This window comes from Capricornis sumatraensis, chromosome 12 (assembly GCF_032405125.1).
Source record: "Capricornis sumatraensis isolate serow.1 chromosome 12, serow.2, whole genome shotgun sequence".
NCBI lineage: Eukaryota > Metazoa > Chordata > Mammalia > Artiodactyla > Bovidae > Capricornis > Capricornis sumatraensis.
The window spans coordinates 84,798,092-85,341,856 of NC_091080.1; the positions used below are offsets into that span (position 1 = coordinate 84,798,092).

Consider the following 543,765-nt stretch of genomic DNA (forward strand, 5'->3'; position numbering starts at 1 on the left):
GCCTTGTAAGATAATGCATACATGATGCCTAACTGTCTAAGGGTCGAAAGGCGGTATCATGCAAGGGTCAGGAACACAGACTCTAGAGTCTAAAGTAGACTCTAGAGAGTCTAGAGGTCCGAATCCCAGCTCAGCTATTTAAAACTGTGTCACTTTTAACTCGCTTCTTAATCTCTCTGTGCTTCAGTTTCCTCATCTGGTACATGGAGATAATGAAAGCATTTGCTTCATGTCCTTGCCATGGATTTAAATGAGTTATATTAAGTAAAGCATGTGGCTACAGAGGCTCCTAGGTCTGGCCACTAGAGAAAGGAGTGATCACTTCACACAGGACTAGAGACAGAGATGATGGAAGGGCTGACTTTTGAGATAAGGTGCATTTCCATGGAAAAGATGATGAGAGCCTTCTTGGTGGAAGGATTTTCTTGCACATTAAAGAAGATACACCATGGCCAGAGTGCTGCTTAGGAAGAAGTTTGGGCAAAGACCCATTTTTTCTGTTCATTCATGTGTGTAAAGAAGGATGCTTTTTTGAAGGAGAGCAGTGGATGGAACTATGTGAATACATCGATTCTGTTATATCAGAAAATGTGAGAGATCTGGTCACCAAATCGTCTATCACTATCAGTTTCTTTTTTAAAAAAATTTATATCCATTATGTTTTGGTAAAAAAAAAAAAGTGAACTTGAGCTCATTTGGGCTTTCCACTTACTACTGTGTGAGCTTAACCTTCTGAGTCAATTTCCTCACCCCTGAAACAAGAATAAACAAATCCCACCCACTCTACTTTAGAGAGGTAGTTTGTTCATCAAATCAGTTCATACATGTGCAAGGCTTAAGAGTGTTAGGTAAATATAGTAACAGTGATGTAGAATATTTTTATTACTACAGTCCTTTCTCTAAAAACACCACCGGGGGAGGTTTACTCAGAAATATTATATGCATTTTAACACCGAAGAAAAGAATGAAAAAACTTTCACACACACAAAAAAACAAAAACCTCTTTCTATCTACATGTTTCAGAAAAGAAAGCAGAAGGTAGGACCAAGAGGGCTGGTTCCCAGACTGGAGCAGAGGCAGCCACAAGTGTTTCCGCAACAGATCCTGGAAGACTAGACACTGCTTCTATGACACCCTACCTTGGTGACATCTGTGTTCACCCTTTTAAAAAAGCCAAGCCAGACACAGGATCTACCCCCAAAGGGAAATGCCAACAAAACAGCTTCTCTTTCTTGAAAGGAAAAATGGATTCCTTTGGAATCTGGGCAGCTCTGGCTCTATCCTATGCATTGTGATGTTGGGGGAAGATTTAAACTATCAAAATCCTAAAATCATTATCCCAGAAAGGCAAACCTGGGGTGAAGTGTGACTGTGAATCTCTTTAACTTGTAGACATTTCAAGACACCTTAATCCATATTTTCTTAATCCCCATAGTTTTCTTTCTCCTGGAAGCTAGGACTAAAGGAGACACTCTCCTGAAAGAGTACCCGGAGAGCGAAGGGGTTGAGCAGGTACGAAGGGAAGAACTCGGGCCTGGCCAGGGATGCTCCTGGTCTCTGCCTCCGGCGGGGAAAGCCCGGCGGAGCCGGACCGAGGCAGGAGGCAGGTTTCCAGCCGGAGCTGAGCCCGCTTCTTCCAAAGCCCTGTGGCTGCGCACCCCTGACACTGCCTTAGGCTGGTCGGGGGCAGGTGCGGCGGGGGTGTCCCCGAAGGAGAAGGGGGCGGAGGGCAAAGGTCAAAGCCAAGCTTCCGGCGGGCCGGGGAGCCCACACCCGGGGCAGGAGGGAGGGGTTAGGGCCGGCCGGGGCCGAATTGGGCCCCCAGGGAGGAATCGCGCCGATGGAGAGCAAACCCTCTGTCATCTAATCGAGAACCAGATTAAGAGCCGAGGAGGAAAAAAAGGCAAGAAGGTACCGCTCTCGCAGCTCTGGGAGGCGGAGATGATGGGGGCGGGCTGCCCGAAAAGATGGGAAACCCAGAGAGAGAGAGTTGCAAAACAACAAAAAAAATGCGGCAGAGTCGGGAGGGGAGGAGAGAGGGAAACGGAGAGGAAAGCGAGGCCCGAGGGCCGTGGGGGAGGCGCCCTCCCCCCAGCTGGAACCCCAGGAGCCAACCGACCGCCCTGGACCCTGGAGAGGAGGGGAGGGGGGCCAGGCCCAGGGTCCCCGGAGGAAGGCGCTTTGTGTTTGAAGGGACTCCCTTCTTGGGCCGGTTACCCAGTTTTCTGCAGTTTCGTTCCCGGTTTAAAAAAAAGTTTTATGTCACCCGTGAGAGTCTGCATTTTTGTGGGATTCAAATATTCCTTAATTAGGTGTTGTCTCTTTACAGAAAGAAAAGACGCCATTTATTTCATTTTACTTTGCCGTTTTAATTTACTCCCTTTCGTGTTTAATAACTAGGTAGGGAAATGTTAAACAGCTGCTGTAAAATATTACAAACCCCGCTCCCTGGGAACGCGGAGAGGGAACTTTCTAGTGCGGTGTCCTGTCCCAGAGAGGGGGCCTTGGGAGGAGACCCACAAAGCCCAGCTTGGGGGTGGGGGTGGGGGTGCAGGGGGTCGGTGTGCTCTCGCCCTCCCCGCACCACGCGCCCCTCCCCCACTTCCGCCCCTCCCCCCACCGCACAATGCCATCTCCTCTTTCGGTTGCCACTGGGGGTGGGGTGGAGGTGGCACGGGTTGGAATGGGGAGCTGAGCGACACCCATCCGTCTCCTCCAGGGGACACCTTAAGCACCTTCCCCCACGGTTCTAAGCGGGGCTGAAACGACTTCCCCAGATCTAGAGAGCTTGCCCAGTGAAACTGGCAAATCAGGGGCAAAATCAATCCAACGGAAAAGTAGAGGCGGCCAGGAAAATGTCTGGCCTTGGGCTACTGGATCCTGGCTTGCTTCTTGAGTTTTGAGAGAAGTGAGAAAGAGAAAAAGGAGCTATAGTTTTTCTACGGCTAAAATGCAAGAGGGGGTGGAGTTTGCTATCTGGTTCCGGGCCGACCCTTTAGCAAAAGGTCAGTATTTGTCTGCAAACTGCAGAAGCTCCCCAAGGAATCTGGAACACGAATTTGCAGGGCAGTGGTTTCCGTCTACTGAACTGTGTGTGATGCCGGTACGCTCATTTTGCTGGCAAAAGAGCCTGTCATAAAATGTAATACTGACTATAAAACAAATCAGCGCTTTGAAACGACTTGCTTCAGATGTTTTCATAAATCCCTAATGGTTCAGGCACTGCCTGCTATTGATAATATTAATGTGTTAATAGTTCCTCTGAAGCAACAGCACAGGGTAGGGCCGGACACACACACACACACACACGCACACACGTGCACACACAGATGGGAATACCATGGAACTGGAAAACAGTGCTTTAATGCTCCCTTGAGATCAGCTGCACTTTGTTGACCTTAGAAAACCAGATCCAAGTGAGAAATCAGATATTCTCAATTCTTGGCTGAAGCTCCCCTTTAAAGTGTTTTCCTTCGGTTCACAGAAAAGTATAATACACAGGTGCATAGGTACATATAAAGGCCTGTGAGGACACCCATGTTCCTAGCAGCATTATTCACAATAGCCAAAAGGTGGAAACACCGCAAAGGTCCATTGACAGGTAAGCAAACTGTTATGGATCCATGCATTGGAACATTACTCAGTCATGTAAAGGAGTGGAGCCTATGAAAAGGAGAGGAAGTGGAACAGAGGTTATCAGTGGCTGGAGGGGGATGGGAGGTTAGTGCTTAATGGGGACAGAGTTGGTTTGGAAAGATGAAAATGGTCCAGAAATGGATGATGTTGACAGCTGCACACCAATGTAAATGTACTTAAAGTCACAAAATTGTATATTTAAAAATAGTTCAGATGGTAAGTTTTATGTCACACTTATTCTACCAGCATGTTTTAAACAGGGAGAGAAAAGCACGTGAGAAACGGACATGAGTTCTCCGCCCTCTGCCGTCTCCTACTTGCGTCTCTCAGCCACTATAGGCCCACAGCGGCCTCCCAGGGCCTTGGAGGGAGGCTGCCCCCGGCTCCCCCAGGGCCCACGCTGGGCTTCCTTTGCTCTTAAAGAAATGGGAAGTTTTATGTCTACAATTCTCCAGACAGGCGTGCAGTCCAGGGAAGCCTTCCCATTAAAGGAATGTAAGAAGCCGGAAGGATATTTTTCATGATATCATTCCTCTGCCCCTTCCTAACAGGCATTCTTCAGATTGGAGGAATCTAACTCAACACCCGTCTCCTTGCCAGTGGCCAAGGACACTGGTTCTTTTCAAGGCATGTTTCTACCTCTGGACCACCTCAGCCCTTGGATTTATGCGGTCACTAGAAAGGTCTAGAAAGTCAAAGGTGAGGAAAATGGCATCGGCTGGGGGGCGGAGGGGATGGCACTTGCCGGACGGCAGTGTTTGCCTGCACTTGCCGCGAATCACGTCACAATTTTGCCCCTCACAGATACACAAGGAACCACCCATGCCGTCAGGTCTGAAGGCAGAAAGGGGTGCCCAGATACTTCTCAGTAACACAGCAGACACTCAACCTTGAACACAGGTTTTCTAATGCTTGCACTTTGGGGTCAGTTTATGTAACACATGGCCAGGGTGGTCAACAAGGAGACAAACAGTTGGCATCAGCTCCGCAGTTCCAAGTATCCCCTGGCCTTCCCTTAAAATTCCCTGACGTGCCGTTACCCCAGAGCAGGCTCCCGGGAGCTTCCGGGTCAGTCACACGGGCCTCGGTCAGCTTTGTATCTACAGTCTGTCACGGCCAGCTCTCTTCTCCCTGCAGGTCAGGAAGAGGCATCCTGCGTCTGGTGAGGGACTAGCCTGTTCAGAGCCCTCCATGGGGACAAGAACACAATGTGAGCAGACTTCTATTCGTTTTCAGGGTGATGGGCCCAAGGGCGAGGGACCCCAGACAAATAGGGGAGTGGGCTTGAAGGGTCCCATACCTGCCAGGGAAGGCCCACTGGAAGGAGGTGGGGAGCAAATGCAGGGCTCCCACTGTGAAGCCAGGGCCTTGGACAGGGCCGGGTGCCTGTGACACGCGACCCAGTAAAGACAGAAGCACAACAGAGTGTGCGATGTGAGCCAGCTGATGGGCTTGAAGCTGTCAGGACGTGGAGCAGGCAGAGAGAAGCCAGGTCTGCCTATCTAGGAGAACTTTGCAGCCCAAGCATCCAGGTTTTTTACATCAGCTGCTTCACCCAAGTCACTGCCAGCTCATAAAGTGCTTGCCTGACTCACTGGCTTTCGTCCCTAAGATGATGCTCTTTTATTAAATGTTGTTGAAGCTGGGGGAGGGCGGGGGAGGGTCGCCACAAGGTTGAGGGGAAGAAGCAGAGAGAGACAAGCCAGGGGTGAATTCCATGTTACTGTTATTTTCAAAAGGAGTCTTTCTCAGTTTTGCTTCCTTCAAGGCTGTCCCAAAATTTGGTTAGATGGGATGGGTAGGCCCTGATCATATGCAAGGTTGGATTTAAACGTGCTGGAACTCTGTGTCTGTATGTGTATAGTCTTGAAGGATCAAACATACATTTAACCTGCATAAGTATTCATTATATCAGAGCAGAAACATGGCCAACAGGTTCTAAGGAGAGCTGGTGTTTACAGTGTTTGGAGATATGTGTGAGAAGATTGTGTTTTGCTTTATGCATACATATTTGCTTTGGCTGGTAATCCTTCTGGAAGCCTGACCGTTTTGACTACTTCAGCGTGGATCGCCTTGGGGGGTGGGAAGAAGTATGCCAAGTTGCAAAGTGCTCTTCTATTTTAAAAGGTGCTTCCCCCCATGGCCACCCTGCCAGGGGATGGCAGGCTGTTTTCTGGATACACTTCCTGTTTATCGGGCTGACCCAAGTTCTCAGATAATCCAGGGTGGATCAGCATCAGCGGGGGTCGGGGTGGTGGGTGTCTGTGGGGGTCTCTGCACCTCAAGGTGGTGTCATGAGTACAGGCTCTCCCAGCTGGAAGCCCCAGGAGAGCCCACGTGAAGGTCCCAGGCAAACAAAGCTGCCACTCCCAGGAGACCACCACAGCCAGGCCCTGGGGCCATCCTCAGCCTCCCTCCCCACTCCCTCCAGGACAGATCTCGTCACCAAGCCCCCACCCACTGACTCACCAGGTTCTCTCTGCGCCCACACTGAGCCAAAGGTAAAAATCACTGCGTTCACGGAGCCTCCAAATACCAACCTGGATTAAACAGGCCTGGCCACAAAAGCCGGTGGAGAAATTCAAGACCCTCTCCTCAAAAATTCAGACAGGAGGGCCACCTGGGAGACGAACCTCAGGGACCCACTGGGATCAGGGCTGCTTCTGGAAGCCCAATCCTGGGGTGGGAGAAGGGAGGGGTACCACGAGCCGGTTGCTAACCTCTGAGCTGTGCACACTGGCGGGCTCCTGAGAACCCGAGCCGGATCGTCAGTGACCCCTCGCCTCCCCCGCCCCCCCCCCATTTCCTGCGCTGGGGTCTCCCGCTGTAGTCGAGCGCGAGCGTTTCCTGTGCCGGAGGGACTTCTGATACCGGGAGCGGAAATCGGGTGCCCGGCGGGGGACGCGGCGACGTTTCAGCGTCGCCCACGTTTCTGGCCCCGGCAGCCAAGACCCCACGATCCGCCGGCTTCTCGGCCGGCGCCGCTACGATGGGGAACGACAGTTACACCCGAAACGAATCAACAACTCCTCGCGGGGCCACGAGTCGCGTCGCTCCGCACGCGCAGGTTAAGGCCCGACTTTCAGCAACACCCACCCCACCCGCTCCCGATCGCTAACCACTCGCTCGCAATTTGTGGGCTGCGATGGAGCTGTGCCCCGGGCTGCAGTCCCCCCTAAACGCAAGCCCTTTGGCAGCTCGGACACCCAGCGAGCTGTCCCCAGGCACGTCAGGCCGGCACCTCCCGCTGGCGCTCGCCTCTCCCCGCCCTGTTCCCAGCAGCTGAAATGGATGTGATTTCACGCACACCCTGCGCGCGCACACACGTGCACACACGCACTCTCCCGCCGACGCCGCAGGCACACGCGCACGAGCCTGGACGTTTCCTTATTGCGCTCGCTTTGCGGGACGTGCTTTCCGGCTCCGGTTTCCCTATTTTCGCTCCTTCATCTCTTCTTCCTTCGCCACTTTCCTTCTGAGCTTCCGCCCTCCCAGAACCCTGGCCTGCCTCATTCCTCTCCAGCTGCCCCGTGGGGTCCCTCGCCTTCTCCGCGGGATGGAGAGAGGGCGGCGGGGACGCGCCCTGCGCGCGCGGAGCGAGGGCCGTGCTGCGCGCGCGGCCGGGACCGCAGGGCTGGCCTCTGGCCTGCGCCCTGTTTGTTTTCCCTTCGCCCCCTGAATGCTAGATTAAGACGTAAAGATTACCGGGGCCGAATAATGCCGGGAGTCAACACTCGAGCAAACAAAAAGTGCTTGCACAACTCCGCCAACCCCGCTGGGACCCGGGCCGCGGGGCTGGGGAGAGAACGCGCTCCTCGCTGCTAATTACAAATAAATGATGATGTGCTCACTAAGTAATTGATTTAATGAAGTTCCTATGAAACTATTAAACCCGGGTGGAGGTCAGGCTGGAGGCGCCCCAGAGCGCCCATTGTGGGCTGTTTAACTCCACCAGGCTCCTCGGAAAGACATCGGGGCTAATAGGTGAAGTCACAGCTGCTCGCGCTGACTTCTCGGAGCGCCCGGCCGGCCGCGGGCACCCTCGCGCCCTCCTCCTGTCGCGCCCTCGTGCCCCGCCGCCCGCGCCCCGCGCCGGCCAGCTTACCCACGCCACTCCCAGCCCCGCCGCCGGCTCCCGAGGGTCTCTCCAAAGGGATCTCGGGTCTCGTTAGGAGCGGGAAGTTAAGCACTGAACTTGTGCGCACCCGCCAGCAGTCGGCGGCGCCCACCGCCGCCCACCCCCTCCCTCCTCACCCCACCCCCGCCACTTCGTGCAGGAACTTCAGCCAGTGTGCCACGCAGGGTGCTCGCGCGTTCTTGGCAAGGTGCCTGGAGCCCGGGCGTGTGCCCAGTGCCGGGGCGGGGGAGGGGCGCGGGGGGCGAGTTGTGCCTGAGCGAGTGTGTGTGTGTGTGTATACGCGCCGCCCTGGACAGGGTGTACCGGGCCTAAAGGCCACGTTTTTGCATCTCTTGACCTGACCTGGGGCCTGTTTGTGCAAAAAAAAAAAAAAAAGTAGAGTCAGGAAGAAGGGGACCGAAAAAAAAGAGATGAAGAAAGACGTCCCAGGTCAGCGGCTGAGCACGTGAGCGCCCGTGTCAGGTTTTGCAGACCTGTTGCGCGAGGGGGCGGGGGGCTGGTCTGGCCCAGCCCTTCTCCTCCCCACCGCCCACCTCGGCCCCCACCAGGCGGCTCCCCACCCTAGAGCGACGCCTCCAGCTCCCGACTAGGCGGAGGGTGCAGGCCGCAGGCTCGAGTCTCCGGGCAGACAGATCCCAGCTACCCATCCCCGCCCCCTGGCTCGAACTGATTCTCCTGCAGCATGGCTTTCTGGGAAATGTGTGACCTCGCCTTACCCGGAGGACCCAGGGAGCTCTTGAGGGCACATCCCCAGGAGAATCAGATAATGCAAATGAATCCAGAGTTAAGGGTGCTAGAAGCCTGTGCAGGACATTTAGGGTCCAATCCCCTGTCTCTGTTTGTCTCTCTCTCTCACACACACACACAGACACAGGAAAGACCACTTAACTGAGTTTCTTCCCACCTCCAAGGGTGGGATATCTCTTGTAATAAAAGAGAAGGCCCATGTCCATCTGGAGCCCCACATCAGGAGCTCATGGGCCCTCATGGGGGCAATCTGGCTGCAGAAATCAATCCCCCAGAATCTTCTGCCCCCTTGTCCGCAGCCAAGTCTTGTCTCCTCATGGAGAACTGATAGCTGAGTTTCTTAAAACATGCACTGCGTTTATGCCACAGTTGGTTGGCAGTAAAAGTTCTTCTTTTTTTTTAATGTTAGGAATTTCCAGCTGCTGAAACCAACTTCCATTTGCTTTCAATCAAATGCCTGGGACTGGGGAGAAGGGGATCTTTGGCGTGGATGTTGGCACCCTTAAACAGAGCTCCTCCCTTGGCTGGGTCTTCAGTCTCCATGAGTGTCTCGCTTTCCACTCTTCAGCGGGAAAACGGACAAGAAACCCTGAGCCTGGCCTGAGGTCTCAGTTTGACCGTCTGTAAAATTGGATAGGAGGTCCTGGGCCGAGGCCCTTGGGGGCTTTATTTGTGATCCGCGAAGGGGCGGGAGTGGGGGAGGAGGAAGCCAGGAAAGAAGCCGGTTTGCGCCAGGCCTTTGTCTTTCTTTGCAGAAGCTACCCCGTTTGTAAGAGAACGCCCCGCCAGACTGCCTACTCGAGTTTTGGAGGGCTGAGGTGTAGATGGTCCCCACACAAAAGGAGACTTTGGAAAACAGCGTGGGTGTCCTGGCCCAGCGAGGCCCGCGCGGCCGGTGTTTGCCGAACAACCCTCTCCGAAAGGTGCCCAAAGCTGTGCACGCCGGCGGCGGGCGCTCGTCCCTGGCCCAGGGCAGCTGTTCCCATTTCGTCCCCGCCTCCCCGCCCCCGGCCCCCAGCCCCTCATATTCCTTTAACGCCTGCTGCCGACTACATCCCTGCCGCCCTTAATGCAGGATGGGCCCTTCACTTCAGCCTCCAAATGAGAAGTGACATTTGCACTCGGCCCAGCCAACGCGTGAGCAGAGCGCGGGGACACAGGCCCATTGACGGAGGGCGGCCGAGGGGCCGGCGGGCTCGGCGTCACCCGAAGCCGCCTTAATTAATACCATCTTAAATAGTCCAGCAGCCAGCGAAGACAAAGTTGAAGAAAGACTTTAAGGCTGAGTGCCCCCTCGACAAGCTCTTTTTCCCCATGTCATTCAATATTTAATGCGCCCGCTTCTAATGCTACTACTGGTGTTCCTTTCTCAGCAAGGACATTATTTTTTCACGGTACCCATAGCCAGGGAAAGCCCTTTAGGCAAAGAAAATCAAAATGTTTGTTGTTTGGGATGACTTATAACTCTTGTTTAACACAAGCACTTTCAGGAAAGTGTAACAGGCGCAGCCTCCAAAGCAAACAACACAATCCTTGTGACAGAGTCAGACACAAAAAGCACATTGTCTTGCGGGCTCCCTCTTTTCTCTGGTGCTAGATGGGGGCCTGTCTCTCAGTGAACGCCGCGATGCCATTTCACTTTTGAACTATTGTTTTTGAGTTATGCCATGTGGTCAAAAGGAGCGAGAAGGGGGTTGTTTCCAGGCTCATAAGACAAACGAGTTGCCTTTTCATTGAAATCCCCCCGCGAGCCTTGAAAACGGAGTTTAAATGTCACCTCCGCCTTTCTAATGGGCGCAGGGCTGGAGGCGACCCTTCAAAGCGCCTGGGTGATAAACGACCCTTATTAAATATGGCCCGGGCCGCTGGGAACGTCCCAGGCCCGGCCCGCGCGCGGGAGAGCGCCCCTCGCTGGAGTGCCCGGGTGAGGCCGGAGCTTCCCCGGCCGCCGGGGGTGGGGGGCCCGGGCCTGGGCTCAGGGGTCGGCGTTGGGTGGGGGTGGGGACCGAGGATGGGGGCCGTTGTAAGACAACTTATTATCTGCCGCCCCCATCCCGCCCGGTGTGCCCCCGTCCGCGGAGACCCGGCGTGAAAGGTTGGTGCGTTTCCCCCTGACTTCTTTTTTGTCCGTGGCCCAGTGGCGTCTTCAAGTCTGAGCTGCAAGGTTACTGATTTGCAGGCTGCATGTTAAGGCAGCCCATGTAAGTAATTTCTGCGGGCACCCCAGCAAAGGAGAACAAATCGCTGACAAAGGCGAGCGCTTTCGATTCAGCGGCGTCGTTAAGGCAACCCCGAAGTATTCCTCCTATAATAAGTTCCACTTCAAAGGGTTTCTCATTCAGCGGTGACTGCTTCGCACTTTTATTAAGTCCGGGCTTTTTCACTCGGAGGAATCATCTGTTTGGTTATTTTTCATCGTGTTTATTTTTCACCATTCACACAGTACTTGTATTAAATAAACAAAGAACAATCGCTCTGCAAATAAAAGTACTTAGGTGGGGAGAGAAGGAAGAGGAACCCGGGATGAGGCGCTCCTAACCCCCCTCCTTGCCCCCCTCCACCCCGCCCCCGCCTCTGCCATCACCCACCCCCACCGGCCTTTCTCTCCTCCTCTCCTCATTCTTTCTCCTTTCTCTCAAGCTGGGAGATTCTAAGGGGGAATCTTAACAAAAAAAGTGGATGGAAAGACACATATATGTCTGTACATATATAATGTTACATCTAGGCAATGCGATATGGAATGTGTATTTCTGATCAGGTGAAAATCGAGGGAGCTAACTTGGCATGAAAGGAAAGGTCACTGCAACTGTATCTTAATAGAGTATCTCCAATACTGTGGACCCTCCTGCCAGACTCCCCTGGCCCTGCCCATTGCCATAGCAATGCCTACGCTCAGTGTGGCTGTACCATAAAAGCAGTACTTTGAATTTCAAAGAACATGCCTTTGAACTTCTCTGTGCCTGCTTAGGCACTCGCCTGTGTGAATGTGTGCTCCGGAGTGTGAGTGGGCGTGGGAGATGACAAGAGTGTGAGTTTTTTGCGAGATTTTCTTCACAGAGGGCAAGTGTGCTGGCCACCCCAGGGCCCTGTCACCGTGGACCTCCTTTCCAACCCTCCAGCCCTGGAAGGATGGCTTTCCTGGCCATGTGTCTGTTTCGGTAGACTGCTGGTGGAGGGACCAGTGGGCAGTGTGGTGTGACCGGCTGACAGTATTACTGTATGTCTGGGTTGTTTCGTTTCTCTGTGCAGCTTGCTTTTCCTGTGACTTAAGGTGACCACTTGAGAAATCAAATTTTCTCTGCAGCTGCCACCCCAGTTGTAGTTCCCAGCCAAACTGGAATAACAAACAGTTCAGGTGAACATCTCTTGTTCCTTTTCATAGAGAAAGAGATAGATGATAGATAGATGGATAGAGAACCACTATGGTCTCTGAAAGCTTCCAAATGCGGTATTTGGGATATATGGCAAAACTGTGATGTCACAGATCAGTTCTGACTTGGCTTTCAAGGAATTTGGGCCTCCTCTTTTCCTATCCCCCTTGTGTGGTCATCTCCATCTCTTTAAAAGAATATAATGCCTGCCCTCCAGCTCTTTCTCTGTACTTCAGCATTTAGGAGCATTAGCTTTAGCAAAAAGCATCCTAAATGGGGAAAAACACACATAAACAACAAACACTCCTGTGTTTGAAGATCCTCCTAGCCTGGAAAACAAAGGTAGATGATTTAAACAGTGTTCGCGAGGGCCACGAGGGCCACGTTTTGCCTAGGAAAGATAAAGTCTTTGATGATAGCCAACTTAGTGTCAATAGTGGCTTTCTTTGAGACATATTCAGATGGGAACCTCTTGCTTGCCAATTGCCATAGAAATCTTAACACACCATGAAGGTTGTCCAAGCGCCAAGCCTTCCGTTCTGGACTAAATTACTTTGAAGTGGCGCAGGACGAGCAGTGGTCAATTTCAACTCTATAGACTGGACAGAGATGCTGGGAGTGGGAGATTGTGCGTTTTAAAGCAGAAAATAAGAAGGGGAAACTTGTTTTATACACTCTATGCAAGGTTCTGCTCATTGTCAGATATCTTTTATCTTTTATATTTCCCATGAATGATTCATGTCTTGGTGGCTTTGTGTCACCCCTCTTTTCAAGAGAAACTTCATTAGAGAGCTGTAAGTTTTTCCATTGATTGGGGACTTCATTTGAGTGTTTTTCTCCTTCGTCTTCTGGTTATTGTCATCTGGCTTCAAATAACCCTTTGCAACCTGTTTTCCCCTTTACTACGTTTAACTGAACCCGACTTGAAAAAAAAAAAAAAACCCACTATAACCTTTTGGAGAACTGTTTATTGACATTACTACTAATTGTTTTTGACTAGTTGCCTTTTATCAGTTTCATATCCGTCAGCTTAAAAACAAACAAGGATTCAGCCTTGTTAATATGGACAGCCAATCTTATTACTCTAAGCCACTTGGGCATTTTGTGGCAATGAAGCAAATTTCTTCATAACACCTGCGGCAAAAGACTAAATTACTTATCTCCACTCAACTTCCAAGTAAACCACAGTACAAGTGGGTTCTGATCCCCATCACCTAATAGGTGTTTGGTGCCCACTACTGAGCTTCATTCAGGATGTTTTGAACTCCGTACCCACCTCAGCTCCTGATTCTTTCAGCTTCTTTGTGTCTGCAAACATCTCACTTGTCCTTTTCTCCATCTTTTCCTTGTCGTTAACCTTTTTCTTTAGAAAGAGGCTTGACAGCAAAGAAACGCTAAAATTTGCTTTTCAGCTCTCCACTGATGAGGATCACTAAGGCTATTATTAATTTTAACAAATGTGTGCAGTAACCCCTAAGATTTATGCCACTGTGCTGTGCAATCTACAGGGCTTAGTCTTCATAAATATACTGTACTTTCTAGATTAGATTGTAAATTAGACCAAGCTGTAAACATATTTTATTGCTTGGGGAGGGTAAAGAAATAGAGGTCAAGGGAAGAGAACCAAATGATTACTACATGAGCAGCCTGTTCTGTTTGGAAGAGAATGGCAGAGATGTGCCATCATGTAAAACATAAGCGATACATAGGAAGAATACTTTTATTAAACTCTTTACTTCATAATCATTCTTGCTTTCTATTGGAGGTACACATTTTAAGTTTTTACTTTAAGTGTATCAGGAACCAATAAATCTGTGGCAGAGTTAACCTAAGCATGGCAAAATACATAAAATACATATTCCTTTGTTTCATAATAAATAAACCTGTAGCATAATAAAGAATAGTGCAAACTACCATTGAAAAAGTTGTATAAATAAAACAACTCATTATAAATCAGGAATATTTTGTTTGAATAAGTTTACGATACATAAATTATCCCCCCAAAGTTCATACCTCATCTTATTTTGTCTATTTGAAAGAGCTTTGAAAATGAATACAAAAATCAAATAAACTTTAAAGATGTAGAATTATTTTATATTCAAGTCTTATGGTCTTTTTCTTAATAAAGGAGGGTCTGCATGTTTCATATTCACCATAACAATCTGAAGACAACATTGAAAGGCTTTCAAAGTGACAGCACCATGCACTGTACTAGTAATAGAATATATCTATAAACTATATATCATCTCATCAACACAATGCAAAAAAGACACATGCAGGAAGAGTCCTGGTTTTCACATTACGTTGTTCATTCAAGTAAGCTTAAAAATATATTTTTCCCATTTTCTTTCTTTTTTTTAAAATAAATTGTAGGTCATAAATGACAATCTCTCACCAAAATGTATAATATAATTCTTTGGTGTGCTTTGAACTCTTCCGGGGGAAAAAAAAAAGGATGATGTCTGAAAATAAATTAATTCAACTGTACAAATAATAGTGTTCACATACAAGTTATTAACAATGACAAGACTACATCAACCACTCACAGCACACAAAACAAATTTCTACAAACCCTGGGGAAGGGGTGTCTTCAGGGTCTCTGAGGATAAATTAGTGCTCTTTAGTCTATTTGTATGATGTATATGATGGACTACGTTTTGCACATGAGATGTGTTGTACCACAACCAAAAATAAATTGACTAAGAGTTATTGTCCTAGGTCCTTGACCTTTTTTGTCCTAGCTTGACAGCTCTGGCAAAGGTCACACATTCATCAGTGTTTGGTGGTAGCTATAAACCTTTTAACAATTTTAATATGTATGGCAACTCCCTCCCCTCTTTTAGTGTAAATCATACAGTGTCATTTTCAAGTGGGATAGAATTCTGTATGCTCAGGTGGAAGAAAATGCATTAAAATGCAGTTTCCAGCATTGAAAAATAAAGACTTTTTAAAAGGTCGATAAACAGTATAAAAGAGAGGTTGGCCTGTTTTTAAAACAACAGCTTTCCTAAAAAATAGGCATGTTGCCAACATCACCCCTTCTTACACTTGCCTGTGAATTTTGGCATCCCAAGAACTTATGATCTAAAACATAGTATTTTTATTACATAGGAAGTTTAGACAGTAAAGAGGCAGCATCTGAGATTTTTGATTTAAAAAAAAAAGAAAGCACTTGAATTTCTTCTATTTTATAAAATATCACAGTTTCACAGTTGTCTACTGCAGCAGTTCTCTCCAGCTGCTTGAACAATCACAGTAACACAATACATGGAGATGTACTAGGTCGCTGCATCTCCTTTTTTTTAAAAAATCATACAAGCAGGGTACTGAAGGAATAATCCTGTATAAAAATACTGTGTTATGGTGAGATCAGTAATAAAAGAGTGGGAATGAAAAATTACAAGTATTAGAACTGAAAGGGTCTTTAGAAATATTTTCGGACACAGGTGCAGTCCAGGATCTGTTGGTGATGCAGCAACTGTGTGTGGTTTACAATCAAGAGGTCTTTGTAGAATCAGGGCCCAAGCGGGAAGCAGAGGGGCTCCATTATGGTGTCAAAGGCGGTCTCGAGGCACTCCGGGAAGTGCAGAGGGCCTTGTGGCTGTGTTGAGTGCTGACTTAACGCTCTTTTTCTCACCCTTGTAAAGAACTACATATATTGCATTGGCAGTGTGTCTCGATGAACTATAATCTCTCCATTTATCTTCCTTGGTACAGTTTGCTCCCAGTCCTGTCCCCCTGCAACATACAAGTCCAGCTTGGTTGGGTTTGTTGTTGTTTGTTTGTTTGTTTTCTAAGGAGGGAAAAAAAGCCCAAATATCTTAATTAAATTAATTGAATGTACCAACACCATAGGGTTTCATACTAAATAAATAGGGCTAATTAGACCTGGTGGCAAGTCTGAATCGGGTTTGTCTCAAGCTCGGCATTGTCTCAGGTTAGGATGCGGTCCAAGGGCTCCCACTTATTACTTTACTGATGGTGATGGCGACTGATCGAATCTAATGTATCGTCCGCACGACTTCAGGGTTCGCGTACATGTCCTCGTCGTCAGACTCGGAAGTGGTTCCGTTGCTAGAAGGGGCGTGCAGGTGGCTGGGGGCCCCGCCGGCCTGGCATACGTACCACTCATTGAGGTTGGTCACCTGAGGGGACAGAGTGCTCGAGCGACTCCTGGTGGGGTCTAGCACAGGGGACACGGGGGCGCCCACTGGAGTCCCCACTGATGAGTAGCCCAGGGCTCCTGGAGAAGGCGGCGGGGACTTGCAGTGGATCTTCATGTGCTTCCTCAGGGAGCTCGGGTGGGTGTAAGACTTGTCGCAGCCCCGGACCTTGCAGTAGTAGGGCTTGTCGCTGGTGTGGACGTGGGAATGTTTCTTCCGATCGCTGCTGTTGGCAAACTTCCTGTCACAGCCATCAAATTCACATTTGAAAGGCTTTTCCCCTGCAAGAAAGCACAGGGGAGGTTAACAGGGCCTCTTCAGAGTCCTCTGAACTTGAGAGAATAATCTTCAAGCAGATAGGAGGATGCACCTTCCCATTCTCTTGAAGACCGACTCCCAGCCTAGTCATTCCCAATTCCCAGGTTCCAGAATGCTACAGGGAAGGGATACTTCCAGGATGGGCCTGGTGTCCCCTGGCCTGGAGGCTCTCCTTGGACTTGGGTTTTGCAAGAGGCTGGATGTCCACCTGAAGTTCCATAGGGGTCAAGGCGAGAAGGGCTAAGAGCTTGGATCAGGCAATAATGCTGAAATCCAACAGGGACCCAAATACCTGGATCCTGTCCCCCTCGGGTCTACACACACAAAAATTCAAATAGATCTCCCCTGTCAAGGTCAATGCTGTTGAAGTAACTTCCAAAGCCACAGCTTATGTGAAGACCGTAAGAAAAGGAGAAGGAAAATAAACAGATACTCAAGTAAAAGTAAACTGGGATTGATCAGTAAAATTATAATAATGGCATTCTGTTTCAGAGCGTTCCCCAGGATTTCATTGATGGAAAGGAAAGGCAATACACCAAAACCCCGTTCTCCCCAGAAATAAAGACATCTGTGAAAACCACGATCCGACCACTAGATTTTTTACAAGCCTAGCTGGGCACAGAATAGGCTCTTGGCCTCTTCTTCTCCCAGCTCTTCTCACAACTTACTGGGCAGTTAAGACCCTAGCGGAACAGAACCTTAACAAGCATTAATAAAGACCACAAACCTCAGCCAGAGGCTTCTTCTAACATACTGTTTAATAGTAAACAGGGAAAAAATACTATTTATCAGAGTCTTTGGGCCCACTGCCCTTTAAGCTGTTCTACCCACCCCAAGAACACAGGGCCTTTACACACAAGGTCTGGGTGCAGGCAGTAGAAATGCGAAGACAACTAGATAACCCAGCTACTCTACACCTTGGTCTTAAAAAGCAAGGACAGAAAAACAGCAGGTAGCAGTTATGACCCACCCCCCCACCTTAGTATCCATGAACTTGATGTATTTGAGTCCATAATTGAATGTTATCTCATACATACTGTGGTATAGTAATTTACTTATTCCTTATATTTAAATGATTTTAAAAGGAGTTTGTCTAAATTTCAGCAGCTACTCTGCTGATATATCAGATACAGTCTTTTCCTTGTTTTTCAACAAACTGTTTTTAAAAAGACAACTATTAAGACAGCTTAGTATACATAAATTTTCTGTGGTGGATTCTCCTATACAAATATTTCGGTGTAATTTTCTCTCTTTTAACTTCATCAGTGAATAACTACTTCAGTGCCAGAATATATTAGCACATCTGAAAAGTATTCAGATGCCTGTAACATAACTTACCCTACCTGGAAGTATTGTTTAAAAATATACCTTCTACATTGGCCTACAAAGAGAGAGAAAAACACAACATAATGTGATGATAGTGACACCCTTTAAAAATTCTCTGTAGAGGGGCTGCAACAGAAATCAAGTTTTATCAAAACACTGGTTATTTGTCCTGACTTCTATGTTCCACTTTAAGTTGGAGATAATACTAACTTAATATAGCATTCTTCCCTCTAAAAAGCATAATCAGCTTTTCTTCAACATGGAGGCTTAAGTGGATTTATTTGCCGTATGCAAATGTTGCTTTTTAGAACATTGTGTTTCTGCACAGGCTAAGCATTTATTGTGCAGAATAAACGGCTTGGACGTTGCAAGCTTCACCAGTGCTCACGATAAACAGAAGCATTAAGAATCAGGCCCAGAAAAGGCAGATACAGTGCAGAAAGAAAGGTAGAAAAGCCAGCACAAGGGGAGATGGAGGAAGAAAATAGAAAATAAAAGGAAAGGGCGATAGAATTGCCTATTTTATTCGCGGGGTGGGCAGGTGGGGGAGAGCAAATTCTACCTGACTAGGAAGGGTGAGAGGTCCCAGAGTTTACATTTCAGACGCTGACAGTGGGGTCACGTCGGAATTTAACTACTTATAGGGTTTTAGAGAGTGAGGGAAGCTATGTGTGAGAACTCCCAGTCCAGCCCCAAGAAAGGTTATAAGTATAACTGGGGGCACGTGGGTCAGGAAACGGGCCTTCTGGAGTGGTCGGGGGATTATTCCCTTTGATCAGCCTGTCCCGGGATCCCCGATAGCTGCCCGCCCCCCCCGCCCCCCGCCGCCCCTCCAAAAAGGGAGAGCATTGCCGTGGGGAGGGGAGTCCCGGCTGGCCCCCGCTAGACACTAGGCTCCATGGCTCAGTAGCCCAGGGACCGCCAAGAGCACCCAGCGCGGATCCGAGCATCAACGCGCGGGCGCTCGTATCCCTGCTGCAGGGATCCGGCGAGGCCCACGCCGCCGCCGCCGCGAGCCGGGCGGGGACGCAGTCCTGCGCGCGGGGAACCCGAAAACCAAACGGCCCGGGTCCCTGCCCCTGGGGGCGCGCCCTTGAGGCGAGGGGCGGGAGGCGGCCCGTCCCGGGGGAACCGGAGGGCCGGCACCCGCGCCGTCAGCTTCCAGCTCCGTGCGGGACCCGGGCGAGCACGGCCTCAGCGCGGGGCAACCTCCGGGCCGCCGAGGGAAGCTCCCCTCCCCTCGGAGGTGAAAAGGCCGCAAGGGCCCGAGGTCGCGGGGGCCGTCAGGGCGTTCCCCTTGAGAGGGGCGCTTCACCGCCACAACCCCAGGCCTCCGTCTGGTCGGGAAATGCTGGGCCCCGGGGCCAGCCACTGGCTTAACGGGGCCGGGGAGGTTTTACGAGAGCCCGGTGGGAAACCTTCTGGAAACATCACTTAAGGCGGGCCGATCCCGATGAGAAAACAACGTGGCTGGCAGACCGGCCTCCGGGGAAAACGGGCTCCTAGCCCGGGGTCATCGGCCAGGCCAGGAGGCCTGGCGGGTCCCGGCGGCAGGAAGCGAGGCCTGGGGCTCCAGCCTCGGGCCCCCCGGGCCCGGCTCCTCGCGCAGATTCCCCACCCCTCCCCGTAGCCTCGGCCTCGGCCGCTGGTCAGGCGTTGGGGCCCCCGCCTGGCGGCTGCCTCCTCGCCGCCGCCGCCACCGCGCCGATAAATCAGCCAAGTAATTGCCGAACGTAAACTCCAGTTACTTAAGTGTCCTCCGAGGGGTAATCTGGTCTGTCCCTATAAATCCCGACCGAGCTCGCGCTCATCGGCGCTCCGGCCCAGCGCGCGCGCCCGCTCCAAGGGGACGCACGCCCCACCGGAGCCCACCCGGCGCCGGAGGCCGCAGCTGCCCTCACCCCAGAAGGGGGCACGCCCCCCCACCTAAGGCAGGGGCGGGGCGGGCGGGAGGGGGCCCCACGGCGGGCGGTGGGCCTCAAGGAGCCTCTGCAGCCCGCCCCGTCCTCCTCTCGGGAGAACCTTCTCCAAAATGACGGAAACCAATTTCTCAGCACCCTCTAGGGCCCGTGTGGCAAAACATGTGACGGCGCGTGTGAGTAGAGGTGTGTATGAAGGCGTGTGAATGAACAAGTGTGACTGTATCATCAGGGCCCAAGGGTGTCCCAGCTCTGAGGGAGCGGGTCAGAAGGAACACGGGTGTGTGAAGTTGTTGCTGGTGTGATGTGTGCGCGCGTGAACATGTACGTGTGGGGTGTGTAACGGTGGGTGTGTACGCGCGCGAGTGTGTGTGTAAGGGGAAGGTCTCCGGGGGGCGCATTCCTTTCGCACTCTACACTCCGCCCGGAAGGAACAAGACCCCCTTCCCTGTCCCGTCCCGGAGGGGCCACACCGAGCTGGCCCCCCTGCGGCCTCGATGTCACCCCTCACCTCCCCCCCCCCCACGCGCCCCAAGCACGCCCGCTCTTCGGAGCGCGGACACCGCGCGGGGCCTGCCATCCGGTGGGGAGGCAAGTGCCGCCGGAGCGGCTCCGGTTCGGCGCTCCTTCCCCATCGCCCTCCCCAAGTTTAAGGGGCCGGGCGGATGGGGGCTGCCGACCGTCCTGGGCGCCTTCCAGATCCGGCGACGGCGGCGGCTTCTGCTCCGGGGTGGCGGCGGCTGCGGGGGCTGGAGCGCGTGGCCGGTCTCGGCGGAGGGGGCTGCGGGGAGCGCTGGAGACTCGACCGCGTAGGAACGGAGCGCGGGGGCCTGTGTGTGTGCTATCGAATTACTTATTCATAGAAAAAAAAAGGGGGGGGGAGGGAGAGAAAAACAAGAAGTCACATGTCCGGGTTATACAGATGCGAAGAGAAGCAGCGGAAGGAGGGGAAAACAAAAAAATGAAGGCGAGCAGGAGACGAAGGAGGAAGAGAAAGCGGCGGCAGAAGCGGCGGCAAGAAGCGGCGGCGGCTGCGGCGGCCGGGGACAGACACCCACCTGTATGAGTGCGCTTGTGGATCTTGAGGTTCTCGGAGCGCGCGAAGACCTTGCCGCAGCCCGGGAAGGGGCAGGGGAAGGGCTTCTCGCCGGTGTGCACGCGGATGTGGTTGATGAGCTTGTATTTAGCCTTGAAGGGCTTGCCCTCGCGCGGACAGTCCTCCCAGAAGCAGACGTGGCTGCTCTGCTCGGGGCCGCCCACGTGCTCCACGGTGACGTGGTTCACCAGCTCGTGCATGGTGCCGAAAGTTTTGGAGCAGGGCTTGGAGCCGCCGGCCGGGGGCGGCGGCGGCGGCCCGGCCAGCTCCTCGGGGTCGATCCACTTGCAGATCAGCTCCTGCTTGATTGGCTGCCGCATGTAGCGCAGGAAGGCCCCGGCCGCCCCCGGGAGGTGGGGGGGCTGCTGCGCGGGCGCCGGCGGCGGCGGCGGCGCCGGGGGCGGCGCGTGGTGTTGCAGGTGGGGCCCCGGTCCGGTGGCTGCGGCCGCCGCCGCCGCCGCTGCGGCCGCCGCCGCCAGGTTCAGGTTTAAGTTCACGGCTCCGTAGCCGTGCAGGGCGGCGGCCGCTGCGGCCGCCACCGCCCCGTAGTGCGCGTCCCCCGAGCGCGGCGCAAAAGGCGGCTCGGCGCGGCCGTACAGCTCAGCCGCCGCTGCCGCCGCAGCGGCAGCCGCCAGCCCCAGGCGCATCTGGCCGTTGAGCGGGTGCGGGTGGCCGCCGGAGCCTCCCGGCGGCTCGTGCAGCGAGGGGAAGAGCGCCGGGCCCCCGCCGCCGCCGCCGCCGTCCGGGCCAGCGTAGGTGCCGCTGGCCGAGATGAACATGCCGCCCGAGGCGGGAGGCGGGGCCGGGTGCTGGGGGGAGCCGGGGCCCGAGCGCGGCTCCCCTCCGAGCGGGGCCCCGTGCATGGCCGCCGCGGGGGCCGTGGCGGAAAGGTCCCTCCGGAGGACGAAGTCCCTGCTGTGGCCTTTGCCGCTGCTGCCGCCGCCGCCACTGTTGGTGGTGGTGTAGCCCGAGAGGGCAGGAGGAGGAGGGGTAGGGGGAGGAGGGGGAGGAGGGGGAGGAGGGGGCGAAGGGGCGGGGGGAGGAGGAGGAGGGGCCGGGGGCGGGGGCGCGGGGGACGGCCCGCCGCGGGCGCCCCCGCCGCCGGGGGCGGTGCGGGCGCCGGGGTGCACCGGCGAGGCGGCGGCGCGGGCGGCGGCCGCCGGGGACTCGGGCGGCGCGGAGAGAGCCTGGGAAGGAGGGCTGGGGTCAGGCGCGCTCGCCTGGGCCATGTGCTCCTGTCTGAGCGGAGCGCGGGCCACGCCGGGGTCAGTGCCCGGATCCCGCGGGCGGAGGTGCGCGGCCGCGGCGCGGACCCGGGAGTGGGCGGGCGCGCTGGCCAGCGCCGGGAAGCCTGTCATGTTCTGCAGCGGCCAGGCGCGAGCCGCGGCCGGATCCGCTAATCTCGGCGCGGGCGGGTTCCTCTTGCTCAAAGGGGGCTCCATCAGAGCAACACAATCAGACCCACGGACCCTCCCTGGGGGTAATTTTTTTCCCCCTCGGCCCGCCCTCAAAAACATGTATACGTTAGGCGCTCTTTAACTTCTTTGTCCTGGCCTCCTAACTCCGCTCATTCCCGTTCCCACTCGGTCCTCCAGCGATTGGCCGAGCGGACACCACCTCGGAGCTGCACAGTGGGACCGAGATTTTGGAAATAGCAAGGGTGGGATTGGAGGAAGCCGCGTGATTGGCAGCAGGCGCGGCTGCCCGATTGGCTCCCTTTCCGGCCTTCGGCCCAGCGGGCACCCGCCCCCGCACTCGCGGCCGCCTTCGCTTTCGCTTCGCGCCCCCTCCTCCCCCGGAGCCCTGCGTCCCCGCCTCCCCGGGGATGCCCAAGTTGCACTTGCAGAAAGTTTGCGGCCGGCCTGCGCGCGCAGCGCCCCGCGTTCCCAGGACGCGCCTGGCGGAGAGCGTGCGCCGGCACGCGGCCGAAGGGCGCCAGGCGGCTCTGGGCTGGGGGACCCCTCCGGGGAGCAAAAGGCGAGGGGAGGGGGAGCCCCCAACTTCAAAAGCCTTCGCTCACTGCACACCGCGTCCCTTCCAGCATCCAGACACTTTCTTACCTCCTCCCTTGGAAGAGCGCCGGGCTGCTCTCTAGGGGAGGAGGGGGTGAACAGATGTATGGCCTCCACCGTGCTCGAGGACAGGATGGTGGAAACTTCTTATTTGGGAAGGCACTCGATCTGCAGAGCGCTCGCGGAGGGAGCACAGACAGTAGACGGAATGAGAAAGGATATTAAAATCCTATTGGTTGCAAAATACCAGGTGAAGTCAAAATACATCTTTCCCCAAAGGAACCGTCTTACCTCGACTTTTTAGCTCATGGAATCCTTTTCAGCATGGTTCAAAGGAGTCAGCTCGAAGTGTAATCTCACTGCTCATCGGTTCTAGATCTGCCACTTTCAATTAGATCTACGGAGGGGGAGGGGCATCGGGCAGTGATTCTAACTTTTGCTTGTCCGAGATACACTGGCAGGGCAGGACAGACAGCATCTGTCCAAGGAGAAGCGGCTAAATAAACCGTATCTTTAAAACAGAAGTTCTCCTGCCGGTGCAGAACGCAGTCCATATGGGTGCCTCATTTTCTCCGAAAGGACCACAAGTTAGATTGAAGACAATAAAATAATTATTTTAAAAGCAAGCAGTATCTTTGCACTTTATGTGCTAACAGAATAACACGTTACAATTTTTCTAAAAAGTTCATCAAGCAGGAGAGATGCTTTCCTTGAAAACCATAAAAACTGGCTTTCACAAAAAGTAAGCCTCACCCCCTTTCAAGTGATTTGCTATCAAATCTTTTTGAAGAGAGAAATAGGTCCTTGCATCACTTGGGAAGGGGCAGTGAAATGTGACATCCCTCACACTTAAGGGTTCTTATTGCCCTAAAGTGATTCAGCTTTTAAAAAGAAAACATCTTAAAATTTTGCCATATGCCGTGGTGCTCAAAAATTAAAGTCAGGTTTTTAAACTGTTTTTGCTGCCCTACATAAGCTTATTTTTAAAAAAAGAAACCATGACTAAAATTCCCCCCACTCCCCGTTTGGGATACAGTAAAACATGTTACCCACTATATTCATTTGCTGTCCAAGTTAAAAAAAAAAAAAAAAAGACTCCATAAAGCCATCATCTGTGAGATCATCCTGAGAAGTGGGAAGAATTATTTTGAAAAGAGCTGACTCCACACTGGTGTGAACAATGTTTAACAGGGAATTTCCCTGCGAGCCTTGAGAATGTCATTACTCTTATAAAACTGACAAACCAACAAAGAAAATAGTACAATCAGATTTCAAATGGGTATTTTCTTTAAGCTTCGGTGAAGCTCAAATAAGGTGAAATAAGCAAGGCTTGAGTGCAAACACAACGAAAAACAATTTAATAAACAACAGAGACAAAATCCACATCTGTAGTTGGAGAGGAAGAAGTCTTTCGCAATGTTTTTTTCCAAGACTTAAAAAGTCTCAAGCCACCCAGGCAAGGTGAAGGAAGGACTGTGTCATGTCTATGAATGGTTTATGAAGAAAAGCATCTTATTTGGAATTGTCCACTGTCTTCACTTCCTCTCAGAACCTTGCAAATGAGGCTCCTCTCTATTTGAATTTTTTTAGCAATAGTCATCAACAAGTCCATAATGGCAGCGTGGCGTGCAGTCCTGCAGGTTATAAGTAAAAACAAAGCAAAAAGAATGAATAAAGAAAGAAGAAAATAAGCCCAACCAAGCCTTTAATATAGACTGTTGAGCATTTTTATTGTGCAATAAAATGGGTACCTCCACCTCTTTCAGAATAGCTTTTCCTCAAAATTATAACTGCTTTGTTTTATTGAATTGCTGAAATTTAATGGTTTAATGGGTGAAGGCATGAAGGAGAGGCTGTAAAAATGTGAATAATGGTGCAGCAGAGCCTTGCCGGAATCTGGAACCCGCCTCCTTGTACAACTCTTGTTAAACACAGCATGATATGTATCTGTCATCGATTTAATATGTCTTAATTCAAATATAGCTCCCTGATCAATTTCTTTTTATGGGAAGCTTTAAAAAAGAAAATCTTCCTTAGGAAATGATAGAGGTTTGGATAGCAATGAGAGAGATACTTGCGAAATGTGTTTAATGAATATTTGCAAACTTATGACCAAACTCAGACCCTAAAAAAGATAATTGACTCAGGTAAATCGACTTGAGATGCTAATTCTTAAAAGAAAGAACTGGAAGCAAAATTTCAATCAACACCAATAAGGCGCCAATAAACCGCCTGCCAATTAAACCTGAGAATAGGCCTGGCTAGATGATCATCAGGAAGGCTCGCAATGGATTTCCGGATTGCTTTTCTTTATAAAAGAGCTTTTTATTTTGTAGAGGCACTTTTTGTTATTGTGATGACCTGCCTGACCCCAGGTGCGCTGGTTCTTTTTCAAGCCGTTTTGGGAGCCAAATCAAAACCCCTTCACATCCCGAGTTTCTAAGGACCCAATAACTGTGTCACACTTCCTAAGTAAACACCAACAATTTCTAGGGCGTTGAAGAAAATAAATACTAGTGTGGGTGTTTTTTTTGTTTTTTTTTTTTTTTAAAGTAAAAGGGTGTAGAAGTCGTTATGCCAGTTCCCCTGTGGATTTAGCCCCGTATTTCCGCATTGGTGCTGGTCGCCAGGGCAGAGCCTCCAAACCCTTGCTCCTCTCTGCGCGTTTGCAGCGGAGGTGGCGGTGTGCGGCCAGCAACGTGCCGATCCATGGAGGTATCCTTCCTAGGGTCAACAGGTGCTCCCTGGGGAACGTCGATTTCCAGACTTCTCTGCTGCACCCCGAACCCCAACCGGTTCCCGGCCCCAAACCAAGGCGCGAAGAGGGTGGGAAGATGCCGTCTACGCCGAGCCGGCCGGAACCCGGCGGCCACGCTGCGCTCCGCTGCCCGGAGGCGGCCGAACCAGGTCTCGGGGTGCCCAGACGGGCGCTCACGGCTCCCCGCTGCTCCGAGGGCCGGGGGGCGTGAACTGAGGCTCCCCGGTGCCCTCCGCTTGTCCCTGGTTTCAGCCAAGTCTCCTCGCGATGGGTGTGGGCAATTAATAAACTCTATGGGAAGTGAATTGGACATTTCCTGGCTTTTGAGCCTTTGTCTGATTGTTTCGGCAGGCGGGGGTAGGAGGGTGGGGAGCAGGGGGTACGCTGGGGACGGGGAGGTAGACAAGAAAGGAGCTGGGGGACCCACTGAGCTGGCCTTTATTGCCTTTGCAGTTGCTTTATGGCTTGCCCGTCCCGCGTGGTTTCCGCAAGGGCGGCCTCCTTGCAGAAGGGCTGGGTGCCCAGCGGTTTGGAGCACCTTGGGCCATCTGGGCTGCGCCAGAGGCAGGTTCAAGGGCGGAGAGGGTGGCCGGAGCCCCTCGAGGGGTCAGAGGACTTATGTAGCCCAGCCCAAGGGCTCCCCAGTGGGTGCTCAACTGGGAGGAGGGTTTATTAGCAGGCTGTGGCGGGGTGGGGGGGAGAGCCTCTCAAAAGCTGGGGCGAGGGGAGCACGAGGACCCGCAACACTGCGTTTCAGTTGAGCGCTGTCGTGGCCGGAAGTGATGAAGACTTCGGATTCAAGGGCTTTACCCGAATCAAGCTCTCCAGGCCACTAGGCAGTGAGGTATCCGGCCCCTTGCCCTGCTCGCACTTGGCGGGTACCAGTTGCCCAGCCCCCAGTCCTCACCGCTGGCGACCTGACTTGGTGGGACCTGCCACCCGGCCCTGGGGCCTTGGGTGCCAGGAAGCAACGCTCAGGTCTCAGTTCTAAGAGTTTCTCCGAGGGTTCCCTCCGTTTCTTGTCCTTCTGAGCCTCAGCTGAATCCTCAGACTCCTCGGACATGTGTGAGGCTGAGAGTAGCCAAATACGTGCTGCTTTGATCCCTGTCCCATGAACATGGACTTCATGAGGATTCAAAACCAAACCAAAAAACCCAGAGGCCAGGGCTGTGAAGCCATCACTACAACCTTGGGGTTTGTTTATTCATTTGTTTCGGATACTCAAGAACTGGACTCATCCCATTTACACCTGACCTTAGTACTTAAAAGCCTTAAAAAATTCTGCCTCTCTTCACTTCCCCACTTCGAAAAAAATCAGTAAGATTGACCTGTCATCAAATATTATCATGTGGTTATCATTTGTTATCCTCAGGGGTGAGCGTTGTTGAATGGCCTTTGACCCACATTTAACCATTAAGATTGGTAAGTTCTTTCAAAATCCCTAGTTGTCATCTTTTAAAATATGTTTAGAAGGTCTAACCAGTAAGCAGAAACCCCCTTACCTGTTCTCAGTTCCTATAACCACCCAGTACTTCTTTATGTTGGCTCCAAGATGTATTTCTCCTCCCCCTCACACTTTACTCTTTAGAATGTTTTTGGATGAGGAATAAAGGAGAAGCAGAAGTTCTTTTATTTCTAATCTCAAATTTTGTGAGTAGTTTCCCCTCACTCCATACCCCTTCCAATATCTATACTTCAATATTTGAAGAAGCTGTTGAGATAAATCAAATAGTGACACGTTGACGGATTTACTTGTGTAAGCAATATGGTTGACATATGGCATTGTTATTTATGAATGACAGCATAAATTGTATTACAAAGTCTATTGCAATAACACTGCAGTTTATTGGAAAGCTGCTCGCCTGTCACCGGTATTCAGCCTCTCTGGCTGTAGTTTGCCTGGGAGCCCAAAGGATAACTGCCCTCAAAATAATCAGACACATTGAGTGTAAGTCACTGCCTTCTGTTTTGGGGGGTTGGTTTTGTTTTTGTTTTACAGCAGTAGAAACTCTCCCATCAGGAAAGGAGACAAAGTAAAGATAGTCCTCTCATTTTGCAAAAGCACAACCACTGTCACCCAGAAATGTTGGATTCCTTTTTTTTTTCTTTTCTGAGTCCCTAATGACAAATAGACAAACATTTGCATCTCTATCACTAAACTACTGGTGAACATATATTTTATAGAGAGACTTTTTATAAGCCTGGTTACAGAACAGTAAATTTTAACTGTAGAAAAAAGTTCTTTGAACAGGCTAGAGAGGGCCTTATGCCCTGATACTCTCCGCTTCCACTAAATCTCCCCCTTCTTAAAAATGGTATTTAAAAGTTACAACATTGGCTGAGATTTTCACAATTTCCCCTTCTTTTACATTACACTTCTCTAAACCTCGGACAAAGCTCTTTTATTCTAGGTGGTTTTACAGGGGAGGGGGGTCCCCCACCACACATGCGGTCCTTCATGGGTCAGGGGTCACCCAGCCCAGGAGTGACTGAGAGGCTGAATCAAAGGTGACCTGCAACTTAATATCCTGTTGATGATCTTGTTGAATTTATGAGTGTCTGTGATACAGAGGACAGTGCTGAAATCCTGTGAAATTCCTCCCCCCTTTTTTGGGCCCGGTATATATGGACAGTCGATTCCACATTTTTTCTCCCATCTCTTCCTCCATTTCCATCTTTTCCCTTAAGAGGAAAATTAGAAGGTTGAGAGGTGTGTTCACCCAGTGTTCCTGCTTTCCAGTATAAAGATCCCCTTTGTCTGCTTGTTTGCTTTTGGCTTCTCCTGGCCAACAAGATACACCTGAGCATGTGAGTACCCTGTGTGTGCCTCACATTGTTTGTAGGCATATGTACACAAAATACTCAGCATACTACAAGAGAAGCCAGTCACCCATTTGCAGAGGCCCACAAACCGCAATGAGGTGTTCAGTGAATGAGTGCCCGGGTGTTTGATGGGATTTACTGGTGTTCTTGTGTTTTTTCTTTTTGAAGACAATCCGAATTCTCTACTACACTGCCATTCTCTCCACTTGTGGGGGAAAGGGTCACCAGCCCTGGGATCATCCATATACAGAGAAGCCTGGAGTCTCGCTGGCCTAGCCCTGCGCTGGCCCCAGGACATCTGAAAAGCCCAATTTTGGAAAACTTACAAAGAGAGCAAACGTTTGCCCGATGGAGATGGCTGGGGGTCCCCAGGTTCTGACACCAACACGGCGGGCCCTTTTAGAAACCTGTTGAAAAACTGAATTTCACTCGCAGGGCGCAGAAGTCGGCTGGCTTTTTTTCCTTCGGCCAAGGACCTCAAATGTACTTTTGAGGCAATGACTCTGAAAGCTTGGCGGGTTTTTTTTTTTTTTCTTTCTCTCTCTCTGTCCCTTGCTTTCTTGATCTCTCCCTTTTCCCCCTCTCCTTCCCTTAAAAAAAAAACAAAACTGTCTTGAAGCGAAGAGGTTTTGCGGTTTGTGGAGAAATAAAGCACTTCTAAGAGGAGACGGAGACGTGACTTTGAACTTGGCTCAGCTCCTGCGTGTCCTGCAGAGAGAGAGAGAGAGGTGAACTGGAGCCGAGAACGAAGAGCAAAGAGCGCCCAGGCCGCGGGGTCCCCTGCGAGGATCAGCCGTCCGTCCCACCACCCGGCTGCGCGGCCCCGGAATCCTGGGCCCGCGAGCGCCCAGCGGCTTCGGCCCGCAACGGGCGCTGCGAAGGGGCAATCCAAGCGAAAGGAGAGAACGGGGCGGGGAGGAGGGGACAGAGGAGGGCGGCGGGGGCGAGTCCGTGGGAAGGAAGGAAAACTTGGAGAAGTCTGATGGTTTGGAAGAAGGAAGAAGAGTGAGGTTTGCGGACGTGCAGGATTGTTATTCTCACGACCATTATTTCTAAGAAAATATTTTCTTTGGGAAATACTTTCGGGGTAAGCTTTGCCAATTCTTCTCCCCCCTCCCACCCTCCCCCCCCATACAAATTCATGAATACAAGAAACAAGTGTGACAGGCTGTGCATTGGGCAGATTCACTGTATCAGGGCAGCCTTTCTGCCTGGCGTATTTCTGTCTCTGTCTCTCTCTCCCTTGTCCCTTTTTGCCTCGAGGGGCAATTTGGCATTTGCCTTCCCCTCCCCCCCGACAGAAGGAGAGGTGTGCCCAGAGGAGGAACATTTCCTTCTTTCAGAAAAGTCGTGAAGTCCTAGCTACCGAGCAAAACCCCGGGCTTTCAGACAAGATGCCCGGGCCTTCCTCCTCCTTGCCCCCAGCCCCGGGGCAGGGACAGGGAAGGCGGGCAGCGGGAGGGCACCGGGCCCCTTGTGCGCAGGGCTGCGGTCAGCTCGGATCTTTAGGGACCCGCTGAAGCCGAGAGAGGCTGCGTTGTGCGAGCGCAAGGGCCCGGTTCTGCCCCTGATCGCCTGCTGGAGTTCTCTTCCCTCGTTTTCTTTTTCTGTGGCTTTAATTTCAACTTCAAATTTTGAAATGCGTGTTCATTATTTTCTTCCTTGAATTTTATTTTAACTCCCAGAGATTTTTTTGTTTGTTTAAAGCAGTTCTCTCTGCTAGCTAGGCGAAGAAAGGCGCTGGCCTCGGGCCTTCCATTCGCACCTCCGCAGCCTCCGGGGCCCGTCGCTCCCTCTCCGGTTACCTCCAGAGCGCAAGCTTTCGGCCTCGGGAAGGGGAAACGTCCTCAGCGGGCAACCGGGGACTTGGGACCCAGAGAGCAGCCTCGGGCCCCGCTATCGCCTAGAGCGGAGGGCGGCGGGGGTGGGGGTTCTCGCTTCTGGAGAAGGATTTATAAGTATCTTCTAGGTTTGAGCCCTACCAGTCTGGAGATCTCTTTTCCCCAGATTCTGATGAGCCTGACCTTCGGCCGAACTACAGCCTGAGCCTGGCTTGGCCGGGCGCCTCCGGCGTCCCCACACCTCCCACCCTACAGTGGCAGAGGCCCGGGCTTCTGGGCACCCACCCCGAGGGTGACACTGTCTTTAAACCGCTTCCAAACAATCCCCTCCCTCGCGGGGGCCGCTGCCCAGTGTTTACAGCGGTAATCAGAGCGGGACGCGAGCGGCGGGAGGAGTGGAGCGCGCCGAGCGCCGGGTGGGGGCCGCGGCCGGGGAGGGGGCGGCGTCTGGGTGAGTGTCCAGAAGGGTGGGAGGGAAGGGCACGTCTGTTTTTCTCAAGACACCCCCCATCCTGCATCTGTGTGTTCACTACCCCAGGACAAGTCGACGAAAGTGTGTGTTGGGGAGGTGGGCGCGGACCAGGAACGTGCCAACACGTCCGGAGATCTGCTCCTGGGCGGCGCGGCCCCCGGCACCCTCCAGGCGGGGCACTGGGGCTGTAGCCTCCCGGCGCACAGAACCTCCCACCTCGCGGGCCCGGTCGCTAGCCGCGTTCTCGAGCAACCAGGGGTGCCGCTTTCGGTCCCCAGAGAAACGGTGGCCTCTACGGGAGGGCATGGGCGCAAGGTACCCAACCAAGGGCACTATGACCCCACCCCACCCCCGCGGCTCAGGCCCTCGCTCGGCCAGCTAGCGGGCTCCGGGGAGCGCCTCAGCCAGCAGGATGAGGAGCCGTCGCGCCCAGGCGCACGGGGGCGCGGAGCGGGAGGACAGCCGACCCGGCGGGCTGCCACCATGCGCGGCGGCTCGGGCGGCGGGGAGCTGCTGCTGCGCCCGAGCGGAGGGGGCGGGCCGGCCCCGGGGCGGGGGCGCTGGATTGACGGCGCGGCAGCGACCAATGGCGGCGCCGGGCGGGTGGGAGGGAGGGGCGTGAGCCGCCGCTAAAGGGGCGGTGTGAGCAGTAGGTCGGGCCTGGAGCGCGAGGGAGGGAGGCTGGGGCGGGAGACGCGGGGCGAGGGGGAGGGGAGAGGAAAAGGAGGAGACAAAAAATAAAAAAATAAAAGGCTGTGGCTTTGGCTGCCCCGGGTGAAATAAACAGTGGTGGAGGCGGTGGCGATCGGAGCCCACCGCAGCCCAAAGCGGGGACACGCACTTCGCCCTCCGCTTGAGCACTCGCTCTGAATTCCGCTCGGTCCTGGCGGGTGCGGCCGCCCCTCCGGGCCCGGGGTTCCTGAGCCGATAGGCGAGAAAGAGGGAGGGAGCGAGCGAGCTGGAGAACACTTTTTTTTTTTTTGGTATTGTTGTTATTGTTTTTGAGTCCAGCCTCCCCCTCCTCCCCTCCTTCGCCTTCTCCCCTCCCACAGCCCCCCTTCTCCCCCGCCTCCTCCTCCCGCACAACTTAAAGAAAGACGGAGCAGCGCGGCAGCCTCCTTCATCTGGGGGAATCCGGGGCCGTTCGCAAGTTTACTACGCGAGGCGCAGCCAATGCCAAGCGCTGAGGACGCGGAGGGCTAAACACCGCGGCCGCCGAGCCAAACAATACCCGCCGCGCGCGGGGCGGCGCGGGCAGGGCCGCGGGGGAGGGAGCGGCCGAGCGAGCGCGCCGCGGAGAGGGCGCCCGGCCTCCGTCCGCCGCCCCCAGAACCCCCGCCGCGGCCAGGTGGAGCCGCGGGCCCCGCCGGGCTGGGCTGCCGAAGCGCCGAGGGCTCCGCGGTCCTCGCCTCGCCCGCCTGCCCGTGCCGCGCGCGGCCGGCGCGCTCCGGCACCTCGGCCCCGCCGCGGCGGTGATCGCAATCTGCAGGCGCCGCTTGGCGCTGCCGGGCCCCGGGACCGCGGGGCGGGCGGGCGAGCTAGCGAGTGAGTGCGTGCGCGCGCGAGTGCGCGCAGGGGTGGGGGCCGCGGCGCGGCGCTCGCCCCCCGCCGACCCCCCTCTCCGCTCGGTTCCCCACGCCTCCCTCCTGCTCCCTCCTCCCGCCCGCCCTCCCCTGCCCTGCCCGCCCGCCCCCGCCGCAGCTCCTTTAATACACTTTGGTTCTCCGCCTGGCTTTGGACTCTTCTCCACCACCTCCTCCTCCTCCTCCCGCGCCTCCTCCTCCGCCGCCGCCGCCGCCGCCTCCTCTTCCTCTCCGCGCCTTCGCTCCGCGCCCGGCCGCCCGAGGCACATCCAGGCGGCGGCGGAGGCGGCGGGCGCAGGAGCGCCGCTCGCGGGACTGAAGCCGCCGCCACCACTGCCGCCGCCGCCTGCGCTCGGAGCCGGGCGGCCGCTGGACGCAGCCCCGCGAGCGGGGCGGGAGTGGGAGCCGAGGAAGCGCGGGGTTCGCCGGGGCCGGCGGGGCGGGCGGGCGCGCTGGCCATGCTCCTGGACGCGGGGCCGCAGTTCCCGGCCATCGGGGTGGGCAGCTTCGCGCGCCACCATCACCACTCGGCTGCGGCGGCGGCCGCCGCGGCCGCGGAGATGCAGGACCGCGAACTGAGCCTGGCGGCGGCGCAGAACGGCTTTGTAGACTCAGCGGCTGCTCACATGGGCGCCTTCAAGCTCAACCCGGGGGCGCACGAGTTGTCCCCGGGCCAGAGCTCGGCGTTCACGTCGCAGGGCCCCGGCGCCTACCCCGGGTCTGCAGCGGCCGCCGCGGCCGCCGCCGCGCTCGGGCCGCACGCCGCGCATGTCGGCTCCTACTCCGGGCCGCCCTTCAACTCCACCCGGGACTTCCTGTTCCGCAGCCGCGGCTTTGGCGACTCGGCGCCCGGCGGCGGACAGCACGGGCTGTTCGGGCCGGGGGCCGGCGGCCTGCACCACGCGCACTCGGACGCGCAGGGCCACCTCCTCTTCCCCGGCCTCCCGGAGCAGCACGGGCCGCACGGCTCGCAGAATGTGCTCAACGGGCAGATGCGCCTCGGGCTGCCCGGCGAGGTGTTCGGGCGCTCGGAGCAGTACCGCCAGGTGGCCAGCCCGCGGACCGACCCCTACTCGGCGGCGCAGCTCCACAACCAGTACGGCCCCATGAATATGAACATGGGGATGAACATGGCAGCGGCCGCGGCCCACCATCACCACCACCACCACCACCCTGGTGCCTTTTTCCGCTACATGCGGCAGCAGTGCATCAAGCAAGAGCTCATCTGCAAGTGGATCGACCCCGAGCAGCTGAGCAACCCGAAGAAGAGCTGCAACAAAACTTTCAGTACCATGCACGAGCTGGTGACCCACGTCTCGGTGGAGCACGTCGGCGGCCCGGAGCAGAGCAACCACGTCTGCTTCTGGGAGGAGTGTCCGCGCGAGGGCAAGCCTTTCAAGGCCAAATACAAACTGGTCAACCACATCCGCGTGCACACCGGCGAGAAGCCCTTCCCCTGCCCCTTCCCGGGCTGCGGCAAGGTCTTCGCGCGCTCCGAGAACCTCAAGATCCACAAAAGGACCCACACAGGTAACCGCGCGGGTCGGGTCGGGGTCGGGGCGCAGAAGGGAGAGAAGTGGTTAGCTGGCTGGGAGAAACGCGCCGACCGCCAGCCCCTGCCCTGGAACGGGAGATGTTTTCGTATGTGCGAGAGAGAGCCAGCGGCTTGTTATTGTTGGCGAATGAAAGAATATTATTATTGGGCTGGGTTTTTTCCATGTGCGGAAATTGAGTTTTAAATGATCGAGGTGACATCAAATGCATGCTTTGGGTGATGCAACTGCTTTGTTGGCTCAGCTTCGGTGAATAATTTCCGTCCTAAACAGAACGCAGAAAATAGAAGTACCCTCCAACTCGGTGCCCGGGAATCGAGCCTAGAGAGGATTTTGCCAGCTTGTCTGAATGTGCTTTTCTGCTCCGGGTGTGCGTCTGCGTTTTGAGTGGCTTGTGTGTTTTTCCACTTTTTTTTTTTTTTTTTTTTTTTAAACTACGGGCCCAAACGTCCTTACCCGGACTGTTTCCCATTAAAAAATGAGTCTGGTGTGAGCCGAAGCTGTAAAGCGTTTCTCGTTTTTAAAGTGTTTTTTAAAGCCCATCTCGAGGTGGGTCGCGGAGCTTTACGGTGGGTTCGCAACAGTCTGTGAAATTCTCTTAAGAGGCACCAGAGGGTTTGCGATTCCAAACTTGGACCGACAGCCGGGTCAACGAGAGCCCGGGGCGGCGCGGCCCCGCGGGGCAATCGCGTGAGAAGAGAGCGCCGAGAAAGAACGCGCCTCTCGCCTCATAGATTATTCATCTATGACCAGGTCCCAGCCAAAATCGTGCCAGACGATTTCCTAAAAGAAAGCCAAATGTTTTAGCAACTTCCCCCGTCAATATTTACTCCGAAGTGGGGGTGCGCCAGCGGCCTATTGTTCTCTTCCGGGAAGGGAGGCAGCCGAGGTGCGAGACAAGCTTTTAACAAGGTTTAAAATTTGAGAAATTTATTTGCATGAAACGCTCGCTTTCGAGTCCTGCGTCTGAGCGGATGTCTTTAAGAAACAATTTAGGTGCTAATGGAATTTAACGTTAAATGATCCCCTCTCCAAGTGGAACAATGTTGGAGTTCTCACACCTCTAAATGACTCCAAGCATTTGGAATTCTGGCAGCAGAATGCAGGGACCGCCAGAAAATTCAAACCGGGAAATTCTGAAAGCCTTGGCTGATCCCCCACCCCCACGGCCTAGCCTGCGCTTCTCTGCAATCCCTCTCAAGTGCTGCCTTATCTCATATTTATCTCTTCCCCCAAGTTGTCTTCAAAACGCCGGGAGTGCGGCCGAGAATTACTGGTTAATTCAATTTGCAGAATTTTGGATGGGAAAAAAAGAATGCTGGCTCAGTCGCTATCCACAGTACGGTCCCCAAACAACACACAGCATCTCCAAATATAATTGCCTACTGGCCCCAGAGAGAAGCCGACAGCAGCCTGTGTGATTCTGATAATGCCCCAAATATTTTGTCATAATAACAGCTTCTCCATGGCGAGACCAACTTGTTAGAAGCCGCGAGTCCAAGAAGCCCTGTAAGAAAGGCAGTTAGGCAGGGCTGGGGGCGGTGGTGGGGGCTACCCCCACTTGATCAGAGATGTGAGGAAACGCGAGTCAGCCTGGAAGAAAAGTAAAGTAGGAAATAAAAGCGCGGCGGCCAGGTGGGAAGGCGCAAGGAAACCCCAGGCCCCTGTCGCCCCTCTTTTCTCCTCCCGGAGGCCTGGTCACCTTCCAGGCCACGGGGTGGGGTGGGAGGTGAGGGTTCCCCGGGGCGCGGGTGGTGGTGGTGGGGGGGGGGGTCTCCGGGCGCGCCAGCAGCCAGCGCGCGTGTTGGTGTCCACAGGGGAGAAGCCCTTCCAGTGTGAGTTCGAGGGCTGTGACCGGCGCTTCGCCAACAGCAGCGACAGGAAGAAGCACATGCACGTGCACACCTCGGACAAGCCCTATCTGTGCAAGATGTGTGACAAGTCGTACACACACCCCAGCTCTCTGCGGAAACACATGAAGGTACCGCCGGGCAGGCGCGAGGAGGGCGAGGCGGCCGGGCTCACCGCCGGCCCCGGGGTGGTGGTGGGAAGGCGAGGGTCCCGGCCGGGCCCCCGGGGGTGGGGTGGGCGGGGGGCCACTTCTGGTGGCGGGGGAGGCCCGGCCCCACAGCAGCTGCACTCACACCCAGTCCCCTTTGGTCTCCCCTCCCGGCTTTTGTCTTGCAGGTCCATGAGTCCTCCCCGCAGGGCTCCGAGTCGTCCCCGGCCGCCAGCTCCGGCTACGAGTCGTCCACGCCCCCGGGGCTGGTGTCGCCCAGCGCCGAGCCCCAGAGCAGTTCAACCCTCTCCCCGGCGGCGGCGGCGGCGGCTGCAGCGGCGGCGGCGGCGGCGGCGGCCGTGTCCGCGGTGCACCGGAGCGGAGGCGCGGGCAGCGGCTCCGGTGGAGGCGGCGGGGGCGGCGGCGGCGGCGGCGGGGCGGGCGGGGGCGGCGGCGGCTCCGGCGGGGGCAGCGGGACGGCCGGGGGCCACGGCGGCCTGTCCTCCAACTTCAATGAATGGTACGTGTGAGAGACCCGGGCGGGGCTGCCCTCTGTCCATCTCCCGGTAACAGCGCCGAGAGCACCCCGGTGATCGTTGTTGTTAAAATTCCCAATCTGATTTTTATGATGATGAAAATGATTTTACCAGCAGAAGGATTTTTAAAAGTTTTTTTTTTTTTTTTTTTTTTAAATAATCTAGGCATGAAAAGCAACGATATCCCTTCCGGAATCTTTAAAGCTAAAAATAAAAAGTTAAAAAATCATTTAAAAAAACCACAAAAATATTGAACCAAACCTCGCCTTTGCCTCCCTCTACGCCCCTTCCCTCCCCACGCCTTGCCCAGTCTTCTGACAAACTGTACATAGCGGACTCCTTTCTTCTCCGAGGTGGTTTTACTGGCTTCTTGGTGTATAGAAGTTTGTCCATTTGTAATTCTGCGGGATTTTGTTCCTCCTGCCTCTCTTCCCTTCTCTTCCCCAAGTGATGGGCTTTTTTCTTTTTCTCTTTTTAGTTTCCCTGGTTTCTTTTTAAGTAATGTGGAAGAAAATGGTTTCTTTTGTATTGTGGTATTGAATATTGTGTTCCTTTTTATGAGGCAACTTGATTGTAAACTTCATGCAACTATAGACTGGAAAAAAAAAAAAAAAAAAAGCTGTGCCAAAGTCTCCCTTCTGTTTCTTCAACACGCAGACCCACAGCACTCACATCCACATCACCACCACCGCCGCTTGTGAATGTATTTTTCTGTTAGCTGGGTTTCCCTGTGATGTTTTAGTGCTTCTGCAAGTTCAGTTTGTTAGTTCCTGTATGAACGATTGTGGGGAGGGGGGGAAGTAAACGTCGTGCCGTTAGCTTTTTCCGTAATAACACCCTTCCTTCTGTAAATACCCGTTACCATATTTATCCATTTGTAATTAAATTATGGTATTAACTTGCTACAGAGGAAACAATATTTATAAAGAATGTTTCTTAACTATAAATATGTACAATTGTGGGCATAAACTGTTTCAGATTTTTTATTTGAAGGTTTTAAGTGGTTTGATCATTTCTTGTGATATGTTTTGAGAGTAATGCATACAGAAATATAATAAAATGTGTTGAAACTGCATGAACATACTTTTTTTTTTTTTTTTCCTAGCAAAGTTAACTCAAGGAAATGGGCAGGAGGCAGCGGAGGGCTGATAGGGGACTGGGTCAGCTTCCTCATTGAATGGGAGGCACCACCTCAAATTCAGGGGGGAAGGTGTATGCCCAGAAACTGGGCCAAACTGCTTCTCTGGCAGAAAGTGTCAAAATTATTTTGTATGTCCTTTGTTTCTGTAGCTGAGAGTGAATTACATTTTTGGAAAGCCCCTGCAAGGACCGGCCCGAAGGAACCTTCCGAGCTTCTAATGGCTCCATTATCTGAGGCGGTTCCTTTCTTTCGGCTGTTTGGACTGGATTGAAGAGCACTAACCATTTCCTTATTCTTTGTTTTCTCTCTTCCCTGCCCCCTTTCCTCTCCCTCCCTCTGAAAAGCGGAGGTACAGTTATTTTTAATTGCAGGTTTAAAACTGAGCTGAGTCCTTTGTTTTTGAACTTGGTTCAATGATGATAGTTTAAGGGCCCCTTTCTACTAAAAGTTTTTTTTTTTCCTTCCTTGAAATTTTAAACAGCTCGCTCAAGGCATCCTGCTTATCTGCCCAGCTACTGCTCACCCATAAGTGCGATGTTCAAGGGAGGAAGGTGACAAATAGACTACACTTTGATTTAGGAAAACCATCAACCATCGGCCCCCAATAAAAGAGAACCTCTTCCAGAATTCCGTGAAATCAATAGAATAAGCTGCAGAGACTGAAACGGCCAGGTGGAAGTGAGTGAGGCAACAGGACTGACCACCAGCTTTTCTCTAAGGTTTACAGCCTCACTCCCCTCCCCTGAAAGAGTTTCACAAGAGTTTTCAGACAAGATGCTCTAAGGGAGAAGGCAACAATAACATTCAGAGTCAAAGGGTAGGAGTGGGGTCATTTCTTTTTGAAATCCCTGAGGCTTCAGGACATTTCCATCTTCCTGGGGATTCGTGTTGCTCGGAGAGGCCCTGGCAGGCCCGGAGTCACCACCCAGTGGTGAAAAGGTTTGGTTGCCAGCGGGGCAACACCCCCAGAGGATTGCCCATCGACGGGCAGGGCTCTGTTGGCTGAAGCTGATGGTGCCAGGCGGGTGGCTGTGGCCGCTGGCACTCCTCTCCCGCTCTGGCCCTGGGCTGAGCCGCAGGGACAGGCAGGGGAGGCTGAAGGGCTGCTTGGGGAGAAGGGCAACTCTGACCTCCCAGAGGCCATGCTACCTATTCAATGGGGAAGGAAAGACGTTAGCCTGGGGGCTGTGTGTGTGTGTCCAGGAGGGTGACTGGCCACCGGGCTAGCCCTCTCCAGTGGCCCAGCGAACTGCCTACTCGCCAGCTCCTGAAGAAATCAACCCCCTATTACAATGAAATTTATAACCCCTAATAATATTAAGGAAAATTATTAAAATAATTGGCATATGTTACTGATCCTCGGGAGACTTCATTGAACACATTGTAAGCTGTGAGTTTTTTCAATGCCCCCATCCCTGGGGGAGGGGGGCGCATGAATCAGATTAAATATTCATCATAACTTGTGCAAGAATGAGATAGTTGATTTTAGATGTTTTAATGTTTTAGACTTTTTTGGTGGGAATTATTAGCTTTGAGATACCTCCCAAACCTAAGGAGAAGGTTGGTGGGGACAGTGCTTTTTTTTTTTCTTTTAAAGTATCAACTGGAGGCCTTGGATTTTTCCCTTTGGGGAAAGAAGGAAGGCGGGAGAAGAGGACAGTCTCCCAGCCTTGCATTGGCCGATGGCTTTGCAGAGCTGAAGTCAGAGAGCTACCCAGGGCCTTTTAGGTCTGGGGGTGCTGATGCTAGTTGTCAGCAGGAAATAAAACTGGGAAGGGGCCTGGCCCTGAGGAGGACCACAGCCCGGGAGCAGTCTCCTGGTCCATCCTAGGATGTGAGGGGCAGAGAGGGGCGGCTTTTCAGCAAAACATCCCTCGCTTCTCCAGCCCTTGCGGCCCACTGCTCTGTCCAGACAAATCACAGACCTGACGGTGGGGCCAAGTCTTGGCCTTTCACGTCGGCCCTACGCGTCTCAGAAAGGGATGGGGGAGAGGGATTGTCAGGGTGTGAGAGCATCAGAGATGCGCGCGGGGGGCAGGCCGCCCAAGATCCTGCGTGGCTCCGAGGTACCTGGGGTTGGGGTGGAGGAGGGGTGCAGGCGCCCTCACCCCCTCCCCTGCCTAAAGAGACCCGAATCTAACCTGCCCTCGGTTGGCCTCCGGAACCACAGAACGGAGCCGTTTCCGCACCCCCTCAGGGGAACTAGAGCTGCACCCGTGGTTCGCTGCCCGCAGGGACCGGGTCAGGGGCTGGGGTTCGGTGGGGGACACGTTTCTGCGAGTCAACGCCGTCAACTTGAACTTCAGATCTCCCAAACTCGCTCCTTTGACGCTGCGCTCCATCCACCACCACCGAGTAAAACTGCCCGCCACGAGAGACTCGCTTTATCTGGAGGCAGCTGCAGCCCCCTCGGGAGAGACCCATCGTTATTATTATTAATTATCGTGATCCTCACTGCATTATTAATGATCGCAGTGATAACTGGCGTCTCGGCATCTGTATCTCCCGGTTCAGTGATGGGACGTCAAGCTCCGGGCTGGTGCGGGGGAGGGAGGGCGTCGGTGCTGGGGAGAGGTCACTCCGGGAGCAAAAGCCCGGGTCGGTTCTTCTCCGGCCAAAAGGAAGCAAGTTACAGGCCCAGCAGAACCCGTCCCGCACTGTCCGCGCCCCGCTTTCTTCTCTTGGTGGCACCGTCTCTCTTCCTCCTCCCTCCTGCCCCCACCCTGTCCCTTTGTCTTTGTCAGACGGATGTTTTCAGTCTCAAGTGGCGTCTGTATTTTCCGCCCAAAACTGAGATCAAGGGCAGATCCTAGGCTGGACCGGAGATTAGGGTTTCCCTGGGCTCCGTGCTGTCTTCCCGAGACCTGGGGTGGGCTAGGAGGCCCCGGGCTTTCCAGGCGACCGGTGGTCCTCCCGGGTCGGCGGGCCTGGCATCAGGAGGGGGTTCTGGTAGGTCCTTGATGAGCGCCCCCGGTAGCACAGCGGGACCCGAGGGGATCCACCGAGTTCCTCTCACTAGGGACTCGGGTCCTAAACCCCCAACCCCATCACGCCGTGGAAATAACCCAAAGGGAACGCTAGGCCCGCGTCCAAGAGCTGGGAAATAAAGGCCTCAAAATAACACCCCACCAAGACTCCAGTCGAACCGTGGGATGCATTTTCACTTTAAGGGACACGTGCCCTGGAAAGCGACCCTCGGGATCCAAAGTAGGCGTTCAATAAATACTTGCCGATTGATGGATTAGAGTTTGGTATCGCTCGCGTTCCGCGGAAACTTGGAGAGCCTGGGCCCACAGCTACCCCCAGCAGACCGCAATGAATGGTTTCTATTTTTAACTGGCAGCTCAGAACAGGGCCTGAGAAATGTCTCCCTCTTTTCTACCCTCCTCCACCCCACCCCACCCCCACCCCGATCCCTACCCCCACCAGGCCTCCACCAGATTGTTGCTGGGTTTTTTCTTTTAGGGAAGAATCTAGACCCTTCCAGACTGAATTGGAGAATCTGGCATAAACCCTCAGGCTCGTCCAGCTGGGCTCCTGAGAACGAAAAGGCAGCGCTAGGCAATCTGAACAGGGTGTTATCAACGAGAGCTTCTGCAAACCAGAACCCGGGCAGCCCGAGGGTTCGAGTTCACGGTCAAGGCGGTGGGGCGACTGGGGCCGCAGTGTCCACGCCCCGCCCCGCCCCTGCGCAGCCACAGCCCAGATCTCGGGCGGGGTACCGGGGGCTCGGGTCCTCCCCCTCCCGCCCCGCCCCCGCAGGGCCCAGTCGGGGAAAGGTCGGTGCTGGGGCCCCCTCTTCGCCCTTGCAAGTTTCACTTTTTTTGTTCCCAGGGGTCGACGAGCTTTTGCAGAGCTGACACCTCCTGCGTCTTGCCCGCATCCCGCATCTCGCCAGCCCCTCACTTGGGATGAGGTTTGGCGCAGCAGCCAGACTGGAACGAGGGGCGCCCCTTTCCTCGCGTGCGTGCACACAAACGGGCAGGCTGAGTCTCACACACACACACACACACACACACACACACACACACACACACACACTCTTCCCTCCTCTGACATCCCCGCAGCCCCCACCGCGGGGCTCGGGTGAGCACAATGAGCCACGGAGATTTGGGGCAGGTGGTCTGAGGACCCCCGCAATGGATGCTCTCGCCCCTCGGAGCATTCTTGGCTCCCCCTGTCCCTCCTCCAGCCTCTCTCCGAGGGGCCCCGGCTTGCCAGGCCCCGAGGCCCCCTCCTCAAGCCTCCAGCCTGACACTAATTTGGGTGGGAGCTGCCGCAGTCCTGGTCCCTCGGCCCACTCCCCTGGGAATGTGATGGGTGACAGGGTCCCGCCTGCCTTCTGACCCCCGGGTGTGCGTTGTTGGGGGGGCGCCCCCGCATCTCTCAGTTAAACCGGGGGGAGCTGACTTTCCCCTACACTCACACACTCTCCAACCTCCGCCTCAGTGCTCTCTTTTCCGAACCTCTGAAGCCAGTTTTTTGTTTCCTATCCTTGAGGCCAAGCCGGTGATTCTGGGGAACAGATTGGCGCGCAGCGCCCCTAGAGAAGGTGGAAGGGGGTGTAGAAATAATAAAATAATAATAATTTCAAAGATAATAGTTGTGGCTAAGGCTCTGACACTGAGATGCCCCTGGGACGTCGGCCGAAGCCTGCGGAGGCTCCAGACCAATGTTGGGCTGGGACAGGCCTGGGGTTCTCTTTGGGAGGGGGGGCTTCGAAGAGGGCTCTTGTGTTGCCCCCCCGCCCCCCCCCCCGCCCCCCGCATCAAAATGTGGAGTCTGGAAGCAGGCCGAGCCTGCAAGGGCCTGGCCGGGAGCGGCCCTGGGACTCCTGCTGCAGAGGCAGCTCGTTGGTTTTCTTTTCTTACTCCTGGCCCACTGGGCCCGTGGTGGTTGGTGTGGCCGGCTTCGGTTTCTCTAAACTCTTTGGAGTCGGTTGGGTCTGTTTGCCCACTGCTCCCCGCCACCCCCCGCCCCGGGCCTGTCCCCCCTCCCGCTCGTTGCTGGCAGATGAATGGTGGCTTTAATGAGCAGGAGCGCGGCACTGGCCGGGCGGTTCTGAAGATGCTCTGACCTGTATGGAGGGCGCGAAAGGTCAGGCGCTTGCAGGGCCAGGCTTGGGCTCCTCCCAGGCCCACGCTGCTCGGATATTGATCCTGGGAGAAAGATAAACAGAAAAGCTGGACATTCGGTCATGAATACTAATGAGCTGGGGTAGGAGTTTTAATTGCTCTGGACTGCCTTTAAAAAAATTTTTTTCCCCAGTTAATCTTTATTGCAGACTTCGGAATCGGTCTTTCCGAGCTTCGTTTTGTCTCCTCTCTCCGCCCTCCTCCTTATATTTTCATTTGAATCGCCCAAGCGAAAGAGACCCATGTCAACTTGACTTTTTTCCCTCTCGTAGGGCCGGTGTGCAAGAGCCCACAGTTCGGGTTCCCAGCGTGGGGCTTCTGCTGCTCGCTAATTCTGGAATGTAGAGGAGCCTATAAAAGAAATTGTTTCAGTGTGGTTTTGGTGAGCCAGCTTCTTGACTTCCTCACCCTCATTGTTTCAGAGACTTTGTGTGTCCTTGGCCTTTAAACTTCCTCTTGACAATTGCATCTTTTCTCCAGGCACTGAGCCCCCCTTTTATTCCAAACTGGTGCCTTCCACCCCCAAAGTTTCCCTTTTCTCAAGTCTCCAGGATTTGACACTGGCTTTGCCAACCACGGCGTCTAAGTGGTTCAATCTAGCAGTGAATTCCTAGGCAAGTGAGTCGACCAGATTATATAAAAGTAATACTTTTCTTTGGTACCTATAAGCAATAGTGAGATCTGAGATGGGAACCTCAGGTAATTTCCAGAGATTTCTGCCTCTTTTGTTGATATGTATTTGATAACTTAGTTAGACTATTTTTTTTTTTCTGAAAATAAAACCCATTCTTGAATTGAGTTTTCTCCTGAAGCTGTATAAATTGACTGGAAATCCCATAAAGCAGCTTCAGCTTTGTGATCAGGCGAGAAAAAAAAAGTGCAAGCCCATTTCTATAACGGACTATTTAGAAATGCGAAAATGAAGACAAAAAGAAAAAAAATCAGCTACCCTAGAGTAATTTCCAGTGTTATTCTGATTCTCAAAGTTTTGGACAAACTAAACCCATATTTCACATCATTGCCAATAGGTCCCAGTGTTGAAGTCTCCTGAGGATTCTGTTTCACTTACACTTTTCAGTCCAAACTTTTTTTCCTTCACACAATGATTTATTATGTAGGTAATTTTAGGGGATACAGTTTACAGCTTGAATTATTAGACTGAACACCTCTGGCTGACACTACGACGCCTTTTTTTTCTGCCCGCAGCTGTGAGTCACAACCCCATTTTCATACCCAACTGCAGCACATTCCTTCACAATGTATATTTCCTTCTTGCAGAGATCAAACATGCTTTGGTCAATGTGTTTATTTTAAAATACAGGAAAATTAAAACTAAACACAGCTTTACTGAAAAAATCCCCAAATGTATCATATTTTCCTCCTCCTCCGGTACCCACAAAAAGAAAAAAAGCTAACAAATTGCACCACTTTCTGGAATAAAATTTCAAATCCAAGGAGAACACACAGGCACCTACAGACACAATTTTCATTTTACTATTGAAACACATCAGGAAACCTCTCTCTTCTCTTCATGTTTGGACTCCTGTTTGGATGTCTTTAGTTTTTCTCTGTAAAAATGTCACATGTTAAAAACAACAAAGACAACAGACCCTTAAGAAGATGCTGACAGGCGTCTATTTTATTCACCAGCCCACACGCTTCTCATTTCTGGTTCAGTTTCCCATCTTGGTATTTTTCTTTTAATTCTGTCTCCCAGAATATAACTTCAGGGGCAGAAGGATATTTTGAAGTATTTGCCAAAAGGAAGCAAAAAAAAAAGGGGGGGTATTTCAGAAACAAGTTAACACTTCCCCAGCATCTCAGTGGGTCTTTGGTATATGCTTGTGTTTTCTTTTCCCCTTCAAATGAAGGTGAACAATTAACAGGTAGAATCTCTCTTTGTCAGCACCTAAATTGGATAAAGTCGATGTCAAATCTGAGGACAAGTTGTCCTTCTGCAGTTCACTATCCACTGCTTTTTTTTTTTTTTTTAGCTTCTCTCAGTAACCAGCTGAACAGGATCTCGACCTCAGCCACCACTTCTCATAGGCAGTTTACTCAGCTTCCCATCTCACAGTTCTTTAGCGTGGCAGAGACTGTTAGGCTGTTTTTAATCAAGTTTGGAAGCTGAATCTTTTCCCTCTGATGACTTTGCCCAGGGGTGGATCCGGCTGAAAGTCTGGCGCTGTGGGCAGCGGGCTCGGCCACCCGTTTTTCAGACACAACACCAGAGAATGGCATTGAAGTAACTGTGTGTGGTAGAACTGTTTCAAAAATGTTAACCTCCTTTACTATCCATGCTTCTAAAGGGCAAGGAAAGCTAAAAGGAAATCTGAAATGATATTCATTTACCTACCTAAGGCAGATCGAGAAACTGAAAAGAGAAGACGCTTTGGAAATGTATGTTACAGAATCTTTCAAATTAGATGCTGCTTAAGATGAAGGGTAGTAAAGATTTTTTAAAAGATTTGATTGGTCAAAAGTCTTCCAGATATGAGTGATAAATGAATAGTCTAGAGGTCTCCTTTGAGAAAGAATTTGCGGGGCATATGGAAAATAATCTATATATGATCTTCTTCCTATTCTTCATGGGGAGGCAATTATAGTACAAACTATTTAGATTTTTTTTTTTACTTTAGATAAAGAAATGAAAATATTTAGACTTCATGTATTATTGAAAATTTTTTGCAAGAGTGGAGAATCAAGGATTTTGAAGACCAATAACAAAATAAGGAATCAAATTACAGTCTGCCTCTAAGATACATTTCTTCCTCTGCTGGGTTTTCAAGTGATCTCTTTAGTGATTCTTTGTTTATCTGAACAATCTTTCCAAATTAAAATCACTGAATATTCTCCCCTAGATAGCTTGATTTTTGTCATAAAAATGTTTTTTTAAAGTTCTATATGAAAAATCAAAGACTTTTTATAAAGCCTTAGTTAACAACACTTCATATCATGGGCAAACCAATTTATTGTGAACGTCTTTCATCTTTGGTAGATTATTTGATACATCAGAAAATCTCACCTTGAAATTGTCAAACCTTCTGTCAATCTTATGTGAGACTAATTTCATAGTATGCACTTTGGGGTTTATGAATTCATTTCTATTTTTTTAACTCTAAAGAATTAGTTCAAAAATTGATTTGGTCTAGGAGGAGACGCTATCAGTGAAAAGTCTTAAAGTATAAATCAAACACATCTCAGGCACCTCCTGGCACATACATATACACACCCTTTTTGAGGAAAAAAATATCTTAACTGCAGAGAGAAGTCATACTAGCCATTTGACTTCAAATGCCTTCCAGAAATGTCTAATGCAGCTATTTCACAGGATGGCAAAACACTGATCCAAAGTTTCAGGGTGACATGTTTTTAATTCTTCATCTGATAATTAATTTAGAAATGCAAAAACAATTTATTGGGCAAAATATTGCTTCATCTATTTAACACAGACATATTGCATAGCATGCTATTGTAATCTGTGTAGGTTCTCTTCTATGGACAACTGAATTCAATTGTAGACAGTGTACTATTCTCTCATGCCCTTAACAATTTTGCACTTGAAAGTGAATGTTGGGCACTCTGAGGTTGGAAACTGAATCGATTGCCTTTCCTGGGAGCAAAAGATGTCGCCCTCTGACAGATGCTACTTTGGGTGTCTTTTCTGCTAAGCGGATCTCAGACGTAAATTAGCTTCATCATTTGCCGCTCTGTTTTCCTAAGATTTGTGGTCCAAGTGGCAGCCCTTCCTGAAACACATCACGGTGTCTTGTCTCATAGCGGCAAAGCCGCTTGTTTCTTTGCTTCAAGTTTCGTTTTGTGTTTAAAATGCAATAGCCTAAGTTAAAAATCATTTTAAAGAGAGCACTTTCCAGAAGCACTTCCTTTCTTACTGCCAGACAGCGTTGTTCCCCAACCTCTTGGCTGGAACCCTTGCTTTCGATTTGTTTGTTTCACGCATTTCCCTAAAGAACCCGGCGCTTTGCGCTATTTAACTCTGCTTTAAAAATGCATCGCTTCTGCCCTGAATCCTCCTCTGAAACAAATTGCTATCGAAAGTGTATCAGATTCGTTCCAAATATGGGATTTGAATCAATATTCCCACGCTAGAAATATTTTAAAAATTGTTTTTGTCATGATTCCATGCTTTTGCAATGTATTTTCAATTGAAGTAGGGCTGCCTCTATTTCTCGCAATAAAAAGTGGCGATTGCCGTCTACTTAGACTTTCCTTTGATATTATTTTTAGCCCTGTGTGTCATTACCTAACTGGTATGTGTTCTTCCATCCAGCTCTTGATGATCTAGTTGAATTCTAGACATAGTGCCAAGACGCGTATTTGAAGCAGAGAAGTACGGATAATACAAATGCGTTTTGTTAGACCTGATGGATGCTATTTTTCTTTTAATAGGTTTGTAGCAAACTAACACAATAACACAATGTATTCCTTTTCAAGGTACATTGTTGAAACAGGTCTATTAAGAGCGCGTTGAGCTATTTCTCGCTTCTATTGAACAGTCTGTTGCTCAAACACAACAGCCAACAAACGCCAGCTGCCTCGACAAAAGTAGAAACCTAACCCTTTTATGTAATGTTTTAACAGAAAGGGTAGCTGTTTAATTAAAAACATTGATGATTTAGTGAAACAATGGAAACTCAAGTTCAAGTGGTGCTCTATTGATTTAAGATGATTTTTACTAGCAATGGGTATAATTCATTCCCCCCCCCCCCCCAGCTCTCTCTTGTGTAAAGGGGTTCCTTCTTGGGGCATTATCTGGGTGAATAGGAAAAGACAGAGATGGCTATTGCCTTAGAAACCTGATTAACGCACATTGCTTTGAGGGTAAGGTGTTTAATTTATAAGTGCACCCCATATTTTTTGTCAGTTTATTCGCGGTGGGGAAGCTTTGAAAGTAGCTCCTCTCAGCAGGTTAAAAAGTGAAGTCTGCGTCCTGGCATTTAAATGTCTTTGTTATTGTGTCAAGCAAGTTTTTGAAAACCACATGCCCAGAATACTAAGGTTGGGCGGCTAGATGAGGCAAGTTGTGTGTGTGTGTGCGCGCGCGCGCGTGCACGCGCCCCTGGGCGCAGGGTTGTGTGCGAGGACAATTATTTTCATCAGCTGCTTGCTCGCCCGCGCCCGACTACTCCTCTTTGCAGAACCGACGGCCTCCGGGGCTTTCAACTCTACGAGCAAAGCTGGAGGAATTCCTGTATTGAGATACCCTCCTTGAGAGCGTCCAACTCTCTCGGCCCTGGGGAGCCGAGAAAGGGAGTCGAGGGTACCCGGGTCGCCCCCCACCCCAGGCAGGGCAGCACTCGAGGACTGCGAGGCTCCGGTTTCAGGCCCCCGGCTACCTCCGCGAGGACTGCCCGCGAGCGACGGCGGCAGCCCCGGGGCCCAGGTGGGCGGGAGGCAGGTGCGTCCCTCCGCCCCCGCAGCCGCGCAGTCCGGGCGGCGCTCGGCGGCCGCGGTTCATCCTCCTTCCTTCTGGCCGGCCGGGTCTGCAGGCCCCGCTTCCCAGCTGCCGGCCCCGGGCGTGCTGGGACTCGGGAAGACGCAGCTCGCGTCCACCTTCCCCGCGCACCATGGCGGCCACCAAGGCCAGGGGTCCGCCGAGCCGGCCGACAGGCGGCCGCAGGGCCTCCCTTCCTCCGTATAGCGCCCTTTCCCGCCCGCTGAAGGGGAAGCCGAGGGGGAACTGAGGGCCCAGGGCCGTGGCCTCCAATGGCCTCCACAGGGGTTGGAACGGTCCCCGGGGTGAGGCTGGCGACAGAACACCTCAGGTACCGTTTGCCTCCCTCAGCCGCCCCTGGAACGCCCCCACTCCAGGCCGCGACTGGCCGCTCGAGGCCCACTTCCTCCTGCTCCCAGCGTGCTGTGCGTCCAAGGTCAAAGGGCGCGGGCCCATCTTCCGGGGTCCGACCTGTCCATGGCGTCCTGAGCCACCGTGGGCCCCCAACGCCGGGGGTTGGGGGGCGGCGAGGGGAAAGCGGCCAGGAGGCCTCAAGGCCACACATGGCCGCCCCGGGCCGCCCATCGGGGCCACTATTTGGGCCGAAACCCGGGGTAGAACGTGGCCAGAGAGGGAACCGTCCGCATGGGTCCCGCAGGCCTAGAGTGAATTATTTAAGCTGTTCCTGGTGTTTAAAGAGGTTTTGCAGTTTTTAAAGAATGTTGTAAAAAAAAAATCAGCCCTTGTTAACTCCCTCATTATATGCTTTTTCCCCCCCTCAGCTGAACAAGCCATATTTCCTGAAACAGAGGAGCTATGTTAAGTGTTTAAACATGTGTCAAGTGTCTTATAAATAATACAAATTCATAAAGAAGGGGAGAAAATTTCACTGATACCTGAAGTACTTGGCGCAGCTACGTTTCCCTTGAGTTGGGTTATTTTTGGCTGGGGGATTGTAGAAAGGAAACTGTTCCGAGATGACTGGGCACCTCCTGGAGCCCTCTCTCTTTCTTAGCCTGCTCCCTTTGAGTCTGTGCTCAGCCCCGTCTAGAAATGCTTTTGTCTCCTCCACGAAAAAGAAAGAAGTTCAGATGCTCTGCAGAGTATGTTTGGTTCAGGGTTAATACTCAGTGCAGTATTTTGGAGTCACCTTTTCTCCTCCTCTCAGCCTCCCCCTATTCAAAGTTTCTGCTGCTGTAACATTCTGCTATGACACCCTCCCCCCACCCTCTCAGTTGGAAAGAAAGTGCTGCTTCTGGCAAAAACAACAACAACAACAACAACAAACCACATAAAAACTGTAGGAGAGATGAGATCTGGGCTTTAACTTGAGATATGGGCTAGTAAATAATTTCAGTTTTTGTATTCATTCTCTTACCTAGGAAACCTGAAAAAGGTGTTGCCCTAACACAATCTGAGAACCTCTGAGGAAGGTAAGACCAATGGATCATTTTATAGTAAAATGAAAAATATTGTTTTGAAATTGGATTTCACTTTAGAGTTAACTTATGTACTTTGGTTCCTTGGATGACATTTTTCATCTTGGTTGTCGTTCCATGAAAGATTTCTTAGGCCTTCTGTTTCTAGCTGTTGTTGTTTAGTAGGTAAGTTGTATCCAACTCTTTGTGACCCCATGGACTGCAGCTTGCCAGGCTTCCCTGTCCTTTATTATCTCCCGAAGTTTGCTCCCAGAGTCACATCTTTCTGCCTTTTCATACTGTTCATGGAATTCTCGGGGCAAGGCTACTGGAGTGGTTGGTTCTTCTCTTCTCCAGTGGACCATGTTTTGTCATAACTCTCCATTATGACCTGTCTGCCTGGGTGGTCCTGCAGGGCATGGCTCGTAGATTCATTGAGTCATACAATCCCCTTCGTGATGACAAGGCTGTCATCCATGAAGGGGTTCTAGCTGTTAAAATGTGTAAGCTGCAGGAAAGAGTAGGCATTTTTAGTTATTAAAATAGTCAACTGTTTTCATGAAATCAGAAGTATCTTCATTTAAAAATATCATATCATTGTGAGTGTGATTCAGAAAAATCAACTGCATTGCAAATTTGAGGAGTAGGTTGCAAATTGACTTTCCTGAATAGTAGTCTCTTAACATTCTCAGTTTGAGGCCTTGCGCTTCTGTCGCATGCATGCACGCTAAGTCATTTCAGTTGTGTCTGACCTTACTGTTAAGTTCTCCCTGCTCCACCTGGTAAAATTCCATCCAAATGTTTCTAGGGTGCTCAAGAGGTACTGTAGATATTTTCAATAATAAGCCTGGTAAGCTGCCAGATTTAGGAGCTGAAAGTATTCTGTGTTTTCTCTCAGCTCTCTGATGATTTACCTCCTGTGGGATTTTTCATGTATTTTGGTTGCTAGTTTTGCCGGGTGTTGCCCGTCTTGTCAGGCTTTTCTGTGTGCATTCTTTGGGATACAGTTGGTGAGGAATGCACTGGCAATGTGGAGAGGCCAGTCCTCTGCAGTGTTCATTGTTGGTTATCTGTGATACACTCTGTCAGAGGGTTCCAGAATGGTTTGCAGTGTGTTCTGTGAATGGTTTTAATAGAAAAAGGTATTTCCCCTTTGTGTTTACAGCCCTCTGTCTCCTTAGAACCTAGATTTGAATCCACAGTAGTCTCAGCTAAAAATCCTGACCAGTCTCAAAAACTGTGGTACATTCACAATTACTCATCTCCTCTGAGCACCAAGACTTTGTTTCAAGATCAAGCAACCTAATCTTCTCTTTGCTCAAGATAATAAGTTTACTTCCAGGAGTCTTCTCAGTCTTCCATGTAAATAGATTTCTAGTGGTGGTTTTCTTGTTCTTTCAAAAATTGCTCAGCTGTGTTTGAATGCCAGTGATGAAAGCAGCTTAGACTGTACATTTAGGAAATAGTTGGGACTATTCCCCAACTATTCACTCAGAGGCAGATCTATATACATACTATAAATGACCATATTGGCAGATAAAAACTTTGCTGAACTTAGTTAATACCTTTTTGATGTTTAAATAATTTTTAGTAAGAATGCCAGTCATCCTTTGAAAGCCAAACAATAAATTGTGCACAGAATGGTCAATACAAAGATAATGTACTCACTTGCTGTTTATACTTAAACATTAGCCAGTTGTCAACAAATTGCTATCTAGGCACTCCCTGAAACAGGCCTTTGTTACTAACTCAGATAAGGCATTTTGATCTCTGTCTTTTTTTTTTTTCAATTGTGCCACTCCCCATTCCACAAGAGAGCATGGCTTTATAGGAAAAGATGCACAGCCTTTTATACACCATCAGGTAGTTTGCTCTCTAATGGGGAAGTCAAGGCAATTATGTAAAATGACTAAACAATACGGAGGTGGTGGTGGTGGTTTAGTCACTAACTCGTGTTCGACTCTTGTGACCCCATGGACTGTAGCCTGCCAGGCTCCTCTGTCCATGAGATTCTCCAGGCAAGAATACTGGGAGTGGGTTGCCATTTCCTTCTCCAGGGGATCTTCCCAACCCAGGAATTGAACCCAGGTCTCCTGCATTGCAGGCAGATTTTTTACCAACTGAGCTATGAGGAAAGCCCTAAACAATACGAGGTAAGTAATACTAAAACAGGGGGAAAGACTAAATACTATAAAGTATACCATGTACCTTAAAAGGAATGCCAATAAATTCTTTTAGAGTCTTCAAAGATGAGCAAGATAACATCAGAAACTGTAAAAGATTATATACAAAGTAACAGCATTTAAGTTAACGGCATACTTTTCAACATTAACAAGACACATCTGAAGATAAAGGAATAATATTTTGAAAGCGCCAAGAGGAAATAGCTATAACTCAGAATGCCATGTACCCAGCGAAGCTCTTATTTAAAAGTGTGGGCTTAAAAAAATACTTTCAGACAAAAAAGTGTGGGAATTTACCACTCATCTTGGAGAATCATAATAAAAGTTGTAAGAGGTACAGGAAGAAGGAGTCTCTTAAACCTCAAAGGAAAAGAGTAGATGGCAAGAAGAAATGGTGCATAAAGAAGTTGATGATCAATATGTGGGAACACTAAAAGAGTTATTGCATGCATAAAATAATAATGACCAGTGTTGGGTGTTTAAAACATCATGGGAACACAACTGAGAGAATATAGTGTAGAAAATAAATATGAGTGGTTCATGATAAACGCTCTCAATAAACTTAGGAGGCATCTTTCTCAACTAGATGCTGCTACTAAGTTGCTTCAGTCATGTCCGACTCTGTGTGACCCCATAGACGGGAGCCCACCAGGCTCCACCGTCCCTGGGATTCTCCAGGCAAGAACACTGGAGTGGGTTGCCGTTTCCTTCTCCAATCAACTAGATAAAGACAGCTATAGAAAAAACCACAGCTAGAGGCTTTCCCGGTGGCTCAGGGTTAAAGACTCTGCCGCCCACCAACGCAGGATACTTGAGTTCGATCCCTGATCGAGGAAGATCCCATGTGCCACGGAGCAACTCAGCCTTTGGCTGCAACTGTTGAGCCTGTGCTCTAGAGCCTGGGAACCACAGCTGTTGAGCCCATGTGTTGCAACTACTGAAGCTCGGTGCCTGTGGTCTGCAACAAAAGAAGCCACTGCGATAAGAAGCCTGCGCAATGCAATGAAGAGTAACCTCCGCTTGCTGCGACTAGAGAAAAGCCTGTGCAGCAACAAAGACCCAGCACAGCCAAAATAATTATACATTTTAAAAATTATTTAAAAACCGCAGCTAATATAATACTCAAAGGAAAAGACTGAATACCTTCCCCCTTGAGACTGGAAACAAGGTAATGATGTCAGTTCTCACCAGTTCTGTTCAAGATGGTACTGGAGCCTCATCTTCTCTTTATGTGATTCATTGCTTTAAGAAGAAAAGAGAAGACTTAAATGAGCATACAACTATTAAATGTAATTATTTACTTAAAAAATTTCCATAGTGGATGGTGGGGGTGCTTCCTAGGTGGCGCTCCTGGTAAAGAACTTACCTGCCATTGCAGGAGACATAAGAGACTCGAATTCCATCCCTGGGTTGGGAAGATCCCCTGAAGGAGCGCGCAGCAACCCACTCCAGTATTCTTGGCTGGAGAATCCCATGGACAGAGGAGCCTGGTAGGCTAAAGGGTCAGACATGACTGAAATGACTTAGCATGCATGCCTGCACCATAGTGGAACACTCCAGGCTGATGATGCTTTTAAACCTTTAAAGGCTCATGATGACTTTTAACTTTGAAGGAACAGGAAATTCCTATTTTATGCAGCAGTTTTAATAAAATTTTTAAAAATAAGGCAAGTTTCCCAACTCATTTGATGAGGGTAGTAAAATTTAACAGGGATTATAAGAATTATGGTCCAATTTCAACTTGTTTATAATGGAAAAATCCTAAATAAAGCATGAGCAGATCAAATGTGTCTTGTCTAAAAACCAGTATCTTAGTTAAAGAGGATTTATTGCAGGAATTCAAGGATGGTCTTCCAGTAAAAAATTGAAGGATATAATCTACCACAAACATTAGAGGAAGAAAATGATGTAATCATCTTAAAAGATTCAGAAAAAAGTTTTGATGAAATTTAAAACATACTCATAAGTTTACTAAGTAGGAACAATTAAAGAATTCTGTTAACATGACGAAGAAGCATTAGAAAGTGTTCCCCTTTAAGTCAGCAACAAGACTAGGATGCTTATCTAAATTCTGTTCCACATTTTACTGAAGAGTCTATCCAGGGCAATAAGAAAAGCAAAAGGAATGAAAAACATGAAGACTAAAAAAGAAAATTAAAGTTGTTATTATTCACCATGATTACCTACATAGAATATCTAATAAGACCAAAACATTAGGGGAATCCCTGGTGGTCCAGTGGTTAGGAATTCTGTGCTTTCACTGCTGAGGGCGCAGTTTCAATGCCCAATCTGGAAACTAAGATTCCACTCAAGCTGTGTAGTGTGTCAAGAACAAAAACCAAAAAAATTAAAATTAATGAGAATTTTGAAAAATTATAGATTATAGGCTAAGTATTAAAGAAAAGAAGAAAGTGAAGTTGCTCAGTTGTTGAGGTCGCTCTGATTTTTTGCGACCCCATGGACTGTGGCCTACCTGGCTCCTCCGTCCATGGGATTTTCCAGGCAAGAATACCGGAGTGGGTTGCCATTTCCTTCTCCAGGAGATCTTCCCGACCGAGGGATTGAATCTGGGTCTCCTGCATTGTAGGCAGACGCTTTACAATCTGAGCCACCAGGAAGTCCAAAGTATTAAATCCAAGTATTAAAAAGACCAACAATATTCCCACATGCCAACAACAGATAAAGTAGAACATGCAGTTAAAAAAAAATTGCCGTATGAAATGGCCCCAAACCTAAGGGGCCTTGGAATATATCTAACAAAAGATGTTGAAGATCTTTATGGAGAAAATTATAAAGGTGTATGTAATACAGAGATGTAACATGCTCATGAGTGGGAAGACTCAGTTTTGTAATGATGTAATTTCTTACTCTCTTAGTTCATGAATTCAGTGCATCTGTATCATAAATCCTAATAGTTGTATATGTGCATGTGTGTGTATAATTTGATAGATGAATGTTAAAAGTTAAATGGAAGAGTAAAATGTCAAGAATTGCCAGGATAAGTTTGAAAAACAATGAGGGATTTGTCTACTTGACTATTAAGATTTAGTATAAAGTTTTAGTAATCATAGCAGTGTGACAGTGGCACAAAGTTATAAGCACAGATCAGTGGAACAGAAGATCGTCATGTGTCTCTGCTAATTTGGTAAATAACAGGGGTGATTATAAATCAGTGAGATGATTCAATAAGCAGTGCTGAAACAATCGGCCAATCTCATATAAAACTATTAAGTCCTTACCTCACCTATTCACAAACCACATTTCAGTATGAAAGCCTGTATTTGAAAAACAGAACTTAAAATTTATTTTAAAAACTCAGGAAGACTTTTTCTTATTTATAAAAAGGAACTTTATAAAGTTCCTCAAGAGGAACTTTTTATATTATATACAAAGAATAATCAGCCTAAAATAATTGCTATTGGTTTGTTGGGCTTCCTTGGTGGCTCAGTCAGTAAAGAATCCTCCTGCAATGAGGGAGACCTGGGTTCGATCCCCCCTAGGTTGGGAAGATCCCCCAGAGGAAGGCATCTTGCCTGGAAAAGCCCACGGACAGAGGAGCCTGGCGGGCTATAGTCCATGGGAGCACAAATAGCTGGATACAACTGAGCGACTAAGCACAGCACAGCACATTGATTTGTTATGGTTTGCTATCTAAGAAATCCTTCTTAAATGTATTTGGCATATTTGGCCAGGTATCTGTTAAAGAAAAAAAAAGATACCCCCAATGCAGCAGCAAATAAATTAATTTCTCTTTAATATAATAGTTCAGGGTAGGTTTATAGGCTTTGCTGTATGAAGCCTTCATGGAGATCCAGACTAGTTGGGTAGCTCAACATATAGCTTGCAATGTTGGTCTAGATTTTAACTTCAACATGACAGTGTCAAGGAAGTTGAAGAGACAAGTGATCAAAAACGTGCATTATTTTTAAGGCTGATACCCAGCAGCAAATACATTACTACCAGGTACATTCCAGTGTTGGCAACTTAAGTCACCAAGCTGCAAAGGAGGCTGGGAAATACAGCTTAACTGAGTAGACATATCTGCCCCCACTATCATTGTGGAAGAGAGAGACAGTGCATTTTGGTGGACAACTTGCAGTCTCTGCAATAGCTGCCTTAAAGTTAAAATTTTCTCATAATAGAAGATAACCATCTAAAAATGGAATACTCACACCAAAGACTGGTTGAAATTATTTTCAAAGCAAATCAATATCAAGAATATGTGTAGATTCCTGCAATAAAAGATGTGTAGGTGGACCTCCATGGTGTTCTAGTGGTTAGGAATCCTCCTGCCAATGCAGGGGACACAGGTTCGCTCCCTGGTCTGGGAAGTTTCCACATGCTGGGGGGCAGCCAAGCCTGTGCACTGTAACTACTGAGCCCATGCACTTTAGAGCCCATGGTCTCTAATAAGAGAAACCACTGCAGTGAGAGGCCCCACTACAGCAGCGAAGGCCCAGTGCAGCCAAAAATTTTTTTTAATTTGTAGGCAACCGACTAGAAAAATGATGAAATAGTCATTTCAAAAAATAGGAAACTAGAATGGTTAATAGTGTTTATACTTGGTAGTAATCAAGGAAATGCAAATTGAAACAACAGGGAGATACTATTTTACATCAGTCAGATTGGTAAATTAATACATTTGATAGCCAAAGTTATTGGTGAACATGTGGGGAAATTGGAACTCTTACTCATTGTTGATGGGAATATAAATTGGAATGACCTCTTTGAAGTTTTCAAAGAGATTTGGAAATACTTAAAATGGCAGCAGCTGTTGGTTGTTAGTTGCTTACCGCAATACCAATATCTGTTTTTTCCTTCTTCCTTGGGAATGGAAGCCCTAATTTTTTGTTGGGTACATGGCCGTCTAGAGTAAAGACTGCATTTCTCATTTTCTCTTGCAGGTGGATGTGGCCATATGACTAAGTCCTAGCTAAGTTCTGATACAAATGTGTCTGCTTTAAAGAAATTTTTATACATCTGTGCAAGGAGCCATGTTCAAAGATTTCATTTCATCACTATTTATAATAGCGTATATAGGAAATATCCTGTAAATCAATAGGAAAATGAGAACATAAACTCTGGTTTGTTCATACAAGGGGCCACCATACAGCATTTAAAATAAATGAACTGCATCTATATGATCAACATGAATCTCAGACACATATGTGAAAAAAGTAGGTTTTAGAATGATACATGCAGTATAATATTCATATAAATTTCTAGAACATGATAGTGAACATGTGAAAGCCAAAAAATGCATGAGGAGAATACACAAAGCTTTAAGATAGTGGTTGAACTTACGGTTACCAGTGGGGAGGCAGGGTGAGGGGATAAACTGCGAGATTGGAATTGACATATATACACTACTATATGTAAAATAGATAATTAATAAGGACCTACTGTATAGCACTAGGAGCTCTTTTCGATAATTCTGTAATGATCTACATGGGAAAATAATTTTAAAAAGAGTGAGTATATGTATATTTATAACTGATTCAAGTTGCTGTACAGCTGAAACTGCAGCCCCATTTGAAATCAACTATACTCCAATAAAAACATTAGTGGTATCTCTGTGGAGATAAAGAGTATACAGGCAAGGTAAGACTTCAGTTGTGGGAACTTCTGTGGCAGTCCAGTGATTAAGACTCTGCACTTTCAGTTCAGGGGGCGTGGGTTCAATCAGCGTGGGCAAAAAATCTGTAACACTCTTTCCTTTTTTTAAAAAAAGGTGATTTGAGTCAAATATGCAAACTGGTAATATCTTTAGGTATCATTTAATTTTCTGATACTTTATATGTGTTTCAAATAATTTACAATTAAAATACTTTAAAATATTATAGAAATAGTGATAATTGTAAGCTGTTATGCTTTTGAAATGTATTTCATAGGAAGATTAAAAAAATCACAGACATAGAAAACAAACTTAATGGTTACCAAAGAGGAAAGAGGGGAAAGGGATAAATTAGGAATTTGGTTAAAAGATACACATGACTACTATATAAAACAGACAAACAAGAACCTACTGTATAGCACAGAGGACTATATTCAGTATTTTGTAATAACCTATGAGGTTATAAATTACATATACATGTATCTGAATCACTTTGCTGTACGCTGAAGCTAACACAACATTGTAAATTATACTTCAAAGAAAAAGTGCTTGACAGCTAATTTAGTGTGAAAAAGCAAAACAGGGCAAGATAAAATTGATGAGACAAAAGATGAAAGAATGATCACGGATTGCAACAGAACTCAGAAGGAGCTGTGGGTTTTGGAGGAAGAGATGATGCATTCAGCTTAGGGGCATTAAAACTCAGGTTTTAGTTCTTTTGGGATATCCTAATGGAAATGTCAGGAAGGAAGCTGGAAGTGCACATCTGCTAAGGGGGCCAGTCACAGACTTCAGGGTCACTTTATGGCCATTGGCGTCACAGGAGTGGATGAGATGCTCGATGCAGCTGCTTGTGTTCTGGGGCAAGCCTCCCTTTACTAGTCTCAGTGCCTGGTGGCCAACATTCAGTAGACCCTAGTAAAAATAGGCCCCAGTGCAAAGGCGAACATAGGCTTACTCCCAAGAACCATAAAAAGGGCTTTTTTTTTTTTTTTTTCATATGTAGCTATATAACTTTATCATCAAATAGCATTTGCAAATGATTTTTAAAATCCCCACAACTGTATCAACACTCTTTGGAAACCTTAAATTTGAAAGTAACTTTGTATAAAAAGGAAACATAAGGAACTTCCCTAGTGGTTCAGGGGTTGGGACTCCGCACTCCAGACGCAGGGGACCCAGGTTTAATCCCTGGTATAGGGAGCTAAATCCCACCTGCTGCAACTAAGACCTTGGGCAACCGAATAAATAAAAATTAAAAAAAATGTAAACAGTGTTTAAATTGTAAACAAAATACTTTTTGTGTAAAATTACCTAAGTTATTTAGCTCCCATATTTTGAGTTGCTTGAATTTCTATCCTAATTAGTAGTAACTCAGTTACATGTTGTTGCTTCATTGTATCCAGAAATGGTTCTTTATACGTTTTAATTAAAAGAATGCCTTAAATGACAAGATCCTAATGTATAGCACAGGGAACTATATTCAATATTCTGTGATGAACAATAGTAGAAAAGAATATAAAAAAATATAAAAAGCTTAAACTTTAAAAAAAGAGAAAGAATATTCTGCTATAAACACAGTTTTCTCAAAAATGAAATTCAGAAGAATACATATGGGATAAAAAATGTATTCATGTAATAATTTGTAATTCTCAGCAAATTTATGGATTTTTAAAATTATTTTCATGAATTTAAAAGTAAAGCAGTAAAGTTTGCTAAAATTGTGTTACATTACCTAGAATTTTATCTTGCCATCTTCTGTGTCTTTCTTACACTGGAATTTTTCTTAGTTTGAAGTATCTGTGCAGAAATAGAAGGCAATGGCATCCCACTCCAGTATTCTTGCCTGAAAATCCCATGGACAGAGGAGCCTGGTAGGTTGCAGTCCATGGGGTCTCGAAGACTTCACTTTCACTTTTCACTTTCATGCATTGGAGAAGGAAATGGCAGCGCACTCCACTGTTCTTGCCTGGAGAATCCTAGGGACAGGGGAGCCTGGTGGGCTGCCGTCTTTGGGGTCGCACAGAGTCGGACACAACTGAAGCGACTTTGCAGCAGCAGTGCAGAAATGAGAAAGAAAAGTTAACCACTACATTTGGCCCTTGAGATTAGGAAGCAGTCTTATTGGATTATTGATATACTAAAACAGGCCATGCTGAAGTTTTTTGAATATGTAAAACATAGAAGAGGAAAACTTTGAACATTAAATAAATTCAAATAATAAAGACTTAAGCATGATAATAAATAATCATCAGCAATGTAAAAAGAAAAATGACCAAGTGGGAAAAATATCTGTAATTTATATTATAAAGAAGTAGGATCCATAAAATAGAAAGTTTTAGGAAAAAAACCTATAAACAAAGTAATAACACAGGAGAAAAATTTAGGAAAGATTTTATCTCATTTTATTTTTTAATTATTTATTTATTTATTTTTTATCTCATTTTAAAAGTTTTTATTGAAGTGCAGTTGATTTACAATGTGTCAGTTTCTGGTGTACAGCAAAGTGACTCAGTTATACATACATATATATGTTAGTTTTTGTATTCTTTTCTGTTAGCGTTCATCCTAGGATTTTGGATATAGTTCCCTGTACTATACAGTAGGACCATGTCCATCCATTCTATATGTAATAGTTTTTGTATCTACTAATCGCAAACTGAACTTCACAGGTAGCAGAGTGGTTAAGAATCTGCCTGCCAGTACAGGAGACGTGGGGTCATTCCGTGGGTTGGGAAGATTCCCTGGAGAAGGAAATGGCAACCTACTCCAGTATTCTTGCCTGGAAAATTCCATAAACAGAGGAGACTGGTGGGCTACAGCCCATGGGGTTGCAAAGAGTCGTACAGGAACTGAGTACACATACACATACAACCCCAAACTGCCAGTTCATCTCTCCACCCGCCCCCACCACGCCTTAGCAGCTACATGCCTGTTCTCTATGTCAGTGAGTATGTTTCTGCTTTGTTGAGAGGCAGAAAATATTTTAACAGATAGTTTCAGCAAAAGATACCATCTATATCAGCCTCACTGGAGAACTAAAGCTATTGAGATAAATCATTTCTCACTTACTCAATGGGCAAAACTTCAAAAGTTAGATACCACATTTTGTTGGAGACATAGTTGAAAAATAGGCACATTGGTTGTAAAAGTACAAAAAAGCTCAAACTTTATGGAAGGGGATTTGTTAACTTGTGGAAAATTTGCATTGTATCTACCCTTTGTATTAGTTTCTGATTGCTACTGGAACAAAATATCACAAACTTAGTGGCTTAAAATAGCACAGATTTCTTATTTTTCAATTCTGGAGGTCATAAATGTAAAATGGGTCTATAAGGTTATGTTCTTTCTGGAGAGTCTGGAGAGTATTTTTTTCCCTGTCCTTTTGAGCTATTTCAAATCCTAAAAGATGATGCGGTGAAAGTGCTGCACTAAATATGCTGGCAAATTTGGAAAACGCAGCAGTGGCCACAGGTCTGGAAAAGGTCAGTTTTCATTCCAGTTTAAAGGCAATGCCAAAGAATGTTCAAACTGCTGCGCAATTGCACTCATGTCATATGCTAGCAAGGTAATGCTGAAAATTCTCCAAGACAGGCTTCAACAGTACGTGAACCGTGAACTTCCAGATGTTCAAGCTGAATTTAGAAAAGGCAGAGGAATCAGAGATCAAATTGTCAACATCTGTTGGATCATTGAAAAAGCAAGAGAGTTCCAGAAAAACAGCTACTTCTGCTTTATTGATTATGCCAAATCCTGTGACTGTGTGGATCACAACAAACTGGAAAATTCTTAAAGAGATGGGAATTCCAGACCATCTGACCTGCCTACTGAGAAATCTATATGCAGGTCAAGAAGCAACAGTTAGAACTGGACATGGAACAACAGACTGGTTCCAAATCAGGAAAGGGGTACACCAAGGCTGTATATTGTCACCCTGCTTATTTAACGTATATGTAGAATACATAACTTATACGAGAAATGCTGGGCTGGAGGAAGCACAAGCTAGAATCAAGATTGCCGGAAGAAATATCAATAACCTCAGATATGCAGATGACTCCACCCTTATGGCAGAAAGTGAAGAAGAACTAAAGAGACTCTTGATGAAAGTGAAAGAGGAGAGTGAAAAAGTTGGCTTAAAACTCAACATTCAGAAAACTATGATCATGGCATCCAGTCCCATCACTTAATGGCAAATAGATGGGGAAACAATGGAAAAAGTGACAGACTTTACTTTTTTGGGCTGCAAAATCACTGCAGATGGTGCCTGCAGCCATGAAATTAAAAGACGCTTGTTCCTTGGAAGAAAAGTTATGACCAACCTAGACAGCATTTTTAAAAGCAAAGACATTACTTTGCCAACAAAGGTCCGCATAGTCCAGGCTATGTTTTTTCCAGTAGTCATGTATGGATGTGAGAGTTGGACTAAAAAGATAACTGAGCACCGAAGAATTGATGCTTTTGAACTGTGGTGTTGGAGAAGACTCTTGAGTGTCCCTTGGACTCCAAGGAGATCCAACCAATCCATCCTAAAGGAAATCAGTCCACAATATTCATTGGAAAGACTGATGCTGAAGCTGAAACTCTAGTACTTGGGCCTGATGCGAAAAACTGACTCATTGGAAAAGACCCTGATGCTGGGAAAGATTGAAGGCAAGAGGAGAAGGGATGACAGAGGATGAGATGGTTGGATGGCATCCTCACTTGATGGACAAGAGTTTGAGCAAGCTCTGGGAATTGGTAATGTTCAGGGAAGCCTGGTGTCGTGCAGTCCATGGGGTCACATAGAGTCAGACATGACTGAGCGACTGAACTGAACTGCCCTTTTCTAGTCTCTAGAGGCCATCTGTATTTCTGGGTTCATGGCCCCTTCCCCCATCTTCAAAGGTAGTCATATAGCAGCTTTCCTCCTCACTGACCTGGCTCCTTCTTGTCATGATCCCTGTGATTACATCCAGCTCACCCAGGTTAAGTCGAGGCAGATGTAAGGAGGTCCCCATTTAGTCATAGTTGTAGAGTTCTTTTTGAATGTAAGGTAATGTATTCAGTTTCTTGAGATTAGGTTTTCCACATCTTTGGGGGCCCCTTATTCTGTCTACCATACCCTTTGATCTAGCATTGTCAGTTCTAGGCATCTGTCCTACAGATGCATCAGCATGTATTAGAATGTGTGCCAAGTGTGCTAAGTCTCTTCAGTCATGTCCGACTCTGTGATATATTACGGTATCATTGCTTATAATACATAGTGAAAGGCTGGGAACAATGCAAGTGCCTGGTCATAGGGGACTGGTTAAATAACAATGGGATTATCTACAAAATACAATATAATGCAGCTGTAAAAGAGAATGAGGAAAAGCTCATCACACTGGTGTGTATAGAGATCTCGGATATAATGAAAAGTGAAAAAAGAAAGGAGCTGAGAAGTTTATATATTGTTCTACCTTTTTATAAGGGGGAAATACATATCTATATTGCATAGAGAAACACTGGATTGAAATATAGAAAATTAATAAAAATGGTTATCTCTATGGAATAAGAGGGACTGGAGAAGTAGCTATGACTTCTCAGTGAAATTTTTTGTATTATTTTGGTTTTTGAATCAGGAAACTGTATAGTAAAAATAAGACCTTATGAAGTAGACAGCTTTTTTTTTCCTAGACAAATTTTTTAATAAGGCTTAGCTTTAAGAAGGTTGTGAGCCACTGGCCTGCCACTGAAGTGCCTGAAGTTTCTAATTTGAGTCCCTGACCTCAAGTAAGGGGTTATGTTTAGTGGTTCCTAGTTAGAATGCTAACACAGATAATTACGCATTTGTAATTTAATATACTCTAGAATCTAATGTTTTGTTCTTTAGTTTCATGGAGTACTCAGGAAAATTCTGATGAAAGTCAGGGGTTGGGAAACGTCACAGTCGTGGTCCAGAGTATGTTCTAGGGGACTGCTGGGCAATTGAGGGCGCACGGGAAAGCGTCTGACTGCTTGGGGCTTGGGATAAAACTGAAAGATCTCAAACGCAAGGTTTATCTGAGAGACAGTTTTACCTGTACGTTAGTTTTGGTTTAGTCCATGCTTTTATCTTTTGTTTTCTCCTAATCTTTGAAAAATTCTTTATTGAAGTATTGTTGATTTACAGTGTTGCGTAAATTTCTGTTACACAGCGAAGTGATTCATATGTATATATATTCTTTTTCATATTCTTTTCCATTATGGTTACATAGGATATTGTATACAATAGGACCATTGTTTATCCATTCCATGTATCATAGTTTCATCTGTTAATCGCAAACTCCCAGTCCGTTCTGCCTTCACTCTCCCGCCCTCTTGGCAACCACAGTCTGTTCTCTAGGTCTGTGTGTCTGGTTTGTAGATAAGTTCATCCGTGTCAAATCTTAGATTCCACATACAAGTGACAGCATGTGGTTTTTGTCTTTCCGACTTAGTATACTTAGTATGATAATCTGTAGGTCCATCCATGTTGCTGCAGATGACACGATTTCACTCTTTTTTATGGCTGAGTCGTATTCCAGTGTATGTATGCCACATCTCTCTGTCCATTCATGTCTGCTGATGGACATTTAGACTATTTCCTTGTCTTGGCTATTGTGAATAGTGCTGTTATGAATATAGGGGTACATGTATCCTTCTGAATTTTCGTTTTGTCTGCATATATGACCAGGAGTGGGATTTCTGGATCATATGGTAATTCTGTTTGTAGTTTTCTGGGGATCCTCCATACTATTTTCCATAGTGACTACACCAGTTTACCCTCCCACCAGCAGTGTAGGAGGGTTCCCTTTTCTCCACCTTCTCTAAGATTTATTTGTGGACTTTTTATTGATGGCCTTTCTGACCAGTGTGAGGTAGTTCCTCACTGTACTTTTGGTTTGCATTTTTCTAATAATTAGTGACATTGAGCATCTTTTTATGGGCCTATTAGCCATCTGTATGTCTTCTTTGGAGAAATACCTGTTTAGGTATTCTGCACATATTTTGATTGGGTTGGTTTTCCCCTAATCCTTTATCTTGAAAGTTTTAAAACATATTTGGAGTGGTGGGAGGGGGGTTCAGGATTGAGAACTCATGTATACCCGTGGCGGATTCATGTCCATGTATGGCAAAACCAATACAGTATTGTAAAATAAAATAAATAAGTAAATAAAAAATAAAGAGCAAAAAAAAAAAAAAAGAAAAAAGAATGAAAGTGAAATGAAGACAGTCTTAGATGAAGGAAAATTGAGGAAATTCATTGCCAATAGGCTTCTTCTAAAATGTTAAAGAATAAAAATAATAAAAAAATAAAACATATTTGGCTTTCCTAAGTGACATCATGAAATTTTACCCCTAAAGTGTCAGCGTGCCCTTGCTAAGAATAAGGATATTCTCTAATATAAATATATTACCATTATCACAACTTAGCTACTATCTGATATTTAGTTAATATTCAGATTTCTGTCATCGTTTCAACAGATATCTTTTATAGCTCAAAAAAGATGAAATGTTTCCACATTGTTATATCGCTTTAGTTTTATTTTTTAATTTAGAGTAGTCCATCACTTCTGATTTTATTACAGTGAATTTTTGAAAGTTCCAGACTACCTTTGTTATAACACCTCTCACATCCTGCGTTTATCTGATCTGACTGTTTCTTCATGGTGTCACTTAACTTGCTGTATCCTTTTTCTTTTCTATAAACTTGATGTAGGTCTAGAGGCTTGATTAGATTTAGGTTAAATAGATAATGTCAGCGTGTCCCATTATTAGTGACGCAGCATTTGGTCACTTGGTTAGGTTTGCAGTTGCCAGTTCTCTTCTCATTTTCTCCATTGTGATTGCAATTAAGCTGCAGAGTGATGCTTCAGTACTGTGCAAACATCTCTTCACCCAGTGAGTAAGCATGCATTTACCTGTCTTACCTGTCTTGCCCAAGTGTGGAGTTGGATTCATATTTATAGGCTCAAGATCAGAAGACACCCCCATCTAGATCAGTGGTTCTCAACTGATCTCAAGTTGATTTTGCAATTCAGGGGACATTTGTCAATGTCTGGAGGTATTTTTGGTTGTGACAATTGGGAGAGGCACCTGTTATTGGCATCTAGTGGGTAGAGGCGAGGATGCTGCTGTGTATCCTACAATGCACACGAAAGCTCCCACAAATAATTTCTGGTTGAGAATATGAAGAGTTTCACTGTTTAGAAACTTTGATTTAGATATATAATTAAGCTTCTCTCACTCACACCGTTCACTTCCATTTTGGGAGATGCCAGTAAAGTTTTAGAGCCTGTCTTCAACAGTAGTGGAAACCAAGCAGGTGTTAGAGTCCATCAGAATTTTCCAGTGTTTCAAACCATGCAGATTTTTACTGCCCACCTGTTCTGTCTTTCCATTTATTTTTTTAAAAAAAATTTTTATTGGAGTATAGTTGATATACAATATTTTGTTAGTTTCAGGTGTACAACAAAGTGAATCAGTTATACACCGATTGTGTCTTAAATCAATCTGGTGGTGATGGTGCTCAGTTGCTCAGTCATATCTGACACTTTGTGACCCCATGGACTGTAGCCCGCCAGGCTCTTCTGTCCATGGAATATTTCAGGCAAGAATACTGGAGTGAGTTGCCATTTCCTACTCCAGGTTTCCATTTCCTTATAGGTGTCTTCTTCAGAAGGATTTAACTTGTTTTCCTCTATTCTCAAGAAACTAATAAAATAAGAAATTTAAAAAGCCCTTAGAATTACACTGAGGTGTTTTTGTCTGCTTTTGTGTTTCCTAGAAAATTTTGGAATGTCATCTTAAAAGCCCCAGAGCCAGGGAAAAGAAAGTGGAGAAAGAGAAATATCAAGTTAAGAACTCACTGTTAACAAAAAATGGCCCAGAGAGAGTAACCAGAGTTCAGGAAGGGGCAGAGGAGTGCAGAGGGCATTTCCACTCTCACACCTGTAAGTTATTAATGACCTTTGAAGTGGTTGTTGATGGAAGCACTGGAGCATTTGAGCGGCTTCATATGTATACTTAGTGTATTCAGAGGACTGCCCAGCTTCAGGAGCCCTGAAATATCTTCAGGCGGCATCAGAGATCAAACGGCAGAACCCATGACTTGGGAATATCATGTAGCCATGTGACATGTGGAAGGTTCCAGAGTGTGGGAACTGATGCCTAAATAACTACTCTGTATGTGTTTAACTCAGCGATTTCCTATTGCTTTTGTAACTTTTAAAATGGCAGTCTTGGAAAATAATGGTCCACAGTTTCAAAATAAGGTAATGAGAGGTAAAGTTTTTACGCATTTATTTCAGGTTCCTATTCTGGAAAGATTATAATTAAGCCTATTTTCATTCATATTGTCACTATATAGTTTATACAACATTTGTTTGGTTTAGGTTTTGAACTGCTGGGCCAAGGACATTACCTTTCCTGTTGAGAACTGAGTCAACAGTCTTGTTTGTACTTAACAAATAAAACTTTCAAGTCCAACTTCTATTTCAAGTCCAGCTTTCCTCTCATGTACTGTGGAGCTAGTACGTGAATGGTTTCAGCAGCTGCAGTTAAACTTTTCAAGGAAGCAGCAAGATATGTAGGTCTTGGCCTTTATTTTTTTTTCTATCAGTATTTCTTAAAATTATTTTTCATGCTTATTCATTGACATATCTTCCTAAGTGGAATAACATATTAACTCTTGGCATGACATGGTACTAAGAAACAGTCCTAAAGAATTCAGTGGAAAATTATAGAGCACCATTTATTTCCACAGTGCAGTTTTTACTCCTTATTAGTAGGCAAACTATTTTAGGTAGATAGTTTGATTAGAAATTAGGAATTAGAACTTAAGTATTTAATTCTATCATTTTTACATTTTTTCCTATACTTGCTCAAATTCTACATAATATGAAAGCTTGAAGAAAAAGATGTGACATAGTATACATCATTATTCTTTTATATTATTCTCTGTAAATAAGAGGGAATAAGAAAAGGGGAGTAGGATGATGGTAATTATTCAAATATAAGAGAGTAATTATTTTAATATCAAGGATACTGTTTATTGTCACTCTCATCACTGTTTCTTTATGAAGTTTTCATTATTCTTTATGAAAGAGATTGACTTAAAGCAGCACCGAAAGCTAACAAAGATAGTACAAGAGAAGAAACTTATAGGTGCATCTCATTTATAAATCCTAGAAAAGATCTTAGCAAATTGAATCCAGTGATGAATAAAAATGACAAATACATTATGACCAAATTGGATTCCTCCCAGAAATGCAAGTTAGTTTGACATTCAAAAATCCATTTTGTTTCAATTAATATATATAACTTACTAGATTAGGAGAATAAATGATGAAACCCTTTATTATTAAGATGATCATCTTAATTGCAGAAAAATAAAAAGAGAACACTCTTAACAAGCTAGTAATATGAAGGAACTCCCAAAGCCCAATAAAGCCCATCTCCAAAAACCGACAGCAAATATACTTAATTGTGAAATGTTAACATTTCTTTTGTATTAGGAATAAGACAAAGACGTCCCAGATCATCACTTTCATTCACATTCTGTATTGAGGGTTATTCTCAAGTAATGTGAGAAGAAAAATAAATACAACATTTGCAAAAAAGAAGCCAACAATTTTAGAAATGATATGATTGTCAATATAGAAAAACTAAATAATCAGCAGATGAATTATTAGAATAAATAAGAATGTTGAGCGAGGTCACTGGATGCTCCAGCACTAATAAAAACTCAATTACTGTCAAACACTAGGAAAAAATATATTAGAAATAGACTTTTTTAAAATTCCATTTATTATAACACCAAAAATTATGAACTACCTTAGAAAAATGAAGAGTTTATTCAAGAGATCTAAATAAGTGTAGAGCTATCTTATGTGGATAAGCAAGATTCAATATTGTGTGAGAATGCTAATTCTGCCTAAAGAGTCACTGAAATTCCAGTTCCCCAACAGAGTTTTGCTTTGAATTTGAGATGCTAAATCTGTAATTGATATGAAGGAGCAAAGATCCAAGAATAACCAAAACATTCCTAAGGAAAAATAGTAAGGTTACTTCAGTGTCTTAAAATCTACCCTAAAGGCGTAGTAACTGAGATGGTGTTGAACTGACAGAGGAATAGAGAAATAGATGACTGGAACAGAATCCAGAATCAGACCCCACAGATACATGGATAGTCAGTGCATTGCCAGGCAGTGACAGCAAAGACGGTTGCTTAAAAAAATGGCCCAAGAACAGTCCAATTGGAACAGCAATATTATTTCAGAATGACTAAAATATAGAAGTAACACCATGTTCATCATTGCTAAGTTGGATGCAGAGACCATGATGTAGTTATACCTTCATCTGTGTTATAGTAATGAACATTAATGAACCTTAGCTGTACTCATTAGTGTGAATGAATCTCAGAAATTTAATGTTGAGTAAAAAAAAGCAAGTCATAGAAAACTAAATATTATATCATTCTGTTTTAGTCCATTCAGGCTGCCATAACAAAATACTGTAGATAAGAGTAGCTTATAAATAGCAGAAATTTACTGCTCACAGTTCTGGAGGCTGGAAGTCCAAGATTAGGGTGGCCAGCATGGTTGGGTAAGAGCCAGCTTCTGGTTGCAGACTTATAGCCTCATATGGCAGGGAGTCTGGGGAGCTCTAGGGATCTCTTTCATAAAAGATCAGTAATCCTATTCCCTGGTGGCTCAGAGGTTAAAGTGTTTGCCTCCAATGTGGGAGACCCGGGTTCGATCCCTGGGTTGGGAAGATTCCCTGGAGAAGGAAATGGCAACCCACTCTAGTATTCTTGCCTGGAGAAATCTCATGGACAAAGGAATCTGGTAGGCTACAGTCCACAGGGTCACTAAGAGTCAGACACGACTGAGCAACTTCACTTTCAATCCTATTCATGAGGGTCCCACACTCATGACTTAATCACCTCCCAGAGGCCCCACCTCCTAGTGCCATCACTTTGGGAGCTAGGTTTTCAACATAGGCATTTGATGGGGGAGGACACAAAATTTATACCATAGCACCTTCTATTTGCTTAAAATGGAAAAGAGGCACATTTAAATTATACATTGTAGAACTCTACATGCATTTGTGATAAAAAAAAAACATGAACAAGCATTACAAAATTCAGGATAGTGATTACTTGGAGTGGAATGATGGAGGTGTGCCTGGGAAAAGGCACGTTGGGTGTGTGCTCAGTCATGTCCGACCCAGGGATTGGACCTGCGTCTTCTGTGGTTCCTGCATTGGCCGGCAGACTCTTTACCACTGAGCCACCTGGGAAGCCCACGTGGGTGAGGGAGTGCCTAAAATATAGATAGTGTGCCGTTTGATAAGATATGTCCTAGGTGCACAGGTATTCATTTGTGTAATTATTTTTCAAACTGAGTTTTCATAGTAATGCTTTCTATTTGTATGCTGTTTTTTTTACATTAAAGTGATTACAAAAAAAGATTTGTTAAAAATCTGATCTGTGACTCTTGATCCCTTTACTTTTCACAGGGTTAACAGTGAGACTTAGAAGAGAGCAGTTTTTTGGTTTTTTTTAATAAAAAGCTTTTTATTTGGAAATAATTTCAAACTTATAGAAAAGTTGCAGGAATTGTAGTAAAAAAACCCACCTGTTTACTTTTATCCAGATTCAGTTACTATAAACATTTTATATTACTTTTTTGTTAAAGAGAAATTTATTATCCTTCTCTATATTTTTCTAAATTATTTAAGAATAAGCTACAGGCATTATGCCCCTTTGTTTCCAGACACTTAACTGAATATTTCCTGAAGAAAAGGACATTCTCTTACAGGACCCCAGTACAGTTGTTAACCTCAGGAAGATTTTTAACATTAGCAGTACTTTAAAATAATCTACCATTCACTATCCAGTTGTCAACTGACTTCATAATGTCCTTGACAGCACTTGTGTTTTCCTCCACTAGAGGTTGCAGTCGACGTATTGCATTTAATTGTTTCTTTCGTTTCCTTCATCTGGAACAGTTCCTGAGCTTTTCTTTGTCTTTAATAATAATGATGGGTTTGAAGAATACTGTGAAAATTTTTTTTTAATCTAAGAGAACAGTTCTCATTTTGAGTTTTACTGTTCTTTCATGGTTCTATCCAGTTTGTGATCCCTAGTCAAAATGCCACACTAATGATATTTTTTTTCCTCAGAGTTATCACATCTAGAGTGTGTATCTATCTGGCTCTCATTGGTTATATTAATTTTGATAATTTGTCCAAGGTGTTGCGTTTTCTCTAGTGTAAGGGAGAGGAAGTTTTGAAAGGATTTCTTTGGAGAGAGCTGTTGGTGAGTGTGGACCCTGATTCCTTCTCAGCGGAGACAAGCAGGCATGCGATATCTCCCTCACCTCAAGTCAGAAGAGAGACGCCGCTTGGAAAGCTTCCTGTGTGTCTTCTGAAGTTATCAGGTCACAGCAAGCGCACTGATGGATGCCTCCTTTTAAGGAAAGCCAGAGGTGGAGGGCTGAAGCTGGCTTGCTGCTTGGAGGTGGCGCAAGGCGAGCTCCTAGTAGACTGTAACCAGCCTTTTCTTCCAGACTTTGTTAGGCAATCAAGGCACAAGTATTTCCCATGAATGAGATGTGGCAAGAGCCGGACTGGAGTCATTGCATAATCTGACCTAATGGCCATGGAAAGGGTGAAAGGCTCATTGAGCAGAAGTTGGCAGAGCCCCATCGCAGTTCCAGTGGGTAGAAGTGAATAGACGACTTAAACAGAGTCCCTCCTTTCAGGTCAGGGGAATTGCTGGTGAAAATCCAACAGTCATCTGTGGGTGGTATCTTCTCAGGACCCACGAAGGGCCCCTGAAGGGGAAGAGCTTTAAATATCTATGAGCATAGAAAGTGTGAGACCGCCTCATGGCTGCTGGTAAAATAACATTTCTCTCTCCTCAGGGTGGAGTTGAGGGGGGAGGTCAGACAAGAAGGTTAGTAAAATCCCAGTGAGGAGGGGTGGACACCTGCAGAGGCGAAAGGGGCCGTGCTCTTCTCCATCATCAGAAGGGTATGCCCCCCCGCAGAGGTCGTCTGTGAGATGAGATCTCACCTGGTATTGACTTTGAAGCTCTCATCATTTTATGGGATAAACATTTTATTTGAAATGGAATTGAGACTATGTGATTTAAAGTGACTACAGGACCTTTAATTATGTAAGCATGATCCGAAAAAGTCATGTGACTGCTTTCATTTTTCATTGAGGGGCAGGGAAGAATATATCTGAATAATTTTTGCTTATTTACTTGTTTGAAAAATGTATTCATTTTGTATAGGTAATACATTGCATGATTTAAAATAAAAATGTTATGAAAAATATATAGCCACTATGAAGAACAGCATGGATTTTCCTTAAAAAACTAAAAAGAGTTACCATATGATCCAGCAATCCCAATCCTGAGCGTATATCCAGAAAAGACCAAAGTACTAATTCAGAAAGATACTTGCCAGTGTTCATAGCAGCACTATGTAAAATAGCCAAGATATGGAAGCAAGCTAAATGCTAATTGGCAGATGAATGGATAAAGAAGATGTGGTATATATATACAGTGGAATATTACCCAGCCATAAAAAGAATGAAATAATGCCATTTGCAGCCATTTGCAGACCTAGAGATTATCCTAGTGAGTGAGGTAAAGCCAGGCAAGAAAGACCAATTTAAAATGATATCCCTTATATGTGAAGTCTAAAAAGAATGATACTAATGAACTTATCGCCAAAACAGGAACAGACTCACAGACATAGAAAACAAACTTATGGTTACCAAAGGGGACAAGGGGTGAGAGATAAATTAGGAGCTTGGGATCGACAGATACACGGCACCATATGTAAAGTAGATAAACAGTGAAATCCTACTATGTATAGGACTGGGAATTATATTCAGTGTCTTGTAATAGCCTATAATGGAAAAGAACCTGAAAAATATATGCATAAATGTATAACTGAATCACTTTGCTGAACACCAGAGACTAACACAACATTGTAAAGCAACTGTACGTCGATAAATAAAATGATATGAATAGCCTTCTCACATCTGTCCCCATCTCCCCAGGTGCCATTCTCCTCTTGTTCAGTCACCAAGTCGTGTCTGATGCTTTGGGACTCCATGGACTGCAGCACGCCAGGCCTCCCTGTCCCTCACCGTCTCCTGGAGTTTGCCCAAGTTCCTGTCTCCTCTTAGAGGTAAACATTTTTATATGTTTATGGCTCTAGTATTTCTTTATGCAGTAAGCAAATATGAATCTCCTATTCTTACAAAAAAATGTAGTATACCTTTCAGACCTTTTTTTTTAATTGCCATAAAACATGAGTCATATAAAATTTACCTTTTTAACGCAGACAGAGCATGATGGATCACTTGGTAACTGTGTGTTTACCTTTATGAGGAACCACCAGGCTACTTCTCTAACAGCGACTGTACCATTTTACCTTCTGACCAGCCAGACAGGAGGGTTCCTGTTTCTCCACATCCAGTACCTATTTTGTTTGCTTTTGATAATAGCAGTCCTAATGTTTGTGAGGACCTTCCTTGGAGATGTTGATGGACAGGGAGGCCTGGTGTGCTGCGATTCATGGGGTTGTAGAGTCAGACATGACTGAGCGACTGAACTGAACTGAATGTTTGTGAAGTGGCAAATCACTGTATTGTTGATTTGCATTTCCTAATGACTGATACTGTGCCTTTTCATGTGCCTTTTGGCCATTTGTCTTCTCTGGAGAAATGTTTATTCAACTTCTCTCTCCATTTTTGAATTGGGTTAGCCATTTTGTATTGTTGAGGTGCAAGGGTACTTTATATATTCTGGATATTAACCTTGTATCAGATATGTAATTTGTAGATATTTTTCCCATCCTGTGGGTTGTCTTTTCACTTTCTCAGTAGTGTGCTTTGATGTGTGTGTGTGTGTGTGTGTGTGTGTATACGCACATGTGCACTCAGTTATGTCTGACTCTTTGCGACGCCACAGACTGTAACCCATCACTGTCCATGGAATTTTCCAGGCAAGGATACTGGAGTGGGTAGCCATTTCCTCCCCCAGGGGATCTTCCCAACCCAGGGACTGAACCCATGTCCCTTGCGTCTCCTGCATTGGCAGGCGGATTCTTTACCAGAAGCCTGATGTACAAAAGCTTAATTTTGATGAAGTCACATTCTATTTATTTTTGTTGTTTTTGCCTGTACTTTCAGTGTCACATCCAACAAATCCTTGCCAAATCTAATGTCATGAAGATCTTCCCTGGAATGTGGGCTGTTGTACCCAAGGCTGCCTGCTGAGGGGCTGAGGCCTGGCAACTGCTATGCAAGAGCTTGGACCACCGAAGTTTACCGATCCCTTTGTCAGGCTCTGCTGCAAGTGTTGCAAGTATTTGACTGAACTCCAGAGTTCAGATATTTACCTTGACAATTCCTGCCGGTCCAGTAGTTGTGAGGTAGACGGATGGATATCTTCTGTGAAGTCACATGTGTTTGTTTATTTTTTTTTTTAACTTGACAATGTAACTGGGGTGTCTTCCTATTTACAGTACGTAGAGATCTTCTTTCTCTTTACAGTTCCATAGTATTCTAGAGTTCACAGTTGATGTACCATAGTTTATTTAACCTGTACCATAGTTAACCTGTACCATATAAACCAGTACCAGTTTATTTAAATATACCATAGTTTATTTAACCTGCTCCCTATTGCCGGATGCTTGGGATTTATAGTCTTTGACTATTACAGAAAGTAATGCAATGAAAACTTCGTGTGTTTATGTGTGTGTGTGTGTATAAATTTGTACATGTCAGGTTACATACACAGGTATATTGGTGGAACTCATTTTCTAAAAGTGGAATTTCTGGGCCAAAGGTTAAGTGCATTTGGTAAATATTGCTAAAAGACCCTCCAGAGAAGCTGTACCCTTTAAACCTACCAGTAACGTATGAGAGTGCCTGTCTTCCCAAAACATCAACAGCAATGCATTTTAAACTTTTGGCATTTTACCAGTTCTATAGGTGAGAAATGGCATCTCAACATAATTTTAATATTCATCTTTCTTATTATGAGAGAAGGTGTGTATCTTTTCATAGACTTAAGGGTCATTTCTGGAAAAAAAATTAAGAGGACACAACACAAATAAAATTACCTTCTAATTGGCATCCCTGAGTCTTGCTGGTTCAGTGTAGTGGGTATAGTTTTCCCTGGGGAACCTGTCACTGGGAGCCGAAATTTGTTGCTGCTTCATCGTAGAAGACAGAGCAGGAGGTGAGAGGAAGGGAGAGCCAAGTGACGAGGTAGAAGAAACCTTTTTTTTTTTTTTAAACACCAAATAAATATTGTAGAATGTATGTGAGGCTGCTGCAGAACTGGAATTGGATGGTGTTTCTCAGTTTCCCCCTTCCTTTTTAAAAAGAGGCTTTGAGAGAAGAACCAATATGATTATTTTAGGGAGTAAATTACAGTAGGTTTTAACTGGGTTCCAACTGCACAGGATATTCAGGATTCTTCAGTGAGCTACTTACCATGGGTATTCTAAGCTTTCTGAGTGCTGTGGCTTACCATATAGCCTGGATTGTAGCTATTCTCCTATTTTTTTTCTGGTGTTTTAAAAGTGTGTGTGCGTGAATTCTATTTTATTAATAAATAATAAACATTATAAAGGATAATTAGTTTGCCTACTTTTCTGATAGCATGACTATCCCCCCTACCCTGGCCCCCCAAGGGCTTGGTTAATAAGAATCTAAAACAAGATGGGGGTTGGAGCACTAGGCAGATGAGAGGTTGAACGGGGATGGGGAAGAAGCCGAGGGACACACACAGCACGTTCCTTGGGGTTGATCTGGCCAGGATCTGTCTGTATAGCCAAGGGCGGGAAAGAACAATAGACCAGAAGCCACTCCCAAGGAGACGGTGTCCTCATCAAGGAGCATTCTCTGCCAGCAGAGAAGATCCCTGCAACGTCACCTTGCTGAACTCCCAAACTGCTGCTCTGAATGAGTAGCTGGCCTCTGTCTCCCATTCTTCTCCTGTATGACTCCTTTGTGCTTCTCATCATGCGTGTTGGGTGAACGTGAGGAGGGTGATCTCAGTTCCTCAGTCGGTCGAGCAGCCGCACCAAAGGAGCTGTACCAGATCTAATAGTGTTCACAAAAACTGGACTCTGAGCCCGATACTGTAATTGGATAAAACAGCCAGATCTCAAAGCACCACATATTACATGGTTCCATTTATAGAAAACGCCCACAGGAGGCAATCTGTACACACAAAATAGATTAGTGGATTGCTTAGTGGATATCCAGGACTCCAGATTGGAGCTGAGTGTGTGTACGATTGTTAATGGGTACGATGGTTTTTTAGGAGGTGATGGAAATGTTCTGAAATTGATTGTGATGGTGATTGCACAAGTCTGTGAATGTACTAAAAAACTTTTTTTTTTAACCTTTTTAAAAAATTTTTATTTTATTTTTTAAATTTAGTTACTTGGCTGTGCCAGGTCTTAGTTGCAGCATGCAAACTCTTAGTTGCTCTCTGTGGGATCTATTTGCCAGACCAGGGACTGAACCTGGGCCTCCTGCATTGGGAACATGGACACTGTACCATCAGGGAAGCCCTATTTTTACCTTTTAAAATAGATAAATTGGATGGTATATGAATTGGAATTCAATGAAGTTGTTATTTAAAAAAAATCAATTTCAGATTGGCGGCCAATGGTTGGTATAAAATACGTATAAAACATTTATAAAGGATTTCTATAGGTGAATACAAATTTAGGTTTATTACATATTCACTCAAATTGGTACTTTTATCACCATGAGTATTCGTCTTTATCTTCAGTAATATTTTTTTTTACCTTAAAGTCTGCTTGTCATATCTCAAAATAAAAAGAAGAAAAAAAAAAAATATATACATACATTTTTTCCCCTCTAGCTGATCTGTAGCATGATTGGAAGTCAAATTTGTAACCGTAGAAAGGGCTTCCCTGGCGCCTCAGATGGTAAAAGAATCCGTCTGCAGTGCAGGAGACCCCAGTTCCATCCCTGGGTCAGGAAGAGCCCCTGGAGAAGGAAATGGCAACCCACTCCAGTATCCTTGCCTAGAGAATCCATGGACAGAGGAGCATGGCGGGCTATAGAAAGATGAGCATGGGGTTATAGAAAGATGTGTTTGCAAAAGTGAAGGAAAAAGAATACAGCCATTTCTGTAAAGTTGTTTGTATAATATGCAATATAGTATTTTACATGTATTGTTGTGTTTGTTTAGAATCCTCCAAAGGAGAATGACTTAGCCTTTAAAAACATCTTTCACTGAATAGTTTATAACTCTTCTAGACTATTTCTTTTGTATGGTTTTATTTATAATCAGTTAAGTAAAATCACTTTCGTAATTAAAAAGTCTACTTATCAGATATTAATATGACAATACAAGCTTTATTTTAGCTAATGTTTTCATGCTTTTTCATACTTTTTATTTAAATCTATATTTTAAACTTAACTTGTAAATAGCATACAGTGTATTTCATACAATCTGAAATCTTTGAATTGGACTATACAGTCCTGTTACATATAGCATAGTTACTATTATAATTGAATTTAAGTATATTGACTTTATTAGGTTTATTTCTATTGGTTTGCTATTGATTTTGTTTTTGGTCCCATTTTTTTCTAGTTTTTTTGCCTCATGAAATATTTGTATTAATCTGTTTTTCTATTCTCTTTTTTACTGATAACTTTTTATTACTCTTTTAGTGATCACTCTAGAAGTGACAGCTTACATCCTTGACTTAGTATAGGCAATTTAAGTTAGTACTTTGAAGAACCTTACAACAGTCTTTTCATTTACCTTTCCCTGCTTTTTGCCATTTTCAGTTCAGTCGCTCAGTTGTGTCCGACTCTGCAACCCCACGGCCTGCAGCATGCCAGGCTTTCCTGTCCATCATCAACTCCCAGAGTTTACTCAAATTCATGTCCATTGAGTCGGTGATGCCATGGAGTCATCTCATCCTCTGTTGTCCCCTTCTCCTGCCTTCAATCTTTCCCAGCATCAGGGTCTTTTCAAATGAGTCAGCTCTTCGCATTAGGTGGCCAAAGTATTGGAGTTTCAGGTTCAGCATCAGTCCTTCCAATGAATATTCAGGACTGATCTCCTTTAGGATTGACTGGTTGGATCTCCTTGTAGTCTAAGGGACTCTCAAGAGTCTTCTCCCACACCACAGTTCAAAAGCATCAGTTCTTTGGCATTTAGCTTTCTTTATGGTCCAACTCTCACATCTATACAGGACTACTGGAAAAACCATAGCTTTGACTAGATGGACCTTTGTTGGCAAAGTAATGTCTCTGCTTTTTAGCATGCTGTCTAGGTTTGTCATAGCTTTTCTTTCGAGGAGCAGTGTCTTTTAATTTCATGGCTGTGGTCACCATCCACAGTGATTTTGGAGCCCCCCAAAAGTAAAGTCTGTCACTGTTTCCATTGTTTCCCCATCTGTTTGCCATGAAGTGATGGGACCAATTGCCATGACCTTAGTTTTCTGAATGTTGAGCTTTAAGCCAACTTTTTCACTCTCCTCTTTCACTTTCATCAAGAGGCTCTTTAGTTCTTCTTCACTTTCTGCCATAAGGGTGGTGTCATCTGCATATCTGAGGTTATTGATATTTCTCCCGGCAATATTGATTCCAGCTTGTGTTTCTTCCAGTCCAGCATTTCTCATGATGTACTCTGCATAGAAATTAAATAAGCAGGGTGACAATATACAGGCTTGACGTACTCCTTTTCCTATTTGGAACCAGTCTGTTGTTCCATGTCCAGTTCTAACTGTTGCTTCCTGACCTGCCTACAGATTTCTCAGGAACTTGATATTTTACTCCATGCATTTTAACTTCCACAGATTTTATTGTAGTTTTAAGCAATCAACATTTGCTTATACTTACCTGTATCATGAAGCTTAACATATTTAAATCGAGCAGATAGAGCAGTATATTAATATTTTATGTCTTTATCTCTTCTAGCAGTTTTATTCTTTCATCTGAGAATAACTTTATTCTTAAAAATCAAGTCTACATATGACATATTCATTCAGATTTCATTTGAAAACATTAAACATATTTTTTTATTTGTGATAGAATACACAACATAAAATTTACCATCTCTACCATGATCAAGTTTAACAGTGTTAGGTATACTCACATTGTTGGATAATGGATTTCCAGAACTGAAACTCTATGCCCATTAATCAATGACTATTTATTTGCCTAGACTCTAGTCCTTCATTTAATTATTGTTGTTTGGTGGCTGACTTATTTCACTTAGCATGATGTCCTCAAGGGCACCCGTGTCATAACTTGAGAGAATTCTTTCAAAAATGATGAGTAACCTTCTGTTGTGTGTGTATGCATTGTGTTTATCTGTTCATCCATTGATGGACATTTGAGTCGCTTCTACTTATTAGCTGTGTGAATAACGCTGCTGTGAATACGTGCGTGCAGATATCTCTTTTCAGATTCTGGTTCCAATAATTTGAGTATATATCCAGAAGTTCTTGGAATAGATTTTATTTCTGTATTAAACAAAGACTGTACCAGTCAGAGTGTGGCTTAGATTGGTATATCTTTTCTTGTACCTTGAGTTTTTTTTTTTTTTTTAAAGGAAGGGGTTCTTTAAGAGCGTGAAGGAGAAAAATGAGCTATATATAACATATTACTGAATATATTCAAAGCTACTTTCTAAGAAATCTTTTATTTCTAAAAATTTTAACTTAACTTTTTATTTTAAGGTAATTGTAAATTCATGTGCATGGTAAGAGATGATACAAAGAGATGTCCCATAATTTTAACCAGTTTCCTCAATGATAGCATCTTACATAGTTATAGTACAGCATTCAGATTCGTGTATCTTGTCCAGCTTTATTTTTTAAAAGAATTTTTTTATCTTGTCTAGCTTTTATTTTGTATTGGTGAGGTGTATGTATCTTCCCTCACAACAGGCAGGGTGCTTATCATCGACTTAGACGATTGTCCCTCGGTGCCTTCAAGATGAGGGTTGTGCATGTTGTACAGTATGTGTTTGTATACTCTGGTTAGTCAGGTTGGTCAAATATGCTAAGTCACACTGCTGTAGTGTTATTGATATAGCAGCGTAAGCTTTGTGGACTTGGCACTGCTTGAGGCATTTCAGTGTTGAGCAGTAGCTTTCCATGTGTGTATGTAAGTATACATAGCAGTCACTTTGACTGCTTGTTAGATATTGTACAGATACATTGATTCATTCAGGAGGCTGAAGATACTGGCTAACTTTCTTGCAGTATCTGGGTTTGGGTGTATGCTTGATTGTTTTTATCGGCAGAAAGTTGGGTATCATTAGTAGTATATCATTAGTAGTATAGCTGTCTTCCGAGAATATCCACTGAAATTGAGTATAGAAATAAGCTTTCTTAGAATATACAGCAAATAGCTGTTTATTCACTTCTACTTTGAATTTTGAGAATCAAAAAACCTTTTTTAAGAAGTGCAGTATTCATACAGAAAAGGACTTTAAGTGGTAAGTGTACAATTTTATGAATTTTAACAAAGCAGGCATACCTATGTGACTAATGCCTCAAACAAAAAGAGGATACTTCCAGTACAGCAGAATCATCCTTTGGCCCTCTCTCAGTTATTATTTCCTCAAGGGTAATCACTGTCCTGACTTTTAACATCATAGATTTGTTTTGCCTTTTTAAACATCTAATGTAAATAAGATCACACTGCATTCTCACTTTTATCTGGCTTCTTTTTGTTCAGCCCAAAATTTGTGAGATGTTTTTTTTCCCCTTATTGTGTGAATAGCAGTAGTTCATTCATATTCCATGAAAAGCCTTATATATGCACAGAAGCATACAGAATAGTGTATGCATTTTCTATTCATCTTCAACAGTTATCAACTCAATGGCCAGTCTGTTTTTAGTTACTCTCCTACTTGCTGTCATTAACTCTCCAGATTATTAGGAAGTAAGTCCTGGACATATTTTTGCCTGGGTGCTCAGTATATTTTTTTTCTTACGTATTTAATAACTTTACTAAGTTGTGTCTTGGAGTTGATTGTTCTGAGTTGATTTTCTTACATATGCTGTATACCTTTTCAGTATATGACTTCAAGTCATTTTTTTCTCATCGGGACAGTTTTCTTGAGATAGTGTTTTTAGGGAATTCCCTGGAGATCCAGTGATTCAGGATTTGCTTTTACTGCTGAGGACCCAGGTTCGATCCCTTGTGGGCAAACTAGGATCCTGCAGGCTGGGTGGTATGACCAAAAGAAAAAAGTGTTGTTAGTATTTTAGTATTTGTTCTCTACTGCTTTAGTTTTCTTCTTTGGGGATCCCCCTCTATGACCATCTTATCTACTACTTTTTTCTCAAGTCTTTTAAAATCACTTTCTTATTTTCTTTTTGATACTAAAATTTTTAAATTTCACCTATTTATATAAGACTTCTTTTTAAATACTTGTTTTTATACTATTTCTAATATAATCTTCATTTCTGAAGATATAATTTTTGGTTACACTTGTTATTTCCTGAATTCTATCATCTCATTTTTAGTTTCTCTAATTTTCATTAGTCCTGTTCTCTCAAATCTTCTATTATTTTGTTACTTTGTTTTAGCTCATTTAAAATTATCCATTTGTGATTTTCATCTGTTTTGTGAACATGTTTTAAGCTTTGCTTTTATTGTCTTTTATTGATGTCACCCTAACATCTTTTTCCTCATAATAACTCTGAGATTTGATTGCCTCCCCTTTTGTTACTAATTTTCATGTGAAATTAATTTGCCCAAACTCTTAGATGGGAGAGATTAGTCAGGATAACTTTTTGTAGCTTTCTGTATAAAGCTCCCTTTTCTATTGTTTTTACAAAGTGTTCAAAAAATATTGCCTTGTACTTTCTGAGATCTCTTGGCTTCACTTTTTCTCTGGACCGTCTTTGACTTTTGCCCTCATGTCCCTGTTCTGGTCAGTTCGGACTCTACTCCCTGCAGTTTTGCTCATTGTGAGTCTTTCTTTATTCTGTCCTCTGGCTGATTTTTGCTGTTTCCGTTTTCTCAGGCTATAAGATGCCTTTGCTTCTATCTGCTTCCTCCTTCACAAATGCTGATATTATGCAGCTTTGTGACTTCTCTTGTTTTTGCCTACCCACTTCTATTTTGGTGTCTGTGGGCATAGATTGTCACTTAGTTTTGTTGCAGGTGTTTTTTAACGCTTTTGAGTTTTGTTACCCTGATTTGTCTCTTTGGGTAGATTTGGATTAAAAACTACATATCACCATCACCACCATCTTCTGTAATAGATTTGAAAAGGAATTGCTCTGTAGCTTACTGGACTCAATAATTTGGTGCTAACTGGTGAAGTATGGATTTTTCTCCTTTGTTTTATCAATAAAACTTGTCAGTTGGTCAGAAATTAGCTAATCTCAGTCTTAGATTCCTTGAATTTCATGAATCTTTTTTTTCCTCCTTTTGTTTTATCAATAAAACTTCCATCAGTTGGTCAGTGATTAGCCAATCTCAGTCTTAGATTCCTTGAATTTCATGAATCTTCAGTATATAACTCACTTTTAAATTGGTGTCTCCACTGGAGATTCTACTATCCTGTATATTACTCTTGGGGAAGACAGTTACCTGACTTTACCTTTAATTCCTTGTGGGCTCAACTCTGTTCTCTCTTTTTCTCTTTTAGTCTTCTTTCCCCCCACCCCTACTTTCTTAGCACCATATATCCAGTCTCACTGCTTTCAAAAGTTTATAGTCTAGGCAGTGCAGAACACATACCCAGAAATATATAAATATTATAAGAGAGATTTTATGTTATCAGAGTGAAGAGGAAGTAATAATTAATTTTGGCCAGAGAAATCTTAAGAAGGCTTCACAGAGGAAGTAATAACTGGGGGAGGTGGGTTTTGAGCAACACACAGGAATTTAATAGATGTGTGAAACAACTTACTTGAAGAAACTGAATCTCCTGTGACAGTATTTCCCTATAGCAGTTCAACTCATATTGATCTTTAATTTCCTTTCTCATAATCACATATTGAGGTGAATGTGTCTCATAGAAGCCAAGGGAGTGTATAGTTTCACTGCTGAGAGTGGGCAGTAGATTAAAAAGAGTAAATGAGGAGTGGGGACTACCTGTACTAAAAGGACAGGTATAAGAAGACGGCCTAGTAAGGGATACTGAGATGTGAAATCAGAGACTTGACTTAAATGGTAAACCAGAAAAGACTGGTCTCAGAGAAGCCAAAAAGGAAGAGTTAATAATGGGTCAACAGTCAGCAATGTCAAAGGCAAATGAAGTTGAATGTGCCCTGAAGCAGGGCATTGGATTTAGTAGCTAAGAGGACACAAACTGATTTTACTTGCTCCATTTTGTTTTGGATGCTTAGAGATTTCTAAAATTTGATTTTGTTTTAGATCTATGTAGAATATTTACATAGTTTCAGAGTCAAGTATGCAAAATGTGTCTGGCTTCTGTCTCTGTTTCCTCCATCCTGATTCTTCTTCCACACCGCTGGTAACCATTCTTCTGAATTTTTCTTTCTTTTTTTTTTTTTAAAGATGTGAGACTTTCATTTTTTAAAATATTTATTTACTTGGCTATGCCAGGTCTTAACTGCAGCACATGGGATCTTTGATTTTAGTTGTGCCATGTGGGATCTAGTTCTCCAACCAGTGATCAAACCCTGACCCCTGCGTTGGCAGCGCAAAGTCTTAGCTGCAGGAGCACCAGGGAAGTCTCAGATTTTCATTTTTTTTTTATGTCCAAGTAAGTCTGGGAGGTTGACCCTCACTATTACTCCTTCACCCCGCCCCCAGCCCCACTACCCTTCGCAAGTAGAAGAAACACTTACAGTCTGCAGCTTCAGTTCAGCTCAGTCACTCAGTCCTGTCCGACTCTTTGCAAACCCCTGAACTGCAGCATGCCAGGCCTCTCTGTCCATCACCAACTCCCGGAGTTGACCCAAATCCATGTCCATTGTGTCGGTGATGCCATCCAACCATCTCATCCTCTGTCGTCCTCTTCTCCTCCTGCCCTCAGTCTTTCCTAGAATCAGGGTCTTTTCAAGTGAGTCAGCTTTCTGCATCAGTTGGCCAAAGTATGGGAGTTTCAGCTTCAACATCAGTCCCTCCAAGGAACACCCAGGACTGATCTCCTTTAGGATGGACTGGTTGGATCTCCTTGCTGTTCAAGGGACTCTCAAGAGTCTTCTCCAGCACCACAGTTTAAAAGCATCAATTCTTCAGTGCTCAGCTTTCTTTATAGTACAATTCTCACATCCATACATGACTACTGGAAAAACCATAGCCTTGACTAGATGGACCTTTGTTGGCAAAGTAGTATCTCTGCTTTTGAATATGCTGTCTAGGTTGGCCATAACTTTCCTTCCAAGGAGTAAGCGTCTTTTAATCTCATGGCTGCAATCACCATCGACAGTGATTTTGGAGCCTAGAAAAATAAAGTCAGCCACTGTTTCCACTGTTTCCCCATCTATTTGCCATGAAGTGATGGGACCGGATGCCGTGATCCTGGTTTTCTGAATGTTGAGCCTTAAGCCAACTTTTTCCCTCTCCTTTCACTTTGATCAAGAGGCTCTTATTTCTTCTTTACTTTCTGCCATAAGGCTGGTGTCATCTCCATATCTGAGGTTATTGATATTTCTCCCAGAAATCTCGATTCCAGCTTGTGCTTCCTCCAGCCCAGCATTTCTCATGATGTACTCTGCATAGAAGTTAAATAAACAGGGTGACAATATACAGCCTTGACATACTCCTTTTCCTATTTGGAACCAGTCTGTTGTTCCATGTCCAGTTTTAACTGTTGCTTCCTTAACTGCATGCAGGTTTCTCAAGAGGCATGTCAGGTGGTCTGGTATTCCCATCTCTTTCAGAATTTTCTACATCTTAGAGAGCACCTGAGCTTTGTCAGCTGACTTGTGAATAGGTCAAGGTAGGGGCAGAAAGGTCAGTGGCATTGATCTGCTTTGGCATCCAGGAATTGATCAGCCTCTCAGGCTGGCCTGGGTAGTGGCATCCAGTGATCTGAGGGTAGCAATGGCTGTCTTTAGTCTTAGGAGGACTGAAGGGACACATTTGTCCTGCAGTAGCCATCCACTGCATCATCAACCTCATGTTCAGTGTATTTTTGTAGAAACTTAAACCAGAAATTCTCTCTCTCTCTCCTTTTTTTTGAAAATATTTTATTTATTTTTTTAGTTGTAGTGGGTCTTTGTTGCTGTGCACGGGCTTACTCTAGTTGCAGCGAGCAGGAGCTACTCTTCATTGTGGTGCTCGGGCTTCTCGTGGTAGTTGCTTCTCCGGCTGCAGAGCAGAGGCTCTAGGTGCATGGGTTTCAGTAATTGCAGCACATGGGCTCAGCAGTTGCAACGCATGGGCTTAGTTGCTCCTAGGCTTGCGGGATCTCCCCGGAGCAGGGATCAAAACTGTGTTCCCCATATTGGTGTGAAGATTCATAACCAGTGAACCACCAGGGAAGCCCCCAAACCAGAAATTCTTCACCGAGGATATCCTATTGCTGAAGGCTGATTTTGGTTACCAGGGAATCTCTATATATATCAGGCTAGAGTCCTTAAATATCCCTCTCAGGAAATATTTCCTATCCTGTTCTTCGGTATTCTCCTTTCTGGCAGCAGAGACAAGTGATAGGAAGGAAATCAATGATCCAGGAATGGGATCTTCAGTTCAAGGCAAGTGGGCAGCAGTAGTTTGATCTGTGTGTAGAACATCAGACAAACAGAGTTCCTTCAGACGTCTCTTACTCTGTTTCTTGGCTTTCTTTCGCAGAAATTTTTTTTGAAAATATACGTATCCCTGTGTAAGTCTGTCTGAACCTTCTCCAGAGAAGATCACCATGGCATCTGTGCTCTTCCAAAGGTACTTGGAAGTTCAATATCTCAGTTCATGTCTATAGAAGCATGGACTGCTGTAATGTCATAAGTTTCCAAGTAAAACAGTACTTTGTCCAGGATCTGCATGCCTTTCTCAGAGTTAAAAAGGACTTCATGATATTTCCTCCCATATGATTTGCCACCTTTTAGCAGCCAGTAAATTGAGACTGTCTTCCAGGCAAGTTGCCGATGTCTGGAGCATACTCTACTGGGCACCTTTTAGCTGCTGCAGCAGGGTGGCAGCAGCAGAGAATCTGGGATCCAAGTCTCCTGATTAAAAGCATCTAGTCCTTCTGTCATCAGATGTTTCTTAGTAGCGTTGTCACAAAGGATCCAGAAGTACGCCTGTATATGAAGCAGAAAAAAATAACGTGAATAAATTCATTTCCCTAGACAAGCATTAGTTACTGTATTCCAGTGGAATCATAGCAGGTATACGCTGTTTGAGTTTCAGTTGTCAGCACTCTTTCCTGTCTCTTGCATCATCAGTTTTCCCCTGTCTTCTGGATCATTCATAGTATATGCATATCCATACATGCTGTAATATTTCTATTCTGTTTCTCACTCTCCTTTATTGCGAAAGTCCTTGAAAGAGTTGTCCACACTCGCTGTCTCCAGTTCACCTCACCTCTCTTCATAATTTCTATTTCAAAATCTGATAACAGTCTCTCCACACTGTTATAGAGGGCAGGCCGAAGTTCATCCCTACTGATGCAACTTTGCCATTTGGCTTTAAATCCAAAACTGTATTGTGTGCTGGGAAAAAAGGCTCCACTTTGAAAAAGGAGTTGTGGAGTGCTTCAAACTAGCAAGACCTTTAGCTTCTGAACACACAGCCCCAAATCCATCTTCTGTTGTGGCCGTAAAGAAAGATCTGACTGCACAGGTGTCTCTCTGCTTAGCAACACTTTTTTATTGGTAGTATCCAAAAAAATAAATGTGTACAACCCATTTAACATACAAATTGTCTGCTCAGTTCCTCCTTTGCCATAAAGATAAAGGATTATCTCACTATCTGCTTTGGTCCGGTAATCAAATTTAAAATGGTGTTTTATTTCCTTGTGGTTAAAGATCTCACCGTCGTAATAAACCTACAATTAAGGATATTTCATTGCTCAGATTAGCTGCTTTCCAAACAGTTGCTCAACTACTGCCAGCCAGTGAAATCCAAAGAAGCAGCTGGTATAGCCATTGACATTCTAAGGCTGAAATGCATCTGGACCTTCGTGTGCAATTTTCCTATCGGTCAGACACTGACCAGAGGAATAGTCATCACAACCAAAGAGAGTCCGAATGCCACACGTGGTGCAGTGGACCTACAGGATCTCCAGGCATGTGCCAACCAGGCTGGCAGGAGCAGGGGCAAGGGTGGTGGACCGTCTCTATTGTTTGTTTTTCATATAAATGTTATCTGTGTATGTGTATCTGGGCTTCCCAGGTGGCTCAGTGGTAAAGAATCTGCCTACCAGTGTAGGCTACTCGGGTTCGATCCCTGGATCGGGAAGATCCCCTGGAGCAGGAAGTGGCAACCCACTCCAGGATTCTTGCCTGGAAAATCCCATGGACAGGGGAGCCTGGCGGGCTAGTCCATGGGGTTGCAAAGAGTCGGACATGACTGAGCGTGCACACATGCTTGTATCTATAGCTACAGTTGTTTTTCTTAGATAAATGCTGACAAACTGTGCACAGTTTATCTACCTGGATTTTTCCCTCTCAACGATACATCCTGGCAATTGTTTCCCTGTTGTATATAGAGATTTTCTGAAACAATTTAATTTCTTTAATTTTGGCTGTGTCAGGTCTTTGTTGCTGTACGCACGCTTTCTCTTGTACCGGGTGAGGCCTGCTCTTCATTGTGGTGTGTGGGCCTCTCATTGCAGTGGCTTCTCTTGTTGTGGAGCACAGGCTCTGGGGCGCCTAGAGTAGCTGTGGTGCACGGGCTTTGTTGCCCCACAGCATGTGGAATCTTCCCCAGCTGGGGCCGAACGCATGTGCCCTGTACTGGCAGGCAAATTCTTAACCACTGGACCACCAGGGAGTCCTCTTCATTCCTTTGTACAGGTACAGAGTTCCCCATTTTATGAATGTTCTGGTACATTTTAAGATGGAATAAGATGGAATAAGGCTCTTAGGAAAGATTCAAAGCAAGGGAAACCTTATGGAAGAGGAGGCCTTTTATTTTGCCAACCCGTGGGACATTCAAGGGACCCATGGCAGCTAAGATGATGGTGCCAACAAAGAGAGGGCTGAACACACTAACACAAGATTGCTTTTGGTCCTACAAAATAAGCCCCTTTGTTCTCTGAGCTAAAGAGGAGCTGGAAGGGTTTGAGGAAAGAAATTGAGTTTTTCCTTTCCTCCTATATTTCCTTATTTTATATACTCTGTTATGCTGTTAGGTTTTAAGGCAGGGCTGGAGTTACCCTGGAGTTCAGCTGTCTCTCACAGAGAGACAGCTGACAGTGTCAGAGAAGTCCTGCTTTCACCTTTGGGAAACCACTTTCCTGATGCTTGGTATTCCTCCTTTGATTCTTGCTGGAATCAGCTCATTGGGCAGAAGAGGTTTTCTTTAGAAGTCTCTGAATGGAGTATAAAATGGTCCAACTCCAAAGCTCTTATACACTAGATCCAAAAATTCACTCTCGTCTATTTCCCGTTGTGCTTTGTGCTCAGCCACATTGTCCAGTAAAGCTTACTAAAGACAGCGTTTGAGTGAGTGCTGCATAATCGTACAGCCAGTGATATACACATACGCAGATCTTCAGGGGGGTTCATGGAACTAAGATCAGGGAAAGTAGGACATAGAAGATGTTTGTTCTTCTGTTGCCCTTTCTGTCAGTCCACTTCCTCACCTGTCCTCATAGAGACGAGTTGCTGGTATGATTCATCATAGTCAACCGACCTAGTCACACAGAACGGGGTCACTGTGCTTTGAAAGATTATGCACAAATGCTATATGAGGAAGGTTTTGAAGCAGTCTTGAATGATCACAAAAGCAGGGTTCAACAAAAATAAAAAACACATTCCTTGTTCTTAGATAGAACCATTTAACATCATAAGTGGTCAAACCTCCTGAGGTCAGTATATAAAATTAGCGTAATTCCCCAAAAAGATACTAGCAAAAATTTTCCCAGCACTGGATCCTAAATTTCAAATGGAAAAATAAATAAGGAATTTATTAGTATCATTCCTGCTTAGGAGTACCTATGAAAGGGGCTTCCCTGGTGGCTCAGTGGTAAAGAATCTGCCTGCAGTGCAGGAGTCGCAGGAGACACAGGTTCGATCCCTGGGATGGGAAGATCCCTTGGAGGGCATGGTAACCCACTCCAGTATTCTTGCCTGGAGAATCCCATGGACAAAGGAGCCTGATGGAGCTACTGTCCATAGGGTTGCAAAGAGTCAGACAGAACTGAAGTAACTTAGCATGCACCCACACACACACTCATACACCTTTAAGTCTTCAAAAGGAAGAGCAAGGAGAGGGGGCTGCCTTTACTCCATATTGAAAAATACTATAAAGACCCTATAATTCAAACAGTGTGGTGTTGATACCTGGCTAGATAGATAAACCAGTGGAAATAGTTCCAAGTACCTATGGAAATTTAGCATTTGACAAAGGTAGCATCTTATATCATTGAGGAAAGAGATTAACTTAAAAAGTTGAAAATGGTGTTAACATGACTGGAGAGCCATTTGGAAACATATGTATTTGGATTTGCATTCCCTTTATACGTATATATGTGTGTGCTCAGTTGTGTCTGATTCTTTGCAAGCTCATGGACTGTAGTCCACCAGACTCCTCTGTCCATGGAAGTTTTCAGGTAATAATACTGGAGTGGGTTGCCATTTCCTACTTCAGGGGTTCTTCCTGACCCAGAAATCGAACCTATGTCTCTTGCATCTCCTGTATTGGCAGGTAGATTCTTTACCACTGAGCCACCTGGGAAGCCCTACATTCCCTTTAATTTTCATTAAAATATATTCCAAATAGATGAGTTATTTCAGTGTAAAAAAGTGAAAATATAAGTTTAAGAAAAAAAATGTCCATCTCTTTATAACCTAGACATGAAAAAAGGGTTTCTATTGTAATTTAAATCCAGCAGATTGATACATTTACATGCTTAGAGTAAGGGCAACTTGTGCCTAGAAACGGACAATTGGGATCATTCCCAGTTGTGGGAATGTTAGTTTTTAATGACAGAAATTAAATGCCTAGGCTGGTGCTGAGTTGTGCAGGCTTGTGCTGACAAGCAGTGATACCTGCCTTCTGCAGGCGAGATTGAGAAATGGTCTGCATTTCCCATCTGCCTCCACTGAGAAATATTCTGCTTTGGAGCCAAACAAGGAATAAAAGGAATTAAGAGCTAGTTTTCAGCCAGAGTTTTCATGGGAAGTAAGTGTTCTCCACCTCGAGTCACTTGTCAGCTTTGGTTCAGCGAGTGAAGTCACTCAGTTGTGTCTGACTCTTTGCAACCCCATGGACTATATAGTCCATGAAATTCTCCAGGGCAGAATACTGGGTAGCCTTTCCCTTTTCCAGGAGATCTTCCCAACCCAGGGATCAAACCTCCTGCATTTCGGGCAGATTCTTTACCAGCTGAGCCACAAGGGAAGCCCAAGAATACAGGATTGGGTAGCCTATCCTTTCTCCAGCAGATCTTCCCAACCAGGAATCAAACCAGGGTCTCCTGCATTGGAGGCGGATTCTTTACCAGCCGAGCTATCAGGGAAACCCCTTTGGTCCAGTGCCAGTGACTGAATTCATAGTAGAGAAATCATGAGCTAGATATAAAACAAAAGAGCTCAGGGTTAAGCTTAAGTGATGTGCCAGTCTCCTAAGGTGTGTAAAGGAGAGAGAACCCCTGAATATACACCATCTGTTTCTTACTTCATTTATTTAAAATTTTATTTTTTATTATTTGTTCATTAGAACAAATCTCATGATCCATTGGGTCATAGAAAAATCTTTGGATCACAGAAAAAGCAAGGGAATTCCAGAAAAACATCTATTTCTGCTTCATCGACTACACTAAAGCCTTTGACTTTGTGGATCACAACAACTGTGGATAATTCTTAAAGAGATGGGAATACCAGACCACCTTACCTGCCTTCTGAGAAATGTGTATGCAGGTCAAGAAGCAACAGAACTGGACATGGAACAAGAGACTGGTTCCAAATTGGGAAAGGAGTACGTCAAGGCTGTATATTGTCACCCTGCTTATTTAACTACTATGCAGAGTACATCATGCAAATTGCCAGGCTGGATGAATCTCAAGCTGGGATCAAGATTGCCAGGAGAAATGTCAGTAACCTCAGATATGCAGATGACACACCCTAATGGCAGAAAGTGAAGAGAAACTAAAGAGCTTCTTGATGAAGGTGAAAGAGGAGAGTGAAAAAGCTGGCTTAAAACTCAACATTCAAAAAACTAAGATCATGGCATCTGATCCCATCATTTCATGACAAACAGATGGGAAAAAAATTGGAATCAGTGAGAGACTTTATTTTTTTGGGCTCCAAAATCACTGTGACTGCAGCCATGAAATTCAAAGATGCTTGCTCTTTGGAAGAAAAGCTATGACAAACCTAGGGAGTGTATTAAAAAACAGAGATATCACTTTGCCAACAAAGGCCTGAATAGCTATGGTTTTTCCAATAGTCATGTACAGATGTGACAGTTGGACCATAAAGAAAGCTGAGCACCAAAGAATTGATGCTTTCGAACTGTGGTGTTGGAGAAGAGTCTTGAGAGTCCCTTGGACATCAGGGAGATCAAACCAGGCAATCCTAAAGGAAATCAAACCCGAGTATTCATTGGAAGGACTAATACTGAAGCTGAAGCTCCAATACTTTGGCCACCTGATGGGCATGAGGAGAAGGGGGCGACAGACTCAATGGACATGAGTTTGAGCAAACTCTGGGAGATAATAAGGACAAGGAAGCCTGGCGTGCTGTAGTCCATGGGGTGGCAAAGAGTCAGACATGACTCAGTGACTGAACAGCAACAAATACATGAGAATAAACTTTACTGTGCATTCTGGATCACAAAATTTCCCCAATTCTCCATCCTTTATTTAAGACAAGAGTTATTGAGAGCTTGATGTGAATGAAGAAAATGTTACACACTGAACCTTGATCACATTTCACATTCCTCTTTTCCAATCTTTATTGAGTTCTGAGAAAAAACAAATATTAAGGAGGAATAAGGAGAAATGAGAAGATTTGAAAAGAAAGTGAAAAAGTTGAGAAGTGAGAGAGGCCCAACATACAGATAGACGATAGCTAGATCACACTGAAAAACAGAAATCTGACCCACAAGCTGCTTCTTTGTGAAAACCCCATTACTGTGGAAGTTTGAGCCTTCCCTGATGGCTCAGCAATAAAGAATCCTTCTGCCAATTCAGGAGACTTGGGTTCAATCCCTGGGTCAGGAAGATCCCCTGGAGAAGGAAATGGCAACTTACTCCAGTATTCTTGCCTGGGTAATTCCATGGACAGAGGAGCTGGTGGGCTACAGTCCATGGGGTTGGAAAGAGTAGGACATGACTTAGCAACTAAACTACCATGAAATTTTAGTTATTAAGACTAGCACCTCTTAAAGGTCCACAAGTGGATTCAGGAGTCTCCCTTTCTAGTATAATAATATGACTGGAGAAGGCAATGGCAACCCACTCCAGTGCTCTTGCCTGGAGAATCCCATGGGCGGGGGAGCCTGGTGGGCTGCAGTCCATGGGGTTGCGAAGAGTCGGAGACGACTGAGCAACTTCACTTTCACTTTTCACTTTCATGCATTGGAGAAGGCAATGGCAACCCACTCCAGTGCTCTTGCCTGGAGAATCCCAGGGATGGGGGAGCCTGGTGGGCTGCCATCTATGGGGTCGCACAGAGTCGGACACGACTGAAGCGACTTAGCAGCAGCAGCAGTACAATATGATAAGAGTTTTTTGGGCTCCAAAATCACTGCAGATGGTGACTGCAGCCATGAAATTAAAAGACGTTTACTCCTTGGAAGGAAAGTTATGACCAACCTAGACAGCATATTAAAAAGCAGAGACATTACTTTGCCAACAAAGGTCCATCTAGTCAAAGCTATGGTTTTTCCAGTAGTCCTGTATGGATGTGAGAGTTGGACTATAAAGAAAGCTGAGCACTGAAGAATTGATGCTTTTAAACTGTGGTGCTGGAGAAGACTCTTGAGAGTCCCCTTGGACTGCCAGGAGATCCAACCAGTCCATCCTAAAGGAGATCAGTCCTGGGTGTTCGTTGGAGGGACTGATGCTGAAGCTGAAACTCCCATACTTTGGCCACCTGATGCGGAAAGCTGACTCACTTGAAAAGACCCTGATTCTGGGAAAGACTGAGGGCAGGAGGAGAAGAGGACGACAGAGGATGAGATGGTTGGATGGCATCACCAACTCAATGGACATGAGTCTGAGTAAGCTCTGGGAGTTGGTGATGGACAGGGAACCCTGGCGTGCTGTAGTCCATGGGGTCAAAAAGAGTTGGACACAACTACGTAACTGAACTGAACTGAGGCAGTGGTGTGTTAGTCAATGTTTAACAGGAGATTCTCTGGGAGAGTGGGAGTGACTGGGGCCATGATTTGTAGTGTTTTCTGATTTCCATTGTGTTACTATTTCCACAGGCTGATTTCAGGCTACCAGGAATTTAACATCAGTCTGGCAAGATTCCTGACAGTTTAACAATTGATTTTATTAAGCTGGTTCTATCTGGCTTTAGCTAACCATTGCTTACAGATAATGAGTTGTTTGGCAACAATTCAGAACCTTAAGCCAACAAAGGTGAAGGAAAATATTTGGGAAAATTAAGGAAACTTGCATACAGATTGAAGTGTGACGGTGTATAGCACCAGTTCCCTAACTGTTCATGTCTGGGGCTGTCTCTTTCACATGGTGATTCGTTTGTTGATAGGCTGTTTTCTGCTTCTGGGAGATTCCTAAGAACTCTCAGGTTGAGGTCTCTGGCAGGAAGAGTCTTCTTGATTCAAGAGGGGCTGATTTCTCTTTACTTAAGAAACAAAGATGAAAGGGTAGAGGCTGCAGGGTTTAACTGCTATGTTAGTTACTGATAGTGCCTGTAACGTTCTTTCCATTGCCATCAAGGGCAATCTTTTTTGGATGTCTCTTTCAGAAGATGAAGCCTCAGTTTTAAAGAGTGAATAGTGTTGTTCTGAAGGATATTTTGGAAAAGCTACTCGTATCTGGTTGATACAACTGTGTATTGATTCCACTTACACAAGATATGTAGTCAAATTCATAGGGACAGAGTAGAATGGGGGGTGCTAGGGGCTGGTGGGGGAGGGGGAGGTGAGGAATTGGTTTTTAATTGGTTTTTAAGTTTCAGTTTTTCAAAATGAAAGATATTCTAGAGATGGAAGGTGGTAATGGTTGTACAGTGTCATTGTACTTAATGCCACTGAACTGTCCACTTAAAATGGTTAACATGGTTAATTTTATGTTGAATATACTTTAGCATAATTTAAAAAAATTTCAACACTGAGTATCACATGAGTCATTTGCAATATTTGGCTGTATCAGCCTATATATAATAAGGCAGAGTCTATAATTGGGGCAATATTCCTAGGTAGATAACATGCCCTAGGTTCAGAGTCAGTTCTGTCTATGGGACTGATTTCATTGTTATTAAGACAAAAGGTCAACAAAACAGTTGAGGCCAAGCAAGTGTAAGAGTTTCTAAAAGTTTCTAAAAGTTTGAGAATTCTATTTGTCCTTTAGCCTAAGGATTGAAGGTCATCTGGGTGGTGAAATTCGATCCCTGAGTCAGGAAGATCCCCTGGAGAAGGAAATGGTAACACTCCAGTATTCTTACCTGGAGAAACCCATGGACAGAGGAGCCTGTGGGGTTGCAAAGAGTCAGACATGACTGTGTGACTAACACTTTCACTTTCACATATATTGTGAAAGGATTTCTGCCCATTTAGGTAATTAACACATCTATTACCTCATATATATATATATATATATATATCACTTTTTTGTGTGGTAAGAACAATTAAATTCTACTCGTTTAGCAAATTTCAATTACAAAATGTTATCAGCTACAATCACCACGTTTTACATTAGATTCTCATCTTATTGGTGAAAGTTTGCACCCTGTTACCAGTCTCTTCCCCTGGCAAATACTTTTCTGCTCTGTTTCTATGACTTTGAAATTTTTTCTTATTTTTTAGACTCCACATAAAAGTGACACCACGTTGTACTTGTCCCTCTCTGTGTGGGGTTATTTCTGTTTATATACCGTATCTTTATCCATTCCTTTGTTGATAGACACTTAGGTTGTTTCTGCATCTTGGCTGTTGTGAATAATGCATCAAGGAACATGGGAGTGCAGGTATCTCTTCAATTTTCTGTTTTCATTTCCTTTGAATATATACCCAAGAGTGGCACTGCTGGATCACATGGTGGCTATATTTTTAGTTTTTTAAGGAACCTCCATACTGTTCTCCATACTGGCTGCACCAATTTATATTCTAGCAACAGTGTGTGTGGTGAAGGGGGCTTCCCTTTTCTTCATACCCTCTCCAGCATTTATTACTTGCTTTTTGACAGTGGCCATTCTGACCAGTATATCTCATTGTAGTTTTCTTTGCATTTCTCTACTAAGTATCAGTGATGAGCATCTTTTCATGTGCCTGTTGGCCATCTGTATGTCTTTTCTGCATAAATGTCTGCTTAGGTCTTGCATTTCACTTTTTTATCTTTATTTTTGTTGTTGAGTACACTCTATAACTTTAAATGGAGAGGGCCAGGACAGAAGAGTTGTGTTCTGTTGGTTAGGGTGCACACTTGTCTACTGTAACAAAGGCAAAGCAAAATGCAGTAACTTACATACGATACAGTGTTTTTCTCCTTTGCATAAAAATCTGAGCAAACATTCCAGGGCTGACATGGCAGCTCCAGGGTCAGTACCTAGGGAGCTCCTTGGATATAGTTTTGTCTTCCTCAACACCTGGCTTCCTTCTTAGCATTTAAGAGGACAGGTTCACCCCCACCTTATGCCCACTGTCTGGCAAACTGGGAAGAGGAGAAGGGAGAGTGGAAGGCATGTCACTTCCCTTTAGGGACACAACCCAGAGGTTGCCCACACCCCTTCTGCTTACATCCCCTTGGCCAAAACTTAGTAAGCTAGCCACTCTTGCTGTGATTGTTGTTGCTTGGCTAAGTCACATTCAACTCTTTGTGGCCTCATGGCCTGTAGCCTGCTAGGCTCCTCTGTCCATGGGATTTCCCAGGGAAGAATACTGGAGTGGGTGCCATTTCCTACTCGAGGGGATCTTCCTCACCTAGGGTGCAAACCTGCGTGTCCTGCATTGGCAGGCAGATTCTTTACCGCTGAGCCACCTGGGAGACCTCTTGCTGTGATGGAGGTTGGCAAATGTAGTTCTTACCCGAAGGCCATGTGCCCAGCTAAAACCGTGAGAGTTCTTTGACTAAAGAAGCAATAGAAAGATGGATATTAGGCAACAACTAGCAGTCTCTGCCACAGTCCACCCCTTCTTCACTCAACAGAGTTATGCACGACTTCTCACCTTCTCACTGGTGTACCAGTATAGGTTCAGTCAAGGAAGTACACTTCCATAAGACTTCTTTTACAAGGGAACACAATAGCACTTTGTGTCTCTAGGAATTAGTGTCAATTCAGAGCTAGAAGTATTGCCTGAAGATTCTGGGATTTTCCCTTCCCATAGTACATACTCACCTTCATCGGTGGCTGTAGGTACTGTCAGAGAAAGAGTGATTACACGAGTCTGCCTGAAACATTGGTAGACAACTTGGGACAGGTTGGAGGAGCCGTGACAGGTGAGAAGCCAAGCCTAGCTAACTGCCAGATAGGAATTAGAAGAAGGTTCTCACGGAGAGCTGAGCGAGAAGCAACTGCTCCAGACAACTCCCACGTCTGTGAGTCTGCAGCCAAGTGTCTGGGGGTGGACCTGGGGTTGCTGGTGGTGAGTAGGGCCAGCAGGTGGGAAAAACAAGCTGGATGCAGAGTGGAGGTTGAGGACACGTGGTCTTTTCGGAAACTGCTCCTTACTTTACGGTAATAACCTGGAAGTACTGGCTGCTGCTTCACTCTTGCTTTCTGAGTATCTTAGAAGGCCCTCTTTTGGTTAACTCTACCGGAATCATGTAGGGCACAGGATCTGGGGAAACATAATTTCCCCTCCCGTTTACCTAGTCTGTAAGCGCTCCCACTTAGGGAGGGCCAAATACATGTACGTAGCTCAAAGTTGAGGGTCTCCAACTTTGGAATGATTCATACTGTTTGTTGCCCATGTGGCTGCTCATGTCTCCCTGATTTATACCCCAGCTTCCCTCGGCTCCACACCCACCACACAACAGTAGGGCTGTGTCTTGTAATAAGATACAGGGGATCACAGCAAAGATTGGCATCTGACTTCTCCAGAGCAGCTCTGGAAGCTAGTAGATGATATAAAATGCTTTCCAAATTCTGAGAGATTTTTTATTTCTGGCAAAGGCAGAGTAAGTGGTTCCGGACTGATTCCATCTGGGGTAACTGGAACCTTCCTACTATATATAGGGTTTCCCTGGTGATTCAGACGGTAGAGAGTCTGCCTGCAGTGGAGGAGACCTGTGTTTGATTACTGGGTTGGAAAGAGCGCCTGGAGAAGGAATGGCAACCCCTGCCAGTATTCTTGCCTGGAGAATTTCATGGACAGAGGAGCCTGGTGGGCTACAGTCCATGGGGTCACAAAGAGACACGACTGAGTGACTAACACTTTCACTTCACCACTAGAGATAAATAGAAAATTGGACCAAATATATGAAACAACTATTTTCAGACATTGGTAACAGGAAGTGGGTTATGGAGATGATAAACATCCCAGAATGCATGGCATAGCTCAGAGAAGGTAGAGCTATTTAGCTCAAAGATGGCAATTATGCTCCTGGCAAAACACTGTAGTAGACTTAGAGGCTCTATCAAAGGAGGTGACAAGAATATTATTCAAGACTTTGAAAGACCATAGCATAAGGGGTCACCAGCATTCACCTTCTGGTTTGCTATATTGGGGTGGTCACCACTGAGTTATCACCATATAGATCAGGTTTCACATTTCCCTTATGAGTTGGTGAGGGTATAGTTTTGGTTGCTGTAGTAAAGACAGAAATAGCAATGATTTAAACAAGATAAAAGTTCATTTCTCTGTCACATAACAGTCCATGCATTAAGCAGTAGAAGACTGATTAGATGGCTGCACAGTGTCAGGGACCTTGGCTTCTCCTATCTCATGGGTTAAGGTGGCCACTCCAGCACTTCCAGGATGTCTTCTTTCAGGAAGGAGGGAAGAGAAAATGGAAGGTATGTCCCTATTCTTCTCTTTTCAGTTCAGTTCAGTTGCTTAGTTGTGTCTGACTCTTGATGACCCCATGGACTGCAGCACGCCAGGCTTTCCTGTCCATCACCAACTCCCGGAGCTTACTTAAACTCATGTCTGTCGAGTCAATGATGCCATGGAACCATCTCATCCTCTGTCATCCCCTTCTCCTCCCGCCTTCAGTCTTGCCCAGCATCAGGGTCTTTTCCAGTGAGTCAGTTCTTTGCATCAGGTGGCCAAAGTATTGGAGTTTCAGCTTCAGCATCAGTTCTTCCAATGAATATTCAGGACTCATTTGCTTTAGGATGGACTGGTTGGATCTCCTTGCAGTCCAAGAGATTCTTAAGAGTCTTCTCCAACACCACAGTTCAAAAGCATCAATTCTTCGGTACTCAGCTTTCTTTTGTAGTCCAACTCTCACATCCATACATGACTACTGGAAAAACCACAGCTTTGACTAGATGGACCTTTGTTGGCAAAGTAATGACTACTCTTTAAGGGCACAGTTCTTCCACTCCATTAGGTACACCATGGTCACAAGTCCACACTTTGTTAGGGAGGGCTGCTAATGCAGCCTACAGCTGGGTGGCCATGTGCTCAGCTGAAGTTCAGGGACTCTCTTACTAAAGGAAAGAGTGGAGAATAGTAATTATGGAACAATTAGTTTCTGGCACTGATGCCTTTAAAGAAACATCTGTAAGATAAAACACATAGGATCCAGGGAGAATCCATCCAAAGGGTGAAAAGGGGAGGGATTTTAAAAAAAGCAGGTATACTGGGTAGGAAGTGAGTCCAGCGTTAAGACACCTAAGTGAGAAATCCTGTGAAACTGAACTACTTTCTCTTTTGTGTGTCACGACAACTGTCACGACAGTTCCTACTTAGAATTTTAAAATTCCATTAAGTGTCACCTCTCGGTTGTCCTTAAACTGTCTGCATTCCTTTAGGCACTTGCCATGTTATAAGATACTGCATGTCATTCCCAGCTTTGTAAGGCTGTCAAGGTGACGCTGTAGGAGAAGCAAAACAGTTAGGAGGGAGCCCTTGACACTGGCACATCTGTATGTAAGGTGAGAGGATCTCGTGTCTGAGATTCACTTCAGAATACTCCAGCACAAAATAAGCAGGGGGGACAGATGAGACAAGACCAACAGAAGGTTGGTTTGTTGAAGCTGTGTCACATGTGCCTGGGTGACCATAGGGGTCTTTTTTTTTTGGTGCATGTTAGAAAATGCCCCTAAGGAAACAAAAGCCCCATCCCTGAATAAATACAGTCAGACCTGGATTCAAGCCCTAGTTTCACTGAAAAGTGAAAGTGAAAGTCGCTCAGTCGTATCCAACTCTTTGTGACCCCATGGACTGTACTGTCCATGGAATTCTTCAGTCCAGAATACTGGAGTGGGTAGCCTTTCCCTTCTCCAGGGGATCTTCCCAAGCCAGGGATTGAACCCAGGTCTCCCGCATTGCAGGTGGATTCTTTACCAGCTGAGCCACAAGGGAAGCCCATAATATATAGTCTCAGTACTTACTAGTTAAGTAACTTTTTCTCTCTATAAACTCAGTTTCTCAAAATGGGAACTGTGTAGGCCAATAGGGTTCTTGCAAAGATTAAACAAGACAAAATTTGAGGCATCTAGCAAGGTCTGGCCCTTAGTAGTTGTGTTAATAAGGTTGCCCACTTGCAAGCAAGAGCAGTTGACTCTGGTTATGAGTAATTCCTCAGACACGCATATGTTAGTATTTGCAGCAGAGTTAGGGCTTGAGCTGGGATCTCTGATTTCTAGACCGAAAGCATTTTTTACATACATTATAGAAAGAGAGAAAGAAAGTGAAGTCGCTCAGTCGTGTCCGACTCTTTGCGACCCTGTGGACTGTAGCCCACCAGGCTCCTCTGTCCATGGGATTCTCCAGGCAAGAATACTGGAGTGGGTTGCCATTTCCTTCTCCAGGGGATCTTCCCAACCCAGGGATTGAACCGAGGTCTCCTGCATTGCAGGCAGACGCTTTAACCTCTGAGCCACCAGGGAAGCCCATACGTTATAGTACTTGTCCAAATACTTACCTTGGTTTGGTGCTTTGCAATATGCACTTTCAAACATACAGGACCTTAGTTTGGGTACATAACTGGAACTTATTCTTGCCTTGAGAACCCCATGAGCAGAATGAAAAGGCAAAAAGATAGGACACTGAAAGATGAACTCCCCAGGTTGGTAGGTTCCCAATATGCTACTGGAGATCAGTGAAGAAATAACTCCAGAAAGAATGAAGAGATGGAGCCAAAGCAAAAACAGCCAGTTGTGGATGTGACTTGTGATGGAAGTAAATTCTGATGCTGTAAAGAGAAATATTGCATAGGAACCTGGAATGTTAGGTTCAGGAATCAAGGCAAATTGGAAGTGGTCAAACAGGAGATGGCAAGAATGAACGTCGACATTCTAGGAATCAGTGAACTAAAACGGACTGGAATGGGTGAATTTAACTCAGATGACCATTATATCTACTATTGTGGGCAAGAATACCTTAGAAGAAATGGAGTAGCCATCATAGTCAACAAAAGAGTCCGAAATGCAGTACTTGGATGCAACCTCAGAAACGACAGAATGATCTCTGTTCTTTTGCAAGGCCAAACATTCAATATGACAGTAATTCAAGTCTATGCCCTGACCAGTAATGCTGAAGAAGCTGAAGTTTAACGGTTCTATCAAGACCTATAAGACCTTCTAGAACTAACATCCAAAAAAGATGTCCTTTTCATTATAGGGGACTGGAATGCAAAAGTAGGAAGTCAAGAGACATATGGAATAACAGGCAAATTTGGTCTTGGAGTACAGAATGAAGCAGGGCAAAGGCTAATAGAGTTTTGATCATAGCAAACACCCTCTTCCAACAACACAAGAGAAGACTCTACACATGGATATCACCAGATGGTCAACACTGAAATCAGATTGATTATACTCTTTGCAGCCAAAGATGGAGAAGGTCTATACAGTCAGCAAAAGCAAGACCGGAAGCTGACTGTGGCTCAGATCATGAACACCTTATCGCCAAATTCAGACTTAAATTGAAGAAAGTAGGGAAAACCATTAGACCATTCGGTATGACCTAAATTAAATCCCTTATGATTATACAGTGGAAGTGACAAATAGATTCAAGGGATTAGATCTGATAGAGTGAAGAACTATGGATGGAGGTTCATGACATTCTACAGGAGGCAGGGATCAAGACCATCCGCAAGAAAAATGCAGAAAGGCAAAATGGTTGTCTGAGGAGGCCTTACAAATAGCTATGAAAACAAGAGAAGTGAAAGGCAAAGGAGAAAAGGAAAGATATACTCATTTGAATGCAGAGTTCCAAAGAATAGCAAGGAGAGATAAGAAAGCCTTCCTCAGTGATCAATGCAAAGAAATAGAGGAAAACTATAAAATGGAAAACACTAGGGATTTGTTCAAGAAAATTAGATGGAAAAGGAAATGACAACCCACTACAATATTCTTGCCTGGAGAATCCCATGGACAAAGGTGCCTGACAGGCTACAGTCCTTGGGGTTGCAAGAGTCTGACATGACTTAGTGACTTAAAAAAAAAAAAAAATTGAGATACCAAGGGAAGATTTCATGCAAAGATGGGTACAATAAAGGACAGAAATGGTATGGACCTAACAGAAGCAGAAGATATTAAGAAGAGGTGGCAAGAATATACAGAAGAACTATGCCAAAGAAATCTTCATGACCGAGATAATCACGGTGGTGTGATCACTCACCTAGAGCCAGACATCCGGTATGCGAAGTCAAGTGGGCCTTAGGAAACATTACTACAAACAAAGCTAGTGGAGGTGATGGAATTCCAGTTGAGCTATTTCAAATCCTGAAAGATGATGCTGTGAAAGTGCTGCACTCAATATGTCAGCAAATTTGGAAAACTCAGCAGTGGCCACAGGACTGGGAAAGGTCAGTTTTCATTCCAGTCCCCAAGAAAAGCAATGCCAAAGAATGCTCAAACTACCGCACAATTGCACTCATCTCACATGTTAGTAAAGTAATGCTTAAAATTCTCCAAGCCAGGCTTCAGCAATATTTGAACCATGAACTTCCAGATATTCACGCTGGTTTTAGAAAAGGCAGAGGAACTAGAGATCAACTTGCCAACATCCGCTGGATTATTGGAAAAGCAAGAGAGTTCCAGAAAAACATCTATTTCTGCTTTATTGACTATGCCAAAGCCTTTAACTGTGTGGATCACAACAAACTGGAAAATTATGAGAGAGATGGGAATACCAGACCACTTGACCTGCCTCTTGAGAAACCTATATGCAGGTCAGGAAGCAACAGTTAGAACTGGACATGGAACAACAGACTGGTTCCAAATTGGAGAAGGTGTACGTCAAGGCTTTATATTGTCACCCTGCTTATTTAACTTATATGCAGAGTACATCATGAGAAACGCTGGACTGGATGAAGCACAAGCTGGAATCAAGATTGCCGGGAGAAATACCAATAATCTCAGATATGCAGATGACATCACCCTCATGGCAGAAAGTGAAGAAGAACTAAAGAGCCTCTTGATGAAAGTGAAAGAGGAGAGTGAAAAAGTTGGCTTAAAACTCAACATTCAGAAAACGAAGATCATGGCATTTGGTCCCATCACTTCATGGCAAATAGATGGGGAAACAGTGGAAAATGTGACAGACGTTATTTTCTGGGGCTCCAAAATCACTGCAGATGGTGACTGCAGCCATGAAATTAAAACATATTCGCTGCTTGGAAGGAAAGCATTGATGAATCTAGACAGCATATTAAAAAGCAGAGACATTACTTTGCCAACAAAGGTCTGTCTAGTGAAACCTGTGGTTTTTCCAGCAGTCATGTATGGATGTGAGAGCTGGAGTATAAAGAAACCTGAGCGCCGAAAAATTGATGCTTTTAAACTGTGGTGTTGGAGAAGACTCTTGTGAGATCTCAGGGAGATCCAGCCTGTCCATCCTAAGGGAGATTTAGTCCTGAATAGTCATTAGAAGGACTGATCTTGAAGCTGAAACTCCAATACTTTGGCCACCTGATGGGAAGAACTGACTCATTGGAAAAGACCCTGATGTTGGTAAAGATTGAAGGCGGGAGGAGATGAGGACGACAGAGAATGAGATGGACATGAGTTTGAGTAGATTCGGAGTTGGTGATGGACTGGGAGGCCTGGCGTGTTGCAGTCCATGGGGTCTCAAAGAGTTGGACACGACTGAACTGACCTGAATTGAGCTGAAACTCAGGACATTCAAAACTTTACCGCGGCCCTAGGGCGAGCGGTGGTCAAGGGCGGAGGTGACTCACTGACGATCGCTGGCAGGACTGCGTGCAGGTTGCCAGACCGAGTGCAGGTACAGTCGGGGTTTACCCCAACCAGGCGCGGATCAGCGGCAGCCAGAACTCTCTCGTGTCCTCCCGGCTTGGTTTAATCCCGGGATCAGGTCGGGCCGGCCGCCACCAGTGGTTGGCTGCCGGCTGGCGGCCGGGGCCGCTTGCCTGCGGGCCCGCTTGCCTGCGGGCCCAGCCGCCCGGCTGCCTCCTGCAGCAGTTGGGCTAGTGGCTCGGGGCCCCGCCCCTGCCCGCCTCGGGGCCGGCGCCTTGGATGCCCGGCTCGTGATTGGCCGCAGGCGCGGCGCTCCCCTTCTCCGCCCCCTTCGCCGGGGTGAAAGGTCAGAAGAGCTCTGGTCTGTAGGGGCGGCCATGGCGGGGTTCTGGACTGGGGCGGCGGCGCTGGCCACTGCGGGACGGCGCGGACGGCGGTGGCCGCAGCCTTTGATGCGGAGCGTGGCGCTGTGGACCGTGAAGGTGAGGAGCGACGGGACTCCTCTTGGGCCCGGGCTTCGCTGGGCTGCCTGCCCCGCACCACCTAGCTTTGGCCGGTGCTGCACCCCTACCCCCTCACCCCCCACCACCCCGAACTCCTCCTCCCCGCGGAGTTCGCCCAGGCGGGTCAGAGCCGGCATCCCTGGCCCCAGCTGTGTCTCCGGGGATCACGGAGGGCAGCGCGGCCCAAAGAGCCAGCCGACGTTGAGTTTTCTGCTTCTTTGGGAGCCGCTGACAGCCACCTCGCTGTAAAGCCCTTCGCTCCCTTCCGTTCTTGGGCCGTGTGGTTTTGGCTTCTTCTGAGCTTTTCAGGTGCATTTGTAAGGGTCCTTTCAGTTACCATTTTCTCCTGCCTTGTTCCTCCTTTGAAGAGACCCTAAACTGCTGCTCAGTTAAGAGTTAGGGTTTTTCGTTTATATCACCTTTTAAAGTACCATGTCAGGATGGGCTACTACCTTTATTTGAATGGAGAGCCTGTTTTAATTGCATTACATCACATTATACTGTTTACACATGTTGTCAGTTTTTTGGTTTTTTCCCCTCTGTAGTGGTTAGGCTAATGTTTGTGTTGTCCTCAGCATCTCTGCGCTGTATTTCCTCATGTTTCATGGTGGCAGCCTTGACTTACACGTTGGAGTGTTTATGACTCTTAACACTTTCTGTCTTCAGAATGGAGTCTCTTGTAATTTCTAAACAAAGACTACCTAACTGACTTCATTAATAGAGTTCAAGTCACTGGAACAAATTATTTAAAGTGTTTCTTTGGACACTGCCTGTTTTCTTCCTTTAAAAACAAAATAGGCACATAACTTGATTTATTGTCATGGACCTTAGAATTGGTAGACAGTATAGAGATGATCTAGCCCATCCTACTCTACTAAAAAGAGAACTCAGGCCCAGGTGAGAAATGATGCAGCTGGAACTGATCATGGAAGTGAAAGTAAGTCTGCAGACACTTTAGCTTAGGGTCAGCTTTAGAATGCTGACAACTCAAAATCCTTGGATTTCTTTGTGCTGGCACACAATTAAGACCTTTGTTTCTTAATCTTGATTGTTTTCTCATGTTTTAATGTCTTTTGGCCTTCTCATTTGGAGTTGAGAAGCTCTTAATGTAATTTATGTATGAGGCAACATGATATGAAAAGGCATGGACTTTGGAATCACACCTAAGAAGTTTCGTGTATTACGCAAGTCACTTCTCAGCTTATTGCTTATGGGTATTTTTTTGTTTCCTAACAAATCTTTCTGGACTACATCCTGTGTTCTGTCTCTATAGAATGAATATAATTTCTCTTTTAGAAATTTTAGTCTGTTTGGAGACAAGTGTAAAATGCCTTTAGGGGAGAGGCTTTGGTGCTGTAAAGAAAATAAAATGGAGGGATTAACCAAGTCTAGATTTTGAGCTTTGTAGCTTTGTCCTGGATACTGCTCTGGTGTTCTACTTGAATTAACCTATTCAGTCCTTACAACAGCCATTTCTAGATGAAGAAATTTTTTATGTGAATTGCTCAAACCGTGCTTAAGGTTAAGGGATTGTTTTCCTTTGGAAGTGAAAATTGGAACAGTTTTGAAGGACATAGTGACTTTTTTTCCGAAGCAGAAAGAGAAGGCAGAAGTGTTGCGTGTGACAGCAGCACATGCAAAAGGCCTGGGCCAGAGGGAATGCTGAGACAGAGGGACTGGAGAAGCCCCTGGGGCTTTGGCACGGGGACCACATGGTGCCCCAGAGGCAGCAGGAGTCGGACCATGCTGGGCCTGACTCTAGACCCTGCTATCGGGTGATGCAGAGCCATTTATGTTGAAGTTGGGAGGGATTGTTACATTGTCACATGTTAGAGCAGAGAGGCGAAGAGAGAAGTAATTTGTTAGGCTATTTACTGCTGTACACTTATTGTATGACATGTAAACTTTGATTTTTCTTTACGAGTTTCTTCTTTAAACGTGTTGGCAGAGCCTGCATCTTGTCTATTACTGTTTTGTTAGCATAGCGTTTGACAAAGTAGTGCTGAATGTGTGGCGACACTGAAGGAAGAGTTATTTCTGTGCCAGTAAAGGATTTCTCCTGGAGGAGGGAGGAGGGAGGAAGCAGGGAACTTGAGCTGCTTAGCTTCTCTCCAGGCTTCTTTTCTATGAACTTGAAGCATGCATTACTGAGTCTGAGTTTGAAGCCGAACCTTTTGAAGATTTTATTCCTCCCCTTTCTCCCTCCACCCCTGTAAATCGTTTGGTTGGTTGGAAAGCACACTAACTCTAGTCTAGAGAGTTCTAACCGTTCTTTTAACCAGTCAATAGTTTGTTTTTAGGGTGTGTGTGTGTGTGTGTGTAGGGTGTGTGTGTGTGTAGGGTGTGTGTGTGTGTAGGGTGTGTGTGTGTGTAGGGTGTGTGTGTGTGTAGGGGGTGTGTGTGTGTAGGGGGTGTGTGTGTAGGGTGTGTGTGTAGGGGGTGTGTGTGTGTGTGTGTGTAGGGTGTAGGGGGTGTATGTGTGTGTGCATGTGTGTGTAGGGGGTGTGCGTGTGTGTGTAGGTGTATGTGTGTGTAGGGGGTGTATGTGTGTGTAGGGGGTGTGTGTATGTAGGGTGTGTGTATGTAGGGTGTGTGTATGTAGGGTGTGTGTGTGTGTAGGGGATGTGTGTGTGTGTAGGGGATGTGTGTGTGTGTAGGGGATGTGTGTGTGTGTAGGGGATGTGTGTGTGTAGGGGATGTGTGTGTGTGTGTGTAGGGGGTGTGTGTGTAGGGGGTGTGTGTGTAGGGGGTGTGTGTGTGTAGGGGGTGTGTGTAGGGTGTGTGTGTGTAGGGTGTGTGTGTAGGGTGTGTGTGTGTAGGGTGTATGTGTGTGTGCGTAGGGGGTGTATGTGTGTGTGTGTGTGTGTGTAGGGGGTGTGTGTGTGTGTAGGGGCTGTGTGTGTGTAGGGTGTGTGGGTGTGTGTGCGCATGCACACCTGCGCCTGTGCACTCAATTGTGTCTCACTCTTTGGACTGTCCTTCAGGTTCCTCTGTCCATAGAGTTCACCTTTTAGTCTTTTTTTGTTTTGGCTTTTTAAACACATTCTATTTAAATAACTAGTTTTTTTCCCCTTCTGTCTACATTTTTCAGGGGCTCCAGGATGTTGGACTTGCGGTAATTGCTGCAGTTTATTGAACTTTTTATGCCTTATATGATTTTCAGATATTTCCTCTTAGCCTTGTAACAAGTAGGTAAAAAAAAAATTCCAACTTTACAGAAGAGGAAACAAAAGCTCAGAGCAGTTAAGTAACTTGCTTAAAGAAACAACCGGCTGAGATAGATGTTGAACCTTGGATAGTACGTTCCGAAAGCCTTGCCTTTCCAGTTTGTCTCTCGTTTGGGTCATGGTCTCATTATATGGTGCATTCACGAAGTTCAAATGCTCAAGCTTTACGTTCCAAGTCCGTGATTTTCTTTTCTAGTCATGGGAGAGAATGTTTAAGCAAATCTGAATGCTTTAGCATTGCCTGGAGGTAACTCTTTCCACCTGCTGATAGATTTCCGACAATCATTTGGGAAAAAAATCTTCTAACATTATTACAGAAAGCAGTTTTTGATGAATGAATATGTTTATGGACATTCGTGTATTTATACATCTGCTTTTTTTGGATTTTATTCTTGAGAGGTTCAGAACAAAGGAGTGATTGGTAAAACTCTTTTCTAAATAAGAGGAAGAGATGGTGACATGTTGATTGAGTGAAGAAACAGGAGTTAAGTGATTCCAGTTTTTAAGAAAGTGGGTAAATGGGAGAACAGGGATGAAAAAGGAAATTTGGGAAGGAAAAAGGTGTTTTTTTGTTTGTTTGTGTTTTTAACGGGGGTGGAGAGTGGTAGTGTTTCCTTTTAGGTATTTGGACTCAGAGGGTTCCAAGAGTCATGTTGATTTGCTGGTAGCACTGGAGTTGGTGAGAACTGGTAGGACTTGGGATCTGTTTTGGAACTAGAACCAATAGTACTTGCTGTAACCAAAGGGAGATAAAAGGAAAGAGAAGAATCAAGGACCTTCCTTTGAAAGATAGACACAAAAGGCCACATAGTGTATGATTCCATGAGTATGAAACATCTAGGGTAGGCAGAGCCATAGAGGCAGAGGTGGGTCAGTGGTTGCCAAGGGCTGGGGAGAAGGGTGAGGGAGGAGATGGGAGTGACTGCTAACAACTGGGGTGTCTTTCTGGGGTGAAGAGAAAAAATGAGAAGGGTCAAATTAATACATCTTGGGGGACAAAACTAGTTTGAGCTTTATAGCAGTTATGGAAAAGAGGGAAGCGTTTAGGCTTCCCTATACTAAGGAACATTCGTTAATCAGGATAAACAAACCTTGTCCTAGCACTGAATGTGTAGAATTCGTTATATAAAGGCAACTAGCAATCCAGTTAAAAAAAAAACAAACTTCTTTTTTACTCTTTTATGAAAAATTCAGTGATAACTGACATCTCATTGATTGCTATTAATATAGCACTTTGTGGAAGTTACAGTGTGTAAAAAAAAAAGTTCTGTAGCAGTGGGATCATAAAGTTTCCCAGAAGCAGAGCCTGAAGAGGGATTTCGTGCAGGTGGTGGTAGTTGAGAAGCGTAAAGAAGGCAGGCTAGAGCAGGGGTTAAAAAATATCTAAGCAAGGAAGGGGATCTAGGTGGAAACTAGATTCAGTCTCATCTCACAGGGGAGCCCTGGAGCAGTGGTTCTCAAAGCAGGGGACTCTGTAGCCAGCAGCAGCAGCATTACCTGGGTACTTGTTAGGAATGCACATTTTCTAGCTTCACCCTAGACCTGCCAAGTTGGAAACTCTGAGGTTAGAGCCAGCAGTCTGTTTTTATAAAATGATGAAAATGATGCATAGTCAAGTTTGACAAGCACTGCTCTAGTGCAATAAAAAGCAACACGTGAGCTGTAAGTATAATTTAACATTTTCTAGCACTCACATTGGAGAAGGCAATGGCACCCCACTCCAGTACTCATGCCTGGAAAACCCCATGGATGGAGGAGCCTGGTAGGCTGCAGTCCGCGGGGTCACTAGGAGTTGGACACGACTGAGCCATGAAATTAAAAGACACTTACTCTTTGGAAGAAAAGTTATGAGCAACCTAGACAGTGTATTCAAAAGCAGAGACATTACTTTGCCGACTAAGGTCCGTCTAGTCAAGGTTATGGTTTTTCCTGTGATCATGATGTATGGATGTGAGAGTTGGACTGTGAAGAAGGCTGAGTGCCGAAGAATTGATGCTTTTGAACTGTGGTGTTGGAGAAGACTCTTGAGTCCCTTGGACTGCAAGGAGATCCAGCCAGTACTTTGGCCACCTCATGGGAAGAGTTGACTCATTGGAAAAGACTCTGATGCTGGGATGGATTGTGGGCAGGAGGAGAAGGGGACGACCCAGGATGAGATGGCTGGATGGCATCACAGACTTGATGGACGTGAGTCTGAGTGAACTCTGGGAGTTGGACAGGGAGGCCTGGTGTGCTGTGATTCATGGGGTCGCAGCGAGTCGGACACAACTGAGTGACTGAACTGAGCGACTTCACTTTCACTTTTTACTTTCATGCATTGGAGAAGGAAATGGCAACCCACTCCAGTGTTCTTGCCTGGGGAATCCCAGGGACGAGGGAGCCTGGTGGGCTGCCATCTGTGGAGTTGCACAGAGTCGGACACGACTGAAGCGACTTAGCAGCAGCAGCAGCAGCACTCACATTAAAAAAAAATTTAAAGCAGTGAAATTAGTATTTTATATTTACCCAGTGGCTTCCCTGGTGGCTCACTGGTAAAGAATCTGCCCGCCAATACAGGAGAATCGGGTTCAATCCCTGCATCTAGAAGATCCCCAGGGAAAGGGAATGGCAGTCCACTCCAGTATTCTTGCCTGGAGAATCCCATGGACAGAAAAGCCTGGTGGGCTACAGTCCATGGGAGTCACCAAAGAGACACGACTTAGCAACTAAACACCACCAATGATTTAACCCAATATATTAAAAATATTTTAGTATGTAAATCTAAAACTTTAACAAGATTTCTGTTTTGTTTTTCATATGAAGTCTTCAAACCTGGGGTATATTTTACACTTGGCACACACAAGAATTTGGCAGATTTCAAATGCTCAGAAGCTGCCCGTGGCTAGCGGCTACCATACTGGACAGCCAGCTCTAAAGCACAGATTGCAGTACTAAGTTGAGCCCACCTTGAGGGTGAAGTGGGGGCAGCTTTTTGAACCCCATGATGGTCAAATCAGGGCTGTGGCCTGGAAGGGATGTAGCTCAAGGCTTGAGAGAGAAGTCCTGTCTGGTTGAGGCAGATGGGGCAAAGCAGGGAGCAGGTGTGAACCGTGGGTGGTCAGCACACCAATGGGGGCCTTCCCGCCTGGAAGACGGGTGCTGGATGCAAGCCCATGGCATCTGCTACAGGTAGGGTGGGAGGGATGGCCTGGGTAGGGGGCTGTGTTGGAATGAAGAGGCTTTAGAGTTGATGCACACAGTTCCAGCTTATCATGGAGGCAAAACTGGAGACTCTTGACTGTCCCCCCCACTTCAGTTTTATTGAAAAGTGAAAGTGAAAGTCGCTCAGCTCTTTCCACCTCTTTGGGACCCCATAGACTATACAGTCCATAGAATTCTCCAGGCCAGAATACTGGAGTGGGTAGCCATTCCCTTCTCCATGGGATCTTCCCAACCCAGGCATCGAACCGAGGTCTCCTGCATTGCAGGCAGATTCTTTACCAGCTGAGCCACAAGGGAAGCCCAAGAATACTGGAGTGGGTAGCCTATCCCTAGTCCAGCAGATCTTCCAGACCCAGGAATCGAACTGGGGTTTCCTGCATTGCAGGCCGATTCTTTACCAACTGAGCTATCAGGGAAGCCCTAATATTGAGAAATAATTGAGAAATAGTTGATGTAAATCTTGAGATTTTATCATCTCTCTCAAATATTAGGTATTCAACCTAGCTTGCCAAGTGAAAGTCTTGTCAGACAGCTGAAGATTGGGATAGCTAATGAAGTCCTGATGGCTACATAGTCAATGTAAGTGAAAGAAAAGCTATTTTTAAGTGGTAAGGCCTGACATCATGGTGAAAAGGCCCTACGGCGGTGTTTTAAAGAGGGCATTTTCCCGCATCATTCTGTGTCTCTTAAAATGCCGAAAGATGCAGTTGGCTCTTGCTTACCAGCTCTGTGTCATGAAACGTGGGAGGAGAGCTTTTCCTGGAAATTTTGAAGATGAATCACTAACAAGTGTTTTGTTTTCCTTGGTAAGCTCATCTTACTGCTCCATTGGCCCATAGTTTTGAGGATGGCTTCTTTGAAGTAGAATGCATTGTGCTAATGAGTTAGCCTGTCAGTAGAGTTGTTGTAGTATTATTCACTTGAATGCCCCTGTGGTTATGTTAAGAGTTCTGGATTTGGTAGGGTTTAGTTTTTAAATTGTGCTTTAAACTTGAGTTTAGTGGATTTGTGAGTTTGGGCTACCACCTGAGGCCACAAGCAGAAAAATGTGAAAGTAGGTGCTGGCTTAGGTTAGAAAAGGGTATTTCCCTCTTGGCAACGGTTGGAAGGCCTCTGAACAGTTTGTGTAAAAGCTGTACCCTTTTTTTGGTTAATACTTACTTCATTCTTACTATAACATACGCAAAGGTGTGCTGGGCATTTTACACATTCTTATTTAATCCTCACGTCAGTGTTAAGTCCTAGATAAGTGGTTTTATGCCCAGTTTATATACGAGAAAAACTCTTGTTTTGAAGAAATGGCTGAGCCAATTTCCCAACGAGGGCCTGAATCTGAGTCTAGATCAGAGCTCTTAATTACTCCATTATTACTGTAATGGTAACTCCCAAATGGTCTGGGATAATTTTAAGAAAGAAAGTTACAGCTGCATAATTGGATTTAGTTGTTGGGTAATACCTCACATTTCATTGGTGCGTTACATAAAGGCTTGTGTGTTTTGGGTTTTTTTGTTTTTTAAAGACAGCTCTGCAGGAAAGCAAGGGAGGTGTCATGTTGTACATTTTACAGATGAAAACTGGGGTCCAGAGAAATTACTTGCTCGGTGTTGTGTACCTGTGAAGCAGTAGAGTAAGCGTTGACCTGGGTCTTCACCCTTGTGGTGAACTCAGAAGGTCATGCTACTTCCCACGGGCTGCCTTGTTAGCTGGCACTTCTCATCTAAGTGTGGAAACTATAGAAAATCTTTTTTCTTGCAGAAGAGAAGCAGAGCAGTATGTTCTCTGGAAGTCATTTTGCACACACTGACCTTTCTCCTTTTCATACTGTTCATACTGTTCATGGGGTTCTCAAGGCAAGAATACTGAAGTGGCTTGCCATTCCCTTTTCCAAGTGGAGCATATTCTGTCAGACCTCTCCACCGTGACCTGCCCATCTTGGGTTGCCCCACAGGCATGGCTTGGTTTCAATGAGTTAGACAAGGCTGTGGTCCTAGTGTGATTAGATTGACTAGTTTTCTGTGAGTATGGTTTCAATGTGTCTGCCCTCTGATGCCCTCTTGCATCACCTACCATCTTATTTGGGTTTCCCTTGCCTTGGGCGTGGGGTATCTCTTCATGGCTGCTCTAGCAAAGCACAGCCGCTGCTCCTTACCTTGGACGAGGGGTATCCCCAGGTCATTAGGTGCCCAATATGCTACTGGAGATCAGTGGAGAAATAACTTCAGAAAAAATGAAGGGATGGAGCCAAAGCAAAAATAATACCCAGTTGTGGATGTGACTGGTGATAGAAGTAAGATCCGATGCTGTAAAGAGCAATATTGCATAGGAACTTGGAATGTCAGGTCCATGAATCAAGGCAAATTGGAAGTGGTCAAACAAGAGAAGGCAAGGGTGAATGTCGACATTCTAGGAATCAGCGAATTAAAATGGACTGGAATGGGTGAATTTACCTCAGATGACCATTATATCTACTACTGCAGGCAGAAATCCCTCAGAAGAAATGGAGTAGCCATCATGGTCAACAAAAGAGTCCGAAATGCAGTACTTGGATGCAATCTCAAAAATGACAGAATGATCTCTGTTCATCTCCAAGGCAAACCATTCAATATCACAGTTATCCAGGTCTATGCCCCAACCAGTAACGCTGAAGAAACTGAAGTTGAACTGTTTTATGAAGACCTACAAGACCTTTTAGAACTAACACCCGAAAAAGATGTCCTTTTCATTATAGGGGACTGGAATGCAAAAGTAGGAAGTCAGGAAACACCTGGAGTAACAGGCAAATTTGGCCTTGGAATGCGGAATGAAGCAGGGCAAAGACTAATAGAGTTTTGCCAAGAAAATGCACTGGTCATAGCAAACACCCTCTTCCAACAACACAAGAGAAGACTCTACACATGGATATCACCAGATGGTCAACACCGAAATCAGATTGATTATATTCTTTGCAGCCAAAGATGGAGAAGCTCTATACAGTCAACAAAAACAAGACCAGGAGCTGACTGTGGCTCAGATCATGAACTCCTTATTAGCAAATTCAGACTCAAATTGAAGAAAGTAGGGAAAACCACTAGACCATTCAGGTATGACCTAAATCAAATCCCTTCTGATTATACAGTGGAAGTGAGAAATAGATTTAAGGGACTAGATCTGATAAATAGAGTGCCTGGTGAACTATAGAATGAGGTTCGTGACATTGTACAGGAGACAGGGATCAAGACCATCCCCATGGAAAAGAAATGCAAAAAAGCAAAATGGCTGTCTGGGGAGGCCTTACAAATAGCTGTGAAAAGAAGAGAGGCGAAAAGCAAAGGAGAAAAGGAAAGATATAAGCATCTGAATGCAGAGTTCCAAAGAATAGCAAGAAGAGATAAGAAAGCCTTCTTCAGCGATCAATGCAAAGAAATAGAGGAAAAGAATAGAATGGGAAAGACTAGAGATCTCTTCAAGAAAATTAGAGATACCTAGGGAACATTTCATGCAAAGATGGGCTCAATAAAGGACAGAAATGGTATGGACCTAACAGAAGCAGAAGATATTAAGAAGAGGTGGCAAGAATACACAGAACAACTGTATAGAAAAGATCTTCACAACCCAGATAATCATGATGATGTGATCACTACTCTAGAGCCAGACATCCTGGAATGTGAAGTCAAGTGGGCCTTAGAAAGCATCACTACAAACAAAGCTAGTGGAGGTGATGGCATTCCAGTGGAGCTATTTCAAATCCTGAAAGATGATGCTGTGAAAGTGCTGCACTCAATATGCCAGCAAATTTGGAAAACTCAGCAGTGGCCATAGGACTGGAAAAGGTCAGTTTTCATTGAATCCCAAAGAAAGGCAATGCCAAAGAATGCTCAAACTACTGCACAATTGCACTCATCTCACATGCTAGTAAAGTAATGCTCAAAATTCTCCAAGCCAGGCTTCAGCAATATGTGAACTGTGAACTCCCTGATGTTCAAGCTGGTTTTAGAAAAGGCAGAGGAACCAGAGATCAAATTGCCAACATCCGCTGGATCATGGAAAAAGCAAGAGAGTTCCAGAAAAACATCTATTTTTGCTTTATTGACTATGCCAAAGCCTTTGACTGTATGGATCACAATAAACTGTGGAAAATTCTGAAAGAGATGGGAATACCAGACCACCTGACCTGCCTCTTGAGAAACCTATATGCAGGTCAGGAAGCAACAGTTAGAATTGGACGTGGAACAACAGACTGGTTCCAAATAGGAAAAGGAGTACGTCAAGCCTGTATATTGTCACCCTGCTTATTTAACTTCTATGCAGAGTACGTCATGAGAAACGCTGGACTGAAAGAAACACAAGGTGGAAACAAGATTGCTGGGAGAAATATCAATAACCTCAGATATGCAGATGACACCACCCTTATGGCAGAAAGTGAAGAGGAGCTAAAAAGCCTCTTGATGAAAGTGAAAGAGGAGAACGAAAATGTTGGCTTAAGGCTCAACATTCAGAAAACAAAGATCATGGCTTCCGGTCCTATCACTTCTTGAGAAATAGATGGGGAAACAGTGGAAACAGTGTCAGACTTTATTTTTTTGGGCTCCAAAATCACTGCAGATGGTGACTGCAGCCGTGAAATTCAAAGACGCTTACTCCTTGGAAGAAAAGTTATGACCAACCTAGATAGTATGTTCAAAAGCAGAGACATTACTTTGCTGACTAAGGTCCGTCTAGTCAAGGCTATGGTTTTTCCTGTGGTCATGCATGGATGTGAGAGTTGGACTGTGAAGAAGGCTGAGCGCCGAAGAATTGATGCTTGTGAACTGTGGTGTTGGAGAAGACTCTTGAGAGTCCCTTGGACTGCAAGGAGATCCAACCAGTCCATTCTAAAGGAGATCAACCCTGGGATTTCTTTGGAAGGAATGATGCTAAAGCTGAAACTCCAGTACTTTGGCCACCTGATGTGAAGAGTTGACTCATTGGAAAAGACCCTGATGCTGGGAGGGATTGGGGGCAGGAGGAGAAGGGGATGAGTGAGGATGAGATGGCTGGATGGCATCACTGACTCGATGGACGTGAGTCTGAGTGAACTCTGGGAGTTGGTGATGGACAGGCAGGCCTGGCGTGCTGTGATTCATGGGGTCGCAAAGAGTTAGACATGACTGAGCAACTGAACTGAACTGACCTTTCTCCTTTCGGCTGTGATAGGCTAAAAAGTCTTTGTAGATGTACTTGTTAACATTTTTCCTTTGAAGTCTTATTCTAGGACATAGAGTTCTGGACTGGGCTTGTAGCCTGGTTTTTATATGCCTAATAAAAATAAGAAACATTAAAAATTCTATGTAGAGGTCCAAATTAGCAGATTTCTACCAACTTGTTCCTTGTATTTTTTGAAAAAAATTATGTTGTGGCTCTACAAAATTATCTGATTTTTGACTGGTGTACATTATAGCTTTGAACTTTGTTGAAGCTCTGTCAGGGGTAAACAGGAGTGCAAGAGAGCAGGATATGGCTGACTGCAAACCACTGTGGGCTTGCTGTGGGAATGGCTCAGCCTCCTGTTTTTCCTCTGTAGGTGTGTTCTGCTGCTAAGGTTCTGACTGGTTGCATCATTTCTACTTCCAGGTACTTGGATAATTAGGGGCACCTGTGTTTTTCAATTTTGGGGTCCAGTGATCACAAATTCATTTGTATACAAGCTGTATGCTTTCTTTTTTTGATAATGGTGGTAAAATATAGTCTGTTAGATCGTCAGAAACAAGTATTTAAAAACAGCAATAAAAAGATGAAAAAACAAACAAACCCAGTTTGATCCATCTGTACTGCTATAGCTTGTCTCCTACATTTTGGCCAGGTGCTCTATGAGGTCGCAGAGAGTCGGACACGACTGGAGCAACTTAGCAGCAGCAGCAGCAACTTGTATTAGTGGACATGAGATTGAGCAAACTCTGGGAGATAGTGAAGTACAGGGAAACCTGGCGGGCTGCAGTCCGTGGAGTTGCAAAGAGATGGACACGACTTAGCGACTGAACAACAGCAATGATTTGTAATAGAGTTGATTTAGTTTCAAGAACTGGGTGGTGTAGACATTTTAAAATTTGAGTTTTATGTTATTGGCAGTTTCCTGAGTGAATGTAGATTATACGGAGTCGGCTAACCCAAGCCTCTTCCAGAGCTTGGCCACTTGAAGATGTCTGATTCTTCTGGGTTAGAAACTGTCCCTTGAGGAACAAGTGTAGTCCATTTTTTTCATGAGCCCATCTGATGAGATAGAATCCTGAGGCTTTTATTCCCAAAGGTATTCTAGGAACTTAATCCTTCAGTCATGTTTATTCGAATCTGTGAAATTAGCTCCATTTCTACCAAACAACTCAGCGTTTGTTGCTCTCGGAGCTGTCGGGCAGTGAGATGCCTGTCACTGTCTTCTTGGACCGCACGTTCGGTTTGGGTTAACTGCATATTCTTCATAATTGTCAGATGTTCACGCATGTTAGAATCTCTGTAATAAGCTTTTGTTTTCTGAATGACAGTGGTGTAGGTGAGTAGGGACTTTAGAGGAAACTGGGCTTCCCTGTGACTCAGATGGTAAAGAATCTGGCTGCAGTGCAGGAGACCCGAGTTCGATCCCTGGCTCGGGAAGATTCCCTGGAGGAGGAAATGGCTACCTGCTCCAGTATTCTTGCCTGGAGAATTCCATGGACTTAGGCGTCTGATGGGCGACAGTCCATGGGGTCGCACAGAGTAGTACATGACTGAAGTGACCTAGCACGCAAACACCTAAGGAAAACACCTGGGGAGTTAAAGTGGTTTGCTCTAGTCCTGGAAATAGTGTCAGACTGAGCTCGGATTAGAACTCAGGCTCTTTCATCTCTTCTCCCAGAGTTCTGTTCATGGCAGTAGGCTGGGAAGTGTTGCCTTCCCCAGACATAAACATCACTGTTTACTCTCCCGAAAGCTAATTAGAATACCCAAAATGTCTACCCCAGATTGTGTTTTGTCTCTGAAAGACTCACATTTGGCTTTTGCCATCAGGAATCAGTTATGCCCTTTATTTGTTAGTAATTAAAGACACATGTATGATTTTTGTAAAATCCTTTCTTGTATATACTTTTGTGAAAGGATATTTTGACACATGCCTACAACTGAATGTTATGTGCCTTATGATATTTGGCAAAATTGGTAAAACTGTAAGCTGTTTTCATTTTATTAAATTGTTAGGAAGCTGGTATGCTCTTTACTTTTCTTGTGTAAATACCTAGTGCTGCCTTGGTGCGGACTACATGTGAGAAATCCCAGGTAGCTTTTGCTTTTCTTTTTTTCTTTGTTGTTGTTTCGTTGCTAAGCTGTGTCCTGCTCTTCTGTGACCTCATGGACTGCAGCCCGCCAGGCTCCTGTGTCCATGGGAGTTCCCAGGCAAGAATGCTAGAGTGATTTGCCATTTCTTTCTCCAGGTATTCTTTCCAACCCAGGGATAGAACCCGCCTCCTGCATTGACAGGCACATTCTTTACCACTGAGCCACTAGGGAAGACCTTTTCTTTATTCTGCGTTTGCCTTCTGCATTGGCTAAGCTATAAACACAATATATGGTTTTTAAGTGAGGAGGTGTTAACTTTATCCTGTTAAATCTGATGTGAGAGTAAAGTTGCCAGATTATAGCTATTCTGCTGTGGGCAGTGGAAGACTGAATTTTTTTTGATCAAAAAGAAGTGGGGGTGTACCCCCTTGGTACATTTTTTTTTTAAATGCCAAATCATCTCTTTGCACAGATGTTTCGTATTAATGTGGAAGTGCCACTGTTTATATTACCTCAAAATAAAAAAAATTAATAATCCTTTTACCAGATCTGTGTTTAAATTTTCTTTACCATTGCAGCCTAGACTTGACATTTCTGCAAAATTAAAATTCTTGAGACTCAGTTTTCTAAATTGGAGTTGGAATGCACAGGGATGCTCGCAGAACTGTAGGAGTGTTTTGGTCTGGGAAAGGGAGACAGTAGTGAAGTCAGTTTTCTTCCCATTTTCAGCTCATTATTCATCACCAGTCCTTTTTACTTGGTGTGGTAAGTTTTACTAGGTTTTATTTTGTAAAGTGTATCTTTCTTCTCTGTTACTTTCGCTTCTGCATAAAGATTACATTTTGTAATTTGGCGCTTGTTACTTCTAAAAAAGATAATTGGATTCATCTTTTTCATTTTAAAATGTTGTTGTAAATTACCTGCTTCCTGTTTGAGCTGTTAGAAAATTCTGAGTACCTTTTCCCACCACCCTCACCCCGTTTTTTTCTTGATTTACCTTCATCAGTGACTATAGGATTAATTATTTTCTTAAACCTTTGCTATAACCTTTATTAGTGATTCTTCTTAATGTTTTAAAGGCTCAAGATATACTTTTTCCCACACACATATATGGTAATGAATTAAAGTGAACTTGATTATTAGTGTTAACCTTTTCATTTTTATCTGCCAAGCCACATTTATACCAGAATAAGTAAAATATATTTTGTTATTTTCTGGGCCCTGTTAAAATTGAAGCTTTTTGAAAGCCAAGACGCTTGTTTTATGTTGTCTAAAGTTCTATGTGGTATGTGACATTCTGATCCTGCTATATCTGTCTGCATGATCAGAAAGACTTTTCTTCAGATTTTATTTGACCCGTTGACTCTTACACTTTTCTGGAGATTGTTTTGATGTCTTTGGATTCTCATGTGTGCCAAAGGAATGTGTCTAGTTGGGGTTTACCTTCTTTAGTTAAGGTGTATTGCTTAGAACTACATATATTGATTGATGAAACACTGTAGCCAGAAGCATGCTGGAAGAATTACCCTGAAAAATATTTTTAAAGCTCATTCAAATGTCTGTCGTTTATTTCACTTTCGTTTTTTTTCTTTTCTTTCTTTTGGTAGCATGTTCCTCTTTATTCAAGACGGTACTTAGTGGCGTCTCGTACTCTGTGTTCAGCTGGATATGATTCTAATGAAAAAGTAAGTATTTCAAAAATCGTTTTAACAGCTAAGTTAAACTGTTTCGTTGTCTCCACATTGTGTTCACTGGGCAGGTTCCATTTTATTGATGCTGTGTCATTTTTTATTGCTATACATCAGCTTTTATAGGTGTTCAGTATTTGTCCCTTTTTTCATTGTGGACCACAACCTGAGGCTTTAATTTTGTATTTGTACCTAAAGCACAAATTCAATAAATTCCCAATGTATTTCCCTTGTTTTCAGCAGGATCACTAATACATTCTTTCTTAGACTAGGCAGTTGAGAGATTTTAATTAAACTATTAATGCTTTTTTCATTTACTTAATATTTGTAACTATTTTTGAGTGAAGGCAATTATGGGTATTGTAAATTTTGGAACAAGGGAATATTGGTTAAAATCTTGGTATATGATAATGTCTGAGGCCTCTAATGGAGAAATAAAGGAACTGGAAGTGGTGATCGGAGGTGAAACATGATTTGGTGACAATGACGGCATCAAAGAGGCAGAAGAAGAGTTTTGGTTAAGAAGAGATGATTCAGATTGAATGTCAATAAAGTATACAGTCAACAAAAACAAGACCAGGAGCTGACTGTGGCTCAGTTCATGAACTTCTTATTAGCAAATTCAGACTCAAATTGAAGAAAGTAGGGAAAACCACTAGACCATTCAGGTATGACCTAAATCAAATCCCTTCTGATTATACAGTGGAAGTGAGAAATAGATTTAAGGGACTAGATCTGATAGATTGAGTGTCTGATGAATTATAGACAGAGGTTCGTGACATTGTACAGGAGACAGGGATCAAGACCATACCCATGGAAAAGAAATGTAAAAGAGCAAAATGGCTGTCTGAGAAGGCCTTACAAATAGCTGTGAAAAGAAGAGAAGCCAAAAGCAAAGGAGAAAAGGAAATATATAAGCATCTGAAAGCAGAGTTACAAAGAATAGCAAAAAGAGATAAGAAAGCCTTCTTCAGCGATCAATGCAAAGAAATAGAGGAAAACAACAGAATGGGAAGGACTAGAGATCTCTTCAAGAAAATTAGAGATACCTAGGGAACATTTCATGCAAAGATGGGCTCAATAAAGGACAGAAATGGTATGGACCTAACAGAAGCAGAAGATATTAAGAAGAGGTGGCAAGAATATACAGAAGAACTGTACAAAAAAGGTCTTCATGACCAAGATAATCACAATGAATCACTCACCTAGAGCCAGACATCCTGGAATGTGAAGTCAAGTGGGCCTTAGAAAGCATCACTATGAACAAAGCTAGTGGAGGTGATGGCATTCCAGTTGAGCTCTTTCAAATCCTGAAAGATGATGCTGTGAAAGTGCTGCACTCAATATGCCAGTAAATTTGGAAAACTTAGCAGTGGCCACAGGACTGGAAAAGGTCAGTTTTCATTCCAATCCCAAAGAAAGGCAATGCCAAAGAATTCTCAAACTACCACACAATTGCACTCATCTTACACGCTAGTAAAGTAATACTCAAAATTCTCCAAGCCAGGCCTCAGCAATACGTGAACCATGAACTTCCAGATATTCAAGCTGGTTTTAGAAAAGGCAGAGGAACCAGAGATCAACTTGCCAACATCCACTGGATCATGGAAAAAGCAAGAGAGTTCCAGAAAAACATCTGCTGCTGCTTTATTGACCATGCCAAAGCCTTTGACTGTGTGGATCACAATAAACTGTGGAAAATTCTGAGAGAGATGGGAATACCTAAACCACCTGACCTGCCTCTTGAAAAACCTATATGCAAGTCAGGAAGCAACAGTTAGAACTGGACATGGAACAACAGACTGGTTCCAAATAGAAAAAGGAGTACATCAAGGCTGTATATTGTCACCCTGCTTATTAACTTATATGCAGAATACATCATGAGAAATGCTGGGCTGGAGGAAGCACAAGCTGGAAACAAGATTGCCGGGAGAAATATCAATAACCTCAGATATGCAGATGACACCACCCTTATGGCAGAAAGTGAAGAACTAAAGAGCCTCTTGATGAAAGTGAAAGAGGAGAGTGAAAAAGTTGGCTTAAAGCTCAACATTCAGAAAACAAAGATCATGGCATCTGGTCCCATCACTTCATGGGAAATAGATGGGGAAACAGTGGAAACAGTGTCACACTTTATTTTTTTGGGCTCCAAAATCACTGCAGATGGTGATTGCAGCCATGAAATTAATTAAAAATTAGTTTAAAAAAAAATTAAAAGACTCCTTGGAAGAAAAGTTATGACCAACCTAGACAGCATATTGAAAAGCAGAGACATTACTTTGCCCACTAAGGTCCGTCTAGTCAAGGCTATGGTTTTTCCAGTGGTCACGTATGGATGCGAGAGTTGGACTGTGAAGAAGGCTGAGTGTGGAAGAATTGATGCTTTTGAACTGTGGTGTTGGAGAAGACTCTTGGGAGTCCCTTGGACTGCAAGGAGATCCAACCAGTCCATTCTAAAGGAGATCAGCCCTGGGATTTCTTTGGAAGAATTGATGTTAAAGCTGAAACTCCAGTACTTTGGCCACCTCATGAGAAGAGTTGACTCATTGGAAAAGACTCTGACGCTGGAAGGGATTGGGGGCAGGAGGAGAAGGGGACGACCGAGGATGAGATGGCTGGATGGCATCATGGACCCGATGGATGTGAGTCTGAGTGAACTCCAGGAGTTGGTGATGGACAGGGAGGCCTGGCGTGCTGCGATTCATGGGGTCTCAAAGAGTCGGACACGACTGAGCGACTGAACTGAACTGAAAGTAAAACTAATATGAATGATTATTTGAGAATGAAGTGGTCTTCTAAATAGCCAAAGTATACAAAACTACTCAGAATCTTGAAATTTGGAGAGCAAAGGATCTATATTCACCGTAGCTCAATAGAAATGCAAAGTGGAGACAATTGCAGGACATATATAATTTTTTATTTTCTAATAGCCATATTAAAGAATAAACAGGTAAAATTAACTTTCATATTATTTTTGTTTTTGGGCCATGCAGAGAGGCATGTGGGATCTTAGTTCCCTGACCAGGAATAGAACCTGTGCCTCCTGCAGTGGAAGTGTGGAATTTTAACCACTTGACTACCAGGGACGTCCCAGTCCCAGGTCTTTAAATGACATGTAAATCCTTTCTTAATCAGCATTTTTACCCCAGCTTTATTTGCCGCAGTACCACATACTGTGTTTTGTGCTTGAGCTATCTTAAGACTTACTTGTAGTGTTTGTGCTGCCATCTGCTTTCAATGTCACTGCCTTATTAACATACACTATTCACTCTGTCCTTTTGCTGCATTTAACACAGAACTTAACACACTTTGTTTTTGATTGTAGCACTTAACATACTTTGTTGTGATTGTGCCATATTGTACATTGAAGTTATCAAATGCCCTTGACATTTACCTGTTCTTGTTGATGCAGACAGGAGGTGTCAAGTTGGTTTAGGGAGTTCTCTGGTGGTCCAGTGGTTAAGACTGCTCTCTCACTGCTGAGGGCGAAGGTTCAATCCCTGGTCAGGGAACTAAGATCCCACAAACTGTGTCATATGGCCAAAAAAAAGAAGTTGGTTTAAATTTATTCGTGTCTATATTCTTTTATATGCATAGCCTATCTGGAAGAATATTCAGGAAACTAGTAGTAATTGTTGCCTTTGGGGCAAGGATCTGGGTGTCCCTAATATGTGTCCCCGTTTTTACCTTCTAAGATCTGAACCATATTCATTTGTTATTTAGTTAAAATCTTAGGTATGGAAGATTAATTGGTATTAGCATTATTGAACTTGTGTACTAATTGGTAATCCATTAATAGTCCTCTGTTAGGGTTCTTCAGAGAAACAGAACCAGTAAGAGACAGATGAAAATTTCTTTTTTTCTAATTGGCTCACCTAATTCCTGGGTTTCCCTGGTGGCTCAGATGGTAAAGAATCTGCCTGCAGTGCAGGAGACTTGGGTTCAATCCCTGGGTCGGGAAGATCCCCTGGAGAAGGGAAAGGCTCCTTACTCCAGTATTCTTGCCTGGAGAATCTCATGGACAGAAGGGCCTGTCAGGCTATAGTCCCTGGGGTCGCAGGGAGTCAGACACAACTAGGCGACCAACACACCTAATTAAGGAAGCTGAGAAGTCCCTTGCAGTCTGCTCTTTGCAAGCTGGACACCTTGGAAAGCTGGTGTGTAAGTCTAGTCCAGGACCAAAGGTCTCGGAACCAGGAAAGCTGATGGTGTAAGTCCGAGGTCGAAGGGTAGGAGAAGACCAACATCCCAGCTCAACTTGGGAGGCAACACTAGTCCTCTCTTCCTCCACGTTTTAGTCTGTTAGGCCCTCCATGGACTGGATGGTGCCCAGCCACACTGGGGAGGGCTGTCTGCTTTACCGAGTCCTCTGATTCACATGTTAGCCTCATCTGGAAACACCATCACAGACACGTTCAGAAAAAATGCCTCACCTGGACACCCTGTGGCCCAGTCAAGGTGCACATAACACTAACCATCAGAAGCCCTGAACAGAGACGAATGGGAATGTGTCAGGCGCCGCAGTCATTTCTGGCACAGATTTGTCCCCATGAGACAGAATCTCATTCCTAGATTCGTAATCTGGTTTGCTGCCCAAAGGATCGAATAACAACACTCTAGCTAACACATCCTGAATATATAGTGCACGCCTAGGCCCTGCACTAAACCCTTTATGGTGTGAATTCAGATTCCGGCAACCTCCGTGTCAGGTAGCTCTTACTCCCGTTTTAAGAATTGGGAAATGAGCTTTCAGTAGGCTGGCTTGACCACAGGGGAACACGTGGTAGTGTTGGGATTCCAACTGGGCCAGGCTGGCTTCAGACTAGCTCTTAACCTTCATTCTACTTCTTCCATAGAAATTAGGATGGAATTTGTACTCCCTGTAATATTATTATAATTTGTTGTTAACGTGTTGCTTAACGTGGAAGTTCCAGTGTTTGTGCTGCTTTTATCTGAGGTAGTCTGCTTAATATTTAATCAGTGTTTAAAGATACAGTTCAGGGAAGTAGGAACAGGTTTTCTTAGTATATGCTTACTGCTTAGCAGGAATGGAATGCCGCTCCAGTATTCTTGCCTGGAGAATCGGATGAACAGAGGAGCCTGGCAAGTGATAGTCCATAGAGTCGCAAAGAGTCAGACACGATTGAACACACACACGATTTTATAGCTCCAAGCCGTAGGTGGGATTAGGGTGTTTTTTGGGCCCAGGTGGAGGCTTGTCTCAGTTGGGTAGGATAGCCCGTGTGTGGTTTAAAGATTCAGTCAAGACTTTAAAGGCCTTTTGCAGTTCTGAGATTCTGTAATTTGCTCTCAGGTTAACATATTACTTTAAGTTATTTAAGAGAACTTTTAAGATCATATGTACCTTTAACTTTTCTTATAGAAATATGACTAAAACTTTAAAAAAGGGTCTATTTAACATGCAACAGTTCACTAACCCAGCAATCATTGTGTACTAATGTATAGCATCCATGTTACTTAAAATTGTTCATGTGCATTTCTTTAAAAAGAGTAGCTTGTTCAGTTCTAGAGTCAGGAGAGAACTTTGTTAAATAGTTTCCCAGTAGAATGCTATATCAGTTTATTTATGTGAAAATCGAGAGATTGCAGTCCTCAGAGACTGATTTACTTAGAGTGAAATAGGTCATTAATGGCAAAGTTAGGCTTAGAATTTAGGTGTCTCACCCTACACAAAATGGAACATCTTTTTCTATTATGTGGCCTTAGCTGTTTCAAAATGTGGTTATTCAAACTTAACATTATACTTAATGTTATACTCAGCATTTATACTCAGTAGCATTAACTCAGTGTTATACTCAAATAGCATAACCCGCGTGGTCTGGAACTATCTGGGTAAAAGCATGACTAGTTTATCTGTTCTGAGTTGTTGAAAATATCACTTAATGCTATGCCCCAATCCCAAAGAGATGGAATATAAATTATATCAGACTTGACTTTGAGAAACATAACATTTAGAATTTCTCTGAATTTAGAAAACAAGTAAACTCTCAAGCAGTTTTAACTAAAGTTTTTAGTTTTCTGAAATCTCATTTGAAGATTATCTTTTGGCAAGAAATGTAGTTCCTTTATGAATTATTGAACCTCATCAACTGATACTTTTTTAACAAGGTAATTGTAAGGCCAAATCCTGCCCGATGAGTTTAGTAGTAGCCTGGTTGTAAGTGAACACGTGCATAGTATCTAATACCATGTAGGAAGTAGTGCTTGTTAGGATTATGCCCAGTGGTAACTGTGGTAAACAAAGCTTGATGTTTTCTGGTCTCATAGTGAGAGTTAACAGTTTCTTATGTGTTTGTTTCCCTCTCTTTAGACTTTTGATAAAATTCTTATTGCTAATAGAGGAGAAATTGCGTGTCGGGTGAGTGGAATTTTAATCTTATTTTCCATTTTACTCTGAATTTTACTATTAAATCCCTTTAAACATGAATTACTATTGTAGATAACATTAATGTATTTTAATATAGGTTATTAAAACTTGCAAGAAGATGGGCATTAAGACGGTTGCCATCCACAGTGAGGTCGATGCTAGTTCTGTAAGTATATTTGCTTTATTTGAGTTAGGATCTTATTTTGGATCAAATAGAAAAAAGTGAAAGATGGAGGGTTTTGTTGTTGTTGGCTTGAAAAGGTACACAATTTAAAAAATACCTATGTTCAAGCTGGTTTTAGAAAAGGCAGAGGAACCAGAGATCAAATTGCCAACATCCACTGGATCATGGAAAAAGCAAGAGAGTTCCAGAAAAACATCTATTTCTGCTTTATTGACTATGCCAAAGCCTTTGACTGTATGGATCACAATAAACTGTGGAAAATTCTGAAAGATATGGGAATACCAGACCACCTGACCTGCCTCTTGAGAAACCGGTATGCAGGTCAGGAAGCAACAGTTAGAACTGGACATGGAACACCAGACTGATTCCAAATAGGAAAAGGAGTACGTCAAGGCTGTATATTGTCACCCTGTTTATTTAACTTATATGCAGAGTACATCATGAGAAACGCTGGACTGGAAGAAACACAAGGTGGAATCAAGATTGCCGGGAGAAATATCAATAATCTCAGATATGCAGATAACACCACCCTTAGGGCAGAAAGTGAAGAGGACCTAAAAAGCCTCTTGATGAAAGTGAAAGAGGAGAGTGAAAAAGTTGGCTTAAAGCTCAACATTCAGAAAACGAAGATCATGGCATCCGGTCCCATCACTTCATGGGAAATAGATGGGGAAACAGTAGAAACAGTGTCAGACTTTATCTTTTTGGGCTCCAAAATCACTGCAGATGGTGACTGCAGCCATGAAATTAAAAGACGCTTACTCCTTGGAAGAAAAGTTACGACCAACCTAGATAGTATGTTCAAAAGCAGAGACATTACTTTGCTGACTAAGGTCCGTCTAGTCAAGGCTATGGTTTTTCCTGTGGTCATGTATGGATGTGAGAGTTGGACTGTGAAGAAGGCTGAGCGCCGAAGAATTGATGCTTGTGAACTGTGGTGTTGGAGAAGACTCTTGAGAGTCCCTTGGACTGCAAGGAGATCCAACCAGTCCATTCTGAAGGAGATCAACCCTAGGATTTCTTTGGAAGGAATGATACTAAAGCTGAAGCTCCAGTACTTTGGCCTCCTCATGGGAAGAGTTGACTCATTGGAAAAGACCCTGATGCTGGGAGGGATTGGGGGCAGGAGAAGAAGGGGACGAGTGAGGATGAGATGGCTGGATGGCATCACGGACTCGATGGATGTGAGTCTGAGTGAACTCCGGGAGATGGTGATGAACAGGGAGGCCTGGTGTGCTGCGATTCATGGGGTCTCAAAGAGTCGGACATGACTGAGCGACTGAACTGAACTGAACTGATTCTTGTATTAAGCAAAATGGAAGCCTCATAATGTCTTCAATATGTGTCTATTTTATTTTCGAAGCTTTAAAAGCTGGATGCTGCTGCTGCTGCGGCTAAGTCGCTTCAGTCGTGTCCGACTCTGTGCGACCCCATAGATGGCAGCCCACCAGGCTCCGCAATCCCTGAAATTCTCCAGGCAAGAACACTGGTGTTAGACTAGAATAAATAGTTTGTAGAGGGATTCTGGTCGCCAGGTACATTTAGGCAGAGCATGAGAAAGTTAAAAGAGCTAGCTATTAATGAAATGTTTATGCAGTGCTGCCTTATGGGAACACATTTCCCCACAGGGTTACTCGTTGCCACTAAGGGGATGCTCTAACTGTTTGACCTTCCTAAATGCTGTACTATGCTCAGCTGAAAGTTTGATTAAAAAATATGGAAGACTAATGCTGATTGGACATGAGCAAAAGAAGGTATAGCATAAAGTGATGAATGGTAACTAATGTTATTGGAGATTTTTTTATCACAGCAGGCATTTGTAGCAGTAGTAGACTATGAATGAGGAGAAAAAGTCCCATGGGGAAAGTATATAAATTATTGGGACTGTATGGAATGAAATGTAAGTAGTTGTACTTTGGTAAGTTACTATTTTTCAACTCTTTCATGCTACTTTTGATAACAGGACCTATTGGTAATGTCAGCTTTTATTGTATAGTAATTTAATGCAGAGACTTTTCAGTCTTTGTGACTTTAAAAGTTTATTCAGAAGTTCAGTTCAGTTGCTCAGTCATGTCTGACTCTTTGCGACCCCATGAACTGCAGCACGCCAGGCCTTCCTGTCCATCACCAAATGCCAGCGTTTACCCAAAACCATGTCCATTGAGTCGGTGATGCCATCTAGCCATGTCATCCTGTCATCCCGTTCTCCTCCTGCCCTTAAGCTTTGCCAGCATCATGGTCTTTTCCAATGAGACAACTCTTCGCATGAGGTGGACAAAGTATTGGAGTTTCATCTTCAGCATCAGTCCTTCCAATGAACACCCAGGACTGATTTCCTTTAGGATGGACTGGTTGGATCTTCTTGCAGCCCAAGGGACTCTCAAGAGTCTTCTTCAACACCACAGTTCAAAAGCATCAGTTGTTTGGTGCTCAGCTTTCTTTATAGTCCAACTCTTACATCCATACACGACCACTGGAAAAACCATAGCCTTGACTAGACAGACCTTTATTGGCAAAGTAATTTCTTTGCTTTTTAATATGCTGTCTGGGTTGGTCATAACTTTCCTTCCAAGGAGTAAGTGTCTTAATTTCATGGCTTCAGTGATTTTGGAGCCTAGAAAAATAAAGTCAGCCACTGTTTCCACTGTTTCCCCATCTATTTGCCATGAAATGATGGGACCGGATGCTATGATCTTAGTTTTCTGAATGTTGAGCTTTAAGCTAACTTTTTCACGCTACTCTTTCACTTTCATCAAGAGGCTCTTTAGTTCTTCTTCAGTTTCTGCCCTAAGGGTGGTGTTATCTGCATATCTGAGATTATTGATATTTCTCCTGGCAATCTTGATTCCACCTTGTGCTTCCTCCAGGCTAGCGTTTCTCAAGATGTACTCTGCATAGAAGTTAAATAAGCAGGGTGACAGTATACAGCCTTGACCTACCCCTTTTCCTATTTGGAACCAGTCTGTTGTTCCATGTCCAGTTCTAACTGTTGCTTCCTGACCTGCATACCGGTTTCTCAAGGGGCAGGTCAGATGGTCTGGTATTCCCATATCTTTCAGAATTTTCCACAGTTTATTGTGATCCATACAGTCAAAGGCTTTGGCATAGTCAATAAAGCAGAAGTAGATGTTTTTCTGGAACTCTCTTGCTTTTTCCATGATCCAGTGGATGTTGGCAATTTGATCTCTGGTTCCTCTGCCTTTTCTAAAACCAGCTTGAATATCTAGAAGTTCATGGTTCACATATTGCTGAAGCCTGGGTTGGAGAATTTTGAGCATTACTTTATTAGTGTGTGAGATGAGTGGAATTGTGCAGTAGTCTGAGCATTCTTTGGCATTGCCTTTTTTTTGGGATTGGAATGAAAACTGACCTTTTCCAGTCCTGTGGCCACTGCTGAGTATTCCAAATTTGCTGACATATTGAGTGCAGCACTTTCACAGTATCATCTTTTAGGATTTGAAACAGCTCAGCTGGAATTCCATCCCTTCCACTAGCTTTCATTTTGTCTTGTCTTCCTTTTTTGGCCCCTACATTTAAAATATTTATCTTTTGCTTAAAATAATTAAATGAAGCAATTAAAACTTGTTTTGCATACATATCGTTTGATTTTTTTTTTGACTATTCATTTCTGGCTTGTTTACTAATAATTTGTTTTACCTGATGGTTTGATTAGTTTATATCTACAAAATATTCATGAAATAGTGAGAAAACTGTGCCTTTAATGTCATTCTTGACTAATAAAGTAAGGCATTTACCAATAGTAAACTCCTCCAGAAAAAAGCTTGTGTTTTCATCAAGCTTGTAGTAGATTTAAAATTCAGTCTTCTCATTTTAAAAAATTTTAATTTAATTTTAATTGGGACATTCTTTTCATCATGTTTTTATTTTCAGTGTATCCAGCTCAGGCCATGTTTCCATTCATAGATAAATTGAGAGAGAAGAGTGTCTGAATTGTGGATAGTCACTGTTTTTATTTCAAGCGTAACAGCAACCTTTCACTTATAATTTTCTTTTTCATATCATAGAATAGTTAATTCTCTATGCTGTGTTGTCCTGGAGGTGACTGTTGACACGGATAGTCCAAAATTACTTATATTTTCATTTTTTCCTATTTATTTATGTTTCAGTATTGATGTTCCAGGGTAGTCTGCTTCTGTAAGCTGTTACCTCAATGAACATGAGTACTTTGTTCACTCATGTTCTTTGAGTACTTTGTTCCTAGCTTTGTGGACACTTCCTAAACTTTGGCAAAACTGCTTTCAAAAGAGTTGGTGTGAGTTTTAAATCTTTGACATTTATCCTTCCTGAAGCAGAGGTGGTAGTTTTTATATTTTAAAAACTTTTAGCTGCTTTTTTTTTTTAAAACCAAAGACTATGATTCATAGTTTAGAATAAGAGTTGCCAGGCTTCCCAATGGGAAGCAAGCAATGCCTGCTCAAGTCAAAATTTCCTCTTAATATGACCTTCAGTAAGTCGGTTTCTAGAAAGATATTATAATTAAAACAGGATAATAATCATGATGGTTAGAATGCTCAGAGCTTGATTTAAGCCTTGGCAGTAAGGCCACATCCGCTGCTTGGTTTCTGCTTCAGTCTCAAGAAAGACAAAGACGTGAATTCCTCTAACAGCATATTTTGCTTTTTTAACACTTGATCCCAAAGGTTAGCATCATATCTAACCATATCTAGCCAGCTTTACAATGTTGATATTATGAACAAGGCATGCTATTCAGATGTATTATATATATTTCAGTATTTATTTTCAAGAGGTCAGCATTTTGAATATTACTTGGAGTGAAAGAATCTTACATGCTTCATTTCCTAACCACTGGAACACCAGGGAATTCCCTGCCTGATTTTTGTTTTGTGTTTTTTCTTGGCGTATCTGAGTCATTCCATGTCTTAGTTATATCCTAACTTAGTTTTAATGTTTCTATCTTATTATTTCAAGTTCCTGCATACCTGTTTCTATTTCTGACTGTTCTCTCTCAATGGATTATTTCCTCACACATGTAGATTTTGTCTTGTGATACCATATTTGTTATCTTTAATGTTGAATTCTGTGTGGTTTGGGTTGTAGATGTAATCCTGTTGGGTGGTTATTCTATTGGCTTCTGCCGATCACTCCAGGGTGTCACTGACTGATTTTTATATTCGTTTCTTGGCATGAAGGCTGCTGAATTATTAGGATGGGCAAAACAAGATGAAACTACACACATGCGCACGCACGCACGCACGCACGCATACACACACACACACACACACCCCTTCTTCTGTTCCATAGGCTCATGATTTCTAATTTCCTGAGGAGACTTTTTCCTTAACCTTGAAGCACAGCTGATAGTATTTGTCTACTCCCTACTTAGTAGATTATTTATTCATCCCCCCACCCCCTGACCCCCCCCCTTCACTGAGGATATAACCTTTGAGCAGCAAGGCCTTACGTAGTTTTCCTTCAAATCTTTAGCTCACACGTGGTTCCTATCTCTGAGAGTTTAAAACTCAAGTTCTCTAGTTTACCCAGATCCCCGCTTACATTCTCCAAGATTAGTGGTGTTGGTTCTAGTGGATACTGTCTGACGTTTAGCTGCTTCTTGGTTTTTGATCCCTAGGGATTGCTTGTGGTTTCTTGTAAGCCAGTCTGTTCATTTAGAGGAAATTTGTTATATTTAATCTAGAATTTTTAGGTGCTTCTAGGGAGGGTTTGTGGGTTTTCTATCTAGTCTACTTGTTACTGGACTATCTTAAAATAGTATGCTATCCTGCTCCTCTGTTGAAAACAGTCTCTTGCTTTCTTTGAGAAGACTGACCCAGAGCAGTCTCAGAGGCAGGCATCGCCCAGGAGAACAGTTCGTAAGTACTGGTGAGGTTAGTGCAACCGCCTCCAGGGATGAGGCGAGAGTCAACACAGTGTAAACTCCTCCAGTGGGAAATGATCAGGACCAGAGAGCAAAATAGGGGTTAAGCCTCTTATCAAGTCGTGAATTGTCTTTTCTGTCATTCTCCAGGCCCCTATTACTCTTTGAAAAGATTTGTGGAGAATGGTTTATGAGCGGAAAATGGTCCTAGTGGGACACTGTATCCTGCTGGTGTTTTGATAGGCATTGTGTGTTATCTGTGGATCAATTTGAGGAAGTATCTTTATCTTAACATTTTAAAGTCCTGTATGTGAGCATGGACATTCCATCTGATGTTGTTCACATGGCTTTAATCTCTTTCAACAGTTTTATAGTTTTCAGAGAGTGATTTTCACTTACTTTGCTCTATTTATTCCTAAGTATTTTAGTATTGCTTCTGATCTGTTAGAAGTGCTATTTCTTCTTCTTTTCTCTCTCTTTTTATTGGTTGCACTGCATGCCTTGCAGGATCTTAGTTCCCTAGATTGAACCCGTGCCACCCTGTATTGGGAGTGCAGAATTGTAACCCCTGGACTGTCAGGGAATTCCCTAGAATTGCGGTTTCTTAATTTCAGTTTTTATTTTATTTGCAGGTATATAGGAATACAGTTAATTTTCATATAGTGATTTGGGTCCTGCAACTTTGCTGAACTTCCTTATTATTTCTAATAGTTAAAAAAATAGATTTCTCAGGATTCTGTCTAGAAGATCCTGTCATGTATAAAGAGAGATAGATTTACGTCTTTTCTAACTGGGTGCTTTTTATTTTATAGTCTTGCCGAATTTCCCTAGCTTTAATTTTCAGAATTATTGAAAAGTAGTGATGAGAGCAGGTACTCTATTTTCCCCCTAAAATGAGGAACAAAACATTCAGTATTCCATAACTAAGTTTGATTTAGGCTCTGGGATTTTCATCAATTTCCACTATTAGGTTGAGGAAGTGCCCTGCTAGCTTGTTGAGTTTTTATCATGATTGGGTGTTTGATTTGGTCAAATGTGTTCACTGTGTCTACCAAGATGATAATGTGGTTTTTATCCTTTATTCCATTGATGTGGTGAAGTGATGTCACTCAGATCATGTCCGACTCTGTGACCCCATGGACTGTAGCCTACCAGGCTCCTCCGTCCATGGGATTTTCCAGGCCAGAATACTGGAGTGGATTGCCATTTCCTTCTCCAGGAGATCTTCTCGACCCAGGGATTGAACCCAGGTCTCCCGCATTGTAAGCAGATGCTTTACCATCTGAACCACCAGGGAAGTGGTATATTATATTAATTAATTAATTTTTGGATGTTTAGCCTTACATTCCTGGGATAAATCACACTTGGCCACAATGTATATAGTCCTTTGTATATATTGCTGCAGTCAGTTTGCTGGTATTTTGTAGAGGATTTTTCATCCATATTTGTGAGAGATACTAGTCTATACTTTTCATTTGATGTCTTTGTTTTGGTATCAGAGTTATTCTGGCTTCATGTTATACTATGGGATGTGTTTCCTCCTCTTCCATTGTTCTGGAAGTTTGTGAGTTGTTATTAATTATTCCTTTAATGTTTGGTGGAACTCACCAGTGAAGCCATCTAGATCCGAGGTTTTCTCTGTGGGTAGTTGCTTTTTTTTTTTAACATTAAGAAAAGTTTATTTATTTGCCTGCGGCAGCCTTAGTTGCAGCTCACGGGATCGTCGGTCTGTTGTAACATGTGGGATCCTTGGTTGTGGCTTGCAAACTCTTAGTTGCGGCATGTGGGATTTAGTACCATGACCAGGGATCAAATCTGGGTCCCCTGTATTGGGAGGATGGTGTCTTGGCCACTAGACTACCAGGGAAGTCCCTGTGAGTAGTATTTTGATGACTAATTCAGTCTCTTGATTTCCTATTCTTGAGTTAGTTTATTTCCTTCTAGGGAAGACATTTCATCCTAAGTTATCTAGTTTATTGTTAAATAATTGTCAATAGTATTTCTTTATTGTTTTTGTTTCTGTAAGGCCAGTGGTAATGTCTCTTCTATTCCTGTGTTGTTTCTTTGCAACCCCATGGATTGTAGCCTGCCAGGCTCCTCTGTCCATGGGGTTTCTCCAGGCAAGAATATTGGACTGGGTTTGCCATGCCCTTCTCCAGGGGATCTTCCCAATCCAGGGATTGAACCCAGGTCTCCCGAATTGCAGGTGGATTCTTTCCCGTCTGAGCCACCAGGGAAGCCCTTTGAAATTTTAGTTATTTGAGTTTTTCCATTTTTTTCCTTGGTCAATTTAACTGAAGATTTTCGGTTTCATTGGTCTTTCAAAGAACCAACTTTTGGTTTCATTGATTTCTCTCCTTTTAAACTCTCTACTTCATTTATATTTACATTAGTTTTTGTTTCCTTCCTTCTGCTTGCTCTGGATTTAGTTTGCTCTTTTAAAAAAATTTCTTAAGGTAGAAGACTAGGTTGTTTTGAGGTCTTTTTAATATAGGGGTCTCACCATACAGCTTTCTTGTGTTGTTTAAGCTGCGTCCCGTGTTTTGACATTTTGTATTTTCATTATTATTCCTGGTTGCCTTGTATTTTCTGGTTGCTCTGGTGATTTTTTCTTTGAACCACTTATTATTTAGGAATTTTGTTTAATTCACATAGTTATGAGTTTCACAAACTTCTTTGTCACTGATTTCTAATTTCCTTCAGCTTTTGTCAGAGAATGTATTTTTTCTTTTTCTATCCTTTAAAAGTTTTTAATGTTTGTTTTATGGACTAGCATATGAACTATTCTGGAGAACGTTCCACGTGAGTTTAAGATTATATTCTGCTGTTGCTGGGTGGAGTGTTCTGTAGTTGTCTTTAGGACTGGTTGGTTCATAAAGATATTTAAGTCATCTCTCCTGGCTAATTGCCTGGTGGTTTAATACATAATTGAAAGTGGAGTTTAACATACTTTTGAAAGCCTTTAAATTACTGAGTATTTTGTTTTGCTCAGTTTATAAAATTGGTGACAAGTATAGGCCCACAACCCTGTGCTTGAAAACGCTAAGGTAGAAAAGTAAGGTAGAAAATGACTAAAGAACTCTGAGTGTCCAGGCCTAGAGACTGTCACAAGGAATCTTTGCAATTTTCAGGAAGCAGGAAATTTTGACACTATTTATATTGCTCTAGACTTAGAGAAAGAAAGAGATTTCTATTTCTCTTTTCTGAAACCAGCCTAGTCACTGGGAAATCAAAATCTGGACAAAGATAGTAAGCAGAAAATGAAATGACATACATATTGTTAGAAAAATCCTAAGTAATAGGAACTAGAATAAAATTTATTTAAATAAAATGCTGCAGTCATGCAGAGTGTATTCATGACATTTCAATATGGTTTCAATATTAGACACTATTAATTGAATATACTAATAGGTTAGTGGAGGAAAACTGTATGATCACCTTGATAGAAGCCTTCAGTTCAGTTCAGTTGCTGTCATGTCCGACTCTTGGCGACCCCCTGAACCACAGCGTGCCAGGCCTCCCTGTCCATCACCAACTCCTGGAGTCCACCCAAACCCATGTCCATTGAGTCAGTGATGCCATCCAACCATCTCATCCTCTATTGTCCCTTTCTCCTCCTGCCCTCAATCTTTCCCAGCATCACGGTCTTTTCAAATGAGTCAGCTCTCCGCATCAGGTGGCCATAGTATTAGAGTTTCAGCTTCAACATCAGTCCCTCCAATGAATACCCAGGACTGATCTCCTTTAGGATGGACTGGTGGGAGCTCCTGGCAGTCCAAGGGACTCTCAAGAGTCTTCTCCAGCACCACAGTTCAAAAGCATCGATAGAAGCCTAAATGTCATTTAAAAGAAATGCAGTCTTCCTCTTGTAAAATCCTTAGTAAGACAGGATCAGATAACTACTTCCATCCCAAAATAAAAATTAAGTCATACCTTATAGGAAGCATTTTCATCGATGAAGACCCATACATTTACTATCACCACTGATATTTAATAGCATCCAGGAAGTACTTGGCAATGCAGTTCAGTTCAGTTCAGTCGCTCAATTGTGTCCGACTCTTTGTGACCCCGTGAATCGCAGCATGCCGGGCCTCCCTGTCCATCACCATCTCCCGGAGTTCACTCAGACTCATGTCCATTGAGTCGGTGGTGTCATCCAGCCATCTCATCCTCTATTGTCCCCTTCTCCTCCTGCCCCCAATCCCTCCCAGCATCAGAGTCTTTTCCAATGAGTCAACTCTTTGTATGAGGTGGCCAAAGTACTGGAGTTTCAGTTTTAGGCCAGAGTTATAAAATGGTGGACAGGAAAAAAAATAAAATAAAATGGTGGACAGGAAAGGCACAAATGATAAGATAGTACTGAGTTTCCAGTTACACTGGCAACTGAATAACTCTGTAGAAACAGTGAGGAAAGCCTCTATGATAGTTAAAAAAATAAATACAAATATCTATAGATTTCCTAAACATTAACAAGGTAGAAATACAACTTAAAAAAAATTAACCTCGTAGAAATAGTGCTGAAGATAAAACACTTTAACATATGAATTTAAAGTGAATTTGTATGATTTATATGAGGACTTCTTTTTTTATGGGGAAACAATATTGTAAATGCTACTTATTTCTAGATCTGTGTTTTTGTATTAAATCCTAATAAATGTAATCATGTAATGGGGAAGGGGAATTGACAAAAAATATGCAAGAATAGCCTAGGAAATTTTGAGGAAAATCAAAGAGGTAACTGTACTGCTGCTGCTGCAGCTGCTAAGTCGCTTCAGTTGTGTCCAACTCTGTGCAACCCCATGGACAGCAGCCCACCAGGCTCCTCTGCGCATGGAATTCTCCAGGCAAGAATACTGGAGTGGGTTGCCACTTACTTCTCCAAGATAAAGACTGCTGCTGCTGCTAAGTCGCTTCAGTAGTGTCCGCACTAACAGATATTAAAAAATATTGGGGACTCCCTGGCAGTCCAAGAGTTAAGACTTCAAACTTCCTCTGTAGGGAGTGTGAATTCAGTCCTTGGTCAGGGAACTAAGATCCCTCATGCCATGTGGTGTAGCCAAAAAAAAAAAAGAATTGTAATACCTTATAAAGTGGAAATTATTAGGCCCATTACATAAAATTTTGGAGCCAGAAGACACAGATTTATGGAATAAATTCATTCGATTTTAGGTAGAGGGCTGATGTGTGAGATTTTATTTGTTTGAGGACCTTATTAATATAATATTAACATAAAAGGCAGAAGTGTATTGTAGAGTTTTATGCCTATTGTCCTATGATTTGAGGTAGCCCCAGAGAAGTTAAGAAATAGTAAGTAATGAGAACTGTCTGACAGTTTTGGTGACCAAGACTTTTTAAATGGGAAGTCAGATCTTGCTTCATTAGTTTGGTGAATAGTGGGAACAAATAATTATGAGAATTTAGAGACTGTACTTCTCAAAATGCATGTTAGATAATTTACTTTTATGGTAATTATCTATGTATGTATGTTTTCAGGTGAAAAGACTTACTAAACCTTCCCCTAAGAAACCGCAAAATATTGTTATATTTGTTTTAAACATGAAGTTAGGGCTGTGAGTTTTTGTTTTTAGATGGGATTAAATGACTCTGAACTTCAGCCTTTGACTGTATTTCCTATCTAGATTCCTAAATTGAACTTACTGATTTTTTGTTGCTTTGTCTGTGTATTGTAACGTTGGATTTAAATGAGAAATACCTGATATTTATTGCATTAATACCAAAATCTAAAATCAGGGAAGGAGTCGTTATGACGCACATGTTGGACAGGCAGCCTGCTGTTTGAACTGTGGCTCCTGGTGAGTGTTGTAGTCCTACCCTTAGGATTCGGTAATGAGATTGAGTGGGGTGCCCCTGTGAGCGCTCTGGGATGATTGACAGCAAGGTGGGGGGATCATCACTTAGCTTGCCTACCCTTGGTGTTATTTCCCTGCTGTCTGGGGAGGTACTGGGGACAAATAGGACTTTGTGATGTCTGTGTAATTAGTGTATGTTGGTTCCAGCTGAACAAACTGGAGGGTAATGATCAGGTAAATGGAGATGGAATATATCAGTGCAGGCTAAGGTGTAAAAGACGTTAGAGAAAACCTTTTAAAAATGTTACGGATTTGTTAGAATCTTTTATATCTTTTGATATGTTTTTATGTATATATCTTTTAATAAACTTAGATCTGTTAGCATTTTTGTTCGAATATCTTTTGTCCTATGTAAACATCAAGAGTTGAAAGCAATTTAAGTGTCAAAACCTCAAGCATTTACCTTTTCTATTTACTTCATTTACTTTTCAGGATATTTTGCAACCTTTCTTTCTTTGGAAGAGTTAAAGTTCTTAATAAATTTTTTTTTTTTTTACAAAATCTTTTAATGGACTTTTTTGCAGCTAGTGTCATTATTAATCTTCAGATAGGAATCAGTGACCAGAGTCAGATTTGTAAACCTTTTTGGGGATGGTAACTGAGAAATCAGATGACCTTTTGTCATATGTATGTGTGTAGTTGAGATGGTGTATCTACTGTTTTCTTCTGTTGTTTCACTAGTGCAGAATATTTTAAGATAATGGCCATCATAGTCCACATTTCCCGGTTGGTCTTAATTAGATCAGAAACCTTCCCAGTCTTTTAGATTGCAATAGAAAATCTATAGGATTCTTAATTCATTCTTGCAAAAAATGCTTATAGTTTTCATGGTTCAGGATGAAGTTTTCTTATCGGCAACGTAGATTTCCATGGCAAAGCCTCTGATAGTGACTGTAATACTGCATTTAATGGGAAGGAAGGAATTGGTTTCATTAATATGATTATGGACCTTGGAGTTCTGGTAATTAGGTAATTAAAGGGTTTTTGAATGGCATACTCTAAAACTTGGTAATGCTCACTTTTCTTAAAACTTAGCTTTCAGTAACCTTTTTGGATTAAGAATACAGTGTATCTACGTATGCATATTTAAAACACTAGCCTTTTCAGTGAAGAACAGATTATTCAGAAGGAATCATTTAAGATGTTTAGACATTACTTTTCCCATCCTTTTTCTTTTATTGTCTTTGAAAAAAGATATTTTGCAGAGACATTGTACTCTATCAGTTTAAACTGTTTTGATTATCTTTGTCTTGACTAAATTACTTTCTCTACATATTTTTTGGGAAAATGGAATAGGTTAGGATTCCCTGGTAGGAATTTGTTCACATTAATATGGCTCATCAGGGACATTATATTTAATTGGAGATCCTGCAGAATAGTAGCAGGAGGCTGAAGAGAATTATTTAGCATTAGCAATGGCTCGTTTGGGAGTTATGCACTAATCAAGGAGCTTGAGTGTTAGCAGTGGGGATGATGGGAATTATGACGATTATGACATGTAAGCGTGTCTGTGTGCGAAGTGGACAGGCAATGAGTTAATCAAGAAGTATATTAAATGGCTCCCATGCTGATTCATTATTATCTACCATAGTGCCTGTCAGGTTGTGTATTTAAAAAATACAATTATGGCTGAATTCAATATGTATAAATTCAACCACCATTTTTTGCTTCTCTGCAAAATAACCTCAAATTACCTAATACTACATATAAAAATAGAAAAATGTATCGACCCCACTGACTATGTGATTTGTGTGTTAAAATACATTATCTTATTTTCTTTTTAACACTTTAAAGTGAACCTTTAATTTCAGATTCATTTAAACTTTTGTTTGTTTTGCCTTTTCACGTGTTGTAAATACTCTTTGTCTTAGTTTCTACTGCATGAAGGGTTTAAGTTCCAAAACAACTTTTATATATCTTTATTTTTCAGGATGAAAAAATAACTTCATTATTTCAGAAAGACATTAATATGTAACACATGAAGCTAATCATTAGACACAAGACAAATCAAAGCATCATTCTTTTCCACCAAAATCAGGGGGTAGGCATGGTGGTGGTAGGAATTGCCTTTGCCCTAGTGGGTGGCCTGTTTGTGGCAGGTATACCCATTCTGTGCCCAGCATGGTTAGAGCCATCTGTTGTGAAACGACCGGTTAGAAATGCTAGAAATGTACACATTTTGGGGAAATGGAATTAATAAATTGAATTCCTTTTAGAAAATAAATTGAAATGCAGTATAAATCCATGAGCAGACTGGATTATATCAACAGGCAAATTTATAGAGTTCCTATACACAGTTCTTTCTTGCTGTTTTTTTTTTTTTTATTGTAAGCACTGCCAAATTTAATAAAACTTTCTACCAAACTGTGACCTTCATGTATTAACTTAATTAAAGCAGTATTATGGGTACTACTCAAAGTGTTAACCTGTGGGTGGTGGTTATTGAAATCCATTATCTGTGGAGCCAATATTAGTGGTCAGCTATATCAGAAGTTAAATTTGCAACCAGGACCCTCCCTTGGGTGCTGGGAGCTCAGCAGGTTATATAGTCAAAACCTGTCAAAGCTTCTTAAAAGACTGATAGTTTAAGTCCTGTGGAGTTAAGGATAAACCAATCATTCCAGTAAGGAAGGACTGTGACTATTTAGCAGCAAGGCAAAAATTATATTTGGACAGGGGCAAAAAGAAGTATTGATACCAGTATCTTTATGTATGAATTATTGTATTTGTATAATTGCTGTTTAACCTTTATAAAAGCATTACAATTCTTAATCTTTGGAAAGTGACTTGTGACAATTTTCCTTTCCAAAATTAAAAAGTGTCCCTAAGTCCTTAATTTTTGTTATTAAGACCTTTATCCTTTCACTGATACTTAAAGTTTAGTTTAAAAACAGCACAGTGAAATACTGAGCTTACCTTTTCTTCTTGTATATCTGAAAGTTTTTGGTGACTTTAAACAGCATGGTCTGAAAAAGAATATTATGTGTTTCAATGTAGGTTAGTACCTGATGGTATGAAAAAAAAATACTTGATCGTAGATTTAGTTTTCTTTAAACATCTATTTACATAGGTTTAGAAGTTCTGTAGTCTTACTGAAAAAACATACAAAAAAGATTTGAAAATATAGCTTACCTTTATAAATACAATAATTTTGATATTGCCACATTTAGAAGACTTTGACTTAACTCATTTCTTATAGTCTCATTCATTGAAGACTTCTTAGTAGATGGAAAGATATGATCATTCTAAGAACTATTAATAAATGTCACTTATTGAATATCTGCAGTTTCCTAGAGAATCGGTGTTTATGTAAGGGAAGTGTTATTGTCATCATTTTAAGTTGAGAAAATTGGGGCTTCTGGTTACAAACTAGGTTGTCAGAGATGGTTTAGCTAGGCCAAGCAATGGAGCTGAAGATCTAATTTTACATCTCCAACTTGTACTATTTCCACTGTAGCATATTGCTTCCCATGCTAAGTATATGGAGAAGTCCCTTTTCTCCTCCAAAGAAAGTCAGGTTTCTTAGGGTTAGATGCTGTGCTAGGTGCTGTTGCAGGCCTGTTGTGGGCCAGATGCTATGCTGGTCGCTAAAATTAGAATAGTGACTAGGAGAAAACTGATTTTTGCTCTCATGGCACTTGAGTCTAGTGGTAGAGATAGATATAAAATAAGAAAACATGCAAACAAATAATTACAAATTGTGGTAAGTGTTATGAAGGAAACAGACCAGTTGCTGAGAGAGAATAGTGGTGATCAGAGAAATTCTTTAAAAGGTAAGATGAGACCTGACAGATGAGAGTCAGCTCTTAACTAGGCAGTCAGTTAGGCAGATGGTGCAGCATGTGCAATGGTCCTGAGCCAGCTCAGTAGATTGGTTCTTAACATGTAAATCAGCATGACTCAGCCTGTGTAGGCGTTTCATTTACTTGCTAGCTCTTGATCTCAAGCAGTAGTAGCCAGTGGCTTGACACTTCTTGGGGCAGCTTCTTTTGCTTTTTGCTGCTCCTCTTTCTTGATTGTCATAATGGCAGCTGCCAATTTGGAGTAGCACAGGGGGGAGTCCAGGAGGCATCTTCAGGAAGATATAAGGCTGTCTTGAGTGACAATAGGTTTATGTCTGATGTATCAGTTTATTTGAGTTGAAGCCTAGCCTAAGGAAGAGAGGCTCCAGTTCAGGTAAATCCTATTATTGCCATCTTGGGCCCTGCATCCGTTCTGTGTGTTGATGCAGAGCACTGCCAAGGTGCTGGGAGTGGGATGTGGTCTCTCAGTGGAGGCTTGTAGGCTTGGGCCAAAAGGCGGGAACCTTGTCTTTCTATGAGGGAGACAGTCCAGGTAAAACTGATCCAGATAGTATTTTTAAATGTCTTATTTTATAAACATTTCAGTGCCTTCCAGGTCTTCCTACAAATTAATCATATATTAGTTTACTTTCCAGGTCTATAATGTGTCCCCCAAATTGATACTAGATATTTTAGTGAAAAGGAGTTTATAATTAAATACAGTAGAGTAACTTCAGTGAGCTGTTCCAATTAAGTGTTATAGATCCCTAGGCTATGTTGATGAAACTCAGCAGGAATGCTCTGTGGAGGGGAAAACAGTTGCAAAACCACACAAACCTATTTGTGAAGGGTTTAATTTTTCCTCTTGATAAATGCTTTCACATATACTTTATTTTTTCTAAATACTTTTTTTAAAGTGCAGTTTTAGGTTCACAGCAAAATTGAGAGGAAGTATAGAGTCTTCTCATATACACTCCTGCCTCCACACATACATGGCCTGCCCGTTATCAACATCTAGCATCAGAACGGAGCAAATGATGAGCTTACGTTGACATATGATTACCCAAAGTCCATAGTTTACATTAGAGTTCATTCTTGGTGTTGTACATTCGGTTGTTGTTCAGTTGCTCAGTCGTGTCCGATTCTTTGTGACCCCATGGACTGTAGCACTCTAGGCTTCCCTGTCCTTCACCATCTCCCAGAGCTTGCTCACACTCATGTCCATTGAGTCAGTGATGCCATCCAGCCATCTCACCCTCTGTCATCCCCTTCTCCTCCTGCCTTCAGTCTTTGCCAGCCTCAGGGTCTTTTCTAATGAGTCAGCTTTTCGTATCAGGTGGCTGGAGTGTTGGAGCTTCAGCATCAGTGCTTTCAATGAATATTCAGGATTGATTTCCTTTTGGATTGACTGGTTTGATTTCTTTGCTGTCCAAGGGATTCTTAAGTCTTCTCCAGCTCCACAGTTCAAAAGAATCAATTCTTCAGCACTCAGCCTTCTCTATGGTACAACTTTCACATCTGTATATGTGGGGAAAAAGTGATAAATGCAAAGAAATAGAGGGAAACAATAGAATGGGAAAGACTAGAGATCTCTTCAAGAAAGTTAGAGATACCAAGGGAACATTTCACTCAAAGATGGGCACAATAAAGGACAGAAATGGTGTGGACCTAACAGAAGCAGAAGATATTAAGAAGAGGTGGCAAGAATACATGGAAGAACTATATAGAAAAGAACTTCATGACCCAGAAAATGACGATGGTGTGATCACTCACCTAGAGCCAGACATCCTGGAATGCGAAGTCAAGTGGGCCTTAGGAAGTATCACTACAAACAAAGCTAGTGGAGGTGATGGAATTCCAGTTGAGGTATTTCAAATCCTGAAAGAGGATGCTATGAAAGTGCTGCACTCAATATGTCAGCAAATTTGGAATACTCAGCAGTGGCCACAGGACTGGAAAAGGTCAGTTTTCATTCCAATCCCAAAGAAAGGCAATGCCAAAGAATGCTCAAACTACCACACAGTTGCACTCATCTGACATGCTAGTAAAGTAATGCTCAAAATTCTCCAAGCCAAGCTTCAGCAGTACGTGAACCGTGAACTTCCAGATGTTCAAGCTGGTTATAGAAAAGGCAGAGGAACCAGAGATCAAATTGCCAACATTCATTGGATCATTGAAAAAGCAAGAGAGTTCCAGAAAATACCTACTTCTGCTTTATTGACTATGCCAAATCCTTTGACTCTGTGGATCACAATAAACTGTGGAAAATTCTGAGAGATGGAAATACCAGACCACCTGGCCTGCCTCCTAAGTCTGTATGCAGGTGAAGAAACAACAGTTAGAACTGGACATGGAACAACAGACTGGTTCCCAATAGGAAAAGGAGAATGTCAAGCCTGTATATTGTCACCCTGCTTATTTAACTTCTGTGCAGAGTACATCATGAGAAACACTGGACTGGATGAAGCATAAGCTGAAATCAAGATTGCCAGGAGAAATATCAATAACCTCAGATATGCAAATAACACCACCCTTATTGCAGAAAGTGAAGAACTAAAGAGCCTCTTGATGAAAGTGAAAGAGGAGAGTGAAGAAGTTGGCTTACAACTCAATGTTCAGAAAACTAAGATCATGGTATCTAGTCCCATCACTTCATGGGAAATAGATGGGGAAACAGTGGAAACAGTGACAGACTTTATTTTTTGGGGCTCCAAAATCGACTGTAGATGTTAACTGCAGCCATGAAATTAAAAGACACTTGCTCCGTGGAAGAAAAGTTGTGATCAACCTAGACAGCATATTAAAAAGCACAGATGTTACTTTGCCAGCAAAGGTCTGTCTAGTCAAGGCTGTGGTTTTTCCGATAGTCATGTATGGACGTGAGAGTTGGACTATAAAGAAAGCTGAGTGCCAAAGAATTGATGCTTTTGAACTGTGGTGTTGGAGAAGACCCTTGAGAGTCCATCCTAAAGGAAATCAGTACTGAATCTTCATTGGAAGGACTGCTGCTGAAGCTGAAACCCCAATACTTTGGCCACCTGATGGGAAGAACTAACTCATTTGAAAAGATCCTGATGCTGGGAAAGATTGAAGGTGTGAGGAGAAGGGGATGACAGAGGATGAGATGGTTGGATGACATTACTGATTCAATGGACATGAGGTTGAGTCAACTATGGGAGTTGGTGATGGACAGGGAGGCCTGGTGTGTTGCAGTCCAAGGGGTTGCAAAGAGTCTGACACATCTGAGTGACTAAACTGAACTGATAATGACATGTGGGCTTCCCAGGTGGTACTGTTGGTGAAGAACTCACCTGCCAATGAAGGAGATGTGAGATGTAAGAGAGGGGAATTCAGTCTCTGTGTTGGGAAGATCCCTTGGAGGAGGGCATGGCAACTCCTTTCAGTATTCTTGCCTGGAGAATCCCATGGACAAAGGAGCCTGCAGGGCTGGGGTCGCAGAGAGTAGGACACAACTGAAGCAACTTAGCATACGTGCATGTGACATTCATCTGTCATTACGTATGATAGTGTATTTCCACTTCTGTAAAGATCCTCTGTGTTCTGTCCATTCATTTCCTGCCTTCTGTGACAACCACTGGCTTTTTTATGACCTCCATAGTTTTCCCATTTCCAGAATATCATATAATTGAAATCATTCAGTATGTAGCCTTTTCAGAATAGCTTCTTTCACTTAGTAGTATGAATTTAAGTTTTTTTCTACGTCTTTTCATAGCTTGATAGCTCATTTCTTTTTAGTGCTGAACAGTAATTGTGTTGTTTAGATTGCTACAGTTTATTTAGTCATTCACCTACTGAAGGACATCTCGTTTGCTTTTGGTCCTTAGGGATAAAGCTGTTAGAAACATCTGTGTGTAGACATGGGAGTCTCTTGTCAGATCATATGGTATGAACATGTTTAATTGTGTAACAAATCACCAAACTGTCTTCCCAAGTAGCTGTACCATTGTGCATTCTCAGCAGTAAATGGCTGAGAGTTCTTGTTGTTCCCCGTCCTTATCAGCCTTTGATGTTGTCATCAGTGTTCTGAATTTTGGTGGTTCTAACAGGTATGTGGTGTTATCTTGCTGCTTTAGCTTGGCATTTTCTTGTTATGTGATGCGGGGCATCTTTCTAGGTGCTTTTTCACCATCTGTGTATCTTGGTTAGGTGTCTAAGGTCTTGGGCGTGTTTTTTAGTTGAGTTGTTTTCTTACTGGCGAGTTTGAGTTCTTTGTATATTTTGTATAATAGTCCTTTATCAGATATCTCTTGCATATATTTTCTCTCAGTCTGTGACTTGTCTTCTAGTTCTCTTGACATTGTCTTTTGCAGAGAAGTTTTTAATTTTAACGAAGTCTAGCTGCTTCTCTCTTTCAGGGACTGTGCCTTTGATAGTATTTATCTACTGTAGAAAGTTATTGACATACCCTAGCTTGTCCAGGTTTTCTCCTTAGTTGTGTTCTAGGAGTTTTACAGTTCTGTGTTTTAACTGCTCCTTCTTCTGTGCTCTGTGGACCATTTTGCGCTAATACTTGTAAAGGGTATAGGGTCTATGTCTAGATTATTATTACTTTTGCATGTGGATGTTGATTTATGCCAGGACCGTTGGTTGAAGAGGCCTTCTTTGCTCCATTGTATTGCTTTTTTTCTTTTGTCAGAGATCAGTGGGGTGTCGTTGTTGGCTCTCAGTTCAGTTGCTTTGTTCTATTTGACTGTTCTTTTGCCAATACCACACTGTCTTGCTTACTGTAGCTTTATCATAAGTGTTGATGTTGAGTGTTAATACTCCGTTTGTTTTTCTTCAATATCGTGTTGGCTGTGTGGTCTTTTTCCTCTCCTATAAACTTTAGAATAGGTTTGTTGATATCCACGGAATAACTTAGGATTTTGAATGCACTGAATGTATAGATCAAATTGGGAAGAACTAACATCTTGACAATATTGAGTCTTTCTATCCATGGAGATAGAAACTCTCTCCATTTATTTAGTTCTTTGATTTCATCAGAGTTTTGTAGTATTCCTCATATAGATCTTATACATATTTTATTAGATCTGTTCCTGAGTAATTCATTTTTGGGGATGTTCATGTAAATGGTATTGTTTTGCAGATTTCAAATTCCACTTGTTCATTGTTGATATATAGGAAAACAAATTAACTTTTCTATATTAATCTTGTATCTTACAACCTTGCTATTGGATGATCATATCATCTGAACAAAGATAGTTTTATGTTTTCCTTTCCAATCTGTATATTTTTTATTTCTTTTCTTAACTGCATTGGCTGAGACTTCCAGTATAATGTTGAAAAACAGTGGTAAAGGGACATCCTTGCCTTGTTCCTGATCTTATGGGAAATTTTCAGAGTTTCTCATCACTAAATATGTTAGCAACAGTTTTTTTTTAATAGATAGTCTGTTATGAACAGGTGTTGGATTTTGTCAAATGCTTTTTCTTCTTTTATTGATACGGTCTTGTGAATTTTCTTTTTTTAGTTTGATGATATGATGGACTACATTGATTTATTTTCAAATGTTGAACCAGTCTTGCATGCCTGGGGTAGATCCCACTTGGTTGTGGTGTATACTTTTTTTTCTTTTAAATACATTGTGGAATTCAGTTTGTTATTATTCTGTTGAGAATTTTTGCATCTATGTTGATGAGAGATACTGGTCTGGGATTTTGTTATCTTATAATGTCTTTGTTTTGGTGTTAGAGTAATGCTGGCCTTGTGGAGTGATTTAGAAAGTATTTCTTCTGCTTCTGTCCTCCAAAAAGATTGTACCTAACTGGTATAATTTTCTCCTTAAAATTTTGGTGGAATTCACCAGTGAACCCATGTGAGGCTGGTGCTTTCTGTTTTAGAAGGTTCTTAATTATTGATCTAATTTCTTTAAGAGATACATACCCACTTGGATTCTCCTTTTTGTTTGGTGTAAGTTTTGGCAGTTATTGTTTTGGTCCATTTCATCTAGGCTGTTAGAATTGTTCCTCATGTTGTGGGCATAGAATTGTTCCTAGTATTCCTTTATTATTCTTTTAATGTCCATGTGAATGCAGGTGGTTTTATGTGTTTCATTGCAGTCTATTTACTTCTTATTGTTGCATTGACTGGGACTTCCAGTATGATGTTGAAAAACAGTGGCAAGGGGACATCCTTGCCTTGTTCCTGATCTTGATGGGAATGTTAATGGGAATAGGGATGTCCCTTCTTTTCATTTTTGAGGCTAGTTGCTTTCACTCAGCAAAATGCTTTGTGATTCATCCAAATTATTGTGTGATTCATCAGTCTGTTCCTTTTAAAAATACTGAGTAGGGGAGGGAGGTGGGAGGGGGGTTCAGGATGAGGAACACGTGTATACCCGTGGCAGATTCATGTTGATATATGGCAAAACCAGTACAATATTGTAAAGTAATTAGATTCCAATTAAAATAAATAAATTTATATTAAAATAAAAATACTGAGTAGTATTGCATTATATGGTATGCATACATACTCTTTGTTTATCCATTTATTCATTGAAAGTTATTTGGATTGTTTAATACTTCTGAGAATTATAAATAGAGCTGCTAGAAACATTTATGTATCAATTTTTGTTTGAATATTAGTTTTTAGTTCTCATGGATAGATGGCTAGGAGTGGGATTGCTAGATCATATGATAAGTGTATGTTTTACTTAGTTGAAAACTGCCATAGTTTTTCAGAGTTTCAGTGCATATTACGTTCCTGTCAGTAGTATGTCAGAGTTGTAGTGGTTCTGTGTCCTTTTCAGCAGTTAGAATTTTTTAATGTTAATCATTCTAATAGGTATGTAGTGGTATCTCAGTGTAATTTAATTTGTATTTCCTTAATGGTTAGAGTGTTAAACATCTTTTCTTGTTCTCATTTTCCATTCTTATATCCTTTTTGGGCTTCCCTTGTGGCTCAGCTGGTAAAGAATCTGCCTGCAATGCAGGAGACCTGGGTTCGATCCCTGGGTTGGGAAGATTCCTGTGGAGAAGGGAACAGGTACCCACCCCAGTATTCTGGCCTGGAGAATTCCATGGACAGAGTAACCTGGCAGGCTTCAGTCCATGGGATTGCAGAGTTGGAGATGACTGAGCAACTCATATATCCTCTTCGGTGACATCCTTGTTCAAGGTTCACACATGTAAAAAATGTTTGTTTTCCTGCTGTTGAATTTAGAGATTTCTTTATGTAGTCTTGATACAATTCTTTGTTGGGTATATGATTTGTGAACATTTTCTTTCAGTTGCAGAAATTGCCTTTTCCTTCTCTTGACAATGTCTACTGTGAATCAGAAGATTTTACTTCTGATAGTCATTTTATCAGTTTTTTGATTCTGTGGGTTTTGTTTTTCGTGTCATGTCTAAAAATTCTTTGCCTAATTCTAAGCTCAGGAAGATTTTGTTCTAAAAGCTTTTAGGTCTCTTATAAATGTTTAGATATAAGATCTATTTTTAGTTACTTTCTATGCAAGATTTTAAGTCTTGGTTGGGGTTTGTTTGCATATGCATGTGTTGAGCTGCTACAACACCATTTGGTGAAAGGACTAAAAAAGACTGTCATTTCCCTATAGTATTGCTTTTGCACCTGTGTGGAAAATCAAATAGTGACTTCTATGATTCTGTTTCTGATCTCTGCTTTCTAGTCCATTGATCTATATGTATGTCCATTTGGCAGTACTACATTGTTTTGATTACTGTAGCTTTATCATCAGAGTTAAAGTTGGATTCCTTCACCTTTATTCTTTTTTGTCTGGGATTGTTTTATCTAGTTGAGTTTCTGTGCTTTCCCATATAAATTTTTAGAGTTTCGTCTGTGTTTATTAAAAATCTTTCTTGCACAATTACAGTCAAAATCCCGGAAAGATTTTTACATGTTGATCTTTTATCTTGTGTTTTTGCTAGCTCACTAGTTGTAGGAGTGTTTTTGGTAGATCCCTTTGGCCCTGGTGGCTCAGATGGTTAAGAATCTGCCTGCAATGTGGGAGACTTGTGTTCCTTACCTGGGTTGCGAAGATCCCCTGGAGAAGGGAATGGCTACCCACTGCAGTATCCCTGCCTGGAAAATTCCATGGACAGAGGAACTTGGTGGGCTACAGTCCATGGGGTTGCAGTGAATTGGACACAACTGAGTGACTAATGCTTTCACTTTTTTTGATATTTTGTGAAGACAATTAAGCTGTCTGACACTAACAGTTCTATTTCTTCTTTTATGATTTGTATGCCTCGTTTCTTTTTCTTTCCTTATTACACTAGGTGGGAACTCTCCGGTATGTTTTGCTATAAGAGTGTTGATACTACATATTTTCCAGTCTAATGGAAAGCAGTCAGTCAGTATTAAGTTTGATGTTATTTGTTGATTTTTGTAGATGCCCTTTATCAGGTTAGGGAAGATCTTGTCTATTTCTGGTTTTCTAAGAATTTTTTTTCATCAATACTTCTTCTGAATCAATTGACATGACTATCTGTATTTTTCTCTTTTGATTATAGTATGATATTTTGCATTGAGTGGCTGATTTAAAAATATTGAACCAATCCTTCATTTTGGGTATAAGCTTTGCTTGATTGTGGTGTATCATTCTTTGTTGTTCAGTCACTAAGTCATGTCCAACTCTTTGTGACCCCATGAACTTCTTCAGTATGGCAGGCTTCCTTGTCCTTCACCACCTCTTGGAGTTTGCTGAAATTCACTTCTATTGAGTCAATGATGCTATCTAACCATCTCATCCTCTGCCATCCCCTTCTTTTCTTGCCCTCAATCCCAGCCTCAGGGTCTTTTCTAGTGAGTCAGTTCTTCTCATCAGGTGGCCAAAGTATTGGAGCTTTGGCATCAGTCCTTCCAATGAATATTCAGGGTTGATTTCCTTTAGGGTTGACTGGTTTGATCTGCTTGTTGTCTCAGGCACTCTGAAGAGTCTTCTTCAGCACCACAGTTTGAAAGCATCAGTTCTTCGGTGCTCAGCCCTCTTTATGTTCCATCTCTCACACCCGTACATGACTACTGGAAAAACCATAGCTTGACTATAGGGACCTTTGTTGGCAAAGTGATGTCTTTGTTTTTAATACGCTCTCTAGGTTTGTCATAGCTTTTCTTCAAAGAGCTAAGCGTCTTTTAATTTCGTGGCTGCATGATGTACTCTGCATAGAAGTTGAATAAGTAGGGTGACAATATACAGCCTTGACTTACTCCTTTCCCAGTTTTGAACCATCTGTTGTTTCATGTAAGGTTCTAACTGTTGCTTCTTGACCCACATGCTGGTTTATCAGGAGGCAGGGAAGGTGGTCTGGTATTCTGGTCTCTTTTTAGAATTTTCCACAGTTTGTTGTGATCCACACAATCAAAGGCTTTAACATAGGCAATCATGCAGAAGTAGATGTATTTGTGGAATTCCCTTGCTTTCTCTGTGATCCAGTGGATGCTGGCAATTTGATCTCTGGTTCCTCTGCCTTTTCTGAACCCAGCTTGTGCATCTGGAAGTTCTCGCTTCACATACTGCTTAGCCGCTCCCTTTTCTGCTTCTGGAGTCAGAAATACAGGGCTTCTGTCTCTCTCAGCACCCCAGTGCCCAGAGAAAAGTGCTGGTCTCATTGCTGGTTCATGGTCATTTGAATTCTCTTCTCCCTCCGTCTGCCTGTTGCTGTGTTCTTTCAGAGTTCACAAGTAGTTGGTTAATGTATTCTGTTCAGATTTCATAGCTGCATTCAGTGGGACAAACAGAATGGAATATGCTTACTCCATTTTACCTGAAATTAGAATGACCAGTGGTGGTAATGATAAGTTATTGAAAAATGAGTGTGGGTAGGATTTTGATTTACCTGAATTGGTTTTTGCATCCTATATGTTATGCTGTATATCCTACATTATGGGAAAAATTTGGTTAGGTGACGTCAGAGGACGAGAAAGGTCTCTGCCTAAGTAGAAAGGTCTCTACTTATTAAGCTTCGTATGAGAGACTTGGAAGAGAAAGGAGAACATTTGCAGCTAACTGCTTTGAATTGCCCAACTGCGGCCGCATATAGTAAGCTGCTGTTCATAGTGGAGTGTCGCATTCCTCATAAGAACGGTTATCTTCTTTCCATGGAAGATAAATGTTGAGAACCACTGACTTCCCGGTTAAAGCCCAAACTCTACTATGGCATTCAAGATCCCTTGCAAGCTGGTTTCCCTTGTAGTCGATCTTTCTCTTCTACCATCCTCCTAGTGACTCCTCCTCACCTTGTTCTCAAGCCATTTCACAGATTTCTAAATATGCTGGGGCCTTTTGCATTCCGTGATTTTGAGTCTGCCCTTTCTCTACGATAGTTCCCCTCTCACTTTTTCCTTTAGATCAGTGATCCGGTTTAATAGTTCCGTAACTGATTTGTCGTGAAACCATTTTTTGCATTAGCTCTTTATATATGCTTTTATTCATTTTAATTGCAGTTGGTATGGAAGTCTGTCTTTGCACTGGACTGAATCCCTAGAGGGGAGGAGACTGATTTATCAAATCTCTTTATCCTTCTGTGGTAGAGCATCTATGATGAGTGTTGGACAGAGTCAGGGAAGTGTTCAGGGTTTACTCAATGGTAAAAGGGATATGGTGGCTGGAACATGTGCTCTGTCATGCCCAGCTCTTCGCCATCCTTTGGACGTAGCCCACCAGGCTCCTCTGTGCTTGGGATTTCCCAGGCAAAAATAGTGGAATGGGTTGTATTTCCTTTCTCCAGGGGATCTTCCTGATCCAGGGATCAAACCTGTGTCTCCTGCATTGGCAGATGGATTCTTTACCACTGAGCCACCTGGGACGCCCCCTGGGTGGAACATGGAATAGCTGAATTGGAAAAGAGAGTGGAGACAGGGACCAGTATTGTGTAAATGGAATTAGGAACTAACATTGGTGGGGGAAATGTTTTCTTCCTTTGAGTTTTGGATATAATACTCAGATACTCATTTTCCTGGTCTTTTAATTATATACAGTTTTTCTTTTTGGTAGGACAGCTTTTCCTATAGTCCTTTCTGTCTAGAGAGCCAGCTGCCACACAGTTTTGCTCCCTTCTGTTGTCCAGATGTTTCTTTCAATTTGGGTATATTTATTTACTCTTTCATACAAAAGCGGCATGCCGACAGCTGCACCAAGTGTTCTGTTCTGTCCTAAGCCAACCAGACATTTGGATTTAGAGAAAAGTTAGATTTTGAAGTAAAAGCCAAGTTGCTTGCAGGCTTATGCAGTCATATATATATATATATATATATATATATATTTCCCCCCCCCCCTCACCCATTGCTGCTGCCAGATTGGGTACCTTTTTACCTCTGTCTTTATAGCATCCTGTCACAAATTCTTTCCAAAAAGTAAAGACCTAATTCACTCTGAAATCTCTGTGATATGAAATGAGCCTTTGTACAGGCTCTAGTCTGTACCTGAGTACTTCCATGCAGCTGGTAAGTTCACTGAAATTACATGCTCCGGATGTTTTCTGCTGATGCTCACCTCTGACCTGGCAGAGTGTGCCAGGCTTTCTGGAAGGGGCAGAACTCCGGAGATAAGTCATGTTTCAGCTTAGCAGGTGACTTCATCTCTCCTGACATGTATCTACTTTCTCTGCTTTTTGAGTCTTCTTACCCTTCACCTTAGATTAGGTGTGTCAGTTCCAAGGAAGTTAGAAGATCTTTGCTTCATTCCTGACACCCTTGCTCTGTTTATCTGAGTTACTCTGAGTCTCTAGACTAAGTCCCCAGAGAAGTCTCTCCTTTCATTCATTTCCTGGTTGCCAGGCCCAGTCACGGAGTCACAGGGGAATTCACTGAATGGCAAACTCACTTTGAATTGGTAACTGTCAAGGTGAATTGTTAGGCTTGGAATAGAAATTCAAAATAGTTTTTGGAGCTCCTTCAAAGTACTCATCCTGTCCTCTGGCAAAGAAGGTTTTTTTTTGGAGGGGGGGATTGTCATTGATGAGAACGAAGGATATTTTTAGAAAATGAAACATTTCCCAGATTTTTGGGGTGGATTCCTGTATCTTGTCCCTGCTTATTGAGAATGACTATGCTCGTGAAAACCCTGAGCTCCCTGACGGCTTTGGATGCTCGCTGCTTCACCGAAGGGAGCTAACTATAGAGTACCAGCAATTTTCAGGGGAGAAGAGCATTGGGAAGGTTATTTTTGATACTCATCTGAAGCTTTTTGGAGAGAAACCAACCAATCATATGCTGTAAATCAAGGTTTTTATGCCCTTTGTGAACACAGCCGGAACGCTGGACAATTTGGGAAGTGGAATCTGAGGTTTAGAAAGCCAGCTTTGGGAGCTCCTAGGAATGCGCAGACACTAGGTAGAATGGATGCTATGAAAAAGATACTCACCGTTCAGATGCACAAAGAGAGGAGTGGTAACTGTGTTACCTGCAGCCAGGTTGCGTTTGTGGCCATAGTAATTTAGGAGCTGGATGAGCATTTTCAGATTTTTATTACAAATTAGATTGTGTGTAAGAAACTGTTGATATTTTTCATGACAGTCTTAAAAATAAGTTTTAACTATTTCATTTTGGAAAGCTATATTGGTCACAAGTTTTGATTTTTTATTAAAATATACTGTATTTTCTGTGATTAAAAAAAATACAAAATTTTAAAGGTCTTGACTTCTAATTGAGGCTGGTGGAATGAGTCAGACTTCTGTCTTCCCATTCCAATTCCCAAGGAAGAGAAACAGTTAAAAAGACAAATTCAAAAGAAAAAAAACCCCAAACAAACCAGAATTTTGTTGTAAAACAGAGTGGGGAGTATGGTCCTGGAAATGATGAGGAATTTCTGAAAGAGAGAGAGCAGATGGTACTGTTCAGTAGAAAACCGCCGTCTACAACATGGACAGGAGAGGATGGCTGTAAAAGACGGGAGCCTTTCCAGAAGAGAGAGATCCAGAGCAGGACGGGACCTGGGCCGTGGACAGGGTGTCTGCTTAGGAAACATCACGATGGCCGTCCAGGTGGTGATTCCTCGTGCTGCGGGTCCACCCGCAGGGAGATGGCTGGCAGACTGGAGGGCCATGTCTCAGAGTTCTTTAGTAGTTAAAAAATAATAAGATAGATCTCTACGTATTGATAGAACATCTCTGACATTTTAAAGACTGAAAAAGAACATATAGAATGACATGTGATATGAAAATATCATCAGTGTGGGACTTCCCTGGCGGTCCCGTGGTTAAAACTCCACACTCCCAATGCAGGATGCGATCCCTGATTAAGCAACTGAGATCCTACATGCCACATGGCCTGACCAAAAGAAAATCAACCCTGTTAATGTTTAAACCCCACCCTCCCCACACACACTCTAAAAAACAGTATATACATTACGTAAAAGCACAGACTAGGGATTCTCAGCAGTGGCACCATTGGCATTTTGGGTTAAGTGATTCTTCTTTATGGGTGGCTGTCCTGCTCATGGTCTAATGGAATGTTTTGAAGTATCCTGTCCTCTCCCCACTAGACAGCAGTAGCATCCTTCCATCCCACCATCGTGACCAGCAAAACTGTCTGCAGTCGTTGCCAGCTGTGTCCTGGCACAGAGTTGCTCCCAGTTGAGATCCCTGGCATAGACAAAGGTCTAAGCGTGCATCTTCACCTGAGAAGTGATAACTGGAGAGGAAAAATGTGATGGGGTTGCAGGTGTTATTGAAAGAGTTGTTAGCTTAGCTTTCAACAAGAACAATGTTTTGGTGTTACATGTTGTTTAAACAAAAAACCAAAACCCAAAGATGCCTTTGTTTCTTTGTAGGATCTCTCTTAAATTAAAAAATGTTCAGCTCAGTTGTGTCCGACTCTTTGCGACCCCATGAATTGCAGCACGCCAGGCCTCCCTGTCCATCACCATCTCCCGGAGTTCACTCAGACTCACGTCCATCGAGTCTGTGATGCCATCCAGCCATCTCATCCTTGGTCGTCCCCTTCTCCTCCTGCCCCCAATCCCTCCCAGCATCAGAGTCTTTTCCAATCAGTCAACTCTTCTCATGAGGTGGCCAAAGTACTGGAGCTTCAGCTTTAGCATCATTCCTTCCAAAGAAATCCCAGGGTTGATCTCCTTCAGAATGAACTGGTTGGATCTCCTTGCAGTACAAGGGACTCTCAAGAGACTTCTCCAACACCACAGTTCAAAAGCATCAATTCTTCGGCGTTCAGCCTCCTTCACAGTCCAACTCTCACATCTATACATGACCACAGGAAAAACCATAGCCTTGACTAGATGGACCTTAGTCGGCAAAGTAATGTCTCTGCTTTTGAATATACTATCTAGGTTAATCATAACTTTTCTTCCAAGGAGTAAGCCTCTTTGAATTTCATGGCTGCAGTCACCATCTGCAGTGATTTTGGAGCCCCAAAAAATAAAGTCTGACACTGTTTCCACTGTTTCCCCATCTACTTCCCATGAAGTGATGGGACCAGATGCCATGATCTTCGTTTTCTGAATGTTGAGCTTTAAGCCAACTTTTTTGCTCTCCTCTTTCACTTTCATCAAGAGGCTTTTTAGCTCCTCTTCACTTTCTGCCATAAGGGTGGTGTCCTCTGCATATCTGAGGTTATTGATATTTCTCCCGGCAATCTTGATTCCAGCTTGTGTTTCTTCCAGTCCAGCATTTCTCATGATGTACTCTGCATAGAAGTTAAATAAGCAGGGTGACAGTATACAGCCTTGACGTACTCCTTTTCCTATTTGGGACCAGTCTGTTGTTCCATGTCCAGTTCTAACTGTTGCTTCCTGACCTGCATACAGATTTCTCAAGAGGCAGGTTAGGTGGTCTGGTATTCCCATCTCTTTCAGAATTTTCCACAGTTTATTGTGATCCGCACAGTTAAAGGCTTTGGCATAGTCAATAAAGCCGAAGTAGATGTTTTTCTGGAACTCTCTTGCTTTTTCCATGATCCCATGGATGTTGGCAATTTGATCTCTGGTTCCTCTGCCTTTTCTAAAACCAGGTTGAACATCAGGGAGTTCACGGTTCACGTATTGCTGAAGCCTGGCTTGGAGAACTTCGAGCATTACTTTACTAGCGTGTCAGATGAGTGCAATTGTGCGGTAGTTTGAGCATTCTTTGGCATTGCCTTTCTTTGGGATTGGAATGAAAACTGACCTTTTCCAGTCCTGTGGCCACTGCTGGGGAGTTTTCCAAATTTGCTGGCATATTGAATGCAGCACTTTCACAGCATCATCTTTCAGGGTTTGAAAGAGCTCAACTGGAATTCCATCACCTCCACTAGCTTTGTTCGTAGTGATGCTTTCTAAGGCCCACTTGACTTCATATTCCAAGATGTCTGGCTCTAGATTAGTGATCACATCATCATGATTATCTGGGTCAAATGATCAGTGATCAAAAGAAGAAATACAGATAGCTCACAAACATGAAAATATGCCCAAAGGCACTCATAATCAGAGAAATGCAAATTGAAAACCAGTCAGGAGTCATTTTTCTTCATTAGATTAAGAAAATTAGATCAGCAAACAGTAAAAATGTTCAGTGGTGGTGTGGTGTGGGGAAGTTCATCTCCGCTCAGCATGTTAATAGACATAGGCTCTTAAGTATGTGGTTTATAGCCTTTACACTTTCAAATATTTTTCTCATAGAAATATGCATACATGTTTAGAGAATCCTTTTGCAGCTTGTAATATCTGCAGATGGGCCATAATATCCATTACTGGAGAAAAGGTTAAGTTATGGTTTACCCAGTTACTAGGAATGTTATATAGCAATTAAATAAGTTGCAAGAATAATACATGGTGTGATGCAATTTATGGGAAGAAAATCTTAAGCTTAATATAAAACATACACTTTTATGTCTGCTATACATATGAAAATAGCTAAGTCTGAAAGGACACATACAAAACCGTTGCCACTTTGTTTCAGCTTGGGAAGTGGGACTTAGAGGCCTTAATGGGGATGAGAAGTTATGGTTATCTGTAGTGCTTAAACTTTTAAATTTTCTGCCAAGCTATTCTTACATTACTTTGGATTAAAAAACTTGAGAACACCTGGATGACTCACTTGGACGTGTAGTCTTATCAATTAGCGGCACCTCAGAAGCAGTGGTGGTGCTGGGCAGGTTCTAGGAGTTTTCGAGAGCTTATGGAATTGGTGGCTATTTGTATTTAAATTATTAGAACCGACATTTAACTGTTCTTAGGGTTTGGGAACACTTTAAGAAAAATACACTGCTTACAATGGAGAGTATTTCTTAATTCTATTCCTAGACTCTCACTCTAACATTGTTTTAGAAATCCGTACTCAGAATTACATATGTATATGCAAGCTTTCATGACTAGAGTCTTAAATGAATGTGTGGTAGCTTTTCTTTAGTAGATGGAAAATGATTACAAGCTAGGATTACGCCCACATTCTCATTATTGATATTTTCTTTTTTGTGGTGTTTGTGTTTTTCCTCCCATGTTGGATTTTTTTCTTCTTGTTTTTTAGTCACTAAGTCGTGTCCAACTCTTTGTGACCCCATGAACTGCAGCACGTGTGTGTGTGTGTGTGTGTGTAGCAGACTATATAAGTTCTGAAACTACATTTTTTCACAATCGCTTGTCAGTGATAGTCTGCAAGTGGTGATGAATCTGTATAGTTTTTTAAAAGACTGTAAAATTACATAAAGTTTATCACTTTATTTTTAATTGTACAATTCAGTGGCATTGTGTGTTTAATGCCACTGTTGTACTGTTGTACAACCATCACCACCTTCTATTTCCAGAACTTTTTCTACTGAATCTCTATAAATTTTGCAGACTCTTTCCAGGTTGTCTTTTGTCTTCACAGCTGTGTGTTTGGCTGCTCATAGTGGTTTTGTTTCCATCTTAGGGGCTTCTAGTCAAGTTTGTGAGCCTGGGCACACACACTCACATCTGTTAGGTATTTCTGTGAGGACATCTCCCTGAAAAGCTCTATCAATATGCAATGAAGAAGTGTTATTGAATACCTTGTATGTGTACTGCATCTTACCAACAGTTAGAGAAGAAGGTAAAATACTCTTGCATCCCCCAACATTCCCTGGCATTACTGTTAAGCCACATGAAAGACTCGTCACCTGCAGTTTGCCTTTCTTTTCTTGCCTCCCATTTGCTCTTCAACCGAGGGATGTCTGGCTTCTATTTCTGTTGTTCGAGTAAGTCCCCAAGGTTGCCAGAGATCTGGCTCGTTGGATCCAGTAGCTATTCTAAATGCCTCCCTTCTCTGGTCTGTCTGGAGCACGCAGCACTGGTTCCTTCTGCTTCGATGCTTATTACTTCCATACCATTTTCACTCCCTCCCAGGCCTCCGTGCATTTGGTACAGTGTTTGTACTGCTGGAATGCCCTTCTCAGTTGGCTTCTGTCTCAGGAATCTTCTTTGTCAGGTGAATCTTAACTTTCTCTTTATTGGTTAGTCATTAATCAAAAATTAATAGCATATAGCACTGTGCTGTGTACCAGGAGTATCTCATTAGACCTCACAGCACAGTGGATTTAAAATATTTTTATATGAAATTTCCTGATTTTACTTAACAATTTCATTGAATCATGGTGTATTTTTTAGACTTGTGCAGCCCTCACCCTGTCCAGTTTTAGAACGTAGCCATCACCCAGAAAGACCTCTTTGTGTCCATCTGCAGTCACTCTTGTTGCCGCCTTCACCTCGGTAGCCACTGATACACTTTCTGTCTGTAGTTTTGCATTTTCTAAAAATTTTCAGATACATCAAATTATTTAATAGTGGGCCTTTTGTGTCTGGCTTTTTCATGTAGAATAATGTTTTTGTGGTTGTTGTTCAGCTGCTAAGTCACGTCTGACTCTTTGCGACCCCGTGGACTGCTGTGTACCAGGCTTCCCTGACCTTCACTGTCTCCCAGAGTGTGTTCAAACTCATGTTCATTGAGTCAGTGATGCCATCCAACCATCTCATCCTCTGTCACCCCCTTCTTTCTCCTGCCCTCAATCTTTCCCAGCATTAGGGTTTCCTCCAATGAGTTGGCTCTTTGCATCACGTGGCCAAAGTAGTGGAACTTCAGCTTCAGCATCAGTATTTCCGGTGAATATTCAGGGTTAATTTCCTTTAGGATGGACTGGTTTAATCTTCTTGTTGTCTAAGGAAGTCTCAAGAGTCTTCTCCAGCACTGCAATTCAAAAGCATCACTTCTTTGGAGCTCAACCTTTTTTACGGTCCAACTCTCACATCCGCAGATGACTGGAAAAACCATAGCTTTGACTGTACAGACCTTTGTCAACAAAGTGATGTCTCTGCTTTTTAATATGCTGTTTAGGTTTGTCATAGCTTTTCATCCAGGGAGCGAGGGTCTTTTAATTTCATGGCTCCATTCACCATCTGCAGTGATTTTTTTGAGCCCAATAAAATAAAATCTGCCACTGTTTCCAGCTTTTTCACATCTATTTGCCATAAAGTGATGGGACTACATGCTATGATATTAGTTTTTTGAATGTTCAGTTTTAAACCAGCCTTTCCACTCTGCTCTTTCACCTTCATCAAGAGCTTCTTTAGTTCCTCTTCACTTTCTGCCATTAGTGGTATCATCTGCATATCTAAGGTTGTTATTTCTCCCAGCAGTCTTGATTCCAGCTTGTGGTTTATCTAGCCAGCAGTTTGCATGATGTACTCTGCATATAAGTTAAAGAAGCCAGGTGACAATATACAGCCTTGACATACTCCTATCCCAATTTTGGATGTTTTTGAGATTTATGTTACTACATTTATCAGTTTGTGGCCGTTTTTTGTTCGAGTAATACTCTACTATATGAGTCGAATACATTTTGCTTTGTCCATTTACCAGCTGCTGGCCATTCGGGTGGCTTTCAGTTTTTGATATTATGAATAAGCCTGTTATGAACAATTGTGTCCATGTGTTTGCATGGGCATATATTATCATTTCTCTTGGGTGTATGCTTAGGAGTGGAATTGCTGGGTCATTTGATAACTATACTTTTTAGGTACTAACAGACTGTTTTCCAAAGCAGCTGTACCATTTTATATTCCCACTAGTAGAGTATGTGGGTTCAAGTTTCTCCTCATTGTCACCAATGTTTGTCATTATCTTTTTGATTATAGACATCCTGTCGGGTGGGAAGTGGAATTGCATTGTTATTAATATTGTCTTTGAAGTACAAAAGTTTTAAATTTTGATTAATTCTATCAGACTTTTTCCTTTATGGATCAGTCTTCAGGAGACTGACATCTGTGGAGTGTATCTCTTTTTTTTTTCAATTTTATTTTATTTTTAATTTATTTATTTTAGTTGGAGGCTAATTACTTTACAATATTGTAGTGGTTTTTGCCATGCGCTGATATGAATCAGCCATGGGTGCACATGTGTTCCCCATCCTGAACCCCCCTGCCACCTCCCTTCCCATCCCATCCCTCAGGGTCATCCCAGTGCACCAGCCCTGAGCACCTGTCTCATGCATTGAACCTGGCGATCTGTTTCACATATGATAACATACATGTTTCAGTGCTGTTCTCTCAGATCATCCCACCCTTGCCTTCTCCCACAGAGTCCAAAAGACTGTTCTATACATCTGTGTCTCTTTGTCTGTCTTGCATATAGGTTTATCGTTAGCATCTTTCTAAATTCCATATATATGCATTAGTATACTGTGTTGGTGTTTTTCTTTCTGGCTTACTCACTCTGTATAATAGGCTCCAGTTTCATCCACCTGATTAGAACTGATTCAAATGTATTCTTTTTAATGGCTGAGTAATATTCCACGTGTATATGTACCACAGCTTTCTTATCCATTTGTCTGCTGATGGACATCTAGGTTGCTTCCATGTCCTGGCTATTATAAACAGTGCTGCGATGAACATTGGGGTACACGTGTCTCTTTCAGTTCTGGTCACCTCGGTGTGTATGCCCAGCAGTGGGATGGAGCTTCCTTGACCTCTGCCTTGGGTTGGGGGTTTGAAGACAAGAGCAGGAGGTCAGGCTGCCTCTCCCAGCCCCACTTCCCTACCTTGCTGCCCTTCTCACAGTGGCCACATTCTGCTAGTTTAGCGTGGGGCCCCCATGCTCACCAGCTCTCTGTGCCATCCGTGCTCTGAGCCCCTTCAGGGCTGTGAAGGCCATGCCCTGCCACTGTTGTCAGTCCCTGTGGACCTTGTCAGCCCCTGTTGGTTGTGCGCCAGGTTGAGCTTCCTGCGTCGCACAGCGGCTTTCCCCTGGCCGTCTGTTTCCCTATGGTGGTGTGTTTATCTCCACTCTGCTCTCTCCATTCAGATCGCCCTGTCCTTGCCCCACTGTGTCCAAGTCTGTCTTCACTGTCTGTGGGGAAGAAACATCTTTAGTGCTGCTTGTCTTCCTTAGCTTTCTCATTCTCTGCTAGTTCAGCAGGTATTTCAAGGCTTGCTTTCCCTAGATAGGGCTGGTCTAGTCTATTTTTTTTAGTCTCCTTTTCACCTTAGGTGCAATCTGTTTGAGATTAGGGTCCAAGCAGAGTTATCTTTACATCATGTCTCAGGCATCTAATGGACTAATATGAAAGTTTCCATTAACTCAAAGTTTTAAAATTCAGACATAATTTTTAACCTATCTATGGCTAAGCATTTAATTATTTAAACAAAAAGTCAATAAGGAAGATGATTTTTTTCAGTCCCATAAATTTAAAAACATATCCTTGTTCTGCTAGATTGTTATTTGGCCTAAAATAAAAGGCTGATACAAGTAATTTTCCCCTATTTAAAGAATCAGAAATTTTCCAAATGTTAGTCGTTAAATTGTGTCTTGACTCTTTGGACCCCATGGACTATAGCCCATCAGACTGCTCTGAATGGAATTCTCCAGGCAAGAATACTGGAATGGGTAGACATTCCCTTTTCCAGGGCATCTTCCTAACCCAGGGATCGAACCCGGATCTCCTGTCTTGCAGGTAGATTCTTTACCTATATAAGAACTAATGCTTGAGGAGGAAACTAATAATCTTTAAAATAAATAAAACCCCATTTGGAAACTTTTCTATTGGAAAAGTTTGTGAAGACTGACTCCTTGACTTAGTACTTAAAATCTGATTTTCTATTTGAAACTTGCTGTCTGCAATACCCTGGTTAATTCACTAGTTCAGTTTCAGTTTTCCATTATTGTTATATTTTCCTTTTACTATTGAAATATAAAAATGAAATTTACATTTTTTCAGGGTATTGACATTTGTGAGACATAAATACATCTAGTCAGTGTGGGTGATGCTGCTAAGTCATTCTTCAGAAGAGAGTCTGCACTGCTTGAATGCAGTTTGTTTTGTATTAATATCATGGGCTTCCCTAGTAGCTCAGCTGGTGAAGAATCCACCTGCAATGTGGGAGACCTCGGTTCTATTCCTGGGTTGGGAAGATCTGCTGGAGAAGGGAACAGCTACCCACTCCAGTATCCTGGCCTGGAGAGTTCCACAGACTATATAGTCCATGGGGTCGCACAGAGTCGGACACGACTGAGTGACTTTCACTTTGTATTAATATTATTAAGCCAAAGAAATCACTTTAGTCATTTAGAACAGTAGCAACCAAATTGAAATAGGGTTTTGGAAGTGTTTAAACTGTTCTTTCCTGGTTGGCTCATAAGTATCTCCTTGGGCACTAAGGCAGCAGAATGTTCCTAGTTTTTTTTTCCTCTCTCAAATGGTTTTACCACATATTTTTGCTAGTACTGAGCCTGTGCCAGACTGTGGACTTGAGATGCTAGTATATGCTTCTACCTTAAAGCAAGATTTGTTTCTGAGAAATAGAAGAAACCGACCAACCCTTTAGAAACAGCATGTTTTGCTTTTTTTTGTAAAGTCCATAGGCAGTTTTGACCTGCTTTTGATGTATTTATTTGAATGTTTATTCAAACAATATTAATGATTTGCTAAAACATGTTATCAGAGAAGGCAGTGGCACCCCACTCCAGGACTCTTGCCTGGAAAATCCCATGGACGGAGTATCCTGGTAGGCTGCAGTCCATCGGGTCGCTAAGAGTCGGACACGACTGAGCGACTTCACTTTCACTTTTCACTTTCATGCATTGGAGAAGGAAATGGCAACTCACTCCAGTGTTCTTGCCTGGAGAATCCCAGGGACGGGGGAGCCTGGTGGGCTGCTGTCTATGGGGTCGCACAGAGTCGGACACGACTGAAGCGACTTAGCAGCAAAACATGTTATGGGCTTTGAGCTAGATTCTCAGTTTGTTTACATGTAAGAGTTTGTGCTAACCTAGGAAGAGTGTCTATTTTGATGATAGTTGAAAAACAAAGGATGCAACATTATATATGCAGTTTGGTTACAGAAGTATATTTAAAGAAAAGCCTGAAAGTAAACAAGTCAAAATGTTATTAGGGTTCCCCTCCTTTTTAATGCATATTTATTGTAGAAAGTTTGGACATACCAATACACATGGATGCGTGTGTAGATGTTTCAATCCCACCCCCACCATCCCCTGCCCCCCACCATATAATCCTTAGTTGCCATGGATTACTACAACTGGAGAAGGTTTAATTTAGCATAGCCTTTTACCTCAAAGACAATGGCTTAACAGTGAAAGTTAAGCAGTCATTCAAGTGTATCTATAAATTTAAAAGCTTGTAGCAGTAAAACTGTGCTGGACTTTTCCAGTTATCGCGGCGTAGGGAACTATGAGCAGCAAAGTCTCCCGCGACACCCTCTACGAGGCGGTGCGGGAAGTCCTGCACGGGCACCAGCGCAAGCGCAGAAAGTTTTTGGAGACGGTGGAGCTTCAGATCAGCCTGAAGAACTATGACCCTCAGAAGGACAAACGTTTCTCGGGCACCGTCAGGCTTAAGTCCACTCCCTGCCCCAAGTTCTCCGTGTGTGTCTTGGGGGACCAGCAGCATTGTGATGAGGCCAAGGCTGTGGATATCCCCCACATGGACATCGAGGCACTGAAAAAACTCAACAAGAATAAGAAACTGGTCAAGAAGCTGGCCAAGAAATATGATGCCTTTTTGGCTTCAGAGTCTCTGATCAAGCAGATCCCCCGAATCCTCGGCCCAGGCCTGAACAAGGCTGGCAAGTTCCCTTCCTTGCTGACCCACAATGAGAACATGGTGGCCAAAGTTGATGAAGTGAAGTCCACGATCAAGTTCCAGATGAAGAAGGTGCTGTGTCTGGCAGTGGCTGTTGGCCACGTGAAGATGACAGATGATGAGCTTGTGTACAACATGCACTTAGCTGTCAACTTCCTGGTATCATTGCTCAAGAAAAATTGGCAGAACGTCAGGGCCTTGTACATTAAGAGCACCATGGGCAAGCCCCAGCATCTGTACTAAGGCACAGCTTAATAAACCATACTAAACCATCAAAAAAAGAAAAACAAACTGTGCTGGGAGAGATTATTTTTGAAAAAGGAATTTAAGACAACTTCCGCGTTGCAGGACCTTATGATCTGGCAAAGGAGAGTGTATAAATTTTAACAGACATAATCTGTAAAGCAGTCAAAATGACATTACTGGGCAGGAGGTGATGAAAGGTTGACTTTTGTATCAGGTGCTGTGGAAGCTCAGATCGCGGGAGATTGATCTGAAGACTCGGGTAGAAGGGAAGCTTGAGACACTGAGTGGCACCTGGAGGGAGATGAAGGCACAGAATAAGTGTGGATTTACCTTTAAAACCATCCCCGCCTGAGTTAGGCATTCTTTCTAAAGGAGTGTTCAGTTTCTTATAGAGAAAACCCACAACCACAACTATAGCAACAAAACTGCTATTAATAGGGACTGACCTGGACAGAAGGCAGTAGAAAAGCGGACATTCTGGTCTGAGGGGAGAAGAGCAAGTTGAAGTTGGGAATAAGCAAGGCATACAGGAGAGCCTTGCTTTGAGTTTGGGAATCTTTAGGATTCTTTTGCAAGCCTGGCTGCCTTTCCTCGGATATTATTAAAGAAACTGAACTGTGTAGATTTGAGTATTTGATGTTAAAATACTGATCTGTAAATCCCTTGAGTAGTAAGTATTTTTAACGTTTCAATACACCATACAGTTTTGTGCATAGTTTGAAAATATTGAATTGAATTGATAAAGAGAACTCTGAACTTTCTTAAAGATGAGTTGGGTGGTTTTTTTTTTTTAATCTCATTTAAAACCAAGTGCTTCTTTAAAAACTACTTTATAGCTGGGGAATATAACTTAGCAATACCCAAATTTATTTTCCACCTCAGACTTTTTGGAAGAGGGTCATACATGCCCAGGTATATGGATGTGTTCCAGTTTTTAATGTCTGCCTTGTAAAATAAGTTTAAACTGCTAGGAAAAGCCATTTCAAAAACATTATGAATCCCTTTCATCATTTTAAAAGAATAGATTGCTTTCAGAAGTAAGTAACTTACTCTACTCTGTATTGAATGCCTTGCGTTTCTTAAACAAAAATAGGTTTGAAACACTGTGGAGGAAATAGTCTTAAAAATGCAGCACATATTCTTCAGTTTGGAGTTGATTTAGAACTTAATGCATGTATCGGTTCTTTTAGGAAGAAAGGTTAAAATGGATGAGGATCGAATATGAGACCGTTTAAATGATTCTTAAGGTTTTCTGGCACATGTGTGGTGGTATTGAACTCTTCAGTCCGGAGCTTCAGTTTGTGCCTGGTGCTGACCTAATGCTGTGTAGGAACACTCACCCCATCCCTTCACTCAGTTTCTCTAATTATCTCCACTTCCTGGGGAGTTTGCTTAGAACTGGGCAGGAGTGCTTGTTATTAGTATATTAGGCTACCCTGGCTACATGTAACAGGGTAGTTTTTGATACAAGATTTATGTAGAGATGAAGTGAATGTTTACAGGATGCTAAAATTGTTTGCTGTGATTTTACCTAATCAAATTGGTGTGGAAATGATCGGGTTAGACAGTGCGCTTGTAATAAATGAAATCTTGGTTAATATAGCCCTGAGCTTATTTGCCACACTGTAGCTTCCTAGTGCATATTCAGAGAGAGATCTGAGGACAGCCGTGCACTCAGGTTCGCCCTTGTGGGTATGCTTGCAGATGCAGGTAGTTCTCTTTGCTGGGAGGCCCTGTTAACGCAGAGATTTCTCTTCAGGTTCACGTGAAGATGGCGGACGAGGCTGTCTGCGTTGGCCCAGCGCCCACCAGTAAGAGCTACCTCAACATGGACGCCATCATGGACGCTGTCAGGAACACCAGGGCCCAAGCTGTGAGTCCGAATGAACCCTTCTGCTGCAGCTGTTTCATATGTAGTGAGAGGAACGCTAGAGTTTGTATTTTAAAAAAAAAGGGAAAGAATGATCGAAAGTGCTGTTGCAGTTCATGTCACATGAGTGAAATGTGGCCGAATCCGCTACTGGGAGTCAGAGGCTTTGTGGCAACTGGCAGGGTTGGCCTCTGATCTCGCAGGTGGCTGTTGGGTTCAACTTTCACACCAGGGAGCAGTTTTAGTTCATTTCCAAATTTGCTAGGAGAAGGGGGAAAAAAAAATCCCAATTAGTTTTGAGTATTAACCCTTTCAGTGTGATAATAGTATTTAAAAAAAAATGTTTCATAAATAAGATCCAAAAGACCCTGTCTTAAATTGTTTTAATCATTCAGAAATTATCTGTGCCTCCTTATACTTCCAGAAATAAAATTGCAGTTGGTAATTATTTGGGTTTTTTTGGTCAATGGAATGTACATGATTTACATGGAGAAATTGGCAATTCTCTCCATTCCCAATTCTGTATGAATGGAGTGGAATCCAAGGAAAAAAATAGTTTCTGATTGGCCATAGTGTTTTATTAATATTGTTGCTGTGTGTGTGTATATGTGTGTATCAGAGAACTAATTACATATAATGTTGAAAACCTCTGCAGAGTTATCTGAAATTGGATAGAAGCAGCCAGTACCAGCAATTAGCCTGGAGTGTTCCAATTAGTGGGCACATTTCTTTTGGGAAAAAACCCAGCAACTTTTACTAAGATGCCTGTTTGAAGAAAAAACTGAATTCATGACCCCCTATTATAGATGTTATAATTTATTAGCAGAGTTAGTGAAGGTAAAACTCTGCTAACCTGTAAAGATAAAACTCTCTTAACTGTATAGTAAAACTATAGATTGCCAGAATACAATCTTTAGGTAAATGTTTATATAAAATGAAATTGTTGGGGTGAAACTCCTCTCATATGTTGTAGTAGTGTAAATTACTCTGTACCATGTTCATAAAGCTTAGTTTAACATTTAAAAGATCTCAGATGTGAAGATACTTATGTGGCAGCCTGGATGGGAGGGGAGTTTGGGGGAGAGTGGATACGTGTATATGTATGGCTGAATCTCTTTGCTGTCCACCTGAAACTATCACAGCATTATTAATTGCCTATGCTCCAAAATAAAATAAAAAATTGAAAAAATAGATTAAAGTTTAAAACTGAGGGGAAAAGATCCTATCTTTTTATACCAAGTTGATCATGTAATTGCAGAGAAAAAAAATTCAGGTAAAAAAAGAAATTTCAAATGCATAGATACTTCTAGATTAGATTATGATATTGGCTCACTTAGAAATTTGACATGTAGCAGAATTATTTTCCTAGAAGTATGTTTAATACTAATAATAGGGTGGCTAAATTTACATTTGGTCAAATTTACTTGGTTAGAACAGGATGGTAGAATTTAAGTTGTTGCAGTGTGGCTTGTGAGAGAGGAGAGCATGGAGTGGTTGTGATTGGCTGAGTGGAATGAGGAGGGGAAAGGGGGCAAATATTAGAAGAAAAATCCAGAGTATGGTGAAAGAGTAAAGTCAAACGTTGATTTCAGTTAGGTTTGATGAAAACTGATCATTGGGTAATGGCTGAGTATGTTCATATTATCAGCAATAAAATACATTCATTGGCTTAGTAGCCAGGGTGTTGGAAAGTAGCAGTTTTTCTGGTACTATAAAGGAAGGGGAGTTAAGAGTTTCTTGTCCATCTTGTGAAAGGTTTCCTTTAACATAACTCTTTGACCTACCATGTTTATGACCAAAGTTGGTCTCAGGAAAAGTGGGGGAGTTTGGGTGGGGTTGACTAGCATAGCCAAGTGCAAGTAGGAAGGTGTGTATGTAGCCGGCCCTGACTGTGGTTAGGTCAGAAGCAGCGTGCTGCCAGTGATTTCTTGGCATTTGGGTTTGAACTGAGTTAGAGATATTCAGGATGTTAGAGAGGTCAGTAACCTTACTCGAGAGCCCTTGAACAATAAATGCATTAACGTTCTCTTTGTTTTGCTTATTATAAAGGTTTTGCAAATCGATAAAACTGAAAGTGCTTTTTGTTTTCATTTCTAAGGTACATCCAGGTTATGGATTTCTCTCAGAAAACAAAGAATTTGCCAAACGTTTGGTAAGTTTGTAGTTAGCGAGAAACTGTTAGCTTATAATTCAGAAAGCAGTGTGATGGTGTTGCTTTTGTAAACGTGGGTAGTGGTGAGTTATAGACTTTTAATTGACCCCAAAATGATTCTTTGAATATAGTTTGGGAAAAGTGAAGACTTATTCTAAAGTCTTGATTTGAAGAGTAAAAATGGAAAAGTTGTAAAATCATCATTACACATAATGAATGATACCTAGTTTTTTACACATTGTGTGGACTTTGACTTTTAAAATTAAACATGTCAGACTTTTAGCTAAATATGTCAGGAGTCCAGTGATTTATTAATTATTGCACCATAAGCAGGAATGTGAAGCCAGAAGTAAGATTCTGGTATTTGTCCCTTTGCCTATTATGACATTTAATATTAAATCTTACTACTGCTTCTTTATTGTGGGAAAAGTTTTTTTTTTAATGATCTGAGTATCCTGCTGATACCATCATCCTGACTAGGCATGTGAACCTGTATTTGCTATTAAACTGATTTTCCAAGTGTGTTTACATCTACATTCAAGATGGTACTGAAACCTTAGTTTTTGGGTACTAAAGTATGATATTGAATAATGCTTCAAGAAACTCCTTAGATCAGTGTTAACTTAATATTTTAGTACATTATATTTTTTTCTGCAATATGCTTGTATTTTGTTCTTCTGTTGATTCAAAGTTACTTTTGAATGCAATTACCATTTTGAAGATGTTATTGTTGTTCAGTCGCTAAGTCATATCTGACTGTGTGACCCCATGAGCTACAGCATGCCAGGCTCCCCTGTCCTTCACTATCTCCTGGAGTTTGCTCAAATTCATGTCCATTGAGTCAGTAATGCTATCTAGCCATCTTGTCTTCTGCCGCTCCCTTCTCCTTTGCCTTCAGTTTTTCCCAGCATCAGAGTCTTTTCCAGTGAGTTGGCTCTTCACCATCAGGTGGCCAAAATATTGGAGCATCAGCTTCAGCATCAGTCCTTCCAATGAATATTCAGGGTCAGTTTCCTTTAGGATTGACTGGTTTGATTGCTTTGCAGTACAAGGGCCTCTCAAGAGTCTTCTCCAGCACCACAATCCAAAAGCGTCAATTCTTTAGCAGTCAGCCTTCTTTATGGTCCAGCTCTCACATGTCTACATGGTGACTGGAAAAACCATAGCATTGACTATTTTCACTTAAAATTCATAAAGTTAATTTGGACAAATCTAAAGATCATAGAGTTCCAGCTCAGAATGATCTGTTTCAACCAATTTACTTTATAGATTAAAAACTAAGGCCTGAAGAAGTTGTGACTTGAGCTCACAAAGATGGCTAATAGTAAGAAATGTCTGGAGAGGGCACATAAGGTATAGGTATCTGAGGGTCCAGATCTCCCAGGTTTTGTGCAGTATATCCACACTTTCCTGTTTATTACTTTTTATTATCTTGTTTGAAATTTTGGCTGAGGTTCTGTCATTATGTAAGAAAATGATTTGAATGTATTTTAAATGTATTTGTACAGTATGACATATTTAAGTTTGTGTGAATGAGGGGTCTCTAAACTGTGGTCCACAGGCCAAATGCAGCTGCAGTCTGTTTTTGTATTATAAATTAAGTTTTATTGTCACACAGCCTCGCAGCGATAACAGGTGAGTTGTCTGTGGCTGCTTCTGCTTTAGAACAACAGGGTTGCAGAGCTGTAGTAAAGACTGAATGGCCTGCAAATAAATATTTACAGTATGGCCCTTCATAGAAGAAGTTTGCCAGCTCCTCGTACAGAGGAGTATCTGAGTCTGGGAGAAGTGAAATGCTAATATGTTCATTCATGCATTTATTCAGTCATTAAAAAGGATTAGTTGCTATCTTATGTTCAAGGCATTTAAGAATGATATAAAATTGCATCAGGTGTGTGTCCTGCTCACGAGTAGCTCACAGTCATGCTGTGAAAAATACGTCAGGTACTCACATGACTTCAGGGAGGAAAGTGTTATGAAGAAGTTCAGACTCTCTGTTAATGAGGATAAGATTGTGCCATTGGGCGTTTCATGTTAGAGAAAAGAGGAGAGAATGTGTGACTACCCTCCTTTCTCATTTATCTTTCTATTTTTATCTGCTCCATTTTCCTTTATCCATGCTATGCCTCAGCCAAGCCAGACGGAGCGCTGTTCCCAAACGTGGCTGGCTCTCTCTGTCCCATCCTTCTCACCACTGTCCTCAGTGGTCCCACCCATCCCCTCACTCCATGTCTCCAACTGCCACCTCCCTCTGAAGGCACAGCTCATGTTACCTCTGCCAGAATAGTCTTCCATGTCCCCCTGGTGAGAACTAGTCTTCCTCTGTCTTCTAGAGCATTGACATTTTCTTTCTTAATTTCTTACTTGGAATTGAAATACCACCTTCCCTATTATGTTAAAATTGTTTCTGTATTTTAGTCTCTTAAAATAAGAAACTTGGTCTTCTCATTCTTTGATTCTCTTTTATCACCTAAAGATTTCTGTGTAGTAAATTCAGTGAATGTTACGGAAAGATTCAGGAAATATTATTAGATGAAGAATCATAGAATAACCTACAAGAAAACTTTCCTCCTGTGACAGAAGGGATGGTTTTGTAATGGGAAAGTGGTATTGCCGCATGTTTTTATTCACCGTGAAAACATATCGTGATGATGACTAATCTCTTTTTGTACATCATGGCAAGATTCTTACTTGGGATATAATTTTCCTAGCATTAAAACTTTTCCCATTGACCTGTGCCATTTAAATTATTCCTTTTGAAATGTCTGGCTATAGCTGCCAAATTCTGTAAAAATAGCAGAATGACATAAAATTGCTTACTGATTTTGTTACTCATATCAACATTGTGTGGTTAGTGATTAGCCATTGAAATCTAATAGTTATTATCTCAAATTGGGTGTATTAGAATCTGTTTTCCAAGATAGTGGTGATAGACTACTGTGTTGGTGACAACCTTTGGCAAGAAAGATGAGCAGAACATGGAAAAGAAATTTTTAAGTTTAATTACTGCGGAGTTCCTTTTACTGTAATAGTGTGACTTATGTTTGAAATTTAATCAAATGTGGAGAGCCCCCCCCCCCACCGTTAATTTCTGGTTTTGTATTTGTTTTATTGCTGTTCAACATCAGCATAATATTTACTTTGTTGATAGAAAAGATATTTGTTCTTTATCATCTTATACATTGTTTTTAGTTTACAGCTTTGAATAAAATGATTTCTTAATTTTTTTTCTGATTTATGCAATTTTTTTTTTGCTTTAGAAAGTACCATGAATCAAATGTCAAAAGCATTCTAAACTTACATATTTTTTACAAGGCTAAGTATTCTTTATGCTTAACTTACATGAAGTGAGATCAGATTATAGAGTATCCCTACTGCATATAATTTAAACAAAATCTTGTTTCAGCCCCTGGAAAGAGTGGTTTAAAGATTAAATGAGATTTAAAGAGATTTCCTGGGGCTTCCCAGGTGGCTCAGTTGGTAAAGAATCTGCCTGCCGATGTAAGAGATGCAGGTTCGATCCCTGGGTAGGGAAGATCCCCTGGAGAAGGAAGTGGTAACCCACTCTAGTATTTTTGCCTGGGAAATCCCATGGACAGAGGAGCCTGGCAGGCTACAGACCATGAGGTTGCAAAAAGTCAGACCGAGCGACTGAGCACGCATTGAAAAGATTTCCTAGTATTCTGTTATCTTTCTGTTTTTTATATATGTATATTTTCATATTATCATATCATATTTTAATGTAGCACAACATTATAAGTTGCAGTAGTTGCCTTTATAAGAAATTCATGTTAGATTTGATAATTTGCGTCTCATGTATGGGTCTTAGCCATGTATTTAAAAGATAAGTGTATATATGCATATATACAGATAGTGCATTCTATCCACAATGCTTAGCACTGAGGGTGGAGAGAGGAACTGTGGGAAGCAGTTGAGGTATGATGATTGTATTTTTGTCTCTCTTTGTTGGAGACTGTTTAGTAAGATAGAGAGTATAAAAAACAATAGTGAGATGGATTTTTAAAATCCATTGAATTAACCAAACATTTAAAAAATAGCTATAATATCCAGTGTAGGCAATTGAACAGGAAGCGTCTTCTTGTTCATGGGAGTGTAAATTTTTTCAGCTCCCTTTTTCCTTTTTGTTCCAGAAATTTGCTAGGATTACCAAAATTACTTATACATTCTTCGACTCAATAATTCCACTCTTAAGAATTTCACCTACAAAGATATACTTTAAAAATGTTCATTGTAAGGTTGTTCATAGTAGCAAATTTTGGAAATAGCTCAATTTTTTTTCCTTTAAACTGAAGAGAATAACATCTACCCTGTAGGGTTGTTGTAAAGGTTAGAAACCACGTGTATAACGAACTTAGCACAAAGTCCGCCATTACCAGGCAGATCACCTTATCATTATAGGTGTTAGTAATTATTACTTTAGTCAATAGAGCTATTAAAGAGTTTTTTTTTTTTTTTTTTTGAGAATGAGATAGTTAATATTAGCATTTTTTGGGAAATCTGATATTATTTTCATGTGTATTTTGTGAGTTTAGGTGTTTTTCCTGTTGAGATTAATAATCTGATAATATTATATTCTTGTACACACATGCATGATTCTGTAGTCTGCAAAATACTTTCACCTTGACCTATATGATTTCATTTAATTCATGCGACCATTTAACAAAAAGAAATCTGAGACTCAGATGCAGTGATAGGCCAGCAGTCACACTCTATTGGTAAGGAACAGAATCAGGACTTGACCTCAGTGGGATAAGCATAAGTGCATAGAGCTTAAAAAAACCCTGTACCATGAGTTGCTTAGTTGAAAAGCGTCAGAAGCCAAACACTGAAGACCAGATACCTGTAGGAAATTTAGCCAGAACACACAGAAATCTGTCCCCCCAGTTTATAATAACAGAGGTAGCACACGATCGGCTTGTGTAGGAAGAAATGTGAAGAAACCCTTTTGCAAGGTCATAGGTCTTCAGTTGCAAGATTGTAACCCACAGTGTGTAGGAATTGTAAAGTGTGTATTAAGTACTTGGCAACTGATACTAAAATTATAAAGTTAGCAAGTTTGCCAATGACTTTAATAATATTTTTGTTCTTAAAATATTAAGAGTGCATTTAAAATAATCCATTTTATGCCCTGTTCACTCATATTTGAAAAAAAAAAATTTTTGAGTAGGAAAAAAAAAGCAAAGACCTTGCAAACCCAAAGTTGTTTTATAACTCTTATTTTATCTACATAGGTTGTGATGTGCGTAGCTCATGGAAGTATGTTTTGTGTGTGACTTAATTATGTATGTCATGGCTTAAAAAGGTTAATACTACACTGTATTTTATAGACATCTAATTTTAACTACATAACTGCTCTTAACATTATTAGAAATTTCCGTTTTGGACACAGGTCTATGATTTTACTATACTAAAATAAAAAAGTTTTGAGAATGTAACGTCTTAAGAAACTTAAGTCACATGTATACATTGAAAAGGAAGGTTTCTTCTATCTGTGAATGTCTGACCCCAGCCCCTAGTTTAAATCCCTAGTGGGTACTGCTGCTACCAAATGTGTATTCTTCTAGAGTGCACGCATGCATTTGTGTTAGCCTGCTAGAATTTGCTTATAAATTTGTTATACAGGGCACTCATATTTGCTGAAGTAAGATTTTGTTTGTTTTTAAGAAGAGAAGTGGGGCTCCCCAGGTGGTTCAGTGGTTAAGAATCCACCTGCCAATGCAGGTGCTATCCCTGGGTTGGGAAGATACCCTACAGGAGGGCATGGCTACCCACGCCAGTGTTCTTACCTGGGGAATCCTATGGACAGAAGAGCCTGGCAGGCTACAGTCCAGGGGGGTTCCAGAGTCAGACTCAACTGAGCCAGTAAACTAACAAGAAAAGAAGTGGCACAGAAATTTTCTTCCCTTCCCCCAGACTTTTAGAAATAGATGTGGAACACCTACATTGCAACATTCCTACTTAATCTTTCTGACAATGTGTGGTATCTTATGATTTATATCAAAGAGAACAATCTCAGAATAAGTGCCTTGCCCAGTGTCACATAGCCTGAAAGTGAGAGCATCAGTTCAGGTCAGTTCAGTTGCTCAGTCGTGTCCGACTCTTTGTGACCCCGTGAATCACAGCACGCCAGGCCTCCCTGTCCATCACCAACTCCCGGAGTTCACTCAGACTCACGTCCATCGAGTCCGTGATGCCATCCAGCCATCTCATCCTCTGTCGTCCCCTTCTCCTCCTGCCCCCAATCCCTCCCAGCATCAGGGTCTTTTCCAATGAGTCAACTCTTCGCATGAGGTGGCCAAAGTACTGGAGTTTCAGCTTTAGCATCATTGCTTCCAAAGAAATCCCAGGGCTGATCTTCTTCAGAATGGACTGGTTGGATCTCCTTGCAGTCCAAGGGACTCTCAAGAGTCTTCTCCAACACCACAGTTCAAAAGCATCAATTCTTTGGCGCTCAGCCTTCTTCACAGTCCAACTCTCACATCCATACATGACCACAGGAAAAACCATAGCCTGAAAATGAGAGCATAGTATCTTACAAAAGTCTTTGTTAATCCCAGTCTCAGTAAATATTGTGAACTGCTTCTAAGATGAACTGGAACTAGATGGAATTGTTAGTGTTTTGTTTTGAATTGACTGCTTTGTCTGGCACCTATTTTAACTGTTGGTGGAAACTGTTTCTCTTTTGACTCCCTGTCCCCCCTCTAATTGGTGTACCATTGTTAAGGTCTAAAATCAGAATATTTCTTTTGGTTTTCTGGTCTCCTGAGCTAGGATGCCAGTGAAAGTAACTCTTGGCTTGGATTTGGTGTTACAGGTAAAGTGAGTTGGGAGAAACTACAGAACAGTCACGGATGTTGGCGTCCTCTCAGGGATCTTCTGTTGAATTCACAGTGTCTTCCTGAATTTAGAGGAGAGATCTGGTGACTGTCCTTCATAACGTAACGTGTGTGGGACGTTTGAGGACATGGTTGAAAATGCACTGGCTTAGAATTCAGCTTCGGAAAGATGATACAGCCTAGAAATGCTCTAAATCGGATGCCTGAGAAGGAGAAATATTCTGTTTTTAGGGAGTCTTTAGGGCAGATTCGTTTAGAGTTATGGGGCTTGGGGGTAATTTCAGTAGGAAGGTTTCTTTCTCCGTTTGGCTTGAGGTTAAAACAGTTGGAATTTTATACTCACACTTTTCTCCGCCCTCTCCTTTCTGTCTGCTTGCTTGCTGGTATTACCACCGTCTGGAGTCCGCGTTAAAGTTCTTACTCTGCCGGTTCGGAGCTCTGTGATCTTGGACAAGTTGCTCAGTGTTTGATTTGAAAGACTGATGTCCTATGCTTTCTGTTGGCAGGGCTTGGTTTTCTCCATCTGACTCATGTCTCTTGTGGCCAGCGTGTAGTCACGCCACGCTTTTTCAATCCTTCTGATCATCTGTATTTTTTAATTTTAATGTTTGGCCTTATAAAGTTTTTGGTTTGCCTCAGTCTTATTTTCTTTAAAGACAGCTTTTTTTTTAGAGATATAATTTATATCATAACACTCACCCTTTTATAATGTAAAAACAAGTTATATAACTATTGCCACTATGTAATTTCTGTAGAATCTATTACCATTTAATAAATTGCCATTATGACTGGGTTTATGTCTAACATTTTATAAAATTTTGTGATTATCTCCTCTTTCTCCATCTTTCCTGTCTTCTTTGGGTTATTTTATTTTCTGGAATTCCATCTTAAATTGTTCAGTGGTTTTCCTAGGGATTACAGTATACGTCCTTACTTTATATGGTCTACTTAGACCTAGTACAGTATTATGCCATTTCACGTACAATGTAGAAATTTTGCAGTCTCATAGCCCACTATTTCCTTCTTTCCATCTCCATTCTCTGTGTTGAATTTCATATGTGTTTCATCTGCATATGTTATAAACTCCATGGGAAAAATGTCATAATTTTTCCTTTAAATGTTTTTTGAAGTGAGTTAAGACATTTCCTTCATTAATGACCCAAATAGCATTCATTCACTTGAAATTAACACTGATTTTTGTTTTTGTTCTTTTTGTTTTGGTTATGTAGAAGAATTATTAAGTTCATTTTTTATAAACTTTACCTTTTTGTCCATTTTTAAGTGTACAATTTGGTGGTATTAAGTATGCTTATTGGTACACTGTCTAACTATTACTACCTTCATCTCCAGAATTCGTTCATCCAGAACTGAAACTCTCAACCCATTAAATAGTAACATTCTGTTTCCCCTACCCCTCCTACTTTCTGTCTCTGAATTTAACTGCTCTGGGTAACTCTTAAGTGGAAAGAAAGAAAGAAAGTGAAGTCGCTCAGTTGTGTCTAACTCTTTGCGACCCCATGGACCGTAGCCTATCAGGCTCCTCCGTCCATGGGATTTTCCAGGCAAGAGTGCTGGAGTGGATTGCCATTTCCTTCTCCAGGGGATCTTCCCAACCCAGGAATCGAACCTGGGTCTCCCACATTGCAGGCAGATGCTTTTACCATTTGAGCCACCAGGGAAGCTAGTAGAATCATACAATATTTGTCCTTTTGTGACTGGCTTACTTCACTTTAGCATAATGTCTTTACTCCATCCATGTTGTAGCATGGGTCAGGATTTCTTTCCTTTTGAAGGCTGAATAATAGTCTGCTGTATGGATATATACCACATTTTGTTTATCCATTGTCTGTTGATTATCACCCAGTTGGTACATGAGTAGAAGGTAGAAATTACCCTTTTTAGTTTTTTTGTATCATTCAAGAAGCTTTCAGTACAGGACTGTTAACTATTCTTTAGATGAGAGAAGTTGCTGAATTAAATTTGGAATTTTGAAAATAGAAAGGGTATTTGTGAAGCCTCTCTGTAGTACACTGTTGTAATGCAGTTTTTAACATAGTAACTTTGTGATCTCTATTTTTATCCATTTATTTGTAACTCTTATACTTAAAATTTAGTGGAGAAGATGTTGTTCTCATGAAGGTAATAGATTGAGGATTTTGTGGGACTAAATGAAGTAACATTAATTATCATGGTTACATATAGTTAATGATTCTTACTGCCCCACATACATTCTAAAATTAGGCTTTTCAGTGCATGCTTTCTAAAAAGGGGCAAAGAGGCAGAAATAATGAGATGATTCTGGGGCTTTGTTTTCTGACTGGACCTTATCTAAAGATACTGTTACAAAGTTTTTGAGGTGCCATACTGAAAACAGTGTGTGGCATGCTAATTTGCCTAAGCAGAGAGTGTTCCTTTCTTGTGTGTGTGTACTTCCCAACATGCTTAGGAAATGTGTGCACTTTCTTAGCTTTTTATTCAGCCCTTCACGTAAGAGTTGGTTATTGAATGCAGTTTTTTAAGAGAAATAACCTTAATGACCCAAGTCAAATCCCTTATGATTATTCAGTGGAAGTGACAAATAGATTCAAGGGATTAGATCTGGTAGACAGAGTGTGGCTGAAAAACTATGGACGGAAGCTTGTAACATTGTCCAGGAGGTGGTGATCCAAACCTCACCAAGGAGAAATGCAGGAAGGCAAAGTGGTTGTCTGAAGAAGTCTTACAAATAGTTGAGAAAAGAGAAGCAAAAGACAAAGGAAAAAGAGAAAAATATACCCAACTGAATGCAGAGTTCCAGAGACTAGCAAGGAGAGATAAGAAAGACTGCTTAAGTGAACAATGCAAAGAAATAAAGGAAAACAGTAGAATGGGAAAGACTAGAGATCTCTTCAAGAAAATTAGAGATACCAGGGGAACATTTCATGCAAAGATGGGCTCAATAAAGGACAGAAACGGTAAGGATCTAACAGAAGCAGAAGAGATTCAGAAGAGGGGGCAAGAATACATAGAAGAACTGGGCAAAATAGTGACCATGATGTTGTTACTCACCTCGAGCCAGACATCCTGGAGTGTTTAGTCAAGTGGGCTTAGGAAGCATTACTAGGAACAAAGCTAGTGGAGATGATGGAATTCCAGCGGAGCCATTTCAAATTCTAAAAGATAATGCTGTTAACATGCTTCACTCAGTATGTTAGTAAATTTGGAAAACTCAGGAGTGGACTGAGAAAAAGACTGGAAAAGGTCAGTTTTCATTCCAGTCCCAAAGAAAGGCAATGCCAAAGAATGTTCAAACTACCATACAGTTGCACTCATTTCACATACTGCCAAAGTAATGCTCAAAATCCGTCGTTAGGTTTCAGCAGTAGGTGAACTGAGAACTTCCAGATGTACAAGCTGGATTTAGAAAACACAGGAAGCAGAGATTTTGAATTGCCAACATCCATTGGATTGGATTGTAGAAAAAGCAAGGGAATTCCAGAAAATCATTTGGTTCATTGATCACAACAAACTGTGGAAAATTCTTAGCGATAGTAATACCAGACCACCTAACCTGTCTTCTGAGAAATCTGTGTGCAGCTTAAGAAGCAACAGTTAGAACCAGACATGGAACAATGGACTGATTCCAAATTGGGAAAGGAGTATGTCAAGGCTGTATATTGTCATCCTGTTTATTTAACTTCTGTGCAGAGTACATCATGAGAAATGTCAAGTAGATGAATCACACACTAGAATCAATTGCTGGGAGAACTATCAACAGCCTCAGATATGCAGATGATACCACTCTAATGGTGGAAAGTGAAGAGGAAGTAAAGAGCCTTTTGATGAAGGTGAAAGAGGAGAGTGAAAAAGCTGGCTTAAAACTGAACATTCAGAAAGCTGAGATCATGGTATCTGGTCCCATCAGTTCATGACAAGTAGATGGGAAAAAAGTGGAAATGGTGACAAATTTTATTTTCTTGGGCTCCAAAATCACTGCAGATAGTGACTGCAGCCACGAAATTAAAAGATGCTTGTTTTTAAATCAGAATATTTCCTTATAAGTACAGTGGCTGAGAAATGTAACACATAATTTTTTCTAATGATATGCTATTTCTCTGGTTGTGGTTCAGTTGCTAAGTCATGTCTGACTCCTTGAGATCCCATGGACTGCAGAACGCAGTTTTCTTTCTAAAAGAAAAACTATGACAAACCTAGACAGTATAGTAAAAAGCAGAGACATTACTTTGCCAGCAAAGGTCTGTCTAGTCAAAGCTATGGTTTTTCCAGTAGTCATGTATGGATGTGAAAATTGGACCATAAAGAAGGCTGAGCGCTGAAGAACTGATGCTTTTGAACTGTGGTGTTTGAGAAGACTCTTGAGAGTCCCTTGGACAGCAAAGATATCAAACCAGTCAATCCTAAAGGAAATCAACCCTGAATATTCATTGAAAGGACTGATGCTGAAGCTCCAATACTTTGGCCACTTGATGTGAAGAGCTGCTGCTGCTGCTGCTGCTGCTGCTAAGTCGCTTTAGTCGTGTCCGACTCTGTGTGACCCCATAGATGGCAGCCCACCAGGCTCCCCCGTCCCTGGGATTCTCCAGGCAAGAACACTGGAATGGGTTGCCATTTCCTTCTCCAGTGGATGAAGGTAAAAAGAGAAAGTGAAGTCGCTCAGTCGTGTCTGACTCTCAGCGACCCTATGGACTGCAGCCCACTAGGCTCCTCCGCCCATGGGATTTTCCAGGCAAGAGTACTGGAGTGGGGTGTCATTGCCTTCTCCGTGATGCGAAGATATAACTCATTGGAAAAGACTCTAATGTTGGGAAAGATTGAGAACTTGAGGAGAAGAGGGGAATAGAGGATGGGATAGTTAGATAGCATCACTGACTCAGTGGACATGAGTTTGAGCAAACTCTGGGAGATAGTGGAGGACAGACCATCCTGGCGTTCTGCAGTCCATGGGATCTCAAGGAGTCAGATGTGACTTAGCAACTGAACCACAACCAGAGAAATAGCATATCATTAGAAAAAATTATGTGTTACATTTCTCAGCCACTGTACTTATAACAAAATATTTTGACTAATAAATATCGATGCTGTTGTTGATTACAGCAATAGAAGAGTACAAGCAAAACAACTGTGATCATGATGTGAATTGATAAGATTTCTACCTTTAGCAATTTAACTTTTTTGAATATGTATTGTGTGCCAGGCAGTGTTCCAATCACTCTGTGTGTACTGACTCTTTTGCTTTCATAACAGCCCTACCAGTGGATAGTACTGTTTTCATAGGTGTAGGAAGCAAAAGCAAGGTGAATTTATGCAGATTGCTCAACTAGCTCTTAGTACCTGGGCAAGGATTCAAGCCCAGGCATCACCTACCCTCCTATCTTCAGGGCTGTAGAAAAGATTATACAACTTGTTACAGAGCAAAACAAAACCTTTACAAGTTTTCAACTCTTTTCTTCTTTTCCTCACTCATCATTATGTTTTCCTTGCCAGACTATGTGTGCTGTCTCAGTTGTATCCAACTTTGTGACCCCATGGACTGTAGCCCCCCAGGCTCCTCTGTCTGTGGGATTTCCCAGGCAGTACTACTAGAGTGGGTTGCCATTTCCTTCTCCAGGGGATCTTCCTGACCCAGGGATGGAACCTGCATCTCCTGCCTTGGCGGGCAGATTCTTGACCACTGAGCCACCGGGAAACTATATAATTTAATAATTATGATTTTGTTAGTCCTGTTGATCTAAAGCTTATCTACAGAGTTGTCCGCAAAAGTTAAGCTTTTCTCCTGAAAGCTGGAAGTGAGGAAAAGAAGCAGAAAATAAGAAAAGCATATAGGAAAAAAAGAAATGGAAAGCAATGGTTGTAGTTTGTAGTGGAGTCTGTGGTGTGGAGGTCCTGGTTGGGCCAATGTGTGGCAGCTCCCTCAGCCACCGAGAACCCATGTTGGCCAACTCCCTTTTCAGATGTCTTGGCCAGTATTGTTCTAGTGATAGGGGTATGTGGGTCTTAGCAGCTGTAACAAAATTTGGTAGAGGTTAAAAACAGCATTGAGGGTGAGGAAACTACAGATACTGAAAGATAATCAAGGAATAAGAAGAGATAGAAAATAATCCTTCCGAGTTGTCAAAAATAACCGATAATGCAGAAGTATATATCCTATAGAAGGTAGGCAATTGCTTGTGTCCTCTGAGGAAATCACCCAGACAAATAGATAGGCAGTGTACCTCTGGGTAAGAGATGGGTCTGTTAGATAGGTCTCTGATAGGGGAGGAATGAAGACTTGGGTTCCTAGCAAAGTAATGAATCTCTTGTTTGGGGGATTGGTGTTCAGTCGCTAAGTTGTGTCTGACTTTCTTCGATCCCATGGACTGCAGCAGGCCCTGCCTGTGCAACCTTTATTCACAATAGTGAATCCTCACTATTTCCGGAGTTTGCCCAAGTTCGTGTCCATTGAGTTATTATCAAATAGTATAACAAGTGGTTGCACATGCTTCCTCCCCACCCCCAAGCCGTATATAGGCTGTGGTATCACTATCTAAAGTTTAGATGAAGACACTGCATCTGAAATAAAATGATTTTCCTCCTGTTACACTAGTAGGTTGTCAGTTCTTTTGACTTAAGTTCATTGTGTTTTCAAGCTCTGAGGGTTCGAAAAAGCTGGAGTTTAACTGCATGCCATTATACAGAAAACTTAAATTGAACCAGAGTGAGTGAGTGAAGTCGCTCAATCGTGTCCGACTCTTTGCGACCCTATGGACTATAGCCTACCAGGCTCCTCTGTCCATGGGATTCTCCAGGCAATAGTACTGGAGTGGATTGCCATTCCCACAATGAAAAAATAAGCAGGTTTTTAATGTTGTAACAAATGGTTATTTGTTATTAATCGTTTAAGGTCTTAAGAGTCTGCTGTGCTTTTAGGTTATCAAAGAAAGATAAAATTGTATTCAAATGTGTTAATATTGTGAGTGCTTACTTATACTAGAGTATTCTTTGGAAAACTAACTCAAAATAACTTAACATGGTAAATGTAACTAACGATAGCCTTATCTTACTCATTCCCGTGCCACTTTTACTTTGAAATTTTCATAAAAAATTTATAAAGTTTATTTTAGTTATGAAAATTTTATTATAAAAGTTAATAGATACTAGATGTCTGTTCACATTTTGTTTCAGAATTTTCCATTGTCAATCGCCAATTAGAGAATGGTTAATAATAATCTTTGCCTCTCTATATATTATCTCCTATTCATATAAACCAAATATTTTGCTTATTTTGAGATTAAATCATTAGCTTATGGTTTATACTTCTTTTCCTGACAAACTTTATATAAGTTTCAGTCTTGCCGAGTCTCTGGTGAGTTTTAGATCACTAAGTCTAGAATTTGTTGACTGAATTAATGAATAAAGCAATAGATTAATAGCTTGTTGGTTTTTTTTTTTTAACCACCAGAGATCTTATTTTCACTCTTCAGAAACTAAAATAATGATTCACAAATCTTAACCAAAGTGGACCACATTTACGATAATGTTTCGCACAACATTTTTAGCCGATGAAGTGTAAAAATTTCATGTTTGTCTTAGCTTTTCGGTCCCTGAGGTATTAAAAGTGGTGACAGGGCTTCTCTGTTACTGTTTTGCAGCTAGTTCTTTTAATTGATGTTGAATTGTGGCTTTCCATGCACACAGGGTTCAGTAAAAAGGTTGCAGTCGTCTAGCGAGCATTTTTCCTTTAATGTGCTCATTAGTGATGGCAAGTCCAGGTTTCAGCACACGTCAGTAATTTACATTTCATTGCTGAGTGGCTGCCCTTGTTCCAGAGTTGTTTCTAAGCCCAATGAATATATATTGGGAATAAACAGAGTAGAAGAATTGAAAGCCAAATACCCTGCCAGGCCTTTCAGTTGGTTCTGAAGCTTCCAGTGGATCTCTGATTAGCAATGCATGAAGCAGGGTGGAAATGCAAAGACGAGGCTTGCAGAAGTTGTCACAGGCAGGCCACTCCCTTAAATACCCTTTTTGTGACCACCTTTCCATTTCATCTTCCTCAGGTTCTTCTTTCAAGACAGACTTGCTGTCAAAGTGCAAATACTCCGTTAGAGCTCAGAGGTGAACAATAGAGGATCGACCTGGTTCCTTTACCCCTTCTGACTGTTAAGCCAAGTCTGATTGTTATGCAATGAGTCGATGTGAGCAAAGCCTTGCTAGGCCTTTAGAGCTCCTAGGGACCCCGTTATTGTGAGGGATCTCTGGGGTGATTCCTTCTGGGATTCATTTTCCCTCTTTGCCTGATTGGTAGCAGCTTGTTCTGGCTTTTGAAAGCTGGCTTAGATCATTCAGGGGTAATCTGTGAAACCTGTGGGTCAGTGTTACTGCACATCAGGCCAGGTCTCTTGTTACAATGTTGTCCTCGAAACTGGGATGTTAGGGAAAATCCAGAAGTTTCCTTCTTGTAGAAAAACCTGCTATATTAGAAACATTTTTAGACCTTGGGATTTTATTCTAAGTTACTTTATGCATAGAAACAGTAGCATTAGGAAACACTAGCCTCACTGTCTTTAGAAGGTTAATAATGTAATTCTCTATAAATTTTATTTACATATACATGGAAATTCGGGTTTCTTGTGAGAAAGTAGATACTATATTGCCCCTTGGGTGTTAGTATGGTCACCTGTCTACTTATTTATTTTTCTGATGTTTTTCAAAACATTGAATTTAAGAAGTTTTGTTCAGAATTCATGGTTAGAAGCGAAGGTGAGTGAATTTATGACCAACAATACAATATTGAAAGATGATGAAAAATATGTGTTACTATTTTATGGTAAATTGAGTTGGGTGTGATTCAGCTCTTAAACATGAATGTATGTTAAGCACGGTTTATTAAATCTTTATATTAGGGTTTTTTTTAAAGCTAGATTTTAATAGAAGAGCAACATGGAGCAGTGTAGTTTTTGGAAATTTTTTTATGTGTATGAAGGTAAAGATGGTAAAGATGAAGGCAGTCTTGAGGATGTTAGCTTAGAAATGTTCTGATCAGTTTTTGTAGTCTTTGCAAAAATGTAACCATAAATTTACTTTCTAGATGACGACTTGAAACTATTCCTCTTGGATGCTTGCCAGATAAAAGCCCCATGGGGTTAAGTTCTGGAAAATCACTTGCAAATTTGTGGGGGATATCAGTGACTTTAAATATTTAACTGTCCAAACTGTCATCTACGTGCGTTCTGTCTCTGCATTGAATTAAAAAAAGTGAGAAGTTTGCCAGCCAGTTAGAATTAAAGGTGACATCTGCTTTTAATTGGTGTTTTATTTTCTTCCAAGTCAGTAAAAATTCAGTAAGACATGAACTATCAAATTTTGCAATGCTAAGCAACTTGTCAAGTGACAGAGTACTACCTTGAGTACTTATACAGATGCAAAGTGTTAAAATGTTGATTAATCGTTCTGAGTTCTGATTATGCTTTTAGAAGGCAAAAGCGTCCATAACCATTGCCAGCTTTCTTGTGTCAGATAGTATTCATTTGTTAATTTTGTAGGCTTTTTTCAATTACTGGCAAATTGCCTCTTGTATAATTAACACTTAACTAGTTTTAGTGATTCTTGGTCTAGTAGACTTGGGGTCAGATAAGGCATTATAAAATTATTCTGTTTCTCAAGTCTTATTTATTTAGTAAACTTCTTTGTTAAATTCTTTATAGTAAAAAAAAAAAGCTTAAAAAATCTCAAACTGAACTTTAAGATGATATTCTCTTATATATACTTGTGTTGTTGAGAAAGGAGTATTTGATTCTTGACAAAGGTAGCCTTGCATGGACCCCTTGTTGAAAAAGGAAATTGATTATTTCTGTTTTTACCATTTCCCAAACATTTTAAGATATAAAACGTAAGAGTAGAGAAATCAGTTCCTTCAAGAAGAGCCTGTAAAAATAACTCAAGACTTCAGACATTCTCAGACCTAAAAGAGACCAAAGAAAATATTTTCATCATAGTGACTACATTTACATTTTCTAGTTACTGAAAATTTCAGCATGGTACTGAGTAGTCTCTTTATACAAAGTGTCTTTAAAAATTCAACTATGAGGATGATTTTTTTTTCTCTAATCGTTAATATGAAAGTAGATTTCCTCCTTTTCCTATTTGAATAGATCTGTATGTTAGAGGTAGAATTGTGTTTAGAAAGTGGTTAGGACTTACAGCAGCATTTCTCAGATTAGTCTCCTAATATCACTAGACTTTAATATTAAGAAACCTTTAATTCAGGTTTCTTTTTAATTGTCCGCTTTAGAATATCTGATAAATGTTTATGTAGTAATGTGTTTTTGCTGCCAGAAAATCATTGCATTGTTTAATGTGATTCAAAATCTGTCCTGTTCAGTTACTTGGATGCTGTATTGATTTTATTTCAACTTAATAAGTAGAAAAGATGCTTATATAAATTAACAGTTGATAAGTAGCATCTTGAACCCAAAGGCCAAGTTTAACAGTTTCTTACACATTTTTTAAAAATATGTGAAAAATAGGAAATTTAGCTCTTCTCTTTAAACTGCACAAAACACTTTTATAGTCATTTCAATGCCTGATAACTTCAAGGTTCATTGCCCCAGTACATTTTTCAAATTATTTGCTTCTCAATACATAAGGCTTTAATTTACCTCCTACCGACAAACCCCAAATGGGTTTTTAAGAATTTTGAAGGTGGATTGCTACAGTTGGGTTGCAGCACCGGCTTTGATTGCTAACATGAGATTCTTTAAGACTCCTCAAATATAGAAGAATGGATGGGAGGTTCAGGCAGCATCTTATGGGCAAATGCTAAGGTGTTTTTCTTTTCAGTCAGAGAATTCCTGTTTTCTATAATGTTTCTTTGATACCCATGTTAATGCCTATTTCTTTGAAAATATAATTTAGATGCAGCATTTAGCTGTACTTTTTTCACTGTTAACTTAAATTTTGGTTTGTATGAGCTTTTTTAATCTTGAATTTCACTTAACAATAGTGAAGATAAATATAAGGTTTGTACCATGACATACCCTAAAACAGTGCTTACTGCTCCTGTAAATAACTCTGATATTATTAGCAAACATGGTGTATATACTGATGAGTAATACCACCTCGGGGTCTCATGCTCTTAGAGGTGCTCCATGTGGCTTTCCTGTCATCCTTTCATGCTTGCGCTGCTGTTCAGAAATGAGAATAGTTGATAGCTGTATTTTACTGGAAAGAAGACTGAAATTTATGGCTGGTATTTGAATTGGGATAATAATTTACTTCTCTGCCCCGAAAAATACTTTCTCGATCTTTTAGGAAACTTGAGATCACTGTAGGCTTGACTTGTCAATCATTTCTGTGTTTGTGGCTCAGTTTGGTCACTAACACTGAACTTGTTGCTTATATTCTTGCTTCTCTTTGCCTCCTTGCTTGCGGTTGCTGTTGTTTGAATTGCCAGGCTCTCTTTATCATGTGAGCCTGTCACTCTGTTGACAGTTGATCGGATCAGGGATTAGCATCTGACCCAAAGGCAGTCAGTCTGCGGAAGGCCCTCGGCCCAGGGAGTGTGGGTGTGGATGGGGCCGTGTGTGGTGGGGGTTGTGGGTGGCAGTGGGGTACAGAGAAGGTTGTGACATTTGAACTGGAAGAGCTGAAAGATGAGACGGAGCGGCTAGCACGTGAGGATCTGCGGGTAAACCCTTTCCAGGAAGAGGGAACGAGCAGGTGTAAATGTTCTGAGGCTAGAAGGTTAGCATGTTGGGTAGAGGAAAAGAGGCCCGTGTGGCAGGAGAAGACTGCCTGAGGAGGCATGTGTTGCAGGATGCGCTTGGAAAGATGGGCTCAGGGCAGATCTGCGAGGTTCATTGTAAGAAGCTGGGATGTTAACCTGAGCAGCGCTGGGGAGACACAGTGGGGAATTTTAAGCATGTAGTGACGTAATGAGGTTAAAGCGTCTGCCTCCAATGCGGGAGACCTGGGTTCGATCCCTGGGTCGGGAAGATCCCCTGGAGAAGGAAATGGCAACCCACTCCAGTATTCTTGCCTGGAGAATCCCTTGGACGGAGGAGCCTGGTAAGCTACAGTCCACGGGGTCGCAAAGAGTCAGACACGACTGAGCGACTTCGCCTCACCTCAGTGATGTAATGTGGTGTATTTCTATATTAACTGTAACAAATGCATATCAGACTGGAGAATTATGTGATTAAAAGCAGTTATGATAATGGGAGTAGGAAAAAATGTAAACTATATATAACAAGAAACCGTCCTAGAAGTTAGAAGTCTCCTGCTGGTCTTTCTGTACAAATCTTCCCTCCTTAATTTTGTGTTGCTGCTCTTAGGACACATCTCCCTGTGAAACCAGTGCTGTCTTCTAATTTGTACTTTGCAAATCATCCCCTTTTCAGTAAGCACCCCCTTACTTACAAATTAGTCTGAGACCAAGAAGACCACTTCCTCTTCCGGCAGTGACTTATTTCCTTAAGTCTTGATTATTCAGTCTTGAAAAACACCTAGTAAGACCATCCATAGTAACTCTTGACCCTTCAAGTCTTAAGGACAGTCAGGGGAGGGTGTAGATACAAAGGGAATGATGGTATCATAGTTTATGGTGGCCACTTGAAATTCCGTCTCCTTCGATATCTTTCTGCCAGTGTTGATTACTGATGTGTGTGCTCGTTTATTTAGTCGTGTCCAGCTCTTTGCGACCTCATGGACTGTAGCCTGTCAGGCTCCTCTGTCCATGGAATTTCCAGGCAAGAATACCAGAGTGGGTTGCCATTCCTTCTCCAGGAGATCTTCCCAACCCGGGGATTGAACCCGTGTCTCCCAGATCGCCTGCACTGGTAGGCGGATTCTTTAACACTGAGTCACCTGGGAAGCCCATTAATTACTGATAAACTTTACCTTTCTGTCTGGCCAGCAGGTGATGGTTATACCAAGCAAATGCTCTGCGGTGAATGCTTGTATACGGTAGGCGTGGACATGTGCACACAATCGCTTACATTCCAGTGGACAGTTGCCTCTCTTAACATTCTTTCCACCACTGGTGATTTGTTTAAGCTGGTTATAATCATGTTATCTCTTCCGGCAATTATTGATTCAAGGATGAATCAGTGAAGGCTCAAGCCAGTTTGGATCAATGAAACAGAATGTGAGGCTTTTCTGGCATTCCTGGGAAAGAAGCTTTCTCATTCATTAGAGAGGCCTTGGTGCTCAAGCTCCACCCCACCCCCACCCCCCACCCTTTGGTGAGTGAGAGGGCTTGGTGCATCTGGCAGCCATTTTGTGACTGTGAGGATAGCCAGCCAAGGACACAGCTGACTTACACAATGGGACGGACGGATCTGAAAGAGTGGCAGAGAAACCCCGACTTGGGAGGTAACCTTTTGGAAGAGTTTCTCTTGGTGCTGAAGGGAGTGTGTGTTGGGGGAGGGGAGAGTCAGGGTGCTTCGTGGGTTGACAGCATTTTGTACTTTCTCTCTCTTAGTCGCTCAGTCGTGTCCAGCTCTTTGCGACCCCGTGGACTGTAGCCCACCAGGCTCCTCTGTTCACTGACTTCTCCAGCCAAGATTACTGGAGTGGGTTGTCATTTCCTTCTCCAGGGGATCTTCCCGACCCAGGGATCAAGCCCATGTCTCTGTATCTCCTACACTGCAGGTGGATTCTCTACCCACTGAGCCGTCAGGGAAAGCCCTTTTGTACTTGACCAGATATTTACCGAAAAGTCTTCTGTCCCACTGTGCTGGACACTGAGCAGCTTAGTTAAGAAATAAAGCAGGCCACGGGACTTGCTTTTTCAGGAATCTTATTTATGGGCATTAGCTTTTGATTCCTTCTGTGGCTGTCTCTTGTACTGGTTTTGCAGATTGAGAGAACACTCAGTTCTTACTATTCAGTTGAAACTTTCAGAACCAGAGCTTAAAGCATTAACCCTTAGGTTAATAAGTCAGGGAGACAATGTCAAATCTGTGAGCTGCTTTACCGGTGTTGCTGGGCGGCTAGCCCCACAGTACACATTGTCCATGGGTGTTTTGAGGAATCCCGGAGTGAGAAGCTTGGGAACTTTGAGGAAAGTATTAGAAACAGAGACTAAACAGCTGTCGGGCCTTTTGCTCTGTGTTTAGGCTTCATTCTTTGAAATTGTGCTGTTTCTGGAGGACCTGTGACATCATCCTGAGTTGTTGCAAATAGCGAGTTAAAATATTTAAAACAACTTTTTTCTATTTTATTTAGAAAGTTATATCTGAGTAAGTTGTTGATTATTTTGCTTATGTCTTGACCATTTAGAACCAACAGTGATTATAACTTTTTGTTTCCCAGAACTGTATGGTTTTTATTTTAAACCCATAAAATTATGTTTTTTTTAGCCTAAGATCATTTCTGTGCTGTCTTCATATCTAAAAAACCTGAAATCAACTCACATGTTGTTAATTTGCAAAGTCTTTGCTAGACTGGACAACCATCTTGGAAATGGACTGAATTTCTTTAGAGCTTAATTATAGGTAACCTAAGGAAGATAGGGGCTTCCCTTGTGGCTCAGGTGGTAAAAGAACCCGTCTGTAATGTGGGAGACCTGGGTTCAATCCCTGGGTTGGGAAGATCCCCTGGAGAAGGGAAAGGCTACCCACTCCAGTCTTCTGGCCTGAATTCTCGGACTGTATAGTCCATGGGGTTGCAAAGAGTCAGACACAACTGAGCGGCTTTCACTTTCACTTTTTCAAGGAAGATAGAAGACTTAATCTCCAATTACTTGCATTTTGTGGTGTGTTGGCTTTTTATTTCTTTATCGGTTTTTAAACTATAGTCTAGCCTCCTCTAGGGCTTCCCTGGTGGCTCAGTGGTAAAGAATCCACCTGCCAGTTCGGGAGACGTGGGTTCAATCCCTGGATCTGTAAGATCCGCTAGAGAAGGAAATGGCACCCTACTCCAGTATTCTTGCCTGGGAAATCCCACGGACAGAAGAGCCTGGTGGGCTGCAGTCCAGGGGGTCGCAAAGAGTTGGACACAACTTAGTGACTAAACAACAACAGCAAGGCTTTTCTTAGGATAGTTGAAAATTGCTTATGATGGATTGGTATTATAGCATGAGAGCACTGTTTTCTGGCTGGTTGGTGGGTGGGTCTCAGCATGCTGTGAAAATGCCTTGACACGTCTTCCCAGATCATGGAGTTCATCCTTAATGACCTGTTTATATCTTCTCCTGACTTCTGATAATTCTCTTTATGCAGTTTCTACTGTGGATACTGAACCTAAAAACTCAGACTTTGAAGTTTGTTGTTAAATAGCATTATTAAATCAGAGTTGAAGTCTCTGGTCAAGTTGAGTAACTGCTGTTTCAAAATTCAGTTTTGAAAACTGAAAAACATTCTAAATCACAGAGATTTATAGCGTGAAGAGTAGTACTCCAACACACCCTTTTTGTATTGGCAATGAAGTTTTAAGGTAGTAGGGACTGAATGACTTCACTTTCACTTTTCACTTTTATGCATTGGAGAAGGAAATGGCAACCCACTCCAGTGTTCTTGCCCGGAGAATCCTAGGGACGGGGGAGCCTGGTGGGCTGCCGTCTGTGGGGTTGCACAGAGTCGGACACAACTAAAACGACTTAGCTTAACGTGAGTAAACTACTCGAAATCTCCCAGAACTCTGCAGCACATGGCAGCAGTGATTATACAAGTAACTGTGCTCTCTGGTGGCTCAGTGGTAAAGAGTCTGCCTGCAGTGCAGGAGACGTGGGTTTGATCCCTGGGTCAGGAAGATCTCCAGAAGAAGAAAACGGCAACCCACTCCAACATTCTTGCCTGGGAAATCCCATCGACAGAGGAGCCTGGTGGGTTGTAGTCCGTGGGGTTGCAAAATGAGTTGAACAACAATAACGGTTTTTTAAGGTTTCAAGTTCTGGGTAGTATATCACAGGAAATTGTATTTGGTTTGGTATCTGCCTTACTGAAGACATTTCCATCCCATGTAAGCGTGTCTCCTATGGAAGTTTCCCCTGGATGACCTGCCAACAAGTCACTTATGTGAAACTTAAAATGAAACTTATTCTTGTAACCAAACCTGCTCTTTAGTTTCCTGTCTGAATTAAGTTTTCTGATCTGCAAACCTTATAGTCAACTTTGACTATTCCTCTTCCCTTGTACTTCCGAATTCTGTCATCCTCCTGAAATCTGTTGCCGGGTCCACTATGAATTAGTATCATTGCGGCTCTTCTCACTGCTTTTCTCTTCACTGAATTTCTGCTGCTGTCAGATTACTTCCTCCCTCATTTCTTTCGCCTGGACCACAGATGACTTCATATACTTCAGAATTCTTCCCTGGCTTACTGCTGTCTGTAGAGCCCGTGTTCCTCAAGGTGGCATGCACAATAGTTTCATTTCTGTCTGCCTTCCAACACTGTCTGTGCTTGCTTAGCTTCTCTATATTTTCTGTTACCAGAGTCAGCTGACTGCTGTAATTGTGTGTGTGTTGAGGGGGGGCAGGGTTTAGCTTTCATCTGAAGAGCATCTTTGCTTCTTTGAGAACAGTGAGTTGCTTGCTTGCCTCAACTTTGGCCATGCGATGGAAGGACAAGTAGATTTACAAGAGAGCAGGGTTTTTGGGTGAGAGGAGGAGGTGAAAGGTGTGGGGAAGAGGTAAGTTTAGCTGCTTTAGGAAGGGTTATACCATCTCAGGACCAAGACTCCTGGAATAATTTAAACACTCGCACGTGGGAAGGCGGGTGGGGAGACCTCACCCGCCAACAGTTGTGGAACTGTGACTTCTGGATTCCTTACAGTAGGGCAGCAGCTCCCTGTGGTCCCCTCTGTGCCAGGTGCTTTGCGTGCTAAGTCGCTTAAGCACTGTTTGACTCTTTATGACCCACGGACTGTAGCCCGCCAGGCTCCTCTGTCCATGGGGATTCTCTAGGCAAGAAGACTGGAGTGGATTGCCATTTCCTTCTCCAGGGAATCTTCCTGAACCAGGGATCAAACCTGGGTCTCTTATGTCTCCTGCACTGGCAGGCAGGTTATCACTAGCGCCACTTGGGAAGCCCAGTGCTTTCCACTGACGAATTCATTTAACCCTCCCAGATACAGGAACTGAGGCACAGAGCGGTTAAGTAAGTTGTCCAAGGCCAACCATGTAGTTGGTGGTGGAATTGGAGTTCAGGCAGCCTCCACAGTCCCTGCTCTGAACCATTATACTCAACTGTTTCTAATTCCTGCCTTCCATTCTTTTTTTTAAAAACTATGTATGTATTTTTGGCTGTGCTGGGTCTTCGTTGCTGCGCTTGGGCTTTCTCTAGTTGTGGAGTGTGAGGGCTGCTCCTGAGTTGCTGTGCTTGGACTTCTCATCGTTGTGGCTTCTCTTGTTGGGGAGCACAGGCTCTCGGCTGTGGGGGCTTCAGTAGCTGTGGCTCCCAGGCTCTTGAGCCTAGTTTCAGTAGTTGTGGCCCATGGGCTTAGTTGCTGCTCGGCATGTGGGATCTTGTTAGGATGAGGGATCGAACCCATGTCTCCTGCATTGACAGGCGAATTCTTTTTTACTGAGCCATCAGGGAAACCCCTGCCTTTCTTTCGTGCAAGAATATAATTTACAACCCTGCCTGACAGTTGTTCTGTATGACGCAAGAGCTGTGGGAGGTGAGGGGTTTTAAAGGTGGTGTCAGTCATAACTTGAAAACTTCAAAAGGCCATGCAAGAGGGTGAGGGTATATATCTGACGGGACTCACACTGGCTGGCAAAACATTAGTTAGTTAGTTTGTTAGTTCAGTCGCTCAGTTGTGTCCGACTCTTTGTAACCCCATGAATCGCAGCACGCCAGGCCTCCCTGTCCATCACCATCTCCGGGAGTTCACTCAGACTCATGTCCATCGAGTCTGTGATGCCATCCAGCCATCTCATCCTTGGTCGTCCCCTTCTCCTACTGCCCCCAATCCCTCCCAGCATCAGAGTCTTTTCCAATGAGTCAACTCTTCGCATGAGGTGGCCAAAGTACTGGAGTTTCAGCTTCAGCGTTACTCCCTCCGAAGAAATCCCAGGGTTGATCTCCTTGAAGTCCAAGGGACTCTTGAGAGTCTTCTGCAACACCACAGTTCAAACGCATCAATTCTTCGGCGCTCAGCCTTCTTCACAGTCCAACTCTCACATCCACAAATGACCACTGGAAAAACCATAGCCTTGACTAGACGGACCTTAGTCGGCAAAGTAATGTCGCTGCTTTTGAATATGCTATCTAGGTTGGTCATAACTTTTCTTCCAAGGAGTAAGCTTCTTTTAATTTCATGGCTGCAGTCACCATCTGCGGTGATTTTGCAGCCCCCAAAAATAAAGTCTGACACTGTTTCCACTGTTTCCCCGTCTATTTCCCATGAAGTGATGGGACTGGAGGCCATGACCTTCGTTTTCTGAATGTTGAGCTCTAAGCCAACTTTTTCACTCTCCTCTTTCACTTTCATCAAGAGGCTTTTTAGGTCCTCTTCACTTTCTGCCATAAGGGTGGTGTCCTCTGCATATCTGAGGTTATTGATATTTCTCCCAGCAATCTTGATAAGAATATAATTTTGCTGAAGTTAATATTTAGGTAGTTGGCATAAAATGATTCTTCATCTATTACATGTGATGTCAGTTTACCCCCTCTTCAGTCACAAGACTTAGACTGAAGGGCAAAGATTGCATTCTCAAGTCTCATTTATCTAGGTTAGAAAGGCCCTGGGTGGACTTTCTGAGAAAGAAATATCAGGTGATATGAGCATGTTAAAGTTGCAGCAGTATTTAAATCTGAGCAGAAGAGGGAGATTCTCTGATGCTGAGGGGAGGAAATTTTATCTGGAAAGAATTCCCTTGTCTTTTATCGCTTACGCTGTTGACAGTGGCATCATTGCTACTTTGTATGTAGAAGTGTCATCACAGTAAACTTAGGTTGATTTGGCTAACAGTTTCTGTGCCTATATTCTTTATTCTAGTTACCATTCCTTTACCAGAGTATACTACTGTACTTCTTTGTCAAGGCAGCCAGGCTGTTCTGTGACTGTAACTGCTTGTGGTATCCTTTCTTCCCTGTTGGTTTGTCAACTAAAAGAGGGCAGTGGTGCATCTTTGTCTTATCCATCATCATTTCCCTCGAATTAACACAGTGCCTGACACAGCGTGGGTGCTTAGCGGGTGTTTGTAGAGTGGCCTTACGTGTATACTGAAGTATGCAGTTGAGATTGGATTGTTGTAAGGCTTGAGAGAGAGAGGAGACCTTTGGTTGTGTGATTCTCTAGATGTATCGTGATTCTCTAGAGACCATAGAACCTTTTACAGACCAGTGAGTGGGTTGTTCTCTTGAATACGTAAATGTTTGTTTTCCCATGCTGCTTTTTCAAATCCTAAAAATCCAAATTGTCTTCTTTTCCTTCAGATTTTGTGGCGTCTTCCTTGATTCCCTGGCTAGACTGTTGACCGTGCCTGATGTTTCCTTACCTGTTCAGCGCCTCTACTCTGCTCTCTCCCATCTGTTGTTTTTAATGTTTGGGATGTATAGTTTGTTCTACTAGACTACCAGACTAATCTGAACTAGCATGCTTTGCAGAGTGAAAAGAGGCGCTAGTCCTGTGGGTGCTGGGGTGATAGGTGCGTCCTGGAGCCATGTCAGGAGGCGTATGAGCCTCCCCAGTAGTCAGCACGTGCCGCCTGACCCAGGGCATGAGGAAGCAGCAGAGTTACAGATAAAAAATGCTGGTTTGGGTCTTATCTTGTTTCTGCCACTTCACCTATTTAGGCATGGTGGATATTTGGTAGCATCCCTCAGATCCCAGTTTTACTGACATATTAAGTAGAGATGACTAGTTATGTCCTGCTGGTTTCTTAGCCCTGTTTTTTTTTTTTTTTTGAGGCAGAATGATTAAGGAATACAATTTGGAAAAGATAACACACCCCAGTATATATAGCAGGATTTTTTTACAGTAGCCACGATATGGAAGCATCCTAAGTGTCCATTAACAGATGAATAAATATGGAAGATGTGGTATATATGTTCAGTAGAACACCACTCAGCCATAATGCAGTTTTGCTGTTTGCAGCAGCATGGGTGGACCCGGTGGACGTGATGCTTGGTGAAGTAAGTCAGAGAGAGACAAATGCTATAATTAGATATTACCGCTTGTATGTGGAATGTAAGACAATAAACTGCTGCTGCTAAGTCACTTCAGTGGTGTCCGACTCTGTGCGACCCCGTAGACGGCAGTGCACCAGGCTCCCCCTTCCCTGCGATTCTCTAGGCAAGAACACTGGAGTGGGCTGCTGTTTCCTTCTCCAATGCCTAAAAGTGAAAAGTGAAAGTGAAGTCGCTCAGTCGTGTCCGACTCTTTGCGACCCCATGGACTGCAGCCAACCAGGCTCCTCTGTCTATGGGGTTTTCCAAGCAAGAGTACTGGAGTGGGGTGCCATTGCCTTGACTGTAAAAAAACGGAGACAGGCTCACAGATATATAGAGAACAAACTAGTGGTTACTAGTGGGGAGAGGAAATGGGAGAGGGACAAAGTAGGGGGTAGGGGCTCAAGAGGTGCAAACTACTGTGTATAAAATATATAAACTGAAAGGATATATTGTGCTGTATAGGAAATATGGCCATTATTTTATAATAACGATAAATGAATTATAATCTATAAAAATGTTGTCACTGTTTTGTGCACCTGAAACTAATATAGTGTAAATCAACTATACCTCAGTGAAAAACTTTTTGAAACTTTAAAAACTATGGAATGTTACAGTAAGGTATTTTATTTAATATGTGTAATTCTAGAATAAATTGAAGACTTCCTAACTTTGTAAACCAACTGGAACCTGATGACTGAAATGTTTATCTATAAAATGGTTTTTAGGGTAAAGTGAGCCTTACTACAGTGCTTCCTAGACAGTGCAAAATAAGGAAGTAAATAAATACTTATCATTGTTGTTGTTAATATTAGTGCGTTCCTCATTCTTTTACTCTCTTCAAATTTTAAAAAATTAATTCCTATCTAAATTTATCTCTACTTGGGTCATTTCGCTACGTCTTATTGTCACTTTCTCTTCATTGTATCCTTGTTAATAACCAAAATAAAGGGTAAAAGTAACAGGTTGGCCACTCAGACTGATGCTGAGTAGGGTGAGGAATTATGTAGTTAATCTAGGCAATTAACTGAACATCATGATCTCTGCTGGGGTTTTTTTTTTTTTTTTGCATTCCATTCATTATTTGAGATAAGCTTTCTAATGTAGGCTGTACTAGAGCACAGCAATTAAATCTGCCAACAAAAAAGACTATCCTCACTGTAGGTAGAGCATGCTTTATTCAAACCATATGACTCCTATTTCCATCCAGCAGTGGTATTGAAAACTTGATGTGTTCCAGAAAGCAGTAAATTTAGTACAGTATGTGGAAGGACTTCTAGTTTTAGCAAATTTTAAAAGAAATTCAAGTTTTCTAAAGAGAGTACATAATTCAGATAATGTGCCAGACTAATTGAAAAAGTTTAAAAATTAAAGTTAATATCTAATGTTTGGATTAAACATAAAATCTCTAGCCTTTCACCAGTTTTACCAGCTTACTACCAACTGTTACTGCTAAGTCGCTTCAGTCGTGTCCGACTCTGTGTGACCCCATAGACGGCAGCCCACCAGGCTCCCCCGTCCCTGGGATTCTCCAGGCAAGAACACTGGAGTGGGTTGCCATTTCCTTCTCCAGTGCATGAAAGTGAAAAGTGAAAGTGAAGTCGCTCAGTCGTGTCCAGCTCTTCTCGATCCCATGGACTGCAGCCCACCAGGCTCCTCCGTCCATGGGGTTTTCCAAGCAAGAGTACTGGAGTGGGGTTCCATTGCCTTCTCCATTACTACCAACAGTAAATGTTAATGGCTTGTGAGAAATGAACAGGAAGGTGAGCCAGGAGGCATCTGCATTAACATTCCCTTATGCTAATTGAAGTATTACTAAATCTTACTTTTTTTTTTAAGACTTAAACTGTAAAATTGCTCATCTAATTCCATAGTTGTTATATGGTATATTCCAGAATTGAACTGGAAAAATTAGTTTTCAATCCAAAAGTACCAATCAATTTTAGTGTTCATAAAACAATAAAAAATAATTTGATCGGGGAAAAATGAAAGCAACTCATTTTTAATTTCCAGATTGTTGAGCTATAAAAGTATTTCACGTGACGTGCAAAAGAAGGAAATTACATTTCATAACGAAATAATTCCTATGACCAGGAGAACCTTACCAATACACAACCATATTTAATTATAAAGCTTCTTATCCTCTTAAAAAATACATCTAGAAGAAATACTTTAACATTTGTGTCTGCGTCTTTTTTTAAAAAAATTATTTTACAGTAACATTTATTAGAAGTATTGGAACACAGACACATTGCTACAGGTAGTCCTGTTAAATAGGAATTAAACTCTATGTAATCATTTTGTTTAAAATAGAATTTCTTATGGGTTTTAGACAATTGGGACTTCAAATCATGAGTGTCATACTTTGTTCAATCCAGTACTTAATGATTAAGAGTTTAAAGTTTTACATTAATAATTTTATATGAACACATTTAAATTTTTATATATTCAAATATTATTTATGTAAATTATTTATTTACATATTTCAAACATCAAGTAAGAAGATCTGTCTATGGAAATTCAACAAGAAGTTCACAATTGTGCCTGCATCTTTAATTAAGGCATTATTACTGTTGTATTACAAGCCAAAAATAAGCTTAACTTCTGGAAAATGCCAGGTAGCTGAATGCTAATGGTTTCATCCAAGCAAATTTAATGTCATGAATTGATCATCAACATTTTGCTAATATTAAAAGGATATATATTCTAGTATTAAAACTGGAGTTTCTTCAAAGGAAGAAGGCTAAAATTTATTTCAAAGATTGACTTTTTAGTTAATGCTAATTTTCTGCGTTTACTGCTAAAGAAGTTACTGAATTCAGTTCCTCTGGGTGTCTTTGGCTTTTCGATTCTGACCGAGCCACCCGGTCTGAGAGTTTACATGATAAAGGAAGTCTGTGGAACTAATCCTAGAGGCTTTTCTGTTTTCTCACATAACACCTCCAGGCACCAAAAAGACGGAATGCTTCATCTGCATCCTTAAACATTGGGAACTTAGAATGCTGCTTTCATCTGGAAGTGTTATTGCATCTACATTTCCTCGGAGATAAAAAAAAAAAGTTAGCAGCCCACCCAGGCTTGTGTTAACTCATCTCTTGTTAGTGTCCTGATCTGCACACAGAGAGTGTAGAAGGTGGAAGCTACTACACAGCCTCCCCTTAACAATCATGGAGACTCTGGAAATAGGTATCAGTGCTGATTTCCGGGAAATAAAAAGAAGAAATCAGATGTGCAGAAAAGCATGGCAGACACTAACAGACCTCACTCTTAGTCTTTTAAAATGAAAGGAACATTTCCGTAATCAATAGCAGGTGGATTCTTTACTGGCTGATCCACAGGGGAAGCCCAAGAATACTGGAGTGGGTAGCCTGTCCCTTCTGCAGGGGATCTTCCCGACCCAGGAATCGAACCATGGTCTCCTGCATTTCAGGTGGATTCTTTTACCAACTGAGCTATCAGGGAAGCCCAATACAGAATATAGAAACCCGAATTTCTAAAAGTAGAATGTTTTCCACCTGAGCTTAAAAAGTTTACCCCCCCAACACAAAGATATTTAGATATTTTTAGTTTGTTTATTTAAGTGATTTCTATTAGTACTAAAAACCTCTTCTTTGCCCTAAGAACCTTTGTCAGAAACCCATATCATTTAGTAAAAGGCACTTAACAGTTTTGGGGGTTGACAATAGCTGAAGAATAGAAATGGAAACCATCCCACTCACTGTCAAATATTAGAAAGAGTCCTATGCATGAAAAACAAGATTTTATATTCCTTAACTAGAAAACCTGACTTCTGCCAGTTGTTACAGTGTGAAAAGTTACCACTATCCTGTTTCCCTAACTAAATATTGTACATGGCTATCATCTGGAAGCTATAACCTTACTTGAGTGCATTGGGCCAAGTATACACTTAATACTAAATATACATTAGATTGAATGAAATCCAGATACTTGTAATATCACAAGAGAAGGACACAATTTCCTTTGGTTGAACCAAGTCATAACATATACAGTGTACCCTCAGTTAAATACAGCTTGTAAGCACGTCATTAGATTTCAGGTGATCTTGCAGGTAGCATCCCAAACAAATTGAAGAACTTTGCTGGTTTATAAGTTTACGTTGAGAATTTTAAAGAGCCTTTGCTTCCCCTTCCACTATCCACCCCTGGCAACAGTCAAGTTCCTTAATATTATTATCCTAATGAATCACTATAAATTGGGTTCTTAATTTGCAGTGAGCAGACTAGCACTTGAAGAAAATGACTCCTACAAACGTAGGGGGTGGGGGCTGATGGGACCTTCTTCCAGGAGGTTCTGCACCTCTCTCGTGGGTGCCCCGCAGTCAGTGTGGAGGAAAGCGAATTAGGGTTTGTATCCTGATCTTCTTGAGTGTGCGCACTGTTCAGCCTGGGACTCCCTGTAAATGCTCATGCACACCTTGTACCCAATAGTGGGGGTGAAGACCCAGCTGACTGGTGTTTACCCGTGACCGTGAACACTACGCTATGAATGGTTTTCCCATCTCTGTGTTCAAATGTTCTCCTTTTTATTTCTAATCACTGTTTTGAAAAGTACCCTGAGTGTAGGTTCAAAGCCAACTACCCAGACAGGTTTCAGCACTGATGTCATGATCTAAGAGGCGAACCTTTCCATCTTCTACACAGTAACTTGTTAGAGCCCAGGTGCCAACTTGGCTGAAATTCCTTTTTGGTACTGAATTGAGGTCTTTGGTTATAACTTAGAAAAAAAAAAAAGCTGAGTAACATTGCATCAAATACCAGAAGTGGTCTCATTGGAAGCAAAAGCTAAATAGTTTGTAGGTTTTTGCACGTGTGACATTTGCAATATAGTATGATATACTGTGATCAAGTGTTAGTTGCTCAGTCATGTCTGACCTTTTTCGACCCTGTGGACTGTAGCCTGCCAGACTCCTCTGTCCGTGGGATTTCCCAGGCAAGAATACTGGAGTGGGTTGCTTTTTCCTTCTCCAGGGGATCTTCCCAACCCAGGGATAGAACCCATGTTTCCTGCATGGCAGGCAGATTCTTTACCATCTGAGCCATCAGGGAAGCCCCATTGTGACCAAGAATGTAATGGAATGCAGCTTCTGCCTCTGATCCACAGCGAGCTCGGTTTGCCACCGGCAGTGAGGCAGAGGCAGTGAAAGGAAGAGGAGGAAGGCTGGAGGACGGGATTCTCCCCGAGGGGTTCTGGTTTCATCCCAGATGGGACAGCAGTCCGGTCCTCCTCCACTGATGGACCAGCGTTCCGCTGCTCAGAGAATGTAGTCCAAGCTCGTCTGTGACTTTAGCGGTGCTCATGGCCACAGGAAAGTCTTCTTTTTCTTTGCAAAGAACTAGTCAGATGGAATCCCAAATCAACTCTCCCTCTGGTCTTCTCACTTGTGAGCTCCTCCTGGACCTCATCCATACAGCACGATCTGCGTATTCTGGAAGCAGCGATGCTGCCGAGGCTGGATGCTGTCCGTGTCATCCCGCAAAGGTGATGCTTTTCTATTTCATCACTGTTACTTTTTACCTATAATGGCAGCAGTTGTTGACAGTTCATCAGGCTTCAGTTTGTACAAAATCACCATGTACTGAAGCCTTCCAGCCAGACATGAGAATGCCCCTTCCTTCCTTCCCTGCCTCTCTCTCCTTTCTTCTTTTTCTTCCTTTACCTCCCTCCTTTTCTCCCTCCCTCCCTCTCTTTTTCGTCCTCTCTCTGTCTCTTGCTTTTTCTTCCTTCCTTTTTCTCTACCTCTTTCCCTTCCCCTGCCTTTTTTAAAAGCTGAAAACAGGTCCCTGAAGAGGTTAGCAAGTTCGTCTGAGCAACACCTCACCTCCTGGTCCCAGTGTTGGTTTTACTCCTAGAAGCTGGTGGCTACTCTGAACACATTCTCAAAATTTTTATTTTGAAAATGAAAGCCAGATACAGAGGAAAACTACGCAGAACACACGTGGGCTTGCTTAAGGCGAATAATTGTGTAACCATTATATAGGTTCGGATGTCAGACATCAGCCCTAATCCTAGAGTGCCTGTCCACATGACCCGTCTCAATCCCAACCTCCAATCTCTCCCTGTACATACAAACTGCTTTGACGTTTACAGTAATCCTTTTCTGGCATTATAAAGTAATCTTATTGTCCAAGTGTGTCTCCCTGGACCTTGTGATCTGTCTTGCCCATTTATTTTCAATTTTGATATGTCTTCTAAGTTTCTCTCAAGCCATAGCTTCTCCTCTCATACATTTCTCTTCCTTTATAGCTTATCTGTTGAATAAACCTTGGGCTTTTTGACCGATAAAGTGTCTCTCAGTCTTGACTTAACTGATGGGATAATCATGGCATGTAATCATGGCACCCTTCAGCATTTCCTGCAGGTGAGTCCCATCCCTGAATCCAGGTTGCCAGACTTAAGTTTCAATTCCTTTAACCAAGACTGTATGAGGCACAAGTCTTGTTAGTGGTTTTTAAGGTCTAACCAGCCTTTGATGCTTATTATTCCTTCATTAGGAGAAGGCAGTGGCACCCCACTCCAGTACTCTTGTCTGGAAAATCCCATGGATGGAGGAGCCTGGTAGCCTGCAGTCCATGAGGTCGCTAAGAGTCAGACACGACTGAGCGACTTCACTTTGACTTTTCACTTTCATGCATTGGAGAAGGAAATGGCAACCCCCTCCAGTGTTCTTTCCTGGAGAATCCCAGGGATGGGGGAGCCTGGTGGGCTGCTGTCTATGGGGTCGCACAAAGTTGGACACGACTAAATTGACTTACCAGCAGCATTCCTTCATTAGATTGCAAAAATGGTGGTATTCTAAGATGTTAATTGTAACATCTTTTGCATTATTTTAATTGTAGTATATTTATAAAGAAACTCTTCCCCTCATTGTTTGGTTTCCTAGTGGTGGAATTCATATAAAAAGAGCAAGATAGTGTATAATTTTTTATCTTTGTTTATCGTTTTGGGGGTAATAAGTTGGTTCCTTACTCGGTTAACTTCCTTCAAAGTTAACCAGTTCTGTGTAAAAGTATCACTATGAAGTCATTTCATTGAGACATATTCTGTAGGTTTAAGTCTGCTGAAATTACTGGTGAAGCTCCAGTTGTCACTGTTTGGTTGTGGGGTGCCTGAGTTGGCTCCTGATCTTCTTGACTTGACTCTCGTAATCTTATAGCTTCTCTGCTCTGATAATATATTCTAGGTTCAAGTACTGTATTTCTTGCTCCAGGCCTTTAATCAGGTGACTTTTTCAGATGTATTGGTTCCTTTTAATGGTATTTGGAGTGGCTCAGATGGTAAAGCATCTGCCGGCAATGCTGGAGACCCGGGTTTGATCCCTGGGTTGGGAAGATCCCCTGGAGAAGGAAATGGCAACCCACGCCAGTACTCTTGCCTGAAAAACTCCATGGACTGTCGCCTGAGGAGTCTGGTACCCGACAGTCCATATACTTAATGAAAGTCCATATACTTTATGTTATATTAACTGTGTTATATTAAAAGAATATATGACGTTGATATAGTTAATATGTGTGTATTTAGATATAATGCTGACCTCAACCCCAAGTAGGGTATATATAACACAAATTTAATATCTAATATAGATATGATATAATAAAGATCTACATCAATGAAATATGGAATAGTTTTGTAATATGTGGTATGTGTAACATGATATCAAACTATAATTAAATATAGCCTGTATTTTATGTGAGATAGGAATACAAACTGTGATCGTAGTAATACTAGGTTGGTCAAAAAGTTCATTTGGGCTTTTCCACACGATGTTACAGGAAAACTTGAATGAACTTTTCGGCCGAACCAACACTTTCAACTAAAGTTCATGATTATAGAACTTTTACTTAACCTCTTCTTTGTTAACTTGTATCTTTATCCTTCCATAGTTAGAATTCTGACTTTCATGGATAGAAGAAATGATATAATTAAAATACCTCCTAATTATTTGTCAGTAGTACACACACAGCAAAGGATAACAATTATAATACCAATATAAAAATTTACTGAAAAATTAAAAAAGTTTTACACATCTTCCTGTTCTCCTACGCTTCCGCTTCCCTGGTGGCTCAGAGGTTAAAGCGTCTGCCTCCAATGCGCGAGAGACCCGGGTTTGATCCCTGGGTTGGGAAGATCCCCTGGAGAAGGAAATGGCAACCCACTCCAGTACTCTTGCCTGGAGAATCCCATGGATGGAGAAGCCTAGTAGGTTACAGTCCACGGGGTCGCAAAGAGTCGGACACGACTGAGCAACTTCACCATCACCACATATTTAAAATGCCAGAAAATCCAGCTATTTCACTTGCTATATTCATGTTCTCTTCTTCGCCTTCATTTAGGTTTGGTTCAGTGAGTAACTGCTGACTTTCCAAGTTAGTCTCTTCTGTAGCTGTTTTAGTTTCCTGAATCTCATTCTCTAGTATGGGCAGACCTTTTCTGTAAAGAGCAAGATAGCAAGTATTTTGGGCTTTGTATGCCATGTGATCTGTTGCAAGTTCTTAGTATTATCGTGGGAGTGAGAGAGCAGCCATGCAAATGTAAGCTAGAGCATGACTCTCCTCCAGTAAAACTGTCTTCCAGTTTCATGTAATTTTCACATGTCATGATATAGCACCCCTAAACTTTTTTCCCAAACAATTAAAAATATAAACAATGTAAAATGCGTCCTTAGACTGTGGACCATTTGGGAACAGGTAGTAAGCCAGATTTGGCCCACAGACTAGTGTGCAAATCCTTGTGCTGTTGGATTGCTCAGAAGAAGGTCATTTTTCTCTGCCCTTTATCCTTGGGGATCATTTGTGTTGGATTTAAAATCCTTGGCTCATCCTTTCTTCTCTTGAATATCTTACTCAGTGGAGCACATTATTATATTTTGGCATGATTTATTGCTGTTAAATCTGGTGATAATGTAAACTTCTCTTTTGAACAAGTTACTTTTTTTTTCCCTTTTAAGTGGTCTTGCTGGAATGTATCATGGTACAGTTTGCTCTGGGTTGAATTTTTCAAGTAGGCTGTGGTATGTTTAATAGTTAACTTTCAATTTTAAGAAAATTTGCTTGAGTTTTGGTTTTTAGTATTTTTTTCTTAGTTTTTTTTCCCCCCAAAGACTCCTCTTATTCATATGTTGGATGTTCTTTGTTTATTTTTGGTATTTGTCTTTTTCTCTTGGATCTTAAGTTTTTTTTTTTTTTTTAAAGTTTCTTCCTTTGACTTCCTGTCTCTTGTAAGGCTTTATTTGTTTTCTTTATTCACTCTAATTTTCCTCTAGTTTAGTCTTGATTTCCAAAATTATTTTCTTTTGCCTAATTCTTTCTTTAGGTCTGTCACCTCATTTCTGAGCATTTCTAATTCCAATCTATGTTATTTCATGTTTTCTTATTTTAAAATGTCTTTCAGTTTGTTTTGAAATGATGACACTGATCTGCTGTGTTACCATGTCTTTCTCATGCTTTCTTTCCTCCATGGATGTTATTCTAGTTCTTGTTTTTTTTCCTCATAAAAACTATGTATAGGATTTTACCTAGACACTTTTATTTTGCTTAGTTTTAGGTGTGAAATTAGTTTTCCTGTATATTGCTTTTAAAAGAGCTATATGGTTTTTAAAATTGGTGATACATGTCTAAGAAGTTCACATATTTGAACAGAGATAGCAGGAAAAGATTTATTCTGAGGTCTTGAAAAGAGGAATTAACCTTGTAATTTCTTTTATTCTTTTTGATGCTCATATTGTTATCAACACACTCAGGGGGTAGCCGTTTTTATATAATATGTGCTTTTGAGATAACTATGTTAATTTTTTGAAAGCTTTCTCACTGACTCAGTTTTTTTTTTTTAATCTCAAGTGCTAACTTCTCTGCCCAGTCAGAGAAGGCCCAGAAACTGGCCTTTTCTATGAGAAATTTTTTTTTTTTTAATTAGGGAATAAAAATTAAAATCCAAAATCTAGGTACTTTAGGCAGTTTGGCAGTTTTTCCATAGCTATGTCTCCTGTCTGTCTGACCCTGCTTTTACAGTTTATCCAAGTAGTAATTCTTTATGAGTTTAAAATGTATACATGAAAAAAGAATCTGGATTCATAGTATAGCAATTTACTGTCATGGTATTTCTAAGAATAAATTATATATCATACATTCCAATTTTTACAGACGATTATTTCTGTCCTGCATTCATAACATAAAGCCTATTGTAAATTAAATCTGTTTACCTAACATATTGCTCAAACTCAACCCTTTCCCCTGTTTTTCTATCAAAATAAAATCAGAACCATGAAATCATAGAATTTAGAAGATGAAAACAATGTTTTGTTTTTTTTTTTTTGCAATTAGGAGCAGTGGTTTCAGCTTTTTATAATTTTTTTTACATATCACTATAATGATGTGATGTTTATGAAAAAAAATTCCTCTTTTTCATGACCATTATACATTTACCTGTATTTAGGTATTATATTTGTCATTCATGGTAAATTTAAATGGTCCTTGAAAAGCCTAGTTTGAGAAGTAAATTTTATTGCTTTGTCATATCAAACAGGTTTACTGGTGATTAAAGAAAATGAATAAGAACAGATACAGGGTTAACAGTGGAGTATTGAAAGTTTATTAGTGCATAAATTTTGGCCTTAAGTTCTCAATTACGCAAAGGACTCTGGTCAAAAATTAGGACTTCTGAAACATGCTTTGTCACTTTGCAATTACCATACATCTTAGCCTTGCTTTTTTGGTCAAAGAATGTTGGGGGTCAGGAGCTATGATACTGCTACAGTTTGCCGTGATTACATTTAGAGGCTAACCCAGGGAGTGCTACCAAAACATAGGAATATAGAAAGGAAGTTAGTTCATTGAAACATCTGTTTGAGTAGTTACTCAGTGTGCCACTGGCTGTCTTTCTTTGTGTTGGACGGAAGCAAGAATAGTCACTAAAATGCTTGATGTGCGTGTTCTTTCTTGGTAATTTTGCATTTTGGGGTGAGTAATTTTCCTCAAATTAGAATGCACAGAAAAAGCCTGGTTAATCAGTGGTTCCTGGTCGTTGGGCTCTTGTTAATCAGAAGTTTTACTGTATAATCACAATGTATTTTGGATGTTCTCATTTTATGTTATTTCTTCAGCTCTTTGTGTGGGTATTCTGATTACTTGATTACATCTGCCTGGCATAGTGGTATTTAAAACAATTTATAATAAAAATTCCTCCATCTTAGCAAGTAAGATGAGAACATGGAAAGACAATTGATAGTTGAAACCTGATCGTTTCCTCTTGAGTTAGCGTTTATTGGGTGGGATAAAGAGAAGTGAGCATGACTGTTGCTCTAGTGCAAAACGACCAGTTTATCCTTCCAGAGACGCAGAGTATGTGGGGTGCGGTCCTACCATCACTTCCCCTCGAACAGAGCAGTTCAGTTTTCTCTGTGCTGTACATTTGGGGGGTTTCACATACAATTTTCTTTTGTAAGAAAATGAGTTTCTGTTAAAACTGCATAAAATCATTCGATGGAGATGTACTTTATGAGCACCAGTTACGGCTGAGAGATTTCTTATCTAGCATTCTGCTGTAGTAACATCGGGCTTCTCTGGTGGTTCAGACGGTAAAGAATCTGCCTGCAATGCAGGAGACTTGGGTACGATCCCTGGTTCGGGAAGATCCCCTGGAGAAGGGAATGGCAACCCACTCCAGCATTCTTGCCTGGAAAATCCCAGGGACAGAAGAGCCTGGCGGGCTACAGTCTATGGGATTGCAAAGAGTCAGACACGACTGAGTGACTAACAGTTTTGTAGTGACACTAGTGATTGCTGGTATTTGAGTTCCTGTAATGTATATGGGGTCCTGTGAACCTAGCTGTCTTCTTATTCTAGTGTTCTCTCTTTATCAGGACTTTTGGGTAAGAGACAAGAACTAATAGTTGTGGCACTCAGCTTCCTGTTTTACATTATTATTTTATTCAATCCTTCCATCAAACTGGCAAGGTGGTTATTATCCCCATATCCCCCTTGTCACACAAAAGAGGCTTTAAATTCAGAATCTTAAAAATTCCTCTTTCTTCTGTTTTGCTTTTGGGTCAGAGTGAGTGCCTGAGTTTAAAGGCATTGGCTTTTCTGTACATTTTATCTGAGTGACTTTATCTACAATCTTTAATTTCCTCCTGTTAGATGCCTTTAAACATCCAAATCTTAGCCTAGACGTATAACCTTATACGTCTTATAAGGCCTTATAACCTCCAGATGTCTCTGTCTGACTCCTGAACATAGACACTTGATTATCCCACACTTGACTGGCTCAGACTTTGTAAAGTTGAAATTGTCATATCATCTCCCAAATATTTATCTCCTCATATATTCCCTTTGTTGATTCCCTGTTATCCTTGCGTCTCCTGCTCTTGTTCAGTTGCTCAGTCATGTCCAACTCTCTACGACCCCCTGAACTGCAGCACACCAAGTTTCCCTGTCCTTCACTGCTATCTCCTAAAGTTTACTCAAACTCATGTCCATTGAGTCAGTGATGCCATCCAACCATCTCATCCTCTGTCATCCCCTTCTCTTCTTGCCCTCAGTCTTTCCCAGCATCAGGGTCTTTTGCAGTGAGTCAGTTCTTTGCATCAGGTGGCCAAAGTATTGGAGCTTCAGCTTCAGCATCAGTCCTTCCAATGAATATTCAGGGTTGATCTCCTTTACGATTGACTGGCTTGATCTCCTTGCTGCTCAAAGGACTCTCCAGAGTCTTCTCTACCACCACAATTGCAAAGCATCAATTTTTCAGTGCTCAGCCTTCTTCATGGTCCAGCTCTCACATCCGTATAGAACTATTGGGAAAACCATAGCTTTGACTACACAGATCTTTGTTGGCAAAGTGATGTTGTTGTAGCCACGCGTTCCGGGAAACAAACTCACTCACTCAGAAGGACAGTGCAGATAGTGGAGTGCAGTTTATTACACCGGTGGGCCCAAGGCAGAGTCTCCTCTTAGCCAAGGACCCCGACCAGCCTTTGTGAAAATCTTTTATACCCCATGTGTACGTGTCTGAACCCACCACTCCAAATTCCTTGATACTTACATAAACCAAGGAAAATACAGTCCCAATAACCCCATCATTCATGTGCTATGTGCTCATGTGCTCAAACAGTCAAACAATTAGCCAGTAATCAATAAACCCGAGGTTACACTCCGATAGATACAGAAAAATTTATGGCCTGTCTGGAGGAAGGAGTGATTAGTGTATGTTTTCTCTTAGGCGATGAGTAACCTAGATACGATCTTCAAGGTTCCCCTATCTGGAGGGGGGCTTATCCTTCTGTTGTTGTTTTCATAGGCACTAAACACAGAGTTCAGAGTCCATTGGAAAGGTGGCCGAGCATGATTAGCATGACCAGGCCTAAGATGGAGTCCAGGCCCTATGAATTCCTTCTTCAATGTCTCTGCTTTTTAATATGCTGTCTAGGTTTGTCATAGCTCTTCTTCCCAGGAGCAGATGTCTTTGGGGTGAATGCTCTTTGCCCACGATGGCAGAGAGCAACCAAGCAACACACTGCAGTAGCTACTCTGGATGATATTCCCATCAGGAAAATGAAGCTACTTTCTGAAGCCAAGAGCCTTTTCAGGCTGCAGTGCCAGTAGATAGAATATGAGATGCTAATTATATGATTTATTCTTTATACTGACCATGGCCAGAGATCGTGAGAGAATCAACAGTTAGGCGCCTTATTCCAGTGATGCCCTGCATGCAATCTGACTTTCGCCTTTTTGTATCTAACCTCAGTTTTTTACCCAATGACCACATCCTTTACCTCAGCAAACCCCTTCTTTATTTCTCTAGACTGGGCTCTACAGTGGCACTAACTCCATCGTATTCCGTTCTATTCCTTATTAATGTCCATGAGCTTTCTGTTTACTTTAATAACATCAACACAGAGAGATGGACCTATTGCTGGGGAACTAAATGTGATTTTAGTAGCTTTTATTGAAACCATTAACTCTACCTGGTAAATTGCTGCTGTATTCTTTGTTCTGTTCTTGTAGTCACAAAGATATTAACATTCCATATTTTAATTTGTCTCTTTCTCTGAGGTACTGGTGATCTGTTTCATGTCCCCTTGAATTAATTGATATCCTGTGATTTTTGTCTAGGTTATCCCCTCCACTTAGCTCAAAGCCTGACAGAGAGTTGCTGTTCATTGAAAATGCACTGTGCTGTGGGTCATGGAATACAAAGATTTGTAGGACATTTGAAAGGTGAATTTACTGTTTAAATTGGGTGACAGAGTACTAGATATAGCTCCAACACCATAGAATTTGCTTTTCCAAAGAATACTGTTAATGCCACATAGGAGTTCTTTTAATTATTTTTATCTGACCTGACTTTGTTTCATGTATCTTTGCACACTTATACTGTATGAAATACTGTATCATATATTGTAACATGTTGGCTCAGATGCTTGCTTTTAAGTTGTTTATGGCCTGTGAGTAACTAGTAAGTATACATATGGGCTTTTATTATGAAACTGTGACTCCATATCAAGCACTGTAATGTTTTTGTTACAAATTTCTACTTGCTTTTCTCCACAGGCAGCAGAAGATGTCATTTTCATTGGACCTGATACGCATGCTATTCAAGCCATGGGTGACAAGATTGAAAGCAAATTATTAGCTAAGAAAGCAAAGGTTAACACAATCCCTGGCTTTGATGGAGTGGTCAAGGTGAGAAACTATTTTACTCTAATCTTTCCAGTACATGTCCTGAGACCAAACATTTTGTCCAAAGTGTAAGATAAAATGCAGTTTTTGCTTTTTAAAATATTCGTGTTGGATTAAAAAAAAAAATCCATGTTGTTTACACTTGGATTATTTTGAATGGCACAAGTTAAAAAGAGGAAGAAGCCACTTAAGCATTGTATTTAATGAGTATTTGACTTTCACAGGAGAAAACTTGGTGATAAAGAAATGTGCTGTTACCTATATGGATTTCATTTATTGGTGGTTTTTCTTTAATGTTTGAAACATGATGTTGCTGTGTCTTTCCGTTGAGCTCCTATCCATATGCATAAAACATAAGTCATACTATAGCTGTGTGTCGCTGTAGATCCCAAGGACATCTCCTCAACAGCTTCTGCAGCAGCTGAAGGCTTCTAAGGAAGAAAGGCAGAAGTCAGAGTGTATGTCTTCCCTCCCTCTCTACACTTCTCCCCACCATCAAGGAAAAATTAATTCATTTTTTTTCTCATGAGAAAAGAGTCTCTTTGTAGACTTTCACCTTGCAATTTGAATTAGTTTGCAAGACCTTTTCATCTCAGTGTTTCTTATTGCCCTTTCTGAACTGGGCGATTCTTCCTCATTGTGCTGGGTTATTTCACGCATTACAGGATAGTTAGCAAGCTGGACCCCTGATTAGGAAATATCCTCAATGTTTTGTCTGTATTTACCTTAATATGTAATCATCCATTTTTTTTTCTTCTTTCGTCTTACAATGAATAAGATATTTCCCGTCCTCCATAAACCCAGTTCTTCCTCTTACGTCCCAGATGTCAGCTGTATCACCCTCACGGGCCGCAGTGTTCACTGATGGTGTTTTCTCTCTTCCATGTCTTAAAACTCTCCTTGTCTTTTAGCACCGTTCCATTATCACTGCTGTTAAACGAACTCAGTCGGTCAAAAAGGTACTGACCCCTGAGCGTAGTGATAAAAGAGGCCGCTGGTCCCTCACACCACGGTGCTTCCAGTCTGGGGGGAGAGAAATTGTCCTCCTCCTCTTCTGAGAGCACGGGAACCTCTGGTCGCACCAGGGCTGCTGCCCTAGTTCTCCGTCCTTTCACAGCCTTAGAAGAATTGTCCTCACTTGCTTTCATTTTCACACTTTACCCCTTAGCTGTAGTCTACATCTTTCTCCTTTCCTCATTCCCACTGAAATTTTTTTGCAAAGGTTACTGGCAACCGTTCCCTCTCACAAAATACAGTGTGTGATATGTGTGTGTATTTTTTTTTTAAGCAACCAGGAAGTATTCTTCTTAATGTCTGTTAATATCTAGAGTATTCCTTTTCCCAAGTATGTGGGTCCTAAAGTACACAGAAAAATAGCAGGTAAAAATAAAACCAGTACAAAATAAGAACTCCTTTAAGACACTTTTATAGTTGACTACATATCAGTGATTGTTTACAATATAAAACTGTCCTCAGTGACTGGTCTATAAAAAGTGTAAGTAGGACACGGATTTCCCCAGTAATTTTTTTGGGCACTTACACAACAACTTACAGAATTTAATTTCAGAGATTAAAGATCAAGAGAACTTTATGTGCTAACATGTCATGTCATACATATGTTTCACCGTGTTCAGTTCAGTTCAGTCGCTCATTCGTGTCCAACTCTTTGCAACCCCATGAATCGCAGCACGCCAGGCCTCCCTGTCCATCACCAACTCCCGGAGTTCACTCAGACTCACGTCCATCGAGTTGGTGATGCCATCCAGCCATCTCATCCTCTGTCGTCCCCTTCTCCTTCTGCCCCCAATCCCTCCCAGCATCAGGGTCTTTTCCAGTGAATCAGCTCTTCGCATGAAGTGGCCAAAGTATTGGAATTTCAGCTTTAGCATCAGTCCTTCCAAAGAACACCCAGGACTGATCTCCTTTAGGATGGACTGGTCTGATCTCCTTGCAGTTCAAGGGACTCTCAAGAGTCTTCTCCAACACCACAGTTCAAAAGCATCAATTCTTTGGTGCTCAGCTTTCTTCACAGTCCAACTCTCACATCCATACATGACCACAGGAAAAACCATAGCCTTGACTAGATGGACGTTTGTTGGCAAAGTAATGTCTCTGCTTTTGAATATGCCATCTAGGTTGGTCATAACTTTCCTTCCAAGGAGTAAGCGTCTTTTAATTTCATGGCTGCAGTCACCATCTGCAGTGATTTTGGAGCCCAGAAAAATAAAGTCTGACACTGTTTCTGCTGTTTCCCCATCTATTTCCCATAAAGTGATGGGACCAGATGCCATGATCTTCGTTTTCTGAATGTTGAGCTTTAAGCCTCATTTGTACAGTGTATACTTACCTCTATCTTTTCAAAGCCTTTCCGTCTCTTGGCCACTCTTTGCTTTTTGAAATACTTCTGGCACATTACTCTTAGTTCCAGTTTTGTGTTTGTATTCTTGGCTTGTTTAAATGCTTCATTCTTAGCATTCATGCTGATTTTTCTTCCTAATTTTGTCCCTTAAATGTTGATTTTATTCTGAGTTTTCTCTCATTGTACAGACTCATTCTAAGCAATATAACTTACTTTTATGGCTTCAGATCTCAAACCTGTTTGTCTCTTCAGTTCAGTTCAGTTGCTCAGTCGTGTCCTACTCTGTGTCCCCATGGACTCCAGCACGCAAGGCCTCCCTATCCATCACCAACTCCTGGAGTCTACTCAAACTCATGTCCATTGAGTCGGTGAGGCCATCCAACCACCTCATCCTCTGTCGTCCCCTCCTCCTTCCACCCTCAATCTTTCCGAGCATCAGGGTCTTTTCAAATGAGTCAGTTCTTTGCATCAGGTGGCCAAAGTAATGGAGTTTCAGCTACAGCATCAGTCTTTCCAATGAGTATTCAGGACTGATCTCCTTTAGGATGGACTGGTTGGCTCTCCTTCCAGTCCAAGGGACTCTCAAGAGTCTTCTCCAACACCAGAGTTCAAAAACATCAATGCTTCGGTGCTTAGCTTTCTTTATAGTCCAACTCTCACAGCCATACATGACTACTGGAAAAACCATAGCTTTGGCTAGATGGACTTAAAGAACAAGGAAAGTGGTTTAAAAAAAACACAAAAAACCTGAAAGGCTGCATTCCAGCTCCTGAGGTTGAGATGGGGCCTGCTCAGAGAGAAACAGCTGTCTGTGATGTGAAAGTTTCATTTCAGTTCTTACTGGCTCTTTTAAATACTTGAAAACAAGCTTGAACTCATACTTGAATGTGACTGGAACACAACAGGATCAGCCTGGTCATCTCCAAATGGGGAGCTAGGTTTAAGTGAGATTGGGGGTGGTGGTGAGAGAAAAATGAACTGCTTGCTGATTGTACTCTCCTCGGGTCAATGCCATTCAGTAATGGTTTTGCAGATTTTTATCAAAACTCCCTACTTCAGCCTCACCTTTAAAAGTCCCTGGTGCCTTTGTTCTAAGTCTTTCTGAGCTTCTATGAGGGAAATCAGGTTTTCATTAGTGTCTCCTTTGGGCACTGTGGTTTTAGTTCTTCCTAAGTTGCAGAACTGGTAAAGACTCTGATGCTGCAAGGGATTGGGGGCAGGAGGAGAAGGGGACAACAGAGTATGAGATGGTTGGATGGCATCACTGACTTGATGGATGTGAGTTTGAGTGAACTCCGGGAGTTGGTGATGGACAGGGAGGCCTGGCGTGCTGCGATTCATGGGGTCGCAATGAGTCGGACACGACTGACCGACTGAACTGAACTGAGGTTGGTCATAACTTTTCTTCCAAGGAGCTAGTGTCTTTTAATTTCATGGCTGCCATCACCATCTGCAGTGATTTTGGAGCCCCCCAAAAGATATCACCTTGGAACTGCATATCGAGTTGCTTCTTAGACAAGTTGACCTGATGACATTGAGACACCATAAAAGTAACAAGTTGGAAGCCCACCTCATCCTCTTCTCTCTAGCCACGGACTGCCATTTGGTAGCTCCATGAACACCTGCTTTTGTAAATAAAATTTTATTGGGACACAGCCATGCTTTTTCCTTTACAAGCGTCTGTGACTGCTTTGCTGTGATGATGGCCGAGTTGAATAACTGTATCAGCGACCCACAAAGCCTGGAATATTTACTAGCTGGCCTATTCAGGAAAAAGTTTGGTGACTCCTAGTATAAGCTTCTCATTTTTCATTCTTTCCTGCCTGGGAAAATGCCAGCATTTCACCAGCTAGAAACTGAGGAGTTCTTGATATATATTGCTAAAGAGAATTACTTAAATATCTTTCTGATCCGTTACTTTTTTTTTTTTTTTGGTCCTCATGCTAACTCCAGGTTCCAGCTAACATTGTATAGACTGGATTACTTCACCAACCTTCTAAGTCCTCTCCTTGTAGCCAGTCTTGGTCCCATTCAGTTACTTTTTGACACTAAAACTTAAGTGATGTTTCACATATCCTGATTTGATCATATGCTTGTGCTTAGAAACTCTTCAGTGATGACTGCTTTAAATCCTTTGAATAGTTCTCCTGTGTTTGTCTCTTCAAACTGAAACTGTGTCAGCTTGCTCTTTGCATCGAATGAGCCAGTCTCCTGTGACATCGTTCAGATTTTTGAAACTTCTGTGCCTAGTTCTAACATGGGCGTGTTGATTCTGCTTCAGTCTTTGCTATTGGTTGTCTTCTCCACATAGTTTAGGTCATGGCTTAAACATAGCATTTCTCACAGAGGCATTGCTTGACTGGATGTATTAGATTCGGTCCTCTACTATATATTTTCCCTGAATTACCCTAGTGGAGATGATGGAATTCCAGTTGAGCTATCTCATATCCTAAAAGATGATGCTGTTCAAGTACTGGACTCTATCCGCCAGCAAATTTGGAAAACTCAGCAGTGGCCACAAGACTGGAAAAGGTTAGTTTTCATTCCAACCTCAAAGAAAGGCAATGCCAAAGAATGTTCAAATTGTCATACAATTGCAGTCATTTCCAATGCTAGCAAGATTATGGTCAGAATTCTTCACGCTAGACTTTAGCAGTAGGTGAACCAAGAACTTCCAGATATACAAGCTGGATTTCAAAATGGCAGAGGAACCAGAGATCAAATTGCCAGTAACTGCTGGATCATAGAAAAAGCATGGGAATTCTAGGGAATCATTTACTTTTGTTTCGTTGACTATGTGAAAGCCTTTGACTGTGTGGATCACAGTAAACCATGGAGAATTCTTCAAGAGATGGGAATAACAGGTCACCTGAGAAAATAACAGTCTCCTGAGAAAACTGTATGCAGGACAAGAAGCAACAGGTAGAACCAAACATGGAACAATGGACTGGTTCAAAATTGGGAAAGGAGTACGTCAAGGCTGTATGTTGTCTCTCTGCTTATTTAACTTATATGCAGAATACATCATGGGAAATGCCGGGCTGGATGAAGCACAAGCTGGAATCAAGATTGCCGGGAGAAAGTGAAGAGAAACTAAAGAACCTCTTGATGAAAGTGAAAGAGGAGAGTGAAAAGGCTGGCCTAAAATGCAGTATTCAAAAAACTGAGATCATGGCATACTGAGCGACTTCACTTTCACTTTTCACCTTCATGCATTGGAGAAGGAAATGGCAACCCACTCCAGTGTTCTTGCCTGGAGAATCCCAGGGACAGGGGAGCCTGGTGGGCTGCCGTCTATGGGGTCGCACAGAATTGGACACGACTGAAGCGACTTAGCAGCAGCAGCAGCAGTCCCCTCACCTCATGGCAAATAGATGGGGAAAATGTGGAAACAGTGCCAAATTTTATTTTCTTGGGCTCCAAAATCACTGTAGACAGCATAAAATGAAAAGATGTTTGCTCCTTGGAAGAAAAGCTATGACCAACCTAGACAGCATATTAAAAAGTAGAGACATGACTTTGCTGACAAAGTTCGGTATAGTCAAAGCTATGGTTTTCCGGTGGTCATGTATAGATGTGAGAGTTGGACCATAAAGAAGGCTGAGTTGCCAAAGAGTTGATGCTTTCTAACCATGGTGCTGGAGAAGACCCTTAAGAGTCTCTTGGACAGCACGGAGGTGAAACCAGTCCATCCTAAATGACATCAGTCCTGAATATTCATTGGAAGGACTGATGCTGAAGCTGGCTGTCTGATGCTAAGAGCTGACTCAGTAGAAAAGACCAAAGGTAGGAGGAGAAGGGGGCAACAGAGGATCAGCTGGTTGAGTGGCATCAGCGACTCAACGGACATGAGTTTGAGTGAATTCCAGGAGATAGTGGATAGGGCAGCCTGGGGTGAAAGACAGCGTCAGACAGTGGTGTTGCTAAGAGTTGGACACAGCTTAGTGACTGAACAACAACAAGCCTATACTTCATTTATCAAGTTTAAAACTATTTACTCATCTATTCAGTAGATATTTAACATAGTGCATGCTCTTTGTCTAACATTGTTTTAAGTGCATGGATATAGTAGGGATCAAAATAGACCAAAACCACCAAACTATTCCTGCCCTCATAGAACATACGCTATGGAAGGAGACAAACAATACACAAAAAATAAGAAGCATAGGACAGGGAACGGGGAAAGGGCATGCTCTAGGGTAGAGTTTATTCGCAGTTTTAACGAGGTTTTGCATGCCATCTAAGGATGTCACAGGGCGTGTCGTGATGATCAGGGAGAAAAACAAGGTTTACTGAGTAGAAACTGTTCACAAGTGCCAAAGTAATGAGGTTAAAGAGTACGTGCTATTGAACAAACAGTATGGAATTACATGACTGGAGTGATCAAGGGAGAGAGAAGAGGTAACAGGGGTCAGATATGTAGCAGCAAGTTCATTTTATAGCCCTTTTGCCCACTGTAGAGGTGGGTCAAGTATCTTCCTCTGGCTAGTACGCTGCTTGCTAACAGAGGTTGTGCTCTGTTCTTTACCGTATCACTTGCACATGGTACCTGGCACACAGTGAGTGCTGACTCAAGATTTGTTGGATGAATAGTGTTCTAGGAGATACATTTTATACACATATCGTTGTATATAAATTATCTGTCATTTAGTGCCTATTTATTAGACACACCGAAAGACGGGAACACCCAACTAATAAAAACCAAGAGAAACAGTAAAACGGACATTAGAATCGACCCACATGTGCTGTCTCTCTAGATACTAAAATTGGCTGAAAAGACTATAAAATAAGTATGACTACTGTGTTAAAGAACTTTGGGGGAAATGTGGAGAAAATAGCTAAACATATAAAGAATTTCACCAGAGAATTTGAACCTACAAGGAAATTAAATAAATCTTCTATAGCTGTAAATACTGCATATGAAAATAAGAACTTTAGAAATGCTTAATAGTAAGTGAAGCAGAATACAGGATTCATGTTGTAGCATGCATCAGTATTTCATTCCTGATTTTATGGATGAATAATATTCCCTTGCATAACAATACCACTGGGGTATTTTTGTGGGGTTTTTTTTGGCTTGTTTTTGTTGTTGTAGGAAATGCATTTGGTTATTGTTTCTGTAGGAAATGTGTAATTGGTTAGTGAACATTTGAATTATTTTTAGTTTTTGGTGATTGTGGATATTGTTGCTGTGAACATTTGTGTGCAATGTTGAATATCTGTTTGAAGTTCTTTTGGATATATACTCAGGAGTAGAATTGCTGAATCATAATGATAATCCTTTGTTAAAGTTTTTGAGGACCTTCCAGGCATTCATGCCTTTGTGTAATCCCCTCTTCTTCAGTTTGCCTCACCTCCCTCACTCAGAGACTATGGCAAAGGGTGATGGCATGTCACTCCCTTAATTAATTACTTCACTCCCTTGATTAATTTCATCACAAAGGTGGTGAAATATAATTGTGTAATTGTGTTTTATCCTTAAAGACTCCTTTCTGAGAGATGAGAGAACAGATTCTAGGTGTTGGCTTGATGATGAAGGCAGCCATATTGAGGAAACCCACATGGCAGTGAACGGCAGACCCCTTCCGAGGATCGAAATGAAGGTGATCTCCATTCCGAGCCAGCAGAAAGGTGGGGCCATCAGTTCTCCAGCCACAAGGAAATAAATTCTGTCAGTCCCTTGAATGATGTTGAATTTGTCCCCATTTGAGCCTCTAAATGAAAGTGCCGTCTGGCCCATACCTTGATTGCAGCCTTGAAAGACCCCAAGAAAAGCATGATAAGTGTTTTCTTGATTAGGCTGTCAGCTATTGGGTTTTAGTCCTTCCTTACATTCTCATTTCAGAGAGTCTGAATGTATTAGTTACTCAGTCGTGTCCTACTGTCTGTGACTCTGTGAATTGTAGTCCCTCAGGCTCTTCTGTCCATGGAATTCTCCAGGCAGGAATACTCAAGTGGGTAACCTTTTCCAGGAGATCTTCTTTACCCAGGAATTGAACCCAGGTCTCCTTCATTGCAGGCAAATTCTTTACCATCTGAGCCATCCCGAAAGCCCAGCATTTGGGTAGTGGTTTTCTGAACCTTGATCTATTCAGTCCTAATACTTCTGCCAGTATAATTGTATGTTTATATACATAAATAAATATATATAGAGAACAAGAAATCTGGCCTTGAGATATTCAGTTTGGGCTTGGAGTCCAAATTAATTTTGTCTTGATGAGTAATAGTCCTCAGGAGTTCAAGGAAGAGGTCATTAGGAGAGCATTTGATCTAAAAATTCTATTTGCATTCTTTCTTATGCGTCAGTGAGTCTAGTGTCTCATAGGAGAAAGGAGAAGTGAAGTTGCTCAGGTGTATCCAACTCTTTGCTACCCCATGGACAGTAGCCTGTCAGGCTCCTCCGTCCATGGGATTTTCCAGTCTAGAATATTGGAATGGGTTGCCATTTCCTTCTCCAGAATGTTCCTTGAGTAAAGATTCAAAGCTGGGTACTGGCATATGGAAAATGTGACAAGTATTAGAGATACCCGTTATCTGAGTACTTTGTTGACACTCAGAGAGGGCTGTGTAACAATGGTGGTGTTTAAGGTTGATAGTGTACCAGCAGTATCAATAATTAGTAATTAGTGAAATTTCTCCTTTGAGTTGATGGGTGAAATGGGTATTTGATTCACTTTTGAAACACTGTTACAGTTTTTTCCTTCATTTTCTTGGCTAATATTGAGCAATTGTTTACTGATTGTCACTTTTGGTTACAAAATCTGCTGGTGTCTTTATCAGAAGACTATATTAATATCTGGAATAGGAGCATCTGATTTTATCTGTAAGGGCATTAGTTTATTCTGGGCCTTATTCTGCTTTTGTTTTGAGGCTCCTTTAAAATGTATAGTATGAAATTGAAGACCTGAAAATGTGGCTGTTTTCCATCCAGTTTTTATTCATGAAATTTCCCATTTCTGGTTTAAGACTGCTCACCAAACATGAAGAGAGAGCTGGGGTTGCAAGTGCTTCAGGATCTCCCCTTGATTTCTGTCTAAGGGCATTAAAGAGGCCATCTCTGACATCTCCAGAGGACTTTGCTCTCTCTGCCAGCAGAACTGCACTAGAGTCCAACAGAACCTTCACAGGGCAGATTTTGGTCGTAGTCTCCCGAAGACCTTGCCCATCATGTACAGTTTTTCTAAACCTCTGTGTCTGTTTGGTTAGGAGTCTCAAGTCACTTTCAGGGTCTTCCTCTTCTCCCCGTTAATCCAATATTTCCTGCCTGAGGCTCTTGCTAGCAGTATGAACCAGTTGATATAAACTTGGGTACCTTAGATTATACACTCCTAGAATACTCTGTTTCTCTGTAAACTTCTGTTTTGTGGAGGCTTTGGGAAATCTTTGATACTGCCTCTCAGTTCAGAATGAGATCGAGGTTTACTTCAGCCATAGGGACTTGCCCTCATTTGACAAGTTTCTGGTCAGCCAGGAGAAAAGGGGAACAAGTCAGGGGAAGGAAGAACAGGGCAGGGAAAGCGGAGGAGCAGAGAATAGAGAAGCAGGAAGAGCAGGATAAAGGCCAGTAGCTTTGAGAGAGTTTTAAGTTTTTTACATTTTTCATTTGGCTTTTTCTGTGCCTTTGCTGTTCTCTGTGAATCTTGTCGTCCCTGTGAATTTCATAAGGAAACAGATTTGGCGTTTGAATTTCTTCTGGAAGCGTCTTCATGTTGATTTAAAAAATGCAAAAGCTCTGGATGTTTGAGAGTTTGTGCCCCTGTTTTTCCCTAAGGTGCCTCTCAGATGAACCACTCATACCAAAAGCTTTCGAAAGAATCTGTTGTAATTCTAAATTATGCTTGGTGAAATCATGCCATGGAGAAAGATAAGAACTAGAGTTTGAGTTACAGATTTAAAATGTTTGAGGAGAGGTAGTCTGTCTCACAGCACAGGCAGCCTGAGGCAAACCTTTCATGAACATCTTATACTGGCTTATCAAATCGTGGTTGGCCATCTCTAATCAGAGACCTGGCTCTGTGCAGGGCCTTGGTGGTTGAGCATTTGGAAGGGAGATCTACCAGCCCCAGACTCCCACAGACAAAAAACAGAGGAAAGTCCTCAAGGTTTTGATACAGGGTTTCAATGCAGATTTTGTCCTGTTTGAACACCCTTGAAACCTTCTGAACTCACTGGCTCCTGGAGCCTGCATGAAGGTGAACTTGTAGGTCCCATGCTCGTCTGCTTCGCGGTGAACTTGGTCTTATGGACTTTGAAATGTTGATATTTTGGGAGCTCTCTCCAGTGTGAAATTTTTCTCCATATTGTGGTTGAGGAGATCCCTGGGTGGGGGGCTGTATGGCTTTTAGCAGGCCTTGAACTGATCCCAGTGAAACCTCCAGAATTGCCTGAAAATGATAGTGCCTTTTACTGTAGTAGGTGTTACTAATTGTAAACGTGGTTTTGCTTCTTCAACGGGTGTTTTTGGTTTTCTTTTCAAGGAGGCTTCATTCAACAAACTGTATATGAATTTCCAACCTCTGTTCAGTTGAAAAATAGGGAAAAGTAGAAAGTTGAGGAAAAGAAATCCACTGTTTTTCACTATTGTCTCCTTGTATGCCTTCGGTGATTTTTAAGATCCTCTTAATACTCTTAAATAATGATGGATTTTCATTGCCTGTGTAACTTTGACTGTGGTGTACAGTTCCAAACACCACTTGTCTGAATGAATTTGTTAAGCTGCAATTGAATCTATAGGATATAGTTTTCAGATAAATATTTTGAAAGTAATTTTATGGAATGCCCTTTTTTTCAGATAAATTTTAATACTGGTTTTATTTCTAGTTTGCTTTTAATTCCTTCTGATGTAAGAAGCAATACATTTTTTTCTTTTAAAAAAAAGAAGCCTCTTTTAGAAGCCTGTAGTAACTCCACTTTAATTTGAAACTGCACTACTCTTCACATTGTGTAGTTTAGATTTGTTAGGTAAAAGATTGTTTTTGATGGTGTCTATGCAGATAGAGGTTTGCTGATGCAGATAAATAAGTGTAAAATTTTGGAATACCTTGTAGTTTTAGCAACTGCATTAAGCAGTACTCTTGCACTGGAAGACTATATGTGCTATTTATAGATAATTCCATCTTTTTAAAATCCATTCTTTCTTCTCCCCATTGATCTGTGGTATTTTTAAGGCAGTTCTTTTTCTCGGCAACTATATTCTACCTTTTTCCCTTCCAAGTGCTTGAGTAGATTAATGTGGTTTCAGTTTGTTATATCTCTCTTTAAAACATTTGTTCCTTTTGTGTTTGAATAACTGAATGTTACTTGGAGGTTCCATGGAGATGGTTTACTATATTCTTTTAAACCATTGTGTGTTGTACTTAAGGAGTCTTCTGGAATAATTTCCTTTTGTCTTGTCCTTGAGTTGCTCTTTTCATGAGAGAAACTAGTGTTATTTTCAAGTGTTACTTAAAGTAGTCAAGTATTCAGCTCCTCATCTGGTATCAAGTATTTGCCTTTCATTGTATTCAGTATCTTATTAACTAGATCTCAGGGGCTTGAGAACAGAATGAAGAGTGTTTTTCTGAAGCCACCGGTAGACAGGGTTGGAACCCCAACTACTTGTTTAGCCAAAACAGCAGCAACAACAACAAAACAACCAGCCAGAGACCCTGAATTCAAAGAGCTTCAGCTCCCCTTAGGGAGACTAGTAGACAGGCAATTTAATACATTTTAATAACGTGAGGCTAAGAGTGCATGGGGCCCATGTAGGAGGGGCCCCTAACTCCGTTTCAGACTTCCACAGGAAGGATATTTAAGTGATATCTGAAGTCTGAGTAACAATGAGTTAGCTAAAAAAGTCAGGTTAATGATGGAAATATAGCATTATGGTCAGTGAAAATACCTTGTCAGAGCTGGGCAACCACAGGAGCTTTAAAAAACTGCAGGGATGCCCGGTGAGGGGCTATAGTAAGACGGGGCTGAACAGACACTTAGGATCTAGATATGTGTGGTCTCAGGGCTTCCCTGGTGGTTCGGTGGGAAAGAATCCACTTGCAGTACAGGAGACACAGGAGAGGCGGGTTTGATCCCTGGGTCAGGAAGATTCCCCTGGAGGAGGAAACGGCAACCCACTCCAGTATTCTTGCCTGGGAAATCCCACGGACAGAGGAGCCTGGTGGGCTACAGTCCGTAGGGTTGCAGAGTCGGACACGACTGAGTGACTGAGCCCATGTGTGGCCTCGAATGCTGTGCTGGGGCATCATTTTTGTGGATTTGGGAGTCTCTGGTTTCATGTAGAAGAGCTAACATGATCACAATTGTGGAATTAGAAAACTTATATGCAGGTCAGGAAGCAACAGTTAGAACTGGACATGAAACAACAGACTGGTTCCAAATAGGAAAAGGAGTACATCAAGGCTGTACAAGCTGGAATCAAGATTGCCAGGAGAAATATCAATAACCTCAGATATGCAGATGACAGAAAGTGAAGAGGAACTAAAAAGCCTCTTGATGAAAGTGAAAGAGGAGAGTGAAAAAGTTGGCTTAAAGCTCAACATTCAGAAAACGAAGATCATGGCATCCGGTCCCATCACTTCATGAGAAATAGATGGGGAAACAGTGGAAACAGTGTCAGACTTTATGTTTTTGGGCTCCAAAATCACTGCGGATGGTGATTGCAGACATGAAATTAAAAGACGCTTACTCCTTGGAAGGAAAGTTATGACCGACCTAGATAGCATATTCAAAAGCAGAGACATTACTTTGCCAACAAAGGTCTGTCTAGTCAAGGATATGGTTTTTCCTGTGGTCGTGTATGGATGTGAGAGTTGGACTGTGAAGAAAGTTGAGCACCGAAGAATTGATGCTTTTGAACTGTGGTGTTGGAGAAGACTCCTGAGAGTCCCTTGAACTGCAAGGAGATCCAACCAGTCCATTCTGAAGGAGATCAGACCCTGGGTGTTCTTTGGAAGGAATGATGCTGAAGCTGAAACTCCAGTACTTTGGCCACCTCATGCAGAGAGTTGACTCATTGGAAAAGACTCTGATGCTGGGAGGGATTGGGGGCAGGAGGAGAAGGGGATGACAGAGGATGAGATGGCTGGATGGCATCAATGACTTGATGGACATGAGTTTGAGTGAACTCCGAGAGTTGGTGATGGACAGGGAGGCCTGGCATGCTGCCATTCATGGGGTTGCAAAGAGTCAGACACGACTGAGCGACTGAACTGAACTGATTTTGATTTGTGATGTGGAAAATGGATTAGAGCAGTGCAAAGCTTGAGGTTGGTGGGCCAATTAGAACGCATTTCCTTTAATCCAGACAAGAAATAATGGGGGCCTGAAGTAAGATGTTAGGATGGAGCCAAGTAGGCAGTGTGGGGAAACACTGGAGGGTGAAGATTTCATGACCCCTTAGATGTCAGGGGTGAAGCAGGGGGAGGAATCACCCGTGGTTAGATTGCTTTGTTTGGTTCTAATACCTACCTTTTCCCTGGGATATTTATTAAACTTGTTCGAGTTTCTGTTGCTCTGTAAGAGAGAATAGTAATAATTGCATCTCAAAGTTATGGTAACGTAGTTGAATGAGGTTTATACTATAGGTTCACAGTAGTAATTATTTTTATCACCTCATTAGCTAGATTTTCAACACTGCACTTTTGCTTTAGTAGAAAGAGCCAAATAATAAGTATAAAAAACTGGTATGAAGGGAATCATTAAAAAAACCAAAAAAGAAAAGCTCTTTCCTAGGAATCAAAAAGTATACTGTTAGACATCAGTATCCTTTTTCCCTGCTAAACCAAGAGTAACTTTCCTGATGATGCTACAGAGGCTTTATATTTTTGGGAAAAAAAAAAAAAGATTTATGCAGCCATGTTTATTACAGTGCTTTATAATTAGATAAATGTGTGCTAAAATTTAGATTTGCAAATAAATTAAGCAGAAAGAGTCTTCTGTTTGACTCAGAGTTATCTGGAAAACACATCATCAGCGGGAGCCTATTTCTTGAACCCAGGATTGTTGGAAGTTCTGCTTTATTTTTGTATATGACTTGAGGGTCTATTAAGCTCCGGGAGTTGGTGATGGACAGGAAAGCCTGGTGTCCTGCAGTCCGTGGTGTCGCAAAGAGTTGGACACGACTGAGCAACTGAACTGAACTGAGGGTGTATAGCTTTTTGTACACAGATACAACATTTCCCCATAATGTCTTGAAGCAGTGATATTTTTTTTCTTCAAAAGCAGTCACATTTTTGTTCAAAAACCAGCTGATGTAAGTAAACTCCCAAATAGCTTCCCGTACGGATGAGTAACAGGACTTGGGTCCAGTGAGCCCAGAATTTGGGGTTGGTAAGTAGACTGTGGTGAGAGAGGGAGGAGAGGTGTCGTCTGAGTGGCAGATGGTGGAGGTAGTATTTGACACCAACATCACTAGGGAAGAATGGGGTGTTCAGTGTCGGGGAGGACTATTTGAATCTGCATCTTTGCTACAGATTTTCCTTCCCTTCCCCACCCAAGACCAGCCCTGATCACCCACTAGGAGGAGTACGCAGATCAGTGGATCCAGGCAAGTGTGCTGGAGGTTCCCCTAGACACATTTTTTGTGGTGTTGTAGCATCAGTATTAGTTCTGTATTCTGTATCATGCAGTTTCAAAGTGAGTGATGATCCCAGGATAGAACACCCAGGGCCAAGTAGGAGAGAACCACGCTTGATAGTTGAGGGTGCGGGCTGCCCATTTTATCACATTGCCAACCCTGAGTGCTTAACTTCTTGCCAGACTCTGTTCTAGCATGTTTCATCTGTTACTGATTTCATCTTTTTAATAATCCCTATGAGATACTGTGTCCATCTTACAGATGAGAAAACCTAATTCCAGAGAGGCACACTGGTAGGTAACACATACACTGTCAATGAGTCCTCATCGGAGCCCATGCCTTTTGGCCCCAGCACCTTTGCTCTTAGCTACTGAGCCTCACTGCCTTACAGGTGGGTGCTGTAGACCGTTAACAGGTACACTGTGGTTAGCTGCTCAGTTGCGTCTGGACTGTGGCCTGCCAGGCTTCTTTGTCCATGGGATTCTCCCCTGGAGTGGGTTGCAATGCCCTCATCCAGGAGATCTTCCCAACCGAGGGATCAAACCCAGGTCTCCTGCATTGCAGGTGGATTCTTTGCTGTATGAGCCAGCAGGGAAGCCCAAGAACACTGGAGTGGGTAGCTTGTCCCCTCTCTAGGGAATTTTTCCGTCCCGGGAATCAAACTGGAGTCTCCTGTGTTGCAGGCAGATTCTTTACCAGCTGAGCTACCAGGGAAACAAACCCAGCAGGTATATTAGGCTTGCAGAAAAGGCAGCCAGTTTTTTTTTAGCTTCTTTCTACATGTTTGTGATCTACTTACTCGGGGCTTCCCTGGTGGCTCAGTCGGTGAAGTGTCTGCCTGCAGTGCAGGAGACCTGGGTTTAATCTCTGGGTCAGGAAGATCCCCTGGAGAAGGGAATGGCAACCCACTCCAGTACTCTTGGCCTGGGAAATTCCATGGACGAAAGAGCTTGGTAGGCTATAGTCCATGGAGTCACAAGGAGTCGGACCCAACTGAGCAATTTCACTTTCACTAACTTGCTTATAGCAACATCAGCTACCCTTCCCACCATATTCTCTGGAAAACAGGATTTTTCACGGTTTTATTCTTGGGTTGGATGATAAAGCTCGCTTAATGCAAGTTGTACTGAAATAGAGGAGTAAAAGAAATGGTTACTGGTTCTGTTGGCTTCTTTCATCTTTCTCCATTTCTGGAACTGCTGCTTTAGAATTTATAGCTTAATGCTTTCCTCCAGTGCTTCCCTCATCAGTATTTCCATGCATTAAATAACTTGAGAAACTGAGTTTAGTTCAAGGCAGGTTGGCATTACAGAATGAATGACAGGAATTTTTATTGCTTGAGGAAGAGAATCAAATGATGTCATTGGATTATTTCTCCTACCTCTTGAGTTGAAGTCTTCAGGATTAGTCAGTCAGTTCAGTTCAGTCGCTCAGTTGTGTCCGACTCTTTGTGACCCCGTGAATCACAGCACGCCAGGCCTCCCTGTCCATCACCAACTCCTGGAGTTCACTCAGACTCACGTCCATTAAGTCAGTGTGCCATCCAGCCATCTCATCCTGGGTTGTCCCCTTCTCCTCCTGCCCCCAATCCCTCCCAGCATCAGGGTCTTTTCCAATGAGTCAACTCTTCACATGAGGTGGCCAAAGTACTGGAGTTTCAGCTTTAGCATCATTCCTTCCAAAGAATACCCAGGACTGATCTCCTTTAGAATGGACTGGTTGGATCTCCTTGTAGCCCTCAAGAGTCTTCTCCAACACCACAGTTCAAAAGCATCAATTCTTCGGTGCTCAGCTTTCTTCACAGTCCAACTCTCACGTCCATAGATGACTACTGGAAAAACCATAGCCTTGACTAGACGGACCTTTGTTGGCAAACTGTGACCCTTCATTTTGAAAGCTAACTACCACGTTAAGTTTGACTTTTTAAAAAAATTAAAGAAATGTTTATTTTAAAATCCTTATATGGGTAGCATTATATATTTGTTTTTAACAGCAGGTTTTTTTTTTTGAAAACATAAATGTCAAAACTTGAAATTGTCTGATGCAGTGAGAAAAGTGCTTGACTGAGAGAGAATTAAGACGTGAGGGTAAATACCCGGAGCTGGTTTTGCCCAGTGTTGACAATATTTCATCAAAATGTTAGGGCAAAACTGGAGCCTGTCTGGCTCTTGAGCCCGTGCTCCAGATTAATGTACAGCACACCCTTTCTGTGTGTCACTTAGATACAGGAATTTGGACAAGCCTCTCCGTCTCCTTGGATACAGGTTCACCCCCTTCTAACATCGATGCTCCTGAGATGAGAAGTGCTGTTGGCACTGGAGTCAGTCATTCAGGAGGATCGTCCTGTCACAACAGACTGATTTCTTTGGAGGCTGATGGATGGTTGTTTATTCATTCAACAAGTAATGTGTTGATTTGCTAAGCTCTGGGGATTCAGCAGAGAGAGCGAGCAAGCTAGTCACATCACTCCTGGAGATGAAGTGCGGCAGGGGCCGTCCTAATGGAGGGGCAGGGTGTAATGTGATCACAGGGCAATGATGCCTAACCTGGCATAGGACTGGAAAGGCTTTCTAAAGAGAGTGACGTCTGGGTGAGGCTCGAAGCAAGCACCCCTCACTTTAAGAGAAAATGGTCATTTGTCTCTCACCTAGACTGCCGCTTCCCAGCTGGACTCCACAGATCCCGTTCACCTCTCTCTAAAGAAGTCATCTGTTCACTCCTTCATTCCTTCTTTCACTCAACAGCTGTTTCTTGCATGTGCCAGGCATTGTTCTAGGCACTGAAAGTATATCGCTGAGCCAACGGGACAGAGATTTCTACTCTTCTGGAGCTTACATTTTAACGGGATCAGGGGCTACACAGGGTAAGACAATATACAAATAATAAGTAAATTCTATGCTTAAAGTCTGCCAAAGGCTGCCAAAGCGAGTCACCTCATTTCCTTGCTCTTACGCTGGAGTTCATGCTTTTTTCTGAGGCCTTGCCTCACTCTGCAGTGGGCTGACTCTCAGGCCCCAGTCTCCCTGACTGTGTTCCACCGTGATTTCATTTCCTAGGTCTCTTTTCAAAGTCGCTACATCTGAGAAGCCTCCTGAGACCGTTTTTGAGTTTGAGATCCCCTGTTGTCACGTGCCCTCTTCGCTTCTGCAGCACGCCACTCGGTACTGATTGCTTAGCTGCTGTGCAGTCATGTTTAAGATGTGTCTTTTTCTCTAGGCTATAGATTACATGAGGGCTGGGGTGTAATATTGTAATTTTTTACTTACAGAGGAGCTTTTCTTGTTCTGTCCTGTGCCTTCAGGGCCTAGTGTGGGACATACAGTACTGTGAGTTGGTTTGCTGAAGGTGGTGAAGAAGAATAGAGTTTCTGGCTGAGCCAGGTTGGCTGAGGAAAGGCTGGAGAGAGTGCCTGGCGCTGGGATGGAGAGAGACTAGGATGGACTGGTGGCTCAGAATGACAGGAACAGGCATGGAAACCCAGTGAAGGCGCTGAGATTTGGTTCTGAGGCAGCAAGAAGTCATGCAGATTTGAAGCAGATACTGGGATTAGACTATATTCTGGGGGGCTTCCCCGGTGGCTCAGCAGTAAAGAACTCACCTGCCAGTGCAGGAGACGCAGATTCAGTCGCTGGGTCGGGAAGATCCCCTGGAGGAGGAAATGGCAACCCACTCCAGTATCCTTGCCTGGGAGAAATCCCATGGGCAGAGGGGCCTGGTGGACCGTCTGTGGGGCTGCAAGAGTTGGACATGACTGAACAACTAAACCACCACCACCACCACCACTGTATTTTGTTAACAGCTCTGGAAATCACTAGTTAGATAATTGGAATAACACAGATTGGCTTTCTATAAAGGATTTGTTTTATTTACGGCTCCGCTGGATCTTTGTCACTGTGCACGGGCTTTCTCTAGTTCCGGTGAGCGGGGCTGCTCTTGGTCGTGGTGCTTGAGCCTCTCACTGCAGCGGCTTTCCTCGTCGCGGCTCCCAGGCTCTGAGCTCTGGCTCTGTAGTTGTGGCGCGCGGACTTAGGTGTCCCCTGGCGTGTGAGCTCTTCCCGGACCAGGGATCGAACCCGTGTCCCCTGTATTGGCAGGTAGATTCTTTACCACTGAGCCATCAAGGAAGCCCTAATTTAATTTTTGAATTATGAATGTAGTGTTAAATTTTTATCTTTATGGTTTTTTTTTTAAAGTTCAGTGTGAAACTAAGGGTATGCAATGAGAAGTAAAATTTCCCCCTTTCCCCCAGCTCTCAATCCTATTTTTGAGCAGTAACTCAAGCTGAGTTTCTTAATATGTCCATACGTAAGTTTTTATAAGCACCGATGTATGTTTTTCTGTCTTAATGTAGATGAGGTCACATGCTGTGTATTGTCCTCTAACTTTCCTCTCCCCCCACAGTGTATGTCGTATTTTGCATCTCTTTAGTGTGTGAGAGTCATCTTCTTGAAACCTAAACCTGAACCATCTTTCTCCTGCCTAGTGCCAAGGCATTTGAACCAGGACCGAATCCCATAAGGTCCCGTCAGAGCAGACCACAGCTTCTACCTGTATCGATGCTTCCTCCTGCCCTTTTCTGCCACGTCCTTACTGTGCTTCTGCACCGAGCTTTCTAGTCTAGGGTTTTCATGCATGTTGTTCCTTTTGTCTAGAATTCTTTCTGTTGATTCTTCCCGTGGTGCCTAACTGCCGTTCCCTTTGGGTTTCAGTTTAAATTTTGCTTTGGAAGCCCCCTGTCTGAGTGATCTTTCTAAAATGGGTTCTCCCTCTTACTGGCTGCCTCTGTACCATTGGTTTCCATGGAACATTTATTTCAAGTCTCAGTGGATTTGTTTACTCTGTTTTCTGTTTCTCTTATTTGGCTGTATGTTCCGTGAGGGCAAAATCTACTTCATGTGGTATTTCCCTGTAAATATTTTCCTAATTAATGCACAAATGGATGCATAAGAACATATGGAGCAATCTCATTTGTTTAAAAGGCTGTGTAGTATTCCATGTTGATATGTGAACCATTTATGGTACCCGTTTACTAGTTTCCCTAGTTAAGGCCTTTTAAGTTTTTGGGTTTTTTTCCCTTCTGATTTTCTTTCCTTACCAAACCACCACCAACCAAGTGAAAATAATAAATGTCTTTATATATGTCTCTTTGTGCGTGCATGTGAGTATATCTGTAGAATAACTTCTCCAAAATGAAATTTCTGGGTCGAAAGATGTATGCCCTCACACTTTTGATAGATCCTGACCGTTTCTTTTTAAAAACATTATACCCAGTAGGGAGAGTAGTGCCAGTCCTCCTTCAGGTCACCGCTCTTGGCTCTTCTCAGACACTGGTGGATGAAAAGTACTGTCTCGTAATTACGATTAAAGTTGAACATATTTTATATGTTACCCTTTTAAATTTCATTTAATGTAAACTTCTTATTTAATCCTTTGCCCATTTTTTCCTGATGACTGTTGGTCTTTTTCTTGTTGGTTTAATTCTTTTTACTGAGAATTGTTTTTCTACCTCTAGCCCTGTAGGGAGGGCTTCCCTGGGGGCTCAGATGGTAAGGAATCTGCCTGCACTGCAGGAGACCTTGGTTCGATCCCTGGGTTGGGAAGATCCCCTGGAGAAGGAAATGGCAACCCACTCCAGTATTCTTGCCTGGAGAATCCCATGGACAGAGGAGCCTGGCGGACTACAGTCCATGGGGGTCACAAAGAGTCAGACACGACTGAGTGACTTATCACCTTCCCTCACGTTCAGCCCTACAAGGAAGTTACACTGTGGGATGCGTCAGTGCCATTGGATTTCGAGCTATATTGGGCTTTTTATCCCTTTAAAAGTAGTTTTATAAATATATGTGCTGAGAGAACATATTGGAGCCAGATGTACTTAATAGTTTATTATTGAAACTGGTAATAGAGATTTTTAGTGTCTAGTACATTATGTGTTCTCAACAAAATAATTCTGCAGTGAATTATTGACAAGTGAAAAGCTAATTTTAAAGACTATTTGATTTTACTTGGAAGGTCATTTAGTGAATTTGCTTTTCATAGTAGGAAAACTTAAGCATTACCGATTAGTTAAGACACAAGATTATTTTGTGGTGGTTTGTACAAGAGATGGATTTGTAATAGCTGAAGAATTTTTGGAAGTTTTGCTTTGTGTAAATGATACCTCTCTCTGTACACAGTCCATCCCTAATATTTATATATAAATGCATGTTAAAATATTACTAATGAGCTAATATTTGCCTGTTAGTTCTCTCAAGGAAATGAACGTTTTAGATAGCAGGGTTTATTTTTTTTCTTTGAGTATCTTTTGCAAATATACTATTACACGTTTGAAAGAAAAGATACGTTAAAAGTTTCCTTCTAGACTTCTTATAATCCAGTCTCCATCAGCCAGTACTCTTCCTGTATTTTGTTCGCGAGGCACTAATTGTCTGCATTTGGCAGGTTTAACACTTCCTGACAGAGAGGCTATTAAGGGGAAGTATTCTCCAATAACTGTCAGTGGCTTGAACAAAGAACCTTCAAACTCAATGTGTGGAAACCACTAACATTCTTAAATGACCCTTTTCATGGAATTTTATCCCTTTAAGCTAAAATTTGGAGAATGTAGGGTCAGCGAAAACAGCAAGGTGTAATAAAGCAGTAAACCTTGATTTTTTTCTTTTTCTTTTTTTTTGTGGGGAGGGAATAGAATGGGAAGTATAGATTTATCTCTGACTTGAAAACAATTGTTATTTGGAAAATCTCATTAGCAGATGTGACTGCTTGGAGTTTAAAAAAAAAAAGACTTAAAACTGATGTCGCTTTCAGGACCGCTTTGAACTTAACAAGCACCTATTTGTGGAGCAGACTGGCTAATGAAAGGAAATTAAATTTTTCTGACAACTTCCCCTGCCAACCTCCTTATTCAGGGGATGTTATTAGGTACTGAAGACTTTTAAGGAAGATTTTTTTTTTTTTTATTAGACATGAATGAACCAGTTATAAACATCCCCCGCCCCCCATTTTGGGGGAGGATTCTGACATGGTTACTCTACATTTTTAAAGTATTAACGTAAAAGCTTAAAAAGAACACCAGCATTTACTTTGATAGTTTAAAGTTATTTTCCAAAAATTCAGGCTTTCTTACCAGCCAGTGGTTTCAAAACATTATTGTCATTCCTTGTGATAGTTTATGTCACCAAATTATTTAAAAAGTTAAATTTACTAAGATTTACTTGAATTTAACATCTTTTCAGCTTTTCTTTGCTGTTTATGGGGGAAATGTAGGGGGAATGTCCTATGTTGGGCGTGTTAGGTGAGAGTTAATGATCAATGAAATAGTTTAGATTCAAGGCAAGTTTTTGTGCATTCAATAGCATTGGTCGCTATTTAGCAATGATTAATCCTTGCTTTCATAAACTTACCTTGTACTGTTTTATTTGTTATTGAAATAAAATTGACTTACAGTGTTACTGTGTGCTATTTTAGAATGCATTTCCTTTCCTTGGCTTTTGGGAAGTTTCCCCCCACTAGATAGTTCATGGAATTTCAGATTTTTAATTTCTATTAACAAGGCACAACTGGTAAAGATAAAATTATGTACCTGAAAAAAGGATTGAAAAAAAAAGTAATGGAGATTACTAAAGGAATTTTTTTGAGGGGAACAATTGGCAATTCCTATAGATACTGGAAATTTAGTTACTTCATTTCTGGAAAATCTGTCGAGCTCTTCCCAAACAATAGAGAATCAACTCCCCCTGCTGACAGAATCAAGGAAAACATGACTTATAAATATCAGAGGCAGGAACGATCTGGCTGTGGACAAGCTTTAATGATCTGATTTATGATTCAGTATTGATTGTAAACATCTAAATTCTGCCCTTAAATTCCAGCCACTGCACCAAATCATTTGGCATTTCTGGTAGTGCTTCCTGCCAGCTCATTTCCAACTGCTTTGAGTCTCTTAATATAATAATGATGAGGTAGAATTTACATTCCGCTTATGGTATTAATTTTACATTTCTCTGACTGAAAAGAGTTAGAAGGTTGTAAAATTGAACATTAAATGAATCGGAGGAGACAGTAGTGCAATATATGACTGCCCTAAAGACATTGTGCAATGGCTGATGGGATTAATGTTGAGTCTCATTTCCTGCTTTTTCAGGATGCAGATGAAGCTGTCAGAATTGCAAGGGAAATTGGTAAGTCCTTAAATTAACTTTGGTTGAGTTTCTGTGTCTTTCAGCAGATATGGTTGAGTAAACACGTAATACCTAATTCCCAGAGAGCAAATAGTACTTTAATAGCTTCAGGTTTCTGATGAGTTTTTCCTCTGGAAGAATTTATCAGCAGCATCACCCTAGTCTATTATTAATGTGAATTTTAAAGAGTAGTTTGACCTTCATGATAGTTCTTTTGTAAAATGAAGTCACTGGCTAATTAAAAGAAAAAATTGTCTTAATTGTTCTTGAGACTGGATAGAATGTAAGTTTATATATATGGAGTCGACCACAAGTTACTTAAGGGCACTCATGATTAAAATGAGGATTTCCTCTTTGACACGGCTCTACAAGTTTTTACCTTTTCCTAAGATGTTAAATATCAACTTTATCATCTTGCTAGGAAAGAGAAAATACAATGTGAGAGATTAGAACAGAATATTCTGTATTAGAGTAAAAGATAAACTAAAGAACGTTTTAATGACTGTTTTACTTGACTGTTTTATGTTTAATTGCACTGGGCCAGTGCTTCCTGACTTTTTATTTTCAAAAATATCCCTGGCACTCTTGACAACTAGTGTATTTTTAGTACCTGGTAATTAAGAAAATGCAAGGGCCTACCATTATCATGGATTAGTACTGCTGTTGAATAACTGCAGTGTTGTATTAGTCAGTTCATATTTGTTTGCATTTGATAGAAATTTGTAGGAATAGGAGATCAGACAGTGTTTGAGAGCTAGGAATTCCCAGCATCTTAGCATTCCTGAACTCATAGAGCCAAGCTTTTCAGCACCCCACATTAACATTTCTTTAGTCCTGTTTTCTCATTAGATTGATTGTTTAGAGTTACTTTATTCATTCGGAGAGCATTGATATGGCTGATTTGACTGATACAGGTCCTAGAGTTGAGACCAGACCCCAGAAAATCTCATTTTATCTGACTGTAACAGCTCTTCATTTAATCATTTCTCCAGGTTCATCAGAAAGCATTTCAGTACCTCACAGGAAGATTTGCTAGATTCTGAATAAGTTGAACTACATGGGCCTATTTTGGGGTTTATGTCTTTAAGAAAATCAACAGTTTCTCTCTCTGTGGTTTGAAATCACTGGTATTCCTCATAGCCTAAGAGGCTATAACCTATCTGCTGGCTTTTGCAGACAGTCTCCTAAAATAATTTTATTCCGTTATGTACTTCTAAATGTCAAAGGTCGTCTTTCTAGTTCTCGTTTAGGTATTATTATTATCTATGTAATAGGATGTAATAGTAATATCACAGTAGTATGTACACAAAAAGAGCAGAATATTTGGAGGAATTTTTGAGAAATACAAAGAGATTAGGATAAAATCTTGAATTACACTGGTTTGTCACAATTTAAATTGTGAATCTTCAGCTCTTGAAAAATATCCTTTGTGTAAGTGACAGATTGTTTATCTTGCTCTTTCATGTTTTGTCTTCCACTTAATTAAAAAAACAACAACAACACTGTAGCCTTTAAAATAACCACTTAATCACAACGGGACTTTGACCAGTGCTCATCACTTGGCTTTCTTCCTTTAATATTTTAATGCTGTGCTTAACCACACCCCGCGCCACCCCCCGCCCGCCGCCACTTCACTTTTATACTTACTGAGGTTATTTTCAATTTGAGGCTCTTTTAATATCTGGGCCCATCCTTTATGGGCCTTCCTCTTTCCTATCTTTCCTCTAATTCTTCCTCACTTGCTTCTTCTCATGTGTGAAATGGACGATTGCCATCATGGCTATTAAATATAAGAGTGCTAGTGTTTTGCTTATTGGAGAAGGAAATGGCAACCCACCCCAGTATTCTTGCCTGGAGAATCCCAGGGACAGAGGAACCTAGTGGACTCCTGTCTATGGGGTCGCACAGAGTCGGACACGACTGAAGCAACTTTAGCAGCAGCAGCAGCAGTGTTTTGCTTATGCTGAAAGAAAGGGAAGCCATAAAATTTGAGGTGAAATAAAACATAATAAAGAACAGGGCAGGGTCATCAATTTTATAAAGCTTTTGGAATTCCCCTGAAAGCCCCTTCTGAATCACTCCCAAAACCTCCCGTAAAACCTTTTCCCTCAAGTGCCAGCTTCTAAAATAAGTTAAATTACATACTATTAAAGTTTCTGGGTTTTCTGTATTGTTTGGCGATTCATCACTTTTATACTAATTTTATTGAGATATATCACATTTTAACTACATTTTGAGTTTAATGACTTCTCGTGAGTTTGTCCAAGAGTTGAACTGAACATTGATTCCCTGGTAAAATATGTTCCCTTTTCTAAACAACTGAAATGTAATCAAACCTCTCAAACCTGTCCATTTGTAAGTTGTGGATGGTCATAACTATTCATAGATTTCTTTGTTTTACTATCTTTCTGGGTTATGTGGTGAAAATGAAATTGATCTTTTCTGTGGTTTCCTTCTGTCTCACATCTGTACTTCTTTTCTTTTCTCCTGTGCGGCCCAAGGAGGAACCTGCTGCCTTGAGCATTGATGAATTAGGCGTCTTTTGCATAATAGTAGCTCTTGTTTATGGAGCATTTTTTCCCCAGTAGCAGGCACTTTTGTGAATGTTATTTCTAATGCTAATTCTCTTAATTATTTTCATTTACATTTAAGAAACAAAGGATTAGAAATGGTAAGTAATTTGCTCAAGGTCACAGAGCTACTGAGTGGTGGGCTGCTTCAAATTTAGGTTCATTTAGCTCCAGGGACCATGTATTTTTCAAGATACTTTGGTAAAACTAATAGGATTAGAGGATGTGGGCTAAAATTTGAGTTGCCACTTTTTGTAAAATAGTACAAGGCACTTAAGCATGTTATATGTGGAATTTAAGGGTCAGATAGCCTCTTATCATTGTCAGGTTGAGAGACAGTTAAGACTTAATATGTTACTTCTGTGTACTTGTTTTTTTGGCCTTCCTTTTCTCCCTCATCCTCACTCCTGATATTTTCCCTTTGACCTCTCTAAGTTTGAAGATACAAGACCTATTGATCTCGAGTTTATCTTTAACCTCAGAGATAGAAGACAGCAATCAGTGAGCTTGATTTGCATTACAGTTTGATCTGGATCAAAGGTCCTTAATACAATCAGGCCAAAATTGATTCTTGAAAGAAAAAGAAATCGTAGATTTCAAATCAGTCTTTAACAACTTCCAGATTATTCTAATTCCTTTATTTGGCCTGTCTTTTTCACAGTTAAAAATCATACCCAATGTAAGTGAAAATTTTTTGGTCCTCAGGTCATCACACTGCAGACCTGTTTCTCCCAGGGCTTCTAGGCCTGAATAGATGTCACATACTTGGTGGCCAACGCTGAAGCCCGAGCTCTATCGTGGCGCCCTTTCCCTGTCATCCTGTTGTCACGCTATCGATAGATACGGTCACTTCTTCATTCAAAATATCTCCCATATTCACTGCTCACTGTCTTGACTACCAACACTCTCCTCCAGATCACCATTGTTCTGGCGGGGACTATGATATTTTCTCTAGCCATTCTTCACATAGCAGTTGGTGTGATATTTTAAAACTCTAAATAATAAGGACTCACCCCATCTCATCCCACCCAGTCAATTCCTGCTTTAAACCCATTAATGTCTTTCCCTTGCACTTAGATAAAATGAAAATTCTTTGTTGGAACTACAAACCCGGAATGGTTTGACATCTGCCTTTCTCTCCAATCCCATTTTATGCTACTCCCTTCCTTGACTACCATACTTTAGTCACTAGCTTTCTTGAACACATCAAACTTAGGATAAGTTTTTTGGGATAGGGTGGGAAGCCTAGAACACTCTTGCTGACATCTTTCATATCTTGGCTTAAGTGTCATATATTCAAGAGAAGACAGTCTAACATTTCCAGTCAGTCATTCTGTTTTATAACCATGTTCTAAATCTCTGCAAAGTACTCATGACTTTTGGATATTTTTCTTGCTTGTTAACTTTTTCCTGGTGTATTATTTTGAAATTTTTCAATCAGACAATATTTTAAAAGAATTTTACAGTGTATTCCTATAGGTGCTATGCTTTGCTCACCTGTGTCTGACTCTTTGAGACCCCCATGGACTGGAGCCCGCCAGGCTCCTCTGTCCATGGGGATTCTTCAGGCAAGAATGCTGGAGTGGGTTGCAATGCCCTTCTCCAGATCTTCCCAACCCAGGGATCAAACCTGGGTCTCCCGCATTGCATGCAGATTTTTTACTGTATGAGCCACAGCAGGGGAGCACAGGGATACTGGAGTGGGTAGCCTATCCCTTCTCCAGGGAACTTTCTGACCTAGGAATTGAAACAGGGTCTCCTGCATTGCAGGCAGATTCTTTACCAACTGAGCTACCAGGGAAGCCCCGTGTACTTATATTCCCAACACCAAAACTCCATTATTAATCTTTTGCTAAATTTGCTTTATTGCTTATTTGTTTGTTAAACTATTTAAATTTTGGTATATTTCATAGTACATTGTAAATACAGTATGCATCCTACGAAATACTTGAGTTCAGTTCAGTTCAGTTCAGTCACTCAGTTGTGTCCGACTCTTTGCGACCCCGTGTATCGCAGCACGCCAGGCCTCCCTGTTCATCACTATCTCCCAGAGTTCACTCAGACTCAACGTCCATCGAGTCCATGATGCCATCCAGCCATCTCATCCTCGATCATCCCCTTCTCCTCCTGCCCCCAATCCCTCCTAGCACCAGAGTCTTTTCCAATGAGTCAACCCTTCGCATGAGGTGGCCAAATACTTGAGTACACATGTCATTAACTTAATTCAGTATTTGTATTACAATTTGGTTATTTTAAGGCAAACTTTGTATACAGTTAACGTGAACACATACGAAGTGTGTATTTGTTGATTTTGATATATGCATACCCCAAACACCACCAAGATGTTGAACATTACCGTCACCCTAGAAAGTTCCTTCGTACTCAGTGCTTGGTCCTCACTCCCCCCACAACCAGGTTTAGAGACAACCTGTTCTCAGTTTTTATACCAAATATTCTGTTCAGTCGCTCAGTCGTGTCCAACTCTGCGAGCCAGTGGACTACAGCATGCCAGACCTCCCTGTCCATCACCAACCCCTGGAGTTTACTCAAACCCATGTCCATTGAGTCGGTGATGCCATCCAGCCATCTCATCCTCTGTCGTCCCCTTCTCCTCCTGCCCTCAATCTTTCCAGCATCAGGGTCTTTTCAAATGAGTCAGTTCTTCGCATCAGGTGACCAAAGTATTGGAGTTTCAACTTCAGCATCAGTCCTTCCAATGAGTATTCAGGACTGATTTCCTTTAAGATGGACTGGTTGGATCTCCTTGCAGTCCAAGGGACTCTCAAGAGTCTTCTCCAACACCACAGTTCAAAAACATCAATTAAAAAAAAAAAAAAAAAAACCATCAATTCTTCAGTGCTCAGCTTTCTTTAAAGTCCAACTCTCACATCCACATGTGACTACTAGCAAAACCATAGCTTTGACTAGACGGACCTTTGTTGGCAAAGTAATGTCTCTGCTTTTCAATATGCTGTCTAGGTTGATCATCACTTTTCTTCCAAGGAGTAAGCATCTTTTAATTTCATGGCTGCAGTCACCATCTGCAGTGATTTTGGAGCCCCAAAAATAAAGTCTGTCACTGTTTCCACAGTTTCCCCATCTATTTGCCATGAGGTGATGGGACCAGATGCCATGATCTTTGTTTTCTGAATGTTGAGCTTTAAGCCAAATTATCACTCTCCACTTTCACTTTCATCAAGAGGTTCTTTAGTTCTTCTTCGCTTTCTGCCATAAGGGTGGTGTCATCTGCATATTGAGGTTATTGATATTTCTCCAGGCAATCCTGATTTCCAGCTTGTGCTTCCTCCAGCCCAGCGTTTCTCATGATGTACCCTGCATATAAGTTAAATAAGCAGGGTGACAGTATACAGCCTTGATGTACTCCTTTCCTGATTTGGAACCAGTCTGTTGTTCCATGTCCAGTTCTAACTGTTGCTTCCTGATTGCATACAGATGTCTCAAGAGGCAGGTCAGGTGGTCTGGTATGCCCATCTCTTTTAAGAATTTTCCATAGTTTGTGGTGATCCACACAGTCAAAAACTTTGGCATAGTGAATAAAGCAGAAGTAGATGTTTTTCTGGAATTCTCTTGCTTTTTATGTGATCCAGTGGATGTTGGCAATTTGATCTCTGGTTCCTCTGCCTTTTCTAAATCCAGCTTGAACATCTGGAAGTTCGTGGTTCACGTACTGTTGAAGCCTGGCTTGGAGAATTTTGAGCATTACTTTACTAGCGTGTGAGATGAGTGCAGTTGTGCCGCAGTTTGAACATTCTTTGGTGTTGCCTTTCTTTGGGATTGGAATGAAAACTGACCTTTTCCAGTCCTGTCGCCACTGCTGAGTTTTCCAAATTTGCTGACATATTGAGTGCAACACTTTCACAGCATCATCTTTTAGGATTTGAAAGAGCTCAACTGAAATTCCATCACCTCCACCAGCTTTGTTCGTAGTGATGCTTCCTAAGGCCTACTTCACTTCACGTTCCATGATGTCTGGCTCTAGGTGAGTGATCACACCATCGTGATTATTTGGGTCATGAAGATCTTTTTTGTATAGTTCTTCTGTGTATCCCCTGGAGAACGAAATGGTAACCCACTCCAGTATTCTTGCCTGGAGAATCCCATGGACGGAGAAGACTGGTGGGCTACAGTCCATGGGGTCACAAAGAGTCAGACATGACTGAGCGACTTCACTTTCTTTCTTTCTTTCTGTGTATTCTTGCCACCTCTTAATATTTTCTGCTTCTGTTAGGTCCATACCATTTCTATCCTTTATTGTGCCTATCTTTGCATGAAATATTCCCTTGGTATCTCTCATTTTCTTGAAGAGATCTCTAGTCTCTCTGATTCTATTGTTTTCCTCTGTTTCTTTGCACTGATCACTGAGGAAAGCTTTCTTATCTCTCCTTGGTATTCTTTGGCACTCTGTATTCAGATGCTTATATCTTTCCTTTTCTCCTTTGCTTTTCGCTTCGCTTCTTTTCACAGCTATCTGTAAGGCCTCCTTAGACAGCCATTTCTCTCTTTGGCATTTGTTTTTCTTGGGGATGGTCTTGATCCCTGTCTCCTGTATAGTGTCATGAACCTCCATCCGTAGTTCATCAGGCACTCTATCATATCTAATCCCTTGAGTCTGTTTGTCACTTCCACTGTATGATCGTAAGGGGTTTGATTAAAGTCATACCTGAATGGTCTAATAGTGGTTTTCCCTACTTTCTTCAATTTAAGTCTGAATTTGTCAATAAGGAGTTCATGATGTGAGCCACAGTCAGCTCCCTGTCTTGTTTTTCTGCCTGCATTGAACTTCTCCATCTTTGACTGCAAAGAATATAATCAGTCTGATTTCCGTATTGACCATCTGGTGATGTCCACATGTAGAGTCTTCTCTTGTGTTGTTGGAAGAGGGTGTTTGCTATGACCAGTGAATTCTCTTGGCAAAGCACTATTAGCCTTTGCCCTGCTTCATTCTGTACTCCAAGACCAAACTTGCCTGTTACTCTAGGTATTTCTTGACTTTCTACTTTTGCATTCCAGTCCACTATAATGAAGAGGACATCTTTTTTGAGTATTAGTTCTAGAAGGTCTTATAGGTCTTCATAGAACTGTTCAGCTTCAGCTTCTTCAGCATTACTGGTTGGGACATAGGCTTGGATTACCGTGATATTGAATGGTTTGCCTTGGAAAGAAAGAGATCATTCTGTCGTTTTTGAGATTGCATCCAGATGCTGCATTTTGGACTCTTTTGTTGACTATGATGGCTACTCCATTTCTTGAAAGGGATTCTTGCCCACAGTAGTAGATATAATGGTCATCTGAGTTAAATTCACCCGTTCCAGTCCATTTTAATTCACTGATTCCTCAAATAGTAAATATTAGATTTGTAAAAATTGGGATAAAATTTAGATAGTATAAAATCCAGCCTTTCAACGTGTATAGTCCAGTGGTTTTTAGTATATTCAGAGAATTAGTGAATCTTCACCACTGAAGAGGAACCAAAGAGCCTCTTGATGAAGGTGAAGGAGGAGAGTGAAAAGCTGGCCTAAAACTCAACGTTCAGAAAACTAATATCCAGCATCCAGTCCCATCATTTCATGGCAAATAGATGGGGAAACAGTAAGAGACTTTATTTTCTTGGGTCCAAAGTCACTGCAGATGGTGAGTGCAGGCATGAAATTAAAAGATGCTTGCTCCTTGGAATAAAAGCTGTGACAAACTTAGACAGCCTATTAAATAGCAGAGACATTGCTTTGCCCGCAAAGGCCTGTCTAGTCAAAGCTGTGGTTTTTCCTGTAGTCATGTATGGATGTGAGTGCTGGACCATAAAGAAGGCTGAGCATTGAAGAATTGATGCTTTTGAATTGTGGTGTTGGAGAAGACTCTTGAGAGTCCCTTGGACTGCAAGGAGATCTAACCAGTCCATCCTCAAGGACATCAGTGCTGAATATTCCCTGGAAGGACTGAAGCTGAAGCTCCAATACTTTGGCCACCTGATATGAAGAGCCAACTCATCAGAGAAGACCCTGAGGCTTGGGAAGATTGAACACAGGAGGAGAAGGTGATGACCAAGGACAAGATGGTTGTATGGCATCACTGACTTGATGGATATGAGTTTGAGCAAGGACCAAGAGATGATGAAGGACAGGCAGGCCCGACGTGTTTCTGTTCATGGGGTCTCAAAGAGCCAGACATGACTAAGTGAGTGAACACCACCACCACCTACCACTCTAATGCCAGAACATTTTCAGTACCCCCAAAAGAAACTCTGTATTCATTCCTGTGTGTGTGTGTGCATGAGGGCATGTGCTCAGTCACGTCCGACTCTTTTTTAACCCCATGGACTATAGCCCGCCAGGCTCCTTTGTCCATGGGATTCTCTAGGGAAGAATGCTGGAGTGTGTTGCCATTTCCTCCCCAGCTATCCAGTAACAGTCACTCCTCATATTCCAGCCCTTGGCAATCACCAATTTGCTTTCTGTTTCAGTGGATTTATCTATTCTGGATATTTCATATAAATGGAATCATAAAACATATGACCTTCTGTGTTCACTTGGCATTATATTTTCAAAGTTCCTCTATATGTATATTGGTACTTCATTCTTTTTATGACCAAATAATATTCCCTCCTATTCCGGAATACTGGAGTGGGTAGCTGTTCCCTTCTTCAGGGGATCTTCCCCACCCAGGAATCAAACTGGGGTTTCCTGCATTGCAGGTAGATTCATTGCCAGCTAAGCCACCAGGGAAGCCCAAATAGTATTCTATTGTGTGTTAATAGTACATTTTATTTATTCGTTTAGCCGCGGATGGACATTTGGGTTGTTTCCATATACTGACTGTTGTAGATAGTGCTGCCGTGAATGTGCATACCTATGCATGTTTGTGTATATGTTTTCAACTATCTTGGTATATACCTAGTTGTGGAACTGCTGGTTTACATGGTAATTCTATGGTTAACTTTTTGAGGAACTGCCAATCTGTTTTCCCCAGTGGCTGAATCATGTTACATTCCTACCAGCAGTGTATGAGGTTTCCAGTTTCTTCCCATCGTTGCCAATACTTGTTATTTTCCTTTTTTTTTTTTTTTTTAATATTATGGCCATCCTAGTGTGTGTGAAATGATATCTCATTGTGGCAGATATTGGCAGAATGGATAAAAACACATCCAACTATATGCTGTCTCTAAGAAACTCATTTTAGATCTAGACACAGAGATAGATTGAAAGCAAAAGGATAGAAATAGTTATCCCATGCAAATAGTAATCAAAAGAGAACTGGGGTGGCTATTCTAAAACATATTTTGTCTATCGGACAAAATAGACTTTAAGTCTAAAACTGTCAAAAGAGATAAAAGACACTATGTATTGACTGTTATAAACATATATGCACCAAACAGCTGATACTGAAAATATATGAAGTAAGTATTGACAGACTTGAAAAGAGAAATAGATAGTTATACAATAATAGTTGGGGACTTCAGTAGTACAGTTTAAATAATGAGTAAGAGCATCCATAGAGAGGATCAGTAAAGAAGTAAAGATTGTAACAGTTTAAACCAATGAAACTTTATAGACATATATAGGACACTCTACCCAGTAGTAAAAGTATACACATTTGTCTCAAGTAATTCTCTTGTTAAATGGAAGAGTGAATGATTGAGATATAGAGAATTGAGTTTTAAAGAGATGGAAAAGAGAAAATAGTATCAAGCTGGAACAGTATCTCATAAAGTTTGTCCCTTTCCCTGCAGAATCCCAGGATTTAGTTTGATATGGAAATACTCTCTTGTCTCTTGTACTCAATTACCTTGATAGGTTGCTCTTCTCTAGTGGGATTTTCTCTGCATTAAGTAAATTCTTTCTTTGAAAATGATTGGTTTATGGTCATTTGCTTAGTACTTTATAGTAAAATTGACCAGGGGTTAGTTTGTATTTCTGGTTTCTAATGGCTTGCTTGGTAGCCCAGCTGGTAAAACATCCGCCTGCAATGCAGGAGTCCCCAGTTTGATTCCTGGGTCAGCAAGATCTGCTGGAGAAGGGATAGGCTGCCCACTCCAGTATTCTTGGGCTTCCCTGGTGGCTCAGATGGTAAAGAATCCGCCTGCAATGTGGAAGATTTCTAGTACTTAAGACAGTGATCATCACATAAGTTTATATTCAGTGAATGGTTATTCAGTGAGTGAATCCAAATAGAGATGTCTATATAAGTATGGAAATGAAATAAGTAGACCCACATTTTAAAGTTGGGTTTTTTTTTTTTTTCACAATGTTTATAAATCATGATTTGACAATGTTTTTTCTCATTTCCCCTCCTTCATTTCCAAGTTTGTAGTGGAGATATCTGGGAAGAGTAGCAATATTAAGTAAGCCAGGATAAACTCAGGATAAACTCTCAGCTAACAGAGAACTAAAAAGAAAAAAGAAAGGTAGGTTTATTTAAGTAAACTTAGTATGTGATTGTTAATGACTAGAGCACGTCAATCCATTTAGGCTGTCGTTGGATTCATTAGGCAGGACTAATGGAAGTTTTAAGATTCAAATGTATGAGAGTCTTTGAATGAACCTTCTTGGCTTCACACTAACCTATGGTGCTATATCTTACGTTCTCTGCAGGTTAGGCTCTCCCATAAATTTCTTCTTGATATTAGTCTTCCTACCACCTTAGCTCCTGTCTCTGATAAGTATGTAGGAACTATATTGTTTTCTTCTCTGCCCTGGCTATTTTTTCCTTTCCTTTGGCTAATTTTCCTTTTGGCATGGTACAACGTTTAAAAAAGTTGCTCTTGTTTTTTTAATATAGAAGAACAAATTGTTTGTGCTAAGGAAGGATAGAAATACTTAGCTAAGCCCTCAAATCTTTTCTTTCTTTCATGCTGCTTAGAAAACTTCACATATTGTGTATGACTTTGTGGTTAAAGATATGTCAAGGAAGCATTTGAAAAAATATTGCAATTTGTATCTTTTTCCCAATCTTAACATCCTGTTAATTCATTTTCCAATTTGGTCCTCAGTAGAAGAGATATTTAATATTCATTTATTTAATTAGGAGATTTCCTAAGAAATGCCTAAGGAAAAATTATGTTGAAGAAAATAGTGTTATTCTCATTCTCATAAAGTATGAAAGAATGAGGTTTTTATTTTGCAGTTTTCATGTTATTGAAGTCTTGTGGTCATTTGAGGTTACAATGGTGGTCCGTGCTCTGCATCCGTTCTCTCTTTTCTTCGTCAGTTGGGTCCTTACATTTTCTTTCGTTGCTCCAATATACACACTTTGGGTTTCAGCATTATTTCACAGGTTCTCCCTCTGCATTTTGCCATGCTGTATTTGTCCTCAGTGTCTCTCTTGTTGTTTTATTGTTGTTCGTTCTTGCATACCTTTTCTTTTTTCTATCAGTCTATTGCAAAAGACGCTACATAATGTGCAGACACTAATGTGAAGACATTAAGTCTTTGGGTTTTGTTTGGAAACTTTCTGTCAGCTCATTCTGCTGCAGTCTAGACACTGAACCATGCTTTATTTCTGATCCCTGAATCAGAGTTAGGGATCTAGTATTTTTTATTTGCCTGAGTAGAGGAAAGGTAGCCCAGATCAGTTTTCCCAAGGGAAAAAAAAAAAAAAAACTAATTGCCTCTCTTTGCCGTATTTAAACAAGTACTGTTATATATTGGTTTACTTTCTTACAACACAGCTTGATTAAATCTTTATGTGTATACTACCGGTTCATTCTTATTTAAACTCAGTGTATTTGTATAGATATCCGTGTGTTCATGTGTGCATAGCCATCTCAGGAAAGGCAAAATGTCCTGTACCCACTTTACACTTTTTCATTTTCCAGTGGCAAAAGCTCAGTGATAATAAAGATCACCTCTAGGTACCTTTTTTAGAGATTTTGTTCATCTGCAGTAGTAGTAGAGATATGAATAATTCATAGTTGGACTGCAACACATATATATTTATGTTCTAATTACTGGATAATTATAGGCCCTAGAGAAATATAAATATGTATCACTTCAGTCTGAAGTGTGCCAATATAAGATATACCAATACTAAATTGATATACCAATACTAAATTGATAATGACTGATGTAACTATAACTTGTAATTAAAAGGCAACAACAAAAAAGTGGAAAATTATGACCAAATAACAATATGGGAAATGCATTGATGATGGAATTTATTTTTCCAAATTGTTTGAACTATCTCCTTATTTGTCTTCACAGTAGGAACTTTTCAGTGTAGCCAAGTGTTGCATGGCAGCCAAATTGCCTAGTAAATTTTGAATTATTTCCTTGGAAAACTTAGTAATGTGGTAATTCTTATTTGAGTCTGTGCAACTGTTATTCATTTATCAGAGCTGTAGTGTTACACCTTTTTATTGCCCCTGCCCTGTAACCTTAAACAGCAAAGATTTTCATCATCCTCCATGTTCACTTCCCTTTGGTAAGACTGTGGGGTGCATTGGAGTTCTGTTCTATGCCAGCCTTGTCCGGGTATGAGGCTGATGGAGGTTCTACCAGCCACAGTGGCACGGATCATGGAGGCAGGAAGTAGAGGGGTCTCGATTTTGATCAGCAGTTCTCTGTAATTCAGCATTCACTACTATATTGCATTGTTTGGTTTTGCAATTTGTATATCATCGTCATCATGTCCTAAATCTTGAATTCATCCCCTTTTCTCCATTTATCCTGTGGTTCCATTTGTTCAAGCTAGTGTCATCTTTTGCCTAGGTCACTGTAATAGCCTTCCAGATGGCTCCTCTGTCACAGACTGGATACCTGTCTTAAAGCAGACCCTGGAATTTTATTGGGGAATATTCTTGGGACCAGTGCACATGAGAGAGTGAAAGAAATTGTGGACTGAAGGGAGATTTGAATTGAGTTGAGACTCAGACTCAGCAACGGCCTTAGCTCTTACTGCAGAGAGTTCTGTGTATTGAAAAGTGAAAGTCATTCAGTCGTGACTCTCTGCAACCCCATGGACTATACAGTCCATGGTATTCTCCAGGCCAAAATACTGGAGTGGGTAGCCTTTCCCTTCTGCAGGGGACCTTCCCAACCCAGGGACCAAACCCAGGTCTCCTGCATTGTAAGCGGATTCTTTACCAACGGAGCTATCAGGAAAGCCCAGTATTGGCTGATCTTTTATATTAAATAGCTGTCTCAAATTGAGGCAATAAGATTGAACTGTTATACACCTGTGTTAACTAAGCCTTGGGTGCAGGCTGCCCCTTGGAAGGAGTAATACAAGCTGAGGATAAGTCAGCTTTTGGTTGATGATACTTCCAGCAGCTGGAGGAATGTCCTAAAGTGGTGAGATGGACAGAGGTCTGTTTCATAATTTTAATATGTATTTTCCACAGTTGTTCATTTCTGAGTATTTTCAGAGTTCTGTTATGATTTTTGAATCAGGTTATTTAGGAATACATTAACAGTTTCGACTTTTTGTTATATTTCGAAGTTAATTGCTTTCTGATCAGTGAGTATCATCTTTCTTATTTAGAAACTTTCTAATTTGATGAGAATTGCTTTATGGCCAAGGAGTAAATCACTTTGAATATATCTTCCATGTGTACCTGAACAGTGTGTATTTTCACATTATTGTAGGCCATGTTTTATAGATGACCAATAGGTCAAGTCTGCCTATTGGGATGTTCACATCTTCTAGTGATGTTTTTGGCTATTTGATCAGTTTTTGAGAGAGTGGATTAGTGACGTTTTCTTGCTTGCCAGGAAGTTAATGGGTAATATAGCAGTGTAATGTGTCTTCTTGGCTAATTTTAATTTTTATCAGAATGTATGGCTTTTTCTGAGTTTGCTTTCTAATTTCATTTTATCAGTATTGTTATGACTAAACCAGGTTATTTTGGTGTTTTCTTATGTTCTTTTTTTTTTTTTTTCCAGTCAGCCAGTAGTCTATTGATTGAGGTATCTCTCTTGTAAGTGTATATACTGATGTTTTTCTTTTTCTATTCAAGACTGGCATTGTCTTTTAACCACAGATTTCAGTTGATGTACATTTATTGTGTTGACTGCTTTCTGATTTATTTATATTATCTTCTTTTTCTTTTTGTTCCACTTCTTGGATTCTACTTTCTCTCCTTTCATGACTTTTCTTTGATAACGATTGCCTTTAAAATTTCTCTTCTTTATTCCATTCCCATCCCCCCCACTCCTTTCCACTGTGATAGAAATTTTACGCTTATTTCTATTTCAGGGTTTACTGTAGAAATTTGAATTTGGAGACACTTCTTCAGGTATTCCTCAGTATCTTAAACTTTTTAAAATGTTTACTTACTTTAAAATTCAATCTACAGTTTTCTCTCCTACCAAAGATTTCCTCCTTATATGCTTTCTTGTATTCTATTTCCTTAATTGTTTACCCCACTAATTAGGCATTATTACTGGGCTATAAATAGCTAATATTTATGTACCTTTACTCAGATATTTATTTTCTTTGTTCATTGTTCCTTCTTCCATCCCTGACTTTACAAATGGGATTATTTCTGTTTTTCCTGGAATTTACCCCATAGAAGTTTCTACAGGTAGTTAACTCAGTTTTTGTTTAGATGGGACTATTCACATTGGCTTTTCCGGTGGTCATGTATGGATGTGAGAGTTGGACTGTGAAGAAAGCTGAGCACCGAAGAATTGATGCTTTTGAACTGTGGTGTTGGAGAAGACTCTTGAGAGTCCCTTGGACTGCAAGGAGATCCAACCAGTCCATCCTAAAGGAGATCAGTCCTGGGTGTTCATTGGAAGGACTGATGCTGAAGCTGAAACTCCAATACTTTGGCCACCTCATGCGAAGAGTTGACTCACTGGAAGAGACTCTGATGCTGGGGGGGATTGGGGGCAGGAGGAGAAGGGGATGACAGAGGATGAGATGGCTGGATGGCATCACGGACTCGATGGATGTGAGTCTGAGTGAACTCCGGGAGTTGGTGATGGACAGGGAGGCCTGGCGTGCTGAGATTCATGGGGCTGCAGAGTCGGACACGACTGAGCGACTGAACTGAACTGATTCACGTTCTTTGTTAACAGATGGCTTTGGTGTGGCTGCAGGGCGAGGTTGGTAGTAGTCTTCTGTTAGCATCGAGCTGGAGCATTTGTACTGTATGGTGCTCTGCAGCTGTTGAAGAGAGACTTGTCAGTCTCATTTTTGTTACTCCTTTGTAGGCAGTCTGTTCTTTTTGTCCGGCTCCTTCATAAAAATGATTTTTATGGAGGAGTGCTTTATGAAGAATGAAATCTTAACTATTCTAAGTGTATAGGTTACAGAATTTTAGCACACGTCACTACAATTAAGGTATAGATTTTATTTCTGTTCTTTTAAAAAACATTGCTACCTTCATTTTACACTTCCACCAACAGTGTTTCAAGAGTTCTGGTTACCTGCTTACTCCATCCTTGCGAATACTTGTCTTTCTATTTTTTGTCATTCTAATGGATATGTAGTTATATTTCATTGTGATTTTGATTTCTATTTCCTTAATACTGTCGAGCATATTTTCACATGCTCAATCACTATTCATTAATGTTTGCCAAACCAAAGGTCACTTAACTTTTCTCTTATTTATCTTCTAGACATTTTATTGTTTAGTATTATATAGTTAGGTCTACAACCCACTTAGGGTTAACTTTTGTGAAATGTGAAGGACTTTGTCTAGATTCACTTTTTGCCCACGGATTTCCAGTTGTTCTAGCAACATTTGTTGGAAGTGATTATCTTTTCTCTGTTGAGTTGCTTTGGCTTTCTCGTCAAAGATCATTCACTGTGTTTGTGTGAGTTTTTTCTCCACACTTTCCATGCTATTCCATTGATTGATTCGACTATTATTTTAGCAATATCTTGGTGATTTTATTACTGTAGCTTTATAGTAAGCCTTAACGTTGGGTAATGTCAGGCTTTTGAATTTGTTGTCCTCTTTTAATACTGTGTTGACCATTATAGGTCTCTTACTTATGTATATAAATGTTAAAATCAGTTTGTTGATATATACAAAATAGCTTAATGGAGTTTTGGTTGATATTTCTTTGAATCTATAGATCAATTTAGGGAGATTTGGTATCTCAACAATATTGAGTTCAGGCATGTGGAATTTTTCTCCATTTATTTAGTTCACTTCAGTTCAGTCGCTCAGTCGTGTCCAACTCTTTGTGACCCCATGAATTGCAGCACGCCAGGCCTCCTTGTCCATCACCAACTCCCGGAGTTCATTCAGACTCATGTCCATCGAGTTGGTGATGCCATCCAGTCATCTCATCCTGTGTCGTCCCCTTCTCCTCCTGCCCCCAATCTCTCCCAGCATCAGAGTCTTTTCCAATGAGTCAACTCTTCGATGAGGTGGCCAAAGTACTGGAGCTTCAGCTTTAGCATCATTCCCTCCAAAGAACACCGAGGACTGATATCCTTCATAATGGACTGGTTGGATCTCCTTGCAGTCCAAGGGACCCTCAGGAGTCTTCTCCAACACCACAGTTCAAAAGCATCAATTCTTTGGCGCTCAGCTTTCTTCACAGTCCAACTCTCACATCCATACATGACCACAGGAAAAACCATAGCCTTGACTAGACGGACCTTTGTTTGCAAGGTAATGTCTCTGCTTTTCAATATGCTATCTAGGTTGGTCATATCTTTTCTTCCAAGGAGTAAGTGTCTTTTAATTTCATGGCTGCAGTCACCATCTGCAGTGATTTTGGAGCCCCCCAAAATAAAGTCTGACACTGTTTCCACTGTTTATTTAGTTAGATCTTCCTTAATTTCATTCATCAGAACTTTGTAGTTTTCTGCATATAGATACTATACATATTTTGTAGATTTATGCCTAAGTGTTTTATTCTTTGGGGTACTAATGTAAATGGTATTGTTTTTAACTTCAAGTGTTTCCATTGCTGGTATGTGGGAATGCAATTCAACTTGTAATTACATTAGTCTTAGAAGGTTTTTTTTTTGTTTGTTTGGGTTTTTTTTTGGTGGTGGTGGTTGTGGTTCTTGAGTCTTTGAGATTTTCTTCATAGATGATCTTATTTCCTGCTAATGACATTTCTTCCTTCTCAATTTGTTTACCTTTTTCTTGTCTTATTGCATAAACTGGGACCTATAGTAAGATGTTGAATAGGAGGGGTAAGAAAGGACATCCTTGCCTTGTTCCTGATCCTAGAAAGAGTTGGACATGACTGAAGTGACTTAGCATGCATGGTTCTTAACATGTATGGCTTACTCATCAATGTAAATCCTTACCATTTTAGGTAGGAGAGAGAAGTGATCATATGTATATATTAAAGAATTTTGCTGACCTCTTTATAGTTTGATGGGAACAACTGTATTGGTAGGGAGCTCTGTTAGGAGATTCTGGTTAGCACCACCAAATTAGGAATTGGACATTTCTCTAGAAATATTTCACTTTTCCTTTCTTTTTACATTTCTTTCTCTATCAGTTATTACAGTCTATGAATTTTTTATTAAAGAAGCTGTAGGTGAAAAACTATATAAAATTCTTCATTATATGACTCATGGTATTTACATCATGAAGATGTCATTTCACCAACCTTTACGGTATCAGATTATGCCACTGTGTATAGGGGCAGGTTTTGCTTAAAGGGGGCTGGATTATATACTGTGTCTCTTGTGTAGCTCAACATAGTGTGTTGGCCAAGAAATGCAGTCAGACTTGGGATTCATAACTGAGTGGGAAAGCACCAAGCCCTAGAGGCTCCCTTCATCCACATTCTGTTTACACATTGTACTGACTCTACCTCTAATACAAGGCTAGACCTTTCTCTCAGTTGAGTCTGGGTTACAGCTCTCCTCTAGTGATGGTTTAGTTGCCAAGTCACGTCTGATTCTTTTGCGACCCTGTGGACTGTAGCCCTGCAGGGCTACATGGACCTCTCCAGGCAAGAATACTGGAGTGGGTTGCCATTTCCTTCTCCAGGGGATTTTTCCAATGATCAGACCTGCAGCTCTTGTGTCTCTTGAGTTGGCAGGTGGATTCTCTATCGCTGAGCCACCAGGGAAGCCCAGTCAGTCAGCCTTACTTAGAGTCCCAGGCAGACGTCCAGTGAAAGGATGGTAAAGGTGGGGAAAAACTTGTCAACAGCACTAGGACCTGAGGGTTGTTGTTTTTTTTTTTTTTAAAGCAATCTTATCATACCAAGAGCTTCGTCTTGTTTTAAAAACCTTGGAGAATTTTATTTTGAGATCAAATTGCCAACATCCGCTGGATCATGGGAAAAAAAAGCTAGAGAGTTCCAGAAAAACATCTATTTCTGCTTTATTGACTGTGCCAAAGCCTTTGACTGTGTGGATCACAATAAACTGTGGAAAATTCTGAAAGAGATGGGAATACCAGACCACCTGACCTGCCTCTTGAGAAATCGGTATGCAGCTCAGGAAGCAACCGTTAGAACTGGACATGGAACAACAGACTGGTTCCAAATAGGAAAAGGAGTACATCAAGGCTGTATATTGTCACCCTGCTTATTTAACTTCTATGCAGAGTACATCATGAGAAATGCTGGACTGAAAGAAGCACAAGCTGGAATCAAGATTGCCGGGAGAAATATCAATAACCTCAGATATGCAGATGACCCCACCCTTATGGCAGAAAGTGAAGAGGAACTAAAAAGCCTCTTGATGAAAGTGAAAGAGGAAAGCGAAAAAGTTGGCTTAAGGCTCAACATTCAGAAAACAAAGATCATGGCATCCGGTCCCATTACTTCATGGGAAATAGATGGGGAAACAGTGGAAACAGTGTCAAACTATTTTTTGGGGCTCCCAAATCACTGCAGATGGTGACTGCAGCCATGAAATTAAAAGATGCTTACTCCTTGGAAGAAAAGTTATGACCAACCTAGATAGCATATTGAAAAGCAGAGACATTACTTTGCTGACTAAGGTCCATCTAGTCAAGGCTATGGTTTTTCCAGTGGTCGTGTATGGATGTGAGATTTCGACTGTGAAGAAGGCAGAAAGCCGAAGAATTGATGCTTTTGAACTGTGGTGTTGGAGAAGACTCTTGAGGGTCCCTTGAACTGCAAGGAGATCCAACCAGTCCATTCTGAAGGAGATCAGCCCTGGCATTTCATTGGAAGGAATGATGCTAAAGCTGAAACTCCAGTACTTTGGCCACCTCATGCAAAGAGTTAACTAATTGGAAAAGACTCTGATGCTGGGAGGGATTGGGGGCAGGAGGAGAAGGGGACGACAGAGGATGAGATGGCTGGATGGCATCACGGACTCGATGGACGTGAGTCTGAGTGAGCTCCGGGAGTTGGTGATGGACAAGGAGGCCTGGTGTGGTGCGATTCATGGGGTCGCAAAGAGTCGGACACGACTGAGTGACTGAACTGAACTGAACTGATAAGGAAGGTTGTTCTGTTTCAAACATTAGTCAACTAAAGATGATAAATTTAAAGAAATGTGTTCTAGACAAAAGTTGAACAGAGGAATAAGTGCTCTAATGGGTTAAACAATGTGAGAGAACATTAGTGGATATTTCATACCCAGGCTGGAAAAAGTGAGGGGTTGCAAGCCATCAACTTGATCACTTTTGATTTTCCCAGGAATGCCAACTTTTGACTGAATGGTTTTTTTTTCCTTTTTCTTCCAGTTCCTGGCATCCCATAACTTACCCTAATTAGAGTCACAGGCACAATAAGAAAGTGGGGATGACAGACTGGGCTTTTTGATATTGTTTAATATCATCTATGTGGAATATTTTTTTTTTCTCCTTTTCAAATCGCTAGTTCTCATCTCTCCATGGCATGATGACAGCATAAAAATATGTGCTGTCCGAAATTTAATGACTTACTTGGCATAAGACTTTGAGTAGAATACCTTACTATTATATTATTTTCAGTTATAGCTCAAAAATTACATTGAGTTCATGACTGTAATGTCACCACCTTCTACCAGTTTCTTCCTGTCCCCCTGTTGTTTAATATGTGGCTTCTTAAATTCTTGTCAAGGAGTCTTCTCTTCTGGGTTGTGTGTTTTCACAGGTCTATTGCTTTATCACCTCCTTTGGGGGCACTATGTTGCAATTGTCTTATTGTATATTACCCCGTTGCCTAACAGTGTCTCACCTCTTCTGAACATAAAATAGGGGAACTTTCCTGGTGGGTCAGTGGTAAAGAACTTGCCTGTCAGTGCAGGAGGCATAAGAGATGTGGGTTAGTCCCTGGGTTGGGAAGATCCCCTGGAGGAGGGCGTGGCAACCCGCGCCAGTATTCTTCCTTGGATAATCCCATGGACAGAGGAGCCCGGGGAGCTATAGTCCATGAGGTCGCAAAGAGTCAGACACGACTGACGCGACAGCACTGAACAGAAAATAATTTGTTGTTGACAAATGATTTTACATGTCTTGTTTTGCCATCTAGTTCTTTGCTACCAAGGAAAATTTCCAAATTTTATTTTGAACCTCACAAATCCCTAAATAGTCCAGGATCCATAGTAAATGACTAAGATGAGATTAATACTGGACTCAGAATAACTGGACATTTCCTAATCCTCAGCGGGAGCAGAAAATAGTAGAGACATGAGGTGTGGATATCATTCCTCTTGTGGTTTCCTGTTCACATGGATAAATAGTTTTTGATGGTGAATTGATAACATGTTTTATGGGGGAATATGACTTTAATAAAGACCTTAAGTTGTTTTTAAAAAGATATCTCAGGCCTGCTGATTTCTAATTTTTAGATATTGTTTCTTCACTGCTCAAAAACAAGCTAATTCTTCTTTACTGACTTCAGTCTAGTTCCTTTATATGATGTTCATTGTGGGGCTGCAGTGCTATGAGGCGAATAATATTCTTGTTACTCTCAAGCAGAATCTGTAGAATGCAGAAGTGTGTAGGATAATTTGCATCTAATTTATGTGTCCAGTTCTCTTTTCCTCTTCCATCCTGCAGATGCACTCTGTACTTCAGATTGTTTCAGTCCTTCCTTAAACCTCTCCTATGTTTCCCCACCTCTGTTTTGTTTCTGTTCTTCCTGCCTAACGTGTTCATATCCTGCTCATCCTGCATAGTCTTATATAAATAGCCCTATGTGTTGTGAGCTGTGTGCTAAGTTGCTCTGTCATGTCTGACTCTGTGCAACCCCATGGACTCTAGCTCGCCAGGCTCCTCTGTCCAGGAGATTTCACAGGCAAGAATACTGAACTGGGTTGCCGTGCCCTCCTCCAGGAAATCTTCCCAACCCAGGAATTGAACCTGTGTCCCTTCTGTCTCCTGTGTTGGCGGGCAGGTTCTTTACCGCTGGCACCACCGCTAGCCTCCTGTCTGTTGGGTTGGCCAAAAAGTTTATTTGGGTGGGTTTCTCCATCATATCTTATGGAAAAACCTGAATGAACTTTTTGGCTAACCCAATATAATATGCTTTTCTTAATCCCTTTTTCTCTTTGCTATGATTCCCGCTGAGAGAATTATCTGGGGTCCTATGCCTCTTTCTTCCTAGATTATACACTCCCTGTGTGAGAATAGCGTATTCATCTTTCTTCTTATTGCATCTAGCGTTGCTTTTATAGTGCTGTCCCACATAAATCTATCTCACATAAGTGTAACCAGCATCTGAACTTTCAAAGCTGAATTAATTATGAAACATTTTTAACTAAGTCGAAGTTAAGAGTGATGTTCTGTGGTTTAGGGGTCAGATGTCTGTGGCATTTGGCCCTGTCTGCCCTTTTCTTCAAAGATCCCACAGCTAGAGTGCAGTGCTGATAGCTGCCCTGGGCGGGCAGAGTCCTTGAAGGGCTCCTCCCTGACCTCTTCTTTCTTCACAAACGATCACAAACAAGTGGTCTCAGACATGAGTATCTCCACTGTATTGTCAGAAACCCTCTAAACACAGAGACTTCGCAGCTTTTCTTGGTAAGTCATCATAGATGACTCATGTTGTCAAAATTTAACTACTCTAAATACTCAGTCCTGTTTAATCACAGCAGTTTTATTCTTTTCTCTTAACAAGACTTTGGCTGGAAGCGTCCTCTGTTTTGGGCCTGATGTTGTATTTTTATAATATTCCCATGTCTAGGCATTTCATTCCCTGGTGACTGAATGGTATATGTTGGTAGCTTCTCCATGATGGCAGCAAGCCCTGCCTCTTCAGCTCCAGTTATAATAGAACAGCCATGGCTTGATTTTTCCCAGAGCCATCATGTCTTTCTTGCAGATAAAAACTGCATGGGTTCCCTATAGTTTTGCAGATGAAAATACCTCAAGTACCTGTAAATCATTACTTTTGAAAACAAGGAATTTAATTTGTTATGCCTGCAAACAGCAGTTTGGGGGAATCAAAAGGAATGCATGTATTTGTATGTGTTTCCTTAATGCTATATAAGTTGTTTCTTATATCTTTGGTTAATTTATACTGTATCTACTTACATTTTTGGAATCCACTGTCAAGTTATGCTTTCTTATTGGGTAAAATGTTGCATTATTGATACACACGGTCTTTTTCTTTTAAAAATGATCACACTCATTTAGAAACATATATGAAACATATATGAAATATATGTAAGATCCTTAACCGGCATTATTTTCCTGATGCTTAAGAAAGGAACTTTTAAATAAATCAGTTATTGTCCCTGTGTTGCTGAACATGTGGTCACTTGTCATGTTCATGCATCCAGACGATCGAAGCCTGAACTGCTGTCTCATTCTTCCCTGCTGTTAGGCTACCCTGTCATGATCAAGGCCTCAGCAGGCGGTGGTGGGAAGGGCATGCGGATCGCTTGGGATGATGAAGAGACCAGGTGAGATTCTGTCCAAAATATACTTTTGATGGAAAGAGCAGTCACTGGAGTTTTATCAAACTGACAAGTAAACAGATACCAAAAGCATAATGGAATAATTAAAACAATCATCTAATTTTTACTCCTCCAGATGGGAAAAATTAATATTAGGCAGAAAAGTTTCTTATTTATATTTTGGTGTTTATCCTATTATGGAAAGTTTTCTTTTTTTACTATCTCAAACATTAATAAAGGATTATCTTCTACAGTGTATTTTTAAAGATTACAGTCATGATTCTGTCTTTTAGGTAAAAATTGCTAATGTTTGGCTATTTAATTCTGAATATGATCAAAGATTTGAATCTAATATATTTGAAAGCAGTAGTAATTTCATCTGTTTATGTATTACTCAGTACTCATTTGCTTCCCTTTGATTGCCTGTAAAATCGTGAACTACTTTGATAACTTTAGTGTTATCTTTATACTGTTACTGTATTTCAATATAATTTATAGTGTGAAATATATTTCCTTTTGAATTTGAAATTATAGTATGTCCTTCATATGCAGTGTACTCTGTTATGTATTTGAACAGTTTCTTAGTAGTAGTTTCAGAAATCAAAAGAGACTTTGAAAACAAAATTTTAAAAACTTAATGTATTGATAACATCATGGTGAGTAGAAAAATGAAATTTTTTAACAACTGCCTTGTCCATGCAAGTTTTAGGGGACTCTATTCAGATTTTATTACATACTTCAAAGCTTGACAGTAAGAGAGATTTATGTAATTTTTTGAAGGAAAGGGATGAAAAAAATCACTGAATTATTACCCTTAATGTTGCCTTTCCTGCCCTTTCTCTACCCAGAAGTAATTTGGTCTTCCAAATGGTTAGTTCTTTTTTCTCCTTTTCTTTTCCTTTCCTTCTCATTCCCTGAAATCTCTGAAAGAGAGAAATCAGGAGTGGTCGGTATGAAAGCCATCCAGTGCAAAGCTAAGTCAGAAGTTAGGTTCTAAAGTGAACTTATAACAAGGTAAAAATCTCTCAGGGGCAATAGATTACCCTAAAATCTGAGGGGACAGACACCACATTGCAGACTTGCACAGACAGTTTTAACTCTAAAAGATGATTGTCTCAGAACCCCGTTGTTTCTTGGGTTATACGTCAGAGGTGGGGTGATGATATATGCCTAAGACAAGTCTTTCAACCCCAGCCTCGTGCTCAGCGTTACTGCTACCACATAGTGAGCAAGGTCACGTCAGATTCCCCTCTCCCATCTTACACTTAGCCAGCGTAAAGAAACTCATTTGGTGCATTGGTGCTGTTATTGAGGTGTTTGATATTGGCAGCCTGCCATATGACAAGCAGCGTTTTAGTAAGTTTCCAGGAAGAGAGCCATGAACAGAAACACGCAATAGAGGGAACCGTCTATTCCTCCATAGCCAGTGTATGACTGGATCCAGAGTTCTTAACCTTTGAATTTACAGACACATAAAGTTCAGGGATGTTCATGCATCTGGATAAGGGGGGAAAAAAGTACGTGTTTCGTTTACTAGCCTCTACCTGGAATTTAGTGTTTCCTCTAATACAGACAACAAACTACAACAGTAGTAGTATATGTGGAACTTTGCACCCTTCAGGAAATCCCTCATGTTTTCACATCACAGTTATTGCAGGTTCCTCTAAGTAACAGTGTAACAATAGCAACAAGTAACAGTTAGACTTGTTGTTGGAGCTTATTAATGAATAAAGAGCCACTTACAGGATATCCCAAATTTGTTTTTAAAGAATATCTTGATACCTTTATTTCAATGTAAGTTCTTATGAAATCCTATGCATACTCTTTTCTATGTTTTAAATCACTTCGAGCCATATTTTGACAAATGCTTCGTGATCCTGCCAGAGGCATCCGTGACATAAACAAGGTTTAGAAACCCATTCTGGTAGGAAGAGACAGTGAACAAGATGAAAATCAATCATATACTATTGTGGAGGGTGATAAGCAACATAAAAAATAAAATAAAGGAGGAAAGGAAGAGGCATGGGGAGTGTTGGAAGGAATTCCCGTTGTAAACAGGACTGGCAGGATTGTCCTTGCTGAGTAGGCATATTTGGGTGGTGAGGTTAGAGTACATGGAGATGAGGACCAGGCTAGGGAAGAGCGGGTGTGGAGGCGGTGATGCAGGAGCAGGTCTGGAGAGAAGCAGGTGGCCAGGTGGTGGGGGCTGGGGAGGGGTAGAAGGAGATGGGAACAGACTATCTGGGGCCTTGTAGGCCATGCTTAGTGAGACGTAGGCTGTTGGAGGGTTTTCAGCAGAGAAGTCACAATCGTGGAACTTCACAACAAATTCCTCACCTTATTTACATGTTTCAAATTGTAGAAATTTTCAGGCATACAACAATGTAGAAGAATGGAATGAACTTCTGTACTATATATTATCCAGATGAACCAGTTGTCAAGATTCTGTGACTTAAGTTTTAAAAAGGATGACTCTGGCAGCTATCTTGGTAATAGACTTAATGGGGACAGAATCATGAACCCTGGAATCAGGGAAACCAGACAGGGGGCTGTTGAAATAACCCAAGCAAGAAAAATGATGGTGGTGGCTTTCCCCAGTGTAATGGTGGAAGTGGTAAGAAAGAGTTTAATCCTGAAAGGAGAGGCAACAGAATTTGCTGAATGATCGGATATAGAGTTTAAGTACTTGAGGATGACTTACGGGCCCTGTTTGAGAGAGAGAGAGAGATGTTTGGCTCTTACTGTCTCTTTGGCCTTGGGGGTTTAGTCGCCAAGCCGTGTCTGACTCTTGCAACCCCATGGACTGTAGCCTGCCAGACTCCTTAGTCCTTGGGATTTCCCAGGCAAGAATACTGGAGCGAGTAGTCATTTCCTCCTCCAGGGGATCTTCCCCACTCAGGGATTGAACCCAGGTCTCCTGCTTTGCAGGCATATTCTTTACCAACTGAACTACTGGGGAGTTCATATATATGAATTAAATGGCTATGCTGCAACACTGCTTTACTTGAAAATTTCTTGGGAAATGCTGAGAGGTTAAGGTCAGAATGAAGGCATTTATCTTCACAGTTGAAGAATGCTTAATTGAAGAATGGCCTGCTTCTTAGCCTCTCTCTGGAATTCTTCTCCCCGTGTTCCTTTTGATGGTGCAGACTTACGGAGAGCATTGGTTACCTCTCTGAAATGTTGGCAGTTGGGCTGGCTGGTTGCTGTGTGTGGGCGGAAGCAGGCTTAAGGATAAGAGGCATGCTTAGTCCCATTTTTACCACATAATTTGTCTTATTTGACTTCTATCTTTTGAAGTTTAGGTTTTGAAGCTATCTCTTGTGCTTTGTTTGTAACCCCAGTGATTTAGTGGACGTCTCCATGGGTTGCTTGGGCTTCCTCACAGTATGGTGGCTTTGATTTCTTATTTAGTGACCCAAGGGTCCAAGAGCATTTGTTTCAAATCCAAGTGAAAGCCGTATCACTTTTTATGATCCCGTCTCAAAATTCATACACAGCTTCCCTTCTACCATACTGTTTGATTACCAGTGAGCACAAATTCCCCCTGAATTCAAGGGGAGGAACGTTAGGCTTCACTTCCTCATGCAGGAGTAGCAAGTTTCTTAGAAGAGCACGCTGAGTGGGAGATGCCATGGTGGCCATGTTTGGAAAGCACAATCTGCTATAGTCTCTGTAGTAAAAAAAAAATAAAGATATTAAACACAACTTCATGGTTTTATAAGAGATGTGTATTTTGTGAACTCTTTTTTCCTCCGTGTTTTCCCCTTTTGTATAGCAATTATAGAGCAGTTTCACTAAAACTCTTACTTAGCATTTAGTCTTTTTTTTTTTTTTAATTTGTTTTTTGGGTATACCAGGGCTTAGCTGTGCCATGTAAGATCTTTAGCTGTGGCATGGGGGACCTAGTTTCCTGACCAGACATGAAACCCGGGTCACCCCTGCATTGGGAGTGTGGAGTCTTGGCCACTGGACCACTAGGGAACTCCCACATGCAGTTTTCATTATGCTTCTTAGGGTGGCAGATTTTTTTATCAGTCGTTTCTCCAAGGCTACTCTTAGTAACATATTCTTTTATAGTGAGATTACTCATCAGTTTCCTGGCAGTCAGTGATTTTCACCAGTGGATATTCACCAGTGGATTTGGTTTTTAACCAGTGGATTTTAATTTAGAATTCAGTGTCTTCTGAAATCACCATATCTATTCTTATATTGGGCCTCTTTGGTAAATAAGTTAACTCTTTCTTGGCTAGGAAATGGCACATTGTTTCAAAATATTTTCATATAATTATTAAAAGTATGTACATAAATACTTTTCTACCTAAAATTATTCCCTTCAACTTGATAAATAAGCCACCTCTAAAACTCTATTGAGATTAACAAAAGTATGACATTATTTGATATAATGATATAGGATACTCATTTAAAAAATTTGCTCTGTAACCTCTGTTAATTTGGAAAAATAAAAACTTTGGAAAAATTGAGGGAACAGTCCAGAAAACACCCATATATTGTCTTTTGGAGTCACTTGCCGGGGTCCAGCCCCGGTGGATTCAGGGTAATTCGAAGGTGGGGACAGAATCGGCATCCTAGGAAAGAACTTATTTAATTACAGATAGAGAGGGATTAGAAAATCAGCAGAGAAAGAGAGGCTGAATAACTTGGTTTACATGGGATACCAATCACCACCTACGTAGGCCACAGGCATCTTTGGTTCTCCCGAAGGAGAGGAGGCACTGAGGCCTCCCTGGTCTGATCTTAGAATCCCAGGCAAAATTAGCAGGCTTGGTGAGTACCCACATTCCAGATGGGAATTCAGCCAGAAAAACGGGGAGCAAGAAAGAAACGACATGGGGGAATCAGTCTTTCCAGAAACTGATCCCATTTCTTTATTTTTTAGGTCTGCTTATATACCTTTTGTTACACGTAGGGATGAATACAGAGTCACGTGGGGGTCAGCAGACCTGACCCTTGTCAAAATCAGGTGCTTCACATAAATGTATAAAAAAAGGTCTTAGGGGTTTACATCATCTTCTGGTCATGAGGCCTGCTGACATTTTATGATCCTTTCTTTCTGATAACCAAAAAACTTATTTTTTCCAAGGGTGTTTTTTCTTAAACCAGGCACCACCCTCCAAATAAAGTTGCATTCCTATAGGGTGAGGGTGTAGTGAGTTACAATCAAGAAAGGAATTTATTTAACCCAAGGTTAACATGATTAATCCTAAAGGTTAATACTTATTTCTCCTATATGCTAGTTATATTCATTATAAGGGCAGGGAATATGGAGATTTAGCAGCAAAACATCAGCCCAACAAATGAAAACCCTTCACCAATGCTCCCCTTAAGATCTATTTAGTCTTAAGATAGTGATAAAGTTACATTTTTGCATAGCAAGGACACAGTGATTTATAACAAAGTACAGTGATCTATAACAAAAGAGAAAATTCATTAACTCAAAAAGTCTAGTATTGCTAACATCAAAAACTACTATATTTCCTTTTCTATATTCCAAATACATTGATTAATATATTCCCAGGTGCCTAAGGATATGGAGGCCTGGTGGCAATCATTAACTCAACAATGAGAAAAAGCCCTATGCTAATTAAGATTTTCAAAATACTCTAAACTCTCTGTGCTGTTTATGGTTGAGAGGTAGTAAACAATCATATGCTTGGCAGGAGTATGGATAATCTTGTCACACAAGCTAGTCTGCCAGCAGAGAGGTTTGACCTGAGATACCCTTGTCACACCCAGGGCAGGGAAGTAGCAGCAATTATTGGCACAACAAATGAAAAACCCTTCACTAATATAATTCCTAACCAACCCACTATACCAATAATTTCTAACTTCCCAAAAGAATCTGCCTTTAGTAAGTCTAAAACATTTTGTGCCTGTCATGATTGGGAGGCTGTAAACAATCACAAGCTGGAATCAAGATTGCCGGGAGAAATATCAATAACCTCAGATATGCAGATGACACCACCCTTATGGCAGAAAGTGAAGAGGAACTAAAAAGCCTCTTGATGAAAGTGAAAGAAGAGAGTGAAAAAGTTGGCATAAAGCTCAACATTCAGAAAACGAAGATCATGGCATCCGGTCCGATCACTTCATGGGAAATAGATGGGGAAACAGTGAAAACTGTCAAACTTTATTTTTTGGGGCTCCAAAATCACTGCAGATGGTAACTGCAGCCATGAAATTAAAAGACGCCTACTCCTTGGAAGAAAAGTTATGACCAACCTAGATAGTATGTTCAAAAGCAGAGATATTACTTTGCCGACTAAGGTCCGTCTAGTCAAGGCTATGGTTTTTCCTGTGGTCATGTATGGATGTGAGAGTTGGACTGTGAAGAAGGCTGAGCGCCGAAGAATTGATGCTTTTGAACTGTGGTGTTGGAAAAGACTCTTGAGGGTCCCTTGGACTGCAAGGAGATCCAACCAGTCCTTTCTGAAGGAGATCAACCCTGGGATTTCTTTGGAAGGAATGATGCTAAAGCTGAAGCTCCAGTACTTTGGACACCTCATGCAAAGAACTGACTCATTGGAAAAGACTCTGATGCTGGGAGAGATTGGGGGCAGGAGGACAAGGGGACGACCCAGGATGAGATGGCTGGATTGCATCACGGACTCGATGGATGCAAATCTGGGCGAACTCCCGGAGATGGTGATGGACAGGGAGGCCTGGCGTGCTGCGATTCATGGGGTCGCAAATAGTTGGACACGACTGAGCGACTGAACTGAACTGTAACAATCACATGTGGCCAGACGAACCTGTACAGGCAGGCTAGATAACCTTCAGAGGAGTTCGTAAGTTGAAACACTGTTGTCACGCCCAGGAATTCTTATTGACTTGGAGCTGTAAGTTAACTCCTTCTCGGAGAGAGGTAATGGGGGTCAGCCCCCTGTAAAGTCAAAGGTATAGGTGAGGGCATAAAATAGTAAAGTAGGTAGACTCTGGTTTTGGGGTAGATGCTCAGGAACAGGGGGTTTCCTGAGGCTTGTTCATGCCTTTGCGTATGCCGAAGCCTCCTTCCTCATGACCTTTGCCATAGGCGGAGTTCCTCACGCTGGCTCCCGGCATCTCTCCCTTTTTAATTCACCAGCTGTTGACATAATGCTGAACTGCATTTATTTCTTCCTTTCTCCTAACCTGAGGAAGAAATTTTTCACATATTCCACAAAAATTTTAACATTCCTCAGAAAATTTAATAGGTGTTTATTATCCTAAGAAGTGTGTCCCTTTTGTAACATCTTCAGGGAAGTATCGTCTATACTTAGACATTTTAGAACATCTGAAAGATTTTTTTTAAAGTTTAGTGTTGGTTATAGCATATAACCAGCATATACTGCAGTCCATGGCGGTGCAAAGAATTGGACACAACTTCGCAACTGAACAACCACAACATATTAAATTAGGGTGAGAGTCATGGAGGTTATTGAAAATAAATTCATATATTTTCACAATCTCTGGCTTCCTTTTCTTTATGCCAATTTAAATGAAATGTGGCATGAATGGAAAATTAATCCTCTCTACATGTTGGAGTACTCCTATATATTTCAGGTGTTGTGAGGGCAGTTTCTGTTTTATTTTTGTATTCCTATCACATACATAATATATGCACCAGACTCAGTTTCACTGTTAGTATTTATGGAGCTGTTGCAGAAAGGGGGACCCCTTCCAGGGCCTGAAACTGGGCTCTTGTCTAATGCTTGGAAATGAATTGTTCTAGGAGACATATGTGCTGACAAAGCGAGAGATTTTATTGGGAAAGGGCACCCTGGTGGAGAGCAGTAGGGTAAGGGAACCCAGGAGAACTGCTCTGCTGGGGCTTTCAGTCTTGGGTTTTATGGTGATGGGATTAGTTTCCAGGTGGTCTTTGGCCAATCATTCTAATTCGGAGTCTTTCCTGGTGGCGCACGCATCGCTCAGACAGATGCTAGCGAGAGGGATTCTGGGAAGTGGACGGACACAAGGTGTCTCCTTTAGACTTTTCCTGAACTCTTCCGGTTGGTGGTGGCTTATTAGTTCCGTATTCCTTATCAGGATCTCCTGTCATAAAACAGCTCATGCAAATAGTTACTATGGTGCCTGGCCAGGGTGGGCGGTTTCAATCAGTGTGCTTCCCCTAACAGAATTAATGTATTACTGAGTTGTACAAATGGTCTAAATGCAATTTTCCATGAATTCTAAAACATTTTGGTAAAGCTGTCAAACTTGATACTTTATTTGGGAGACTGATTTTTTACTTTTGGTATTTGTGATTTCAAAGCAAAATAAAAACTCTAAAATCATTAGAGCAGAGACAAACTGTAAAGTATTATGTTTTTCCTTTGTGAATCATTGTATCCCACCTAATAAGAAGTTGGTTATATGATATTGAAAACAATGATTCATCGTGCTTTAGTTTCTTTGAGGTTTTCAGTCTCCTGAGATCTAAACTCCATTCCCTTAAATCGTGAAAGTAATGGAGGCCTGAGAAAACATGACACTTTTTCTCTGAGACTACTGAGAGACAGAAATATTTGCAATATGTTTTGAAATCAGTGTTTATTTGCAATGTTGTATTTTTCAAGCACACAAACAAATGAGATAGTTATTTCTAATATTGCCAGCTGAAGTCTTTGCAAATGAAAGGATTAAAAGAATTTTAATGTTGAACATTAAATACAGGTATTTGAAGTATAAGAAACTATTAATTACATGTAAAAGGAATTAAAGTTTATATTTTGTATATATTGATGAATGGAACATAAGATCCTCAATTAGTTTTAAGTAAGCAAGTCTGAGTTTTTAATAGACTGAATGAACTCATGTCAAAGTGTATGACTTTAGTAAGCATATTTTAATAATAATGTTTAAGTTATTGTAGTTTGGAAATAAATGTATAACAATATTCAAATTCATGTTTTTATTTAAAAAATCAAGCTGTTCTCTTTTGTTGACTATTTTCGAGCAATTTTAAAGAAGATAAAAATTATAATGATCTATATGGACATGTGGGAGACCATTCAAAGTTGTGTACTTAAAATATTTGGAAATGTTCTTGAGGACTTTCTTCGCCTATTCTTACTGAGTTTATTTGCTGTGGTTTTGCCCCAGCTGTGCAGTTGCCTGTTTCTTTACATTTTTGTGTGCATTGTCTCACTTTTGAGTCAAATGGGTATGCATTTTAATATATTTTTATTAGTGGAATTAAGGTATATTAAGGTCCAAGAAATGAAATTTTACATGCTTTGATGGCTTATTAAAATGTCTCTTTTTTTAAAGCAGTTGGTGAAATAAGTATTTGGTGTTCCTCTTTCTATAAAAATCTAAGATCAGGGTAATTAAAGCATTTACCCAGAGTCACAGTACTGGTAAGTGGAAGACTTGTTGTTCAGTCAAAATTAATTGAGTTATTTGTATGTTAAGTATATTTTTCTCTGCTTTGCTCAGAAGTATGCAAAAATAAACCTTTATTTAGTTTTCTTTATATCAAGGGCTGTGTTTGTTTTGTGTTCATGGGACTCTTCTGTTTTTCTTCATAGGGATGGTTTTCGATTTTCATCTCAAGAGGCTGCTTCTAGTTTTGGTGATGATAGGCTACTAATAGAAAAATTTATTGATAACCCCCGTCATATAGAAATCCAGGTTGGTACATTTTAAGATACTTTCAAATCATTATGACTTTAAAATAATATTACTTAGTCCTGTTAGAAACACATCCTCTCTTAAATTTTGGGGTGATTGTGAATGATCTGTCTTTTATTGTGCCCATCTTTGTATGAAATGTTCCCTTGGTGTGTCTAATTTTCTTAAAGAGATCTCTAGTCTTTCCCATTCTCTTGTTTTCCTCTGTTTCTTTGCATTGATCGTTGAGGAAGGCTTTCTTATCTCTGCTTGCTATCCTTTGGCACTCTGCATTTCAAATGAGTATATCTTTCCTTTTCTCCTTTGCCTTTAGCTTCCCTTCTTTTCACAGCTATTTGTAAGGCTTCCTCAGATAGCCATTTTGCTTTTTTGCACTTCTTTTCCATGGGGATGGCCTTGATCCCTGTCTCCTGTACAGTGTCATGAACCTCTGTCCATAGTTCATCAGACAACTGTCTATCAGATCTTATCCCTTGAATCTATTTTTCACTTTCACTGTATAATTGTAAGGGATTTGATTTAGGTCATACCTGAATGACCTAGTGGTTTTCCCTACTTTCTTCAATTTAAGTCTGAATTTGGCAATAAGGAGTTCATGATCTCAGCCACAGTCAGCTCCCGGTCTTGTTTTTGCTACTTCTCCATCTTTGGCTGCAAAGAATATAATCAACCTGATTTTGGTGTTGACCATCTGGTGATATCTCTTTGTGGAGTCTTCTCTTGTGTTGTTGGAAGAGGGTGTTTGCTATGACCAGTGCGTTCTCTTGGCAAAACTCTGTGTACTGTGTACTTTAAGAGCAAATTTGTCTGTTACTCCAGGTATTTCTTGACTTCCTGCTTTTGCATTCCACTCCCTTATAATGAAAAGAACGTCTTTATTTGGGTGTTAGTTCTAGAAGGTCTTGTAGGTCTTCATAGAACTGTTCATAGAAAGTTCCCAGTTCAGCCATCTTTCCCAACATTTGATATTCTCAGTTTTTTAATGTCTTGCCATTTTGGTGGACATGTAATAGTATCTCTGTTTTAATTTGCATTTCCCTAATGAATATTGATGTTGAGCATTTATTTTTTTTAAGTTGATTAACCAAAACTGGATATCATATTTTATGAAGTGACCGCTCAAGTCTCATCCTTGGCCCTCCCCCCTCCCACTTTCAAATTTGACTTTTTAAAAATTATTGAATGTTGAGGGTTCTGTATCTATTTTGTTTATGAGTCCTTAAGGTTTTTATACTAATTCTAGTTTGAGAGGGTAGTTCTTTGGGCCAGCGTGTGGTGGAGGTGGTGAGAGGTGATAGAATTCAGGGTGTTTTGTGAATGCAGACTAGAATTTCTAAAAGATTGATGTGCTATATAAGAAAAATTAGGCATCAGAGATAGTTTTAGGCTTTTGGCCCAAGAAATGATAAGAATGGGACTGTCATTTACTGAGATGGGAAAGACTGTGAGAGGTGCATATTTGGGGGAGGAAATCAGGGTATGAAGATTAACAGATGAAGGCTGAGATGCCCGTCAGATACCAAAATGTGGGTTTGAGTAGACTATTGGATATTGGAGTCTAGAATTTAGGGGAGATATCAATATTTGAGCTGTCCTTCCTGTAAGATCCTAGAGGCAAAATAGATTTTCCCCTTCTCTGTATTCCCCATCTAGCACTTCTTTGTGCTATCAGAAGACCACTTAAGCCATATTACCTTTAGCCATCTCACTTTTTCCACACTAAAAAGTATCACTTTTTTTTTACTGATACTCAATAAATGTTTGTTGTGTTAAATAATTATATTTCTACGTCAGCTTTTAGCTTATTTTAATTAACCATGGCATATATTTATGCTGATATTTTTTTAACATCAGGTGAAAGTGCCTCCCAGTAACTTAAATAGGCAGCACAGGTGTTTCCCAGATCTGATCTGCACTTGGGAGTTGCTTTTTTTTTTTATTACTTACCTTCTTCATTTTAATTAATTACTATTAGATAGTATGTACACATGATAAAGGGTATTCAGCAGAAAATAAGCCTTCTTTTCACTCTTGTCTCCAAGCCCCCTGGTTTCCATCCCTGGAAGCCGACACTGTTACTGTTTTTTGAATATCCTGCCATAGTCGATGAATATATATATATGTAGTATTATTTTCTCAATGAGCTATCACATACTTTGTCCTTTGTCGTGCTGAATCTCTGTGCTTACAGTAGGAATGGCACTGGTCTGTTGAAACCAGGGTGCTGCTGGCATTTTACGGGCTGGGTCCATGGATGCTGAAAGACTTGCATTACGTGAAGTGGTCTATTAACAGTGAAGCTTTTCCTAATAAGCTAGATACCTGGGAGATCATTTTATAATCATCATCACGTGTGTCTGTAAAGGGTGATATGGATAGTTTAAAAACCTCATGATGACTTGATCATTAACTTCCCTTACAAGCACTTTTTTTTTTCCTATAATGTTGTCCGGTTACTTTGTCTCTTAATTTGTTTAGTGCAGTTCCCTGGTGGTCCAGTGGTTAGGACCCCGGGCTTTCCCTGCTGTGGCCCAGGTTCCGTTCCTGGGCAGGGAACTAAGATCCCAAAAGTCACATGGTGTGTTCAGAAGAAAAACTATGCACAGACTTCAGAGAAAAGCAAGCTTGACTCTGTGACCAAAATGAAAAGAAAAGTAGATCATTTATGTACATTTGAATCTAATATCTTACAGTTGAAAATGTTTCTGAGAATTCTCAATTATTGTCACTTTATTTCTTGGAGGCTAAGTTTACTCTCACTTCTATAACAATTAGAGTAAGAAAAGGTAGAATAAATTTAACATTTAAAAATAATTCTGGATGTAGTTCTGTGGTCACTTTGGAGTCCTAGAAATAAAATTCCAACTTATTGGCATTTCATTACTGTAATGTTTCCCTTTGGAAGCATTCTTGAGGTTTGGATAGGTTTAAATTCCTAAAAATTAATTATGCAGTCATGTATGAACTGTTCATTTTATTGTTTAATATATTGTTAAATCACAATCTTTTCAATGTTTCTAGGAGCCATATAAAATATTAAGTTGATATCGACTATTAATGATGCATGAAGAAACAGAGTGACTTGCCCAGAGAGATTACATAGCTATTTGGAGTTTAAATTAGTGCCTAGTCTTTTTGCTTCTAGAATAGCTTTTATTTCCATTAGCTTAAATATATGCATTCAGTAATATATATCTACTCCTTAATCATGAAAATTGATTCAGTTCAGTTCAGTCACTCCGTCGTGTCTGACTCTTTGTGACCCCATGAATCGCAGCATGCCAGGCCTCCTGGAGTTCACTCAGACTCACATCCATCGAGTCAGTGATGCCATCCAGCCATCTCATCCTCTGTCATCCCCTTCTCCTCCTGCCCCCAGTCCCTCCCAGCATCAGGGTCTTTTCTAATGAGTCAGCTCTTTGCATGAGGTGGCCAAAGTATTGGAGTTTCAGGTTCAGAATCAGTCCTTCCAGTGAACACCCAGGACTGGTTTTTTTTTTTTTTAATGTGAAAAACATGAACAAAAAGCATGTTTTAGGGTTGCCAGATTTAGCTAAGGAAATACATGTTAAATTTGAATTTCAGATAAATGGTATTTGTTTTTTTTAAAGTATGTCTCATTCAGTATTTTAATATTTTTATTACAATTAAAAACTCTAGGGACTTCCCTGGTGGTCCAGTGGCTAAGACTCCAAGCTCAAAATGCAGGGGGCCTGGGTTTGATCCCTGCTTAGGGAACTAGATTCCACATGCTGCAACTAAGACCCAGCACAGTCAAATAATAAATATATAAATAAATATTAAAATGAAAAGCTCCAGTTTATTTCTCATTATCACAAATGGGAAAAACCATAATGGTATATACTAACCCCAAACTTTTTACTAGTTTCTTATAAGAAAAATAAAAAACAGTAAGAATATTGGTGTATAAAGTAACAGACTGCATATTGGTTGTAAATGAAATAGCATTTTCTGATCAACAGACATTGCAGTATTAACAACAAGTAGATGTTTGTCATAGCACCGCGGCTCTCCCAGGTGCCATTGAAATCTAAGATGTATTCCCTTTACTGATGCTCTGTATCCTTCACAAATTTGTACAGTTGATTCTAATATTTTACCCAGTGTATTGGAAATGTAACATGAAAAATTTTTCCTCAAGTCTTTTTAGTAAAAATGTTCCATTGAGTTTTGGAGTGGTAGATGATAAAATTTTCTTGCACTGGTGTCAACCAAAAGGATAATGTATTTGAGCGGTGTCTTGTGTTTTAGGAGGTCGGAGTATTGAAAACCAGGGGGTGTTACATGGAGAAGTGTTAACTGGGCATGTGTGCTATGGATATGGCTGTATAATTTTTCAAGTGGTATTATTGCTCTTTCAGGTTTTAGGTGATAAACATGGGAATGCCTTGTGGCTCAATGAAAGAGAGTGCTCAATTCAGAGAAGAAATCAGAAAGTGGTGGAGGAAGCACCAAGGTAAGTGCTTTTCCTGAGGAAAATACAGAGTAGTCTGATTTTCTGTATTTTTTAGGATTCTTTCCCATTGTAATAAAAACTGTTTAATAGAGCTGAAATTACTTTAACAGTAATAGTAGGATCTATTAGTTGTCCCATGGCATGTGGGATCTTAGTTCCCTGACCAGGGATCAAACTCATGTCCTCTGCATCACAAGGCAGATTCCTTATCACTGGATCACCAGGAAAGTCTCTACCCCTGGGCTTTGAGCACAGTGATGAGCTTGTCTGCAGCTCTGAGGATCACTAGGAGAATTTATGACAAGGGAATGAGCAGAACCAGACAGGTCAAGAGTAGTTTTACTCAGCTGTGCTTGCGATTATCCAGATGTTATGATGTTAATCTTTAGTTGCACTTTCCTTTTTTTTTTTTTTTGGTTGCGTTAATTCTGTCATCCAGTTATTGTTGAAGTGTCATCTATGCCTGAATGAGACAGGAAAATGATCAGATTTTTGGCTTAAAGAAAGTGAAGAGGACATTACCACTTAAAAGAATCACAAAGATGTAAAATGCAGTGGCTAGAACTTATTTAGATCCTGATTCAAAGAGATTAGCTTTAAAAAAATTAATGAGATAATCTAGTAAATTTGAATGCTAATATAGATGTTAAAGCTATTAAAGAGTTCTTGTTAATGTTTGAAGTGTGATTGTTACAAAAGTACTTACAGAAATAGATAGGGAAGTTTTTATGGAAGAAGTGATACCTAATTTGGTATTTGCTTTAAAATAAAAGGGGTGATGCTGGTAGAAAAGTAGGCATGCCATTAGATAGGATGGGAGTGGTTGGAAAGTAATAATTGTTTCATATGGCAAACAGATACATGCAAGTTCGTTATGTGCTTAGTCGCTCTGTCATCTCCTGACTCTTTGCGACCCCATGGACCGTACCTGCCAGACTCCTCTGTCCATGGGATTCTGCAGACAAGAATATTGGACATGGGTTGCCATGTCCTCCACCAGGGAATCTTCCCAGCCCAGGGATGGAACCCAGGTCTCCTGCATTGCTGGTGAATTCTTTACCAGCTGAGCCACCAGGGAAGCTCAAGTTCATTATGCTCTTCCATAATAAAATGTTTATTTTGCTCTTCCATAATAAAATGTTTATAAGATACCATCTAAATCTTGTGCATTTGAGACTAATTTTAATCCACAGATAGAAAAATAGTCAGTGTTTTGTTTCTCAGAGCCTTTCTTTCATAGAAACAAAGTATATGAAAATGTGGAAATGATCTGATAATATTCTTTTCAGGGTTCATTGAAACTCTTTATTTGTCTGTTGGAAGGTGCTTCTTTATTGTGAAGCAAAAGTTGTGAGGATTTGTTAGATGTACTCTTGATTCTTATTATTTGTGGTAGTTATGTTTTATAAAGTTACGATACTGAAGTGTTACTCTCACAGGAAATACAGAGTTAAGTTTCTGTGACCCTCGAGTCAGAACATTTTCATCAACCGATTAATGCATAATCTTGTTTTGTATGTGTTTCTGTTGAAAGACACCTTATTTTATGCATATTGTTGACTCTTTAATGTTGCACTCACCATCTTGGTGAGCAGCATTGTAATACTTGCTTGAAGCAATCTCACCTAACACACCTTTTCTCCATAAAGCACATCTTCCAATCTTACTTGGAGAAATTTTGAATATATGTGTAAAATTTTACTAGTTGTAAACAACTAGTTTTGCTAAAGCAGCTGTATATTTTGTAGATTGATTAAAGTTGCAGTATAATGTGAAAAGTTCAGATGTTCAGTTCAGTCTGTCAGTCATGTCTGACTCTTTGTGACCCCATGGACTGCAGCACGCCAGGCTTCCCTGTCTGTCACCAACTCCCGGAGTTTGCTCAGACTTGTGTCCATTGAGTAGGTGATGCCATCCAACCATCTCATCCTCTGTCGTCCCCTTATCCTCCTGCCTTCAATCTTTCCCAGCATCAGGGTCTTTTCCAGTGAGTTAGTTCTTTGCATTAGGTGGGCAAAGTATTGGAGCTTCAGCTTCAACATCAGTCCTTCCAATGAATATTCAGGACTGATTTCCTTTAGGATTGACTGGTTCAGATGTTAGTTTTGTATAAAAATTTGAAGTTGATTTATTTCAACCTGTTATGCTTAATTAACAGTAAGCATATATTCTAAGCATATATAAAGCATATACCTTGAAATCTTGAGTTGACATAGATGATCATATCTGAGTAAACTTAAAGAAAATTAATGCACACAAAAGATTACTTAATTTTTGTTCAAAATGCAGGTGGTCACTCTGTGTATATTTGCAGCATTTTTCTAGATTCTGAGACGCGAAGAGCAATGGGAGAACAAGCCGTTGCCCTTGCCAAAGCAGTGAATTATTCTTCTGCTGGAACTGTAGAATTCCTTGTGGACTCAAAAAAGAATTTTTATTTCTTGGAAATGAACACGAGACTCCAGGTAACAAAACGTCTGTTCTTCATTCCTCTCCATGCCTCTAAACTTTTCCCTTCCTCACCACCCCTTTTGGTTTTATAAAAATTAAAAACCAATTCCTTAAAAGTGGGAAATAAAGATTTAGTTTTTATGTTGGTGCTAAGAAACATGTTGGAAATGACAGATGAGTATCAGGTTAATTTGATGGTCAGTGACTAGCCCCTCTGCTTCGTTACTGCTAATACTTTATATTGGAAATTCCAGTTCTTTTTTTTTTTATTTTTCTTGAACCTTTCTTGATGAAGTGCATTAGTTAGGGTTCATATGCTGAAAAGGGAAGCTAATCAAGATATCACGCATAGAAAGGAATTAAGTGCCTACAAATCTTTGGAAGAGATGGGGAAAGTAAAGGTATTGAGAGTGAGCTTTCAGGAATGACTCTCAGAAGTGAACCATCCAACCTGTCTTCTAGAGGAATGGACACCTCTGCCACAGTTGGGAGATTGAGAAATTAAGTGGCCGCCTGGAACTGTTAACTTCAGGGACATACTTGGTTAGTTCCAAGCAAGGTTTCGGGAAGCCACTGGTATACTGTTAACTTACTGATGGCTTTATTTCCCTTCTTCTTCCCCCTTTTCTTTGGTTTAAATTGTAAACTGACAAACAAATTCAGAAAAATATGTAGAATACAAATGTGTAGTTGAAAAAAATTATTAAAAGCAAAAGTTTATGTGAGCATCAATTGGATCGAGAAGTACCAAAATGCCAGTACTTCTTACCCCTGGCCCTCAACTTCTTCCCATTCTCAGAGATTCCGCCTCCATCTTCCTGTTTATTATTCTGACTGAATTCTAAACAACATCTCCTTATATTTCTGGATAGTTCTTCCTTTCGTTTATGCACACCTTGACAATAGAAATAATTTTGCCTGTTTCTTTTTTAAACTTTCAATCCATGGGATTGTATTATATATAAATTTTTTGTACATGGCTTCTTTTCTCAGTATTATGCTTATGAGATTATACCATGGGACAGATTTTCATATATTGTGGTAGAATTTGTGTATCTAGATGCATTTGAGACCAAGAGTAATTCATATTTATAATTTGTACAGTATTAACCTTAGTAGTTTTTGCTGAAAACTTACAGTACTTCTGTTTGAAATCACTTTTTTAGCCTCTATCCTATTGTTGTGGATATCTTCAGAATTGACAGAATTTTGCCTTTTAGAGATTAATTTGATTTTGATTAAATATATCTTTATAATGAAGTATGTCTAATTATATAATTAGCTGGGAAATCATGTTTTTGATTAAAATGGAGACTTGATTATGTTGTGATGAGAATAATACCTTTGTAATATGATCCTGAAGGCAGTTTGAAGTGATTACAGTGTATATTTATTGTATTCAAGACTCAATAAATACTAGACTTTAGTTGGGATACTTAGCAGATTTTGCAGAATTAATAATCAGTGTTTTTTTTTTTTCTTTAGGGCACTTTGTTATTATGTTCATTTTTTTTTTTTTTAAGAATCCTTCACTTTTTATTTGTTTCTGGCTCATGTATCTCAGTGCATAAGTTTTTTCAAGTTTGTTCCATGGTCAATTTTGGTATAAGACCTCTAAAAATTGATATTTATTATCAAATAATTCTGTGGTATCAGTCTAAATCACTTAGGTACCTGTGTTTACAATTTGTATCATGAGTGGCTTGCCAGGAAATTGTGTTCAGTACCCTCAAAAAAAGATTATACATAAATGAATTTCAGGAAAAAAAACTGATAGTACCTAAACCTGTGCTATATAATAGCACAATTATTAATTTGTGTCTCCTGTTTAATGTTTAATAATATCTCATTTCTCTCTTGCATTTGCTTCCAGGGACAGTAGTCTTGTCAGTTACCAAACAAATTATTATTTATTTTTTTTTAAGAAACATCTGTGTGGTGGAGGGATATTTCATGGTGGAGTCTGTGACTGAATGGGAGCATGAAAAAAAAGATCTTGTGTTTTATAGTATTCCAAAAGCCATGCTTAGATATTTCAAAGATGTCTTTCTGATATTGTTTAAACAATTCAGATGTCCTTTTAATGGTAGATTTTCTGTTTCAAATTTCTTTACTAACTTTAAATTATAATACTTGAGGCACATTCACCAAATTCTTTATCTTCTAAGATATATGTTATCTCTAATTAGTGTTTCAGTTTGAGGCTGGAGAGCTATAATTTTCTTTTCTTTTTTTTTTTTTTTCCTTGAAATTTCCTGATTGAATTGTCACTTTTTCCAGCTTTAGAACTTGTACATTTTTTTCCTGGTAACACAGTGTGAGTAGCATTGTCTCTTTGCTAGATTTCCTTAAAAGTGACATTTGAAATAAATACCATTTCTCCTTAAAGAGAAACACTGAGAAAGTCACTGGGTTTGGTGCATAAATACTGGTTTTTATCTCTCTTTGGTGAGAATTTATGTATCAGGTTTATCTATGCCATCCTCATATGTTTGTTTTTAAAGTCACTGTTTTCTTTTTCTTAAAGATAAAATCCAAACACTTTTATGTTGATATTGTTCAGTGGCTAAGTCCTGTCTCTCTGTAATCCCATGAACTACAGCAAGCCAGGCTTCCCTGACCTTCACTATCTCCCTGAGTTTGCCTAAACTCATGTCCATTGACATTGAGTCAGTGATGCCATCCAACCGGGTCATCTTCTGTTGCCTGCTTCTCCTCTTGCCTTCAATCTTTCCCAGAATCAGAGTCTTTTCCAGTGAGTCAGCTCTTCGCATCAGATGGCCAAAGTATTGGAGCTTCAGCTTCAGCATCAGTCTTTCCAATGAATATTCAGGACTGATTTCCTTTAGGATTGACTGGTTGGATCTCCTTGCTGTCCAAGGGACTATGAAGAGTCTTCTCCAGGACCACAGTTAGAGAGAGCATCAGTTCTTTGATACTCAACCTTGTTTATGGTTCAACTCTCAAATCGATACATGACTACTGTAAAAACCATAGCTTTGACTAGATGGACTTTTGTCGGCAAAGTAATGTGTCTGCTTTTTAATACGCTGTCTAGGTTGGTCATAGCTTTTCTTCCAAGGAGCAAGTGTCTTAATTTCATGGCTGCAGTCACTGTTCTCAGTGATTTTGGACCCCAAGAAAATAAAATCTGTCACAGTTTCCATTGTTCCCCCATCTGTTTGCCAGGAAGTGATGGGACCAGATGCCATGATCTCAGTTTTTTGAATGTTGAGCTTTAAGCCAACTTTTTCACTGTCATCTCTCACCTTCTTCAAGAGACTCTTAGTTCCTCTTCAGTTTCTGCCATTAGAGTGGTATCATCTGTATATCTGAGGTTGTTGTTTTCTTTTTCTTAAAGATATAATTCAAATGCTTTTACATTACAAGTCCCTTTGCTCTGTAGTGTTAATCTCTCCTTCCTTTTTCCTGGATCCTGTTTGACCTCTGTGTGCCTTTATCAAGTTTTATTCCCTTTGCTTGGAATGGTCCCCATCTCTTGTCCTAGTAGAAGTGTGCATATGTACCCACCCATGCTTATATGTTTCCTTCTCTGCATCTGAAAGATGGATAGAGAAATGGATAAATACCAAAAATGCAACTTTATTAAAATCTTATTTTAATGAAATAAATATGTAATTTTGCTTGAATAATTTTCTTACTTTATTGAACTGAAATACTAAGAAGTAGTAATCATTGGTTAAAAGAAAACCTAATATATCCAGAAGAGTAAACATTGGAAAAATAACTTGCCTACCACATTTTTTGTCATAACTGTGTATTTTTTTTGTAGAGGCAACCTTTATTTTACTTAAAAATTGTCTTTTGTAGTGTTTCATACTTAACTTTAAAGTGTTATCTTCTTCATTATGATTTTGAATCTTCATTTGTATGAGTAAGCATTTCACCAGTTTCCTATTTTTAATTTTTCCAGTATTTTGCTATCCTAAATAGTGCAATTATGAAATATCTTTTATATTATGACTTTGCACATGTGAAAGTAGAATTGCCTGGAAAGAGATAGGTTCTTGTATAATTTAGTGAAATAGTATCAAGGTGCCTTTTATATGAGAACTTGCTTGGCTAAAAGGATCTTTGCCTTTGGCTCTGTGTATGATAGTGAAAAATGGTACCACATTTTCATTTTGGTTTTCTTCTGAGTGAGGGTGAATTTTTTTTTCATAGAGTCATTTACATTTCTTTTGCCCTTTGGGTTTTCTTATTGAGTTGTAGCTGTTTTATATTTTTTCAGGAAATTAGCCATTTGTGATATCATCAGGAAGCAATGCTCCATGAATATTTTCACATTTTTACAGAGTGAGGGCTTTCTAAGCCAAGACCTCTGGCACCTGATTAAATGATAACAACTCTAAAGATGGAGCTTGCTAGAGAGAAAGTCTTATCTTTCCCCAGAGCCGTTTGTTCACATTCCAGGCCTTCTTCCTTCTCTCTCTGGACAGATTTATTTACTCTCCAGAGTCAAGTTTGCTGTCTCTCCAGGGCTGAGAAAGGGCAGACACGGCAGCATCGCTTATGTCAGTTTAGATGACTCGTGTGGGGCTGCTCTCCAATGATAGGTGTACTCCCCTCTGCCCACACAGGGACATCAGACCATGGGGAACCAGGGTGTGAGAAATGGTGTGAGGATGCTCTGTGAGTTAACAGTTGCCTCCTTCTCCAGTCCAGGAAACTGTTTGTTTCCTGGCAAGATAAGCAAATGAATGCAGATATAAAATATACAGATGTGATTCCTAGCTACTTTCCTTTCACCTCTTACCTGTCTTTTTTACTTTGATGTAGTTTTTCTTTCTAGGGAGAAAATTTTTGTTTTAAAATTTTGCAGTTGAATTGCTAAATCTCTTATTTCTGATGTTATCACATACTTAGATGTTTCCTACTCATTTTTTCTTCCATGTTTTCTTTTAGTACTCATGTTATCTTCCTTGGTGAAATTTTCACTTCCCCGGGGATTTTTTTCCCCCCAAATGTCTACCTGTTTGTCACAACCATTACTGAATAATTATTCTTTTCGGTGTTAATTGAGTCTTCTTCGTTATGTACTGAATTCTCATATATATGCAGGTTTTTACTTGACTATTTTCTTTTTTTTAGCCTTTTTGTTATTTATGTGCTGGTACCACACTGTTTTAGATGTTATATCTTTTTATTATAATACAGTATCCAGTAGGACTCTTCTCATTACTCTTATTTTTCCATATTGTTTTTTGAATTAGCTCATTTTATTTATATTTAACAGAAGGGAAAGAAATTGAAATGATGAAATTGCTGAACTATTAGATATATGTTTCTTATTTTCCACTGAAATATTAATTACTAAAAGATGTTCTTAACATGACAAATGATTATTGGAACTACTTATATTTTTGTCATCGCATTTCTTCATATTCCAGTTTGAAAGTATATTGTTTCTTTTTTTATAAAAATGAGTGGAAATTGGCATACTTATATTTAATCCTGATTTCTTCCCTAACCCTTCATTTTTGCTCTTTTCATTCATAGCTTTTTCATTATTGTAACATTACTGTACTTTCTGTTCTATAGTTCTGAATCTTCAGGTGTTTTCATCATACCTTTGTGTTTTAACTTGCTGTCCTGGTGATGATCTGCATCTTACCATAGCATTATGATTAATCAGTCTGCATTTCGATTCACTTGTGGTTAGGTGGTTCTTGTATCTTTTTTTTTTTAAATCAAGAATTTATTTTGAGAGGTATCCATGGTACTATATTCTGACTTCTTAGATGGGTGATAATGTTCTCTGGTAGCTCAGGTGATAAAGAATCAACCTGCAGTGCAGGAGACTCAGGTTTGACCCCTGAGTCAGGAAGATCCCCTGGAGAAGGGAATGGCAACCCACACCAGTATTCTTGCCTGGAGAATCTCATGGACAGAGGAGCCTGGTAAGCTGTGCAATCCATGGGGTCTCAAAGAGTTGGACATGACTGAGCAACTAATACACATACACACAAGGTTATCCTTACAGTTTCATCTTTCATCTCATAAACGTGAAAGATTATGGGGCTTGAAAATTATGGGGCTTGAAACAGCTGGATTAACACGTTACTGGCTTTTTGACCCAATATCAACCCTTGAGTAATTACCAATACCCACCCACCACCACCACCACCACCACCACCACCGCTGCCCTCCCTGCCCCAAAAAAAGGAAGGAAAAAGAAATAAAAGAGAAATGAGAAACCATGTGGAAGAGGGGAGCCTCTTTGAAGCGATGTGTGTGGGGACCTTCTCCTCTGGGCGAGGACCAGCCATGGCTGCTGAGGGAGGAAAAGGCTGGAGGAAGGCTCCAGCTTCTCTGCCGTTGATTAGGAAGAATTAATCATCGCCTCCATCTCGCAAGGGAGCCTGCGATTCACGACTCTGCTATCACTGTGTCATGATTTGGGTTAGCCCAGTATCAGGGATTTTATTACGATCACAGTGTGAAGCCTGTTCATGGCAGTCGTGTTGTCTCTTAAGATTACTTTCACTCTCCTGCACCATTTTGCTTTCTCTGTAGCTAAAAACTGTCTTCTGGTTTGTCTGTGTGCTGGCTTAGGTTTCTAAGTACTTAGCACTGATTTATCCACATACTTGATCTGTGTTTCATTATATTCAAACCCATTGAGTTTTTTTTTTTTGGGGGAGGGTCACTTTTACCTTTGTGTAGTAGTCTCTGGTTTCCTTTCACCCACTACATTCCCTGCCTGTCCTGAGAATTTCTTCTACCTTTCTTTGTAAAAATTTCTTTTCTCCTGGACTTTTGCCTTAAGCACTGTTGGTTTATTCCTTTTTTTCCCTACAGCATATCTTTAAGTAGCTTCCTGAGGATTGGTGCATAGTAGCTAAATTATATGAGAATTTGCATGAGTGAAAATGACTCTATACTTTTTTTTTTTTTTTAATTAATTTTGTCCCATGCCTCACAGCTTGTGGGATCTCAGTTCCCTGACCAGGGATTGAACCCCAGCAAAAGCAGTGAAAGCACCAGATCCTAACCACTAGACCACCAGGGAACTCCCTATGTTAACTATTGAAAAAGAAATTAATAGTCTCTATTGTGGTATACTTTGCCTATTATGACATTAGCCCGTTTTAAGTATACAGATATGGTAGACTGAATGTTTGTGTCTCTCCAAAATTCATATGTTGAAACATTCCCCCCATAGAGTGATGGTTTTGGGAGGTGAGGCCTCTGGGAATTGATTAGATTCTGAGGGGGTGCCCTCATGGGTGAGGTTTGTGCCCCAAAGAGAACCTTCCCCTCCTGCGTGTAGGGACTCAGGGAGAAGGTGGCCGTCTGTGGGCTGAGATGTGGCCTTCACCAGACAGTGAATCAGCTGTCCCTTGATCTTCAGCTTCCCTCCCAGCCCCTCCACCTGTGAGAAATACATTATGTTGTTTATACGCCACTCGGTCTGTGTTACTCTGTTACAGCAGTGCAAAGGGACTAAGACAAGTCAGTGAGAGGTCGAACATTCACAGAGTTGTGCTGCAAAGAGCAGGATCCGGTTGTAGGACATATCATCACCCCATAAGGATCTTATGTTATTTTATCCCAGAAAGTCTGCTTGCGGGTGGAGTGGTATGTGTGCATGCTTGTATTGCTGCTCTTGGAGTTTCCAGGTGCCTTTACTGGTTTTTTGGATAGAATTGCTTTTTTTTATCCTGTCTCTTAGCTGCTCTGTTTCACTTAGCATTGTTGTTCAGTCGCTAAGTTGTATTTGACTCTTTGCGACCCCATGGATTGCAGCATAGCAGGCTTCTCTGTCCTCCACTGTCTCCTTGAGTTTGCTTAGATTCACTTGGCCTATATGATCATTATTCTGAGTTCCTATCCTTTCTCGGTGGGTACATCCTCTCCTGTGGTTTAGCTGTGGTTTTTCGGAGTGGCCAGTACCAAATCCTATTTGTTGTGATATTCAAGTAGTTGGTGATAGGATTGTATCTACTCCGAGGACAGAAAGAGCCTGTGTCCCCACCATTCTCCTTGTCTCAAGGACCCAGAGATCAGAACCAGCTAACATACATGGACCACTTGGATTCATTGACAAAGAGAACAGGGACTCTTCTGAAGCCTTGGTTGACTTTCTCTCCAGGGTTGCATGAGTCTCTGCAGGGTCCAAGCTGTCTCCATGACTTGTGCCTTTCACATTCTTCCCTGGAGTTTTCTGAAGCTGGTCTCAGTTCATTCCAGCCCATGAAAGAGAAGAGCCTGTTACCTGTTGTCAGCTGTCACTGCCCCCAGATACCAGTGCTTCACCAGTGCTTCGTGAGCAGTCGAGGGAGATAGAGACCCTGGAGGGGAGTGAACCGTGTTGCTTATTTCCCTCTTCGCAAACCAGAAACATCTAAGCTGGGTTATCTGGGCTCTTTAATGAGCTGGAGGGGAGTCTCTGGACCCTCTGAAATTGGACGCACACTTTACCAAGGAGAAACTTGGTGAGGTTCTAGACTCTAAAAAATGGTTCAGAACAGTCATAACTGACCAGTGGGAGCTCATTTAATCATTGTTTCCGTAAATTATGAGCATCCACCGTTTTCACTCAGCACCAGTAAATCCTAGCCCTGCTCCTTCCTAGCTGTGTGTCTGTAAGCAAGTTCCTTAACTTCACTATGCTTCATTTCCCTCATCTGTGAAGTGACAGTAATGTAGCACTTGCTTTATAGGATTGTGAACATTAACGAATGAATATTTAACTGCTCAAAATAGCGTCTGGTTTATAGTAAGCACTCACTCTTCTTCCTAACTGTAGGAATCTTACCAGTAATATTCTGCATGCTTTGTTGGTTAAACATTGGTTAATACGTTCACTACTACTGTTGTCATTATAATTTAAAAAGTGTGTCAGTATTTTTTTTTTTTCAGGTGGCAAACTGGGCCACAAATTAATTAATAATAACTTCCTCTTATTCGTTTGTCAGTTGATTGAAAAATTATTGTTGCAAATGAACAAACATAGTTGAAATACTACCTGCTTTGGAAGAAGTCTCCGTTTCGTTGTAAGGGTTTTGTGTAAGAGAAAAGTGGAGATGGAAATCTTTCTTCTGAACATGAAACTCACTAAAGGGTTACATTGATAAGCTATTTCTGCTTAGATCTTTGTGCTAAAATTAGTATTTTGAATCCTGACTATACCTTTCCAAATTGTGTGTGTGTGTGTGTGTATAAAATTGTTAATTTCCAAATCCAAGTAATTTTTAGATTTGTTTTTGAAAAGCTTTCTTAATATTGTCTACAAAGGCAAAAAAAAAAAAGGCTAGAAAACTCTCAGATAGAAAGGAGTAACATGTTAAATTTAATGCCCAAACATGGTCAGCTGGCTATTCCACATCTTGGAGAACAGAGATATAAATTGTATCCCCTTTGTTAGACCTCAGTCAGTGGCTTATACTGATTACAACAGTGAAGGAGCAGATGAATCTACTTTTGCTGTGAAAAAAAAAAGTGTAATAGTGCTGTTGAAATTCTCTGGAGGCCGATATCCCCATATCCCATCAGAGATACCATCAGAGATATTTGTATCATATGGAACCTTGTTTTACAGGAGCATTTTAGGAAAACCTTTTTGGCATCTTGATTGCTATCCTTCACAGTTTCACACATTAAAAAATTAAGAATTATTGCAGCGTAAATCTGATTTCTGAGAATTGACTATAACTGAACAAATATCTTTTTCTTATTTCAGGGCAATTTTAAATTTAAAAAAGTACTTAATGAGTTTAGCCTTTTATGCACTTTAAGTGTTTGACTGGAAGAATAATTGGTGGAAATAGGAGAAATTACAGGGAAATGGATTTGTAATTAATTTGTAAAATTCCCTTCTTGCCAGAAGGAATATTTTAGATCTGGACAGAAATTGACATTTTGATTGTATTTGAAGTCACAGAGGTCAGGATTCTCAGACTGGCTGGAGCTAGCCAGAACTGGAATACTCTGGAATATTTGAAGTTACTTTCCTAGGAAACGGAGAATATAAAGTAGGGTATGTTATACTGTCACTTAATGTCTCTCTTTGAGTCTTACTGGAAAATTGAAGGAAAGAAGTTTTTGTTAAACAGACATGAATAGTTGAATTTGTCAGACATTTTTCATTAGTTTTTGTTTTGAAGCATTTTGTAAACTATGTTGGTGTCTTCGAGTTCTATCTAGAACTCCCCAAATTTGTTCCTGTATTTGTTTCCTAGGGTTACCACATCAGCTTATCACAGACTGGGAGGCTTAAGCGCCGTTTTCTTGCACTTGTGGAGACAGGAGTGTGTGTCAAGGTGTGGCAGAGTGGCTTCTCCTGGAGGCGTTTCTCCGTGGCCGCAGATTAGAGTTCCTCCTCTTGTGTCCTCTTGATCTTCCTTTCTTGCTGTGTGTCATCTGTGTACTCATCTCTTCTTGCAAGGACATCAGTCACATTGTATTAGAGCCCTCCTTAATGACCTCATTTTAACTTAATTGCCTCTTTAAAGACCCCATCTCCAAACACAATCATATTTTGAGTGCTCGGGGTTAGGACTTAAATATATGAATTGGGCAGAAGTGAGGGGAGTACAGTTCAACCCCTAATAGTTCTCTTATCCTTTCTTCATCTGACTGTGTGGCGGTCAACAGGAAAGCGCTATAATAGAATTTGTTCAGTTTTCAGCACCACCCTTGAATGTAGCCATTATTTTCAAGGTGAGTTTACAGGAATGGTGTGTTGGGGCCTGTTTCCCAACATGCTTTTTTTCTTTGAGGCCTGTGGATCAAAATTTAATGACTTTAGATCTTTATTTTGAAATCCTGTATTCCCAGGAGGTAGAGTTTCAGTATTTTAATAGGTATATGTTAGATTCCATTTTGGACAAAGACTCTCTTTGACCTGAAAAAGCAAAACCAAAAATAATGACATCAGTTGTCCTTTCAGGCCAGAATAACAACAAACAAAAAAAGATAGAGACCTATTATGCCAAATACCATTATGAAACCCAATTTTATGTAACAGGACAATTTTCTCATATTTCAGCAGGTAATCGTACCTATACTGCTTTGCTCAGTTGAACAAGTTCTTCTTTCAAAAGATGGCTTTCATAAACTGGGTCTTCGTAGTATCTGTCAATTAGACTTGTATTTAATAAAGAACTTACTTTAAGTTATGTTAATTTAACATAATATTATTTGGGTGTTAGAACATTCTCTTACCACATACTTCTTGTGAGTATCTCATGTGTCTTGTCTGTAAAATGACAGTGAAACAGGGAGCAAGTTCATGAACATGGAGGGATTTGATAAATTTCAGTGCCATGCAGATATTAGGTATGATGTGTACATGGGTCTTCTGCTTTTAGGGACAGCTTCTGCCTTGACTAAGCAGTTGGGCCTCCGCTTACCACCTAAAAGAAACCCTACCCTCTGTTTAAGGAACTGTGAAAACTTTACATCACCCTCTTTCTGTATAATGGCCAGGTTAACACATAGTTCATTGGTCTGATGCCTCTCCTCACTCTTTAGGACTTTCTCCTCTTTTAAACCTGTGGTTGTTGTTCAGTTACTAAGCTGTGTCCAACTCTTTGCTACCTCATGGACTGCAGCACAACCAGGCTTCCCTGTCCTTGACTGTCTTGCTGAATTTGCTCAGACTCATGTCCATTGAGTTGGTGATGCCATCCAACCATCTCATTCTCTGTTGTCCCCTTCTCCTCCTGCCCTCAGTTTTTCCCAGCATCAGGGTCCTTTCCAATGAGTCAGCTCTTCACAGCAAGTGGTCAAAGTAGTGGAGGTTCAACTTCAGCAGGAGTCCTTCCAGTGAACATTCAGGGTTGAATTCCTTTAGGATCGACTGGTTTGATCTCCTTGCAGTCCAAGGGACTCTCAATTTGAAAGCATCAATTCTTTAGTGCTCAGCCTTCTTTATGGTCCAACCCTCATATCTGTACACAACTACTGGAAAAACCATAGCTTTGGCTATATGGACCTTTGTCAGCAAAGTGATGGCTCTGCTTTTTAATACGCTGTCTGGGTTTGTCATAGCTTTTCTTCCAAGGAGCAAGCGTCTGTAAACTTGAGTAATTATGTAATTCTTTAGTAGGGTAGGTTTTGTTACAAACATCTAAATGAAACACCCATTTAAACTTTTAAAAATGCCTCAGTGTTAATATTCATTTGAAGTTAACTTCAGTGTGTAATTAAAATTTGTCTGAATTTTGTTCCCCTTGAGGAATGCTTGCCTGTTATGTAGTTACCCATTCTTAAAATCTGTAGAGTTATTAGATAATCGACATAATAAAGTATATTTAAAAGTTTAAGTCAGAGAAAACACATTGAGCAAATTATCTGCTTTTGATTATTTAGCACAGTGGAAGGGTTCTGATTGAAGAGACGATAATGTCAGTCAAGTCAGATATCTTTACCTTAATAATGTTTCATAATATAAAAACAAAAACGTCGGATACGTTGCTTTAACTTTTATTAAGTTTTATTTTACAGTTATTTCTGATGTCCATAAAGTTTCTAAACATTACTAAAACTATCTGTGCACCCTTTACTGACATTTACATTTGCTTTATTCTTATCCTGTGCCCGTATCTTAATTTCTCTCTGTCCTCTTTACCTGAAACATTTCAGAGTCAGTTGTAGGCCTGGTGCTCCTTTACCTCTAAACATCTATCCCCTAAAAGCAAGAAAGCTCTTTTACGTTGCCACATTACCATGATCAACATCAGAATATTAACACTGACATATTGCTCTCTCCCAGTCCACAGGCCATCTTCACATGTCACGAGTTGTCCACTAATGTCTTTTATAGTAAAAGTACAACATTTTAATGTTGGTTCCGGATCCTATGTTGTATCTGCTTGCCATGACTCTTTAGTCTTTATCTGGAGCCGTTCCTTAGTCCTTTTTTTGGTCACCTATGACCTTGACATTTTTTTAAATGAGCACAGGCCATTTGTTTTATAGAGTGTCCCTCATTTTGTGTTTGTCTTTTTTCTCTTGAGTATATCCAGACGTTGCATATTCAGCAAGAATATTACAGAAATGCCGTTCTTCCATGAGGACCATTATAGGAGACACGCAGTGTCTGCTTATCCCATTACTGGTGATGTTGCCTTGGTTACGGTGGCATGTCTTGGATTTCCCCACAGTAATGTTAGTGTTTCTCCACTTGTCATTGATGAAGGTATGTTATAGGTGGATACTTTAGGACTTTAGGACTCTGGAAATATCTGTCTCTCCTTCACTAGTTTCAGATACTTCCTAATTGGTATTTAGGACTTTCCAGGTGGTGCTAGTGGTAAAGAGCCTGCCTGCCAATGCAGGCTACTTGAGAGATGCAGGTTCGATCACTGGAAGATCACCAGGAAGATCCCCTGGAGGAGGGCATGGCAACCCACTCTAATGTTCTTGCCAGGAGAATCCCATGGAGAGAGGAACCTGGTAGGCTATGGTCTATAGCCTCGCAAAGAGTTGTACACACCTGAAGTGACTTAGCATGCACGCACGCAGTTGGTATTTGAGGAGGAATAAAGCTAAAGATCACAGTGGCAGTGGCAGAATTTATGATAACTTTTACAAAAGCAGATAATGACAGCACAATTCCAGAAACATTTAGCTTTTCTAAGTTTATTACTATGGAAATTTGATACATCAAGTACTCACGTGAAGTGAAACCTGGTTTACTTTGCCACTGCATTTGATAAGCTCAGTTATTCATTTTTTTGTGAAATACATTTGAAGCAAAAAATTAGAGGGAGTGCCAAGAAATCTAGATTCAAATACTGACAATAGTGACAGTCTGATGGTGACCTAGAAGACAGCTAAAGTAAATTTGCAAACAGATCTATAAAAACTGCCTGGCCATGACCATCTAAGGTAGGCATATATAACTATACATACTCATAGATTTTGAGTGTGATTATGTATCTTAACATGGCATTTGATGATCGTCATTTGTACCTGTTTGAATAAAAGATTCATAACGAGGTTTGTAATTGGCATTGCCAGTGCTGATTTATAAGCTCTTGATAGGACCTGCAAGACTTCCTAGGTGGCTCAGTGGTAAAGAATCCACCTGCCATTGCAGAAGGTGCGAATTTGATCCCTGAGTCAGGAAGATCCCCTGGAGAAGAAAACAACCCACTCCAGTATTCATGCCTGGAAAATTCCACAGACAGAGGAGTCTGGGGGTTATGGTCCATTGAGTTGCAAAGAGTCAGACATGATTTAGCAACTAACAACAACAGCAGCAGAAACCTGGAAGGTGGCATTGACCTGATAAATACATCCCAGTCAATAATTTGCCTTTGAGAATTAATCAATTCTGATTTGAATGGGCTTCTCTCATAGCTCAGTTGGTAAAGAATCCGCCTGCAATGCATGAGATCCTGGTTCGATTCCTGGGTCAGGAAGATCTGCTGGAGAAGGGATAGGCTACCCACTCCAGTGTTCTTGGGCTTCCCTTGTGGCTCAGCTGGTAAAGAATCCGCCCACAGTGCAGGAGACGTGGGTTTGATCCCTGGGTTGGGAAGATCCCCTGGAGAAGGGAAAGGCTGCCCACTCCAGTATTCTGCCCTGGAGAATTCCACGGACTATGTATAGTCCGTGGGGTCGCAGAGAGTCGGACATGACTGAGTGACTTTCACTCTCTTTTTGGGCTTGTGTGTGTGTGTGTGTGTGTTTTCCCTCTCTCCATCTTGCTCGCCTTTTTGGCTAGGTATTAATTTTGCTGACCAAACCCCAAGGTTCACGTACTAGAATGTCAGTATATTAATCTCTAATGCACAGTCGTACTATCTGGAAGATCCTTTATTCATATGTTTCTTGGAACTAGCACATATTTCTTTGGGGCAGGAAATTGATGTGTGAAGACCAACAATTTGTTTGGTGAGGATAGAGTCCCATAAGGGAATTGGGTTTTGTAATGTTAGTCAGAAATTTTATTTTGTTTTTTCTGTACAATGTTCCAGAAAAACCCGAACAACCATTTTGGCCAATGCAATATTTTGAATGTTTAAGGCATTGTTTCTAAATGTGTGTTCTTTGGGATCCTCAGTCCATAGGGAGGAGGTGTATGGTTAGATAAATGCTGTACAGTCTCCTTTCAGAGTCCTGAGGCATATTTACAGGTTAATGTGTTTGAGGAGTCTTTCAGAAAAAAGCAAAAACCTGTTTAACTTAGATTAACTCATTGTTTCCCAAATAGAAGTTACTCAGAAACCTTGTCCTCCCCCGACACAGTAGTCCTCAGAATAGATGTTTATTAACATCACACTTTCAGAGGTTGTTTTTTATTCTAGATTAGACATGGTTTTGTAGGTTGGACATGATGAATTTCTTGGTTTACCGGAAGCCAGTGTTTGAGTCTTTTTTTCTTCTTATATTGGTTTCAGTTAACCTTTACTTTCCATTGATTTTATCCCCTTCCCTTCCTTTTCTTTCATTTTTGTTTTTTTTTAATGATATTTTTAAAACATTTAATGAATTGTGTTTTGGTGTGGGAATGATTTTTTCTCTTTGTAACCTCTGTTCTTCTTAAGCATTGAGTTTAACTTGCACAGGGAAACTATTTTGAAGTTTTCGGGGATGGGGGGTAGACATGGTTATTTAGTCAGTGTCATAAGATGGCTGATGATAATAATAATACAGGGTCTAAAGGAAATGCTTCACATATCCTGTTGAATAACTTTGGAATTCTGTTAAAATGTATTTAGAAGGATTTCTTTTAAAAATGTTTAAATTTATGTTTTCCTTTAAAAAGACGTATTTCTGTTATCTGAAAAATTTAGGTACATCAGACTATCTTGTGTACTTTAACAGTATTTGAACCTCAGTGGATATTTTTTAAAAATTCTTTAATGATTCTGTCTTTAGTAGGTAGTTGTTATTTTAGTTGTCTGCTGATTTTATTTTGTAATAATTGCTGCTCACTAAGATTATAAAATGTTGTGTTACTGTTATATAACTCTAAATTGGGTTAAAGTGGGTCCAATTTTAGATTCTATTCAATAGAACTTTAATAAACTTTTTTCCTATACAGTTATAAGGAGGTCTTCTAAGGCGTAACAGAGCCTTACAATGAATTTGGGTCTTTAGACTTTCATAATGATGTATTTTATAAAAGATAACAGCACAGAAGTGTTTAGCTGTTTATCTTTACTACGTGCTTTCATATCTATTTTTCCTTGAGGAAGAACAGGCAGCTAATATCACCTCTGGAGGGATGTAGATTCCAACCCTGCCTCTACCGCTTACTAGAGACATGACTGAATTTGCTACACTCTCATTCATTCATTCAATATATATTTCTTTGTCTAGTATATAGTATGTGCTTTTCTGAGCGATAGATATAGAAGGATGAAATTAAATCATTTTGTGAGCTTTTAAAAATGTTTTCTTACTTAACAAGGGTAGTGGATGGTATTGATATGAAAAGCCCTTGGTCACATAGTAGGTTGAATAGTTAGGGTGGTAAGACGAATTCTCACGTGAAATTTATTTCCAGCAAATAATAGAATGGCTTTACATTTGTTCCTTTCTTATTATATTTATCATACAGATCCTTGATTCTCTCAAAACCATGTTTTGTTTCAAGAATATAGATTCTAAACTATCTAATAAAATCTTTACTTAAGTGTCGCATATATTTTACAAAGGGTAGATGGTTATTTTAGTGATGATTTATCATTAAAATTATGTCAAAATGTCTTAAAATGTTGTTGAAACTGTAAACAAACTCATAACACACACAGAGCTAATTATGGATGCCATCTGTTTATCTTTACAAAGCTTTTTTTTTTTTAAGACCATGGCATTGTCTGCTTATGATAAGCTTCAAGATTATTATAATGACTAAGTCCTGTCCTTCAATTAGTGTAGTTGAAGATGGAAAGACAATTGGTCTGTTCATTGACCTTTTCCCATGTCAGAGTGTATGAAATATAACATGTCATGATGAAACTATAGTGAAGTGCTTTTAAAACATGCTTAATTTTTATGAGAAAGGAAACTGGTATCAAAGCAGCTGATGTGGCCAAAGTTGAAATTCTCAAAACTTATTCAGGGCTTTAGATGGAAGGCAGATGACCTGCCCTTTACCAGTGCCCTCTGTGGCTTTATTTTAGCTCAGTTCATTTTAGGACCTCGTCAGTAGTCGATCAGATTGATAACATGTGTCTGCTGGTATCCCTGTATGTTTGTGCATGTTTCTGTACGTGTGCATCCCATGCGCTAGGGTGGAAGGCCAGGGATCCCCACGGCAGCATCGTCCAAAACAGTTATCAGCAATTTGCTGAGAGAGCAGTGATTTCACCGGCTCAGTGTTGCCATTGTGCATGCTAAGCACTCCCCACGCCGGTCTGGAGGGAGAGCAACCTGCAGGATCCATCTGCTCCTTTCTGCTACACTGCATTGATGCAAGAGTACGCTAATCTGGTTGCTTGTCAGGACAGGTTAGTGAAAGCATGCAAGTGGGTGAGACTCAGGCTGGACCAGTGCTGTGGAAAATCGTAAGCTGCCTCTGTAGATGCCGTGCTAAGTGTAGCAGAACAGGCTGATGATCAGCCACACTGAGGACGGTAGCTATAAATATGTAATTGTTAGTGAAGAATTAGTATAAAATTAAAAGTGTTGAACCTGGTTGGACCCCATCAAAATAAACACTGGGAAAAGTAGTACAGACAGTTTACAAACACTTTTGGGATGTCTGTTTTTCTCACCCAGCTTCGTACTATATGGTATCGATGCTTTAATTGTATTCTCTTAGATAGTTTTCAGGTCAACTATGATTAAATATAATTAACCTCATTTTACCCAGAAATTGTTGACATTGTCCCTGCTTATTTCTGTTTATTTACTTTTTCCTATATCTGTTGGAGCTTCCCTGGTGGCTCAGCAGTAAAGCATCTGCCTTCAATGCAGGAGACATGGGTTTGATCCCCGAGTCTGGAAAATCCCCTGGAGAAGGAAATGGCAGCTCACTCTAGTATCCTTGCCTGGGAAGTCCCATGAACAGAGGAGCCTGGTGGGCTATAGTCCATAGGGTTGCAAAAGAGTCGGACACGATTTAGTGGCTGGACCACCACCACCACACCTACTGACGGGCAGATCTTGGCCTTTCAGGTTGAGCATCCCGTCACAGAATGCATCACTGGCCTGGACCTGGTCCAAGAAATGATACGTGTTGCCAAGGGTTACCCTCTTAGGCACAAACAAGCCGATATTCCCATCAACGGCTGGGCGGTCGAATGTCGAGTTTATGCTGAGGTAAAGCGAACATTGGGAGGCGGGATGATGGGAGGAAGGGTGGTGTTTGTGTCCCGAGTCATGGGACCACGTATAACTCAACAACAAGGTAAAGTTAGCGTCCTGTAACTTGGGGTCAAATATTTGATTATGTAATTCAGAGCTGAACTAGAAAACGAAAGGTTAGATCATTTTGACATAACTCAAAATAGTTTTAAAGGATTGAGTTTAATTAATTTTCATGTGTTGTTTCTGGATGAAAGAATAGCTTCTAATCAGTTTAAGGAGCGAGAAAGCATTAGTTCAATATTCTTGTGCTTGAATGGACTGTGGGTTTGGTTTTGTTTGCTCATTTTCAAACCACATTGAAAATAAACAGGAGCATTTATTTCTGTGTGTATGTTAAAGAGCTACCCTAGTTACACATCAGTTGTTAATTCAGTGTTTAATTTTTTTAACAGTTTTCCCCCTAATAATTTTATTTCTTACATGAATAATCACAACTAAAATTTAAATTGCAAAGCTCTTAATTCATAATTTTAATTATGGATTTTACTCATAAACTCTCAGTTCAGTGCTTTAATATTATTTTATAACTATTAACCACATAATTAAGCAGTCAGCATCTGAAAATGCTTCTCTCAAATGACTGAAACAAAAATGCAAGGAAATATTATGGCATCTTTTACTCTTTTAAGCCTGTCTGTAAAATAAAAAGCACATTAGTAGTATCTGTCTTTTAAGAATCCTGGACCTTGTTTTGGAATGCTTTTCAAGGATCTTGAGAAATAGGTCTTGGCTTAGTTATTTTTCTTTGCGTTATATTTTGAGTGGTATTCTTCTTCCCTGTTGTTATGACACTGAACTTATTTAATGTTTATTCTGATGATCTAAGATATTTACAAACGGAGCCTGTGTCTAGAAGCACATGCAGAGTTACTTTTCAGGTCTTTATTTGGAGAATCTGAACGCCCAGATCTTACCATATGTGAGCTGTTTTGAGAGTAAGAAAAACAAATATCTTCAGTGCACTACATTTGTTGTTCTGAACTTGAGTATGTTTTGATGTAGCGCCTAGGTTATTTTATTTTTGCCCAAGGCATTCTAAGAAGATTTATAAAAAGTTGGAATTTTACCAGTTTCAATAAAGTATGATCAAGGTCAGGCTAAATTCTGCTTTTAGTTCTGTTTGATTTTTTAAGTACACTTCTAAGTTGTCTAGAGTGAGGAGAAGACAATAATATTCCGAAATCTGTGATTTGGTAAATAGGCCCCAAAATGCTGCTTCATTGTATAAATATTTAACCTTACTTATGCTGATTTATATTTCAAAGGCTGTGCTTCCTGTTCTTTGAACTTTCAGGACCCCTACAAGTCTTTTGGTTTGCCGTCTGTTGGGAGATTGTCTCAGTATGAAGAACCAATACGTCTACCTGGTGTAAGTCATTAAGCTGTAATACCAAGTGAGAGGTTAAAATCTTGATTTATGTCACCCTTTTATGTTAAAGCTTGTCAACACCAAAGGGTGTAAATTGAATGACAAGTGAAATTCATGGGGAATCACAGTTTTTTGTTTTTAATATTTTGTACTTTATGGTGTACAGGAAAGTCAGAACTCACCTAATAGGGAAGTCTGGAGACAACTGGCTTCTAAATAAATGATAGCTCCCAGTGTTCCCAGTTCTTCTGAAAATTGTAATGAAGAAGTTTGTGGCATCTTAAGAATGGTGAATGACTTTCCTGTATTACAGTGTAATCTTTTCAATAAATCTAGTCCAGCTTCCCCTATATAGTCAGATGTCAAGAAATTCCAGCACAAAATCAGCTCGATAATTGAAATGGATTAAGGAAAACAAAATGTGCCTCATTCTATTACGTGTCAAGGACTTTAAGAAGTACATAGTATGTATACCACTTAAAAGTGATCAATGTTTACTTTATTTATACTTCTGTATTTAATGGCTGTTATTTAAATCATTTTTCTTGCATAAAAAGAACAAGGATGTACCCTTTCTGTTAATCAAGGTAATAAGTGTGTATATATGTGACATTATGTTAGCTAGTGGCTGACAAGGCTATACCATCTGTGAATATGATTATTCCATTTGATTACTGGTATGAAGATGGTGAAAGATTACAGGAAGAATTCTGAATTTGAAGATGTTATTGGATATATGATTTATTTCACTTTTTAAATTATTTTTGCCCATGTGCTTTCTAAAGGGACTTGACCCTTTCCAGGCTTGGAGACTCCATGCTGTGTTCAAAGCCTGAAGGCAGAAAAAAAAAATTGTAAAGATTTAACAGGCATTGTGTGACGTTAAATAGCAGATGAGAAAACAAGTATCATAGGGACATATCTAAGCATTTTTTTAATCAAAGAAAAAAAGTATTAAATAAGAATTCATAATGATTACTCGAGTTAGAAGTTTTCACCATGTTGTAACAGCTAACAGGATGTCAAACATTTTGCCCTCGCAAGTTTTTGCAATTTGCAATTTTCAAACGTGAGACCTGTTGAAAGTACAAGTGATAATGGACAAACTCTACCCCCTACGGTCTTTGTCCCACCAAATCTTTCTTCAATTAATACTGCAGCAGGAGTTTTATGTAATAACATTTGCAGTTGTGAGCCATCCATAGAAAGAAAAAACAATTAAAATGCCTTAAATGTTCTGCTTACTGCTGTTATTTGCTTGTGTGAATGTTGCATGTCAGCTAAATGGACCAAGGAATAGATAAAGTGACTGGGTTCGGGAGTGTGCACACTAGCTTTGTCTATCATTATTGCTGGGAGCAATCAACTTGATGCCAGCAGGACAGTAGATGCGTTGACAGCTGTAATTATGTATCTCCATGGTGATCACTTTTGGCCTGTCATGGAGGCCCACAAGTCCCCTCCCTTGGAAGCATTTAATCAGATTGGGCTGTCACTTGTCAGGTAGACATGGCGGGCTGGGAGTTGTGCTGAGGGGGAGAGGTGAATCGAGAATGAAGGGTGAGACTCGGCTGGCAGTTTCACAGGGTCCACCGTTTGAAGAGAGATGTTTAAATTATGCCTGAGGTTTCCGAACAAGGGTTTGAGACTCACACATAGGTGCTTGGGCATTGGTGGTGATGGTGGGTTTTCTTCCTTTCTGCCTTAAACCCCATCAGTTTTAACTCACGAGATCCTTTGCAGCACTTAACTTTTTTGGTCACAAGAATATCTACTTCAGAGTTAACTTATGGTTTGTACTTTTCACATTCTGTAAGTCTCCTGTTTGCTTATGTGGCAAAGGTGAAGAGTTTCTTCTTATCTTTGATCACTATATTTTGTAAAAGTGTTATTTTCAGACCACAGTTTTGTTCTGCTCAGAAATTTGGTTTCAGTTCCACTTGACTCTGTTCCTAAACCTTTTAGTGCAAAAGCTAAAATGTATTTTTGGTATAAGCTTTGTTTAATGGAGACTTAATTTGAATTTTAATTCATTATTGGAACACTTTTTTAAAAAGCTGACTATCACTTGGAAAAAAGGCTGCATAAGCAGTAAATTATAAATCAGAGTTCTCATGTTTTGTTACGGTTTTAAATTGGAAATGCCGATTTGCTTTACAAAGATATTTGTTGATTATATGTAATACATCTTTATTTTACCATATATATTTTTAAATGGAAATGATGTAACTTCTGTGATAATAATTTTAGTAAATAACAAAGACACAGTTGTATCTAAGGGCCCTAGGATGGTGTTATTCAAGGTGACTAAAAATTTAGGTTGGGAACTACAGGAGAATGTAATAAACGTTATTTATTGTCCATTATTTTACCAGTGGATTGGCCATCAAAGTTCCACACTAGTTTTGTAGCAGTTTATGTAGTAAATGGTAGCATATGTTTAAAGTCCAAAGTTTTAATACTTGTACCAGTCTCAATTTTAAACACAGCTTTAGCAAGCATGCTATAATTTTAAATAATGCATACTGGTAAAATCAGCTCCTTAACATTTTGCTACTAAAATTTAAAAAAATGCAAGTTCTGAGATGTCTTTTCTGTTATGTAACTTGATCCACCAGTTGTCACTTTGGAGCCATTTAAATGTGGCCAGTAGGCAGATTATGATATTATTGCTTTTACAGCTGCCCTATTAATTCTTTCCTAGTTTTTATAAACACTGTGAATTTCATAGAGCTTCAACTTATGCCCTGAAGTGTGTTTTCAGAAAATAAGAAAGCCAACTATATGTTTTAAGTGTACTGAATGACTTTCCTTTAGAATGAAGTTTTTTCTATATGAATGTGCATGCAAATATAAATATCTATATTTTTGCATGACACTTTTACAAGTATATACATAAAAGCACTCTGGGTACGTGCTAATGTTATCTTCTTAAACCTTACAAAGAAGATAACAGTAGTATGATTTTTTTTTTTTAAGAGAATGAAACCATGGCTTATCTTTTGATGTCACTGTTTAATAAAGCCATCATCGAACTCTCATGTGGATATCCTAGACAAGAGGGTCTACATGCGGTCCCTTGATAATTGCCTAAATTAAAATATTAAAGGCCTAACAGCCGCTGTGTTGACCTTTTTCTGCCTTGCTGCAGACAGATGAGCGGCTGTTTATTAGGCAGGCTTCTTCCCACAGGTGAAGAGCTCCGTGAATTTGCCTCTTCTCTTCCCACCCCTTTACCATGTTGGCCATCAAAGTCCTGCTGTTCTAGCAGCTTCCATTAAATCCTTCTATCCTCAAGACCCCTAGGACATGTTTGACTGTCTCGACTGTTTTGATTAGCTTTTAAATACTTCACATTCCAAAACTTCAGCACAATAATTTAATAAATATTTCATCCTCAGCAACTGCTCATTTGAAAGTTTTACATGGCTAACCTTTGTGCCTTACTGCTGTTATCAAACAGGGAGATGAAAACAAGACTCAGCGATGTACTAACTAACTTGTTGGCTGGTTAACAGCAATCAGCTTCTTCAAAAGAATATTTTGAACTTGTGCTTTTTTTTCCCCCTCCCATGAAAATGGCAAAATCAGAACTCTAATTGGGGCTGTGTCCTTACAAAGCAAAGCCGTGAGAAAAGCTGTGTAAACATTAAATTCTCAGGGGACTGACAGTAACAGAAAAAAAAAAAGCGTTTTATAGTTGAGAGGGTGAGGCAGAAAAGGAAAGTGTTACAGAGATGAAAGCCACAGGACCAGCGTTCCTATGGAGCTGATAAGCAGAGCTCTGAGGACTGATGCGTGGCCTGGCTGGGGACCGCACTGGAATGCCCAGCAGACTCATGCTCTGTTTCAGCTGAAAGACACCCTCAAATTGCTCCAAACACATCCCACCATAGTGATCTAGAAAGTTTTTTTTTTTTTTTTTTGCTCTTCCTTAGTTGCTTTAGTGCATTAACAAAAATATATACATTGAACTGTGTAATAACAGATAAAGATAATTTGATCTCTCTTTATTTTTAGATTGTTTTTCTCCTTCCTGGAAGCAGAAATATTATTTGAGATTAAAATTATCCACCTGCCTCATGGAAATTAAATTTGTTGTTAGAAAAAATAGCTTCACCTTGTGAACTCTCTTTTCTCTTCTCTTTCTCCCAGGTCCGAGTTGACAGCGGCATTCAACCAGGAAGTGATATTAGCATTTATTATGATCCGATGATCTCGAAAGTTAGTTCCACTCTTAACGGTTCCTTTCAGTTTTCTTCTGAAATGACAATGGACATATATAATTAAAAAGTCTGGAACGGGGCCTTTACCTGAATCATGTGCTGTAATTAAAGACATAGTTAGGGCCACCAGTGGAAAAGTGAAAGCTGGGCAGCTTTTCTTTCTCTTAAGAGAAATTTCATCATCTTGTTAGTTGCCAGCACTCCCCGCTCCCCAGTCTAACCACACCGTCACCCCAAGTCCCACAGTAACAAACTTCTCTAACCAGTGGCAGCAAGCTAGCTCAGTACAGAGAGAAGGAATTACGTTGTTTCTTGACCAGTCGTGAGCATTGCCGAGATGAAAGTATGAATGACAGGGTGATATCAAGAAGTTGAGGTAATAGGCTGTGTTTGTTAAGAGGACTTTTCACCTTGTCGCTTCGGTTTTTATGAATCAGTAATTACGTAGATTTAACATAATTAAATTTTATGTAAGACTATGAGATGTCTTTTTGAAATTTGACTTTCCAGAATAAATTAACCAATCCACTTAAAATTTTAGATCTTTTAAGATTTTTGAATCTTACAGAATGTAAAATTCTGATGCTAGTGGTTGAAACTGGATTTTATTTAGAACATATATATATATATATATATTTTTTTTTTTTTTCTAAAGTGATAGACCTGTGTTGAAACCCCTGTTTCTTGTTTTTTTTTTTTTTTTGACCTTGCTGCTCAGTTTGTGGGATCTTAGTTCCCCAACCAGGGATTGAACCTAAGCCCTGGCAGTGAGTGCACTGAGTTCCACCCATTGGACCATGAGGGAATTCCCAACGCTGTTTCTTAAGATGGTTTTTTTTTCTTCCAAGTGTGCTTTTTCATGAAGTTGTAGTAACCGACCCATTATTTCATTTTTCTTTTTTCACTTAACTTTTTACACTGATATTGTGAAAATGAACTTTAGGTATTAGAGAAACATTGTTTAATTAAAATAAAAAATACATAAAATATTATAGATACATGGTTTCATTTTTAGATAAATTACATTGCTATTCAGAAAAATGACCTGAAAATTAATTTTCAACCTGGCTTGATATTGAAGAGCTAATTAAATGTACCAAAAACTTGCAAATTACAGATTGTCTCATATAATAACCAGAAAATTATTTTATGAATAGTTAAGTTCCTGTTGCCAATTTGTTTATGGTCTAGAGCACATAAACAGGCCCTGAATCATACAGAACAGTAAGATTTTCTGTTTTTCTAACACAGGAACCCTTTGCCTCTGTGCTCTATTATGCATTAAATTAGCTATTCAGGGTATCAAACTTGAAGGGAGAGGAAAAACGAATCTTGCCTAATCCTCTGCTATTCCAGATGTTTATATTCATCCCATCCTAAATGTTGACAATTTTGATAGTTTTCCTTTTAGATTTTTTTATGCTTGTTTTTGTTACATTTTGGTTTACCTCAAGTAACTCTTTTCTGTGATAGTGAAATCTAGGAGAAAAGTCTGAAATAGCTGATTTCTGATATTTTGCTTAGTTGAAAAAATCTTAATTGACATAGTTTGTACGAACAACGGAATGAATGAAATTTCAAAATATATTCTGGAAATGTGTTATGAAATACTTTAACTTTTACTAGGATGAGATGTTTGACTTATGGATAGATTAATCTCTACCTGTCTATATAAACGTTTGTTTGCTTGCTTTTAGCTCATCACGTATGGTTCTGATAGAACGGAAGCACTAAAGAGAATGGAAGATGCCCTGGATAATTATGTTATTCGAGGTAAAAACAAACACTCGAGGTTATGTTATTATACCTGGAGTCTCGTACTAGAAAATAGCAGGAAAGTTTATTAAGTAGAGAATTCAGCAGAACATTTGCTTACTACGTGTTTAAGTAGAAATAAGAAAAGCTTGGATTAAGCTGACATGCTAATTAAGAATAGGTATTTAATTTTCTGTAGCAATCCTGTACTTTACATCTGTATCTGAAATGAACTTATTTAGTTGAACTTGTCGTTGATGACCGCTCCTGGATGGACATCTAGCGCTCTTCATTCTGAAGTTTCTTACTGTTGAGTGCAGTTCAACAGCCAGTTTCGTCTGTTTTTGTTGTTTTGTTTGCATTGTTTTGAAGTAGGAAACTTAAAAACGTATGGAGATTAAAATGACAAGAGTAGAGGGACTAGCTCTTTGTTTCTCTGAATTAGAGCAAATTATAAAATATTTTCTAGCAAATGCCATTCTCTCACCTCATGTATATACAGAATGCGTAACCAAGTGTGATCCTGCAAGCCTTCAGGGTGTGTGGTGATAATAGTATTAGGAGCAGCCATTAAATTTAAATAATTAAAGTTATACTTATTCCCCTTAAGGAGTAAATTACAGTATAAATTTTATTAGCAACTTTCATTAGTAATGAAAAGATCATTTTAGTTTAGCCTAACATAAATTATCATCAGTTTCAGAATAATGGACTTTCATATCAAATTTAAAGTGTGAAATATGAGTTCACTTTGAATTAGGACTAAATTGTCTGGATCTAAGAACATCCTTCATCTTCTCCAGCATTCTGCTTCATCTTCATTCTGCTTTAGTAACACTGGTCTTCCCTAGTGGCTCAGTCAGTAGAGTCTGCCTGCAATGTGGGTGACCCAGATTCAGTCCCTGAGTTGGGAAGATTCCCTGCAGAAGGAAATGGCAACCCACTCCAGTATTCTTACCTGGAGAATTCCATGGATAGAGGGGCCTGGTGGGCTGCTGTCCATGGGGCCACAAAGAGTCGGACACGACTGAGTGTATTTCATGGCCACAAGAACATCTATGAGAAAGACTGGCTGTACAGTTTGGCTCTTTTCTGGTGATTCACTACATATACCAGTGAGGCTGGGAGGCTGAATTTTGGAGGCGGAAGTGGTGGGATGGTGATGGAGTATGATGATGGTGGAGTACACAGTCTCCCTCAAGCTCATGTGTAGCTTTCATACAATTTCAAAAAACCTCCATCAGAGTGGACACAGCCTGTTGGTCATAAGTCTTGACAAGTGACTGCAACTTTTGTGAATTAGAGAAAGTGCTCTGGTTCTATGGGTGTCTCCAGCCCTGAGACATGGAGCCCAGCTTAGCAATGGAGCAGGTCAAACCCTTACTTTGCCCCTTGACCAAGTGCCTTTGTGCCATGAACAGTCTGGACAGCTGTCCAGTAGCAGCCCAGGACAATTTAGTGACTCTGTTTTTACACATTTACTCTGCCCTGCTAACTTTCGTCTGTTGGCAGATAAGTCGTGCAGCCATCACTCAGGCTCGTGTTTTCTCTTCCAGCTTTTCTCTTGCTAAAGCAGGAGGACTGTCTTCTCTCCCTTCTCTTTTACTGTCACCCTCTTTTCTTCCCATTTGTTAGCTAGTAAGTAACAGTGATTGTATCTAATCTCATGTACTGATGATTCACCTCCATCTGTAGAAGGAAAGCTCTCCAGTGAACCTAGATGTGATTGCTAACAGTGCCATCAATATTCAGAGCTGCTAAGAATTTGAAAAATTCCCTTCACATTCTTTCTAGCTATTTCCCTAGCTCCTTTTTAGCCCTAATGGTGTAGTGTTTGCTGGTTTTATAACTCTGCTGTGTTCTGCCGTAAGCAGCAAATGCATATTTTCTCTGTACGTCGGTTAAATCAGCCTTGAGAGGTCTGTTGTGCTACAGAAATAATATTGCTGCAAAATTCTTCTAGTGCATGTTTGAGACACACATCCAGTTTGGGTGTGTGCATGTATTTGTATGTGTTTAACTATACATAAGGAAGTGAAAGTCCCTCAGTCATGTCCAACTCTTTGCGACTCCATGGACTATACAGTCCATGGAATTTTCCAGGCCAGAATACTGGAGTGGGTAGCCATTCCCTTCTCCAGGGGATCTTCCCAACCCAGGGATCAAGCCCAGGTCTCCCACGTTGCAGGTGGATTCTTTACCAGCTGAATCACAAGAGAAATGATACATAGACATAATCAAGGTACTTGGCAAGATTATTCCCAGAGGACTTTAAAGTATTTGTATGAGTTTTCTATATATTTCCCCTGACACCTGCATTCCTGCTCCATCATTGCATTTTTATTATGGTTGTTAAATTATTGTTGTGTTAGTTGCTAAATCATGAGACCCCATGGGGACTTTGCGACACCATGGACTGTTGCCTGCCAGGCTCCTCTGTCCATGGAATTTCCCAAGCAAGAATACTGGAGTGGGTTGCCATTTCCTTCTCCAAGGGATCTTCCTGACCCAGGGATTGAACCTGTATCTCCTGCATTGGCTGGTGGATTCTTTAAGATAGCGGTTAATTTCACTTCAGTTCAGTTCAGTCACTCACGGGGTCGTGTCTGATTCTTTGCGACCCCATGGACTGCAGCACTCCAGGCCTGCCTGTCCATCACCAACTCCTGGAGTTTACCCAAACTCATGTCCATTGAGTTGGTGATGCCATCCAACTATCTCATCCTCTGTTGTCCCCTTCTCCTCCTGCCCTCAATCTTTCCCAGCATCAGGTTCCTTTCTGGAGAGTCAGCTCTTTGCATCAGGTGGCCAAAGTATTGGAGTTTCAGCTTCAACATCAGTACTTCTAATGAACACCCAGGACTGATCTCCTTTAGGATGCACTGGTTGGATCTCCTTTCAGTCCAAGGGACTCTCAAGAGTCTTCTCCAACACCACAGTTCAAAAGCATCAATTCTTCGGTGCTCAGCTAACTCTCACATCCATTCATGACTACTGGAAAAACCATGGCCTTGACTAGACAGACCTTTGTCTGTCTTTGTTGGCAAAGTAATTTAGGTTTCGTTATAATGAGCTTGAATGGTAGATTCATGAAGTCGAAATAGTCTGAGTAAGCATATTTTGTCATATCACATCTCTGTTGAAGTTTGATACTGTAAAACAGTGGCATGGTACATGGGCAGTTTGTCAAAATATTAAATTAGTATTGGTCGCACGGAAGTTTTTTTCCCCACTATGGCTGGCTTCTAAAAGGAATATTCTTTTATATTTACAGAATACATTTTCATGTTTAATTTTTCAATTACTTTATTTTTTGACTGAGCTGAGTTTGCATTGCTGTGTATGGGCTCTTTCTAGTTGCCAGTGAGCAGGGCCTACTCTAGTTGTGGCGCGGGGGCTTCTCATTTTGGTGGTTTTTCCTTGTTTCAGGGCACAAGCTCTAGACCATGTGGGCTTCCGTAGTTGTGGTACACGGGCTTAGTCGCCCCATGGCATGTGGAATCTTTCCAGGCCAGATTGAACCCCTGTCCACTGCACTGGCAGCCAGATTCTTGGCCAGTGAACCACCAGGGAAGTCCTTCATGTTTTATTTTTAAATGAACATGTTTTCCACTACTTTGCTTCCTATACTTTATATGCAGGCATGCAAGTTACTATATTTTTAAACTAAGTGACTTAAATACAAAGTAGGCTTACTGCTATTCTTGGAAGTTTATAAATGTACCACGTGTAAAGCAAAATATATTTTATTATGCAGATACGTTTTTCCAGGCTTCATCTGAAATTTCTACCTTTGATTCACTGTGATCGAATAGAAAGAAATCAGACCGGCCTGGATTCCTACTGTATCCTCGATACTGTTTAGTAACTATGTGAGTTTTGTGTCTCTAAATCTCACAGTCTATATTTAAGGAATAGGACGTGAGTCTCTGCCTTATGAACTAGTGATGAGGACTCAGTGGCGTTAGGTACGTAGACGGTATTGGCACGGTGCTGGCTTGCGGAGTTCAGGAACTTTAGTTCCCATCTTCTTTTCTTCCTCTTCTCCTTACAATTGTAAAACCACAGGTTTAAAAACTGTATGCCATCAATCATTATCAATGCACTGGTGTTCTGTAAACTGTATTAAACCATTAGTAAGCCATATTGAAAGCCCATTTTAGGCCATTCCTAGTACTGAGTGCTGAGTCAAATGCTTTCATTGCACCGTGTTCCTTTTCTTTTTCAAAGCATTTATCATAGCTGTAATTAAAGTATTGGTTCTGCAGTTAATTGCTGTTGGATTTTCCCATAAGAGTATTCAGTACATGAGGGCACTGGTGGTGTTTTTATCTTGTTTACTTGTGTATTACCAGTGCTAAGCAGTTCCTGACACATGGTAGGTGATTAATAAATATTTGTTTACTCAAGGAAGGAATGAGAGAGAGAGAGACTGTCTGTATTTCAAAGAGTTTTTAGTATACTTGGATGGAAAATACATAAGATAAGTGTAATGTAAATTCATAGGTGCCGAAACAATGGGAAATTAGAGGAGAAGAGGGTATCTGTCTTTTCACACCTCTCCCTTTTTGTCCTTTGAAAGTAATGTGAGTACTTTAGGACTCCTAGGGGCCTCTCTTGAGAATATTTTACTTGTGCTTCCTTAAAATGACTCCTCAGAATAGCAACATTTTTAAAAAGACTGGGAACTCACCATGCTGGAGAAGTAAAGGCTCTGGGCACACATTTTGGGGAATCTGCCCTGCAGTGTTAAAAGACTGAATTGTGAGATGCTGTTTACAAAGACACTTACAGCAGTCTTGTTTGTAGTAGCCAGAATTCTGACCAGCTTCAGTGTCTACTCAATGGACAAATCTTCACAATAAAATACTGGGCAATTGTGATAGCTGTATATATTACTAAAATAGACAAGCATTTTGGAAAGTAATGCATAGTGCAAACATTTAGTTAAAATCTTCCCGCCCTTCAGTTTTTTTTAAATGAGCACAGAGAATAAGTATACATCATATTGAAATATATATATTATATATATATTAAACTTCTTTTAGCTCAAAAGACGGGTTTTCTTTTAATTTTAGGTATTGCCCCAGATGTTTTAATTCTAGGTATTTTTCAGACTCAGAGTAAAGATGAATGGATAGTGCTTTGCACACTGGTACACTCTTCATTTAGATTAATTGTTAAGCCTTTCTGTGTTTGCTTTTTTCTTCATCTCTCCCTTTATTCGTCTTTTCCCTCCTCCTTCCCCTTCTCTCCTGTTTGTTTCCTGAACTATTTGACAGAAAGTTGCAGGCATCCTGACACATCACTCCTAAATACTTCAGAATGCACCTTAAGGGTAAGACTATATTTCTGCAAAACCACAAGGATACCATTATCTCATCAAAGAAAACTGGCATCAGTTCATAATATCATCTAATGTACTGTCCATGTGGGAATTTCCCTAGTTGTTCCCTGCATTGTGTTTTTTACCTGTTTTTTTTTTTGTTTTTTTTTTTAGCCCTAATATGGTCCATTCAAAGTTTTTATGGTTATATCTGTATTTTCTCGCCCTCTTTCTATGTCTTAACATTAACTCCTCAGGGGCAATTGGCATAGAACATTCACATTCTAGATTGGAGGTTTCAGTACTGGCCCAGAGAACATACTTGGGAAATAAGCTGGAAAGTTGGGGGTTACAGTTGGCCAGTGATGTCTACATGTTTTGAATTGGTGACTTTGAAAGTGGCTCAGTTACTAAACATTAGGTGATTTCAGAGTGTGATTATGGGACTAGGTGGCTAAAGTGGGAGAACAGGTTATTTGAGAGGTGATCCTAAGAACTGAGCTGAGATAATGTTGAATGGATCACCTGCATGGGTGGTATGACTTAGGATCAGAGGAAAGGTCAAGAGTTGGGTAATGTAAATTCTTTAGTGAATATTGCATTGTGCCAGGGATGCTGAGAGATGATAGATAATTGAGAAGCTTCTCTGACCAGATAAAATGAACCTCAAGGAAATGGAAGTTTCTCCGAGGATTAGAAGAGGTGATGTTTTGGAAGCAGCAGTGAGGGTCGCTGGAGAAGTGAGGTCCCTGAGGGCATTGGTGATTTCACGTAATGCAAGGAAGTGAGTTGGAGAAGGAAATGGCAGTCCACTCCAGTATTCTTGCCTGGAAAATTCTATGGATAGAAGAACCTGGCAGGCTACAGTCCATGGGGTCGCAGAGTTGGACACAACTAAGCAACTGGCCACTAAGGAGGTGAGTAGAACGTCCAGTGAAGGTGCCGGATCTGTGGTAGACGAACCAGTCCCAGAGCAGTGGTCTCACTGGGTGTGGACCAGCCTGGAAAAGAGGGAGTGGGTGTCTAGGGAGGGTGGGGTTGAGTCCTCTGAGGTTCCGAGGATGAGGGGTGTGCAGAGAAGTTTACTTTCTGGGTGGTGGATGCAGAGTTCCGAGAGTAAATGGTGGTGAGCACTTGGGCTCAGAAACGTGGTCTCAAATGCATTCTGAGGGTCTGTACACTTCGTCTGATTACGTTTTGATTTCACTTTCTGTCCCCTGGCCCTTGAGCCCCAAGCCAACACTTGATGTCACGGACGAGAGCTCTCGCTTCCTGAGTGGGTTCTCCATATGTCCTCCTTACCGCACCAGTCAACTCTTTAGTGGGTTGGTGTACAAAGTACAAACCCAGAGAGCACTCCCCTGCTTTATGTCTTCCTGTTGCCTCTTCATGGACTCCGTGGCCTCCTTTGCACCACTGTCTATCAGGCCCCCTTTTCTCATGCTTCACTCCTATCTCCGTTTCCTGGTTTGCACCGTCTTCTCCCCACCTGATGGCCTTTCATAGTTAAGCCAGTCTAAGCAGTTGTAACAGAATCAAAAATACAGAGCAAGATACAGTTCAGTTTCTCTCCCAGGTAACAGTCGAGAAGGGAGGTGTCAAGGGTCAGTAGGGTGACTCCAGGATCACAGCAGATGGTTCTCATTTTAGGGCCCAGAGCAGCTGCTTTTCATGCCTCTCATCCAGGCTCAGCAGGAAGATAGCAGGAGCAGGGGAGTTCACACTCACTGATTTTCAGGGCCTAACCCGGAGAGTACCCTCTATTTCTGCTCCTGTCCTATTGGGGATGAGTCTAGGTGGTCATACCTAGGTGCTAGGAAGATGGGAGATGTAGTTGATAGCAAGGTGGCCATATCCTCAGCTAAAGCGTAACATTTCTCTTATTAAAGGAAGGAAGGGAAAATAGATATTGGCAGACAGCTAGAAGAAATAAGAATATGTAAATGTATCTGCTCTGTTTTGAAAACACACACACACATGTAAGGCCAGGACTAGTAAGACGACATTTTTGTAGGAGGTGACGGGATGGTCTGGTGGAAATGATTAGGGGACAGGAAATAGTATTAGTACATGGGATGAAAGGGAAAGACTTCTTTGATTATACATTTTTGTATAATTCTGACCTGTAAATCCATCTTAATATTTAAAAATGAATACATAAAATCATTAACGTTCTGGGGGAAAAACTCAAAGTGAAATCCAAGCAAACAGATGGACAGGACTGTATGAATAATACAATCTTGCTGAAGGAGGCGGGGAGGGAAAGTGAATCTAAATAACTTTTAATAGTATTTTTTACTGGATACCCTCAAGGTAGAGATAAAATACGTCTAAACAAACACTAAGCTCTAGTTAGAAGGTTTATTTTTCTTAGTTCGTGGGTTAGCAGCTCTGAAACCAGTTGATGTATATTCTGGGATAGAGGAAATAAATATATGTATTGTGGATAAGAGGAGCCAAGTTTCTCATTGTCAGAGAAAGGAGTTACAGATGTGGGAATGGAGAAGCATGGAATGAACCCTGCAGTGCTGAGTTGGAAGTTCAACGTGACTTCATAGTTTTTAACATAGATTGAAAAATAAATAAATACATGTTACTACATTTGTAATTGTGTGTGTGTGTTTACATATATATATATACACACACTCTCTAGCTCAGGATTTCTTAACTTTAGCATCACTGATGTCTGGGGTAGACACATATTTGTTGTGGAGTGGGGCTGTCCTGTCTGTGCATTGTAGGATATTTATCAACATCCTTGGCCTCTCCCCACTAAATCTCAGAACCATCTCCTCAGTTGTGACAATCATGGACTTCCAGACATTGCCATATGTCCCCTGAGGGGAGAATCTTGCTCAATGATTGAGAACTACTGTCCTGCTGAGAGGTCACAGAAGCACTGACACCCATAGCAAGGAGCACACCAAGCACCCAGATCTTGTTCTGTGAAGACCGTCCTCCCATAAATGGAACCTGCACCCCTTAAAAAATGGCTGCTTTCAGAAAGAGTCGAAGATGAGCATGAGAGATCTTATATAAGAATATATAATCAAGTGGCTGAAGAAATGAGGATATGCCGAAAAAGAAAAAGACCCAGGAACCAGCTTTCAGGGGCTTCTGCTGGCAGTTCTGGGAAAACCTCAGCAAGAAAATGAGTAATGCTAGGAATAGATTAAAATCCATGAAACGAAGAGTGCATGAGTTTATACTGATACAGGTAGAAAAGGTGAATGAGGGTGGGGCTCACAGCTCTTCCTTACGGTAGGTTTTTAACTAATAAGTGTAGAAAAATCAGTCCTCAGCAAACACCAGATTGTTTGGATGAATCATCAGTGATTGACATTAAAATTAGTGGATGAAAATATGATGAGACACAGGTATTTGCTTAATTTGTAATATCTCTTCAGATGATAACTAATTAATCAAAGTGCGGAAAATAGTCCCTTTAAAATGGATAAACCTTGAAACTTGCCCAAATGGTGAAAATTAATATCACTGGTAATGGAACAAATCAGGAGCCTGCGCCTCTTGGTTTGATGCACCGAAAAGTCCACATTCTTTCTGTGCTATTCTGGCCAAAAATTTGTAACATGAATATAATCATGAGGAAACATCAGGCAAACCAAACTGAAAGAAAGTGTATAGTATAAATGGCTTGTACTCTTCCAAAGTGTCAAGGTCAAGAAACACAAAAACGGATCAACTTATCTACATCAAAGGAAACTAAGGACGCATGACAATTAAATGCAACATGTGATCCTGGATTAGTTCCTGAACCAGAAAAAAAATGTTTTCCTTTTGTAGAAAAGGTCATAAATAGGACAACTGGTGGAATTTGAATCAAGTCTGTAGATGAAATGATGATACTATTGTCAGTGTTAATTTTTAGATTTGGTCATTGTACTGTGATTACAGAAGAGACTCGGCTTGGTTTTAGGAGATGCACCCTGAGATACTTAGAGGTATTTACCTGCAGCTTAGCCTCAAATGTTTAAGAAAAAAGAAATTGTGTGTGTATACATAAAGAGAGAAACCATGAATGACAAAACAAATCAAGGTGGTCGGATGTTAACATTGGAGAATGTGGGTAAAGGATGTATATGCTCTTTGTACTATTTTTGTGAATTTTTTGTAATTCTGAAAATATTCCAAAATGAAAGATTAAAAAAAATGAGAGCATATGCTGCCCTCCTCCCAAAGCTTACCTTTAAGGAATAAAAATGGAGACACATTTGCAATACGTACTATATCTCGTTCATCTGACTAATTCTTAAGGATTGAGGGCTTAGAAAATTGTTTTATGAAGAACAGTAGGTAGTTTGCTGTTTAGTTTGATAACTATTTAGTTCAGAAAATGTTTTTTTCCTGAAGCCGATTGTGAGCTTTTGTTAAGATAAAGCTTCTTTAGAACAAAGATGTAATTTGGTTAAAGTTAATTTCTGAGCCCCCATGAAATAAGCGATGGCTTTTGGCCTCTGTTTGATCCTGGCAGTGCGTGTAGCTCATGTCTGGCCCGTGTTTTGGAAGCAGCAGGTAGTCAGGAGAAGGCTGCTCCTGGGGGTCCTCTCTTCTGTGGACTGGTCATGATTTCCCATACAGATGGGACCCCATGAACTTTGGCAAAGGTCATCCTCAATTCCCAGTCCACGTCTCACAGTCATAATTTTTATGAGTATGTGATTAATAATATCATTAAAGTTATAAAACTAAGCCTGAGGGCACAACTATCCGCTTATTGTTTGAATAGGACCAGCTTATATAACGGCATTGTCTTAACTGGAACATGGAAAGTAAACTAAGTATAAAATGGTAACTTTCAAATATGTAGGGTATCCTTTAGCGGTTGAGTGCTTTTTATCCTTTATCTGGTCTCTTGAGCTTTTAGATTTAATTGTTTATTAGTCCCTTAATTGACTTTAGAATTAATTAGTATAGAGTAATTTTTGGAGCAATCAGTTGTGGGATCTGGATTTTGGTTGTCTGCCATTAACCCTTGTCTTGCCTTGGCCGTTAGGAAACGGTAATAGATAATTACTAGTAATATGTAATATTACTTAGTAATGTGTGATATTTTCTTCAGAGAACATTAAAGGGAAAGTGCTCTTGTATATTAATTTTATCCCTAAAACACTATTAGCAGGGTAAAAGTCTGTGTTTTCATGCTCTATTTACTAAGCAAGTAGAAAAAATTTTGAAAGTCCATGTTTCATTTGCGTGGTTGAGTGGCTCTGTTCTTTGATGTCCAACACATAAATTAATATTTGCTGATGTTTCCTTTGAGTTACATTTTAAAAAATCACCTCTTTTTCAACTTTGAATATGGGATTGAAGTACTACATCATTTATCCTGTAAAGTTGCATGCATTTTAAATTTGGAGGTGTCATGGTCTTGAATTGATGACTGGCATCAGTAAATCATCTTGTTTTTGTTCAGATTATCATTGACTGTTTCTAAAAGTTGTGTTTTACTGGCATTGGCCTCACAGAGGGCAAGAAAATTTATACTAGCGTGAGACTATTACAGAAAAGCCGGTAAAGCTTAAATACAGAATATGGTGCATATAAAGTAGACAGTATTATTTTTATTTAACTGGAGGAAGAAAGGACAAATTTGCTGAGAGACTGCCTTTCTAGGTTATTTGCTATTTACATAAAATAACTTATCAATCAAAACATTCTGAATTGTTAAAGTGTTTATGTGCCTGTGCTAAGTCGCTTCAGTCGTGTTGGACTCTTTGCGACCCCAAGGACGGTAGCTTTCCAGGCTCCTCTGTCCATGAGATTCTTGTCCAGGCAAGAATACTGGAGTGGGTTGCCATTTCCTTCTTCAGGGGATCTTTCCAGGGATCGATCCCATGTCTCTTGCATCTCCTGCACTGGCAGATGGGTTCTTTACCACTAGCGCCACCTGGGAAGCCCACTGTATATATAAGAACACTGTATTTTAGAAATGAAGTTTCTTACATTCATCCTTTCCAGTCCCTCCCTTAAGATCTTGTTTTTTCCAGAACTTGCTGGATTGGTCTTGCCTGTCTGTGCTTCAGTTTCTCTTCTGGATTCCTTCATGTGAATGTCCACCTCCACCATCTCTGTATTCTGATGTGTGTGCATTCTAATCTGCCTGCCAGGCTGAATTCTAATGATTTAGACATTATCTGTCCATCTCACAGGCGTCTCTCATTTAACTTGCAAAATATGCATCTAGTTTTTTCCTTTCAGCCTTCTCCTTTCCTGTAAATGTTATTGTCTGTGATGTTGCAGACGTAGAAGTTCGGGTGTTGGTGCTTGATTCACCTTCCCCATCCTTCATCCCCTAAATCACCAAGCTCCGTCTGCCTCCCAGACATCTCTCAAGTGTGGCTGAGAGATTTATTTCTCCTGTCTCCTATCTCATCTGCTCCCTAACTGTGGGCTGAGGCCTTACAATTTTCTAGCACATCTCCTGCAGTTGACAGCTTGCTTTTCCCCATCTTCACTCTTGAACCTTCCCAATCCCAAAAGTAGCAGCAGCACCAGAGTGATTCCCGGAATGCACAAATCTACTCATGTCTGCCCTGTTTCAGCCATTCTGGTTGCTCTCAAGATAAAGTGAAGTCTTTGCTGGGCTGTTAGACCCTGAATGTTCCTGTTTGACTTCTCTGGTGCACCAATCCTCTGCCCATACCCTTTGGCCTTGGTGTCCTTCTTTTGGATTTCCCAGATGGCGCTAGTGGTAAAGAACCAACCTGCCAGTGCAGGAGATGTAAAAGACGTGGGTTCTATCCCTGAGTCAGGAAGATCCCCTGGAGGAGGGCATGGCAACCCAGTCCAGTATTCTTGCCTGGAGAATCCCATGGACAGAGGAGCCTGGTGGGCTACAGAACATAGGATCGCACAGAGTCGTCCTTCTTTTAGTCCTCTTCATAGAAATGCCTGGTGGTATTCACTTTCTACCAAAATGAAAATTCTTAAATACTCTTAAGTTCCTCTCTAATATTACCCGTTTTTGTGTCCTTCTGCACCTTTTTCTGTTTTCTTTCCCAGCCAGTTCTCTTTGCTCTTCCTAGGACACTGCATCTGTCATTTCCTGTACATAGAAATCTCGCTGGCAAGCCGTAACTCTCTTCTTCTTCCAAAGTGATTTAGTTTTGTCTGTTTGTGAAACATATGACAGAGGGATTGCTTTCCTCTGTATAGCTTGAACTCTTTCTTGGTATCTTCTGTTTTAAATTCTTGCCTACGCAGTTTGTCTTTCTAAGCATCCTAATGCTTTGCTTTTTAATAAATTGCTCTTTGTTTTTGTGTAGCAAACCATCACTTAGGGACTTTGATGGAAGTCCATTGATTAAGACGCTGCGCTTCCATTGCAGGGGGCATGGGTTTGATCCCTGATCAGGGAACTAAGACCCCCATGGAAGTTAAAAAAAAAAAAAATCACCTATAATATAGGCAAATGTCAACTTTTGCAATGATTTGTTAGCTGTATTGGTGTAATCAGAAGTTGTTATACTTTTTGATAATTCCTCATAGAGACATACATAATTACAAAAGCCCTTCAGAACATTAGTTATTCAGTATGGACCAAGTCATTATCTACAAAGCAAGGTTGAGATAACTATGCATTTCTCCTGGGCACGTACTGTGAAAGATATTTATTAGATTACTGTCTATATGTGAAAACTTCTCCCATGGAATAAATAAAGGAGTAGCATTAAAATTTGAATTTTGGAACTTTCTCTAAACATTCTGAAATAGTTTGAATAGGTTGAAAATTGGATTTTATAAAATTATACACGTGATATCTTCTGAGTCAGGAAGAGAGATGCTCAGAAGTTTTCATATGGTTGCTAGTCTAATATAAAGAGATGGATAGAAGAATGCCTGGAAAGATGTGTTAAGTTATTCATGTTTGTTGGCTCAGAGATAGCAAGTCATATTGAGAAGAATGACTTTTCTCCCCTATATGTGCCCATTAGGGTACAGGGTAACCTGCTGTAACAAAGAGTCTTAAATCCAGTGGTATAAATAAGATTGAAATTCATCTACTTCTCATTTAATGGTCGGGCTGGTCTGCACTGATGGAGCAAGTGAGTATCCTGTGGCCATTGTTCCAGGAGAAACACAGACCTGTCTCTTTCTGCCCCCACGCACCCCCTACACCTGCCTTGTTTCTCCCCTTCATCCGCATTGCCAAAGCCCAGTGCCTGCAGTTATCAGGGAGCCCATGGGAAGAAGGAAGGAAAGGAAGATCAAGCAGTCCTTTTTTTCATGTAAGTGAGACTGCACTTGGACACATTTCTTTAACTTAGACTCTTTTTTCCTTGGAATTAGTGGGTCCTATCTAGCTGCAACACAGATGAGAAAATGGAGTCTGTCTGGGTGGTCTTTTATTTAGTTAGGATTCTACTGTGGAAAGATAAAATGTAAAATTTAGGGAAATCCTGCAGTCTGTCACAATATACTTCTGTATTTAAAATTTTATTTGATATGTATTACTATTATAATTTTCCACAGTTTATTGTGATCCACACATTCAAAGGCTAGTGGTTTTCCACACTTTCTTCAGTTTAAGTCTGAATTTGGCAATAAGGAGTTCATGATCTGAGCCACAGTCAGTTCCCAGTCTTGTTTTTGCTGACTGTATAGAGCTTCTCCATCTTTGGCTGCAAAGAGTATAATCTATCTGATTTTGGTGTTGACCATCTGGTGATGTCCATGTGTAGAGTCTTCTCTTGTGTTGTTGGAAGAGGATATTTGCTATGACCAGTGCGTTCTCTTGGCAAAACTCTTATTAGCCTTGCCCTGCTTCATTCCGTATTCCAAGGCCAAATTTGCCTGTTACTCCAGGTGTTTCTTGACCTCCTACTTTTGCATTCCAGTCTCCTGTAATGAAAAGGACATCTTTTTTGTGTGTTAGTTCTAAAAGGTCTTGTAGGTCTTCATAGAACCCTGCAACTTCAGCTTCTTCAGCGTTACTGGTTGGGGCATAGGCTTGGATTACCGTAATATTGAATGGTTTGCCTTGGAAACAAACAGAGATCATTCTGTTGTTTTTGAGATTGCATCCAAGTACTGCATTGCAGACTGTTTTGTTGACCATGATGGCTACTCCATTTCTTCTAAGGGATTCCTGCCCACAGTAGTAGATATAATAGTCATCTGAGTTAAATTCACCCATTCCAGTCCATTTTAGTTCGCTGATTCCTAGAATGTCAACGTTCACTCTTGCCATCACCTGTTTGACCACTTCCAATTTGCCTTGATTTGTGGACCTAACATTCCAGGTTCCTATGCAATATTGCTCTTTATAGCATCGGACCTTGCTTCAATCACCAGTCACATCCACAGCTGAACTGTGGAAAATTCTGAAAGAGATGGGAATACCAGACCACTTGACCTGCCTCTTGAGAAACCTATATGTAGGTCAGGAAGCAACAGTTAGAACTGGACGTGGAACAACAGACTGGTTCCAAATAGGAAAAGGAGTACGTCAAGGCTGTATATTGTCACCCTGCTTATTTAACTTCTATGCAGAGTACGTCATGAGAAACGCTGGGCTGGAAGAAGCACAAGCTGGAATCAAGATTGCCGGGAGAAAAATCAGTAATCTCAGATATGCAGATGGCACCATCCTTATGGCAGAAAGTGAAGAGGAACTAAAAATACTCTTGATGAAAGTGAAAGAGGAGAGTGAAAAAGTTGGCTTAAAGCTCAACATTCAGAAAACGAAGATCATGGCATCTGGTCCCATCACTTCATGAGAAATAGATGGGGAAACAGTGGGAAAAGTGTCAGACTTTATTTTTTTGGGCTCTGAAATCACTGCAGATGGTGATTGCAGCCATGAAATTAAAAGGCACTTACTCCTTGGAAGGAAAGTTATGACCAACCTAGATAGAATATTCAAAAGCAGAGACGTTACTTTGCCAACAAAGGTCCATCTAGTCAAGGCTATGGTTTTTCCACTGGTCATGTATGGATGTGACATTTGGACTGTGAAGAAAGCTGAGCACTGAAGAACTGATGCTTTTGAACTGTGGTGTTGGAGAAGACTCCTGAGAGTCCCTTGGACTGCAAGGAGATCCAACCAGTCCAACCTAAGGAGACCAGTCCTGGGTGTTCATTCGAAGGAATGATGCTAAAGCTGAAACTCCAATAGTTTGGCCACCTCATGCGAAGAGATGACTCATTGGAAAAGACTCTGATGCTGGAAGGGATTGGGGGCAGGAGGAGAAGGGGGCGACAGAGGATGAGATGGCTGAATGGCATCACCGCCTCGATGGACATGAGTTTGGGTGAACTCCGGGAGATGGTGATGGACAGGGAGGCCTGGTGTGCTGCAGTTCATGGGGTTGCAAAGGGTCATACATGACTGAGCAACTGAACTGAACTATTATAGTGTACTAAACATTCAGTGAATGGTTCAGTCTCTTTGGATCACAGTTTTCTTATTCGTGTCTTCTTTTTTGTGCTCATTTTCTTATTCTATCACTGGTTACTATAAGTTCCCCCAATTCATATAGAATACAGTTTACTTTCATTTTCCTTCCTGTGATATCTGACTCCTGCATGAGTATTAGGTGTGGAGAAATTACTGATAGGTATAGATTAATTTGCTTGGAACAACATTGTTAACACTTGGTAGCAGATATGGGCAAATTTTGGGTAAAGGGCCAGAGAAGAAATATGTTAGATTTTGTGGGTCTCATGGTCTCCATTGCAACCACTCTGCTCTACTGTTGAAGGATGAAGACAACCTTGTATAAACACTGCTGTGTTTCAGTAAAACCTTATTTACAATCTGAACCGCAGGCCGTAGTTTGCTGATCTTGCTTATAGGATGAGCACGCCCTCCAGGTAGAATTAGATGTAAGCTTAAGTTTGTGGAGCTTACATTCTTACAGAAAATGAACTAGAAGATAGGTAGGTCAGTGTTGTTAAGCTTCTGTCTGTTGTTTAGTAATTACATGTTGTCTTCTGCTCTATATTTATTCTCATATAGAAGGATAATAATGAGCACAATAATAGTCTTTTTTGAGTGCCCTACATTGTGGTAAACATTATTTCATTTGTACCTCATGGCAGTCATACAGTTCAGTTCAGTTCAGTCACTCAGTCGTTTCCCACTCTTTGCGACCCCATGAATTGCAGCATGCCAGGCCTCCCTGTCCATCACCAATTGCCGGAGTTCACTCAGATTCACGTCCATCAAGTCAGTGATACCATCCAGCCATCTCATCCTCTGTCGTCCCCTTCTCCTCCTGCCCCCAATCCCTCCCAGCATCAGGGTCTTTTCCAATGAGTTAGCTCTTCTCATGAGGTGGTCAACGTACTGGAGTTTCAGCTTTAGCACCATTCCTTCCAAAGAACACCCAGGACTGATCTCCTTTAGAATGGATTGGTTGGATCTCCTTGCAATCCAAGGGACTCCCAAGAGTCTTCTCCAACACCACAGTTCAAAAGCATCAATTCTTCGGTGCTCAGCTTTCTTCACAGTCCAGTTCTCACATCCATACATGACCACTGGAAAAACCATAGCCTTGACTAGACGGACCTTTGTTGGCAAAGTAATGTCTCTGCTTTTTAATATGCTGTCTGGGTTGGTCATAACTTTCCTTCCAAGGAGTAAGTGTCTTTTAGTTTCATGGCTGCAATCACCATCTTCAGTGATTTTGGAGCCCCCCAAAATAAAGTCTGACACTGTTTCCCCATCTATTTCCCATGAAGTGATGGGACCAGATACCATGATCTTTGTTTTCTGAATGTTGAGCTTTAAGCCAACTTTTTCACTCTCCTCTTTCACCTTTCATCAAGAGGCTTTTCAGTTCCTCTTCACTTTCTGCCATAAGCGTGGTGTCATCTGCATATCTGAGGTTATTGATATTTCTCCCGGCAATCTTGATTCCTAAATAGGCTTTGTTTTTTATCACCATTTCACAAATGAGGACATTAAAACTTTGAGAGTTTAAATAGCTTACTCAGAGTGAGAGGTCAATTTAGTACTTGAACCTGAGCTATTCTTTGCCTACTTTGTATTCATTGTATAGGGAATGATTCTCTAAGGCTTGAATAGCCAGAACAGAATCAGGCTTTCTAGGTTTGTTAGAAGCATAGTAGTAGAAATTGTAACTATTCAGTGGGTTAAAGAATTGAAAGGAATTAAGAAACCTCTTTGTTTACTTCAACTCTATAATATACTCCAATTGCCCTTCTAGTGGACGCCGGATCTAATACCTGCTTTCCCTAATAGCTGGTTTTAAGATGCCTCTTTGCTCTGCCTTTTATTCCTGCTTAATATTTTTGTAATAAACCTCCTTCATCAACTCTTCTGTATCATGTATTCCTCCTTGTGCCATTCATGCCCCTCCGTAGGGGTTACCCTATTTTAACTTCACTTTGGAGTAGTCATTGTGTTGTTTTTTGTTTAGTCGCCAAGTTGTGTCCAGCTCTTTTGAAAACCCATGGACTGCAGCCTGCCAGGCTCCTCTGTTGATGGGAGTTCCCAGGCAAAAATGGTGGAGTGAGTTGCTGTTTCCTTCCCTTTGAAGCAGTCATTGTGTCCTGGACTCAGTTTTTCCTTCTTGATCATCAGCTTTTTTCTTCTCTTTGTCCTCTCTGTCCTCCGCCTTTCCCATCCCTCCAACTCTCTTCTTTCTTCTCATACTTATTTTGAAGGATAGTTGACATATAATCAACTGGTCATATTTAAAGCATTCAATTTGGTGAGTTTTGACATATGTATAGACCTGTGAAGCCATCACCATAAGGAAAAGATTGAACATTTCTATCATCTCCCAAAGTTTCCTCATGGCCTTTGCAGTCCACCCTCTCTCTGACCCTGTCCTAATGCTTCCTGTAGGTTGCATTTAATATGCATTATTTTTGGTCTTGCTTCTTTCTTTAATTCAGCATAATAATTTTGAGATTCATCCTTGTTGTGTATATGAGGAGATTCACTTCTTCTTATCAGTTCAGTTGTGTCCGACCCTTTGTGACCCCATGGACTGCACCACACCAGGCCTCCCTGTCTATCACCAACTCCTAGAGCTTGCTGAAACTCATGTCCATCGAGTCAGTGATACCATCCAACCATCTCTTCCTCTGTGGTCTCCTTCTCCTCCTGCTTTCCATCTTTCCCAGCATCAGGGTCTTTTCAAATTAGCCAGCTCTTCACATTCGGTGGCCAAAATATTCGAGTTTCAGCTGCAGCATCAGTCCTCCCAGTTAACATTCAAAACTGATTTCCTTTGGGATGGATCTCCCTGCAGTCCAAGGGACTCTCAGGAGCTTCTCCAACAACACAATTCAAAAGCATCAATTCTTTGGTGCTCAGCTTTCTTCATAGTCCAACTCTCACATACATACATGACTACTGGAAAAACCATAGCTTTGACTAGTTGGACTTTTGTTGGCTAAGTAATGTTTGTGTTTTAATATGCTGTCTAGGTTGGTCCTAGCTTTTCTTCCAAGGAGCAAATGTCTTTTAATTTCATGGCTGCAGTCACTGTCTGCAGTGATTTTGGATTCTTTTTATAGTCAAGTGGAATTTCATTGTATGAACAAGCCACATTTTGTTAATTCATTCTTTATTGATGGGTATTTAGACTGTTTCCAGTTTTTCACTTTGCAAATAAAGCTGTTAACATCTGTGTGTGTTTGTATAGGGATATGTTTTTATTTTAACTTGTGTAAATAATTAGGAGTGAATTATCTGAATTATATGATGAGTATATGTTTAACTTTTAAAGAAACCTTCATACAGTCCAAAGTGGAAGTAAACCAAAATATACCAATTTCTTTCCCCATGCCCACCATCACAGGTTGTGATGTTCCACTTGTACCACATATCTATCGACACTTAGTATTATATTTTAACTTTCAACCACTTAAATTGGTATTTGGGTATATTTCCATATATTTTTTTGACAGTGTTGAACGTCTTGTGCTTGCTGGCCATTTGTATGTATTTTTTGAAATGTCTGCTAATATCTTTTGCTTATTTAAACAAAACATTGTTTTTTAACACCAAAAACACTTTGTATTGAGGTATAACTAATTAACAATGTTGTGGTAGTTTCAGGTGTATAGTGAAGGGACCCAGCCATATATATACATTGTATCCATTCTCCCCACTCCCATCCAGACTGGCACATAACATTGAGCAGAGTTCCATGTGCTATAGGATAGGTTTGTGTTGGTTATCCATTTTCAGTATAGCTGGTGTATGTGACCTTGCCTCTTTTTTTAAAGCCTGGTTTGTTTATCATCGTATTGTTGTAATTGTTCTTTATATAGTCCAGTTACAAGTTCCTTATTTGAAATATGTGTTGTGAATATTTTCTCTGTCTGTAGTTTGCTGTTTCATTTTCTTAACTAAATCCTTTGAAGAGCAGACTTTTAAATTTTGATGGAGTATGATTTGTTGGTATACTTTTTTTTTTATGGTTCATGGGTTTTGTATACTGTCTGAGAATCTGTTCCCTACCTCAAGATTTTTCTCCTTTATTTCCTTTTGTAAGTCTTATAGTTTTAGCCTTGTGACCCAATTTGAGTTAATTTTTATGTATCCTGTGAGTTAGGGTTGAGGTTCATCTTCTGTTTTTCCCAAATGCATATCTAGTGGTTCTACCATTTATTGAAAAGACATTGATGTCCCCATTAAATTGACATGGCCATCATAGGGTTCTTGAGTATACATTTCGTGTTTTATTGCTGCCTCAAGTTCAGATTTTTTGTTATCACTTCAAATCAAGGAGATAAGTAATTTTGCATGGTTTTTGCTAGGTCATAGGACATTAATAATACATTGATGCATATCATAAGAATTATATATATATATTTAATTTAAATTTATTTACTTTAATTGGAGGCTAATTACTTAACAATATTGTATTGGTTTTGCCATACATCAACATGAATCTGCCATGGGTGTACATGTGTTCCCAATTGTGAACCCCCCTCCCACCTCCCTCCCCGTACCATCCCTCTGGGTCATCCCAGTGCACCAGCCCCAAGCATCCTGTATCCTGCATCGAACCTGGACTGGCGATTTGTTTCTTATATGATATACATGTTTCAGTGCCATTCTCCCAAATCATCCCACCCTCTCCCTCTCCCACAGAGTCCAAAACTGTTCGATACATCTGTGTCTGTTTTGCTGTCTTGCATACAGGGTCATCATTGCCATCTTTCTAAATTCCATATATATGTATTAGTATACTGTATTGGTGTTTTTCTTTCTGGCTTACTTCACTCTGTATAATCGGCTCAAGTTTCATCCACCTCATTAGAACTGATTCAAGTGTATTCTTTTTAATGGCTGAGTAATACTCCATTTTGTATATGTACCACAGCTTTCTTATCCATTCATCTGCTGATGGACATCTAGGTTGCTTCCATGTCCTGGCTATTATAAACAGTGCTGTGATGAACACTGGGGTACACGTGTCTCTTTCAATTCTGGTTTCCTCAGTGTGTATGCCCAGCAGTGGGATTGCTGGGTCATAAGGCAGTTCTATTTCCAGTTTTTAAAGGAATCTCCACACTGTTCTCCATAGTGGCTGTACTAGTTTGCATTCCCACCAACAGTGTAAGAGGGTTCCCTTTTCTCCACACCCTCTCCAGCATTAATTGCTTGTAGACTTTTGGATCGCAGCCATTCTGACTGGCATGAAATGGTACCTCATTGTGGTTTTGATTTGCATTTCTCTGATAATGAGTGATGTTGAGCATCTTTTCATGTGTTTGTTAGCCATCTGTATGTCTTCTTTGGAGAAATGTCTATTTAGTTCTTTGGCCCATTTTTTGATTGGGTTGTTTATTTTTCTGGAATTGAGCTGTAGGAGTTGCTTGTATATTTTTGAGATTAGTTGTTTGTCAGTTGCTTCATTTGGTATTATTTTCTCCCATTCTGAAGGCTGTCTTTTCACCTTGCTTATAGTTTTCTTTGTTGTACAGAAGCTTTTAAGTTTAATTAGATCCCATTTGTTTATTTTTTGCTTTTATTTCCAATATTCTGGGAGGTGGGTCATAGAAGATCCTGCTGTGATTTATGTCAGAGAGTGTTTTGCCTATGTTTTCCTCTGGGAGTTTTATAGTTTCTGGTCTTACATTTAGATCTTTAATCCATTTTGAGTTTATTTTTGTGTATGATGTTAGAAAGTGTTCTAGTTTCATTCTTTTACAAGTGGTTGACCAGTTTTCCCAGCACCACTTGTTAAACAGATTGTCTTTACTCCATTGTATATTCTTGCCTCCTTTGTCAAAGATAAGGTGTCCATAGGTGCGTGGATTTATCTCTGGGCTTTCTATTTTGTTCCATTGATCTATATTTTTGTCTTTGTGCCAGTACCATACTGTCTTGATGACTGTAGCTTTGTAGTAGAGCCTGAAGTTAGGCAGGTTGATTTTCTCCAGTTCCATTCTTATTTGTCAAGATTGCTTTGGCTATTTGAGTTTTTTTGTATTTCCATACAAATTGTGAAATTATTTGTTCTGCTGCTGCTGCTGCTGCTGCTGCTGTTCTAGCTCTGTGAAAAATACCATTGGTAGCTTGATAGGGATTGCATTGAATCTATAGATTGCTTTGGGTAGTATACTCATTTTCACTATATTGATTCTTCCGATCCATGAACATGGTATATTTCTCCATCTATTAGTGTCCTCTTTGATTTCTTTCACCAGTGTTGTATAGTTTTCTATATATAGGTCTTTAGTTTCTTTAGGTAGATATATTCCTAAGTATTTTATTCTTTCCATTGCAATGGTGAATGGGATTAGGAATTATATTTTTAACTGACTCATTGATTTTCAATTCCATCTATTATTTTATTTTTAGGTGTTACACATAATGTCGCATTGCTTCGAGAGGTGATAATCAACTCACGCTTTATAGAAGGAGACATCAACACTAAATTTCTTTCTGATGTATATCCTGATGGCTTTAAAGGTTTGTATATATTGAAATATTTTAGTGTATTAAAGTTATTATTTTTATACTTTATTACAATGGATGCGTTCTTCTCTTCTGAAATTAGGGCTTTTCGCCTATGTTGTGCTTGCTACTAATATATTAATACTTAGAGTATCCTAGGCTATTGACATTCATGATTTTCAGTATTCATGAGTGACTCATGAATGTGTAATGGTCTATAATTTTTTTGAGTGAGAAATTCAGCTAGTTTGTGGAATGTTGTGTTTCTGAAAGCCAGTACAGATTTGTATTCCCTGATGATAAGAATATATATGGGATTTCTTCTTTAATGTTAACACTGCATCTTTATGAAAATGAGCACTGAACATTTCAGACTACCAGGTGCTATTCCTATTAATGAAAATGGAGATGGTCAAGAAGATGAAGGTTTTATTCTGAAAATTGAGTTTTGAGTAAAGTAATGAATGGACTGTGAAACTTAGCATTGCAGGGTTACCCATGAGTGTTTCCAGGTAGCAAAAGTTACTCATTAAGTGAGAGTCAGAGAAAACCCTTGAGTGAGCATCAAAAACATGGTTAACACGATATTGAGATGCTGACAGCACTTACTTGCGACTTACTAGAAATGTTCAAGTGAAGGCCAGAAAGCTGTCCATATGTTTCTAATCAACTTGGGTACATATGAAGATTAGATCTTCTCTCACAACTTTTAAGTGTTCTTCATATCCATTTAAAGTGTTTTAATATATAAAATGACTCATTCATTTTAGGAGCTGTATGTAGATTCAGGTCAGCTTCATGTAGAGACATTAAATACATTTACAAAGCAATTTCTTACCAAGGAATTTATTATGGAGTGTTTGTAAGACTAACTGGGGATTACTGATTTGATTGTTATTTCAAAACTCTCGTGTTATAGGCCTTTATCATTAGTACCAAGAAAAATAAAGTGTTTTATTTTGGAACTTAAAACAAAGACCAATAAGTCATCATGTTCTTTTTCCCGAACTTTTGAATTTTTAGAAGCATAAATTACAACCTTAACATGATTGCACTTTTCTACGTATGTGATTATTTCATTAATATCTCTTGTTTTCATGAAGTCAAATGCCACCTATGTTTTTGCTTTTTATTGTATCCCTACAACTAAAGCAGACCCTAAATAAATATTTGTTGAATTAATGAAAGGAATGGTGCTCATAATGTAGGTGAGAAGGTGTCCCCTTGACTATTTTGAATTAACTGTACGTGTATTCAGATTACAAATTTGTTTTGATCCTAAAGTTTTGGCTTCTTGTCCTGTCTAAAGTTTTAGTTAAAAGTTGTTGTCAGTTGTGAAGTGGACTTGGATTTCCATGTGCTTTTGCGTCCACCTGGCTTACATGAAACAGTAGGCAGGAGGAGATGACAGATCAAAATATTGTGTGTGTACATGGATATTTATGTATACATTTACACATTTATATATGTGTTTATGCATATTTGGTGTTATATCCCATTACCATGGAACATTTAAAATTTCTAATTGGAGTTGGTTACTCTGTGATATATATTTAGCAGCAATTGAAAATGTTCTAAATTCTCAAGAGAACTCAGAAGTTTTCTTAAAGTCAAACAAACACTGTAGTTTGTTATAATAAGCTTAATATATTACACTTCTTTTTGGGGATGGGATTATTAGCAGAGATACTGTAATTCTGTTTCTTATGCATAATAGTTTTTAAATTGTTGTACGTTGTTAGAGGGCCTTAGCAGTTTTTAATTCAGCCTTCATTTTACATATAAGGAAACCAAAGCACAGAAAGCCTGATAAAGCGAAATGATCAGTGACATAATAAAGCCGGAAATTAAACTTAGAGTTTTCAAGTTCTGTTTTAATAGTCATTCTGTTGTGCTAGAATTGAAATTCATAAATCATAAATCACAGACGTTTTCGGAGTATGCTGTGTGTTGTCACGTAAGGACTTTAAAAGTACACACCTGTGTTTGCCATTCTGAACGCCTGCCGCTTATTATGTTCCTTTGTATTGTTTTCATGTCGGTTCTTTCTTCTCTGAGTGGCTCCTATATCTCCTCTTCCTTCTTCAGATCATTCTACCTCTTCTTCCCAATTTTTCTCCATAGGAGGTCTTAAATATATTAAACTGTATCATCTTTGATTGTTTGATATATGTGCCTGAAAGAGACAGCAGGAAGTGGCAACTGAAGTTAATCCAGGATCTTATCCATATGTTTGAGGCTGGGTCATTTTGCCCCTTTGGGATTACCCATCTGCTTCCCATCTGTCCAGCTACCCCAGACACTGTTCATAGGCTAGTGCCTGTTTTATGACTGCATTAAAATTTTCTATTATATATGTTTATTATCCCAAGTTTATTTGTAGACTAGGACTGTGTTACTTACTAAAGACTCTTAGGCTGAACTTTGAAAAGATTGTGTCTAAAATTTAAAAATAGAATTCACAGAATTTGTTTGTCACGTCAACTTATTAGATGCTGATGTTGGAAAGGTATTTTCCTTTGATTCTGAAAAGTAAATGGAAAATGGAGGAGTAGATATTTTGACTTTGAAATAAAGGGAAAATGAAGATGATACTTTAAGAAATATCATTTCATTTCGCCTAAAATGGAAATTTTGTTCTTATTTCTCTGCTGCCTTGCTGCACTTGAACCACCAGCCCTATCAAATTATTAGATACCTAATTTCTATTAGAAATTATTAGAATTATCTTTCTCTTCTGAAAAATTGCAGAATGTTGAGAAAACTTTGATTCAACACAAGTCTGCCATTAAATTATACTTCCCTTTTTTTCCCTCTAAGTTTAATCATGTATTTCTGTACCTTTAAAAGTGTTAAATACATGACTGAAGTGTTGCCTTTAAAAATTCAGTCATTAAAATCATTCAACAAATAATTGGTATATGCAGTAGAAGGAAATCAAAGAGAAATAGTATATTTTCCTCATCCTTAGTGTGGTTATATCATTAGGGAAATAGACCTGTAAAGAACTAACTACACTACAGGACAGAACAAAAAGAACACTAAGGTGAAGATATAAACTGAGTGTCTTAGAGCAGAGAAAAAGGAAACCAGTTGTGATTTGGGGAGTCCAGGATGTCTGCAAGGGTGAGGGAGTATAGAACGTTAAATGCTCTGAGGACTCTCTTCTGCAGGTGCTGGGGCCACAATACTGCCTCAGGAGACTCTGCATGTATCTCTTCCTGATCCTCCTTCTTTGATGTGATGGTGGTGGTTTGAAATAAGCCTTGGAGAAGGTGTTTACAGTCAGGGAATTAGCACGTGCTCTTCACTGGGTCTCTTTTCCTTCCCGCATCCCAACTGGTTATTAACCTTTCAGGGGCAAACCACTGCCTACACTTGCACCTGATGATCGATCACAAGCAAACAGCCATCTGCATTCAAAGGAAGAGGATTTCGCAGCGAGGGAGGAAGAACCTAGAAGAATCCCCGAGGACAGGCAGTCCTCAGTTTTAGACCTGCGGGCATCGGCTCTCTCGCTCTTACAGGGTGACTGTCTTCTCCGCCCTGGCAAAGGCTTTGAGGTTCTTCCCGGTGGAGAACAATGAGGGCTTCCTAGGTGGCGCTAGTGATAAAGAACCCGTCTCCCAGTGCAGGAGACATAAAGACATGGGTTTGATCCCTGGATCAGTAAGATCCCCTGGAGAAGGAGATGGCAACCCACTCCAGTATTCTTGCCTGGAGCATCCCATGAACAGAGGATCCTTGTGGGCTACAGTCCATAGTGTTGCAAAGAGTCAGACATGACTCTGAGGGACATGCCCTGAGGGACATCAGGCAGAGAAGGTAGAGGATCAAGTGAAAGTGGACATAATATGGTGATTCCTTCTCTCCCCAGCCCTGTTCTCCACTTGGTTCCCAGAGTGCTGGCAGGCAAATAGCTACAGGCACCCTAGTAGAATATCTGTCCCAGAGAAATCTTACTGCTTACTGCTGTTTAGTTGCTAAATCATGTCTGATTCTTTGCTATCTCATAGACTGCAGCCTGCCAGGCTCCTCTGTCCATGGGATTCTCCAGGCAAGACTACTGGAGTGGGTTGTCGTGCCTCCTCCAGGGGATCTTCCCCACCCAGAGATGGAACCCAGGAGACCCAAGTCTCTCTCTTGGCAGGAGGATTCTTTACTGCTGAGCCACTAGGGAAACGCCTGAGAAATCTAACCAACCCTTAAAGGGATTACCCAAAGATTCCCCCCAAACAAAATGACTCTCAGACTACCCTACCCATGAGGCCAAAGGTCGGCCAAGCCACAGCCCACACATAGAGCACGCATGGCTCAGGGTCAGGACCCCTGTTAGCACTGTCTCATACACACTGCCTTTAAATGGAACCCCCAGGAAAGTGTCAACCACAGACGGTTAGAAGAAAACCACTTAGGAGAACACAGATGAAGCTTCTTAAAGCTAGGTGGGTGGGTAATAGCAGGGGCTTCACAGAGGCCCTTAGAGGTGCTGCAACAGGGGCTTGACCTGCAGTAACCACTGGAGTGGAGAGCATCGACACTGTTGAGGGCTTATAGCTTTGAAATTATCCCCCCAGAAGGTTAAGGAAGTTCGTTGCTCAGTTGTGTCTGACTCTTTGCAAACTCTTGATTGCTTACCAAAAAATAGATGTGAGAAAGATATTTGATATATTCAGTAGCCACTTGGTAAAGAAACTCTTTTCTAATAACACATTTCTAGTAAAAGTAAAAGTAAGCCAATTAAATTTGATTAAAAGTCTCCTTACTGAAAACTAATAAAAAGTATAATTTTACGTGATGAAATTCTGAAATCATTTCCCGTAGAATCAGGAATGAAATGAGGTCAACTATAAAATTACTATTATTATTAAACACTGTTATAAAGGATAAAAATGGAAAAAAGGAAGTAGTTGGTATAAATATTTTTTGAAAGAGACTTTTTTCCCCAGGTATTATTATATTCCTAGAAAACCCAGGAGATCCTAGTTTTACTAATAAAAACTTGTAGACTTAATAAGCGAATTTGGCAAGGTGGCTGAGTACAACAAGAAAAATATGCCAAGTCAGTGACTCTTTAGTGTGGAAGCTAGCTTGAAACGAAAATAGAAAAAAACAAACCTTTTCATATTAACCGTAGTATCTTGTAAGACTGCAGAGAAGATGAAATGGGGAAGACATAGAACCTTTGTGAAGACAGTTGTAACTGTAAAATCTTGTCAAGGAACAAGAAACAGAATCTGAACACATGGGAAAAAAAAATCAGTTATTGTTTGGGAGACTCTGCATTTTTGGGAACTGGTCTTTCTCAGATTAATACACAGATTTTATGTAGTTCCAGTTAGATTCACAAGGCTTACTACATAAATCATTTTAAAGCTTATATGTAATCATAGATTTCTGAGACTAGCCAAGAAGATTATGTGAAAAGTAAAGAGCAAAATTGGCTTCCATATATTAAAACATATTGCAGTGCCTCTATATCTAAGGAGTATAATATAAAGGATAAAGTATTCTTGTTATGATAGTATCTCTGATACATTGTCTTTCTGGACCTGAATACCCCTTCTTTTGACATGGCCAGAGTACCCCAAGAGTGGTCAGGACATTTATTTTATTTAATAAGTTTTAGGATGTCTATGATGCTGTGAAAGTGCTGCACTCTATGCCAGCAAATTTGGAAAACTCAGCAGTGGCCACAGGACTGGAAAAGGTCAGTTTTCATTCCAGTCCCAAAGAAAGGCAATGCCAAAGAATGCTCAAACTACCGCACAATCGCACTCATCTCACATGCTAGTAAAGTAATGCTCAAAATTCTCCAAGCCAGGCTTCAGCAATATGTGAACCGTGAACTTCCTGATGTTCAAGCTGGTTTTAGAAAAGGCAGAGGAACCAGAGATCAAATTGCCAACATCCGCTGGATCATGGAAAAAGCAAGAGAGTTTCAGAAAAACATCTATTTCTGCTTTATTGACTATGCCAAAGCCTTTGTCTGTGTGGATCACAATAAACTGTGGAAACTTCTGAAAGAGATGGGAATCCCAGACCACCTGACCTGCCTCTTGAGAAACCTATATGCATGTCAGGAAGCAACAGTTAGAACTGGACATGGAATAACAGACTGGTTCCAAATAGGAAAAGGAGTACGTCAAGGCTGTATATTGTCACCCTGCTTATTTAACTTCTGTGCAGAGTACATCATGAGAAACGCTGGACTGGAAGAAACACAAGCTGGAATCAAGATTGCCAGGAGAAATATCAATAACCTCAGATATGCAGATGACACCACCCTTATGGCAGAAAGTGAAGAGGAACTAAAAAGCCTCTTGATGAAAGTGAAAGAAGAGAGCGAAAAAGTTGGCTTAAAGCTCAACATTCAGAAAATGAAGATCATGGCATCTGGTCCCATCACTTCATGGGAAATAGATGGGGAAACAGTAGAAACAGTGTCAGACTTCTATTTTTTTGGGCTCCAAAATCACTGCAGATGGTGATTGCAGCCATGAAATTAAAAGACGCTTACTCCTTGGAAGAAAAGTTATGACCAGCCTAGATAGTATATTCAAAAGCAGAGACATTACTTTGCCAAATAAGGTCCGTCTAGTCAAGGCTATGGTTTTTCCAGTGGTCATGTATGGATGTGAGAGTTGGACTGTGAAGACGGCTGAGTGCCAAAGAATTGATGCTTTAGAACTGTGGTGTTGGAGAAGACTCTTGGGAGTCCCTTGGACTGCAAGGAGATCCAACCAGTCCATTCTGAAGGAGATCAGCCCTGGGATTTCTTTGGAAGGAATGATGCTAAAGCTGAAACTCGTGTACTTTGGCCACCTCGTGCGACTAGTTGACTCAGTGGAAATGACTGATGCTGGGAGGGATTGGGGGCAGGAGAAGAAGGGGACGACTGAGGATGAGATGGCTGGATGGCATCACTGACTCGATGGATGTGAGTCTGAGTGAACTCCGGGAGCTGGTGATGGACAGAGAGGCCTGGCGTGCTGCAATTCATGGGGTCGCAAGGAGTCGGACATGACTGAGCGACTGAACTGAACTGAACTGAAGGGCTTCCTGGGTGGCTCATATAGTAAAGAATCTGCCTGCAGTGCTGGAGTCCTGAGTTCGATCCCTGGGTTGGGATGACCCCGTGGAGGAGGGCATGGCAATCCACTCCAGTACTTTTGCCTTTAGAATCCCCATGGACAGAGGACCCTGGTGGGCTGCTGTCTGTGGAGTTGCAGAGTTGGACATCACTGAGTGACTAAGTGCAGTACAGGATGTCTCACTGCAGTCTAGATTGGTGATGTACAAGCGGAGGAGGGAATAGAATTATTCAGTGTTACTTTAGATTGGAAAAGTCCAGATCTGTGGGTGCAAGTCACAAAGAAGCAGTCTCAGTATGAGAAGTAACTGGCTAATGATTTAGAAATCCTTGTAAGAAGTTTTCCTTTTCCTATCCTGGAGGAGTTCTGTGGGTCATATATAACCATGTGTCCCATACTGCAGGAGAAGAGACATCCACACTGCACTGAGGATGGAGTTGATCTTCGTAGCCCTTTTCTATTAAAATTACTTGAGATTCTTTAAAAAACTGTAGAAATAAATTCAGTTGAGTAGCAGAAGTCAAGAAGTTTTTAGCACTCTTATACCAAATTTATTGCATATTTATCACTGGCAAAATTTGAAAATCTGTTCTGCTATCAGTAAAAGGGTTAAAGTTGTTATGCATCGTATCAGTTTGCCAATGAGATGTGATGGAATTAGATTTTTACTTGGGAACCTCCCTTTCTCAATATTGCCTGAGTCGGTGCAGCTGGTAATTTATTAGACCAGATGAAACACTGATTCAGAATCCTGCAGGTTACTGCAGGAAGCTAGCTTGAAAGAAAAATGGAAAAAAAGAAAAAAACTCCAGTCTTTTCATATTCACTATAGTATCTTGAAAGATTATAGAGAAAATGCAGTAGTGAAGACAGAACCTTTATGAAGACAACTGTAAAGTCTTGTCAAAAAACAAAAAACACAATCTGAACACATGAGGAAAAATCAGTTATTGTTTGGGAGATTCGGCATTTATGAATGCTGGTCTTTCTCAGATTAGTACACTGATTTTGTGTAATTCCAGTTAGATTCACGAGGCTTACTACCCAAGTGATTTAAAAGCTTAATGATACCTTGTTTTGCCTCCCCCCCCCTTTGTTGGTGATATATGACGTGCAGATGTGTCTAGAGAAGAGACTACTTTGTTAACCACTGTAATAAATGTATTTTACATCATGACTTAGGATACACACACTCTGGATAATAGTGTGAGCAAAGTGCTCTCAAAAGTTTTATTGCTGGTCTGACCCCCAAACTGGTTTCATGAGCTACTACTAAGTGGTTTGTATTACACAGTTTGATGAAGATGAGTCGAAAACAGCTTCTATTCAAATGAGACCAGGAGACATGTAACTTCAGCATCACTCTGGAGCTTGTTATTAATAGAAATAAAGATTACTGGGCCCCACCTCAGGCTAACTACCAATCATGCTCCACAGGTAGAGCATGGAAATCTGAGCTTTAATCCAGGTGATTCTTATGCACAGTGAGGTTTGAGAAGCACTGGTCCTCTTCATACTCCAAAGAGCCTTTGTGGTTATATATTTGCTGTATTGTAAATTGGGCTTCCCCGGTGGCACTGGTGGTAGGGAACCGACCTGCCAATGCAGGAGGTGCAAGAGATATGGGTTTGATCCCTGGGTCGGGAAGATCCCCCTGGAGAAGGAAATGGCAACCCAATCCAGTATTCTTGCCTGGAGAATTCCATATTATAAATTAAAACTTAGGAGCTTTAAAATTAATTATTAATTTGTTTTCAAAGTAACAATAATAAATCCATTATATGTTGACATCAGAGGAATGATACCATCACACATTGTATGTCCTAGGTCAGGGAACCCCCACCATATACTCCTGAGAAAACAAGAAGGGGGAAAAAACAGAAATCCTAGCATTATTATGAAAATAGTTTTGACCTTGCAGACTCCCAAAGGGTTCTTGGGGACTCCCTGTCATCCCCAGGCCATACTTTGAGAATTGCTCTTGTAGATGGTATGTGTGAGAAGACCAAGCCAAATTTCTGTAATCCTCATGTAGGGTAGTTTAATAGAATAAAAGTAGAATGTTTCCGTCGCTGCTGAAGGGTTGGGTATGATTAGGAACTTTTCAAAGCCTGTAGGAATGCGGTTTATTAAGCCTTCGAGGGTTCTGATAGATCTCATATTATGGAGCTTCTAGGTTTGTCTCAAAGAGAAATGGATTATTGGGTTTTTATATTCTAATTGTGAATAGTTTTAGTCTCATTTATATTTTGAATACTTTTTTAAGACTTAATGTTGAAATTGCTTCATTTCTTTCTGATAAATTTAAATAACTACCTGATCGTTTTTTTTCTGTTTTTAATTGTACAAGTAGCATCTTAGTGCAAATGGCCCAGCACGCAGATTGCCTGTGCTGTAGCATCTGATGGACTCTATCATCTTTGTTCAGCACTGTGGTAAATAAATGGTGTTAGACACTGTGGTGAGGATACAGGGCACTCACAGGGGTATGTTAGCCCCGGGAGACCCTGGAGCAGCCAATCCTGCCTTGACTCTCACACTTCGTGAGGAATTTCTGCGCATAGAGCAGATTCCCCCATGAGACACACCCAGCCAGACCGGGGCGTCTTCCCCCGGCTGTCAGGTGAGGCCTCTGCCCCCAGGTCCAGCTGTATGATGGTAAGAAGAGTGAATTCGAGAGGGAGAGAGAAATTGGTTGGTTAGTTGGTCAGTTGGTTGGTTAACTGGGATTCAAACCATGACTGGGATTTTAGAGCCGAGACAGTCGCATACTTATTTTCTTTTCATTCCTCACATTAGAAAACATGGCCCAGTCACTGTTCTTGACTGACAACACGCCTTTTCCTCAGTTTATCTTCTCTCTCCTTAGAAGTAAAATTGGGGTAGGGATTGGTAAACGGAAGCACCTGTGAGGAGCCCTCAGGTTTTCCTAGAGATCTGTGTCAATAGTTTTTTTTTTTTTTTTTGATAATTGTTTTGTTCTGTGCATCTGTTTAACATCTTCTTTCCCAAATTAGACTACAAGCTTGCGGTGAGCAGGGGTTTTTGTTGTATTTAAATAATCTTGCTCCCTCCTTTCCCCTGGCACAGCCCAGTCCCTGGTACAGCACTAGCTCCATAATAGACATTTGATGAAATGCTTGTTTGAATGGCTACCAGTTCTGTAAAACAGAAGGAAAGATGTTAACATTATGTACGTGATTGGCTGATTTCCCTCAGGACACCAGTTAACAGAGACTGAGAGAAACCAGTTCCTGGCAGTAGCATCATCCTTGTTTGTGGCATCCCAGTTAAGAGCACAGCATTTTCAAGACCATGGAAATTCAAGGTACGTGAAACCATTTAAAACAGAATAAATGAGCAGAAAAACTTGGACAACATTGAGGAAGGAACTCTGAAATCTTATAGGAAATCCGTTCAAATAGTTTTTATTTATTACTTCTGTTTTCTTACTCTGTTAATCTTAAAAAATGTATTGAGAAGGGGGATAGTACTAAAACATAGGAAATAATCTGAACAGTTAAAAATATGTTTATAAGAAACAAGAAAGAATTAACAGCAGATTGAGTTAGTTATTTGTGAACCCTAAGTGTACCTTTTTGCTTCCTAATAACCTAATAAGCAAAAGGGAGAACCTGCTTTATACCGGGGCAAATAAAACAAAATCATTGTGCCATTCATGCTTCTGAGTGACAGGATTATTTATTATGAATATCTGTGTACCTACTAGAGTAATCCTGCATTAGCAAGTACTATCCATTACTTGTTGAAGTGAGACAGGTAATAAAATTGTGTTATATCAACTCCTTTTCTTTTTGCTTTTCCTCAAGAGGAAGGGGCTTCCCTGGTAGTTCAGTTGGTTAAAGAAGCTGCCTGCAATGCAGGAGACCCCGGTTCGATTCTTGGGTCGGGAAGATCTGCTGGAGAAGGGATAGGATACCCACTCCAGTATTCTTGGGCTTCTCTTGTGGCTCAGCTGGTAAAGAATCCACCTGTAATGCAGGAGACCTGGGTTTGATCCCTAGGTTGGGAAGGTCCCCTGGAGAAGGGAAAGGCTACCCACTCCAGTATACTAGCCTGGAGAATTCCATGAAATGTATATAGTCCATGGGATCGCAAAGAGTCCGACACGACTGAGCAGCTTCACTTTCACTTTCAAGAGGAAGATTAATGATTAAAATAAAAGAAAAAAGATGACAGGTGACTGAGCAGGTCTGAAGGGCACAGAACAGAAATTCAGATTACCCCTGAAGAATTAGGTAGGAGGAAAACAAAATTTGGCTTAGGGTGTATATTTATGGCTAATGTTGTTTTACTGAGAAAATCTCTTTTCTTTTGTTACTTTTTTATTGAAGTTTAGTTGATTTACAATGTTGTGATAATTTCTGTGGTATACAGTGATTTAGTTATATATATTATACACATATATATCATTCTTTTTAACTATTCTTTTCCATTATAGAATATTGAATATATTTCCATGTGCTATACAGTAGGACCTTGTTGTTTATCCATCCTATGTATAAAAGCTGACACCTGCTAACCTAACCCCAGCCTCCCACTCCTTCCCTCCCCCAATCCCTTCCCCCTTGGCAGCCACAAGTCTGTACTCTGTGTTTGAATCTGTTTCTGTTTCATTAGATAGGTTCATAAATAAGTGATATTATATGGTATTTGTGTTTCTCATTCTGATTTACTTAGTATAATAATCTCTAGTTTCATTTATGTTGCTGCAGATGGCATTATTTCATTCTTTTTTATGGCTGAGTAATAATCCAGTGTGTGTGTCTGTGTGTGTGTGCCTCTGTGTGTGTGTGTGTGTGTGTGTGTGTGTGTGTGTGTGTGTGTATACCACATCTTGATCCATTCATCTGGACAGATGAATGCTTCCACATGCTGTTGATTGTGAACAGTGCTACTGTGAACTCAGGGGCGCATGCATCTTTTTGAATTATAGTTTTGTCTGGATATATGCCAGGAGTGGGATTGCTGGATCACATGGTAGTTCTGTTTTTAGTTTTTTCTGGGACTTCCACACTGTGTTCCATGTAGCTGTACCAACTTGCACATTCCTAACAAGAATGTGGAAGGGTTACGTTTTCATCACTCCCTTTTCAGTATTTGTTATTTATAGGTTTTTTTTTTAATGATGGTCATTCTGACTGGAGTGAGGTGTGGTACCTGATTGTAGTTGGACTACTTAGCAATAAAAAGAAATGCAGTATTGATACATGTATCTACATGCATAAACCTAAAAAGAAAATCATTCTAAGAGAAAGAAATCAGTTAAAGAAGACAATACAATGTATAATTTCCTTTATTGGAAATTTATAGAAAGAACGGAAGTATAAAAGACAGAATAAAGGTCAGGTGATTGCCTGGGCACAGGTGTTAACATCAAAGAATTACACCCTTATACAGTCTAGGTCTGAAACTATAAACCAATAATTATTTTAAATGCATTAGCCTCTTAAATTATATAGAACACAAAGCATGGAGTTGCAAAACAAAGATAAAATGATACTAGCTTTCACTTCAGTGATTTTTTTTTTTTCCACTCTAGTGATTTTTAAAAGATGTTGTTTAGTCGCTCATTTGTGTTCGACTCTTTGTGACCCATTGGACTGCAGCATGCCAGGCTTCCCTGTCTTTCACCATCTCACAGAGCTTGCTCAGACTCAAGTCTGTTGAGTCAGTGATGCCTTCCAATCATCTTGTCCTCTGTCACCCCCTTCTCCTTCTGCCTTCTTTCCCAGCATCAGGGTCTTTTCTAATGAGTCGGCTCATGGGAAAAGCTAAAATGATATTATCTTTCACTCTAGTAATTTTTAAATGTATTAGGTCCTTAAATCATGTAGAGAACAAAAAAGTGAAGTTACAAGCATTGTTGCACTAATACTAGCTTTTATGATTGTCCATGTATTTCCCTTTACTGAGATATTTATTTCTTCAGGTGGCTTTTTGGTACTGTCTAGTGTCTTCATTCCACTCTGCTGGACTTCTTTTAGCATTTTTTTTTGCAGGGCAGGTCTAGTTGTCATAGACTCCCTCAGCTTTTGTTTTTTTTTTTTTTCCTTTTTTAAATTTTTATTTATTTATTTTTTTTTTAGCTTTTGTTTTATCTGGGAAGATATTAACTGCTCCCTCACCTTTGAAGGATATTTTTCCTGGATTTAGAATTCCTGGTTGACAATTATTATTTTTTTCTTTTAGCAGTTTGAATATATCAGCCTACTCTCTTTGGCCTCCAGAGTTTCTGATGAGAAATCTGCTGATAATCTTATTTTCACTTGAAGATTCGTCCCTCTCTTTCACGATTTTGTTGTCAGCGTTTGAAAGTTTGACTGTGGGTCTTTGAGTTCATCTTTGGAGTTTGTTGAGCTTTTTGAATGTGTACGTTCATGTCTGTCATCAAGGCTGGGGCGTTCTTGGTCGCTGTTTCTTCAGATATTCTCTTTGTCTCTTTCTCTCCTGCTGGGACTCTCACGGTGTGTATCTTGGTCTACTTGGTGGTGTCTCCACGGGACCCTTAGGTTCTGTTCACTTTTCTTAAACCATCTTTTTTCTTTCTATTCTTCAGACTTGATAACTCTGTTGTCCTATCTTCATACTGACTGATTTTATTTTTTTCCCTTCTGACTGCTCAGATCCACCTTTGAATTACTCAAGTGAGTTTTTCATTTCAATTATTGTACTTTTCAGCTCCAGAATTTCTTTTTCATTTCTTTCTAGGTTTTCTGTCTTTTTATTGATACTTGTATTTTGCTTACACATTGTTTTCTTGACTTTTTCCCCCTTTAGTTCGTTTCGCATCTTTAAAACAGTTGTTTTAAAGTCTTTTTCTATTATATCTGCCATTAGGTCTTTATCAGGGATAAATCTGTTGATTTTTTTTTTTTCCTCTTTGAGTTGGCCATACTTGCCTGTTCATTTATATGACTTCTGATTTTTTGGTTGAGAATTGAACATTTTAATCTAATAATATGATAACTTTGAAAATTAGATTCTCCTTCTTCCCCAAGGTTTAGTGGTTTTCATTATTGTCTTTTTCATTTTGTTGTTTTGATTGTTGCAGACTGTCTCTGTGCCAAGGATCAGGCCAAGATGTAAACTTAAGTTCTTCTCAGGTCTTTTCTTAGACTTTCCCTGGGCGTGTGCAGTCACTTGCCATTTTTCTTTGTATATACAGTTGTTTTAGAACATCTTAGCCTTCAAGGCCTAGCTCTTGAAAAAGGGGAAAAAGAAAAAAATGAAGGGGGGTGGCGGTTAGGGATACGCTATACCTTTAAATCTCCTGGAAGTCATTCCAGCCAGAGGGGGAGGGGCTTGCAGCAATGCTGGAGGTGCAGTAACAATGGCTACCCACTTCTCTGTCTGCTCCTCTGTGGTCAGAAGCAGCAGTTATGAGTTCAGAGCTCAGATCCTCAATATTTCAAGGACAGGGTCCATTTTTGCCCACCCCGGCTTCCACAAGCTGTGTGCAAGCTACTTCAGTGAACACACCCACAGTTGCCTGCCGGGCAGCTTGAGGGTAGGGGGATGGGCAGCTGCTACTGTAAAGCTGAAGTTGACCAGAAGTTATCACGATTTACTACCTGAGCCGCCTTCTGAAAGTTACAAAGTTGGGAACTCTCAGTTCTGTTAGACAGATTCTGCCAGTGTGATTGTTGTCTAGGTGGGAAGACAGACTCTTGGTGCTTTCTACCTGTTCTGTCATCTTCCTAGACTCCTCCTCCTGTTATATTGCTATTGAGTTCACTACCCTTTGAACTTCCATGGTGGCTCAGATGGTAAAGAATCTGCCTGTAATGCAGGAGATCCAGGTTCGATCCCTGGGTCAGGAAGATCCCGTGGAGGAGGGCATGGCAATCCACTCCAGGATTCCTGCCTGGAGAATCCCATGGACAGAGGAGTCTGGTGCGCTACAGTCCATAGGGTCTCAAAGAGTTAGACATGACTGAGTGAGTAACTCTCTCACTACCCTTTAGAAGTTGGAAAAAAAATTATGTTTTTGAAATATTTAAGCCAAAATTTCGGTTATGTAGATAATTGTGGACATACTACCAAAATAACATTATTTTTGCTGAGTTTCTATTAAGTTTGCCATTTATTAAACAGACCCGTTTATTTTAAAGTTGCTTCCACCCTAGCAGCAAAGACCTATAACGTTTGTACCAGTCTTTTAGACAAAGCATAATCTTGGTTAGGCAAAGTGAATTGAAACTGTGTTGGCTTATTTGCTGAAGAGGTCCCCGACACGAGAGTTGATGTAAGCTGGTTGGCTGTTCCCATTTAGGCTTCACAGTCTTGTTTTCACTGTGGCCTGGGGAATGGAGACCGGAGTTGGCCTCCAGGTGTGGCTGCGTGTGGCTCCGTCATGGAGCTGTTTTGCCTCCAAACCCAGTAGCCTGCAGCACTTCCTTTGTGTTGCTTGTTTTGGCTGCTGATCTTATTTTCCCAGTTTCTCCATGGATGGTATTCTTTCATCATTATGACCTGGAAAAAAAGTTAATAATATTTGCCCCTACTATTTGGATAGTAAAAAGATACTGCATTTTAGCAAGAGAGTAAAGTTAATGTCAGAGACACATAACAGTTTTGCTTTGTGTAATAAAGCAAATGAAGTTTTTGCATAAATACTTACTGTCTTAATATGGAATTATTTTGCTTTGTAATCCTTCTTTTCCTAAACATTTGTCTTGACAGAAGTGAATCATTAAAAGTTGGGTTGAACAATCGCTTCATGTTATTCGAAGATGAAATGTCATTGTGGTTTAGTATGGTAATTGGTTTCACTATCTGCTAATGATTGGAGGAGAAACTAGTAAAGAAAATAGTTTCTTTCAGAAATCTTTCATTTAGTTTTGATCAGAATGCCTGTTTTCCTTGTTGTTCAGTTGCTCAGTTGTGTCCGACTGTTTGTGATCCCAGTGCACGGCAGCACACCAGGCTTTCTTGTCCTTCACTGTCTCCCAGAGTTTGCTCAAACTCATGTCCATTGAGTCAGTGAGATTCAGATGTTGTTCACAGGGCAGAGTTCCCCTTTCTGCACTTTGACGCTCCTCTCACTTTACACTGGTTCAGGTCCAGCTCCACCATTGCAGTCACTTTTTATGTGATTTCAAAAGGAGCAGTCATAGAACCTTCTGAATCACTGGGATGCTTTTGGATTTAAGTAATAAAGCCTGATTCAAACGGACACATCTCACATTGAGCCAGGAGGCTCCGAGAATGGAAAGGACGAGGCTCGGTACACACATCTGCTGGCGCTGCTTGTTGGTAGTTCCTTAGCCCTGCTTTCCTCTGTGCCTGGGCTTGGTCAGGCGGCTGTGATGGCACGGCAGTTGTAGAAGTTCCAGGAGTCAAATCAAGATCATGTCTGTCTCTAGGATGTGAGGAAACCTCTCCTGGATGTTACCCAAGCAGCTGCGTCTTGATTCTCATTGACCAGGGAGAACTCATCCTGTTCCTAAACCTATCACTGCAAAGGGAAATGGATTATCATGATTGCCTGGGGCTTGACGTGAAATAGATGTTGGGTAATCAACCGAAATCAGATTGATTCTATTCTATGCAGCCAAAGATGGAGAAGCTCTATACAGTCAACAAAAAACAAGACCAGGAGCTGACTGTGGCTCAGATCATGAACTCCTTATTACCAAATTCAGACTTAATTTGAAGAAAGTAGGGAAAACCACTAGACCATTCAGGTATGACCTAAATCAAATCCCTTATGATTATACAGTGGAAGTGAGAAATAGATTTAAGGGACTAGATCTGATAGATAGAGTGCCTGATGAACTATGGACTGAGGTTCATGATATTGTACAGGAGACAGGGATCAAGACCATCCCCGTGGAAAAGAAATGCAAAAAAGCAAAATGGCTGTCTGGGGAGGCCTTACAAATAGCTGTGAAAAGAAGAGAGGCGAAAAGCAAAGGAGAAAAAGGAAAGATATAAGCATCTGAATGCAGAGTTCCAAAGAATAGCAAGAAGAGATAAGAAAGCCTTCTTCAGCGATCAATGCAAAAAAATAGAGGAAAACAACAGAATGGGAAAGACTAGAGATCTCTTCAAGAAAATTAGAAATACCAAGGGAACATTTCATGCAAAGAGGGGCTCAATAAAGGACAGAAATGGTATGGACCTAACAGAAGCAGAAGATACTAAGAAGAGGTGGCAAGAATACATAGAAGAACTGTGCAAAAAAGATGTTCAAGACCAAGAGAATCATGATGGTGTGATCACTCCCCTAGAGCCAGACAACCTGGAATGTGAAGTCAAGTGGGCCTTAGGAAGCATCACTACAAACAAAGCTAGTGGAGGTGATGGAATTCCAGTAGAGCTATTTCAAATCCTGAAAGATGATGCTGTGAAAGTGCTGCACTCAGTATGCCAGCAAGTTTGGAAAACTCAGCAGTGGCCACAGGACTGGAAAAGGTCAGTTTTCATTCCAATCCCAAAGAAAGGCAATGCCAAAGAATGCTCAAACTACTGCACAATCGCACTCATCTCACATGCTAGTAAAGTAATGCTCAAAATTCTCCAAGCTAGGCTTCAGCAATATGTGAACCGTGAACTTCCAGATGTTCAACCTGGATGTAGAAAAGGCAGAGGAACCAGAGATCAAATTGCCAACATCTGCTGGATCATGGAAAAAGCAAGAGAGTTTCAGAAAAACATCTATTTTTGCTTTATTGACTATGCCAAAGCCCTTGACTGTGTGGATCACAATAAACTGTGGAAAATTCTGAAAGAGGAATACCAGACCACCTGACCTGCCTCTTGAGAAACCCATATGCAGGTCAGGAAGCAACAGTTAGAACTGGACATGGAACAACAGACTGGTTCCAAATAGGAAAAGGAGTACGTCAAGGCTGTATATTGTCACCCTGCTTATTTAACTTCTATGCAGAGTACATCATGAGAAACGCTGGACTGGAAGAAACACAAGCTGGAATCAAGGTTGTCAGGAGAAATATCAATAACTCAGATATGCAGATGACACCACCCTTATGGCAGAAAGTGAAGAGGAACTAAAAAGCCTCTTGATGAAAGTGAAAGAAGAGAATGAAAAAGTTGGCTTAAAGCTCAACATTCAGAAAACGAAGATCATGGCATCTGGTCCCATCACTTCATGGGAAATAGATGGGGAAACAGTAGAAACAGTGTCAGACTTAATTTTTTTGGGCTCCCAAATCACTGCAGATGGTGACTGCAGCCATGAAATTAAAAGATGCTTACTCCTTGGAAGAAAAGTTATGACCAGCCTAGATAGCATATTCAAAAGCAGAGACATTACTTTGCCAACAAAGGTCCATCTAGTCAAGGCTATGGTTTTTCCAGTAGTCATGTATGGATGTGAGAGTTGGACTGTGAAGAAAGCTGAGTACCAAAGAATTGATGCTTTTGAATTATGGTGTTGGAGAAGACTTTTGAGAATCCCTTGGACTCCAAGGAGATCCAACCAGTCCATCCTAAAGGAGATCAGTCCTGGATATTCATTGGAAGGACTGATGCTGAAGCTAAACTCCAGTAATTTGGCCACCTCACCGAAAGAGTTGCCTCATTGGAAAACACTGTCATGCTGGGAGTGACTGGGGGCAGGAGGAGAAGGGAACGACCGAGGATGAGATGGCTGGATGGCATCACTGACTCGATGGACGTGAGTCTGAGTGAACCTTGGGAGTTGGTGATGGACAGGGAAGCTTGGCGTGCTGCAATTCATGGGGTCGCAAAGAGTCGGACACGACTGAGCGACTGAACTGAACTGACTTAGCTAAAGTAACCACTTTACATTTTCTAATAATAACTCCCTGCCTGCCTTTGTATAGGTTATACTACTTGTTTTTCTTGTCATGTTCTCTTGGCTAGCACTGCCCATATAGTTTCAAGTTTAAGAGCACAGGCTTTTGTGCCAGAGAGTTGGATTTCTCCCTGGTTTTGCTATCTCCAGCTGCTCTTGTAGGATAAATCATTTTGCCTCTCCTGGACTTTGTTTCCTCACCTATAATGTGAGGATAATAGTGGTGCTTAAAGTGTTTGTCAATGTCAAGTGAGATATAAACTACTTAACATGATGACCATTAACTTTCAGCTATCCCTCCCGATTTTCTTTTTTTTTTATCTGTAATGACACAAATTCTATTTCAAGGGTAGTGGAAATGATATATACTTGTTTGATTCCTGAGTAACTCAAATACCTTTAGTTTTTCAACATCAACAGGTATGTTAGCTATTGATTTGAAATTTTTTTGTTCAAGATATACCCTTCCATTCCTTATTGAATAATAAAATCAGATATGGATATTAAATACAACCATATGTCTTTGAAAATTACCTATTGATCATTATGAGAATTGAGTTTGAAAATTTAGAGAATTTAGCAGGGAACAAAATGATTAAAAAAAAAAAATCCTGCCTCCACTGAGCTTACATTTAAGTGGAAGGTAGGCAGACAAAACAGATGTAGGGCATCAAATGATGATAAATATTTTGGTGAAAAGCAAAACAGGGAGGAGGGGTTGTAGAGCATCTTTGGGGTGGATGGTGGGGCAGTTGGCAGTTTTAATTTGGTTGCAGAGAAGTAGTTGGCAGGATGGATTAGCAGGATGGGAAGATTAACATTAGAGCAAAGCCCTAAAGGCAGAAAGGAGTGAGTCATGTGATTATCCAGAGGCAAGATCCTCTGATGAGAGGAGACAGCAAATGCAAAGCACCTGAAGTCAAGCCTGTTTGAGAAAGAGCAAGAAGGCAGATACTCTTGCTTGAGAGGAGGAAGCAAGCCATAGAGTAGTAGAGAGGGAGTCTTGTTAGGTAGTCACAGGCCTTAGACGTTTAAACCTTTGAGCAATGGGGAGACCTTGCGGGGTTTTGACAAAGCAGAGCTTGATATGCCACATGATCATTGGGCCCACAGTATCATAAACACCTCAAGAGGGATGAGAGTGGAAGCTGGGAGACCAGCTGGGAGCAGAGGTCCCAGGCCTACCCTGGGACACTCCATGTTGATGAGTCAGGAAGATCAGATGGATCCAGCGAAGGAGACTGAGAAGGAAGAGCAGAGGACAAGGGTGGGAAAGTAGGCAGGCATGGCGTTCAGAGAGCCAAGGGAAGGTCAGAGTGTTCAACTGAATTACATCACTTACGAGAAAGACTGTCGACTGCTGAGTTTCACAATGTGGAGGTCATAGGAGACCTTGAAAGGTAGTTTTCAGGAATGTTGACTGGGAAGTAGTAGTTAAAAGTTAAACTGATGAGGGTTCCAGAAAAGAGAGCCATCACTTTGCTGACCAAGGTCCATATAGTCAAAGCTGTGGTTTTTCCAGTAGTCATGTATGGTTGTGACAGTGGGACCATAAAGAAAGCTGAGCTTTGAAGAATTGATGCTTTTGAACTGTGGTGATGGAGAAGACTCTTGAGAGTCCCTTGGACTGCAAGGCGATCCAACCAGTCCATCCTAAAGGAGATCAGTCCTGGGTGTTCATTGGAAGGACTTATGCAGAAGCTGAATCTGTGATACTTTGGCCAGTGATGGGAGGAACTGACTGAATGGAAAAGACCCTGATGCTGGGAAAGTTTGAGGGTAAGAGGAGAATGGGGCAACAGAGGATGAGATGGTGGGATGGCATCACTGACTGAATCAACATGAGTTTGAGCAAACTGAGGGAGATAGTGAAGGACAGTGAAGCTTGGTGTGCTGCAGTTCAGGGTGTGAAGAACAGGGAAGCTTGGTGGACTGGGGTTGCAAAGAGTTGGACACGACTGAGCGACTTAGCAACTTAGCAAACAATCATGTGCTTGGCAGGAGTATGGATAATCTTGTGACACAAGCTAGTCTGCCAGAAGAGAGGTTTGACCTGAGACACACTTGTTACAGCCCAGGCAGGGAATTAGCAGCAATTATTGGCACAACAAATGAAAAGCCCTTCACCAATATAATTCCTAACCAACCCACTATACCAAATATTTCTAACTTCCCAAAAGAGTTTGCCTTTAGTAAATCTAAAACATCTCGTGCCTCTCATGGTTGGGAGGCTGTAAACAATCACATGTGGCCGGACGAACCTGTACAGGCAGGCTAATAACCTTCAGAGTAATTCCTAAGTTGAAACACTCTTGTCACTCCCAGGAATTTTTATTGACTTGGAGCTGTAAGTTAACTCCTTCTCCGAGAGAGGTAATGGGGGTCAGCCCCCCGTAAAGTCAGAGGTATAGGTGAGAGCATGAAACAGTAAAGTAGATAGACTCTGGTTTGGGGGGTAGATGGTCGGGAACAGGGGGTTTCCTGAGGCTTGATCATCACGCCTTTGCATATGCCGAAGCCTCCTTCCTCATGACCTTTGCCATGGGTGGAGTTCCTCACGCTGGCTCCCGGCAATAGAAAATCTTGCTCAGATAGGATTGATAAATCTGGGAATTAAATAGGTTATGTGGTATTGGTGGTCCCTGGCAGTACAGAGTGCGATGGTGCAGCCTACATCTGTTCAACCCTGTAGTCATGTACACAGTTTCATGTAACTTGCTTATTCTGTTGAGTCATTCAGGCTAGGAAAATTGTTCCATCTTTGGTTCTTTTGGCTCCTTCATCTGGCAGTGAAATGTCACAGCTCTTGGTATGGTGGGACCAGCACTGGGTCAGGTGTCCGGAGTCAGAAGTGTGGTCTCAGCACCACTATTGAGTATCAAGGTGGTACAACTCTTTGTGTAAAATGTTTCAACTTTTGACTTCAGTTTCCTCCTCTGAGAGATGGTGGTGGTGGATTGGATGAGTCCTCCTGAAATCTTTTGCAGTTCTGATCCTAACTGAATCTGGGGCAGATGCTCTTCTTTATGGTTTCTACTTAAACTCTCTATTTTCTCTCTTGATATTTGAGCAGAAGTTAAAGATGTGGGAAAAGGAACACTTTCACTTTGGCCTGTGAAAATACTGATGAAAAGACTCCAATCAGACAGGTTTTTAAAAATGTAGTGTTCTCTTTTGTAGAGGATTACTTTGGGTGTACGGAGTCAGAGTAGAACCGCCACTTTGAGCTCCAGCTTAGCAGAACATGTGTATCAAGTATCTTGGCTGGCTGCACAGCCTGTCGTCAGTTTCACTTTCAGTCTCAGCAGCATAATGGGAAAGGACTTTCACTTGAAGTGCAGTCATTGTGTCTACATTTCTACAGTATTTTCTTTCCTCATCTGGTTTCCTGATAAAATGGAGAATCAATTTTTTAGTGTTTTTTTTTTTTTTTTACCTGTCAGATGCAATTATCTGTTTTTTTCTTGCTATTAAATAAGAATGTGCTTGCCTCATTTTAGATTTGTAATTCATTCACTCATTAAGTTTTCAATTAGATAATAAAAGTTTAAGGTTTTGAAATACCATAATCAATGAAGTAAAACTGGGAAAGGAAACAGAAAAAAGTAGCCATTTGTAAACAATTCCCAAGGAAGAGCAATATTGTTGGCCACTGCATATTGACTCAGTTATTTCTGAATTTAAAAGGATATATCAAATTATTAAAATTTACACCATCTGTGACAACAAATTAAAACTTATATCATACTTCTTTCATTTTTGCTCTCAGATAGGCATTTCATTATGACAAGGGAGTTGATAGTCTGATAACTATATAATTAAAAATAGTACTTTGGGTATACACTCACAAGCATACCCAGCTATATTGTGCCTTTGGAAATATCTCTTTAATTAAGCAAAAGCACCATGAGGAAAGAAAATGTTAATTCAGTCTTCATCCTTTAAGCTTGCCTTACTTTTTGATATCTCTCTAATATTTTCAGTTTCTTAATAAGACTGTGTCTTGGATGATTTAGAAACCTATGTGAATTTAGGCACAAAATATTAAGTGGAAAGTATATCATATTTATATGCTTTTTGTTAAATGTTACATTTTAAAATATTTTTCTTTTTTTGTTTTTCGTTGTACTACAAGAGCTGAATGGAAGACAGAATAGCCTCATTATTGCAGGAGAATGTCTCTGTTCCCTGCAATGATTCCAAAAGCTCTTGCACACTTCATCAGTATTATTGTGATTCTTTGGCTGCAGGAATATTTGGCAGCTGTTGCACCCCACTGGCAAATCCTATTCATTCTTCTCTCCCATTCACCCATTGCCATTGGAGAATTGATTTCTCTCTCCTCTACTCTAACCTTTCCCAATTCATTTTGGATTGTTCAATGTGAAACATTTTAATTTCATATCATACAGCTATTCAGCTCACAATCCCTTTTTTAACCTGTCACCAGGGTAACAGCGTAGCATGCTTTCTTTTGGCAATCAAGTTTTTATTTCATATGCTTAATGTTGCATTAAATGTTTGCATTTTGTTTAACCCCCCTTAAATACTTTGAACTCAGGATATGTTTTATAGGATAGTAAAATCCTTGATTTTGGAACTGAAACCAAATCAACACTACCACTACATTCATAACAAAATTTTAAATGATTAATTTTCATAGTTCAATAATTATTATTAAAAACCCAAGTGAGCCAATCTGTGTAAAGCAATTTTCTGTAGGTGATGGAAGAATATTTGTATATACTTGTTCAGCCTTGTTTAAAAAAAAAAAAAGATTTAAAGGTGGTTTAGAGAGGTTTATTAGTTAAGCAAAAATTTTAAAGTAATGAAATTGGTGCAAATTGGAAAAATAAGTTTTTTGAAGACGTTTCATGATTTTTCAGTAAAAAAATTCTCTCTGTGTATTATAGTTAGTGGACATTGAAAATGCATTATGTTTATTTAGATCTTGATTCTTTGGTTTGAATAGGTTTGAATTTCTACTTACAGAGCTAGCTTTTCATGTTTATCCCAATAATAATTTCAGTAAAATTTATTCTGTGAATAAGTTTTATGAAATTTGATATATTCTAAGAAATATAAAGAAATGTATAAGAAAAGGAAAGGCAGCAACTAGTAGCCATATTGTTTGAATGCATTTTTTTCCAAAGATATTAATATAGTAGCTGTTTAAAGTATCTTTTTCTTCCATTATTACACTCATTGAGGTTTTCATATTAATCAATAGGATAAACTCTGAATTAAGCTGCCTATTTTTTTTTCTTTTAAACCACCTTTAAAAAATCTTTTTATGATTTAGTGCTTTTTTTGAATTTCTGGTTTCTCAGTGTGTCAGACTGATTTCATACTCCGAATGTTCATTTGTAACTAACAAGCCTGAATCTATATAACACTGGTTTAGATGACCAGTATCCTGACCATCTACTTTACAAAGGTCACTTAACTTTCATCAGAGTAAATTCTTGAGTACATATTTTAATGATGATAATTTTTTATCTTCAGAATTAGAGTTATTAGATTGTTCCAAAAATAACAAATGGTACTCCTTGTGATAAGAAGCTTAGGCTTAGAGTAATAACAAAATAGTTCCTGCACTTTAGGGAACTTATTGGCCTGGTGAGGAGAGAGAATCTCATTTGCAGGTGTGCCAATTTTCAATAAAAGGTTATAAGACATTCAAATAAACTTGTAAGTGTGGCCCATTCACAGGATGAAAACTCAGTAGAAACTGCCCAAGAGGGGCCCAGACCCTGTACTTACTATGCAATGACCTTAAATAACCTATTAAAAATATGTTTGAAGGACTGAAGGAAGTCCAGTATGAGGAATTAAAGGAAATCATGGCAACCATATCTCACATAATAGAAAATATTAATAAAAAGATAGAAATTGGTACTTCCCTAGTGGCTAAGATGCCATCCTTCCAATCCAGGGGGCCTGGGTTTGACCTCTGGTCAGGAAGCTGAGGCCTGGCACAGCCAAATAAATAAATATATATATTTTTTAAAATATAGAAATGGGCTTTTTTAAGCAAATAAAAATTCTAGAGATGAAAGTACAGTGCCTGCAGTGGAAAAATGAACTGGGGAATTCAATAATTGATTCTTCTTGAGTGGCAGAAGAAACAATCAGCAAATTTGAAGATCTATCAATTGAGATTATCCAAAGTGAAGAACAGAAAGAAAACTGAAGAAGAATGACCAGAGCCTTGGAGATCTTTGGGACACTGAGATGTACTGGCATACATCTCGGCATACATGCTGAGAGTCCCAGAAGCAGAAAAGAAGAAAGATAAAGGAGCAGAAAGACTGTTTAAAGAAATCATAGCTGAAAACATCCTAGATTTGATGAAAAACATTAATCTGCACATTCAGTAAGCTTAACAAAGTCCAAGGTAGAATAAGCTCAAAAAGCTCAACAGCTGCACACATCACAGTCAAACTGTCAAATACCAAAAAGAATCTTAAAAGCAGCATGAGAAAAGGGACTCATCATGTAAAAGAGATCCTCAATAAGATTAAGGGCTCCCACCTCATCAGATACCAAGGTGTCCAAAAGAGAATGGGATGGTATATATAAAGTGCTGAAGAATTAAAAATAAATGTCAACAAAGAATTTTGTATCCAGCAAAACTAACTTTTAAACATGAAGGAGACTTTAAGACTTTCAAAACAAATAAGAGAAACCAAAGCTAGCAGACCTATGCAAGAAAAAGTATGAAAGGAAGTTTTTCAAGGTGAAATGAAAGTACATTTAACAGAAACTTAAATATGTATGAAGTAAAAAGAGCACTGATTAAAGATTACTACGTCAGTAAATATAAAAGACAGTATAAATGTAGTTTTAGTCATATCTTTTCCCCTTTTTTCTTATTTAAAAGAATTACATAATGCAGTAATTTTAATTCTAAGTTTACAGGTGTATCATATGTACAAATATAATTTGTATGACAACAAGAAGGCAAATGGTAGAGAAAACAAAGCTATCAATTGCAGCAAATTTTCTGTATGCTTTTGCAATTAAGTTAGCATAAATCTGGGCTTCCCTGGTGGCTCAGATGGTAAAGAATCTGCCTGCAGTGCAGGAGACACACTTACAATGCAAGAGACACATCCCTGGGTCAGGAAGATCCCCTGGAGAAGGGAATGGCTACCCACTCCAGTATTCTTGCCTGGAGAGTCCCGTGGACAGAGGAGCCTGGCAGGCTGCAGTTTATGGGATCTCAGAGTCAGACATGACTGAATGACTAGCATTAATCCGTACTATAGTGTTTAAATATAAGGTGCAAATTGTAATCCCTAAGGTAACCACTAAGAAAATAGCTTTAAAAAATATTGTATGAACCATCAAGGGATTTAAAATGGTACACTGAAAAATAGCTACTTAAAACAATAATGAAAAAAAAAACAATAATGGAGGAGTAGAACAAAAAAGATATGAAAAGCGAAAAGTAAGATGGCAGATGTAAATCTTGCTTAATGAAGAAGTATATTTAATGTAAATGGAGTAAGCACACCAATCAAGGGCAGATATTAGTATGGTGGATAAAAAAATAAGATCACATATAATCTTTCTACAATATTCTTTGACACAAAGACACAATAAGCTGAAGGTAAAAGGATAGAGTTATCAGACATACTATATTTGTAATACTAGTATAATTATAATTTTAAGACAGAAATTGTTACTGGAGACAGAGGGATATTTTATAATGATAGAACAGTCAATCCATGAGAAAGCTATAACAATTCTGAACATATATGTTACCTGATAATGCAGTCCCCAAATATATGAAGCAAAACCGACAGTTGAAATGAGAAATTAACAATTCACCAGTAATAGTTGGAGATTTGAATACTCCACTTTCAATAATGGATAGAACTAGGCTTGATGAACAAGAAAGTAGAAGACTTGTATAACACTATAAACCAAATTAGAAGAATAGAAGATATCTATATAGAAGAATACATTCAACAGCAGAACATGCAGCTTCTCAAGTGCATGTGTGACACTTTCCACGGTAAAGCATCCCATATGCCAGGCCATAGAACACGCCTTGGTACATGTAAAGGGACTGAAATACACCAAGTATGTTCTCCAAACACAGTTGAATGAAATGAGAAGTCAACAAAAAAGGAAATCTATGAAAGTCACAAATTTGTGGAAGTTAAATAATTCACTCCTAAATAACAAATGGGATGAAGAAGAAATCACAAAGAAATTAGAAGAATATTTTGAAATTAAAACAAGATCAGAACATTAAAAAACATATTATGAAATGCATCTAGTGGTTAGAGGGACGTTTAGAGCTGTAAACACATATTGAAAAAGAAGATCTCAGAACTTCCCTGGTGGTCCAGTGGCTAAGCCTCAGTGCTCCCAGTGCCAGGAGGCCTGGGTTCGGTCCCTGGTCAAGGAACTAGATCCGCATGCCACAGCTAAGATCCAGTGCAGCAAAATAAAGAAAGTGAATTAAAAGAAGGTCTCATGTCAGTCACCTTATCTTCCATTTCAGGAAAATTGAAAAAGGAGAACAAACTAAACCCAAAACAAGCAGAGAGAAGAAAATACTAAACATTAGAGAGGAAATAAATCGAAAATAGAAAAACAGTAGAGATCAAGAAAAGCAGAATTTGGTCCTTAGGAAGATCACTGGAAAGGACAAGCCTTTAGAGAGATTGGCCAAGAGAAAGAGAGACTCATATTGTTAAATTAGTGATGAAGTAAGTATTGTACATACTGACCTTATGAAAATTAAAAGCATGATGAGGGAATAATGTGAATAATTATATGCCAACTTAGATAAAATGGAGAAATTAGTCCTCACAAAATTTCTTAGAAAGAAAAACACAGGGATAATGGCTTCACTGGTGAATTCAGTGAAATATTTAGAAAGAAATCAACTAATACTCATCTTCTATAAACTCTTCCAAAAAATGCAAAAGAAGGATAGAATTTGCAACTCATTCTCCAAGGCCAGTATTATTACACCGTAATACCAAAACCAGATAAAGATGTTAGAAGAAAAGAAAACTAAAGACCAACCTCCCTCATATATTAATGCAAAACTCCTCAACACAATACTAGCAAACTAAATTCATGAATATATAAAATGATTATGTACCATAACCAAGTGAGTTTTACCTTAGGTACACACAGTTGGCTTAACATCCAAAAATCATTCGGTGTGATAAATCATATTAATGATGGGCAGAATCCACAGACTTATTTCAAGAAATGCAGAAAAAACATTTGGAAAAATCAGGCAGCCTTTCATGATAAAACACTCAACCAATTAGGCATAGAAGGGAACTTCCTGAACCCAATGAAGGCCATCTATGAAAAATCCACAGCTAACATCCTATCTATTGGCACACAATTGAATGTTTTCCTTTAAGGTCAGGAATAAGACATGGGTGTTTGTTGTTAGTTTTTCAGCATTTTCCTGGAGTTTCTGGCTTGGGCAGTTTGGCATGAAAAATTAAAGGTTATCAAGATGGGGAAGAAATAAACCATCTCTAATTTTGGTGACATGTTCTTGTATATAGAAAATCTTAAGGAATTCACACACAAAAAAAAACCCTATTAGAATAATAAATAACTTTTGCAAGGTTGTGGAATATAAGAGTGGCATATAAATATCAATTTTATTTTATACAATAGAAGTGTTATGAACCAAAAATAAAATTAACAATTTTATTTTACAGTAGCAGCAAAAGGAATGCAGTACTTAAGTGCAAATTTTTTTTCTTAAGTGTAAGATTGTGTACTGGAAACTGTACAGAACAGTTGTTTAAATAAAGACAAATAAATGGATAAACATCCCCCATTCATGGATCAGAAGACAAAATGATGATATACAGATTTGATGCCATCACTATTAAATCCCAGCTGTGTTTTTTGCAGAAATAATCACATTCCAAAATTTATGTGAAAGTGCAAGAGATTCAGCGTAACCGAAACAGTCTTGAAAAAGAACAACAAAATGGGAGGGGGGGGACTCATACTTCCTGATTTTAAAACATAGTGCAAGGTTATAGTAATTAAGGCAGTGTGGTACTGGCATAGGAATAAATGCGTTGATCAGTGGAATAGAAGTCCAGAAATAAAATTGGATGTACATTCATCATAGAATTTCCACTCTTAAGATTAAGATATATTTACCCATAAGAAACGAAAACATAAGTCCTCAAAAAATATTTGTACAAAGAATATTTATAGCAGCTTTGTTCATGAGAGCCCCAAAGTGGAAACCACACAAAAGCCTGTCAATAAAGGGTGAACTGATTTAGTGTGCTCGCGTGCAACAGAGAACTACTCAGCGGCCAAAAAAGAATGAACGAGTCAACGTGAATGAACTTCAGAAACATTATTTTGGGTAAAAACCACACACAGGAGTACATATTTTTTGAAGTTTATGGGGAGCTTTATAGTTGAACTGTTGTTGGGAAGGGGCAGATATATTGGAAAAATAAATGATAGAACTTAAGATTTTTAAATTTCACTGTATTTAAATTGTATAGTATTGAATAGCAGGTTGTTGAAACAATAGAGGAGGGTTTCACATGTTACTGCACCAAACAAATCATGATCATGTTGGTAGTGTCTCTTAATTAGCCTTTAATGTGACAAACACCTGTCTAATCATTTTACACCTTTTATCTCATTTAATCAACATGTGAATTAAGTAGTCTTACTATTTTTGTCTTACTGATAAGGAAACTGATGCACAAGAAATATAGTAACTTGTAGACGTCATGTAACTTAAAAAAATTTTTTTTATTAATTGGGTTCTGTTTTGACAGTGCTGGGTCTTTGTTGCCACGAGGGCTTTTTCTCTAGCTGTGGCGAGTGGGGACTGCTCTCTAGTTGCAGCGCATAGCCCTCTCATTCCAGTGGGTTCTCTCGCTGCACAGCACAGCTCTAGGACACATGGGCTTCAGTAGTCGAGGCTCGTGGGCTCAGTAGTTGCGGCTCCTGGGCTCTAGAGCCCAGGCTCAGTAGTGGTGGCACATGGGCTTAGCTGCTTCATGGCATGCAGGATCTTCCCAGATGAGAGATCGACCCCATGTCTCCTGCATTGGCAGGTGGATTCTTTTTCACTGAGCCACCAGAGAGGCCCAGGTCATGTAGTGATCAGTCAGACACTGCCGAGGTGATGGCTGTGCACTACCAGCATTGTCTTCGTCACTAGTTGTACCTAGAGATCAGACTGAGAACCATAAAGCCTTATTGGTGGAAGAAAAAAATGTAGTTTGCTTAATATTAAAATATACTTAAGATTATAAGTAATGTGGTTCATTTCTAGATTCAGGTGTCATTTGTGTACCTATTTGTATTGCTAATGCAACTAGACTTGGGGATATTCCCTAACTCCTTCTAGGCACGATTTTGTGATACACGTTCTCCTCCACAGTCTCCTATATTCTCACGTACACATTTTAAATTGGATACAGGCAGAGTTCTGTTCCTCCGCTATGACAAGTTCTAGCTTTGAAGAGGTTCTCTGAAAACGCTGCTTTTATCTTTCTTCTGCAGTGATGAACTTTAATGTTGGAGTGTTGTAAGTTCTCATAATAAGGCTTAGATTTTTGTTTGGTTTGGCAGTAGACGTCTGTTTAAAATTCTTTTAATCTGTTCATTCCATGCTTTTTCATATTCATTCTGATGGCTGATGGCTCTGTGAAGAATTTTATGTGAATTTATTGCACTAATAAAACTTTTATTTTTGACTCTTCCTCCATCCCAACTTGCTAAAACTGGGCTTTTCAGCAAATTGTTGAATTTTTGTCTTATTCGGTTTGCTTTCTTTCTTTTTTTCTTTTTTTTTACTCCCCCCCCCCCCCCCCGGAGGAAATAAGACACAATTCATATGCTAGATCTAAAGTTTCATTAAAATTGCTTATGCCCTGTCTCAGGCATTTTAAGTGGGCCATCTGTCTAAACATCTCTCTCCTTTTTTTTTCTGATCATTTCCTCGACTTATTCATGAGCCATGGGAGGGCTCCTTTGTAGTCTCCATGTAACTGGTTCTGTCTACCCCCACTGAATACATCTATGTGCTTGCATAACATATCTTTTCACCGTGCTGGAAATTCTCTGAACTTGGTGCAGATGAATGGCCCACTTTTCTGAAGGCCTTTTTCTTCCTGCAAAGACTTGTATGCAGAAGCTGACCTCCGCGGCCGCGGAATGCCGCATATTATTCTTGATCATTTTACAGACCACCCACTGTGAAAGTTATGATGAAGGGTCGCGTAATGATTCTTTGAGCACTAACATTGTTTTAACTCAGTGTTTCAGCCCTAAATAGGTAATGGCACAATGGCAAACCAGCGTTTCTGAGTGTGTGATAGTATGGTTTTGAGATGCTTATGATCCTTGATAACAAAAGATGCTACTCATTATGTTTACACAAAACTTGCTGTAACAAATGACATGTGGTACTAACATGCTTGACTTAGTATTACTTGCACCTTTTTGAGTAAAAAATATTCCAGTAAATTTAAATGTTGTACCATTAACATTTGTGACAGTCAGCTGACAGCTTTTACCATGAAATATAGGATAATTTAGTTTTATTGAGCATACACATTCGTACTAGCAGATGAGAATCAAAGTGGACAGGTCTGGGTAAGAGCTGTTATTTGATTTGCTTTGTGAGTAGCTGTTTATATGAATTCCTTTTTACTGTTTTGTGTGTTTGTTTTTGAAGTAGTAGCTTAAATGATATCAGCTTTCCAGTTACTTAATAAGTTGCCCAGATGAAATTTTTGATCAAATGTCAGTCTCTTTCACTAGACACATACATCAGGAAAGGAGACTGTTTTCTGCGTATCATTATTGTGATGACTTGAGTAAAGCTCCAAGACTCTGCCCTGCTCCACCTTTTCAGGGAATTGTTCATAAAGTCCTCTTTCAGACTGTTTTGAATTTCATGAAGAAATATAATTGTTTTTCTAAAATTTAAAATATAACTTTCAGTGATTATTACCATTATGAACATGTTTGTGCTGGTGGAGTTAATATCAGTATTTTGAAGTAATTATTGTTAATGTGGTTTCAATAATTTTGCAGAGATAGAACACATATGCTTTCAGGTTGGTATGTATTACTATCTTTATAGTTTATACTTTATAGTTACAGCTTATTTCCATTGCAGAACTTATTGGTATTGATATTGGGCCTGTATGCCCCTAAACCCATCCATTTTATTTAAAACCAAAACAAAATTACTTTAAAACTTACTCAGAGCCAGAAGGAATCTTAACAAATTTTGTTTGTAGAAGAATGAACTCCTGTAAAGAGATTCCACTGTTTGACCCTGTGTTCTTAGTGTCTCAAGGTCTTGCTTTCACAGAGGAGCCCCTTTGCTATGTTGTTAGAGAACTGCTGCTTCAGGCATCGTATGTGAGCTCAGCAGCAGCAGCAGCCTCCCCTGTCACTTCACTGTCCCTGCTCTGATCCTTATTTTAAAGCATGGAAGTTTTGGCTCCAAAGGATTGGATGAGTTCCCTGTAACAGTGCTAGTCAGATGAACGTGCTGAGATGAGACCCTCAGCCTTTTAACTCGAAAGAGCCTCTGCATGCTCTGCAGGTCCCTGTCGGGGCAGGTTCCAACATGTATGAAACAGATGTGGATCCAAAGAAAACTACAGAAAAATAAATAGCAGCTAGATTCCAAAGAGCAGCAATGACGTCTCGCCACCATTCGTAAGGTTGCTTTACGTGGGAAAACGTGTCCTACTTTTGAACAGGATGCCAGGATGAGCAGCTTCCCAAGATGCCTCTGGAAACAGAGGCGCCACATTTACTGGAAAGAGTTACTGGCCCTCTGCATTGTGAAAAATTTTAAGCATAAAAAATACTTTGGCACCTGATGCCAAGAGCTGACTCATTGGAAAAGACCCTGATGCTGGGCAAGATTGAAGGCGGGAGGAGAAGGGCATGACAGAGGATGAGATGGTTGGATGGCATTGCCAACACGATGGACATGAGTTTGAGCAAGCTCCAGGAGTTGGTGATGGACAGGGAAGCCTGGCGTGTTGCAGTCCATGGCGTCGCAAAGAGTTGGACATGACTGAGTGTGCATACTCAGTCGTGTCCGACTCTTTGTGACGCCATGGACTGTAGCCCACCAGGCTTCTCTGACCATGCGGATTCTCCAGGCAAGAAGACTGGAGTGGGTTGCCATTTCCTTCTCCATAGGCCTAGAGGTGGGATAATATGAAATATTTATTATGAAATATTTCTAATAAGAAAATGAACACTTGCCTGCATTATTTAATTTTATCCTCAACACACTGTGACCCAGACACTATTACTGTCTTAATTTTATACATAAGGAAACAGACTTTTCTTGAGATCACAGCTGCTTAATCACAGAGCTGGGTTTTCTTCTGCCTTCTCGAGTCACCAGATCCAGAGTTTGTAACCACTGCAATTGGTTCTCCTGCTCCTGTCAGCTCAGCTCAGTTTGTTTTGTGAAGTAATTTAAGGCCCTGCCCCAGTCAGATATACAAGTCAGGGAATAGTCAAAAATAAATACGAAGAGTGGGGCCCTCTTTTATTTTAAGGAACTTGAATGATAGTTGGTTGATGAAGGTTTGAGTGTGTGTGCTAAGTTGTTTCAGTCGTGCCCGACTCTTTGTGACCCCATGGACTGCAGCCCTCCAGACTCCTCTGTCAATGGGATTCTCCAGGCAAGAATACTGAAGTGGGTTGCCACGCCCTCTTCCAGGGGATCTTCCCGACCAAGGGGTTGAACCCGCGTGCCTTGCATGTCCTGCATTGGCAGGAGGGTTCTTTACCACTAGCTCCGTTGAAGTTTATCCTGATGTAAAGCAGAAAACCACACAACAGTCCTGAGCAGGAGAGTGATCCAGTTGTGGCAGATAGCAGATTCCAGAAAGCCAGGTCACATAGTAATCTGTCATTGTGATACTCCTTGGTGGTGGGGCACGGACGGGGGTGTTGACCTCATTCGAAGGTGAGTCAGGTGAGCATCGTGAGGTCACCCCTGTAGTCGCAGGCAGCCAAGTCGAGCCTGGGAGCTCGAGGCTCACTTTCCTTCGGCAGCTGGTATCCCTGGGGAGACGGGCCGTGCCTGTGAGGGGCTTGGCACATAGTGGGTGCTCCTCTGATTCGTGCTCACCTCCACCCTCAGCCCTCCTGCCCCAGCTTGCAATGGGGTTTGGGGACAGAAAAGTAAGGCATGATCTTGGGCTTCCCTGGTGGCTTAGAGGGTAAGCAATCTGCTTGCAATGCAGGAGACCCGGGTTCAATCCCTGGGTTGGAAAGATCCCCTGGAGAAGGAAATGGCACCCTACTCCAGTACTCTTGCTGGAAAATCCCATGGACGGAGGAGCCTGTAGGCTACAGTTCATAGGGTCACAAAGAGTTGGACACGACTGAGTGACGACACCTTTTGGGCTTTTAGAAGCTCACAGGCCAGTGGGTGAGACAGGCATAAACAAGTGCCCGGTAGAAAAGATGCCCAGAGGCCAAGCTGGGTCGCAGAGTCCCCCTCCTCTCGCTGCTCCTCCAGCTCCTCCTGGCTGCCGTTTGCCTTCTCTCTCTTCCTCCTCCTCTGTGTGCCCCTGTTCTTTCAAGCTGTCATGTGTGAAGCTCTATCCTCTCAAACAGCCCTCTTCAAATGGCCAAAAAATAGTTTTCCAGACCTACAGTGTGCATCATTCTTGATTTGTTGATGCATTTTTAAAAACTTTTCTTTAACTTTCATCTGTGTAGTGTTTAAAACTGGAGAAGGCAATGGCACCCCACTCCAGCACTCTTGCCTGGAAAATCCCATGGACAGAGGAGCCTGGTAGGCTGCAGTCCGTGGGGTCGCGAAGAGTCAGAGTCAGACACGACTGAGTGGCTTCACTTTCACTTTTTACTTTCATGCATTGGAGAAGGAAATGGCAACCTACTCCAGTGTTCTTGCCCGGAGAATCCCAGGGACAGGGGAGCCTGGTGGGCTGCTGTCTATGGGATCGCACAGAGTCGGACATGACTGAAGCAACAGCAGCAGTCGGACATGACTGAAGCAACAGCAGCAGTGTTAAAAACATTTCCTTCATCTCCAAAAAATAATTCAGTAAAGAGTGTGCTGAATACAAATATTCACCTAAATTATTAATCATCCTCCGTTAGACATTGTGACTAGAGGTGATTTGATTCTAGTCACAGTTTTTGTAGCTTTTTTTAAATTGACTACATAGAGACTCCTTTGAAATTCAGAGGATGTTAAAGTGTTGTCCTGCAACCTATTTTTAGAACTCAGACTTAAGGCAGAGTCTGGATACTACATGCTTGGTGCTTAGTCAATATAAATAATGTAAATATGCCTTACTTAAATGAGGTTAAATCAGAAATCATTAAAATTTTGTTAGCTTAAAAAATTGGGAGAAACATTTGTATTCTGAAATGTTTGTTTGTCTTAGGCTGCTTGTGCCAATTTTTCTGGAGTGCGTACCATTGATCATCACAAGAAAAGACCTGTGTGCTAAGATTAGCATCATTGACGCTGTTTTCTCACCCAGACAAACAAACAAACAAAAAACTGAAACAAAACACATGAACATAAGGCAGCTTTCGGAAATGATAGCTATGTTTTATTACCTTGATTGTGGTGAGATAACATGAGTGAATGAATATGTCCAAACTCATCAAATTAAATACATGTGCAGCTGTTTGCATACAAATTTAACTCAAGCTGGAGAAAGGAGAAGATTAGTATTATAAGGTTTTAAAAACAGTCTTGAAAAGTAACCAAATACTGAAAACAAAATAATTCTTAAAGAAGATTAAATTTTGAAGGAATATAAAAATTAGGCAACTCAGATTCATAGAACAGATGATGGTACCACAATTTCCCCAGAATGACCGTTGCTGTCTTTGGAGTGTTTGTGTGTGCTATTTTTTGCTTTTCATCTCTCTAGTTTGCATTTTAAACCTTTAATAGAACCTTTTGAAATGTTCTGGAATACAGTGTTTGGCAGTTTTACTCTGCACACTTAATGTCAAAGGAAAATCAGTTTACTCAAAGAGAATAATATAAAGTTATTAACTCTATCTTTTTTTCAACTTTAGAGTGCCTATTGTAAAACCGCAAGTGGCTAGCTGGGAGCTCTCAGTGAAACTGCATGACGAAATTCATACTGTCGTAGCATCCAAAAGTGGGCCAACATTCTCCGTGAGTTTTTTTTTTTTTTTTTAATTTTTGACTATCTTGAAATTATCTATGACTATTTAAAACAATTTTAGCACATTCCATGAGTCTCATCTTTTGCATCTACAATATAGGTGTGTTTCTGTTTTCATCTTCTTTAGGAAGCTGAATGGAAATGAATTTTTTATCTCTTATGTTAATGAGGAAATGTACTCTCAGACTTAGCCACATTCTAAATCCACTTCCTGTTACCTGATTCATTTTTCTGTTGTTATTGAGAAGGAATACTTCTGCCTTTGTTATAGAGAAGAGCATCTTTAACAATAATTCCAAGTATATGATAGCTTTGTTTCTTTTAAGACAAGTAACTTAAAGCCTCATATAAGATTTTCTTGAGATTTCTTGTTGTTGGACATTCTTTATGCTGAATTTACCTTACAGTGACATTCTTTTTGTTTAGAAGACTTAAACCCCTTGAGTCATACCCATGAGAGGACTGCTTTATTTTCAGTCTGGTCTGAACTGAACGGTGTTGCAGTAAGATTTATACTATGGTATGAATGACATGTTTCAATCCTGTGATTTAAAACTGCCAGAAAAATACCATAAAGAATTACTATTTTATTATTTATTTATTTAGGCCGCATGGCTTGTGGGATATTAGTTCCCTGACCATGGATTGAATCTGGGCCCTGGCAGTGAAATTGCTAAATCCTAATCCCTGGACTGCCAGGGAATTCCCAGGAGTAACTATTTTAACTTGGGTCCTTTTTAACTTCCAGCATGAACCACAGAAGCTGCTATCTAGTTGTATAGTTAGTATAATGAATATTATATGTTGATTTTATATATTATGTATGTTAGTATAGTAAATATTGGGCTTCCCAGGTGGTGCTAGTGATAAAGAACCTACCTACCAATGCAGGCGACTTGAGAGATGCAGGTTCGATCCCTGGGTTGGGAAGTTCCCCTGGAGGAGGGTATGGCAACCCACTGAAGTATTCTTGCCTGGAGAATTCCATGGACAGAGGAGCCTGGCGGGTGGCAGTCCATAGGGTCACAGAGAGTTGGACATGACTGAAATGACTTAGCACACATATACATAATGAGTATTAACCTACATTTCTCTTCTCATGGCTAAGTTGCACTGAGATGTCATTTTACCAGGTGGGGGAGGAAATGACTTTTCATCAAAAAATTTAAACTGGATATGAAAATCAAAATAATGTAATTTCATTGAAACAGTACTTGGAGAGGCTTGATATATATGGTAGATTCTTATCCCAGGTGGAAAAATACTTCAAGTAAGAAATAATGAGAATTCATTTAATCAGCAAATACTTACTGCATGCCTACTGTGTACTAGATAAGTGTAAGGCTGTTACACTGGAGAAGGTGACATTTTTATGTCACAAGTAAATGAGATTAATTCCTGAATTAAGGTTGGTCTCCTTGATTGTCTTTTTCTTTTTTTTTTAATTCGAGTATAATTATTTTGCAGTGTTGTGTTAGTACTCTTGCTTGTCTTTAAATTTTGTGATTCATCTACATGGCAAAATTGCTAAAGCATTTGTTACTAAGGTATTTCACTCAACTGTCTTAAAATAAAAACTGTGATGGAGTTAAACCATGTTCTTATGATATATTTTGTGATGAACTTATATGATTCTTTATATTTCTCCTATCTATATGATCATTTGAAAAATAGCTCTGTAAGTCGACACTTAACTGTGCATCAAATTGAGTAGCAAATTACATGTGTTGAATACTAAAAGATAATGTAGTATAGTATTTTCCTAGGGGAAGGTTAGCTTTGCAAAAATGTAGGCCTTAGCATAATTTTCAGTTCTGTACTGAGTCACCACTGAAGTGTTACTGTTAATCTGATACAGTGTTTTTCTAAGCAGTGCCTTGCCTTAATAAGAAAACTGCCCAGCTTATGTCTAAGAGTTGTTATTTTTCTGTGCTTGTTTCAGATTCCATGTTGGAAAGCTATAGATCATTGGCACAGTTCAAGTGATATCTGTTGAGTTTTTGTTGTAGAATTAACCTCATTTTACTTTTCAGCTCATGATGTGTTTAAAAAAAAAACCCTCAAAATTAATACATTAAAAATTTCCCTGGAAAATATCCACTTTGATATATAGTATCAAAAACTACTTCCTATATGTATTGGCTTAGCTACTATCAGAAGCATCAGGCATAATAAAAATTGAGTATCCCTGATACTATATCCCTTTTTCCTGACCATATTTGGACTGAGCTTCATTTAGCATCAGTGTTATGAAAGGAGACAAGTTGAATAGTGTGCAGTAGTAACGGCTTTCATTGGTATTAGATTTTAATAGTGGGGAGCTCCTGGTTTTAGAGTCTCAGAAGGGAGAGTTGTGACCATTTACTTGTTTTTCTAGATCACCCTCTGCCACATCAGTAGGAAGTTAGCTAAGAGGTGACAGTCTAGGTTAATGACACAAGAGGTAATACACATTTGTTTTCCTCACAGTAATGTGTTCATGTTTTCTGAAAGTCTTTTATTTCATTAAAATTAAAAAAAATAAGAATTCAAATGAGGAAAATATAGCAAATTTATAAATCTCTATGTAGGTCTCCTATTAAAAAAAGAAAAAATTAGTAGATACAGCTAAATCTCTTCTTTACATCATCCCATTGTGCTCTCTTCCTCTCTAGAGATGACATCTTTCGTGAAGGTACCATGTGTCTTTCTTGTACATGTTGTTACAGTTTCAGCATGCCATAATAATAATGAAATATTTCATGTACCATAATAATGATGAAAAAGATGTGAAAATATATATATCAATATTTAATGATATCGTCTATGTAAGATGTTAAAATACACAAAGCAAAAACAATTCCATTTACAATAGCATCAAAAAGAGTAAGATACTTAGGAATAAACTTAAACATAGAGGACAAAGACTTGCACTCTGGAAAATATAAAATGTTGCTGAAACAAATTAAAGAGGACACAAATAAATGGAAAGCCATCTCACGTTCATGGATTTGAAGACTTAATGTATGCTATAATGTCAGTATACTCAAAGCATATAGATTCAGTGTCATCCCTATCAAAATCCCAACAGAATTTTTGCAGAAATAGAAAAAAATCCAAAAATTCATATGGAATCTCAGGGATCCCCCAATAGTTAAAACAATGTTGAAAAAGAAGAACAAAGTTGGAGAACTCACACACTTCCTGACATCAGATTTTATTTTAAAACTGCAGTAATCAAAACAGCATGAACACCAGTAAGACAGACACACAGACCAAGAGAACAGTGAGCCCAGAAATAAACCCGTGAATAAGTAATCAAGTGGTTTTTGACAGGAGTGCTAAGACCATTCCATACGGAAAGGACAGTCTTTTCAACAAATAGTACTGAGAAAAATTGGATATCCACATGCCAAAGAATGAAATTGGACCCTTATCTTACTCCTTATGCAAAAGGAGTTCAAAATGTATTAAAGACCTAAATGAAAAAGCTAGAGGTATAAAACTCTTAGGAGAAAATAGTCAATGTGTACATTGGACTTGATAATTTCTTGGTTATGACATCAGAAGCATAGGCAACAAAAGAAAAATAGGTCAGTTAGACTGCGTCAACATTTATAGCTTATGTGCATCAAAATCAGCGAAAAGGCAGTGCATGGAATGAGAGAAAATATTTGCATATGCAGGATATATTTGCATATTACTCAGAATATATAAAGTAACTCACAGAAGCAATCTGTTTTAAACATGGGCAAAGGACTTATTACAAAGTTAAAAATATGTACATTAGTAGATAAATAAAAGAATTATTAAGAAAGAGACAATTAGGCAGTATAATGGAGTGATTTGGACACTATGTTGTGATTGGTGTTAACAGCTGTATGCTCTTAGGAAATTAATTCCTCTAAATTTCAGTTTCCTCCTCTATCAAATGGAGATAAAGTATAATGTCTTTTAATTGGATAGAGTGAAATGATATATCTAAAGAGCTTGGAATGTTGTCCAGAACAAATTAAATGTTGGTTATTAGTAGTGCTAAAAGTCCTACAATAAAAATCTAAATTATTACCAAAAATAAAGTGAAGTAAATAAAAATGGGCAATGAACTTGAATAGACATTTCTTTAAAGAAGATACACAAATGACCGATAAACATGTGAAAAGATGCTTGATCTCACTAATTACCAAGGAATCACAAATCAAAACTATAATTGGAGGCCAATTCATACCAGTTAGGATGGCTACTATCAAACAAAGCTCCAGAAAACAGTAAGTATTGACGAGTATGGATAAGATTGGAGCCCTTGTGCACCCTTTATGCAGCTGCTGTGGAAAATAGTACTGTGGTCTATGTAAAAAGTGAAAAGTTGATCTTGAAGAGATACTTGGCGCTCTCATGTTTAGCAGTCTTAATCACAATAGCCAAGAAGTGGAACCAACCCAAGGGCCCAGTGCCAAGTGAATAGATAAGCAAAATATATACATGAAAGGAAATATTATTTAACCTTTAAACAGAAGAAAATTCTGACACATTTTATCAGACTTCATACAAATTTGATACAGGCCACTGCAAATTAGTATTTTACTGAAAAATTTTTCAGTAAGGAGGATGAAAATTTGGGGAAATAACGCAAGCAGTGAAAAAGCAGTAAAAGATATTTTATGTATTATAGGTTTTTATTCTGAAGCTGAATATGTGTCACAATGAATAGCATCATTAAGAAGAAAAGAACCTGATACGTACAAGGCTGAGATATTATTTAGCTTATTAAGGTGATAAACTCATATATGTAAAAAACAAATTTCTTTTATAGTATTTTCATGACTGCCTTCTGGATTCCCAGGATGTTTCCCATTTCTCTTTTATTCTGCATAACACAAAACTGGAAAACATTCATGTGTTGATGTTAAAGATAATGGACTTAAATTCATGTGGAAGAAAAATGTCAGAGTACTCTTGACATGACGAAAATTAGCTTGGGAATTTGGGCTTCCCAAGGATGTAAAAATGAACACTGTACATGCTCTAAAAAATCTTTTTTGCCCAGTATTTCATGTTAACTACTAATAAACTGTTCCCTGGGTGGCTCAGTGGTAAAGAATCCACCTGCCAGTGCACGAGATGCAAGAGACATGGGTTTGATTCCTGGGTCAGTAAGATCTCCTGGTGCAGGAAATGGCAACCCACTCCAGTGTTCTTGCCTGGAAAATTCCCTGGATGAAGTTACCTGGCAGGCTTCAGTCCGTGGGGTTGCAAAGAGTGGGACCCAACTGAGCACACACAGCACTAATAAACTAGAAAAAAGTTCTAGTGTTCCTAATGAATTAGAGATTCTTTGTTACAGTGAATGATTGATAGAAATTTCTCTATGGACCTTGTGAAATGCTTCTTAATAATAATCAGAATCCTTAGACTATTGAATTTTGTCATATCAATGTAATTTTTATGTTAATGGTTATAAAGAAAAATCTAAATGATCTAAAATAACATTAAATATTAAGATCAAGAAAAACAGCACTTTAAAAAAAAAATCTCTTTTCAGTTTGTGTTCCTAAATGAGATTTTTTTTTTTGCTTCTTATATACAGATCAAAACTTAACTTTTTCATAGGCATAAAACTTTGCTACAGTTTTAAATTGTGGTCACAATCCTTTCATTCTTTCAATTTCAACTAAGTTTTATATTGATAAAATTTATACAAAAAGTTAAATGGCAAAGATTCATTTTTGGAACAGCAGCAAACTATAATTGCTGAATATTATAAAAAATCTCTATTTACAGAATTATATGCTGTTGTATGTCAAAAATTCTACAAAAGCCATTAAGAAACTGCTACAAATAATAACAACAGGTTTAGCAAGGGTACAGGAAACAAAATATATAAAAATCAATAGTATTTCTACTCACTTTCAATGAGCACTCCAAAAATAAAATTATGAAAACAATTTCATTAACAAAAGCATCCAACGAATAAAATACTTAGGAGTAAATTTAGCAAAAGAAGTGCAATACCTATACTGTGAAATCTTCAAGCTATTGAAAATTCATGAAGTGACTTAGTTCATGAATTGAGTGACTTAACATTATAAAGATGGCAGTACTTCCCAAATTGGTCTATAGATTAAATGTAATTTTTATCAGAATCCAAGCTTTATTTTTGTCAGAAATTGATGCTGACATTCAAGCAGATACTAACACTCACATAGAAATGTAAAGAATCCAGAATAGACCATATAGTTTTGAAAAATAGAATACAGTTGGAGAGCTCACTTCCTCCTTTCAAAACTTATTATAAAATTGTCTTGAAATCAAGACCGTGCAGTATTTGCATAAAGAAACCTACAGATCAATCAATAGAATAGAATTGAGAATCCAGAAGCAAGTCCATAAATGTATGGTCAGGTGATATATGACAGAGGCGCCAGAATTATTCAGTAGGAAAAGAATAACCTTTTTAACAAGTAGTGCTGGAACAATTCGGTGTCCATGTTTAAGAAGAATGAAGTTGGGTCCTTACCTCATATTGAATTAATATAACAAAATCCCACATGGATAGAAGATGTGAAGTACGAGAGATAAAGCAGTAGAACTCTCAGGAGAAGACATAGGAGTACACCTTTGTGACCTTGCATGTGGCATTGTTTTCTTAGATTTGACTCAAAAGCACAAGCATCAAAAAAAATGATTTTGATGCTTGTCAAAATTTAAAACGTTGCTTCAAAAAATACTAGCAAGAAATTGAAAGGACAAACCACAGAATGGAAAAAACTATTTTCAAATAATATATCCAGCAAAGCACTTGCATTTAAAATGCATAAGGAACAGTTAATACTAAAGACAATAATAAAACTTAATAATAAAGACAATATAGTATAAAAATAAGCAAAGAGCCTAAACAGACATCTCTGAAAGAAAATATCCAGTTGTCAGTAAGCAAATACCCAGGTGTTCAGCATCCTTCGTCATCAGGGATATGCAAACCTAAAGCACAGTGAGATGATGCCACGTCACACCTACCAGAATGGCTACAGTAAGCAAGTCAGATAATAACAAGTAGGGTTGAAGATGTAGAGAAATTGGCACCCTCACACACTGTTGGTGAAAATGTAAAATGATGCAACCACTTTGGAAAACAAGCTGATATTTCCTCAAAAAGTTAAACATCTGGGTTATCCAGAACCTCAGTTCTATCATGAGTATTTTATCACAAATATTTAAGTATTTTTAGACTGACTTATGTTTTTGTTACTGTGGTGAATGTATTTTACCTTTCAAATAATATTTCACATACTAATTTTTCCAAGTAATAGTTGCTGGGCAGCTGCTGCTGCTGCTAAGTCGCTTCAGTCGTGTCCGACTCTGTGTGACCCCATAGACGGCAGCCTACCAGGCTCCCCCGTCCCTAGGATTCTCCAGGCAAGAACACTGGAGTGGGTTGCCATTTCCTTCTCCAATGCATGAAAGTGAAAAGTGAAAATGAAGTCGCTCAGTGGTGTCTGACCCTTAGCAACCCCATAGACTGCAGCCTACCAGGCTCCTCCGTCCATGGGAGTTTCCAGGCAAGAGTACCGGAGTGGGGTGCCATTGGCTAGATGTCAGCAACTGAAAGACAGATTAAATAGGAATATATATTTATTTACCCTGTCTACTAAACAATTTGGTAACATTGATATTCTTCAGCCTACTAATTCTACCTCTAGAAAGTCATTCCAAGGAAGCAGTGAAAAATTGCTAATATGAACATGGTATTGTGTTGGGAAGGAAAAGATGAATTCATGGCAGTTTCCCTCAGAGATAGCCAGGTAAGCAGGTTCACTTACAGAAAGGAGACTTGAAAGTGATTGAGATACTTAGTGATAAATGCTTTAATGGAGGTGCCTTCAACTAGTTAAATCCATGAGAAAGAAAGAAGAAAGCAGTCATCTGCCTGGGGGAAAGGAAGGATGTAGGGGAAGATGCAAGTTTTCCTTGGCTGAGATGACTAATGAATAACCATTTAGAACATGATTTTTGCATAAGCCAGGACTTGAGTCTAATTCACAGTGTAAGAAGGTGAGGAAACACATTGAGACTTGTTGGCGTGGGAGAGCAAAACTTGTGGAAAAATCAGAGACATCTTTTATAGATAATTTTGACTTTTTATTATGGGAATATTTGCTTGCTTTATTGTTATTGATTTTCTATAAATAGTATAGTTAGAGGTTTCCTTGTCTTGTAATTATATTGTTTTCTGATACTTATTTTAGCTTATTCAAAGGTATCTTCATGAAACAGCTGATTACTTTGAGCTGATTAGTTTGTGCCTTGTCTCAAGCACTGTGTTAAACACTTGACCTATGTTCTAAATGAGATAGCGATAAACTGCAAGGTCAGTGTTATTAGCTTTAGTTGACAGAAGAGTTGGAAACTGACGTTTGGAAATACTAAAGCCGAAATCACACAGAAACGTAGGATTCAAGATTAAACTTGTATCAGTATGATTCCATGGCCTGTGAACTGGTACCTCTCTGCATCTGACTTTACAAAGTACTTCTGCTAGAGAAAATTCGGAGAAGTAGTAGCACCAACTTGGAAAATTAGCTCTGTTAGACTCTGGACACATCTTTGTTAATCTAAGGAATAATACACTTCTAGCCAGAACAGTTTGGTCACATGATAATAGGAAGTTTCTTTGTGTTAAACATTGAGGCTCAAATCATTCCATTTAAAGGCAGCCCAGAAGGCATCACAAGAGCGTGAATAAATCATAGTATTACATAATGTACAGTTTCACAAAGTGTATAATTAGAGATACTGGTTAAGACTAGTTTGTCAGAAAGCATTTTCAGTGTCTTACTACTCTTCTGGATGTTAACATACTTTTCAAGTTGTGTTAAAGTTCAAAGTACTGATTTTTCGTGGTAATTGTACAGTCTTATCCAAGCAAGTAGTAATTTTTAGAGCAACACAAGATTTGAAATACATAAGATACTGCATCTACAAGATTTTGTTTGTGCTTTCGTTTTGTTTTAAAATATTTTGTTTGTGCTTGCATTTTGTTTTAATGTTCATTTTGGTTGATGTAAAATTGTCTCAACTTGAGATGCCTGTGGTGGAGGGAGGGGAATGTTTTGTAATAGTCATATTATTGAAATTACCACCCTATATTTTTCTTCTCAAAGGAAGAATATGGTGATGAGCATAAGAATAAAAAATAATAATTACATATGGATGCATAATAAGAAATAATTATATATGCATTGTGTGAGGTTTTTCTTTCTCTAGTATAGCCAACTCTCTCATTTTTTCTACCACTATGCATTTTGTTCTAGATTTCCTGACTAAGAAAACATTCCACCAGAGTTTGTTTTGATATTTAGAGAACATTTTGAAAATGTAGTTTTAAGTGGAGCTGAGTATTTTTTATGTAACATTTTTCAAAAAGATGAAGAATTAAAGGAACTTAGCACATACCAATATATAATCTTGTGTACAAATTAACCCTTTCTTCATGTTTTCAAATATTAATGAAAAGAATCTTTTTTCTTTTTAGTTTTACTAGTTTATTGTTACCAACCCATCTCCTTCCACCTTCCTCACACATGCGTGCTCAATCACGTAACCCCATGGACTGCAGCCTGCCAGGCTCCTCTGTCCATGGAGTTTTCCAGGCAAGTATACTGTAGTGGGTTGCCATTTCCTTCTCCAGGCAAAGTTTATACCTGCAGTTTACATCATAATCTGGTTTTTATCTCACTTGCAGAGTAATGCTAAATCATGTAGGTACTAGAATTTGTATAGGGACATGGTAAGAATCATGATTGTTCTTTGAAAAAATAATTTTCAGATACCCTCCTTAGGAAAAAAAGAAAAACAACAACATTATTATTGTATCTGTCTCTCTTCCTCTGTGTCAAAGAATATTTTATTCCTGAATGTAGGAGGGGGTCAAATAAACAAGATGGTAGAAAAATAAAGTCTGAAGAGTACCTCATGCCCCGCTTGATCTGCTTACTTTTTAAATGCCACCTGGTTCAGTGGGTCTGGGACTGCACTTGTGAACCATAGGACTAGATTTCACAAAAAGATGAGGCTCCTGCCCAGGTAATCTGGAAAATTGCTTGTCTAATGGGGTGCATAGCTGCACCTGTACCCTCCTGAGTGACTCAGTCGTGTTGTGCTCAAGAGTGAAGTAACTTGTTATGTGACTCAGTGAAGGGGAAAAAGAAGTTATGAAAGCCAGCTACTTTGGAAATGAAAAGCTAAGTGGTATTGGTTGTTATAACATTAAGGTTGGCAAATACTATTAAAACTCCAAGTGATTTTTGGTGTTGCTGCCTGGTTTCAGCCACTTCCTGATAAATTTTGTTTGGAATCAAATTTTCAGTGTGGACACCAGATATTCAGGTTGAGTTCAGTTCAATTTTATAAGCACTTATAGATAATCCATAGTAGTCCAGTAGCCTTTTATGGGCACTGGTAAAAGTTCTATCACAAAAATTTATTGTAAGTCATTTTATTTATTTTGTCATGATACTGATGGCCTCTCAGACTTATTGTACATAAATAAACAGTGAAGAAAACAGTTGAGTGCCTTTGCTGAGTGACTCAACCATTAGATGAATTTCAGTATATTTGTAGCCACTCTACATTTATCATTTAGCTATAATATAGTTTCATAGCCATTTATTGGATACTTCAAATGACATAGTTCCTGGAGAACCAATAGTAATCAAGAGAGGTAATGTCTGACTCTAAAACTTGTCATCTGTAGAGGATGACGAGGACAAAGACTGTCCTTCAGCGTACATGAAGTGTTTAATTTTGTGCTTGAGGAAGAGACTCTGATGCTGGGAGGGATAGGGGGCAGGAGGAGAAGGGGACGACAGAGGATGAGATGGCTGGATGGCATCACCGACTCAATGGACATGAGTTTGAGTGGACTCTGGGAGTTGGTGATGGACAGAGAGGCCTGGCGTGCTGCAATTCATGGGGTCACAAAGAGTCGGACATGTCTGAGCGACTGAACTGAGACAAGGCACATATTCTATAGAATAGACCAAAGTAATCAGTTGTTTCATGAAGATACCTTTGAACAGGCTAAAATGATAATATATTAGAACGAGACAAGGAAATCTCTCTCTGTACTGTTTAGATAAAGGCTGTGCTAGGTAGAACGAGTGATGATGCCAGGGAGCGGTGGATGCTATGGAGGCCACCTGGTGTGGGGCAGGGGTCTGACCTGGACATGCGGTGGCTGTGGGTGGACTTAGGAAGGAAATAAAGGCCAAACTGAGTCCTGTGGAAGTCCGCCTGGGGAAGGGAGAGGAGGGCAAGAGGTCAGAGTTTGAAAGCATACGTAAAAACTGTAAAAAGGGCTAAAAGATTGTGCGATATGTCTGGGGAAATGCAAGAGTTGAAACCTGGAAAGCTGGTAGGGAACTTGGTGGCAGGGAGGGAAGGTGGTGAGAGGAGAGGTGTGAGGGGTGACACCAAGATGAAGTGAGCAGAGGCCCGATGATGCGGGGATGGGAGACGGAAGTCTTGCCACATGTTCATGTGGAGAAGAACAGCCCTGATCATCTCCCTGCAAGATACAAGCTGGGTTGAAAAAAACATTAATTTTTGTTAGAAAGTTGCCTATTATACCCGTACTGTACTTTTGAAGAAACAAAACGCTTTTATGAATAGGTTAAATACAGGATAGATACCCACTGCATATCCTGTTTGAAAAGTTTTGAAAATCAGTTGTTGTTCAGTCACTAAGTCGTGCCCGACTCTTTGTGTTAATGGTGTGGATTTATCTGGAGAGCAGGGAGAACCAGAGAAGGCCTTCCTTCAGGAAACTGGGTCAGAATTGCCTGTGAGAAAGAACACCCGTGGGCTACGCTGCGGAGAGTACTTGCAGGAGTGCAGGGTGAAGGAGACGTCTTAGGGTCCACTGAGGCACCATTGCAAATAGGAGGTGCTAGTATCCTCAGCTCCAATTATTTTGGCAGTGAGAAAAAAATACATTGACAGTAGAGAGACTTAAAATGTAGAGTTAGCTGCACAGCATTTGTTGAGTAGTAATAATATTCTGAGTTGTTTGTTAATTCTGGCCCTCTCTTATCAGAGCAATTTAGAAGTATGTTTTAGAGAATACTATTGATGGACGAAGATTTCTAGAAAGTCTAAATTGTGTTTAAGTCGATAACTTGTGAGGATTAGTAGATTCTGTACGTTGGTCACTGTTAGGAATGAATAGATTTGTGTCGTTGTTCAGTCGCTCAGTCGTGTCCGACTTGTTGCGACCCCATGGACTGTGGTACACCAGGCTTCCCTGTCCTTCACCATCTCCCGGAATTTGTGTCGTATTTTCGGTGAACACTTGCTTGATGTCAGATGGTGAAGTTGAGAGCTTTTGTGGTTGATGGCTACTGCTTTGCCTTTGGCATTGTTTTTACCTGGGGAAGCAGCAAGAGAGTTCAGGTCTCTTAAGTGGCCAATTAGTCACTTGCTATCATATGATAGGATTTAATTCCTTCATTGCATTTATCATAAACTTTTATTATATACCTTCTGTTTTTCTTTTTCCATTTGACTAAGTTCCATCTCTTCACACTAAAATATAATCTTTATAAGGATGGGAACCTTGTCTTGGTGGTTATGCCTCGTACTTCTCAGGAAGTATTTGTTGAGAGAGAGGGATGGGAGGAGGGGAGGAAGGGCCGAAGAGGAGGAGAGGTGGGGAGGGAGCTTCCCTATACCATTTGAGATTAACTGGAACATTCTGCGAGTAACAGCTGCTCTAATACTGCAAGGACCTAAAACGCCCACAGTTTGTCTCTGACACGTTAAATGTCCTTTGTGTGTGTGCTGGGGCTCTTCCTGACCAGGAGGCTCGGGCTGCCACGCTGCTGGTCGCTCTGACCAAGGGAAAGAATGAGCATGGCGAGTCATGACTGGTTCTTGGAGCTTCAGCCAGCATCCTTCCTCTCATGTTCCATCCCATCGCAACAGCGGGTCGTGTGACCATGCCCCTCCTTTAGGGGATGGGAGATGGCAGTCTTACCATGTAACCACATGGAGAAGAACAGCCCTAACCACCCACCTCCTTGCAAGATACCGGTTGAGTTGAAAAGCGTTCATTTTTGTTAAAAACAAAGTTGCTTACTATATACAGTAGTGTGCTTTTGAGGAAACAAAACACTTTTATGAAGAGGTTATATGCAGGATAAATATCCACTGCATACTCAGCATTGACAGGCAGGGTGTTTTTTTTTTTTTTTTTTTTTTAACCACTAGCACCACCTGGGGAGCCTAGTGGCTCAGATAGTAAAGAACCTGCCTGCAGTTCAGGAGACCCGGTTTTGATCCCTGGTTTGGGAAGATCCCCTGGAGAACGGAATGGCTGCCCACTGCAGTATTTTTGCCTAGAGAATTCCATGGACAGAAGCCTGGCAGGCTACAGTCCTTGGGGTTGCAAAGAGTCGGACACGACTAAGCGACTAACACTTGGGACACCCAAGATTGCTGGGTGATTAAAGAGAGCAAGGCTGGAAGCCCTGGGTCTCCTAATGGCTAGTCCTGCTCTTTATATTGAGCTCTCTGCAATGGAAAGAAACACTTAAATTTAGCATCCATGCAGATGGTGTTAGTTTTATCTCTATAATATATTGGGAAAAAAATTAAAGTATTGAATTTCTCTTATTTGGGAGCTTTTTGCCTACTGTCACATCTAATACTCTTTCTTAAGAAAAAAAAAGATGCAGCTTAAAAAAGGGTGATTCCTCTGTATATGAGCTTCCCACAACCAATTACAAAAGGTTTGACAGGCTTGGGGAGATAGACACAGACACTAAGATGGCTTCATTATGTTGGGATAATATTTCAAATTCTGAATATAACTTTTTCCCCTACTACTTTAGAGCCCAAATAATGGCTATTAAATGGGATATTTTGTCAAACCAGTGAGGTTTTAAAGTTTTGTACACCCTCTATGATCTTTTATTAACTACTCAAGAATCTTAATGGAACATCAAAATCCTGGTTTTATGTATCAGAAAGAAAGCAATAACCATGCAATCATGGTTAAATTCATGTATTTTTTTAACAACTTCCGCTCAGCACATATATGAAGCACTTTAAATACTGATGCATCTCCTGTGTTATTTTTGAGATCTTGGAGAAGATCCAGAAAACTATAGAATTGGAAGCTGGAAAGAAATTTCAGGTAGCGAAAAGTAAACATGTCCTAACTCTGATTCTTCAGTAATGAAATAGTGTAAACTCTTAACATTCTTTTTATGGAGCTTTGTAGCCCATGAGAACAGCATTGTCATAGAGCCTCGATGTGCGTCATTTGTGACTGAAGGTTTTGATGTCTTTGCAAAAGGCAGACGGGTGCTTTCCTTTGAAATGTGTGAGGCGGTTTGAGATACAGCTCCTCAGATGGATTTAATTAGTCCTCCATAGGACTGGATGTCCGCTTGCTGCGGCTGAATTCTCATTTCATTCACCCATAACTAGAAACACCTCGCTTCAAACGGGTTTCTTCAAAGAAAGAGGGGTTTAGGGTTCTATGTTTTACTGCTTTTTGATGTCGGTTTCCCTTTAACTGAGAAGACCTTATGTTTATACAACTGTTATTATTAAGAAAACATAGCTTTCTTTGCGAGGGTCCTTTTGTCTCAGTGCCGGTTATGGGTGGAAGTCGAGACCTGTGGAATAGATCTTGCTCTGTGTGTGTGTTTGCATATTTGACTTCAGACAGGCGTGAACTGAAAATGGGGCATAAGCTTGTGAAAAAAATTCTTTAAACACGAAGTTTGAAAGCAGACTAAGGCGAAAACCGGTACCAAATACGTTAATAAGGCAGATGTTTGATTCAGAAGCTTCTAATATTAACCACAAAAGCAGAGCTAGTCACCTAACTAGAGTTTCCATAACTCACATAGTAATTGTAATGGTGATTTATCCTGCCTACAGTGTAAGCTCATGGTATGCTTTCAATAAATACGTTGAAAGAATGGAAAACATACATTCTTTGGTAAAATTATATATTTAAAAAAATATTTGCTACTACTACTTTTTAAACTTATCCTTAAAACTTAACATTTCATTAGTAGAGCTACTTGAATTTCCCCTGAAAATAATGCCATTCTCCAGTTAGTGTGTCTAAGGGTCTGGCATAGTTCATCACCTAGGCAGTTTTTTTCTACCATGCCCACGATTCTAATTACATTTCAGGGGGTTGTGCTCTCTCCCAGAATCCCAGTCATTCTTTAGGATGAAATGCTTCAGGGGGTTTGGGGGCTTTTCACTCACAGGCACAGGTTTGCATTCTCGAAAAGCTTCTCTTGTTCTAACATGCTGATTTGTATAAAAATCCTAAAAGATATTCTTAAACTTCTTATTAATCTTTCCTTTCCTTGAAAAGACCAAGTTAATTTAGACTATTCAAGCTTAAAATTGTCCCAAAGCCACAGATCACAGTGAAAAATACATATTAATATATCCCACAAATTCTTCTGGTGTCTTGTTTCAGTATTCCATCCAAGAATCTGTAGAATCTCAGGCTTATATTTCCGTTTTCTGGAAGTCATAGCTGATCTTTCCCATCTTATTTATCAGACTCAGTTCTTAACTGTGCCAGTTTCCAAAACTCAAAGGTCAGGCATGTTCCACCATTGAAGATATGAGAAAAAGATAACACAAAGGCTTAAAACAGTTTCAAAAAATACTTCGAACAGTGCTCACAATAAGTCAGAGATTTCCCTGGGAGGACCAACATACTGTGGGGAAATGATCTCTGTTCTCTATGTGTTTTTTGTGACTATTTTGTGGGATTCCTGGTGTCAGGAGAACTGTGGACACATGGTTCAAGAATGTTTTGTTACACATGTGTGAATAGAATGATTTTATTCAATTTTATGGATGAGATTTACTTCAGGAGTTGTTTCAATGGTTCTGACTTTCGTACAGTGTTCCGTGGCTTCACAGCATTAGTATCTCTTGCAAATGCCCTAAAAATCTTGGTAGAAATAGAAAACCTCCAATACAAAGGATAGAACATTTGTGAATTATCTTGTATATACATTTGCAGGACAATATGTTAGGGAACCCTACTTCTCGTATTTGAAGTTAGTAAGTATCACAGTGATCACATTTTCTGTTTTGCAGGCGGGGGTATTTTTATAAAATGAAGCATCCATCACATGCATACGGGGACACAGGCAGTCGTATGCCCCCTCCCTTATCGTCAGTTGTAAAAATTAACTGTCTGCATTTACTAATAAGGTTTAGTTTGGGGCTCGGTAAGGGTGTAGTAGAGAAACAGTCATGTAACATTGCACTTGGAAAAAACAAACAAACAGTTTTTTGAAGACAGATGGTCTTTAATCTTTGGAAAAGCCATTTAACCCCTCTGAGACACTGCAGTATTTTATGTAGTATTTTGTATAAATGCCAGTACAGAGGAGAATGTAAAGTCCTTGAGTCAAATGGACTTGAGTTTAAATACTAGTCCTGAGACTGCTGACTCAAACCAACAGCAGTTACTTATCTTTTCTGAGTCTTCCTTTTCCTCATCTATAAAATGGATAATAATCTTCAGTGCATGTGTGCTAAGTCTCTTCAGTCGTGTTCGGCTCTTTCGCAACCCATGGACTGTAGCCTGCCAGGCTCCTGTGTCCATGGGATTCTCCAGGCAAGAATAATGGAGTGGGTTGCCATTTCCTTCTCCAAGGATTCTTCTCAACCTAGGAATCAAACCTGAGTCTCTTGGGTCTTGTGCATTGGCAGGTGGATTCTTTACAGAGTTTTGTTAAAATCAGATAAGATAAAGTATTTAAAGTCTCTAGTATAGTGGCTGGCATGTAGTAGGTACTGAAGGAGCGCCATCTCCCTTCCCCCTTAAATAGAGACAATTTGCTTTTTGTAAGAATCTAAAATAGCGTTTACTTTGCAAACAGTTCTTTTCCATTCTGTGAAAAATTTGTGGAAAGTTTAAACAATAAACCGAGAATGTGCACGCATACCTTAGCGAGGTTTGTGGGTATCAATTCATATTCTAAGATTCTAAAATTCTTTGCCTAGAATGGTATTCTTCGTTTATTTTATGAAGCCCTTTTTGAGGCCACAATAGAATACCTGGAGAGTGTTAGAGAGATAATCTTTGCCTCTCGTGGTCCGCTTTGGGCCGTGTTCTCTGTGAGGCTGATGAGCCTTCTACCGCGGTCCCCCACCCCCGCCTCTGGTGCCCTGGGGCCCTGCTGTGGTTTGAACGCCCACTGGCTCTGCAGTTCCTCCTCCCCCACTCTGGGGCACACCTGCATGGTTTAGGTGCCTGGCTGACAGAATCCAGCTCTTCGGGGGAATCTGCCCTTCTTTCAAGGCCTTCCTCATATCCATGGATTGTTGTTCCATCACTCAGTCGTGTCCGACTCTGCGGTCTCTTGGACTGCAGCACACCAGGCTTCCCTGTCCTTCACCATTTCCCTGTACATACTCGACCCATTCTGAAAAGCTCCAGGCACCATGGAATTACCACACAATTATTGTAGTGACCATGCTTCTCAGTAAAATATTGACCTTTGTTACTGTATTTTCCCTCCAAATGAATTTATCTACAACTATCTAAACTGGCTTGGTTGAGGTAATCAGATCAGTCTGGGTTTGGATATGCTCCTTTACTAACTGTAGAACCATAAACCCTTATTTAAATTCTCTAACCTCAGATTTGGCATCTATAAAACATGGTTAATAACATCCCCATTGCAGGCCTACTCTGAGGATTCAGTGAGTTTAATGTTTATTAAAATATCTGATACATGTTCGCCACTCAGTGCGTGTTCCCTTTCTTCAATTTAGGCTCATTTTTTCTGAACAAGGCTTCCCTGGTGGCTCAGATGTTAAAGAATCTGCCTGCAATGCACGAGACCTGGGTTCGATCCCTGGGTTGGGAAGATCCCCTGGAGGAGGGCATGGCAGCCCACTTTAGTATTCTTGCCTGGAGAATCCGATGGACAGAGGAGCCTGGCGGGCTACAGTCCATGGGGTTGCAAAGAGTCAGACACAACTGAGTGACTAACACACACTTTCTGAACAAGTGACAAAAGCTTAGCTGCAAAGAAAACCAAGGGGCATTAATAATCTGGCTGTTACCATTACTGGAGTTTCTAGTCTATTTCAATATTGTTTTCTTTTTTAAAGGCATTTTATCTCTAAGATAGAATTATAAAATAAACCATGCCACTTGTTTCTAACTCAGTGTTGAAATCTCACAAAGGTAGACATATTGCTTGAAATTTTAAGATTTAGTGCAAATGACTTTGAGTGTGCTTTGTGTGGGTGTTTTTGCTCTCAGCCCTATTGCCACGTCAGCGTGATGATGGGTTTATATTGCTCTTGCTTCATTTTGTTGCTTGGCTTTTTCTAAAACGGGGACTGTGTTTAGATGCGCAATGTATGGTTTCTTGTGGAGCAAGAGTAAGGAAACCAGCTGGAGATTAAACAGAGCACAATCCTCTTTGTAAGCAGCCATGGACAAACTTGTGAGAAGCTACCAAATTCACCCAACTAGATAAAAAGTGCTTACGCTTAGCTTTCAGAATCTAATGATGACTACTTGAAAACTAGCTTCAGTGTTATCTCAGTTAATGATACAGGTCCAGCTCAATTAATAGAGGACTTTGTGGTTGCTTATTGTTTTCATAGTTGTTTGAAATAGGGCTTAAAAGAATTTATGATTCTCTTTATAGGCAGCTACTGACAACACCAGCGAAGTGTGAGAGCAGCGGTAATTGGCAAAGTTGCTGGTGGTGGGTGTCATTTTCCGTTGGTTTAACTTATCAAAGACTGAAGAAAGATCTGTTTTGTTTCATTCTACATACTGTACACTGATGGATGTTGCCACCCAAAGTTTAGCCTGTCAATAATAAATCAAGGCTTTCAGGTTTCATCTGTTCTATTGGCTTTTAAATGATCATATATCCCCACGATGCCACATCACACATTGAGGACTTCAGCTCAGTGCAAAAGGGTTTCTTTTTGTTGTTGAGTTTAGCATACCAGCTTGAAGTTAAGCTGCAGTACAAAAATTATACTAACTTGGGCTTCCCTTGTGGCTCAGCTGGTAGAGAATCACCTGCAGTGCAGGAGACCCCGGTTCAATTCCTGGGTGGGGAAGATCCCATGGAGAAGGGGTAGGCTACCCACTCCAGTATTCTGGCCTGGAGAATTCCATGGACTGTATATTCATGGGGTCGCTTAAGTTTAGCATACCAGCTTGGAGTTAAGCTGCAGTACAAGAAATACACTAACTTACCAGGAGGATATTCTTGCTTGCACTCCATATGTATCATTTGCTTATTCAAGCATGTAAAACTTCAACAAGGGGAGATAATTTTGCTTAAGATTTCTTGATTCCAATTGTTCTACTACTTGGCACTGGGTGGAAAAAGGAAAAAAAAATCATATTGAAAGCATTGTTCTGTTAATGAAGTTGCTTGTCCTTTTTTGTGCCAGATTTGGCAGGTAAAATTACCATTTATTCTACTTGCTAGAGCTGGAGAATAGATTGTTGAGGAAAAGTAGCAATTTAAGTAATGACGCTACATAGAATGTGCTACGTTATATGCATCTCCCGTACTTTTAGATATTGACATGCAACTTTTATTTCTCTTTAGTAATGCACTTTGCCTTTAACTACGATTACTTCCAGTAGCTTTCATCAGCTACATACCATTTGCTTCAATTGTGAAATTTTAGAAAATACTGTGTTGTTATTAATTATAATAAGCCAGAGTGAAACATTTTGATCTGAGGATAGATTAATGATTGTAGTTAGTTCCTGATATTTCAGAGTTATTGCATGTTTGTAAATTTAGGGGCAGTTACTTAACATTTAAAAAATAGAGATGCAAAGTTAATTAGTATGAAGATATATCTTAAGATCAAATTCTAGATGTTCATGATTTTTTCCAGGCTAAATATACCTTGATCTTTTATATGTGCTTTAATCTTTGGCTTGCAAATTCTTAGAGAAACTTTAACCAAAAATTTGGTTCTAAAACTAAAGAATATGAATAGGTGGTCTTTAAAAATTTGATCATGTGTCCAAATAAAATGCATGAATTTAGCCTGAGTGAAACTTTGAAGTAACTGTAAGTAATTCACTGAGTTTGTTGTAAATTACTTTCTCCTTACTTAAAAAAGCTTCAGGCTTTTAAAAATTATTATTACTGCTATAGCTCACAATATAGTGGCTAAACCTTCCATATAAAAGAAGAAATCCCCTACAGAAGCTAGTATGTAAAATATGTTTTCCTGAAAAAGCTGATTGGTGAATTTGTAGACTTGCAAATGTTAACATAAGAACAGTTAGCATTTGGTGTTGGTGAAACTTGTAACCATCAGTCACTTCTTTCTGCCCACTAAACTAACTGGGTAGGCAGGTGCAAATGTTAAAAAATCTAACATTGCAATTGACACTAATTGGCATAGTTGTTGGCAGCCTTATCAGAAAGCAAAGGGCTGAATGGTTGAATGGGTTTAGAGAACTTGAATGATAATAAGCATTTTTATATGCATCTTGAATTACTTTTGTGACCCAGACTAACGGGAACACTTCATTGTGACCTCATCCTTCAATGAATAGAAATTATAGGAAGCATAATATGCCGTGTGCGTGTGTGATTACTGATTGTTTTCCAGGTAACCTTTTACAGCTCTCTGCTCCATTACCCACTTTCCACCTCTCCCCACCCGCCTTCCAGGGCTCAAAGAAACCAAAGTATATGTGTGAAATAGAAAAGAACTATTATACTGAATATGAAATTAATTTTTGATTGATTTTTTTTTTTTTTTTTTGCCGAAAGTGTATTAATTGAGTTTATGGATAAAATGAGAAGACTGGGATTTGCTTCTAAGTGTTCTTGGAGCAGGCGGGTGAATCAACGGGGATATAGATGAAACAAGATCAGCTTTGAGTGGGAAAGTTTTGAGCTTGAGTGATGGAACTGTAGAGGTTTATTAAGCTGTTCTGTCTTCTGCATATGTTCGAAATTTTCCACCACAGAAGGGTGCTTGTTTGTTGGTTGGTTTAATATGCTCAGTGGCCTTACCCCCTACTGTTAGAAGGTCTTCTATATTTGGCCAGATCCTTCCCAGTACCTGCTTTAAAATTTTTTCCCGATTCCTTTCGTTAAAAATGACTTATCTAAAATCAGTGCTAATAACCTGATAAACCAATCTGTGTGCACATGCACAAATAAGTTAATGTCTAGAGAGAGTGATTATAATAGGAGCTTTCTAAAGACACTTCCTTAATCAAAAGAAAGGACTCTGGGTGGAATTTTTAATCACTGGGGTGGGTCTTCTTGCCTGTTCTATGTGGGGACCACCCCTCACAGAAGTGTTAACAATTGTAGGGTTGTGTAATGATTGATCTTAGCATTTTTGTGCTGGAGATAATGCTCTACTTTCCTTCAGCAGAAATAATTTCCGTAAAGAAAATGTTTTTCTTTAGGTGAGTTAGGAGAGGGTGTGACTCTTGTGTATCTTATCTTTGTTCCGGTAGGTGTTTCCATGTGTTTTTGGTCCCCTCTCTATCTGCAAATGATTTAGAATTACCTGTGTTGAAAAGTAGAGTTGAGTCTTATTTCCTTGAATCAAAGGTCCCTTTGCAAAGGAGTATCTAGGGAGAGAAGCTTGCTAGAGACTTCAGCTTGAAAATTAGGGGTTGAAAACAGTTACTGTAACTGCTCTTTCTGTCTTCTGGTTATTACATAGATGAGTAGTTTATGTAAATTTTGTACTCTGCTTTTAATCAAAGTCCCCTTGAGATCTGTTATGACCAAGTAAACATAAACTTTGTGGAAAGTGTTTTAAAATGTTGATTCTTGACTAGTAAGAGGTGCAGAAGCCAAAATAAAATTTTAGACTATTACTTCTTTTCCCATGCTTTTGGGCTATCCAGAGAATTGATTTGGGTTACTCCTTATTTCAAAGTAGCATTGCTTGAAATATTTTAGATTTTTTGATAACTTTCTAAGGAATTAAAATATAGAAACAATTTCACTATTTTTTTTTTTTTTTAGTTTGTAGCTCTGGAGGAATGAATGCTGTTTGCTCATTAATTTCCTATACCATTCTCAATCATTCTCCATTCATCCCTCTCCTTGTTAGCTTTTCGTTTGGCCACGATGGGTGTATTGTGTCTGGTAACTGCTACCCAAACTGGTGTATTATATTAGCCCTGCCCTTTCTCAAGGCTCCTGGAAAAGTGCCAGGCTTATTCTCCTTTCCATTTGGGAGCAATAGTTTTTTACAACTAAAAGAATGGTCTTACTTGGTTTGTAGTCATCAAAATTAAGAGGATTTATCTAACAATTTGAATGGATAATTTTATTTGGGTGGACATGAAAGTGAAACCCTAGAGATGGGATAGAATTTTAAGTAGCGTTTTAAATTTGTTTTGAAATTCTGTCTGTCTCCAAATGAGCTATGTTACATGTGCTTGGGTATATACGCGTGAGTAAGGTTTGGAGTGTTCATCTCTGACATACTAGGTCCTTTGTAGATTTTGTTTCATAAAAGGGTTAATGGAGCCCTTTATGTAGTTGGATAACTTTAATTTGCTATTAGAAGCACATATGGATTTTAAAGTGCAAGAATTAAAATAAATAAATAAATAAAGTGCAAGAATTATCAATACTTTATAGGACATTATGACTAATCATATTTTTATTTAAAAGTTGCTTTACTAGTTTTACCAAAAGCTGTCTTGGGTGTTTTGAATCAGAGCTGTATTGTCAATGGTCAAGAATCTAAAACGAAAGCCACTTATCTGTATGACGTGTTTAACGGGTGGTTAAGCAAGTCATATGCTTTTATTTGCTTTATGTTGGGGATATTTAAGTTAAAAACATAGTTTTGGGAGTTTTCCCATAATTCTGTAATCATGAAAATGAAAAGATTTTCTATTTCACTGAATTAGATCATTTTTAACAAATAAATATTAGTCTAGGACACTCCAGTCTTCAAAGCAGTGTGCTAACCTCTTCACGATCTCCATGAAGGAACAGGGCATTCAGTAGGCCTCATGAAGTGTTTTGGGAAGTGTTGGGATTAGTACACTAACACTTGTGACATAGGCGTAATGTGATAAGTGCATAGAAAAACAAAAATGTTATAGAAATTCAAAGAAAGGAAAGCTGCTGTCTAGTTTGGCAGAGGATTAGAGATGATGTCGGTGGGTTCAGGGAGATTGGAGCAGTAAGACAGGAGCAAACTGAGGACATGAAGAGCTTACGTCCTAGATAATGAAGAATGGATGGCAGATGTCTGTTGAGCTGAGCTGACTGTTTCAAGTTTAGTAAATAGTGGGAATAAAGATCAGGGAATAGGGTCTTGTGCACCTTTGCTGAATTTAAGAGAGAGGGGGAACGATAGGAATGAGAGGTTGCCAGATGGAGACATTAGTACCCAAGATCTTGAGGACTGTGTTAAGGCTTGTATTTATTAAGCAACCAGAAGCCAAGGAAGATTTTGAGCTGAAGTTTTAAAAAGCGTGTTTTTGCTTTTTTTAAAGGACATAAAGTGTATACTAATTTTGGGAAGAGTAAATATGTTATACTACAGTTTCTTAGTGTATCTATGAGGAATAATGTCACTGAAGGTTGCAGAGGCTGAGAGGACAGAACCACTGAATACTCTCTTATAGTAGAAACATAGAAAACAGAATATCAGATATATTTGTTTTAGGCTAGAAGAAATGGTCTATTTAGACAAACTATGCGTGTCTTTGGATAGTACTGGAACGTTAAACAGTCACAGAGAGATGTTATATAATGTAGATAACAGTACAGAATAGCACATCACAGTGACAGCATATGGGAATTTAGAAGAGGGAAGACTTAAAACATTGCTGTGAAGTCCCGTAATCCACTTAGATCCTGGGGTGGTGAACCACCAGCTGAGGCAATGGGATTTTATTGGGCAATCATCTGTGCTAGCAAAGTACATATGAAAAGCAAAATAAATGCTAATAGGAATCAAGTAAAATTAAAAGGCTAAATAATGGAGGAAGTATTCATGGAAGAACAAGAAGCATGGAAGAACAAGCAAAAGTAGGTATGCTTGGAAACGGAAACAAATAGATTGAGAATAATCAATACTGCGGGAAGAGTATGTGGCGTCAGTAAATGGGACCACCCACTGCCAACAAATAGCATGTATTGAGGACTTACGTGCCAGATACTGCTCTGAGTGCTTGACCTTTTTCCTCACAACCGCTCTGTGAGAATAGATGTGACATGTGAAGAAACAGGCACGAATAATTGGGTGACTTGTGGAGCTGAGGTTCAGACACAAGCATTCTGACTGTTGAGGCCAGGGCTACAGAGAAGACACTGGATTCCACCACCATTCAGTAAACTTGGAGAAGTTAAGTCAGTTTCAGTTGCTTGACATGTTAAGCTCCTCTACCTAGAGAGGTTCATTAAGCTGATATAATTTACAACAGTATCTACAGAGCATGACCCTTTTCAATACCAATCCAAAAGAAAGTACTACTATAATTAAACTGTGAGCAAAATAATGTAGGATTTAAAAAAAAAAATCCAACTGAAATCCAAGTTGTTACTGATGAATTAATGAGGCTATAATTAAACAGAAACTGGTCAACCTGGCTGATGGTAGATCTGTACCTAAACTTTGTTTCTGCAGTTCACATCCTTTAAGATATGTTTAATTACATTTCTGACACACTCATACTTCATGTAATCTTTTGTGACAGATTAACAGATCTTCATCATCATTATGTCTGATTCCTCTTGATGTTGATGTTTTTGTCATTATTACACATATACTTGGAAAAGAAGACTTTCAAGGTGATAAGGAATAAAATGGTGGTCTCTGTTTTCAGAAAACAAGTTTTCTCATTTCCCTCTAGAAGGGCAGGAGAGGTATCATAACCGTGTTTTAAAATAATAAAGTATTTTATTAAATAGAGGAATAGGATAAAGAAAACCTACTCTCTTTGTGTTGTATTAATATTTAAGATTGTTATCAGTTCAGTTCAGTTGCTCAGTCATGTCCGACTCTTTGCGACCCCATGAATTGAAGCACACCAGGCCTCTCTGTCCATCACCAACTCCTGGAGTTCACTCAGACTCGCGTCCATCGAGTCAGTGATGCCATCCAGCCATCTCATCCTCTGTCGTCCCCTTCTCCTCCTGCCCCCAATCCCTCCCAGCATCAGTCTTTTCCAATGAGTCAACTCTTCGCATGAGGTGGCCAAAGTACTGGAGTTTCAGCTTTAGCATCGTTCCTTCCAAAGAAATCCCAGGGCTTATCTCCTTCAGAATGGACTGGTTGGATCTCCTTGTAGTCTAAGGGATTCTCAAGAGTCTTCTCCAACACCACTGTTCAAAAGCATCAATTCTTTGGCACTCAGCCTTCTTCACAGTCCAACTCTCACATCCATACATGACCACTGGAAAAACCATAGCCTTGACTAGACAGACCTTTGTTGGCAAAGTAATGCCTCTGCTTTTGAGTATGCTATCTAGGTTGGTCATCACTTTTCTTCCAAGGAGTAAGCGTCTTTTAATTTCATGGCTGCAGTCACCATCTGCAGTGATTTTGGAGCCCAAAAAGATAAAGTCTGACACTGTTTCCACTGTTTCTCCATCTATTTTCCATGAAGTGATAAGACTGGATGCCATGATCTTTGTTTTCTGAATGTTGAGCTTTAAGCCAACTTTTTCACTCTCCACTTTCACTTTCATCAAGAGGCTTTTTAGTTCATATTAAAATATTTAAAAATATTCATTATTATAATAGAATAAAAATGAGTTATTTTTCTCGTAGTTTCCTGGAGAAATAAATATAGAGGTAAATAACTTAGCAAAGTAAATAGATATAAATTATATGAAAAGTAGGACAGGGAAGCCTGGTGTGCTGCAGTCCGTGGGGTCACAGAGAGTCAGACACGACTTAGTGGTGGAAGAGCAAATGTGAAAATTATGTGCTTCTTATTTTCAATATCCTAACTCCTGGAATTTTTAAAAAAGTATATTTGTATTCTATATATCCAACAGCAGTTTCTGTGGAAGTCAGTGAACTGTGATAATGTTGGGTGGTGGTACTCTCCCCCTTTAATCACAGCATCATGCGTAGATTCCTTTGTTATTAGGGAGTATGGATGAACCTCATCTATTTGATACACATCTAATAATCATATTTTTGTAAACAGTACTACTTAGGAGTAAAAGCCAAAAGAACCAATAGCTATCTTTGTCTATAGAACAGTTTTCTTTCAAGGCAAAATACATACTGAATGACTAGTATGGTCAAACATTGTACCTTAGTATTTAGATTTACTTTGGTTCCTTTTGCTTTTGACATGTGGATTTAAGTGATACACTCAGAAGAATTATAAGATAGTTGCTTCTATAACTTACACACTTTGTATGGTTCTGTAATTTCCCAACACATGAAATAAAAGGAAGAGAGGGTTGGGCTGGAGTATATGATTTCCAGGATCCTTTCCAACGTAATAGTGAAATCAGAAAACTGCAGCTCTTTTCCCACTTTTTTGTGCAGAGTGATTATTTTTAAGATTAACTCTGAAAGCCTATTAAAAGGGCAGGAACTAGTTATTCCTTTCTGAGAATTAGTTATGGCTTGATTAACAGGTCTTTCTCATCCTTCATATTGTTTCCAGAAATAGAATCAATATACAAGATCAAAGTCTTTTTAAACTAATGGAACACCTTGATTTTTATCTTCTCTTTAACTCTGTGCTAATCAACTTAACATTTGATGACAAAAAGCGAATTTAGAATTTGTGTGTGACCCAAAGACTTTATGACAAATCACAAACACTCCTTATAGCCAGTATGGCCCCCAATTTTTGTTATCTTTGGAAATGCTTTTTGGCAAATGTTTTGTTTTGTAGGCCTTACATTCCTAATGTTGAAAAAAACTGTTTAGCAGGTGCGTACTCCAATAGAAGCTGTAACTGTGTCATGAGGTATCTCGGAGGAAGTGCTTTTTTGTTTTTTAATCGTAAAGGATGTAAGTAATCTCTCTCATATGTCAGATTAGTTTAGGGTGTGTACTTTCTTTTTCCCTTATGATTACGTAGATAGGAAAATTGAATGTTCCAAACAACTCATGGAAAATATTCCACATCAACATTATCTGCACCACAGATACAGTAAAAAGGCTTTTAATGGAATACGAAGGTACAGGTAGATTTGCTAAACATGAGAAAATGCTTTCTTAAAATAGGAAAGACATTGTTTTTGAGCTGCTGTTTTCAAGCATCATAAATATTCTTACTATGAATAATTTTCAACTGAGCTGATCTCTTTGATTAAGCTGGGGAAAAGTTACCAGAAAAGAATGTGTTGAGATGAATTTCATGAATTCCACCCACCATAGCCTTGCTCTGGTTGATCCAAGTTGATAATGTCAGTGTTTTAAATAGAATATAATTATAATCTTTAAATGATTGCAGAATGTTGTGAAATATGGTATCTTTATACAGAAGATCACTGTGTTATGTCTTTTTAAGAGTTTATAGTTTTCAAACCAGGCAGGACCTCCATTGGGATATTCTAAGGTTGTTTTTATTTTCCCTTTATTTCTGATTTTGTAAAAGATCAGCTTTATGATTATTCTGCTTATGGTGAGGAGAACCAATTATATATATGGAAGCATATATGTGGGAAGACTGGTGTCTCACAGTGGTCCAGGTGCAAGATGGTAGCACGTTTGGCTAAGATGGTAGTGGTGCAGATGGAGAGGAGGTGGGCAGTTTGAAAGCCTATTTAGTCATCTGTTAGCCTAAATATCCAGTCATCTGTTATCCTAAATCTCCTTCCTGTGTTGTTCAACAGAAACTCTCTGCTTGCTCTCTACCTTCTCCACTGTGCCTTTTGTATCTCTTGCTTTGTCATCAACAAACTCCCCTGGATTCTCAGCCATTTCTCTGAATGCTTCACTTCTCACTTTCCTGAACAGAGGGAAATCTGGCAGGAGAGTTAAACCTGGCTGGAGAGTTTCTCAGACAGTGTGCACCTTGGAGCTGGGAGCTGGGACTGGTTTTATCCCATTTTCATTCGAGACCACTGCTCCCCTCTCTTTGGTAAAACCGTTATTCTTTGAAGGTCACATTGATGGTCTGCGTCACCACCTCCCCCTCCTCTTGTCAACCTTCACATTCCCTGCCGTGAGTCCCTCCCCTTGCAGCTGAAGACTAGCAGTCAGTTCAAGGTTTGTCTCTCTGCCTCCATACAACCATTAGTCCTTATATTTGCCCTTCATTCACGGATCCACTCCTGTTTTTCTATGTGTTTCTGCTTTATTGACTATGCCAAAGCCTTTGACTGTGTGGATCACAGTAAACTGTGGAAAGTTCTGAAAGAGATGGGAATACCAGACCACTTGACCTGCTTCTTGAGAAACCTGTATGCAGGTCAGGAACCAACACTTAGAACTGGACATGGAACAACAGACTGGTTCCAAATAGGAAAAGGAGTATGTCAAGGCTGTATATTGTCACCCTGCTTATTTAACTTATATGCAGAGTACATCATGAGAAAGGCTGGGCTGGAGGAAGCACAAGCTGGAATCAAGATTGCCGGGAGAAATATCAATAACCTCGGATATGCAGATGACACCACCCTATGGCAGAAAGTGAAGAAGAACTAAAAAGCCTCTTGATGAAAGTGAAAGAGGACAGTGAAAAAGTTGGCTTAAAGCTCAACATTCAGAAAACGAAGATCATGGCATCCGGCCCCATCACTTCATGGCAAATAGATGGGGAACAGTGGAAACAGTGGCCTACTTTATTTTTGAGGGGCTCCAAAATCACTGCAGATGGTGACTGCAGCCATTAAATTAAAAGACTCTTACTCCTTGGAAGGAAAGTTATGACCAACCTAGACAGCATATTAAGAAACAGAGACATTACTTTGCCAACAAAGGTCCATCTAGTCAAGGCTATGGTTTTTCCAGTGGTCATGTATGGATGTGAGAGTTGAACTGTGAAAAAAGCTGAGTGCAGAAGAATTGATGCTTTTGAATTATGGTGTTGGAGAAGACTCTCTTGAGAGTCCCTTGGACTGCAAGGAGATCAGTCCTGGGTATTCATTGGAAGGAGTGATGTTGCAGCTGAAACTCCAATACTTTGGCCACCTGATGTGAAGAGCTGACTCACTGGAAAAGACCCTGATGCTGGCAAAGATTGAGGGCAGGAGGAGAAGGGGACAACAGAGGATAAGATGGTTGGATGGCATCACTGACTCAATGGTCATGAGTTTGGTTAGACTCTGGGAGTTGATGATGGACAGGGAGGCCTGGCGTGCTGCGGTTCATGGGGTTGCAAAGAGTCGGACATGACTGAGCGACTGAACCAGACTGAACCGATTGCTCTGTTGGCCAAAATGAAGTTTTCAAAGAACAGCTACCATTTATTATGTGCTATTAGTGAAAGATCTAAAGCAGGTGTTGATCGCATGAGGAATTAGGCAGTTACACTTCTCACTGAAAAACGTTTCAATATGTAAAATGCATATACATATATAATTTTATACTAATGTAAATTTGAAAAGTATGAGTGGATTGGCAGTGAAAAGTATGCTTCCCTTCCTTTCCTGTTTCTCAGCCACTCTGATTCTCTAACACATCTTTCAAGTGATGTTCTCGGTGTTTAAAACACAAACTCGGCCGTCCTGTGGTTAAGACTCTGCACTTTCATTGCTGAGGACACAGGTTCAATCCCTAGTCAGAGAACCAAGATTCATTCTACAAGCTGTTCACTGTGGCTGTAAAGTGAAAACAAAACAAAACAAAACAAAAAAGCACACATTTAAGGTTTTTTTTTTTCTTAATTGATGATAGCATATTATATATAATATTCTGCGTCTTCTTGGGAATGTTTTCTTACCTATGTACAGAGATGCCTCATTTTTAAAGAAGGTGTTGAGTTCTTATATGGTGCAGGTTATGTTTTAGAATACACTCTAAGGACAGGTTGGCTGAGTATAAAAGAAAATGTTGGGAGGCAGCCTTTAATTTTTTAGCACTTCCACCACATTGCTCTGTGGTTGTCTGTATCAGTGCTGCTCTTGAGAAGTTTAGGCCAACCTGAATTTTTTCCTTGCTTGAGCATGATTTCTTATTTTTGCCTAAATATCCACATAATTCCTTCTTTTTTCTTAAAGATAAGCATTGATCTACAAATTTAATATTTTGTTTATTTTGCAAAGCTTTACCCCATTATATCCTTTAATCTACACTTCTTTCTTCTTTCAGTGGCATGGGGTGGGCTGCACCACGTGATTTGTGGAATCCTAGTTTCCTGACCAGGGATTGAACCTGGGCCCTCAGCAGTTAAAGTGTAGAGTTTTAACCACTGGATTGCCAGGGAATTCCCTCTTCTTCTTTGCTTGTAGTACTTTTGAAGGAGAATTGGTATAGTCCTTGTCTTTTTTTTTAGTCACATTTATTCTATTTTTGGTGCTTCTTAACGTGGCTTTTATCTCTATAATGTTATTTTTCTCTTCATTTTTTTTCCTGAGTTCTACCAGCTTGATTTTCATTTCCTTCTGTTGTTGTTTAATCTCTTCTTTGAACCTTTGTTTTTCTTCTTTGAGCTCTTTTTTTTTTTTTTCAAAGAAGGGTCACGTTTCCTATGCCTGTCTTTGAGACTTTGGAGAATTATTTATCTGAACTCTTCCTGTGTTTCTTTGAGGAGTTCTTGTGTTGAATGCTCTTAATTTACCTTTTTTCCTCAAAATTTTGGGGAAAATTCTGTGCAGAGATCCAATATTGATTGTTTTCTGATTATTATTTATGTTGCAGGGGTGTAGGTGGTCAGCTGTACGTATAGGTTGCTTGCAGCTTTTCCTTGTCAGGCCGGGTACCCTAACTCTTGTCTCAGACCTGTCACTTCCTTTGCCCTCGATTTCATTTCCCCTCAGTTTTTGGCACTGAGATGACAGGGTGGTTCTTAATGCCAGGTTCTCAGTGTTGCCTGAGTGAAATAAATGCCACTTAAGCTCTGTGTCTCCTGCTTAGTCACCTTGGCTGAAAAATTACGTGTGAACAGTATGTTTGGCGTAGTAACAAGGATTCTTCACGTCTGCCCCCACCTCTCTGTGGTGTTAAACTGTGGTTTAAAGAGACATTCCCTGCCTCTATATAGCTTATACTTACATCTAGCTTCCACTCATCTAATGACAGCATCAACAGAATCTGCATCTGCTGTTCACAATTACGGTTTTTTGTCATTTGTTTGATGTTTGAAATCTGTTTGTTGCTTGGGGGCTGACGAGGTATATACTGGCTTTCGGCATGTTCTCATCCTCACAAGATTTGCTGATCTGTTTGCTAGTTTAGGATTTGGAGCTGACCCTTCAGTTAGATTGTGAGCATGCACGTTGACATTCATTACTTCCCAGGTGTATAAGGAAGGATAGTTTCTTTATCACATATGATCCTTCGTAGGAGGTGAGGGGGAAGAAAAGCTTCCTAATAAGCAGGGTCTTGGTCTCTCTTGGTTTGGCTAGCTCCTTTTAGGCACCGGAGTACTTTAGGTTTCTTCCCCGCTCTCCCCTCCTTCCACTGAGACATGGAGTCTGGATGCATGTGAGAGGGGCCAGTGGGAATGTGGTCACACTGGCCTCATAACTGTGCAGGTGGGACAGAGAACTCAGACCCCCAGTGTCCCCACAGGACTTTGCTGCAAGGACCTGGGCCAGTGACGGCAGACCCTATTTGTCATGAAAGAGGCTTCTGCTACCTGTAACCCTGGTTACTGTTTGCCTTGAAGCCATATAATTTGTGGTCTTCTGTGACTGTTTTCTTGCAGTTAGCATGTTTTCAGTGTTCACCTGTGTTGTAGCGTGTACTAGTATTTCATTCGTTTTAATTGCCAGGTATATAATATGCTGTTGTGTGGATATATCGCTTTTTATTCAGACATTCGTGCAATCCATGGGGTTGCCAAGAGTCAGACATGACTGAAGCGACTTAGCACGCACGCACAACAGTGGTTTACTTCAGGGTGTAATAATCTGGCTCCTCCTTTAAAGTGATCTGAGTAGATGAGGTACTTTTCTCAATTCTCCTTCATGTGCCCCAAAGATGGTGATTGTGGTTTCATTGTGAGCCCGTCTGACTTGAAATTAATGTCAACTACAAATTTTAAATGATTATCATTCAAAAGCTTTCTTTACAACATCTAACTTTCTCTTTTTAACAAACAAAACTTCTATAATTGATTGATGAGCTTTTCTAAACTTTTAAATTTAGAATTATTTTAAAGCAATATTTCAGTTTTAGAAGACATTTTTAGCATTTACTATTTGTAAAACTCTTACCTTTTGAGAGCTTCTTTTGGAAATCTTTTACTGCATAAGGAGATACTTAATTTGGGGGTGAGGGCTGAATAGCATGATTTGAAGGATATTAGTGCTGCTTTAATCAAAACTGCAGCCTTTTCTGCTTGTTACATCTTTATCATATAGTAGTTTAATAGTAAGTAATATATGAGTAATATATAAGTAATATATGAGATATTATTATCTGACCTTATTTTTAAAACTATTTTAAGGGTGAAAGTGAAGTTGCTCAGTCGTGTCTGACTCTTTGCAACCCCGTGGACTGTAGCCTATCAGGGTCCTCTGTCCATGGGATTCTCCAGGCAAGAATACTGGAGTGGGTTGCCATTTCCTTCTCCAGGGGATCTTCCCAACCCAGGGATCGAACCCAGGTCTCCTGCATTGCGGGCAGACGCTTTACCATCTGGGCCAAGAGACAGGGGAAGAGAGAAAATATTTATGACCCACCCTGACAAGCATATTGGTTCAGACTTTCATATGTTAACTTATTTACCACCCTCTTAGATAGCCATTTTTACTATATTATGGTTTGGAAACTGAAGCTCAGAGAAGTTAAATACACCAACTTAGTATACAACTTTCATTTGGTAAAACAGCAATGTCAAGTGAGTCCCAAGTCAGTGTGACTCCAGAGCTGTTGTTTTTCTCTTGCTTGTAATTGAATTCTATTGTGTGCAGAGAGGCCACTAAACCTGGAAGTTCAAGCCAGTGCGTGATGTATGTCCTACTGATACTTTATTACATAGTCAGTAACCTGTCTTTGTTTTTAGACTTCATGACCACATTAGAGGGGAAATATATATACATAAATGGCCTTCCCATGTGGCTCAGTGGTGAAGAATCTGCCTGCCAGTGCAGGAGATGCCAGTTCAATCCCTGGGTTGGGAAGATCCCCTGGAGAAGGAAGTGCAGCCCACTCTAAGTATACTTGCCTGAAGAGTCCCATGGATAGAGAAGCCTGGCAGGCCAAAGTCCATGGGTTCACAAAGAGTCAGACGCAACTGAGCACACACTCAAATAACTATCCAAATGTATAGGCAGGCACGTACTCTTCTAAACAGTACAAGTCTGTGTGTGTCTTTGATTTTAGTGAGTGTCTTTTAACAGAATTGATAGTGAAAGAATGGTTAAGGATCATGTATATTTTCCCTTCCCTCTCATACTGAAGAATTAGGGAATGGGTGAGTGCAAAGGAAGAAATGAGGAATGATACTTTTAAGTTAGCTTTGAGTTCTTTTTCTTTTCAGTTGCTTTCACTTACTTGGCTATTAAAATGTTCCTGCTAAGAATATCTGTTTTAGAAGATTATGGGCTTTGTGGGATAGCTCCATGAACAACGACTTGATGAAATTAGTCATTTATGATGGACAGCAATATGACGGAAGTTTGCAAAGTTCAAATAGACGTTTAATATTCAACGCCAAAGAATTGTGCCTAATTAAAGCTTCTGTTTAATTAAGATAACAATGCATAGTCCTTCATTAAAATTAACACAGAAAAAGTTCTTTCTTGGTCCTTGGAGAGGATATTATATGCAAGCCCTGTTGTGTGGGTTGCAAAGTGTCACTGAAATTTATATGCATTACTTGTCTAATTGCGGTAAATGTAGCATGTCCAGATAGGTTTAGAGTTAGAAGGCTGTTTGTTACTTACTGGAAATCACTCGAAACCTCAGTACCCAGAGGCAGCTGTGCCCAGGCCCTTCGCCTCTCCCCAGAGATGCCTGAGAAGACTCTCGTGGACCCTGTCTTTCATGGCGGGAGCAGTAAACATGACAGGCTGTTTGGGGAGCCATCTGTTTAAGATGGCTGCTGCTTTGTATGCAGCAATGAACTTGAGATCAGTTCTCTGTCTTTCTTCATGGTAACAGTCTTCTTTGGTGTCACAACAGGTGGAAGTTGATGGGTCGAAACTAAATGTGACCAGCACGTGGAACCTGGCTTCACCCTTGTTGTCTGTCAACGTTGATGGCACTCAGAGGACGATACAGGTAAATGTTCTGATGAGTTACTTAGAGGGCCCCGTCAATATCCTCACCGGTACCTGTGTCACTAATACTGACAGATACAGTAGGGAAAAGCTACATTTTAGCCACCTCATGCATCTTATAGTTGAGAACATATTTTCTTGTTTTAGAGAATCTTGAGTTACATCCTGTTCTGAGGAATCAGCGTGTTCCTTTTCCAGGCAATCCAGGAAGGTTATGTATTATATTATGGTATAAATAAAGCATCCTATGTGCTTTTCTAAAAATACTAGAAGATTAGCAGTTTTCTTTGCCATTTTGGGTTTTTAGTTGTAAAATATGACTTTGTTACTTCTCTTTCCTCTGTAATTGAAATTGTGGGGTATTAGATCAACAGAAACATGAGCTACTCAGGTTGACTTGCCATAGCACATGGGTGCCTTTTAAAAATTAAGTAATCTTAATTTGTTAACCCTTCTTTTCTCCCCCAATATAAAATTTGTTGTTGCATTGAGGATATGCCTTGAAATCTAGCATTGATTGAATGTTCTTTGAAATCAGTGTCCTGTATGTGAAAGTAGAAAATTATGAAAACAGATTCTGTGAAAATTCCTTTACCTCACCACATAGTTGAGGTCTAGGAAAAACAAAACAGAATAGCACAGAACATGTGGCTCTCACATGCAAATAAAAATCGTAAGCCCTCCATGGCATTAAAAATGCTCATTTTTTTTTCTTTTCTATGAAAATGTTTTTGCACTCTCTTAACTTGATTTTACACAGGAAACTGATTTTTTTTAAACCTAGAGAAATCAAGAAAGTCACAGATAAAGATTATGTACCCCAGATTCATACATACTTCTATTAGAAACTGTGGTGCAGGGGATTCTAGAATCTCAATAAATATTGATAACTAAACTCATTTTCAAGCTGCTATTTTATTACCTTTGTTGTTGCAAGAAGCAATGAACTCTCAGTAATGAGCCCTCTATTTAGACTTTGGTTTTGTGACTTGCCCTGGTATGTTTTGTCTCTCTTACATTTTCTTTGATCTTCTAAGTATGAGGTTAAACACTAAGAGACCCTTGGAAAAATTTCACTGCATAATTTTGTATCAGGGATGTCCAGTTATTCTGTCTTCAGAACACATGGTTTTGTTGCCCCTGTTTATGTGAATAGAATATGCTCTGCCCTGGATGTACAGTGGCTGACATTCATGTACTTTGTTCTGGGGGACATAGTACATGACCTCTTGGTAGTGAGGAGAGAGAGATACAGAGTCCTGCTCTCCACATCTTTGCATCATGGTATTTTCAGTGTTCTTCTCAATGACTGTGCACAGGGGTGTCTTACCAGCATTTTTACATGCAAAGTTTGTAATAAGCCCCAGAAATATTTTCCCAAGCATAGGGATAATGTGCATTAAATCTCTTTTCGTTCTTCATAAGTGCTTTGTTTAAAAAAGAAGTGTTAATGTGAAATAAATGGCCCTCAAGGCAGACCCCTTGACTCTTTGGAGAAGGTTATTGCTTCTAGTTAAGTGCTCCATCATTGGGAAAAAAGTAAACTTGGAGAGGTGAGTGGTAAACTGGGGGAAAAAAAAGTCACTTACCTAGTAAAAGATGAGGAAAATTTTTCCTCATCAGAATAGATGAGTTTTACTTCCTTTCTGTGGGCGTTAGTACTCAGTGTCGACTCTCTTTTATCTCTAAACTATAATGTGTTCCTGTGAAATTAATAATAATTATGGTAATAAATAGCGCTTAATGGGTATAAGGTAGAGTTCTAAGCATAGCACATTATATTAAGTCATTTCCTTTTCACAAGAAGTACATGAAGCAGGTGCTTGTATTTATACTTTGGTAAATGAAGTAACTGAGGCCCAGAGAAAGTAAATGACTTGCTTAGTGTCACACAGCTCTTGGGAAATAGGACCAGCATTGAAATCCAAGCAGCCTTCTGTAGGATCTGTGCCGAGACAAGCTACATAACCTCCCTGGGATGGCAGTGCCAGGGAGGAGCTGAGCAGATATTTGAGCCCTGGCCCCGGGGCCCCAGGATGTGCGCCTCTAACCACTGTGCTGCGCAGTGCTTTTCGCTCTCCTATGGAGCTCTGCAGAGATTAATTCATCTCTCATTCATGCTTTAAACCAGTGCTGCTCAGACTTTTGGGTGCTTTGGAATCAAGTGGAAGGCTAAAACTTTTTGGTAAAACTCAAGTGGTTGGACCCCCCTGTAGAGTTTATTCTCATGTAGTAGGTGTGGGTGAGGCATGCCTTTCTGAGTTCCTAGGTCGTGTTCATGCAGCAGGGGCCACAGTGTGAGAACCACTGCCTTAAATAAACCTTTGTCCTGTAGTCATGTACAGATGTGAGAGCTGGACCATAAAGAAGGCTGAGTGCCAAAGAATTGATGCTTTTGAACTGCAGTGTTGGAGAAGACTGTTGAGAGTCTTCTAAACTGAAGAGCCTCTTGATGAGGGTAAAAAAGGAGAGTGAAAAAGCTGGCTGAAAATTGAACATTTGAAAAACTAAGATCATGGCATTCCAGTCCTGTCACTTCATGGCAAATAGATGGGAAAACAATGGAAACAGTGACAGACTTTATTTCCTTGGGCTCCAAAATCACTGCAGATGGTGACTGCAGCCATGATATTAAAAGACACTTGCTCCTTGGAAGAAAAACTATGACCAATCTAGACAGCATATTAAAAAGCAGAGATGTTACTTTGCCAATAGAGGTCCATCTAGTCAAAGCTATGGTTTTTCCAGTAGTCATGTATGGTTGGGAGAGTTGAACCATAAAGAAAGCTGAGCACCAAAAGTTTGATGCTTTTGAACTATAGTGTTGGAGAAGACTCTTGAGAGTCTGTTGGACTGCAAGGATATCAAACCAGTCAATTCTAAAGAAATCAACCCAAATATTGATTGGAAGGACTGATGATGAAGCTCCAGTATGATGTGAAGAGTCGACTCAATGGAAAAGACCCTGATGCTGGGAAAGATTGAGGGCAGGAGGAGAAGGGGATGACAGAGGATGAGATGGTTGGATGGCATCATTGACTTAAAGGACTTGAGTTTGAGCAAACTCTTGGAGACAGTGAAGGACAGGGAAGCCTGGCGTGCCTCAGTCCGTGGGGTCTCAAAGAGTCAGACAGAACTGAGCAACCAAACAACAACAATCAGAGATTAAGCTCATAGGGTGATGAGCAAAGTGACTAAGTAGGAGCCAAGGGGTTTGAAGCCTTGTGAGTTACATAGTAGAGATTCTGCTTCCTTTTGAGGCCAGTGGGGCCCATGGAAGAGCTTAAGCTAAGAAGGTGATGATGTGAACAGAATTGGAGTTCAGAAAGAGTGTTTCTTTGTGGTAGCTGCCGCTGCTGTTGCTAAGTTATTTCAGTCGTGTCCGACTGTGTGACCCCAGAGACAGCAGCCCACCAGGCTCCTCTGTCCCTGGGATTCTCCAGGCAAGAATACTGGAGTGGGTTGCCATTACCTTCTCCAGGGGATCTTCCTGATCCAGGAATCAGACCCAGGTCTCCTGCATCCCAGGCAGATTCTTTACCGTCTGAGCCACCAGGATATTTAGATACAGATTAAAACAACAAGCAATGTATCATGTAGTTACGTAGGTTCTTAGACTTGGTATCAATGGCACCGCACTGTCTAGGCTTCCCTGAGCTGCTTTCTCCTCCAGTGTCTCATTTGTAGTTTGGTCTGTGTTAGTGAATGTAGTTTATTTCCATGCTACATGTTACTAAGTTATATTAATGCACCACAGTTTGTTTATTCTTTCTCCGCTAGAGAGACATTCGTGTTCACAATGCTTCTGTGACCATTTTTTTTTTACTGCACATTTCCTCTTGAAATAGCTGTTTCTTCAAGGAATATACCAGTAGAATGTCTGGGTTTAGGGACTCAGTATCCTTAATCTTACATGGTGATGCCAAATGGTTTTTCCTGTGTGGGTGTACCAATTTACATGCTACCAGTAGTGATGGAGATGATGATATTAGCACTATGAGTAATGAGCTAACACTTTTGTTTACTTTCCATGCCAGGCATTGACTCTTCTAAACACTTCTTTAGTTTATTTAATCCTCACAGCAGTTCAGTGAAGTATGTGTTGTTGTTTCTCATGTTGCAGTTGGAGAAACTGAGGCTTGTAGAGGCTCAATTGCTGGCCCAGGGCATTCTGCTAGTAAATGGAAGAGCCAGAATTCAAACACAGGAATCTGTGCCCTTAACAATTGTTCTTCCTGTCATATGACCAGGTGACTTAAGTTTTTCCTGACTGAGGGATTTAAATAGTACTTCTGTGGTTTTAACATGTACTATATTCCCTGGTGAGGCTCTGGCGGCTCAGATGTAAAGCGTCTGCCCGCAATGCAGGAGACCTGGGTTCAATCCCTGGGTCATGCAGATCCCCTGGAAAAGGCAATGGCAACCCACTCTAGTACTCTTGCCTGGAATATCCCAAGGACAGAGGAGCCTGGTAGGCTACAGTCCATGGGGTCGCAAAGAGTTGGACACGACTGAACAACTTCACTTTCATATTCCCTGATTAGCAATGGCATTTTAAAAATATTCTTATTGACAGTCCTGTTTTCTCTTCTGCAAAATATCTGTTCATGGCTTTTGCCCCTTTTTTTTGATAAAAAGTTTTATTTATTTTTAGTTTCCTGGCTGTGCTGGATCTTTCTATCTGCTTGCGGGCTTTCTCTAGTTGTGGCGAGCAGGAGCTCCCCTTAGTTGCGGTGTGTGGACGTCTCACTGCGGGGCCTTCTCTTGCCATGGAGCACAGGCTCTGGGCTCACAGGTTTCAGTGGTCGCACCTCCCAGGCTCTGGAGCTCAGGCTCAGGAGTTGAGGCCCATGGGCTCCGTGGCATGTGGGGTCTTCTTAGAGCGGGGATTGAACCTGTGTCCCCTGCATTGGCCGGCAGATTCTTAACCACTGGACCGCCAGGGATGCCTCGCCCATTTTTTCATTTGACTGTCTTTTTCTTACTGGTTCACAGAAGTTCTTCCACATTTGTGTGCCCTGAGCCCCCCTGTCAGTTATTTGTTTTACAAGCAACTTCTCCCAGTTTGTAGCTTGTGACTTTTTACCTTTTCAAGTTCTACAAGTGAAGTTCTGAATCTGAGGTTTACCGTGAGAATTTTCGATCTTCTCCTTTATGGTCTGTGTGTTTTGTATTTATTTAAACAGGCCTCTTCTGCCCTCAGGCTCCTCCAGATACTTGCCCACGCTTTCCTCTGTGTTTTGTGTTGTGCTTTTCCGCATCTAAACCCTTAATCCCTCTGGAACTGATGATTGTGCATGGTGTGAGTTAGGATCCAGTTTTAGTTTTTGAAATATGTTTAGTTTTTTAAATATTTTATATTTAAAACACAGAAACCATCACTACTTTCAGTCATGTTTTTCTCTCCCTTACTATTAATAGTCTGCCACCTTCTTACCTTTCCAACCCCCAAATTCTTTAAAAGCCTTTTTGTTTCTGTGAAATGTTCCTCAATTATGTCAACAGAAGAGTGACTTTTTCCGTAATATGAAGTACTGGAACTGTATTTGCTTTTGTGAGCTGTCAGTTACTTTCATTTGTCGTTTATCTCTGGGGAATCCCTAGCCACTTAAAGTTTGTGAGTTTGTGTGTGTCTTTTGCAGGCTAAGGGTCTCGGATGACATTTGGGATACTTTTGTATGTTCATGAAATGGGAGGTGGATGGGGAAGATTCAAGTAAGGAAGTAATGTGAGCTACACATGAAAATTAGGTTGGAGAAGCCAAGTTGTGAACGAAAGGTTAAAGAGTCTATGCTTTTCAATCACCAACAGAGATGTCATTGACACTTTTTGCAGGGGAAAGTAATGTCCATCAGAATGCTGTTGTGGGAGCTTGTGTCTTAACAATAAAAGAGGGGTTATGGGATTGAAGGAGGGAGTGGAAAAGTTCATTTAGAAGATATAGTATTCGTATTACTTCACTCATGAGGTAATGGGTTCTAAAGTAGGGTGCTGCCAGCATACAGAAAAGAGAGGGCTGACTTTGGGAGAAGCTGATGATGAGAACTTGACACAGTTTGTTGAATTCTCTCTGCATACAGTAGGGCTTCCTAATAGCTCAGTTGGTAAAGAATCTGCCTGCAATGCAGGAGACCCTGGTTCGATTCTTGGGTCAGGAAGATCTGCTGGAGAAGGGATAGGATACCCACTCCAGTATTCTTGGGCTTCCCTTGTGGCTCAGCTGGTAAAGAATCCACCTGCAATGTGGGAAACCTGGGTTCAATCCCTGGGTTGGGAAGATCCCCTGGAGAAGGGAAAGGCTACCCACTCCAGTATTCTTGCATAGAGAATTCCATAGACTGTGTATAGGCCATGGGATCACAAAGAGTCGGACACAACTGATCGACTTTCACACTCACATCCATACAGTGGGGTACTGTGGCAACCACAGAATCCTGTCTCCCATGAGCACTGGTCTTCTGCTTTGACCGTTTTTCTTATTGTTTTTTTTTTTAATTTGTTTGTATTGGCCTTGCCTATCATTGTTAGATGGTTATCCTCTTAAAAACAAGGTTTTAAAAGTGAACCCTGCATTCTGTGCTTTTTTACATGCCAAGCCACCCATTATCTGGTGGTGGTGGTTTAGTCACTAAGTTGTGTCCAATGTCGTGATCCCATGGACTGTAGCCCTGCCAGGCTCCTCTGTCCATGGGATTCTCCAGGCAAGAATACTGGAGTGGGTTGCCATTTCTTTCTCCATGAGATCTTCCCCACCCAGGAGTCAAACCTGCTTCTCCTGTACTGGTGCGTGGATTCTTTACCACTGAGCCTCCAGAGAAGCCCCCACCAGTCACCTACCAGAGTTCTATGCCAGCCTGAGGTCAGATCTGCACTTTTATCAAGATTTTTCTTCCTTCCACACTACTTTGTAACCTCATCAGGATTTTTAAAATTGTGCTAAAATATACATAAATTATAAAACATGAAATTTACTGTTTTCCCCAATTTCAGATGTGCAGGTCAGTGACATTCAGTACATTCACATTGGTGTGCCACTATTACCCACTGTCCATCTCTTGAACTTTCTGTCCTCACAAACTGAAACTCTGTTCCCTGAACCAATTCCCACGTACCTACCCCCGCCCCATTCCCCCTCCTCACGGTGCTTGGCAGCCACTGTTCTGCTGTCTGTCACTGTGAATTTGACTACCTTAGGCTCCTCACGGAAATGCGCTCACAGAGTGTGTGTATGTTTGGGCCTGGCTTATTTCGATGAGCATAACGTCTTTAAGGTTTACCCATGTTGTGATACATGTCAAAGTTAATTATCAATCATTAAAAAATATATATATATATATATACATATCACATTTTGTTTATCCGTTCATCTGTTGATGGACTTTTGGGCTGTTTCTGCCTTTTGGCTGTTGTGGATGAAAATGGGTGTGCAGATACCTCTTCTGGTCCCTGCTTTTAGTTCTCAGGAGTATATGCCCACAATTGGAATTGCTGGATCACAGGGTAATTCTAGGGTAATCTTTTGAAGAAGCTCCATCCTGTTTTCAACAGCAGCTGCACTATTTTACTCTCCTACCAGCACCACTCAAGGACTAATTTCTGCACATTTTCACCAACACTTGGTATTTTCTGATCATTGCCGTTGTTGTACTAGCTCTCCTAATGGATGTGAAGCAGCATCTCATTGTGGGACAGGATTTTCTGGATTGTCATTAAAAAAGCATTCAGGGTACTTCTCAATACTTGCCATTTCTTTATCTATTTTACTGTGTAACCAACTCATTGCATAAATGGAACTCTTTTACTGCCAGTAGAAGTTACTATCTTACAACCATTCTTTCAAACTTGTCATCTCAATTTATTTTTTCCTCCCATGCATAAGCTTACGTACACTTCTCACAGTCCGTAAAGTTACTGTCAGGTCATAGGCAAAGTCACAGCCTATCTGGCAGAGAATGTGTCTGAAAGTCTAGTTCATTGTAATGTCAAAACTGATTAAAAAAACCCAAGACACCTCTCGATTACAGCTGGTAAAATTTCTCAGACTGAGAAGTGTTTTTAGAGAATACAAGAGTGTTGCTTTCTTCTTCCTTGGTTTATATCCTCCTCCACTTCCTACCTGCTATTCTGGGGCTCTCCGGAGTTGCAGGATGGGGGAGGGTGAGTAGTAACTTGTTGGAGGAACTAGGTTGACCAAGGCACATAGTATTCATTCTTCCTGGGCGTGACAAGTGCCCAAAGCTGTCTGGGTCTTCTAGGACATTTTGTGGGTTTGGGAGGAATTCCTCACTTGCAGATCTCTTAATGCCCTGCTCTGTCTTTTCCTGATTCCCGTCCCTCCTGGTAGGCACAGTCTCTTAAAGTTACCCAGCGTGGGTCTCTTCCCTGTGGCCACGTCCGGGCCACATGCGTGCCTCGCCACAGTCTTGCCTTCTTTTCCTGTTGCCAGGAGTCTTGCTTATCCTCCCTAGGTGTCCCTCAAAATCCACCAGTCACAGAAAATCAAGAGAGTCTCAGGAATTCCTTGAAGTTCTCAACCTTGAACTCTTAGCTTAAGAATTCACGTCCTCTAATTATTTTTTAACCTCTTTCCTATTGTCTTGAAGTAGGAATGAGTAATTGCTGGTTTTGCCATTTCTTAGTTTCTTGCCTAGCATGTCCTGCTAGGTAGTGTGGTCTACCATCTTGCTTAAGGATATGTGGGTATTTAACACCCCTCTAGTTTTATTGCTGAATCCGTGTGTCTACAGAGTCTTCCCTGATAATCCGGCCTTCCCTGATAGCTCAGTGGTAAAGAATCCGCCTGCAATGCAGGAGACCCCGGTTCGATCCCTGGGTTGGGAAGAGCCCCTGGAGAAGGGAAAGGCTCCCCACTCCAGTATTCTGGCCGGGAGCATTCCATGGACTGTGTAGCCCACGGTGTCCCAAAGAGTCGGACACGACTGAGCGGCTTTCACCTCCACCACCCTGTGTCTACATGGAAAGAGCACTGAACATCTTTATCTGATTAGATGAAGAAATATTAATACTTGGGGAGGAAGCCTTACTTTTGCTTCAGTAGTTGGTTCCCTTCTCCAGTCAGGTTACATTTGTCTGTTCACTTTCCTTGTTTTTATTGGTAAGCCTCATGAACTTAATATTATCCATTCATTTCCTTAAAAATAAATTGTATGTTGGCATGTACCATTATTTGGATAATGAATTTTATAAATGACTAAATTGTTTTAATTGGTCTGAATTACCTGTTTCAGTTTTGATTTGACCTTGAATTTCCACCTCCTTGTTGAGTTCCTGGCCCATGGTAAAGCTCAGTAAGTGGGTGAATGGTTGAGAGGGTGGATGAATGGGTAGTCACCTTTCATCTTTGTGATCTCAGAAATAAATCTGCCGTATCTGCACCTTCGTTTAGACTTCCTCTAAGCCTTCATCAAGTTAAGTTATGTGCATAAGACAGCCTTTTTAGCCATTTTATCAATTCTCTTTAATTCCTGATCTTCCAACGTTTGCGAAATCCATTTTCTGTTGGATAGCATGGTGGGTTGGTCTGTGCAGATGCAGAATCACTGTATTCCCAGGAACTTGCCCACGAAAGTATCTTGCTTATATAGCACGTCTCTTTCCAGTCAAGTACCTCTTTGCCTTCAGTTGCCGTGGGAGCACCTGAGCTGTTGAAGACGATCAGTACCACCTATTGATGGTTATTGAGTAGGGTCCACCTCAGACTGTTGCTCAGTTCCTCCTTTGCCAGGTGTGCACACACCTTGCTTGCACTCTCTCCCCCGGCATCACTGATTATTCATGGCACGTACCACCTCTTACTGCAGTATGTCCATGTGTCTACATGGTACTTTCTTTTTTTTTAAATGTATTTTAAATACTTAAGATTCAAGAGAATCATACTCTTGGACACAAATTTCCACCATTATTCCTAACTTTAAGTCTAGAGCTAATGATACATTTATCTGATGGGGGAAGAGAGCATATGTTTTGAAATAAGGTAATTTATAATAAAGAACTGGGGATAGAAACCTTAAAAACTCCTGAAGATACTTAAAGGCCCTCTTTAGAATTTTAATACTTTTAAAATCCATTTCTTCATCTAATAATTAAACATTTTCCTTCAAATATTATTGTTCAATGAAAATAAAATGATAGTACTTCATTATTTTCTTTTTACTGTTGGCTATATACCAGAGCTTTCCTACTATTTTCACTGTATATGTGGAATCCATCAGTAATAGTGCATATTAAATATGTCTTAATGATATAACCTGAGAAACCAAAAATCTTTTCTCATTCTTTGTGGAAAGACATATTCTCATTTCTAAATTACTAATTTTAAAAGTTATGAAATGAAATGGTTTGTCCAATAGGAATCTAATATTGTTCATATTTGCAGTTCTTGAGTTTTCATAGTAGCCACATTAAGAAAACAAAACTGAAATTCTTTTTTAAAATCCATTTATTTAATCCAGTATTTCCAAAGTGTTAACATTCTACATGAAACAATATTTAAGAATTACTAATGTGATATTGGAAGTAAAATGTACCCCTGACATATATATGACAAAAACTAATGTAAGTTGAATGATTAAAGTGGAAAACACCAAAACAATGAAGTTGTGTTTAAAAGAAAATATATATACTACTTCTGTATTTAAAATTAAACTATAAATTTATTTTCTCAGTTGCCTTAATCCACATTTCAAATTCTCAGTATCCATATGTGGCTAGTTAGACGGCTCACAAATAAAACCTTTTGTAAGTCAGATGGTGTTAATGCAAGGGGGAAAAAAAACAACACATTTTTAGAAAGTGCTCCTCTTCTCATTTCAACCACAGTTTTGGTTTTTATCATTAAAAATTAGAAACAGATGAACTAAATTCACTTTTAAAGAGAAGATAAATTTCTCATGTAGGTGACAACCTTTTAAAATTTTTATTTAGAAGCTTAACAGAAATCAGAACAATTTTTAAAAAAGTGAAGTGATTTCCTGTCTGGAACGTATAACTGAAGTGTTGAAACTAAACAGAAAATTTTGCTGTTCTATACATGTTAAGCTCACTGCTTTTCTTCACACATCCAAGCACCTTCCTACTCTGGAACGTGCCGGATAAATAGAACTTTTTAAAAATTATTCCTGTGAGTGTAGTCTGTTCCTGTGAAGTAATTTTTTTTTTAAGAAGAGCTTTAATTTTACTCTAAACAATTCAGTTTTTGGTTTCTTACAATGTAATTTGTCTGCTGGGATTTGATGTATTGTTTCTCGCTAGCGTTTTCCATACTAGATTTTCATTTTGCGTAGTCACGTTGTTTGAACATTTGCAAGCAGAGCCCACTAACTGCTATTGGCCTGCTTCTTTGTGTGGCATGATTTCTTCTCCCCACCTGCTCACAGCAGGTTGTCTACAGGCCTGAAGAGTAGCTAAATACTTTTGAAAATATCTTGAGATCCTGCTAAGGTCTTAACAATTTCCGCATTTGTGTGATGTGCAGCTATTCATGGTGTACCTTTGAAGGCTTTTTTCTTTTTATTTCTCATATTCTTGCTTAAATATTTTCAAGAGAAGATAAATTTATTATAAATAACAGTACAAAGCTGATTGCAGTCCTATTGCATTCTGCATTGAATAGGTCATTGATATTCAGCTAAGTGGAACAAATTTTCTATGTTAAAGCAGACAAATTTGGAATAATGTCACATGCATCTCATGTTATTTACTACAGAATACCAGATTAAATGGATTACTTGTGAATTGATTGCAGTGTTAAATAGATGATATAACATGATAACTTAAAATGCTGAGTGGGCCTTTGTAATATAGAATAGTATACAAGCACATGAATATAATAGAAGAGAGGTTATCGTATTTGTTGAATGTATGTCTGTAATATATTTGCCAAATGCTTGTCCAGAGAGAATTTGAATAGATTTTTAAGATTTAACCTTGATTTTCTGTTTCTAAAGAAAATGGACTTTCTCACCATTTTAGAAGACAAGTGAAAAATGTTATTTTCTTTTTTCTGGTTTTTAGATTAAAATAACTCCCACAACTTCTGAGAACAAACTTTAGTTTTAATCTGAATAAATGTATGAGTACAGGTGGTAAAATAAATATGTTAGGAATATTTTGATGAGAAAATTAAATGAAGTAGCCTACATTTTGCTTATACTGCACCAGTATCAGAAAAAGTGAATCTGAAAGTAATTATGTTTTTAGGCCCCAAATAAGTGTACCCCACATTTTTTAGATGACTCTCCCCATTTCCTTAGAAGTAATTAGCTGTTATTTTTAAACTATATGCATGTGGTTACTCTGGAGCCATCAAATGTAATATGAAACCATCTATTTAGAATGTATAGGATATATAAATAAATAACTTGAAGAAGTAGAGGATGGTATTTTTTTCCTAATGAAGTAGGAAATGAAAGAGTAATTATTAACCATCTCCTTTTCACATTCCTGAAAACATCAATTACAGTTACACATCTTAGAAACAAGCCCACCAGTAGCACAGAAATAGCTCCTTTCACTGTGCTTCAAAAAATTTAATCCCTATTTAACAGCTGGGATGTATTTACAGCCATAATTCAAACTATTCATTTCAGTGAAGGCCTCCCTGCTTCTGTAGTGTAGCCTAGAAGCTTAGCCATTCTCTTGTCTCTAGTGGGCACGTGTTTTATGATTTGGAGTTGCTTTTAAAAATTTAATGTAATGGGAAAATGTCTTTCTCAATCCCCTCCCCCCCCCCCACACACACATACTTCTTTCTTCTCTACTATCTGTTAAGTAGAAAATTATGTTTTAGTAGCTGCCACAAGAAGAGGATTTTGAATAGTATAAACACTGATTATGGAAAATAATGCAGGCAGCTGCACTGGAGACCGATAAGACCAATCCCATAGTAATGGCCTTTAAAACATATTATCAAGTTGGGAATCAGTGAGGGGAAAGAGACAACTATGACTGTTTCTTCTCTTTACTGTTCAGCAAGATTACTTTTAAAGGTGAAACTGCCTCTGATTTTATTATCTGAGAGATATCTTTGGAGCATTTAAAAACTTTGTGAATGTTTTTGCTTTTTTTGAGTGAGCAATCTTGCTAATTGTGCATGAATTTGATTCTAACAAATGTTGAAATTGTTGCATTAACAAAGTCTTCTTAAATATTCTTTTCCTTAAAGAAGGGAAAAGGGAATATATTTTATAAATGTTGAAGCAGACTATTAGAATAACAAAAAAGGCCATTTTCGTCTAGCTATGAAGTGCCATTTAAAATAGAGAAAGGGGTAAAATATTTGGAGAAAATGTTTTAGGGTAGGATATGTTTCAGGAAAATAAAATAAAATAAAGTTTTAAGTTTTATTTTATATTTGCTCTGAGCCTAACAAGTGGCCAGTTTGTGTTTGTTTAGGTGTGCCTCAGACTCATCGTAAGCATGGAGTGCTTTGTTCTTTGTGGATTCATAAACCAAATTGTCTCAATTCTAGCCTGTGAGAAAAGTGGACATTCCTGTTTCCTGTAGCCAAGTAAATTCCAATTTTGAGTAAACTTTTATTTCCCTGTTTTCTACTACATCCGTCTTTATTGCTGAGATATGTTAGATGTGGATGCTTTCAAGTACACAGACTAGAGTAGCTGTGGTGAAAACAATCTGAGACTCCATATATATGTAATTTTAACTTGCTTTCAATTGAATGGGAAGTTTAGAGTAACTTATTGGTACTTACATGTATGGTTTACATATTCATTGTTACAATTTACTTGTTTGTAAAAATATAAATTCTAAACCTGTTTCCATTTTACGTATTGCAAAATTACTTCTATTTGCCTGGGACTCAGCCCAACCCTTGTAGGGTAAGGGAAAGGAACCGTTGTATTTTGTAAATGTCTCCTACATAGAAAGTAATGCCAGTACAACTGAGGCAGTGTACTAGACTCAGGAGATACAGCGGTGACCAAGACTTACATTGTATCAGGAGGATGTGGATGCCAAACACGTAAACACATAAAGAGGGTAATTTGAGTGCTAAGAAGGTCAGTGAAGACTGTAACAGGATAATCATAGAAGATGATTAGGGAGATAGCTTTATGTAGGGAGAGAAGCTTTTGTTCGGAAGTCCTTTCTGAATAGCTACCATTGAGATCAAGCCTGTGGGGAGCAGGAGGCAGCCTTACAAAAATCTAGGGGAGGAAAGTCCCAAGTAGAAAGAATGGCAAGTGTAAAGGCCCTGAGGCAGGAACAGGACTGGTTTGTGTGGAGGCCAGAAGAAAGGTCAGTTTCCCAAGTGTAGTTGTTGTTTAGTCACCGAGTCGTGTCCAGCTCTTTGCAACCCCATGGACTGCAGCACACCAGGCCTCCCTGTCCCTCCTCATTTCCCAAGCTTTGCCCAAGTTCATGTCAGTTGCATCGGTGATGCCATCCAGTCATCCATCTCATCCTCTGATGCCCTACTCTCCTTCTGCCCTTAGTCTTTGCCAGCCTCAGGGGCTATTCCAATGTGAGTGTAGTTCAGTCAGTTCAGTTCAGTTCAGTCTCTCAGTCGTGTCCTCTTTGCGACCCTATGGACTGCAGCACGCCAGGCCTCCCTGTCCATCACCAACTCCCAGAGTTTACTCAAACTCATGTCCAGAGTCAGTGATGCCTTCCAACCATCTCATCTTCTGTTATCCCCTTTTCCTCCCACGTTCAATCTTTCCCAGCATCAAGGTCTTTTCAAATGAGTCAGTTCTTTGCATCAGGTGGCCAAAGTGTTGGAGTTTCAGCTTCAGCACCAGTCCTTCCAATGAATATTTAGGACTGATTTTCTTTAAGATGGACTGGTTGGATCTCCTTGCAGTGCAAGGGACTCTCAAGAGTCTTCTCCAACACCGCAGTTCCAAAGTGTCAATTCTTCGGTGCTCAGCTTTCTTTATGATCCAACTGTCACATTCATACATGACTACTGGAAAAACCATAGCCTTGACTAGACAGACCTTTGTTGGCAAAGTAATGTCTCTGCTTTTTAATATGCTGTCTAGGTTGGTCATAACTTTCCTTCCAAGGAGTAAGCGTCTTTTAATTTCATGGCTGCATTCAGCACCTGCAGTGATTTTTGGAGCCCAAGAAAATAAATTGTGTCACTGTTTCCATTGTTTCTCCATCTGTTTGCCATGAAGTGATGGGACCAGATGCCATGATCTTAGCTTTCTGAATGTTGAGCTTTAAGCCAACTTTTTCAATCTTCTCTTTCATGTTCATCAAGAGTCTCTTTAGTTCTTCTTTTTCTGCCATAAGGGTGATGTCATCTGGAATATCTAAGATTATTGATATTTCTCCTGGCAGTCTTGATTCCAGATTGTGCTTTATGCAGCCCAGCGTTTCTCATGATGTACTCTGCAAGTGTAGTTAGGAGAGTGCTAAATATAGACAGGGACCAGGTCGTATAGGATCTTTGTAGGCCCAGAAAATTGGGTTTTATTCAATTCCTACTGCAAAACTTTTGAAGAGTTTGAATAGAAGAATGGTAAGACGTGCTTTAGGAGAAGGCGATGGCACCCCCCTCCAGTACTCTTGCCTGGAAAACCTCATGGGCGGAGGAGCCTGGTGGGCTGCAGTCCATGGGGTTGCACAGAGTCGGACACGACTGAGCGACTTCACTTTCACTTTTCACTTTCATGCATTGGAGAAGGAAATGGCAACCCACTCCAGTGTTCTTGCCTGGAGAATCCCAGGGTCGGGGGAGCCTGGTGGGCTGCCATCTCTGGGGTCGCACAGAGTCGCACACAACTGAAGCGACTTAGCAGCAGCAGCAAGACGTGCTTTAAAAGGGCTGCTATGAGGCAGGTGGACTCCTGGGGACGAGTGATAGAGACAAGGAAATCATTTGTATGTCCATGGCAGTCATCCACATGAGAGGTGCTGATGATGGTTTCCACGAGGAGTCAGTCAAGTCCAGCCCACTGCCAGTTTTTGTACAGTTCACTAGTTGAGTGGTTTTTTAAAGTTTGGAAGTATTACATTTTAAATGGTTGGGAAAAAAAAGAATGTTTCATGACACGTGAAAAGTATATGAAATTCAAATTTCAGGTTCATAAATACAGTTTTACCAGAGCACAGCCACCTTTATTCATTTTTATCTGTCTATGGAGTTTTATCATATGTAGCAACTCAATGCCCTGGTTTTCCCCTTTGATAGTAGTTCAGTGGCTTAGGAGTTTGTTGAGATTTTTTTTTTTTTTGATGCAGGACCAAGACTGAATATTTTCCAAACAGAAAGAACTGTCCTCAGCCACTATTATGGAACATCTTATGGCTTTGAAAATTAGCTTGTGCTGTGGACTTGATAATATTTCTTAATGAATTCATGCTGAAATTGTAAGACAAAACAGCATTTACATGCAGAAGGCACACTGTGGCAGAGTCATTTTGACAACTGATGTTTGAGTCACAGCTAATGTCAAGTTGCTTTTTAGACTCCGTGGGCTGTCAAAACAAGAAGTGGACTATAGATCCAACAGCATTTTTCAAATCTCAACGCAAAAGCAAAGAATATTTCCATATTTTCTAATCTACATACCTGTACTATTGAGGATATTTCACTTACCCTTCAATTGGAAGTGATTAAATTGCAAAATAATGTTACACTAAAGCAGATATCAAGAGAAGAATCTAGCAAAATCTGGCCCTTTGGAGAAAAAAATTGTCAACCCTTGGCGTAGACTAAGGTGGTAGTGGTGGCAATGACTTGAAGTGAACCAATTTGACATATATTTTGGAGGGAAGACAGAAAAGATCAGTAGGTGGATTAGAAACTGGGTATGAAGGAAGTTAAAGAATTGGAGATGAGCCATGAGTGAATGATGATAGTATTTACCGAGACGGGAAGGCTAGAGGAGAAGCAGGTTTGGAGAGGCAGATCAAGAATTCTGTTTGGACTTGCTAGGTTTAATATGTGCATTAGATATCCAAGTGTTGATGTCCAATTAACAGATGACTACATGAGTCTTGAACTCAGGATAAATGGGAGTTGAAAACGTAAATTTGATAATCATATTCATTAGATTTTCTGTAAAAGCTTGGATCTGCCATATACGAAAGATTGAAGTTGGACCCTTACATTACACTAGATACAAAAATTGACTCAAAGTGGATTAAAGACCTAAGCATAATGCCTAAAACTATAAAACTTCCAAAAGAAAATGTAGGCAAAAACTTCATGACTTTGGAATTGACAGTGATTTCTTGGATATAACTCCAAAACTGTAAGCACAAAAGCAAACATAGATACATTGGACTATATCAAATTAAAAAAAATGTGTATCAAAGGACACAACGGAGTGAAGAGGCATCCTGTGTAATGGGAGAAATATTTTAAGTCATAAATTTTTTATATAAATTTATTATTTTAATTGGAGGCTAATTACTTTACAATATTGTATTGGTTTTGCCATACATCACATGAATCCACCGCAGGTGTACACATGTTCCCCATCCTGAACCCCCCTCCCATATCCCTCCCTATACCGTCCCTCTGGGTCATCCCAGTGCACCAGCCCCAAGCATCCTGTATCATGCATCGGACCTGGAGTGGTGATTCATTTCATTTATGATATTATACATATTTCAATGCCATTCTCCCAAATCATCTCCCTCTCTCACAGAGTCCAAAAGACTGTTCTATACATCTGTGTGTCTTTTGCTGTCTCGCATACAGGGTTATCATTACCATCTTTCTAAATTCCATATATATGCATTAGTATCCCATGGATGGAGGAGCCTGCTAGGCTGCAGTCCATGGGGTTGCTAAGAGTAGGACACGACTGAGCGACTTCACTTTCACTTTTCACTTTCATGCATTGGAGAAGGAAATGGCAACCCACTCCAGTGTTCTTGCCTGGAGAATCCCAGGGACAGGGGAGCCTAGTGGGCTGCCGTCTATGGGGTCGCACAGAGTCGGACACGACTGAAGCGACTTAGCAGCAGCAGCATACTGTATTGGTGTTTTTCTTTCTGGCTTGCTTCACTCTGTATAATAGGCTCCAGTTTCATCCAGCTCATTAGAACTGATTCAAACTGAAGTCATACATCTGATAAAGGGTTAATATCCAGAATATATAAAGAACTCTTGCAGCTTAACAACAGGAGATTAAATAACCTGATTAAAAGTTGGACAAAGGCCTTGAATAGATGTTGCTCCAGTGAAGAAGCACAGGTGGGCAACAAGCATAGGAAGAGGTGCTTGGCATCTGACTTCATACATGTATCAGCCCTTCATTCCTTTTTATGGCCAAACAATATTCTGTTGCATGAAGATGCCATATTTTGTTTATTCATTTATCAGTCGATGGACATTTGGGTTGTTCGGCTATTAGGGGTAATGCTGCTGTGGACATTCAGGCACGTGTTTTTGTGTGGCTGAGAATTCATTTTACGTCTCTTTTTTTCCCCAGTGTCTTTCTCGAGAAGCAGGGGGCAACATGAGCATTCAGTTTCTCGGCACAGTGGTAAGTAGGAAAGGATGATTACTTTGTATGTTCTTTTAATTTACAGAGAGATATTTGGAAAAGTGATCGGCTGGTTTTAGCCCTTGTGTTTGAGCTTGGCTTCACCGTGGTTTTGTTTTGCTGTTAAGTGAGATGTCTTTGTATAAGAAATGGATTCTTTAACATGTGGAGAAAATTCTCATGATGGAATAAGTTTAGCTATTTCTTATTAGACACAAAATAATTTTAAAAATTATTTGCAGTTTGTTGAGTCTTTGAAGTACTTTTTTTCGCGGGAGACTTTCTCCCTATTTTTGATAAAAATAAAAACAGATTTTAAAAAGATGCTTTTGGATAGTGACCTTGGGGGGTTCCCTGGTGGTCTAGTGGTTAGGACCCTGTGTTCTCACTGCCGAGGGCCCAGGTTCTGTCTTTGGTCAGGTAAGTAAGATCCCACAATAAGCCAGGTGGCAAAACCAAAAAAAAAAATAAACCAACAAAAACAGGTGACTGATATTTTATGTTTGTTTTGTTTTTTTTTTTTTTGCTCAGTTTTCCATCTAGCTTCTTCTATTAGGTCCACACTTCTAATGAAATTGAATCATAATTTCAAAATTATATAGCTCTACACAGTGAAAAGAAACTTATTTCACGCTTATTTTTACTTATGAGTTTATAGGTAGCATATTAGTAATAGTATAATTTTCCAAAATAATTTGGTGAAAAAGGTACTTTATTGTTTTAATATCATTTCTCCACTTATTGCTGTGGTATTTGCATATTTCTCTCTGTATTCATTTGTTAGGTATCATTTATAATCTGTAAAATGTCTGTTCATATCTTTGGGGTACCTTGTTTAGGTTGTAAATTTACATTGGGTATTTCTGTTGGCTCTGTAACTTGAGGATATCAGAGGACAAGTTTGTGGCTTAAATCAAAAGAGTAGTGACTTTGCCACTGAGTTACAGAGGATATCAGTAACAATGTCCATTTACTTCATGCTTTGTACTTTATATATGTATAGAGGTGTGGTATAATTTATAGATTAAAGTACATGTGAAGACACCTGTCCAACATGTAATTCTTAAGTGTTGCACATAAGACTTTTAGTTATTCTTGCTTTTCTGATTAATAGTTATTAGTTCAGTTCAGTTGCTAAGTCATGTCTGACTCTTTGTGACCCCATGAATTGCAGCATGCCAGGCCTCCCTGTCCATCACCAACTCCCGGAGTTCACCCAAACTCATGTGCATCGAGTCAGTGATGCCATCCAACCATCTCATCCTCTGTCATCCCCTTCTCCTGCTGTCCCCAATCCCTCCCAGCATCAGGATCTTTTCCAATGAGTCAACTCTTCGCATGAGGTGGCCAAAGCATTGGAGTTTCAGCCTCAGCATCAGTCCTTCAAATGAACACCCAGGACTGATCTCCTTTAGGATGGACTAGTTGGATCCCCTTGCAGTCCAAGGGACTTGCAAGAGTCTTCTCTAACACCACAGTTCAAAAGCATCAATTTTTCGGCGCTCAGCCTCCTTCACAGTCCAACTCTCACATCCATACATGACCACTGGGAAAACCATAGCCTTGAAGACCTTGACGGATCTTTGTTGGCAAAGTAATGTCTCTGCTTTTGAATATGCTGTCTAGGTTGGTCATAACTTTCCTTCTAAGGAATAAGTGTCTTTTAATTTCATGGCTGCAGTCACCATCTGCAGTGATTTTGAAGCCCCCCAAAATAAAGTCTGACACTGTTTCCACTGTTTCCCCATCTATTTCCCATGAAGTGATGGGACCAGATGCCATGATCTTCGTTTTCTGAATGTTGAGCTTTAAGCCAACTTTTTCACTCTCCTCTTTCACTTTCATCAAGAGGGTTTTTAGTTCCTCTTCACTTTCTGCCGTAAGGGTGGTATTATCTGCATATCTGAGGTTATTGATATTTCTCCTGGCAATCTTGATTCCAGCTTGTGCTTCTTCCAGCCCAGTGTTTCTCATGATGTACTCTGCATAGAAGTTAAATAAGCAGGGTGACAATATACAGCCTTGACGTACTCCTTTTCCTATTTGGAACCAGTCTGTTGTTCCATGTCCAGTTCTAACTGTTGCTTCCTGACCTGCATATAGGTTTCTCAAGAGGCAGGTCAGGTGGTCTGGGATTCCCATCTCTTTCAGAATTTTCCACAATTTATTGTGATCCACACATTCAAAGACTTTGGCATGTGTTTATTTTTTCAACTAAACAATTTAAATATTATTTAAATTCATGTCGTAAGAAATTGGATTAGGCTTCTCCAGAGAAACAGAACCAACTGGGTATGTGTATTATGTTTGCATATGTAGAGAGAGAGAGAGATTGGTTGGTTGATTGACTTTAAGCAGTTGATACCTGTGATTGTGCAGGCAATTCCAAAACCTGCAGGGTAGTTACATTTCAAGTTTAAGGTCAGTGTGCCTGTAGTATTCCTTCCTACTTGGGAGGTTAGTCCTTTTTCTTCAACTGATTGAAAGAGGCCCACCCATGTTATTAGAGAGTAATCTGATTTACTCAGAGACTTAAATGTTAACCTCATCTAAAAAAGGAAAAAAATAAAAAATAAAACCATGGCACTTTTATGGAGGTCCATTGGTTAAGACTCTGTGCTCCTAATGCTGGGGGCACAGGTTTGGTCCCTGGTCGGGTAACTAAGATCCTGCATGCCTTGTCCAAAAAAAAAAAAAGAACAAAAAACCCTTTATAGAAACATCTAGAATCCTGTTTGACCAAATATCTGAATACTGTTGGCTAGCCAAGTTGACACACAAAATTAACCATTGTGAAAGTGTTCATTTTATCCCTTAGAGGTTTTGAAGTTTTTAACAATAGACGTATTCTTCCAGAAACGGATTTACACATCTTTTCATGCAACAGTAAATTGTGAACATCTTCCTACATCATTGCGTAAAGATCCATGCCACTCTTTTTTTATCAGCTAACTAGACTTACATTATGGGTAGGGTCTTCTGGACCTCCTGTGCTCTTTCTAGAAAGGGTGCTTGTGCTGTCTCTGCTATTTGTTATTGCTCCTTGCATTCTAATAGATTTCTCAGGGTTCAGACATTGAAAAAAATACTTCCTGACAGCCACAACCTGCAAAAGAAAACCCAAACCAACATAAACTTTCTCCTACAATTTTTCCTATCTCAGAAAATGGCAATTTAAGCTAAAAGTTTGTCTTTTCCTTGAATTCCCTCTTCCGCCATTCTCACAGCCCCCTTCCTGACCAAAGTCTTCATCACCTCTTGTCCAAATTGTTGCAGCAGCCAGCCTTCCCCCCTCCACCCCTGCCTCCCTGCTAATTAATATGGCGGTTAAAGTGATCCTTTTAAAATACACATCAGCTCAGCCCGCCTAGTTGCTCGTCTTCAAACATGTCAGGCGCTAGCATCCGGGCCTCCTCACTGGCCTGTCCTCTGCCAGGCCCAGCTCTCATGGCCTCACCTAAACGTGTTACCTTCCGAAGGCGCCACTTCCACATACCGGCCCATTGAGGATGGGGACGCCAATGTATGAAGTGGGTGGAGGGGGCACGGGCATTCAGTCCATAACGTGTGTTTAGCTGTCAAAGCTCTCCTCCCCAGAGCTTTTCCAGGTGATCTGTGCCTACTCAAATTGTAGATTGTCTGGGTTTTGCTTGTTTGTTTTGCTGACACGTTTTTAGTGAAGCTATGAGTTTGTGCATGTCAGATAGTATAAACTCACAAAGAAGTGGAAGAGGTTCAGTGTTTTACATAACCCAGATTCCTTACTTGAACTGTGATTCACAATAAGGATGAATATTTTGTTACTACTTGAAGAATACAGACGTTACCATTTGATTCCAAATTTTGTATTGTAATCATTGCTTGTATTTAATTTTTTTAAAGTACCATTATCTTTAAAACACCACAATTCTAAGACAAACGTATCTGTGTAAGACTGAGTTTTTTTTCTTGTGGGAACAATGCATTTGCCCGAAAGAGAAAATAACCTACATTGCACTGAGCAGCTTCTTCATAGCTGTGCTGTTGGCATTTACCCAAGGACTCTTGAGGAACTATCAGATTATATGTCTTTGAAGCTTAGCCAGGGATCTTAATGAAACCAAATCACACTGAACTTCCTAAAGCTAATTTAAATCTCAAATTGTACATTTTAAATTAAGTTTTTATTGATAATAAATATACTTTATTTCTTATTAGCCTTGAAAGCTTGAGTAATAATATCAGTAGAATAAACATGTTTTACAAAGATTTACCATTAAGAATGGTATTAATATGACCCTTGGTACGCTAGCACAATTAGATTTCAAAGTTAGCATTTACGAAGTAACAGCGATTAATGACAACCATCGAAAACAATTTTGAACTCCATCAGTTTAACTCAGGAGGGTAAACTTAATATGATAATTCATCTAGTTGAATTGTATCAGCTTAGCAGGAAAGTATGTAAATATGTGACCCTTACCTAGTTTCTAAATGGATGCTGTGCTGATAGATTTATCAGTTCCATTAAAGAACTTTGGGGAACTTTGGAATTTCAGCAATTGTTCCCTTGGAGGCTGAAAACCCAACCTGGTCTCATACTGGGACCATTCTGGTCTGCATATTTCCATAATTTGCCTTTGCTACTAATATGACAGCAAGACACAAATAACTGTTTCTAATAATATCAGATGGAGTTGTGGAGGACAGCATTTTAATGTAGTAAAAGACCTCCCCGCGGGGTTGTTATTGCTACTATAGAACAGCAGCTACACAGTTGCAACTGTAGTCTCTTAATTGATTCGTTTAATTAGCAAGAGCTGAAGCTTGGGCTGTATCTTGTCATCTGATAGCACAAGGCTCAAACATGCATCCTTCGTATTTCTAGATATAAATATGAGCACTGTCAAAAAGTTTCACTCTTTCTGAAGACTCCCGTATGGATATTGAACTTGAATAGAGTAAACTCCCATTTGTTGAAAATCGAAATAACTGGCAAATGAAAAGAACTAGGTTTGTTATTGTTTTCCTTTACCGGTGGGGTTCCCTGGTAGCTCAGACGGTGAAGAATCTGCTTGCAATGCGGGAAATCTGGGTTCAGTCCCTGGGTCGGGAAGACCCCCTGGAGAAGGGCATGGCTACCCAGTCCAGTATTCTCGCCTGGAGAATCCCATGGACAGAGGAGCCTGGAGGGCTACAGTCCATGGGGTCCCAAAGAGTCGGACACATCTGACCGACTAAGCACCCATCTCCTTTGCCAGTACTCTTTTGGGAAGTAACCTATGTCACGTTTTTGGTTATTACTGTCTTCCAAAAATCAACATCCAGAGAACTTCTTTGGTCTTCTGTACCTTATAAATCCCTCTGTCTACATATCTGACTCGTCTCTAGTCTTCACTCGCTTTTTTCTCCCTTCTCTTTTCCATCTGTTGCTCCATATCAGGGAGGTTTCAGAAGTGACAAGGTGGCTTATTGGGATTTCTTGCATGCTGGTCCCATGTCTTTGGGTTTGCAGCCACCCAAGAGGCTTACTTTCCTGTGTAAACAGGGACATCTGAGTGAATTACCCCTGGAACTTGACCCATTAACCCAAGCTGCCCTGGTCCCAGTTTCCTTGGATGGGGAGGAGAGGGGCCTGGGAGGTGTCTGGCATAGAACCCCAGAGCCTACATCAGACGGGCACTCCTACTCAATAATCACAGGGCTCCATCCCCACGGGATCAAGCTCTCCTTATTCCTGATGCTTTTCCCATCCAGCTGTAGAAAGCAGCTGTGGCCACAGGCTTGACATTTTGTCAAGGGTTGATGAAGTCTCTCTGGTTTTGTTTGTTTGTTTTTAAATTTATTTATTTAATTGTAGGATAATTACAATATTGTGATGGTTTTTGCCATACATCACCCAATGGCTGATTCATACTGATGTATGGCAAAAACCATCACAATATTGTAATTATCCTACAATTAAAATATATAAATATAATGCTAAGAAAAAAGTAAAGGTTTAGCATCCCTTCCTGCATTTCCCTACAGTATTCAAAACTGCAGCTAAAATAGGATAAGATAAAGCTAAAATAGGGGTAAGATAAGATTTGATAAGATGAGGTTCTAAGTACAGTCTTAATCTTGAACATTCTTTTAGTGGTGACATGTTCTGCCTATACTGTTCCTGACTTAAGAAGGAACTTTTAGAATATGTTTACTTTCCAGCCTTGTGAAATAGGCATGCTGAATATAATTCAAACGTGCAGTTGTTAATATCTCATTGTGTGAACCGTTTTGAGCAAAAATGTGAAAGAAGTCGTGGGCCGCCTGCTCCTAACTACATGCTAGGCTGTGTGACGGATGAACACTACTTGGCTCCTGTCCTTTAGTAGTGCACTGGCTGCAGGGACGCCCAGGCCAGCAGCACCGTGAGTACACAGTGGGTGGCAAGACGGGATGCAGAGGCGGGGTTGGCGGCAGAGAAGAACAGGGATGTGTTCCATGTTGTTCTTGTTTCGTTGTTAAGGTGTATCCCACTCTTTGTGACCCCATGGACTGTAGCCTGCCAGGCGCCTCTGTCCATGGGATTCTCTAGGCGAGAATACTGGAGTGGGTTGCCATTTCCTTCTCCAGGGGATCTTCCCGACCCAAGGATCAAATCTGGATCTCCTGCATTGGCAGGTGGATTCTTTACCACTGAGCCACCGGGGAAGTTCAGTTCAGTCGCTCAGTCGTGTCCGACTCTTTGCGACCCCATGAATCGCAGCACGCCAGGCCTCCCTGTCCATCACCAACTCCCGGAGTTCACTCAGACTCACCTCCATCGGGTCAGTGATGCCATCCAGCCATCTCATCCTCGGTCGTCCCCTTCTCCTCCTGTCCCCAATCCCTCCCAGCTCAGAGTCTTTTCCAGTGAGTCAGCTCTTCACGTGAGGTGGCCAGAGTACTGGAGTTTCAGCGTTAGCATCATTCCTTCCAAAAAGCCATGGATCTATTAGCTTTACTTTTTTCTTTCTGATACAAAAGCATAAAGTGTAAACCATAGGGCATAGCTCTTTGAATAAGAACCTCCTTTTCATATCCTGTTAGTCATTAATTTTTTTTTTAACGAGCATACATACAGCCTGGCGTGTATAGGTTGTCATGGTAGTCAGTCATCTCACATTGGCTGAGCATCTATTATGTGAGGACACTGAGTTCTGGCAATTCAAAGGAAAACGGCATCTCTGCCAGCCATGACCCACTGCCACCCCAGGGTGTTGAAATCCTAGCATGTGATCAGAGCCTTGTGTGAAGAAGAAGTATTCTGGGGGTTGAAAAAGAGAAACAAGGGATTATGGAAAGCTCCCGGTAAATATGTCCAGCTCATTTTTAGACTCTGGGGGTGAATAGAGTTTGAAGCAGGGACAGGGTGTTCAGATAGAAGGGAACAGCATCTGCAAAGACCCTGAGACAGCACGTTCAGAAACGGCTCTGCAGTGATGGTGGAGAAAGCACAGGGGATAAAATCAGTGAACGTAGAGAGGCGTGAGATTGTCCGTGTATTTAAGGGAAAGCAAGCTGGCTAGCGAGGGTGGCAGTATCACCTGAGGTCTATTTTGTTTTGTCTGGATTTTTTTTTTCAGTCGCATCACACAGCGTGTTGAATCTTAGTTCCCCAACCAGGGACTGAACCTGGGCTCAGATAGAATAGATAATGAGTTGGGTTTTTGACCATTTTAAGTCTGAAATGCCAGAGGGACATGTATGATGTAAAGGAAAGATCAGGGAAATGATGAAGGGTGAGCATGTCAGTGGGTGCCTTTGGACATGAAGATGTGGTATCTGAAGCCTGCAGTAGCTAAGATCACCTGAGGGGATGGTGAAGGGACAGGCCCGGAATGGACCCCTGGGGAATGCCCACTTCCAAGGGGGAGGCTTCTAGCATCTCTAATAGAATCCTTTAAAAGTGACATTATCTATTGTCCAAATCATTTCTATTATATCTGGCTATTGGAAGCCAATTTAGTGCAACCTCAATCATGATTTCACAGTGTCCTAGGGTGTCCCTAATTATTTCAGAATGTCTCAAAATCCTGCTGCTGTCTGCCAAAGACCCTCAAAATAAAAATTAATTTTAATGAATAACATAATGCCTTACACTTGTGTGATGCTTTAGGGTTTTAGAATGCTTATTTGATTCCATCCCATTTCTAAGAGAGACAGGCCATATAGCACCTTTAGAGTTACTCTTTGAAATATTGTCAGTTTAAAATATTTGCAATTACTCAGTTATATGCTCACAAGAAATTTATGTGAACTACCAGTGATAGCTTCTGGTAAGCGTTGTTGGATTCGTGATCTCCAAAGAAGATTTAGCTTCAGGACCAGGGACCAGGCTTGATCACTTAAGAGCTTTTGTGTAACAGAGTTTTATTAAAGTGACAAAGGACAGAGAAGCTTCTGACACAGACATCAGAAGGGGGATGAGAGTACCCCACTTGCTAGTCTTATCAAGGCCTTATATACTTTTACCCACGCCTACAACAAACATCTTAAATTAACAAGATTAGAACTAACAATAGAAAGATCTTGCCAGACCCACTCCTATACATAACCTCTTAAGATAAGATTAGTCAGAAGGTTCTTGGTAAAAAGGAGAAACATGTCCTTGAGCAAGATACATTGTTGTTACATAATCCTTAGTACAGAGCTTAAGGAAAAGCATTGAGCCATAAGCTCTGGGCTTAAAGAAAAAATGTTTTATGTGACTAAAACAAGGAATGTTAAGAGGAAAGAGGAGAGTGAAAAGGCTGGCTTAAAACTCAGCATTCAGATAACTAAAGTCAAGGCATCTGGTCCCATCACTTCATAGCAAATAGATGGGTAAACAATGGAAACAGTGACATTTTATTTTCTTGGGCTCCAAAATCACTGCAGATCGTGCCTGAAGCCATGAAATTAAAAGACGCTTGCTCTGTGAAAGAAAAGCTATGACCAACCTAGACAGCATATTAAGAAACAGAGACATTACTTTGCTGACAAAGGTCCATCTAGTCAAAGCTATGGTTTTTCCAGTAGTCATGTATGGATGTGAGAGTTGAACTATAAAGAAAGCTGAGCACCGAAGCATTGATGCTTTTGAACTATGGTGTTGGAGAAGACTCTTGAGAGTCCCTTGGACTGCAAGGAGATCCAGTCAGTCTATCCTAAAGGCAATCAACCCTGAATATTCATTGGAAGGACTGATGTTGAAGCTGAAACTCCAATACTTCGGCCACCTGATGTGAAGAGCTGACTCATTTGAAAAGACCCTGATGCTGGGAAAGATTGAGGGCAGGAGGAGAAGGGGACGACAGAGGATGAGATGGTTGGATAGCATCACCAACTCAATGGACATGGGTTTGAGCAAGCTCCGGGAGTTGGTGATGGACAGGGAGGCCTGGTGTGCTGCAGTCCATAGGGTCTCAAAGAGTTGGACACAACAGAGTGACTGAACTGAACTGAAGACAAGGAAAAAAAAAAAAATTGTCCTTTTCTCCTCCTTGAGAGCCCTGGACCCATTCCTCCTTGAGGGCCCTGGACCCCTTATCAGCCTACCTATGAATTAACTCTCTCACCAGCATGTGAGTGTTTTTTGGGGTGGGGGAGGGTTAGGGGGAGGTATACTAAATAAAGTTTGATTCTTGTGTTTGAATCTCACATCTCCCACTTACCAGCTTTGTGAGCTTGAACAAGTTACTTAACCTTTCTGGTCCTCAAGTTTTCCTGCCAGCAGAATGTCTACTTTTATGGAATTGGTGATGGTTGAATAAGAAAATGTTGGTAAAATGCTGAAATATAATAGGAACTTAGCCTGTAGTAGCTCAACTATTATTATAACCCTGAAAATATTGAATACACTCTTCCTTTGCAATCATTTTGCCTCACTTTTTTCCTTCCTTTTTCTCACTTGCTTTGAAGACTTGCTGTCATCTGAAATTGTAATCTCAACTGAGATCACACTTGGTAGGCAATCTACCGAAAAATTCAGAAGGAAAATATTTCTCTTTTATTTGGAAAGTCTAATTTTTGTTCATCCCATGATTTGACCTCCTCACCTAGTTAACCTATCATCTGTCATTGAATGCTAAAATATAAAGTACATATTTAAACCTGCACCTATGGCAGCAGGATTCTTAAGAATGCCTGCTTCCTTGAAGCTTAATGAAGTTCACCAAGAGCAGCCTTGACTGGGAAGACTTTGGCGTGTTGTGTTTGAAAGGCAGCATACTTTGGATATAGGACCTGATATGACAGCGCTTATGGGGCTTCACACACCAGCCTCACTTACCACTTAAGGCCCCTGTAGTGTAGTACCATGCATTGCTGATCCTTCATCCATAATATCCATTGATTATTATTTACCTTATGGTGAGAGTGATATGGAATTGGCAACTCTTTCTCATGGAAGCCGAGTCAGACCGTCATTCTCAACTTGAGCATGTGTAGGAATTAACTGGAAAACTTGCTAAAAATGCAGATCCCCATAATCCAGTGAAACTGATCCCTTAGGTTTGAGTTAAAGCCTAAGAATCTACCAGTTTCAAGTAGCCCAAGACTATGATTTGGAGTATATTTTCACACATGTTTAACATAGAATTAGTATCTGATTTAGGAAGTGGATACCAAAAGCTACATTGTGTTACTGGTCTTGTGAGTCACACATAGGAACAGTGTTCTAGATGTTTCTTTTAATAAAAGGATAGAACAAGCATTTGATTATTTGAACTAGTTAATTGATTGCATGTGTTCATAATACATATAATTTTGATTATTTGCACTAATTAATTGATGGCTATTTATGTTCACAATGCATATATACTGATTATTTGCACTTATTAATTGATGGCTATATATGTTCATAATACATACATGTATTTTTTTAATCAGGTAGGGACCTGATAGCACCTAATGTATAATTAAATCCATAGTTTGATCGACTGTACCTTTTCAGTTTACATGTCAGCTACACAGTCTTTTAGATTTGGTCTGCATTGTATCAAGTCTGAGACCCACAGGACAGCGATCATTTTTACTTTTGGCCTAGATCAGGGTTTCCCAACCTTGGCAGTGGTGACATTTTGAGATGGGCAATGTTTTTTGTTGTGGAAGACTGCTCCGTGCATTATGGGATGTTCAGCAGCATCCCAGGCCTCTGCCCACTAGATGCCAGAACACCTGCCCAGATGTAACCACTAAAATTGTTTCCAGACTTTGCCGAGTGGCCCTGGGGGTGGGGAGGGAACACAGTCATCTCTAGATGAGAATCTCTGGCCTAGACTATAGTAATAGTCATAGTGGGATTTCAGACTTTCCTTTTCTGTTTCACTAATAAATATAATGTTCTACTGGAGATGAACTCTCTAGAACAAATGTGATACTTCTTAATGGCCCGAAGCTTACAAGTTCTTGTATCCACCCTGACCTACTCAGATGCCTCCTGCAGAGAGACTGGCAGCCAGCTTTAGCAAGCCTGGTGCTTGGTTGGCTTAAAAGCACGCTTGCCTATTGGCTGTGTGGGTTACTCGCGCTTAGTCTTCCTCCTGCTGGATCGTAAGCCACTTCTGCTGTGGACAGCCCATTCCTGAGAGGAAGGCCAAGCCCCAGTTTGTATAATTGCATTCTGTTCACTTGGATCCTTTTATCCATTGGAATAGCCCTACTGTCACTGTTTGCATGAGACCCCTGCACCCGGAGTCCACGGCGAGAGTGTAGTTACCCCCTGATCGTAGAAGCCACTGCTCGCCCATGGCCCCCATACCAGTGGGCCCTGCCATCGTCCAAGTGAGATTCATCCAGCCAAGTATGCTGCATGCATCCCTCAGGATGGCATTGGTGAAGAAATGCTTTTCTGTTCCTTTCCACCTAGCATGTAGTTGCCTAGCTCTGTAGTGTTTTGTGCCACTTACCCTGTGGATGGAAAGTGTATACATAGCAGAATGCCTGGCAAGGCATGGAAAGGTCCAGCCGTCGCTAGTAGCTCAAGTCTGTATCCTGAGATGTAGCTTTCCCATGTTTCATATGATGTAAATTCTCAAGGTTGTCGGGGACAGCTAAGGTAATGACTAAGGTATCCGTGTTAATTACCCAGGTAATTACCAAGCATCAGGGGACACGTGAAACTGCCACGTGCCCTTGTTTGAAATGGAACCGCTGCCTCATTTAAGGATGGGGAGATAATCCGTGTGTAAGTTCTCACAGTCCCCCTTGGAGTCCGCTGTGTCCTAGAGCTCGGGCCGCCACCTGCTGCTAAGCTGAGCACCCGTCTCCGTTGCTCAGCTGAGCGGCCCTTTAAGACTGGGCTGCCCAGGAGACAGCGTGCCCTGAGTGTGCCTGCAGTGAGCTTGTTGCTTTAGGCTCGTGGCCTCGTTTAATCCCCCCAACCGTTGAGATCATTGGCAGAGCCCCCACCTCACAGATGAGGCCAAGTCTCTGCCGTAAATTTACAGATGGTAGTTTGTCAGAATGGCTCGTACAGTGTGGGCAGCCACAGGGGCAGACCTGGACCGACGACACAGCTTGGCTTCCTCCCAGCAGCGCGTCGCGTGGTTGGAGTTTAGGTCCTCCACGGCCCTCCGCACCTCCGTATGATTCCTGACCACCTGGTGGAGAGTAGTTTGTGAAGCGGGGGTCAGGGTGGACTAACCCTGCTCTTCTTCTGTGTTTGGTCTTAGAGCCTACCCAATTAGCTTAGGGCTGGAGTTCTGCACCCCTCGGTTTCCTCATGAGAATTGCTTTCATATTGGGGCTAGGGGGTGGTTCTTTTTTTAGAAAGGGTAATATTGATCAAAGTAACTATTGTAGCTATTAAAAATAGATTAAAATTGCAACTTGATGTTGACTTTATATAAAGCCTTTCCTCTCAGTGAGCATGTGAGAAGACCTCAGTTGACCCTTCAGGTGATTGGGGCATGAAACAGCGGTTGAAGTGTGTTGTGGAAGATGCACTCTTGTTTTTGTAAGTATTGAACCTCTCTTTCTCTACCCTCTGCTAAACAAAACTCTGAGTCCCCTTCAAGGGATTTAGGAATAATGCAGGTAGTTTGCAAAATACAGGTGCCTGGCAATATTTTGTGATATTGCACATCTAAACTGGTGGTTCTCAGCCTGGGTGGTGCTGCTCCTTGGGGGACTTTGGCAATGTCTGGAGACATTTTGGTTGTTACCAGTGGTGGGCTGCTACTGAAATACAGTGGACTAATTTCCTTAAATATATTGAGAACATATCCAACCCAGGAGGCTTCTGAAACATCCTACAATAAATAAGACAGCCCTACAAAAGAATTATTCTCCTTAAAATGTCAATAGTGCCAAAATGTCCATGTCTAGATGATATTTATAACAGGGCATATAAACATCTGTGACCATCTCCCCAACCTTAAAGCTGTCTCAGTTCAGTTCAGTTCAGTCGCTCAGTCGTGTCTGACTCTTTGCAATCCCATGAACCACAGCCTGCCCAGGACTCCCTATCCATCACCAACTCCCAGAGTCCACCCAAACCCGTGTCCATTGAGTCGGTGATACCATCCAACCATCTCGTCCTCTGTCATCCCCTTCCCCTCTTGCCCTCAATCTTTCCCAGCATCAGAGTCTTTTCCAGTGAGTTAGGTCTTCGCATCAGGTGGCCAAAGTATTGGAATTATAGTTTCAACATCAGTCCTACCAATGAACACCCAGGACTGATCTCCTTTAGGATGGACTGGTTGGATCCCCTTGCAGTCCAAGGGACTCTCAAGAGTCTTCTCCAACACCACAGTGCAAAAGCATCAATTCTTCGGGGCTCAGCCTTCTTCACAGTCCAACTCTCACATCCATACATGAGCACTGGAAAAACCATAGCCTTGACTAGACGGACCTTTGTTGGCAAAGTAATGTCTTTGCTTTTGAATATGCTATCGAGGTTGGTCATAACTTTCCTTCCAAGGAGTAAGCGTCTTTTAATTTCATGGCTGCAATCACCATCTGCAGTGATTTTGGAGCCCCAAAAATAAAGTCAGCCACTGTTTCCACTGTTTCCCATCTATTTGCCATGAAGTGATGGGACTTCTAATTAAAGCTGTCCGATGCTCCACAAACTCACTCTTTCGTGCCCGTGGATAAGTAGTGCGCAGCAGTTCCACCCTGTTCACTGTAGCTTGCTTCATGTTGGCATCTTGATTGTATGAAAGGAAAAACTGGGGCCCATACACATGCATGTCATATATATTAACTACTTTTTCCTAACATTGATGACTCTCTTTGTAGGCTTCTGTGTCTTCACAAAATTTTGACCATCATATCAATTTTTATCAATGAAGCTTTCTCTTAGTATCTGCAGTTATGATCCAAGGGATTTTGCAATATATATATATAATATTCTTGATTGTATCTACATTTCTTTTCAAAAAAGAACAAAGTTTTTGCAGGCTCACCCATCAGTAGAGTTTTCTTGTTGGATCGTCTCTGATAATGTTCCTCAGAGTAAAAGATCAATCAGATATTGTTGTATCAGTTTATCAATTTGTTGAAAATAAACCTACATAAATACATGCTGTGTGCGCCACATGTGTGCACAGCATGTCTGAGCTTGAGACAAAGCCTGCCATCTTCCAAAGGGCAGCTCTTGAGGTCTGAAGGCGAGCCTGTGAGGAGGTGAGAGTGGTGGCCCATCCCTCACTTTCAGCTCCCCCTGCTCTGTGCCCACCCTGTGCAGTCTTGTAGCCTGGCCCTCCGTGGGTCTGCTGGCTAGTCTGCACTTGGCAGAGGGTTCTGAAATGTACCCGTAGGATTTTAATTTCTCGAGGTGACTTCGTGCCGACTCGGAGAGGTTAATGCCCACTGAAAGAATTCATTAATTACATCTCGCAAGAGAAGGGGGTCTGCCATGCCACACAGGGCCGCTGGGGAAGTTCCAGGTTGATTAGGAGGTAAAAAGGAGTGAGGGGAAAGCGCAGAGCCGGGGGCCGGGGGGCAGCCTTTACTGCAGTTTCTGAATGAAAAGCCAAGTGGCGCCAGGTAAACAGGTTAGGACTGGCGAGTTTGAATAATGTCGGTGGGCTCTAGGAGTGGTCCTCCTTATATGGTACCTGGCCCTAGGGTGATTTGGGGCAGGAAACAATGCCTTGGTTTGTGTTAGGTCAAAGGTTTGCCTGGTGGAATATAAAGGTGCGTCCCCAGGCTCAGCCCTGTCTTTTAAGAGTTAAGCTAGCCCTGGGAGGGGCCGGAGGCAGGCGAGCAGGATCTCTCAGGTCTCTAAGGCCTCCAAGATTTAAAAATCATTGTAAGATACAGAAAATAAAAAACTGAACTGTGATTAATACACGGAGAACCTACAAACAGTTGGAAACAAGGGAACTGGTGTCCAGTAACTAAACTCACGACGACTGGATGTCTAAGCCAGAATGCGTGTATGTTAATTTGAGGGGACGAAGTTTTCTTCCAGATCTTCAAAGGTTCCTTCCAGAGCTTTGAATGGTGGTTCGGGAATAACTGGGCTTCCCTGATAGCCCAGTTGGTAACGAATCTGTCTGCAATGTGGGAGACTTGGGTTCGATCCCTGGGTTGGGAAGATCCCCTGGAGAAGGGAAAGGCTACCCACTCCAGTATTCTGGCCTGGAGAATTCCATGGACGGTGTAGTCCATGGGGTGGCAGAGAGTCACGACTGAGTGACTGTCAGTTTCACTTTTTTCATGAAAATAATTACGAAGCTAGTTAGAATAATTTTAGAGCTGGTCTGGGTTATGTGATAACGAGAATGGAGAGAGATTGAGCATACCTATGCTCTGGCGAAACCTGTGCGTCCTTGTTGACCTTCTGCCAGAACACCCTTCCGGGTCCACCTCCGTTCCTTCTCTGTTTTCTGTGCCTTAGTGCGACAGTCACCTTCTTGCAGAGCGGACTCGTGTGGTCAGTCAGGCTGCAGCCCTCCAGCTCTCATAACTGACTTGTACCCTGCAGAGTGTAGTTCTGTTTCCCTTACACTAATGTACACATCGCGTGGATTGAAACTCTGAGTGTCTCCAAGCTCTGCGGTCATGCGTGTCCATAGTTGGTTACTATAGCACTTCTGTGTGGAGTTTTACCAACACGGCTCCCAGAGGTTCCTAGGACTCTTCCATTTCTTAAGTAACACTCTCTGTAGTACATACACTCAAGACAGGGAAAAAAAAATAAAAAAACCAACGTTTTGTGGAAAGAGCCTTGAAAGATCTCATTTCTAGCCCCAGCAATGCTTTGCCCTGGTGATGTGACCTTCCGAAACCTCAGCTTTCTTTGTTGTAAGATGAGAGGTCGAGGTCGGTGACCTCCAAGCTCTTGCCTGGCACCATCCCGTTCTGAGAAGGCTGACTTTTGTCGCAATGTGCAGTTTGCTTTGCACTGGTAGCAAAAACATCACATGTGCAACTTATTATCATTGTCTTTTGATTTTTGAAAAATTTCCTTGCGTCTCACGCGGGCGGACGTCCCTGGCTTATCAGATACTGCTGTTGTGTCCTGTCACTCAATTCCTGGGGACAGCACATTGTGTGGCTACAGGCTCAGAGCTAATAATCAAGATGATATGTTCTGCTTGCTGTGACATTTTTGCGGTTTCTGGGGGGGAAATGCAGATGCTTTTCAATTATTCTAAGGGAATTTTGATTAACCCCCTGGGTAGAGTTCTGTGTACCACCTGCCATGGAGAAGCGAGTTTTATTGAACAGAAGGTATAGAATTGAATTGCTCATATTTGTTTTCTTTCTGGTGCCTATAGTATTTCAAGCTAAAGCATTTTAATAAATATTTAATAAATATCTGTCTAAAATAGGTCAAAACTATTAGAAACTAAAGCTCCTTTGTTATTCAATTTCAAATGCAAATAAGTTCGTTTGATTCTAAGTGGAATTTCCAAAGTGAAGACTCATGTTTTTCTTTTATATATGTCAAAAGTAGTTATTTTTGACCGCAGTAGTCAGCATCCTGCTTACTGCTTAATTCTAAATATTCGCCCTTAGAAGCAGTTTCCTTACATTTATTGCAACATTGCTATTTTTGTTGCTGTTTTTGCAGATGTTTTACATTTTTACTGTTTTCTTCTCCTGATCCAGTTTTTACCTTTTGCCTCTGGCCAAAATATAGGTGCTTGATTTACAGAGAATTTTCAAATGGCTGCCTCTGAAGCTTTAAGAAAACAAACCAGTTTTATTAGGATATAATTCCCATTCCACGCAATTCACCCATCGTTCCAAGAGTACAACTGAGTATGTTTTAGTCTCTTCAGAGCTGTACACCCCTCACCGTAATCAATTTTAGAGCATTTTCATCACCCCCCAAAAGAAACCCCAAATGCATTAGCAGTCACTGCCCGTTTTCTTTTCTTTCAACCCTTGCCAGCCACTAACCTACTCTGTATCTCCGTGTATTTACCCATCCTGGGCATTACATATAAACAAAGCCATACAACGTATGATCTGTTGTGACTGGCTTTTTTAACTTAGCACTTTTTAAAGATTCACCCATGTCGAAGCATCAGCCCTTCATTCATCTTTGCCAAATAATATTCCATTCTATGGACATACCACATTTTTTCCTTCAGAATGGCCATCTACCTTGCTTGTCTTTTGAGCTATTGTGTATGATGCCATTATGAACAATCCTTTATATATGTTTTTGTGTGAATGCATGTTCTTATTTTTCTTGAGTGTATACCTCCGAGTGGGGTTTCTGGGTCATGTAGCAATTCTGTGTCTTAAGTTTTTGAGGATTTGCCAGTCTTCTCTAAAGCCATTATACCATTTTACATTCCCCTCAGCACTTAATCAAACATTATTTAGTTTCTCCACATTCTTGGCAATGGGCTTCCCATTGGTAGCTCAGACGGTAAAGTGTCTGCCTACAATACAGGAGACCTGGGTTCAATCCCTGGGTTGGGAAGATCCCTTGGAGAAGGAAATGACAACCCACTCCAGTATCCATGCCTGGAAAATCCCATGGATCGAGGAGCCTGGTGGACTACGTCCACGGCATGGGGTTGTAAAGAGTTGGGCACAACTGAGCAACTTCACTTTCACTTACCAACATGTGTCACTATCTTTTTTTTTCTTGAAGTATAATTGACATATAATGTTATACTAGTTTCAGATGTACAGCATAATGATTCGGTTTTTGCATTGTTTTTGATCACCACAGTAAGTCTGCTGCTGCTAAATCGCTTCAGTCGTGTCTGACTCTGTGCCACCCATAGACGGCAGCCCACTAGGCTCCTCCATCCCTGAGATTCTCCAGGCAAGAACACTGGAGTGGGTTGCCATTTCCTTCTCCAATGCATGCAAGTCTAGTTAACATCTAATGTCTTTTAGTAGGTATGCGGACAGGACTCCTTTTTTTCTTTTTGAGTTTTTAAATTTTTTATTTTATATTGATGTATATCCGATCAGCCATGTTGTGATAGTTTCAGGTGGACAGTAAAGGGACTCAGCCAGACATACACATGCATCTGTTCTCCCCCAGACTCCCCTCCCATCCAGGCTGCCGCAGAACACCGATTAGAGTTCCGTGTGCTATACGGTAGATCTTTGTTGCTTATCCTTTTTAAATATAGCAGTGTATACATGTCAATCCCAAACTCCTAACTATCCCTTACCCGCCAGCAACCATGAGTTCGTTCTCTTAAGTCTGTGAGTCTACAGGACTCATTTAAATAGGATTCCTCCTTCTCCCTAGCACTTAAGGTAAATGCAAAAGTATCCAAAACTGTGTATTAGTTGTTTTATTAAAACAAATTTAACCCTAACAAAACAACAAAGCATATACATTTTAATTATTGTATATTTTCTATTACATTGTTATCTCTTCCTCAAATACAATGTTTTTATATTAAGCAAGCGGTTCCTTTTATTTCCCTAGGCTTTTTTTTTTTAATGGCAGCACATACTGTGCAGGAAGGTCATTACATAAAGAGAAGAAAAAAGAATAATCAGCATCGAAGAGAAAGTTAATGCTGTTCGTATAATTTTTTAATAGGCACCTTGTACTGTTTTGAGATTTAAACCAATTAATCATGTTTTGTGCACATTCCTGGGCCATCCCCTCTGGTTGCCTGTGAACTGATGTTTTGCTTCAGAAACGCAGATAGTGAAAATATTTGTCAAAGCTTCAAATACCAGTGTTTTAATTCTTTAGTCATTTAGGTATTAATCCTGTTCTGTAGACCACCTACGTGTGTTTGTAAGGGCTGTAATAACTGACATTGTATTTAATTAGCACTAATATTGTGTAGAAGGAAAAACATATTAAGTATCTTTCCGAGTCACTAGTTCAAAATTATCAGAAGCTTGGAGGAAAGAGTCCTTGTCTAGGTTGCACTGATAGTTTGCACCACATCACTGAGTCACTCAGTCGTGTCTTGACACTTTGTGACCCCATGGACTGCAGCCCATCAGGCTCCTCTGTCGATGGGATTTCCCAAGCAAGAATACTGGAAGGGAGTGGGTAGCCATTCTCTTCTCGAGGGGAATCTTCCCAACCCAAGGATCAAACCCGTGTCTTGTGTCTCTTGCATTGGCAGGCAGATTCTTTACCACTGTGTCACCTGGGAATAACCGTGGAAATTTGTGATCCATTTCCAAATTCATTCATTCGTTCATTCAGTTAACAAGATTTTGTTGAGTGCTGTTATATCCCAAACCATGCCCTAGGTGCTGGGGACATGGACCAGTTTCAATAGGACAGAAACATGGATCACAAGTAGGCGGCAACCAACTGGTATATACAGTGTAGGAAGTGAATATTGGTATGTCCACAAAAATCAAGCTTTCATAGCTTTTCATAGCAAAACTGGAGGAGACCAAGGTCATCTCTCAGAGTGCCCTGTTGGAGGTGGGGCAGGGAAGTCACATAAAGGGGAGGATGAAGCCTTTGGACTCTGATGTTTGGCACTCTTTTCTCCCTTCATAACGTTAAGAGCCATTTTTCATTCTCTTGTCTTAAGTCACTTTCCCCAAGTGTAACAATCTTGCTTCCTTTCTTGAATTTCATGTTGGATTCTGTGCTTATCACTTAAATTATGTGTATCCTTTCTGTTTGTACACAGAAAGTAATTTACATGTCAGGAATGAGGGAAGTTATACACATGTCCGGGGAGGAGGTATATCGGAAATTGCACGTGCATGCTCAGTCATGTGCTGACCCAGGTATCGAACCTGCATCTCCCACATTGCAGCCAGGATACTGGAGTGGGTAGCCATTCCCTTCTCCAGGGGATCTTCCCAGCCCAGGGATTGCACCCAGATCTCCCACACTGCAGGCAGATTCCTTACCGTCTGAGCCACCATGAAGGCCCAGAGAGCACTTGTCCAACTGAGCCACCCAGGAGTTGAACTTGGAAATCTTCTGATCGGTGATCAGATACGTTACCCGTTGTGCCACTGGCCCTGAAACTGGATTCTATACTTATTACTTAAGTTGTGTGTATCCCTTCAGTTCGTACACAGAAAGTGATTTACATGTTGATAATGAGGGAGGTTGTACATGTGTCCAGGGAGGGGATGTGTAGGAAACTGCACGTGTGTGCTTAGTCGTGTCCTGACCCAGGTAATGAGCCCATGCCTCCCACATTGCAGGTAGATTCTTTATTGCTGAGCTACCAGGGAATATCTTTTGCATAATTTTGCTTAAAGCTAAAAAAAAAAAGCTGTTCTAAAACATAAAGACTATTTTTTTAAATATAATGTACAGGTTAGTGATTGAGGACACATACACCTTTATAGGGTACCTATGTTTTTGAGTCAGGCAGATACTTAATGATTGGCTATTCTAGCTTTGCTTACTGATGCTCTCTAAGACCAGTTTCCTGGTCTGTAAAATAAGAGTAATAACAGCATCTACCTCATTGGCTATTGTGAGGATTAGATGAGAGAATGCATGCCGGCTGGGCTTCCTCGGTGGCTCAGCAGTAAAGAACCCACCTGCAATGCAGGAGCCTTGGGAGATGTAAGTTCAGCCTGTGGGTTGGAAGACCCCCTGGAGGAGGAAATGGCAACCCACTCCAGTGTTCTTGCCTGGAGAATCTCTTGGACAGAGGAGCCTGGTGGGTTACAGTCCATGGGGTTGCAAAGAGTTGGACATGGCTAAGCAACTAACACTTTCACTCACTTTCATTCTGTTGATATAATAAGCTTTTCTATTTAAAAGACCAATATAAGAACAAGTGTATTTTACTTTACACTAATTTAGAGTTAAGTCATACTATTTTTAAAGCTATGTATACCATAGATGCTGTTTGTCATTTATTATCTAACATATCTAATAGTGGAGTTAGCAAAAAAGCAACTCAATTATCCAAAGGTGACTTTGTACTATCCCCCTGCTTGGCTTACTCAACACCCCTGAAGGTCAGCAAGAGAGAAATTTGGCCCAGACTGGTCTTTTCCTGCATTCATCACTTAAAAAGGGGGAAAAAAAAAGAATGGGGAGAACAGGCCATCTTTTACTTTTATAATTTTTAATCCATCATTAAAAGTACAACTTGCTTTATGATCTAAAGAAATATCATCTAAGTCTTTATATTAGGAACAAAAGTGAGCCTTTCAGAAAAAAAGGAGCAGGGCTTAATCTGCATTAGCCCTTTGATGTATTTCTAGATTTTACAAAGCTTCCCGTCGTTCCCAGCCATACTGAGACAGACCTAGTCACATGTCCGGCAACGCCGTGTTCTGTCTCCTCAGCACGTGCTGAGCTGGAGACACTGCCTGTGAGTGGCTGGGACTGGACCATGCACCCGGGATGTGTTAGCACAGGCTTGGGCCTCAGTTCTTCTCCAGGCAAAGGTTATTTTTTTTTTTTAATTTTTTTAATTTTATATTGGAGTATAGTTGATTAAAGACAAAGATTTTTAAGTTAATGATTGGTTTGGAAAAATAAACGGTATCACACTTTTTTTCTTCTTTTGAATATTTCTTTGAGATGTAACTGTTATTGGTATATCTTGGGGGCTTTATTGATAAGTGGGAAAATGCCAGCCGAAAAAAGGCATGTTCATCTGTAGTTTTGAAATAGGAAATGTAGTAGATAAGTTTTGCTTCTAAATGTAAAAGATCCTATATTTTGAATTCTTGCCATTTTTAGTCCCTTCATCTCATCATTTCTGTAACCTGGTTTTATGTTAGAGGTTGCTGAACTTTATGTAACAATTTGTTTTTGTTTGGTTTTCTTCTGTGATTTTCTTCCTCATGTTTAATCTTATTAAAAAATTTTGTTGGAGTAGAGTTGATTTCCAGCATTGTGTTACTTTTGGGTGTATGCAAGGTGAATCAGTTATATGTATATCCACTGTATTTTTTAGATTCTTTTCCCATATAGGCCATTACAGAGTACTGAGCAGAGTTCCCTGTGCTATACAGTAGGTCCTTATTAGTTACCTATTTTATATTTATAACAACTGCTTGTGTTGTGATGGTGATGGGTTGGTGTATGTTTTTAATACCCTTTCTATTGATCAGCATCTTTGCCAGAAGAAGTGCTTGGTGTCACCTAGCTTCATAGGTGGGAAGAAAACAGTCTAGGTTTCAGTTTCACAAATGGGAAAAGAAACAAAAAAACAAATCAAAACCAAAAAGGAAAAGGAAGCAATTCGTGAGCAGTGAGCCACTGTGCAGAGGAGGATAACCTGCCTTCAAAGATTTTTGTCAGGAGCACTATAATATGGTGTTTAATAAATAGTTAACTTCAAAGGGCTCCACTACCAGAAAGCAGGCAGCTTTCCTGCTATTCTTGTTTCTGGCTCAGTTTTACTATAAGTGGCTCACATCCGGTCCTCTGTGGTTTCAGACGGTCATTCGTGTTTATGATCCTAAGGCGGACACTGTAAGAACTGTGGCCCTATTTTAAGTCAAGAGCAAGCCTGCAGTGGTCTGCAGGAACTGATCGGGGCTCTCCCAAAGCCCTGACACCTTGACCCATCTTACAGAAAGTGCTCAGGCACTATAAGCTACATGCACGTGACCTTGTCCTCCAAAAATAAACTGTGTTTGCTAAGGAAGGACCAGAAAAACGCATTAAATGTACCCAAAGTTTTTGATGTATTGTGGTCACTCCTCGCTTCTAAACACTGTGTTCAATATCCTTCAGATAAAAGCCCGAGGTTACAAAGATCACTCGAGATGCTTGGAGTTTTTCTTTTTCTTCCTGTGGATATATTTGGCTTGTGTGTAGAACTTGAGGGGCCACTAGTAATATCAGTTTCTTCCAGATATTAGCCGATAGCCAGATGGAATGCAACAATAAGCTACGGGAACTCAGAAAGCAGCTATGGTGGTTGTTGTTGTTTTCTTTTTCACTATAGATTTTAACGCAGCGGGGTATTGGGTCTTCATGGAACCTGGGTGAATCCTTTCTGAAGAGGCTTCCCCAGAGATTCTGTTGACTATCTCTGTATAATCACCACTATGAATTCTTGTTGAGTATGGTTTGGTTTGGCTCATCTTTTTATTGCTCACTATTGACTCAGTGATAGGACCTAGGGCCATCCTAAGAAATAAAGGCTTGAGAGTGTTTCACACTGGCCACTCCTGCTTTGGTGCCTGTTGCTTCCTCTCACCCGCTCTATCAATTCAGCACTGAAGAGACTGCACTGCTCTAAGATCTAGCCGTCTGAGCAGAAGGGCAGAGGGGTGAAGGGGAGGGGAGTGAGTGAGCACGTGGAAGGGAGAAACTGCCCCAGCCCATTGCACTCACACTAGTGGAAAGAGTTTAAGGACTGGGCCCAGTTTCTGCATCAGCCTCATTGTTCTTTAAAGCACTGGCTGGTGGAGTCATCTCTTTCTCTGCTATCCTTTGTATCCTTGAGTCTTTACCCAGAACCAGCTCACTGACTGCAGCCATGAAATTAAAAGACGCTTGCTCCTTGGAAGAAAAGCTGTGATAAACCTAGACAGAACATTAAAAAGCAGAGACATCACTTTGCTGACAGAAGTCTACAGAGTCAGAGCTATAGTTTTTCCAGTTGTCAGTTATAGATGTGAAAGTTGGACCATAAAGAAAGCTGAGGGTCGAAGAATTGATGCCTTTGAACTGTGGTGCTGGAGAAGCCTCTTGAGAGTCCCTTGGACAGCAAAGAGATCAAACCAGTCAGTCTTAAAGGAAATCAATCCTAAATGTGCATTGGAAGGACTGATGCTGAAGCTGAAACTCCAATATGATGCGAAGAGTCAACTCAATGGAAAGGGCCCTGATCCTGGGAAAGATTGAAGGCAGGAGGAGAGAGGGTGATAGAAGACGAGATGAATGGATGGCATCATCGACTCAATGGACATGAGTTTGAGCAAACTCTGGGAGATAGAGGAGGACAGGGAAGCCTGGTGTGTTGCAGTTTCATGGGGTCGCAAAGAATCACACACGACTTAGTGGTTGAAACAGCAAAGCTCACTGAGGGAGGTAGGGGTGCTCTGTCAGTTTCTAGTTGTGTCCTCTGAGACCCGTACTGAGCTTGAACACAGATAACTGTACTACAGATCTCCAAATCCTGGGTTCAGGCATGTCTAGTTTAGGTATTCCACAGGCCAGTGCCTTCAGAGGAGCAGTTCACTCCAGTGTCCGGCATGCGTAATTTGTAATAGGAGCTTCTCCAAGAGAATTAGACTCCTTTTCAATCTGGAAATCCCAGCGCCGGGAATTCAGCCTCAGAAGTTGTTCTAGTTAGGTTATTTTGCTTGCAGGAGATTCATGTTTCTTAAACTTTGTACCAGGGAATGTGGACAGAGGCCTTTGGAAGAGGCCAGTTGCCCAGGCCCTGGGGAATGCATTAGCTGGTAGTTTTCTGGATCTTCTGGCTCAGATCATCTTCATCCTAATAGTATAATCTTGAGCATTGGCCCATGTTGAGCACACCATAGATACGAGGCGTTTTGGATTGCCTTCTCTTGTACTCTTCCCATGAGGTGAGCCTCAGTACTGATTACTGTTCACTTTTGAAATGAAGAACTTGAGGTGCACAGGCATCTTCCAGGGTCACACAGCCAGTACCAGAAACAGGACTCAGCCCAAGGGCTGTGTGACGGCATAGCTGGGCCCAGAGGCCCGTTACAAGCAGCTCCTGGATGGTCTCGCTCTGGGCACCACCGCTAACGTGACAGTGCCCCCGCCCGGGTCTGCCACCGTCCACCCCTGGCTTTGCCTTCCTCTGCTGGCTACAGTTTCTGCAAAAGGCAGGTGGACCCCAGTCTCACAGCCTCATCAGCATCCTCCAGGTCGTGCTTTCCCTGGAAGCCGCCTCATTCCTGAGAGCGGGAGGCACTGACTGGTCCATCTCATCTTTTCTCACCTGGATGTTTGGTGGATTGCTGGATCATCCAAGGTTTGCTGCCCTCTAATCCCATCAGTCAGTGCCAGGGATAGAAAGTGGGGCTACGCAAGGCTGTGGACTACCACTTAGGATGACTCTGATGGGAAACGTCCCAAGATTGAAGCCCACCCTGCGGACTGATGGGATGCGTTCCCATAGATAGTTGTCTGTGATATTTACGTTAGTACAATCTTTAGAGACTATCAGACTGTCCATCGGCAGGGGTTTGATTAACAGGATTATAGTATTCCACGTGGTAGGACACTAATATGTAGCCATTAAAATTGTGAGCAGGTCAGTGTTTATTAACATGGAAAGATGCTATATGAACTATAGGGTGACATGAGAAAATAAGGTTAAAGTGGCATGTGCTGGGAATTTCCCCGGTGGTCCAGTGGTTAAGACTCTTCACTTTCACTGCCAAGGGCCTGGTTTTGGGGTCTTCCAGGTCAGGGAACTAAGATCCCACATGCCAAAAAAAAAAAGTCATTTTGGATACTATTTTGTTTTAAAAACCCAAACTTGGAAGATTGAATCCAGGAATATTAAGAGTAATTTGGGTAGACTTTTCATTATGCTCTTTTGGTAACATTTAGTTTTGTTTTCTTTTTTTTTGAATAATGAACATATATTGCTTATAAGTGCTGTATGTTCGACAAACATATCAAGGTACAGAAATTGTATAATGAAAAGTAGCTGAAGGCCACAAACTACAAATAATTACATTTACTCATATAATAGACAAGTTAAGGGGGCACAACTGTGTGAACTTATTTAAAAAGCAGTGTTATTACTAAGGAGATAAAAGGAGAAAACCACATTTCTTTAATATAGTAACACTCCAGGTTTCTGGAAGTATTTCACCATGGATTTTTTTCCCCACTGGGAATAACTGGGAAAAAAACGTGAGAATTACTGGTTGAGGTGTCATTAAGTTCACGACTTTATCGACTCTTACATATTATAGAATTCTAAGAATTTCATTTTGCTGATCTGTGTGTGTGTAGGACAGTTTTTGCCAAGCAATGTAAATAGTAGTAGCACTCCAAAAAAGGTATTCTATTTCAGATAAATTTGGGAAGTGCTAGGTTCAATTAAATAATGTTTTTTTCTTTTACTTCAGGACTTCTCAGTCATTATTAAGCTGATATTCATTTTGACTCTCCAAGAGGAAATATGGAATGTAGTATTTCTCAAGCTTATTTTGACCACTGAATCCTTTTATTCACTAGGTGTGTATTAGCCTTTACTAAAACTGGTTTTGTAGAAAACATCGGAGATGCTACCTTGGGACCTTTTAAATTAGGACTTGAAGGAAGCAGGATGGCAGAGAAGACTGAGAACAGAAGTAATAGCTGAAACTCCAGTGATTAGAGAGGAGATCCCTTTCCCATCAAAAATAAACAGATAAACAAACAGAAAAATCCCCCAACCCCCAGAAAACTGTAATCTTATGGGCGATACAGTAGCAGGACTTAGAGGAGCTTGTCTCAGTTGGAATAACCTATGTTCTCTATATTATACTTCTATAAGCTGTTGTTGAGTCACTAAGTCGTGTCCGACTCTGCAACCCCGTGGACTGCAGCATGCCAGGCTTCCCTATTCTTCAGTGTCTCTGGGAGGCTGCTCAAACTCATGTCCACTGAGTCACTAATGCCATCCAACTATCTCATCCTCTGTAGGAATCATATATTATAGAACGGAATTATATATAACACATTGAAATGTTTCAAATGTGTAGGTATTTAAACTATAATTAGTACTTAAAATATATATTATATAGCCTTACTAATAATTCTGTAGATTTTTAAGAATACTTTTAAGAAATAATAACTCTGACTTGAGATTCTGAAGGTTTGCATGGGGTCTCTCTTGGAGATCCACAGTGCACATTAACATTTTTAAGTCGAGAAGTACTGTAGTAAAGAGGCCTGTTCCCCAGATTTTCCCAAATCTGTTTTACACAGGTGACTTCCTTATCCCCATATTTAATTTTTTTCACATACCTATTAACAAGCCCTAAAAGGTAGTGTTCCTTGGGATACCTTTGGGAGGCACTGCTCCAGATCAGAGAAGGCAGTGGCACCCCACTCCAGTACTCTTGCCTGGAAAATCCCATGGACGGAGGAGCCTGGTAGGCTGCAGTCCATGGGGTCGCTAAGAGTCGGACACGACTGAGCAACTTCACTTTCACTTTTTCACTTTCATGCATTGGAGAAGGAAATGGCAACCCACTCCAGTGTTCTTGCCCGGAGAATCCCAGGGACAGGGGAGCCTGGTGGGCTGCCGTCTATGGGATCGCACACAGTCGGACACGACTGAAGCAACTTAGCAGCAGCAGCAGCAGCTCCAGATCAGGGGCAATGGATAGCCTCACCACTTACTTCTGTGAATAAAGTTTTATTGGAACACAGTCACAGCCATTCATATATGTTTTCTTTGTGGCTGCTTTCACATTGTGGCAAGAGCTTAGTTATGACATGCAAAGCCTAAAATATTTACTGTCTGTCTGGCCCTTTATAGAAAAAGCATGCCCATCTCTTCCCTAATGATTAATTGTAGGTAGTTATGTGTGCAAATTAATTTTACCCTCTCTTTTTGTGCACTAGCATTAATACATGTAATTAAAAATCTAATATAGGTAAGTGTATATGTGTTAAGTCGCTTCAGTCATGTCCAACTCTTTGCGACCCTGTGGACTATCGCTTGCCAGACTCCTCTGTCCATGGGATTCTCCTGGCAAGAATTCTGGAGTGGGTTGCCATTTCCTCCTCCAGGGGATCTTCCCAACCCAGGGATTGAACCTGCTTCGCTTGTATCTTCTGCATTGGCAGGCAGGCTTTTTACCACTAGCACCACCTGGGAAGCCCATTAAAAATCAAATATAGGTATATGTATGTGTGTGCATATGTGTATATATTATGAAATATTGTAAGACGTCTTATCAACTAACAGTGCTAACCAAGAATGAGTAGAAAGTCCAGCCAAACTTATTCATTCTGTTTTTTTGTGTCAAAACAAAATGCACGGGACAATCAAGAAGATAATTTTGTTTCAGTTCAGTTCAGTCGCTCAGTCGTGTCCGACTCTTTGCGACCCCACAAATTGCAGCATGGCAGGCCTCCCTGTCCATCACCAACTCCCGGAGGGAGAGGTTATTAATAAGGTTCTCAATGAGGAATGTCTCAAAGGAAAGGGAGGGCCCGTGTTGTGTCAGGCCAGGTACTCAGCGGGCATTGAGAGTCTGGTGGAATCCACAAGGCACAGTGGATGTGAGTTTTGCCTGACTCCCGGGAAGGGAGAGCAGCTCCTTGCCTTTAGCCGTTTATCAGACACGGGTGGAGGATTCTGTAACTCTTTCTGTTTTCTAGGAACACAGGGCTCGGGGAAAAGTCAGCGTTGTCAACTGTCAACCAAGTCAATAAATATCATCCAGTACCCACTTGTATGTAGTTCTGACCCTAAAATGTGGCTGTTTTCTAATGTTCTATCCGAGGCCTCCTCTGTCTCTTTCTGTATTTTGTCTTCCGTCGCTTCTCTTGTCTATGTCATAGTCAATACACTTATGATAAGTCATTGCTTATTGGAATAGAGACAGCAATTATGAATTAGAGCAAATAGACACATCCAACTTTTTTTCAAAAGGGAAGTAGTATCTATGGAATAATATAAAAGGGATTGGTTACATGTCAGTTTGCTATTTCTGTGATATTACTATCATTTTATCCATCTGTAAAAATCTTTATAATAAGAAGGACTGCCACAGGCCTGCTTGACTTTTTGAGTCAGTCCCAGACAACAACAGTACAGGTCCCACTCAAGACAGTAAGGCAGAATAAGACCCTCATACTTTGAAGGGAGATTAGTGCCTTTTGGAACATGTATCATTTGATAAGTCTGTTTGAATGGCTACAGTGATGAGAACCATCATCTGATTACTTTAAACTAGACACTCTTCTAAACATTTTACAGTTTTTTTTGAAGTACTCTCTACAGACAATAACATTTACACCTGTGAGTTACAAGTTAATGAATTGTAGTAAATTTGTAGAATTGTGTAGCCGTCACCACAACCTAGTTTTTAGATTTCCATCACCCAAAGTTCTATTCTGCCCGTTTGCCGCTAATTCCTGATCCCAGCGCCAGCGCCAGGCAATCGCTGTAAACATTTTATAGTTATTAACTGCTTTACTCCTTGGAGCACTGCTGTAAGATGGGTTACTCTCATTATCTCAGTTTTACTGGTGTGGAAGTGAGACAGAGAGAGCCTAGGCTGTTAGGGGCCAGACCCTCTGAGTCACTACAAACCTGGGCTCGTGTACAACAGAATCACTTGGAGAGCTTGTTAGAGCTTGGACAGCTGGGCCCACCTGAGAATCCCTGGTTCTTTATAGGTAGGGTGAGGCCCGCAAATCTGTCTCTCCAACAAGTTCTCACTGATAATGCTGGTCAGGGGATCCTATTTTGATATACGATCTCAGACAATTTGAAAAAATTGCCACTCTTGTGATGGGTCTGTTTTGTATTCTTGGTGAGCAAATATTGCTGGTTCTAGGGCAAGGAAATGTACATCATGAGACTGAATTGTCATTATAACCACTAAATTCCATCTGAAAAGTGATGTTTGCCATCACCTTCGACATGGCATGGAGGCCGGTTTTATGTGCACACACCATATCTGTCCATCATTTTGTAACTTGTAATCGGAATGAATTAACATCATGTGACTCAGCTGTTGCCATCTCTGCCCTTTAAAAAGCAGACAGCTATTCACAGCAACAAGAAGCAGAGCCAAACTTTGTTCTCATGCCTCCAGTCACAGGCAAAAATGTAAAGGATAATTTACCTAAATAGAAGAAAAATTTAAAAAGAATTAAAAAAAAGACTGAAAGGAAAGTACTGACTAACTGCAGACAGCTGCAAAATGTTGCCCTCGGGATAGAGGTTAACTGAATTGTGAAATAATGGCCAGAGCTCACACTCTTAATAACTTTTTCTTAGCCCTCGAGAAAGCACCTCCATTTAATGCGAGATGCTTGGCAGAAGGTGCTGCTGTTTATGGGCTGGCTCAGCGGGGAGGCCGGGATTGAAAGCTCTCCATTTGTACAAACTTATTTGCATTTGTAATGCTTTTTATTTTAAATCACCTCCAAATGTAAATATTTTGGTATCTTTTCCTGTATTTTTTTTTAATAAAATTGTTTTAGTGACTATGAGTCCGCGTAAAGGTGAGTCCGGCGGCTTTCCATCCCCCCCCCCCAAAAGACAAAGTGGAAGGTGTAGATGATGCCAGAGAGATGCGGAAGTAGCAGCCATCGAAGAACCCAGCAGAGGTCAGCCGGAGGTCCCGTTTCAGAAGCTTTTCGGAACGCAGGAGAAGAATCACTGAAGAAGAGGTTCGGTTCATTTGCTTGGAGAGGTGGTGGTCTGATATGTTTCTTAATGAAAAGGCACCCATTTGCTGCTCCTCGGTAACTGCTCCAGTTGACTGTCCTTTTTCTAGGCTGCAAAGAACAGTGGAGTCGGCGGCAGAAGGGTGTCTGTTGGCCCATGTGGCAGAGGGCACAACGGAAGTGGCCTTAGGACGGCCCCCTTGAACTTCTGACTGCGGTGGGGGGGCCCAGTCGGCCTTTTGGGATGTCGAGAGGCCTCAAGCGTGGCTGGATACAGGGTGGGTACCAGCCCTGCCGCACTGCCAACCAGCACCTGTCCAGAGGCGGTCGACTAGAAATGGCCCTTTTAGAACCTTCAGGATCCCATCAGCTCCTCTGAACGGAGCCTTTCTCAGTACATTTGAGCCACAGACCAAGAGGGGAACTGGGTTCTTAAGGCTAACGCTCGCCTTGATCAAATTCACCACCCTTACAGACGTTGTTATCGAGGCAGGTGGGTTTACCTGACACACAGCAAGCCAAATGCTGAGACGCCCAGGTTGGCAGCCCAGAAAGAGTTGATTCACAAGGCAGCCAAGCGAGAAGATGGGAGAAGAAGTCTCAGATCCACTTCCCTGGTGACCCCAGGGGCTGTAGCCCTCCAGGCTCCTCTCTTCATGGGATTCACAGGCAAGACTACTGGAGTGGGTGGCCTTTCCCTCCTCCAAGGGATCTTCCCAACCCAGAGATCAAACCCACGTCTCTTATGTCTCCTGCATTGGCAGGAGGGTTCTTTACCACTAGCGCCAGCTAGAAAGTCCCAAATGCGAAGAGGTAGGATATTTATGGGGTAAGCAGGGTGGTCTTAGGCATGGGGAGAGGTGAGGTGAATCCAGGTTCTTGTAGAACAACTGGGCTTCCTGAAGCTGGGAAGGTATGTGATCAAAGAGAGGAGGGAAAAAGAAAAAATAAAGCAAGTGTTTCCAGCAAAGGCAGTTTACAAGCAGAGGGGTTTTAAGAAGCTGTACGGCTGTCTACTACTCTGCAAGACAAGCTCAAGAGTCCCTGTGAGCCTTCGGTCTCTGTGAACCTTGTGGGCGTGGTTTCAGGACCCTGACCCCAGGGGTCTCACACTCCCAGGGTGACTTGAGAAAGCCCCCTTGTGGTCCCAGCCCAAATAAAGACTGAAGAAGTGGTCATCCACACCTGTGCAGACCCCAGCCTTCTTGGCATGAGTGTGGCTTGAGTATCACAGGATGTTAACATTCTTCCCTCTTTTAGGAAATGTGATACCTTTCAGTCTTGCACTTGGCAACTGTTGTTCTCCTCCTCTCCAGCCCTCTACCCCCCACTTGGTGGCTTTCAGTTTCTCTTTAAAGTAGACTTTATTTTTTTTCCTCCCATTTTTAAAAACGGCTCTATTTTATATTGGAGTATAGCCAATTAGCAATACTGTCATAGTTTCAGGTGCATAGCAAAGCGACTCAGCCAGATCCGTTTCTCCCCCACACTCCCCTCCCATCCAGGCTGCCATCCCCTCCCATCCAGGCTGCCATCCCCTCCCATCCAGGCTGCCATCCCCTCCCATCCAGGCTGCCATGTAGCATTGAGCAGAGTTCCCTGTGCTGTAGGGTAGGTCTCTGTTGGTTCTCCATTTTAAATACAGCAGTGTGTGCATGTCCCTCCCAAATCCTAAGGGATAGTTAGGGAGTTTGGAATCAAAGTAGACTTTAGGATGAGAGTCAGTGCTGAGTCATCCAGCTGTAGAGAGCAGTGGCAGATAAGAAAGCAAACAGGAAAGGTTTCTGAGAGAGGAGTAGGTAATATGATGCCAAGCTTGACTCTCCAGCACCCCATCCTTCTCCCAGAACATTGTCTCTCTCAGGATGGCATTCAACATGAACTTTCCTGAGAGGTGGATAGCTCAAGATGCCAACCTAGGCAACCTTGACTCTAGATTCGAAATTCCTTCTGTGCATTACAGCATTGATGCTTTTGAGCTGCAGTGCTGGAAAAGACTCTTGAGAATCTCTTGGACTGCAAGGAGATCAAACCAGTCAGTCCTAAAGGAAATCAACACTGAATATTCATTGAAAGGATTGATGCTGAAGCTGAAACTCCACTACTTTGGCCACCTGATGTGAGGAACCAAGTTATTGGAAAAGACCCTGATCCTAGGAAAGATTGAGGGCAGAAGGAGAAGGGGACGACAGAGGATGAGATGGTTGGATGGCATCACCGACTCAGTGAACACAAGTTTGAGCAAACTCCTGGAGATAGTGAAGGACAGGGAAGCCTGCCGAGTTGGACACAACTGAGCGACTGAAAAACAGCAACATTACAGACACTTCTAGCCTGACCTACTGTTGAACGTTTCTGCTTGATCAGCTGGCCTCCTGATGATCCCAGGACAGGCTCTTCTCTCCTGGCTCTTCCACACCTGAATCGTAGCACCCCTGTCCAGGAAAGCTCACTGCTACCTCTGCCCTGCAGCAGAATTCTTTTACTGCAAGGCTTACCGCAAGTCCTATCTTCTCTATGTAAGTCTTCGTCTGATTCCCATAGGCTCTTTCCTCTGAAATTCTGTAATATTTCATTTTCTTAACACACAGACCCAGAGCAGTTTGCTCTAAGGGGTGCCTCGGCCAGGGACACTTTTACCCTGGGGACATGTGGCAATGTCTGGAGACAGTCTTGACTACCACACCGTGGGGAGAGGGGTGCTATGACATCTGGTGGGTAGAGGCCAGCCTGAGAAATCTGACCTTCAGTGTTTCTAGATCCAACCTACGTGACATAAGGATCTCTATCCTTGGAGTACTTGGAGAGGAGATCTCAGGTATATTTGAATATATTCAGAGGTGAAAGGCTCCCTGGTTCACAAGGCCACCCATTCTGTTGTGGGGAGCTCCACTGGAAATCGTTTCCTCGTGTTGGGTTGAAGTCTGTCTTCTGGGGCTGGGCCAATGAATGGATTCCTTTCCCTTCATGGGGTATTTGCAGAGTGCTCCCTTGTGATTCCTGGCAGTTCCCACCCACATCCCTCCCTGGTCCCACGACTTACCTCTGTAGGTACATCACCCCAAACGTCAGGGTGAACCTGCAGTCGGCAGACACGACACCTTACTCTTCTGTTTCACAGCCCAGTAGCTAGTACAGCTCATCTTGTGGTAACTTTCTGCAATGACCAGCCCCGTAGAGTTGGTACCGCTGCTGGCAGAGAGCATCCAGAAGGTATACGAGTTGTAATCGTGGTGCAACGCATTGTCCCTTATATTTTATCGGGTAATTGTAGGATGGTTTGCCTTTAAAGCAGAGATGGGTTTTTTACTTTGTAAAGCCTGTGAGAAAAATATTTATTTGTAAAGTAGGTGGATAGCGCAGCATTTTTTTTTTGTGGTGTTCTGGCTTCTCATTCATGATTACACTATAAAGAAACTGTCTTTTACTGCTCTGCTGTCCAGTTTGTTGGGTTAATTTGGGAGATAGTGTCAGTGACCTGGAATTGTGCCAACTTCCAATTAGCACTCTGTATAACCACTGATTTCACTTTAAAAGTAATTACTGCAGATTTTCTCATCAACCCTGAATGTATTAATAGCAAGTACTTTTCTAATCCCGTGTTTTATTCTTCTCAGCTAAAAGGAAAGTTTTCTTTAGGTTTTTGTACTGTAAAGTGTTTTCAGCTTACCTTGATATAATTTAAGAGTTAGGGAGAGTTGCAAAATGTAGTAGAAAGAATGTTCATATAATTTCATCAGTTTCTCAAATGCTAACATTCTACTGTGATTGCTTTATTGTGTTCTCTTACACTGTCTATATGATTGTTTTTCTCTGAACCATTTCAGTAAGTTGCTAACAATACTTAAGTGTGTATTTTCTAATGAGAAGATGGCTATGACCTTTTATAATCACAGGGCAGGAAACTGACATTGAAAAAGTATGATTAGCTGACCTACAAGCCTTTCAAATTTTTCTAGTTTTCCTACTAATGTCTTTCATAGCAAGAGAAAAAAAATATTTTTAATTTCCTGCTTCAGAATCCAATTCAGAAGCACACTGCATTTAGTTTTCATGTCCTTTCATCTCCTTAGCCTAGAAGAGTTCCTCAGTCTTTCTTTGTCTTTGATGACCTTTACATTTTTAAAGACGGAGCATTTATTTTGTCAGATGTCCCTAAATTGGAATTTGTCTGGCGTTCCCCCATCGTCACACTGAGTTGCCCGTTTGGGGCAGAGGTAGCACAGGGGAGATACTGCGTCCTTTTCAGAGCATTGTATCATGAGGAGGGTCGGGTTTCTGCTTTCCCCATCACTGCTGCCATTGCGCTGGTGACTTGCGTAAGGTGGCGTCTGGTTTCTCCACTTTTGTAAAGTTACTGCTTTCCTTTTTCTATTTATCTGGTAAAGGAGATAGACCCCTATCCCGGTTACTTCAACATAATATGGTAGGTAAGACAGGCAGATAGCCAGGGTGCTCTCGGAGCCTGTATGTGGAATTTGGGGAAGGCTCCTGAGTTGATGACACCTTGACTAAGACTTAAGGAAGGATTATGGGTCAGGTGAGCCAAGGAAAGTGGGGAGAATATTCTAGAAGGGTGTATTACCACAAACACAGTCATGGAGCCATGAAGCTGCATAGTGTATTCGGGAATCTGCAAGGGTCGGCAGCTTGAGTCCTCGGTTTGAATTCTCAAATCGCAGAATTCCCAGGAGGGAAACTGAGGGCTCATGGGAAGCTGGAGGCAGAGGCTGTGCTCTTTGTCAGGATTTGTGGGATCTCTTTGCCTCAGAATTTCATAGCTGTCCCTCCCCTAATTCACATAGAGCCAAAAACAGCAGAGAAGTGGGACATTGAGGGCAGGAGAGGAATCACAGTATTTGGTAGTCACAGAGGTTGTATCATTAGGATACACAATTTCTATTTATTGTACTGAAAGATGGTGTTGTTTTCATGGTGAAAGTACAAGTCGCTCAGTTGTGTCCGACTCTTTGCTACCCCATAGAATGTACAGTCCATGGACTTCTCCAGGCCAGAACACTGGAGTGGGGAGCCATTCCCTTCTCCAGGGGATCTTCCCAACCCAGGGACCGAACCCCAGTCTCCCACATTGCAGGCGGATTCTTTACCAGCTGAGCCACAAGGGAATTCCAAGAATACTGGCGTGGGTAGCCTATCCTTTCTCCAGCGTTTCTTTTCATAGAAGAGAAGTATTATCTTTGCAAAGAGTTGTCCCTTTTTTCTTTCCTTTTTTGAATGTCAAAATTAATGAAAATAGAAAGATGAAAAATTGTGCAAATGAAACAAAAGACCTGATTTTAGCTTAGAAGTTTATGTTGAAAAGCCTGCTATTCTTTAGCTTGAATAAGTAGTTAAAATTGTGGAATGGTAACCTCTTCTCTGCTGCTGCTGCTGCTGCTAAGTCACTTCAGTCGTGTCCAACTCTGTGCAACCTCATAGACAGCAGCCACCAGGCTCCCCTGTCCCTAGGATTCTTCAGGCAAGAACACTGGAGTGGGTAACCTCTTCTCTGACACTCAGTCAATTCAATTTTTTAATTTTAGTGGCAAAATGCACTGCCTTACCTAGGCATGAGGTAGCAGATACAGTCAGAGTGGCCCAGACTTTTCCAGACTCCGGTCAACAAGCTGACTTGCCAAGAGTGTTCAAATTAAATTCATGCCAAGACACTTTGTCTTGTTCCCCGATCAACGAGGTCATCTCTGCAAGTTGAACATTAGTGATTCTGTCGGCAAGAAAAAGAGTATGAACCTCTGTCTAAATTTCAGCGATGTCTCAGATGAATTCCTTGAGGTCTCGAGGACCCCTTAAATTTCTCCATTGGGTTTGAGGTTAGTGGAATCTCTTTCTTTGGTGCTAAAACTTTTCCTAGTTAGTGCTTTTTGCCTCCTGCCTGCATGGAGTCATGTATAGCTCGGCCAAAAGGATTATAGAGTCTTTTCTTTTTTCCTTTACAGAATTGAGTGTCTTCTGTGTACCAGACTATGATCTCTAGCTTGTGGGGGTTTTTACCGTCTGTCAGAGAAGACGCAAAAAAGAGAACAGGCCAGCCACCAATCAGCAGCATCTGTACTCATAACTAGAGAGCCTTAAAAGAAAAGCTGTACACAATTCATGTGGCCAAATATATTCTTTTTAAAATACTGAGTTAAAATTCACATAACATAAAATTAACCGTTTTAAAATGTACTATTCTGTGATATTTAGCACATGAACAATGATGTCATCTCTGTCTATTCCCAGCACATTTTCATTACCCTAAAAGAGTGTCCTGTACCCTCTAAGCAATCATTCCTCATTTTCCTCTCTCCCTAGACTCTGATAGAAAGAAGAAAAGTGTTAGTCACTCAGTTGTGTCTGACTCTTTGCAACTCCATGGACTGTAGCCTGCCAGGCTCCACTGTCCATGGGATTTCCCAGGTTAGAATACTAGAGTGGGTTGCCATTTCCTTCTCCAGGGGATCTTCCCGACCCAGGGATCGAACCTGGGTCTCCTGCATCGCAGGCAGATTCTTTACCCTCTGAGCCACCAGGGAAGCCCAGACTCTGATAACCACTGGTCTGCTTTCTGTCTCTGGATTTCCCCATTCTACAGGCCCTATGTAAGGGAAGCATATAATATGTGACTTGTTGTGTTGTTTCTTTCCCATATCCTAGTATTCTTTCTAGTTCACCTGTCATGCGGTATATCAGCACTCCATTCCTATTCAGTTCAGCTCAGTTGCTCAGTCATGTCCAACTCTTTGCGACCCCATGAACCGCAGCACACCAGGCCTCCTTGTCCATCACCAACTCCTAGAGTTTACCCAAACTCATGTCCATTGAGTTGATGATGCCATCCCACCATCTCATCCTTTGTCATCCCCTTCTCCTCCTGCCTTCAATTTTTCCCAACATAAGGGTCTTTTCAAATGAGTCAGGTCTTCGCATCAGGTGGCCAAAATATTGAAGTTTCAGCTTCAGCATCAGTCCTTCCAATGAACACCCAAGACTGATTTCCTTTAGGATGGACTGGTCGGATCTCCTTTTCACAGCTGAATGATATTCTATTTCCAAATGTATTCTTTAGGTATGTTTGAAAATTAACTCCTCCCTGTTGAACTGTTTCACAGTGATATTTCAGGGATGGAAATAGTTTAAAGACTCAACTTAAACTCAATTTATGTTAGCATACTTCTCCATAGTAGAGAAAAGTATTGTATTTTGCCCCCATAAATAGAACATTTGAAACCTTTTGACAAGGCGTTGACTCAGTTCTCTGGTTCTAAGAACTCGGCGATGGCAGCCAGCAAGGCTGCCATCGGCACTGTGGGCAGAATGATTGCTGTCACTTCACGCCCTGTGGAAAACCATGCTTTGGGGTGATGGGGGCGGCCTCCACTGGTCCCAGGTAGAAATCCCAGGTGTACAGTCTGCACAGAGTACACTGGGTTTGCTTCCGTTGTTCATCTTCGAACTGCATCACCAGTTCTCAAATATTAGTAGCCTCCATTGTTCCCAAAAGAGGCTTGGAAAATAAGATTTTTCCCTTTGTTAGCATCAGTGTTGGCATACTGGAGATACCAGAGCTTATTGCCCTGGGAGATAGTCGTTGTCCCATGGGGATGTTGGGCCAAAATAAAGGGCTTTTCTATCTGCTGTTCAATGGGATATATAAGATATTAGTGAAATATTTGTTCTGATGTTGGTGACTTCTAGTGTTTGACAGAGAAACTGCTGTACCTCTTTTTTATTTTCCTGGCTCACGCATCACTGTTTCCAGGCCACATGGCTTCAGCCTCATCTTTCCAGTACTGGGTGACCTCTTTTATTTGGCAGGATGATAGGCAAGCCGGCAGGATGCCTTAAGACAGACCTTCACGTTGGGACTAGTGACATTTTGGTAAAGTAGGGTCCAGCTTTTCATGCTGTGCCTGCTCCTGGCAGAGTGTGGTGGCCAGTGCCCCCCAGGGGGACGGGTGCCCCCACATCCACACTTCACTGCCGAGCCCTGTGCCACAGAGAAGCACTCTGATCCATCACAGTGAGGGACAGAGACAAGACCAAAGCTCGTGTGACCCTGGCCATAACTTCCTGATGTAAACAAATTTCACCTATATTTCACATAAAAAATTTTTTTTTTCCCTTCACAGAATATGATTTTCAAAACAACACAGAAGAAGCCAGGGGAGAAAAAAGGTATTTTGAACATTTCTGATTCACAGATGGCCTGAGACTTTACTAGAGGTGTTAGGGTTTGATTGTCCCCAAGTTAAAAGTCTCTAATAAAGAGTTTCGAAGCAATATTCATTGAACTCATGCCTCAGTCATTCGAGGGGGATGAATAACAGATAAGATAGGCAGTGCTTGAAACCCATCTTCAGAACACTGTAGGTCTCAAATCACCTGTGAAATGAACGGAATTAAGAAATTTGGCAAGAATGGAGTTCTGTCCAAAAGATCTGAAATAATTCTAGTTCAATCCATTTCCTCCTAAGGGGACCTTTTTTTCAGATTGAGGTGATTAGTTTGAAAACAAATGGGGTAGCCAGACTGTGTATTCTAGTAAGGTTGTAGAAAGGCTGAAAGTTAAAAGCCACACTGGTTCAGTGTATTGTCCTCTCTTGCAGATGCTAGACCAAAGGCGGTGGTGGTCTAGCAGTACAGTATTGTCATTTGTTGAGACTAGAATTTTCCTTTGGGTATTTTATAATTTTTTTTTAATATTAAAGTTTATTTTCAAGGGTTTTATACTCAGTTTGTTTCATAACATATGCATTCCATTGGAAGTTACCTTGCCAACTTTGCTAGGACTTTTTAGCCTCCCCATTGTTTTTTAATAAACCAAGAGATTAAATGAACACTCCCCCAATTTCTCAGATATCGGGCAGTTACGCCTGGCTTCAGTCCATCTAAAACAGATACTAATTTACAACAGAGAACACAGAGAGTATTCCCTCTCCAGAGAACACTTTGAGCCCAGGGCTATTCTCCAGCCTCTGAAGGTTGCTTGTGGATGCTTCATTTCCTAATCGCACCCTTACAATAATAATGTATATGGTCCAACTAGGGACAGAAGCAGTGAGGTCAAAGAAGATTAATAGGAGGGTGACTGTAGACAGCATACCACTTGCAAAAGTTCAAAACATCAAATGGACAGGACTGAACACATGCAAAAGGCACATTAAAGGCATTCCTTCCGTGAGTAGAGTATGAGTCAGTTCAGACTATGGCAACAAAGGACCACAGACTGGATGGCTTAAATAGCAGCAGTGTATTCCCTCACGATTCGGGAGCCTGGAAGTCCAAGACCAGGTACCAGCAGGTTTATTTTTATTACTGAACTGAACTCAGGTCCACTCCCCCAACCACAGAGCAAAGCCAGTCTACTGACACCAGGTTGTGGTGAGGGCAAGTATAGCATTTATTGGTAGAAACTGTGCCAGACGATTCACACCTACTACCTCATTCAGATCTTAAAATAGGCCTCCCAGTTTTTATTTCCACAGAAAAGAATTCTGTAAGACAGGCAATATTTGGGAGTTCCCTAGGAATCCAGTGCTTAGGACACTGTGTTTCCCCTGCAGGAGGCCCAGGTTCAGTCCCTGATGAGCGAAACAAAGATCCTGCGAAGCCGCAAGGTGCAGCCAAAAAAGGGCGAGCAATGGCCTCCTCCTTTTAGGGGGTGAGGAGTGAGGTAATAATCATAAGCCACACTCAGTTAGACCCTGAACCCCAGTTTTACCAGCACCAGTGCTCTTGCCTGGAAAAATCCCATGGACGGAGGAGCCTGGTGGGCTGCAGTCCATGGGGTTGCTAAGAGTCTGACATGACTGAGCGACTTCACTTTCACTTTTCACTTTCATGCATTGGAGAAGGAAATGGCAGCCCACTCCAGTGTTCTTGCCTGGAGAATTCCAGGGACGGGGGAGCCTGACGGGCTGCTGTCTGTGGGGTCGCGCAGAGTCAGACACGACTGACGTGACTTAGCAGAGCAGAGAGCAGATACTCATAATGTCCCAGGTTTGTCAGGAATTATCTATACGAAGAAAGAGTTACTCAGAAGATTTTTCTAGCTAGAGCAAGAATCGGAGAAGCCGTGTTATGTTCAGCTGAGTCTTGGGAAAGGAAAGCTTCTCAGCGGACATGAGCTAAAGTGTTAGTCACTCAGTCGTGTCCAACTCTTTGCAACCCTGGGGACTGTAGCCCACCGGCTCCTCTGTCCATGGGCATTCTCCAGGCAAGAATACTGGAGTGGGTTGCAATGCCCTCCTTCAGGGGAATCTTACCAACCCATGGACTGAACCCAGGTTTCTTGCACTGCAGGCAGATTCTTTACCAACTGAGCCACCAGGGGACATGAGCTGATCCCTGCTATAAACAGAGCTTTGTCTCCCTGCCAGAGTCCATGCATTGAAACCTAATTCCCAATGTGATGGTGTTTGGAACTGGAGCCTTTTGGAATTGACTGGCTCAGCGGTAAAGAATCCACCTGCCAATGTGGGAACATGGGTTCAGTCCCTGGGTCAGGAAGATCCCCTAGAGAAGGAAATGGCAACCCACTCCAGTACTCTTGCCTGGGAAATCCCATGGGCAGAGGAGCCTGACGGGCTACAGTCCATGGGGTCACAGAGTCAGACATGATTTATTGACTAAACAGCTAACAGCAAAGAACATGAATGGGATCAGTGCCCTTATAAACGGGACCCCAAAGGGATCCCTTGCCCCTTCTACCATATAAAGACACAGCAGAAAGATGGCCATCTGTGGACCAGGAAGTGGGTCTCACCAGAACCTCACATCTGCCCGTGCCTTGATCTTGGATTCGCAGCCTCCAGAACAGTGAGAAGTCATCGTCTATTGTTAATGAACCACAAATCTGTAGTATTCTGTTACAGTAGCCCTAAGGGTCTAAGATAGTCCCATCAGAAAGCCTGCTCCTATAGCGGAGAAGGCTGCCTTGTGTCGATGCTTCTCCAAGTGTGATTCCTGGGAACTCTTTAGAAATGTAAGCCCCAGCCCAGAGTCAGAAACTCTGGAGGTGGGGCCCAGCACGCTGGGTTTTAACAGGTCCTCCAGATGAGTTTGGACGCTTCTTACTTGAGAACCACTGCTCCTGCTATCTTAGTGGAGAACACTGCCTTCGATGAGCTGCTGCCCCTTCCATATTAATCGAACGACCACTGACCGTAGTTTAGGTTCTCACACTGCAGTTAGGTGGTGTGCTGGCTCCCTTTATATTTCTGATTCTAAATTCATAAGGTAGTTTACGCCTCAGTTTCTTATGAGCTTGGCAGGGAATCAGTCCAGTTGAGAATGACTGACTGATCCATTCTAAGCTAATAGAGGAACTCTGATTTCTAAGCCTGTGTACCAGAGGCCTAGAGCCTGATTCAGGGCAGGTTAGATAGATGCCAGGGAGTAAGGCTGCTTGATGGCAAGCATCCCATCCCGTCTTCTCAGGACTCACTCTTTCTAGTGTTTGCAACCCAGAGCAAAGAATCGCAGGTCAGTAAGGAATAGCTGAGATTCAGTACTCCTGGTGTCCCGATTATAGACACAAGTGAAATATTTCTAGTGTTACTTCACAGCTACTGTGTAGCGTCATTTAACAGTAATGGTAAAAGTTAAGTGTGCCCTTTTCAATTCGATTACACAGCTGCCACTTAGAAATTGGTCCTTAGGGAAGAGATCTCAACTTCTGTGACTCAAGCTTTCGGTGGTTACTTTTGGCATTTCTGGCCCTCCAGAGTCTAAATCAGCTGAGTGGTGACAGTTTGTAAATTTAGGAGAGTTTTATGTTGATCGGTATGAATATTAGCATTTCAGATAATATGCACTGGTATGTGGGTGACGGATAGAGGCTTCCACGAAATTATCATGGAGTCGTTGCAACCAGGCAGAGTTGTCTGTCATATACAGATAACCAGTCACGCTGTTGGGGAATTAGAGAAAAAGGAACAAATCTGAGAAAACGAGAGGGAGGTAGAGCAGGTGGCCGAGTCTGTGATTTGTCCCTGCAGCCTTGGGAAGGTTCGAGAAACCAAGGGGGAGCTTCCCTGGGGCCTTCAGGTCGTATTTACATCTGGGCTTATCATTCTCGGGGACAGGGGAGCTGAGCCCCGGGTAAGAGGGGCTGGCGGGGCCAGGTGGGGGTACTTGGAGACACTGGAGATGTCAAGGGCAGAGTTTGTGTGTTATGGAAGGGGGTTGGGAGTTTCCCCCTGCTTCAGCTGAACTAAGCATGTAAAAGGAAGAAGTGACCTAAAGTTCTTTCCATCTTAAACATCCTTCATGTACTGATGAACCTGTTGCAGGGGCAGCAGTGGAGATTCAGGCGTAGGGAAGAGTCTTGTGGGCACAATAGGGGAAGGAGAGGAGGGGACGAGTGGAGAGAGTAGCATGGAGACAGCTTGCGTTACCAAGTGGAAGACAGGGAGCCAGGGGGTTTTGCTGTCTGCCCCGGGGGGCTCAGCCTGTGCTCCACGACAGCCTGGAGGGGTGCAGTGTGGTGGGAGGGAGGCTTAGGATGGAGGGGACTCAGGGACAGCCTGGAGGGGTGCAAATGCGGCGGGAAGGAGGCTTAGGACGGAGGGGACTCAGGGACAGCCTGGAGGGGTGGGCAGTGGTGGGAGGGAGGCTCAGGACGGAGGGTACTTGGGGACAGCCTGGAGGGGTGGGCTGTGGTGGGAGGGAGGCTCAGGACGGAGGGGACTCGGGGACAGCCTGGAGGGGTGGGCTGTGGTGGGAGGGAGGCTCAGGATGGAGGGGACTCAGGGACAGCCTGGAGGGATGGGCTGCGGTGGGAGGGAGGCTCAGGATGGAGGGGACGCATGTGTGCCTGTGGCTGATTCGTGTTGACGCAACGCAGAAACCGATACAGTACTGTAAAGCAGTTATCCTCCAATTAAAAAGAAAGAAATTAGAAAAAACATCCAGAAAGAGTAAAAACAAAGAGGTTTATATAGAGTGAGTTAAGGATGGCAAATGGCAAAAATGTCATGGATTTCCTTCTTTTTAAATACACTGACATCGTTGTGTTTTACCCAGTGGAAAAGCATTTATAAATATAGATGTGTATGTTTATATTTTTATAGATGTATGTGAGAAGATTTTTAAGCAAACTGTTACCAGGACATCTGGGGAGTGGGCCTGGAGGTTGTTGGGGGGTGTGGATTGTTAGCCTGTTCTGCACACCTCTTACATTGTAGGACTTGTGCAGCCAGCCTGTAACTGTTGTTAAGTCCATAAAATACATCTTAAATTTTATTAGAGCTTTCAGGTTTCACTCAGTCCCCAGTTCTCTTTTTCTAGTAAATCTCAAGTTCCTCAAATATGAATTCTCCTGCCAGAATTCAGAAACACAGACCTGGGAATTTCCTGAAAGTCCAGTGCTTAGAACTCCAAGCTGTCCCTGCTGAGCACCCTGGTTTGATCCCCAGTCAGGGAAATAATCCCATAAGCCTTGAGGCGTGGCCGAAAAAAACCAAAAACCCAAAGTCTAGGGAGAGACTGTGGTAGTCGGATCAGCACAGGCAGGGCAACGTTTCCAGTCTGGAGAGACCTCAGGAGAATTGAGCGGAAGCCCAAATTATTAGGCCGAACAATTTTATCAGAAGAAATGCCGAGTGAATTTCTGTGAGGGATTAGTAAGCTCCATGTTTGTATGATGTGTGCTCTTTGAGAGAGATTCAGATCCTTAGTGAGTGCAGGTCACTCGGTCATGTCTAACTCTTTGTGACCCCATGGACTCTAGCCACCAGGCTCCTCTAGGTCCATGGGATTCCCCAGGCAAGAATACTGGTGTGGGTAGCCATTCCCTTCTCCAGGGGATCTTCCTGACTCAGGGATCGAAGCAGGGTCTGCAGGCGGATTGATTCTTTACCGTCTGAGCCACTGTGTTTTCACTAATTGTAGAAGACCTACCCAGAGAGCCTCCAGTGTCTTCCCAGGGAGGAGCCCAAGAATTCTGGCATCTGAATTTTGACTTGAGATATTGTGATTTATAGTAAAAAAGAAATTGTATGTTTGGTCTTTGTCCTGTTTCTGGCACAGAACTCCTAAAACCCTTGGAATTTTACTGAGTGAAATGAGTGATGAGGAGTGTCTTTATTTATAACAAGTCCCTCTCAACCGCACCAGAACTTAATGAGATAACTTTTAGGAAGCCCCTGAGATTGAGTCTGGTTCCCAGGGAACCAGCCAGGTGATTGACGGATGGAAACTTTAAGCCCCGAACACACACACACACACACACACACACACACACACACACACACACACCTCTCTCTCTCTCTCTCTCTCTCTCTCTCTCTCTCTCTCTCAGCTGGGGGAGTTAGAGAGCTTCCAGCTTGGTGAGCAGGTGGGGTGCTGGGAGGGACACACCTGGAGAAACGAGGACTTTCTGTGGGTGACAGGATTGGACTTGTGGTTGCCATCTGACATGGAGGACAGTCCTGGGAGATGAAGCCCGTAACCTGTGGGACCACAGCGTCGGACCTGCACGGAGCTGTGGGACTCCCAGCTGACGTTCAGAGAGAGGTGGAGAAGTGCTCTGTGTGGGGCAATGCCCGCACATTGGGTGCCCAGAAATACTCTGAGCAGAGCATGAGAAAGAAGTGGGTGATTCCCCTTTTACTTAATTTTCTTCTATCTGCAGACATGTATTAATGATAATAAAAAAGCAAAAGAGCAGCAGTGATGGCTACTAAATATGAATACGGCATTGACCGTGTCTGCGCGTTCCTCATGAAAGAATTCACCGAGTCCTCACAGCAGCCTTTTGGAAGAGTTTGAGGCGGGTAGATGTTAACTCTGCTCTGAATGTTTGCCGGGATTCTCCTGTGAAACCATCTGGTCCTGTACTTTGGGGAGTTTTTACATTGTGCTTCAGTTTCATTGCTTGCGATTGATCTGTTCTTATTTCCTGGTTCAGTCTTATCCTTCTACCAATTTGTCCATTTCCTCTAGGTTGTCCATTTTATTGGCATGTCGTTGTTCATCCTGTTATGGTCCTTTCTGTCTTGAGGGATTGGTTGTAACTTTTTTTGTTGTTGTTTTTCATTTCTGATTTTATTGATTTGGAAAGAAAGGGAAGTCACTCAGTGGTGTCTGACTCTTTGCGACCTCGTGGGCTGTAACCTACCAGGCTCTTCCATCCATGGAATTTTCCAGGCAAGAGTACTAGAGTGGGTTGTCATTTCCTTCTCCAGGGGATCTTCCCAACCCAGGGATCGAACCTGGGTCACCCGCATTGCAGGCAGACGCTTTACCATCTGAGCCACCAGGGAAGCCCAAGAGAGTCTCAGGTGGGTTGTAAATCACACACCATCCTCCCTCCCTGCTCGAGTGGGGAGAGGTGATTTGGACCCTCTCCCTTTTTTCTTGAGTCTGGCTAAAGGTTCATCCATTTTACCTATCTTTCCAGAGAACCAGATTCTAGTTTTATTGATCTTTTTTTCTTGGTTTTCAGTCTGCATTTTGTTTATTTCTGCTCTGGTCTTTCTGACTTCTCTCCTTCCACCATCTTGGGTTTCTTTACTCTTCTTTCTCTCGCTCCTCTAGGTGTAAGGTTGAGTTGTTTGAGATTCTTCTTGTTTCCCTAGGTTACCTTGTATTGCTATAAACTTCCCTCTTAGAACTGCTGTTGCTCCATCCCACAGGTTTTGAATCATCGTGTTTTCGTTTTCATTTGACTCTAGGGATTTTTAAAATTTCCTTTCTGATTTCTTCGGTGATCCATTGGTGGTTTCTCACAACTTTTTGAAGTAGGTACTATTATGAGCCACAGTTTATAGATAAGGAATCTAAGATTTAGAACCACAGCTAGAACTAGACAATTAGGCATTGCTAATCCAAACCATGGTGCTGGAGAAGACTCTTGAGAGTCCCTTGGACTGCAAGGAGATCCAACCAGTCCATACTAAAGGAGACCAATCTTGGGTGTTCGTTGGAAGGACTGATGCTGAGGCTGAAACTCCAATACTTTGGCCACCTCATGTGAAGAGTTGACTCATTGGAAAAGACCCTGATGCTGGGAGGGATTGGGGGCAGGAGGAAAAGGGGATGACAGAGGATGAGATGGTTGGATGGCATCACCAACTCTATGGACATGAGTTTGAGTAAACTCCGGGAGTTGGTGATAGACAGGGAGGCCTGGAGTGCTGCGATTCATGGGGTCGCAAAGAGTCGAACACGACTGAGCGACTGAACGGAACTGAATCCAAGATGTTTTACCATATGCAATAAAAATAAATCCGCTACTGTCTATTGAAAAATCTGAGATGTTTGAGACAGAGACAGGAAATACTGTTCGGTGAATAGTTGCTGTCAGGCACTTCTTAGTTACAAATCCTTGTTCATTTATTCATTTAATTAAAATCCTGATGTTTAAAAATGAAGAAATTTGTTCTGAGAAGTTAGGCCACTTGCCCCAAAAGTGATGGCAGACTGAGGTCATTTGGCTTCAAAGCCTTGTGTTTTACGCTTTCACCATTTCCAACATGCCAGCCATGTGTCCTGTTCCTGAGATTGGCCACGTGGCTTTACAGGTCTCATCTGCCTTCAGTAATGTGTTTTCTGTGTAATACACACTATGTAGTGTGTGAGAAATCCATGTAGTAGCTCTGGTTAAACTTCCTTCCTAAGATACGTCAGAATTCTAGTCTATAAAATGGCTTAGCCACTGCTGTGACCCCTGATGGAATTCATGCCCAGTCATTTAGACCAGTGGTTGTTGGGTTGTGGAGGGAAAGGAGGCTTTCTTTTCTGTCTTCCTATATAGTGTCTAGAGCATTGTAGACTAAACTAACAAGAGAGAAGACGCAGATTATATTACTTCTACATGGGAATTCACAAAGGGATGTGACTTGAGGCAGTGAGAATCTGGGGCTATATGCCATCTTAACAGAGGGCAGTACAGTGTGGAGAAGGGATTAGACAAAGGAGTTTGGGGGCTTCTGGGCTGGGTGAGCTGTGAGCAGGTAACTAGGAAATGTATGACTTGGAGAAAGCAGTTTAGAAAGGTTTATTATGCAGAGAAGAGTTCCACGCAGGTGATAGGAGTTGTCTGTGGGGTGGTTCCTTTCCTGGTGTGGAAGACAGACACTTTTCCAGGGGACGTTTATGCCCAGCGTTTAGACAGCAAGTGGAAGATGGAAGGCTCATTGCTCTCATCAGGCAGCCATGCTTATGCCACAGCGGCGTCTTCGGGGGAGGCGTGCTGTAGTCTCTCTCATCGTTTTCTGCTCTGATCTTCTTGGTCAGTGGTTGGCTATGCCGTGTTACCATCATGTGTTTGCTTTGTCTCTTCATGTTTGAGTTTCTAAATCTCTAACCCATATGAGCCAGCATTTTGGTGTGTTAGACAGTGAGTTTCTCCAGTGAATGCATTATAGCAAAACTATTTTATCATTTTTAAAAAAGCCCTGTAAAGGGACTTCCTTGGGGGTCCAGCAGCTAAGACTCTGCTCTTCCAGTGGCGTGGGGTCCACCCCTTGTCTGGGAACTGAGATCCCATGTGCCGCGTGGCCTGGCCAAAACGCAGAAATAAAATAAAAAGAAAAGAATCCAGCTATTAAAAAAAAAAAATCCCTGTGAAGTCAAAGCATTGTTGAAGAGCCCCTGGCGTTGGCACCGCCCCAGGCCTCTGGTGCTCCCTCTCAGCGCTGGAGAACTTGCACGGGAAGGCCCAGCTCCCCAGAGTCCGCTTATTCCGCTCCCTGGAGGCCATTTTACTTTAACTTGAGATGAGCAAAGAGCGGTTCACAGAGAACAGGAGGTGAGAAGATGGGCGGGGACCTAGCAAAATGGTACACTTCCCTACCTGCACGCTTACTTACATAACTGTGTTTTTATAACATTCCCTGTACTTTTCTGTAAGCTGATGCTGCCCTAATTATAGATTTTCAAGAGAACGTTTTTCATTGTACCCCAAATTATATAGTGCTTTTCAAAAGGTACCTTCTTACTGGTTTACCAAATACCTTATAAACTCGTAATTACATAAAACAATTCAGGATACAGAATGGAAACCGCCTGTACTGTTAACAGATGTTGGCTGGTATTGTTACATAATTGAGCACAAGGCTTTCAAAGATCTATAATATTTTTCTTGTGCAGCAAGGAAAGAAATGACTCATTATAGCCACAATGTATCACGGAGGCTCCTGATCAAACAGAACGCATATGTTCTATTTTGTGAGTTCCGTACAGCGCATTGTCAATGGACTTGCCTTTGTGGATGGGAAAGTGCCACTTATTCCAGCAAATTGCCTTTGTGGCATATGTTAGACAGCTTGTGGGCACCTGGGTGACACAGAGGCTGGGCCCCTTTATGGGGGCCCACCTGTACACAGTGTCCCACGGCGCCCAGCTCCCAGGAGGTTGCCCGATTAACAGAGCCCTCCAGGAACCCACTGATGACTTGCTCTCCAAGCTCGCCTTCCCTGCAGACCCAAAGTGTGGCTGGCTCCGTATACAGAGCCCCCCTCCCCCACCCCCCCGCCATCATTTTCGGATCCGTATCAAGACACCAGTGTTTCAAATCACAAGGAAAGTAACCTCAGTGGAGCCCGAGGAAATAAATCCTATCATTAAGTGCTGGATTTAATGTTTAATTAATTTAAACATTAAATTAATTAAATATTTCTATTTAATTCTCAGCAATTCGGTAAAAAAAAGAAAAAAAAAAGAGGAAAGTTATTTATCTTAGGATATTAGAGTAGAATTGGAAGGACCCTTGTGTATCTGATTACAAAACTCAATAAGAAAATGTTAGGTTCAGTTTTTGCATAGTTGAAAGACAGCCCCATATTTTCTTCTCCAGAGAATGTTGTGTTTTAGGAAATAGCTGGAGATATACCCAGACTTAACTAATCCCTTTTATCGGAGGTTTTGGCATTGGCCTTAAGTTCTTCCTTTCTGGAAACTCCCCCCTTTGGCCAGAATTTTGAAAGGTGAGTTGTTGAAGTAGATTCGGGGCCTTTCTGCTTTGTTCTGTAGGCATGTTCCTCCCTTTCTATTCCTGTGATTCTTCCCTCAAAAACTGCCCTTAATGACAGTGTTGCTCACTGCCGTCAAGGCTCCTTGTGGCACACTGAAGTTCAAGAACTGACTTAGCAGCTAAACAAAGAAACCTCGAGGAGAGGTTGATCCATAAACATAGCCGGACATGTTGAAAGTGATGCTTTATGTCACCGCGGCATATCAGCATTGTCAGTTGCATGTCCTTAAACAACTCACCTAACGGAATGATTTACTTTGTGTTTAACTGCCTTTTTCAATTAAAGGAACTGAGGACGCAGTATCAGAAACCATATATTTTCTGTGTTAACACCAGCATTGTTGGTCCCACAAGGTGGGGGGTGGTATGTTGGGGTTGTGCTGGGGGCCATGCTGCTCCAGTTTAAATGGTGTAAACAAGTGAGTAATGGTCAGGAGCGAGCACTCACCCAGCTTCCAGATCTTTCCTTCAGTGCATTTCCATTTCTGTGACCTTGCCGCACAGTTGGGAGGCGGATATTTCAGGGCAGTTCACACTGTTTATTTTGCTGGCATTTCTTTGTATTTCTAGGGCCTTTCGTGTTTCACAAGGCTAAACCATATACAGCATTTCTTAAATGTGTATTTGCACTGCTGCTGCTACTGCTAAGTCGCTTCAGTCGTGTCCGACTCTGTGCGACCCCATAGGCGGCAGCCCACCAGGTTCCGCCGTCCCTGGGATTCTCCAGGCAAGAGCACTGGAGTGGGTTGCCATTTCCTTCTCCAATGCATGAAAGTGAAAAGGGAAAGTGAAGTCGCTCAGTCGTGCCTGACTCTTAGCGACTCCATGGACTGCAGCCTACCAGGCTCCCCCGCCCATGGGATTTTCCAGGCAGGAGTACTGGAGTGGGGTACCATTAGGTGGATGTATTAACTGTTACTCTGCAGATGAGAATTTGAACTACTAACTGACCCCCTTTGTTTGTTCTCTGTATAAAGTTTTGTTGTAACAGTGCTAATTACCAAACTGCTGAATTTGTGAAAAAGTGCACAGCAGTAATTTGCACCTTAGTGTTGCTTTGCCACTTAAAAAAATTGTGAACACATACACGGAGTGCACAGACTTGATTTATGAGCTTCCAAGGAGCACATTTATCTGCGGATCTGTAATCACGAGTGTAGCATTTGATGTCTGTATTTGTGAGACGCTCATTTTACCCCATAAGAGCTGTTGGGTGCTGAATGGGACATTTTAACAAGGAAGAGCAGCATTTTAAATTACCATGTGCTTGTGTTTATTATTTTTTGCTAGTTTTAGAAAGAAAAAAAAAAGGAAAAAATTATCTCCTTTCTCGTTCCTTCCTCTTGGTGTAAAATCATGAACCAGAGGAGTCGCATCTGAGGGTTTTGGTGGAGTCACCGTTAGTCCAGTGGCAGGTGATAATGGTCCTCTTCTGTTAGCTTCACGCCCCAAGTAGACATTTCGACATCGTTAACGTCTTCTCACATACCTAAGCCAGCCCAAGCTCATTTTGTGTTTTCCTCTGTAAGAACAGCCTCTGTTCCTGGAGTTCAGTTCAGTTGCTCAGTCATGCCTGACTCTTAGCGACACCATGGATTGCAGCCCAGCTTCCCTTCCCATCACCAACTCCCAGAGCTTGCTCAAACTCCTGTCCATCAAGTTGGCGATACCATCCAACCATCTCATCCTCTGTCATCCCCTTCTCCTCCCGCCTTCAGTCTTTCCCAGCATCAGGGTCTTTTCCAGTGAGTCCGTTCTTCACAAGACAAGAACAGCCTCAGGTGTTGGGAAAATTTTATTTCTGTCCTGTGGGCATGTCAGGAACATCCCCTCCAGGTATCGCTTAGTAAACCTGGGAGCCAGAAACCCAGACAGGGAGCTCTGACTATCTGAAAACTTCACACCTTCCGTATTGTTATACGGGTACTTCAGATTAATTCCACCTGCCTCTTAGTTGGATTTCTGGTGGCTAGGAACTTTCAAAAGATATTTGTGTTTTTAAAAAGAAACGCAAAAAATTAAATTTTCTTTCCTGATACAACAGTTTTTCTGTACTTGTAAGAAATCCTGCTCCTGGGCAGAAAGGAAAGGTTTCAAAGGAGCCTCATCTCCATATGGTTTTAGTCGATAATCCTTTATCCACCATCTTCAGCCCTCATTCCTTTGCTTTCTTGCCTGTGGCTACATTTCTATCTCTGCATCAATTAGCACAGTGATTTATACAACAAGCAAGCAGTTTAGAGGTAATGGTACACAATTAACATCTCATTCCACCATAAAGGGTATGCTAAATACCCCAGTCATTGCTTTCTCTGCCTGGAATTGAAATAAGTGTTTGTCTTAATTCATATGCTATCTGATGTGAAGTGGGCCTGCTTTGTACTGCACTACACCATTAATCTAATTATAGATAGCTGCAAATGAAGTGCTGTCTGAGCCGGGAGATTGAAGAAAATAGCCTTTTGTCATTTAGCATGACTCTGTGAAGCAAGATCACACTTTCCAGGGCAATACCGCAAAATGGAGATCTCAGTAATATTGCTGCCTGTTGCGTCTTTTCTAATTACAACAAGCATTGTAAACACAACCCGGAGCCGATATAAATAGAGTTGTAGATACGCTGTCACGCGGGCTGTCGGAGAAAGTCCTCCGAGTGCTGTTGGATTAAATGATGCGTTCTGATTGACGGCTACCTTGAGACTGTGCTGATGGAGTTGTCTCAGTATTACGCTAACGCCTGCCCGGTGCCGGCCGCTGTGCCAGGCGCTTGGACTGCTGTCTCTCCATTTCGCCTTCTTCAGCAGGCCTGCACTTCCAGGAGGACGGCGACAGGCTTTCATCCTGTGTGTCTCTCGCGCCGTTCCATGGACAGTTTCTGTTGGTTTGGTTTTGCAGGGCCTGGTGCTGAAGTAGAGGGGAATGTGTTTCGCCTGGCTTCAAACCGCTGCTTTGTCAATTGTGTGCTCCACGAAGAATTTAGGAAAGGAAAACAAGTTTGAATTACAGCCCTGGTTCCACCTAAATACTGTATTTCTCGTGGGCTTTTTTTCCCCCTAGTTTTTTTTAAACATCTTTGTTTTCAGAGATGCATCATCATCTCTGCAATTCAGCATTTCTGTCACTTTTGAACCATTGACGTGTCCCTCCCTCCGGCTTAGGGTTAGGCATTTCAGCCTTAGCTCTCACTGCCACACTGTGGAAATGAAGACACAGCTTAACGTTGCAGACCCTTGGGGCAGAAGGTATAAAACTCTGAATGAGAAGAGATCCTTGTATTTGGACAAATGTGTTGGCCATCTTACTTAGCCAGGGCCGAGGTGCCGTATAAGGCCAGTGCTTCAGGATGTTAAGATAACTGATGTAAAATAATTGATGGTGAAGCTTCATTGTTTATCCTTCAGTCTGTGATGACTGCGCGGGCCCACGGTTGACATGAAAACCGCGAGCAGAGCATTAGCTGGACGTATACACAATTCTTGTTCTGGGAAGAATGATGCAGGGAGGGAGACCAGAGCTGAGCCTGCTTTACGAGGAACGAGAGAGGAGCCTCTGAAGACACAACTGAAAAAAATAAGGAAACCGGAAGCACTCGTCTTGTGAGGGGACCCCCAGACCCCTGAGTCTTACAGGCATGCGGGATGCATAAAACCGCTGGTATGTCTGGAGGCCTCGGGAAGAAGCACGGGGATTTAAGCTCTATGAGGGGACACAGATGCTAAACCAACTGATACCAGCAAGACGGTGCATTGTGTGACCGTCTGAGTGCAGTGTGTCCGCCGAAAGGGCTCTTTGCTGCCCGGGGCACTGAGCAGCATGAGTGCTGGGCAGGAATGGGCACGCCCACTGGCAGGATGTTTCCGTTAACCAAGTCTGGTTAAAAAGCATCTCTCCCCCCAAACCATGACGGGCCCACTCCTCCCCTAGCAACCACCCCACCCGGCAGCCCCTGCCTCACCACCGTTCCCCTCCTGATTCAGGTTCCCTGTTGAGAGCTGCATGTTCATTTTTAACACAGTTCCGCTATGTTCCTTTTAATTGTCCATCTCATAGTTTTCTTCCCGATCCTTTTTATGTCTGGTGTGATTTTTATCTCTTTCTTTTGAACTTTCTAGGGAGAAATTTTCTTGTTAGACCTGGTTTTTCACTGCAGACACCACAAAATGAATTTGCTTAAAAGCTGGGGCCGGGGTTATTTGACCATGATTCGGTTACTAGATAAAGCCTGGGTTGAGGAACTGGAGCTCCGGGGAGCACCTGTTTTCCACTCCAACTTACACTAAGAAGTGTGTTTTCAGGAACTTAATAATTTGCCTGTGGTTTGGAGAGCACCTCCCCATACCCGCAAGGTGAGGTTCCCTCCTGATAGACCTGGAGCCGCTCAGCTTCCACCCTCCCCCGACCAGCAAGCAGCCTCCACATCAAGCAGACATTTCTCCAGACCTGAGGAGGGCAGAACCTTCTGGCTTCTCCCAAGATTCTGCTTCTCTCTCTCATCAGTGAACCTTTAGCATCCTGGCCAGCCACCCCCAAAACAGCGAATTGGTGGTCTGTCTGCTTGCTTCGGGCTCAGTCGGTCAAGAATCTGTCTATGGTGCACAAGACCCGGGTTCCAACCCTAGGTCGGGAAGATTCTCCTGGAGAAGGAAATAGCAACCCACTCCAGTTTTCTTGCCTGGGAAATCCCAAGGACAGAGGAGCCTGGCGGGCTACAGTCCATGGAGTCCGAACGAGTCTAACACAACTGAGCGAGTAACACTTTCCTGCTTGAAAATAATAACTTACCAGCAAAACTCTCCAGAAAAGTCCTATGGGACCCCTTAGGAATATTAAAATATTTAGCATAGGATAAAAGTGCGCACACATCCTAGGGTATTTTCCTGAAATCTCTCACCTTGTTGACTGCTCTGCCTGTGCCCCCTAAGAATTCAGAGATACCAATAAATAGCTGTTTTGATCATAAGCTCTGAAAGCCCTCATGTGCATTCTTAAATGGCTCCCTTTCTGGGGCATCAGAAAGCGTTTGCAGTTCTCACCACGCAGTTCACCCCGATGGGCCTCAGTGCTGCCTTGCCGCTCACCTCCCATCCTGGCCAGCACCCCCTGGCCCGCCGCAGTCCCAGCCCAGAGATCGTTTCAAGAAGGTGTGTTTGTGTGGGCACGCTGAAGGGCCAGGACAACATCAAAGGTAATCTTAAAACGAAAACCTTCTCCTCCATCGCTGCTTTTTCTATTCAGAAAGGTCATCTCAAAGCCAACTGTTTGCAACAGAGCCTCTCCCAAGGCATTTACGCCCGTTGTTATTTTTTGCTTGTGATTACAATAAGTCGCTTATCCCCCAAACAGATTTAAGAACAATAAACAAATACAAAAGGAAAAGGAACGTCTCATCAATAACAAAGACCGCATCCAAAGGCATTGAGTTCTGTGAGTCTTTTACATCTCCTTCCAAGCAAAGCAGGAGTCCCACGGAGAAAGGAATCCAGATAGGAAAATTACAAAAATAGTAAAAGGATCCAGTTGTAGTCAGGATCTTGTCATTTCTGGGGTGCACTGGTGCTCGGGACAATCCTGGCACTTTATTTACCCGAAGGGGTTGGTTTGGGATGCAGCTAACATTGGTTTTTAAGGGTATCCTCCATGGTGAAGTGTGATAAATCAAATTATCCTGGGTGTAGAAAGATAACCTTGCCCCGAGTTCACATTTTGAAGTCAAATTGTGCGAAACACAAGAAGAAAAGATCTGCATGCTCAGGGGAAAACTAGCCAGCTGGACCCAGCACTAAGCAGTCCCAAGAAGAAGCCACACGGGAGGATGTCAGCCAGACGAGTAACTTTTTGTTACTTTGTTGTTGACTCTGATGCCTCTAGTGAGGTGGGATTTGCTTTTCCAAGGCATTCAGAGTGCAGATATTAAAACTGTGCAATTTGGTACAATTATATTCTCCCCCCCTCCCGCAGTCAAGCCAGCCCCCCCCATAGATTTAATGAAGGACTTTGAGGTGCATTTTGTCGTTGATAAATAGCCCCTCTGCCCAGAATGTTTATTAGAGTGACAGCCGAGTGATTCTCCTTGCTTTTTCCCTCGCCACTTATGACTCAGATGAATTTTAATAGGAGCAAAAAGCTTTTATTTGCGCTGTAATTTCACTTAAGGATCATATCCTTCAGAAACTGGCAGACACGTGTACGTCTGGATTGCAAAGTACATGCTCAGGAGTAAAGGAAAACATGCAGAAGACGTTATTATTCAACCTGTCACAGCTCCACGAGTCCGCTTGGAATTTAGGCCATCGAGTTCTTCCGTGGGCCCTCTCCCCGCCCCCAGCCTCCCCCCCATGCTTTGAAAGTAGGCCCTGAGCACACACTTAGAGATGTCCACCACCCTGGACAGGATGAAGGGTGATTCCATTTGGCTTTTGCCTCCCTGCTATCACAATACCCAAGGAGTCTTTAAGCTACAACAGCTTTTTTCTAACAAAATGGAGCTGCCGGTCACGCCATCTCTCTTGCCCCCAGGGGAGATGCTCTTTGGTAGGAATCAGAAAAATCTTCAGGTGGTGGTTCCAACTTGAGCAAGCAACACTTCCCCCAACCGTGTCTTGTCTCTGTTTGGACTCATGTGTTTATTCACAGAGATCTAGGATCCGCCCCCCGCCGGGCAGAAATTCCTTGTATTAGAAAGGTTCTGGTGGACAGAGGTGCCTTTCATGTGCCCCTCATCATTTGAGGGGCCACCTAGAATATGGGCCATTGAAGTCCTGGGCTTGCAATCGTTTCCCTTCAGTGGTTTTTAAAATATTGAGTTATTGTCTCTTGGTGTAGAGGATATTCACATTATATTTCATTTTCATCAACTCTAACCATGATGTTAATGCTGGAAAGACCACGTAATGTTGTGCTTAAAAAGAAAAAGTAACATTTTCAATCATGAATATAATGTTTTATGTCACTGGAAAAAAAAAAACACCTGAATTTTAAATATTCTTATGCCTCAAATGAACACCAAAACCTTTTGTCTTAACTTACTGATAACGCGGTCCAGCCGCTGTCTCGGGGAGCCGGGGGTTTGACACAGCCGTCTGCTGCCACCTACCGGTGAGTGCTGGCAGCACCCGCCGCTCTGCTGGCCGGCCCAGCTGCAGAATGTGTCCACTGGGAAAAGTTTCTAAGGGAATACAGGAGAATTCTGTCTTCTTTGTAAGGTTTTAAGATGTTTTCCTCAATGATCTGGGATGATTACTGTTTGTCACTAATGAATTACTGGACTCATTCCGCTTTCAAGAAATTTCATACACAACTGGCTCACAACATAGGGCAGAAGCAAACGAATGCGTTTTGCTTCCGTGTGCAATCGTGAAGAACTATGTGACTTAAGAGGTGGTGTAACTTAAAAGCTGCAAACTGATTTTGAACAGTTGCTGCATTGGAGGAGGAAAAGTTCATCGTGTGATCTCACTTTTTTTTTCTCCCCCTTTGTAGTACAAGGTGCGTATCCTCACCAAACTTGCCGCAGAGTTGCACAAATTTATGCTGGAAAAAGCTGCCGAGGACACAAGCAGCATTCTGCGCTCCCCAATGCCTGGTGTGGTGGTGGCCATCTCTGTCAAGCCAGGGGACCTGGTAAGGACTGTCCCTGTCTGTGGGGGGGGGGGGCAGACCAAGGCAGGGTCCCAGTCTTGAGTCACATCACCCCACAATATAGCAGAGTACCTTTTGCGCGCTCTTTGTCCAGCATTTCACATCACAGTCTCTCTCAGCACCTCTCCTCCCCAACGACCCAGGGAAACTGAAACAGAAATAAGGCCAGATCCATTTTTCTTTGGCAAATTTAGCGTCTCAGGAAGCGTTTATTTAAAATTCCTATTTACCCTCTAGCTCTCTGTGGTTTAAGCATTCCTGAAGAAGTCATACCAAGAAATAGCCCCCCCTCCCCCGCCCATGGGGAACTTTTGGCATGCATCCTGGAATAAACGGGAAGGGTGCTAAGGAAAGTTACTGCCATAATCTTTGTGATACCAGAGCACTTCCCAAATAAAATCTAGGATCAGAGGTTGAATTTTTTCATTTTTACCTTGTGACATTAAGGCACAAATCAAGGGTATATTATTCGTATTTCCTCACATGTTCAGTCTCCAGGTCGTTTGCTGTGGACAGATTGGTAGGATACAGTCATTGTCCTAGAACAGATAGAAATCTATTGATCAGCATTGAAAGTAGAAAGAAAACAAAGATGCAACCAGAAGGTTTCCAGGGAACAGTTCAGTCCTTGCGTTTTTATTTCTGTGCTGGGAGAGCACAGCCAAGCACGATGGTCTTCAGTGGATGATATGGTGATTCCATTTTGTGTCTCAGTTATGTCACAGGCGTTTATGCATTTTCCTGTAAACATGATATGAAAACTGCCTCTCTGTTTCTTTATTAATGTAAGTAAGTTAATGTTGAGAAAAACTGATGTAGTTGGTTGGCATTAGCTTCTAAAAAAAGTATTTGCAGTAGGCAAATATGAGCAAAAAATGATTGGTTTCAGTTGTTTTAAAATGATTAGGCCTGAAACTGATATGTGAAGTTGGAAAACTGACCCAACAACTGCTTTACCTGATGACACAGAAATGGAAGGTACTGGCTTTTAAAAGAGGTTCGGAGCTGGGGATTGTTACGTTTGAAAGCACTGACATCCCCAGAAGAAAGCCCTCTTTAGGACTGTTAGGCTATCTAGCGTCAAGGATTTGGGAGAGGTGATGCGGATTCAAGATTGGGTTGAATATGGCGGTGGGGATTGCCTTGTATCGCTTCCTTCTGAAGGCTTTGGCCTTGACGTTGAGAAGGCCTATACCCACTCCATGAGCAGAGCAGTCAGTGGAATCTCCTAGTGACTAGGAGTGTAGGCTGGTAAACAATGGGAGGGAGTCGTGCTTTGGTTGTTTTTATTTTTTCATTTTCCTCCTTAAGCTTTTTCTGGAAGCCACAGAGGCTGTATGCAGCCATCCTGAGCTTGTCAGTTCTAATTACGCAACTTTAATTATAAAACCACATTTGCACTTAGGAAAGAAACAGTCACTGAAATCCTTACTTTTCTAACACCTGAATCAGGGCCTTAGAGGAGGGAGGAGGATGGGGCGGTGCTCCTGCTGAGAGATGGGGGTTGGCTTGGGATTCAGGCCGGCGGCGCCCTCCCTGGAGGACGAGGAGCCCGCAGCCTTCTCCTTTACATCAAGAGCTTCCTCTTGGCCTAGCTGCTCCAGAGACCACAAGTATTTGGCCTTCATAATCTCTGTTTCCTGGTTCATAATTTAATGTGGGAAAGCCCAGCATTTTAGTAAAATGGGACAGTGTGGTATTAGGTCTTGGTTCATTTTGGGGGAGCTCAGACATCGGAAACCACCACCGATAATTAAATGTGGGTATTCAAGAGTGGTTTGCCTTGAGAAGGAACTGGGGCCTCTGTTTTAAGTATTTCTTTGAAGACAGAGCACGTGACAGGCTTGGCGGGGGAGGTCCACCGACTTGCCCCCTGGTCACCTTGCTTCTCAGTGCTCACTTGTGTGCCCAGGCTGGTCGTGGAGGGCAGGTGTTTGTTTTAATTTCTCTCTCCAGCTTCCGATGCCACTTTGGTCCTTGCAGGACTTTCTTTCATATTCTGTATCATTGTATTTTGATAAAACAGTATTTTCCCTTGAGTTATTATTTGTAAAAAATGTCCCAGACCGCTAAGACCTGAACCAGATGCAGGGTGTGAGACGTTTAATTGCCTGCTCTCCTGACAACTTCTACAATTAATGCTGCCTTGTGTAATAAGAACACAAGGAACTTTTCTTGGGCCAAAGGCACGGCCCATACCTGAGGACACTGCAGGAAAATAACTCTTGTAGCTTTCCAGTTTTGAGGTTTAAAATTATTTTAACACTGCGGGGGCATGTTGTCTTGTTCTTAGCAATAACAATAGCTGGGCCAGGGTTCCCCTCTTATGAGTAGGAAGATAGTGGAATCAGTCATCCCTGCGTATTTTCAGGGAAAACACTGTCCAGAACAGGGCGGGGCCTACCTGTATTCTGTTTTCTTTGTATAGTTTAAATCCCAGCTATCTGTAATTTTTATGTTTAGTGTAAGTAAAACCTGACGCGTCTTGGAATGGTGGGCCTGGTACTATAGCATGTCACATAGGTAATAAAGGGCAAATCTGTTCTGCGAAGTAGAGTTTTAAAAGACCATAAAGGGCCTCAGGACAAAATGACCCAAGGTGGCTGTTTAGAGGTGGTCAGGGAGCTCAGTGGGGAGAGGACTCGCCCTGCCCCCCACCCACATCCCCAGCACAGAGGCTGGGTTTTACTCTTCATGCTCATTTTAAGTTCACACAGCAAAAGTCGCTAGTACTTTTTCAGTGTCTATTACATGCTGTTTAACATTAAATGTGGTAGGAAAATCAGTTTTTAAAGTATTATATAATATTTTTCAATATGTTGGGAGGGAATGCTAGTTCATAAGTAGTAGAATGCATATACGGAGAAGGCAATGGCACCCCACTCCAGCACTCTTGCCTGGAAAATCCCACGGACAGAGGAGCCTGGTGGGCTGCAGTCCATGGGGTTGTGAAGAGTCGGACACGCCTGAGCAACTTCACTTTCACTTTTCACTTTGATGCATTGGCGAAGGAAATGGCAACCCACTCCAGTGTTCTTGCCTGAGAATCCCAGGGACCAGGGAGCCTGGTGGGCTGCTGTCTATGGGGCTGCACAGAGTCGGACACAACTGAAGCGACTTAGCAGCAGCAGCAGCAGCAGAATGCATATAAGCATGTAAACCAACAAGAAATGAAGTCAGGGTGGATTGAGAACAGCTAGAATCACACATTTAATTCAGAAAACAGTTGCCAGAGTGACTCTTATATGCCTTTCCTATGTGCCTTTTTCATCTTCCTTCCGAAAATAATCTTAAAATAACTGATTTTTCGTTTTGAAAAAATACCTACTTTTCTATACATTTAACAATATCATAAACCAGGGGCACTTCTATAATCAAAGCTAACATTTAAAAGATAACTTGTTTTAAGTTTTTAAACTACTGTCTTTATAATTTCTTGAACAAAAATATTAAAAATATATGTTCTTTCAGAATGATGCTGAATACATTTTTTTTCCCCCAGCATTAGACTCACCACTGCTGAATTTGTGGCACAATTTTCATTTTGACTTTGACATAAGAAATAAAAAATAAAAGTGAGGCAACCATGGGGACATTTTAATATTGCATTTGAGTAAGATTCTTTCTAGTTGTGTTTAGATTCTACAGTCATCTGAGATTTGCATCAGAAATGCTCATCTAGTTTAATGGATATTAACTTATTGTGGTGTAGTCATTTCATGATCTATGAACTTCAACTCATTTTGCTGTATACCTTAAATTTATACAGTATACTCATGTCAGTTATACCTAAATAAAATGGGAAATTACAAGAAAAAGAAAAAGAAACAGTACCCATCTAATACATCACACACTATGAGACATGAACCAGAAGCAGGCTGTATACCCATTTACATTTCCTTCTTTCTTTTGTAAGTTACTAGTTTGTCAGACCAGGTAAAATCCTAGATCGGTATTAAGTACCTGTTGCTGCTTTTTTAAACCACTTAGCCTGTTCAGTGTTGGCAAGACAAGAGTTTGGAGTAGTTTAGTGGGGCTGAGATGAGGAAGATCCACTTTGTAATGAAACTGACCGTTCGCAGAAGGGTCATTAGCTGTTTGAGATTGCTGCTCTCATGAACAATTGTCTTGGGCAAAAAAAACAAAAAATGGGATATTCTATAAAGTGCACAAGGAGAACATAAAGTGTGGGATCAGTACTAGGCGCGCCCCCCAGGATTCCTGCTGGTTGACTTTCTCCGGGGAACCTGTTCCTCTGGGGGGCGGGGCGGGTGGGGACGACCACTGCTCTGGAGACACGGGTGTGTGCACAGCACTCAGAGCTGCCCAGCGTCCCTAAACCACCTGTGACTGCGCTACGGCAGATCGAATGAACCTGCCAGGAGACCTTCCCCTTCGCCTTTGAGGCCGCCTCTGCCCGCAGGTCTCCCACAGGAGAAGGGCTGAGTGGGGGTGACTTCGTCCTCACGCAGCCCAGTATTGAGAGCCACATCTCCCTGGCAGAGGACCGGGCCTGGGTGTTGGATAGAGTCTCCAGTTTCTAGGATGTCCAGTCCTGAAAGAATTACCATTGTTGTTTCCACTTTTACATAGCGGGGGCAATTCAGTGTGTTGCGTAGGCTGCCCGTGTCTCACGCACACCTGGCTGTATTCCAAGGCACGTCTAGCTTCATGCACTCGTTCTGGAACATTTTTCAGCTTTAAATTATGAAATACTACAGACATAGAACATTGTAGAGTATAATAATGCAGGTACTCATGTGCTCTCTGCTCACCTTTACCATATTTTCCTTCAGATTTTATTTATTTAACAAAACGTAGCCGATACGGAGAACTTGCCCTGTGGCCTCTGCCCAGCAGAATTCCTGCCCTGCCTTCTTCAGAGGAATGGCCATCCTGAATTTGGCCTTTCTGTCTTCTCCAGATGACATTTATTTTTGACTGTTGTTGATGAGTTTTTGTTGATCGTAACAGTTGGGGAGTTTTTACAGTTTTAACTTGACAAGTATCAATATAAAATGAAATATTTCTGTGGACCAGTCAGATATTGTAGGCATGTCTACAAGTTGGCATCTGATTTTATTTTTCAAGGGATGATCTCCTTGGGGTGAGGCGACATGTTTTGTTTTAAACGTTTTTGAAGATGACAATTCCCAACCTTAAGGAGATTCCAAATACCTTCTCTTGCTATTTTGCTAAAAATAATAGTACCAATAATAAATTTTAAAAGGTCATTGTCTCACAGTCCTTTAAAGCAGCGTACTTTACATAGATTGAGAATTCAGAGTGATTTGTTAAAGGTGCCATCAGTGACATCAGTTTTAACTGGTTTTCTTTGTAACTTAGAGGTTCTGACTCCGGTTTTGAGCTCACTTTGGGGTGGTGGGAAGTAGTAATTCTCTTCATTTTAAGGAATTTCCCGAAAAGCTAGACACGTTTTGTACTGGCCGCCTCTCTGTATTCTTGCCCCAGACTCTGAGCTCCCCGCTTTGACGCCCAGCTTGCGTCCAGGTCAGGATGGCAGCCTTGGATGGGAGGGCGAGGAGACCCCAGGAGTGCTGGGCTGGGCCAGTGCCTCTCCCCTCAGCAGCCTCCTGAGGGAGTCTTAGGTGCGCAGACCCAGTAAAGGAGGCCTCACGCTGCAGATAAGGGCTTTGGCAGCGTTTCCGTCGCCTGCCCGCTCTGTCTTTGTAATCTGATGATGGTTCCTTCCATCACTGCTTAAACACTGCCTGGTCTCCTGGGGTCTCTTCTCCCACCCTCTTTACATGAAGATCTTGGGATGTGAATGCACGTCTCTTCTTCGGGAAATATCAGGGGATATTACCCAGCCTATCTTACCAGCTCAGAAAGAGGAAGTTATTATAATCAGATCCTCGCATTGCTTTTTAACCAAATCTAAGATGCCTTTTGCTTGTAGATGTTAGCAGCGTCTGTCTTCAGATCTAAGGGCCTCAAAATGCACCGCATTCAGGCACCTGTGTTCTCAGTCGCACAGCCTTTAAAACCGTAATTGAAGGATTTTCACTTTTGTGGAGTCGGCAGCAGGGTTGACACTGATCCCTGCTTTCAGGTGGCCCAGCGCAGCAGAAGGGGAGACCAGGGCGGGCCGGTGAGCCCTCTGAGCCTTCTGTCTAATTTGGCAGAAAAACACAGAACGTAGGACAACAAAAGAAGGCTACCTTTTCCATAAAAATTCTTCCCACCCACCCTTCTCCCCCCCCCCCAAAAAAAAGGGATTTAATTTTTCAGCTGCATGCAGTGATTTGGTGCTCACTCTTGCATTGAAACAGTTGCTGTCTGAACAGGCAGGAAACACTTTTCTTTTAATTGCTGAAATCATTCGGAAGTGCTTCGTGCCCTGCTTCTATACAGCAGATGCTGTGCATTAATTGGCCTGCGTAGAAGTGACCCAGGGTTCCTTGCAGCGGGCCCAGTTTTAGGCAGAGGGCTTAAACAGCTTATTTATTATTTTGTATAATTTGGCGTACATTATGTGCTCCTGCACGTGTCGTATTTCATGGTCTGCAGTTTCTAATGTCATGTGGGTTTCAAAACCTGTGTTTCTCTGGTAATGTACTAGCAGCAGGTAAGCTCAAAATACCATCCATCAGGAGCTAATTTTTTATCCAGATACTCCAATGACTGATGAACCTGTCTTTTGTATGAATGTTCAGCACAGTAGAAAGCCATATGCCACTGGCACAGTTTCCCATGCATACTTTAGAGATGCTAGAGAGTAGGCTTATGGGGGGGCGGGGGGGACCCTCCATGCCATTTGTGGCCTCTTTCCTCTATTTCCAGGATAACGCCTTAAAAACAGCCCTGGTTGTGGACAACAGAAGAGGATAGGGACCGTCTTAAAGGAAATCCGACTCCCACCATCCTTTTCTTCATCAGAAATATGACTGCACACTCTTAATAGGAAGCCTTGTTTTGTTACTCCCCGTCTGTTCAAAACAGACCTCAGCCCATTAGAAGGGCCTCCCTTGTGTGGAAAGACCACAGCTGTTACTGTAAATTTCATCCCGTCACTGTGTCACCCCCATTTTGTGGCTCTGAAGGATGAAATTGAGAAATGGAATACTGTGCAGTCATCCTTCACATCTCCAATTTTAGGCCTTTGCCATCATTTTCATGCTTTTATTCCAAATCAAATAACATTAGTGAGCTACAGCACCTTCTGATGAATGTCTGGTCCTGAGCGCAGCTTTCAAGTCTGGACTTGGAGTCAGTGGGGGCTTCCTTTTATGTTTGGAGGAGCTCTTTCTCCCCCGTTTCTCCTCTCTTTCTCCCACTGCACCTTCTTGGGGCTTTCTCCTTGCGTTTGCAGTTGGAACGATACAAGTTGCCAAATGTGTTCTGGCCAGAGCGGTGTCCCAGAGGGACACGTGCTGGAGAAGGTTTTGTGTCTTTCCTCTCTGGGGAGGGAGTACAGCAAACCCGGTGGAAGGATATTGGGGGCTTTAATCAGAAATAAGAAGTGGTTTAAATCATTAGCACAACAAAGCCGACTATAAGCTTGAAGATAAAAGTCTCTGGGGAAAGAGTCCTCTGAAAATAAATGGAACTTGATAGATTTCCATATCATTTATAACTTCCCTTAATTACACTTGGAAGACTTGCCAGTAAAACTGGAAAATTGGCAGCCTATATCCATTAGAGTCATTTTGCCGACCATGGCAAGCAGCTGGCTTTACTGGATTTTATTTCCCATCACTCACAATTAATCATCAGCTGGAGATGTCTGAAACTCTTCAGCCCAGAGCCGTGCCGGGTGACATTCAGGCCTCCCAAACATGCTAAAATCTGCCGAGTAAATGGGCCGAGGTTTCTCCGCGGCTTACTCATTTCGGAGCAAGGCAGGCTCCCGCCTAATGAGTGCGCTCCGATAATCGGATGCGAATGTGAACCCTGACCCCGTGTCAAAGGAGAGGACGCAATAAGCCGGATGAAAGATACGGGATTCAGACCTCCAAACTTTACACCAATTAGACAGGGAGCGGCCAAATACATCAGGCCGAGTAGGTTTATCAAAAAGACTTGCATGAGGCTTGTGACCATTTTGTAAGCCCGACATTGGAGACGTCCTGTCACAATCACTAAGTCTGTTATCAGATGATCCACCGGCGTGTCGGGGAAGTGTGCGCCCGCAAACCCCGCGGCGGCCCCGGCCAGCGTGCGCGCTGTCGGGTGGAGACCCGGCCGTCCAGCGCCCTCTTTGCTCAGCCAGCTCACGCCCCGGCTTTCAAGCACAGGGGGAGATGTGGGCGGTGTTCCGTTGCTCCTGGAGCTCGGGGAGGGGAGGGGGAAAGGCACCCCTAGACAAGGAAGCTTCCAGATTGTTGAGGGGAGAGGCCTGTGTCCTGCCGCCCGGGTGACTGTTGGCGCTGGAGCCCGTGGGCCCCGCAGGTCGGGGGAGTAGCCACAGTCCCAGCCCCTGTCTCTGTTCTTTGGCGTCCGGCCTGTACTGTGTTCGCTTCCCTGCCTGATTGGCGAGGGACGAAATAGCTTGAATTTAGGTCAGGTTCACGTGCGTCTACACGGTTGCGTGCCGTGTGTGCCTGCGTGCATAACACGATTCTGCTGACCGCAACGCGTCTGTTTGGTGGAGCGTCAGGGAACAACTTATCCCAGAGTTTTTTCCCTCTTTTAGGGACTAAGGAGCAAAAAGCACGCCACAGAGCAGATTGTTGTGCGTGAATGAGTGAGCGCAGAAGGAGACATGAATTAAAGTTCCACCAGAGAACGCAAGTCAAGTCGAGGCCAGCAGAGGTGGGGGAAGGAGGGAGCCAGACAGGATGAGGAGGAGGAGGGAGCCTGGAGGGCCCGAGGCAGTGGCACTCCAGTCGCGGGTGCTTTCACTGTAGCCCTTCTAAGCAACTCTTCTGGGCACCCTTGTCAGTCTGCTCTCCGCCCCCTGGGTGACCATTGGAAACCTCCCAGGTTCATTGGTTTCTTTTTCGTAGTCGATTGAGAGACACGACCTGGGAGAAGGCATGGTTCTCGCTGGGCACCTGCCCACCTCTCCCGAGTATCTCTGCTGGATCAGAGGTTGTTTTTCAGGTGGGTGATTGGGGACCCACCCCTCGCAGCTGCCTGTATGTCCTCTCCTGGCTGCTGGCACACAGAGCCGCTGCGACCTGCAGGTCACTGGAGCCCCAGAAGCTTCTGGCCGTCTCCACCGCCGCCAGGCTCCAAGGCTCTGCTTGCACCTCCAGCGTAGCTGGCTTGAGCTGGACTGGGGCTGTGGCCAGTCCCCCAGCCCTTCTACGCCCCCTGGGTGACCACTGGAAATCTCCCAGGTTCATTCGTTTCTTCTTCACAGTCGCTTTAACTGCGAGTTCACTTTTTGGAAGATCCCATAGAGCAGCGGTGAAGGGCTCTGTCTGGCCGGCAGTGCCAAGCAGCTGCCAGAGAGGCACGCTGGTGCCCACCGCAGAGATGCCCTTGGGGCCGAGGACAGAGAGGTGGGCTCTGGGCACTCAGACACCAGCGAGGAAGCCCAGCTGGGGGAGGGTGCCAGGCGAGCGCCCGCGGCTCCCTCTGTGAGGAAGGAGCTCTCGGAGCCCAGAGGCGGAGAACCCATCACAATTTTTGAGACGGAACTTCCGTTGCCGAATTCCAGATCCACTTCCCAGAAAGTTCCGTGGGCCCTGAGGCTGGAACGCGCGTCCCGGGTGGGAACACTGCTGTGTGCGGCTAGCCCTGGACCTGCTGCCTCTGAGAGCCATGGTCTGGGCCCGCCGGGTGTGCAAGCAGGGCTCCTCCCATCTCGCCGGGTCCCTCCTGCCTCTGAAAAGAGAGAAAAAGGCTCTGAGGTGCTGCCTCTCCGGCTAGCCGTTCTGACACCCCCCACGTGGTGAGGATGGACCCGCATTTGGCTCTCGGCTCTCTGGAAGGCAGGCGCTGGTGGGTCATGGAGGGCCGCGGGCGCCACGTGTCCACTCAGCTCTCCAGCCTCCGTGCCAGCCGCCAAGCTTGGCATCCCCTCTCCTCCCACATATCCCGTGCCAGGGAGCAGCAGCCCACCACCCAACCGGTGGAGGAGAGGAGCACGCGGGCTCAGGCGGCGCTGGTGCCAGCGAGACAGCCTGTGCGGCGCAGGGGGCCGTGGGGGCTCAGGGATCGTTGGGGGATTTTGGGGAAGGAACATTCTCGGGCACTTCTGCCACGCGAGATGGGCGCCGGTGTCCAGCAGCCCTCCAGAGAGCCGGGTGCCCCAGGAGGTTCAGCTCTCCCATTTTGAAGACGGGGGCTCTTTCCACAAAGAGAGGAGAAGGCAGCCTGGCTCCTGGTGCTGTCCCGTCAAGAGCAGAGAAAGGAGAAGACCCAGAAGGGCCCTTGTTCACCCTGAGGCCTGGGTGGGAGTCCCAGGTTGAGCCCCAGGGGTTTATATGGCAGCCCCGCCTGGAGTTCCCCCACACTGGCTGGTGAACAGCAGTCAGTGCCCCTTGCAAAGAGGGGACAGGGCGCTAGGGGGCACTCCCTGGAGGAGTGGCTCCCTCCCGGGAGCCACCTGCTTGTCTTGCAAAGGCCGGGATGGTGTCCCTGTGACCTGGGTGCTTGGCTCTGGTTCACAGCCCCCCAGGGCTCCAGACAGAAAATCCACCGTTTGCTAACAGCTTTACCAGGATGAAGTTCACACAGAATAAAATCACCCTGTAAGGCGTGCACCTCAGTGGCTTGGCCTCTTCACACAGTCGTGCGGCCATCACCGCAGCCAGCCTTAGAACGCCGTCACCCCCAGAGGAACCCTGCACCCATCCGCAGGCACTCCCCTCCCCGCCACTGGAAACCACCGGTCTTTTTGTCTGTAGAGACATGCTAATTCTGGACGCTTCGATTAAGGGAAGACATTCTGTTTCTGCCACATCCCTTTGGCAGAAGTTGATTCAGAGGTTCCCTGGGGAAAGCCCCACCAGCAGCACCCCAAACCTCCAGTTGTCAGGGATGGTTTTCAGATGACAACTTAACAAGGGAAGGGCCTTTGTCTGCCGTCCCCCAAAGATGTGCTTGGAATATAAAGTATTAGAGACTATTTTTGTTTGTTTTTTTGGCTGCATGGCTTGTGGGATCTTAGTTCCCCGACCAAGGATGGAACCCGGGGCCCTCGGCAGTAAAAGCGCAGAGTCATAACCCTTGGACCACCAGGGAATTCCCAAGTACTAAGAGACTCTTGCTGCTGTTGAGATTATATTTCGGAGCTTTGACGAAGACTCTCTCAACAGCCTCCCTCTTGAATGTCGTTGCGAAATTCGAATGCTTTTCACACGCCTGTCCCCTCTTTGTGCGTTTTGCAGGTAGCAGAGGGTCAGGAAATCTGTGTGATTGAAGCCATGAAGATGCAGAACAGTATGACGGCCGGGAAGACTGGCAAGGTACGTCCCCAAGGGGCATACCTTGACGGCAAGCGGAGCCTCCACCTTGGAGTCCTAGACGTCGGGCCTGGGAGAGTCTGTGTGACGTCCGGGGTGCAGGAGGGGGTGGGTTGAAGAACAATTGTTCGTCACCTTAATGTCTTTCAAATTAAGGGGTCTTTAATTTTTAATGTTTACATCTGTCTTAAAGGCAGTGAGTTATCTGAGACGTAGTTGACCCAGCAGGAAATGGTTTTTAGAGATTGCAGAAATTAATGCAACTCTTCAAGATAACTTCTCCACAAAGAGAACAATTCAATTTTAGATCAAGAGGAGCTGAAAGGCCCACATACACATGTGGGACTTCACGATTCAGGGAGGGGGGAGAAAAAGAGAGAGAGATGTATTACTGAGATTTGTTAAAACTTCTTAAATGTACTTTCTGTCGAAGAAAATAGAAAAGTCCTTTTAAGCGTAACTTCATCATTCTTCCCAACTTGAAAGGCACCGTTTGTAGCAGAACGATGCTTTTCTGAAGGGTGTTTTGCTTTGGAAGCACTGCACAGTGGAGCGAGGCGTGGCTCGTGTGTGGGGACAGCAGTGCAGACTGGCTGTGTTCTGCGCTGTGGTCACTCCTGGGAAGGGCCCTGGAGCCTCGGGTACGGTGGGTGTCCTGGCAGAGAGGCACTGGCGGTCGCCCGTGGAGTTGGCGTCAGATGCGGCCTCCTTCCGCCTCCGCAGAGCAAGTGAAACCCGTGTTCAGGGGCCAGGCCAAGCGGGACGCCCAGTCCCACCCCAGCCGGGAGGACAGAGGCCCAGTGCTGGGCCTAGCTGGAGGGGGCCTCGGACGACTGCTCCCAGTCTCCTCCCAGTTTTGGGAGACTGATGCGATCTGGGCTCCAGGGGAATCCTGCTTGCCATACCTGATTCCTTTCTAAGACGTGAACGAGAACGTGTTGGTTTGTGTTCCTGTAAAAATTGTTCTATGCGTTCCTCGGGATTAGCTGACATTTACGCTGCGTTGTTGTCACGAGATTTCCCTTCGTGATGAGAACCTGGCCTCATTTGGGGGATCCAGAATATGTGTCTGATGCACGCCAAGGGCCAGTGTGCCAGGCTGGGGATCCGATCCTGAAACGAACGCGGCCTTAGCTCCCTCAGGGAGCCAGGAGCCTGCCCCTGCGCGTGGTTGATGGCTTCAGGGCCCAGAGCCTCACAGGACTCCTGGCTGCTGTCAGGGTGCTGAGGGGCTCTAGATGAACCTGCACGTTGGCCTTGCCCTGCCTGCTCAGTCCTGCCCCCCAGGGCGGAGGAGCGGGCCCAAGCCTGCCTGGGGCTGGCGGTTCTTGCTCTGAGAGGCCAGTTTACCTCCCGGGGCCCGGTTCACAGTGAAAGCAGGCCCTCTACTCTTGAGTCACAGCATTATGACGGACACAGCTGTCAAAACACCAGAGGCTCCAGACCTTAAAAAGCAGCCAGTTCATTTTAGTTGCTCAGTCATGTCTGACTGTTTGCGACCCCATGGACTGCAGCACGCCAGGCCTCCCCGTCCATCACCAACTCCCGGAGTCCACTCAAACTCATGTCCATTGAGTCGGTGATGCCATCCATCCATCTCATCCTCTGTCGTCCCCTTCTCCTCCTGCCTTCAATCTTCCCCAGCATCAGGGTCTTTTCCAGTGAGTCAAATCTTCGCATGAGGTGGCCAAAGTATTGGAGTTTCAGCTTCAACGTCAGTCCCTCCAGTGAATACCCAGGACTGATCTTCTTTAGGATAGACTGGTTGGATCTCCTTGCAGTCCAAGGGACTCTCGAAAGTCTTCTCCAGTAGCACAGTTCAAAAGCATCAGTTGTTTGGCACTCAGCTTTCTTTACAGTCCAACTCTCACATCATACATGACCACTGGAAAAACCATAGCTTTGACTAGATGGACCTTTGTTGGCAAAGTAATGTCTTTGCTTTTTTATAAGCTGTCTAGGTTGGTCAGAGCTTTTCTTCCAAGGAGCAAGTAAGTGTCTTTTAATTTCATAGCTGCAGTCACCATCTGCAGTGATTTTGGAGCCCAAGAAAATAAGTCACCATTTCCATTGTTTCCACATCTATTTGCCATGAAGTGATGGGACTAGATGTCATGATCTTAGTTTTCTGAATGTTGAGCTTTAAGCCAACTTTTTCACTCTCTTCTTTCATCAAGAGGCTCTTTAGTTCTTCGCTTTCTGCCATAAGGGTGATGTCATCTGCATATCTGAGGTTACTGAAAAAAAGCAGCCACTTCAGTGCAAACAGCCCCATGGAACGAGGCCTTCCAAGTGTTGCCACGTAGGTTCTCTTCTTCCCGAAAGGCCCAGGCTGGAACTCAGGGGATGAAGGCCGTTCTCGCCACTGCAGGCCAGGGCACCCAACCCACAGCTCTGGCCGTTTGCCACTTGCTCAGACGGCCAGTGACTTCTAACCTTATGCCTACTTCTAACCTAATTCATCCTCACATCCAGGCAAGAACCGCCAAGTCCAGTGGGCTGTCTAGTTTTAACTGTGAAAACAAATTTGGGAAAGCAAAAGCTGACTGAAATCAGGAGAAATCAGGGCACGGAGGTGACGTCGTGGGAGCCACGGCTTTCGGTCCGCATTCTGAGAACTTCATTTCCCTTCACAGGATGCTTCGGATCAGGCCCGGGCGCTTCTGCTGTTGATTAATACCTGTTCTGACTCTTGGATAATTGTGTGTGGGGTTTGGTTTTGGTTGTCTTTTTTCCTACCATTAACCGTGAGGGAGCATTTCTCCAAACCTGAACCTGTGAGAGACAGGAGGTGGGAGTGGAGACTCACCCAGCATCGTCCTCGCCGGCCTTGACCCCGGGGCGCCCGGTGCAAAGGACCGCAGCAACACGGGGCACAGCGGCTTCTAGCAGCCGCGAGGATAAGGCGGGGTGAGGGCCAGCCCCGCCACGTGAGGACGCCCTCAGCGAGGTCCCCTCGATGGGCCCCCACCGCCGGCCTCCTGCCTGCACTCTAGCACCCGCCCAGCTGCGCCTTCACTTCCAGAACCAGACAAGACTGCTTCCTCCTGGTCTGCTTAGTAATTCTTACTCTCCCCTCTTCTTTTTTTTCTTTTTCAAATTCAAGGTGAAATCGGTACATTGTAAAGCTGGAGACACAGTTGGAGAAGGAGACCTGCTCGTAGAACTGGAATGAAGCATTTACAGCCTTTCAGTCATCACCCAATTTAATTGGCCATTTGTATTATTATTCTTTCACACTCAATTTGTTCAGGCGTTCGGCAGGAACACCCCTGTGCGGCAGATTTTACATGGTCATATTTACTCCACATATAGTCAAAACCAACATTCTGCCAAAAAAATCACCAGTGGAAATTTTTTATTGATATAAATACTTGTACATATGATTTGTACTTCTGCTGTGAGATTTCCTAGTGTCCAAATGAAATCAATAAAACTGAGCATTTGTCTAAATACTAGTTTGCCCTTTTTTTGCATGAAGACAATGTACCTAAGAGGCTACAGGCTGTGCCAGTAGGCTCTAAAATACCAGCATTTCATTGGGATGCTTTTTAAAAATGTATATAAATCCCAGTTCTTTGCCTTCAGTTTCATTAAATGAGCATTTGCCACCTTGTAATCTCATTACCTGCTTTATCCTGCTTGAGGCCCTGAGTCCCGCTTGTGGTTGGCTGGTCATGATCTCCGGAAGCCCGGACAGCACTCATGGTGGTCTAGCAGTGAGTGTGGGTCCCCTGAGCCCGCGGGCGTGACCCCCCATCTCTCCCAGGGCACCAGCGTGAGCACCAGTCAGGGTTCCCAGGCCCCAGTGGGGGGGGGGGGGTTGCAGAGCCCAGCAATGGATTCCCATCCTCTCCTTTTTGTTTTTGTGAAGCGAGTTTCCAATTATGAAAAAAAGGGTTAAAAATAACAGTCACGCTTCTGGAGCAGATGCAGTTAGCCATCTCAGTCTACTGTTAAGTCGATGCGTGAGCGAGCTCTCCTGACGGAGAACAAGGTTACCTGGACCAGCAGCTGCACCTTCATCCGGGTCTGGAACTCTCAGGATGCGCTTCCTGCTTGCTGGTGAGCGAGCAGAGGCAGAGTCGTGTGGGCCTTGAGGCCACTCTGACAGAGTATCAGATGGAGGTGGGTAGTAATCGGTACTTCGTGCCGTGCTAAAATTATTTTAAGTGCTGTTTGTATTTGGAAGCCAAGCTTTTCGTCAGGCCTGAAGAACAAATTCCTAATGCGTTAGTTCTTCTCTGGAAAGCTTGTCCCCCACAGCAGCTCCCTTCTGGGGCAGGGCTCCAGTGGGCCCCTCTGAAATCGGGGTGCTCAGCTGCTCTGCTGGCCTGGCAAGTGTGTGCTTGCTCTTTTGCTAGACTAGGAGGAAAAGAACCTGCTACCAGACTCAGAAAGAGGGCTAACAGTAGCACCAATACTTTTATATTCAATTTCTCAACTTGATATGATCTTTAATCATCTCTATATAAGCTTGATCTAAAAAACTGTGAAGAATGATGTCATATATATTCAAAAGAACTCTAAAATACAGCATGTGTTTCTTGAGGTTCTTTTATTACATTGAGATGTCTAAAATCAGCTTTAAAATTTTTTCTTTTCTCAGTGCTACAGGTCAGAATCAATACAGCAGGGCTGTTAAAATCTAGCTGTCACACAGACTTGATATTCATTTTAAATGTTATCTTCAGATTAAAGCAAAGCAAAAAAAAAAAAAAGCACATAGCATAATCAGAAAAGCATGATAACATGAGTTTTCAAATGTCATTTAGGGGAATTAAAGTCCTGAGTTTTTCTCATCCGGTACATTCAAACCCAAGATGCTCTTTAGGCAGCAAGCAAGAAAGCAGCATAGTGAGACAGATTTCAGAAACAGTCTTGTTATCAGTCCCTCCAAATTATTCGGGAAATCGGCTGCCACTGAAAAAGAGGTGTTCTTCCCCGCCCACCCCCTGACAGGTAAGAGTATTTGTTTCAAGTACCGGTTTCCAGGGGCTTTATGGCGCCCTCGTTCAGCGAGCGCGGCCCCTCGGGGCTGGTCCCGGCCTCCCTTGCCCGCGGGGCTCATCTGTTTTCCCGCGGGTTGTAGCGGAGCCCATGCTTCCCCTGTGAGTCGTAGTCGTCGAGGTACGGCAGGTGGACCCACTCGGGCGGGTAGGTGGCCGTGGTGTAGACGAAGCACTCCAGGGGCGCGCGCGTGCCCTCCAGGGCCACGTGCAGGCGGGTGCGCTGGTACATGTCGGGGCAGCCCTCGAACTCGTCCAGGAAGCGCAGCATCCGCTTGTCCACCTGGTAGACCTCGCCGGCCACGCGGTGCCCGCGGCCTGGCAGGTTCAGCAGCCGTGGGATGTTGTGCTCACCTGCGATCACCAGCGGGTAGGGCTCCAGCGTGCAGGCCCGGCCCCGGAAGGCCGCGCGCCCGTGGGCGCCGTCCAGCAGGACCTGGTGGTTAGGCTGGCCCGTCTTCAGCGTCCCGTACACGAACATGGGGACCAGGCGGCTGGAGCTGCGGGCAGAGAAGACGGCGGACAGGTCAGGGGTGGGCGCGGCTGGCCCCGCTCCCCAGCGGCCTTCCTTCACGGACAGGGTCCCAGAGGACAGGGTCCTGGAGGACGGGCCGGCTTTGAGATCAGACTTTCAGAGGAGACAGGCTGTTCGGGGCTCAGGCCCCGCAGGGCTGCAGTTTCGTTAAGTCAGTTTTCAATAAAAGGACTTGAAACAAATATTACAGAAAAACAAATAATGAGAAGTAGACAAATATATGCACACATATAGAGGTAGACATGTATGTGCTGTGATTATTAGCACATACATGGCACATACATGTATGTACACCTGTATATAATAATCACCTGTCATCGGTGACACAGGGAGCTCCGGTTTCAGCGCTCAGTTTACATTCTGGCCCGGGCATGACGTTAACCGCACCTCTCAGCGCTCCTTCCTTCTTCAGGGCCCCGGAGGTTAAGGATGCCAGCCTGGGACTCGGCACAGAGACCTCGGCTGCAATGGAGAAGGTACGAATTTACCCACTCCTGGGTCTGGGCTGACTCCATTACATAATAGACCAAAAGTGATCGGGCATAAGGGACTCACACAGGAACAGGGAAGTTCAGTGGCCAGGCCCCTCATCTGAGGCTGGCACCTCGCTGCCCCGCTGGCCCCCAACCCACCAAACACTGCGGGACTCGGCCCCAGTGTGCCAGGCAGGCCCTGCCACCAGCCATGTGGCCGGGTGGCCCCTGGGGAAGCCACAAAGCCCTTGGGGCTTTCTTCCCAGCAAACGAGCTGGTCTGGGGGTCCAGGCCTTGCCCCATCTCTTCAGGGTGTCTGTGGCGGATGGGCAGAGCCCATGAGCCAACATGGCTGCCCCTGCCCGCCCTGCGGCCTCAGCAGCCTGCCTTGCGCAGGGCAGAGACCTGATGGAGCTCAGCTCCAGATGGCTCAGGGAGGCCAGGCTGGCGTCGGGGGGCATCGGGCGGCTGTATGGGTTTGAAAGTCAGGGTGTGAATGAGAACTTGGACTCGGGGTACAGGGGAGAGGGGACACAGGCCCCCTACTGCTGAGGGACAGGGAGGGAGGGGGTGGCATGCCTGGGGAGGACCGAAACGGCGGGGGGTGGGGAGGGGGGTGGGGAGAGGGGTGGGGAGAGGGGGGAGGGGTGGCAGGAGGATCAGCCAGCCCCACCTTCCAGCACATTCTGCAGTAGCAGCTCCAGGTCAAACCCAAATACATGCTCCCGCTCTTGCCAGACCGTCCCCCAGAACCCTGGTGACCCGTGGCCCGGCCCCCCCAGCCTGTCCCAGGGCCCCACCAGGCCCTCCCCCTCTTCCCAGGTGACCTCGCCCCTCCAGCCCCCTCGCCCCGGCTTACTCTCTCCTGGCTCCTCCTGGTGACCACAGAACGAGAAGAGCCGCGAGGGCGCCGAAAACCACCCAGGCCTTCGGGGCTGAGTCCCAGGTCAGTGAGGGCTGGGGCCACACAGCTGGGCCTGGCCGGCGGGGGACTGCGCCCCTGAGCCCTGGGGCTCTAGCGTCCCTTCCCTCTGATTAAAGTCGCTCAGTCGTGTCCAACTCTTTGCGACCCCTGGACTATATAGTCTATGGAATTCTCCAGGCCAGAATACTGGAGTGGGTAGCCTTTCCCTTCTCCAGGGGCTCTTCCCAATCCAGGGATCGAACCCAGGTCTCCTGCATTGCAGGCGGGTTCTTTACCAGCTGAGCCGCAGGGGAAGCCCAGTGTGTCCATAAAGTGAACTAGTCAAGTAAGTTTCCAAGAAAAATAAAATCTCTACCCATTCCCACTCCCTTGCAGAGACCTGGTTAAGCCTCTCAACTGTTGTATTTGCTGTTTATTAATATCTCCATATTGTTGGTGGTACCACAGCTTCCTGATGTTTTAAACCGTCTGCCTTCCTACCCCAAAGCAGGTGAGCACAGTGTTAGTTTTATGGACAGACTTTGGAACCAGGTTGCCTGAGTTGAAATCCTGGCTCTGCCACTTAACCAGCTGTGTGACCTTAAGCAAACCACGTCACCCCTCTGGGACTTGGTATCCTGCACTGTCAGGAAGTGGTGTCAGCCACCCGCCTCGGGGGACCGCAGTGAGGCGCAGCAGTTCACATCGCATGCTCAGTGAGCCTGGTTACAGGCGCCTGTCACTCAGCCCCACTCCTCCAGCAGGGCTCGCATCACAGCTTTTGGTGGAGTCCATATTCAGTTCAGCATCACAACTATGTAAACACTGCTCTCGGATAAAGCACAGAGTGTACTATGATTAATTTCCTTTCTTGGACAGCTTTTTGTTTTTCTTGGAATTAAAAATTGTTTCAGCTATTTTTTTCTTCTTTTTTTGTGCTTTGCTCAAGTTTCTCTGACAGTCAGTCTTTCAGCCTCATGATTTCTGGAAGCGCCGTAAGGATCCTTTCCGCCCTGACCACCCGTCGCCTCTGTTCTCCCCTGGGGCTGTGGCTCCGTGTCCCTCCAGCCCCAGCCTGGGTCTGCAGTGCCCCGGGCTCCCCAGGCTTCTCCCAGAGCCCCATCCCTGGGTCCCACGGCCCCCTCTTGGTTGACTCCCTCATTTGATTGAAGCTGCTTCTTTACCAGCCTCAATTAATAGTGTACATAGGGTGAGAACAGAGGATGAGATGGTTGGATGGCATTACTGACTCAATGGACATGAGTTTGAATAAACTCCAGGAGTTGTTGGTGATGGACAGGGAGGCCTGGCATGCTGCAGTCCATGGGGTCACAAAGAGTCAGACATGACTGAGCGACTGAACTGAGGATGAGAATTCTAGAAATAATTTCCTTCAGAACTCTAAAGGCATCTCTTCTTTGTCTTCTAATGTCCCACACCCATGCTGAGCCGTTCAGGGCAGTTGGGACCCACAGTCTTTTGTACAGAACCAGGCTCTTCTCTCGGGAGGCTTCTAGGGTGGTCTTCTCTCCCGTGGATTGTGAGGTCCCATAGTGAGGACCCTCCCTGTGGGTGTTTTCCGTTCATTGTGCCACAGATCTCCATCTGAAGACTCATCATTGCGGATGCCGGGACCCTTTGTCCCTCCCCTTCCTTCCTGCATCTCCAGAGCGCAGATGGGGCCTAACCCGGGTGAATCTCCCAATTGTCTCTTTACAGTCTACTTTACCTTCCAGTACTTCTATTATTTTAAAAACTATTTTATCATCATATTTATCTCCAGGATCTTTTTCTTGTTCCCTCATGTCATTACCATACTGTTTCTTTCTCAGCATAATACCATCTCTCCTCCTTGGGAAGATATTAATTACTGTGAATTTCTTTAAGTTTTTATCTTTCCCCGTATTGCTGCTCCTTCTCCAAAATTCCTCTTTTGTTTCTTTGAGAGGGTTCCTTCAAACGTCTCAATAATCTTTGGCTAGCCTTTCACGTTGAAAAGTGAGACGCCCTATAGGAAGCTGTCGGGGTGGGGGGGTGGGCGGTGGCTGGCAGGGGGCCTGGCTAACCACTGAATCCCCAAGTAGGTGGCCTTTCCCACCCTCGTGGTCTTCAGGGCGCCCCCTCAACTGCGCCCTCAGCTGGGCCTGGTCCCCCCAGTACCAAGCCTCTCTGGACAGTAACGCACCCTTCCCCCTGCTGGGGAGAGGGGCGATGGGGGTCACTGCTCCCTGCACAGACTGACCCCCCCCCCACCTTGTCCTCACCCTCTCGTGTCCAGGGCCCTTGTCGGCTGGCTCCCTGCAGGGACTTAGGTTTCTGGGCCCCTGGGTGCCATCAGCCACCACTTGTCTCTGAGCTGTCTTCCAGAATTGCAGCCCCTCTCCCATCATTTGTCTTTAGGGGTCACGGCAGTGGCATCTGGGGACAAAGCAGGGATAAAGGAACCTGTTCCCTCTGCTGCACCACCCGGCCCTCCATCACAGGCCCTGGGGGTGGACAGGAAGGAAGCAGGGGCTGCTTGCAGGGAGGGCTGGCGAGAAGAGTTTATCAGGGTACAGGGGACATAAGTGTGTCACCAAGGTCGCCAGGAGAAAGCCAGTGATGCAGCAACCGTGGGCACCAGAGGGGCTGGTGGTGGGAACCTTGCTTCTGCCAGGCCCGAGCAGGGGACCAGAGGCAGCGGCTGCGGGGGTGGGCAGCAGGCTGCATGCCCCAAGGCCCCAGGCTGAGCCCAGGGACACACAAGACACCGCCTGCCCAGTGAGAAGGCCGAGGGGAGACAGACATGTTGACAGGCAGCTTCAAACAGAGAAGGAACCAGAAGGGAGCGGAGAGCACCCCTGGAGTAGGGGAGAGGCGGCAGGGGTGGTCCGCAGGTCGTCTGGCTGCTGTGCGTGGGGTGGGGGCGCCACGGGGGCTAGGACGGGAGCGGGCGCGGTCTGGAACCGCAGCCTGGGCTGCGGAGGGACAGCGGGGAGGTGCCAGGATGAAGCAGGTTCTCAGCACAGGCTGCTCCCAGTTTTCATGACTCAGATTCAACCACAAAGTGAGAAAAGGAATATTTCACCCAGGAGGAGGGAGGGCAAGAAGGTCTGGTCAGAGAGACAGCAGAGGACAGCGTGCTGAGGAGGGCTGGCCACGTTCGCGGCGGTGCTGGGGCTCTGCGGGTCCTGCGCTAAGAGCCTGGATGTCTGCGTGCACAGCTGCATCAACCTCGAGAGAGGAGGGGTCCTCCCTGTTGAACACGCGAGGGAACGCAGTCGGGCAGCTCAGGCCGGGGCTCCGGGTCAGCACCAGGAACTGGGCCCAGGTGTGCTGCACGCTGCACGCCTGGGTGACCCGTCAGGTCCAGCCTCGGAAGGACTCAGACTCTGCAGTGGCAGCAGGCGTTCATAAGGGACCCTACCTCTCCAGACTCCTCTCCCCCCGCCCCCTACTCCCCAACAGAGAGGAAAACTAGAGAAGGAAGTGATTTCTAGATTTAAAAAGACTGTACAACACACAAAACGTGAAGTTCACCATCTTAACCATTTCTCAGCGTACAGTTCAGTAGCACTAGCTACAGCACGACCCCCACTGGTGCGCCTCTGCAGCACTTCCCCTCTTATAAAGTAACTCCCGTTCTCCTTCCTGGTGACCCCACGCTACTTTTGGTTTCCAAGAGTCTTGACTACACGAGGTACTGCATTTAAGAGAAATACCTTTTTGTAGCTGGCTGTTTCACTTGGCATAGCATCCTCAGGGCTCATCCATGCCGTAGTGTGTGTCAGAATTCCCTTCCTAAATTAAGGCTGAAGGAGACTCACGCGTCTGCCGCGTTTTGTTCGTCCCATCTGTCAGTGGATGTTTGGGTTCCTTCTACCTCGTCGCTATTGCAAATAATGCTGCCATAAACGTGGGTATGCACAGCTCTACAAAATCCTGTATTCAGTGTTTGTATATATACCTGGAAACCTGCTGCTGGGTCGTATGGCAATCCTATATTGAATTTCTGGAGGGGCCTCTGTTGTTTTGCACAGCAGTTGCACCATTTTACGCTCCCACCTACAGTGCACAAGGGTGCCAGTGTCTCCGCAGGCTTGGCACTGCTGGTTATTTCCTTCCTCCTCCCTCCCTTTCTCTTTCTTAAATAGTGGCCTTCCTAAAGGGTGTGAGGTGGTATCTCATTAAGGATTTTAAAACTTTTTTATTGGAGTATAATTGATTTACCGCGTTTCAGGTGTATAGCAAAGTGATTCAGTTATTCACATGTTCATCCTTTTTCAGATTCGTTACTCATACAGACCAGGACAGAATGTTGAGTAGAGTTCCCTGTGCTGCACAGTAGGTCCTTGCTGTTATCTACTTTATATATAGTGTGTATGTTACTCCTGTGTCCATAATTTATCACCCTCCTCAACTTTCCCCTTTGGTAAACACAGGTTTATTTTCAAAACTTGAGAGTCTGTTTCTGTGTTGTAGATAAGTTCATTTGTATAATAGCTTAGAGTCCACATGAGTGACATCATATATTTGTCTTTCTGCCTTAGCATGATAATCTCTAGGTCCATTCACATTGCTGCCAATGGTATCGCTTCATTCTTCATAATTAATATTCCGCACACTTATACACACACACACCTTCTTCATCCGTTCCTGTCGGGACATTTGGGTTGCTTATATGTCTTGGCTGCTGTAAACAGAGCTGCAGTGGACACTGGGGTGCGGGTATCTTTTTGAATTAGTTTTCTCCAGATGTATGCCCAGGAGTGGGATTGCTAGGTTATATGGTAGTTCTGTGTTTCGTTTTTTAAGGAACCTCCCTACTGTTCTCCATAGTTGCGATACCAATTTACATTCACCAACAGCAGAGGAAGCGTCCCTTTTCTCCGTACCCTCTCTAGCATTTACTGTTTGTAAACTTTTTGATGATGGCCATACTGACTGGTGTGAGGTGATACCTCATTATGGCTTTAATTCACATTTGTCTAATAATTAGTGATGCTGATCATCTTTTCATGTGCTTTTTAGTCACCTGTATGTCATCTTTGGAGAAGTGTATAAGTCTTCTGCCTATTTTTGTTTTTTGATGTTGGTGTATTTTGGAGATTAATCCCTTGTTGATTTCTTCATTTGCAAATATTTTCTCCCATGCTGTGGGCTGTCTTTTCATTTCGCTTCATTGTGGGTTTTAATTTGCATTTCTGTAATGATTACTGATTTTAAACATCTTTTCATGTTGACCATATATCTTCTTTGGAGAAATGTTTATTCAAGTCCTTTGCCTGGTTTTTAATCAGATTGTTTTTCATTGTTGAGTCATAGGAGTTATCTGGATCTTCTGAATATTACCCTTTTATTAGATATATGATATGCCAATATTTTCTCCCATTTCACAGGATGCCTTTTTACTCTGTTGATCGTGTATTTTGCTGCACATGGTTTACATTTTGATGTCACCCGACTTTTGCTTTTATTGCCCATAGTTCTCGTGTCATAGCCAAAAAACCCCTGCCAAGCCCAGTGTCATAAAGCTCCTGTTCTGTATCTTCTCCTGAGTTTTATAGTTTTAGTTCTTATGTTGAAGACTTATCTATTTTGAGTTAATCTTTGTGTATCGTGTAGATAAAGTCGGGGTTCAGCTTCATTCTTTTGCATATAGATACCCAGTTTTCCAATAGCTGAAAAAAACTGTCTTTCTCCCCATTGGTCTTTCCACCTTTGTCAAAAAATCATTTGACCATACATCTAAGGATTTATTTCTAGGTTCTCTATTGTGTTCAATAGGGCTTCCCTGATAGCTCAGTTGGTAAAGAATCCACCTGTAATGCAGGAGACCCCGGTTCGATTCCTGGGTTGGGAAGATCCACCGGAAAAGGGATAGGCTACCCACTCCAGAATTCTGGCCTGGAGAATTCCATGGATTGTATAGTCCATGGGGTCACAAAGAGTTGGACACGACTGAGCGACTTTCACTTTTCACCGTGTTCAACTAAATTTGTCTTAATGTCAGTATCATGCTATTTTGATTGCTGTAGCTTTGGAGTATGTTTTGGAATCAGGACATATGAGACCTCCAACTTTGTTTTTTCCTCTAGATTGCTTTGCTCTTTTGCAGTTCCTTGAAATTCTGTATGAATTTCAGGATGGATTTTTCTATTTCTGAAAGAAAAATACTATTTGGAAATTTTGACAAGAACATTAAATCTGTTTAGGTAGTACTGACATCTTAATAATTTAAGTCATAATCCATGAAGATGAGATGTCTTTCCAATTATTTCATTTCCTTTAATAATGTCTTGTAGTTTTCAGTGTACAAGTCTTTCACCTCCTTGGTTACATTTATTCCCAAGTATTTTGTTCTTTTTATGTAGTCGTAAGTGGAAAATCTGGGGGGAGAGTGTTCACTGTTAATGTATACAAATGTAGCTGATTTTTGTGTACTGGTTTTATCCTGCAACTTTGCTAAATTCATTTACTAGTCTTAATAATTTTCTTGTGGAAATGTTAAGATTTTCTATATAGGATCATGTGAACAGAGAGAATTCCGCTTCTTCCTTTCTAATTTGGATGCCTATTATTATTTTTTCTTTTATCATCTACTAAAATTAAGTGGTAAAAGCAAACATCGCTGTCTTGTTCCTGATCTTAGAGGAAAAGCTTTTTCACCATTAAGTTCGATGTTAGCTGTGGGCTTATCATATACAGCCTTTATTAGGATGGTGTAATTAATTTCTTTCTATTCCTAATTAAATACTTTTACCAGGAGGTAGTGTTGAATCTTGTCACATGATTTTCTGTATCGACTGAGATAGTCTTTTTTCCCCTTCATTCCATTCATGTAGTGTACATTGGACTACAGTGTATACTGACTGATTTTCATATGCTGAACCATCACTGCATTCCACGAGTAAATCCCACTTGGTCATGGTATATAATCCTTCTAATGTGTCACTGAATTCTCTGTTAGTATTTTGTTTCGAATTTTTGCATCAATTTTCATCAGAGATATTGGTTTGTGTTTTTCATATAGTGTCTTTTTCTGGCTTTGGTTATCAGGGTAGTGCTAACCTCACTAAATGAGTTTGGAAGTGTTCCCTCTTCCTAAATTTTTGGGAAGAGTTTGAGGAGAACTGGTGCTGATTCTCTTTGCACGTTTGATAGAATTCAACAGTGAAGCCTCTGGTTTGTATTTTCAGTGTGGAGGGATTCTTGATTACCAGGTTGATCTCCTTGCTAGTAACAGGTCTATTCAGATTTTCTGTTTCATCATGATGCAGTCTTAGTGAGGTGCGTGTTTCTAGGAATTTATCCATTTAGGTTACCAGTTTGTTGCCATACAATTGTTCATAAGTACTCTCTTACAATCCTTTTCATTTCTGTAAAATAGGTTGTAATGTTCTCGCTTTCATTCTGATTTATATTGTCTCCTTTTTTTCTTAATCTAGCTAAATGTTTGTCAGTTTTTTGCTCTTTTAAGAACACCAGCTCTTGGTTTCATTGATTTTTCTCTAGTCATGTCTGCTCTAACCTTCACTGTTTCCTTTCTCTGCTGGCTTTGGGTTTAGTTTTTCTCTTTCGAGCTCCTTGTTGCCGTGTGCTCTGGCCTCTGTCCACCATGCTCAGCTGATTGCCAGGGGCTGCCGTGAGGGTCGCGGCCAGCAGAACATGGGAAAGACTATTACACTGGCAGGTCCTCCCAGCCGCAGCAGGGCTGCCTCAGAACACGCCTGCGACCCACTGGTCAGGAGCACGCAGGGCCCCTCCTGAGCACGACCCGCTGGGCCAGCGTCGCAGGGGCGGCAGTGCCGCTGCAGAGGGGGCGCTGCCTTCTGCCCGAGCACGCTGGGCCTCTCCTGAGCACCACCCGCTGGGCCAGCGTCGCAGGGGCGGCAGTGCCATGATGGAAGGGGACGCTGCCTTCTGTCGGAGGCACATTAGTGTGTCTCCCACCCCGTTCTCCTCCTGCCACGCAACTCCTTCCACAGCCCTGGGTTAGGGTCCGAGTCTTGGATAAAGCGTAAGGACTTGGTTCAGCAAATAACACAGGAGGTGGAGGTGAGCCGTTTGGGCTTTTCCAGAGCAACTGAAGACTGTTCATCTCTAGCGTGAAAGAGGCGCTCCCAGGTCGGCCCGCTGAAGGGCGCTGTGGTACAGGGGCGGGCCTGAATCAAACTCGCCTTCCGCCACCTAGCACATGCGGGCCTCCGGGCACGCTAAACTTTCCGAGCGTCTGTGCCTGCTGTTGAAAACTGCATTCATTCCTCTGTCTCCCTAAGAGCTAATCTCTCCTGACTGTGCCAGGCCTCGCGACCCAGTAGAGGTTAATCCCCTCTTCCCTGTGACTGTATTCCCACCTAAGTTCTCCACCCCAACTGCTTCCTACAGCAAGATCTTATATATCTGCTAGCTTATATTCTTATCAAGGAAGCCCCTTACAAATGAAACAAAAGAATATTCTACATAATAAACAGGAGAGGGGAATCAAGCATTAGTCGTGACCTTAATTTTGCAGAGCCAAGGCAAATACCCGGGAAGGTGACATTACATAGAAGTGATCATGGGTAGGCGAGTGTGTTGATTCCAACTCTGTAGAAAATCAGTTCAGTAGCTTTCTTCTGCAGAAGAGGCTGGCTTATTTCCATAAAAGAAAACCTGGCAATAAAAAGTTAACTTTCTTTTCTAGGAAATACTCTAGCCTGATAGAACGAACGAATTATAGTTCTCTACATTTTATCTACTGAATTACATCCTATATAATATTAGTTTAAGACTACCACTTATGTAACAAAAAAATTAATATTGTGCATTTCTGGCTCCCTTCACAAGAAAAACATCATTACCTTTCTGATTGTGTTTTGAACAACACACACAGATCCTTCAGGAAGAGCCTCGTCCCTGTGGGGATTGAGAAAGGATCAGAGTTAAGCACTGAAACAAGCAATTAATTCCCATTAGAGGATTAAGGCACTCATGTTCACTTTGAATCAGAAAAATGAATTGCGAATAAAATCCTGTACAACCAAGAGGTTACTTGTCAAAGTTAATAACGTAGAGCACTGAAGGGCAAAGTGGAGGCACGGAAGCTGAGGGGCCACAGGAGGCCTGGTGAGCGACTGGTAGGGCTGCGTTTTCACTGGGCGGGGCCACGGCCAGGGTGCTGTAGCAGTGTGGGTGGGGGTAGGGTTTCTGTCACAGGGTGCTGTCTTTAGTAGATCTATTCCAGGAAGAGAAGCCGGAAGGGGTTTCTCCCCTGTTGTGCCACCACCCCCAGGCACAGATTTCCCTCTATTATCTTACCGTTCATATAAAGAATCAATGAAAAGGGACACACAGGAGTTAACATTCAACTTGGTGCATCTTACTTTCGGGTTTTAGAGCGGATTCTAAATGAACTCAAGCAGTGTTTCTGCAGACAACTTTACTGATGTATGAAGCCTGGACCGGGAGGCCCTGCTGTGATCAGGACTTAGTCACCCTCTCCTCGGGAATCCTGAAGCCCAAAAGCCAAACCCTTGTCTCAAGTCCAACAGGTCAGGAATAATGTGGACGTCCAGGGGTCAGCCCAGAGGTGGAACAGGCTCAGAGAGAGTCTCAAAAAGTTTCACTTCAGCAAAATTTGGTGAGTTTAACATTGTCAATCTTTAAGAAAACAAAAACACTCATGGAAATGTCCATCTGGTCTGGCACTACTTGAAATGCCTCTGTCACTTATTCAGCAGTTTTCTTACTGAAACACAGTCCATCTAGAGTTTCCTATTTCATTGCTGAAGCAGAAATTGAAAGTAATTATGAGTCCTTCACATAATTGTTGGTTTTTTTCCTGCTTAATATTTTTTCTTAGCCACCTGGTGGCAAGAGTGTAAAAAGGCAGGATTTCACTTAAGAGTTTAATCTGGTTTACGAATTAGAACTGTTGTACACACTGGGACCATATTTAGAAACACACACACCAGGTGAACCAACTAGAAAAGGGCTAATATTTAACTCTCCTTAAACTCTGCAAAAGGGTGTAAATGGGCACCAGCGTCTAACATGAAAACAACCTCTACAAAAGAGGCGTCTGTACAAAATATTCATGCTGGATTAATATTTTATGACACGAGGCAATGCTAAAGAGTTAGAAATGAGGACACGGAGATCTTACTGTTTTCTCTAAGTGATAAATCCTTAAGCCATGAACAGCATCAATTGCCTGCCATCAGGGTTAGATTAGACCGGGCTAGAAAAGGCAGGAGTAACGACCGGCTTGGGTCGCAGGCACCGCCGGCTGGGTGCAGGCCCACGGCAGGACCGGCCTGGGGACGGCCACTCACCGCGCCCTCCCCGGCGGCCGTGTCATCAGCTCTCCCCGGTCGACCTCGTGTGTCACACGCGGCTCCCACCAGGCCCGTGACCGAGGACCTGCTTCGGCCACGCGACGCGATGCCAGGGCCCCCGCGCGGCCGCGGGCCTCGGTCACACGCGCCTCGGTCACACGCGCGTGTGACGCGTGCTCTCTGGAGGGCTCGTCTCCTTGCACGGGCCGTGCCTCCCCCCTCTAACACTCCTCTCCCCTGAGAGACGCCCGAGTGTCTGCTCCAGTTGCACGGAAACCCCTCAGAAGTCCCTCGAGCTGTAGGAAACAGGTGGGCAAACAAGCCGCTCGACCTCTGGCCCGGCTCCGGGCCCGCGGCCGCTGTGATGGCCCCCTCGCCTGCTTCCCTCACGACGGCCCAGGGCTGCCTGCCGCCAGAGACCCCGGACACGTGTCAGCAAAGCGGCTTCCTGACGGGCGCCCGCGGGGCACGGCGCCTCTGAGGTCCGGAGGCTGGTCCCCACGCGCGGTCGCCCCGCAGGTGCTGAGCCTTCCGGGTCCCCTCGCCCCCCGGGGCCTCCCGGTGCGGCCCGGCCGCCGTCCTGCTCTGCCCACGCCAGACGTTCCTGAGGAAACAATGCCGCGCCGCTGTAACGGCCACCGCTGCCATCTCTGAAACTGGGACCACCGGGGAGACGAGGCGGCCCCTCACCCGGGGAGCTGCGGGCTCAGAGCCCGAGTCCTCGGGGAGGGCAGGAGGGCTCCCGCGCCTGTCGCGCCCGCAGCCGGGCCCCACCTGCGGCTCTGAGGGGAAATAGGCCACTGGCAGGACGGAGGGCATTTTTGCTGTGTGGCCCGTGCTAGACCGTCACCGGCGCGCTCAAGTCTCACTCACCGTGAGGCCTCCTCCCCCCTCACTCTGTGTTACAGGCAGGAAACAGACGACGGGAGGCGCGGACGGCGGCTGCAGACCTGCCTTCGCCCCTCCTGCCTGCCCCGCGCAGACTCTGCCAGGTGCCCGCTCGGGGCCTCCCGCCCAGACTCGGAACAAGACCATCGCCCGGCCCCGGGGGTGCCCGGCGGCAGGGCCCGGACACCCCCGCCAGGCTCGGCTTCCGCCCTCAGCCCTCCGGCACCCGCGGGCGTTTCCCAGGCACGGGCACCCACCAGGCAGCCTGCCGGGGACCAGCACGTGCAGTGGCCCCTGTCCTGGCATCGTTCTGCTCTGAACCGGTGCTGCGTGAGAGAAGCCCGGGGCGGCATTGCCGCCTTCTGGCCCGCAGAGCAGCTCCGCGCAGCCCCGGCGGCTCACGGCGTCCTTGACGCCCCAGGAGCACAGAGTCCTGGGTGGACCCGCGAGGGGGCTGAGCGAGGCCGAGGCAGCGTCTCACATCCACGCCCGGGTTGGCCAGGAGCGGACGCCTGTCCCTTCCGGGCAGAAGCCGCTCTGAACACAGGGAGGAGGCACAATATTCAGGCCAACACCGGCAGGCAAAGCCTACCCGCCCCCTGCCCCTTCCTTCCACGAGCCCTCCCGAACAGGCCAACCACACACACGAACGCACAGGGAGGGCAGGGTGGCCCGCAGAGACAGCGGTCCCCGTCCTCGGTCTCTGCTCCAGCACTGGGGGCCGAAGGTGGGCTGTGCGCAGAGCGTGCACGTGTTGAAAAGGGAAATCAATGCAGGTGAGAGAGTTCAGAGCAGAGTTTCCAGTTCCGACAAGAATGAAATATGTATGTATGCACGAGTTACAAAATATTGTCACTTCTGCGATTCCACATATGAATTAAATGTTCCTGTATTTGCATTTAAACTTAAAACTGAAGTTGTCCAATATAAAGGTAAAGGATAAATTCAAGGCTGAGAATTTAACATAATAGTAAAATAATATACAATAAAATGTAAAATAGCGACTGAAAAAACACGGTAAGTCAAAAGAGTGAAGAAAGGAAAAGGCTTCCTATTCAAGACCTTTAACAGCACTTCCCTGCCTTCTCAACAGGGGACCCCGTGTTTCCATTCTGCACTCTGTTCTGCCTGGAACCATTCTCTCTAAACTTTCTCGAAACCACAACACTCCTCAAGGGTAGGGGTCTAGCATTCTCTTCATCTCATGTTTCCCACATCACCCAGCACACGTGCAGCAGGCACTTAATAAATACTTGCTGCAGTAAAGCAAGCGGTTTCCGTCTCGGTCCAGACTCCCAAAGAGACCCTGCAGCCTTCAGCCTGTTGGGAATCTCTCACGTTCTCTGTCACAAATCCACAGGCTCGGATGCCACGCGGGGTGCAGACTTATGGAAGCCACACCTTGTCTGGGGGCTCTGTCGCCGCCTCCTCCAAAAGCCAGACACGGAGGCACGGATCAGGGAGAGCAAGCACTCTGGACTCAGACTGACTCAGGGCCAGTCACCGCCACCCCTGCCCCAGCCTCCCCCGCGGTGAGCATCCATGCACAACGAAAGGCCATCATCTAGAACCTAAGAAACCAACCTCCAGGGACAACACTCAGACCAGTGTGTGCGTCTGGGGAGCAGGGTGAGGGTAGGGGGTGTTATCTCTACCAGGGCAGTAGCTCCATGGGCATATACATTTGGCAAAATCATCCATCTTTGCACTTAATGTGCCAGCTTGCTTGTATGTAAATTATACGTCAAAGAAAGCTGATTGAAAAAAAGATTCAGTGGGATTGTGGAAAGAAGGCAATCTGTCGGCCACTCCGCCTGTAATTATTACCAGTTTATATTTTCATCTGGGTTCAACACACTTCACAATCCCTAATCAATAGCAAAAACTTCCCTTTGAATTTCCACCAGCATCCGAGTAGCTCTACAACAGCTTTGCAGTGGCTTCTCTTAAAATTCAGTTGTTTTCTGGAACCCCACATACAACACAACCAGGCAGACTTCTCTGAGGCTGTTACCTGGGCTCCTAGAAGGAGGGGCGAGAAGTCCGAGGTGTCACCGAGGACGCAGGGGGCTCTGCGGGACGGGGCCTGGGGGGAGGACTCGGGCCTCACCGGCTGCCGTCAGCCACCCGGGGCCCGGCCACTGGCGGCTGCCCAGAGCCTTCCCACTGTGGCCACACCGGGAGATGCGGCAGATGACTTGCCTCTCAGGATGCTGTTCTGCAGGCCTGCTAGAGAGCAGCTTCTAACTTGCTTGCTGGCAGTTGCTCAAAACATGTTTGTTCTGCCAGCAGCAAGGCCCCCATCAATGGGGAAGGAGTCAGGAATCTGCATTGGTGCCCCCGACCCTTCATCCCTCTCCCCACCCACCGCCTGCAGGTCCAGCAGGTCTCTGTGAAGGCAGGTAACTCCCACCAGACTCTATGCCCCCAAACATCTTTTTTTTTTCCATCTTGGACACAACTCGGGCAGAAAGCAGTGGCGTCCACTACCCATTACTGGACTATTTAAAAGGTTTTGTCTTTCAGAAATATGTTAAGGCTTAAATGCTTAACTTAAAGTGGTTTCTGACTGTCTGCTTTCTTACGTGAGAAATGGGAGTCTGGAAATGCAACATAAATTTAAGTTGGAGGCAGCACAAAAGAACAATTAGGAAATATCACACAAAGTCATTCCCTTCTAGGTAGTGTGCTAACAAAATGTCCCAGAAAGAAAAGAAATAGACCCATTTAAACAACTTCCAGATAACCATTTTAGAAGTCAAGCCTCCCCTAAAGTGAATGAATAAATAAAACAGTAACAAATGCAGCCGAGGCCCCAGCTAGGCCCAGGTCCCCTATATTTAATGCAGTATTTCACAGCTTTGGAGGAATGAGGGTCAAAGGTCAAAGCCAAGCCACTGCCAACCTCGGAGGGGCCTGCATCACCCAGGCCAAGGGGGCCGGGCCACAGCAGGTGGTGGGAGACGTGGGAGACACGAGCTCAGCTACCTGGGGCCCCAGGACCCACAGGCGAGCAGCCAGGGGCCAACATTGTGGGGCAGAATGAATTCCGGGAGAAGACTCTGGAAGATGACCGCCAACCTGAGGCCCCAGAACAGCACCTCCACTACAAAGGAGCCCTGAGCCCCGTGCAGGAGGCACCAGCCCAGGACCCCACCGCGGGTGGACACTGTTGGCCACGCAAGTCGGGAACAACTGGACTCCATTTCCCGGACTCCATTTCTGGAATCCGGACTCACTGCTTCCGGTGGCAGTAACAGAAGCACCTTCAGAATTACTTTTTGCTAAGAATATGACTAAAAACCAGTTTAAGTTCTCTAGAAGGATGTTGGCTATCTGGAGGCGGTCAGGAAGACAAGAGGAATGCAAACCTAGGAAAGCTCATGCCTCCCTCAGGACATGGAAGGAGCATCACCCCCAGCACACACGTGCACACACACAATTCCAGCTTTGAAGGTTTTGTTTTGTTTTTTTAAAGCCGCCTTTAAAAAATGAAAATACAACTCAAAATTAAGCCTGATGGGTTTTTTGATTAGTTAAGTGTCCCCAGAGCATTCAAGGAGAAGGAAATGGCAACCCACTCCAGTATTCTTGCCTGAGAAATCCCATGGGCAGAGGAACCTGGTGGGCTACATACAGTCAATGGGGTCGCACGGAGTCGGACGTGACCGAGCAAAGCATGCCGATCCTTTCAGTGCTTTTCCAGCCCAAGTAAAATTCAATTAAATCTCTGAATTACAAGCAAGAAGGGACTAGGGGAGGAAATTAAGGGCACATTACTGAATGTGCGCTTAAACACTTCACATAAAGTGGATCCGTTTACTCATATTCCTGTGAGTCTGAACACGCATCTGATCACTGCTCGCCAGTGGCAGTCAGAGTACCTTGAGTCCAAAATTCCCAGAAAAATGTATTTTGTTGGAGTGACTGGGCTTTGAAGGGGCTGGATGCACTTAGCCAAGTGAATCCAAGCCTCTTAGACACTCTGTCCCCAGCCAAACAAGCAAACGCAAACCCACTGGGAAAGCTACGTGACCGCCGGCACCCACAGGAGGCTGACGGCAGCCTTCACACACCTTGGCCTCTGGCGTTTGAGGGCAGATGTCAGGACCCTAAATATCACTAAAAAGCACGATCTGATGTACGCTTGGCTTTTCAAAAGCACTTTAAAAAAACAACAGGCAGGCCACTCCTGGGAGACCAAAATCCAGTTAAAATGTAAAAATGCCCTGTGGTCAGCAGAGAAGAAATGCTGCCACGCTCAGGTTAACCACTTTTTCAGACTTGTTTAAAAAATAACATAACTGCTTTTCATCATGGGCCTTTTTCTCTTTTAAAATTAAGTTTATAGGGTTCTTTCAATCGTAATAAAGAGAAAGACTCAGGGAAGTTCCACTGGGTGTATACAGCCATTTTCCTAATTGAACAGCCCGATCATTTCAGTGAGGTGGCTAACAATTTTTTCTTTTGATTTATAGGAACTTTGTCTCCTTCCTCTCCCAAAACAACTTTCTTCTATAAAAATGAACAAAGCAATGTCAGCCAAGGACAAGAAAATCAGGTCTCCCTCCTCTCCCCGCCCTGTGTGGGAGCAGCCCATGGTCAGGGGGATTAGCTGTGTCTTCCGCCCCTCCTGGTATCTGAGGGGAAGATTACTGGAGGTCTCCCTGGCCTCTCAGGAGTCCCTACCCAGAGATGAAAAGATGGGGACACCATGCGTCCTGAGGGAGAGCTACCTGAAGAGCGGAGTCTTCAAGGGGCAACAAGCAGGCACAGGTTGAGGGTGGTCAGGGGAGAGGGTGGTCTGAGCAGAGGGAACGGCCGGGCACCCCAGGGGCTGGGAGCCCTGGAGAAGGCGCTAAGAAAGGCGGATTTCGCCTCTGTGTGATGGGGTACTGAAGGGTATTAGGTAAGGCTGGGAGGAGACAGGGTAAGTTCCGTGTTTTAAGAAATTATCTAGTGCAACCACAGTGGAAGACCATTTGGCAGCATCTATAAAAGCTAAGCCTCTGCAGACGCAACAGCCCAGCAACTCCACTCCAGGCATACGTGACACAAAAATTTGGGCACAGGTTCACCAGAAAGACTCGGATGAGAATATTCTGACCAGCATCATTTAGAATAGTCCCAACCAGATTCTACTGAAATGTCCCTCAACAGTAAAATGGGCTAATGAACAGTGGTAGGCAAGCTGAGGAACACTCTACAGTGATGAAAATGGACAAGCCTGTTCTGTGTAGCAACACGTGTAAACCTTAAAGCAATGCTGAATGAGAGTCAGACAGAAATTGCACACACAGTGTGAATATGGGCTTCCCTGGTGGCCCAGGGTAAAGACTCTGCCGGCCGATGAAGGAGACTCGGGTTCCATCCCTGGGTCGGGTAGATCCCCTGGAGAAGGGAACGCCAACCCACTCCATAATTCTCGCCTGGAGAATTCCATGGACAGAGGAGCCTGGTGGGCTACAGTCCATGGGGTTGCAGGAGAAATGACTTGGAAACTAAAACAACAACTATGTGATTATATTTAGTTTTTCAATTAATTTTTTTGGCTGCAGTAATTTCCCGACCAGGGATTGAACCCATGGCCCACACGAGTGAAAGTAGCAAATCCTAGCCACTGGACCACCAGGGAACACCTGTGCTTAGAGTTACGTGGCGGTAAATCACAGCCTGGCCAACCTCTCTGCTGGACGTCAGGACAGAGGGACACCTGATCTAGGGTGCATTCCTATTATGGACTCCATCAAGCTTGCGATCTCTGCACTTCTCTGTGTGTTATGCTTTCATAAAACGTAACATTTAAAGAAAACATACAGTATCAGAGTAGAAGACAGATTTGCTGGACAAGGCTTAAAACACATGGAAAACCTCCTTGAACGAGACAGACAGGTAATTAAGTGGAAGTCAGAAGTCAGAGGGGCTTCCCAGGTGGTGCAGTGTGGTAAAGACTCCGCCTGCCAATGCGGGAGGTGCAAGAGTCAGGAAGATTCCCCTGGAGGCGGGCACGGCAGCCCACTCCAGTATTCTTGCCTGGAGAATCCCATGGACAGAGGAGCCTGGCAGGCTATACAGTCCATGAAGTCACACAGAGTTGGACATGACTGAGCACGCAGACGTGCGGGAGACCCAGGTGGCAGAGCGGTGGCCTGGTCTGAGCTGGACGGAGTAGCAGATGTTCCCCTGGCTGTAAAGTGGGAGGTGCCCCACTCCACACCCCATGGCATGAGAGCTGAGGAAGGGTCCCCGGGAGGACAGAGGCCCCAAGACATTTCACAGTGACTCAGACTGAAGAAGCTCTTATCATGGAAGAAGGAAGTCAACTGAAGCCAACTGGAAACAGTCAAACCCAGAATGTAGAACATTCTATGGGAGGAAATTTTATTAAAATGATTCATGCTGGATTAAGAGATCTAAGGTACATAACAGCCCTGCCTAAGGTGCAGACCTTGTTTGGATTCTGATTTGAACCTATCAACTATAAAATGGCATTTCTGAGACAATCAGGAAAATCCTGTATATAGGCTATATCTAAGTAAAAGATGACACCAAGGAATCACAGTTAATAGTTTTAGGAAGCTAATGGCATATGGGTCTATTTTTTAAAATGCTTAGTTTTTAAGAGATGCATACTGAACTATCTAGAAGTTATAAAATATAGTGTGTAGAACTTTAAAATACTTCAATTAAAAAAAGAGGATTAATGAACTGTGGCAAAATGTTGATCATTATTGACTCTGGGTAATAGGTATGTGAGAATCATTGTACTAGTGTCTCGACTTCTATGCTCTCTAGCCAAAAGAGAAAGAAAATTTGAATTATCAATATAAGAAATCAGAGATGGGACATCTATCTATCTATATATTACAAACATTAAAGGTTAATAAGTGTATATAGTGAACAACTTTATACCAGTAAATTTTAAACTTAAAGTAGAAAAATTCCTTTAAAGACACAATCAAATGTCACTAAAGGAAAAAATAAGCTGAATAACTGTATCTATGAACTTTTACTTGGAGAGGTATGTGGCTTCATTGGTAAATTCTACCAAACATTTAAGTATAAAAATATGAATATTAAATAAACTTTTCCAGAAAATAGAGAAAGGAACCTTTCACAACTTCTTTTATGAGGTCAGTATTACCCTGACAACAAAACCAAATAAAGATATTCATGGCAAAGGAGACTACTGGCCAATATCTTTTATGAACATAAACAAAAAGAAGTCCTGAATAAAATGAGCAAATCAAAGCCAGCAATATGTAAAAAGGATGATACATCATTACCAAGGACTGTCTCATCTTAGGAATGTAAATTAAGCTTAATATTTGAAAACCAATCAATGAATCACCGTATCAACAGATTTAAACAGAAAAACCTCACAATGATCTCAACACATGGAGGAAAAATTATTTGACAAAATTCAACAATTCATGATAAAAATTATCAGCAAACAAAGAATAAAAGAGAACTTTCTCAATTTGATAAATAGCATCCCTACAGCTAACACCCCTTTTAATGAAGAATCAAATGCTTCTCTGTGGTAAAGAATCTGCCTGCAATGTGAGAGAACTTGGCTCGATCCCCGGGTTGGCAAGATCCCCTGGAGAAGGAAAAGGCTCCCCACTCCAGAATTCTGGCCTGGAGTAGTCCGTGGACTGTGTAGTCCATGGGGCCACAACAGTTGGACACGACTGAGCAACTTTCACTTTTTCAGACTGGAAACAAGGCATTGACTCCACTCTTCCCACTTCTGTTCAACACAGGATACGGAGCCTAGCCAGAGCAAGAAGGGCTTCCCAGGAGGTGCCGGCGGCAAAGAACCCGCCCACCACTGCAGGAGGAGGAGGAGACATGGGCTCGACCCCTGGGTCGGGAAGACCTCCTGGAGGAGGGCCTGGCAACCCACTCCAGTATTCTTGCCTGGAGGATTCCATGGGCAGGGGAGCCTGGCGGGCTTCAGTCCATTGGGTTGCAGAGAGTCGGACACAGCTGAAGTGACTTAACACACATGCAGGGTAATGAAGAAAAGGCATACACTGGAGGAAAAGATAAAGCAATCTTTGTTCACAGCTGACATGATTGTATTAAAAATCCTACTGGAACCAATAAGTGAATTTAACAGAGTCAGCATACAACGGCAATACACAAAAATTAACTTATTTTTGTATACTAGCAGAGAACTAGTATTTATAATATACACTAAAAAAGGGAACTTGAAATTTGGAAATCTAGTATCCTTTACAATAGCACCAAAAATCTGAACTACATATGGACATTAACAAAGTATGACCTGTAAATTAAAATTTTATACAGTATTGAGAGAAATTAAATATACAAGCAAAGAGATAGACCATGTTCTCACAGATCAGAACTCAATACTGTAAAAATGATAATCCTCCCCAAACTGAATTACAGATTCAACATAATCTTAATGAAAATCACAATAGGTTCTGGTGGGTTTTTTTTTAAGAAATCGATGAGCTGATTCTAAAATATAAATAAAAGTTCAAATTAGAGAATAGAATAGCAAAAACAATATGGAAGAAGCCAAACAAAGCATGTACTTCGATATTTACTCCAGAGCCATGCACAGACGACTGCAGAATTAGAGGGCACACATCAAGATCAATGGAGAACTGAGTCACAGATGTCCCTCAATTTTGCTCTCCGACAACAAAAATCAGCCTCCTTCCACCAATGGAAGTGCCCCTGGGGAGCTGGGGGGTCCAGCACCATTCGCCCAGGGACTCAGGAGGAGTCCGGCCCACCTGCGCATCGGGTAATGGGGGCTGTGGAACCAGCAGGGACCCATGAGAGGCTCCACCCCTCTCAGCCGCCAGCCGGGAGCACCTGAGAAGGCAGACCCGGGTAGTCACCTACAGATGATAGCGCCTGGTGAATCCAGCTTTCCAAAGAGGTTCCATCGCCCCCCAGAGCAGAAAACCACGTGCCTGGACACACTGGTCCTGTGTGGACAGCCTGCTTGGACTCCAGGAGGGGCAGGCTGACCATGCCAGCATCACCACCACCCCCAGGTTGGAGTACCCGGGGGGAAACAAGGCCTTCTCCCTCGGGGGAGAGGGAGAGCGCCCAGCTTCCCCAGCTGCGAGACTGTCAGAGAGACACTTCTCTCCTGCAGCACCCAGGGTATCAAATCAGGCCCTCCAGGACTGGAGGCAGAGACAGACGGGAACAAGAGCAGGTTAGATTCTTGGAGGTCCTTAATTTCTGTCTGCACTGTGGACTCCGTCAAGAAGCCCGTCTATAAGCTGCTGGGGAAGCCTCACCCAAGAAGCCCCCACCTGGCCTGTGGGCACCCCCAGCACACTGCCTGCCTTGCCCACACCTCCTCGACTCTTAGAACAGCTCCCTTTACGTGCTCCTGAGGGCGAGATGTGGTGAAGGACAAGAGCTGTGAGAGAGCTTTGGAATCTATGGAGGCAGTCATCAAAGAGGGGAGGAGGTGACTGCTACCTCAAATGTGAAAGCAACACGAAAGTCCAAGAAACGTGAACAATCAAGGAAATGTGACACCACCAAAGGATAGCAATAATTTCCCAGTATCCAAATCCAAATACATGGAGCTCTACAATATACTCAACAGAGAGTTACAAATAACTGTCCTAAGGAAACCTGAGCTACAAGGAACCCAGAAAGGCAAGTCAAAGAAATCACAAAAACAATATATGAACAAAATGAGAAAATCAGCAAAGAGAGAGAAATTATTAAAAAAGAACCAGAAAGAAGTTCTGGAGCTGAGGGACTCAGAGAAGGAAATGAAAAGTGCACAGAGAGCACCATCAGCACCACAGACCACACAGAGGAAGGATCTGTGAGTTAGAGGAAAGGACTCTGAAATAACCCAGACACAGAAGAATAACGAGGAAAGCGTGAGAGAGCGAAGAGAGCCAAGGTGGATTATGGGACCCAGCAAGAGAACTGATACGTGAATTAGTGGAGTTCCAGAAAGAGAAGAAAGGGAGAAGAGGGTAAAAAACTTATTTAAAGGAAAAATGGCGGAGAACTTACCAAACCAGGGAAAAAAATCTGGACATCCATGTTCATGAAGATATAGGTCACCCCATTATTTCAAACCCAAATGATCTTCTCTAAGATACACTATGATGAAACTTCAAAAATCAAAGACAAAGAGAAAATCCTAAAAGCAGCGAGAAACGACCGTAATCCATAAAGGAACACCCATTAAGCTACCAGTGGATTTCTCATCAGAGAGCTAGGAGAGCATGGGGTAATATATTCAAAGTGCTGAAACTAAAAAAACAAACAAAAAACTGCCAATGAAGAATACTCTATCTGGCAAAATTATCCTTCAGAAATGAAAGAACAAACAAGGAATTATCCAGACAAACAAAAGCTGAGAGAATTCATTACCCTTCAGTTCAGTTCAGTCGCTCAGTCATGTCCGACTCTTTGTGACCCCATGAATCGCAGCACGCCAGGCCTCCCTGTTCATCACCAGCTCCCGGAGTTCACTAAGACTCACGTCCATTGAGTCAGTGATGCCATCCAGCCATCTCATCCTCTGTCGTCCCCTTCTCCTCCTGCCCCCAATCCCTCCCAGCATCAAAGTCTTTTCCAATGAGTCAACTCTTCGCATGAGGTGGCCAAAGTACTGGAGTTTCAGCTTTAGCATCATTCCCCTCCAAAGAACACCCAGGGCTGATCTCCTTCAGAATGGACTGGTTGGATCTCCTTGCAGTCCAAGGAACTCTTAAGAGTCTTCTCCAACACCACAATTCAAAAGCATCAATTCTTTGGCACTCAGCCTTCTTCACAGTCCAACTCGCACATCCATACATGACCACAGGAAAAACCATAGCCTTGACTAGACCGACCTTAGTCGGCAAAGTAATGTCTCTGCTTTTGAATATACTATCTAGGTTGGTCATAACTTTTCTTCCAAGGAATAAGCGTCTTTTAATTTCATGGCTGCAATCACCATCTGCAGTGATTTTGGAGCCCCCAAAAATGAAGTCTGACACTGTTTCCACTGTTTCCCCATCTATTTCCTTAGAAATGCCTTATTAGAAATGCTTACCAGTGTTTTATAGTTTTCTATATATAGGTCTTTAGTTTCTTTAGTATTATTACTCTATTATACTAATAATATATTATTAGTAGTATTTAATATATTCCTAAGTATTTTATTCTCTTTGTTGCAATGGTGAATGGAATTGTTTCCTTAATTTCTCTTTCTATTTTCTCACTATTAGTGTATAGGAATGCAAGGGATTTCTGTGTGATGATTTTATATACTGCAACTTTACTATATTCATTGATTAGCTCTAGTAATTTTCTGGTGGAGTCTTTAGGGTTTTCTACGTAGAGGATCATGTCATCTGCAAACAGTGAGAGTTTTACTTCTTCTTTTCCAATTTGGATTCCTTTTATTTCTTCTTCTGCTCTGATTGCTGTGGCCAAAACTTCCAAAACTATGTTGAATAGTAGTGGTGAAAGTGGGCACCCTTGTCTTGTTCCTGACTTTAGGGGAAATGCGGGTTTGTCATATATAGCTTTTATTATGTTGAGGTATGTTCCTTCTATTCCTGCTTACCGGAGAGTTTTTATCAAAAATGGATGTTGAATTTTGTCAAAGGCTTTCTCTGCATCTATTGAGATAATTATATGGCTTCTATTTTTCAATTTGTTAATGTGGTGTATTACACTGATTGATCTGTGGATATTGAAGAATCCTTGCATCCCTGGGATAAAGCCCACTTGGTCATGGTGTATGATCTTTTTAATGTGTTGTTGGATTCTGATTGCTAGAATTTTGTTAAGGATTTTTGCATCTATGTTCATCAGTGATATTGGCCTGTAGTTTTCTTTTTTTGTGGCATCTTTGTCAGGTTTTGGTATTAGGGTGATGGTGGTCTCATAGAATGAGTTTGGAAGTTTACCTTCCTCTACAATTTTCTGGAAGAGTTTGAGTAGGATTTCTCTAAATTTTTGGTAGAATTCAGCTGTGAAGTTGTCTGGACCTGGGCTTTTGTTTGCTGGAAGATTTCTGATTACAGTTTCAATTTGTGTGCTTGTGATGAGTCTGTTAAGATTTTCTATTTCTTCCTGGTTCAGTTTTGGAAAGTTGTACTTTTCTAAGAATTTGTCCATTTCTTCCACGTTGTCCATTTTATTGACATATAATTGCTGATAGTGGTCTCTTATGATCCTTTGTATTTCTGTGTTATCTGTTATGATCTCTCCATTTTTATTTCTAATTTTATTGATTTGATTTTTCTCCCTTTGTTTCTTGATGAGTCTGGCTAATGGTTTGTCAATTTTATTTATCCTTTCAAAGCACCAGCTTTTGGCTTTGTTGATTTTTGCTATGGTCTTTTTTGTTTCTTTTGCATTTATTTCTGCCCTAATTTTTAAGATTTCTTTCCTTCTACTAACCCTGGGGTTCTTCATTTCTTCCTTTCCTAGCTGCTTTAGGTGTAGAGTTAGGTTATTTATTTGACTTTTTTCTTGTTTCTTGAGGTATGCCTGTATTGCTATGAACTTTCCCTTAGCACGGCTTTTACAGTGTCCCACAGGTTTTGGGTTGTTGCGTTTTCATTTTCATTTGTTTCTATGCATATTTTGAAAGAAATAGAAGAGGACACTAATAGATGGAGAAATATACCATGTTCATGGATCGGAAGAATCAATATAGTGAACATGAGTATTCTACCCAAAGCAATCTATAGATTCAATGCAATCCCTATCAAGCTACCAATGGTATTTTTCACAGAGCTAGAACAAATAATTTCACAATTTGTATGGAAATACAAAAAACCTTGAATAGCCAAAGCAATTTTGAGAAAGAAGAATGGCACTGGAGGAATCAACCTGCCTGACTTCAGGCTCTACTACAAAGCTACAGTCATCAAGACAGTATGGTAATGGCACAAAGACAAAAATATAGATCAATGGAACAAAATAGAAAGCCCAGAGATAAATCCACGCACCTATGGACACCTTATCTTTGACAAAGGAGGCAAGAATATACAATGGATTAAAGATAATCCCTTTAACAAGTGGTGCTGGGAAAACTGGTCAACCACTTGTAAAAAAATGAAACTAGAACACTTTCTAACACCATACACAAAAATAAACTCAAAATGGATTAAAGATCTAAACATAAGACCAGAAACTATAAAACTCCTAGAGGAGAACATAGGCAAAACACTCTCCAACATAAATCACAGCAGGATCCTCTATGACCCACCTCCCAGAATATTGGAAATAAAAGCAAAAATTAACAAATGAGACCTAATTAAACTTAAAAGCTTCTGCACAACAAAGGAAACTATAAGCAAGGTGAAAAAACAGCCTTCAGAATGGGAGAAAATAATACCAAATGAAGCAACTGACAAATAACTAATCTCAAAAATATACAAGCAACTCCTGCAGCTCAATTCCAGAAAAATAAACGACCCAATCAAAAAATGGGCCAAAGAACTAAACAGACATTTCTCCAAAGAAGACATTCAGATGGCTAACAAACACATGAAAAGATGCTCAACATCACTCATTATCAGAGAAATGCAAATCAAAACCACAATGAGGTACCATTTCATGGCAGTCAGAATGGCTGCAATCCAAAAGTCTACAAGCAATTAATGCTGGAGAGGGTGTGGAGAAAAGGGAACCCTCTTACACTGTTGGTGGGAATGCAAAGTAGTACAGCCACTATGGAGAACAGTGTGGAGATTCCTTAAAAAACTGGAAATAGAACTGCCTTATGACCCAGCAATCCCACTGCTGGGCATACACACTGAGGAAACCAGAAATGAAAGAGACATGTGTACCCCAGTGTTCACTGAAGCACTGTTTATAATAGCCAGGACATGGAAGCAACCTAGATATCCATCAGCAGACGAATGGATAAGAAAGCTGTGGTACATATACACAATGGAGTATTACTCAGCCATTAAAAAGAATACATTTGAATCAGTTCTAATCAGGTGGATGGAACTGGAACCTATTATACAGAGTGAAGTAAGCCAGAAAGAAAAACACCAATACAGTATGCTAATGCATATATATGGAATTTAGAAAGATGGTAATAATAACCTTGTATGCGAGACAGCAAAAGAGACACAGATGTATAGAACAGTCTTTCGGACTCTGTGGGAGAGGGAGAGGGTGGGATGATTTGGGAGAATGGCATCGAAACATGTATAGTATCACATATGAAATGAATCGCCAGTCCAGGTTCAATGCAGAGTGCAGGATGCTTGGGGCTGGTGCGCTGGGACAACCCAGAGGGGTGGTATGGGGAGGGAGGAGGGAGAGGGGTTCAGGATGGGGAACACGTGTATACCTGTGGCGGATTCATGTTGATATATGGCAAAAACAATACAATATTGTAAAGTAATTAACCTTCAATTAAAATAAATAAATATTAAAACAACAAATAAACAAAAAAATGCTTAAGGAACACACTCTAATCAGTATCATGAAAACATATGAAAATATACAGCACACTGGTAGAAGTAAACACACAGCCAAATTCAGAATACTCTAATACTGTAATATGGTGTGTTAACCACTTAATTGTGGTACAAAGGTTAAAGGACAGAATACTAATAGACATATCTATAAGATGTTTTATATGAGTCCCCTGGCAACCACAAGCAAAAACCCACAGCAGATTCCAAAATATGAAGAGAATGGAATTGGAGCACAGCACCAGAGAAAGGCAACAAGACAGGAAGAAACAAGGGAACTATGAAACAGTCAGAGAGCAGTAAGATGGCGTTAATAAGTGTTTGCTGCTCCTGCTGCTGCTGCTGCTAAGTCGCATCAGTCGTGTCCGACTGTGCGAGCCCATAGACAGCAGCCCACCAGGCTCCCCCATCCCTGGGATTCTCCAGGCAAGAACACTGGAGTGGGTTGTCATTGCCTTCTCCAATGCATGAAAGTGAAAAGTGAAAGTGAAGTCACTCAGTCGTGTCCAACTCTTAGCGACCCCATGGACTGCAGCCTACCAGGCTCCTCCATCCATGGGATTCTCCAGGCAAGGGTACTGGAGTGTTACCTACCGATAATTACCTCAACATGTAAACTGAATTTTCCAACCAAAAGACATGGAGTGCCTGGATGGGATTTAACAAAAGCAAGACTCAACTATATGTTGCCTACAGGAGATTCATTTTAGCTTTAAGGACACACATAATCTCCAAGTGAAGGGATGGGAAAAGATACTCCAACCAAGAGGAAACCAAGAGACCAGGAGTAGTGATATTTAAAAACAGACAAAACAGAAGCCAACGGTGATAAGAGACAAAGAGGGAGATCAATTCATCAAGAAGATATACCAACCATAAATATATATATATGCCTCCAACCTGGGAGCACTGTTAAAGTTAAGCAAATAGGAACAGACCTGAAGTGTGAATGAAGACAACAGCACAATTAATAGCAGGGAACTTCAAGACCCCACTTCCATCAGTGGGTAGATCCTGAAGACAAAAAATCAACAAGGAAACATTGGACTTGAACCACAAGGTGAGGCTAACAAGCATATACAGACTATTCCATCCAAAGGTGGCAGAATAAACATTCTTCTCAAACACACATGGAACTTTCTTTAGGATCCGTCTTATTTTATGTCACAAAACAAATCTTCACAAATTTAAGAATACTGAAATCACAGCAAGTATCTCTTCTGACCACAATCGTTTGAAACTAGAGAGCAACAAGACAAAACCTGAAAAATTTATAAATATTTGGAGATTAAATAATACACTCCTGAACAATCAATTAGTCAAAGAAAGACTCAAAAGAAAGAATTTAAAATTTTAATCCTGCCATTTGCAACAGTATGAATGGTATGAGGTACTACGATGGTAGTTATACTGCAGTATATTAAGTGTAATCAAACACATTGTATCTTAAATATAAACAATGTTATACGTCAGTTATATCAGAGAACCTGGGGGAAAAAAATCACTGGAACAGTCTTTTGGGGGTGATGAAAATGCTGTAAAATTAGACAGTGGTGGTTGCGTAATCTTGTGAATATACTAAAAACCAATGAACTATACACTGTAATATGGTGCATTTTATGATATATGATTTATACCTCAATAAAAATAACTGGTAAAAACAATCAGTGGAACAGAACAGAGTCTAGAAGCAGAGCACGTTTGAATGGCTAGATGCTTCTGATATAAGCGGCAAGGCAATTCAAGAATGGACTGTCTTTGCAACAAACGATGCTGAACACTGCACTATCCATATGCAAAAAAATGAACTAACTACAACTCTTATCTCACAACGTTCAGTTCAGTTCAGTCCCTCAGTTGTGTCCGGCTCTTTGCGACCCCATGAATCACAGCACGCCAGGCCTCCCTGTCCATCACCAACTCCCAGAGTTCACTCAGACTCATGTCCATCGAGTCCGTGATACCATCCAGCCATCTCATCCTCAGTCGTCCCCTTCTCCTCCTGCCCCCAGTCCCTCCCAGCATCAGAGTCTTTTCCAATGAGTCAACTCTTCTCATGAGGTGGTCAAAGGACTGGAGCTTCAGCTTTATCATCATTCCTTCCAAAGAAATCCCAGGGTTGATCTCCTTCAGAATGGACTGGTATATTCCTTCAGAATATACTTAAACTCAAAATGTATCCAACTGCAAGAGCTAAAATTCTAGAAGAAAATCTTTTATTAGGAAACAAGAAGAACCAATAATTTAGATAAGCTGGACTTCAAAATCAGAAGAGTCTGCCCTCAAAATGCATCTAGGGTTACATGAAAAGGCAAACAGAGTGGGAGAAATTGTCTGGAAAACAAAAATTATATATCGGATGAATGACTTGTGTCCAGAATATAGAAACAACTCTTACAACTCAAGAAGAAAGCAAAAAAAGCCAATTAAAAATGGGCAAAAGATTCAAACAGATACTATACCAATGATACATGAATCTCAAGTAAGCACCCAAAAAGATGCTCAACATCATTAGTCACTAGGGAAATGAAAATAAAAACCACAATGAGATACTATCATACACCCACCAGAATGAGCAAAATTGAAATTACTGCTAATATCAAGTCGAGGTGGCAAAGATGTAGGGTAACTGGAACTCTTGTCCCTTGCTTCTGGGAATGCAAAATGGTGCAGTAACTTTGGGAAGAATCTTCAAAGTTAAACATATAGTCACCATATAATTGAGCAGTCTCACTCTTGGGAATTCTCCCACCATAAACGGTTTCATACGTCTACATAAAGACCTGCACATGAGTGTTTGTGGCAGCTCTATTCCTAATAGCTAGAAACAACCTGAATGCCCATCAGCTTGAGTATCCATAAAGAAACCGAGGGATATAGATACAATAATACAACTAAATCCCAAACGCATGTGCTGAGTGAAAGCGGCCAGACCCAAAAGGCGACATGCCGTAAGAGTCCACAGACGCTCTGGAAACGGCGCACCAAAGTGCCGGGAAGCGGAGCGGGGACTGCTGAGGGCAGGGCTTGGGGAGAAGCCTGACAGAGGAGCACGGGGGCACCTCCTGGGTTGAAGGAAATGGTCCCGTGTCTGACTGTGGTGGCAATTCTGGGGGCGCGTACATTTGGCACAACTCATTGAACATTTTTTAAAAATTCACTGAACTTTAATTATTAAATGGGTATATTTTTTCACACCCAAATCAATAAACCCTATTTATTTGTTGAAAGGCCTATCAAACATCAGCATTTGAGCAAAGCCCTTTTATCCACCGTGATTTTACTTGCTTCTTGTAAAACGTTCGTACCCTGTGAATTTTAGGCCTTGTCTTCTTTGCCCAAGTGACTTGCCCATTCCTCTCCACTCCAATTTGAACAAAGATGCTGAGAAGCCTTTCTCTGTTAGCTTCTGCCCAGGGGAGCTCCACGCAAGCACATTTCTAGAGGCAGCTCAGACTGCCCCGAGTCAAGTCCCAGCCTCGACAGGACGGCTGTGTGGCATCACACTTCCTGGCTGCATGAAACCCCCTGGTCAGCCAGGTCCCCCAGAAGATGGAGTCCCCAGGGCAGCAAGCACCTGCGAGGCCCATCTCCACTGTTCCCCGCATGACCCTCCCAGGTAAGGACCCACAGCCACTTCACCTGCCAGCGTCCTCTGACCCCGCCAGATCCCTTTGGCTTGCCTGCCCATTTGATTTGGTTTGTTACAGGCATTTCATTTCTTCACATAATGGATCTCTGTTTTGCTAGACTCTTGTCCAAATTTTCTATTTATGTGTAAGTGTGTTCCTGGGACACAGCGTCCTCAGAGTACAACTGAGTTATTTTCTAAAGAAGCAGGACATGAGATTGAGCAAGACTGATGTGTATGTGGAGAAATCTCTGCTGTCCAGAACATCGCCCACGGCCCAGGCTGCACCCTCCCCCGTCTCCGCTAGGGCTGGGGGTCGGGGGGTAGGGGGCATTTCATCGCAAGCACAGGCCCTCAGACTCCATCAGCCATGACCTGTCTCAAGTACCCAGTCCCAGGAAGCAGGCCCCTCTTTCCTCCCTGACTTCGGACTCTGCTCAGCGGTGAGCTCTTGGCTACTCTCACCTCTGTCTCATTATACATTAATATTCCCGGGACACTTTCACCTCTCGGGTTTGGTATTTCTAGTTAAAGTTCTGATATTAACCCACCATTACTTATCTAAACCTCCTTGAACTCACCATTAATTATTAATATCTAAGCTTCCTTGGACTCTGTTTTATTACTTTTTGTTTTCTCATATAAGCAGAATTTCCATAATATAGTCACACACTGCCCCTGTGAGCTGCTTATTCCTGATGGTTATTAGGAGGTGAGACCTACCTCTTGCCTTGTTACTCCCATTTCTGACCCAGTTTAGGGCTTGTCTTGCCACTGAGGGCTCTTCTGAGACACGAGGCCTCTCTTCCCTGGTGATACAAACACCTGAACTATGTGATTTTGAAACGATCTCCAAGTGGTCCTCCTTTGCTCTCTTCAAAAAGAAAACAGATCTGTGCATCAAAGGCCTGTTACTTAAGAAGAACTCGGCCGCTCTGTTGCCGAGGTTGCTCGCCACACCTCCACCCGGGCCCCAAGTGGCGGGAGGGCTGCCGGCGGGGCGCCTGGCTTCAGGATCAGACCTGCCTGGGCACTGGCGCTGGCAAGCGACGGGACCGCTGAGCCTCAGTGTCCTCCTCCGTCCAATGCTCAGTCGTGCCTCCCAGAGGTGGGTGGGCACGCCTGAGACGGCACAGGTGAAGTGCCCGCAAGGAGCCTTCCAAGTGCAGGGACCCAACAAGCAGGACTCTGTCTTAGTCTGCTCTGAGAAAATTACCGTGAACAGGCTGACTGATAAACCACATTTATTCCTCACAGTTCGGGAGGGTAAGAAGTCTGAGCTCAAGGCACCAGCAGACTCAGTGCTGAGTGAAGGCCCACCTTCCGGTTCACAGAGGGCACAGCACTGTGTCCTCACCCAGCGGAAAGGGCAGGGAGCTCTCTGGGGTCCCCTCATAAGGGCACTAATCCCATCCATGAAGGCTCCGACCTCATAACCTAATCGCCTCCCAAAGGCCCAGCACCCAAATACGATCATGCTGGAGGTCAAGATTTCAACAGGTGGGTCTTGGCGGGAGGACACAAACGTCGAGACCATAGACAGTGGAGTTACTCTGAATGACACAAACAACAAAGAATGTCATTAATTCTGCTCAAAAGATCACCCTCCAGAACCTCCCTGCCCTGAGAAGACAGCGGAAACGAGGCTCGCGGCCTGGGGCGTCTTCTAGGCCATACTTGGCTGCAGGGTTCTAAAGGACTGTGTCCAGGGCCGCCCCTGGGGGACCGCACTCAGCCTCGCTGGGAGCAAGCTCCCCTCCTGCCTAAGTCACAGGCTCACCCACGAGGTCAAATGACGAGAAGTACACAGAAGCACTGTTTAATTTTTCCATGACGTCAGAAGCCCCTGCCCACCACTCTAGACAGTCTATACAGCAAAGTTCAGGGGGGGCAACACATCAGTTTCCATCCTCATGTACATATTTTAGCTCGGCATAAACACCACCCTCTCCAAAGGGAGGGCTGTGTAACCGGCAACCACAACCAGCACTTAGACAGCACTTACTAGGAAACAAGTACACCTCCTAGAGCTTCGTCTATCTTAACCGATTTAATCCTCACAGCAGCCTTTGAAGGAGGCACCTTCATTTCCATCTTTCCTATAAGAAAACAGACAAGGGTGTAGGTAGAAAGTGTTGGACTTGCCCAAAGACAAACAGCCAGTAGGTGCAGACTGGCTGCCTCCAGAGTTCAGCGCATTTATCCCCTGCCCCTGCCCATGACACTCTGAAAACACAGGGCAAAGTCAAAGGGTTCCTCATCCTGAATCGTAAGCAGTTTATCCAGTCGTGCTTGGATAGATTACCTTTATATTCATTACAGGCTGAATGAACTGTGTCCCTCCAAACTCACATGCTGAAGTCAGGCTGTGACTGCACCAGCGACGGGGTCTTTCAAGAGGTGGATATGTTAGCATGGGTCACTGGGGACATTTACTGCAACAGGACTGAGGCCTTAAAAGACCTGGCCGCCCACGTGCACTGGCCCAGAGGAGAGACCACGTGAGCACACGGGGAGAAACGGGCCCGGAGGCGAGAGGCCACATGAGCACATGGGGAGAAATTTTTTTCCTTCCGGTTGCTTCATTTTTACTGTTTCACCTGTTTAGCAAACACATGAAGGTGTACGCAGATTCATTTCACACTAATACATGTATCTGGAAAGTTCTGTTGAATAAACAGGATATTCTTTTCAAACACCCACCTCCTGGCTTCAAGGCCAGCCCAGAGCCAAGGAGAGCAAACCATGGCGCAGCCAACCAGCCCTCGAGCCGGGGGAGGAGCCGCACCTGGATGTCGGGCCTGCGGCCTCCAAAACCGAGAAGGATGACCTCCAGGGGCTGAGGCCCCGTTCAGGTGTCTCCGCCCCCAAGCAGCCTCAGGCACCCACCCCTCCATCCTCCGTGCAGAGACCCCCCTCCCTCAGCCTCCAGCCAATGCCCTGGCTGGGGGGCTGCCCTGACTGCTCCCCGGGGGGCACCCTGGTCCCTCGCCCTGGCCCGGCTCAAGCTGGAGCCCCCGATCGCCTCTCCGCGCCATCTCTTCTCTCAACTCTCCCTCACTGGCATCAGCCTCCCCAGGCGGCCCACGTGGCCCCCTCCTCCTGCAGCCTCTGCCCGTACCAGCCTCGAACAGTTACATCCCCAGCCAGCCTTTCCCTGCAGGATCCTCTCACCCACCACCCTAATCCCCGAGCCACACTGAGCTCCTGAGGCTGAGTGTGACGCCCCTCAGGGGCTCAGGACGCCGTGTCCTAGCCAGCTGTTGGCAGCCCGGCCACACTTCCCCCCTCTCATGACTGTGGCCTGAGCCCCACCAACTTAGCCTCTGCCCCCCAGCCCTACCCAGAGCCCCTCAGTGACAACCTCTGACAATTACCCGGGACCCCACACTGACACCTTCCCCCCAAATCCGACCCACCCTGCACTCCCCAGCTTGGTCCTGCTCCATCCCAAAGCCTCCTCAGTCCTTTGCATCTGAGCATTCTGCCCCCACTTCCAGTTATTCCCTCCTGCCAACCCTCTGCAGGGACCCACTGGACTTGTTCCCCATGGAACAAAACCTGTGTGGAGAGCGGGAATGGGCTCATTCGTCTGGTCCTGGGAATGCTCCTTTAGCCAACTGTCTCTATTCTGACCACAAAGAAATGAACAACGAAGCAGCTTCCCAGTAAACATTTGGTTGAAATATTAGCATAACATCCTCCAGGTCCATCCATGCTGCTGTGAACGGGAGGCCTGCCTTCTGTATGGCTGAGTAAATTTATACACGTGTGTGTGTATAAGCCCATGTATATAATGAAATACTGTACACACGCATATAGAGATACACACATTTTCTTCACCCATTCATCTGCTGGTAGACACTGAGATTGCTTCCACCCCTTGTCTTTTGTGAATAAGGTCTTTCAGTCTATATCGATGCTGTTGAACAATCCCTAACGTATGGATTAAAGAGGATTCATCATGTTCTGTATACTGTAAAAACCGGGAAGGAAAGCTGATTTTCCCAAGACTTTCTAGCAAAGATGTTCTCTTAGCCTTCATCTATATGGAAAGTTTAATTAACTAGAAAAGCAAATTTTCCAAACATCAACATATGTACAAACATACATCTTTTCTTAGAAAAATGCCGTAAGTCCACATCATACAAAAAGGAAAACAATACATAAAAACAAAGATAACACCGAATCAAACACACAGTGCTCATTAGTCCTCTGAACTTCCCCAGCATTTTGTGTAGCTATGAGACTGTCCCCTAAACGGTACTGCTGAGGATACGTTTTCCTTTTAATCTTTACTTTTGGCTGTGGGTCTTCGTCGCTGCGTTGGCTTCTCCCTGGGTGTGGAGCACGGGCTCTCAGGCATGTGGGCTTTGCAACTGTGGCCATGGGCTCAGGAGTTGCAGCTCCCGGGCTCTAGCGCACAGGCTCAGCAGTTGTGGCACTTGGGCCTAGCTGCTCTGCGCCATGTGGGATCTTCCTGGACCAGGGATCGAACCCCTGTTCCCTGCGTTGGCAGGCAGATTCTTTACCACGGAGCCACCGGGGAAGCTCTGAATATACATTTTCCTAAGTAAACAGTTTATGTTTACTCTCTTACGATTCCAGGTCAGCCTATGTGTAAATATCAGGCAACAAAACCAGCCTCTTTAACGCTGTGGGAGAGATCACAGTTTCCACTCTCGACAGCTGGTGTCACCAGCATAACACACTGCAGGGCCGCACCTGCTCTGTGCTGGGTGTGCCCACGGCAGCTGCAGCCAGGCCCTCACGGGCAGGGAAGCCCGGACGCCCAGCTCACAGCTTCAGCCAGCACCCAGGGAGCTGCATTCCCAGGAATCACACAGGTTTAAAGGACGGTTTTTCACATTTGCTTTTTAAGTCTGAATGTACTCATGCAAGGAAAAGATTGGAGGGAAATACACCTGAAATACTCTTTCTCTGGCTGTAACAGTTCATGCGTGATGCCCTGTCACCAGCTCCCTCAATCTTCTGGCCCTGTATGTCCCCCGTCTCCTCCCCAGATTCAGTTAATCTTTAGACTGGCTTGCTGATAACGTGACCAGAAACTAAATATCCAAGATCTGTGAATATACCATTCTTTCACGTAATTTCTGTTCAGGTCAGACGTCAAAGGGGGTAGATTTCAGGAAGGAGAAACAGTCCTTCCGACATCATGAGTAAAGGACGCAGCGTGGACCCGTGAGAGGACACGTGAGAATTGTGGAGCCTGGTTCAGCTGCCTGGCCACCGAATAATGCGTCTCCGTACGGAAAGTCCAGGCACAGCGGCACTTGTAAGATGAGGCTGAAAAGTTACAGCCCCGGTACTTCGCAACTTGAAAACCTGTGTTAAAACGAGCTAACTGCCTAGTAGCTCTCATGTGTTTCCTGGCACAAAGGGGTCCTGCAAAGCCCTCTCTGCAGAAGCTGGTTCTCATGACTGAAGTCCAGGAACAGATCTGCTGACCGGTCAGCAGTAAGAAAACACGGGTAGTTTTGTACACGGTCGGCATCTCAAGAGAAGACTCTGAAGACGATGCTGCTTGGCGGCTGCACACGTGTCACTTGAGTAGCCCTCAAACCACCTGGTCCTTCCCACCTCCTTCTCCTTCCCACCTCCTTCTCCTTCCCCTGACAGCTTGTTAACAACGCCTCCCTCTTCCTCCCCCACTTGGTCACATCTTGGATGAGCAGCCCCCAAGTGGTCTCACTGCTTCCAGGCTGCCATCCCGAGTCCCAGCCTGGGGCTCTGGTGGGCAGCCTCTCAGATGACCCCCATGATCCTGCCCCTCGGGTGAAGGTTGGGTCCAGGGATTCGCTTCAAACAGAACACAGAGGAACTGATGGGCTGTCACCTCCGAGGCTGGGTTATAACAAGACCCTGGCTCCATCTGAGCCCCTTGCTCTCCGGAAAGCCAGTGACAAGCCTAAGTCAGGAGACACCCACGTGGAGACGAAGTGAGGTCTCCCAAGAGAGACAGAGAGGACCCAAGGCCTGCGGGCTGTCACGTGGGTGAGCTCAGATCCCCCCAAGTCAGCCTGGAACAACCACAGTCCTGCCAGCCCAAGCTACAGCCACCCAGCTGAGTGGTCCCCGAGTCTCACCCTCATCCCCCAAACTGTGGGCGGGTATGTGTTGCTTGCAGCCACTAAGGCTGGGGTAACACACTCAGAGGGTCAAGTCTCTTCATGCTGGTCACAGCGGTCAGCCACTGTCCAGCCCCATCTCTCTCTGCCTCACACTGCCCTGGGGGTTCAAACTGGCCCCAGCTCTAGGTTTTTAAATCCCGAGGAGAGTCACGCTAGGTGCACAGGAACCCTCAGAGAAGATGACAGAGCACACCCCCAGGACCACAGGAGCAGGTGTTACTCCTGTCAGCAGGGCGCAGACTGAAGGACACGTGCTTTTGCACTGGACATGTTTCACTTCCTCGCCAGATGAAACCCTGATGCCTTTAGCCATGTGACCTTGCTCAAGGTGTTTCATCCCTCTGAACCACAGTTACATCACATAAAAAATGAGGCTAATAATGCCCACCTCCAAGACTGATGTATGGGGATTATAAGAGACAATGTATTCAGTACATCAAAATTCTGGCACACAGTGATATTAGCAAGTATCAGTCCCCTTCTGAGAGAGGACAAATCAAAGAATTATTATAAGGACTAAGCAACAGAATGTATCACAGATAAGTAAGTACTTGGCACAGAGCTTGTGTCCAATAGATGTTAGTTCCTTTTCAACTCATCCATAAAAAAAGTCATATCCTAGTCATCTAGTGTGGCTGAATGGTGTCCTTTCTGATGAAGTTTAACCTTTTACACACAGGAAAAAAACTGAATAAATAAGGCCTCTCTGCATCAGTAATATATGCATTATATAATTATGAAATAATATTACAGTAGCTAAGAGGTGGAAGCCCCCCAAGCATCCATCAATGGACGAACAAACAAAATGTGGTCTCTATACATGACCATCAGCCCTGAAGAGGAAAGAGCTCCAGGCACACACCACACCATGGGTGAACCTGAGGACAATGTGCTAAGTGAAATAAGTCAGTCACAAAAAGACAGAGACTGCTACGACTCCACTCACAGGAGGGACCCAGAGTCATCAAATTCAGAGACAGAAAGCAGAATGATGGTTGCCAAGGGCTGCAGAGAGAAAGGAACGGGGACTTGTTGACTGGGTAAGAGTTTCAGTTCTGCGGGATGAAGGAGTTCTGGAGATCTGTGTGCAACGTTATAAATATATTGAACTGTACACTTATCACTGGTTAGGATGGTAAATCTTATGTTTTTTAAAAACCACTATTAAATATAAGAAAATTAACTTGTAAATGATGCAACTTGTATCAGTTATGCTTTCATAATAACACACAGTCACCATGTTGATTTAATATGGACTATGCTATAAACAGATGGTGACTGCAGCCATGAAATTAAAAGACACTTACTCCTTGGAAGGAAAGCTATGATCAACCTAGATAGCATATTCAAAAGCAGAGACATATTACTTTGCCGACTAAGGTCCATCTAGTCAAGGCTATGGTTTTTCCAGTAGTCATGTATGGATGTGAGAGCTGGACTGTGAAGAAGGCTGAGCACCAAAGAATTGATGCTTTTGAACTGTGGTGTTGGAGAAGACTCTTGAGAGTCTCTTGGACTGCAAGGAGATCCAACCAGTCCATTCTGAAGGAGATCAACCCTGGGATTTCTTTGGAAGGAATGATGCTAAAGCTGAAACTCCAGTACTTTGGCCACCTCATGAGAAGAGTTGACTCATTGGAAAAGACTCTGATGCTGGGAGGGATTGGGGGCAGGAGGAAAAGGGGACGACAGAGGATGAGATGGCTGGATGGCATCACTGACTCGATGGACGTGAGTCTGAGTGAACTCCGGGAGTTGGTGATGGACAGGGAGGCCTGGCGTGCTGCAATTCATGGGGTCGCAAAGAGTCGGACGTGACTGAACTGAACTGATGCTACAAACAGGTCTATGCAGTTCGCGGCCCTGAGTCAAATTTATGTTAAGCTTCAGGAGTTGCTCTGGAGTCTCCTTTCCTGAATAAATATCTGGGATTTTTTAGGATTCAGCTAATAAGGGAAGAAGTGGAACATTTCACTAATATTTGCTGTTACCATAGGAGAATTTTAAGATGCTAAAACAGGAAGCAATTACATTTTAAAATGGAAGAAAGTGAAATCTAGACTTAGTCAAACTACATTATTTGCCTGAGGTCATAATTACAGGTAGTAATTATGAGAAAAGCTGGAAAGAGAAACCATTTCCTGTCTCGCTCTACAATCCTCTTTTACGAGCGATGGGCTTGCGCCCTCCAGAACTCCTCTGAACCGCACTGTTTAATACATCGCCACCAGGGGGCAGCAGGTGCATTAGTCCGGTGTTCTAAACCCTGGACTTAAAGCCCCAATAAATTTCCATTATGCCTTCCTTCAACCCCCTCCAAAATATACATACATCCAAGACTTTATTAATACCAACAAGCATAAAGTTTAAAGAATATCCATAATAACTCTTAAAACAAAGACTTGGGTCCAATGGAGGTAACATCCTTACTAATCAATCCTTCAGTAATTTTGATGTACTGCAATCTAACTGATGTAATAAAAGTCAATCAGTACGTCAGTTTTAAAAATGACTTAACCACAGAAACCCATTTCTTTTCATTCTGAACTGAATTTTCCTGGCACTTGGCCTCCGAGGCTTCAGACCACGGCAACGTGAAGCCCTTCCGGCCATCTGTCCTCAGTCTCCCTTCCTTGGTCAGACGCAGTTTTCTTTCTGATGCCCTATGTCACAAAGGGAGGTCTGTCAATAGGTCTGACCCTCCAGCAACTTTCAAGAAGCAAAAGCAGAGAGAGTCTGGTCACCAAGTAAAACCTACATGGACACTACTCTTCCAGTTAGATGACAGCAAGGTCCACGCTTTTTAAATGATACTACTACCCACCAGAAACTCAACCACAGCAGCTAACGGGGGAGACCTGAATTTAAAGATAGGCCCTATCTTAGCAATGACCTTGTCCACCCCAAGACTTCACGGTTTCACCTCATGTGAGCGGTGAGGAACAGCACCACCAGGGATATTCTGGTAAGTAGTCCAGGAATCAACTCCACACTTGCAAGCAACACTGATCAGTAGCCATGCTCCTAAATCTTCCAGTGGGGGATATATGAGCTTTATTTCACAGATCTCAAATGGTTTTCTTCCTGAGCTCAGCATGCTTTCAGAAGGAAAAAGGGATTCAAACACAAGCATTTACTGCTGCCTCAGACACACAGGAGCAGTCCATCTTTAAAGGACAACAGGGTTCACCTGGCTAAAAGGCACTCAAAGAAATCACTCTCTGCCTACATCCATTTGCTTTCATGGAATTAACTATTCAATCAATCTAATCTAGCATAAAACTGATGGCAAGAGAAATCACAGTGCTCATGGTAAAAGCACATGTCGTTGGGAGCAAGACATGCACGAGACACATATAATGAATGGTCACTACAAAATGCATCAGTCCAGACACTGCTCTGTAAACCTCTGCCAAATACGACATGTCAGTGGGTGAGAGCCAAGGAAGACGTGCATCTGTAGACTAATCTGGGTTTAATCTAGCTATTTTCCAATACAGAATATTTAACATATTAAAATGTAGAATATCACCAGAATACCAGAAATATTTATAATGGGTATATAAAATAAATTTAGTTCAGTAATTTAAAGAATTATTTAAAATATTTCTATGATACTCAAAAAACTGAAATCAGATAATTAAAAGAAAAAAAAACAACACACCAATTAAGGTGGCTCAAATTTTAAAAACCTGACAATATCAAGTGCTGTCAAGGACACAGAACAACTGGAACTCTCCTACATTCCTGATAGAGATACAAAATGGTGCGGCTTCTCTGGTGACTCAGTGGTAAGGAATCTGTCTGCCAAAGCAGGAAATGAGAGTTCGATCCCTGGGTAGGGAAGATCCCCTGGAGAAGGAGATAGCAACCCACTCCAGTATTCTTGCCTGAGAAATCCTCTGGACAGAGGAGCTTGGTGGGCTCCAGTCCATGTGGTTGCAAAGAGTCGAACACCACTTAGCGACTGACCAATAACAGCCACTTTGGGAGACAACTTGGCAGTTTCTTACGAAGTTCAACATACACCTACCCCCTGACCCAGCCATCTAGTCCGAGGGATCCACCATAGAAAGATAAAAACTTTTGATCACATAAAATCCCATACACAAATGTTTGTAGCAGCTCTATTCATAACCACCAAAATTTACGAAGAATCCAAATGTTCAACAGAGGCTCAGCAGTGGATGGATAAACCCGTGCTATGCCCAGCAGATGAAGAAAGGGTGCACATGCAGGCGAATCTCAAAGACGCCCTCTGAACGTAAGAAGCCAGTCTCAGAGGCTGCATTCTGCATAACTTCACTTACGTGACTTTCTGGGAAAGGCAAACGTATAAAGATGGAGACCAGATCAAGGGTGATCAGAAATTAGGGGCAGGGTGAGGGTTTCACTTCAAGGGCGCAGAATGAGGGAGGGCTTCTTTTGTTTTCTTGGTATTTCTGGTGATGGGAGTGCTCTATAAGGTTACAGGAATCAATTTTAAAACTCAAAGTATTATACAACAAAAAAGGTCAATTTTACTTTATATATATTCAAAATAATGACTGAAAGCATGAGAGCATGCAATTGATATCAAACAATGAGATAAAAGCAAAAGGTAGATATAAGAGTAAGAGCATTCTGAATTAAGCTAAGATAGCACACATTCATTATTATAATTAAAACAGACTAAGAGATATATTAATATAAACCAAATACAATAAAAGAGCTTTGCTTTGATCTTCCTTTGAATAAAACAGCTGAACAGATTATTTTAGACAACTGGGGATATTTGAATACAGCATTACACAATATCAAAGACTTTTTGTTAATTGTTAGGTAGCTGCTGCTGCTGCTGCTGCTAAGTCACTTTAGTCGTGTCCGACTCTGTGCGACCCCACGGACTGCAGCCCACCAGGCTCCTCTGTCCATGGGATTTTCCAGGGCAAGGGTACTGGAGTGGGTTGCCATTGCCTTCTCCAAATTGTTAGGTAGGATTATAGTTATTTAAAAAGTAAATTTTTAAATAAAATTCAATACCAAAATATTTAGGGGTGAGGGATACTTCCGCTTCAAGATGGCAGAGTAGAAGGACATGAGCTTATCTCCTCCTGTGAAAGTAACAAAGCTGCAACTTCCTGTCGAACAATCATTGACAAGAGGACGCTGGGACCCACCAAAAAGAGATACCTGTGTGCAAAGACAAAGCAGAAGCCACACTGAGATGGCAGGAAGGGCACAATCATGATAAAATCAAATCCACACCCCTCCACCCCGGGTGGGTGAGAGAGCCCACAGACCCCAGGGCTGGGTTGTCTCAGGCCAAAGGACTACCACAGAGGGAGCGCAACCCCACCCATCAGCAGATAACTGGATTAAAGTTTTACTGAGCAAGGCCTTGCCCACCAGAGCAAGACTCAGTTCTTCCCACCACCAGTCCCTCCCATCAGGAAGCTTACACAAGCCTCCTAGCCTGCTCCTTCAGACGGCAGACAGAAGAACCACGATCCCACAGTGGCTAAAACAAAAACCACATTTCGGGAAAACAATGGGGACGATGCAAGAAATGTTTACCAAGGAACTGAAAGAACAAACAAACAAAGGTGAATAATACATGAGAAGGGATCAACAGCAGAGTAACTGAGGCAGAAGAACGGATAAATGACCTGGAGGACAGAATGGTGGAAATCACTTGCTCCAAAACAGAATATAGAAAAAAGAACGGGGGAAAAAAAATATGAAGACAGCCTAAGAGACCTCTAGGACAACATTAAACGCAACAACATTCGCATTACAGGGGTCCCAGAAGGAGAAGAGAGAGAGGGAAAGAACCTGAGAAAATATTTGAAGGGATAATAGCTGAAAACTTCCTTAACATGGGAAAAGCAATAGACAACCCAGGCCAGGAAGCCCAGAGAATCCCAGGCAGGGTAAACCCAAGGAGGAACGTCGTGAGAGACACAGTAATCACACTGACAAAAATTAAAGACAAAGACAAAATGTTAAAAGCAAGAAGGGAAAAACTACAAATAACATACAAGGAAACTCCCTTCAGGTTATCGGCTGGTTTCTCAACAGAAACTCTACAAGTCAGAAGAGAACTGCATGATGTATTAAAGTGATGAAACGGAAGAGCCTACAACCAAGAGTACTCTGCTCAGCGGGCCTCTCATTCAGATTTGATGGAGAAATCAAAAGCTTTCCAAACAAGCAAAAGTTCAGAGAATTCAGCACCAGCAAACCAGCTCTACAGCAAATCCGAAGGGAACTTCTCCAGGCTGGAACACAAGAGAAGACCTACAGAACATAAATCCCAAACAATGAAGAAAATGGTAAACAGGATCACAGATATGGATAATTACCTTAAATGTAAATGGGTTAAATGCACCAGCCAAAAGACAGAGACTGGCTGGGTGGATGAAAGCATGTACATATAGGCGCTTCCACTCATCACATCACTCGCGTGACCCCCCAAATTGCATGCAATTATTTTATATTGTTAGGTTAATCACATCTCCATTATGGCTCACAACTGTAATTATCTTTTATTTTTTGTTTGGCTACTGTGAAAACTGATAAACATCCTTTACCATTGTGATTATGATTATGTAACTATTACTCACTGTATCAGGATTGGTCAACAGAAAAACAATAGAATTCTATATCACAAAAACTACTATTTAATAGAAAAACCTGAAATCACTTTTTTTTGGTAATCATTTTTTTAAATCTAGATGCATATCAATTATCTTGGAATTTTTTGAAAAATACAAATGCCCAGGTATTGCTTTTTTCCTCCAAAGCTCCAGATATATTTCTAATGAGAAGCCATGTTTAGGAACACCAGACCTATATGATGATCTTTTATTCCTATCTAGTTTGTTTCATTTATTTCTATTTCATATTCAGGGCTGCCATTTCATTTAGTTTATGTCTTCCAATTTCTCCATCCCTTTTTTTTGATGCTCCTTCTCAAGCCTTTATCAAGCATAGTATAAAAGCCTTGTATACGTATATAAATATGTATTATATATATTTTAGAAAACTTGTGAATTTTTGCCAAACTAAAAAATGTATGACATTTTGATTCCACTTATTTGACTTAGTATGAATAGCATACTAGATTTCTAATTTAAAAAGTTGGCATGCAACAAGCAACAAAAGTTTACTGTATGGCACAAGGAACTATAATCAATATCTTATAATAACCTATAATGGAAAATAATTTCAAAAATAATATACGGGTATATGTATAACTGAATTACCTTGCTGTGCACCTGAAACATTATAAGTCAACTACATTTCAATAAAATATATATATTAAGAAAAAAAAATCTAGGGGTGAAATGACATAGGTTCTGATATTTGCTTCAAAATTCTCCAGAAGCAAGCCAATGAACAAAAACTCAAAAAGCAAAGAAAGGAGGGCAATTGAAGCAGGTATGGTAAAGCTAGGATGGTGTGTGGATTCTGCCACTGCGGGTTCACAAGGGTTTACTGTGCTCTTATTTGAGGAGGGCTGGAGATATTTATACCCTGATGCTGGGAAGATTGAAGGCAGGAGGAGAAGGGGGTGACAGAGGATGAGATGGGTGGATGGCATCACCGACTTGATGATGAGTTTGAGCACGCTCTGGGAGTTGGTGATGGACAGGGAGGCCTGGTGTGCTGCAGTCCATGAGTTGCAAAGAGCAACACGACTGAGCGACTGAACTGAACTGGAGATGTACATTAAAAAAATGACAAGAGGAAAAAAACCAGGGACTTATTTTTCATAAATACTCCCAAGAATGCCATCTAGCTGTTCTTTATTCACTTAGAAGATAGATTAATTTCCCCTCACAGCTTTTTAGGCTTTTATAATCTGCATCTAACTTTACAGAAAACCAAGTCGAGAGAGAAAGAGTAATTCAAGGCAGCTGTGATTCGTCTCAAAAATAGTGGCTTAAAGAATGCTTTTAAATCTCATTTAATGCTCATAAATAATTAAGACTATCATAAGCTGTAGAAATAGTAGTATTTTCATTAATTTATCTGCTATATCTACCTAAGTGCAGATGACAATGGCAGGAAGAGGTAATTAACGCTCAAAAAGTTTTAAAGGCAGATGTAGGAATGGACAGAGACAAGAACACAGCATAATACAAGTTCTCTCTAATTTACTCTTTCTCTGCTTTCCTCTGGTGTAACTCCAACAGTCAGAGGTCTATAAAAGCACTCCCAATCAACCGGAAATGAGTTCTTCCTCAGTGGGGGTCTGTTAGGAGGGAGGCCTAGCTCTCAGCCAGTCAGTATTAATGGAGAAGAAAATACTCAATCCTGGGTTGGCCAAAAAGCTCCTCTGGGTTTTTGCATGAGACAGGACTGGAAACCTGAATAAGCTTTTCGGCCAACCCAATATTATAATATAGAATTTTATTTATCATAAGGCAGTATTTAAGGCTAGTGTGCAAAAAGAATTACACAGGCAAAAGCAACAGAAAAACCAGAAGGTGAAATAGCTGCAGTTGCAATACCCCCGTCAGGGTGCAGAGCAGGCGTGACCTGGAGGGGACGGGGGCACGGGGGCACAGGAATCGGTCAAAGAAGATCCTGACCGCCGCTCCGTGGAGACACAATCGGGGAGGTTTCACAGAAGCCTGCCTGCACCGAACCACCACCATCGGAGAGGCCCCAGGAGCCTAGGAAAGCCGAGCAACCAGGATAACTGTCAGCACCTGGCCGGAGCGCACCCAATCGCCCAAACATCTGGGGAGCCACCGCCAACCCAGCGAGGTGGCGGCAGAAAGGCCCCCAAAGACGCCTTGTCCTCAGCCCCAGAGCCTGGTACAGGGGGCTCTATGGATTGCGTGCGGTTCAAGTTAAGGGCCTGAAGATGTGGAATTACCCTGGATGCTCCAAGGGGGCCCAATCGAACCACGAAGCTTCCAAATGGAGCCGTTCTCCTGGCTGGGGGTTCCCCCAGGGACATACAGGGGCTCCCTTGCAAGTGGAGGCTGCAAGGTCAAGAAAACAACATTCGCCTCCAGAGCTTCCGGCGGGGGTCATGGGCCCCCCGAGACCCAGATTTCAGCCCAATGACACCCAGCTGGACTCCTGCCCTGGAGAACAGGACAATCCATCTGGGTGGTTCAAGCTCCGGCAGGACCAGGAAACTAAGACAAAGTCAGACCTGCTTCCTCAAGTCACCAGACCTCCGCCTGAGCCCCCTGCTGCCACTTTGCCTCCTCACTTCCCCACGAAAGGGTACTTGTGATTAAAAGACGTGCCGCCCACATCTCACATCTCCACTCAAAAGTATCCCTCCCCCCGGAAAAGCTCTCCTGACCGTAGACCCTGCTTAACCATGCCAGGCGAGGCCAGGAGCCCACTCCAGGCATTCTCTTAGCACCTGCTCCTCTCAGCTTGGGCCTGGCTTGACTGAATTCTTTCCTTCAGAGTCTACACTTATCGAGTGTTGACTAAATGCTAGTTGAGTTCAGATCAGTCGCTCAGTCGTGTCCAACTCTTTGCGACCCCATGGACTGCAGCACACCAGGCCTCCCTGTCCATCACCAACTCTCGGAGTCCACCCAAACCAATGTCCATTGAGTCAGTGATGCTATCCAACCATCTCATCCTCTGTCGTCCCCTTCTCCTCCTGCCTTCAATCTTTCCCAGCATCAGGGTTTTTCCAATGAGTCAGCTCTTCGCATGAGGTGGCCAAAGTATTGGAGTTTCGGAGCACCACACAAAGGAATTTTCATGGGTTCTCTCATTCAAGCCTCCCCAAAACCCTAGCAGGTAGACGTGATTATTAGCCTCCATCTTTTAAATTAAGAAGTTCAAAATCACCCAGCCAGTATGTGAAGCCAGGCAGTCTAACATGGGAGTTGGTGCCTTTAACCATGCAATTAGCATCTGCCTCTGACATGAGAAATGTGAATTCCAACATCTTCTGCCTTTATTAACAAAATACCCCTAGTATTCACCACAGAGTAGAGAATTAATAGGTGCTGAATATGAACAAATAGGACAAAATGGCTTTTCCATCTACTATTCTATTTAAGAAAACCTTTTCATTTTGGGAAGTCAAAGATATACAGAAGTCATGATATGATGACCCCCAAAATACCCATCTCCCAGCATCAAAACTTGTCAACGTAGGGCCCATCTTAAAGGCCAACATTTAATCAAATGAATATTATAATAGCTGGTAGAAAGAGTATTATTTTCAGAATCATATGTACCTAGTTTTCATCATATGCTTATTAATCTGTGTTAACAGATTTTTTTTTTAAAGAGCTTAAAATGGTATTTCTTCATGAGACACAAATCAGGGATACTGTAAAGGGGAGATTGACATTTTTTCCCCTATGTAAAATTAAAATTTTTCTTAGAGAATAAATACTGTACAAAGTTTTTAAAAATGGGGAAACAGCTGTAACATATATGACAAAAGATTAGCATCCTCAATGTATACAGAGTTCTTACAAATCAGTAAGAAAAAGACCAATGGCACATTATCTAGAAAAAAAAAGGTTTCAACAGATACACCACTATTCCTAAAAGACAAAAAGACAGGCCTTCAACTGACGCCCCCTGTCAACACACTTTCTCTGGCACTCTACAGTTTACAACAGCAAACACTCCTGAAAAGAGGAAAACAACTCTCACCTGTAAGCTGCTTTCTTCAAACCCACGGAGCCTTAGAATCCTGCATTAGAGGGAGCTTGAAGAGTGTCTGACCTCGGAATCCTTCCAACCAGGATGCAGGACAAGTAGTTCCACCTTACGGTGGGACCAGAAGTCCAGGGACCAGGTGTCCGGTTCTCAGTCCCGCCGGGGGTGAGATGAAGAGGAAGGTGAGTGAAGAATGCGGAGTGTTTAAGAGATGAGGGCTTAAAGGCTAAAGCACCCAGCCCCCTGGATGGCATCTCAGACCTTGGGTGTGCGGCTCAGAAGGAAGGGACTGCCATTCAGTGGAAAAACATGACCCAGGGGGCTGAAGGATGCCTAGAACAGAGCAAGCTCGCACTGGTGTAGCAGAGGGGCCCAAAGCTCTCGACTTTGAGAAACAGCAGTTATAGCCTCTCCTTCAAATAAGGAAAACAAGAATGGAGTCTATCTTCAGCCATCAGGGTAAGATTATTTTAGGAATACTGAGTTTCCCGGACGTGGATTTGAGTCTTTTTTTAGAAAAAGATTTTTTTTTTTTAATGTGGACCATTTCTAAAGTCTTTATTGAATTTGTACAATATTGCTTCTGTTTTATGTCTTGGTTTTTTGGCTGTAATGCAGGAGAGATCTTATCTCCCTGGCCAGGAATCAAACCCTCATCCCCCTGCATTGAGCAAAATCTTAACCACTGAACTGCCAGGGAAATCCCCTCGAATCTTTTGAAATTGAAAGTCGCTCAGTCATGTCGCACTCTTTGCGACCCCATGGACTATACTGTCCATGGAATTTTCCAGGCCAGAATACTGGAGTGGGTGGCCTTTCCCTTCTCCAGGGGATCTTTCCAACCCAGGGATCAAACCTGGGTCTCCCGCATTGCAGGCCGATTCTTTACCAGCTGAACCACAAAAGAAGCCCAAGAATACTGGAGTGGGTAGCCTATCCCTTCTCCAGGGGCTCTTCCCAACCCAGGAATTGAACCGGGGTCTCCTGCATTGCAGGTGGATGCTTTACCAACTGAGCTAAGAGGGAAGCTCAAATCTTTTAAAGTCCTAAATTAAGAACCAAAAAAAAGTTCAGGGACTTCCCTGGAAGTCCAAGAAGATGGCACACTTCCAATGCAGGGGGCGCAGGTTCGACCTCTGGTCAGGTCCATATACTGCATGGTACGGCCAACAGATAAAATAGTGACTTGTTCAACAGTTAGAAAAAACATCCAAATCACATCTGAAGCATACTTGCCGTACATGGTGACTCTGACTCTAATTAAGCCTTGAGATCTACCTTGCAGTTTATGCAGACACAGTAGATGGAGGAACAAGCTAAACTACACTCTATACAAAGCTGAATAAACCCAGAATGAGAGCCGTCCAGAGCCGACCAGGCGATACCAGTGAATCATGGCATTCAAGAAACCCACAGGACTGCTTCAGACCAGAGTCAGCAAACTACGGCCTTCAGATAACTCCCACCTGCAGGCGGAGTTTAAAACAAAAACCTTTGGAAACAATTTTCCTAGAACACAGCCATGCTCATTCACATATCATCCATGGTTGAGTCTTTACAGCAACACAGCTGAGTAGCTGCAACGGAGACCACATGGCCTGAGAAGGCTTAAAGAGTTAGTCATTAGCCCTTTTCACTAAGTCTGTCAACCCCCTGTCCTGGACTAAGAGACAATAGATACTCAACAGAACACCCTGTGTGGCCCATTTTGATTCACACAAGCCAAGGGTAAAAGTGCATTTCTGAGGCAATCAAGGAAATCTGTGGACTGGGTTCTAGAAAACATGAAGGGATTATTGTCAATTTGATAAAGAGATAACAACGGTATTATGGTTATACAAGAAAATGCCTTTTTGGAGGTACAGGCCACACTAGTCAGGCTTCCCGGGTGGCTCAGTAGTTAAGAATCCTCCTGCCAATGCAGGAGACCCGGGTTCGATCCCTTGGTTGGGAAGATCCTCCTGGAGAAGGGAACAGCAACCTATACCAGGTAAATGCCTGGGAAATTCCACAGACAGAGGAGCATGGCAGGCCATAGTCCATGGGGTAGCAAAAAGTCAGGCATGACCTTAGCCATAACTAAACAAAAGCAACTACCCTAGACAGGGGTGAAATATGTTATCTCCCATTTAAACTGCTTCAACGAAAAGATTAGCAGATACAGCCAAAAAAAAAAAAAAAGAAATTGTTTTAATCAACCATTGTTGATGGATATATGGAAGATCATTATACCATTCCCTTCCCTTTTAAATTTGCTTTAATAAAAAGCAAGTTAAAAATCAGAGCTCTGATCAAAAACTAGAGTTTATCTCCAGAGGGCCTTTCTCTCTAGGCAGGCCTCCGGCCTCACTGTCCTTACAGAGTTTCATCCCTATATCTCCAACACAGTTACAAGATCCCCTGGAGCAGGAAATGGCAACCCACTCCAGTATTCTTGCCTGGAGAATCCCATGGACCGAGGAGCCTGGTAGGCTATAGTCCATGGAATCACAAAGAGTGGGACATGACTAAGCCTGCACGCACACAGGCACAGTCTGCCACCAGGAAGGCTGGTCCCCATTCCACTCCTCTGCCTGTAAAAATTCTACCCTGGGTCCAAGGTGAAGCCTCACTATGACCTCCCCCAGTCCTCTGCCAGGAATTCATTTCCCAGTGCTCTAACTGCCCTTGGGCACTTATTTCATCCTCCAGAAATGTTAGCTATTTACCATGTCCATTACCTTGTGATGTCATACAAACCCGAGACTTCTACTGACTGTAAACCAGTTTCAGGGGGTATAATATGGGGGCATAATAACACCTTCCACATTGTAATCCCTGCCTACTCTCTGCCTAGCTCTCAGATCCAATCTAGGCAAGGTCGTTTTGCCCTGAGCAGTATTACTGACCAGAGAGAGCTTCAATTAAAGAACGAATTCCTGTTACACAAGATGCCGGCCCTGTTTAACCAACACTCTCTTCATAAAATCTCTAATCTGAGCGTTACCTCTTGGATGAAGAAGGTCCTAGAAAAGAGTAAGATCGCTTGAATTTTGTCCTCCTGTCGTCACCTTCCTTGGGACTGTCCGTCTGCAAACAATGCTGCACTAATCTCCATGCCCACCGGTGCCCTAGCCCCTTGGAAAGGCCCAGCGGACTTGAGTACAAAGCCCTCAAGTACAGAGCCTTGACTCCACCTGCAAGAGCTGACCCAGACTGGAACTTTCAAGATCTTACTACATAAAATAAGAGGGCAATGAACAGATCATTTTAAAAACTTAATACCACGTTCTATCTTTGCTCCATTCTGCCCACAATTGGCTACCTAAGGTCAGCGTGAATAACCACCTTCTCTAGGTCTAGTGCTAATAGTCAGGACCCTGGTCTGCAAGGTCAGCCAGTCCAAAACACTTCTGTACAAAGGTCCACCAATTAGAAATTAATTTACCTTTGCAAACTCAGCTTTTGAAACACAAATGCTCTCTACCCAGGCAGTCTGCTTATTCAGGAACTTCTGGTTTCTCCAGGGAGTCGTTTTAGGAAAAACAAGGCATTTGGGGAAAATGTGGGCAACCTGCAGGGGTCTCTTATTAGCATTTCAATAAATTGAGTGAGACCAGGGAGAACGGTCTTCAGTTACAGGAAAAAGTACATAAAAACGTGTGTGTGAGACCTACACTTTATATTGGTCAAATCCAACTGATTTAGAGAGAACTTTTAGTTTTTAATCCAAGATTTCTCCCTGGGACATTAAGCAAAACTAATATCCTGCTTTAAGAAGACGTGTCTCCAAGTCTCATTTTCTTATCAGTTCAATATTAACAGCCTGGAGTCAGGTGTGTTTTAAAATCGTGCACCAATAAATTTAATTATTAAAACAAAAAATCGTGCACCTCTTTAGCGTTACCAGTGCGGCTGCGGTGTTCTCTTTGGCCAATAGAGTGAAAGCTCAATAAGCATATTTCCTAATCAAGGCAGTAAAAGAGATTTCTTCAAAAACTCAGCGGGGTCACTAACAGCTCCAAAGAAGCCCGAACTCAGAAACTGACAAGCGCCAGATGGTCTCTTTTCTTGTGCAGCTTTCTGGTCTCCTCGCAAACAGGGATCTCCAAAGTTAAAACCAGAAGCATCAGACCGGGAGATCCTTTTCAAGGGGACCCTTCTGATGGGTCATCACGTCTTCTTTGGGAAGAGGAGGCGTCTACACCTGGGTAACTGGCCGAGGCGTCCGCGTCGCGCTGCGCCGGACACTGTGCGGACGCGCTAACGGCCCGGGGCGCCGCCCTTCCAGCCGCTCCCGCAGGGGCCGCGTCCCGCCACGGCCGCGGCTCTGTCCCCGCCCTCCGTCCCCGGCTCGCGCGGGCCCCGGAGACGCGCCGGCGTGCGACGCCCCCACGCCCCGGGGCCCCCTCGCGGCGAGGGCGGGGACGGACAGGGGCCGGGCTCGGCCCGCGCCCGGCGACTCACCTGCCTCGGAGCGCGGCGCCGAGAGCCGGCCCGAGCGACCGAGCGGAAATCCCGGCCGGCCGTGGCTGGGGCGGCCGCCCAGGGAGGCCGCCCCCGAGGGCGCCCCCTGGAGGCGGGACGCGGTACCCGCCCGCCCGCGGGGGCCGCGCGCACACACCCGAGCACGCGCCGGGAGCCCCGAGGACGCACACCTGAGGCTTCTCTACCGCTGCGTGCGCTCTAAGGCGGCCCGCCTGGGCGTCCACGGTCAGCCTTGAGTCCGTGTTGGACCCAGACCCGCCTGGGGACACATACACACACACGAGTCCACGTTGGACCCAGACCCACCTGGGAACACACACACACACAGCCTTGAGTCTGTGTTGGACCCAGATCCATCTGGACACACACACACACACACACCCTCTAAGGTAGCCCGCCTGGGCGTCCAGGATCACTCTTGAGTCCATATTGGACCCAGACCCACCTGGACACACACACATACACACTCACACACACAGAAATGAGCCCACGTATCCTGTAGGACAGATGGACAAAGTGATGACCAAGGCCTCACTCCAGCAGCCACACTCCACTCGGCACTGATACTGGATACAGATAATCGTGTAACCTTGATACTGCTGCTAAGTCTGCTAAGTCACTTCAGTCGTGTCCGACTCTGTGCGACACCATGGACTGCAGCCACCCAGGTTCCTCGTCCATGGGATTCTCCAGGCAAGAATACTGGAGTGGGTTGCCATGCCCTCCTCCAGGGGATCATGACTTACCATCTGCTACTATTTACCAATTCTCCATTTTCACTTAAAACTGTGGTTGGAGGAGTTCATGCTTAGTCACTTCAGTCATGTCTGACTCTTTGCGACCCTGTAGACCGTAGTTCACCAGGCTCCCCGGTCCATGGGATTCTCCAGGCAAGAATAGTGGAGTGGGTTGCCATGCCCTCCTCCCCGGGATCACTTACCATCTCTTCCCTGGATCCCAGGACTAAATTTGAGCCCCAGCAATGAGAGGAGTGAAGACTTACTTTTTTTTTCTTTCTAGACTTTGTTATTCTGGGCTTAAGCAGTCCTACTTTGCGGACCTGGGTGAAAAGAATGGCAGAGAGATTGAGGGGAGCCACTTCTGCCCCCACCCCAAAGACGAATGCCTAAGTACAAGTTGTTAGACTAGAAATAATCCCCCTTACTCATTTTCTGCCTTTCCACTCTCTCATGTATGGGGTTGGACTCATGTGGCTTTTACAATCTGGTTTCTACCCAAACATTTCCAATAATGCTGATGTGGTTGTGTTTTGAACAGATGTGCAATTTCTAAAGAAATCTAAAAGATCAGATTCATAAACCATAATTTTCATAGAGTTCTTTCTTGTGTGGGGAAGTTCATAATTAAATTTAAATTTATATTAGTATAAAAAAGCCACATCTAATGTATATTTTAACATATCATTTTTAAAGAGTAGCTGTAATCATCTTAATTTTTCTCTTCCAAAAGGAAGAGTGGTTCCATTTTTATTAATTTTTTGAAGGAGGAAGGTCATGTCAGCAAAAGAAAGTGTGAGGGAAATAAATGAATAAATAATTCCCCTGATAAAGGAAGATTAAAGATGGTAAGGAGGTGAGTGTTAAATTGCATTTATTGCCAGATAAGGCTGGGAGAGTCTGTTCCAATAATGGATTAGGCTCTGTGGGATGAGATATTCAGTTTGTCAAAAAATCACCCACAGAAAAATAATTTATAATAGTAATTTTCAAAATATGGTCCCAGATGGGCAACATGAGCAGCACCTGGAAATTCAGAAATGTAAACTCGAAGCCCACACCCCAAGCCTTCTGAATAACCAACTCTGGGGGTGATACCCAGCAAAATGAAATGCATTTTAACAACTGCTTCTTTTTTCTTCATAATAATAATTCATTTTTTCCCCATTTTTATTAAGTTATAATTGTCTCACAGCATTATAAAAGTTTAAGGTAATTTGCATAATGATTAAATCAGCATGATGATTTGACTTATAGACATCATGAAATGATTATCACAAGTTTAATGAACATCCATCATCTTCAGTTCAGTTCAGTCCCTCAGTCGTGTCTGTCTCTTTGCGACCCCGTGGACTGCAGCATGCCAGGCCTCCCTGTCCATCACCATCTCCTGGAGCCCACTCAAACTCATGTCCATCGAGTCAGTGATGCCATCCAACCATCTCATTCTCTGTTGTCCCCTTCTCCTCCTGCCTTCAATCTTTCCCAGCATCAGGGTCTTTTCCAATGAGTCAGTTCTTCCCATCAGGTGGACGAAGTATTGGAGTTTCAGCTTCAACATCAGTCCTTCCAATGAACACTCAGGACTGATCTCCTTTAGGATGGACTGGTTGGATCTCCTTGCAGTCCAAGGGACTCTCAAGAGTCTTCTCCAACACCACAGTTCAAAAGCATCAATTCTCCAGCACTCAGCTTTCTTTATAGTACAACTCTCACATCCATACATGACTACTGAAAAAACCATAGCTTTGACTAGACGGACCTTTGCTGGCAAAGTAAGGTCTGTGCTTTTTAATAAGCTGTCTAGATTGGTCATAACTTTTATTCCAAGGAGTTTAACTGTCTTTTAATTTCATGGCTGCAGTCACCATCTGCAGTGATTTTGGAGCCCCCCAAAATAAAGTCTGTCACTATTTCCACTGTTTCCCCATCTATTTGCTGTGAAGTGATAGGACCAGATGCCATAATCTTGGTTTTCTGAATGATGAATTTTAAGTCAGCTTTTTCACTCTCCTCTTTCACTTTCATCATCTTTCACTTTCCATCATCTTATATAAATATAAAATTAAAGAAATAGAAATAGGAAAAAGTTTTTATGTGATGAGAACTCTTAGGATATACTTGTCTTAATAACTTTCCTACAGGAGTATTAATTATATTTATTATCTTGTACATCACACCCCTAGTACTTGTTTATTTTACAACTTGAAGTTTTCAGTACCTTCATCTAATTCCCCCACCCGCCCTGATGTAACCACAAATTTGATCCACTTTTTGTTGAGTTTTTATGTTTCTCTGTTTTTGAAGTGTAACTGACCTACAATACTACGTTAGAAAAACTACAATGTTATGTTAGAAAAATCAGTTTCTCAAGGAAACTGATTGATCAACTCAGACAAGTCTTGGCTTCAGTTTTGGGTTGGTGGGTTACATCAGAGCCAACTGCTCTAGTGGGTTTAATCACTTGAGTTGACTCACAGAGGCTGTCAGTTGCCTGCAAATGGTATAGGTGAGTCCTTTGCTAGAAAGGATTCAGCCCACTAACAGCTGTTTTTCTGTTCATTCTGGTCTGATGCTCTGCTGTCCACAGTCTCCCATACCCTCCAGGCTCAGGGTCAAGCAGCTGGCCAACTGCTACACCCCAGGTTCAAAGCTCAACAAACGCTTTATCAACTCAAAGGATTTAAACTGTCAAATTGTCTCTTACTGGAATTATCCAGTTTGGTCATTTTGTTTTCTAAATACCAGCAGGTAATTGCCAAACTCTGTTTTCCAGACTTTTGTGTTAGAAAGTGAAAGTGAAGTCCAACTCTTTGTGTCCCCGTGGACTATAGCCTACCAGGCTCCTCCATCCATGGGATTTTCCAGACAAGAATACTGGAGTGGGTTGCCATTTCCTTCTCCAGGGGATCTTCCCAACCCAGGGATCAAACCCAGGTCTCCTGCATTGCAGGCAGACGCTTTACCCTCTGAGCCACCAGGGAAGTTGGTGTTAGAGGCTAATATATATTTGAGGCAATGCACAGACACTTTGTATTATGCAAAAGGGGCCCACCTCATTCCGTCTGACCCCTCCCCCACATCTCCAGCATTGTAAGTACTACACAGTAGATGGGAAAATATATTCTTCATCTCTTGAAAAGATAATTATAATGTGAAATAAACAACAGAACCTGGGTGCTATGTACAGAGCTTGAAGTCTAATTGAATAACACTATAAAATTGACTGAAATGTTATCAAATCATTCTAGTAAATTATTACAAATAACCATCCTTGACTCTAAATATCCTGCAACCAAAATCCAGGCCACCACTTGTTTTGTAAGCTAAGAATGAGCTCTACACACCCTCAGAGCCCTGAGATGACTCACCAAATAAAGACGCAGTCAGAAGGTTTGGGGGAGGGAGAGGTTAGGTGGAATTTAAAGGTAATAGTGTTTTCACAGGCTGAAGGCAGAACAGGGCTGTGTGCCAAGGGTCAACATTAGGCCTATGTTGTGGCCCAAGCATGGGTTGGGAAGGAATTTCCAGACATGAGGCAGAATGAGAGAATAGAGTTTATCAGAGTGGGAGATGCTGTTAGAGAACAGCGGGCTGGCTCAAGGACAAGCCAAACCCTTTTGCGGGCTAGTAGCCAATTTCTAGAAGGCAATGGCATCCCACTCCAGTACTCTTGCCTGGAAAATCCCATGGACGGAGGAGCCTTGTAGGCTGCAGTCCATGGGGTCGCTAGGAGTCGGACATGAGTGAGCAACTTCACTTTCACTTTCACTTTTAACTTTCATGCATTGCAGAAGGAAATGGCAACCCACTTCAGTGTTCTTGCCTGGAGAATCCCAGGGACAGGGGAGCCTGGTGGGCTGCCATCTGTGGGGTCACACAGAGTCGGACATGACTGAAGCGACTTAGCAGCAGCAGCAGGAGCAGCCAATTTCTACAGCCTCAAGACAGAAAATTCCTCCTGGAATGCGGGCATTAGGTGATAGGTTAGAATGCTATAGGGTGGGTAATAGGGTGGGTATTTTACCGAATACGGGGTCAAGTAACTGGCCGGTTTGATCAGAAGCTCATGGCAACAGTTGCTATGGGGCTTGGTCAGTTTCAGAGATTTTCATCCTGTGACCTTGGTACAGGGCTCCACAGTCTGGGCGGCAGAACCAACTGCTGGATCAGGATCCCATGAACTTGGAGACTAAAACTTATGAGATGTGAATGGGTGTGTCCAGAAGCGCTTTAAATGAAGTTCTGCACATGGGTTGGAAACTGAGGGTGTTTGTTCATGTCAGAATGACTCAGACCGTCCAAGTAGAGTGTGATGTTTCATTCTTCCTAATGATTTAAAACAGCAACATTTCTGATAGTGCTTTTCCAGAAGAAGGTTTCTCCATGTATAATAAAGCAGCAGTCACCCTTAGAAGTGGGTTCCTTGACACATTAAAACCTCAGCATTTCTATGGGAAAAAATGTGATTTTCTCTTCACTCCCCACTGCCTTCATCTGTGCTATGTCAGCCTGATGAATGGCAGAGCAGAAATGTACTTTTTCAGTCTAAGGGACTTTTTAACCATATCAGAATATATCAGGATAGAAAGCTTAAAAATATTTTATTTCCATAAAAGTGTTGGAATTTCAAACATTCTTACATTACACAACAGATTTTTATGAGGATTTATATAAGCACCCAGGTCACTTTTATAACTTTTTATAGTGGACTTCTATATAAGAGTTAGGTTTTATATTTTAAAGGTTAAGCATCTATGAATATTTGAAGAACACTAGCTTAGTCCAACCCTCTCATTTCATGGAAGAAAAACTCATAACAAAAGGAACCACCACCACCACCACCAGCATTATTTTTATTAGAAGCAACTGAGGCATGCAGTAATTAAATGACTCATTTCAGAGTCCTGGTAACTAATGGCCGGATGGGAAGGGTTCACGTCTAATTGAACTGTTGAAGCTTAAAAAGATGACTTACGCCAGTGAAGCTGGCTGTAGGGTAGCTCTCACACTCCTGGTCTCTGTTCTTTGCACCGTACCACCTTGTTTGCTGAGGTCTGCAGATTCCTAGACCAGTACTATAAAAGCTGTCATCCCTACCCGTTATCAGAAAGTTCTAGAAATAAGCAGTTTTGAAAATTTTTGAGACAAGTCTCCAGTCTACTCATCAAAATGAATGCTGTTGAAATTAACTGCTGAAACAAAACTTTTTTAAGTAGTTTTTTTTTTTTTTACAGTTTATTTTTGATGTGGACCACTTTTAAAATCTTTATTTACTTTGTTTCAACATGGCTTTTGTTTGTTTGGCCACGAGGCATATGGAATCTTAGTTCCCTGACCAGGGAAGGTGAAGTCTTAACCACTGGCCTGCCCGAGAAGTCCCCCAAACTGGTTTTAAGTGATAGGTAAAATTGAATTTAAATCTACAGGGAACACATTTTCTCAAACACTTATCACCAGTAGGAAGCAGAAAGCTTTATTGGCCTTGGAAAAATGCCACATATTTAAAAACAAAACGATTAGAAACAGGACACTCAAGCCGGTTTTGATAAACCATGTAACAGGTTTCAAGAACTCATAGAACTAATCAGGTGATAAGACTATAAACCTGAGATTGTTTCTGGGTAACTTAAGGTCTTGAGGATAAAAACCTCAAGTGAGAGTTAGCTCTCCTTCAGTTATTTACTGAATATTACTATGTGCCAAGCATGGGTCTAGGGCTTTATATATGTTTTCTATTTTAAACTTTCCAATAAGTCTGTGAAAAAGGTAGTATTATCCACCATTTTAAGGGCTTCCCTGGCTCATTTGGCAAAGAATCCACCTGCAATGCAGGAGACTCGGGTTTGATCCCTGCGTCAGGGAAGATCCCCTGGAAAAGGAAATGGCAACCCACTCTAGTAATCTTGTCTGGGAAATCCCATGGACAGGGAAGCCTGGAGGGTCATAGTCCATGGGGTCACAAAAGAGCTGGACACGACTTAGTGACTAAACCACCAGCATCCACCATTTCATAGATGAGGTTCTGAGTTACTTGCTGGATTGGATTCTAAGGCGGCCAGGAATGGCCACAAACTGGGTGGCTTGAAGGTGGATTCTTTACCAAATGAGCCCCTGGGAAGTCCTTAAATTGGTGGATAATACTACCTTTTTCACAGATACTACCTTTTTCACAGACTTATTGAAAAGTTTGAATGGGAAAACGTATATAAAGCCCTAGACCCAAGCTTGGCATGTAATAATATTCAAGATCGAACCTGGGTGTTCCCCATGGCAGGCAGATTCTTTACTGTCTGAGCTGGCAGGGAAGCCCCAGAAGTGAAAGTGAAAGTCACTCAGTTGTGTCTGACTCTTTGGGACCCCAGGGGATATACAGTTCTTGGAATTCTCCAGGCCAGAATACTGGAGTGGGTAGCCTCTCCCTTCTCCAGGGGATCTTCCCAACCCAGGGATCAAACCCAGGTCTCCCTCATTGCAGGTGGATTCTTCACCAGTTGAGCCACCACTGCTGCTGCTAAGTCGCTTCAGTTGTGTCCAACTCTGTGCGACCTCATAGACGGCAGCCCACCAGGCTCCCCCGTCCCTGGGATTCTCCAGGCAAGAATGCTGGAGTGGGTTGCCATTGCCTTCTCCAATGCATGAAAGTGAAAAGTGAAAGTGAAGTCGCTCAGTCGTGTCCGACTCTTCAGGACCCCATGGACTGCAGCCTACCAGGCTCCTCTGTCCACGGGATTTTCCAGGCAAGAGTACTGGAGTGGGGTGCCATCGCCTTCTCCGAGCCACCGCAGAAGTCCCTAATAACATTAATGTGGGATTTACCTGGTGGTCCAGCAGCTCAGACTCAGCACTCCCAATGCAGGGGGCCTGGGTTCCATCCTTGGTCAGGGAACTAGATCCCATATGCCATAACTAAGACCCAGTGCAGCCAAATAAGTAAACAAATACAAATAAATATTTAACTAACAGAAATGTTGTTCTGGAGGCCAGGAGTCTGAAGTCCAGGTGTGGGTGGGGCCATACTCCTCCGCAGGCTCTAGTGGGAGGACCCATCCTTGTCTCTTCCAGCTTCTGGTGACTCCTGGCATTGCTTGTCTTCACTCCAGTCTCTGCCTCCATCCTAGGCACAGCCTTCTTTGCTCTATGTATCTTCTCTTTGTTTTAAAAGATACCAACCATTGGATTCAGGGCCCACCCTAAATCCAGGATGATTTCCTCTCAAGATCCTTCACGAATTTTACCTGTAAGACCTGATTTCCAAATACAGTCACCTTCTGAAATTTTGGGTGGATATGAATTTTAGCGGGGGATACTAGTCGACACTTCCTACACTTGCCTA

At 42.3% G+C, this 543,765-nt stretch overlaps 4 protein-coding genes, 1 non-coding gene and 2 pseudogenes across 14 annotated transcripts; 3 read left to right on the forward strand and 4 right to left on the reverse strand.

Moving 5' to 3' along the window:
- Positions 1–15,893: 15,893 nt before the first annotated feature.
- ZIC5 (Zic family member 5) lies at positions 15,894–22,231 on the reverse strand. Its single transcript, XM_068984706.1, has 2 exons — positions 20,677–22,231; positions 15,894–16,336 (listed from the first exon to the last, which is right to left on the reverse strand). Exons 1-2 carry the CDS (start codon positions 22,229–22,231, stop codon positions 15,894–15,896), a joined length of 1,998 nt encoding a protein of 665 aa, XP_068840807.1.
- A 10,133-nt stretch (positions 22,232–32,364) lies between these two features.
- On the forward strand, positions 32,365–36,285 carry ZIC2 (Zic family member 2). Of its 2 annotated transcripts, XM_068984550.1 has the most exons (4): positions 32,662–33,733; positions 35,574–35,737; positions 35,944–36,095; positions 36,240–36,285. In XM_068984550.1, the coding sequence occupies exons 1-4, from the start codon at positions 32,662–32,664 to the stop codon at positions 36,283–36,285; spliced, it is 1,434 nt and encodes a 477-aa protein (XP_068840651.1). The 2 variants fall into 2 exon arrangements, with proteins under 2 accessions (XP_068840652.1, XP_068840651.1); XM_068984551.1 differs by having other exon boundaries at positions 32,365–33,733; positions 35,944–36,285.
- Positions 36,286–41,877: 5,592 nt separating this feature from the next.
- Positions 41,878–95,891, reverse strand: LOC138089055 (asparagine synthetase [glutamine-hydrolyzing]-like; annotated as a pseudogene).
- A 7,346-nt stretch (positions 95,892–103,237) lies between these two features.
- Positions 103,238–481,637, forward strand: PCCA (propionyl-CoA carboxylase subunit alpha). 8 transcript variants are annotated; one of them, XM_068984257.1, is made up of 25 exons: positions 103,238–103,342; positions 118,659–118,736; positions 125,071–125,118; positions 125,225–125,293; positions 165,845–165,958; positions 168,054–168,107; positions 209,621–209,752; positions 232,823–232,859; positions 256,099–256,177; positions 265,702–265,804; positions 270,187–270,281; positions 272,596–272,746; positions 290,838–290,981; positions 292,324–292,398; positions 296,554–296,622; positions 298,322–298,397; positions 320,522–320,632; positions 330,931–331,039; positions 356,615–356,717; positions 390,979–391,077; positions 409,508–409,561; positions 448,367–448,412; positions 466,696–466,836; positions 478,158–478,235; positions 481,339–481,637. In XM_068984257.1, the coding sequence occupies exons 1-24, from the start codon at positions 103,238–103,240 to the stop codon at positions 478,187–478,189; spliced, it is 2,124 nt and encodes a 707-aa protein (XP_068840358.1). In that variant the 3' UTR covers positions 478,190–478,235; positions 481,339–481,637. The 8 variants fall into 8 exon arrangements, with proteins under 8 accessions (XP_068840358.1, XP_068840357.1, XP_068840362.1 ...); XM_068984256.1 differs by lacking the exon at positions 448,367–448,412; XM_068984261.1 differs by lacking the exons at positions 448,367–448,412; positions 466,696–466,836.
- Positions 163,428–164,082, forward strand: LOC138089207 (large ribosomal subunit protein uL1 pseudogene; annotated as a pseudogene).
- TRNAC-GCA (transfer RNA cysteine (anticodon GCA)) lies at positions 455,432–455,503 on the reverse strand. Its single transcript has one exon. It is a non-coding gene; the product is annotated as a tRNA-Cys (tRNA).
- Positions 481,638–482,972: 1,335 nt separating the features above from the next.
- GGACT (gamma-glutamylamine cyclotransferase) lies at positions 482,973–535,717 on the reverse strand. Of its 2 annotated transcripts, none has more exons than XM_068984686.1 (4): positions 535,672–535,717; positions 493,976–494,030; positions 484,088–484,238; positions 482,973–483,741 (listed from the first exon to the last, which is right to left on the reverse strand). In XM_068984686.1, the coding sequence occupies exons 3-4, from the start codon at positions 484,147–484,149 to the stop codon at positions 483,300–483,302; spliced, it is 504 nt and encodes a 167-aa protein (XP_068840787.1). In that variant the 5' UTR covers positions 484,150–484,238; positions 493,976–494,030; positions 535,672–535,717; the 3' UTR covers positions 482,973–483,299. The 2 variants fall into 2 exon arrangements, with proteins under 2 accessions (XP_068840787.1, XP_068840788.1); XM_068984687.1 differs by lacking the exon at positions 535,672–535,717 and adding an exon at positions 531,220–531,294.
- Between the last annotated feature and the right edge of the window lie 8,048 nt (positions 535,718–543,765).

What these genes read in the sequence shown, in the direction of transcription:
- ZIC2 (XM_068984551.1), top strand. Translation starts at nt 32,662, where the DNA reads ATGCTCCTGGACGCGGGGCCGCAGTTCCCGGCCATCGGGGTGGGCAGC. An exon ending in CCACAAAAGGACCCACACAG is followed by an intron (nt 33,734 to 35,573) that starts GTAACCGCGCGG and finishes TGGTGTCCACAG; the next exon opens with GGGAGAAGCCCTTCCAGTGT. An exon ending in CTCTGCGGAAACACATGAAG is followed by an intron (nt 35,738 to 35,943) that starts GTACCGCCGGGC and finishes TTTGTCTTGCAG; the next exon opens with GTCCATGAGTCCTCCCCGCA.
- PCCA (XM_068984256.1), top strand. Translation starts at nt 103,238, where the DNA reads ATGGCGGGGTTCTGGACTGGGGCGGCGGCGCTGGCCACTGCGGGACGG. An exon ending in GAGGAGAAATTGCGTGTCGG is followed by an intron (nt 125,119 to 125,224) that starts GTGAGTGGAATT and finishes ATTTTAATATAG; the next exon opens with GTTATTAAAACTTGCAAGAA. An exon ending in AACCAATACGTCTACCTGGT is followed by an intron (nt 292,399 to 296,553) that starts GTAAGTCATTAA and finishes TCTTTCTCCCAG; the next exon opens with GTCCGAGTTGACAGCGGCAT.
- ZIC5 (XM_068984706.1), bottom strand. Translation starts at nt 22,231, where the DNA reads ATGTTTTTGAGGGCGGGCCGAGGGGGAAAAAAATTACCCCCAGGGAGG. An exon ending in CCACAAGCGCACTCATACAG is followed by an intron (nt 16,337 to 20,676) that starts GTGGGTGTCTGT and finishes GCTTTCTTGCAG; the next exon opens with GGGAAAAGCCTTTCAAATGT.
- GGACT (XM_068984686.1), bottom strand. Translation starts at nt 484,149, where the DNA reads ATGCCCGGGCCAGAATGTAAACTGAGCGCTGAAACCGGAGCTCCCTGT. An exon ending in CCCTGTGTCACCGATGACAG is followed by an intron (nt 483,742 to 484,087) that starts GTGATTATTATA and finishes CTCTGCCCGCAG; the next exon opens with CTCCAGCCGCCTGGTCCCCA.